This window comes from Pipistrellus kuhlii, unplaced genomic scaffold (genome assembly GCF_014108245.1).
Source record: "Pipistrellus kuhlii isolate mPipKuh1 unplaced genomic scaffold, mPipKuh1.p scaffold_m20_p_4, whole genome shotgun sequence".
Classification (NCBI taxonomy): domain Eukaryota; kingdom Metazoa; phylum Chordata; class Mammalia; order Chiroptera; family Vespertilionidae; genus Pipistrellus; species Pipistrellus kuhlii.
The window spans coordinates 40,880,565-41,457,280 of NW_023425540.1; the positions used below are offsets into that span (position 1 = coordinate 40,880,565).

The following is a 576,716-nucleotide window of genomic DNA, read 5'->3' on the forward strand; positions in this document are numbered from 1 at the left end:
TAATGATTTTATTGTGTCCACTCTCCCTGCAATGTGTTGAGGACCATGTTATTTTATTTCATCCTTATGGCAAACTTTTAAGGTAGGCATCATTATTATTATATTTATAGATACAAAACTGAAGTTAAGAAAGTTATATAATATTCAAGATCATACTCCTGTTGAATTCAGAAAGGATTGAAATTTTGTCAGACTAAAAAAAAAAAAAAGTAATATTGCCTGGAGCCTGATAAAAACTCAATAATTGACTGCTATAATTAAATATCATAATTGCTTTGATATTCAGTAAGAGACTTCTGAATGATCAGAATTTAATACTGGTATTAATGAGCTTTTGCTTATCTTGGTAGTTGAAATTCTAGACCTACCATTGGCTTAGTTTATTGTTGTAATAGTATCTTTGGGGACATGTGTTTTTCTTTGGTTTAATTCCGATTTTAAGTTTAGTACTTTTCTTTACCATCAAATCTTCTGGAGTTACAAATAATTTTGACAGATTTATAACCTTTGCTAATACAATGTACAGAATCAATTCTATTCCTATTTTAAGTATATGTGGGTCATTTACCATCTCAGGCCCATAAAATTTCCTTAGGCGACCTGTGTCTAGTTCATGAAACTTTTCATTGACTTAATTCCTCAAACATCAATTCACATCTCTGGACTTCTAATACTTCTTTTTTTATTGACTTAATTCTCATTTCCTGCCATAAAAGTCTGGAAGTGAAGAATATACATAATATAATTTTTATGTTGCTTTGCATATTACTTTACTATTTGCCTCGGTCTCTACATGTTGCTAAAATACACAATAACATTTCCCAGGAAAAGATACGTTAGAGCTCAGACAGTTCATATAAAATCTTTCCTGCATATTCTTAATCATTACTTATGCATTGTAGTAATTTTGTTCCATGATGAGCATAGCCCTTTGTTATATCATGGTATGGGTCATTTGTTCTTTATAAATGTCCAAAGTATTATACACAGATACAAAGCATGATGAAATTTTGTAAACTTGAGATTTGTATTTAGTGTTTTCAAGTAAATTAAGGTGATTCTATCTTAGAGATAGTCCTGGTCATTATAAAAATGAAATGAATAGTTGTTGCTATTTCTGGAACTTTTTGATTATTGTATCTTGACTTTCTTTTTTTTTTTAATAGAGGGCTGGGAACAGATCAAAAGACTACTTGTTTAATTTCTTTAATGACATTGTTCTGGCAATACCCCTTATACATCAAAATTTCATTCATTAAAATATACACATTCATAAGAAACATAATTAGTTAAAATATATATGTGTAAACATATCTATTTTGTTATATATATATATATATATATATATATATATTTGTGTATTTACTTGTATATACATTTCTGTATACTAGTATTTTGTGCTATATATGTGTATATACCATTTGCATGCATATGTGCATATACACACAGTCAAATAAAATGTAGAAGAATTTTACTAGAGGCCCAGTGCATGAAATTTATGCATGGAGGGGGGATTCTCTCAGCCCAGCCTGCACCACTCCAATTGGGGATCCCTTGGGGGATGTCCAATCGCTAGTTTAGGCCTGTGTGATCAGGCCTAAACGAATGGTTGGACACCCCTCTCACAATCTGGGACTGATGGCTCCTAATCACTCACCTGCCTGCCTGCCTGATTGCCCCTAACCCCTCTGCCTGCCTGCCTGATCTCCCATAGCTGCCTCTGCCTGCCTGCCTGCCTGATTGCACCTAACTGTCCTCTCCTGCCAGCCTAATTGAGTCCTCAACTGCACTCCCCTGCTGGTCTGATCTTACCCACAACTGCCTCTGCATGCCTGATCACCTCTAATTGCCTTCCCTTACTGGCCTGATCTTGCCCCCAACTGCCCTCCCCTGCTGGCCTGATCTTCCCACCAATTGCCCTCATCTGCTGCCCAATTTGGTTCTGATTGGTCAGTTTCTATGCCAGTCAGCATCAAAAGCTCCACCTCCTAGGCAGCCATTGACTCCTCACAGTTGACCCAAATTTGGTTTTGATTGGTCAATTTCTATGCCAGTCAGTGTCTCTGGGCCTATCACTGTGGCCTGATCAGAAAGGTGGGACTGATCAGCAGCTTCTGTGGAGGCCTGGAGAGAAAGGGAGGCACATCTGTTTGCAGGCTGGGAGAGAAAGAGAGGCAAGTTCTGATCAATGGCTGCCACCGAAGCAATGGATCAGACCCTGCCTCTCTCTCTCTCTGCAGACCTCTCTCCGTGTCTGATCCACAGTCCCATAGGCAGTCAGTGCTGGATTGGGGCACCAGCAGTGATCCCAGTCAGTGTGGGGTCACCATGGCAACCCAGCACTAACTTCCGGTCTGGTTGAGCCTTTAAGTGTAATGGTTGTTACAACCCTGAATCTTTAATATATAGACATGTAATTCAGTTGAATATTATGTTTTATTAAAAAAACTACATAAGTAACTATATTTTTATTTAGCTTCTATTATATGACTAAAAGCTCCAGTTTTTCATATTCCTCTGTGCATTTGTGTCTGTGTGTAACTGTGGAGTAAATTTATTTAATAAAATTCAACTTTATTATAAAGAGTTTTCTATATCAATTTTTCAATTATATCAATGCAACAGAATATATTTTTAGTATTTATTGTAATGCCAAGTAGTTCTACCATATTTTAAAAGCAAGACCCTGAAAAATGAATCCATGTCCCTTGAGATAACATATTTGTACATATGTATATTTTTAATCCTTACCAGCAGATATTTTTTCCATTGGTGTTTAGAAAGAGTTTAAAGGAGAAAGGTAGGAGAGAGAGTGAGAGACAGAGAGAGGAACATGGATGTGAGAAAGACACATGGATTGGTTGCATCTGGCATTTGCCCTGACCAGGATGGGGGACCAAACCTGCAACCCAGGTACATAATTTTGCTGGAAATTGAACCCTCGACAGTTCAGTGGCAGGCTGATGCTCTGATGCTTTAACCACTGAGAAACATTAGCTAGGCATGACATATTATTTATATTGAGCCTTTGAATTTAACTTTATCGTTGTCTCTTTTTCTTCTCTTTATTTTTTCTTTCTTTCTTTCTTTCTTTCTTTCTTTCTTTCTTTCTTTCTTTTCTTTTTTTTTTTTTTAAAGTATAACAAAGGCCCAGCAAACAGAATCACCAAATTCTAGATTTTCAGTGAATCCTATAGGTCAATAAGTCCAGATTCTTCATTGTATATAATATTTTAAAGTTAGGTTTATAATGACATTTTTTTTAATAAATAAAAAATAAAACAAAATGCCTCACACCAACGTGTTGAGATTTTTTAACTTTCAGAATTTTTTTGTGACATTTCAATTAAAAAGAAAAAATGATCTATTCCTTGGTTTTTAGGTTTTTCTTTAAATTTTATAAAAGCATCACTTCCTGAGAAAGAACTTCCTAAAATGACTTAATGTAAGCTCTATAGAATAGTTTATAAAAACATTTTAGTTAGTTCTATTGTAATTAGTGACACATGAGTTAAAAAAAAATCATATTTTAAGTTAATGGAGACTGAGCTTAGTGAATAAAGTTTTGCTTTATAAGAGTCTGTTGGGGGCCATTATGAGTAATAATGAGGAAAGAACATGTATTTGCATCTATAGTGAATGCCCCAGACCTTGGGAACCTTCCCTGTCCAGGTTTCACTGCCCAAGTGACATCCCAGACCTCCCTCCCCAGCAGAACAAAGCTGCAATCAGCTTTTTACTGCAAGGATCATTACCTTTTTGACACCACTTTCATTGCTCCTTTCATCCTAAATTTCTCTGAGAATGAGTTTTATTCATTCTATAACTATAATACATCTAGTTTTGACACTTTTTATCAGTAATTACAAAAGAATCAGTAGACTGGAATTTGGAGCAATTCAGATATTGTCTAACTCAACTGTGACTCTTGATTTCATAGAGCTTCTGATATGAAATATGACAAGCAAACTTTCCTGCTTTGTGCAGTTAGGACTAGAAAAAAAGAGTATCTGCTTAAAATTACCTCATTGGAGGCAAACTTTAGACACCCTTTGCAAACCAACATCATCCCCATCTTTTTCTATTTCCTTTCCCTAATTTATATTCTTTCTAGAACACTTCACTCCTTGACATCATAATGTTTAATTATTAAATTACTCTCTGCCTTTCCAGAGGAATGTGAGCATTATCAGAATAGGGTTTTGTCTATTTATTCACCTTTGTAATTTTAGTATAAAACCCTCTCTGGCACCCTTTTACTAGATAAATGATAGTGATTCAATTGTAATTAACCTAGTTATTAATAACAGGAAGAACAGACATTATAGGCATGTTTCCAGCAAAAATATTAGGGGAGGGGGACTGGACAAAGGGAAAGTAGATACATGCCAAGTAAAGTTGTGGTGGTATAGGGAAGGTGCTGGCTGTCAGTCACACCTGGGAACAGAGGCCATTAGCCACAATGGGCATGGCCACTGCAGGTAAATTTGGGATACATAATATCTTATACAAAGGCATTCACTCTCTTATCCTCTTGGCTCTCTTGGGACTCGTGTGACTCTGGGCTTGTGGATTCTTTTGCTTCTGCTTCCCAACAGCCATGTGGGTCCCACACACAATGGACTCTAACTAGCTTGCTGTTGTATAACTTGACCCAGCTCCAACATGGAAAGGAAACTCTGGGAACTGGCTTTGCTTCCAGCTTTACTGAAACTGAAGCTATACTTCTTCTATGACTGAACTAAGGGAAGTGGAACTTTGGAAACACAGGGATTTAATTCCATACAAATAAAAATCATTCATCCTTCCAATGGAGTCTTAGAGAATTCCTTTTCTCAGGAGATCATAAGAAGTCCACCCCAGCAGTACCCAGTGGAGAAGAGGACCTCCCACTTTGTCCAGTATCAATAAGATTATAAGATCTTTGAAGCTATATATATTTGATAATTGATAATTCCAGGGAAGTAGCTTTCAGCATTTAAGCCACACTAATTAAATTCTGACTAAGTGCTGGGCATTAGGATAGATGAAGGTGAATAAGACAGAATCCCTACTCATACAGAACTTACCAACTTATAGAACATTAATCTAATTTTCTGGGGGTGAATTTTAAGGTTGCATAACTAGAAGAGCTTATTTTACCTTCAGAGTATAAGGTTGAATTTGAATGTCACAAAAGACACCCACTACAAATCCCAGATTAGACTCTTATGATTTAAGCCATTGTTTAAATACTGAATGTAAAGTTGTTAACAGGAGTTGGGCATTAATGCAATGACACTTGTGATAATTTATTATCATTAGAAGTTTTGATTGAAGGTACTATGTACTAAGTTTACCTGTATTTGTATTCACAACGTAATTAGAAGAGGCATGGGAGAAGATCAGATTTGGGAAGGCAGAAGCTAAGAACTGAGAGAAGTCTAGATGGAGCCTAGTGTTATTTCAGGAGTCTTAGTGTTACCAAGGAGAGGACTTGGGGTAAGTGGGAAAGAACATAAGAGGCCAGAACATGTGGTAGGCAGGCATTGAAGGGAAGTAGAGGTCAAGTACAGAAGTGAAGGTTTGCCAAAAAAATAATGCTTGTGATTTATAACATTTTATAGAACTTTAAGGTAAATTCAGATATTAGGAATTAGGTAAACCCTTCATCTTAGAAATGAAGAAAATGAAGCCTAGAGAAATATTTGGCAACTTGCCTATGGTCAATTGCTAGAACTGTATTTAACTATTATGGTTTTATGACAATTCAATGTCAATTATTTTCTTTTGGTAACCAGCTCTGAGTTTTGTTTAGGGATCTGCCTTTTTTTTTTTTTTTTTATCCCCAGCTTTTGTGGCATAGTGGGCTCTGTTCAGAGACATCAGGGCTAGAGGATGAGACCTCAGCCTAGCCCAATCAGAAGCCATCTTCCTAGACACACTGATGGTCCCAGCATGACTCAAGGTAGTCACTCAAATGACACATTGCTACTTCCAGTTTTTTTCCCAGTCCCAGGAAGAAGTGTTCTCTACTAGTAGTTCTAATGATAAGGCCACTAAAATTTAATATGGTAAGAGATTAATCACATCAAGTTTGGGGTAGAAAACCAGCAGCTCAAGCCCCCTTCCTGCTTCTAAGATGTTCAGTAATTTCCTCTAACTCTCTTCTAACAGAGCCAAGCATATGGATAACCCCCAAAGGTGGGCCATGGTGGTTAATATTATGTTGTCTTAACTGTGTAGCACAAGTCCAGCATAGCATCATTGCTAACTACATGGTAGGTTAAAAATAGACTGTTTTAATTTGGAATTAGAGACATTAAATCTTAGTATTTGCTTCACACATTTTAAAAAATGTATAATTCTGGTCCTTTTTCAGTTTTGTCACCTGTATTTAGGGAATGCTTTTTTGCAGGCTTTCCTTTCTTGATGTTGTTTTCAAAAGATCCTTTGGGGATTTCATTTCCAAACCTGATTTCCTTCTGCCAGGCTACTTAATGGACAGCCTGCCTGCTAATAAAACTTGCTCCGAGGAACTGTGACAGATTCATTTATTTTTATTTCTAATTTATTCTTATGCATTCTCCAAAGATGCTTCTTATAAGTTTCATTTTCAGAGATTCCAATCATATTTTGGCTTAATAAATACCATTTATGCTTTTGAAATATGTTAGCACAGGTAGAAAAATAGATAATTTCCAGGTTTTCAATTATGTTATCTTCTTCACAAGGATAAACCCCCCTTTTACTGATAGAACCATCTCTTTTTGTGTGTGTGTGTGTATTTAAAGTTTATCTTCAATTTTGGAAATTACACTATTTACAGAGTTGAAATTCTCTGCTTCTATGTTAACTATATTTAATCACTTTGTGTTAGCATGTACCAGAAGCACACTTTTAAGTTAGAAAAGACCACATGCTGTGGAGAATAAGATAAACCAGGCGGTGCGAGTTTAATAAGTATAGTTACACAAGACTCTCCTTATATTCTCCTTACTGTGTAGTTAATGAGAATCTGTGTGAATAAGGGAATTCTAAGGCAAGATTTTCCAATTTCTCTTCTTTTGTTCTTATATAATGCGACTTTGTGTGTGTGACTGGTGCATTTTTATATTTCAGCAAAACTTCAATAATGTGCAATAATTTTGAAGAAAATAATGTTATTTATAATTCTTCAAACAGAACAGCTTCTACTGTACTTTATAGGGCCTGAGCTCCTAGCACCCTAAACAAAAGTCTACAACTGACTCAGGATATGAGAAATATTTTTAGAGCATGGGAAAACCAATGAACCAGGCAGCACTTCTAACAACTTTTACCCACTTGGTCAATTATTTTTTACCACTTGGGTAAAAATCCATTAAACGTTTTTGTCAATGCTACATAAAAATATAATTTTTCTAGAATAGAATACAAGATGACCTAGTAGCATAAATGATAGGTTTTTATAAACTTAGTGCAATTTAGAATGGAAATTTAAGATGGTAGCACCCACAGTTGTATAGATTTATCTGACCATAAATTTTTTTGCAATCTAGTGTGGGAATTAAGATGGTGACACCCACAGTAGTATAGATTTATCTGCTAGAAAATTTCTCATTAGCATGAATGGAGTGTCTGGGTGAGGAAAGTATATTTAAATAGTCTGGTTTCTTCCCACATAATCAACTTATTTCTCTTCCCCTGTTTCTGGGACCTATTATAAAACAGAGCAACTTTATCTGTCAGGTTTTCAGCTGCAGAGAAAAATAGATCCATTTTCGCTGGTTTAAACTCAAGGGATTATTATGGCTCACATAATCACTCGTAGAGCTGATGAAACAGAGACTGGGCCTTGCCAGGGATATGTTCCCAAGCTGTGCAGCACAGCTGGACTGCAAAGGGAGCACATGACTTTCAAAAACCCTGACGAATCGTGAAGCTACTGCCACAAGCGTCAACTCCAGCCCCATGTAACCTCTGCCACTCGCTGCACTAGAAAACTGTATGTCATATACCCTCTTTCTAGCAAACTCAGTTTAGATGCAGAGTCACATGGGATTACATCTGATTGACAGAACCTAAATTGTCTGGAATCTTACCTGCAAAGGAATTTGGGAAAGGCAGCCTTTAGCCTTCAAGCCACCGCAGACAGGAAGTCAGGCTAGAAGAGGGCTGGGATGACCGCTGAGTGAGCCAGTCACAGTCTGTCACGAGGGTCCTAATATGCACATGTTTTACTCATTTAAGTATCTGATGTGTGACATCTGTAGGGGCAGACATTCAGATTAAATTCCTTAAATGCTTGGGTTGCAAATATCTAATCATTGTCAGGGATGCACAGAGCAAGGGAGAGAGATGGGGATGAACAGGAGGGGACTAACCAGAAGCAAGACTCCTAGGATCAGACAGATTCCTGTTGGTGAGACACTCTTCAGAATCCCAGGGCTCCTTATAGCCCTATATCTGCCCTGCTTTCTTCATGGGCAGTAGCTTCCATAAATCAGCTCTCTCCCTTGCCTTTTTATCTTACTCATTCAATCTCTTAGCAGAGGACAGAAACCACTTATCTCCCTAGTCAAGACAGAGAGCTTTTGCGTGTGGGGGAGGACTAAATGATTTTCTACGTGACACTTTCATTTTCTATATGACTAACATCAAAAGCACCAGTAAATATATTGGCATCCTCCCACCATCACCACTACAGAAGAAGAGGGTTAAACTTGTTCCTCAGCAGAGGTGTGCACTTCATGCACCCGGAGCTTCCTTTGCCGAGCTTGGAGCCCCTGCCAGCCGGGTCTGGGGAATGCTCCAAGACTGGTGGGGTTTCGCATTGGCAAAAGGCACAACCACTGGGATAGAAATCTGAGATTTTAGCAAACATCATATGGCCCAGCATTAAACACCCAGTCCCCCAGCCCTGCGGAATTAGCCGCGTCTTTCCTCTCCTCAAGTGGCAGCATCTGGAGAGGGTCTTCAAGATGAGGAGCATCTGCTCACTTCACGCCCTTGAATTTTTCAGTTTCTCCCTAAAACGAATACCTAAAACTTATTGCATTGCTCAGCCAATAGCAAGAGGTGTGTTGAAGTGGCAAATCAGAGCAATTGCCCCCTCTCTGAGGGGCTCTGCCAGCTCTCTCCAATCGTGTTGTTTGGGGCTGCTCAAGTGGATCGGGCAGGCAGGACTGTATTTTGAAAAAGACTGAGTTCTTTCTAGAACTTCCTTTTGATGCTCTTTTGATTCCAATTATCTTTAAGTACAAGAAACTGAGATATGAGCAAGAATGGAAAGCCCACCCACTTTCCTCTCCCAATACCAGAAATTCCTGGGTGATAGACCTTTATGCTTCATTGGAGTATTTGCACTTGTATTTTTTTTAAAATATATTTTATTGATTTTGTACAGAGAGGAAGAGAGAAAGATAGAAAGCTAGAAACATCGATGAGAGAGTCATCGATCAGCTGCCTCTTGCACACCCCCTTCTGGGGATATGCCGGCAACCAAGGTACATGCCCTTGACCGGAATCGAACCAGGGTCCCTTCAGTCCCCAAGCCGACGCTCTATCCATTGAGCCAAACCAGTCTCGGCTGCACTTGTATTTTTAAAGAATTACCTAGCACCAGCTCTTAGGAGAGCACTTCCATACATTTTAGTTTCTCTTACAAAAAACAAACAGGAAATCCAGTCAATTGTTATTCAAAAATTCAGAACTCTTCTGTGATTATTTTTTATCAAAGGTCTACAAAATGGGCTATTCCCTAACTCACAGAGATGCCCTTGTCCTTTTAAACAATTCAGCAGTTGGCTGGGTGAGTCAATCCTATTAATGTCTGCTATTTGGTAGAAAGTAAATGGTTGTTTGAGTCTGGTAAAGGACAATGGTAATCTTCTAAAAGGGCCTGGCAATATTAAATGCTGAATTTAATTGCTAGAAGTGTCAACTGTATGTCAATTGGATGAAAGCTTTTCCAAGTGAAAGAAAAAATCAGATGGTGAGAAATATTTTCCTTTCAGACTCATAGTCTTCAAGTTAATGAAATTTAATTAAAAAAATATATTGCCACAAGAATGTAATGCTAAAACTGTCTCACACTTTATCATTAACTCTAATGGCATTTATGACAAGTATACATTAATTAAAATGTTTTTAAACCATACCTTTTTTGCCTACTAGTATTAAATGACTTTCTTATGAAACAGCTTTTGTAGAGGAGAATTGGAGGTTTTATTTACCATAGTAGGATGCCATCAATATAGTAGAAAACCTACATATTTAAAAACTTTTAAATCCTGTTCACTTGTTATTTGGGCAAACATTCTGTAGCTGTTTTCTCATAGGAGACCTGAGAATAATGACTTGAAATTAAAATTTTATTGGGGATTAAATGTAATCATTGATTTACTCAATAACAATTTATTGGGCACCTATCTATGCAGGCAATAAGCTACAATTCTGAAACAAAACTCATTACTGCCATTAAGCTGTGATCTAGAATATGAAAAAGCACTTTGAAAACATTAAAGATATTTGTAGATTAAAAATTGGAAGATGGAGTAATTATATATCTTATCTTTGACATCAAATATTCAATGTTCTCTACTCTCTACTGTCTCTTAGTGTTTTCTTTCTCAAAACCACAGTGGCAAATTTCTAACATTCTCTAACACCCTCCAACATTCTTTATTTTTAAGTGGATAGGTCACTTTCTACAACCAGTATGCAAATTCCAGCGGCTGTCTCTCTCTGCTCCACGTAGCTTCTTTATATAAATGTGTAGAGCCCTGTCCCTTGGCAGAGACTGAAGAAGGACAAAAATCTTTGCACATTGCCAAAGGTTTTGAAATGCTGTCTCACTACTAGGTAATGTTGGACTATGAAAGTACCTCATTTCCTCATGGTTTTTGTTTCTATAATGCTCCCACAGTGCAGACATTTTTTTTCATATCCATTTTAGATATAATAGTAATCGCTCTGTGGCTCCTCGTGTGTGAGTTGGTGAAACAGAGATGCTGATTGATAATTCCTGTCAAGTATCACTGTATTTCATTTCTGACTGCCCATCCTGTGGAGAGGCTATTTTGATTTTTGTTAAGATAGTGATTTATGTGGAATGGTTTTCATGTTATGCATGTGGCATACATTTTCTTTTTCTAAAGAAGAGGATTTTAGTTAAGAATTACACTATTCACCTGAGGGCCTAAAACCTTAGGATAGAAAAAATCCCTCTGCCCTCAAACATCAGAGACTTGGATGAATACAATTGGCCATGATTATCCCCTAGCTCATTAATAGGGAACAAAATAGTGGTATTTTGTGCTTAAAGAAAGTGCCACAATTGTCCTAGCTTCCAATACTATGGGGCTGTTGTTTCATTTATAATAAAAAGGCCCAATATTGAGTTTTGGAAAGGAATACAGGTGGCTCATAACAAAAGCTCTTCATGGGGTACCTTGAATTAAAGCAATAATCTTGAGGCTTGGAATTTTGAAAACCTCTGAAAGCTAACAGGGCAAATGAGTTAAAGAATTCAGCTATGCAAAGCACTAAGACTTGGAAACTGACAAATTTGTAAACAATTTTTAGGCCCCTCTGATATCAAGTGCAACTACACCTTCGTTTTTCAAAAGTGCCTTTTTCCTCATTCATATGACTCTACCACTATGGTGAAATATTTTATTTTATAGGCATTTATTTATTTTTTACATAACATACTCTTTTGCTGTCAATGACAATGTTTGAGTAACACATTAGGAGTCTAGAGGTAAGCAAAGGTCCTCAGTCCCTGAACTTAAGGAACTCAAGTCTAGGAAAACATAATCATGAAAATGTGTGTGAGGATTGCTATCTCATTACTAGGAATTATGCCCACCCACAGTGGAGCATATAAAAAGCTATCACTAAATGGAGAAATGGAGAAATTTTACTCACTCCTACTCTACTGGCATTTTAAACCAGCTTTTCACTTTAGGAACTAGAGCACAATCTCTCAGGAAAGTGGTTCCACTAGAGTATACCTCCGAAGTCTAGAACAAGCCAATTCCAGTAAATGAAAACCTGAATAAGAAGTCCCATTCAAGAAAGATTTTTTCTAGACCAAGTTGCCTTCAACGTTAGATTTCCCACGTTCACTAATTGACTTATAGGAAGTAAATACTTGGTAGTGTTAGTTGATCTTTTCTTTTAGTTATTAACACTTAGGAAACTTTGAGATCTAGTCTCACATCTGTGTGAGCAGAAGCAATTCATAATTTAAAACAATTAATAACGTGGAGTTTGCAATCCATTCAAAGTTGTGGTGTGGTCACTATGTGATGAATGGCAGTAGAAATTTCAAGAGCATTTTGAGTCACTTTGAATGAGACTGGACCAGGCTTGAAAATTGTACACAGAGCAGTGACTTTCACTCTTTTTGTATCATAGACCCCTTGAGAATTTGCTGGAAGCATGGATTATCTTAGAAAAATGCTCATAAACAGCTTTAGGCTTTTTATTGAAACCTGTAAGCAGACTCTCCATCAGTTTTTTGGACCCTTTCCTTGTTTTAGAGTTGCTTGCTAGTGCTTCCTTCATTAACAACCCACATGCCTCATAATTACTGTTGGAATACAAAGAACACTTGAGAGTAAAGGAAGCACACAGCTGAATATTTCTGCATTTCCTAAAACTTTTGGGTTTGTTCTTAATAAAATCAACTCCTATTTTCAAAGCCTTTGTCTTCCCATGTCCTGGTCAAGGCTTGGCTTGACTATCTCAACAGCTAAACGCTGTTAAATCTGTCACTATTCCTGTACCTCTCTCTCCTCTGCCACATGAACTGCTAGAGTGACTGGTCCAACACATGTCCTTGTTTATGACTCATTGGCTCCTCCACTTATACGTTTAAGCTTTGCATCATGTAGTTGAATACCTTCATCCTTGTGCCCCTGGATAGCCCTCCAGCTCCATCTATGACATTCTTATCAGATGCCTAATTGTTACCCTCCATTGGAGCAGAACCTGAACATATCATCGTGGTTTATATCTTTGTACTTTGCCCTTTTGCCTGGAATCTACATTTACTTCTGCCCTCTTTGTGAACCTTTTCTCACTCTATAAAATTCAGTGCAGAGGTCAATTCCCAATGGAAACCCCCCAGACACACTAATCATTTAATTTCTAATTTATGGTATGTTGAACAGAATTCTACTGATATAATTCTACTGCGTTCATTATATCATATTTAAATATTGTTTTCTTATTTGGATCACCAGCTAAATATAAGAATTCTTATGAATAGAAAAGTTTCTGAGTTTATAACCAAGGATTATAGCTCGCACACTACAGTAGTTGAGTTGAGAAGTGCAAAGAGAGTATTTTAAAATCTATCTTATTTTTAAATAACTAATTTACCCACAGGAAAAAAAAAAAGCTTAGTGTTATTTTTACAAAGTTGTCTATTAGGGCATTAAAGTACTCTTTTAAAATTATACAAAAACCAATGTTATAAAATGAGTCTGAGAAGAGAAGATCAGGGATATAAGTAATGGTAGAGCCAGACCTAAAATATAAACAGGAAGAGTAGGAAAAACACATGCAGATGAGTGCCTTGGTACAATAAATTGACAAATATCTCTAAACTAGAAGCCCAGTGCATGAATTTGTGCATGGGTGGGGTCTGGCTGGCCTGCCCTGATGGGGGCCCATTGGGCTGGGTAGGCAGGGGGAAAGGGGCTGCAGCAGATTGGATGGCCAGCCCCACCCCTGATCAGGGTTTCGGGGACCAATCAGGTATCAGGCCAGTCAGGGGGAGAGGCCGATCGAAGCTCAGATCAGGCCAGTTAGCTGCCACAGTGTGTGTCATAGCTACTGGTCGTTCTGGTTGTTCTGTTCATTCTACTGTTTTGGTTGCTGGGTTTTTATATATACATATAGATATCACCTGGAGCCTGGCCTCCAACTCTCAAGTGCAGGAAGTTGGGAAATGAATATCATGATTTTATATAAAAAAATGGCTGATTTGACCCACAAGAGTTGGCAAATATTTCAAAATAATCTTTTAAATATTTTTTAATTTTGTTGCTCTAATTTCTAAAATCCAAATATAGAATTAGATAAGCATAATTACTCTAATTTTAAATGCTATCCTTTATCTTCAAAGTATTTCTTAATTATTCTTTCATCCTGTATAATTTATTTCAAGAGGTATTTTTTCCTTGAAATGTAGCAATTACTTAAAAAACAAACAAAAACTTTTTCCACTATGAAAAAAGTCATTCTGATATTGCTGAGTAAATAGCTCCAAAATGCTACAATTATAGGGCAGATACCATTTTATTTTGTCATTAATTTATCTTTTTTTGACTTTTTCATCTTTCCTCAGATAATTTTTGCATTGTTACTTTACAGATAACAATATAGCAGCTCATTAAAAAATTTAATTACAAATAAAAAATAATCAGAGCAGAAGAAGAAATGTTATGCTGATAAATTAGTAAAATACTTGTCTCTATTTTGTTTTTAATATGTATCTTGTTATATTTTCCCAGTATATATGCCAACTATTTGATTCAAAAACTGCCTAAATATATCAGTAGGTAGAGGAGTAGAATTGACACTCCTTACATTTTGAGTTGCATATACCTGGTGTTTTCATTTTGGAAATAAGATTAGTAACAACAAATAAAATATAATTATAGAAGGAATATGGAAAAGTGAAAGAATAAAACTTGTAGAGTTTCTATCCACTAAGATGCTAAAGAGAGTATGTTGGCTTTTAGAAAGAGACATCAAATTCAATAGCTGACTTTTCTTCATATACATGATTAGTTGTATGATGTGCATGTGAATATTGTTGATCTATTATACATAAAGGTGTTGTATAATATATCACATACATACATGATCTATTTTATGTAATAAAATATATATGAATGTTATAAATATATTACAATAAAATAACAATGTGATATATAAAAATATTTTAAATTGTTATTATTTATATTTTTATAAAAATTATAGATTCCTAAGATGACAATCAATGGAGTCATTAAACTTTATGTGAGTAGAAGCTATTTGTAAAAATTAAAGAAATCAAAGCATGCATTTATGTCTTAAGTAATGCAGTTGAACTGTAGTTCCTTGATCTATCAGCTTAAGTAATCCTTATTGATCCCTTGCTGTATATGTGGTCCAATCAGTGCACTAAAGCTTTCTCCTACCTTCTTCCACCCTTACATTTCCTGCCCTTTGTGAGTGATTTAAATGATCCTTACATCTCAAAATTGCTATTGTGTGCTTTGATTTGCCTTTGGAAACACTGCCCAAATCAAAACTATTTTACTTCATCTTAGTGTTTTTCTCCCGCTGTAAAGTATTTTCTTCCAGAGAAGGATTTTAAAAAAAAATCTATGCTTATATTTTTACAAGTAAAACTCATGAAACAAAATAAATAAAAATGATCATAATGACAAGGTATTAAACACTGCAGCAGTTTTGTAAAAAAACAACAACAAAACACACAAATCAACAAACTAGCTTCTTAGAGGTCTCTAGGAACATCAGCATTACTGACCTATAAAGTATTCATCTACTCCCTGAGTGGCAGCAGGTCTTTTGTCCTCTGAGGGTGGGTTGTCAACTGATATATCTTTGAATCAATACCATTTGGAAGGAGTCATCAAGTTAATTTATCCTTTCAGTCTCTTCTCTACGGAGATTGACAGCTAGGCAGACAGCAAGAGTGTAAACCCGTGTTTCGCAAGATGAAATAGTTTGTAGGGAATTCTGGGGCACTCTAATTACTATCACTCTAACTTAAACACAAAGGCAGGCTGCCTTTTGATTTGGAGTCTGACGGTGTAAGGGGATTTGAAAAATGAAACAAGCTTTCAATCCCCTGTTCACAGAGGGTTGAATTGACAGTCTCACGTGGTGGAAGCAGGAGGGAAGCCGATAGAAAGAAACCACTTGAATTTCCATGTTCCCATAATTATGATAGTCGTGCTGATTAATTATAGGCTATGTCACACCTACCTCAAGATTTAGGGACAGATGTAATTAGGATAATGCCTTTGATCAAAAATTGTGCGTTAATGGTTGTAAATGAAATCGATCCTCTTGGATCACCCCTTATCACAGGAAAAAGGTTCCCACCGGATTCCCTTGAGCCCTGCTTTTTTTGAGCATCTGCTTCCATTGCCTCTGACAGGAGCACTTTCCTAAGGGAGTCCCACTCTTCTCTCTTCACTCCTAATTATTCAGAATGTTCCCTTCCCTCCCTTGGCTTCCTTCATGGGGATCAAAACCGTGCTCCGTGATTTCTCCCGAGATAGAGCTCAGCTGGCAACTCACCACAGACAACACAGATGTAACAACATGTTATCTAAGAAGGTGAAATTATGAAGATGAAAATATATAAGCAGCTTAAGCAAAGAGTTTATCCCTGTTAATATCTTCCCGGTGTTTCAAAGATCTTCCAGAAAAGGGGCTTTTATTATCTGCCACACAGTGGGTGCTTAAACTAACTTCTTGAGAATATAATACTAATGACTGCTGTGGCTGTGCTTCTTTACACAGAAATACATGCAGTCATAAAAGCTATCTAGCTTCTGACTTGGATGGCCTTGCAAATGTCTGAGCTGGTGGTGTTCCTTAACAATAGCTGCCCATGGAATAACCCGGGGAGGTTTAAAATATTGATGCCTGGATCCCATCATCAGAGGTTTTAATTGGTATGGGCTAGTGTGCAGCCTGGGTCTTGGGATTTTTAAAACCCCTCAGGTGATAAGTACATGCAGCCCAAGGTTGAAAATTGTTGTCTAAATCTTATTACCTGCATACACTCGGTGCTTATTTTGTTCTGGCCTCTGCTAAATGCATTACGTTTAGCATCTTGTTTGTTCGGCGAAACAACCCTTTGAAGTTGCAACTGGTACCTCCACCTCACAGATACGGACACTAAGCTCAGACAGGCCACGTGAATTGCTAAGTCACATGGCTGGTGCATAGGAGAGGGAGAATTTGAACCAGGTCTGTCCACAGTCCTGGTGCTGTTGCCCATCCTCACTGGCAATGATGAGGCAAAGGTGGAACCAGTGGCAGATTACATGTTAAGTGTTATTTCAGAGAAGTTTTAGATGTACAGAAAAGTTGCCAAGATCAAACAGGAATTTCTCGTATATACCTTAGTGGGACTTTCTAACTCCACAAAAATCAGTATATGCTAAAATCAGAGCTCTATCCCTGTCCCTACTCCCCACTTACAAGCCTGTTTTAAACACTTAACTGCACACCTCTGCTTCAGCATCCAAAACTGCTCACACAGGATGTGAATGTTTCTGCTTAGAAAAGGCAACATTTCACTTCAGATATATTTTTCAGGTTTTGGTTGAAAGATGGAATGCAATGCTACGTCTTCCTGATACATTTTTTTTTTTATTAAGGTATTATATGTGTACATATCTTTCCATTTTAAATAATGGGGAACATAAAGGAAAAAAAGAGAAAAATGATGTCTGTATTTTATATTTCTTATATGTTTATCAAAGATAATGCTAGGTATATTTGATGCAAGAATTTCATAGAGGCTCTACAAGCTCAACCTAAGCTTTTACATATGAATGTATTGCAATGCTTTTATTTATTTGTTCATTTATTTATATTTTTATTAGAGGCCTGTTGCACGAAATGAAATTTGTGCACTAGCAGAGGATGGCTGCTATTGATCACTTGAGTACATTGATTGCATCTTTTCTTTCTTTATAGTAATCTACTGCTAGATTGTAATTATTGTTTATTAAATATTTTCTATTGTGTAAGAATCATTCTCTGCCAATCCTTGATGATTACACCAAGAGAGATAAAGAGTCTAGTGTGAACAATCTCTTAGAATGTAGATGGTTTCCACAGTGGTAATGGCTTTGATTGCATAATTAAATGGTTGAGGTTAGCCATAGGAAAAGGAGACTTTAGGGGTAAGCAGACATATTTACATTATTTTACAAGGTAACTAACATTGAAGAAAAAATTAATCTAAAGATTAATGTTTTAAGCTGTGAACATATTGTTAGTAGTAATAATTTACATTAAGAATGTAATAACATCAGGAAAAATTCAACTGAGATTTCTTGTCTCATTTTCACTTAAGCCTGAAGGTATTAAAAACACCAGTTGGCAAGTGTAGGCTTTGAATAATCAATCAGCAAAGCCTAAATCAATCCTTAATGTTTCATGAAAATAAAAAAGAAAAAGAAAAGAGTAAAAGATTTTTACCAGAGACTGAAACTGAGCTTGCCCTGCTCAGTGGGAAACCTTATTGAGTCCATTATTGTGCTGTTATTTTCCTTCATCAGTAAATGAGCAACATTGAAAAATAAAATGAGCAAGAACATGGCCTTAAGTTTATACCTTGAAAAATCAACAAAAGATCTTCCAGTCATTTCAAAGCTAGCAAACTTTTGTATGTAGAAGCACTGAGCATGTATGATGCAGAAGAGAAATGCTCACTGCTCTTTAAGGTACTTCCACAGGCATTGAAAAGCATTAAGCAGTTTTTTGTGTGCCATTTACATATTAATAAAACTCTTAATGATTGTCATACTAGTGAGAGATAGGGGATGGGAAGCTAGTGGGTAGAGACAGGAATGCTGCTAACCATCTGCAAATGCACAAGATATGTCCTCAGAGTGAATAATTACATGACCCCAAATGCCAATGCTGCTCACAGTAAGAAGTACTGGCACAGATCAAAGGCACCTACCTTTTGTCTCCATCAAGACATTCCCATGTCTTCTCCCACTGAAGAACACTGAGCTTCAGGCTTTACAAAAACCAGGAGGTCCAGCATCATTCCAGTGGCCCAGATGCACTCTGACCTCCTAGTCACCTTGCACAGCGAGGTTTCCCATCACCTGAAATCTAGGATAGTGAAAGTGGCTTGCTCTTTGGTGGCTTATGGATTTCTGTGAGGCCTTAGCTTCATCCCCCCTCTTTTTATTGAATTTATTGGGATGACATTGATTAATAAAATTATATAGGTTTTGGATGTACATTCTATTATACATCATCTATATGTTATGTTGTGTGTTTACTCTCCTAATCCAGTCTTCTTCCATCACCATTTATCTCCTCTACACCGTCTCTACCTCCCCGATCCTCTTTCCCTCTGGTAATCACTATCCGTTTTATGTGTCTATGTTTTTGTTTTCTGTTTTGCTTAATTCCTTCATATTTTTCACCCAGTCCTGCAAACTCCTTCAGAGCTATCTACACATAATAGTAAACACTGTAAGGGCAAATAAGTATATTACATGAACAATGATTACTGTAATATTGAAAACTTGCCTTTTCTGATTGAACAGGTAGCTTTCTATTCCAAATCCAGTTTGCCAAATAGTGGATCAAATTCTCCCTTTGTCATTTTTTCTATTCAGGTTGCATGCTGAGAAATATTACAGGATAAGTGTTCAACAGTAAACAATATAATGGTTTCTACCTAGATCTATACTTTGCTTAAAAAGAAACCATTTATTTGGCACTAAAAATAGTGAGATTTTCAAAAGTGATATTGGATGCATTGTTCCTATTGTTAAGTGAATTGAAAGGGGCAGCATATTGAATTTTTAAAAGCATGAGAGATTTATCATACAGAAGCATGTAAAGTGTATGGAAAAACAGAAGCTTTAGAAATAAGTTAGTAAGCTTCTAAGTAAGTAAATTTTAATGAAAGCAAAATTGTTTTACTTTAAACAGAAAAACTTCTAAATCAGCTATAGCAATAAGCTTCCCAAAGAAATATTGTATTGTTTTAAGTAATTATTATTCATAAAAATCAATTTATCTGATAAACCATAACTTCTAGTGGCAGTTGTAATGTCTGTACATTTCTATGCATATATTTGTTAGCCATATATTTATAAAGGAAATTGTTGAATCATTATAGATATAATGAAAACTGTGGTAAGCTGATGCAGTAATGCACAAGCCAGCAAAGATAAAAAATCAAAACCACAGGCAACATGTAAAAAAGATGCAAACAGAAATGTTAAAATGCTCATTTTGGTTTTCTACATATCCATTAGTATATGAAATACATTAAATGAAACTTGGTTACATTTCTCATAGAAATAAATATATTTTTAAGACTCCTCAGACAAATTCTTTCATACTAGGACTCTGAGAGTATTGTGATCTTAATAAATTGAATCCCTTGGACCACACCTAAGTTATATGTCAAGCATGCTTTTTCATTGCCACACATGTGTAATTTATATCCTCTGAATATTTTTGGAAGTCTAGGGGCTGCTTAATTTCAAATTATGTTTGTAATACCCACAGTTAATTTTCCAGAAGTCATACATAATGTTAGGCTCAAGAGTCGTAGGTTGGCTGTTTGCGTGCTGTTGTGGGAATCCTGCTAGTTCTCAAGAGAAGCTGATTGACACTAAGGCAGCGTGGAGGGCACAGTCCTGGGCCCACACAGTCAGGCTCCGGGGAAGGGCTCTCCTTCTGGCAGGCTCAGGGGTAAGCATTTCACCCTGCAGAGCAAGAAAGGACAACACCTGAAGGCCAAATTTTTGGAAATGTTATATGAAATTTGAAAACAGCCTTTCCATGAAATGTAACAATTTCTCATTAAACTAATGACTGAAGAACAGCTGTTGCCTTTAGTTCAGTGAGCTTTGGGGCTTTCTCTTATTGCATTTTTTCATAGTGTACAAGTGTTATTGTAAGGATAAAGTCTAGGACTTGCAGTTAGGTGACCTGAATTCAATTCCCTTCCCAGCACTGATAGGCTACGTGATCTTCATCTAGCATTTTCTCCATCATGCTTCATTGCCACTTATGAAACAGACAGTGCCTTTTAGAGATTTTGTAATTTTTTTTTAGCTATTCTGTTGAAAGGGAAACGGATCCAATACTTTTTATTAGATGATTTCTTGTCTTATTCTTTTAATTCAAGTTGTAATAATTTCTTCTTATCTCAAGATGTGTACACACACACACACACACACACACACACACACACACTACATCTTTGTGGCTAAATGAAAAAAAATATTTGTGACTAACCCTCTAGGCAAAGTTACCTCAGTGTTTAAAAACATCTAAAATGTCTTTGTGTAAGTCTCTTCATGCAAGTTCTTTTCAGTCACAGTGAGTTTATTTGATTTTTCAGTTCATATTCCTACTCTGTATTTATAGGTACATGCTGCACACACCCTTTGGTTAAATCTCAGTTTACAGATTATTTTTTTTCTCACATCAGAGAGTCCATTAGTTTGCTCTGGTTCATAAAAGTCTGCATTTAGCTTGTAGGAAATATTTAAAGAATGTGACCTTTAGAATTAAATTTACTCTGAGCCAAAGTAGTGTGTCAACAGATCCTTTTCCCGTGGTTACAAATTTTCTTTTATAAAAAAATTAGGCTACTAATGCAAATAATGTGATGATTTTAAAATGCATACACTCCATTTCTGTCAATGGTAAGACATTATATGAAAGATACTGTATGTTCAATGATTATTACTTATTGAATCCAATTTGCATTGAAAATGGTGTGGTGATATGGAGAAAATGACCAGAATCCATATTTTAGCACAAGGTAAATATGGAGGGTCTTTAAGCTGCCTGGTTATTGGATTTGAAATCAAGTCTCCTGACTATATTGTGCGGTTTCTATTTAAAGGAGTTCAATGGAATCTATTATTTCAAAAAATGTGGGTTTTTTTTCCTTCTTCATGTAGTGATACAACTGACCTTATTCTATTTACTTGGGATTCACAAAGTTTAGGGCAGTGGTGAGATAGTAAATGCACTTACCTAACTATATCACTTGCAAACTGAAAAAAAAAAAAAAAAAAAAGGTTGGAGCAATGCATGAATTACCCCCAAAATGGTATGCATTACCAAAAGCTAGGATGTGGCAATGGGTCCAGGCTCCTGGAATTCACTGGTCTTACCATGCCTGTTCCCTGTTATCCTGAAGCAGCTGGTTTGTCAGAAAGATGAAATGATCTTTTGAAAATTCAATTACATCATCAGTGAGGTGGCAGTACCTTGTAGAACTAGGGGAAGGTTTTGCAGAACACTATATAGGCTCTGAATTAGCATTTAATGTACTGTTTCTTCCATAGCCAGGATTCATGGGTCAAAAAATAGAAGGGGTGGAAATGGGAGTGGTACCACTCACTATTGTACCTGGTAACCCACGAGCAAAGTCCTTGCTCTTGTTCCTGGAGCTTTATCATTTGCTAGCCTAGCAGTCTTAGTTCCAAAGGGAGGAATGCTTCTACCCAGAGACAATAATAATATCAGAAATTGAAGACTGACACTTGGCCACTTTGGGTTCCATATTTCTCTGAATCAACAGACAACGAAAAGGAGTTACTTTGCTGGCTAGAGCGATTAATCCTGACTACCAAGGGGAAATTGGATGGCTGCTTCAAAAGGGAGGTGAGAAAAATTATATCTAGAATACAGGAGATCCCATAGGGTGTCTCTTAGTATTACCATATCCTGTGTTTAATGTCAATGCAAAACTATAGCATCCTAATTTAAGCAGGCCTGCTAATGGCATAGATCCTTCAAGGATAAAAGTTTGAATCACTTTGCCAGGTACAGAATCATCGCTTGCTGAGGGCAAAGGGAATATGAACCAGTCATGAAGAAGGTGGTTGTAAATACCAGTGATAACCACGTGATCAGTTGTAGAAACAAAAACTGTAGCTATCATGAGTATTTCTCCTTATTTTGTTATGAATATGTTTGTGTGTATACAGATACACATATATATTTATGTGAATATCTCTGTTTTCTCTTTTTCTTTCTCCTTATGTATAATGATATGTACTCAGTTCATCTCATAGAATTTAAGTATTGTTAACTTTATGGCAGAGTACTTAAGTTACAGGATATCAAGGAGAAGTGTAAACATTATCCAAAGACCTTGCATCCTCTTCTGGGGAAAGATTTAGTGAACTCTCAGCTGTATTCAGGATACTTGTATCATGTTAGGTGAAAGTATGACCTTGTTATTGTCCATATTAGGACATTAAGTGTGGATTGAGAAGATGTGCTTAGGTGCCAAGTTGACAGAGAGTGGACTTGTGGTGGTTAATTTTATGTGTCAAGCTGACTAGGTCATAGTACCTAAACATTTTGTCAAACATTTTTCTAGATATTTCTGTGAAAGTATTTTTCAGATGAGATTATAATTTAAATCAGTATATTTTGAACAAAGCTGAATAAAGCAGATTATTCTTCATAATATGAGTGAGTATCATCAAATCAGTTGAAGTTCTTAACAGAAAAAAGACTGACTTCTGTGAAAGAAGAGGGAATTCCAAAAGACAGCCTTTGAACTTGAACTGTAGCATTGCCTTGGGTCTTCAACCTGCCTGCCTAACCTAACATTCTCTCTCTTTCTCTCTTTCTCCCTCTCTCTCTCTCTCTCTCTCTCTCTGCTGTTTGGCTCTGTTTTTCTGGAGAAATAATATAGATAGATTTGTAAGGCAACTTAACCCCACCCCAAATAACCCCTACTCCTTGGCTGGATAGAGTCTCATAGTCTCTGATGGGGCTGAGGGGACTTGGAGCTGCCATCTTGTGGCTATGGGAGTTGCCATCTTTGTGATGGTGTGATGGTCAATTTGCATATTCCCTATTTATTAGCTAGGATTGTTATTTTCATGCACAGGTAGAGGGAGAAGGAACTCTTGACTTGTAGCCAAATACTATTAGCAGTGAAACATGAATGCATGTGCTTAATTCAGATCCTGGGGATTGTCAGGCAGTTGGACAAAGGCTCCGCTTTTCCCTCCGTGCTCTGCAGAACATGAACTAATGGTGTTATGAGTTCATGATTCACAGAAAAATAAAAATGTTTCTAACAGTTGGGCTGGAATCACTGTGTAGCATGAAGTACCTGAAAGCAGTGAGGCATAATGATCTTACTCCTAATTGCCACCTCGGTTCAACATGCTCATCAAGCAAGCCTGAGCCGGTGTGCTGATGGGGCTCTGGAGGGCACGATGCTGCTGAGCAAAGGGGCCGCTCACAGTGACCACAGAGAGCAAACGTGAATGTCGGATTACAAAAGAGGACTGACTGCAGTGGCTGCTCAGCGGAGTGATTTAACCCGCGGTACTTGCCTGGATACTGGATATGCCAGGTGCCCAGTCTTTCTGATCTGTGGCTTCCAGCATCGCCCTTCTTTTGCTACTCCTACAGTCACTGCTTTTATTCAGCTCATCAGCCGACAGCCAGGCTGCTTCATATTATCCTAATCGCCTCCTTCCTTCTAGAAATGCAACTTGCTTTTTAAAAGAATGTTTCTCAAACACAGTTAGGATAATTTCATTCCTTTGTAAGGAGGATGTCACGTTCAGCTGAGAACACAGTTCCCTGCTTCCTTTATGGCTAAGTGTGTGTCAGATTTTGTTCAGGGGAAATGCAAAGAATGCGTGGGTGTAAACTTTGGTGTATGGTCTTGGAAAGGATTATGTCCCCTTGTGGCCCTTTCTCCCTTCCTGGCTGACTTGATGCAGAGATGGTGGAGGGAACTGGATCAATCATTTTAACTCCCTGAGTAAGAGAACAGAGCAGCAAGATCTAACAGGACTAGGAATCCAACAGCTTGCTACTGCCCTGGCGGCACTGGATTGTGTATGTTCAATGTTTATGTAGGAGAGGAATACACTTTCTTATTGCTTAAGACACTATTATTTCGGTCTTTATTGTGGCAGTAAAACCTATATTGTAAGGCAGTTTATTTAAAAGCCTGTATTAGCTTCCCATTGCTTAAAGGTCAGTCCGCATCTCTGAGGAGGGCATTAAGGTTCTTACAAATCTAGGCTCAGTCCAGCTTGGCAGCTCCATTCCCTGTCACTTGCTTACACTCCCCCAGCACATCAGTCCTCCCTTTTCAATGAACATACCTTCATCTGATTCCTTCACAGATGCTACTTCGCCTTCTCCCCATTTAACAAAAGCTTTGCAGTCACCATTCAGGGTCTAAAGGTTTAGCTCTAATGTCACCACGCCACTGTGCTGCCTTCCTAGACTTCATTCAACAATTTTCCCTGGCTGACTTAATGTTTTCTCTCTCAGGGGTTTCGGAGTATTTCCTGGTGTGTGTGTGTGTGTGTGTGTGTGTGTGTGTGTGTCACATTTCCTTGTAACTTTTTGCATTAAAATTTGTGTTTATCTCACTTTTCCATTCTATTCTATTGGCCAGAAGTAGACTATAGTCCAGCTCTCTACCCTTAGTCTGGTCACAAGCTCAGTGAACAGTGAGTAATCAGGTTCAACACAAAAACTGAGGTATCTTTCCTTTTTGTTGGAGCGGAGCCGTAAATGAAAACCACATTGTATTCGCAAAGAGGAGTGGAGTGAAGGGTTGGAGTTGCTTTATGTTCTTTTCAACTAAAATGCCTAGGAAAGGTGGGGAGATCAGGAAATCAAACAGCAGATGCCATTGGTGACTGGATTCAAGCTGGAAAAACAGTTCCTGACAGGCTGCAGTCAATATTGTGTGTTTCTAAAACTCGGAAAGATAAAGGAGGAAGCCTGCAGAGCAGCCCCCCGGGGATAGGAAGGAACTGGGCCAGCTTGTCCCTGAGAACAGGCATGTCTTGTCTCACTGGATGTGGACATGTCTGCCCGCGTATCTGACATCGACAGCTGCCCTTTGACACTGCTGTTCCTGACATATCTGGCTACCACAGGCCCACTGGGTGCTGAAGGCAAGAAGTCACACCAACCTGTTTGGTTTAAGCTGCTTGTGTCCCGTGTGCAGCCTTAAACAAAGAACCCTGTAACCTCCTCACTCTTCACCATTTATGAATGAAAACCTCTGCCTTTGGGTTTAAATTTTCTTTCAAAAATACTCCTCTGCTCCCATGTGTACCCTACCATCAAACCGCAAGAGAAGGTCTTTGGACTAGACATTTATCATTTCTAATTTTGTGAAAGCAGGAGATATTGGGAAAACAATGCACATATCTAAAGCAAGTGGGTTTTAAAAATAAACTTTGAAATGAAAAACAAAGCTACAACTTTGTTCTTGTCTTTTCCTCTTTTTCAAAATGTCTGAATAAGCCTGATAGAGTAGAAAAGCAGAACATTTAGGAAGTGAATGGGACATTGTCTCCTAACCACAGTGCTCTGAGGTCCCAGTGTATGGTTGATGGCTGAGGTCCATGCTACAATGGCAGCGTCCCTAAACCTGCTGTGCTTTGGTTTCTTCACATGTAGCATGGGGATGACATGCCTGTAACCTCACAGACCACTTTTGGGAATTAAATGAGGGGAAAATATGAAATCTTCATTTAGTGCTGGCACAAGATAAGTGCAATAAATATTAGAACTCTCCATTATTATCACATGTTACATTCATTTGCCAACTAATAATCCTTGTCCTTGACCTCTTACACAGGCCAAGACAATGGACTGTTCAGAAATCTTATTATAGTTCCAGGATTGGTGACCTTATAAAAAGGGAATGTCAAGAATTCAGTATCTTCTTTTGTGGCCTGCTAGGATATGAATTGGGAGACTATAACCTGATGTCTAAGTAATGAATCCAGATTGAATTTAGAAAAAGAAAGTGGCTCTCTCACATTGGTTTTTCTGAAAGCGTGGCTCTCGCTGGCATATGGTGAAACTTTGGAGGTAGGTTTTTATGGGTGGCAGTGGATAAAATCATAAATCTGGCACAGGAGAAGGGCTCTTAAAATTAACCCACACAGCATTTTTGGCATATATCTTTAGGTTGGCCACCCCTGAGACAGTGCAAGGGTTGAAGTGGATTTCTGCCCAAATTCTTTGAGGCATAATTTAAAAGATTTTAAGCAAAATACATTGCCGCAGTGAACACCCGCTCTATGCCTTATGAATGGCCTGTTTATTGCTGTGGTTCTGCACAAGCAGAGCAAACAGGTCTACACCCGTCAAATCCATGCAGATCATGCGGTTGTGCTTTCAGCCCAACCCCAACTTCTAAATCCACTCTCCACTGCATTCAGGGGTAGATTCTGATGTGAAATACACTGGGGTGTGCCCCTTTGGGATGGCTCCACGTATCTCACTATTTAAATGTGGAGCATGAAAAATTCAGCGTTCTTCCTGCCTGTGTGGGGCTGACTGCAGGAAATAGCAACTCAATCTTTGAAGCAAAGACTTTTCCTCTGCCTCTCAGAGTAAATAGCCTGAGAGAGCTTCCTCACACCAAGGAAGTCTAGATAAGCGTGTGTGATAGGAAGGGGAGGGCTGTTTGTGCCTGTCAGGAGGGCACCTGAAGGAAGACAGCTCCTGCTGAGTGATAACCTTGAGGCTACTGAGGCAGAGATAAAAAGCTCACTGGGTCAAAATACATTACAAACCGAAAGATCCCCAATAGGAGTTTTTAGCATTGTACCTCGAGCCTTCTTGCGAACAAAATGGCAGTCCTTTTTTTATTTTATTTGAAGAGATATAAGAAATATACTTTACTAAGTGAAGCAGGTGCAGAACAGGCACGCACACACACTCTCCCTGGGAACTGGCTTCAGTAGCTGGACGAGGCTGAATCCCTCCCCAGCAGGACACTTTAAGAGGAGAAATCACTGCAAAGCACCAGAATGGACAGAATAGAGAATTTCATTACCTGAAGCAGAAGCTTCTTTTTTTTATTTTTATTATTATTATTATTATTTTTTTAAATATATTTTATTGATTTTGTACAGAGAGGAAGGGAGAGAGATAGAGAGTTAGAAACATCGATGAGAGAGTCATCAATCAGCTGCCTCTTGCACACCCCCTACTGGGGATATGCCCGCAACCAAGGTACATGCCCTTGACGGGAATCGAACCCGAGACCCTTCAGTCCCTAAGCCGACGCTCTATCCATTGAGCCAAACCGGTCCTGACATGAAGCAGAAGCTTCTATTGCTCCAGAGGCAGGCATTGTTGGTGGTGCTGGTGGGGCTGTTAGAAATCAGCCAGGGAGTCTGAGGAATAAAATACCTAGATGTACAGGGCCATGGAAAACCTCACGAACGCAATACTGCAGTTGGTGTCTGTCAACCACTGTTAAACCCTCAACTGCTTTTGATACACATGCACTTCTCGGTTACATCCTCCTCACATGGGGCTATTTCCCTTCCCTCCACTGTTCCCTCTATCCCACCCCAATGATGACTCTCGCATGAAGATTTTTATGGGGCTTTATTTTTTGTGGTTTCTATATTCCCCACATTACCTCCTCCTACTCACAAAACACAAAATTATATTATCACTTTGATCAAACTATTTTTTATAAAGTAGAACACTCCCTTGTACCCTACTGATGGCGCTACAATCCTAACCTTTCTCTCCCCTATGTATTCTCCCAACCATTTAAAAATGTTTAAGACGTTTTCAACACTGCCATGCTTCTTGACATGCTTCTCAATTTTCCAGAATAAAGCACTGAAATAACTAGAGAAAGGACTAGCCTTTCCTAAAAGATATCTGACAAAATATGTGCTGGAAAAGGGGAGTCTTAAAGAGATATAATTATTAATTCCATCTTTTAAAGAACAAATAGACCTCTTCTCTCTTGTTGGTTTCTTTCAGATGTCATTGCACCATGTATATTTTTTTCTAATCCTCCCAGCAATAATCCATAATGTAGCAAGAAGTCCTGAACTAAATCTTGTCCTTTGTTTACCCATTGAGGCTTCAGGGCTGTCTTAATGAGCAAGGCCATCAGGGGGAGCTCTTTGAGTGAGCTTCTGTGGTCTCGGAAAAAGATACTGCAGGACATGAGGAGGTGGCAGATTGTAGGACTAAGTCTCTACATGCAGGAGCCATCTTCCCACCAAGCTTGCTGGGTAAGCAAAGGAATGGCCCAACAGAAATAAGAAAATGGTCAAAATTTAAAAGGTGAGCCTGGGAGCAGTGCATGATGGTTGGGTGGGAAGAGGACTTTTAAGTACAGCCTAGTAGGCACTCCTGTTAGCTCCAGGCATAGTTTTTAGGGATCTAGACCTGGGAACATGGATGGGAGGGGCCCAGTATGAGCCTGCAGCCTCAGAGGTGGGTTTAGCACCAGGTGGTGGTCTACTGATGGAGTCACACACTGGAGCAGACACAAAATATGTTTTTGTTGGTCCCAGAGCAGGGTTTGCTGGGGCAGAATCAAGGAGCAGCCACAATGATACATATTAATGTAAAAGAGGAGATTATTTGTTTCAGAACAATGCAGGAGACATCATTTGCCACACGACTGAAGGAGAGGAATAAAGCATACATGAACCCTAGTATAGACCTCTGTGAGCCAGAGAGAAGGGGTTTGAAGAGACCAGAGGTTCCAGAGATTTTGCTCAAAGTAGGTGAGTGGGATTTATTGTTCTGATGTCCTATTACAACCCTATCATCTAGGATGACTTGGGAAAGGGTGTCTTAAATGTTTTGTTTGCACAACACATCAAACAATCTATGTATATCTACCTCTAAAACAAGATATTGAAAGCATTAAATGCGATCACTTTGCATTTCTAAAATGTCTAAATCATGACTCTTTCCTCACCTGAACCATGTTTTCTTTGGTAAAACAAGAGTGAGAAATGACAAGAGCAAAATACAAGGTGTAGCTTTTCTCTGCCTCAGATCCCTGGGAGAGAAATCCACCCTAAATGCCACATTCACTAGGAGTCATACTGCTGACAAACTCCCACCAAGATGTTTTCCAGAGGACTTTTGCTTAGACTAGGTAGAGCCATGGCAGGCGCGTCAATGATGGCTCTGGTCATGGGTTCTGGTTGGCACAGCCTGGCCCTGCGAACGTTAGAGAGAAGCTGCCACAGGGTCCACTCCTGCGGATCCATGAATGGCTCCTTGAAAGCTCAGCGGCTGCCGTTGGAACAGCTGAACTGAAGGAGTTCTGTGTGCGGCAGGCTTTTCCTGACTTGTGGGCTGAAGAAAAAGCTGCATGCAACTTTTTGTTGCTGTTGTTGTTCTCATAGGTTAAACTTTCTGTTTGCGTTTTGACACCTTGTTGAATACAATAGGACAGTTGAGCCACATTAATTTTTCCTTTCAAAACGCGTTCTCTACACCAAAAAGGGAGTGAATTCAGAGACTGGCAGTTTTAAATGAATGAGACCTTTACAAGTGTTATTTGATTTTTTTTTTTTTTTTTAAATCCTAACCAGGTGTTTCTGGATGTAGGAATGAAAAAAAGTTCCAAGTCAAAAATGACTTCAGGAGTATGGAGAAGGAGAGAGAAGCTGGGAGGGAAGAATGGAGAGACAGGGGGAGAAGAGAGAGAGAGAAATGGACAATAAAGATAGGAAAAGAGACAAATACTACAATTAAAGGGAAATTTATTGTATTAAAGGGAAATACTTTAAAGGTAACTGTTTTTATTCTTTTAGTTTATTTTCATTTATTTATCAATTCCCACTGCACTACATTATAACTATAAAATGACAATTTATTTCAGCAAATAAAAAAAAACTTTTCATATCTTTTCCCTACAGAATATAATTACTAGAAATTCTCATATATATATATTTTCAATACTTAATCTTACATATAGTTACTAAATAAATGTTAGTGCCAATTTCATTATGATCTTCAAATAAGGAAATAAAAATATACACTAGGTCATAATCCATTGTGCTTTAACTTAATAAAATGTCCTGAATGCTTTACCTATCTGCAAGTTCCTCAGCCCCTTCATTTCAGTGGGAAGGAAACTGAAGCTCAGAGAGGTTCATTGTCCTCTTTTATAAGAGGACATGTGGCTAAAGATACAGGAATTATTAACTAAAGTGTCCCTTGCCCACGGGACTTCATGCCTTTGGTCGTGACCTTCTCCAAGTTTTTAAATTTCCAGTTAAAGTAAAAAAGCCATAGTCAAGGTGTCACACAGAAATATTTTGGGGAGAGCTCTGCTTCCTACTCTTGACAATCACCTTGATGCTTGGAGTTTGTGAGGGACGGCCTAGTGGAGAGAAGAATGGCTTCCCTGTATTGGTACGTGGTCTTCACAGTCCTCACTTTCAACTTGGTGATGCAGAAGACCTCCATCAAGGGCAGAAGGAACGTTAGGCGCACTGTCAATCCAGAATTCAAGGAGTTGGCAGCCTCACAAAAGTGCTTATGCTACATGGTCTTCGGTGCCTAGAGTGGGTGTGGCTGAGTCAGGGCACAGAGAGTTCTGAGAACAGCTTCATGTCTTCCTCCCTACAGAGTCTCAGGAGAAGCTGTGTTTGTTCTCATTCACTCATTCATCAAATATCCCAGAGAATGGACTGAGCTTTAGCAATGCACAAAAACCCTAATGGAGTTTGTATTCGAGTGAATTGACCCAGTCACCAGAAGGGCTCACTGTCAGCTTTGACACAGGCCAGCAGTTTGAGGGGTCATGGTAAAGGCTAAGATGGAGCAGAAAAGTCCATCACTGTGCAAGTTACACAGATGCCATCAACAGAGAGTGTGATTCTATATATCCCAGCAGATGCCAGGTAAAATTGAGACGTGGGCATCTCCTATCCACTAACTCAAGTGGCCTTCTATATTCTGTGCAGCTTAGGCTTAACCCCAGGCTGAAAGACTGGCAGTGGAAAAGTAGAGATTCTGAGAAGAAATTAAAAATTTCATAAAATTATTTAGGAATCATTGAAGTAACTGAGTTTTCTTATAAATGACTGAATTACTTTTTTATTTTTTTGATAGGTGAAATATAAAGAAAGTACCATTTTGTACACCTAAGCTTGTGGTCTATGAAATGTATGCCTGCTACAGTGACAAAAATAAAAATTATAACATCAAAACCCTGAAATTTACTGAGCACCTGCATAGCTGATCCTAGAAAAACACAGGGTTTAGGAGTACAACCCCTGTGCAATAAAAAATCCACACATAATATTTGACACCCCCAAGACTTAATTAAAGTTTCTTATATCTGCAGAGGATTGGTTCAAATCCATGTTGTTCAAAGATCAACTGTGTATTTCTAGAAGAAAATCTTTCAGAGGAAAAACTCCTAGTAAACTTTATAGAGAGGATTTGTGATTTGAACTCTATGATTTTCAAATTAGAGATTTATTCATTTTTATAGTGGAGGTGGGGTGTGTAGTAAACCCAGCTTCATTCACTCATTAACTATTTGCACATAGGGGTGCCTTGGATATATCAATCGAAAGAAGGTATATCTACCAAATGGAAGAAGTTGGCACTTGTCAAAACTTGCGGCAGAATCCTGTATCCTGGTGCTTCTCTAGGGATAGACTGGGAGACTTAGGTTTGCAAATAGAATTTGCAATTTAAAACGCCAAACTCAGAATATGCTAATAATGCTCAAGGTTATGTATTTCTACTCCTTGAATAATGTCAATGTTTGAGCCTGTGAATAACTAAGGCCTTTTTTGGAAACACAATAGTAGCAGATGTAAGAATACAATTCTCAAATGGATTACTATTTTTATTACAAATTAACCCATAATACTGAAACCACTCCATTGGAATGAACCTATTCTAATAAATGTTCTCTAAACCAAAGTAAATTTCAGCTGAGCCACAGTTATTGTTTCAGGACTTTATTTTGTGATGAGGCCAATTACATTTTTATTTGGGCAGCATTACAGAAATGCTGAACGCTTGAGGATATGCCAACTGAAAGAAATTGGACTCATATAGGGAAACCATTGCTTTTATTTTTGTGTGATTGTGAGGAGTGTATTTACTCAAACTATAAGATAACTTAATAGATATGTGTTTTTAATATTTAATATTTTTAATAATAATCATTTTAGACTGTAAATCAGTTACTCATTAATTTATGGGAGTGTTATAATGGAAGTTTCTGTGGAATCAGCTATCAACTCAATTTTGCAAAAGCACAACACTTTGTCTTTCATTCCATATTCTTTTTAGTAATATGAAATATAGTACATAAACTAGAACAAATGTACAAATATGCAGTTTTGTTTGAATTATTGAATAAATTTTAAATGTATTTTTAAAAATATATTTTATTGATTTTGTACAGAAAGGAAGGGAGAGAGATAGAGAGTTAGAAACATCAATGAGAGTCATCGATCAGCTGCCTCTTGCACACCCCCTACTGGGGATATGCCCGCAACCAAGGTACATGCCCTTGACGGGAATCGAACCCGAGACCCTTCAGTCCCCAAGCCGACGCTCTATCCATTGAGCCAAACCGGTTTCAGCTTAAATGTATTTTTAATCCTCACCTGAGGATATATGTTTATAGAGAGAGAGGAAGAGAGAGAGACAGAGAGAATGAAAGAGAGAGAGAGAAAAAAACATTTATGAGAGAAACATTGATCAGTTGCCTCTCCCATGAGCCCAATCGGGGATCAACCTGCACCTTTTCTGCATTCTGGGCTGAATAAATTTTTGACTGAAATATTCTAATGAGCATGCTTTGAAGGATAATGTAAATCAAGTATTTTGAATACAGTATATAAAAGTGAATCTTGGCAAATTCGATATTTCATCAGCTAAAATCATTTTCTTCAGGAAAGGTCAGAAATAAGGAGCTAGCATTTATGCAAAGATGTCAATGCAATAATATAGTGGGCAGCAATTTGCATCAGTTCCTTATTCTGCCTTTTTGTGCCCCAATTCCACCTTTATTAACAAGCCCTCTGTATGCAGGCAGAATGTCGGCTTAATTGTGTGACACCCAAGTCCAAGCAAGCCACAGTGAGTAGCCACTTAGTAGAAACGTATTAAGTGAATAACAACGATTCTCGGATTATTGTTCTATTTTTCTGTCCAATATACAACTTGCCCAATACAGCCATAATATAATTGTTCTAGCCATTTTAAAAGGAAAAAGAAATTGAATAGAAGGAGGACTTCTATTCTAATTTTATGTACAGCTTGTGTTCTATAGCACCATCAGAGGAGGGGAGATGGAAGCAAAAGCTGGCATTTCCACTTTTATGCTTAGGTTATTTTTAGAATAGGACATGTTCAGAATATGCTAGATGTATTGCAAAACTCTAAAATATTGATAGCCTCCCATACTCAAAGATTGCCTTATTTAGTAAAAACAGCAGACAAACATTGGAACCAGTCAAACCTCCATCCCTAGCCTCATAAGATACTAATTATAATTAGAAAAAGCAGCCTCTTGTGGGAATATGACACACACACTTTCTGAGCACAAAATCTCCTCAGGATTTCAGCTTGCCAAGTGGAAAGAGACTGGGTTTAAACCTGCTTGCATATCCCCTGGCCTATTTGCTCTGTGCATAGCACAACTTACCCAACCACACACAGATGCTCTGGATATAAATTTACCCTTGATATGTTCCTGGGTCCCTTCGCTTTGCCTTTAGTAGACATTAAATACATTTTCTAGATGAGAGAGTACCTGAAGCACATGCTTCAAATCATTATTTATTGTAAAAATGGTTTAAACAATAGGAACACATACGACATTGTGCTTAAGAAGGAAAAAGATATTGCCCAAACCAAGACCCAGAATAACTTACTGTACAGAAATACATTAGAGATAATAAGGCATTCACATTAGACTACAAATAGAACGTCCTTCAAGCTTATAGGTTCTGCTCTAAAATAAGCCTCCTAAAGGATAAACAAGATAAGGTTTGTAAATGAGCTTTTCATTACATTCAAAGTGACTTAATGGTCTGATACCTTACATTTTTAGAAGATTATTTAAAACATTGAGTAGGTGTGCCCTAACTGGTTTGGCTCAGGGCCTGTGGGCTGAAGGGTCCCTGGTTTGATTCCAGTCAAGGCCATGTACCTTGGTTGCGGGCACATTTCCAGTAGGGGTTTCTCTCTCATAGATGTTTCTAACTCTCTATCCCTTTCCCTTCCTCTCTGTAAAAAAAAATCAATAGAGCATAATACCAGTTTTCTGATTTTAGTAAATTATGTGAATTCAGCTTCAGTAAGGATATAATTCAAATATTAGGAGTAAGATTCATTAGCCATTATAACTTTAAAGACTTCCTTAGGCTCTACTGTCCTTTTTTGAACATATTTAGATATTACATGACTACAACCTGGAGGACTAAATATGTAAGCAAATGCATCTCAGAATTGGCAGTCCTTTAATTCCAGTTGTCTAAAAATTCTTTCAGCTTTTTCAGGTTCACTGATGAATAATTGATATTTTGACTATTTAAATCAAGTTATAGAAATTTAATTTACTGATTGCATGAGATTGCACAAGGTTACTTGTCACTGCTTACATTCCTAATTCTACTAATTGAAAGTCACTGGGGAATGAAAAGAATAATGCCATTTACTTATTGTTCCTTACATTGTTGCAAAAGTTACCAAGTGACCAGAAGACACACAAGGGCACTCAGAGGATTCAGGAAAAACTCTTTATTTGCAGGAGTACTGGTGCTGTGACTCAGGGGAATCAGTTTCCCAAATCTGAGCACCGAATGTGGGTGGCTTACCCTTTTATCCCCTTAGTTTCTTTGTCTTCCAAACATGGACCAGGATTCAGGACTTTTCACTAGCTTTTGTAGCCCCTGTGTTGGTTGTAAGGGGAGAGGGAGTGAGATAGTGACCAAGACCTCAACTGGTGCCGGCAATCAGACTCCTCCTGGAAATGTGCATGGCTTATAGCTCCTGCTAAGATAAGCATTAAGAGAAACAGCCTTTGCAAGGGTAGCTAGGACACAAGCGGAAAGGGGGTTGGAGCTAGCAAGCATACACATTGAAATGCAGGTTGGGGGAGGGGGCTCAGGCTGCCTCCACAACATTACATCATCACCCATACTGTGCTGTGCAAGATATTCACTACTCAGCTTCCTTTCTAGGCAAGAGTATGTTGACTCTTAAATATTTGAAACTAGAACCCAAGAATGGGTGATTTTTGTTTTCTTTGGAATTCTTTTTTTAAAAAGTGGAAGTGCCTTTTTTTTTCTAAACTATAGAAGATATTTTTAAAATTTTCTTAAGTATAAATATTTTTTATTAATGTTGTTTAAATAGCTATGTCCTCCACATTGGGATAGCCATGTACAGTGTCTAGGGATATCAGATGGTTTGATATTTGGGGCGTATTACTCACCTTAAAAAATTAATGCAACATGTAAGTCATAGTAGTCATTAGTTTTTCAGTAATTTGTGGCTCTTCATGTAGTCATATGATGATCAAACTTTACCCATTTATTATTTCAAATATATTAAATAATCATGGATTGCTTTGGTCCAAATCGCTTAGGACCATAACCATATGAGAAATTGCAGAATAAAGAATACATTCTTGATTGGAGGCAAATCACTCCTGTTGTTAAGGTACTAGAATGCAATGAAACCCAGGTTCAGCACCTTTTGGCTGAAAAAGAAGTAAAAGAAGATTGAACTGGATGGCAGATGTCTTAAGATCTAGGCACAAATGAGAGCCCTGCAACCTGAAAATATCTCCTAACTGTCTTCAGCTTCTGTTTCTCCTCTTACAAAGAGGACACGTTAATCCCTTCTTCCTAGAGTTGTCACGATAGTAAACTGGATGATTCAGATGTCATGAATATTAAATTGTCAGTTTTGGTGTCATTTCAGATGTCCTCTTCCCCAGGAGTCTTCCCTGATCTACTTCATTTACTGGTGTAAGTGCTTCTGTTTTATGTCCTCTGAGTATATATATATTTTTAAATCATAGTGCCCTTTATAATTGTTATTTTCTTGTCTACCCGCCTCCTGCCTCCAGACTGTGAGCTCCTGAAAGCCAGTCTTTTCATATCTGTATTTTCAGGACATGAATAGTGCTTAGATTTTGCTCAAAGAATGACTTTTAAAAAGAAGTTGGTTAATCTTAATATTAATATAGTAGTTTCTACAGTGTTAGTTATACAATTTTGCTTTTATTTATACCTCCAGTGATAGTAAAAACATTTTACTATTTTAAAGGACCTGAATTACAGCTAATGCTGCAATTTAGAATCATAAGTGATTTTGTTATTAGGTTTACTTAAGAAAACTCTCAACCAAGAAATTAGTAGTATGAGTTTCTGAAAGATAGGCTTAGAAGGTTAGAATGAGTGTGTGTGTGGAATCAGAATATGAATTATTCAACCAGAAGTTACAGCAGGAAAATTCATTAAAAACAAACAGGTATCAAAGCGTATTAAAACAAAGAAACAAAACAACACAGGGATCTGCATTATGTTGAACCCCAAGTGGCAGATACCTTGTAGGCAGTCACTGCTTGTGTTGCAAACCCACCTTAAGGCTGTATTCAATACTTGGATGCATCCTCCCAAGCAAAATATACAATGAAATAGAGTAGGGGAAAATATATTTTCTTATACATTTTATGGGGAGAAGGGCAAAGAGCTGTATCCACCAAAGAGCAAAAATTCACACAATTTTTCTTAAAAAGCCTCTTGGGCCTCTAGCCCCACACCAATTCTCTGTTCTCACCAGGCCTTTGAATGCCTTGTATTGACAAGATCCATTTAGTTCTGGCTTTAAATTCACATTGGCCACCAGCAAGCATATCAGGTAGCTAGGAGACCACCTATTTTGAAAGCTGTTCTAAAAGTGCCTGTATTGCAGGGATTTTCAAACATTAATACCTGTAAGAACAATAATTTATACTCTAACCTAGAATACATATATACATATATATATATACATATATATATGTATATATGTATTCTAGGTTGGAATATATATATATATATATATACTGAGGTATAAATGAATAAAATGTCTTATGACTTTCACAATGGACTCATTCCTATTCTCCCTCCCCTCTGCTCCTCTCCACTCCTCTCTTAGAGTATCAAATAATAATAAAAAATACTAGTTCTTAGTGTATTTAATAACAATAAAAAATACTAGTTCTAAGCAACAAAGTTCTTTTTACTGGAAGTTACAAAAACATTTTACTATTATTTAAACATGGCTTTCTTAGTCTCAGTCCACAACTCTTGTTGTTATTTAAAATACTAAAAACAGGTTCCTTTCAGGGATGTGTCTAAGTCCATTCAGGATGCTATAACAAAATACCACACTGGGTAACTTAGAAACAACATAAATTAATGCATTTCTCACACTTCTGGAGGCTGAGAAGTTCAAGTTCAATGTATCAGCGTGGTCAGGTGAAAGCACTTCCTTGCTCATAGCTAGTGACTTCTTGCTGTGTCCTCAGGCCACTAATTCCATTTGTGAGGGTTCCACCCTCATGACCTGAGCACCTCCCAAAGGCCCCATCTATTATACCATCTTCTTTGGGGGTTAGGATTTCAACATATATATTTTGGCGGAGGGCACAGACATTCACATCACAGAAGGATGCTCCTGCTGTTAAAAAAAAATAGCTTTCTACCATATTATTACCTAAGAAACTTGAAAACTGAGGACTTTAAATTACTTCAGGTTGATTACTTCATGCTTCCTTCGTGATATGCCATTTTAAACCTCTCAATTCAATTCCTCTTTCCTGGGTCTACATGGCAAACATCACTGGCCTTGAGAGGAGCCGTAATGATCATGCCTGTCAGAGCTGCTGCCTGCTGTGGTCCTTTTACTAAAAGGCAAAGCCTTATTATTTTTTTTTAATTTAAATTTCTGCTATATTCTAAGATGTGAAACAATTATAAATGGGGTAAATTCACATTTAAAAGTACATGCCCTTTAAGTCTCTTATCACTGAAAATATTCCTTTTCTGTCACAAGCATATATTGTAGTTTATTCCCGTTGTCTTGCAATGAATTCTCCTCAGTGTCTTGGCCTGATGCTTATAAAAATCATCACAAAGCTGTTTCCGTATTGGCCATAGGGGATGGCGTGTTTGAATGCACCATCCGTCTCATTGCCACCACTCCTTTCCAGTGGCAGCAGGTTGAGCTTATGTCGCAATTCATCATTATTATTAACATATCCATGTGTGGGCATCTGAATGGTGCTATGGGGATTTTACATAAATGTGAAAGTGTAGCCCATGCCTTTGAGGACATTAAAATAAAATTAAATCAGAAGCACTTACCATATGCAGTACCTAATCTGGTAATATGGTGACCATTTGCTGATGCACTATTCTGTATTTCCACAACATTACTGTTTGCAAATGATTCGAGCAACTCCTGCCAATATGTGCAAAAACAACTAAATGAAGAGCCTTTTTCAAAAATGTCCTCCCATTTCTGCTACCAAATTCATCCAGTAGAAATATCTCTTGGAGTAAGTGCCACTTGCCTACTGTGGAAAACACTATTTGGTGGCAATGTTGAAACATCCAATATAAATTACAGCCACTCACTGCAACAGAATCAAAGAACCCTATTTCCCTCTTCAAAATCAATAGATAAAAATGGTACTTGCACTAGGTATTTTTTCTTCATAAAGGAAAAATGACAATACATTTTGTTCCAGGGTAGTTCAGATATTTCTCAACTAGCAATGTGGTTTAATCCTCCACTTACCGGCTCAGGTGAAAGGGTCCTATTGCATCTCAAAGGCAAGAGGCAATATTTTTCACAAATAAATTACCCTCTAACTCAGTTGCCAATATTGTTTAAACTATCCTTCAGGAGGGGAGAAATAGAGAGCATTGCATTTCTGATAGTTAAACATTCATGTATCTTTACCAAAATCTTTACTTCAAATCATGTATTCAAAGCTGAAGTGCTAGACATTTTAAAATGTTAGTTTATAGAGAGAATATTTCCCATTCATGAACTTATTTTAATAGATTTTTTTTTTAAGAAAAAAACAAGTTTTAACATGGTCAGATTTTCCTTCTCAAAATTTTGTTTCTATTATTTTTACATCATGAATCAGTAATTTTAAAAGCCCTATAGTTGAAAATTTTCTGTTGAACAATGAAAGTTTACTCTGTATACATGTTGTCATGATTCTTTATTGGTCTTATTAAAAAACAATATATAGAAATGATTTTATTTAGTAAAAGCATACTTCTGTAGATTTTTGTGTCTGCAAAAATTAGGCAAGCAATGGAACCCCACTGAACCATTCATATTAAATGCAGTTCAGTGGAACATACACAAATAATTATAAGTTAGTACTGAGAACTATCAGAGATCCACTGAAGCTCATCTAAGGAGTCAACATTTAATATCTTAAGTTATTTTCTTATTTGTTTTAAAATCTAAGAAAATATCTAAACAGTGGGAAATACACAGACTTAATATTTTACAGTGACTTCCAGAGAGGCAAAAGAGGGTTTATGAAGAGCCAAGTGTTATGATTCTCCTTAAGCAGTAATTGAGTTAAATCGGTAAATACATATTAATGTTTGTGTTACTGCTTACTTGACTGGATCTCTTCATTATACTACTGAGAATCATGTACTTAAAAAACAATAGAAATAATAGCATCTGATTAACCATAAGCAGATCCATACTTTAAATATGTGTTAGATAAAGAAAGGTCTTTGGATAACTAGAATCCCCATAAAATTTTCATAGCTAAAGGAGCAAAAAGAAATGCACACATTTTAATGACTTTGTTTTGGATAGGCCAGTTTTGCTGATTTTAATGTATGTTTGCAGCCTACTGTAATTTCTATATCTTTCTGTATTTTTTAACTGTCTTGTACAAAAAGGAAAAAAATAAACCAAGCAACTAGTTAAAGAGTAATGGGCATTCATATTCAGACAATTTGTATATTCTTAAAAATGTGTTTAATTACAACTGCTCCAAAATTATCCCAGATTTTCAAAAGTTTTATTTTAAGTTTGAAGACTAGACAAGGTCATACTGATTTTACAACATCCTACATAATTTAAGTATATATACAAAGAAAAACAACAACATTGGAATATTACACAGCTTGAATGTTTGCAAAGGTTATTTGTGTATTAGTTATTTCTGTACTTACTGACACATCAGATGCCAGCAGTATTATATTTCATAATTTGCTGGCTAGCAAAGGTATAATCATTAGTACCCTAACTCTTCAAAATTCACAATAGTCCTTATGAAGTCATTTAGAAAGAGAAAGTCAATCCTTAAATTAAAATTAGTGGCTATGATAAATGCTTTTAATAAGACATAGATACAATTGGAAATGTTTAAAATGTTAATTTCATAGATTATAAAATTACCATACTTTAATTACTTAATGTGACAAATATGAAGGAATTCTGTGGATTATGCTTATACAATTTTAGTTGTTTTAATGTGAATTTAAATAGAGTAAATTCAAATAATTTTTAAATTTAAAAAACTTCACTTTGATGTCAATGAAAGAGACATAAAAGCTACAGATCACTTCCCAATAATGAGTAACATTTCCATATGTCAAAATCCCATCATTGTCATGAATTTTGAGTATCGTGGACAAATAAATATCCCATTCATGTGCCATGTTGGTGAAGAGCATTTAAAGCAGCAGAGAGAAAATCACAAGCAAGAGAAATTCATTTCATTGTATTTCTAAAAGGTAACAAATATAATTTCCATAAATTCCCTTTGAAAATATTTGTTTAAAAAGCTATCAATAGAATGAAATCAAGAGTATCATAGGAAGCCAGGAATAATTTTGAAAAAGTAAGTCATTACAAAGAATTATAATTTTTAAAACATTTGGTAAAGAATGAGTAACTATTCATCATTTACAAAGGAAAACATCTAGAAATGGGTGGGGCAGTAAACCTTTAAAGAAGAATAATTACTTAAGTCCAAAAACATACATACATATATATGTATAATTTTGGACTTATTTTCAACATGACTTTAAAATTTAGCAAATTAAAAATATTTAAGTTCTTAACTTCAAGGTTATCACTTACAAGCAATATTGAGGACATAACAATTTTGTTTTTTAAAGATTCTGAAAAATGGTCATTATTTCAGATGCTTCAAATCATCTTTATTAAGAGTCTTAAGTAGAAAGTCTATGGGCATAGGACAAATATGTGGCCAGACAGTCCTAATTTTGCTCTTATTAAAAATACCATTATGGCCGAAACCGGTTTGGCTCAGTGGATAGAGCGTTGGCTTGCAAACTGAAAAGTCCCGGGTTCCATTCTGGTCAAGCGCATGTACCTTGGTTGTGGGCACATCCCCAGTGGGGGTTGTGCAAGAGGCAGCTGGTCGATTATTCTCTCTATTGATGTTTCTAACTCTCTGTCCCTCTCTCTTCCTGTAAGAAATCAATAAAATATATTTTAAAAAAATACCATTATGATTGACTTTCTCTTTAAATCCTTTACTCTAAGACCACTCCATATATACATCATTAAGAAATGCTAATAACACATGGACAGACAAGACAGTAACATTCTAGTGGCTTTGTTATGCAGCACAAATTATAAAAGGAAAACATAAAACTTAGGATTGTTGCACAGGACCTCAACACTTCGTACACACACTGTACTTTCTTTTCCAGGACCCTTAATTTAAAACCCCAATGATTCTGTGTCTAAGCCTTATAAAAGAAATAATTGTCAAGCTTATAAATTAGATATTGAGTACTTTTATGGAGGCAGTGTGAGCTTTAATTTGAGGAATGTGTCAATGAAACCTCCATTATCAATAACAAATTGTTATGATAATTGCTTATTTTTCAGGACCTTTGAAGCAAAATAAATAGAAATCAATTTTCATCTTGAAAATGGTTTACTACTTTGCCATTAGTAAGTACTTTTCTTCTCACAAATAACTACACAATGTGCTTTCCTGGGAAACCACCACCAGTTTCAAATCTTAATAGAATTCTGGTTTCATAGAAAGTGCAGAGATGAACAAAGAAATAATGAGTATGCTTGGCCAAGCTATGCAGCACTATGTTAACATCCACTTGTTAAAAACATTTTAAATAGACAAACAAAAGCTTCAGTATTTTATTATGTTAAAGTAAAGATGAGGCTATATAAATACCATGGAAGTGAAGATAAAAATTATGGTTTAAAGGAACATAATACAACTTTGTTCTTGTTTATTTTCCAAAATGGTAACATTATTTTTTTTTTTATAAATGAAGTATCTGGAATTTACATAGATATAGCCTCCTTCAAAAATAGACTTCATATTCAATCTACTTATATTAATTACGATCAATCTACCCATTTTCAATCGTGTTCCATATATAAACAAGGCAAATAATAGGAAAAAACTCAATTGGAAAAGTATGAACTCATTTAGGCAATATACAATATAAAGAATATAAAACACAACAAAGAAAGATAGCATGATGTCTAATTAGAAAAAGTAAAATGAGAATTATAATATCGATTAGTACTGCGTGTTACAAATTCTTCAATATTCTGTTATAAACACTGAGTGTTTGGTAGGCACAGGGAAACAATTAGAATAATGTAGAGTCACTACAGAAAGAAAAAAAAACTTATTGCTAACATTGTAGTATTCCTTTGATAAGAACTGGTTGTGCATTGATTATAAAAGCTTTATCAACTCTTGCTTTTATTTGATAACTATGAGATTTTTTAATCTTGCTACTTTCTGTCCCTAATATATTTCAACCATTGTGAATAATTCTGGAAACTGAGAGAAAAAGTAATTCACTGTTAATGTGATGTTGCTTAAGAAATTTAAATAATAAAAATCAAAAGCCATTTGAAAAGGCAGGCTTAGACCTCCTTAAAAAGACAGTTTGTGGCCTACCGTAATTTGAGCACTTTTTCATGGAAAACCCCATTCAGTTTCCTACAGATTTAGCACAGTTCATTCCATGGAGATAGAGAGGAGGGGGACAGAGAGGATGGTTGTGGGGTGCGGGTCTCCTCACTCCTGCTCTGTGCAGCCCAGCAGCTCCGACCGCAGCGTGATCCTCCCATACCAGGACCAAGGAAGGATCCTTATGTGCCGCGCGTGGATAGGAGGGTCGATGACGTTTTTTCTGTGGGTGTCATTGTCAAAATTTCCCTGGAACACCTGGTAAAGGAGAGTGAAGAACATCAATCATATAGGTTCTTCTTGGGAATTACTTTTATTATTTTCTTATTTGGAGTTTTTTTTTTTTTACTCAAATGTGAGATTTGATAACTAATCATGTTATGTTTTTAAAAACATATTGCAGATTCTTTCTTTTTCTTTTTTTAAAAATGTTATTGTTGAAAGTATTACATATGGCCCCCTCTTTTCCTCATTCTAGCCCCTTCTAGTCCCCTTTCCCACAAGCCCCCAATCCCAGGCCTTCACCACCCTGTTGTCTGTGTCCACCAGTTATTCATACGTGCATACAAGTTCTTTGGTTGATCTTTCCCTACCCACCCATCCCTGCCTCTCAAAGCCCAGCCCAAGTGCAGCTTCTTTTTAATGATTGTTTTAAAATTGTCAATCTTTAAAGAGTTAAATAAGACAAAAAAAAAATTTTGTGTTACGCGGGAATCTTTGTTGATCTATCCTTTTATCTGCCTATCAGTTTTTAAAAATACAACACATATTTATTTTTTGCTTTTATCATGGAGTGCTGCTGGTTAGGCAGTTTGTGCTAAAAGTGCTCTCTTCGAAGAGGTGACACAAAGATCCAGATTGCTTGCAAATTTCAGCCAAGTCTGAAACACGTGGCCTCCACGCTCACAGAGGACAAGATGGGAGAGGGTTGCTAGATTGTGCAGGATATTGGAAAGAGCAAGGTATGGAAACAGCTGGCATCATTTCTGGATACATCTCATTGGCCTTAATCAGTTATATGAACCTGGCCCAACTGAAAAGGGGGGAGCAGAGAGGAGAACATGGATGTTTGATGATCACAAGTCTCTATCACAGTGTCTTTTTGCTCCCTTCTTCACAGAGAGCAAGATTAATCCATCTTCAAGAGAGACAACCTAATCAGTGATTTTTTTGAACTACACTTTTATTTCTTTGCTTCTCTATTAATTCCTGGATCCATATAATACTGTTGTGATCACCGGGGCTCATATGCTCTTAGATATTGCCATTACATGACTATTCTCCTTTTTTTCCCCATTGTTTCAAACCCTTTTGAGCATTTTTCTCCCAAGAGACCTTCATAATAACTTTGACAAGTGTCTGCTTCACAATAAATGAATCAATACTATGACCCTGCCCTGGCCAGGTGGCTCAGTTGGTTGGATCATTGTCCCATACACCAAAAGGTTGGGAGTTTGATTCCCCATCAAGGCACATACTGAGATTGGGGGTTCAATCCCTGGTCAGGAGGCAATAGATTGATGTTTCTCTCTAAAAAAAAAACCAATAAAATGTTCTCTGATGGGGATCAAAATATATTAAAAAAACAAAACAAAAACGATGACATTAGAATCCTGATAAGAATGGCATAAAATGATACATTACTTTTGGAGAAATTTATGCATCTACAATGTTTAATCTTAAAGATTTTGCCATTTTAAACCATGGATTCTGGACATTTATTATTTAAGTATTTCTTACTTTTGTATTTATACTTTTGGTTTAGAGCTATTAGGATACTAAAAATCACTTCAAGGTTTCCCTTTTAACATCATGAGGCATTTTATAATGAGAAGACAATTTCATTTCTTATTTGAGATCAAAACATCAATATACAGCTAAAGGGAGACCTGAAAATAAAATTTCCCTAAAGCAGGGGGAAAAACCCTCTAGCATTACATGACAATATTTAGCCCACATCTTTGAACAGCCTAAAACTGTTCAAAGATGTGGGCTAAAGGGGATGTTTTAAAAACAGCTTTTTATTATCAGTTGGTTCAGCCCCACATGATCAAAAAGGTTCCCTGGAAAGAAAAAAAAATAAAGATATTCTTCTCTAAAGCATTAGACAGCATGACACTGATTAATCGAAGCAACAGACAACATGGGGTAATCTCTCTGCTGGTTTCATGGAAAGATTATGAGGGGAAACACAAGTGCCACTGACATCTTGTGGGAGAATGATTTTTCAACTTGACACCAAATGCATCTCAAGGCTATTACTGAAAAATATTTGCTGAAGAAGAGAATACTGAGCTATGCCTCATGGAGAGTGCATCCTCCTGGCATATCTGAATTCACAGTCATATAATAAAAATTTCATCTTCAGCAGTGCCCTGGCTTGCATTGACCAAGGAGGAATTAGCTATGGATTAAAATATGTTACTAACTAACAGTGCCTCTGATAGCACAAGTTCACATGTACAGGACATACCATACAAACACTTAACAAAATTTTGAGCGGTTGTCATTGCAACAGCAGAAAATAGGAGAGTACATACTATGGTTTCCTGACTTTCTCTCTGACGTATAATATTGAATTCAAATGCTTCACTGACCCTATGGTATTACAATTTAATATAAAAGTTAAAATCCAATTTCATAGCCCTGCTAGAGATCTTAATGTATATCTTTGGGATTAACAGAGTTTAAATTCATTAACTTTCATAAAAAAAAATCTATGATAATTTAAAATATAGCCTTATGTCACTTGTTGGGAAGGAAATAATGGGAAGAAATAATCTTCTTTACGTTGCTGGTCTTCAGCATACGTTTCCGTAAGAAACTATCAACTCAGATAGCAATAGTCCACTTATTACCTACTAGAAGCCCAGTGCACAAAATTCATGCATGGGGGGTGGGCGTTCCTCAGCCCAGCCTGCACCTTCTCCAATCTGGGACCCCTTGAGCAATGTCTGACTGCACGTTTAGGATAAGGCGTAAACGGGCAGTCAGACATCCCTCTCACAATCCAGTACTACTGGCTCCCAACCGCTCACCTGCCTAACTGCCTGATTGCCCCTAACTGCTTCTGCCTGCCAGTCTGAACACCACCTAACCACTCCCATGTCAGCCTGATTAATACCTAACTGCTCCGCTGCTGGCCAGATTGTCCTTAACTGCCCTCCCTTGCCAGCCTGGTCATCCCAACTGCCCTCCCCTGCAGGCCTGTGACCCCCCAACTGCCCTCCTCTACAGGCCTGATCCCTTCCATCTTCCTTCCTCTGCAGGCCTGGTCCCTCTCAATTGCCCTCCACTGCTGGCATGATCACCTACAACTGCCCCTCCCCCCCTTCTGGCCATCTTGTGGTGGCCATCTTGTGTCCAGATGGGGGTGGCCATCTTTGGTCACCTGAGGGCGGCCATCTTGTGAGTTGGAGTGATGGTTAATTTGCATATTACCTCTTTATTATATAGGATATTAATTTCTTTATCATGGAGAATATATAGAGAAATGGCATTACCTCTGAAACTGCACAGAGCTAGGTATTTTTGATTTATTGTATAAAAATCATAAATATTTGCATGCTCATTAAAAAAATTTTAAATGAAGTTTCCTAAAACAGGATGATTTACAACCAAAATGTCCATAGAAAAACAGCCAAAATCTACATGGGAATCTAAAATTTCTGAAAATACAGTCTTATTTTCAGAGTTCTCTCAGTAATGACACAGCACGGAACACAAAGCACACATTTGCAAATTCCAGCGTGACATCTTGTACTTGCTGTGCAAACATGTGGCTCATATGCTGTTTTCTTGTCTCTAACACTGGGAAGAGCCTGCTTAAGAATGCTATCTCAATGTTTCACCTGGCCCAAAATGCAAATTCAGCATTTTTAGTTAGCTTCATGAACTCTAAGAATTCTAGAAGAGTGCTTTCACATACACACTTTAGAGATTTAAGCACCTTGATTAAAATCAAGCCTGTGATGGCTGATGGAGAACCTTAAATCTCCATAAAGCAGAGAAAACGTTAGACATTAGTTGTGAGAAAGTGGCTTTTATTGATAAGTTTTTTAAAGGAATTTGCAGAAGTTTCAGTTTCAGGAGACTTAATTAGCTGATGACAAGTGTGCTGATATATTCAAACATGTTAATGCTCAGAGGTCTCTTAGGCTTAAACCAACATATGGGGTCTCAAGAAAAAAGCACTCAAGGTATTCTGGAGAGGTTTACATAATCACAACCAAGGAGTATATAGGAGAAAATGTAGCTGCTTCAATGTGACTGAAATCTTGGATTTTGTTTTCTAATATCAACTCTACTCATTAAAATTCAAATCAGATTCAAGTGAGGATTCAAATCTCAATGCACAGAGACTATCGGATAAAATTTAATATTCCAGCAACACTTAATATTTTTATAAGATGAGATTTGTCATTCTTTGTTAGAGACAATGGTATATTAAGGCCAGAGTAGATGTCATCAATAGGAGGTCCCAAGGATCTTGGAGGGAGGCAGTATCTTCCATAACAAAGTCCTGGAACTGGGCATATCTCAGCTTCTCTTAGCAGTCATGTATTATGACTCTGCCTTCCACAAATATCCAGAAAAGCTTTGGGGAATTTTTTGCATATTCTATTTAACTAGCAACACTTCTGGTTTATGAAGATGTAATTCTTTCTACTTGTCCTCAACTTTAGTCATTAAAAGTTTTAAAGAGATTCCCATTGTTCTAAGCTTTTGGAATTTACTTCATATCCTACCTCGTAAGCTATTTTTTAACAGCCTCCCTGAGCTCTGCAAGGCTAACAAGTCAGTATTTTAGCGAGGTGTTAAGTGGCCATCAGTTCATCCCTCTGACCTTTAGGTCACCCTCTCTACATTTCAGTACTTCTTTTCTGATATGTGGAGATTAAACCATGTGTGGGATTCCAGATACTAAGGAAATAAATGGGTTAAATAAAGTTTTCTCAAGTTTTCTGTATTTGCATTTGCCTTGTTAATAATTTCAAACAAAACTGTTGGCTTTATTGACTGATGGCCTTAAGAGAGAGAGAAAGGACAAATCCATTTTTCTAGCACAGCACTGTGTGTGTGTGTGTGTGTGTGTGTGCGCGTGTGTGTGTTTTTCGGGGGAGGGGGGCAGGGAAGTGCAAAAGCTAATTCTTTATTTAGCATACATAATTTCAATTACGTATCCTCTTCGTCTGGAATGCTTATAAAGAAGTTAGAAGAGAACAATATGATTCCCGAGAAACTGTTTTTATTTAATTCTACCCATAAATGGAAGAAACGGAAGAGAAGGCATAGCACCAAATTCCCTCTCCATTTAGAAAATGGAACTGTCCACCTATCTGTAGTAAGCTCAGTTTATCAGGGCCGGTGTGTATTTAGACACTTCAAAAGTCTGCCTATCTATTGGCCTGGAATATGTCTCGTCTTAAATTCCATCTACTGATCTGAGTACTATATTCTTAATGAGTATAGAAATCTAGTTATCCAAAACAAACAAACACACACAAAAAAACATACTCCACATCACTTTTTACATATTTAATAATAACTAACACAAACCTTTTGAATTCAAATTCAAGGGTAAACATTCATGGTTCTTTAAAAAACTTTCTCAGGCAAGATGCATTTCAAACTTACCTTGACTTCATTCCATTGGTTTCCCTCTGGTTTAACTATAACTTGATTAAACTGTGGTATTTGTTTGGTCACAGTATGCAGTGGCTCAAAAGAGTATACCTTTGTTGCAGATACAATTTTTCTATCAATGCAGCCTAAGATTTAAAACTATTATACTACATTTTGGGTCATGACTAATTGATTTATGGTCAAATAAACTCTGAACTTTTTCAGAAAATTTCTCTAAAGCCAGGATTTGTCCTAATTTTTTTTTTTTTTTACTATAAAATAGGTTTATAGTAGATGTAGAAATTTGTATTTATCTCAATTTCATTTTAGCTTATTGAATTTATGGCATTTTAAAATAGTAATTCCTAGTTAAAATTATGATGTATTTAAAAAGTAGTGGAAATTTAGTGGACATTAGGATTCAAGTATCTATTTCATAAAGTAACCATTTATGTATTATGTAAGTATAAAATCTGATTTTTGTGGTGACATAAAGGACGAATACTTACTAGTTTATAGTTCAGCATCATCATAAAATTCATTTTTATGTACTTAGAATCAGCATTCCTTGAATTTTTTAAATTGTCAAATATTTCTAATATAGCTTGAATCAATGTTTTAAGTGACTTAATTCCTTAAATTTTCACAGAATAATTATGCACAAATAGTATTAAACATAATATTTATCCATTTGGATAGGGTTTATATGAGAGATTTCATTTTTTTCTGATTCTATGATTAGATTATCAATATATTTTAGGCCAAGCTGCAATTTAACTTATACCTACTTTACCTTATCTTGGAGCATTTAAAAAACAAAACTTTATATTTAAAAAATAAAATAAAAAATTATTTTTAAATATATGTAAACTATTTTTTAAGGAAGTTTCTGTTAGTTGTATAAAATGGGGGGGGAAGAGGACATATGTAATACTTTAAAAATAAAGATTTAAAAAATTATTATTGGCAGTTTCACATGTGTGAAACTTCTGTTACTAATTGGATATAAAAAGTTTGAAAACAAAGTTTGATTCTTTTAGCTGACATAGACTCTAGCTATTTTCAGTGAATTCAATTTTCTAGGAAAATTTACTAGCATCCTGAAGCCATTTCATGATTAAATGGCTAGTATATCATTCTTGATGGTTTTCTCTACAATCAATCCACTAAACCAATGAAACTGTAACAAAATTAGTCTAAATATAAGTACGTTCTTTCAGATGTAATAAGGAAACAAGAAACCAGCTTTCAGGTAAATTCCAATATTCTAGGGAATGTTCCTTGGAAAATAGTGCCTATCGAAAAGGGAATTGCATTCTAAGACAAACAAAAAACAAAAAACAAACAAACAGAAAATCCTGAAAGTCTATTGTTGGAGATAGTAGATTGTATTAACAAGAGTCTATATTGATCACCAGCCTGCAGAAGAATGAGTTGGGGGTGAGCCATCACTATCGGACACCCCAACAATGCTGCAGCAAAAATCCTCAGCAGCACAGAGGGTCCGGGTGCTGTCACAGTGCCTTCCAACCCAAAGCACCTTGAGTGGCACTGCTGCCCTGCAAAAGTGCTGATGAAGTAAGGCCACACTGAAACAATGTGTTAGCAGGTGAAAATTTCTGCAGAGTTCAGGATGTGTCAAATCGAGTTTAGTCACAGCATCTGCAGATACATGTCGTTCCAGTGAGCAGTGTATAGTTCATACAACTTTGTGTCATAAAAGACTAACCTTACCCAAAGGGACCTTGGACCTTTGTCTTCAGCTACTGGGAAAAAATGAACTCCCTTGGAAAGTCCTATAAGATAAGAGTGTCTCTGTTTATGTGGGGGCTTTAGGCCACACTAAAGTGTCCATGCCAACAATGTGAGTTATGGTGGGGCCTTCGGACCAGTGCCAGTGCTGGAGGGTCTGGAGACTAAAGTCAGCCGTGGAAGCATTTAAACATGTCTAGGTGACTGAGCTCCAATAAACATTCCGCACATCAGGGCTGAGTGAGTTTCCCTGGTTGGCAGCACTGTCCCGGACTTTACTGAGAGAGATCAGAAAGCTCAAGCCTTGACCTGTTCTGGACTCGGCTCCACATGCTTGGCTAATTTTCATCTGAAATCTGTCGCTGTCATGAAGTGTAACTCTGAGTGTAGTTTAAATAAGTTCTGGGAGTCCTTCTAGGGAATTATCCAACCTGAAGTGGTCTTAGGGACCTCTGAACCTGCAATTGATGTCAGAAAGGAGTGGGAATGTGGACTTCCAAACTTTGCAATCAGTAATTAATGTTGCAAGGTTAGTGGACTTTTTATATTTGTAATATTGACTAGTCTGAAAAGGGTCCTTAGTTGTCTGAAAGGATTGTGTCCAAAACTTTCTCATATTATGTGCCATACTTGTGACAAGATTAGTTATATCTCAATCTTTTCTTATTCTTTGATTAAATCCTGTCTTCACAACCTATTGCAATATATTTATTGTAGTCCTAGAGTAGACTGTCTACATTTTCTTCTCATCGGTTCTATTCTATTTTTACTTGCTCTTGTTTTTATTTTCTGGATAGTATTTATTTTCATTGACATAAACTTAATAAATATATCAAACAACTAGTATTACTTGTGCTGTTTCATATTTTAGTAACAAAACAATTCCACATCTTTATTCTCCTATATTTCTTTAGTGTCATTTTTTGCAAAGGCTTACCCATTCTTTGGGGAATATGACTTTGGCCATCTACTGAGGATTAATTTAAAATCAGAGAAACTGCAGTCAGGTTTTCTGAAAGCTGTAGAGCATGGTGACATATATAAATAATTCTGCCTTATATTTCATATTGAATGCCAATTTTTCTGTATTCCTTTCAAAATGTTGTTTTGTTTCTAAGCCTTTTAAAAGTCTGGATAAACCCTGGATGCCTCATAGATTTCTTAGCTTTCCAAGCTTCCTCAATGAAATTAAATAAAGCTTTCAAACTACCCATCTAAGGATTTAACTTCAAAGGTCCAATTATAGAACATTTTTGTTTGATGGGGAAGTAAAAAACAAAACAAACAAACAAAAAAAACATGGGGAGACAAGTTCCATGTCTTTCTTCCACCTGCATATGAATCATTTCCAACCACTGAAATTAATATATGGATTCTCTGAGAAAATTGTTTCCACTCCCATTGTTGCTCTCAGGAGATGACTGGTTCTCTGAAAAGGGCTCTCTATTGTTATTATGTAAAAATCTAGGTCTCTGGTTTAAGGGAATGCTACATTTCGCTGAACTGATCTGGATTTGCTTCATGCTTCGACTGTATATAAATCTTTGATTATATTCCAAGATATTTTTACTTAGCCACAAATTTGATGTTCACTTAGAATTCTTGCAGTACTATTTTGCAATCTATTGTACTTTGTGTTAGATTTTTTTTCTCTTTAAAATGCACCAATGAGATATTTTAAATATAATTGGCCTCAAATGCAAATACTATGTTGTATTTTTTTCTACCCTGGCTATAACGGATCATTTATTACTTTTTAAATTGCCATGTTCTCTGTCATTTTCCTATAATTCATGTGAAAGTTAGTTGGCTGCTATACAATTCTGGATTGGTAAAGAGAGCTGTAATCTCTTTCTAAAATTCATTCTTTCCTGGTCTCTCTGGGGGTTGACGTGTTGAGAAAGAGGAGGAAATGGCACATCTTTGAGACTATTTTTGAGAACTTGTAACTTCTGGCCTCACGTAGAAGGGGTCAGCTGACCCAGAGAGAGATGAGATTAAGGGTCTACCTCTGTACAGTCACACCAACTCCTCTGTTACTGGCAAGCTGGCATAGGTTACATTTGCAATTTCCCAGTCCAGTGTGAGAGCGATAAGTTGAGCCAAGGATTTGCTAAAATACAACCCGGTCAGGTGAAAGTGGGAAGGGACTGGGGACAGAGCAGCCACCTCCATTCCGTCTGTGGTTTTCTTTCATAACCTGGACTCCAGGGAGCTGGAGACCTGGCAGCTTCCTAGGAAGAGCCAGAAGAGCCTCCCTGAGAAATTCACGTGACTTTTGTTATTGGGCATTGACTCTGGAAAATCACCCGGAGAAAAATCAAAGCAGGAAACATTAACTCTGTCAACTGTTATCTTCCTTCTCCTAGCTAGCCGGCATTTAGAATGCTCAGTCTAAAAGTCAGTAGGTGGGACACACCACCATATTTAACTCCTTTTGTGATGAAAGTTTCCTTAAGTTAACAGAAATATCCTAGGAATTATATCACATAGGATGACTGCCTGTAAAGATTTATGGAACATAAAACATGTCATTCTAAACTGTGGCTATATATTTACACTATCTATCCTCTAGTGCTCTGATTTTAACTGCCATAAGAAACATTCCTGCAGAAAATTTAGAACTGGAAAATCATCTCCTTGTCAAAGGTATCCCCAGGAGATATTACCAAGTGTTGTCAGAAACTAAGAGCATCTAACTTTTTTGTTGTTGTTGTTCTAACATCAGAAATGCCTTACCTTTTTTTCTAAAAAGTACAGGGTAGCCTGCCTCTCTACGGAAGTCCAGAGCTCATCTCTTAGAATTTCCTAAATCTCACCCAGAATTTGCATTTTATCAGAATAATCTATAGTCTGACTCTGGCCCTTCATAGTAGATATGCAGATGATGGTGCAGTACAGAAATCAGTGCCTGACATTTCTCATCCCACATTAAGAACCTTTTGTCACTTCACATCTCTGAAAGGTTTCATACTGTCTTGGTCAGAAATGACTCAGTACAGAGATATATTTATGATGAGCACAGCAGTAATTTTAGCATTTGGAATATGTCTCAACCAAACTGGTGCTGAGGAGAAAAGAGTTTCAGAGAGTGTCAGAAGATAATCCTGGAGATGAGTGATGAAGCAGCAGAGGGAGAATTCATAGTTGAAACAGTGTGTGTGTGTGTACACACCTTGGCATGAAGAAAGACTTTCTTCTTTATCCTCTGTTCTTCTGTGAGAACATATAACCCCACTGGAAGATCTAGGAGATCTTTAATGGAAACGAGGTTGTAAAATATGAGATACACATATGCTAAAAATTATTCATTGGCTATCTGAAACTCATATTTAAAGGGCACCCTTTATTTTATTTGCTAACTTTGACAACCCTATGTGAAGACCATAGGAAATCCTTGCCTGAGCTGAGCAGGTGCAAACTCTGCTTTGGTCTGAGCTGAATTCTGGATGATTTTGTCTCAAATATTTGAGGGTATACTGATTATTAAAATATACTTGCTATCAGGAGGGAAACATCAACTTTGCTATTATTTATAGATATTGGTGAACTAACAAAAATAAGAAATGGAAGTGCTATTTTGCTAGATGAAAGTAATATTATTTTCACTCTTATGAAAAATATCTTCCTTTATTATTAACAATTTAATATTTCATTTATCTGAACAAAATTAAGTTTGTTTCTCACTTTAATGGAGAGCTGGAAGTTAATTCCTGTGTTCACTCATCTCAGGTTTGGTCACCTGTTCAGAGCTACAGAAAAACTGCAGGGGAGGGGAGTGTCCCTTCATGCAGGTTTAGTCACTGGATTCATCTTTTATTTTTCAAAGTAATCTTTTTATCAGTTTTTCATTTCAAGTTACACCAGAAACTTTGTAATGTTGAGAAATGTGATGCCTTTTTCATAAGATCCCTGAGGGGCTTAATACAAATGTGTATCTCAAGAGCACTCCGTGCATCCTAATGCAATTTTACTCTGAGATCCAATAAAGGGAACTACATCAGAATCACTGCAGTGGGTCACTTCAGAGGGCGTGACGAGAGTTAGAAATCTTGTTATAGTTTCTCATAAACATGGAATTATGCAAGTATCTTTTAGTGTTTTGTGTTTTTTTTTTTAGATTTAAACTATAGAAAAGTAGAAAAGAGTGGGATATTAATTCATTTTGAAAGTGCTAAAGACTTCTAATTGCTCAACATCTGCAGCTGATGGTGTGATGGGGAACAGTAAAAATGGCATGTGTACCATGTAGAATTAGTGTTCTTGAAAGGCTCCTTGTACCTTCAAAATAATATTATATCAAAAAGTCAAAATATTAGTAGCATGGAATTTTACTTAGAAATGAATTAGATTAATATTTTTGCTGTATTCTAGCAAATGGTCAATGTATAGTTTCAAGTACAAAAATAATGACATTGATTCTATCTTATTCATATTGATCAAGTACTCTTTTTCATGGCAGGACAGATAACTACTAGATTTCCATTAAATATGACATTGTCATTTTTCAAACAAAAATATTGACAATTTTTCTTAGATAAGTTCTTTATTGGGTTTATTAGAGCCACTTAGTAAATGATAAAATACTTGAATTTTAAACCATTTATTAAAGTTTTATTTCTTGACCATTGCAAATATATCAACAATCAATTTTTTTTATGTGTTAACAGTCTGCATAGTATCCTATTTGGTCTAACACTTGATGGGTCTAAATACAAGGATGATCTAAATAAGATAATGGGTAATTCTTTTCTATTGAGGAATATTATTGTTATATGATTGTGCCTGATAATATATAAATCAATCATAAATATGAGATATTTAGAATTTTCAGTGCAGACATTTTTATTAATTTCTAATGAGTGGTGGCTGATTAGGAAGACAAAACTGAGAAAAGTTTAAGACTTTCAGCATTTAAGCATTGGGAAGTTAAGGCCCCAAAACATATGATAATAAAAATGTTATACACTGTTATATACACAGTCTTGTGTTTTTCACACATATTTTTTTTTCATTCATGCAGAACATCAGTTAACTTAAAAAAACACCTACATGTTTTCACATTTTAGGTAGCTTATCATATTTTTTTAAATAAAGGTGTTCTGGGTTTTTGGGACATAAAGTAATGCAAAGAAGAAACACATATTGATTATTCATTGTATTTCCTACATTTTTTTGCCTTTTCTCCATATACTTATTGAGAATGATGTTTCATAACATCTGTGCTGGGATGTTATCTTCACTAAATATGAATCATAAGAGCAATCAACCACCAAATTGTTGAGTTTTGTGGATTTTATGCTTGATATTTACTTTTTTTTTTCTACTACCTGATTGTGTGTCCTTAAACAAGCACTTTAATTTTGTCTTAAATAAAGATTAAAAAATCCAAATACCACCTAAGAAATGTAAAGGCTTCATTGGCCAAAATTAACCATATATTTCACTTTTGCTAATCTTTAATATTATAGACTATAAAATAACATACAAAAAATTTCCTTTGCAACTTTAAAATCAATCCGTGAAGAAAGAGAACTAGTTTTATATTGCCATTTCCAAATAAACTAAGTGACTTCTTAAATTTAATAAGCTCCTTAACATACAATGGCCTCTGATTGTTCCTATAGCTAGTCTGTCACTTTAGATTATCTTTTATTTTTACCATGTAGCTAGTTACTTGATTCTTCAATTGTAATTATTTAAGCTACTAACCCTCTCCAACCCATAAACCCACTTCCTATTCCTCTCTTCCTCTCCTGCTCTTAAATCCTCCTTTATGCTAGTTTCAGGAACAAACATCATTAGGTAGGCAAGACACGTGTAGCTCATGTTAAACATGACAATGGAAAGACAGACCTGTCTATTTGCCTCTGAAGTTGCACCCAGTTTTTTGCCTTGTTTTGGACCCCAAACTCCCACTTCACAACTTATTTTGATAAGAGTCTCCATCATGTTGCTCTCTGTGCACCTTAACTACTGTCACTCTGCTCACTGGTGACAATAAGCTACTTTGCAAATTTAAATTTGTTCAATGTGGTTATCCTTTCCCAATCCAGCAGGCAGATCCAGAACTGCAAACAACTTCCACTTTGCTGTGTCAATTCTATACTGGAATATTTCCTGAGTTTGTGGCCTTGTTGCTCAGAGACCTTGGCAAAATTTACAGAGATCCCGTTCTTTTTTTGGCAGGAGCATACATTACCAATGCTAAATGAGGACTTATAGGATTTCCTTGAGTTTTGTAATTGGCATACTATATGTATTATGGAAATAATTGAGCCTCTGTATTTACATTGTTTCAATAAATATTTTGTTTCTGCATCAAAATATTTTGTCTCTGCAAGAGACTTCCATTTAGTCTTAAAGAACATTTTTTAAATCTTTAATGGCACTAAAAATTGAATCATATTAATTATTATTATCTCCCTCTCTCCAATCCTGGGCAGATTTACAGTTGTGAGTATATAAAACACAGAGTTTATTGTTGTGTTATTATTTATTAGTTATTGTATTATTTTCCCTACAAACAATTATAAACCTACTTTTGCCCCACCCTACAACTTAAAATTAAAAAGGGTCAGCTCATCATTAAACTTTACATTATGTTAAAATAGCAACCTTCTCAGGTGATATCTGAAGTTTGAAAATACCACCATATTTATGTAAATATAGGCAATTTTGCATTCTTCTCACCAGCTATATCCTAGTCAGGTCCCATAATATTGAATTACAACAAGGAAAAAAGCAGATAAAATTCTAAATAACTGTGATGCCAGATGGTGGTTATTTAAATAAGACTGTCCTTATTTTTAGAAAACAAACTATATCCTCATCTTTTTAACTTAGTTTTAATTAATTCACTCAGCAAATACCTCAATAAGCACTCTACTGTGGCTACATATAAATCTCCATCATGTAAAGGCACAACTCACTTGCTATTTTTGAAGTTGAGTGTTTTGTGCAGTCAAGTAGTTACTGAAAATAGCTTTCAGAAAAGCAGCTACTTTCCTTCCCTCCCTTATGCAAAGCAGTAACAGGGCTCTGAGTGCATGAAACTCTTGATCTCCATGAGAGACGAAGAGAATCTCTCTTTGCTCCTGCAGCTCAAAAACTGGGGGCTGCTCCACCTTGCAAGGCTAATTCACCCTTTCATTTTCCTCCTGCTATCATCCTCCTCAGTGGTTGCCACTGAAGATTCCATTTGTTTCCCTCCAAAGGGCTTCTGCAGGTTTTAAACATCTGAGCCAGGTCAAACTTCAAAAGAAGAGCATGGCTATTGATTACTGCATCCATGTCTCCTCAGTCTGCCTCACTGATGAGCTGGACTTCCCAGGCTTTAAATATTCAGTTTTAATTTCAGCTAATGGAGGGTGCCAACTTCTGCAGGAATGAAAGGATGCCGTGTAGTTACTGTCCAATTTGAATGTGTCCTCCAATACACATTCTGGAAGCTTTATTAATGAGAATTGTTACTTGCTGCTTGTTTTGCATATTAATGTTGAGAAAACTAAGGAAGTCTCGAAGGACCAGAAATTCTGTTTTCCCATTGGAGAGTCATGGACTTTTATGAAATGGACATAACCTATGCTTTACTTCTTTCCCAAAGTTGTGTTATCAGATAGTACACTGGGTAGGTTATGTATTGATTCTTCAAAATAAGCTGACTTGAAAACAAAGTCCTTCCACCTGTGTTGAGCTCCTCCTTAGATTGGGAGTTTTGGAGGCACTGTGTCATGCTGAGATCCTTTGCCCCATACATCTGGCCTAGAGTAGACAACGAGTTAGGAATCTGTGTTCCTAACTCGTTAAATCTATTACCAAAATTTAAAATTTATTGGAAACTAATACGTGTTTACCTTCTAGTGTTCATAAGAGAATTGACAAGCTTATTAAAATCTACACTTACTTTGGAGACATTGATTCATACTGACTCCTATTGGCAAATTAGAGGCCAACCAAAGTTCTAATGAATTAGAATATATTCCATTTTGACTTGGAAAAATTCAAAATTAACATGTAGTTTCAAAAACTGACTTTTGACTCTGGTGTCAATTAAAGTCATCTTTTTCACTTGCTTATTATTCACATTGGCTGGGGCTCTGTAAACATTTAGATTCCTAGCTCATCCCCAGAGCAGAGGCAGGACCCAGAAATCTTTATTTCTTCATAAACACTCTCACCAGTGTTATGATCAGATGTTTTTGGTAACAACTAAATTAGAGAGTTCACCAAGGTATTGTAGGCTGTACTTGATGAATATGTGTCGTTAATCTTTAAGGTCCAACAAAATCTTATTGGAAATAGGGTTTTGGATTTTCTTTTATAGAGAATCCAGAGTAAAGCTGCAATGTTTTTGACGTGTGCTTTTACAAATCCTGTATAATTTTCCAGGGAGAGAGACAAAATAAAATATTAGAAGCTTCATTTCCCCCCCAAAGATGAAAGCTCCCAAAATGTGAATTCAGGTTTACTTAAGCACTATGATATTATGACTAATATACTGGATGAAAAAATTCATCTTAATTTGTACTGTTTCCATATAAGTACTCTTCCTGAAATTTATTATTGTTTTTACTTTGGCTTATAGCCTTAAAAATTAAATACTGAAAGTGTCTGTGAAATTTTGCAATTTTCCTGCTAACTGCAATAAAAACAGCTCCAAAAGTATAAAACAAATATCACTTTCATGAGAGCAAAGGAACATTTGACTTTTAAATAAAAAAATGTATCTGAGTCCATGTTGTAGAGAATTATAAATGTTGGTTAAATGTTATAAAATACATATTGTAGACTAGAAAAATTAAGAATGAAGGGACTGTGATGAGACTGTTATCATGTGCTCAATTATAAAAGGTTTAATGTGGAATTTTGTAAAAAAAAAAAGAATACTGAAGTTAACTATAATTTTTATAAATGCTCTGAGAGGGTAGTGAAAACTTGAATCTAAATGAAAAGAACAAAGCATTTATTTTTTTTCCAATTGACTATTGTTGTGCAAATACACACACACACACACACACACACACACACACACTCATACATATATTTAGACATGCCTATGCACATATATAATTTTCCTTGGCATTGCTTTCCTGAGGCTTAGTCAGCTATGACTAATGAAAAACAGAAAAGGCATTCATACATTTTAAAAAGTTAATTTACGCCACTTACAGTAAATCTAAAATATTGCTATTATGTTAATATTGTTTTGCTGAAATAATAAATCTTATTTCTGGATCTACATTAGATTCCATACACATACTCCAAAAATATATTAGAGCCAGCAGTCTAAAACAACAACAATAACAACAAAAAGAAAGGCACAAATAAAGGAATTAGAAAACTCTGTAAATATTTCCTTTAGAAATGTGCATCAATAAAATATTTCACAGGCACATATTTTTCCCTGAAACATTCAGTTCACTTATTATATTTATTAGGACAAAAACTTGTAGTTAAATTTGCACTTGTAAAGAATAAGGACATTTTTCCCTTATGGAAAGTAACCATGGAAAACAAGACATAAATAATACTAAGAGTCAACAGGAACTGGCTTGTTGGAGTTTAGAAAAATTAATTGCTAAGTTGTGTAGGGCCTCTCTAAAGAAAATGAGCAGATCTATAAAGGATATATGAAATTATAAGTAAAATTCCTAGTAATAATAGTCATGGAAACAAGAAAGCAAAATAGTAATTTGAATATATAAAAAATATCTATATATATAAAAGCCAAGCAACCAGAACACTAGAATGACCAGTCACTATGACACACATTGTGGCCAGTCAACTTGCCTGGTCAGGGGGTGGCCCCTTCCTCAAGTTGGCTTAGGCTAAATCAGGGGCGGGGCCATCCAGACCCCACCTGTGCACAAATTCATGCACTAGGCTACTAGTATGTGTGTATACACACACACACACACACACACACACACACACACACACACACACACATTCTGAGTGGCCAGATTATTATGCATTCATAGATCATAATATATAGCCACTCAGTGTGTGTGTGTGTGTGTGTGTGTGTGTGTGTGTGTATACATTTTCTCATTTATTTTTATAAAATTCCCTTCTCTGTGGGAATGGAGATGTTTATGTCCTGAAGTAGTTTCTTCTTATCATAAGGTATTTTTTTTTATTATAATAGTAAGTGCTGTGTTTTTTTTGTATAGTTTATTGTTGTTAGTTTTGTCAGTAATACATAGTAAACTATTGTCTTTTCTTTATTACTTTGAATTAGTTATAATATTATAAACAAACTGGCAAATTTGATTTCAAAACTACAAGTTACATTAGCTGAGTTTAGCTAATTGTCTTATTTATAATATTGAAGTGGTTTAATTTTTCAGAAAATTTGACATTGGATAGATAACACTGTAACATTGTCTCATATGAGAATTCCTGCTTATTTCTTTTTTCACTGACTGTGTCAACATACACTCATAATTTTCTGACTTGCCTAATGGGAACTCATTTATTTTTAAAAATAAGACTTATTTTGGAAATGTCAAAATCAAAATCGTGTGTTGTAAGAAATGCAGCTCCTAAGTACATGAGCTTACAGTTATAACCTATTTTACTTATGCATATGGAGGTAACTTTCTGAGGCTCTATATTAATTTGAAGGTAGGACTGATAAGTTTAAAATGTGTAAAATCACTAAAACAAAAAAAAGTTATAGAAAATAAGTCAACAAAGAAAACATTAAACATTCAATTAATCCAAAAGAAATGAAGAAATGAATAAAACATGTGTCAAGTAGAAAATAAACATCATGATGATGGATATGCACTCAATTACATCAATACTCATTTCAAATATAAATACTCCAGTAAAAGGCAGAGAAAGTTGGATTTTAAAAAAAGAGACCCAGCTATATATTGCACAGAAGAAATGCACTTCCAATACAAAGTACAAGTAGGCTAAAAGTAAAAGGATGGGAAAAACATATACCAACATATCACTAATCAAAAGAAAGCTGAAGTACCTCTATCAATACCCATAAAGTAGATTTCAGAGTAAAACATATTATCAGGATAAAGAAGGGCATTTTCTAATGATAAAGGAGTTATTTGAGCAAGAGGATATTATGATTCTAACCACTCATGCATCTTTTAATAGAGCTTCAAAATACATCAAACAAACACTGATATAACTGCAAGAAGACATTCTCAATTATAGTTGGAGATTTTCACATTGTTCTCTCTGTAATTGAGAGTACAAATAGAAAAAACAAAACAAAACAGTAAAGATCTAGAACACTTGAACAACACTATCAAGTAACTTGGCCAACATAGCACAAAACTTTTACATACATTTCAGACCAAGACAATGAAGTAAAATATGTTAATATGAAATTTTCTAGTCTATCAAGGAAAAAAATTAAATTATTCACATATAATCATTAAATCACATGCTTAATGTGAATGAAGACAAAGAAGTATTTCACCACTGCAATGGTTTCACCATATTTTTCTTTATACCTCTTCCCAAATCATCCAATATAATAATTTTACTATTATAAATGTGCTTTCTACTTATAATTGTGCTTTTTAGACATGGGTTATGGATGAAAATACTTATCTACTTTAAAATTAATTTCAAGACTTGTATGAAGTTTATGAAGTTTATAAATCTTCACCTTATAAAACATAAATATTTTCTATGCATCAGACTGCCTATTGTAAAATGTGAAAGAAAGGAACTAAAATCATTACTTGCAATAAATGATGGCAGGTATTTGTCTACAGCTCAAAAATAAATTTGAATAGAGTTTTACAAAATACCCAATATTAATTCAATATAAGATACTGCTAATTATAAAACATGGCATTAATTTATGTTCTAGAAAATAATAAGTGCTGACAAATTGTGATATTACAAGATACAACAGTTTTTACATGGTAAAATGTGTGTGTGTGTGTGTGTGTGTGTGTGTTCTGAAATATTCAATGAATGTATCAAGAAGCTAAATGAGTTTGCTCTAAGGTGTTAAAAGGTAAATAGATGTAGCTAAACTAAAACATGGTCCTCTAAAACAAATTTTGTGTGAACTAAATTCAGACTCTGTTGACTCGCTTAAAAAGCCATTGCTTTTTAAGATTAGAATTTTTAGAAAAATTTCTAAGTTTTCTGCCAGAATATCTAAAGAAAAAAGACATTCTCAACTCTCTATTGGCTAATTGCACAATAACAGGAATAACTATTATATAAAATACTTAATGTGTAAAAAATTGTATATGTTCACCCAGATCCTTAAACAAAGATATTTTGTGTCTGTTGATGTTCTCAGAAAGCTAGGGTTATTTGCAAAAAGATTACAAGCAATGAATTAATTTCATTAGTTCAGCTGACACCATATTTTAATATTTGACCCAACTAATTATCGATATTGATCCAGAGCATGTCCATTCTCCAAGGTCCATAAAAATCCAGACCAGTAGATACCAGAAAAAGTTACTCAAAATGGTAACAACTTTTAGAAAGACAACTAGAAATTATATGGGATAGAATTGTATGATGTATTAATATATATTTGTCTTGTAATATTAAAAAAATTATACAGATAAAAAATCGAACAAATATATGAATCAAAACTCAATTTAGGAAGTTGAGCAGAGGAATGTCCTGTATTTTAATTTTGATGAATTAGTACAAGAGTTGAAATTTGTATATTTCTAAAATTCCCAATTGTTAAAATATAAAATACAAAATTAAAAAAATATTTTAGTTAATGTTTGAATTATTTTTCTCCAAAGAACATTTTCCATGTGAACCAGTAATGTATTTTAATAATAAAAATAATAGCATCATGTGTTGGAACAATATTTACATGTGCCTTATGATCAATTAGTTAAGTTTCTATTAGGTTTATAAAATATAAGCTGAATCTTACTTATTTGGATATTAGGCAATTGAGAATATAGAAATTGTTATTAGTAAAGTAATTTGTTTTCCTGCACCATTACCATATTTGATTATAAACTCCTTTACAGTGCTATTTTTTAAAGCTTTATCTAACATACATTTTTCAATGAATGTGGCCATTGTTTTCATTATATATATTGAATATATATATAAGCAATTCATTCAATCAAACTTGGATACAATTTGATCCTCCACCTCAGCATGTTATAAACCACATGGATGACTTACCTTATCTTTTCTTTGTTTTTCATCTTGATACACAGTCCAGTGCTCTCCGTCATTGCTGTAAGCTAGTTTGTAGGAGCCTATGAACTGTACATGACCAAAATCTTTAGCTCCTTGTGTAATGATGCCAGTCACTTTGGTAGGGACAAGAAGATCTACCTAAAAAAAGGAAAACACATAGTTTAAATGCCACAATAGAGTCTATTATACATTTGCAAGTCTCTTTAACTCAGGAGATTAAGAAACACATATGCTAAAGGCAAAATTCCATTGATTATATGTAATTTGAAAGTAATGACTAAGTTTATTAATGGCTTGTAATTTGGATTTTGCCACCGGGGTAAACAGTTTAAAACTTAAACAACCACTTTGACTATTTTAAAATAAAAAGATGGTCATTTCAGCATACCAATCAATTTTATATTAAACTTATTCATCCAGCTGTGCAGTTTTGTGTAATTGAGACAGTTTTGACCTGGAAAGCCTGACCTTCTTGAGACTGGTCATTATCTCCCAGATATTGTATTATAATTCAATTTCCCGACTTTACTGGTCAATTCATAATAACAAAGTGGTTACTATGTACACATTAGAAACAAAAAGTGTCTCCCTAGCCAGTTTGGCTCAGTGGGTAGAGCATCAGCCTGTGAACTGACGGGTCCTGGGTTCAATTCTGATCAAAGGCACATTCTCAGGTTTTAGGCTCAACCCCTAGTAGGGGGCATGCAAAAGGCAGCCAATCAATGATTCTCTCTCATCATTGATGTTTCTATCTCTCTCTCACTCTCCCTTCCTCTCTGAAATCAATAAAAATATTTTAAAAAGAGACAAAAATTGTCTTAGATGTTTCAAAATTAAACATTAAATAAAAATTCAATCCCGGTTCCATGAATTTTAATCAGTTCATTAATATATAACAAATTAATAGTAATCATTATCTAATGAAAATCCTCTTTCAGAAAACTACAATCCTAAAAATATTGAGGAGAAAGTCCAGTATTGTTCAAAGATGAAGGATGATGAAAATATACATCCAGGACTTTTGGAATCTGTGTTTATAATGTGTTTGTTCCTACAAAATACAATATATATTTAAAGGACAAGTATGTACTTAAATACCAAAGGTGGTTTAGTAAGCATTAAATTCATCAAAATGAAATACAAAAGATAGGGATAATTTTTATCAAAGGATACATAACATTGAATAATTTAGTATTCTCCCTCTTCATTTCCTAATTCGTGCATCTTTTCTTACACCATGTGATACTATTCATTAAATAAAAAGGAACAATTTGTTTCCACGTGGACAATTCTTATAAGATCTTTACTTTTTGTTCCTTAATAATTCTTGATCTATGACTTCCTTTCTCCTCTTACAATAGTCACCTACTTCCTCCTACTTCCTATGACTAAGTGCCTGGCTACATCCTTGATCTTATCATCTTTAACTGTCATGATCCCATGTGTGACCTTGGCTGCTTTCAACCACTAGGTCCTTTTGTTTGATTCTATTTCAGATTCTCCATCCTGAGATGTTCATAGCCACAAATAGACAGTCATGGGTCAAATACAGGTCACGAATGAGAAGAGAGGGCTAGGAGAATGCACTGAATAAAGCATAATTAGCGACAGATACTCAACAAATAAAAATATGAACAAAGTTCCCAATGTTTCACAGCCTAGAAATATTTCCTTTAAAAATAATATAAACTTTTATTTACTTTTTAAGACGTTCTTTAATTACAAACACGATGCTCAAAATGAGCTTTGATCCTTTATTAAAATACTCGAGAAAGCCTAACAAAACCTACAAAACACTGTGCTTCCGTTTTTGCTATTTTCCAAGCGTATATTATATCATCTAAAAACCTTGTGCATCCAATAGCAATGCAGGGTGGCAAAACTGTGGTAACCTGGGAAGGAAACTGTTGTTGCTCACACTATGCTAAGTGTTTTCTTGTATGTGTTTATTGAATGCCCTCAACAACCCTGTACGATGGGGAAGTCTCTTCCTAGATGTCCAACATAACTTTAGTCAAAGATAAAGAATGAGTAAAGGAAGGATCCCAGATTCAAATCCATGTCTTTCCCATTCAAAGGTTCGCCATACACAGAGATTTTTTCCCCCCATTCTCTGTGACTATTTCAGGAATTTCTGAGGCATCTCAAGGCTTTCTCACGACCCTCATCAAATTTACAGAAACTAAGCCCTAGACAAAAACAATCCTGGTTTTACAATACTGGGATAGCAGCCCTGTATTCTAACACCAATTTCCTCTCTGTTATTCAGCTATTGGGGCTTAAAAATATGGTTTGCTTTTGTTGTCATAATTCCAGATATAATTGTGCTGAGACATGTAGACATAGCTGCTGGTCTTCAAAGTGTTCTTGATGCTGCTAACACTCAATAAATGAAAACATTTTCTCTCTCTTTTTCTCTCTGTCTGTCTCTCTCTGTCTCTCTCTCTTTCTCTCTCTCTATCTTTCTCTCTCTCTGTCTCTTCTCTCTCCCCCTGTCTCTCTCTCTGCTCTGAGTCACTGTTTGCCATCAAGACTATAAACACACAGGAACTCAAACTGCCTCCAAGAATATGAACACCTCCAGAGCGAGATTCCTTATTTCCTAAACCTCCTATATAGTCGTGAGCTAACGTGACACAATGAGGACCCTTATAGCATCCTTTTTCTGTGGCGTTTCTTAAAGTCAGCGGGGCTTCCTGCTGGGTGGAGATGTTTTCTCCTTCAGTTGTTTGTCTTGGCTCTTTCTAACAGATAGGGTTTTCTTCTGCTCAACTGCTCCCCTTCTCCAGTTTTTTTGTTTTTTAATTCAGAAATGTTTTTTTTTTTCTTTTCTTTTTCAGTTAAGTCAACTTCTTGACTTAAATAATTAGCAATCTGTTTCAAGCTGGATTCTGTCCTAGAATTTGTTACATTAAATTTAGACTATCAGGCTTAAGCAAACCCCTTTTCACTATAAAAATAATCAGCATCTCACACTTATCATGAGGTCGCTGCCACAGGGCATATTCAGATCTCACCCTGAGATAGGCTCATGCACAGATCATCCTCACGCACAGCATGCAGGAGGATCCCAGGAAAGCCGGTTCCTCTGGACCACTGCTTACCCCAAGCCCAGGACCACTCTGCGCTCTTGCAGATCTTCTGAGTTAACGATGTACTGCAAACGTGCTGGACAAAGTACCTTCTGCTGTTTCAAACCCTCACCTCTCAAGGTCTGGCTCAAGTAGGGCAGGTTATTTAGGGATTTGACCTGGCATATGGGCAGATTTTTGGCTTTGGTGCACTACACTTCCCCTCCAGATCTGTATTACTAGTAAATATGCCTTGTAAGTAATGGTCCCTCGATAAAGGTTTTGTTGGATTGAGAGAGTACTGCTTCCTAAGCATGCTCCTGGATAAGAAATCAACCCATGGCTAAAATGCAGCAATGTAGCATAGCAGAAAATGCTAATGGCCCTGCTCTTGTTTCTCTACCCAAGATAATATTACTGGTCAAGGAAACACAATGTCATGGTGGTAACAACTTCACAATTTTTAGTGTGAAGACAACTAGTTGAAATTGTCTCTGATCTTCAGGAATGTGACTGTGAGAGGCAGCAGAGTAGTATTATAGTGGGGTGGTGGTCTGCCTTCCCAATCTGCTCTGCCTTTACTAGCTCTCTGCCCTTGGGCAGGTTCCCTTACCTCTCTGCATCTCAATCTCTTCATCTGAAAATATTCTCTATTACGAATACATATATGAAACTCCATAGGATTTGCTAGCATATGGATTAGATAAGTTAATATGTATTAAGTGTGTAAAATAATATATAGACTATAGTCAGAGCAATATAAGGCTTTGACAACAAAGAGCAAATAAATCTGAGGAAAGAATCTAGTATGAGTTTTTGAACAACTTATTAGAAGCATAAATATAGAAACAGAAAAACTGGGTGGCCACATTGTGCTAAGAGCAACTTCTAGATTGTAGTATATTTTGGTCACCTTCTCAGGATATGTAAAAAGACAGTTGTTTTATTTTTACTTAAAGTAGAGAAAATTTGAATCAATTGAAATTCCCATTCATGGATAAAATGCTTAACTAAACATAATATAATTAATAGTATGGAATGTTGTGCACCCACACTTAAATATTGATTATCGATATATTATAATAGGGAATGGTTCCAAAATAATATTAGAAGAGAAAATTAGATTAGCAATTACAGTGATTTTTTTCTTTTAATTGTAAATGTGGAAAAATGAGAGAATGGATATATAGGGAGGCTTAAATGACATCTGAGTATTGCAAGAGGATTATGTAGGAATATAACTTTTTAAAAAAAATTTTAAATATATTTTTTATTGATTTTGTACAGAGAGGGAGAGAGATAGAGAGCTAGAAACATCAATGAGAGAGAATCATTGATCAGCTGCCTCTTGCACACCCCCTACTGGGGATATGCCCACAACCAAGGTACATGCCCTTGACCGGAATCGAACCCGGGCCCTTCAGTCCCCAAGCCGACGCTCTATCCATTGAGCCAAACCGGTTTCGGTGGAATATAACTTTTTTATTGTAAAATGTCCTGTAATTTCCTAGGAAAGTATACTGGTAGAGTCTAATTTAGAAAAACAGTGTAAAATAGCTAAGAGCATTTGTTTGAAAAAGGTCAAGATAAGCTACATTTCAAATATCTGCATAACACTCTGACAGATGGCTCCCTGGAAGGAGATAGGGAAGACGAGGAAAGTCATGATTTTCATGGAGATGCTTTTAAAGGGATGATGAACATGAAAAGTGCGACAGATAAATAAGTGTGCGAAGTGAACAAAAAGGCCAAAGAGAGTTATCACAGAAATATGACAATCAGCTGCATCTAAAATGCTCTAGTTTTTGCTTTTATGTTGCATCAACTGTTTTGGATTATATATTTGATAACTTCATGGAGATTTGCAAGATTAACTCATTAAATAGGAATGACTTTGAATCTAATATGATAATATCATATTTAAGGTAGAATTATGGGTAAAATGTTTAGGAAACATTTTGGTTTAAACAAAGAATTTTCATCTCAGCATTACATAAAACAGTTGTATATAATCCTAGCTACTTTAAGGCACATAATTAATTGTATTTAGCAATTGAACAATCTTGTTATGTATCAGTGTTGGTAACAATACTTTCAGTCCATATTTGCAGGTCTACTACTTAATGTCGTAATTTATTATGAACTATTTTCCAACCCCTTATCCGATATGCTTTTGTAAATCTAAGGTTATGGGTCAAGAACCTTAACATATTATATGAGGCTGGATAAATTCACTTATTCTAACACTCATTGCATTCCTCCCTTAAAAAGTTTCAAATTCCAATAATATTATTAAACCTTTAATATAGCAATTGCTTTTTCCCTATGGAATTTTATTTATTTATTTATTTATTTATTTATTTATTTTTAAATATATTTTATTGATTTTGTACAGAGAAGAAGGGAGAGAGATAGAGAGTTAGGAACATCGATGAGAGAGAGTCATCGATCAGCTGCCTCTTGCACACCCCCTACTGGGGATATGCCCGCAACCAAGGTACATGCCCTTGACCGGAATCGAACCCGGGCCCTTCAGTCCCCAAGCCGACGCTCTATTCATTGAGCCAAACCGGTCTCGGCCCCTATGGAATTTTAAAACCATGACTGCTTTTACAAAAGAAAAAAGATACCATAAAATAATCTTTAAAAGATAGAGAGAATTTACAGTTTTGCTGATGTTTTGCAATGTGGCTTTTACATGTGAAACCATTATAACATGTGCACAGTGTCATAAATGAGCTTTCCAAGCCCAGGTAATCACCCAGGAGTGTGTTTTGTAGGACGCCTGGCCTATTGTAGACATTTCAAATATCCAGGCATCATCTGCTCTCAATTCAAAAGTGAGATTAGCCAAAACCGGTTTGGCTCAGTGGTAGAGTGTCGGTCTGCAGACTGAAAGGTCTTGGGTTCGATTCCGGTCAAGGGCATGTACATTGGTTGCGGGGGCATCCCTTGTGGGGGTTGTGCAAGAGGCAGCTGGTCGATGTTTCTCTCTCATCGACGTTTCTAGCTCTCTATCCCTCTCTCCTCCTTTCTGTAAAAAATCAATAAAATATATTTAAAAAAGTGAGATTATTCTGTACTTAACAATTACCTGCAATTATAACATGAACAGCACCCCATGTTTATTGACAGTTCATGACTGTTAACTTTTCTAAAGTTCACTTATGCAAGTAGTTCAACTGCATATTTTAACTAAGATTGGGAGAGAGCATAATAATTATTAATATTTCATATTTTTGTAATAATATTTATCATTAAAAAGTAATATATGCTATGAAAAATACTGAGAAATACTAAGACAAAATATTTTTAAAAAATCAACCTCACTAGCAAATATAACTAGTGTCTTTTACTCCTACATAAACATGGATTTTTTTATTTTTATTTTAGACAAACTTGTTGAACTTGGCATTTGAACAATTTTGGTTACCAGGTATTGGTTGCACTTTTAGTCCATATTTGTAGGTTAATTAGTTTGTTCTTTTTTATAATATTTCACTGGTAATTCTCTATATCAATAAACTACTTTTAAGATATTTTTGTTCTAACAAGCTATTTTAAGGGTTTACCAGAATCATTTATTTAGTATAAAACATTTATCCTCCCTATACCCTTAATTTGTTTTTCTTCAAAATCAATAGTTTCAGGAAATACTAGTCCTTTTATTTGGTCACCTATTTAATTTACATAAGACAAATTAATGGAATTAAGATTATTTGGTCAAATTCATTCATTGTGGAAATTTCAGATGATGCAAAGAGATATAAGAAATCCAGATAAAATAACCTGTACTTCTGTTACCCAGAGTTAATTCTTACTGACAATCTTGATTTTCACATTAGACATCTGCTCTTCCCATATGTGTTCATACAAGAAATTCACAATATATAATGTAGTTTTTTAATTAGTGTTTTTTCTTTTACTATATATTATATATTACTAAAGGGTTCCCCTTTGTCTCTTAGAATCTATTAGTCAGTTTTGATAATTTCCTTTCTGACCTTCAGTTATCAACACTGCCTCCAGCATTGTTAGTAAGGCTAAGTAGACATTTAGGTGCCATGACTTAGCTAGTCTGAATGATGAGCCTCTCCTATTCTTTTAGCATAGGAAGGGTACCTTATTTTCTTAAAAATAGAGAATCCAAAGTATCCTCTTGTCATGTATAAAATCATAGAGATAGGCAACTTGGTTTTCATTGTTCACCATGTACCTGCATACACAAGGTGTTTCAATAAACACATCCAGTTTTTAGTGAATCAATGATCTAACATATAGGCAAAATATATTTTATTCTACTCAGCCAGGTTTGTATTATGGAGAAGTGAGTGGGATGGGACCCTGGGAGGTAGAGTACTGGTCACAGCACACAGTTTCTGTTTGGAATGGAGTGACTACCGGGTCCCCTAAGCTACAGGGCAGACTCTGGGTCTTGGCTACCACTGTTCTGCTTCAGAGGTTGGAATCCTACAAGCAGTTATAGGGGACTCTGTCCAGATAGCTTGGAAAGTCATTGTCTGACATATATTTGAATACCTACTTGATGGAGGATGAGAAGAAATCAAAGGCTGCAGCAGTCACAACTTAGAAGTTGAATGTGGTAAAATGAGGTAAGCTCAGCATAGGAACACTGAAAATCAGGTTTTCTTTCTAGGCTTCAGAGGAACTTTCCAAATGTAGTTCTCAGGAAACATTTGAGAAAATAAATCAGGTTTCATTAAAGCTCTAGGTGTGAAATAGCTCTAAATGGAAGTCCATATCTCAAGATTTTTTCCTTACATCTCAAATATGTTTAAAAGATAGAAACAACCAAATGTATAAACACATTCTGAGTTAATAAATTAAGATTCTAAAGACTGAATCTATTGCCTGGCATTGATTAATTCGCTTAAATTATGATATATAAAGGGGAAATAATTTGATTTTCTGTTCTTTTCTTAATGAACAGATCTTTGTAATATTCTGTATAAATCCAATTTGTTAATTGGTTTGAAAAATCATTTTCAAACATTATAGTTAAAATTAACTAAATTTGACATCAAACTAACAGATAAGCTCTTACCATTTTCTCCAAATTCTATTTTAGAAAGAGTAAAATATGTTTGGAAAAAAATATATAAAACTTAGAGAATTCTTAAGGAAAAGAATGGTACTATTCTTTTTAATTCATTGAAAGTGACTTTCTGCTGAACTCATAAAAAATAAGATCACCTTGGGAGAGCAGAATTAATATACCTTTTATATACCTTTTGGGTGTGATTTTGATTTTGCTGGGAACTTTAACATATTTCATGAATAAAAATTCAGAGCAGTAGCTAATTGAATTAGTCTGAAATTGATAGGGTCATTATTAATTGGTTAATAAAGACATAATACAAGTCTTAGATCAAAGAGCATAGTGATATCCAAGAAACATTATTATTTTAATTATAGCAGTACCAAAGCCCAAATGAAGTAGAAAATAAAGAAAATTACTGGTAAATGATTTGCATGTAACTTAGAAAAGAATGACACAACCAAAAGTAGAAATTGAAATCGATTTTTAGTGTTTTTTCAAAGTACAGCAAGAGGACAACCTAGGTAAAAATCATGTCAGAATCTTTTATAAAGCTAAAGAGTCACCAAACTGGTTATCAAACTTGCATGTATTCCGATACTCAGAATTTGGTTGAGTATTCACTTGAAAAGCTGTTTGAATATATATTTTTGACAGCTACTTTACTTAATATAATTTTACCAAGGACATTTGTATTTTGTACACCATTATATATTTTAAAGTCTGACATGTACGAACATAACACATCTATACACAAATATGTGTACCAATATGTATATTTGCATAAATCTTCTTGTTCTGTGACAAATAATAAAAATCATGAGAACTCTGAAAATAAAACATCCACAGAGCAAAGTACACTGCCATAATGGCAAATCACTCTGCATATTTTAAATATTAAGAGACCCTTGAAAAATAGGAAAGTTGACAGGATACACAATGCAATTTTATGTACCGTGCATGCCGAAAGGAACTGCAGATTTTATGTTTATGTAAAACGTTGCCATTCTCACAATTTGTAAATCATCTATAGAGCCCTATACATCATTTAGTTTCATTAGCTCAAGTAAACCTTAGTTCTAGATTTTCCAATCTGACCTGGATATGTGTACACTTTGTGGTGATTGATTTTTAGGCTAAAACAACAACAAAGAAACAAGATGGAGAGAAACCTAGATGTTACTTTTTTTCTCTTCATCTTTACAAAAGGAAGTGGAAAGGGGCATAGCCTGTAGCCTCTGAGGAATCCGGCATGAGGTACCTACTTCAAATAGCCTTGGGAAATTGTCAATGTCAACAGTTGAAAAACAGCTCATGTCAGCATGTTACTCAGAAGTGAGTGGAGGGGAGAGCAGGGGATACGGCCCAGCAGGAAGAGAAATAAATGCCTTTGGATTACAGAGTTAAGAGCCATTGACACAAAGTGGAATGCCCTAAAGGGTGACTTAAAAATATTTCGTCCAAAGCACAAAATAATATATATGTTTATCATATATATATGATAAAAGAATAGAAATTATTGCCATTCAAACGCATGGTAACACAGAATTTCAGCATTTTATTTGCAGAAGGAAAGTCAAGTCAGGCTCAGATGGACCTGGAAGGGCTGCCTAGTTCATCAGTACTTCAGTCGCTACAAATTATAAATGTCAGCTGAGAGAGCATCATTAAAGGTCGTGGTTATAGATTTCCTCACTGAATATCCATAAAATCAGCATGTTTTATTTATTTATATTAATTTATTTATGGTACAAAAACCTTACCTATATTCTTCCAATGTTATTGATGTTGATTTCCACTTGTTTTGTTCCCAAGTGGAAATAAGGAGCAGTTGTTGTACACAGGAAACTCCAATCTCATCAAGCTTCTCCTTTAGGTGTCAATAATTATTTACATTTAGTTTCCTCAATATGAATAATGTCCAAGTTCATTTGAGCTTAAGTGGCAAAATATAAAATGGGTGCTGGATGCTGATAAAATCTGAATACTACCCAATGAACATATTTTAATTAAGTTCCACAGTACAATGTGGCCTTTATAATAATAAAGGTCTATGCTAATTAGACCGGACGTCATTCCACACGTCCTTCTGGACAAAGCTGGGGATGGAGGGAAGCCTAGGTTCCAGGTACCTGCTGTGGCCATTGATTTTTAGGCTAAAACAACAACAAAGAGACAAGATGCAGAGAAACCTAGATGTTTCTAGGGAAGCAAACCTGGGTTTGCATATGAGGGAGTTTGTGGTCTCCCCCTGGATCATTGGTTGTTCCCTGAGGGGTCCAGAAAAAGGGAAGTTACAAGTTACCCTGACATTCCACAGGTATGTTACCATAGATGCAAAAGGACAATAGGCAAAATTAAGATCAGAGTTGATCTTTATTAAGGAAGATACCAGGCTAAGACGTGACTACCCACCATAGACTGCTTTTTAATGAAAAGTTTTTCATTTCGGACCATCCTTTGTGATTACTTGAGATCTCAGAGTTTGCAAGGATGCTATGCAGGCCTTCCCTGAACTCGTCAGGTTAGCATGTGGCCCCTTTCTATGTATTTAGTGTTGCAATGTCACCCCAAATCATACTAAATCTTAGAGTGAAGAATAACATAATTAGGCCATTTCTGAATGTTTTCAAAGAAATTCTGCTTGCCCACAATATTATAACTATAGGCCTAACGAAAGTAAGAGTACTTAAGTACTTAAAATCTAAGCCCTGTTTTATTTTTTAGCATTTCACATAACTTCTTTTTATTATTTCAGCTATACCACTAACATTGAGCCATTCATTTTAAAAAATGACTTCTTTTTCTGTTAGCTGAATTTATTTTGTATAATTTGTTTTTGTATTTCTGCATTTTTGCTGCCTTTGGCATAAAATAACTATGGCAAAATCATGTAAACACATAACTGGGTTTTCTTGTATTGCAAGACACCTGATACAGAAGTAGATGCTCAACAAATTTTATTTTTCATTACCAAAATTACAATAATATGGGACCAAAATTAATATGTCAAAACATACATCAAAATTAACATATCTATATTTGATATTTACCTAAAACTCCAATGTAAAGGGCGCTGAGCCTTTTTTCTCAACTGTCAATCTATGCTCTCTTTAGCATATCCCTTCATTATTGCATTATATTCCCAGTAATCTGTTTATGAGTGTCTGTCCTCTAGTAGATTTTGAGTTTCTTGAATGTTCTAATCATGTTTTAGATCAAGCATGTCACATTCGTGGCCGGCAGGCCACATGCCTGCTTGTGATCTTTGCATCTTCTAGGTGAATTGTAGGGTCTGCACATAGGACGCACCCAGGCACATGCTTGTTAGGTAGGTGGACAGAGAAAGTGGAGAGCAATTCGGTAAGGAGCACAGGTTGGAGTTGTTTCTACAGTCTAGCAGAGTGAACGCTTTTCCATGGATAAGTAGCCAGGAGAAACAATGTGTAAATATCTAAAGCACTTTTTAAGTGAAGAGAAAGATTTCCCTGTGAAAGCAGTTTTAAAGTAGTGTGTTAGGACTTTCATGTTTATACTCCATGGCACTGTGAATTCGGCAGTATTGTGCAGTACGTATAAACTTTGACAAGAAAAGATTAAAGTTAGTGAGAATAACTTTAATGCTTTGTCAGGAATGCAGAAGGGGGTAAAGGTCCCTGATTCAAACACTGGTAATGAGAATGGAAAACCCAGGGACAACCTGACAGATGAAAGGACAGAGGCTTTTTTGCAATGTTCTCTTGATTTAATCACAGCTTAACTAAAGATAAAGAGTGCCAATCTGACAGCCAGTGTCAGCTCTCAGGAATAAGAGTGGGTTACCATGTCCAGGTCAGAAATGGTAGATAAGGATCTGGGGACAAGCAGAAGCTAGTTGAATATCAAGTCCAATGACATTTTGACGAGTAAGTTTCAGAATTAGGAGGCCAAGGGAAACAGTATGGTTTGGATTTCCTAGGGCTGTAAGGGTAGACTATGCAAATCTGAATCCAACACTGTTGGAAGAGATAAGACCAGAGGAATGTGTAAAAGGAGCGAGGAAAAGAAGCTAAGTCTGGCCAGTTGGCCCAGAGTATTTTGGAGGCAGGATATTAAGGTTGGCCGATGGAATTTCAGAGACAGAGTGACAAAGAAGGTTGCTGATCTTAGGGAAGTCTAGCAGGAAGAGCTGCATGGGAAGCAGAGCATTGAGAAAGGCAGGGTTTCAAGTGGGGACTGCGGGTGGTTTGGGAAGTGTCTGGCAGACAGCAACAGGTAAAGTTCAAAGCATGCAGACACTCTATATCACAGAACAGAGACATGTGATGAAGATTATGTTCCCTCAGTGGTTGGATTCTCTTCTCAGGGAACAGTGGTGAGGTTACATTTGGGAAGAAATGGAATATCAGGCAGGGAATCAACTGGAGAACAAATAGGATTGTGGTCCTAGATGGCAGATAGGAACAGAGAGAAACAGCAGCAATTCTAATGATGCCTGACCCAGAGCTCATATGAGAGGGCTTCACATATCCACTGTCTTGACCAAGATTAATTCCAAAGTTTGGGATGTCAAGGCACGAATTTGCAAGTATAAACAAGGTGCCCAATTGTGGGGCTCAGAGTAACTATATAGAAATAAGAAGCCGGAAAGGTCATTGTTGATGAGGACCATACAGATCACTGAGGAGCTGAGGGTCCTGAATAGTGCTATAGCACTTGTCCCTGGCATAAAATGCAACCCATTCACACCCAGTCTATATAGACTGGACAGGATGCTGAAAGGTCAGCGTGAAGTAGGGATTACCTGCATGGGTAACACATTATAACGTTAAGCAAAGAGTACACACACACACACACACACACACACACACCGAACAAGGATTGTATGGTTTCTACAACTGTAAAGTTTCCTTGATTTGCTCCACAAACATGCCCTTGATTCTCTCCTTCCATTCCAGACTAAAAGAAAGAATGCAGGAAATGGAGAAGGCAATTTCTGCTTTGTGTCTGTAGATTCCTTTTGTGCTAATTACATTCTATATTCGCTTGCATGCTAATTACTCCCGAGAAAAATAATCAGACATAAATATAATTAACATATTTACTGATCAATAGAGGGCATTGAATTAGTTCTCTGTTCTAGCATAATCATTTCTATAGTTTTACAAGTCTTGTTATGACATACCTGCTAGGAAAAATGTAACATTCTTTTGCTTGAACAAAATATTCTTTAAATACCCTCTTTTTTTTTCTTCACTCTTGATTGTGACTATGAAGTGTGGGCTTTCAGTGACAAGATTTAATTGGATTTAATTGTGGTGTCTTAATGTTGGTGCAGTGCCCAGAAAGCTTTGGGGATGGAATCTTTTTGTATACTAAAATAATAAATAAGGGACAGGCATGCACTGTGCTAAAATTTCTTGCTTATTCTTAGACCTGAAATCAATATTTGGTTGAAAAGGTCAAAACAAAACAAAACACCTACCTTTAAAAAATGAGTGGCCTTGGTTTCATGTCTGCCTGAATTCTCTTGCTGATTGTCTTATGTATTTTATGTTAGGTAAAATTATTTTAAAATTCAGTAAATTAATTCATGCAAATTTAAATCCGCTTAAATAAGTTTCTATTATTATTTTTGGTCACCTTAGTGTTGAAATTAATGCATTTTTTAATTTTAAGGTCAACTAAGATTTAGAGTAAAACATAAAATTTCATTTAAAAAGCATATTGTTGTACTGTACAATATAAAACCGAAAACTGGAAATGAGATTAATGCTGATTGAAACACATGAGGGAGAGGCTAAGTTCCTTGTTTTAAAAATGAGCATGTAAAATATTTACTACCCCTTCCTCTGAACCACAAAATAAAGAGAATGTAATTAGCAAACCACTCTTAACAATAAAAAAAATAAAACAGTGGCTTGTGTGAAAGAGTACAAACATCAAATACCCCCAATAGTTGAGAAAATTTTTACAAAATTCCAAATAAGCAGGATGATTTATAAAACAAAGTTTCTTCTATCCACTGCTAATGATATAAAACTAAATCAAGAAAATATGGACTTAAATCTTGACTATGTTTTACATTAGCATGGTAACCTAAAATAAGTTAATTAACCTATCTGTATCTTTCTTATAAAATGAGGCACAGTTTAGAAGATTTTCCAAGTTCTTTCAAGTTAAAAATCTCTGTGATTCCCTATGTTACATGTTAATCAGTAATAACCACATCTGTTAACTTTTCTCTTATACCCTAATCCAAATATCAATCCAATATTCATTGAGTGCCTTGTACATGCTATGCCCCAGGGTTACCACCATCCTCTTGTGGAGGTTTGGTGTCTCGGGAGAAGCAGATCTGTGTATGCACAGATCACAGCACAAGGGTGCGGCCTCCTGAGATGTGGGAACAAAGTACCTGCAGGTGTCAGGCTGAGCCTGACTGTTGTAGGATTAGCAGGAACCAGTGAAGAAAGGAAGGTAGATTGTTCCAAATTAGGAGAAGCACCTTTCAAAGGTACCTTGGAAGAGCTTTCTGTGTTTGGAGAAAAATAATTTCCTTGTGGGAGGTAGCGGACAGAAGAGATGGAGGAGAAGGAGGCTGGCACAGAAGGTTAGACCTAACTTGTTAGGGCTTTTATTAGTCACTAGCCATACTTAGTACATGAAGAAATTTACTGTCTAAGAAATTCAGATTTTAATTCAAATGTGCTGGTTTAAAAGTATTAGTAATTAGGTTTACATTATGTATTCCACTTGAACACATCCTTGGTCCTCTCTGGATGGTGGGTTCTTTGTAGAATGCTTAGGCCTACCCTTCAACAGCATATTTCTGTTCTTCAGTCTTACATTTTATCTCTGAGTTAGGGCGGTTCCCATACCCCTAGCTGTTTTGCCAACCACCCATTTGCAAATGGCTTGGTTTCTTCTTGTTTGTCTCCAATAACATAAAAATATATTACCAATACCTAACATGTGAGCCCAATGTGCATTTCAGTAGCATTTTATGCCCTTCTAAAAAGTAGCAGTTATTCATGCAGCGTGACGTAAGTTTGAAATTTTTCACATAGACAGACTACCAAATAGTATTCTGTCTTTAATTTCTAGTGACATTAGTATACTGATTTTTTAATATTTGCTATTTGTCAAAATATGCAGGCAATTTTTTTTACCAAGGGAGAGATTTTTCTATGGCACCTTTAAAGTGTGCTAGAAAAAAGAGGCACTGCTAAAAATCAATTCTGAAAAGTGCAGATCCTTCGTGTATCTGCAGCTTATATTTCAAAGTGTTTGCTTCTCACAGCTTAATCTTTTTTAAAAAATATATTTTTATTGATTTCAGAGAGGAAGGAAGAGGGCGAGAGAGATAGAAACATCAGTGATGAGAGACAATCATTGATCAGCTGCCTCCTGCATGCCCCCTACTGGGGATTGAGCCAGCAACCCACGCATGTGCCCTTGGCCAGAATTAAACCTGGGACCCTACACTCTACCAACTGAGCCAAATCTATAGGGCTCACAGCTTAATCTTTCAAATGACCACTGCAACTTGGTCTCATTATCCATAGACATGCTTAGTCTGTGCAGTCTCATCACTGTGCCAACCCTCCTCATTTTTGTGACAGACTCTGAGGAGGGATCATTATTTATGCAACAAAGAGTCTGCATATAATAATGCAACAAATTATTTTTTTGTATTTCTTTGGCTTAAATTTTTTTTTGTTTGACAGATCATATCAGGGAATACATATCTTGATATCCCTGCGTAGCACATTTATCTTATTATATGTAATATATTATAATAATTAACTACATGTCATAAAATATATACATGGCTTATTAAGAAAATCTCAAATAGCTTGTATTATTATTTAAACAATGTCTATGAGAGGGAAAATGGGAACTGGGCTGAGGTACTGAACTGGAACACAGTGACTGTTTCCAGAACTCTCTGAGACCATACCATTCATATGTATGGTCTCCTGAGGGCACTTGCTTTTCCCACTGAAAATGGCTCTACTTGGTTAGAAATTAACATTTCAAATCCACACTAAAACCATAGGTTGTCTCTCATATTCGAGGAGAAAAGTAATGACAACATTAAGTCAGCAAAATCAATACATTTATATATTGTCATTTCAAGTGATTTATGTGCTTATCAAACTGCTCAATAAAATAATGCATAATGACTGAATCTACCAACACTTACAACTAAGCATATTTCTCTGACTCAGGCAACTTTTTTCTTAAAGGTAAATGGCATTCAGTCAGTTTTATATTTATTAAATTTAGATTTATTTTCCTTTGAAATAAAAAAAAATTAAAATTATGCTCCTGTAAGAGCAAGAGGAAATAGACGCCCCCCTTTTAAGGTTTCTTTCTAGTTTTAGTGTCTGTCCCAGTTTGTACAGAGGTCCCACTATAGAGCTAACAGCTGGTACTCAACAGGACATTGCCAGTGCATTCCTAGACAATCATTTATCCTTTCTGAAACTATTTCCTCTCCTATAAAGTGGAGTTCATAGCAACTGTCCTTCATCTTTTTATACAACTATTCTCAGGGTTAAATGATATATGAAAATATTTCTGTAAATAATATGAAAAAGTGCTATATCAAGATAAATCTATATATATAAAAGGCTAAGCAACTGTCTGACTGGCTGGTAGGTATGATGTGCACTGACCACCAGGGGGCAGATGCTCAATGCAGGAGCTTCAGAGCAATAGCAACTTTGCAAAGTGCCCTCTCACACTCCAGGATCCCTCTTGTCCAGTCCTGCCCTGCCTGCCTTCTAAATAATTTCCATTCAATGTGCACTAATCCATATACCAGGCCACTAGTTTTAAAATTATTTGCCCTTACATTTAGTCTAAAACACGTTTTAGACTAAATGTAAAAGCAATATAAGCTGAGTTTTAGAAACAAAATGATACCAAATTAAAATCCAACATAAAGATGTGATAAAGAGCAATAGCAATTATGTAATCATAAGCAATGGTGACATTTCACGATCCTAGAATAAGTATCACTATTTGTAGAAGTGGTCATATTTTTGGGCTGAGAATACATATTTTTAATATATATTTTTTTTATTGATTTCTGAGAGGAAGGGAGAGGGAGAGAGAGAAACACCAATGATGAGAGAATTGTGGATGGGCTGCTCCTGCATACCCTCTAGTGGAGATCGAGCCCAAAACTCGGGCATGAGCCCTGACCAGGAATCAAACCAGCGACCTCCTAGTTCCTGGGTTGATGCTCAACCACTGTGCCATGGTGGCCAGGCTGGGCTGAGAATCTTGATAAAGATTATGTTTATGTCATTAGAAGATGATTTTAATGAAACTAAAATTAATGATTAAGGCTTTTATTCACAAATTGATTTAAGGTTACAGAGTAAACTTCAGATTGCTTGCTTTTGCTTCCATGTGATTTCAGATAATTGGATAAATCCCTAGCACTGAAATAACAGTTATCCTTTGAGTACTTAAAGTTTAGAAACTGAGCTTGTGGGGAAATATAATTCCTTTTACACGTTAACAAATACTAAGCAGAGAGAAGAAGCAGCTCCTCCCTATCTGCTCTTTCAGATACAAGAAAACATTAGTTCCACTAGATCAGATCTGGAATCTCATTGCCTTCCTTTATACTCCCCCAAGCAGCCTCCCCTACCCCCATGTGCTTGGGTTCCCTCCATTCCCACTGTCCAAAGTAAAGCTTTACCAGCAGCACCTCTATAGAATGGAGATGGCTCCCAGATAGAGGAGCTCTTCCGGCTAGAAGACTGTGCTGATGTTTTTCCTTGCTGACTTGAACTTAAAATATATATATATATATATATATATATATATATATATATATATATATATTGTTTTTTACAGAGAGGGATAGAGAGTTAGAAACACTGATGAGAGAGAATCATCGATCAGCTGCCTCTTACAACCCCCCACTGGGGATGTGCCCTCAATCAAGGTACATGCCCTTGACCAGATTCGAACCTGGAACCTTTCAGTCCGCAGGCCGATGCTCTATCTTGTAAATAATACAGGACACGGCGCTGATGTGATCTTGAGCTATGTATTAGTCCTTTGGAAAGGGGTCCTGCAGTGCCCCTGGTGGCTCTTTGGGTTCTTTCTAGAATGTACGTTAAGATGAATCCTATGAGTGAAAGGAGACAGATGATACTAAAGGATACAGAATGTCTAAAGAGAAAAATAGGTCTTCTAAGAGGTATTTGACTAAAGTATGGACTTTTTCGTGACAGGTGGACTTCAGGGTAGCCCCATGACTTCCACACTGTTCTTCACACTGGTGTATATTCCCATCCACTGAGTGCAGTCAGGCCCTGTGACTTTCTTCGAACCTAACGGATATGACAAAGATAATGGGATCTCTGTTTCTTCACCACTTTAAGACTCTGTCTTCACAACCTGAAGCTAGAGTTTCTTCTAGTTGGCTTGATAAATTCACCTTGAGAAAGTCACATGGCAGGAAATTGTAAGTTGCCTCCAGAAGAAAAACGTGACCCCTGTGACTGAAGGTGTCCTGGGACATGAGGGCAGCCTCCATCCGACAGCCCACAAAGCTGCTGGGCCCTCATACAGCAGTGAGTAAATTAATTCTGACAACAAACTGAATTGGCTGGGGAGCAGATGTTCCCCCACTCAAGCTTCCAGATATGAAAACAGCCCAACTGACAACTCAATTGCATCTTTCTGAGGCCCTGAGCAGAAGACCCAGCTAATCCATGGCTGGATTTCTGACCCACAGAGCCAGAGATATAATAAATATGCATGGGTTTGGTTTGTAGTAATTTGTTACACAGCAATAGGAAACTAATATACCAGGTAATAGGAGGACGTTAGAGCATGACTTGGTGAAATGATTAGAGGTTGAGGAATAGGATAAAGGATGGAGAAAATACATGAAGTGAAGGAAAAGGGCTGCATGGGGAATGGATGGCAAAGAAGTATCCTGTATTATTTACAAGAGCAAAGACCTGGATTGGTGAATGGAATATGAAGCATTCCTGTATAGCACTGTCTTTAGAATGCAAAGTCATTTCAATTTATCCTATATTTTTCCGATTCTAAAGCTTTCCTTTCTATCAAACATTTATGTTGCCTGTTTGAGCGTTATCCCTATAGTGCATATTTCATTTTCACAGCTTTGTTTAGAATCTCTATAGTAACTGGCCTATGCACATTTCCTTTCCTTAACTAGTTGAACTGCAAGGAACTCTATTTTTATAATATCATAAACAGTGAGATTTGACATTGTAAAAGTCTCTTTTATTAAGGGTAAGATTGCAATGAAGTAGTTAAATCTTTTTTTCTTTTAATTAGAAAAATCTAGATGTACTTTCTGGTAACCAATCACTCTATCCTACTATATCTTGCCTCATCGATTCACCATCTGCTTCCAAATTTCATCCAACAACATGTTTTTTATTTTTATTTTTTATTTTTTTTATCACACCTCTTATTTTCTCACTTGTATTTAAAATCACATGAACCTAGTGAAAATTAACATGTTAATATTCTCCACATTGCACATAGCCTCTAGGTCATTCATTGCCAATTAATCTTGGCCATGAGTTAAGTAGCAAAGCGAAAGCAGTATTTGGACAACTTGATGTTGATAGCTCGGGGGTGTGGTGGGGGAGGTGTGAGAGGGAGAGGAGGAGGGAAAATAAGGTTGTATGTAATCTCACCCAAATCTTGGGTTTGGCAGGATGCTGGCCTACTTTGACTATCTGCCCCCCATACCATAGGCAGATTGTGTGTTTTTCCTCACTGCTCTCTTTCCTTGCTGCTGTCTTGGTGAAAGGCACCAGTTTCTCCAAAGACTCCTTTGTCAAAATGTGAATGTATTCACATCCCCTGCTCCAGAGAGCCTATATGCCATCCACATTTAGCAAATTTGTGGATTCAGATAATTTCCATTTTATGCTCTGCAATCTATTAGTCTGGCTTTGGAGGTTTCATAAAGCTTAGCAGATGCAAGAGGGATTCAATGATGAAAGAATGAGTGTAGAAATTAAGAGCTATTTTCACAGGGCTGCATTTTTAGATGGCAATTCCTAACAGACATATAAAAGCACCTAAACACTGCCTTTGTGTAACTCCAAGCCAGTTCAGACAGCAAATAATTGCAAAGATATGATAACTGTGTTCAGAAGGCCACCCTATAAATTCTTTAGATTAAAAAATATACATATTTATTCCATGGACATCAGTAAAGGAAAATGCTGACTTGGCTATTATCAGGTTGATTTAGACAATATCCTGAGTCTTCATAACTAAGACTTAATGCACTCATTATTTGTAAGAGTATCTTCATAATACAGATTTTACAATGATCAGTCAATAAAAGATTCCAAACATTGGCATCTAGACACTGGTTTAAAAAGTAGTAAGATAAACATGAAGGCAAGTAAGTAAAAAGCTGAAAAGGAAATTTTTACAAGTCCCTCAGATTTAAATATATTTATATTCAAATTATTAAATTAAGTTTATAGCCAATTTCAGTTTTAAGCTACTTTTTCAATGAAGACACTGTGATTTCTACACATAATTCAGTATTTTTACTAATTATTTTAAACAAGGTACAGCCTGGGGAAAGAAAGGATAGATATTTTATATATATATGTTTTTAAAATATATTATATAGCCGGGACCGGTGTGGCTCAGTGGATAGAGCGTCAGCCTGCAGACTGAAAGGTCCCGGGTTCGATTCTGGTCAAGGGCATGTACCTTGGTTGCGGGCACATCCCCGTTGGGGGGTGTGCAAGAGGCAGCTGGTCGGTGTTTCTCTCTCATCGACATTTCTAACTCTCTGTCCCTCTCAATTCCTCTCTGAGTAAAATCAATAAAATATATAAAAAAAATAAAAATATTATATAAATACAACTGTTGACTAATATGTTATTATCATACATTCTAAAAGTTATGACCATAAAATTAAATGAGAGGTAATGATTATTTACTTTAGTTCTCTTTTCAGGATTAGAAATACACATATATAAGTTTTAAATTTTGGACCAGATTGTTTACCTAAATCAACTACTGCTTAAACATCTGTGGAAACACAAGTTTTGTTTTAGAATATTCCACTCTACACAAGAGAAAAATCTTAAAATAGTGAAACCTTTTAAGATTTAGCTACTATGAAACATTATAATGAATAATTCCAGTAAGAAAGAAATAAAAGAGCCCAGCTGGTAGTTAAGTGTACTGTAGGCACAACTTTTTAATTATTTTAAGGCAGCATTTCTTGACTTTATAGAAAAGTGCACACCCCTTTATTGAACATAAAGATTTCACAACCTTCTTAATAATATTTAAACTTAAAAAAATAAATTCCATGCATAAAACCACAGCAATGTGACAAAATAATGTTTTGCTTATACACCATGCATATGGTCCTCTATTCCTCTACTTTCTCTCATCAGAACCCTTGCTCTTTCATTCTGCAAACAACACCCTTTAAGTACAATAAGGGAAGATAGGAGAGAATTTTCAGAGAATAGCTGCTGAATTATTTAGTCTACCTGCCACAAGACCTGGTGCTTAAATTCTAAACCAGTGGTATTCAAGCATGTCAAATTTTAAAGTAATCCCAATGGGAAGCCAGTTTCCTTGAAAAACAAACTAAGGAATAATTTCTTTACAGATAACTTAGGTTACACCCTGTTTTTGTAAACATAATTTTCCCTGGAACCTGAATGTGCAAGATGGTGAAAGTTGGATTACGCAGACTGCCTGTGGAAGGGACATGGTTGCCCCTGACTCATTTGTTGAGTCTTCCCCTCTGCCCTCTAGCTCCCTCTTTGCACCCAAGACCTCCGAGACAACCTTGGGTTTCTGAGGAATATAATTGGACAACCAGTAACAAAATATGTCTGACATAACCTCTTATTGCGTATATTATACCCATTCCTCTCTGATTCAATTATTGGCCACTGAACTCCCTAAAGCTAGCTATGACTATGTGCAGTTCCCCTAGGAGGACTGTGGTAATAGTATGTTACAACAAGATTACTTTAAATTAGGACATAGTCGGAAACCCTGCAAATTGTATATCTTCATCATTTTGGTATTTAAGGATTTTATGCATCCTTTGTGATGCAAACAGTTCTTAGGACATCCCACAGAGCTAGGGTATTACGATACTTTCAAGTAACCATATTCTTTTCCAATAACTACTTGCTATACTTATATCAGCAATAGACTAAGTTAAATAGAAGAGATTATGATTACTTTATCAAGTTACTTTTTGGAAGAGTTCTGAAAAACTAAACTTAAGAGAAGCCCACTGGGAACAATTTCACAATATTTCCCTCCTATCTTAATTATTCTACCACTTCAGGCTATTGTGTAAAAGTTGTTACTTAGCAAAAAATAAAATATAAAAATGCTTGTTTTTAAAGTTCCATTTTCCCCTCTATACTCAGGCAACAAATGTAAGTTGCATTAAAAGAAATCATTTAATAACATTTTTTTTTCTTTACTGGATGATTGAAAAAGAGATCTGAATAAAAGTATTAAATTTGGAGTTTGGTAATTGTTATAGTTTCTCTTTTGGCTGGCATTTTATGAGAGAGAAACACTATTTACCAACACCATATTGTTTAGTCCTTTCCAAATTACTGCTTGCCTGGAGAGAAAAACCTGGATTTACTGGATGTATTTCCACCTAAATTATGTGCAGGAAACACACACAAAAAAAGCATTTCTCATTTCCATTTCCAAGAAAACTTGTTTCCCTTTGGAATTTCCTAGAATTTAGCCCAATGAGAAAACATAATTATGTGTGCAAAACTCTTTATTCCCCAATCTCCAACTCCGAGTTTGTTTCCTTTGATATTCTTTTGTGTCTTATCTGTATTTGACTAGATGGTTGGTAGGTGAAAGATATTGTCTCTTTCACTGCAGGAACAATTGGGATTAAAATATATGCAGTTGGTTGCTTTGTTTCTTTCTTTTTAGTAACAGTTTTACTTATGATACCTGCTTATTGGTAAAAGATACATGACAAAATAAGTGCTTGAAAATTCAATGACACTTAAAACGCCTTTGTATGTAATTCCTAACAGCAGTGCCTCTACACGTTTATTTATTTATTTTTTATCATGGAGACAACACGTAGTGTGTTAGGAATCTATAATACCCTAGCAAACCCTCCAGCTCTCCTACCTGCTCCCCTGCTCCCCAACACCAGGGGGTTTGTAGAAATCTGGTTGGGAGTTACTAGTTTGTGTATAAACACATGTTTCAGGGAAGAAGGGTAAGGGGCTAGGGGAAGGCATTTATTCCACAAAAGTATCTTTCTATCGTGTCCCTTTCTAGCCTTTTATTACTATCTAGCATACAACTCATGAACCGTTTGCAAAGTTATTTCTACATCAGTCCAAAGGGTAGACTTATCTGGCAATAATCATTAAAACTGCTGAGCTGTTACATGCTGAAAATGAATGTGGAATGTAGGAAGTTGAAACTTTAATTCATTTTCATATACTCTTAAAATTTTAATAAAATTCAAACTCTGTAAGACTTATCACATAATCACTTTAGGGATTAAAAATATCATAATCTTGCCTGATGAGTCATTTTAATGGTCAGTGAAATTGGTATGCTGCCTGTGATCTTTCTTAGTGAATATGTCTCAATTTCTGCTTTATTACTTTCCATTACTATGTTTTATTCATCTGCCTATTTCTCTCTTGCTCAAAATTTCCAAATGAGGACAGAAAATACTTTAACTTTTATGAAGCCTCATTCTCCCTCCTACTCAGTAAGCAAGGCTATGAGTCTGATTATGTTCTTGTCAGACATATTTTTATCCATAATGAGCTAAGACAATGTGTACCCTAAAGTTACCTTGGCTTCTGTAATTGATCAATTAGGAGGCATAAAGTATAGCCACTATGTTCGTATTTCCCCTTGACCTATTTATGAATAATCTTAGGCTTCTTTCATTTCAGTCGTCAAATTTAATGATGCCTGCTAGATGTGAAGATATTTTGAGATGAAAGGAGAGCAAGGTGTTTCTGATTACCTTTAGGTGTTCCTACAAGCATATCAGCCGACATATGATGTAAGTGCCATTGGATAATTACAAACTTTTCTAATAATATTGGACACAGCGTGACGGAATTGTAGAACCTCTCACTCCAGCACGGAACAAGAATTTTCATGATGCCTATATTTCTGGATAATTATAACTCTGCTTTCCACTTTGATACTTAAGCAGGAAGGATCTCCTGTGACTAAAAAGAAGTACTACCCACCCCCATCTCAATGTGCGGAAGAACACAGAACGGCTGCCAACACAGCAGAAAGCACTGGTGGTGCCAAACAGAACAGTCATCACAGAGAGCATGGGTATTCTCTAGCTGAGAGCCGGCTTGTTTGGGGAAGGCTTATTTGTTCTTTGAGCAAGGAGCACACACACATAGTGACACTGATGGCAGGAGCACTATCAGTATGAGACACCAGTATGAGACACCAATATCCTGTTGGACACATTACAGAGGCTCCAGGGTGTTTCAGGTGTTCTGTGATGTGGGATAATGTCATCAGGACATTCAATTGTGGTCAGGTTACAATAAAGGGGCAAGCACAACATAGGGTCCTGAGTGCTATGATATTGGAAAATGCTCCACATGTTACAACAAATGCCACTTTCCAACCTCAGACAGTTAGGGAAGTCTTCCCGGAATGGGCAATATCTGAATTGAGTTCTAGAACCTTCTTAGTTAGAGTGTAATCCACAAGAGTACTGCCATCACTGAGAAGCAATTGCAAAAGCATAGGATCTTGTACCCTGGCATGAACCCACTTGAACAAATCTGTATTTTAACCACATCTCCAGGGGAACGTACACACAGTTTGGGAAGCAGTGTTCGGGAAGGCAACTTGTAAGTAGCTAAGTGAACAAGCAGGTCCCTTCCAGGGAGAGGGAACAATGTGGACAAAGGCCTGGGAGTGGCAAGAACTTGTCCTATACTGGGAACATGGGCACGTACAGGTAAGTATTGCCAGAAGGCAGAGTTTAATGGGAGAGGCCACCAGGAATGAGACAGGAGAAATGTGCAGAGTCTAGGTAGTGACAGACAGACGGTGCTATATAAAGGGGTTATATTTTACATAATGGTTGAGAGGATCAGTTTAATATTTTAGTAAGCTTCCTTTAGCTGCTAATTGGAGACATTTTTGGTGGCAAGTACTGAAGCACAGAGATAATTCAGAACTCTATTGTAGTAGTTAATAAGAAAAACATGATGACTTAAATTAGACAGTAGCCATGAGTGTGAAAAGATGTGCACCAATACCAGTATAAGGAAGAGCAATGTGGAAAATTTGAACAGACTTGCTGAGTAATTGAATACAGGTCATTGAGAGGCTGTGAGTAAGGGAGAAGAAATCACAGATGCTTCTACACCTCTGGCTTGGGCATTTGGGTAGTCTGTGGGACCAATCCATTATTATAAGGATTGAATTTAGATAGAAAAGGTAAGCAACTTGTTGAACATGTTGAGTTGAAATATCTGTAAGACAATAATATCTAGTAATAGTTGGGCATATAGATTAAGAGCTATACATTTGGGCCGAAACCGGTTTGGCTCAGTGGTGGAGCGACGGTCTGCGGACTGAAAGGTCCCGGGTTCGATTCCGGTCAGGGGCATGTGCCTTGGTTGCGGGCACATCCCCGGTGCGGGGGTGTGCAGGAAGCAGCTGGTCGATGTTTCTCTCTCATCGACGTTTCTGGCTCTCTGTCTCTCTCCCTTCCTCTCTGTAAAAAAATCAATAAAATATATTTTTAAAAAAAAGAGCTATACATTTGGGAGTATCAACGTAGAGTCATAATCAAAGAAATCAAGACTGGATTGCATCCCTCAGAAAGAGCATGGAATTTGAGTGGAAAATAAAGTAGAAGGGATATTAAGCAACAAGAAAAATAGATTAAAAACATACCAGAAAAGATTGGTCAAAAGACTGGAAGAAAAATAGTGTTACTATTTCCACACCTCGAAGGAACTTTCTAACAATGTCCAGTATAAAATCTTTATTGCTGATATGATCTTTATACAAGCAGTTTCAGAGCAGTGATGGGAAAGAAGAGTGAGTAGGAGGGGTGAGGAATGTGAAAAAGAGAAGATAATGAAGTCAGTTGGCTGATTATTGATGGAAAGGGGAGCATGGTGTTATCTTAATGGAGTTGCACACTTAAAACCTGCTTTAGGGATTGCTTAATTTACCTATGTGATGCCTCCCATGATGGTTTATTTGTTTGATTTAAGTTTTTATTTTCCAAAATGGACAAAATAAAGACAGCCACTTTCTTTACAAAAGTCTGCTTAATGAGGCCCATTTCTCTTTGAGCTTATTCACATTATTCAAATATCATAACTGGGAAATTATGGAAGCGATAATCACAAACTTGATTACCATCTTGCTATAAGGCCAAGAACAGAGAGAGACAGTGGGATCTCCCGGCATTCTTTCCAAACTTGGAAGATCCAGACTTGCGACATAATGAGATGGCCTTCTCACTCTCTGGGTCTTACTTAGCTTTTGTCTTCAGTCATAAGTGTATTGAACACATCAAAGCCACCGTCTATCTGTTATATGATCATCTACAGAAATAATCTGAGCATGCTAACATCATTGTCAGGCAATTAAGCAATATTCCAGGCATAGTAAGGTTTAACTTAATGAGGCTAACTTGAATTAGAAATTGCGGGGATTAATTACATTGAGAAATGTCAAGTGTAAAAGAACACTGTCACAAATAGGCGACTGCAAAAAACATCAGAGTGGGCCTTTATAAAAGTGCAAGGCTTTCTAAAAAGGGGAATCAGAGGGCTGAAAACTTGAAAGGTCTCTAGGAATTGATGAAAACGGACTGTAGCCAGACACTGGAAGTACTGTGGGTGGTGGGAAGATAGAACTTTCCACGGACCAGGTAGGATGGTCATCAAATGCTACATGCAATTCTTCCCTTTCGTTGCATTATCCTTGCTCCTAGCCCAGACGGCAGACCACGGCCACGACCACCTATTTGAGCTCAGGACCAAGTTCTTTGTTAAGTGCTTTAATTCATGAACACTAATTTATTAGGGCAGGCATACTTATCCCTATTCAACCAAGGCAGAAACTGAGCTGCATGAGGGTAAGCAAGGCACACAGCAAACAGGTGTCCTTGCTGGGATTCAAAGTCCAGTCTGGCAGAGGCCAGGGCTCACGGTTATAACAGCAAGGCCCCCCTGCCTCTCAGAAATTCATGAAGAACGTACTTCTTAGGAGTATGATTGGGGTTGGGTTCAAATATAACGTTTAACATCCAAATTTCCCGTTTCTGTCTTTTTCTTATATTAGAGTAAGTCTTGCTGAGTAATGTTTGTGTCAAGGTAACCCTTTTCTACAATTACCTCACATACAATTCTTAATCAGGAGTCTGGGGACATTACAACAGTAGCTTTTCTGCTCATAATCTTATCCTTTGTAACAGTTTGCTTGTATTTTTCCACTCATATGTCAGGTTAATTTTATCCCCTTTGTCCTCTTTGCTGCACTACATTCTCCTCTCCTTCAAAATCATTAATTTTTCCAGATTACCTTTCAGTACAGGCTCTATTTCCTCCAAATTTTAAACACTTTTTGTAGCTGGTTTTACAAACATAAGGTACAATTTCTTTTATACCTTTGTCTAGTTTCACAGGTGATTTTAACGTTAACAATGCTGTGTACTATTTTGTGCTTCTCTTGTTTACAAAGCACAGACATTGTCTCAAATTATTAATCTTTTCTTCACACAGATAATACTCCTGAATTGAATAAATGTGGGAACAGGGGGCAATAGAGGTTTTATAAATAGCTACCTAGTAGCCAGTTCACACTTACGTTCAATCACATTCTCCCATACAGGAGAGACTTTCATACAGGTGTGAAGTCTGGGGCAGTTAAAGACTACTTCTGGGAAACAAACCTTGACTTTATCCAACCAAAGTAAATCTACCCAGAGAACAGACAACATATGGCACAAGGGTCCAGAACGAGGGAGAGAGGTATCAGATATGCGATGGCTCCCCATCACATCTCCATTCGGGAGGTATTGCTGATGCTCCAGTGAGAACCTTGGTGTCACCTACTGTTTTGTGCAGCATGTCCTTTAGTTTCCACATCCTTTGCCGTTAGTGACACCTCACATCATCCATGCCTTTACACTTCTCTAGTCTTGACATCCCTGTTTACTACAAACTCACAGAATTCTGGACCTGCTCTTTCCCTAATAGTCTTGCCTTACTCAGTCATCAGCCAAACAGCTAGAAACTATACTTGATTTTTATTTGTCCTCACATCCTACACTCTTTCTAGCAAATCTTTTAAGATGACCTTCAAATTTTAAATGGACTCTTCCCACTTATCTCCATTAATGTTACCCACATTCAAAATCCTGTCTCATTTCTCATGCAAATGTTGTACTATTGTCTTTCCAACTGATCTGACTGTTTCTACTCTTCCCTTATATAGTCAGTGCTCTTCATAGTTGTCGATATAATCTTTTAAAAACATACACATAGAGGGTCAGACTTCTTCCTTGTTTAAAGTCTCAAATGACTTCTCATCTTACACAAAGCAAAGCAAAGCAGGTGTGCCCTGGGCCCCACCTACCTCTCCAACGTCTACTACTGTGTGTCTCTAATTGCCCCAACTGCTCCGGCCACAATGTCCTTCATTTTTCTCTCACACCAAATTTATCCCTGCCTTTGGGCCTTGACTTTGCCTTTCTCTTTAAAAACTTACTGCCATGGTTTGCATCCTTGCTTCATTCAAGTATCTATTTGAAACTCAAGTAGCTAGAGATGTGGCCCCTCTGATTACCTTATTTAAAATAGCAACCCCACTTCCATACACACACACACACACACACACACACACAAACTTAATTTTATTTGTTTTGCCCTTTTTTAAGGTTTACATTTTTCACTACCTGGTGTTACCATTAATTTAAATTCTTTGTTGATTGGCATCTTTTCCACCAGACTGTAAGTTCCATGGTGGTGGGGATCTGGTCTATCTTGGTCTTCCCTCAATTCCCAGTGCTCAGCATGATGCTCACCCAGCACGTGGAATATACTCAGTCAATGTTGGTTGAATAAGTTGTTATTATTCATATTCATTTTGCAGGAAGGATTTGAAAAAGGAAGGGTCCTAGCCTGATTGCCTCAGCAGAAAGAGCATTGGGCTATGGAATGAAGGGTCCCCTGTTCAATTTTGGACAAGGACATGCACCTAGGCTGCAGGCTTGATCCCCAGCCATGGTTGGGGAATGTGGAAAGGCTACCAATTGATGTGTCTTTCTCACATCAATGTATGTCTCTCTCTCTCCCTTCCACTCTCTCTAAAAACCAATGGGATATATCCTCAGGTGAGGAAAAAAGAAAAAGGAAGGTCAATTCTTCCTTTTTCTAAGAATTGACCTGATAGATTAAAAAAAAAAAAAAAGAGTATGTAGTTTGGAGTTAGATAAACTTGGACTGGCTAGAATAGATAACCTGTATGATCTTGGGCAAGTTACTTACTTCTCTAAACTTGTGTTGTTGCTGTTGTTTTCTTTTTTTGACTCGGATATAACAATGATGATAACTATTTTATACAGTTTTTGTAATGATCAAAGATAACTTCTATGGAAATCCTAGTTTTCTGCCTCCCTTTGCAATTTGTTAATTCCTACAGGACTGTCACCAGCCAGGTATATAGTCCTGAGGTCAGGAGGTTGATGTCATTCCCAGTTCTAGTGACAAGTGTCAATTCAATAAAACAAACTGTTTGGATTTAAGCAAATGTTCACGCTCCCATTAGAAATGCAGTCCGATGGTATCTGGAATAGTGCCTGCTTAATATTGACTGTACAAGGCTTTGTTTTACCTTGCATTTAAAAAAATTACACAGATTTTTAGCACAGTGTACTAACTCCCCACTGGGTTAAAAACCTTTTATTTGTAACTGTAAGCACAGTTTCTCAATTTGCTCTTCTCCATGATCTGAGCATATTTTTTAAATTATAATTACTCTACACAAAACTATTGAAAAACATGATAAAGTAATCAAAGAAAATTCAAATCTTTCCAGATATGATTTAATCTTTCCCCCCTATGACTTTATTACCCTACAAATAGTTTTCATTTTACATGACTCTAATTGAACATATAAAATCTATTAGGTACATTTCCATTTATATGAAGATTTTACTGCGCTTGGATAAAATGTGCACATCCAGTCTCACTAGAGTTTCCTCCTAATTAAAGAACATATATGGCCAATAGATTTAAATATTCTAAAATGTTTTAAATTGCTTTATAAATATAATTTTGAAATAATAAGACAAACTTTTCATGCTCTCAGGAATAATTTTTTAATTGATTATGCTTATTTTATTTCTAGGAATAGTGGCTAAAAAAGTACATCTTTCATTTTTAGATAATCTCATATACAAGGATAATATATATTAAGAAAACTTCAAAATTAAGTTTCAAAGCTTTAATCTGAAAACAAGAGGGGTGTTGTTCATTTATTGTAAAAAGTGCCATTCCATTAGGTAAACCCAGTTGAAGTAATAAGCACGGTTTGTGATTTAGAGCAGGGAGACTGAAAGCTGAAATGGCTAACAATTTAGTCTTTTTCTAAAGAGTTCTGTAATCATGAAGTCTGAAATTATTTAATATTAGAGGCCCGGTGCATGCACTTTGTGCACAGGGGTAGGGTGTGTGTCCCTCAGCCCAGCTTGCACCTTCTCCAATCTGGGACCCCTCAAAGGATGTCTGAACCTCTCATTTAGGCCCGATCCAGTAGGACATCCTTCTCATAATCCGGGACTGCTGGCTCCCAACTGCTTGCCTGCCTGCCTTCCTGATTGCCCCTAGCCACTTCTGCCTGCCAGCCTAATCACCCACTAACCACTCCCCTGTCATCCTGATTGATGCCTAACTGGTCCCCTCCTAGCCGGATTGCCCATAACTGCCCTCCCCTACCAGCCTCATCACCCTAATTGCTCTCCCCTGCTGGTCTGGTCCCCCTCCAACTGCCCTCCCCTGCAAGCCTCGGTCCCCTAAAACTGCCTTTCCCTGCAGGCCTAATCACCCCTAACTGTACTCCCCTGCAAGCCTGCCCTTCCCTCCACAACAGCCCTCTCCTGCAGACCTGGTTCCCCCCCCAACAGCTCTACCCTGCAGGCCTGGGTTCCCCCCAACTGCCCTTCCCTGCTGGCCCAGTTGCCCCAACTTCCCTCTTCTGCCAGCCTGCTCATCCCTAACTGCCCTCCCCTGTAGACTTGATCAATCACCCCCAACTGCCCTCCCTTGCAGGCTCGGTCCCTCCCAACTTCCCTCCTTTGCTGGCCATCTTGTGGCAGCTATCTTGTGTCCACATGAGGGCAGCCATCTTTGACCCCATGGGGCAGCCATCTTGTGTTGGAGTGATTGTCAATTTGCATATGACTCTTTTATTAAACAGGGTTAATTAAAAGACATCAAGAATATTATGCTGCCAAGCATATAAATTCTTTCTTCATGGGAGGTGATTTAAAAAAAATATATTTTATTAATTATTATTATTATTTTTTTTTATAGAGAGGAAGGAGAGAGATAGAGAATTAGAAACATTGATGAGAGAGTCATCGATCAGCTGCCTCTTGCATGCCCCTACTTGGGATGTGCCCCAAACCAAGGTACATGCCCTTGACCAGAATCGAATCCAGGACCCTCAATCCGCTGGCTGACACTCTATCCACTGAGCCAAACCAGTTTTCGTAAGGGAGGTGGTTTTTAATATATTAAATGAAGTCTTGTTGATGAATATGAGCTATACACATGATTCATTTTTTCATTCATTCTCTCTTCATTTAACACATAGTTACTGATTGTCAACATTGTGGTAAGCGAGGTTATGAAGGCTGGGACGTAGGTGAAGAAAGAATAATGTAATATGTGTAAGTACTGTTCAACTCAAGTGGCCTGATGTAAGATACAGAAATATATCTCAGGATATATAACATTTTGCATATGTAACACATTTTCTGGGGAATAACTCTTAAACAGAATTGACAAAGTGCTTCAGTACAACCAATTAATTTGGTTGAAAAATTGGCCAATGCAATTATAATTTATCATATAGACTGAATTATGGATAAATAAAGCTATTATTATTTTATTTCTGTTTTCTTTTCAATAGGTCATGGTGTACCTTAGAATTAGCCCCACCTGCTCATATTCACTTGACTTTCCAATCTTCAAGTTCTGAAACACTAAGAATTGGACTAGCACTATTAAATTACAATGTATGATAATAATTTAACTGGTTCATAAAACTCTTGACTTTGTTATGCTTAACAGAATTTTTCAGAGTGTTTACCTCCTTCACTCTTCTTTATGAGAGCATGAAACTGGCATATCTGTTGTCTAAAGTTGTGAAGTCCTTTTTAAAAAGCCTTTGATCACACTTGTGACTAAACATTACAGACTCTTTAATGAAGTGTAATGGGAAATGAAATTCCACTTTGACAAGAAATCTAGGAGGAAAGAAAAAAAAAGGGGGGGGGAAACTAACTACTAACCAAGGCAATTAATTTTCTGTGTCTGTGGGTCAGTTGTCTATGGTTCCTGAGTAACTGAAGATCAGGTAAGTTGCTTTGGATAACCTAACAAAACCAGAAATCGATGTGACCTGCATTTTGTCTACAATATGGTTTGCCGCTAAAAACAAAAAGGGTTGGACAAAGAGAACACAGCAATCTCTGTACCTGTGAGCAGCTTTGTAGACTTGCCTCCCCTGATGATCATAATATAAAGTGTTCTATTTTTTTATTTTTTTTATTTTTTTTTACAAATGAATGAACCAGAACAATCTGATGAGCCAAGGAGTGATTTCAGTACTGGAACACTTGGGATCTAACAGGGTATGACTACTGACTGCTTTGTAAGCACACCTAACTGAGAAGCAGAAAACACTAGGAGTGAAGCCGCATGGGCTCTGAAGGGCAATATCAAAGCTGAAGCAAAAAGCAGTTACATCTTAATAATATAACGGAACCTTGGAGATAGATAAATGGTACAGTCATCTTGTCCAAAGGAGGAATGAGAAAGATTTATTATATAAGAGGTGTGATAGCTTGGGCTGAAATGTTTGCAACCCTGGTTCTTAGGCCAGTATTTTAGGTACCTTCATTCTAGAATATATTCATAAATTTCCTTTTTACTATTTTTTTCAAAGATTGCACATAATACATTGGTATCAATTAAATAAAAATATTTGATTCTTAAAATGGAAATTAAAAAAGAAAAACAATAAGATTGGTTTTTTTATGTTAAAAATGCACATTTTCCTAACCTATTTCTCAGTATTCTATGCAAAAAAATCTTTTGGCTAGGATGAAGCAAAAAAGAATGTATAGCATCAATTTATAGTGAGAAATACTACAAGAGTCCATGGATGGTATTTAAATAAAGTGAGAAAAATAAGGTTTTCATCAGCACTAAAACCTTATGGAAAGTCTATCAAAACATGAACTGAATAGTCTGAAAGAAGAAAAAAAATCGTATGAATAGCAGAAGCACTCTTGAGAAGTAAATGTTAAAGTTGTGGCAAAAGCCCTGAGAATTTTCATTTAGAGTTACAGCTTTTCTCGAGACCACATTTCTTCTATACCTTTGTCATCATGGAAAGCTATTTACTGCCATGTGTGTTACAGCTTGTAGAGCAAAACTGCTCTAAGTGGTGTGTGATGAGATTTCTAGCCAAAGGAGAATGTTTAAGCCAATGTTCAGTGTAAGTCTAGATTATCTTCATGTACACCCAAACCTTGGTTAGCTCTAATAATTATAGCTTTTCTCTCTCCTTTCTCTTCCTCGGCTTAACCCTTATTCTGCTACCAGTGTTGTGAAATGCATGGAATTGAATATTCTGCATTTTTATATTTCATATTTGACAGATGCTGTAAGTCATATAGCTCAAAATATATTGAGTATAAAGGCTTTGTATTAACAGATATGAGATCACAGATAATTTAAGAATCATATTCTTAGAACTAAAAAAGGTCTTAGATTATTTGCCTAACCTTCTTATTTAAAAAAAAAATAAAGAAACAGAGAACCTGCCTAAAAATTTTGTGCTTGTTGGTGGGGCTAAGATTAAAACTGAAGTCCCTTGAATTCTGATCTACTTAACATACATAATACTACACTTGAGTAGTCCAGAATTGCTGAATTTCTAAAGCTTATAAATTTGTAAAAATGATAAATAAACCATTTTTCTACAGGCCTTCAAGGTGAATGCAAGAGAGTATACTGGGAACAAAGAACGATTCAAACAAACAAACAAACAAACAGAAAGAGCATTGTGGACTTCATTGTGGTAAAGGTGTGGTACCTGTAGGCTTTACCATCTGGACTCATGAAATCAATTTGCTGTAAAAATATCTGTTTCACTTGGATTGCTACTCCTCTTGCTGAAGGTTACCTGACTGCTGCTATAAGATGCCAAAGTGTGAATCAAGATGAGTGGTGTTTGTAGAAGGAACCAACAGCAGGGGGCTTGATACTATGTTAAACACTTTTCACACAAACAGCCAAATTTAATTATCTGAAGGGCAGATGAGGAAACCTTATCTCAATGTGATTAATTTGCCTATACAGAGTGAAAACTTTTGTGAAAGAATCTGAATTCAGACCTGGACCTTTCTGTTCAAAACTCTATGCCCTTTCTCAATAAAATATATGTGTGTGGGGGGGGGTGTTAGGGGGTGTGTGAGGGGGTGGGAGAGGGTTTAGGAGAGAGGGAAAGTCTATGCTCTTTCCACAATGTCATCTTGTTATTCAAGCCTTCTTAAAGTTACCAGAAAACTGTCTTTACAGGGAACTAAGCTGTTTGTGAACCCTGCAGAAATTCAGCTTCTACATAGATTGGTTATCTGCAGGCAGATTAAATCTTTCTTAGTAGCTCTGTAACCTTGGACCTGGTCCTTAACCATCATGAATCTCAGTTTCCTCATTTTAAAAATGGTAATGATATCCACCCAACATCTTTCACAGTGTTTTATGAGGATCAATGCAAAAAGTGTTCAATAAATCTTCTCTCTATTGCTAGTCTGACTCTCATATTCACCCTCACACTCAACCTGGCTCTATTGTCAAGATTTACAGTCATTTTTTTTAATAAATTCAAATTACTATCCATAATAATAAAAGCATAATATGCTAATTAGACCAGATAGCTGGACAACCTTCCAGACAAAGCCATGACTGTGGCTGCAATGGCTGAGTCCCTTGCATGAATTTTGTGCATCAGGCCTCTAGTACAACTTAAGGTATTATATTAAGTACCAGCCTGCTATGTAAAGTATGGTCCACAGAAAGATTCAGTGAGAATAATTATTATTTTAAAATGCAGCTACACTTTACAAATGTGTAAACAACACTATGCGACTTCAAAAGAAGCACAATATTCTGAGTTTTTAAATAAGTTTGGAAGCATCTTTCATAGGAAGTTATATTTATTCTTATGAAACTGTGAGGGGATCAAAATAATTTTTTAATTCATGGTTTATTTTAATAATTCATGAATAGAAACACATTATAGCACCTCAGTGAAAATATTAAGGTTTTAAAAAAAATTTTTTTTTTTAAATAAATGTATTACATATGTGGGGACAATATTCATTGGATAATATGAAGAAGCATGATGGAAAAATGGCATCATGTGCTCCCTGGGTAATATTGCATGAATTACAAATAGGACAAAGTAAGTTCATTTTGTAGTTTGTAACTAGAGGCCTGGTGCATTAAATTCAGGCAGGGGTCCCTCAGCCCAGCCTGAACCTCTTTAATCCGGGACTCCTTGGGGGCTATCTGACTGCCAGTTTAGGCCCCATCTCTGCTGTTCAGTTATTTGGTCATCCCTCACTAATGCCTCTGCCAGCCTGGTCTCCCCACACAGCCTGCTGTTCAGTCATTTGGTCATCCCTCACTAACTCTCCTGTCGGCCTGATTACCCCATGCAGCCTGCTGTTCAGTCGTCACTATGACAGCATCCTGGACAATTTCCATATTCCTCTATTATTAGTATAAATGGTTACTTATTTATTTATTCTGTCATTTGTTAGTATTGATCGTATTGTGTCACTTGCCAAAAAAACTCCAAAAAGTTCTCTATAAATCCAGAGGAACAAATAACACATTCCTTCAAAAGGCTTATTTTATTCCACTGAGTCATCATGGATGAGACTTTTCTTTGATCATCATATAAAAAGTTGTCCATGGGAGGAAGAATCGTTGACTTACTTGTGCATTTATTATCTCTAGTCTGCAATATATTGGCCCTACTCTTCTATGTCTAACTAAATTCCCCCTTGTCTCTGAAGTCTGGTTACTCAAGTTCATAATTAACTCTTTTGTGAGCCCTTAAGCATGGTTGTTTAAAGTAGGCAATAGGCAATCAGTATATAGTAGCTTGCATTGTTTTGCATCTTTTTAAGAATAAATCCTGACTCTACATCTATCATAGATGTGACTCTCATATCTGATATTTCTGTACAACCTTTGCCTCAACACAGCATCTGCTTTATCAGGCAACCATACAATCCTTGATGAGGTTCGTGAAGTATGGATGGTTAAGACACCTCCCTGATGTTTTAGCTTCAGTACCCACAAGCAGACTACTAATGGGAGGGGTATTTGTTTCCTCTAATCTCCCTGGGTTTATTTAACATATAGGTCAAAGGGCATGACAAAAACGCTCGATGAATGTCTCCACAGCTGACCTCTCACATTTGCCCTTTCACTCGGTCTTTGTTCCACTCTCAAGAATCATAAAGTGCCATCAGTCCCTTGCATCCCCGCACTCCTAGTCTCATCATTAGTTTTCAGTTGGGATAATCCTGGAAACATATACATTTCCCCTTTCAAAGAACTGGTGAGGCCTCTGGAGGGTAGCCTTGGTGTTAGAAAGTTATTAACTCTGGAATTACAAAATTTACCCCACTCCACCAACACACACACTCCACACACCATCACTGAATGCAAAAGAAAACTCTGACCATGGAGCTGGCTGTAATAAAACTTCGCAAAGACTCATTATCCTCTTGAAATATAAAGGAGGGAAAGAACACAGTAACCTAACACAGGGAACCTGGGCTTTTAAGTAATTATATCTAAAGGGTTGGATATGCAAGACCTATTTTCATCCTATTTCCTAGCAATGTAAGTTTGAGCGAGAGGTCCAAATTGGGCTAATCATGCTAGTTCTCTTGGTTCTATTTCTGAGTTGTTGAAAGTTGTGTTCTGATTTTGTTATAGCTTTCTGGTAAGGCTGTGCTGGGAGGGACTGGGGCGGCCCCCATAGAGCACAGTCTTGCAATGTGCTCTGCAAGCAGAGAGTTCCTTGGCCTAATCAGTGTGGGGAACACTGTGCTTAATGGCCCCTCATAAATATTCATAATGAGTATTAGTGCACTAAAATGTAAATTTAACTGCAAAAGATGCTTTCCTTTTATATCATGTATTCCCTCCAGTTTTAGCCTTCTAAAGGTAATGTTTTATAAAATGCTTTTAGTGTATACAGTATACCATTCGCTGTTTCACATATAGAGAGGCATTTCTTAGATGCAGATAACAGATTTTACCCTCATGTGAGCCTTATACTCAGCTACTAATTTCTTTAATAATTTATGGGTCTTGGATGTATTGTGAATGACTCAAATTTATAGTCACCCAAATGAAATATAGATTAAGAAGATTGCTTTCTTATGGGCCATTTCTCCAGAGATAGTTGCCTGAATTAAGGAATAAAATGTCAGGTCAAACTTATTTCTTATTGCAATCTAGCAATCTAAATGGCAGCCATGGAGATAAGTCCAGAGGGGTTACATTTACAAGGGAACAGGTTTTTTGACTACTTAAAATCAATCCTTCTTTGCATCCCTCTAACTTTTAGAGGGATAACTTTTACTGAATTAAAGCCCTCATTCTCTTTTAAGGAAATTTTGATCTTCAATATGGCTAACTTGGCAATGGGATATAACAAATCAGTTAAGCGCATGTGCCCGCAAGGACACATGCGGGCACACACACAGACACATGCACACACACACACATACATATACACATACACGCACACATATAATAATATCTGTTCCTGTGATTGATCTATCTATATAATCAGCTACATTTCTCAGCAAAAACAGTAATATTTGATGGGAAAGAACTAAATACATAAATTATATTCCCCCTACAGAATACAGTTACACAGAGACATACCTTTCTAAGTCTCCTTTACATTTTCTTACTAAAAGAAAAGACTATGCAAGTACACCACTAAACAGTCTCCACAAATAGGCATATACATGGCAACAGTTTCTACATTTTCGTAGAATAAAAAAAAAAATACTGCCTGCCCTTTTAAAAATAATTAAAAGTCAAGAAGAAAAAACGTCAGATGAAAAAGAAATGCATAATAACTAAAGATAAACATAAGTGAATTTTTAAAATGAGCTAAAGAAATGACTGACAAATTAATTTGTTATATTCTAAGATCTAGTAAATTGTGGAAATTACTTATGCTCGTTATGTTGTACAGAAATGTCTGAAGTAGAACAATACATTTTGCAAATATTTAAGTTTATTTTAATGTTACATGAATTAAAGAAGAAATATATATGGGAAAGCATGAATTTATTCTTAACAGTGGTAATGCATCATAAAATATTGTCCTTGGAGTAGGGTAGTATTAATCAACATTTTGACATAAATATTACCACTGATTTAGCAATTTCAAAATTATACAAAAAATTTAAGTACAGGCTATCTGCCCACATGTTGCCATGCATGCCATTTAATAATATGCTTAATGTAAATGCAAAAAGTATTTGACTACTTAAATTGCTTTAAAATTTCAAGCTAAGACATGTGTTCTTGACAAATAACCAGTTGTGTGTCAAGGTTTCTATTAACCTGTCTCATTAGGCCTTTCTTCTTTATTGTGTACTGGGGACCCAATTACTGACTGACACAGAGCACAATGACAAACCATCCCATTATCAAATATCCAAAACCCAAAAAATTATTTCAATGTTTAAATAACTTGCAAGATTACAATTCAAATGACACAATAGCACTGCTCAATTTAAACTTAAAAATTTCCATAGAGCTAAAAAGATTAAATTTGAATAATTAATTTTAATGTTTTCATTAATATGCACTGCATTAAAATTTTACTTGTTCTCAGCCATTAATGATGGGCTATAACCCAATTTCCAGGTTTTAGAGATTATTTCTGCACAAATTAGCCTTGGTGTTTATACCATGCACACCTCAGAAAAATGCAAAATTTGTACCTATACTTCACTCCTAATTGGCCTGACTCAGGCATGCTTTAACTAAACAGACCCTTTACACATGTTACTCACAAAGATATCATAGTTATTTTCTGGAAAATACCCTTCATTATTCATTTTCTTCCACTTTTTAAGTACAATAGAGTCCTTTGGTGTTACTCTTAATAGCCTACTTAAAATCCAACATTGTTTAGCATAGCTAAGAAAAACGTTTTAATAAACCTTCCTTGGCCTAGTGTTACATTTGCTTTTTCCTCTGACCTGTTATACTCAAGCTTTCAACCTTTTATTCATTCATTTAATGACTCTGTGCTGAGTGCCCACCATATATAAAGCCCTGGGCCAGGTACTTTTCAGGATATGGATGTTTATGTTCAGAACTTGTTATAGTTTACTCTATTGAAAGGGTGACATGATATTAAGAGACTGCTAAAACCAAGAGTGAAAAGAAGGAAAACTAAACAGGGAGTCAGACGCCATAGTTTCAATCATGAATCTGTTACCTTCTAGCTTTGTGATACTTTGAGCTTAAGTAGCAGAAAAACTTCATCTGTAATGGCTTACCTATTTATGAAATTTATTATTTCATATACCATGAAGTTTTAAAATAAGGTAGCTCCAGGATTGGTTAATTAAGGGCTCATCAGCACCCTCAAACATAGGTTCTTTCCATTTTTTTTCACTCTAAAATCTTCAAATTGTTGATTTTATCCCTTCAACTATTTCCCTTCAATATTCCAAGAGGGATCCCTCAATTTCATGCCACATGACATACCAATGCAATGACATTCAGCATTCTGTATTCAGCAAAACCACAGTTAACTAAAGAGGAGGAGTTGCCCCTTCTTTGTAATTATACACAAAAGACTGGACTTTTGTCAACATGAGTTTACTATGTGTTCCTTGTATAATACTTTTTTTCACTTCACTCAAACTGGGTTAATCAGATTTTCTCCAAAGAATTGGGAATGAGCAATGACTAACAATTTGGACCCATTGCCTGATGATGACATAAATTTGATTCCATGAGAAATTCAAGTACCTTGCTACCTCAAGTGTGACCGCTGGACCCCTCACATTGGCATCACCTGAGAGCTGGTTAGAAACGCAGAATAGCTAGCCTCACCCCAAGACACACTGATTTAAAATCTGCATTTAACAAGAAGCCTCAGTGATTCATATGCATACTAAATTTCCCACGCCATCACTCTTGCAAACGGAATAGAAGATTTCTGTTTTCACTCCACAGCTGTTTTGAAACCAAATATTGTATTTTGTCAAAATTATGCTAACATTGATGTGCTCATACAGAAACATTTTCTGAGGTAAATTGCATGGAGCCAAGTTAATTCTTTAATCAATTTTCTTATCAGAAAGCATTTCATTCTTTATTTTCTTTAAATTATTTTATTGTATCAATTATTTTCTATGTAAATTTTACAACAAAAATTCAATTCACTTATATTTTATTTTCCATATAAAATTATAGGGGGAGGGCTTTTCTACTAAGTTCAATTTTCCTAGTCTAAATTGAGCAGTTCTAACTTTTGATTATTGCATTAACATTTAGTCAATACAAATTTATTATACTTGGTTTTAGCCACAGTCAATTTTATTTCTACTTAATTATTTATAACTGTAATTGTCATTATGAGTTAGAAAAATTCAGCTCCAAATACTTATTTCAAATCAAGTAAATACCTGAAGCTGTCTTTATGTGATACAACATGTGGCCACCATTGGAAGGAAAGAGAATTAGGAGTGATGAAAAAGCTAAGTAAATAAAATGAGATTTATTTTTTGACTGTGGAGGAAAATAAATCTAAGATTATGACTTGAGTTCTTACTTTTTCCTAGAATTAGGACAGACCTAGCCTCTTTTATAGGCAACTAGAGGCCTGGTGCATGAAATTTGTGCACTGGGGATAGGGGAGGCGTCACTTAGCCCAGCCTGCACCTTCTCCAACCTGGGACCCTTAGGTGGATGTTTTACTGCCTCTCACAATTTGGGACGCTGGCTTCTAACTGCTCGCCTGCCTGCCTGCCTGATTGCACCTAACCACCTCTGCCTGCCTGAATGCCTCTAACCAACTCTTCCTGCTGCCCCTAACAGCTCCCCTAAGGGCCTGATTACCTCTAACTGCTCCCCTGCTAGTCCGATCACTCCAAACCACCTTTGCTTTGCCCTGCTCCTGGGACCTGGGCTTCCCTCCCTCTAGCCAGCTGCAGGTACCGAGGACTCAGGCTGGCTTCACCTGAGGCAGCGGCAGCTGCAGGGGACCATGGGCAGGTGGCTTTCCCTGGGGGCTGCAGCTGCAGGCACCCACGACTGTGGAGTGGGCAGCTTGTCCCTCTCCTGGACACAAGTGCAAACACAGCTGCTAGGGCCCAGAACCATGGGGCAGGCAGCTTATCCTTCACCCAGGCCACAGTTGCAGACTCTGGTGCCCGGGACCGTGGGGGCTATGGGGCGTGCAGATTGTCCCTCTCCCTGGCCGCTAGCACCCAGGATCATGGGGTGAATGGATTGTCCCTTTCTTGAGTCACAGCCTGCCTAGTCTCCATTCCTCTCTTGTGAGCTCATTGTGCCTGGCTGGTTCTCATTCCTCTCTTCCCACTGTTGAGTGTCTAAGCAGTTATAGCACGATAGCATGGCAATACATGATAAAGGATCTTTGCTTTAAATAAAGGAAGAATACTTAATAAAGGTAACCCTGGATAAAGTTAAGTCTTGATAAAAAGAGTCTCCTTCTATCTTCTATTGAAATATGAAGAAAGAGAGAATTCTTGTAGTTGAGATAAATTTTTGGCCCTTATCTGTACATTAACATGAACCAAGGAACTTCTATAAATGACCAATAACAGGGCACTACTATGAGATTCTGATCCAATACATATGGACAAGGAATGTGCAGGGAAATTCTTTGAAGTCCCACGCTGATTTTGATGTGAAGCCAGGGCTGAGGTGCATAGAGTTGCTTTGAGATAGAGGAAATAAAGTGAAAGATAAATGACATTAGGGAGCTCATCTTGATCTCTGTAGCTATAAAAAGTACAATATTTTGCAGGATGAGAAAAGTGTTTATAAGATGGGGGCAGAGAAACAGTTGAGTGTTATGTAAATGTCTTCTATTTCTCATCATATTGCTTCTGTTTACATTAATATGTGGGAAGAAATACTTAAAGTCATTAAGAACATGCCCCATAAGGAAGAGAAGCTTCCCGGAGCCATCCACTTGCTGTCAAATCCCCAAGGTGATGTTTACTGGAAGTGAGGGTAGCTGATTCAGAAAGAAGAGATTGCTCAAGGAATATAATGTGCCTTCTGGCATTACCTTACAGAAAAATAAAGAAAAAGGAAAACATGAAAACAAACATACAATAAGGGCACTGTAAAGAATGTAAATATATGTAGCTTATTCTTTTGGGATGTATTATGTATTTAAAGTTTTATTCCATATACAACTAAGGTGAGATTTACTGGAAATTTTTAAACATTCATATTATTTTTCTCTTTTAATTACAGTTGACATATATTATTATGTATATTAGGTTCAGGTGTACACCAGTGATTAGACATTACATGACTTACTAAGGGATCATCCCAATAAATTTCATACCATCTGACATCACACATAGCTGTTAGAATACAGGATTATTGATTAGATTTCCTATGCTGTACTTTACATCCCATGACTATTTCCATTCTGTAACAACCAATTTGTACTTCTTAATACCTTCACCTTATTTACTCACCCTTCTTACTGCCCCCCCCCCCCCAACCTTCTTCCCATCTGGCAACTATCAAAGTATTTTCTGTATCTATGAATCTGTTTCTATTCTGCTTGACCATTTATTTTGATTTTTAATATTCAATCGTTGATAGATATGTAGTTACTACTATTTTATTGCTCCTATTTCTTGGTGGAGACTGAGGTATGGCTCTCTTGGGAGGTTCTCAGTAGAGAAACAATGGCCTTTGCCAGCACTTTTGTCTTGCAGAAAGTTGACACCCCTCCCCTCTGCTCAGCTTGTGCCCTGTCGCCGGACAATTCAGTTCCTCCCCATATGTCTTTGGTGACTTTTCAGCTGCTGATCCATTGCTGGAGCTCAGACAGAGTGTATAGAATAGGTCTGTATGTGGGCCCTTTAAGAGAAATTGCCTGGGGCTCCAGCAGCCTCCATTTCACTCAGCCACATCGCTGCTAGTTTTATAGCCAGAAGTTATGGGGTCTTCGTCTCCTGGCACTGGAAACCTGGGCTGGGGTTTCTGGTGTGGGGCTGGGAATCCTTGCTCCTCAGAATAGACCTCTGTAGCAGAGATCTCCCTCCTGATTATGATTTGCTCTATCTGGATGTGAGATAATCCTTTTGTGTTCCCCCTACCCGTCCTGATGTGGCTTCTTCCTTAAATCCTTAGCTGTAGAACTTTCATTTGGCCAGATTTCATGCCGTTCCAAATGATGGTTATTCTGTAATGCAGTTAAAATTTTTATGTGGTTGTGGAAGGATGTGAGTTCCTCATTTACTTATGTCATCACCTTGAAGTGAAATTTTTTACTTAAAAAATATTTCTAAAGGTTTCCAATAATCCTATAAATGTGCATATATAAAGTTACACATACATTCACAATCTTTAATATATATGGCTTCCATATAATTATAAATTTGATTAAATAATGTCCATCTGTTTTGACGTTCTGAGTATAGTTTATATATTTATGTAGATGAAAACCTATTTTAACAATTTAAAAAATATATATTTTATTGATTTTTTTACAGAGAGGAAGGGAGAGGGATAGAGAGCTAGAAATATCGATGAGAGAGAAATATCGACTAGCTGCCTCCTGCATACCCCACACTGGGGATGTGCCCGCAACCAATGTACATGCCCTTGACCGAAATTGAACCTGGGACCTTTCAGTCCACAGGCCGATGCTCTATCCTCTGAGCCAAACTGGTTTCGGCTATTTTAACGATTTTACCAAAAGGAAATATTCAACTTTCTTAAGGTTAAGGTGATCTTTATCACAGAATTCCCTTGAGGGTTGCTTTGGTATCCTGAAGGTAGTTGATAGAGAAAAAAAAATCTTAAGATTTCATGTTGGGTTATACAAACAACATTCAATAATTTCTTTTATCTCTTTTCTGTAAGAAATGTAATATACCCAACAGAGTGATAATACTAAAAGAACAATAATAAGAACACCGTCCGCAGTAATAGGCTGCATTAATTAAAGTCTATAAACTCAGGAGCAGGTACACCCTCACAGACCACTCTACCCATCCCACTCCATACTGATGAGAATAATTATGAAGCAGTGTTTATTTATGAGAATTGGTTTTTAAAAGAGCTATTAAAGACTGCACACTGAAAAAGACAAATGAGTTGTTAGAGGTATCATACTCTATTTACAATGTAAAGGTTAAAAACTCAGAAAATACTTTTTATTTAAGAAATGAAAATTTAATAATTTGAATAATTCAGCAATGGATTTACTAATTCAGAAATGGAATTCCCTGTAACTGGAATTATATATGTATAGGCTATCAGGCGTCCTCAAACTTTTTTAAGTGGGGGCCAGATCACGGTCCCTCAGAGAGCTGGAGGGCCGGACTATATGAACTACTAATTCCTACTGTAACACCTCGGCTGCGCTCACTGCCCAAAAAACCTGGTGGGCTGGATCAGACTCCTCTGCGGGCCGCATGTGGCCCGCGGGCCGTAGTTTGAAGATGCCTGTAAGTGATCATGCATCTATGAAGGCTATATTGAAAACATTCTAAACATCAGGTCTGACTCATGGCATCTATTTTTGTTATCAGGATGATGTTAAAGTCCCTTTGTAAATCTATAATGCAGTTATTAGGATAAAGAGTATTTTCAGTGTGTAAACAGCTGATGGTATAAAGTTAGTGTTTTTCTTTTTTGTTTAAGCATTTGAAAAATCTTATATGACATACTTTATAATTAACACATATTTGCATATCTAAAGGTAAGTAATTTTCTTAAAATACTAATTACATACCTTTCAAAGTTCAAACCGTTTATCTACTTTCCTTTTTTTTTAAATTTCAATCTTGTAAACTCTACTTAACAAACATCAAAACTGAGGTTAAATGGCTTTTCTTAAGAAATATTATAGATGCATCAGGAGTTCTTAACGTATCTACTAAGCAAAGCAATTTTGTAATATATAACTGGGATAAGATAAATAACAGAAGAGCATGCAAACTAGACATTCTTTTTATTTTTAGGTCTGTATTTCTATATTCATCATATAGAAGGATTTAAAGAATATGAATTTAAACATATATCTTGAAGCACCTAATAGACTGCTGCAATGTTAAGATTTTCAGCTTCTAGGATTTGGTTTTACTATGAACTACAAAGCATTTTCTGTCCTCTGCAGGTGATATCCATAAAGCAGCACTGGGATACCACTGTGATTTCTGGAGCAGCAGAATCGGAGGAGAATGAGCCGTGGCAGCCGGCGCCTCCCTGCCCCTGACTGTGCCTTCCTGGAGCTTCTCACACAACCCCAATACAGTGGTGCCTCACACAACGAACTTAATTCGTTCCAGGAGCAAGTTTGTTATGCGAAAAGTTCGTTATGTGAAACGCGTTTTCCCATAACAATACATGTTAAAAAAAATAATTTGTTCTGTAGCATAAAATATGCTAAGATGACATAAAAAAAGATAAATTTTTTGTTATTATTTTTATTTAGATACTCCTTTGGCTACTTTGGCTGATTTGATTGCATCCTTATTTGTCAAAATGGTGAAAATGGTGGTCTTGCTGAGGCCAAACTCTTTGACGAGGTCACACTGTTTTACCCCACATTCACTCCTTCTAATTATTTCCTGTTTCATTTCAACAGAAATCACCTTCCTGCTTTTTTTAGAAGCCATGATATAAAAAAAATATTGAGTTTAACTTAAAAGGACGACTGCCGTGATACGTGCGTGATTTAATTCGTAATGAAGAATGATTGCCGCGATACGTGCTTAAGTTAAGCGCAGTGACTAACGACTGCCTGCAGTGCCTGCGCTGAAGGATGCAATACATCGGCAGCGATCGTGGAAGCTCGGGCGAAGCAGTCGTGGAAGCTCGGGCAAAGCGGTCGTGGAAGCTCGGGCGACTTCGTTGTGTGAAACGAAGTTCGTTGTATGAATCATGAAATGAAGTTCGTTGTGTGCAGCGTTCGCTGTGCGAGGCGTTCTTTATGCGAGGCACCACTGTAGTTTACTTCTCTCAGGCCCTGTCACTTCAATAACATCTGTCACAGATTGACTAGAGTCAATAATTATATTCATTTTCTAGAGTGGCCATGACAAAGTACCACAGACTAGATGGCATCAACAACAGAAACTTATTTTTTTATAGTCCTGGAGGCTGTCAGTCCGGAATCAAGATGTGGGCAGATGATTGACTGTTCCCTGTATTTTCAGTCTTCCCTTTGTATATATTTGTGCCCTAATTTCCTCACCTTACAAGGACGCCAATAATATTTGGTCAGGGCTTACACATTGTGGCCTCATTTAACGTAAATTACTTTAGATACTCTATCTCCACATATACTCACATTCTAAAGTTACTGGAGGTTAGAACTTCAATATATGAATTGGGGGGGGGGGTACTTAATTCAACCCACAACAGTAATTTATAAGTTATTTGTTTTATATGAAATGCTTTTTTGACATATTATTGCCAAGTTTTTTGTTTATTTTTTATTAAACTTATTGGGATGGCATTAATTAATAAATTTATACAAGTTCCAGCTATACAATTCTATAATACACTATCTGTATATTATATTATGAGTTTACCACTTCAAGTCAAGTTTTGATTGGCTGTTTTTGCATTATAGAATTTTGCTAAAGAAGGTAACTTAAAAAACAATTTTTGTTTTAACAAAATGGAATTTTAGGCAAAAGTCTGGAAACTATTTTGCAGTTGTGGTTTAGATGGTAATTTTACTTATCCATTATTTATTATTAGACAAGTTCTAACTAAGGATGACACAAAAGACTTTCAAAAAATTAAAAATATTATAGGGGAATTTCAGTTATAATTTTAGGTTTGCTGGAATTATTAGCATAAAATCTCATTGAGGTTTGTTAACATGCCCACTGAAACATAATAGAGAGAAATGCAAAGTAGTATTTGAAAAGCATACTTGTTCTTTACATATGAAGAAATCAGTGTTTTCTTTTTCTTATGAAAGAGTTTCTCAGAAAATGACTCATGTAAGATTGCTAACTGGCTTTCCTGTTTAAAACTAAAGTTTTATCTGAAAGGGATAAATACAACTACTGTTTAATTAAAACAAAAACCTTTAAGAGGACCACTCCAATAAGATCAATTAACACTTTGTTCCATATTGAACATAATTAGAAAGCCAATTATTGTAATTCATTGGCATAACCTTTAAAATACATTTGGCCTTCACAACATATCTATAAGGCATTGCATTAAAAATTCAGAAAGTTAAATAGAAAATTTATATACTAAGTTTAATGTTAGAACTCATTTTTAAATTATAATTATTAAAAATAGAACTAATATATCTTATTTGACAATTGGTACTTTTGATTAATTTGGTAATTCCTCATGAAATATATATATTGTTATAGAAAAAAGAAAAAAATGAATTTTAGATTAGGGAACTGGAATATTGAGCAAATATAAGAGAAATTTGAGTCTACACATTCATTTTAAAAAACTGAATATTATTTAGTCAGAGTTTTTGAAATATTTGCTTTACATTTCTGAGTTACACAGCTTATGTAGACATAGAAAAATTTTACTGATGCCAATAATAATTTGAAAAGAAAGCTTGTATTTTCATGTACTCATGAACTAGCCAGAAACATTCCCAGAAAAAATGTCAAAATGATCTTTAACCACTGCTATGACAATTTGTGATCTAGTGATTATTAATGGGGATTTTTAAATGACCTACACATTAATATATACATATATTATATGTAGATAATATATGCACATGTAAAATATATATGACATTATTTGCTGCCAAATGTATGCAGTTCTATTTCTCATCTGAAAAAACTATTTTGAAATGTGCTCTAAGAAAACTAGGTGAATGGTTGAGAAGATGTTTACATGGAAGATTTGAAAATGCTCAGATGGGCTAAGCAAACCCCCAGAGGGGTCTGGTCTCCGGCATGCTCACTGGGGAAAGCCAAGCCACCAGATGTGTGTGGCTGAGGTTCAGAACCCTCTGGTTTAAACAGCTCCTTGGTTCCAAAGTCATATTTTCAGGTCTTGCAGGGTATTAGTCCCAGCCTCTGTACCCATGAGGGACTTGCCAGGATTTTACCCTCAGGCTCCTTTTACATGATTTGCTTTTCTGATCCATTATTCCTGTGTAGGATGCTTCTCTGGAGAGAGAACTCGTAACTCCTACACTTTCTTGTCTATCTTCTCATTGCACACTTGCTATTTTGGTAATTCATCTAAACTTATTATTTCCTGACTAAATCCAATTTTGCATATGAAAAATTGAATCACTTGACCAAAAGTAGCTTTTTTCTTCATCTTTTTCATATTTTATTTTAAAAATGGATCTACAGCAACCTAGAAAATTTATATAACTCAAGTATATTAAAATATTAATAGTTGCCAAGCAACAGGTAGGAAAGTAAAGCTTGGATGAAATTAAAAAAGGATCTAGTGTGCCCAGAGTTCTGGTAGACTTTCCTATGAACCAGCAGCTGCCTCTAGACCACTGCATTCTCCGTGGGCTGTACTAACTTAGTGATCTGGACTCTGAGTTGTACTGGAACTGCATGTTAACATAGCAGCCAGACAAAGGGGTCTGCTCTCCTAATCACCACAGCTATCTTTCTGACACAAGAACAAAAATTCCATTTCTCCCTGCATGTCCTATCTGGAGGGGAAGCTGTTTAGGGACGGAAGAGGAAGCATCAGCTGGCTGGTATCCACTGTGACCCAGCAGAGTGCAGGCCAAGACTCTGAACTCACTGGAAAGATTCCAGGCTCTACTCCTGTTAGGCACAGAAGCTGAGTGCAGCTACTGCATTAAGGTGGAAGACCAGAACTTTGATAGGTAGTTAAAAAGGCCTCAGCATTTAAATTTACTCATTTTAAAAGAGTAATTGGTTAGGTATTTTCCAAATAGTTGAATCAATTTTACTAAAATTAGAAGAGCTGCACATTGCAGGTGCATAATTACGCTTGCCGTTAAACACAAACACAGATGCAGGCAAGAAAATTAGATGCAATCATTTCATTGAGAAAAGAAGGACACTTGTTTCCCATTTCTCATTTTTGGTTAAAAACGTTTAAGCTTTGATTTTTCTCGAGGACCCAAAGATATGTTGGTGCCCTCAGTGTTTTAATTTTTTTCCACATTTCAGTGGGAATTATTGATCAAGTCATTCTGGAGGTAACGAAGAAAAATGTTATCAGCCCACAGGGTAGGACTACTTTCCTACAGTCATAATACCCATCACCACAGGGTAATCTACCCTACCTGGTAGATGCCACAAAAAGCAAACATGCTTTCAACCTACCTAGAATGGTCTTGCTGTAATATTACCTCCTGTATCTACATGGGGAGAGGCACTGCTTATGTACCAGGCAGTATATATACAGTAACAACTGTCATGGATGTCCTCTCATTTAACCTTCACAGAATCCCTTGAGATAAGTTTGCTATTATTGAAGATGGGAAGCCCTGGATGGTGAATTCATTTGCCACACTAATAAAGATAGTAATAAGCAGAGCTAGATTTTTGAACCAGTCCTAGAATCTATTCTGGTATTTCATATCCTCACCAGTCAATAAATTCTCAGAAGACAAAGTCTTCTACAGCTTCAATCAGACCAGCCATATTACTTGAAAGTTTGGCAGGTCTGAGGGAGTGACCCCTCTCACTTTTGAACTTTTGGAAGACAGATGTTACAGTGATTTATTTTTATTTTTCTGTAACATTACTTTTTATAAAAGTCATAGACTGCAAGATCATACTGAGATTTCCTAAACTGATCTTACACAATTAGAATAAATTTCTCAAAGCAATATAACCTTATGAATCATGTGGGATTGATGAGAATTCACACTCAAATTAACCATAAGTAAAAAATAATTCATTTGAGCATCGCTATAAATAAAGCCTTTTTACTCTAGACTTGAAGAAACTTTAGGGGCAACAGGGAGCCGAGTTCACCTCATGTGTTGGTATAATGAATAAATCTCAGAAAAAGTCCTGCTGATCAATTCAGCTTTCTCATTTTCCTTCTTTATAGCTCTTATTATAGAAACTTCAGTTTTAATATTAAATGTGTTTTCAACTTTTCTTAGCTAGAGAACCAAGAAATAAAACCAGTTACACATTTTAAATAATGATGATCCCCTAGAATTTAATTCATTATAAATATTTATGTGAATACTTCTTAGAATGGGGTCATTCCTTGATAGAACTATTCCATTAAACGTCCTAAATTGCATCTTACTATTATGCTATCACTTTATTTAAAATTTTATGCAGAGAGTATATTGAGTAATGTACCTAAAGTTTCAATAATGTTGCCAGGAACTTAACTTTTTTTCCAGTTTCTCTGATATGCCATGCTTCTTTTTATCTCAAGGACTAAACATTACTGTTCTTTCTGAAACATTCTTTTTATTCCACCTCCCTATTCCTATTTGCTGATACCAACTCCTGCTTATATCTAGGTCTCTGCTCAAATATCACTTTCACAGGATACCTTACCTGAGGCCTTGATTAGATCTTTACTGTATGTTCTAATGGGGTCTTCTATTTTCCTAGAATCTTTCTTTTCTTTTATTTATTGTTTATAGCTCTGTCTTTATGAGCAATAAACATAATAAGAGCAGGAACCTGTCTTTTTTCTTTTGCCCTAAGTCCCCAAAATGTGGACCTAGGATTCATTCAATAAATATCTGCTGAGCAAGTGGGTAATTTTGCAAAATATATTGAGAAATTCTGCAAAAAATGTTCATTTAAAAAACAAACAATCTCATAGAGTATAGCATGATAAAGATTATTGAAATGAAAACCAATGGACATTCTTTGTTCCCTTCCCTCCTGAGAAACCTGAATTGAAGGTTCTGATGATACTGTGAAATACCCAGCAGTCCTGTCTTTCCAATGATCGCAAAGGGGAACACAACATGTGGCTCTAGTGTAGGTATGTGTAGATGCAATGCAATTGCATCTGTACTTCTCATTAGAGAGGATCATTCAGGCTTCTGTCTGGATCAGCTAATATCTTGAGGCTCAACCGTAGGCACCAAACATTCTCTGATTATCTAGCAGGTATCAAGAAACACAGGCATTTATATTTCCATTTGTGTAATGATATCACATCAACTTTGAAAATAAGGAAACTGGTCTCTCGAAAAGGCAGATAATCTGTCGAGGAGTTTACCATATGTTAGTAGCACAGACAAAAACTCCTTTGCACATTGTAAGGTTAGCCTTTCTAAACACCTCATTTTAACATGGTTTTTTTGGCATCAGATACCTGATTGCCCTAGGCCAAGAGATCTTAGAAAGATAGAGATTTTAAAGAGTCATGAATTGGGCATTGATTAGAGGTAACTCTAACAGCCACCGAGGAAGTTCAAGTTTAATAAAATGCAATTGCAAAAGTGTAAAACCTGAGTCTATGTGAAAACATTTTTATTATTTATTATTTAGAGTCGCTTGCTAGCTAACAGTTTCTTCACTTTTATTAAACTGCTTCTTTCTCCTGATTTTTAGGCTCTGCATTTCAGTATAAGATCAACGTCTTTGACAGAGAAGTTTGGCTAAGCCAAACTTATATGACTCTGCTTTCCTCATATCCCGTAGCTGAACCCCATCTCAATAAAAAATAGATTGCATCTAACTTGAAGCAGGAGGCTTCCCTTTCCATCACCCATCAGGTCGCCTCAGATTTGCAGTGTATCCTTCTCTGTACAGTGTGTATCCTGAGCAGGGTACTCAGCTGCAAGGGCGAGACCTACGTGGAAAGCTTCCTGGGATCTGTCCACTAAGGGCCCTGGAATCACTGGTCTGCTCGGAGGAGGGCTTTTTTTGCAGACATGCACCCTGGGGGAGGCAGTGACCCAAACTCACTCTTGTTGCTGGTCTGTGATGTTCCTTCATGTCTCTCCACTGGGCTCTCAGGTGCCAGATGCCAGTACCAGGCTAGCTCAAGTCAGTGAGTCTGCTACTGTGTCACTCACTCTCATGATCCTGAAACTAGTTCTGTTCCTCAAAAGGTGGTCGACAGTTGAGCCCTGTTCAGGATACATCTCTCCTAATGAACATTACTCCTATTAGACTCAGACTACAAAACTGCCACCAATAGTGTTCCAGTCTCTGGACCCAGTACATAAGCTATTGTGTGTGTGTTTGTATTGTCATCACAATTATTTGCCTGATCTTTAACTTATCGTTCTTTGCTTTTTTCCTTACCTGGACTGCAGAGTCATTTTCCATAACCGAGCAAAGCTATGGGGGAGCCCCCAGGCCCAAGCCCTCAGCTTCAGCTCTTCAGCCATTTGGCACTCTATCTCTCTGCCCTATGCTTTGAAAGTAGACAAAATGATGAGAGCAAATTATGAATTAAAGAGCTTATATTATCTAAGTCATATCTCAGGACTGGACTAAAGCTGGGGGACTATGTCTTCTTTGAGGTTCTGATTTTAAAATTCACTAAAATAAAAATACTTTTCATCATCTTGAGCAAACTCAACATCTTCACAGGCCCATAGGCAACATATCAAACAACAAGTTTGGATCTAAAAGGTAAAAGGAAGAGAGTGGTGAATTGTGGTGAATGAAAGGACATAGGCCTCATTTAGGCCATTCAAGTTAAAAGTTGACATCACCATGTGCTGTCTGAAAGAATCTGGCCTGAGTTTGAATCCAGCCCTCTGCCACTGGTTTGCAACCTTTATTGAAGCATTATCTGCAAAGACAACTAATCCTGAGCAATTTTATGGTTAATAATATAAAAATTTTGCTTGCTCATCCAGTTCTTATTAATTCCACATTGGATGAAGTCCAGTGTTGCACTATTAAATTACCACTATCACCATTCTCCTTACCATTAGGTATTTGATAAAGGTTTACTATAAACGAGGCATTTTGTGAAGCACTACACCTGCATTATGTAACATGAAGTTTAGAACAGCCCAATAGATTGCTAAATACTATTAGTCTTATTTTGTACATTCTCTATGCTCTGGTTTCAAGATATTTAAAGACTTTGGCTTCAGAAGACTGCTGAAGCTGTCAGATTAATATACATTACAGTGACTTGCTCCTGGGCCTAGTTTTATAATGTAAATCAGTCCCACTTAGCTCTTTTTCCTCTTTCCAAAATGTTCCTCTCAGAAGAGAAGCATCATGTTACTCTCATTCATTGGCCAACCTAAGTCACATGGCAAAGTGTGAAGTCAGTTGGTGAGAAGGTGTGTCCTCTTTCAGAAGGGAGAACTGTAGGGAGTATCATAGGCAAATCTTTTCAACAATCATATAATCTTCTATACTTCAACTCTTCAATACCTATCATGCATCATATATTCATGTGCTAGATCCAATACTTTGTAATCTAAAATTTTGTAATTAAATTCCCATGTAAAAAACAAACTCTAATTTAACATACTGAGATATGTATGTTTCACATTCTTGACACATTAGTATCATGATATCACAATATGATTGAAACTTGAGATTTTGGGTAGAGTTATCTTCTAATTAGCATCAATTGGCTAGTTTAATGCTATTGCTCATTTCCCAATATTCTGGGTGAATCTTTGTGTATTTGGTTGTAGCAGAAAAATAATAAGATTATTGAATTATTTGACTTTTAAACTGTTGCTTTTAGTCTATATTGGAGATATTGAAAGGTAGGCAAACTTTTCAGAATTGCAAAGGAAATACTAAGAAATAAGATAGATTTCTCTAATATGTTTTGCACTTATTTGAGCCATTAAAAACCTACCTTGGAAATGAATATATTTATGTTCCATAGAAACATATTTTAGTATATTAAAAAATAATTTGAAGAATAAAACTTCCTAAAGAGCTTCTATATTTTCTACATTTAAATCCAATTAGCATTTTAATTCATGATATTATTTATATTTAGAATATATCAAGTGCTATATTTGCTACTTGCATTTTTTCAAGATTTGAATAATAGGCAGAATGCTGTTTTCTATTACTGTGTTTTCCACAAATCTCCTGGGACAAATAAACAAACAAAAACAACCCCTAAAACAATCAGTGGATAGCCTTTTATAAAATTTAACATCTTTTGCTATTAATTTTTCTTAAATAGTTGGCATCCTTCACTTCTTCTCTTATTGGTTAGTGTGACCTGGTACATGGAAAGAATGTGGTCCATTAGCATGACTGGTAAGCTTCAATAACTGCAAGGAATGTTGGAATTCTTTTTTTCACATTATGCTCAGGAAGCAGCTCTCTCCACGTGGCAGGTTGTGCCTGTGGAGTGGAGACTTACAGCATTCCCAAGATAAAGAAACTGATGCTCAAGAGGAAAATGCCAACCTCAATGTCATACAGCTAGTACCTATGGAGAATCAAGATTGAGATTAGAACCTAAAGACTGGGTGTTTCTTTTGGAATATGAATGCATTGAGCCAAAAAACGTTGAGGATCTTAAATGCCATCTAGTGGCAATTTCTATAATCTGTAGACACAATATCCCAAATGTCATTAAAAGTCACTCAGAGATATTCCTGGCAATTTCAACCCATTCCCATGATAGAAAGTATTTATTGTAAGAGACTGACCTCTACAGTTTATCACTCAACTCTATGTGTGGATCCCAAAGGGTTCATCTTATCTCTAGAAATTCACTATGCACAGATAAGCCAAAAGAATAGCTTCTTTTTCCAAGAACAACACAGAAATGAAAAATATTGAAGTAGATGTCAGTTTAAGAATATTTGTTTGAGAGCTAATAAACTATTGGCTTTCCAATATCTTTTTATCTGGAATATAGGCAAACACACACACACACACACACACACACACACACACACACACTCACACACACACACACACACACACACACACACACACACACGCACATATATGGTCCCTAGCCAGAGAACACTGAAGGCACAGATCTTCTTTCTCAAATTTTAGATCTGGTTCTTCATGTGTATTTTTACATACCTTATTTCTTACAACATTAAAAGAAACTAAAGTTTTGCTGTTGGTTTCATTTATTTAATAAAAGATCAAATATATACCTAAAATTTAAAACTCTGCATATATGACGTGTTTTTTTTTTTAATTTGAAATATCCTGATACTCTACTCCTAAACTGCAATTAGATTCAGACTCAAATCATTTTCAATTCAACATATATAATCTAGCCCCATTAAATTGGTCGCCTCTAAATGAATATGTCTGTCAGTCAAGCCACAAACTACCAATTTTTTTTCTCAAACTTTACTTTGTGCAAGAATCCCAGGATAGCTATCCAAAAAATGCACCAATCTATGTGGATGGGATTGGGGAATCTCCATTTTCAGGCAGCCCATGCCAGCAGGTTCTGATTTGACAATAACACTCAAGAAGGTACAAACAGCTGGTAGAGCGCTTTTTCCCACTGAGGGCTTTAAAGCTGCTTTGTTTTTTAGAATTCCCCTTATTTCCCATTACAGAGTTTAGAGGCAGCTGTAGAAACATACATAGGTACAGAGTCAGTGTTACATTCTAAAGTACCCTGACATCAATTTTCTGCTCCTCCCATATCATCAGGCATATGTCTAAGGGAACAGATGGGTCCTGGGGTACTCATGAAGGGCCATCAAATCCTACAGTTTTGGGGTTTAAAACTCTGCAGTACTTGTCATGAAATAAACAAAGGCTGAGCCTCAAATAAGTGGTGGGATGTTGGAGGGGGAAGACAGGTAACTCAGGGTCCAACTGGAATAATAGTAATTCAATTACCCTTGTTTTTATTTTATTCATTTACTTTAAGCCTCCTAACCTTATTTGGTTTTGCTAATTATGTTGCATATAAAATGTACTAATAATCATACACATTTCCACAATGATAATTGATACAATTTTGAATGCACTCTATAAAACCTTGCTCTATTTTTATTTTATTTTAAAACTATAGAACAAAATATATAAATAGGTGTTAACTAATAATGACTATAGGTAAATATCTATTGCTTTTTCTCTTTCTTAAATGGATAATCTTAGAAAAAATGTTTTTTTATATATTTCTGACAGCATAAATAAAATAGTACAAATGGGCACATGAACCCATTCTATTTAATATATATGGATACACACAACGCTGCCTCTTTTAAAGTTTTTCCTATCAAAAGTGCCTGAGCATGTACAATAAGAAATGTCTGGGACCACAGAAATCATACTATCAATAAGACGATAGTCTGTCTTCTTCAGTGAGGTATACCCGCAATGAACATATTTGTAAAATAATGATGCTTTCATAGTTCCAAGTTCCTGTGGCTCAACAGCAGGAAATGCTACAAAATAGCTATTCCTCATGTTTAGTGTCCCAATTTATTGCAAAACATCCTAATATTAATTCTACACTCAAATTTATTGCATGACAATTACAAAATCCTCTCTCATTAGAATGAGTAGAGAGAACTTGACACTATAAACATAGAGAAGGCAAAGCCAAAATGTATAAACATTTGCAAGACAAAAACTTTATAATTTAAATATTTAAAATCATAAGTTTCAATGATATCCTCTGCCATTTTAAGTAGAGGAAAACAGTTTTAAAGAAAAGTGTCAAGTGTATTTTTCAACAAATGAGGATTATTTTTTTACCATTAGAGTGATGAATAAATGTTGGTATACCAAAATAAACTTCTCTAGCTAAGACCTTTAACTCATAGGAACTATTTCTTAAGAAATAAAACTTCATGTTACTTTCTTTGCTCAGAATATTCAATGTATAGAGCCCATTTTATTCATGACACGGGTTGACTATTCTTAAGGTACTAACTTCAGCTTATGTGCAACATTCTTACTGAAGATGAAATTGAAATAAAATTTGAACTCATTTAGACAATTTTAAATGCTTGGCTTGTGCAGATATAGACACAGAATTGATAAAATTGTTTGTGATATCGAATAGGTCTAGCACAAAAATAGGAAATGCAATGAACTGAAAAAAAGTATTTCCAAATACACATATTTTGCTGTACTGAAAAAAATCATAAAAATTTGATTTAAAAAAAAGACCGTTAAGGTTAGATTCATTCTACATGATGTATACAAGATGTCAGATGCAAAGAGCCATGAAAAATGGCACTCAGTGGAAAATAGAAACAATTTTTGGATGCAGTTCTGATATTTATAGGATTAAGTCAAGGACCTCTGTAAATTGTGTTTTATATGTTTTGAAACAGAATACTTTATAGAAATAATTAAATGTACCTAGATTATTATGAAGTCGATCAGGAAAGAATATGCAAATAAACCCAACCAAGATGGCTATAACCACAGAGAACAGGAGGGAGTCTTTGGTTTCCTTGGCAATCGAGGAAGCCAAGCTTTCTGCCTCCCCTTGCTGGTCCAGGCCTCCACTCAATGGTACAAAGTTTCAATGATAGAAGATATATAAATCCCAACAAAAATGGCAGCAGCCATGGAGCTGGAGAGAGCAGGAGGCTTGAGTTGCCCCTGGAGATGGAGGAAGCCAAGCTTTCTGCCTGCCCTGGCCAGCCCAAAACTCCATTCCAGGCTACAAAGTTTCAATTATAGAAGATAAATAAATCCAGATACCAGGGTCTCCACTTGGGTTGTTCCGAGGCATGGCCAGCCTGCAAAGCACCACAGCTCCTCACCCAGGTCACCCCATACCCAAGGGAACCCCCACCCTGATCTGGGACACCCTTCAGGGTAAAACAGCTGGCTCCCACCCATGCACCAGCCTTCTATCCTATCTAATGATATCTAATAAAAGATTCATATGCAAATTGACAGTCACTCCAACACACAAGATGGCTGCCCCCATGTGGTCAAAGATAACTGCTCCCATGTGAACACAAGATGGCTACCACAAGATGGCCAACAGGGGAGGACAGTTGAGAGGGACCAGGCCTGCAAGGGAGGGCAGTTGGGGATGATCAAGCCTGTAGGAGAGGGCAGTTAGAGGTGACCAAGCTGGCAGAGGATGGAAGTTGGGGGCAACTTGGCCTGCAGGGAAGGACAGTTGGGGAGGGGGACCCACACCTGCAGGGGAGAGAAGTTGGTGGGGGCCAGGCCTGCAGGGGAGGACAGTTAGGGGCAAACAGGATGGCAGGGGAACAGTTAGACATCAATTAGGCTGGCAGTTGAGTGGTTAGGGGGTGATCAAGCTGGCAGGCAGAGCGATTAGGAGCAATTAGGAAGGCAGGCAGGTGAGCAGTTGGGAGCCAGCAGTCCTGGATTGTGAGAGGGACATCCCTCAAGGGGTCCTAGATTGGAGAGGGTGCAGGCTGGGTGAGGGAATCCCCCACCCTCCGTGCATGAGTTTAGTTCATTGGGTCTCTAGTCATTAAATAAAACAAATCTCTTTATTATAGGGTTCTTAATAGAAGATATGTTTTTCAGGACACATTTTGGGGAATGGTGATAAATTGATAATTTGAAGAGAAATTAAACCTAATTTGTTTTTTATTTCTGATTTTTAAGGATGAAAGAGTGATGTCATGCTAACTTAATCATTTCATAATCAGACTGAGAAAGAGGACATTTTGGAAACTGGCTCTGTAGTCAGGACCAAATTCTGGTAGTAGAAATATCAAAAGAAAAGGATCACCTAAAAAAAGTAGAAACTGAGTGTCAGGACCAGGAACCGAGAGAGCTAAGATTTAGCTCAGCTACAGTAACAAGCAACACCTAGGGGTATTGAGAAGCAGGTAGTCATCTGGTGAGCTGGTGGTAAATAGGCACTTAACTTTAAGAGTGAGGCTGGAATGCAAGGTCAAAGAGTGAATAAATCAAACAGCAAGAACCCAGGAAAGAGAAGAAGGTATAAGAGGATAGTCAGAAACTCACCAGAAGCACAAGAAGTGAAGTAGGTCACAAGGAGGGAGCAGCATCAACTACCTTGACAGACCTGGGCAAGGAGCCTGCACAGTGAGTTAAGTGAAAACTCTGTTCGGTCTTGATACTAAGGCCACAGTCTGGCCTACCAAAGGAAATTTATTTCTATTTTTCTCTAAATTATACACTAATTCCAGAAAGTAATTAATTGGAAGCTGTAGGCAGATATGTTCTTAGGCAAATCTTCCCAGAGAAGATTCTAACCAAATGTTAATACAGAAATGGGCATAGCTAAGTGGACCTACACTTTCCAGGAGACATACAATAGCAGAGAACTACAATAGTAGCATAAAACTAAGACACTAGAGATTTGAAATTCACTGAGTCATGTTTTCCCACATAAATGCTATTTTAAAAGTGAAAGAGAAAATGTAGTATTTGCAATAAGTATATTTATTTTAAGTTGACATTAGCTAGCAAATAAATACTTCATGAATAAGAAATATTTTAATCATTAAATAAAAACTGATGACCTACTCATCATAGCATTACTGGCTTTAAAGAAAAATGACAAAATCTCTAGCATACACCAAAGAACCTGGACTAGATGAGCTTAATTTGATCAAGACTATTGGGGAACCAGGCCAGTGTGGTTCAATGGTTGAATGTCCACCCATGATTCAGGAGGTCACAGTTTGATTTTTGCTTGGGGCACATTCCCAGGTTTTGGGCTCAATCCTCATTAGGGGACATGCAGCAGGCAGATGATCAATGATTCTCTCTCTCTCTCTCTCTCTCTCTCTCTCTCTCTCTCTCTCTCTCTCCCTCCCTCTCCCTCTCCCTCTCCCTCTCCCTCTCCCTCTCCTTCTCCCTCTCCCTCTCCCTTCCTGTCTCTGAAATAAACAAAAACATTATTTTAAAAAATAAAAATAAATAAGTAAAAAGATTGTTGTGGACAGCAGTGTTCTTTAAAATGTGGTATATGCCCAAGGGACAAGTCATCCAGGTATAGAAAGAAAAAATTAAAATTTCCCTCCTATCAATTTTTTTAAAGAAATTGCATTTTCCAAATATTTAACATGTGTTCAATGTTCAGTAACATTGAAAGGGTTATACAATTTTTATAGCGGGGAACCACGAACCTAGAGGGCTGGAGCCACAGATGTACCAGAAGCTCTCCTTCAATTCAGGTATGGCCAGTTCTATGCTGTTCAGCACTAGGAGGGCTTCCTAGTCCAATGAACATCTCCTATACAAAGGAGTCACCTCACTCACAAATAGTCTATGAAACAGTGTGATAAAAATCATCATATGAGTTTCCTGGTGTGTTTCCCCTTTTACTGCTGATTGGCTGTGAAATCTTTATAAATGTATCAGACTTTCTATAGTCTCATAAAACAGACATAATTTAGTATCTGCGAGGGCTGTTTTCAAAACAAAATGAGACCAACGGTGAAAGTTGATTCCCATTTTATCTGAAAGCCTTTACAAATGCTCTTCTTATTTGAAACTGTATTCCTTAGCTCTGAATTTTACCCATTGGCATATTTTCAGCTCACATTTTTAGAGGAGAATGGTTGTTATTCTTATAACTGTATTTCATTAATATAAAGATAATGAATATGTCATATATTAAAATTTACTTGCAAACTAGGGAATCAGAAGTCATTTAATTTTCATTATCACAAAAACATGAATGGATCTGCTGTGCACATACAATTCTTACAAGTCCTGCTGTTCAGTTTTTCAATGGTTTCAAATACTGCTTCTAAGAAGAAGCATCATCTAACTTCCCATATTTCTTTTGTGATATTGAATCCATGACAATTAGGACATCAGTAATCATACATACAGAAAGACAGGGCCAGATATATCTTTCAGTTCCTTGCATCTGGCACTGTATTTTGTAATAAGAGGTACCTCAATATATTCGTTTTAAAAATTATGAAGCCACGTAAGTAATCTTTAAGCCAGAAAGCCTCCATCTGATTTTTATGTATTTTCTAAGCTAGCCTTTCCAAAATGGCTCCACGTGCTTAATTTAATTACACTGGAAGCTATTGCCTTGAGTATTTTCCATGATATCCTATATGCAAATTCTGAAGCAGTAGTACTTCACAATGGATTAACGCATATTATTGCTTTTTTCTAAGGGAATAGTTTTTTGAAAAAAACTGTTTATAGAGAGCACTAACCCCAAAATGACTCAAAATGAGTGAAAAGGTAAGAGCAATATTTTGGGTAGTAAATAGATAAACTATGAATGATATAAAAGTTAACTTTTAAAAAGATTAATTTTGAGGTTATATGGCTACATCTATAACACTCATTGAGTTATATGATTTTTTGTTGTTGTTGTTAACTACCAGAAATTAGTTGGAGGTCCTGATAATTTTTTTATTACTTTGAATTGGGTCAATCATCCTTTAGATATTAGAATCCTAGTGGTATGAGAGTTTAAAAAAGGAAGGTAGCCTGGGAGGTTATCATTTTTGTAATATCTATATTTTAGAGGAAAAAAGAGAAAAAACCGAGTCCCAGAATATTAATGTAATTTGTCAGCCCTCAAAACCTGATGCTTTGTCCTCTAAGTATTCTCTGTATAAATAGCCTATTCAATTTTGCTTGGTTCATTAGTTTTGTTTGTTTGTTTGTTTTGTTTTTGTATTTGGATAGTGGAGATTCCCTTTGATATCATAAAATTATAAAAATTTAAAGATGATTTACGATACAAACAAAGTATGGGCATCCTTTGATTCACTTCATAGACTTCAACATTTATTAACATTATGAAGGATGGAAACTGTTTCATAATCACACAAAATAAAAACATTATTACTTGATCTCTTTCAGACAGCTTTATAACTGAAGCCTTCACGCAGGCTTATGTTCACTCTATTTGAAATTTTGGAAGAGTGACTTGGAAATCAGACTATTTCTTCATATTGAGGGACTCTTGATCCTTGTGTTTTCCCTTTATTTCTAATGCAAATAAATTGTGCAGAGAACAAGATAAATTAATGATTTTAAAGAAGTTATGAATTTTATGGTTAACATATGCCCTTTAAAAATCTAAAATGGGCTAAATTAAATATGGCTTATTTAATTAGAAAACTCAAATTCAATTGCTTTTTGCACATTTCTACAAAATTAGTATTGAAATGAAGTTGTGAAGGGTTAGCTGCAATTCTAATAAAGGTCAACACTAAAATGTGCACTTTAGCAACTCAATTAATTCTACTAATCTGGATGAAATACTATACAGACTATCTTAACTTAGCAATTGTTTCATGAAGTAGACCAAAAGGTCATTTACTAGGTGACACTGTGACATTTTCATTTATACTGTGCTTCCCTTTTTGAAATCTGAAAAAAAACACCCAACTTTAAATAGATTCAATTATAGAGAATGAATTACCACCTATAAGGCAATTAATATACACAGAGCATATTCAATGTAAGATAATTTATAGTCTTTAATCATAAGATTTTTTTTAAAAGTTGGTTAGTCAATCCAAGTTAATTCTTGGAGAGTGCTCATTGTTTACTTGGATCTACTATACCAAAATATTTCTTCACAATTAATAAGATTATCATCATTAGTGCTCCTTTTGCTGATAGAATGTTGTTAAACACCATAATTTTATGCTGCATTTTAATCAGTTTGTGTAATATGAGTATAAATACTAATGGAATTTACTCAATGTATTGAAAGCCACTGAATATGGACATAAAACACATAAACATTCTAATAAGAATATTATTTCAGTAGAGAACATTGCCAAAGTAACATAATGCTCATTTTACGTTATTAATAACAGTACTACTATTCCCAGGTAAAGAATTTGAAAAATATAATTTCACCTATATAAAAAACTAAAATTTTTTTTTGCCAATGCAAATTTATATAATTTATCAACATTCCTTACAGTTTGCAACTGATCTAACAATATATTACTTTATCTTTCATAGCTTTATTAAAAATTCCCTTTTGAAAGAAGCAAAGGATATATATGCAGACCAGACCTTCACTCTTAATTAAAATTGGTGGTGTCAGGCCATGTTCCCCTAAGGTTTCACAAGCGACAGGAAAGAGAAAGGAGGGAGCTACCTGTTGCTGGGTACCTTCTATGTGCTTCCTCATTTGTCTTATTTAATTAAACTTCAAACCCAACAAAATGTCTGCTTTTTTGATACCTTAATGTTACTTTATTATATGACAGGGATTAACATTTAACCAAGCCATATGTTAGAAATGTTCAACTAAGAGTCAAGAATAATCGGCTTATGATCTTTCAACTTAGTTGTAAGTTATTTTTCAAGGCTGAAACTGCAATTTGGCAAAAACAAACAAACAAAAATCACACACACACATACCAACAAAACCTCTGTGTTTTTGAAAAACACATTGGTAGGGGCTTCTTGCTCAAAATATTGGAGAACAGCAAACACATCAAAGTGATGAAACAGTTTTTCAGAGGTGTGAAAAAATGCTTCGCATTTACTGCTGCCTGTGTACTTCACACATTTTTGCCAAGTTTATAAAGGAATAGAATAATGATTTCATGATAAACAATAATGGAAGCTGCTCATTAGTTAGGTAAGATCACTTCTGAAAGGTAATACAAGAACACTTGCTTACGAAGCACCTGCTATTTTGCCCTTATAGAAGCACTGGAAACAATAGAGTAATAATAAGAAGAAAATGTTAAAATGATATTTGTATACATAAAAATTCCTTTAAAATATTTTGGCATTTCATTTAGAACAATTGCATTTCCAGATATTATCTATTGAATAAATTTTGGAAAAACTTATTAAATTGAAATGAAACTCATCATTAGAGGGTTATATATAGTTAGTATATGAAAGAAAGTTCTTAAAAATCAATAAGCAGAAGATTGATAGTAAAGGAGGGAAATTTAAATGAGAGACATAGTTTCTCTTCTGAAGAGCTATTACCCAGAATTGAAGCATCTTAGGTTAAAAAACAGAATTAAACTTTATAAATCTGGAAGCCTCAAGGATAAAAAATTGACTCTATATAAACAACTTAAAAACAAACTCATCCTATACAATATCTATACAAATGTTAATCTTATTTTCAACAAAGACACTAATAACCATGGCAATATATACAATAGTTGAACAGATACTATTCTTTTGATGAGAAAATACTAAAAATAGTAACAATTCTTTTTCTTTCATGACGTAAAAAAAAAAATAAGTATAAGTAAAGATGTCAATTTACCCTGCCTTCAAGATTCTGAGTATGTTTTGACACAACAAAAAAATAGACATAGTATACTGCAAGAACTGGTCCTTGAGTTGATAGAAAGTCTGTCACCAACAGAATAAATCAATTTCAGCATGCAAGTGACGTTAAGAAGATTGTTGAAAAGCCATCTTAAAAATGTGATGGATGGAGGTTTGCATTGAAGAGTACACACTGATTCATGTAAAGATATTTGTTTATTTTTATCTTTCTTAGGAAATGTGCCATTGGCAACTCCTTCATGTGGATAGCCTACCAGCCTGAGTTGGTTATAGTGTAAAATATTTTGTACTATTCCACATGGCATTATGACTCAAAAGTGACATTTAATCTGAGGCATGACTGGAATATTTCCAATTTCAAAAATATTATACAACAACAAAGAGCAAGTTTAACTTTACCATTCAATTCTAACAAATAAAAAAAAAAAGCTTCCGTGGATTCCTCAAATTAAGAACTTAAAAATTCATAAAGGCTATGTACAATAGCCTTTATTATAAAGGCCAGGGCTTTAGTATGAGCTTTTAGTTTCTTTTTAAATTTATTTTGAAATTTGAGGATATTAGCAGTTGGCCTCTAAGTTGTGGATCAAAATTCTATGCTGTGTATGCCCAAATCAATAAATTCAATTGTATTTCAAACTATTCCTTTATCCACTCATACATCCAACAAATATTTATTGTATGCCTACTATGTGTCAGGTATTGTGACAGGTATTTAGTTAGGTACTGAACAACACGTTGAGAAAGTGAAACAGACAGATGTGGTCCCATCCCTCCTGGAGCAAACAATGAAGCATGAAAACACAATTTCAATAATAGTGTGATAATGCTCTGAGATAATTATAGATGACTCAGTAGTGTACAGGAGAGAACTTAAGCCATATCTGGTAGGGGATGCAGTTGGTAGATGCACCAGAGGAATGTATACCCCCATTGTAGCTGAAGGATTATATCAATAAAAGGCTGGGGTGCTCTGGGCAGAGGTGTTCTTTCCCCATTCTTTTCCTCTAGGAAGGGGACATTCATAAAGAAATGGAAAGAGCGTGATAGTGTTTGGTTTGAAAAACCGAAGCAACTTTAGAAAAAACTAAAAAGGTAAGAAGGAATAGGGCCAAATCACGTACTTTTAGGTTATATTAAATAATCTGTACTTTATTCTGAGGCTAATAGAAAGCAGTTGAAAAGTTCTCAAAAGAGAGTAAGAAAATCAAAATTGTATTTTGGAAAAATATCGTACTTATTATAACTTGGGAAACAGCTTTTTAGAGTAGGAACTGAACTTGGAAAGCTGCAAAAACCCAGGGTGAAAGAGGGTGGTAGCCTAGAGCAGGACAGTGGCAGTGGGATGGTGAGAAGTGAAGAAATTGGAGAGCAGCTGAAATAACCAATACTTATTAACTTGTTACTGTGACTGTGTGGGATTGGAGAAACTGAAAGAAAAAGGAGAATGTTTCTAGCTGTGAGAATAAGGGGAAATAAGGCCAAGTGAAGAAAAGACCATCTCTGCTTTCCTTCTATTACCTAGCTTTCTTAGATGTAATCAAATTACTCTATTGCTTAGCAACCACATGGATAAAGCTAATAAGTCATGATTCATGATTCTATGGGAACAACCTGTGGGTCAGTGGTTTGATGTCAACGTGTTTAGATTCCTGCTGCGACACTTTCAAACCAATATTGACTATGAGAATGAAGATAGATGAGAGTTAAAATGCAAATGCTCTCATGATCAATCCAGTAGATCTATATATAGTGTGATCTGGTACAGCCTGCTGCATCAATCTGACAGTAGCATCTGTAAATCAACATTGGGAGAAAAATAGCACACAGACATAGCTTCAGAGGGATTTTTGTTTTACCAATATAGGTAAGCCAAAGAGAGAGGCACATTTACATTAGTACGAAGGTAATGACTCCAACAATCATCTAATCAACAGGAAATCTTTTAAAAGAAGAGGCACGGGGGGGGGGGGGGGGGGGGGGGGGGGCGAGTTTTTGAAAACTGTTACCTGTAACCACTGTGACTGGTCGTTGTGGCCGGAGGTCCAGGCATTCACTTTGCCCTGCTTGTCCAGCCGAGCTTTCCTTGGCTCCCAGGTGAACATGTCCATATTGAGAGTTCTGAAGATGCTGGAGGCAGTGATCTGAAAGTCCTGTATATGCCCCGATTTCATCCCCAGAGGCTCAGAACAGCCTGGAAGAAAATGAGAAGGGCTCCATGAGAAAAAGAATGTATCACCCTGCAAGTTTTATGTCTTCATTTTAGATAGGCAAGAGCAGATTAAGGCTAATGCTATTCATCCCCCCAAAGAGAGAGCATCTAAATTCAAAAAAGGTTATAATCAGGAATAAATCTGGAACAAAATCGAAAAACAAAATAGCCAATTCAGGTTATTTTGTCTGAATATATTTTGGAAAAATTGAAAACAAGACAGAATTCAAATTACTTTTCTGCGATAGATGATTCTGCAAAATGAAAACAAGGCTCCCCTGTCTCATTAATGAGAGCCTCATGACTGTTCCTGGGTTTTCAACAGTTTCATTGCACCTTTAAAAATGGAACATTTTCTCACAAAGTATATTTGGTTTTCTTTTATTTGCTTCCATAATGCTGCAAATGAAAATTCCCTCAGTACAAAGTCATTTTCACAAACTGCTCCAATGGTATATTTTGAACTGGACTGCATTTTCTTTTCCAAGAAATGTTTGCTAACCTTACCACATAGTCTTAAAGCACCAATATGGCTTCTTCTGGAAGGTGATAAGCTAATATTTATTCAAAGTACACCATGTGCCAGGCATTGTACAACAATAGGATTTAAACAAATATATAACTGAAGAAAGTAAACTAATTCTAGCAAAAGCCATTATGGAACAAGCCTTTTATACATTTTATATTTTGATCATACTCAATAACTTCTAGTATTGTGTAAATTTGGAAGATTCTCATATTTGTCACAAATGGTTTCAGGTTTGACATGGTGCAAATTGTGGCTTTGTCCTTGAAATATGTGTGTGTATGTGTGTATGTGCATATGTGTATATGTGTGCACATGAATTTCCAATCTTGAACTATAATTGTGACAGAATTCCATCCATAAAGCCATCCATAGGAAGCATGATTCTGTTATCATATTAGATAGTGGTTGAGGCTTCCACAAAGTAAGAAATCCAAAATAAGCCTGGCCTGTGTTTCTCAATGCTTGAGTGTCAATCTATGAACCAGGAGGTCATGGTTTGATTCCAGCTTGGGGCACATGGCAGGGTCTGGGGTTTGATTTTCAGTGGAGGATGTGCAGAAGGCAGCCAGTTAATGATTCTCTCTCATCACTGATCTATTTATCTCTCTATCCTTCTTCCTTTTTCTCTGATATCTATATCATCTATATCTATATCTGTATCTGTATCTATATCTATATCTATATCTATATCTATATCTATATCTACATCTATATCTAATCTATCTATATGACCTAGATCAATGAGGCTATTAAAAGAAATCCAAGATAAAAGGAAAAATCAGTGCCATTTCCTCATACTCTATTGGCCCCTCACAATCTGTGTAGACTTGTACCCATTATTTAACCACAGTGTGCCTCAGTTTTCTCATCTTTAAGATAATGATGAAGTATTTTAAGAAATTAGCTAATAAATTTAAAGCATTTAAAAACAGTGCCAGGATATAGCTAGCATTCAGGAACTGTTAGCTCTTTTTATTATTCCATAAAGCTCATTTAAACAGATAACAATGTTAAGACCACAAATCAGTATATCTGGGGGTACTAAATAGCTTATGACTGGCTGCAGTTTCTAATACTAACCAATATGAAGTCAAAGCTCTAAGAGAAGTGGCTTAGAACTCTTCAATTATAGATAAATAGTTCTTAACTACAGTGAACTGCTTTCTGTCTTAGTCCATGTAGATTACTTCTTCCTTCTGAGGCTCCTCCATGACTACCTTCAACTCCACCTTTTAGGAAATGCCTATTCTATGCAAACATTACCAAAATGGTGATGGAGGGTTAGCCAATTATGTCTTAGTACTGGTTTTGATGGGTTTCAGGGATAGGAGACATATACTCTTAAGTCCCATAATAAAAATAACTGTAACTCCTAAATATAAATTCTGGAGGAGAAAAGTTTTATGACCAAATCTCAAGGATTATAGAAAGGTCTAAAGTCTTAATGACATATCATTTATATTCAGGCAGTTCTATGGTAACATGCTTTGCCTAAATTATAGATTTCTGACTTGTTCTTCTATTGCTCTCATCAAGTCCTCATTCCCATCCTGCACTGCTACTGGAGTTTTCTGTTGTTGTTTTATTTTTTTTAACTGATGGTGTTGCAGAAGAGATACAAGGGAAAAAGGAAAGGTTGTTGGTTTCTTCTTTTTTGTGATATAACACAGTATTTTAAATATTGACAGAAAAGGGATACCTTTATTTTGACCATTTTTGCTCAGTAATAGAATTCATTTCATACCCATTGTCTAGTACTTAGCCCAGAGGAAGGTCTGAATAATTTGTTCAGAGAATGAATGAATGACTATTCCTCCCCTAATTACAGTCATGATCCATTTCAATCTAAACATCTTAAATCATATGTCTCTCAGATAATTTAGGGTTGTTTTTTTTAAGTATCTGGTAAAAGATTAGCTGCTGATCTTCTAGGCAGGCTGAGAGATCTTATAACAGTTTATTGAATACAATAAGGCAGTCTTAGGCTTTATAGTGTTGCACTGGGTTGTGGGAAATAGTTCCATACATTATATTACTGCTTATTTCCAAAAGTAACAGTTAACCTCTTCCAATTTGCCTCACAAATTTTCTTTCTCATCCATATGATTTGATAAGTATAAATTAACTCTTTTAACAGCATGAATAGCACCTACACAAAATGAAATATTAACAATGAAATTGATTATTTTACAGCTTTTAAAAGTATCCATCAAGTGATATTATTCTCTGCATGCAAGTTTCAAATCAATGTGTGGGTGAGGGAGATGGGTATGACTTCTTTCTGAGAACATAAAAATCTGTAAAGTGTCAGGTGTAACCTCAAGTCAAACTTGAAAGTAAAATATATTCACCCCTAAGGGGTATAACTGTGCCATGTATGAGAGACTGACCCTCACAAATCAAATGGCTGAAAAGTTGGGGAAGGTGATGTTAAGCAACTAAAAACCACGGGGGCTTGTAGCAAACCTCATCATCTGTGGCTTCTTCTTGATTGCTTTATGATGGATGAGTTAGGGTTGACACCAGCCGGTGGTGATATAGTGACATGCAATAAAAACACTGTACAACGATTCTGCTCAGATTTACTGGTAGTCGGTAAGCTGGTTTGAATTAAGAAAATAAGGAAAACATCCCTGTTAGGATAATTAACAGCACTAAAACTATATGTTGGCTGCTTCATAAAAGACACCCATCCATAATATGAAATATGATTCTTAAAACTAATTCACTCATCTAGCTAAATGTCTCTGCTTCTTTTAAAATATGTATTTATTGATTTTAGAGCGAGAGGAAGTGAGAAGGATAGAAATGGAAACATAGACAAGAGAGAAACATCTAACTATTGGATGCCTCCTGCACACCCCCTTACTGGGTCCACAACCCAGACAGGTGTCCTGACCAGGAATCGAACCAGTGATCCCCTGATTCATGGGTCAATGCTTAACCACTGAGACACACTGGTGGGGCAGAAGTTTGATTGCTTTTTGATAGTAAATTTTATTTGCTTAAAAATAATTCCTTTTCTCAACATCACAAATATACCAAAGAAGGGAAATAAATATAAAGTATACATTATAACCAATACACAACCTCTTGAAATACATAAATAGTTCCCAGTTATTCTGTTCTAGGGATGTGTCCTCTTATTTTTTAACTTTCGCCCAAGGATATATTTATTGATTTTAGAGAGAAAAGAAAAGGGGTAGAAAATGAAAGAGAGAGAGAGAGAGAGAGAGAGAGAGAGAGAGAGAGAGAGAGAGAGGAGAGAGAGAGAGAGAGAGGTGGGAGATAAACATAGATCAGTTGACTGCAACTTAGGTAAGTGCCCTGACTGGGAATTGAACCTGCAAGCTTTGGTGTACAGTACCTGGCCAGTGCATGTGTCCTCCTATGTTTAACTGAATAGTATCATTGTACATTTGATAAAAATCTTTATTTCTTGAAGGTTATTCTAAAAAGTGAGGTACTCATTATTTTTTTTTCATTTTTCAAAACGCAGTTGTTTGAACAAAACAATTACATTTTATGTAAATGTTGATGCTAGAATAAGAAAAACCACCAAAAAGAAACACCATGAAATGCCTAGACAAAATCAGAATCTAGCTATATTAAATGGGATCACTGTGAGACCTGCACATAAAGTCTTCATCTTTCCAATACTGATGCTCCTGGAAGGTAAGGATTATTTAACCTGAGACCTTTGATGGGTTATCTTTGAGTTGGATAACCACTTTTATACAATAGGCAGGATAGTATTAATAGATAAGAATGGTCCAAGAGTGAGTTTATAGTAGCAATCTTGTTATTGGAGTATTGTCTTCTTGGGAGAAATTATAAAATGTACATGTTTCATTAAAAAAAAAAATCCCAAAAGCCAAGTTCTTACAGTAGATGGACAGAGCTAAAGCTTACTTTTCTATTCCATATAGTCTAAATGTAACTGTAATTTACAAAGTCAGGTAGATTTCAGTTTTTATTGAACTTTTGTCACAAAACATAAATCATAGTCAATACTAAAAACAATGAGACATTTAAAGAAACAAAAAGTTCTCAGTGAGAATTTGTTGTATTTTCATTGACCACTCAAAGAAATGCACTGCTCCTTCTACGTTAGTTGTTTCATATAGCATGTCTTAGATTGTTTCTCTCTCTCTCTCTCTCTTTCTCTCTCTCTCTCTCTCTCTCTCTCTCTCTCTCTCTCTCTCTCTCTCTCTCACACACACACACACACACACACAGACACACACACACACACACATACGTTTATCAATGAACCATGCCCTTTACATGTTATAGCAGGAATGAATATCTATGGGTGTTGAAAAATTATACTAGTAGACTAAACACCATTTTTTTTTTCTTTAAAGAAAAAACTAAAATAGATAGTATGGAACTCACCTGATAGTTCACATCCAAGAAGTTCCATTCTCAAAGTACAGTGTCTTCGACAAACTTGGGGATAAAGTCTTACATACTGAGCTTTTATGGGGGGTGTGAAAGAGTTAGCATAGGGTGTGTTGTTATCAACATTTCCATGAAACACCTGTGTAAAGAGAGGATATAGAATTGTAATTATTAATTGTAACAGTTCCTTTACCTATTTTTATACATTGATCTTGTATCATACCCAACATAATCTTTCCAAAATGAAATTAAATAATTTGGGGATATGGAGCATTTAGGAAGCACCTTGCCATCAGTTGAATACATAAAACCTAGAACTAAAATACGAATTAATGTTATTAACCAATGTAGCCTAAGTTATAACCTCTACTCTGTTATGAGGTTATTGTCAATTTTAAGGTCAGTCCTTCAGAACCAGGGGAATGCTTCTCTCTTTCTTTGAAAAATGGTCACTTAAGCCTTTCAACTTAATCTAGCCTGTCCATTTTACTACTTAGATAATTTTTTTTCTTTTCTTTTTTTCTTTTTCTTTAGGAACTAGTCTTTCCTGTGCTTCCTGTTCTCTCAGTCTCTCTAATGCTATGATCAGACTAATGATGCTTTAAGGTCTGATTCCTAAGATTACATCTTACCAATCAGTCCCAGATCATTGGATAGGAGACTCATAATTCTTTATATATGTGGAAAAACTATTTCCTTCTAAAATTAAGGATTAAGCATGTTATTTTAAAAGCTTTTAACCTCATTGTTATTTTACATGACCTGTTAAAAAGATAAATTTATTTAAATTTATTTGAGAAGGTAATTAAAAAATATTACTATAATTTGTTAAGTCTAGTCTAATGACTTGTCTTTAAATAAAATGAGCTGAAGTCGTGAAATTAAAAAAATAATAATAAAAGTTCATTAAAATTGGGAAAAAGCAAAAGAGACCTTGAATATTTATTTTCTCTAAAATATTTTATTCTATAGTCCTGGCTGGGTAGCTCAATTGGTTAGAGTGTCATCCCAATATGCCAAGGTAACAGGTTCAATATCTGGCCAGGGTGGCATGCAAGAATCAACCAATGAATGCATAAGTAAGTGGAACAACAAATTGATGTTTTGTTTTCTTCCTTCCTTCCTTCCTTCCTTCCTTCCTTCCTTCCTTCCTTCCTTCCTTCCTTCCTTCCTTCCTTCCTTCCTTCCTTCCTTCCTTTCTTTCTTTCTTTCTTTCTTTCTTTCTTTCTTTCTTTCTTTCTTTCTTTCTTTCTTTTCTCTCTCTCTCTCTCTCTCTCTCTCTCTCTCTCTCTCTCTCAATAAAAATGGATTACTAAAATAGTTTTGTTTTGCTAAATAAAATTTTTTCTCCCAATATGAAATACATAAAAGCATATATCTTTTCTATATGTGTGCTTTACTTTTCAAATAATGTTTTTATTTACAAATAACAATTTTGAACTATAGTTATTTCATTATGGACAGTGCTAATCTGTCAAAGCAATACAGTGGAATTGAAAATTGATTATTATTAAAATAAAAATTATCATGCCAATAATGTTAACCTTGTGATAAAGTAATTATAAAATTCTCAATTAAAATCAGTGAAAGTCTTAAATGTTAGCTGGTGTGCATTTATAACTTGGAATAACTCTTTACCCTGTCAGCCCACTAGTCTGATATTTATTAAAATATCATAAATTTATTTGCAACAACATAAAGCTTCTGCTGAAGACCTATTATTCATTTGGTAAGCAATGACTACTAATGGAATTTGACTTTTACATTAACTATGTTAACTCATTCTTACCATGTCTTCATTGGTGCCTTTCACTTTGTACATTGTCCAAGTCTTTCCATCATTACTATAGGCAATTTTGTAGGATTTTATATATTCTGGGCTTCCAATCCTCTTGGCTCCTTGGGTAATTACACCAGTAACTCTCATTTTTCTTTGTAAATTTATCTGAGGAAATAGGAAAATCAATGGTTATCTCATTGCTTTCAGGATAACAATATTGACACTATCCACTTTGAAAATGGAACATTTTTATTTACTAGTATATATTTAAAATAATACAAAAATATAGTAAAATCTTACAATTTTAAAAGATTATATATATATATATATATATATATATATATATATATATATATATATAAAGGTTTAAAATTTAGGTTTAAAATCTTAAATCTTTCTTGAATACCTTTTTTCAAGTAAAGCAATATTTGTGGACAAACTTTGAAAAGGGCAATGTGTCACAAAAATATTAAGTATAGCAAGCACTGGTTGGTATGATATGAAGATGCGACTTAGTAAACTGAAACGTAATATTGCCTGACAAAATAGCCTCAGTGACATTACAATGAAACTCAAAGTTCAACATAATTGTAAATGTGTCTCAAATGCTTTAGGCTTCAACAAATTTCTACTTAAAATAAAACATGAAAATCTCCTTGAGATCTTTGAGTAGTAGAAAAGAAAGCTAAAGGCAATAAAATTGACAAAAGCCAAAAACAAACAGAAGTATCTTCAGTTTCTAGATTTTTACTTAGTTGTCTCCACTATAAATTATAGAGGGTTTTTCATAAAATAGTTGCTTTCTCTTTATTTCATCATGGAGAGAAACTTTTCTAACTGGTATTTTATCCCCATTATAAATTACCCAACAATAGTTTGCTGTAGATGTAAGAACCCTGTAATAAAAATTTTAATAGTCTTTTCATATTTTGGCCCATAATGTATAATAATTGAATTATAAAACAAAAATATTTTCTTCATATCTGGAAATTATTGAAAATTGTGTCATTCATTTTTAAATGTCTTTATGCTATATACAAAATCTTCTATGTTCTAGAAGAATTGTTGTAAAGTTTTCCTCTCCACCAATAACAAATTGAAACATTTAAATATCTTATTCTATAATATTCTATAAGGTTTTAGAAGTATTTATTATTTAATGAAAAATAACAATAACAAGCCAATTACATTCGAACATAAACACCCTATTTTTATATAATACTAATTCTTTTGTTTAAAACCAAAACTTTACTAAGAAGAACTTTTTTACAGTGTTGAAAATCTCTTTATCTGGCTTAAGAGAAGACAAGTAGGTTCTCGTATTTGTTTCTGTATTCAATCTATTGTGAAATATTTTTTGGCTGAAGTATATTAAAAAAACACAGCTTCACAGAGTTGGAAAAGGAAGGAGTATTTTAACAACCTATTCAGATAAGTGTGCATATTCTTCTTCAAAACTTGACAAGTAATAGTTACTTAAAATTTAAATGCAATGTGGAATTTGTAAAGTTAACAGTGAACATTTCATATTCATTAAGTTTAAATCCAATGATTTATATTGCACTTTGTATAGATCTTTTACCAATGCATGATTTTGTAACATTATTCATTGGGCATTTAAGAAATAAAAGTTCACTGAGCTATGCAGATTCTTTAAGTGATGACAGATTTTATTATATAACTAGTGGCCTGGTGCACAAATTCATGCATGAGTGGGGTCCCTCAGTCTGGCCTGCGGATCAGGCTGAAACCGGCTCTACGACATCCCCGAGGAGTCCCAGATTGTGAACTGGCATAGGCCAGGTTGAGGAACCCCCATGGGTGCATGATTGGGGCCAGGTAGGGACACAGGAAGTTGGGCTCCAGGGCATGTCCAGCAATCTTGCTCAGTCCTGATTAGCCAGACCCCAGCAGCAAGCTCACCTACAAGTTGATTCATCTGTCCCCTGGTGATCAGTGCATATCCTAGCAAATGGTTAGCATCTCATTAACACCCTTAGCATCTCATTAGCATATTATGCTTTGATTGGTTGAATGGATGACTGGATGACCGGACACTTAGCATATTAAGCTTTTATTATATAGGGTATCAAAAAGTCACATTCATTAATATCACCACCAATGTCATAAGAAAAAAGTCTTTAAGCATTGCAACTATAGAGCTCACATTGAAGGTTATGTTTTTCCAAAGAAATTCTAACTTTCACTTGACATTTCTAGTGTTATCACTAGCAACAATTAGTAACATTAATTTTCCTTATTATGGCAGGTTACTTTATTCATTTTCAAGAAAATACCTGCCATATATTCAGGTATGAATAGTCAGTTGTTGCTGTTCTTTGAACTAAATATGATAGTAAAAAAGGGAAAGGATAGGTCAACTCTTAGGTCAAAGAATCTCCGAAGTGCTCTCCCTTGAAATAATCATCATATTTAGTACTCAGCAGAAGTGTTTTATGTGTAATTTCCATTTTATCATGCTGAATATTAAATATACAGTGAGAGTTGGCATTTAAGAGAAGCAATAATCATTAGTGCTTCATCAAGGACATTCTTAAATAAACTAGATTTTTTTTGTACTATAACATGCATGTGATGGTAAGTAATACATAACTACTAATACAGTTTTGTGCTATAGTCTTGATTTGTGCTTAGATACCCACAGTTTTACTAACCTTTATTTTATGGCATTGGTGCAAATGTTAATATAATAAAAATGGCAAAGAAACTCTCAGAATTCTTATGAAAACAGTGTTGACCTGTGAATCTCCTGAATGAGTCTTTGGACCTCCCTGCCTCCTGCCTCCACAACAAATATATGAACTGCATATTCTGTTGGAAACTACTAGTCTGAAATATACAGGGGAAGGGTTTTATACACACACACACACACACACACACACACATACTCTAAGATAGGGGTGTCGAACTCAATCAGAGAAGGGGCCAAAATCTAAAATCCAGCCTAAATCACGGGCCGAATGGTTTACTGAACAGTCATAAACTGTCATTGTGATGGAAACGCAGCGGAGTGCAGTGATGACAGCGCGGTGCGGGCCACATTGCAAGGCCTGGCGGGACGGATTTGGCCCGCGGGCCTTGTGTTTGACACATGTGCTCTAAGATAAAGAAACCAATAGAAAATGGAGTGAAAGATAGTAAAAGGCAATTCAAGAAAAGGAAGATCAATATCTAAACAATCACCAATTATTAAACACATGTAAATGAAATAAAAAAGATAGCTATTTTCAGTCAAAATGGTAAAACAAATAATATAAGATTATATCAAGTATTGGTGAAGTATTCCTCTGCTGAGGGGTGGGGTATAAACTGGTATACTCACTTCAGTTTGTTAGTCCTTAGTAAAATGAAGCAACTTATTCCTGGATATTTAAAAACAAACAAAACTTTTGCATAATTTCTCAATGAGGAATGCACACACATACTTTTAATTTTTTAAATAGATTGGTTTTAGAGAGAGAATGGAAGGGAGAGAGAGAGAAGCATCAATTAGTTACTCCATTTATTTATGCATTCATTGGTTGCTTCTTGTATGTGCCTTGAACAGAGCTTGAACCTGCAACCTTAGAGTATCTGGACAATGCTCTAACCAAATGGGAACCAAGCCAGGGCCACATACATATTTAGTGAAGATTTTTAATGTTAGTGGAAAAGAGCAGATTAAGTGAATATCCATAAAGGATTAGAGATTTAAAAATATAAAATGTATCAATATATGTGTGTGTACATGATGGGTGTATCCTTGAATAATCGATGTAGGGAGTGATTTCTAAGAGTCAGAAGTGATTAACTGAATCTATGCATAGCTATTTAAAACATAAGAATGTGTGAAAAAGAACAGAATGAAATACACACAATACCATTTATGTAAATTTAAAACCACACATGTACAACATAACATAATGTACATCCCATTTGTCTAAATAAACTTGTCTAAATCACCTCATTGAAGATGAAATAAATGTTGCATCTCAACTCTAGTAGTTTGGGTGTCTTTATAAGGGAAGAAAAATGGGAAAGAAAGTAGGAAATTAGTAACATGGCCATGAAATAAGGAAACTCGTCCTCAATTTAGTGCTGGCAAATAATATCCTATTGGGGGAAGATATCATTGGTTCCTTCCATTTATTCCTCTATTTTCCAGGAAAATCATTTATGTATGGCCATCCAATGTAGTGATGTTACAGGATAGGAGAGGAGCTCATCTGTCCTGGTTGCATGTGGGGTATGGGGTTATTGGGGTAACGCTGGAATAAGAATTTTAGGAGGACCCTATAGGAAGATGACATATAATAGTAGAAAGCTTTATTTTCATGGAATTATACCCCTGGGTTTCCAAAATCTTATTTCCGTTAGTCCAGCCATAGAAGAAGTTTATCTGGGGCCTCAATAGACCTATAATCAGAGCCTTTGTCCAGAGTTTCCTTGCATGTTGAAACCTGGTCCAGTCCAGTGTCCGGCTGGTTTAGCTTTTGTTTCCCCACTGCAGTCCATTAGTCCATTGTGTCAGGGGTTCACATGGCTATGGGCCAAAGGGGTGAATGCGAAGAAGTGGGAGCAGAAGAACCCACAAGCCAAGGTTCAAGCACAACAAGAGCAACAAGAGCAAGAGTTCCTTTGTTCAGGGGATTAGGTATTCCTGAAGTTTTGCAAACTTGGCAGTATCCACACACATTTTGGCCAACCACCTGTGTCCCCAGGTTTGATTAACTGTCAAGTACCTTCCCTAGTCCCCCCAACGTTACTGGGTATTCATCTACATTCCTTTTGTTGCATTCTTTCCTCCTTGCTCCTTTTATATTATTAATAACTAGTAATTACAGTGATATCAATAGTAAAGTGCTACATATAATAGTATTTTCTGAGCTTCATTCCCTAGTATAAAACACACAGTGCATAAGCGTTACAAATATACATCTATACTAATAAAAGGGTAATATGCTAATTGGGATGTCTTCAGGGCGGACATCCATCCGGACAAAGCCACAGAGGCTGCAAGGGCCGAGGGCCAGTGGCATGGGTGGTGAAGCAGAGTGGGTGAGGCAGGCCGGTGCCCGATGGGGAGAGGCAGGCCAGCACCATGGGCTGGTCCAGCTCCATGGCTCCTCCACAGCTGCCAGCTGTGAGGCCCAGGGATCAGGAAGCTGGGTGATGGGGTGGGAGGTACCTTCCCCTGATCTGCTGTGGCCTCCCTCTGCAGGATGCTATTAGTGGGACATCCCCAGAGGGCTCCTGGACTGTGAGAGGGATCAGGCTTGGCTGAGGGATCCCTCTAGTACACAGGCTCAGGGCCTCAAATATATAACATACTTAAAGTTATTTATGGTTGTAATTTAAACAAAAGATAGCATTAAACAAGCAATTAGCTTTAAGAGTAGCTCTATGAATAGCTAATTATTTTTCTCTACCTCAAGCTTGTTAGGAAAGTCATGATATGCTTAAGTAAAGCATTCAAGGGTGTCAGTATATATAAAAAAAATGGGGGGAAAACCCCCCCCACAAAACCAAATACCTTCAAACATAAAATGCTAACAAAAACAGTTTGCAAAAAGAAATACTTTCTTATATTTAAATAAAGACAATCATTCAGCTTAGTTTTTTTTTTTTTTGTGTGTGTGTGTGTGTGTGTGTGGGTGTGTGTGTGTGTGTTTTAAATGTGTAACATGTGGGAAGTGAAAGAGGAAGATTTACTTTTTAAAAATCTCTGGGAAACATTTGACAATTGAAGGCTGTGAAAATATAAAATGGAGAATATTGAAATTTTAAGAGTTCATTTGAGCAAAAATCTATTTGAATGAGGCAGCACCAAATTAAAAGTGGGTAGGAATGCCTCAACAGCAGGAGCTAGGGAAGAGACTTGGATAGAGAAGAGGTGGAAGCAGAGCCAGGGCATTACTTGATTGGCTATCGCTTAAGTGGCTGAATTATTTCCATAAGCCTCGTTGGCTCTTAAGATTGTTCTTAGGTTCTAATTTCTTAACCTTGAGACAAAACAGGCTTAGGTTTTGGTTTGCTTAAGTAAGTTGCTAAAGCACTGAAGACAACTCAGTCTAATGGTTTCCTAGTTTAATTAATTTAGCAAGATCAACTAGTAAGAAAAATAAATGCCTGATCATAACTTGTTCTTAGGGAAATCATATTAAACTCTAACAGTGGTTATTTCTTTCATAATTATTGAGACTTGCACACAAATAGTGGTTTTTGAGTTGCTATATAAAAAATGCAGATTTGAAGATGAGGTAGCATATTACATTAAAGACCTACATAAATATGCAGCACTTAAATAATGATAATCTATAGCAATCATATTGCCTACCAATGTTTCCATACTTTGCCCAAAACACAGGCAATTTGTTTAAATTGACTACTAAGTATTAGTGAATGGAGACTTTTGATGTACTAATTTTTCTCTTTTAATAAGGAGAGTTATTAATCTATAATAAGAATGTAATATGTTAATTAGACCGGACAGCCAGATATCCTTCCAACGAAGCTGCAGTGGCAGGGGCATAGACAGTTAGGGGCAACCAGGCAGATAGACAGGCAGGCAAGTGGTTAGGGGTGATCAGGCAGGCAGGCAGAGTGGTTAGGGGTGATCAGGCAGGTAGGCAGGCAGGCAGAGGCATTCAGGGGAGATCATGCTGGTAGGCAGAAGCAGTTAGGGGTAATCAGGCAGGCAGAGTGGTTAAGGGCAATCAGGCAGACAGGCAGGCCAGTGGTTAGGCCAGCAGTCCAGAATTATGAGAGGGATGTCCCACTGCCTACAGAATCAGGCCTAAACTAGCCATTGGACATCCCCAGAGATGCCCCAGATTGCAAGAGGGTGCAGCCCAGGCTGAAGGACCACCCCCCTCCATATTTTATGTAAATACTAGTATTTTATATAAATACTAGAAGTGCACTGGACCTCTAGTATTTATATAAAAAATAAAAGTATTACATAAAAGATTAAATAATAAAAACACATGCTAGACAATATGAAACTGACATATATATCATATGACATATAAATAATATTATTGGAATTGCTAAAAATATGCCTTGAAGAATTTGCTGTTATTGTATATAAGATATGCACAGACGTTCATGCTTAAACTAAAAAAACAACAACACAAACACATTTCTTAAAGAAAAAACAACCAAGCTATAAATCACCTTTCCATTTCAGTAAATGAATATTTCACTTGAACACCAGGACCATCCTTCTAGAGAATAAAACCAGTATTTTTTAATACAATTATTATTTTAAAAGTGTGTAGTCAGAGAAAATGAAAGTACCTAAAAATTGTAAGGTGTAACTTTTCATGATACTTTTATCTTAACAGAAATTTATTTTACATCCTAACATTCTACCTCTGGTGATGATGCCCAAAACATGCACTTGATGAGTATTTTTTCCTCACACAAAGGGTCTGAAAATATATGAGTATAGGTATTTGAAATTTCCAACTAATGATTTTATGCTGGCAGTATTTAAATAAATCTTTAAATTTGTGAATGAGATTTTTCTATTCACAATATTGTTCACAATCAACCTCATTTAAATACTTTTACAAGTCACAGAGAAGACAGCCCCTATAAAGGCTTTGGTTGGAGCTGGCAGTACAAATAAGCCTCAGGCTAAACAAGTAGGTAAGCATCTGTTTCATGTGATACAAGAAGTCACTTGAGCTTCCCAGGTGGATCTAAATAGTTGGATTGCAAAGATGTCACTTCAGAGTTAAAAAACAACAAAAAAACAAACAAACAAAAAGAACACCAACGGAAACATGATCACCAAAAGCTTCTACTTAAAAATGGCAGGGTATGGAAACTCCCCAGTTCTTTCACATCATCTAATTAATAGCAAGTATTTTAGCAAATGCATCTTTTACCATTTTCTGTGGAGATGTGGGTAATGGGAAGGTGTCCACAGAAGAAGGTCTTTGAGGTGATTCAGAAAGAATGAAGTAATTCAGACCAGCTGCACAGCTCAGAGTGCTGATATGACTGGTCCTAGTTGCTATAATTTCTAGTTGCTAGGATTTCTCTTAAGCAACCTTCATATCACCAACAACCTAACCAATGAACATTCTTCATTCTCCCTGTTAGACACACTTGCTGTGCCCACCTGGCATGGCTCAGTGGCTGACTGTTGACCTATGAACCAGGAGGTCACAGTTAGATTCCAGGTCAGGGCACATGCCCAGGTTGTGGGCTCATGCCCAGGTTGTGGGCTCAATCACCAGTAGGGAGCATGCAGAAGGCAACCAATTATTCTCTCTCATCCTTGATGTTTCTATCTCTCTCTCCCTCTTCCTTCTTCCGAAATCATTAAAAATACATATTAAAAAACAAAACAGAAAAACGCACTTGCTGCTCTTCACAGCCTGGCACTTGGCACTCTCCTCCGCGAGGCCCACTCTCCTTGTTTTTGCCAAATGCACCGCGCACTCACCGTGAGTCAGTTGTGCTCGTTCCCCAACCTGTTTTCCTCAAGCTGTGTTTGTTGTTTTAATCATGTAATCTAATTAAACATAATTTCTGAAATGTGACTAGGAAAGGAGAGGTTTTTGCTACAAAAACAAACTTTGAAAAACCTCAAAAAGGCACATTATAGAAAATAATTAATAATATTGGGGAACAGTAATTAATCTCTAGATTCTATTCTTGAATAAGTTCACCAGCATGTGTAAGCAAAGAAACAACAACTGAAGTATCCATAACGCTTTATGGGTGTGGTTCATCCAAGAACTTTGACACAAAATTTAAATTCTTTTTTTTTTCTTTCTTCTAATGGATTTTTCTTAACTAGTTCTGAAGCTCCAGACAAGAGGGTTTCTAATTGTCCTCCACTCATCTGAATGCTGGTCAGCTTGTGCCATGTGTTCAGTTAACTGCCTGCTTTGGAAAAAGATGGGAAAATAGCACATGTGAATAAACAAAATCTTTAATCACTTCTTGACTCCTTGCACCTGGTAAAACTTCCATTCAAAGTGAAACACTCCATTCACTAAACAGCATGTAACAGAAGCAGCACACCATCGTGAGTATAATCTGTTGGTTGTTCCAAGGGCCCTGGCCTGGTGTAATAGTTTCCTCTGAGTTTCCACCTGTGTCTGAGGGCTTTCCCTGTATTGGACTCATCTGCCCTTTACTGGCACTTACAGTGAATCAAGTTTCTTCACATTGCAATTTTCATAGCTTCACATTCAGAAATAAACTAAACTGTGGATATTCTGTTTAAAACTTCAACCTGTATATTAAGTTAGGTGGAAAAGTATATATTAAGGCAGTCTAAAACCTTCGTAGGTATGCTGTTATAGTCCTAAAATATAGATTATAATCCATATGTTCTGAATTTTATATTGTTCTGGTGTTTTTTTCTTGGTTACTTTGTACTGCTGGGAAAAGAATTAAAGGAGTCCTTGATTGTAAGAAACCTGGTAACTTGAATACATCCAGTAAAAAGATGGAAACAAGAAGAAAGGAAAGAGGGAGGGAGGAATGGGAAGAAGAAGGAGGGAACAAAGACAGAGAAACCATGAATAGATAGACGATACAAAACAGGAATACAAACAGAAAACGATGTCAGCACATGAAATGTTAACCCCAATAAAATACATTAGAAATAATAAAAATAAGGCATCTTTATTCTCAAAGAAGCCTGAGGTGCTACCTGAAAGCAAAGAAACTCTTGATGCACTATAATAGCAGAACTGAGCTATGAAGGGTAGAGGCTGTGGGCAAGGGATCTGGACTTGCTTAAAATCCCACAGGTGGCAAACTTTACGAGCAATAGTTCTTATGAGGATGTAAAGTGGGCACATATCAAAAGAATCATCACAAACCCCTTCTACAGAAAGAAAGCAAGCAAAAAAAAAAAGTGTTCAAAATGTTGTTTTATCAATTAGAAAAATTTAAAGACAGATGTCAGGGTAGGTGTATGCCTCTTAGAAGGTGGCCTAGAAATGGGAAGTTTCACTCTAGGTTCCACCTGAATGCTCTGCTCTGCTCCTTCATTTCACTGACTGGACTTCTAAGTGTAACTGAGAACTGCCCTGAGCACCTCAGAAAAGTAAAATTGGGAAATGCAATCACTTTAACTGAGTTTCCCTGATGCTTGTATCTCTATCTGGGACAGTGAAGGGTTACCTGGAGGAGGCGAATGCATTTTGCCCCTGTGGCATCTAATTTTTCTGTATTATTTGTAGCATGGAAATAACAACAGAACGATTTCCACATTTTGCTAGAACACTTTATACCTTTACATGTATAAGGATATTATTGGTAGTGGCAGCAAGTGTCCTGAAATTTTAAATGCTGGCATGGGTTCAATTAAACATAAAGACAGAAGCAAGTGCCACATAATAAAAACTTAAAAGGTATTCTGGGAAGCAGAATTGTGTAATACTCTTCGTTTTTATGGACTAAAGAAAAAAAGAGTCTGCAAAGCAAACATATGTTCTAGCGCTACAGGTGGCATATTTTCTGGGATATTATTTCTCAGCATTGTGGGATATGAAAGAATTAATCAAAGGAAGAAATAAGAGGGCTAAATAGAAGGAGTTAAAACCTCTGGGACATAGATGCAATAGCTATTACCAAGTAATAACTTAGCTTTCTATATTCTTTGTGTACTTTTGGCTTTATTTTAATCTATGTACAATCCTACTACATCTGTGTTTCAAAAGTAAAATTAAATAAATATATTACAGAAATAAAATTGTATTTTCAAATTAGAATATATCAGCATATGCTCTGAAAAATGACAAAACAAATCTACATTTTATGGCTTTTTTTGAGAGCCTTACTTCAGGATTCACAAATTTTGCATAAACAGATAAACTAAATAGTATTTGGTTATTTGTCCTCATTGTTGAATTGTTACTCTATACCTAAAGGCAGCTGCTAGGAATGTTATTAACCGGGCTAACCAGATTATCTAAACTACGTTTGTTAATATGGCTCCAAAATTGGGTACAAGCTGGAGGAATTCCCCAGGTCTCTTAAAATGTTACCTGATACAAAAGGTTCACTGCAATCTGCCCTGAAGTCTCTCTAGAAAAGCAAGTAATATATCTCCATCCTTCCACCTTGTGTGTTTATAGTAAGGATTAATTTGTAATTTGCATTGTATTTTATGGCAATTATAGGTAATGAACTTAAATATCTAATTATCTTGAATAAAATATGGACGGTACAATGTTCTAAGCAGGTTTAACATTTTGGATCCCTTTACAAGCAAGCAAGTCCTGAAAATTGAAGTCAGAGGTTTTTTTCACAACAAACTAACATTTATTTGGGACTAGACCTGTCCCGTTTGAGAGAAACAATGAGAGGCAAGAGTCCAAGATGGGGAGTCCTGCGCTGCATGTCTTTAGGCCCGAGTGCTGGCAGGTCCCTCCTTTCTAGGTGCTGCTCAGCCATAGGACCACTAAGACTCAGAAGGTCTGCCTCCACCAAGGGAGAGTTCAAAGAATGACAGCAGTGCTCTGAATTTTTGTTTGTGTGTGTGTTTTTAGGGAAGGAGTAGATTCCCTGCATTTAGAAGCGAGATGCTTGTTTTCTGAAAACCCAGACTGGAAACCTGGGGTTGCCGCTGTACTTCCTAACGTGGCCTTGGGCAAATTCCTTAGCTTTTGTAAATCAAAATGTATTCTTCCACACAATGGTAATGAGATGCTAACTCTCAGGTGGCCCAAGTGTTAAAGGTGATGCTGCCTACCATCCTTAAACATTCAGTGCATGTTTGCTCTCATTATCATTCTTTCCAAGGAAGAGGAAAGATTTATTTTTCATATATAAATGTAGAAAAAGAACAAAATTATCCTTTAATTCACATTTCTTTTTAAATTTATTCCTCACCTAAGTATGTTTTTATTGATTTCTAGAAGAGAGGAAGAGAGATGAGAGAGAGAGAGAGAGAGAGAGAGAGAGAGAGAGAGAGAGAGAGAGAGAGAGAGAGAGATCCATGTGAGAGAGAAAATCTTTGGTTACCTCCCATATGTGCCCTGACAAGGGATGGAACCTGTGGCCTCATATAAGCCCTTGTTACTGTTGTAACTAGCTAGTTAATATTAACCATAGGAAGGAAGCAAAGGGAGACCAGGCATTATAAACGTGGTCACCTTTACCAGAAAGCTACAACTTTATACCCCACAAAGAACTACCGGTACATTCCCTGCATATCACTAGGAAAGGGGATCAAACCAAAGGGAAAGTGGGCACCATGCAAACTACATTCACTGGCCCGCATCGGGAACACAAGCTAAGCTACAGATGCTGGCCTGGAATGGACTTTAATATGGAGCAAAGACTCTGGACACTAGCTTTGATTCCCTCCCCTGCTGAAGTCAAAGTGGGACATTTCCATGGTGAAACAGAAGGAGATGGAACTCTGGAAGGGGACTTCCTTAATATTCCATCAACAACAAAGCTTCCTACAATGCACCCTCCTCCTGTGGGGGCCTCAAGAATCCCACATCCACCAGTAACAGGTGGAGACATGGAGGACACCCCACCATTAACAACCTGACTGGAAGTGAACCCACAACCTTTTGGTGTAAGGGACAAGGTTTCAACCAACTGAGCCACTCTGCCAGGCTAGACTATTACTTTACTTAATTTTCCTTTTCAAGTTGCTTTTATACACATGATAGATTATTTCACTTGTTCTTTGTGTTAACCTTAAGAAATAAATTGGACAATTCTGGTCTCTTGAATGGGCCAACATAGGAAGATTATGGGGACATTTTGGTCCTCTTTGCTCCCTTAGAAATAAGAAGAAAAACACAAAGACCAAAACCAACCATAAAAAACATCTACTCCCCACATACCCCTCTTGTCCAACATCTATTTCTTAAATAAGTAGAAAAGTAATATTTTTCATGTTTTCAAAGAAACAAAGTTTCACCATACCAAACAATTTTGAATAGCAACATTTAAATTATTTAACATATAGAAGGAAGAAAATAGAATATATAATTTTGCTGACCATATGTTAACAATTAGGAATAAGACTATGTCTGAGGTTAAAAACATGCTTAGCTAATAATCATCTTGCTATGAGAATTGGAGGAAAGTCTGTTTGGAAACAGTTAAAAATCTTGGCTATAACTCTCAATATATATTTGTTGAGTGAGTAAAAATGTAAAATTTATTAATCACTAGCTGTATGACCAATATGTGACTAAACACCTATAATGTAATCTTCACAACAATCCTAAGAAGCCACTCTTTCTTTTTTTCTCACTTTATATCTAAATAAGTTATATCTTAGAGTAGTGATGTTCAGCCATTCTCATCTCATAGCACACACAAACTACTTAGTAAAATTCTGCAGCACACCATAAAAAAACAAACAATAAACACATTGTTTCCTGATCTGAAAAAAAAAATAGTATGATTTTGATTTACAAAACTTAATGATAGTAATTACCTAAATTTTTTTCCCTCCAAAGTGACTTTTTAAAAGTAATCAGGTTCCAGTACTTGTATATAAGGTTTTCTGGTACCAATAATTAACCAGTCAGACGCAAACTTATTATGCAACATGACCAATAATATGCAATTCTATTATATGACCTATGTATTTATGGATCAAGAAAGGGCATTCACACTGGATGCTATAATATTATTGTGCTGGCTGCTGTCATTATTTTATTTGACAATCTAAGGGAAAAGAGGTCAGTGTCCCTGAGTAACAGGCAGGCATTGCATGTTTTCAAAATGCTGTGGCACAGCAGTGTGTCTCCTGCAGCACACCAGTTGAAAATCAATGTCTTAGAGTGGTTCAGTACTGCCATTCAAAGAGACAGTGGCCAGTTGAACCCAGAACTATTAATCTTAATCACTGTATTGCTTCACAGCTTATGCAAATTTGTTTTACTTGTATTAGATGTATAAATAATGTGGTTTATTTATTTTCACGCTATTCATTTAATAAATATTAATTGAGGAAATACAGAATGTTATACAGTCTTTTGGGGATACCAAAAGAATTATGAAGCACATCTGTTCATATTTATTACCTGTTTAGTCTTTGTGGTTGGTGAGAATACTAAGTAAGCTACCTAACACAGCTTTTCTATTAAAATAATCTCCTACGTAGTCTTTATGTTAACCCATGAGAAAAGCCAGACAAGAAAATAAGAAGCAGCTATAAAGGTGTGGGGTGAAGTCAGGAAAGGTTTCCTTGAGAATGTGGCATCTAGAACAGCAATTGGCACATCAAAATGCTCAATGAATATGTTTAAAAGCAATAGTGAATATATCAATTTGGATGGAGTCGGATGTCATTTTGAAAGATGCTTTTTGTTTGTTTTTTTGTTTGTTTGTTTGTTCCTAAGCCCGAAGAAGCAGAAGGGAGCAGAAGGTCCAACTAGAACTCACAGCATAAATGCTGTGCCTTCCCACAGCACATGGAGATGGGCTCCAAGTTCACGGAATTTAATCAAACAGCTTTCCCCCCACTCACATGACCACACAATAAGGTAGAAGTGTTCCACCTAAGATAGTTTAACGTGTTTTCTTTACTTAAACAAGCCCCACCTGGGCACTGAAAACACGTCTATTGCCCAAATAGCTCTCTGCAAATAGTAACTGCTCAGTAAGTACTACTTCATCTACGGCAGATTTGAAACTAAGAAAAACATTCTAAAAAGTATTAGATAATGTACGCTTCTTTCAACGTTATGCACACTTTCCATCTCTGGGATAATGTTCCTAAGAAAGGAAGAGCTAAGATCCACTGGCAATATTAAAAAGTCTTATTTGCTTTTTGTTTTTCAAGATAATCATATTTAAGCTTAAGAGCTTCCTAAAAGCTATCTTTATGTAAAATTACTGGTTTAGGTTGCATTCTTGCTAGGAAAACTGAGATATAAAGAAAAATCACATCTACTTCTGAAATTCAGCACTCTATTCTTTAACAGCCCTAATGATAGTAACAAAGGAGACATCAGTTTAAGATAATATTTTTAAATCTGAAAAATAAAAATATAGCCTATGTATCATGAACTCAGAGAAGAAATACTTCACAGCTATTGCAGCTTTAAATATTTAATAGAAGACAAAATGTGAGAGCCCATTTGGGGGTGGTGGTGGTAGGAAACCTTTAACATTTTTTTCAAGAACCAAAATCAGAACAAAATAAACCAATCTATACTAAGTATACCAATCTTAAGCTGAAACAGCTAGTATTTTAATGAAATATATCTATTCTGGAGAAAATAGCAGCAGTTGCAGCAATAAGAGCATTAAAAACAAATATATAGAGCCCTTGCTGGTAGCTCAGTTGCTTAGAGTGTCATTCTGATATGCCAAGGTTGTGGGTTTGTTCCCTGGTCAGGGCACATAAAAGAATCAACCAATGAATGCATAAATCACTTGAACTACAAATGGATCTCCCTCTCTCTCCCTCCCTCTAATCCTCCCTCCCTCCCTCCCTCCATCTTTCTCTCCCTTCCTCCCATCTCTTTCTCACTTCCTCTTTCTCTGAAATAAAACAACAACAAAATAATAAATGGAGAAAATGTAACCAATCTATGCTACAAAAATAAAATGTACTGATAAAGGTGTTAATGTAGACAGGACTTGTTCAGAAGTTCAAAATTCAATTCTTTTCTTCCTAAGCATCCTGCACAATGGTGTTTCCAGTTAAGCTATTGCCTTAAAAACTATTTTGATGGGAATGGAAATGGAAATAAAAGGAACACTCAGCCTAGTCGGCAGGGCTCACTGGTTTTGCATCTACCTATGAACCAAGAGGTCACAGTTCGATTCCTGGTCAGACACATGCCCAGGTTGTGGGCTCAATCCCCAGTAGGGGGTGTGCAGGATGCAGCCAATCAATGATTCTCTCTCATCATTGATGTTTCTATCTCTCTCTCTCCCTCTCCCTTCCTCTCTGAAATCAATAAAAATATATATATTTTTTTTAAAAAAGAACATTCACCACGATGAGAAGATACTCTGTTTAGCAGTTCCCATTTGACCCCTACATATCTATTTCAATTCGAAGTTGACACCATTCCACTCAGTGTGGCCACGTGACTCACAAATGGCCAATAGCATGCATGTAAGTGTCACCTGGTGGTAGTATCCGCCTAATCCACTTCCACTCTATGCAGAAGAGCAAACCCACTCTGCCAGTTTTCTGCTGGACACTGTTATTAGGATTTCCTCCAAGGAAACCAAACATTAAAACCCAAAATAAATTCATCATTTCCCCTGGTTTACATATTTCTATTCATGGTACCAAAACCATGCTCAAGCTCAAAACCCTGAAATTTAATTTTTCTTTGCCCTCCTTCCCTCTGCTGACACACAATTCAATCAGTTGTCAATGCTTCACCCTCAGGCACTCTTGCAATGTTATTTTCTATTTTGATTTCAACAGCTGCCATTCTATTTCGGGTCCTCCTCCGGGCAGTTAGTAATAAACGCCTCCTAACTGGTGTGCCTGTTCCTTGACTCCCTTCTGCACTCAGCTCAATACTCATCCAATAGCATTTTACTAAATGCTCGTAAGCACTGGGTATTCTGTGGGCCAGTCACAATATATACATGACATGTTATCTTCTTCAACTCTAGTTCTGACAGTGTCCATACCCTGCTGAAAACCCTTCAATAACCATGAAGGGCCACTTCTGTCTAGCGCTGATGTATTCAATATCCTAGTATCTCCTTATCCTCATAAATTTTTACCTTCCCATTCCTGTTACAAATACCCAACTTTTCAGTAGAGTAAGACCAGCCCCTGATATACCTGGAGTTCTCTCCATTTCCTTATGACTTTCTTTCTCTTAGTTCCTCTGTCAGGAAAAAAGTCCTCAGAAATGGTGAATATGCTAAATTCAACTTTAATAATTAAAATGTAAATGTAATAAAAATGTAAAAGACACTAGGGGGATGAGGGTATGTGCTGAGAGATGGGAGCAGCTGGGGAGAGGTAAATGGCTTTTTTGTTTTCATTATGTTAATATTGAATAGAAAATAAGTATTTATCCCTTAAATATTCCTAAGACCTGGCTGAGGATTTCACAATAAACCATATTTAAAGCATGGTCTCAGAAGAAGATAGATATTTTTACAACCTTTACTAATTAAGTGAATTATTGAAGGCCTCATGTTATAGAGAAAAATCCTTTGGTAACAATTAATAATCACTATATCTAGTTCATGGGGGAAGGGAGATCCCACTTAAGGCAGATGCCATACAAGTTTAAAATGTCACCAAAGCAGCTGAAGGAGTTAGGTCTTGGGTTTGTGAATACTTGATACCTTCCATTGGTTTGAAATGTTTCACACAGACATCTCATTTTAAAGAGTGAAATGCACTTCTGCAACATCTTAATTTATTTAATTAAGTTGCTTCTGACAATGAGAAAGGCTCAGGTATGATTAAGTACGTCTCTCTCGCCAGACTGAGATCTCCACCGGGATGGTGATTACTACTCTTTCTCAACACCACCAATATCAAAACCCACTGGGGGTGACCGCTCACCCTGTAGTCCCCTGGTCCCAACTCTGAAATACTAATTCAGAAACTAAGGATGGGGACCACATTTAAAAAGCTCTCCAGAAATTTTTATGTAGTTGAGTTTGAGAATCACTCTCTCAGGCTAGAGGTGAACTCTTGCTTATGAGCAAAATATACTTTTTATCAGATAGGGTAGGCACCTTAAAAGCCTTATGAAAATCAAAGACTTCATCATACCAACTACCACCCCCAAATGTATAAGAGAACTTCCAAGAGCTTTCAAAGAAAGGATAGCACAGCTGATGGGCATCAGCAGGTGAGTGGATTAGAAAACTGTGGTACATCTCAATGGAATACTTTACTGCTATAAAAAAGAAGGAACTCTTTTCTTTTGCAACAGCATGGATAAACCTGGAGAGCATTATGCTAAGCAAAATAAGGCAGCCAGAAAATATAAATATCATATGATATCACTCATTTGTGAAATATAATGAACAATGTAAACTAATGAACAAAAATAGATCCACAGCCATAGAAGCATAGAACTGACCATCAAACTTCAGAGGGAAGGTAGGGGAGGGTGTGGGTAAGGGGCAGAGATCAACAAAAGGACTGTATACATGCATATAAGCCTAAACCATGGACACAGACACCATGGGGGTGAGGGCATGTGCTGAGAGGTGGGAGCAGCAGGGGAGAGGTCAATGGGGAAAATGAGACATATGCAATACTTTCAACAATAAAGAATTTAAAATTTTAAAAAATGAACAATACAGAGACTACCAGTAGTTTAGAGCTGGACTCTCACACAAAATGCCTGCATTTGAATCTCAACTGTGCAAATTACTAGTTTACTAGATTTGGACATCTTATCTTTCTGTGCCTAGATTTCCCCATCTGAATAATTAGAGTTATAATAATACCAATTACATGAAATTATGGAATTTATACATGTAAAACACTAGAAATAACACATAGTGATAGCTGTTAAAAGCCTCTTCACACTAATATATAATACTATGGAGAATGAGATTCACTTGTAACATACCTATACGTGAATATAGTAACTTTTACTAATTACCAAGATAACTTACTTGTCAGCTAATTTTAAACAACAATAACAAACGCTCCCAAATGGAAAGGGTTTCCGATTAATTACAGTCTCAGGAAAATAAAGCTTTCAGAACCAGGCCAGGTGGCTTGGTACTTGGTCACAATTTCAGCACAAGGAGGTTTTCACCGATGTGTTTGAGCAGAACAAGTTCACTCAGTGTCTACAGTGGAAATAAGAGATTCCTTCAGCCCAATCCAAATAGTAACCCAACTAGTTCCCAGAAGATCAACATGAAGGTACAATCAAACCTTTAGCTCAAACTCACTTTCCCCCCTGCTTCCCTGCATTTCTCACCCCTAGGGACTCAGGACATGCGGTCAGCAGACCCTCTGCCGTGCAGGAGATACCCCTGCAGTCATATTAGGATGAATTGTTGCATTGGGGCAGTGGCTGGCAGACTAATTCATAAGCAGCATTTCTTTATAGGGCCGATCTCATAAGCCCGTTCAGCATCTTTGGTTGAAGCTGAATTCACAGTCACAGGAATACTGAGGAGTGCTTTTAATAATATAGAAAAAGTTACTATAAGAAACTCTGAAAAATGATAGGAAATCAGTGTACTATCTCCTTTAGTCCTAGGTGCCAGATATTGGAATATAGTATAGCCCGGAGGCTGGCCGGATAGTCATGTGAAGAGATTTGAAGAGGGAGCTAAGACTTTGATCAAAGTAGATTATGAAAGTAAAGATTCTGAACTCTGAATGTTTAATTTTTTTTCCACAACATTGGTGACTGGTTAATTACAATCAATTCAGATTATGGTCACTTCACTCCACCAGTATTGTAAGCTAAAAGATAACCCTGGTAATTCATGAAAATGAAACACAGGGCCTTTAAAGTCTCAACATTTGTTAATACAGAAGTTAAATTAACAAGGTTTTTCTCATGGCCAAAATACATAGCAAATATGATTAAAAAAAAAAGTCTTTCCTATAGGGTGTTTTACTGAGTTATCTACTAAGAGTTTAATAGTAAAAATCGTGTTAAAGCTATTCCTTGTAACTCTTTATATATTATTTTATATTTTATATTTTATATTTTATGAATAATTATAACAAACATATTAAACAATGATAGTGTAATTATGATAACATTCATAAAAATATGCAGGAAGGTAAACTTAATTTTTAACATTTCAGGAACACAACATAAATGAAGAAGATGAATATTTTGGGGTTTGGTACTCAGGACTTAGTAGTTAGCAGACCTCTGGGCAAACACCTTACAAATATCACCCATGCCCAATTAATGTTGCCTATTAAGCGGTTCACATTGATTACAGAGGAAAGTATAGGCTGTTCAGATTTGCAGAAAGTGTGATCCTCCTGCTGCCCAGATGGATAAGACATTCTCTGTATTGTGGGTAGATGTACCACATATGATAGCAGTGGCATGGTGCTTAGATGGCACAACCCAATTATCTATCTATATAATAGAGGAATATGCAAATTAGCTGTGACACCATAACATCACAACTGAATAACAGGAACCTGAATCTGTATGGTGCCTGGCCAGGGCAAGTGACCTCAGGCCGTGCCCCCCACTGTGTGGGCTTGACAGGGACCTGAGACTGTGCCCCCCACCTGGTGCCGGGCCGGGGGACCTGAGGCTGTGCCCCCCACACACACACAGCCAGATGGGCTTGACAGGGGTGGGGTTGGCTGGGTCTGGGTCTCCTGCATTTTTGAAGCACGTGTGGTTGGTGGGCAGGGACTTGATTCTAGGTCTTGTGGTGCACCCCAGATTCTGACAGGAGGAAGGTTTTCATATACATCTTACTAATTTTCTTCCATCTCTGACAATTGTATTATAAAGGGCAAATAGCAATATTAAAATATTTCCTCTAATTAATTCCCTTTTGATGTGTACAAATTTTATGCACAGGGCCCCTAGTCAATATATAATAGCTGAATACAGTGAATTGAATTGTTTGGGCATTTTCAGTACTACTCAGTGCAGTACACGGACTATGTGAAAATAAAGATTACCTCTCAAACACTTGTTTTGTTCAATATTCTCCCTTCTTCTATTATTCAATAATCTGTACCTATTGCATTTTTTAAATTCTATGTGCTATGGAAATCCATTCAAATCAGATGTAATTCCTATGCTCAAGTGGGTAAAGGACAAGAAAGAGAAAGGTAAATTGTAACTGCAAAGGTATGTTAGTTACTATGATTAAAATAAATAAATAGCTGGCAGAATGGAGAAAAAGGACACTGTAGTCACTTCCATCTTTGGAGGTAAAAAGCAGGAATTCCAGGAATCATGTTATAGAGAAGGGGATAAAAGAGCAGAATTTAAAGAAGGCTGGTAGATGAACCTTAAAGTGTACAGTATATGCCTAAAGCACAGGAGCAGCAAACAGCCAAATGAATTGGAGGATCAGCAAGAAATCCAGGCCAATGAGGCCTCAGGTGCTGGAAGTCAGAGGAAGCAGCTTAGAGGAAAGAGAAGAGATTACTTGTACAGCTTGTTTTAAATTAGAGAATAATCATTACATGCTTAATCATATATTCCATAGCTCATAGAATCTGAAGTTAAGCTCACAAACACATCCTTTAAAGCTATGTTAGCATGAATGTGATAAATGACCAAATAATTAGAGACTAAATATATTCTTTTTGTACAGAGGCAAGAAGTCATCTTTACTTAATGTTAAGTGACTTGCATTTAAAACAAAAAACTAACACCTTTTTTAAACACACCTGCCTATGCACGAAAGCTTATTTCTAACAAATACCTTAAAACAGTAGTTTTCCATCCAGGATTATTATGGGTTTGTTTTGTTTTTTAAAGCTATAATTAGAAAAGCAATATATTAATGTCCCAAGGTAATTGGCTTAAAGAGGTGTTTTAAAAGGATGGGAGTTGAAAGGGAAATGTAGCTTTTATTTTTCCAGGGGGAAAAAAAAACAGGCTAAAATATTTTCTGCTTAAATGAAGAAGCAGTAAAGATAGATTAGAACCCATACATACGTGTATGCATATACAATACACATACATATGTAATTTGGACTCTATAACTAGAAACAACCTGAAAAACAAAATCTACTTCTTAAGTTTTGTGTTTTTTAAAATTGTTTCTGTGTCTCAAGGAACTTTTCACAGGTATTATATACAGACTTTTCAGTGAAATAAATGTTACTATACTTTTTACACCATTTTGAATTCTACTGTTCACAAAGTTTTAGGGGGGAAAAAAACAACAACCAACTATTTATGGAATTTGTACTACAGGATGTAAATTTGTAACATAATTTGCACTTGCATAATTCTTTTCTGGGCCCATGTTTTCTACACTATTAATTTGTTTACAAATGCAAAAGTCAGATGGTTTTGCTTTGAGATATTTTAAATTTTCTAACAATAAAGAATAAAATAGCCATTTGGGAACATTAACAGTTGAAAATACTTATAAATTGTACAATGGACTACTTACTTATGAATTGCTACTAAAAGTGGATGCACTTCTGACCAGGCTATAGAACATGGTTCTGCCTTCCTATGGTTTAGAGATTTTCTGGGTCACATATTTCCCACTATCCTTCCTCATTTTTCTTCACTGTTCTTTCCTTTCCTCCTACCTGTGAGGTTATCCCTACCTGCAATTCCAACCACAAAGTGCCACATCATCAAGCAAAAGAGTTTTTAAATTTCATTGGTTGATGTTTGAATGTAGCTCGAGCAGTACAAATCCAGGGTTTATGAGCTGAGGAAACACAATGTTACAGTGCAGTCCAGGGACGACCTGCAGGAGATCTGTGGGGCAATGTACATGCTTCTCTTTTCACCCAGTGAGCCATGTGACTTCTGTGCACATTCAAGCTCGAGAAACGAGTATCTCTTCCCCACGGACTCTGGCGTATGGAAAAGGGACATATTAAGATCATATTCACATTTTCTAAAAAGGGTAATAAGTTATTAAAAGAGAAAGATCAGCCGGGGCCGGTTTAGCTCAATGGATAGAGCGTAGGCTTGGGGACTGAGGGGTCCCGGGTTCGATTCCGGTCAAGGGCGTGTACCTTGGTTGCGGGCATATCCCCGGTAGGGGGTGTGCAGGAGGCGGCTGGTCGATGACTCTCTCTCATCGATGTTTCTAACTCTGTATCTCTCTCCCTTCCTCTCTGTACAAAATCAATTAAAAAAAAAAAAAAAGAGAAAGATCAAAACCAATTTTTTGCAGTGATAAAATACTAGTATTGAAAATACTGGTAAATTATCTTTCAAAGGAAAATTATGGCTTTGCCTAGGTACACACATCAAATTGATTCGCAGGTAATGAGATAGCTATGTAATACATACATACATACATATATACATAGTGTAATGGGGATTTCTCTTCTTTCATATTCTATATATTATGTTCAACTAGTTTTTAGTTTAACAAAAGTTCTACTAAAGGTAGGCCATTTGTGCAAACAAAATGGCTAGCAGATGATGTAAGAGATGAGGTCACAAAAGTTTGTGGTTATATTTACCTCGTTTGCTTTTCTATATCTTTTAAAAAATGTATTTTTATTGATTTTTCAGAGAGAAGGTGAAAGAGAGAGAGAAAAACATCCATGTGAGAGGGAAACATCTAACCACTGCTTCCTGCACACACACACACACACGACTAAGGGTCAAGTCCGCAACCAGGCATGTGCCTTGGCTTGGAGTCAAACTGGCAACCTTTCCATACACAGATGACACCTATTCAACAGAGCCACACCAGCCAGGACTGCTTTTCTATACCTTGAGAGCATTTTGAAGGCAAGTATTGTCTTTTCTATAGTGCCTAGTAGAACACAGTGGAGATATTTGTTCAGTACATGTTTGTTGAAATAAGAAAAAATGAAACTGGAAATACATTAAAACCCAATTACTTCAGAAAATTTTTAAGCATATAGTATTTTAATACATGTAGCTATAAAAAAGAAAAATAACAGAAATAATTATCTTTCAAAATAAACAAATAGTCATCCTGACTCACCTAAGTCAGGTAGCCAACTACCCACAAGGTATAAATAAGTTTTTGCATTTTTATATGAGCTAACCCAAGACATCCTATATAATAAAAAGAATAAAATGCTAAGTCTCCGGTTGGCCATTCAATTAATCAAAGAATAATATGCTAATGATATGCTAAGGCAATTCAACTGTTTACTATGATGTGCACTGACAACCAGGGGGTTGACGCTCCAACTGGTAGGTTGGCTTGCTGCTGGGTTCCGGCCAATCGGGACTGAGTGAGATGGACTGGACACACCTTGGGGCCCTCCTGTGGTCCCTCCCCAGCTGCCAAAACTCCATCATCCCTCCCTGGCCTTGATCGTGCACTGTTGGGGTCCCTCGGCTTGGCATGTGCCCTCTCACAATCCAGGCTGAGGGATTACCTCCGCACCCCAAGTGCACAAGTTTCGTACACCAGGCCTCTAGTATTTCCATAATTGTGCAAAGTTGCTATTTCTAACATGTCAGTCAGAAGGAGAAATTGATATTCTAATGAACCAGTTAGTGTTTAAGGTGGCAATTTATTCACTGGAAAAAATCATTTAGGGAAATAAAGATTAGAAAAAAACTTGAAAATAATACCATATTTCTGTTTTACTTTATTCACTAGACCAATCCTTTACATCCAGAACCAACTATGAATATTAAGGTGCCATCAATGATTGCTTTTTGAGTGTGTTAAAATTAAAATGGTAATTTTAATTTTTATTCATCAAGACAAGGAATAAAATGGATTTGAATACTAATTAGTGCATGTGAGTCATTCACCTGAAAAACTAAGAGAATACTATGCTCCTTTTAAGTGAGTTTAAGCAAAGTGCTTGAATGTTTCATTTGAAGGACTGATTAAAAATTAAATGACAAGAAAATTAATAATGTTCGACACAGAAAAGTTGGCACATGATCTGTCTTCCCAGAGCCCCTTAAATATGATTTTTAAGGGATAACCTTTTATATTTTTAAAAAAAACTTAGACAGTAAGTTATTAAATAATACAATACATAATATATACTCTGAACACAATCACAAATATCTATATATATAAAAGCCTAAGCAACTGTTAGGACCAGATGATTGGATGAACAGCAGGTAGCTATAATATGCACCAAAGGGCAGTGTTCCACTATGATGACCACCAAAGAGCAACTGCTCAATGCAGGAGCTGCCCTCTGGTGGTCAGTACGCTCCCACAGCCACCTTCTGTGATCCTCCCCACAGCTGGCCAGTCCCAATGGACTCTAACCCCCAGTCAGGCAGAGGGACTCCACCCATGCATGAATTCCTGCACTAGGTCTCTAGTTAATGAATACCAATGGTGAACTTTCAATTTTCTTCCCATTACTTGCAAGATATCTTCATTCAATATGAAACCCTTTTTATTTATTTTTACTATTATTCTCTAAGACTTCATTATAATCTGCACACTAATAGCAAAATAATTATAATAATAGTAATCATAATAAATTGCTCTTAAAAGTAAAATAAATATGCCGGAACCAGTTTGGCTCAGTGGATAGAGCGTTGGCATACAAACTGAAAGGTCCCAGGTTCGATTTCAGTCAAGGGCATGTACCTTGGTTATGGGCACATCCCTAGTAGGGGGTGTGCAAGAGGCAGCTGATCGATGATTCTCTCTCATTGATGTTTCTAACTCTCTATCCCTCCTTCTTCCTCTCTGTAAAAAAAATTAATAAAAAATATATTTTAAAAAAGTAAAATAAATATTTAAATATTCTATGTAAGTTGATTAGGTTATATCTATCTACCTATTATCATGGGCTTAAAAAACATTCATTTATACTTTGAAAGGCATAATGATGTATTAGTGGTAAGTAAGCAACAAACTGGAACAAACTAAAATGAAATATCAGACATCAGAATGTCAGAAATTTTAATGCAGTGTTTCTCTGAGAAACCACTGGAAAAGCATGTTACTTATAGTTTATTGAAAACATGGCAGTCACTGAAGTTCACAAGCATAATCTGCTGAACAGAAACCTTGATGCAAACTGGTGATACCATCTTTCAATTGTCCTGCAATTTCTGTTCTAAATCTTAATTTCTAAAGTTTTATCATGAACTAAATTCACTAATGCATTTCATAATAGTCAAATAAAAATGGTCTCTGGATTAATTTTTAGCAAATAGAATGCAAGCACTTTTGGGGAGTGGGGAAGGCCTATTTTAAACTATGATGGGCTATTCATTAGTCTGGAATTGAAACTATATGGATGTGCCATTACCTTTATCTGGAATTCTCATTGCACATGTGGCTATAGGTTAGAAAAATAATGTGAATCAATTTATGGCCCTGACCAGTTTGGCTAAGTGGATAGAGCATTGAACCTGTGGACTGAAGGGTCCCAGGTTCAATTCCAGTCAAGGGCATGTACATTGGTTACAGGCACATCCCCAGTAGGGGGTGTGCAGGAGGCAACTGATGGATGTTTCTCTCTCATCGAGAAACATAGTTTCTAACTCTTTATCCCTTTCTCTTCCTCTCTGTAAAAAATCAATTATATAAAAAAGAAGTAATTTCTGAAAAAAAAATATATATATATATTAAAAGAAGTAATTTCTGCAAATATAAATTCATAAAACAAAAAAATATATATCAGGTAACCATGTAGAGTCATATGGATGAAATAAACATATACAGGATATGTAAAATAAACATATACAGGATATGTAAAAGAAACCTGAACAAAAAAAATCATCTGAAGAAAATTATAGCCCTATTCTTAAAATAAGCTATTTGGCCATAAATTAATTTCCTTTCCTATCAACTACATGTAAAGCAGCCCCTATACACTGCACCTAATAATGTCACATCGAAGAGTCCCATGTTAAAAATTACCTTGGCACAAAATATGTAGTAAATAGATAAAACAGATCAGCTACCTAAATAAATCATAATTCTGTAATAGCTTACTAATCCAAAGAAATAAAGCTAAAGCTTTTAGTAAGTAAAAACCCTAAGGCACACTAAACTCACACTCTAAATGTAAACACATTCCTCCAGCAGCCTATACACAAATCATGATTTTCTTTGTGATGTTGTCCAGATTCTCACCTGACCTCTCTGATCATGCTATTCCCTTGGCTTCTAGTCTCTATTGAAAGACATTATTCTAAGGCCTGCCTCAAAATCTATCTTTCCCGAGAAGCTTTTCATGATAATTAATTACCTATTTCTCTGACTCCATTGTGTACTGGATTTTCCTTCTATTTAGCACTCATCAATGACTTGTTAGATATTATTAATGCCTCCAACAGAGCATAATCTTTTCACAGAAAACAGGTTTGAGCACCTTTTGTGTCCTCCTAATATGTAATTTACTGTCTCACTTCAGCTAAGTGGCCAAAAAGCATTTAACTGAATTTAATATATGGAACTGGAATTGCTACCATCTATTCCATCTTTGGAAAATCGCTTTCTAATTCAGTCAAGCATTGTGTTCTCCTGTTTTGAAAAATAGCTTGTTGATGATAATAAATGAAAGTATATATTAAAATGCCTTCAATTATGGTAAAAACCCTTTCTTTTACATGTACCTTAAATAGTGAAATTCATAACCCAAAGATTTAAAATTTTTAACCCTCATCAATGGAATGTATGTTTTTCACAGTTTCAGAGTGGATAGCCAATTTGGACTATTAAGTAAACTGTCTTTTCCTCTGTGACCATGAAGAAAAGCCACTTTGGGCTCTCATGGCGTTCTCTCTGAAGTGACTCTGGCCATTCTTTAGCAGGAATCTCATCCCATCCCATCTGTTACCTGAATCCATGACCATCTGTCATTTTCTGCTGCTGTCCAGGCATTTATAAGCCCCTTCTTATTAAGGCGAGCATAGTAGGGGTACCACTTCTGGAGTCCAAAAAGAGCTCGGTGGGTCGATGAAGCTGTGATTTGCTGATTTGATATGATTCCACCTTCAATTCCCAATGGGCCCGAGCATTCTGGAAACAAATCAGAAAGAAAGGTGAATGTTATTAGACATAACCCACATTTGAAATGCGGTAGTTAGATTTGATAAGAGATATTTTAAAAATGATTTTGATTTGTATCATGGCACCACTTAGGCCACACACACTTTACAGAGGCTACAGATCACTACATGAAAGAAATATGTCTTGTTCCTCAGGGCACTCTCTTCTTCCTTTTTCTGAACAGACACTTCCCTTCTGCGTTATGACTGCATTATGTACAATTACCCTTTGGCTGGTGATCATGCCAATAAAAGAATAATGCCCTTAAAAGGCCTATCTCATATTTCATACTCCTAGTGACTGGCATGCCTCATAAATCATAAGTTCTCAATAAATATCTGTTGATCTATTGTTTTTTTTCTTAGCCTTCCTCTAAGTTTGTATCAGAATTATTTTCACACTGACTTAGTGTTTCACACTACTATAAATTTTTAAGTTACATTTTTATAACTAGTGTCAGTTGTGATTTCACAAAAAAAATAAGCAATGTGTAAATCTGTCAACATTTAAAAACATTACAGTAATAACTTGTGCTATGTTATAAATAATAGAAAACATGTTGACACATTGTTTTTATAAAGAAAACAGGTAAACTCTCTGACTTTTTACCCAACCATATGTATGCCACTCAGTAAATCCAAATATTAAAATACTTATATTTCTAATTTTTTATGTCTAAATTCACAACTACATATTGGGATTCTGTACTTATATTTTAACTATTTTCTCTTCTCTTATTTTTCTTTAAATTTGTGACATAAATTTAGGAGAATTTCCTAATAAAAATTTAAAATACTAAGATTAAAGCATAAAATACTCAAATATATGATCTCAGATAACAAATTTGTTTAAATTTTAAAAACAGAATAGACCTAAATCCATCTAAAACTTACATATATTTATATTACCTATACTTGACTTTTATAATATTTCATTAGGACATACATTTATTTTAAATTCAGTTTTGGAAATTCATTAAGTAATATTATCTATAATAATAAAAGGGTAATATGCTAATTAGACTGGACATCTTCCAGGCACCCTTCCTGACGTACCCAGGGTGGAGGGAAGCCAGCCTGGGTCCTGGGTGCCTGCGGGAAGCTGGGGCCAGCAGCCGAGGGAAGAAAGGCCTATTCTTGCACGAATTTTCGTGCATTGGGCCTCTAGTAAATTATAAAAGGTAACATCTTGTTTTCTTAATTTCATTAACATTTCATATAATATACTCAACTTTTGCCAAATTAGATCTGTATAATAAATATAATAACCTTATTATAAAATATACAATAATTTTTCAGAATTTCTGAAAATGTTAAAAGACCACACTGCCATTATTAAGTGCCACTCTATAGAAGCCAACTTGGTCATTGATGGCCACCAAGCATATTTTATATATTTTAATTACTATTAAGGTCCAGCATTTGTCTGTTATTAAAAGTATACATCAGTTTGAGTTTAAAAATATGAAGAAAAGAAATTTTTAGCTGGAATATCATATTTTTAAAATTTACAAACATGTTTCCCACTGGGAACATCTCTTTTTTATATCTCATGAGCAGAGAATAAGTAGCTCTAAGCACATCACTAACATTTCTCCCATTGCTTTAAAACCTTTAAACACTGTTTATAAAAAGGACAAGGGTATGTGGATAAGCAACCATCTTAATCAGACCTTATTTGTAAAATGACATTAATACACCAAAAATTGACTCCCTGTGAATTTTTAATAAATCATTCACTCGATAAGTTAAATTTAGATACTAAGATCTTTTATAAAACGTGTAATTAAATTTAGATACTAAGATCTTTTATAAAACGTGTAATTAGAGCTGCTTAGCACTTCATGAAGGTGCACTATATCATTGTGCGAGTCATTAAATCAAGAAGTCATTCATTTTTAGAATTGCAGTACTAGGAGTTACAGATTATCTGATTTTCCTTTTCCAAAATAATTAATGTAGAAAACTCAAATGCCTTTGGATTCTTGCTTTAGTTTCCATGCTGCACGATTTTTACAGACTTCATGAAAGTACTGAGACGTTCATGATGACACTTTGATTTTAAACAACTTCAGGAGGCTGACTTTTTAGGAATATTGCCATGAAGGGCACCTCGAGTTTCCTTGTCCTTGGTTTGTGCAATGTTTGGGTGGAGAAATGTAGCAGGCAGGAAGGCCATTTATTGCAGGCCAGTCAGTAGAGTGGCTGACCCAGGGAGCCAGCTTTGATTAATTAGACTGCATGACAGCCTCAGAAAGAACTCTGTACCATTTAGTTGTGTACTTCTAAACACCCTACGCTGAATTGGACACCTTCACGAAATTTGTAACCGTTTAAAAAGTGATTAGTCCTCAAACCACACTATTTAATGCCTACTTTATCAGTTCTCTTGACCAACCAACCTCCCTTTATTGGCTGTGAACTGTTGCATTATAATATAAACCAAAAGCCATAGGACTCTAAATCTTTGCTGTGTCCTCACTAGTCATTCAAACAAACAAACAAACAAACACAAATATATATGGCTTCACAGTTTACAAAGTGTTTCACATAAGCTGTCTTGTTGTTATGTCAAATTCACAAATATTTCTTTACTCAGTTCTCAATTCCACATGATTTTTAAAAAAATAAGTATTTGCAACATTCACTTATATCCTCTATGCTGCCAATCAGTAAAATACAAACGAAGAAACCTGACTATGGCAGGCAGGGTGAGGGTCTTGAATGTGGCAATGGGTCTGTGAGGCATCAGCTTATTTCCTTACTGGTTAGTGCTCCTCAATTTTCCTCATTTTAAAAACTGAGGTTATGATAACAGCTAATTCACCAGTTGTGAGGGGGGAAAAAGCATTTTTCGTTAAACAAATAATGAGCTTGGGTCTGTAAAGTCTCATGCATGTTTCTCTTTAGCAATGAGGAGAGGAGATCCTGGCCATTAGCTCCAATAGAGGAGGTGCTGGCTATTTACACTGTTACTTCCTTAAATGCTCACAATGTCTTGTACACAGGAAGAGCTCAAGAAACATGTGCTGAATATCATCATTGGGGCCTTTTTTTTTTCTGTACAGTAAACTAATAAGCAAATCCAATTCTCATTACTTCACACTGGAAAGTTATCAGGACAGCAGCTTTTCTTCACTAATCGTTTGGACCACATCAAATGGATCTCATCATAATAAAAGGTTCAAAATCCAATTCCCTTTGCCTGTGCTATCCACCTCCTATTAAAGTCAACAGTTATGAAAACTAATTGAAGGAGTTGCAATTCAGAATGCAAATGATCATACACTTAAGATTAAGTGACCTTAAGCAGCAAACAATAAGATGCTTAAGAGAAAGATAATATGGAGCTATAGTTGCCACTGCTATCAAATAAAGGAGGGAAGGGTATGAAATAATGGGGAACTGAATATTACATGAGCATTCTGAAGTTTGAAAACAGTATGCACATGTAATTCCTCACATATCAAAATAATATTTGAAGGATAAAAGTTATTGTGCCTATATAATAAATGAGAAAATTTGTGAGGAGGGAAGTTAAACTCATAAAAGGTGAGTATGGAATTTAAGCCAAAATGCTCTGCTTCATAAACATTAAATAATATCAATTGATAAAGCAAAAAGTTCAGTAATTCTTCACAAGCTGATTCTGGAATGACCTGTTTTTGTCTCACCTGCTATTGCCATGCTGAACCTGGTGGGCTACAGTCACATCAACCAGGCTGCAGGGACAGAACTGAAAAGTGAAAACGTGCTTCTTTGCTCAAACCATACCCAGAACTTCCCTGCCCCATATGTATCATGTGTGTCCATATGTTGCCCCATAAAATGGGGAGCCCCTTAGTAGTCAGGAATTGCATCCCTCATAGTACCTAGCAGCAAGACTTGATCCTAGCAGACACCTAATAAATACTTATAAAGGAAATTAATTATGAGATAAATATGAAAGGTAATTAAACAGTAAAAGTTTCAGCTAACATTGTTATACTCTATATGTGTAATCCTATATAATAAAAGGCTAATATGCAAATTGACCAATTGGTGAAACCGGTTGCTATAATGTACACTGACCACCAGGAGGCAGACACTCAGCACAGGAGCTGCCAACTTGTGGTCAGTGTGCTCCCACAGGAGGAGTGCCACTCAGCCAGAAGCTGGGCTCATGGCTGGCGAGCACAAGTGGTGGGAGCCTCTCCCACCTCCATGATAGGAGTGGGTCTAAGCCATCTCCTGAGGGCTCCAGAACTGTGAGGCTGAGCTGAGGGACCTCCCCGAGTGCATGCATTTAGTGCACCAGGCCTCTAGTTCATTTTAAAAATTAAAAATATCATTTCCCTTATTTTCTCAAGAGTAAATGGATATAGATGCCTTTAGAAATCATCCATATGCGGAGTGGAGGAAAGACATCTCTTTGTAATGAAAAACAAACTGGCAGCCGAAACCGGTTTGGCTCAGTGGTAGAGCATCAGTCTGCGAACTGAAAGGTCCCGGGTTCGATTCCGGTCGGGGGCATGTACCTTGGTTTCGGGCACATCCCCAGTGCAAGAAGTAGCTGGTTGATGTTTCTCTCTCATTGATATTTCTAGCTCTCTATCTCTCTCCCTTCCTCTCTGTAAAAAATCAATAAAATATATTTTAAAAAAATGATGGTTTAAAAACAACAACAAAAAAAAACCAAAAAAACCCCAAACTGACAGTCCAGTGGGTTACTTCTTTCAAAAGGCTGCCGCTCAGCCAGCAGGTGTTTCTGAAATTGCCTACTGTTATCCCCAGAGTGGGCCCCGTGGCAATCTGATCGGCACCGAATATGGCAGGAGGATACAGGAGTCACCATTTTTGATCATTAGATTTGCGTTTGTGCATCTTTGCTATCATGCTTGCTTCTGTCAGATCTGAAAACAATCCTAATTTAAGGATTCCAATCAACATTGATTACCAGAGGTTTTAAAGCATCGTTTATATAACCAGTTAAAATAACTGCGCTGCCTGAATCATCTGCGTGGCCTGGAAACACCTTCTGACCGGAGGCCCTGCTGCTCTGCTGTGCACACAGACTGAGCGAGTGCGTGATGTCACCTTGCAGGGGGAGCAGGGAGAGCAGCTGGACCAGCTGGGGCCAAGCCTCACGTGCCCACCGCAGAGTACTTCCCTACTTTTGCCAAGTCCTTGTGAATAAAACAGCTTCCAAGTGAAGTCCTCACTCTGCAAACTCATCCTCTGGAGTGTGGCAAAGAAGGGCATCTGCATTTTATTGATCTTGTAGCTGACAAGTAAGGACTGCCTCAAGATGTCTCCCATTTTGTTCCTGAGTGCGCTGACTAAGCCTTTCAAATAAGTGGGATGCACTGCTGAATCCGTAACAGGATACTGCTTTCATCTGCTCTATCTACATCTCCAGACCTCTTCAGAATGAAAGGATTTCGAATTAAAGCCATGAAAGAAACAAATCTCCTTTAAACATCTCCAGTCCTCTCTTTCTCTGAGCATCTCATCTTCTTACAGGAGTGGAGTCCTCTGCTGTGCTTAGCTTAGCACGATAATTGTGCTGAACACAAGTGCTGGCGAATGGATTACTGCAGAAATTAATGCTGATTCCAGCATACACTTCTCTCTGTGCCACTTGGATGGCAGCCTTTCCTTTCTTCCTGGTGTTTGCTTTATTTTAGAGTTGTTTTGAGACCAGGCTCAAAATCGATGAGGGCGAGAACAAGGCTACTATTACTCACACTGTGGCCCAAGAGTTAAAAGAAGCCTGGAAGATTTTTTTTTTTCTTCTAAGCCCTCAAACATTTGCCATTTCTCTTAGGCCATTATGTTCTGGTGTTGAGGAAAGGTGTCAGAAGAAAGAGGACCAGGGAGGGAATGAAGACAGGAAGGGTGAGATAGGCTGGTATCAGGGAGAAAGCTTAGATGCACTGCTCTGGCTGTGGGAGATGAGGAGATGGCGAAGGAGCTCCCTGCATACAGTGAGAGTGGGGAGGCGGACCTGCGCACACAGCCTTCCCGGGCTCACTCATTCACAAACTCCTATGGAGCACCCCTTGGGATGAGCCCCCTGTCAAGGCACTGAGAGTGATCACCTTAAAAGGACTGAGAGGGAAAATTCCCTTGGTGGTGTTTGTTTCTCTCCACTCCTAGAGAATACTTCTTTATATGAGTGTATAAACTTCACATATGGCCATAGTCACCTTGTTTGGAAAAACTAGTTATCGCAAGATCATCAAAACAGTTTTCAAAAATTAGTTAAGTTTATTTGGGTTGCACATAAAATGCATGTGTACCTTAGAGAAAAGGCTATTTGTTTGGATCAGATGGACTGCTTAGCCTAGATAAATGCTAATTTTCTTTACTGCCTTCAAGACTGAGCCTGTGATATGTGGCCACTAAAGAATTTTCCTCACGTGATTAGAAACTGTATTAGATTATTTTCCATACTGGAAAGCTTAAAGGTATCCAAGATAAATGATGACAAACAACTATTTGGGCATATTTTTCTCTTAGATAATAAACTTGTTTTATTTCATGCCTTTTGCATTATTTATATTTACAAAGCACTTAACTCAGTGCCTTACACATTTTTCTATTCTCAATATGGTGGATTAAAGTAAATTAAATTAAAATAAATTGTTGCTTTTTGTGAATTACTTCTCTTTCTTTGTTGAAACTGAATTAATCTTCTGAATGTAGATATGATCACTCTAAGGATTCTACATATTGGGTGAGGATATAAATCCAAAATGCTTTCTTGGTATGCTGGAATGCTTGAACTACATAAAAATTAGCTCTTGGAGGCAGGAGAAATTTAAGGCTTTCAATAAAAAACAGCAATCATAAAATTACAAATTCAATTATCAGCCATCTAGCTATTTTCCTGTAAAATGTGGTTATGCTTCTTTCTTCACACTGTGTTATCTCAAGTCAATTATGATATATTATCAGTTTTAAATTAATTATTTTGAATTCAGGAAAACCTTAAACTCATGAAGAAGCTAAATTATAATAGAAAACTGCCCAATCATATTCCTCGAAGCTACTTTTTTTTTTTAGCATATTGATGAAGAATGCCGGTATTTGGTGTTATTTAAACAGTAGGGCCTATGGACTCTAGTATTCAAAAACTAAAACTCTTACTGAGATAATTTATGAAAGTAAAAAAGGAAATCGAATGAAATTATCATCCTATTGTGGTACACAGTGTTGCTTCAGGGAAAAAGAAGAGTGCATTTTAATTACTTAAGATTCATTCTTTCCAAAGAGAGCAGCATATGGGATATTCAAGAGCTGTATGTATGCACTTTTGCAGCCAAGCAAAATTTCAGTGAGTTGTACTCAGGCTTCCACTTAGTCTGCAAATTCATCTCCCACCAAGTATAAAGATAACAACATGGTCTGATGAAACAGTTGTCTATGGAGGCAAAAGCCTGCAATTCAAAAACTGCAGATGTATTCTGGCTTCCAAGAAAAGATCTATCTGAAAGAGGTATAATGCCAAGGTAAAGCTAAAGGTGGGATTCAGTTGCTTCAAGACATGAGTTGAATACCAAATGTAAGTATTCCAGCACTTCTATGCAGAGGACACACCTTTCAAGCTTTTTGTCTGTTTGTTTGGTTGATTTTTTTTGTAAATGCATATCAGGATAAGTTCCACAAAGGACCACTTCTGATGTTTTGTTTTAAGTAATATTATTGGCATGTCAAATACTCATTTTATTTGAGAGATAAATCACAGTCCCAAATCCAAGTATCAGCTATCTACTATCTAGCTATTTTTTTTCTGTACAATGCAGTTATTCTTTTCTTCACACTGGATGTTACCTCAGGTCAAGTATGAAGACTCAGAGTTCCAGGGGTCAAAGGGAATTAGATAAATTAAACAGGAAGCTGTTGCAGATGGCAAGGTATGGCATAATGGGCTCTCTTTAAGGCTAGAACATTTTGAAAAGTCGGTGGAAAAAAAAAGGATGAAGAGCAAGATGGAACCTGGAAATACATAATAAATGCTTTATTTCTTTGAATCCTAGAGACATCTACATTATGCATTCACTCCTAAAAATAGAATGTTTGTTATATAGAAAATAAATAGGTTTGCCCATATAGTCAGAGAAGTATTGACTTTGGGGAAGGGAACTAAAAATGATTTTTAAAAGTCTGCCCTTTAAGTGAAAACCTCAGCTACATATTTTTTTCTCTTTCAAAACAACAACAACAACACACACACAACAACAACAACAACAATAACAACAACAACAACACACACACACCAAACATATATTTTGCCAGCATTTTCAGGATAGAGTTGAGCCAGAAGATGAATTCTTTTACATTCCTAAAGGAGAAAGGATAATTAAGGCTTTGCACATAGTATTTGCAATGCCTTTGGTAGTTTTGAAAAGGATGATTCAATAGAGAATTTTAAAACAAAACAAATGTAAAGCTACTAAAACAAAGGATAATTTATCAATTTATAGAAAAGACATTGTAGGAGAATTTAACAGGATAACAATTTTATTTTAAGCTTATAGAAGCTAAGCCAGCTTTTCTTATATTACCCCTTATCCATAAGAGTCATACTGGATGTGTTTTATAACATAATGAATATAGGTCAGCTTATTAAAATAGAAAATTTAACTTTTGCTTATTTTCAAATTTATTATATTCAATGACAAACTAGATCCTGGTATTATATTCTCCCCAGGTTAAATGTTCACTTTCATTAGACAATATTTATAAAGCTAACTAATAATGCATACATACACTTCAGAAAAGTAAAGATATTTAAAACTCTTAAACCTAGATTTAAATCTTCAGATGCTAAAATGAATAGAGAATATTTGCTATGATCAACAAAATATCTATAATGGGATAATCTGCTATTCCCTAGTCTGCTCAAACAGAATACATTATTGTTATGTAGTTTGGCCTAAGGATTAATTAAATAAATATGCCTCTTATAAACTTACGTTAAAAATATACCATAACTATAAAGTTTTAAACAACAAATAATCTTATGACTGCCCATTAGGAACTTGTAAATTTTGAAAATTGGTCAAAAGAAATTTCAAGTTTTTCCTTAAGCTGTTAATCAAAAGAGAATTTAATGCTTTATCATTTTGGAACTATATAAGATTAATTTCTTCCATCTTACCATTTTTTCTCATATTGGATAGCTCATCACCCTACTTATATGTTTATAGACTCAACCAGGAATCAGGTAAAGGCAATCAAGTCACACACATAAAATAATGCACGTTATTTACCCCAAAGTAGAGATGGAAGAAGTACGAGCATTTATAAAAATTCCTATACAAATAAAGAGAATGGTGACTTGATTTTCTTAGCAACCAGTACACACATGCTCAGCCAGGTTTTACATGCATCACCTTTTTATTCAGGAAGTAGATAGTTCTTTTTCCATTTTATATGCAAAATATTCTTTAATAAAAATTAAAATACAAACACAAGCACAATTATTAGTCATAAAAAGTTACTAAAAATGATTCTAAATGTCATTCACTTGGCATGTCCTTATTATCATATTCATCATCAGGTATTTCTGTCGCCAAAGCATTCAGACTGTCGGATAAATCTCTGCCTGGGGGAAATATAAACTACAGTATATTTCAGACTCACTGGAAATAAAAATCACTAATTAAATAATCTGTTTTTAAAATTGGTCTGTGTCTGGCAGGCACTTTTCCTCATTGTGGCACAAAATAGGGATCTCCTATGGAAAATCTCATATTAACTCTTTGAAAAACCAGATTACAACTCTGAGAATCGCCTTTATAATCAAGTTTCTTTCCCAATTTAATATCTGAGTAATCCTATCTTTAGGTTAGATGGAGATGAAGTTTTAGCTGGCGGCAATTTCATTGCAATAATCAAAGAAATCTCATTTCCTCAAGTCTATAACTGAGAGTAAAATAACAAACCATTTCCACCCAAATTGAATAATACCTGCTTCCCATATCTTCAGCATAACCTTTCTGATTCATCATGACTTATTTTTCCAATCAATGTGAGAAAAATGTTGATATTCACTCTTTCAGATTTCCAAGGGCATAAAGGGGATGTAGTGGAAGGAAAATCATGAAATGCCACTTAGCTCCTAGCTGACTCTTTTTCAGATCTGATATTGAGATATAAGAAAACAGTGCATAATACTACTGTCTTAGGAAGTGTCATATACAGAAAGCAAAATAAAGAAACTTCTCTGCTCTGAAGGTATGAATCTTTCTTTTCTCTCACAGACATTCCTGAAGAGTAAAATTGAAGCCTGCACATATTTGTTACAAAGAAAATATGCCAAACATTTAAGCCTCAAAATAACCCCTGGAATAGGTTTATTTCCAATTTTAATTGAAGCACCTGAGACTCAGAGAGGTTAAGTAGTTTCCCTAAAGTCACAGAGCCAGGATTTGGCCTAGATATATCTACCATGTTTCCCCAAAAATAAGACATCCTCCGAAAGTAAGACCTAGCGCATGGAAAGATAAGACATCCCCTGAAAATAAGACCTAGCACAACTTTGGGAGAAAAAAATAATATACGACACTGTTTTATTTTTGGGGAAACAGGGTATTACCAAAATGTCCTGATAAGTATTATAATATGATATGCTGGGGCCATTCTGTTTACTGTGTATGACTTAAGCAAGGTGGGGACCTAGTAAAAAATGACAAGAAGGACATTTGGTCACCATGTTTATAAAGGTACTAGAGGCCCATTGCAGGAAGATTCTTGCAAGAATAGGGCTTCCTTGGGCCTATTCCTGCAAGAATAGGGCTTCCTGCGGCTGGAGCGAAGGGCTTCCAGGGGGGCTTAGCTCCCTTCTCCACTGCTTCCCTCCCTCCAGTGTCCCCTACCTCATTCCTTCCAGTCTCTACTGCCTCACTCCCTCCTGTCTCTGCTGCCTTGCTCCCTCTTTTCTCTGCAGCCTCGCTCCTTCTCCACTTTGCTCCCTTTTGCAGTGCTGTTTTCAGTCTTTGCTCCATGCCTGCATATGCAAATTAACCACCATCTTTGTTAGGTTAATTTGCATACTGACTCCTGATTGTCTGGTGGGCAGAGCGGAGGGGTGGTCAATTTGCATGTTTCTCTTTTATTAGTGTAGAAAGAGTAGTAATGTGAGTCGGGTTGTGCTCATCTTCATCTGTGTTTCTACCACAGCTTGTAAATTGAATTAAGAAAATAACACTGACTGATATTTATTCAACATTTAACAAATATATTTTGAACTTCTCTGTGCAAGGCAGAGGCATAACACACATTTCAGTCCTTAGTCTTTTAAGGTTCGAAATGATGATTAGCTGGTAGTAGTTTAGCAGAAACTTAATTTTTTTTAAGTTGTCTGTCCTATTATTTTTATTTATGTATATTCAAGAAAAGTTAGCATAAATGTGTGTATGGACAGGCTCCTACATATCAGATATACTTACATTGATACCCACACACACACAATTCAGCATTAGTTTAGAATCGATTTGTTTTCACATTATAATGAAAGGAAGTCACTTTCAAATTCACTTCATAAAATAAATTCATCTGATTTTGATCTTTTGAAAATAAGACAAAGTATACTGAGCCTAGTAACTGAAAATATCCCCAAATATTTTGTCACTATGTGAACAATTTTTTAAAAGGCGTATGACAATGGACACATTACCTGATCAATTCAGTGCTTCGTATAAATATAATATGCAATTGTAGTTCTAAACAGATTCTAATTACATACAATAAACATATTTTTCAAGTACTCTGAGCTTTAAAATAGGTAAAATGTTTCTAAAAATAAGTGTTAACATCTTCATACATAGAAGATTTTAATATTCTGATCTAAATGACTTAGACTATCTATTAAGTTAGAATGCATAATTTGCAGTAACTTGAGGTCTTCTATATATTATATTTAGCAAAAGATATTTCCATTACCATGATATGTAGGACGGCACTGAACAAAATACTTAAATCAAGTTAGCATCATTTTATAACTAGAGGCCTATAGAAAATGACTGTGATGAATGGCCTTAATGATTTCTCCAGCTTTAATTTTTCTCTCTTTTTCTGTTTATTTTCTCTTTGCAAAATAAGAACGTTTCAAATGTTCACTTTTAAAAGTGCCAACTAGGCACAGGCCATCCTTCTCAGTTGAACAAAATGCTTCAGCATAAAGTGTGAAAACACTGGTTTTCAATGTTAACATTTTTAAACATAAAATTAGCATCTGGGTACATATCACATTTGTCTAATTTAGAATACAAAAGTAAAGAGTTTATAGATAATTTCCCAAATGTTTATTATTAATTTATCAAGAACTTTGCATCTAGTCCACAGGTTTCGCTCATTGAGCATTGGCCTGTGGACTGAGGGGTCCCAGGTTTGATTCTGGTCAAGGTAATCATGTACCTTGGTTGCTGGCACATCCCCATAGGGAGTGTGCAAGAGGCAGCTGATTGATGTTTCTCTCTCATCTGTGTTTCAAACTATCCCTCCCCCTTCCTCTCTGTAAAAAATCAATAAAATATATTTTTTAAAAAGAACATTTATCTAACCCAGGATTGTTTTGTGGTTGCTATTGAATTTTTTTCCAATAGCATTGTATTATAGGTGCACAATAATCCTAACACAAATAGGAAACACAAATTAAGCATTCATGCATATAAACTTGGATTTCCCCAGTATATCATATTCACATTAATGTAAATTTAAGATAATTGCCTATGCTAACAGATTTAAAAGTAAACATAAATAAATGTATTGATTATGTTGACTCTACATACCTTGCAATCACTTTGAAATTCAGTTTTAACTCCCATTTCTCATAAGCATGACTAATTAATAACATCAGTTATCAACTCCAACATGATATTTGCAAGTTTTAACTTATTTTAATATTCTCTGGTTAAGGTGGAATACAAAAAAAAAAATCCACTCTACTAGTAAAGCAGCCTTGACTAGTTAGCTCCTGTTGTTTCAGAACTAGAAGTACTATTATATTGTTGGGAATAGAGAAATTGTGAATAAAATATAAATCAGTAACTCCTTTTCACTTCTCTGCTGTTAAGTGTAAGACCAACCCTATGAAATCTTTCTTATATTTTTATTTTGAAAAATTCAGTTTAAATTTGAATTAAATGTATATATTGGTCTGTTCATGATGTTTAAATAAATGATAACCTACTTTCCATTGTTTTATGTTAATCAAACTGATAAAGGGGCACACCTCCCTGGTCTCTCTCTCTCTCTCTCTCTCTCTCTCTCTCTCTCTCTCTCTCTCTCTCTCTCTAATTCTTACTATACTCAAGTACATCTTGGCCATTCAAATGCCCATTGATGTCAAATGTCCAATTTGTCTAAGCAGAGATTTTAGGTATTCCAGAGACAAGGAAAAAAATACATTGAAGAGAATGTCTATTCTTAAAAAAACAACTTTAGATCTGAAATTGGATTTGGACAACTAGACACACAGAAGAAAGACACTAGAAAGAATAAAGTAACAAGAAATAAATGTTATAGGCATAGCCTTTTGGTAGTGTGCTGCATGTGGTGGAGTTAAGTTCCATTTAAAAAAAGAAATTAAAACATTAATGTTGTGTTTTCTAAATGTTCTTTTTTAGATATACTATACATTACTTTTGTACTAAGAAAAAAAATGTTTAAAAAAACCAAAGGGTCATTCAAAGCACGTGAAATGTCAACAGTTTTCTAAGTGGACAATTAGAGATGCTATCACCTGTTGCTAAGTGGCATAGAGATGCTCACTAAGAACTTCTTGATAGGTAATTGTGCCTACGATAACTGAGCTACTTTTCAAATAAGGTAGGTGTGTGTGTGTGTGTGTGTGTGTGTGTGTGTGTGTGTGTGTGTTTGAAATGCTGCATAATAATCTTATTAGTTTTTAATTATTCTAAACACATGTCCACATTTGTGTAGGATAATATTTGGGGAAACACATGGGCTTCTATAGATCTGGCCTGACATAAATAATGGTAAAGTATTCATACCCCCTAAGGGAAATACATCTGGACAACCTGAATTTATGCACTACTTGCTTTAGCATTAATCTATAATTTTATTCTATATATCTAAAAATAATTACTTGAATGGCTTAGCCTAGATATAAATGCCTGCTGGCAGTACAATTTTTGGAATGGTCATGTTATGTAAATGTCTGTGTTATTGTTAATAGACTTCAGTGAGACAAAGGCCCCATTATTGTGTACCATTGTGAATATCATTGTAGGAATTGAAGATGCCTCATACTTTCAGAGACATTAGTATGTTCAAATAAAAAGAAGGTATTTTAGAAATGAGAAGATATATATGATTTATGTTTATTTTTCTCTTAAGGGTACTTTTATTCACTTTAATAATTTCTTATTCCCATATTCCTGGCATAACCAAATGCACTACAATTAAGCAAACCTACAGCTGTTATAGTAAACCAGAATGACAAAATTCCTTCTTTTAGGTCATATAAGAAGCAAACATTTGAGGGATAATTACAAGATTGAAAAAAAAAATGGGTTCACAGAAAGTGCTCATGTTGTGTTGAACTTAAACTATTAATAATGGTACATTTATCTCCCCTGGTCTTTAAATACAAGTTAGTGTCTATTGGTAACTTAGACTATGTCACCTCACTGTATGATATAAACTTTCTAAACATGTACTGTTGGTGGGAAGCAGCAATGGGTTCATAAACACAACCCTATTGATACTCCTCTGCAAACCCATGATAAAAATGTAGCTTACGAGCATCGTCTGCAATGGTATCTACTTTTACACATGGAGCTAGAGAGCAGTACTTAGCGGAAAGTCCAGGAATAGACATTCCATGATAATGGCTCATTTATATCTTTAATTTTCAAAGCTTCATCCATATTATACAGAAGGAAAAAATATCTTTTGAAACCAATAAGCTGTTAACTCAGGATTCTGAACCTTTTCTATGCTATGGATACTTTTATCAGTCTGATGAAGCTTTTAACAGAAGCAAAACATAATTATCAAAATACTTTAAAATGTGTGATATTGTAATAAGTGTCTTCTACTAACATATTAAACAATAGACTTATTCCACTATAGTTTCACATTAGTGAAAAGTGTAATTATGTTTCCACGTATGTATCATGTGGTATGAGAATATCTGTGGTTTCTATTAATGATAGCCATTGGTACTGCTAATACTATGACTCACTTTTGTCCACCTTTGTAATTCTAATTTTTAGGTAGCCATTAGTAAAAATAAGCATATGATTTTTTTTCATCAAAGGATACAGACCCTTTGGTTTCTATCCACCCATCCCTTCAGGTCCTGTACCTTAGGTTAAAATTTTATGTTAAGTAGTTAAAGGGTGGGACTGAGAAAGTCGTTATGTTAATCCTTATTGCACAGTGCTCATGTTCTGTTAAACTGAAACTATTAACAATGGCAGAATTCAGAATTAATTCTAATGGGAAAGAAAATGGCATAATTAAGTTACTGCTGAGTGGATATGTGGTGATATTTATATGCCAAATAGTCATTTTATGGATGGTTACAAAATTGTGTGCTTGCTGGAGTGAGTGTACCAGAGAGAACATCAAGTGAATTTCATCTTGGAGATACCACCACAGATGTCCTTGGGTTTCCTGGAGCTAAGAGCTGCAGTTACATTTTCTGGGTGTTTTGTAGTTAGATAATAGTGCTGAGTATTTATAGGCTCCCTTATATAACTATAGTTCTATCCACTTCTTGTCAGAATAGTTTATTTTTTGTCCCTGCTCCTGTTTTCCTTGAATTTTAGTATTGAATTTATTGACTTTGCTCTGGTTCGACTTCTTTTTATAGAATCATATTCCTCAAGTTCAATTTATTTTTAAGTTGGGTACTTTATGTGTCCATTCCCTTTGGAGCTCTATAAAGTATGTGTATTATTGACCAGATAAAGCTATTAAGGTAACTATTATGGAATTTATTTTTAGGTCCTTGGCCATTTTAATGGCTCTTTGGGGTTTAAGGTACGCTCAAAGTAGAGTGCACCATAACCTGAGAAGGGCGGTCTGTGGCTGTTATTTCTTCCTCAGAACCTGCTCAGTCTGAAATGGCTACAGGCTGGATGCTCTTCAACCACCCACTGCAATTACTTAGTCTCAAAGGTTTGAGACTCCAAGTTCAAAATGTATTCTTTAACAATTCATTTCCTTGACCAGCTTCTGTTTTGAAATATTTTTTCTCTTGCTTTAAGTCTTTATTCTCTATTTCTCTGATTACTCTTTTAGGTTATTTATTTTTTATTTATTTATTTTTTGTATCTTTGCAGATGGAAGTTCTTTACTTGCCTTAAATTCTATCTTTAACAATCTAGTGCTTCTCTCTCTTGGCATTAACATTCAACCTTACCACTTCACCATTCTCATCTGATCCCTAAATCCAAATCTCTTTTTACCGCCGTACTTTGCTGAGCCAGCACCTGCATTTTAATGTCTAGCTGTACTATCTGTACTACCTTAGCAGCACGTGCCAGATGCACATACAATTCAAGGTGCCTATGCAGGAAGGAACATTGTTGTGACCCTATCCTTGGGTGGAAGAAGATTGCTCTGAAGATGAAACCCCATCCATGCACATAGCTCTCTGTCTTGCATGCAGCTGGAAGCTATCGCTTCCAAGTCAGTTGCTAGGATTGAAAAATGCAGCAAGGGGCACTACCCCACTTATCTCCAGGGTGGCCAGTAAGATTTTATTGCAACTACTTGAAATCCTTGGGCTTTCAGGAAATCATAAAAAAAAAATTGTGCACATTTAGCAAAAGATCAGAAACCATTTATGTTCTTTCCTTTCTTGTATGTGAGAAAAGCATTTATCTCTGCTGTTCAGTGGACGAGATAAAGGCAGAAACCACTGTGGTTTGCACCTATAGCATCCACATTAGGAAATAACGATTTTCAGCTTCACTTGATATTCAGATCCAAAAGTTCACCTAAATACCCCACAATGCTATGTAAACATGTGCAGAGGATAATTAATTACTGACCCAAATAATATATCATAACCATGTTCCCAATAAAGTGTTAGGGTGACTTCTTTTCTAATAGTTTCCTTAAAGACAAATTTTTGTTTTTCTATATTATACATATTGTAATTGGGTTATCTCATCTCCATTTTTTAAAGGTTGAGAGATATTTTTCCAATCATGCCTTACAATTTTAAATTTTATGAGGGTGGTATCAAGTTATCCTATCCTGTTCCCAAACTCCCCTTCTCCCTGCCTGCTTCATCTTTCTTTGTCTTTGAAATAGGAAATATGTAGTAGAGTTTTAGCCTGGAGAATAAATGCAAGACTAAATTTTAATCCCTGAACATTTGCAGTTTAAAACATAACAGGAATTAATAATTTGGAAATCAAGAAGGTTTTACTGGATGTTTCAGTAATTATTTGCAATCAAATAACAAACTGTCAGGTAATGAGAATCTGATTCAATTTGTTAGAGGCATTTAGCAAGTCCTAGGGGTCTATTTGAGAATTTTTGCTGATATTTTTTCTGTCTCTCCTTTATTAGATTATCACTTTAAGGTATGGTGGGTGAACTTTTAAAGTATAATATGTCTGTACAAAAATGCTGGGCAACATTTGGAAAAATATACCCAGAGGCATCTGATTGAAGATGGATCTTCTGTGTCAGATACAGAAAATCCAATTTGGTTTTGTCATTGAGTCAAATTTTGTGTGTGTTTATTATTGCAAAGACCTCCTTCTGCTGCAATGCTGAAATAATTTTCTCCCTTGAAGGCTATCGATAAAGTTGCTAAGTATTCTGTTTATTTGTTTTGATAAACTGATTTTATATTTAAAAAGAATGTGTAAAATTGTTATAATCAGTATCTATTCTCAAATATTTATAGTTATGATTGTTTGCATTTATATCTGTGTATATTTGTGAGCATATTTTAAATATTGTGAACCTTGGAATTACTGTGTTTCCCCGAAAATAAGACATCCTCCGAAAATAAGACCTACTTACAGGTTTCCTTCTGAGTGAAATATAAGACATCCCCCTGAAAATAAGGCCCTCCTAGGCTAAACATGAGAGATTTGGTCCACTGATTCTGAAAGAAATGGAGTCACAAGAACTCACCAGGAAATTCAGGAATTGGATTGTTATGATTACGTTCCAGAAGATGATGACATGATTGTCATTGAATAATTGAGTAAATTCTTGATACTGTATGATTCACAGTTTGTCTGGTTTGTGTTGACAACTACCATACTACCATACCGTATACAGGTAATAAATTTCCTTTATTTTCATTTAACAATAAATGTGTACTGTATTCTTCTTCATGGAAAAATAAGACATCCCCTGAAAATAAGACCTAGCGCATCTTTGGGAGCAAAAATTAATATGACACTGTCTTATTTTCGGGGAAACAGGGTAACATTATGTACAATCAACCATGAATATAAAACTTTCATCAATTCATAGTCTATTTATTTATACTATGTTCACAAAAGGTGGCAGCCTGAGGTAAGCTGTCCTTCTGTCCTATTTTATGTATTTTAGGAAAGTAATCTTAGTTAGGCGATGCTTTTAAAGACAAAAATCATTGTGAAGGCATGCCATTTCAAATTTTTAAAACAAAATGGGTATGTTTTATCTTACATGAAAATAAGATTAGAGTTAATGATTACTTTTCTTTATTTTTCTTGGATTTCTTGATAGATTTATAAAAGTTAGAGTGTATTTTGGTATTTTAAACGTGTCTGTGGTTGTAGATCGAAGTAGTTTGTAAGGTAGCTTTTTAATATATAAATACTCGTTGTTATCAAGTGGTCTTTTTTTTTTTATATATATTTGCCTTTATTGTGAAATAATCACCACAATTAGTCTAGTAACATCCATCACTATACATAGTTCATTGACTGATCTGGACTCCACATTGTCAAGGCCTGAAAGGTAAGTAAATGATTATCCTAAAAACCTTATCACATTATAATTATGCAATAATCAAATTATCCAGTAAATATTAAGATTCTATGGACCAAGGATCTGTTTATCCTTAAGCATATTGTCCCTCTCTAAAAATCTTCATTCCCACCATGCTTTCTGTGTTTTCTTGTTTGATTTTTGCTTGGTGCCTACTATCTATTCTTCTGGTCTTTCTTAGCACAAATGTCACTTCCTTAAATCCCCAAACAGAAGCAGCACCCCTGCCCCAGCTCTGTCTTCTTATCATGCATGGCACTCGCCCTGTTTTATAATTAGATTTTAAGCAATTCTTTTTTTCTATCTCACACTCTATAAACTCCATGAGAGTAAGAACTGAATTTATTTTAATTACCAATGTTGCCCCAGCTGTAGATGGTGGCTACTCTTTGATGTAATCTGGTGAATGAACTCATTCATTCATTCATGTTCTCAAAACACCCTACATAATTATGTTAAGAAAATAAAACAATAAATATTTGTGGCTACTTCATTTGATCATATAATCGAATAGATTCATACTGGACTTGTTTATTTTTGTATTAAATTTATGTGGGAAGTAATCTCAATTTTGATTTTCTTATAAATACTTCTGATTAAAAACTATTTAATATCAGAATATCTTTTTTGCTTTTCTAACTATGTCACACCTGAATGTACAAGAGTATAAATTCAGTGTTTTATGGTATAGAACTATATGTAATTATTGACTGTCTAAATAGGGTAAGGAAACACTATAATTGTCTTTTCATGGTTAGTTTCTGTTCACCATTCATTAAAATACTTGATCAAATAGTAACAGAGATGCCTTATGATAATTATGAACATAAAGACATAGATTAAAAAATAATATGAGGTCTTTGTGATTCAAAAGTACATTGTGATATAATATTTTTCAAAAACCAAAGCAACTCCCGTTTCCTATAATGGTTTTGGTTGGATTAATATTATTTCTTTATTTAAATATTTTTTTAATATCACAGGATTTCCTAAAGTTATGCACTTATAAAGCATTATAATTGAAGTCTACACAAGTTATTCTCAAGTACATAGTCACTATAGATAGGCAAGTTGAGCATATAATAAAAACTTTAAATTTTATAAATTTATAACAAAAAGTGGGATTCATTAATATCGGCTTTTCAAATAACTCAAATATATGTTTGCCTATTTTTATTTATGCAATTATTAACTTATTTACATTTATCGGCCTAGGTATGTTCCTAGGTACTTTATATATACTATTAATTTTAATCTATCCATCCATGTAAAACAAATGATATTACTAATTCCATTTCCAGATAAGAAATGTGAGGGTTAGAAATAGCAACTAATTTGTTCACACATTGAGTTCCAGAGTTGAGACCCCAGTTCTATATGTATGCAAAGCCCATGTTCTTTTGAAACATTTTTCTTGAGTGCAAGTGTTCTTAAAGTACACAGTGTAATCAAGTGTTCTTGTCACCATACATGGGCCAGGTCATCACGCCCCTGCAATGCCTGGGGTAAGGCCGGGCTCTAGTTCACTAGTAACAGTGAAGCTACGCAAATCATTTCATTGCTCCATAACAGTTTTCTCTGTAAAATGGAGCCAGGGATAAATAAAGCTTAATACAAAGGGTGGTTAAGAGGATTAAATGAATAAATATTTAAAGTACTTTGGAGAGTGCTTGGCACATGATAAGTTAAAAGTCTAAAATAACATCAACATTATCATATGACAATTGGTGGCAACATATTAAGATACAGTTGAGTGTTTATAGTTATTTGCAGATTTGACTTTACAAATGCAATAATGAAGTGTTGAGCATAGAAAAATACATATCACATAATTTATTTTATCAATTTTCACTAAGACTGCAGTTTTACAAATGTACTTGGCAGTGAACACTGAAGAGCACATGGACACTTGTATAGCATATATTGTATATGTCTGTGTATTTGTAAATATTAGCTCACTTGTAAAAAAGGCCTAAATAGTTACAGCTGCTCAAAAAATGAAGCAAGGACAATATTTATAGTTTTCAAAATATATGCACATGAATTATTGCCTTTGTTCTATATATCTAACTTTATAGATAGAACTCTTAAAGGAAAGGGTTGTGGATTTATTTAGGTTACTTTATTAAATTTTTAAAAACCTGGATAATTTTGACATTTGGTGACACCACTTTATCCTCAGCTGAAGATTTTAGTTTTCATTTTTTATTAAAATCCTCTGAAATCATATAAGTCTTAATACTTTTCAGCAAAATAATTTGGGGATGTTGCATTATGAGAGCTCCCTTGGAAACTATCTTAATTTCCACAAATAGCAGCGGCACTGGAATGAATTTGAGTACCGTTTCTGAAACTTAATCATGTTACATTTAAACACCCAGGGGGGAACTGTAGATGTCTACTGTGGGCCACATAGTCCAATAAATGAAAACAATCCCAGTTATTTTTAGATGAGTTAAGTAAAGTGCTATCAATTTCCACTGCATGTACTTAAACACCACGTTCCGTTAAATGCACATGGCGCAGCATATCTGTTCTTCTGAGAATAGGTTCCCATTCCGGTTCATCAGCATTTTCCTTGCAAGCTGTTTATGAAAAGGGCTGTCTGAACACTGGAGTGTGTGTCATTTACAAGCAACAAGAAAATACAAATTAAAATTCTAATTAGAACAATTGCTGGAATATTATTATAAATACTATGGGAACACTAAGATAATTTTCACATATCAATCAAAAGTAACTTAAATTAAAATAAAACATAGTGAAATGTAATCAAATCCCAGTTAATGAATAAAAAATGAACATAAAAAATAACTGAAATCTGCCCCAATTCAAAGATAGGTTATTTAGAAACCTAAATTGAAACTCTTTAAATGATAATATTACTCTCCTCACCAACTTATAAACATAATTATTAGAGGTATATTTTTCCAAGTATTAAAACATTTGTTATTAACATTTGATATAATTATACTATTATTGAAAATGTTTAATAAATGATTTATATAATATTATTATCACATAATTGAGCACCATGTTAAAAACAGATAAGGTTAGATATAAATTTATTCTTTATAAAGTGCTGAATAGCTATATTAATTAAATATATACATTACATTAAATAAATCACTTTGATTTTTATATAATATTTATTCAAGTAGCAATCAACATAAACATCTTGCATTCACATGTCTATTGATTAATTGATATGCATGAGAAATTGAGAAATAAAGAAGTGATTTAAGATCATTTATCAAAATGCCTGCATGCAGAACTGGCATATAAAGAGAAACAACTTCCCTGTTTATCTCTCTGATTATAAATCCATCTGCATAACCACATTGCAAAATATAATTATAACAGGTCCTATCAAGTCAAAGGGAAACAATTCAACTTGTAATATTATTTTGTGAGTACCAGTTTACATATTATTATTCTGGCAAAAGCAGCTTTATAATACAACTTAAAAATAGAAAGTCGGGCAAAAAAAGAACTTGATAGTGGTTGAAGGCACTGAAATGTCAGATATCTTACCCATGCATGAAGAACTCAAAGTGCTAGGTTCATTCATTCATTTAGCAAATATCTGTCAAGCACTTATTATTTTCCAGTTCTATCTAGGTGGTTGTGATTGGAACAGCAAAAATCTGCCCCTCATAGAGTATATTCTCTACTGGAGAATTAGTCAACAAACAAAATTTAAAAGTAAAAATATATGTTAGTGATTAATGCTAAGGAGAAAACTACAGCAGAGAAGGAGTTGAGTGTGTGTTTTGGGGTGTTATGGTAAGGAAGTGGAGAGGTCAGGGAAAGCCTCATTGAATAGGTGCCTGTTATGCAAGAACCTGAAGGAAGTGTGGGAGTATTCATACAAATATTACAGAAAAAAGGAAATAGAAAAGGAAATGCTCTGGGAAAGAATGTGCCAGGTGAGTGCCTGAACCTGCTAGAGGCAGGAGCAGTGCATAAGAAAGTCAGATTCCCAGGTGATGCGGTCAGAGAGGTGAGGGAAAAGGCTGGAAGTCCAGGCCGGTCCTGCAGGCCTTGGAATGGGACTGTAATTTTCACTGTCGGCAGTCAGCAGTGAGTAGAAGATTCTGAGCTGAGAGATGATGCACTCTGACTGTTTCACAGGTTCCCTCTGAGAGCTGGGTTAGGAATAGACCGTGGGAGGAACACGGGCAGAAGGCGGGAAGGATTTCTCTTAAGTAATGTCTCCTGGGAGCTTTTATGTTTGTAAACAACTATCACCTCTTTTGCCTTACAATTTTCTACTCATAAGACAAATTTCTTATGGAGTGAGTGTGCGTGTACGTGGTGTGTGTGTGTGTGTGTGTGTGTGTGTGTGTGTGTGTGTGTTGGAGCTTCCAGGGAGCCTCACGATTAGCTAGCATGGAGCCCTGGCTTAACAGCTCTCATTCCCCTCCCTTTGTCTTTTCCATATTCTGTCTAACGTTTGCCAGCTGGCCTCTGCTCCTCTTTAGGACTTCATCCTTTTGTGTTGACAAATACTGCCATGTGCTTCTGCCATTCATCTTTTGCTTTCCACTTGAGTAAAGAAAGGGGTAGAGATACATGGTGAGAGGTAGAAGCAGAGTGGTGCACGGTCAGTCCAGTGTTTTCTTCACATATCAAGTGCTCTCATTAAATAGATATTTAAAATACTTTTCTCATTTCCAGTTCATAAAGTACTAAAGTCTATTTAAAAAAAAGATCATAATATTTGTAAAAACAATAATAAAGGCACTACTATAATATAAATATTAGACTACTTTTTTTGTGAGAAGTTCTATTTACATTCTTGCTGCTGTTTTTTCTGTTATATTCAATTCTATTGAACTGAGAGAAACAATATATTAAGGGTAAGTATTATGTGCCTTCCACGGATATTGTAAATATTTCTCAGTTTATTGTTTACTATTTTATACAGCTATTTCAGTGTTCAAGTCAATTGTATTACTTTGCAATACTTGCCATTATTTATGATTTTTTTTTGGGGGGGGGTTCTGAGAATGATTTCATCTTTAAATATACCAGAACTTAATTAATCCATCAGTAAAAATAAGGAAAAAATATTTCAAGTATAGCAAATATGAGTGCAGGAGCCCACAATTAGACTAAAGGCAGTTTGGATTTAAACACAATGATAATAGCATTTCAGTGTGGGTATCCTCTGACCCAGCCAGTAGTTATTCTCTATCTTTCTCCCTTCCCTCTTCCTCCTGAAAAAGCAGACTGAGCAAATGGCTTCTCTACCGTTATTGCAGGCAGAAGCCAACCCAATGGTGTCCCTATGGGACATGATACAAAGCCCAGAAAAAAGGTTTATCCATCTCACTAAAGAGTGGAAGCTGGCACAGTGGTTATAATCTATATCATGTCAACTCTGAAGATCCTCACCTCGGTCAGCTCAGAGCTGGCACTACCTACAACTTGCAGGTGTTTCTAGGTGCACTGTCATGAGTGAATGCTCAGAGTTCTCAGTGTGTAGACCTAAATCAACTCTGGAGCAGAATGCACTTTCATTTATCAATTTTAAAAACTCTGTGAAGTCACAGAAAAAGGCAGAGCCATCTAACAGACAATACAAAGAGTAAGAATCCTAATTTATTGCAACTCTTACAAGTGTGCCACAAGTGTTCTCTTTACTGGGGCACAGAGATGACAGAGGATGTGGGAGGATGTCAGAGCATATGATGGATTAAGGGTAGTACCTCACTATCACATTCATGTTCAAAGAGAAATCTGCATTTAAATATAAATATTATATGAATGTAAAACCAAGTCAAAGAAAACCAAGGAATTTCAGTAAACACACTATCATAAACTGATTGAAATCTATTAGGCACAAACTGGGGGCACTTATCAAAGTCTATTTCAACACATCCTTCCATAATCAATAAGGTTCTTTCTTTAAGGTATTTTCAGAGGTGGTGACCTCAGCAAAAGTCTCTGATGGGAGGATGGGCAGGCTTTAGTTATTGGTTTCAATGACTAGTTCACATCCAGGTCTCCTTTCATTTTCAACATGCAAACAAGTAACTTGGTGTCTAGTTGCTCCTTGGTCAGTATGAAGAGAGAATGGGGGAAGGCAAGGCCATATAAATAACTCCAAGTCTTAGATCTCCTTTTTTAGGAGAGGAGGTTGTCTATAACTTCAGACACTACTTCTTAAGGTCACTCAAATAGCGAGGGTTTGACCACCATGGAGAGGCTCTCATTCCTAAGGAGGATTCTCATGACATGTCCCTTGAACAATTCTTCGAAGGTCTCGTCTTCTTTCTCCCCTGCCAGTCCTCCTACGGGTGGCCTTGTCAAACCTGGACATGCTCTTATCCAGGCATAGTTTTAAGATCTTTCCAAGTTCCAGTGCTCCCTGACAGCCTTTCATTCTGGCACCAGATCTCTGTTTTTGCTGCATCAAAGTCAAGTAGTCGACTACCATCTATTGTTGTTCTTCATCATATTAACAAAGTGTTCTTTTTCAGGCCCCTTAGGAGGATGCTTTTTAACACAACTTCCAGTGCTGACTGGGCAGATATTTTCAAGACCCATAAATATAAGTTTAAGAAGGGTGCAAGAACTATGCCTGGAGTAAGCCAAGGACCAGTTGAAATTAAATTCATCTAATGGCTGGTTAGTTACATGCTTAGTAGGAAGGTCACTAGGATCGTTGGCTGGGTGGCTATTTGTCGATGACCAACCTTTCTTTCCATCTATCAGTGCCTGCAGCATCTTCATCAACTCATGCTCACTGTCCTTCACCAATGATTTTTAAGCTTAGAAAAAATTTCCCCAACCAAGGTATTTCTTTGATATTCAGAATTTCACTATTAAAAAAATTTTGGAGCTAGGGTAATAAGCATTCCTAGATCATCGTTTTGATTATATATACAACCCAATGAAACTCTTAAATAATTTTCCTTTTTTATGTTTTATAAATTACCATTGTCAAAGGAAAGGAAGAGAAGAAAAGTGAGAAATAAAAATGTTACTATGGCTAAAAAAAGCAGCAGTATATATGTGTGTGTGGGGAGTGTGTATAAGAGAGGAGGTGTAGTGTGCTTTTGTGTTGATCTTGTTCAAAACTCCATATCAATAGATATCTCAATTTAGAGGAAAATATTCTGAACTTGGAATCATAAGACCTAATCCTAGATTATGTCTGTTTCTGTCACTAACTGTGATAGCCTGGACATAGCCTAGGTGCCAGTTTCTGCATCTGAATTCCGAGGTGCCAGTTTCTGCATTTGCCTTCTGAATTCTATAGTATTGTGATCTCTAATAGCATACACATCAAAGAAGTAGTACTATGAAGTGTATATATATATATATATATATATATATATATATATATATATATATAGTTATTGAACTATATCATTATTGTTCTCATTAATATATATTTGTGCCCAATTCTGGTCTCCTCCCATGAGACTATAAATCTGTTACTATCTTTTCCTAGTATTTTCTTTGTTTGTTTATGGGAATAAAGGAGTGCTTTGTTCTTCTTTGTTAACACTTCAGGTAAATTATCGGTCTAACATTTGATCTATAATATCGAGACTGGCTTAGGTTTCCAAGAAGAAAAAATGTGTGTACAATTTCTACTAATATATTGTTCAACTCAACATGAATCCTCCTTTACCCCTACCTTTCCTTGTGATAGAGGCTATCTGGGCATAGTGTGCTGCCTGTATTGTCTAAACCAACACTACTGAAAATTTAGGTCACACACACACTCAAAGCCAAAATAGTAATGATGAGAGAGATACACTTGGGGTTTGAGGATCTATTGCCCTACTTTCAGACCACAGGGTGACCACTCCTGTGCCCATCATGCCCTGAGATCTATCCTGGAATTTAATAACATTTAAACAACAAATATTAAATATGCCACTTCAAAAAATTATGAATTCTGGAAGTAAACTATATTGATGTCAACTCAGTTCCTATAACAAATGCAGGCTATGCAAATAAAACTTTGTGCATGTATATATATATACACTCTATATATATATATATATATACTAATACTTACTGTATTGACAATTTCTTCCCATGAATTCACCTGGGCACTCACAGGAATAGTTAGCAACAAGGTCTGTACATATTCCACCATTTTTGCAAGGCTCAGCTTCACATTCATTTATATCTGAGGAAAAAAGAAAAAAAACATAATAAGTAAAGTTATTGGTGAATAAAATGATTAGCTTTGTGTACGAATCATAAGTCAACTATACAAACGGTGCTTAAATTGATTAGCAATCAAATTAAATCAAGTTCAAATGGAATTGAGAATCTAAGTGAAAGAACAATAGAACTAAACTACACTTCAATAAAAATATAAATATGAATAGTGTAAGGAAATAGTCAGTGTATTCCTTAGAATTAAATCAAACAAATTAACTCTGATGGAGAGATGAATTGGTATCACTTAGAAGATCTAGAAACTTCCCCTGCAGCAACAACTGCCAATTAATACTGTCTCATTTCATCTTAATTCATTAAAATTCCAACTGACAGAGATGTTTTAGTTTCTAAATAGTTTGCCTTTGATGAATGCGATAAGAAGCAAATTAGAGTTAAAAGCTAAAGCTCATTAAATGCAAAGTATAATAAATGTAAATGATGATCACTTCCTAATCTCATTCAAGGGTTTCTAAAGTTAGGATAACAAGAGACTTATCCCTTGATATACCATTATTATACCTGATGTAAAATCACTGGAAATATAAAACATTTAAATTATACTAATTTCCATGCTAATTTTGGACAACAGAAATAATGAGTATGATTTTAAATGAAAAAGTAATAATGGCTAATCCCGTCAAATATCAGTCACTAATATTTACCAATCATTCTGCTAAGCACAGCCCCACTGGGCTCCATGGGAGCCAGTGAATTAGTCAAAGGACACACACTGCTTCTACTGCTTTCTCTTCTTGTCATCTACTCCAATGAACTCCCTCTCTGCCTTTCTTCCCACAGCTCTTTTTTTCCCCCCCAACCTTCTTAACTACCTAAATGGTGTTAACCTAGAAACTGTCTATTCACTCACCTTTCGCCCTTTTTTCTAGACAGACTGTGAATTTTACAGATTCAGTCCTGCCTTGCACCGTTCTTTGCACTTCTGCAAATGCCACACACTATCTGATGACAACTAGTGCCCAATAAATGTTTCCTGATAGTTCTAACAAAAGATTAGAAATAGTGGTACACAGATAATGTACTAGTAAATGTGTGTGTGTCTGTGTGTGTTTTAATTTCAGTTGTGTTTTGTGCCTTCTGATACACTACAATGTATCAAAAGGTATTTGTGAAGTACTGGGTTTTCATAGTATTTAAAGCAATATATATCATCATTAAGTTACTCCCTCAAGACCAAACAAGGGAAAAATAATAGGAAAGTCTCTATTTGCACTTTGTTTTATAATTTTCTTCTAAATAGTATTTCTTCTGGGAAGCAAAGTTGTCTACCTCTCATTACAAGTTTACTGTACAAATGTTGGTCTAAATTTCCTTAGCCAGTTGATGACTTACTCTGAAAAAGCATCCCTTTTGGATTCTGGTTGACTATTACAACTTAAGAGTAAAACCAATTCATGACTGCGTTCATAAAGATTAAAAATAATTTAAGTTTTTCCCCCCCATCAAATCATAGATAATAAAAGGCTAATATGCAAATATATATGGGGTCCCCTTGATTGGACCCCAACCATGCATGAATTAAAGCATGAGGGTTCTAGTAATAAACCAAAATCTGATAGTCTCAAGAAATAGCTGTGTGCTATAAAATACAATAGGCTCGTAAATATTTAACACTAAAACTCTCCAGAAATAAAGAAGAAAGGAAAGAAGGAAGGAGTAATTTTTTTTTTATCTGATGTAATAGTTAGCTCTTTTTAGTCATGTCAACATTTCACTTAGTCTTCATAATAAACTACTGCAAAATATTTTCATTAAATTTTGAAAGTGTACAAAGTCTCTGTGCTTTTTAAGTTAAAAAAAATTTTAACTTTTGCAAGCTCAGTGTAAAGTTATGATGATGTTTGGCAACTTTAGAACATGCCTGCTATGTCTTCTGTTTGATCATATCTACTAAAATTTATTTCTCATGGCCAAATTAAACTTTTATGTCTTTAAAGATGCATTACCTTATTTTGTAAATGACACACATGATTCTTTTATATATTGATATAGGATAAACTAAGTATTGATATCTGAAGATCACATAAAGGAAGTATATCTCCATTTTGGACTTTAAAGTTTTAGGATTAGTAAGGGCAGGATGAAGATGGTGAATTTCTGAGCAGGAAACCAGGATGAGTAACACCTTTGAAGAGAAATGTCCATGGTGTGACACTGTGCTCACGTACAGGAATAGCCCAGTCTGTCTGGAGCAGAAAATGGGAAGAGGAGTGCTGGTGATCACATCTGAGGACACAGACAGGGAGCAGATTATGAAGAACCATTATTGCTAGCTGAGCGAGCTGCTTTTACCTTTTGGCATTGAAGACCTAGGAACAAGCAGATGGAGGGTACTCTCTGTACCCTTGTATTTTAGAAAGACCTAGTTAAATCATACATGGCACAGTTTAAGAAATGAGTAAAGGAAGACAGAATGAAAACCTACACAGGATTTGATGTTAATAGAATATATATCTTATCTAATAAAAGAGAAATATATAAATTGACTGTCAATTCACAACACCCACAGCCAATCAGGAGTGAATATGCAAATTAACCCACCAAAGATGGTGGTGGCCCCACTCCCCAGCCACTCCAGGCCTCTGGGCAGTGGGCCTCCTCCGGGCCTCCCTGCCACACTCCACACCTGTAAACCATCCTTGCAGCCTCCCTGTGGCCCAGCCCCCAGCCTCATAGGCAACCCTCTGGTGACTGAGGTCATAGCTCCTGGTGTCTGGTTTCTCCCTCTACCCCACCCCTGCCCTGCTGCTCTGGTAAACAAAACCCTAGCATTGGAGCAAACTCATGGGCATGGACACATATGGGAGCTCATTTGGTGCATAATTAGCACACCCCAGAAGCCCTGAGCCAGCCATGCGGTGATGGTGGCAGCTATGGCAGCAGTGGCAGGCGGCTCAGCTTTGATTTGAATAGATAAAAGAGGCCACCTACACTGTAACCCAAATTATCAGATCACCCTCCTCCCTATCTCTCCAAATCAAGAGGGGAGGGGTGTTGGGCATGGAGGGAGGGCAGACAGGAGGCGGAGGGTGGAGGGCAGAGGAGGAAGAGGATGAGGAAGGGAGTCAGTTGCATCCCACTTTCACAATGGGAAAGTGAGATGCACTAGAGCACCCAACCTCTCCAGTCTTCCCCACGTGCCTCCCTCCCCCCACCTCTTCCTTTCCATGCCTCCCTGGAAGCATCAGCACTGCACAGAGCAACTCTCTGGAGAAGGAAGGCAGGGAGGAAGCACCGGAGGGCACAGGGCTTGCCACTTCCTTGCCACTGCACAGGCTGCACAGGCTGCAGAAGTACGCCCACCACGTGCTGGCAGCCAGGGGAAGGAAGGCCTATTCTTACATGAACCTTCCTGCATCGAGCAAGCAATATATATATATATATCCCCAAAATGTATACACTTTAACAGCTCATAACTCAATTTTGAAAATGAAATGTATTTTTGAAAAAAAATGCACACACTTTGAATAATTATAAAAGCAGTTACTGCTTTTATAATTATTTAAAGTGTGTGCATTTTTTTGAGGGGGAAGATATATATTAATATATAAATATATATATACTTAATATTCATTCAAGGATATTTTGTTTCCCCACCACCACCCCATTACTTTTAGAGAGAGAGAGAAATGGAAAGAGAAAGATGTTGTCAGAGAGAAAAATTGATCAGTTGCCTCCCATGCACCTGAAGTAGGGATCAAACCCACAACCTAGGTATATGCCTTGACATGGAATTGAACCTACAATCTTTTGGTATATGGGACAGTGTTCCAACCAATTGTTTAGGGCACAAGATATATTTTAATTCTCAAGTAAGAGGCTCTGAACACTTTCTCATTTTAAGATTGAACTGAATCATAAGTAAGAGAAAACCCAGCTTCCGGTACTTGGATATGTTAATAGAAGGAAATTTTTACAGTGCCTAACATGAGAACAATCAAGAGTTAAAACACATACATTAGGAATGTGCAGGTACTCTTGCTCATAGTTTCCTTGCATCTTCCAAGACTTTACACAATAACTGTATGTACACATGTTAATATGAATCTAATCAATTTTTAAACCTTCTGCCTATTCTTCAGGACAGATCTACAATGGCCAACAATGGAAGTTAAAATTAAGAACATCTGATTCTAAAAAAAAAAGCAAACAAAACCAGTTACACTTTTACCCATACGTGAACATAGGCAAGATAAACTGGAATTGCATTGCAGAATTTAAAATGCTTTATAGTCATAGTCAATTTGTGATGAAAAGAGATCTTTTACTATTTGGGCACTTTTCAATTTTTCTTGATTTAAGAAACTACTTTAAACCTAAATTCATAAAAACATAAATGTTATATTAAGTGAGTTATGTTCTTTAATATAGTAGCAAGATAAGTAACACTTTTCTACATGTGTACGAATTTGGTAACATGCAGGCTCAGAGAACAGATGCCAATTTCACAGAGGAGGTTATACATTAGTATAATATAGGGATTCTTTCAGTGGCAAAGGCTATTTGCACTGTGATTAACACTGCAAGCAATCTAAATGGAAACAGATCTCAATTTAAATAAATCATGTTTAATTAAAGACTAGATATAAATGTTCACAGAACATAATGTAATGGAATGAAAATTAAACATCTTTGTAATAAATCACATATATTTCTCTTTTTCACAGATGAAGGCATTATCATTTCCAGAAAAAAGTTCAAATCTAGCAATAATATACTAGACTATACTAGACTATTTTTATAACTAAGAAAAACTTGACATAGCAGTTCTAAAATAAAATAGAAATTCCCATATTTGTTCATATTTATAGTCCATGCATTATTAAAATAGCTATCATTTTTTGAGGACTTTGTTTCTATGATTGCTTAATGAAATTGTTGGCTTTTTTTAAAACCTAATTGAAAATTGGACTTTATCAATACACCAGCTTAGTCCTGATTTCTTTCTCTCAACACATAAAACATCATTGTTCACAGTGTAGTCTGAGACATAGTAACAAGCTAAATCTGGATTTCCAGATGTAGATGCATATACACTTTTTCTTTGAGAGAGAAGGAGAGGAGCAATGAAGGAAGAAGAAAATAAGATAAAGAAAGACCAGAAGAGATGAGGGAGTAGACTGATGGTCACAACAGTATGAATTTCTCTGAACCAAAGAGGCACTCGAGGAGGATTTCCATGCCCTTTGCTCTGCTGTAAACCTGCTACACAGATTTATTCACTTGTATATGTATAAGTTAGACGCTGTCTTTGCCATTATGTCTCAGCCCATTTTCTTCAGATTTGTGAAGGTGTGTTCATAGTCTACCTGCTTTGTATTGAGTTTTTGCTAACAAATAATTGGTCAGATAGTTTCCATTTCTTTTTTTGTGGAGAGGATATTTAAGATAGATGCTCCTAGAAACAGTCAGGTATGTAACACAGTATTATTAGCTATAATCACCTTACTGGACTTTAGGTCCCCAAATCCCAAACTTATAACTGGAATTTTGTACACTGACAAATTTCCTCATTTCTCTACCCACCCTACCCACCACTCTTCTCTCTATTTCTCTGAGTTTGTCTTTTTAGATTTCATGTATAAGTGAGACAATACTTTGTCTTTCTCTAACTTCACTTCACATAATGTCCCCAAAGTCTATCCAAGTTGTCACAAATAGCAGAATTTCCTTCTTTCTCATGGCTGAGGAATATTCCTGTGTGTGTGTGTGTGTGTGTGTGTGTGTGTGTGTGTGAGTGAGTGAGAGAGAGAGAGAGAGAGAGAGAGAGAGAGAGAGAGAGAGAGATCTTCCTTACCCATTTATCTTTTGATGGACAGTTGGTCCTTTCCATATCTTGTCTATTGAGTATTTTTATGTAAAACAGTATGAACATTACCCCCAAACCAAAACAAAACTACTGTATAATCCAGCAATCCAGCTTCTGGCTATAGATTCCAATAAATTGGGAAGAAAAAAAAAAGGATCTCATAAAGATATTGGCTTTGAATATTTTGAGCACTGACACTATTTAGACCAGGACATCCAATCATTCTTGCTTCACCTAATCTTCTGGTTAGTGGAGATAAAGGCAACTCAGTTCAAACATGAACCCATTTCCTTTTCATCCCTAAGTACATCTAGACCCCAGGAGCATGAAGAAGGAACAACTGATTCTCAGGCCGAGCAACCTCATTTTTATATATTAAAAGGACAGCATGATAAAGCCTTTTTTTCCCCCCTTTGCAAAGAAATAATTTCTCACCTTCTTGATTCCTTTCCCTTGGGTTGTCTTTCCTCCTTGCAATATTGTTATTGACTCTTAATTAGCCAGCAAGAGCTTTTTCAAGAGCCTGCTATATTTGATCCTTAACAACACATCTTCCCTGGGCTCCCCATTAGCTATTAAATATTCTCCAGACCTCCTGTGAGTGATTGCCTTTTAAAATTTGACCTTTTAGTTTTGTTCTTATCTAAAGCCTATTGTTTTTCAATTTCTCTCTTAAGGCTGAACAAATTATGATGAATTTGTAGGAATTCTTTCACCTACTTAGATACTGAATTTAATTATGTCATGTGCAGAATTATCTACGGGGTTTCCCAGTCATTTCTGGGATCAGTTTAGTATATTTTTAATATTGTGTGTTTGCACTCCCTTTTGATCTGGCATTCTGCCATAATATTAGTAATTCATTTTAAAGAAGCAATTTGAACTCTGCATTCTTTAATCAGAACATATCACACGCTAACTTTTTTTATAATAATTTACTGATAACTTTCATTTACCAAGAATAATAGCATCAAAAAACAAGCAAATCCAAGAGGTATCTATCCATCGCAACTTTCTAACAGAGATTATACTCTCTTGCCATGTCTATCCTATAATCCTAACATTTAATATCTCAATTTAGATGCAAAAATCCTTAGAGACAAAGAATTGAGACAGAGTCCAATTCTCTAGGATGCCTCTATGTAAAGTTACTCTTATAAGACCTTATTTGCCTTAACCAGATATTTGGCCAGTAGGACAAGATAGCTTTTCCAAGGTATGTATAAAGCTAAAACCAGGGGAAATAGAAGAAGGGTTGGGGAGGAGGTAATAATATAGTGCTTTAACTCAAATATTTAAAGCCTTAACATTTTATAAATAGAAGTTATATGAAGAATGTACAATAGAAGCCAAAAGAACTGATATCTCTGGTGAAAATTTTCTCATTAAAAAAGATATTACCTCAGGGGCACACAGTATAGTAGCTGCAATAAGTATTTGTCCATTAGTAAGAAAGAACTGGGAATATTAGAGACCTGTACAGTGAATCCCTTGATTGGGGCAGGTATACCAAACTACTTTTAAAGGGGTGCTATTAAGGAAAATGAGTTAAAACAATGCTCCTTTTAAAAGTTAGAACTTTAAAACTATACCAATGACTGATAGAAAAAAATTAATTCACTTGAAATATGGTGTTGAAATAGAGTTCTATGGATACCCTGAACCTTCAGAAAAGTGAACAAATGGGTCCTAAAACAAATTAAGTCTGAAATATTGCTGGAGGCAAAAATGACAAAACTAAAGCTGTCCTACTTCCAGGCACATCACAAGAAGGTGATAATGTTGACAAAAATAGAAGGCAGCAAGAAAAGAGGAAGACCAAATATGTGATATATTAACTCTATAAAAGAACCCAAAAGCATGAGTTTACAGGCTCTGAGTAGGCTACTGAGGACAGGAAATTATGGACATCACTCATTGGTGGGGTTGCTAGGAGATGGAGCTGATTCAATGGCACAGAGCAACAATGCAAAGGACCCACACCAGAGCTTCTGATTCAAATGGACTTGGATGGAATGAAGGCAGTGCTATTGTTTATATAGTAGACCAGGTGATTCAAAGTGTAACCAGGGTTGATAAATATTGAGCAGAACTTCTCTGTATAAAGCCTATCTTCCATCCATCCATCTAGCCTGAGTTTCTGTGCTAGGTGCTAAGAATGCAAATATGTTATGGTCCTTTATTTTCTCAATGTTCTTGCAGTAAATGGACAAGGAAATAATCAGGTATAATGCAAAGTGAAAAAAGCTCTACTAGGAGAATGAATTCACAGTTTTTCAAAGGAACTCTGTTATCAATAACTAAGTCAGCTTAGCAGGCTAGAGAATATTGAGTTTTAGAGGAGGAGTCTTATTGGCTAGGGGAAATGCTTCTAAGTTATCTGGAGTTACAAATAATTTATAAGGTTATTTTTATGAATTCATATACATCTCATTATTCTGCAGTTGTGAGAGTGAGTCATATATTTTCTGGTTTCCTACTTTTACCGTGGTATGTTATCATTTTATACTTTTGCATATTTATTCATGATACCTTATCCAAAATTAATCACTCTATTCTGTCAATTGCATATTAAATTCGTTCTTTTTTCTCTATTTTTAGTGGACAATATTAACAATCAACTACTTTGAATTTTTCCTGTATTGAGTTATCAGATCCAAAACTGACTAAGTGAGATGAGATTCAGATTCACATGGGAAGAATAGCTGTGATTCATGCGGTTACCATCTCACTCATTCATTCATTAAAATGTTGATGAAATTCTTCTATGAAGTAGGCTCCAAAATATATGATTGTAAAGGTCAGTAAATAGGGATAGGTCCTGTTCTGAGATATCTCACTTTCTGCAATTCTATCCAGGAAAGAGATAATTGTGACAAAGTATAGTGAAGTATGTTCTAAATACCACTAGGCACAAGATGCACTGTGGTCATAGAAGAGGCAGCACCTCGCCTAGAGGTGATGTGGAAGATTACTTAAAGAAGGTGATGTTCCATTGGTGCCTGAAGGATTAGCAGGAGTCTTGTAGAGATGTTAAAAGTAGGAAGGGTCATAAAACAACACGATGCTTCCAGAGAAACCTGAACCCTTTTAAATGTCTGGATACTCACAGGGATTATGTGTATAGAACTATACTAGGAATGGTGGTTATAGATAGCCTGGAACTAGATTTTTATGGCCTAGTAAATCAAGTTAAGGAGTGTGAACTTTAGTCTTTGGATACTGGGGAGTGAATAGAGAATTCAAGAATATGAAGGGGAGCATAGAATTGAATAGATTTGATTTTCAGAAAGTTCATTCACATACTCTAGAATTTCATTACTGGTAACATTTTGAGGAAAACAATTCAAAATATCTCAAGAAAAATTATATTGAGTTCAATACTCAGATCACATAATATTATGACTATAGCCATGTATCTTTAAGCATTTAGCTTAGTTTGAAATGCATACAGATTTCCTAATATTTAAGGTTGGCAAATTTAGCAAATAAATGTGTATGATGCCTATGCAATGTTTTGCTCATATTAATACAAAAACAGTTTATCTGAAATTCAAATTTACTTGGAAATCCTGTACTTTATCTGGGAATCCCAATTGAATTGTCAACTAGAATCTGATTTCTCCATAGTTTCTTTCTTGCCTTTTATATAAGCACTTTAATTTTCAGCATATGGTCATGTTTTTCATTTTTTATTTTCAGCAGACCCCAAGGAAAATTACCTGCAGTGAAAATCATTATTGGCAAAGGAGTGCTCTTCAGGCTTTTGCTCAAACTAAAATCCCTACTTGCATTCTGCAAACTGGTGCACAATCTTTAGAGTTTACTTCTATGCAAGTTTCAATATACAAGTATGAACAAAAAACACCTTGGGATAATAACATGACAACCATTAGCACATTTAGCCACTTGTACATTATTTAGTATGTGCCAAACTTTGTTCAAAATGTTCCGCATATAACATTACACCCTCTGAGCTAGTTACTGTTATCATAACTGTTTTGCAGATAAGGGAGTTGAAAATTTACAAAACTTGCCAAGAGTCATGAGGCGGTAAAAAGGAGAATAAAACTCAGATAATTTTTCTCAAGAAGCTATTAACCAGTACACTAAACCACCACTATGGAAGATCAATACTCCCAATTCACCTTCCCTTCATACTTGCCTTCAAGGTACAATTCAATGTGCGGGGGACAATAGATATAGGAGAATACATGGTCCTTGATCTCAGAACGTTTATAATGTTCAACAAATACTAACATTGCTGCTCTGGGACAGACTAGTTCTAAAATCTTAGTTTGTAATACTTTTTGCCTTTATTCCACTTAGTATTTTTTCTCAAAACTTTAAATGGTTTAGGCTTAATGAGCATCTGTTCTTTTATTCCTGAAATCTACAAGGGCTTGTTATTTAGAAATAGATTTCTTTGGCTCTTACATTTTGTTTTATATGCCTTCCTACTGTGCATTCAGATGAAAGGGACACATTTGTTTTTGTTTTTTTATAGAGGGAATAAATATATTTTATATCTGTACAATTGAAAATTTTTTCTTTTCTTTTTCAGGGGTAACAATATATTTTAAGCATAATTAAAGTATGTCTAAAAAAGATTGGATCTTATTATACTCCTATAGAAACTATCAGGATTAAATGAGGTAATTTATAGGAAAAATATCTTGCAAACTCTCAGGACTAAGAAAATGTTTCCACATTATTGGAATATTGTTAATCCATATTCATATTGTTCTGTAATATGTTCCTTGGTTTTGCAGCTGAATGAAAATGTAATTTTTCATGAGATTTCTGTATACAGAGTATACAGAGACTTGTACTTTGGGGGTTATCATTAGGGTAACTAAATGGGTAACATTTTCATAAATATTCTACAGATGAGAAGCCTTGGCTTGGAGAGGCATGAAAGACAGTATTTATTCCCATAATTGCTAAGTCTGTGGAAATTTTGTTCCATTGAATGGAATTATTCAACAGAAACTCCTGAATATATTTCATCCTAACGTGGTAACAGTTACTGTTTTTTGAAAATCAAGGACATCAAGTCTCTGTACATTTTGCCTGACAGATCACTTAGACCCAGGACTGACAGATATAAATGGCCTGTGAATACAGAGAATGTGCCTTCTTAATTTCCTAGGCATTTCACAGCTACGTCCCAGCAAGGTGAAAGGGCTGGGTGGCTCCATTCCCATCAATTCCAGAATCTCATCTACATAATTACAGGAGTGTTCCTGGAAGCCTGGCAGAGCTGGAGGCAGCCAACCTCTGCCACACTCCAGACCACCCTGGAAGAAGCTGCTTCAAGCAACCAACTCACTACTCAGAGCCAAGAAGTGCTGTTGACATGCCATTCCTTTTCATATTTCATTTTTCTCTCATATTTATTAAGTATGCTAAATGGACATATTTTCTTCATTAAAAGTGATAATATTGGCCTAGCTGGCATGGCTCAGTGGTTGAGTGTGGACCTATGAACCAAGAGGTCACAGTTTTATTACAGGTCAGGGCACATGCCTGGGTTGCAAGCTCAATCCCAAGTGTATGGTATGGAGGAGGCAGCCGATCAATGATTCTCTCTCATCATTTATGTTTCTATATCTGTCTACCTCTTCCTTCCTCTACGAAATGTGTTAAAAGTGATGATGTTGGCATTCAAGAGAATTTCTGTTTTTGGCCAAGACCTAATAGCAGAGACAAGATTTGCTCTCCTGTCTGAAACAACCCAGTGAGTAAAACAGACAAAACATATGAGACAACAGTTTTCAAGACACTAAACAAAAGGAAAGAAAGGACAATCATAAGCCAGGTGGGCCCTAAAATTGCCCAGGTTTACTGCCTTAAGAGGGATTCCAGGCCAGAGCACAGAGAGGAAGCATCCAGGAGGAGCCTGCAAAACTTTCTGAGTTGAAGAGTGCTTAGAGGAGAGGGTTACACAGAGACAGGCCCCACCACCATCTGCGCAGCCTGTCCTGAGTACTGGAGTGCACCTCAGGGATGCCACGGAGTCTGGATCAGCTCAGCCAAGTGAGGAAGCCACTGAGGAAAGAACCATCTAAATGCACCAGAGGGAGCAATACGTGGAGATCACATCCACCACACCAGGAAAACTCCCTTCAGTTAGACTGGAAAATAAACTAATTTATGGGGCTTTGGGCACAGGACTTGGAAAGGACTTGACTGCATGGTGGGGAATAATTACTCCTGGACTGAACACCTCATTGGTCCTGCCTTCTAATCTTATAAGCAAGACCCAGAAGGTTCAAATTGTTTCCAAGTGACTAGTGTTAAGAAAACTAAGCCCAAGAAGATGTGTAGGGCTATACTAGAGTATCTAGCACTCAACAAGTTTAAATTCATGTCTAGAATCCAGTCAAGATTAATAGGGATGGAAAAAAGCAGGAGCAAATCACATATTAGACTTAGCAGACAAAGATATTAAAATGTTTATCATAACTCACTTCTATATACTGAAAATGTTAAGTAGAGACATGGAAAATTAAAATGATATCCAAATTGAACTTCCAAGGATGAAAACTATAATGCGTGAAATGAAAAATACACTAGAATAAACCCAATTAGACAATGCAGAAGAAAAGATTAGTGAACATTAAAAACATAATAGAAATACAGAATATATAGAAATACAGAATAAAATAGAGACAAAATTTTACATTAGTGAGTTGTGGAACATGATTACAAATAGCCTAAAACTGAGGTGATTAGAGTCCCTGAAAATAGAGGGCAGAAAATATTTGAGTAGTTAATAGCCCAAATTTTCCCAAATAGGATAAAAAGTATAGCCAAAGATCTAGACAACACAATAAATCTCCAACACCAGAAATATGAAGAAAAGTACACAAAGGCAGATCATGATTACACAAAAAAGTAGAATTCTACAGATAAATGTAGTCTTCAACAAGTACTTTTAAACAAATATATATATATATATATATATATATATATATATATATATGCAAAAAAAAATCTAGATGCATGTCCAATATTAAAATTAACTCAAAATGGGTTGTAGACCTTAAAGGAAAACCTAAAACCATAAAAAATTTACAGAAGTAATTATGGGAGAAAATTGTCCTGCACTCAATTTAGACAAAGTTTTCTTAGCTATAACCTCAAAAGTAGGAGCCATTAAAAATAATCAATTGTATTATATCAAAATTATAAACTTCTGCTCTTCAAGATAAATTTTAAGATAACAAAAAGGCAAGCCACATTTGGAAGAATAAATTTGCAAATACAATTTCTGATAAAATACTTGTATCCAGGATGTATAAAGAATTTTCAAAACTCTATGGGAAAGAAACAAATGACAAAAAATAAAATAAAATAAAATCTTGGCAAAAGATTTGAACAGACACCTTACAAAAGAATATTTGACAAATAAACAAAAAAAGATGTGACTTCATTTGTCTTTAGAGAAATGAAAATTAAAACAAAGATATTCTGTGGCTAAGAAGAAAACATTATCATACCAAATGTTGGGGAGGATGTGCATAAAGTAATTTCTTATCACTGTTGGTCAGAATGTAAAATAATACAATCTGTTCAGAAAATAGTTTAGCAGTTTCTCAAATATTTAAACATACATCTACCATTCAAACCCTAGATATTTACAAAACAGAAATGAAGCTATGTCCATACAAAGATATGTGTGAGTATTCATAGCAGCTTTATTCTTAAGTGCCCCCAAACTATCAAAATATACAGCAATCAGCAAACAACAAACAAATTATAGTATACCCGTACAACTAAATACAACTTAATAAAAAATGAATTATTGATACAAGCAACAACAAAAAGGAATCTCAAAATATGTTGAGTGAAAGAAACCAGACACAAGGAGAACATATTTTCTGGTTCTGTTTATATACATTTCTAGCAATGCAAATGAATCTGTAGACATAGAAAGCAGATCAGTAGTTTTCTGGGAAGAAGTTGGTGGACAGATGGGAAAAATTACAATGGGGTAAAAAGAAACTCTGTGGGTAATAAAATATTCAGTATTTTGATTAAAACAATGGTTTCATAAGTGCATGCATATATCAAAAAGTTTCACACTGTACATTTTAAATGTGTATCTTTTATTGTATAGTAATTATGCCTGAATAAAGATGATGGAAGAAAATGATCCTGTCAACATTTTTTTTATAACTCATTTATCAATTGTGCATTTACAACTAGTACACACACTCACACAATGCACACACATTGCAATACAATTGCACAGTTATCTGGGAACATCAGCCTTCTCAAATCCACATCAGAGATAGTTTTGTTTTGTTTTTATACTTAAAACTCAAAGTGAAAACCATGCAGCCCAAATGAAGTGAGGCAGGTCTTCTTGGAAAGACCGAGTAGTTTAATAAAACATACTAATAGAAGGAGCTGTACTCATAAAAATGACAAAAACACTAATTTTTTCATGGTAGTTCACCTCCTACTTTGCAGGTTATTTTCATCATTCAGGAAAGGCTTTGCAGGAAGCCTTAAATGAAGATGAATGGACAAATAGTAACACAACTGCAAGATTTTCTATTGCTCATGTTTTTGGTTTCAGATTAGATTTACTTCTGATGTGGCTGAATATAAGAATTCTGATGATTATAAACTATAACCGGGTTTACTCAGACCTCCCTAATAGCTCTTATTTCTCAGTATTTTTTCTGAGGCTCATAAAGTATATTAATGTGTATGTTTCCTGCATTCATAGCATCTATTTAAGTGACTGCAATTTTCATTTGGGAACTTCGAAATAATTCTCTTTAGTCTTATATGAGATGTATGACTTTAAAGATGTATATATTTAAAGGAGAATTTCCTTATTAATTTCTGTTAATATACACTAAAATGGAAATCTCAATTACAATAATTATTTCCCATGTAATTTCACATTATAAAAGTAAGCCTTCGGGGCAACCATTTCCATCATCTCCAATGAACCTGATTAAAACATTTGATTATTTCCATAACAAGAGCGTTAACAAATGGTCCTAATCTGTCAGAGAGGAATGGGTCTGATTAGAAACTGCATTGCTGTGTTATGCTGTTATAAAATGAATGCCAGAAGAAAAGTTTAGTTCCCTTTAATAAAATTCAATGACTGTGAACTGACTTAATATCTGTAAATAGTAAGTATAAGTGTAACTGCACCCACTTAATTTGGTTATTTAATTTGGCCCTGAGGATAATGATTTGAGTTTATGCAGCAACTTACTTGCCTATACTCATTAAACTCTGTCTGGTGCTTCAGAAAATACATAAAGGATTATGTGGTCTCACCCTAATAGACTACAGAGTTTCTTCAGAAGTCATATTAATATTATTTTTTAAATATATTTTATTGACGTTTTACAGAGAGGAAGAGAGAGGGACAGAGTCAGAAACATCAATGAGAGAGAGTCATTGATCAGCTGCCTCTTGCACACTCCCCACTGGGGACGTGCCAGCAACCAAGGTACATGCCCTTGACAGGAATCGAACCTGGGACCCTTCAGTCTAGAGGCCGACGTTCTATCCACTGAGCCAAACTGGTTTCAGCAGAAGTCATATTAATATTTTACCAAAATAGAATCCATCCACAGGTACTGCAAAATTTAAAATATTTTGGTGAAGTTCTGCAGAGAAAAAGGACCAAGATCTATTGATGATGAATTTTCTTTCTAAGTGTGCAAATGTATTTTTGAAATCCACAGAGCTCTTTATAGGTACTACCACTGAACTATACATTTTTTTATGTTGAAGAAATATAGAGGTTACTGTAATTGTGCATAGTGAAAATGATTGACACCTTATTTTTATTTGCCTGCTATATATTATAATTGTGGAGGTACAATAATTTAGTCTGTGGCTTTTATTTTATTGCTTACATTATTAATAGAAAACTCATATTTCTTAAATGATAATGTGATCTTTCTATGCTCTTCTGAATTCTGTAAGTTACATAATTATTTTAGGTCTTCTATTGATTATTTTTACAATCTTGAACATATATTTAAACCTACTTTGTACATCAGGTTTAGACATTAAGGCTATATATCTCCTTTCTATGTATCTCTTTCCTATCTATACTGCCCTACTTCTTTTATTTACTATTAAAATGCTATTTATTTTTATGATACATTCTTGTCCCATTGTGGTAAATGTATCAGTTAGGGAAAGTTACAGTTAGTCTGTGTAACAATCACCAACCTCCCCGGTATTCAATATGAATATGATATTTATTTCTGCAACATCTGAGGTCACTGAGGGGGGCTGGTGTCAGGAGATCTCCAGGTGGGCTTCACTGAGGGGCTCTGCTTTGAACTCAAGATCCTGACAGGTTTGGCTCCTTGCTATGGTTTGGGCTCAAGTCTGCTCCCTGTGTGACTGTTCTGAAATTTAAGCTGAGTCAGCAACTTCACTGTGCACCTCTGAGATGGGAACAACAGTAGATCAAAGGAGCAAGTGAAACCTGCAAAGTCTCCTAAGGCTGAGGCTCAGAAGTGGCTCACTGTGATTCTGATTCATTCAATTGGCAAAACCAAGCAGCATTTCCAAACTCCAAGTGGTGGGTGTAAGAGGAATATATTCCTCCTTTAAAGAAAGGGTTTTCAAGACACACAAGAAAGAGTAAGGATATAGGGAAGGATGGAAAATTGGGACAATAATGCCATCTATATATTAATTCTTTAATGCCCTCTACATAACTGATTAAAAAATTAGAAATTAGAGTATTTACAGTACCATCCTATATAATAGAAGGGTAATATGCAAACTGACCAGAACAGCGAACAACTGGGAACGATTGGTCACTGTGAGGCACACTGATCACCAGGGGCAGACACTTAATGGAGGAGCTGCCCCCTGGTGGTCAGTGCACTTCCACAGAAGGGGGGTCAGGAGGGGGGGGCACAGCTCAGCAAGAAGCCTGCTAATGGCTGGCCAGTGCAGTAGGACAGTGGCAGGAGCCTCTCCCGCCTCCATGGCAGTGGTAAGGATGTCTGACTAATGACTTTGGCCCATTCCCCAGGGCTCCCAGGCTGCCAGAGGGATGTCTGACTGCCAGCTGAGGCCCGAACCCCCAGTGAGTGGGACCTAAGCCAGCAGGTGGACATCCATCGAGGGCTCCTGAGCTGCTAGTGGGCATCATAGTGATGGGTCATTCCACCATTAGGGTCAATTTGCATATTACTTTTTTAATATATAGGATGGTGTTGCGAGAGGGCACAGGTCGGGCTGAGGGACACCCTTATCCCCCGAGTGCACAAATTTTCCTTTACTGGGCCTCTAGTAATTTTATAAATATTCACTATAAAACCATGTATGAACACTGTGGTTCAGCAAAAACAAAACAAAACAACAAAGACAACAATAGAAAACCACTATGGAGGCTGTTCTAGCAACACACTCAAATGGATTTCCCTTTGATATATCCTATTAGTTGTTCAAAATTATGTCACCTTCAGATGCTTCATATTATAAGAGCTTCTCTCTCTCTTATTCTTCCCATACTAACATTCTGCTTTTTTTGTTGTTGAAATAAGAAAAAAACTTATTTGACATATGAAATGATCACAGTCCTCAATATTTAGATTGAAATGTATTCCCAAGCTTCTTGAGAACATTCTCCTGCCCTCTGATTAGTTATTCTGAGTTTGGCTGATTGTTTTCCAGGCCTAGTACCAGCTGCATCCTAGAATTTGTGTTTCTTTCTCTCCTACGTTAGTCTATTCTTTACTGGATCCTATGTTTCTTCTTTTTCATTTGCTATATGATATCTTCAGATCATTTTCAGGATAGAAGGAAGGACAATGTTATTTTTACCCTTTGTCTTAAAATTATCCCCACACTTGAATAAAATTTGACTAATAACAGAAGTCTAAGTTCAAATTCATATACCCCTAGAAATATAAAGTACACCCTTTTCTTCATTGACTTCTACTATGTAGAGTTGCTGCCTGAGAAGTCTGAAACCAATATGAATTTTGCTTCTTTAGGGACAACTTTAGGGTTAAGTTTTGCTTCTCCTAGGGGCTTTGTAATTTTTTTCTATACCCATATATTATTAGAATTTGTCTGGATAGATCTTATTTTTTATTCATTGAGCTGGTATTCATTAATTTATCTCAATATGATTACTCATTTGTTATTACCTCAAATTTTTCTATTCTCCCCCGAACTATAAAACTAGTCCTATCTTGAATTTCATAAGTTGATTCTTCCTGTTTATTAAACATGTCTCATATTTTTCAGTTTGTTATATTTTGACCTAAGTTTTGTAAGATTTCTATGACTTTATTTTCCTATCGTTTTTTTTTTTTTTTAAATTCTTCCAGTCATATTTTTCAACTCTGTGAACTTTTTTACAAGGTGATATATTTTTATATATACTATGTTTTCTTTATATTTGCAATTTAGATGATTTAAAAAAAGGTCTCCCTGTTTCACGGATCACGCTTGCTTCCTCTAATATCAGTTATTCTATGTGTTCATAGATCTGTATTGCACTGCTGACTTCAAATGCCTTATGATTCTTGATTATCTACTTACATGGATGAAAAACTAGATTAATTAATATACTTAACCACCTTGGTCTCTCCAGTCTTTTTATAAATTTATCTTCACCAACAGTCTTCTCTCCTGCATGGAAGGGCTGATTATAGACCTAACAAATGCAGAACATTTCAGGGAGTAGGCAGTGCAACTACCTCCACCTTGGAAAATAAAAATTTTGTTCAGCTATGCCTACTTCCATAAGAGGAAACCCAGCTCTCTCCAGGGAAAGATAGCACTCTTCCAGTTTCAGCCTTGAAAATCATGCTTTGTAGGTAGGATAGTGAAGGAAAGAGTTGTACAACTGGCATTGCTATTGTAGCAAGTTCTTAACTAACTATTGTGATCGAATTTCTGTCTGCTCAGGACTCCCAGCTTGGACTCTTCACCGGGAGAAGAACGGCCCTACCTCTATTCAGACTTTTCCAGATCATGGATACAGATTCTTGGTCCCTTCTCTATCAACATAATTCTTTCCCCTATTCTTTCATCCAGAAATGTCAAAAGTCACCTTTAGCTAATAGTCCCTTCTCACTGTTTTTAGAGTATTAACAAAACAAACAAACATATATATATATATATATATATATATATATATATATATATATATATATTTTCCTTTATGTAAGCTTCACTGTTACTTTAAATTAATTTAAGAAAAAAGATATGATAAATCTGAATGTTCAGCGTGCCATCTTGAAAGGCTAAAATTAAATTATATATAATATAAAATTAGGTGAGAATATGGGAAAAAGAAGGAGACAATCCAGTAATTTAACTGAAATCTTAACTCTTTACTCCAAGATTGTTAATGAAGAAGCTTTTAAGCACTAGGAAATCTGCTATAGCCCCTTGACTTACAGATGGCTCTCTGCGAAACAAGGCTCATTCCTTCTGACTGGTCCATAAAGTTACAAAGAGCATATTCCCTGCGAGAGCAATAAGCTCAGTCCTAGAGACTGTTAGGAAAGCTTCTGAAGAAGTTACTCTTTTGAAAAATTCTAGCATCTACTAGATAAAATCTTTCTCCAGCCTATATTCATTGGAGACACCAGACCAGAATACCTTCACCACAAGTCATAGAGACAGGAAGAGAAAAGGAGAAAAAGTTAAACAAAGTTGAGCTTTCTCCTTCCTTAATGCCATTGTTATCAAAATTTTTATGCCAGCATTGAGACATGATAAAAAAAGAAAAAGAAAAAAAAACACACACACACACAAAGAAAAAACACAGCCTTTTTCTGTAAGTCTCCTTAGAAGAATAGCAGATTCTTAATAATGCTCTCAGACTAGTTCTTTAACCATTATTGATTCTACTTAAGAGCTGAAGAGTATTTGATAAGAATGTCTAAATAAATTTGTTTTATTCTTTAAATGAATTAGATTTATTCATATTAATACTTTAGAAGCAGTTTTAGATACATTCCAGATCTGAAGCAATAAATAACATTCAAACAGCTATTAAGGATTAAGATATGCCCAAACTCTTCAAAAATATATTCAACCCACACAAACACACATGATATATGGCATTGTCTGCTCAAACTCTGTTTTCTTGAATGTTCACATTTTGTACATATTTTTAACATAATTTTAAAAATTATGAAGTCTGGTATTTTGTTTTTTTTTCCAGATCAATTTCTTGGGCCCTTTCCATTCTTCCCACATTGCATAACAGTGTTTCTGACAGTGACAGAGCTGCCAACCTGTGGATTTCTGTAAGGAGGCCAGTGCAGAGAATAATATAGATGATAATGAATATTTTTATTTCTAAATTTTTGTGGGCAAATTTGCTTTTCCATTAAAAGTTATTATGAAGATGTGTTATACATTAAAAAATAATAACAAATATAAACCTAAACGCATAAGTACCTAAATGCATAAATATTCAGAAAGGTTAATTAAAATAAGACAATACTTTAGACTTGGAACATTGCATATATTGGTGGCAATTAAAAATGAATGTTTCAACAATTTTCTAGGCCATGATAGCTAGAATATATTACTGAACAAAAGAAGTCTTGTTATAATGAAGCAGGATGCTGAATACAATTAAAATATTACAATAGCATTTAGACAAAATTGTTAGGCACAACAAGCTTCATTACATTGAAGAAAGACTTTTTAAAATGCATTGGAAAAACCAGATGTCCTAGTAAGCAAAAGCAAAAATAAATTGAAATCTGACTGGTTTATAAATCTATCAATTATATTGGACAGAGTCAAGTAGTAGTTTTGCATTCTCATTTCTCTACTTTTATAGAGCAATTCATAAAAATATGTAACCTTAGGGCTTTCCCAATTTTCCATCTTATCTCTGAAAGTGAGCACTACTCTAATATTTAGAAGAGTATCTGCACTGGAGTAAATTAAAGTGAATCCTGGGAAAATAATTTATCCAAGTCCCACTAGCAAAACACACAAAAATTCAACTGCATTCCTATATATCTAAATATGTCAGCTTTTTCTCTGAGAGATGCCCAGGATTATGCTACAAAATAGAATACCTGGAAGATAAAAGAACACTCAAACATCAATATAGAAACACATCGATCACTAAAACATAATTTTAAAATGCTTCCAGCATATTCAAGACACATACATTTCATAGTTATGTAGTGCACAGTACTACCTTATTATAAAGTAAGGTTTGCATCTATTTGCTATTTATTCCCCAATCACATGGTAAAATAAGATAGTTAAAAGTGAAAAAAAACACATAAATATAAAAACATTTGGTTTTATGTTTAGAAACCTTTCATCCTAAAATGTGTAGGAAAACTATTACTTTGGAAAAAGAAGTATTTGTGATAAATTCTCCATTTTTCTGTAACAGGGTGTTTACCTTAATTTTTGCAACCTCCGGGTCACGAAACTCAATTATATCATTCCATGCTTTTGTGCTTCAGTTTAATTTTCAGTATATAGGGTATTGATCTAATAATCATACTCTGCTCCCCCAAATATCTACAGTCATTTTCCCTCAAACCTCATTTATTACAAAACAGATCCAAGTAGCCCCTCTGGTGCCTATCACAAAGGAACAAACAACAATAAAAAGAAGCAATGAACATTTTTATTATATTTTAATAATATTCCAGTTGCCTGTACACGCACAGCCAAGTGGAACCATTTTAGCCACAGGCGTCTCCAGAGAGCCACGGCCTGCCACACTGCAATACAAATTAACGGGCAAAACCTTCCATTAACAAAAATAGTGAAAGGCAAGTACTACCAATGTAAACTAACAGTACATTCATCTGTATGAAAGCCAAGGTGCAGACATTGTCACAAGTATTTCTCCCGGAGCTGCATACATCCTTCTTATTGGGGTTTCATATTGTTTCAATAATCATAAGAAGATTACAATTTATAGGTAAAAAGTGGTGCCTTTTGGGTTAGCTAAATGCAGAGGAAATGGGTTAACATTCCTTTTTTGGTTGCTCTTACAAGTTCAAGCTTACATGGGTCATATGTTGTAAGTATATTTTTCCTTTAAAAAAATGTCAATACGCTCTAGTCCTTTCTAACCATGATCTCAAAACTCTTCATCCTATATCTCTATCCGCAAAATTTAAAAAGCATTATGAACTTCCAATATATTGTACTATGTATAGTTAAGTGGTTTGTGTGTGTGAGGGGGTGTTTTTTAATCTTCACCTGAGGCTATTTTTCTCATTGACTTTTAGAGATAGTGGAAGGGAGAGAGGAGGAGAAGAGATACATTGATGTGAGAGAGACACATCAATTGGTTGCCTCCCATAGGCACCCCATCTGGGAATGGGGGACCTGCATGGGCCTTGGAAGTAGGTGTGACACCATTTGGACAGAGTATTCATGGGTTCTGAGCACTGTGAGAACGGGCTAGAATCTGCCTCTATGTGGGCATGCTCCTCCCTTCCCACTGACTTCTGGCCCCTTTGAGGGGTGAGTGTAAGAGAAAGCCCAGAGCAAAGGCTCTCATGTGAGAGACACAAGACAGGGGACCCTCCTGGCAGTGTCCAAAAAAAAAAAAAGAGCAAGGCAGGGAGATGGGGTCATCGCTTCTTTCTCCTTCCATGCATCCTCTACTTTCTAACCGTACCTGGACTTTTCATTATCAGAGTAAATGAGATGAAAGTTTTCACTGATGTTCGGAATGAAATGTGGCACTGGTGATCCCTGGAGGGGGTGCATGTGCAACTGTGGGCTCAATCCCTCTTGGGGCAATTATGTCTTTTTTTTCTTCTTCCTTAAAGACAATTCATCACTGGAATTCCCTGCCTCCAGCTGCCATCTCTGATAGGTCCCTCTACTCTGCCCTGGTTCCCATGAACTATCACGCTAGTGGGTCAGGGAACTTCTCTAGGCTTTCCTCTTAGTCTTCATCCCCCTTTTCTGCTTCTTTGTTTTGAAAATATATTTTTATTGATTTCAGAGAGGAAGGGGGAGGGAGAGAGAGATAGAAACATCAATGATGAGAGAGAATCATTGATCAGCTGTCCTGACTGGGAATCAAACAATTACCTTCTGGTTCGTAGGTTGATGATCAACCATGGAGTTAGGCCGGCCTCCATCCCTCTTAAGAATCGCTCTTAAGATAACACAGATGCTTGATCTTGGGTCATATCTGACATTCCTTCTCTGCCATATTATCCAAGCACAGCTTATTCCTCAAACACTTCCCTGCCTGCTCTGTATCAGGAGGGGACAGATTCAGTCACAGCCTCATGTCTTTGGATCTCCCCACACAGGTGTTAAATCACCAGTTTGTATGTTCTTGAAAAAAAATTATTACAAATCACAAAAAGCAAAACGGTGTTTTGTGTCTTCTTGATCTATAGTCTCTTTTTCCTTACTAATTGAGACTTAATATCAATCATGTTTTTTAAAATAAACCATTTGGGGAGGGGTGGTGAAGAGAGTCTGCTTTTAAAATCCACAAAGGCTCTCGAGTTCTGCTCTTAAGAACACTTTAAAAATAAAAGTTGGGCAAAAATTTTGAACCTCAAAGGGTGAATCTGCTTTCAAATATTAAAACCAAATCATGTCCGAAGTCTCTGCAAAGGAAAAAAATGACCAGGAGGTTCATTTTAAATATATTCTCTGAACCATTTCAGAAAGGCAGGCCATAAACTACAGCAGAAAGAGAGCTGGCAATAAATATTTTTCTTCAATTCAATTGCTCTGAAGGGGAAAGAAAAAGACTATGTTCTCTGATAAAAATGTAATTTTGAATAAATGTCATCACTGGACTATACTCAAAGATACACTGAAATAAATTGTTTTACCTGTGACTTTGAAATATCAATTAAAAAATAGGCTCATTGAGAGTCAAACTATCCCCAAGGAAATAAGGCAATTTCAAGTTTGTTTAGTGTTTGATATATAAGATCATTAACACAATAATACACCAAATACCTTAGATTACTTTATTAATTAGAACAGTAATTGATAGTCCAGGAACTTAACTAAATAGGCTTAAAAGATTAACCAGTGTATCTAGAGATAACAACAAGCCATCCTGAGTCAATCAACCCCGTATGTAATTCGGGTCATGTTGGTAGCAACTTATTAACATGGACATTGTTATCTTTTAGAGAAAATGCATGTGGAAAGTTTCACACAAACACACATAAAAAAAGAATATCTATACATATAGACTTTCAGATAGACAATAAATTTAATCCTAAATGAAAACACAGAAAATGATTCTAAAAAACACTAGCCATATTGTCACCTAAGTGATGCTTTATCAACATCTAAGTGGACTCCATTGCTTAATTTACTCAAAATGGTGACTCACACACAGCTCTGTGGCAATGGGGAGTAATGGCCTGCCTCTGGAAAAGGCTGCTGGGGACCTCTGGAGCTGACCACAGGGATTTACGTGTACTGCTGTGCATGCTGCACTGTGCTTTGCTGTTCTCATCACATATGAAGAGCCAATTGGGGAGAATTTGGAATAATCATTTATTTTTAATATATATCCTGTTTATCCCACAAACTTGTGAAACAGCTTGCAGTAAAATCCCTGCATCTTAAGATAGTTGAAAATAAAAATAGATGATCCAAAACCATATAGCAGAGTGGGAGCAATAGGAACCTACAATAGAATACTGGATTTGAACATTAAAGTTTTTTATGTCAGGCAAGCAAAGTAGTTTTTATAGTTCTCAGTACATGATAATATTGGAGCCTCTTTGCATCTCAGAAAAGAGAAGCTTTTCTAACACTCTAACCACTGAGATACACTGGCCAGGGCTAGGTTAGTGTTTTTATCTCTCCCTTCATCTCTGAAGTAAATAAAAAAATATATTTTTAAAAAAGTGCTTTTAAATTACATACAATTATTTCTAAATTAATGTATATAGGGTGGGGCAAAAGTATGCTTATAGCTATGAGTACACAAAATAGAGTTTATTCTTGTATTATTATTTATTAACTAGAGGCCCTGTGCATGAAATTTGTGCAAGAGTAGGCCTTCCTTTCCCCAGCTGCTGGCACTGGCTTCCCTCTGGCACCCAGGACCTGGGCTTCCCTCCAGCACCTGAGACCCGGGCTTCCTCTCAGGCCCAGCTTTGTCCAGAAGGTCATCCAGAGGGATGTCTGTTCTCATTAGCATATTATGCTTTCATTATTATAGATTTTCATATTGTTTTCCATATAAACAGTGCAAACCTGCTTTTGCCCTGTATTATAATGTAAAAAATATTTTTTACTGAGAAAAAGTTACAATAAACATTTTTAAAGCATCTTCCTAATTGTGTTGGCTGGCTTCATAATACCAGTAATATCTCAAAACAGTCTGGGTAAGTTCATCAATAATAATGATGGATATAAAAATATGTCATCACCATGTTGACCAATTCAAACAGTGAGCCAAAGTCTGTTAGATATTATGTGCTTCCTTGGATTAATATGAAATGTATAAAACATACTGATAATATAATAAATTAATTTAACAAATATTTATTGTGCACCCACTATGTGACAACACCTTGCTAGATATCCTATATAATAAAAGGCTAATATGCAAATCTACCAAATGGCTGAACAACTGGTCACCATGATGCATCACTCCTTTATCCCTCAGACGAAGAAGCCACCATAGGTGATGTGACATTAAACAAAATCACTATTTCTGGAGAGAATTATAAGTGCTGAATTAATGCTTGCACTGGAGGCAGGGGTGGTCATTCCCCCTTATGTGTATTGGCATTAAAACATATATCTGTGCAGAAGAAGATCCCTAAAGGTTAAATCTCTGAATTAACCATTGACTCCTACATACTGACCATTCATTTGACAATAACTCCCCCCACCTCTCACTTTTCTACCTGACTTTGATTTCATATGTTCTCTCTCCTTTGCCTCTCTCGCCATCTGAGCTTATGGTGTCACTCCCACTCCCAGATAATTGAGTTAAATGATATGAAACAAGTTTTAAAATGAACTACAATTATTTATCTAGCTTTCTTTATAAACTGCAGGGCTCCCCGGAGCCTTCAATAACTAATGAAGGCTCCAAAAGGAAGAAAAATGTACAGTGTTCTTAACTTATTTGGCCATAGGACTCCTGTGAGAGGAAGCAGTATTTTATCCACACAAATTCATAAGCGATTAAAGGCATATATCCTTTCCTGGAGGCTTTTTGTTCATTTGTTTTTGTCTTTTGCAGAGCCCAACATCATGGAAAATAAGGTTTCAGTAAATGATGCATTAATGGGGTAATTGGTTAACCATGGTTGAGTTATTCACTTATTTATTTAACAAATATTTATTAAGCACCTACTCTGAGCTTTTTAGGCACAGAAAATAGAGCAAAACCTAAACAAATCAAGTTCTTGCTCTTAGAAAGCTCACATTCTCGAGGAAAGAATAACAACAACAAAAAATATATGGCGGGTGGTTAAAATAATAAAAGGGAGAGGGATAGAGAGTAACGAGATGGTGGAGTAAGGGTTTACAGAATGACGTTTTATTTGAGGAAGTTGTAGAAAGGCATTCTGGAGAATCATCACTTGTTGCAGATCTAATAAAAAGAATAAGTAAGTGGACCCGTGGTGATCCAGGAGAGAGAGGACAGGCAGGTGAACATGGAGGCAGAGGCCCCCGAGCAGAGGCGGTCTTGGCAAGTTTGAGGAGATCAGTGTGACCAGAGTGGGATCAGCAGGACGGAGCAGGTGGGGGACACTGTCAGAAATGCCAGAACAGAATGTGTCGGGCTCTTTCAATCACTACGAAACACTGGACAGTGTTCTTAACTTATTTGGCAGGACTCCTCCAAGTGAAGTAGGAAACCATGGAAGACTTTGCACACAGAATGACCTGTTATCTGTTGTATTTGAAGAGGATTACTCTGGCTGTCATCTTTAAAAGAGACTAAGGACAAGTGTAAAGACAGCACAATCATTACGAGTATGTCGTAGTGGATAACGGTGCCTCAGGGAAGAAGTGGAGGCTAAGAGGTGACCAGAATACAGATAGGTGCTTAAGTAATCACAGAGCAAACGGGAGACACTGAATATAGATGACTCTTCTATGAAGGTTTATTGAAAAGCAGTTAGAATAATAGTCTCTCTCTTCTTCTCTTTCGTTCCCTCATCTCTTCTCCCCTCTCACTGCACCTAATTACAAAAGTTTACTGTTTAAGACAGCTAGAGTAACATCTTCTCTGCTGCAAAATTAGCTCAGATAAAATGAGTATTTATTTATTTATTTATTTATTCATATTTCAGTACCAATTTTTTTTCTATCACGATTAAAGAAAAATATTTAGAAAACCAATCATAGAAATAATAATGATAGTTTATGATGTAGAGAACTTCTATTTATACATAACACCACAAATATTAAGTTGCCTGGGCATCATCAACCTGAATCTAAAAAGCAGGCAAAGAGCCCAGTTATTTCTATTTTACACATGAGAACACCAAGGCTTAGCACAATTATTAGTTCAAGTTCATATGACTTGTTAATAGCACAGAAGGACTTAAAAGTTGAGTCTCTTCTCCATTTCTGAACTAAACCCACTTCATGCCTTAATTTTCCAAGTAAGCTATACTCATTTTATGTAGAAGTTGAAGCAATTCCTTTACTCATCATTAAACGAGCCTTTTTTTTTTTAAATGTTAGGAGGAAGATTTCTCTCAGAAAAATCTTGTTTAAGATATATCTAATACAATTAATAAGAATTCCAAAATATTTAAGACTAATTTGTTTCCAAAGAATATTGACTTAAAATTTCTTAAACTTAAAGGTTATAGCACGATTGCAAAATCAATTAAAGACAGTGAGAGCAAAATCGATCAATTTACATTTTAAAAGCTGCTATTAGTAAATATCTACTCAATGCAATTGAAATTTCCAGATATCCAATTAAAATGTAAATGATGTACTCTTTTTCATTATCATTATTGTATTTTAGTATGTAATTATATTAGTTTGATTTACATATCCTTCTATTATAATGTTTTCTTTAAAACATTCTGTATTTTACTATTAAGATTCAGCCAATGTGAAAGATAAACAGTATATACCTAGAGGCATCCAATCTTGGAGGACATTTAAAAATATCAAAATTTGCAAATTCAAATTTATCTTAAGTAGCATCATATATATATATATAAGTTTTTTATATATATGTATATGTGGGTAAATTACATATTTTTCTATAAAATTCTAGATGCTATCCTAACAATGCTGTTAAAAGCAGGAAACAAAATTCAACAATAAGGCATGCTAGAAATTATAATAATGTATTTATTACCCATGAATATGACATGAAGTAAAAAAAAAATTATAATGTTACTGAAATTCATTAAAAAAACACACAAATATTTATGGTCCCAGTATAATTCACTTCAAACTGGGATAAATGCCCAAGAGTACAATTGCTAAAAAAAAAAAAAAAAAAAAAAAAAGAGTGCAATTGCTGGGCTACATTGTTCAGCTTCTTCCAAGTCCTCATGACCATCTCAGTCCAAGCTACCAATATCTCCCATCTAGTCTCAGATGTTCTATCTTAACTCCAACAGAGCCTATTCTTCACCAGTACCCAGTCATTCTCCAAACAGAAGTTAATTCATGTCTTGTCCAACCTTTAAGGTGCCCTTCCACAATTACAATCAAATACAAAGTCCTCTCTATTGCTTATGAAGCTCTCCCTACATCTTCTGTTCCTTCACTGCTGCTCAGGTATCCTTTTGCCCCTCTCCTAGTTGTCATTCTCTGTTCTCCAAGCATATACCTCTTAGGATTCTAAGCTTGCTACTCCATCTGGTTACATGGCTGGCCCTCTCACTTAATTCATGTCTCTGGACAAGGCAGGAGAGGACTTCATTGGCCATGCTCTAAAATGGCACTCAAATAACTCTGCTCCATAGACCCTATCCTTATCTTATATAATAAAAGGGTAATATGCAAATTGACCCTAATGGTGGAGTGACCAGAAGAACCACTCAACCAGTCACTATGAGGTGTACTGACCATCTCTCAGTCCCTTTCCCTGGCTGGCAGGCTCCAATTGCCCAATGGTGAATGGGTTACTGGGGGTACGTGGCAGGGGACACCAGGCCAAAGCCCCCACCCTGCCAGTTGCCCTACACACAGAGGGAGACCTCTGACAGGGGCGGGCCAGCTGAGGGCAGCCAGGGAAGATGGTCCTGATTGCAAGCCAGGCCTAGGGATCATACCCACACACAAATTTCATGGCCTAGTAATATATATTAATATTTGATATTATGCAATACTAAGTTATCTTTTTAAATTCATCTTTATATTGAGATAAATTTAGATTCATGTACACTTGTTAAAAAAAAAAGACACAGAAGCATCCAGTGTACACTTTACCCAGTACCCCTAATTAGTTATTATTTTGCAAAATTCTAATATAAAGCATAATAAAATATTGATATTAACAGATCAATCTTATTTATATTTTTTTAATTTTACTTATGCTTATTTGTGTGACTATAATTCTACATTATTTTATCACATCTGTAGGTTTGTGTCAATATACTGAATAGTTTCAAGTAGGATACCTCATGTTGTCCTTTATAAACACACTCACCTCTGTCTCCTCACTCTCCAATGCTTGGAACCCACTAATCTGTTCTTAATTTTTTTTAAATTGTCATTTAAACTATGCTTTTATAATTGGAATTTTCTAGTAAATATTCTCTTAGGATTAGCTTTTTTCACCCAGCTTAATTTTCCTGGAGATAGTTCCTTCCTTTTCATTGCTGAGCAGTGAGTATTCCACTACACACACACACACACACACACACACACCATGTTTATTCACCTGTTGAAGGACACCAGGGTCCATTCCAGTGTTGGGGTATTACCAATAAACCTGCCATGAACATCCATATACAGAATTTTGTGTGAACTTGAGTTTCCACTTCTCTGGGATAAATGCCTAAGAGTACAATTGCTGGGCTATATGGTAAACATGTGTGTCATCATTTTTATTATCCCTTTGCCCTCTTGGAATGGAAGGCCTATGATACCAAGGACTTGGTTCCTTTGGTTTAATGCTATATCCCAATGTCCAGAACAGGGCTTAGCACAGAGTTGGGTGTAAGCATATGCCTGTGGGATACCTACACCTCAAGCCGTATAGAGATGCATTCCCATGTACACAAGTACTACTGCTTTTATAACTGAATGTGGTGAAGTGAGTCTGCATAAACTCTCCATGGAAGAGACATGGCACCTGTCCCTCACTCAGCCTGAGGTGTCAGTTTGAGCCCTGAATGAAAGGGCAGTTAGGGCAGGAAATAGAAAGGCTGAGCAGTAAAAGGATGTGTGAGTCTCTAGGAAAAGCCACACAACTTTCCATTCTCAAGAAACACAATACAATCCACACTCATTAAACTGGCTCAGATTGCCCCGATATCCCTCAGAGCATGTGCGTCTCAGTTGCCTGGTGGCTACCATCAGAAGACAGAGTAGCCTATTTCTGAGCTGTATTTTCAAGGTGGGATCAGGAGCAGAGCCAGGCTCATTCCTAAGCACCTGTGGCAACCTAGTAATAATAAGTAAGCTCTCATTAAATGTGTGTTTCATGTGTGAAAAAAAAATTATTTCCTGAGGACTTGGGAAAACTTCAGGAGAGAAGGAGGTTCTATATGGGCAACTGGTGTGGAAAATGGCAGCTAACAGCAACAGGAATTTGGAAATCAATTTTAACTTCACCACAAGCTGGGAGGCCTAGGAAATTTGGATTACACCCAGCCATTTTAAAAAAATCTGTGTTTGTGGTACCATCTCTACTTCTGAAGAGATCCTTTATAAAGTCCCAGGTGGATCAGTTATATTAGTATAAATATACCAGTTCTATTAGAATAAGTACACCACCTTCATGAGTATAACCTTGGCAAAATTTGCTTAACTTATTTCTGTTCAGAGTTTATGTTTTACTGACAATCAGATTTCTTTCAATAAGTAACAGGGGAGGAAAGATTGTCCAGCTGTTATCGAAATAGCAATTATAAAATATTTTTGAGTTTGTGAATATCTGAGAATTTTCTTGCAAATATCACAAAGTCTGCATTTGAATAGTGCCTCTGTGTAAGCATCCATTCCATACATCTGCCAAGAGGGTGTTCTTTATGAGACACTCACCAAGGATGAAAACAGCCAAATAAAAATACCATGAAACTCTGGCTACTGGAGATAGATTAGGGGATCACATATTTTAAAAATAATATATTAATATGTTCCTCTGGCCTGATTCTTTCAATTATTCAAGGATTCTTCCTGTGAGATAATTTGCATTATAGGAAGCAAAGGCTGGATGATAAAATTCAATAGGGTTGTATGATTATACATTTATTCTGGGATTCCATGTGTGTAGCCTAAGCATGGTTTCTCTTTGAGTATCTCTCTGCTTATCTCCTTTAAGGCATAGTGATTCCTCACAGCGTGGTTCTAGAACACTGACTCCCACCCTTGGCTGCACATTAGAATCATCAGGGGAGGTTTCAAAGCTCCTAATGCGTAGACCATATACCAGGCCAACTGAGTAGGAATCTGTGCGGTGGGAGCCAGGCATCAGCATTTTTCATTGGCCCCCAGGTGACTCTAATGCGCAGCCAAGGCTGAGAACCAGCGTTCTAGACCATTGGTGTCAGATTCCCTAGGGTACTTGTTAATGGTCAGATCTAGGTCCAATTTTAATTTGTTAAATCAGAATATCTATAAATGAGGAAGAAGAATATGAATATTTATCTGCACTGCCAGATGGTTTATATGTACACTAAGTTTAAGAACCCCTGCCTTATAGATCAAAGGGGCTAACATTTACCTGCAAAAACAACAGTGAACAGGATAATTTGAAATCTCAGTCCACAGTCAGAAACCCTTTGGGGGTTGGAGCTGAGTCTACCTTGCAAGTTTTCTTAGAGGTCTTTATATTAAACCCATGTAAGTTATATAGTTTGCAAGTGTCAGGTTTAACTCAAAGTAATTCCATGCAGTTTTGAAGTTAATACTTTATTAGAGCAAATTCATCCTCTAGTGGAAAAGTGAAAATAAAAAGGCCAGCAAGCTAAAATTGGAAAGAGTAATTTTAAAAAAAATAAATAATTAATTACCTATTAGAATTAAGCATGTTAAGATAGGAATTCTTATAGAAAAGCATAAAACTACAAATGGAGCTTCCTACTATTGTTTCCTTAAAAAACTATAATTAAAATTATTTTGAGGGAAGGCAAATATTAAGATCCAATAAGAATTACCAATAAATTAATAAATATTCGTCCATTAGGTATATGGAAGCAGGGCAAAGAATTATTAATTCCAATTTTCATAAGCATGTTATTTCCAGAACATAACATGATGTAAAGTTCTCAGGGTTTGTTGAATTGAATTAAATTGAATTTTGGATGAGAAAACTGAAGCTCAGAACCATTAAGTGTTAACTGACTTTCCATCACTTGATCAAAATAGAACAGCACCAAAACCAGGTCTAATCCAGAATTATGGCCCTAACAGCATGCTTCCCCCAGTATAATTTGGAAATGAAAGGTCATTCTTTAAGCCAGTTGTCCTCAAGCTTGGTTCATGTAAGGATAATATAGATGCTTTTAACTATATCCAGGGTACAGACCAAAGATATTGATCTCATAAGGCTGAGGAGGGACCATATTCTGTGTTTAACAATACCACCTCACAAATGAAACATGCAATTGCCAAATATGTAATTAACCCAATTAGCATTGCTCTTTAAAACAGAAAGTCTCATTGGCAAACTTGAGAAAAGTGAAATATGTAAGAATAAAATGACTCATGGCCCCCATAAGTATTTGTTAAATGTATAAATCCATTAATCAACAGTATACCATTAAGACCAAATGGGTTTACAATAGTTACAATAGTTAACAAAGAGGAAAGTTTTAGGTTAGATGTTCTTCTGGCCAACCTTCTCACTGGGAAAGGGGACTAGAGAGCATGTTATCTTGATCTAATCTGATAAAATGGGTCACTTTAAAGCTGTCCCTTTTTCTTCTGTGGGCTTGGTGGGCACCTGGAACAGCTCCTCTTCCTCAAAGACTAGGAACCAAGGAAATGTGCTCTTAAAAGGAATCCAAGGCTGCCGAGCTGTGTAGGTAGGGCAGAATGCTCAGAATGCCTTCCTTAGTAAGATGGGCAAAGAGTTCTGGGAATAAAGAAATGGTCCCTCCCTAAGGCATTAGTTTTGTTACTGGCAACAAATATAATATGATTACTATGATAGTAACCAGACCCAAGTGTGGCTGCCAACAGAACACTGGCAGCTTAAGAATACCTTTCAGAACTCTAAACATTAGACAACTTTGTTGTTTAATTCATTCCGTAATTTACATTTTATAATTATACCCACCTACATATACACACATCTATATATACATACATGTTTCATATTATTGTATGGCATTTTAAGAACATGCGCAATTTGGTAATTCTATCTAAAACAATTATTACTCATTTTTAGTCTAATGAAGTTATAACCTCATGGTATTCTCATTACCACAAAAAAGTATATGTAATGGCTAAAATCCAAAACTCCAACAAAAACATATTATTGAGAATACAGGACAACAGGAGCTCTCATTCACTGCTGATAAGTATGCAAAATGGCACAGTCACTATGGAAGGCAGTTTGAAGTTTCTTATAAAAATAGATGTACTCTTACCAATTGATCCAGCAGTAACACTCCCAGGTATTTATTCAAATGGTGGAAAACAGGTCTAACAAAATCCTGCACCTAAATGTGTGTGGTAATTCTATTCATAAATTCCCCAAATGAAAGCAACTAAATGTTCCTCAAATAGGTGAACAAATAAACAAACTTTGGTACACCTATAAAATGAAATATTATTCAGCAGTTTTTCTTTAAGCAATCAGTTCATAAAAAGACATGGAAGAACCTTAAATGCCATTGCTAAGTGAAAACATTAGTCTGTACTGTATATATACTATATGATTCCAACTACATACTATAGTATTCCAACAAGGTGACATTCTAGAAAAGACAAACTATAGAAATAGTAAAAAATAAGAACAACAATCAGTGGTTGCTCAGGGGTGGGAGAAAGGATGAAAAGGTGGAGCATTTAGGTTAGTCAAACTATTCTATATGAAGCTAGGGTGGGTACATTACATTGTGTATTTTTAAAAAGCCAAATAACTATATAATATAAATAGTAAACCAAATATTGGGTAATAATGTATTAACATTATTTTTATCAATTATAAAAAAGTATAGCATGTTAATACAAGGTGTTAATAACAGGGAACACTATGTAGGAGAGATATACGGTAATGCTCTGCTCAGTATTTCCATAAAACAAAAACTGTTCTGTAAATGAATATTTACTATTTTTTAAAAGCATATACTACTACAGGTAATATTAATGCTGGCACTTAAACCTTTTCCCCTAATTTGCAGGATATTGATAAGTTAATTATTAAAGTATACATATTAACTATGTATTTGGCATGTCCGTGTCATGAAACTTAATTTTTTTAACTACTTAGCTACATTCCCCAAGATATTTAATTCACATTCTGTTATATAGAACCAAATTAAATAGTCCCCCCATATGTGGATGTCTGAAGAATTTTTAAAATTCTTTCCCAAAAGGAATGTCATATTCTAGTGGTATATCTCATTTTCATTGATTTTCAATGAAGTTTTGATTTGCAAAAACCACACTAAATATGTTGCCTATAATTACTATTCTGTAACTGAATGCAAAGTTGCTGCCTTAATTTATGAGATGATTACTTTTAGCTACTGAGAGCCTTGGGCAGTATTTTCTCAAACTTCAATATGCTTGGGTGTCGACTGGGGATCATTCTAGTTGGTTTAAGGTGGCATCTGTCAACGTGCATTTCTAATAAGTTTCCAGGCATCGCTGACGCATAACCACACCTTGATTATCAAGGTTTTAGAACATATCTGGGCATAAAACTATTACCACTGGGGGGGAAATCCCAAATGCCTACCAGTTCTTGCAAAGGATTAAAAGAGCAGCTTTGGTTTTCTCCTACCTCGGGGCTCCCAGGGGTTTTAAGTCCTTTCAATTTCATCTCTAAAGAGGAAGGCTGGATAACCTTTATACAGTAAGCAAGCTACACATTTAGTCCATATACTCTCCTAGCTGGTGTGAAACAAAGGTAATCTATTTCTAGTTCAATTCCTCAACTTACATTCCTTCAATTGCAGAAAGGTCAAGTGATTAGCTCAAGGTCACTTTATCCAATAATTGTAAAGGTCAGGTGTCAAGCCCAGGTCTCTGATTCCAAAACCAGTTCTTTCCCTCCATTCTCTGTTACTTCTAATAGTGATGTACTTCAGAGAATAGGGATCAACTTGTTTAGACCACAAAATCCCAGTTCTGAATTGAATGGTAAAGCCTAGGGCTTTCCACTGAAATTCCTAACATGGGTTTAAGATCCATGGGAGATCAGCTGCTGTGTGGGGGTGGGGGGAGGAGTGGGGGAGTTTCTTTGTGCTTCACAATAAGCCTTTAAATTCAACATTTTATGTGGATTAGTGCGCTTAGTTGAGTATGGTACAGTCTCTGAGAGAAAGATGTGGATATTCTACTCTAGAGAATGGGGACAACAATGACTGTTTCTGTTTCTCCAGACATGACGGTTCTTTTGAAAGGGCTCCAATCCAGCCAACGTGTGGGAGTCAGAAGCAAGTGGACACCACCCCACTTGTGTATATCACTCCTGATGATTTGATGTCTCCAACAGGATGTCTAGGCCAGCGTTTTTCAACCGCTGTTGCCTGGTGTGCCGTAGGTGCAGACAAGACAAGAATTTTATAATTTTTCACTATTTTGTTTACTTAATATTTCATAATAAAGTAATTATAAAATACTTTCTTTGTTGTTTATTTGATTCCTATTCAAGAGAATTACTTTATATATAGTCAATATAGGCACAGAGTTAATTTTTTTAACATTTTCTAATGGTGGTGTGCCTCGTGATTTTTTTCATGAAACAAGTGTGCCTTTGCCCAAAAAAGGTTGAAAAACACTGGTCTAGGCTATAAGACAACTGAAACTAAAACATGTCTTCACAACATGAAGAAAACAAAACCCAGAGGTGTGAAAAACATTTTCTGTTGTGGTCTAGACATTAGTTGGAACTTATATTTGGAGTTTCCCAACATCTGCTTTAAGGCCCAGCCCAACTTCTCATTGACATCAGTAGTTTTAGGGTGAAGAGGCTATTAAACACGAAATATTGAAATGATATTAGGATCTACACGTGCCTTCCAGGTACTGCCCTTTTTTAAGGTTTCCTAACAGTAAGAATGTGTCTCTGTATACTGTTACCCTCTCTCTCCTGAGGCCCTGCAGCACAGAAAGAGGAAGTTGGTTGGATATGGCCTTCGGTGCAATTCCTGCCTCTGAGCACTGTTATAATAACGGGGGGATCTTCTGTACATGTGTGTGCTGTCTGCAGGCAGCTCTGAATTAAGGAATACAGTTTGGGTAGCCTGACTGTCTCCTTTTGGGCACTGCTCTGACACACCTCATAGTTTTGTTAATAAGTGAGTTAGGGATATTGTCCTCATGGGATTGAGTAAATATCAACTAAATTAAAGGCAACTGGAATTCTGGGCTCCCAGCTCTGTCTTTCTGGAGGTGTGTTGAGGGATTCATGTGTGGAGGCTGAGCAATGATGCCACCATAGGAGAGAATCAGCCTCAGCAAGCCCAGACCCAGGCTGAGCAAAACAGTAGCTCTCAGTTCCTCTTTGGTGATCTGCGCTAAGAGACAATTACAAACGCCGGTTGTAAGGAGCACAAATGCCCCTTGTCCTCTCACAGGCTTCACAGCAATCCCACAAACTCCTAGGGATGGCAAGTCTTCAGAAAAGTATAGAATGCCCCCAAAGTCTCAGAGCCAGGAGACACACTATATTTTTACTGGTGGTTGGAAATCTGGCTCGGACTGACACACCCAGCTTGGGCTTATGCATTCCTCACACCAAGGTCTTAATGCCTACTATTCAGGGCTCCTGTCTCCATGAGTCCCGCCATGTGCCATGCATCCCCCTGTTCTTCTCCCTCTGACCAACATCCTATCCCCCATGAAGACTCGGCTCACAGGCTGGAGCCTCGGAAAGAGCCTCCCCTACAGGCCAGCATGGCCACCCTGCTTGCTGATCTCCTGCAGCAGTTAAGGGCCTATGCTGCTCATTTGGCATTTATGTTGAGCCTCACATCTGAGAAGAAATCATCACAAGTGGATATATTTTGTTTAACTTCCCAGGATAAATAAGAATGGGGATAAAGGAGAAAAGTGCAAATACCACACTTGTTGAACTTTCAAAGATTTCACGCAAAAATGCCAACACGTTAAGGAGGAATTCGTTTATAGGTAGATTAGGGGGAGGGAGGGTGTTTTACTTTCTGGGTATCATCTCTGAACCTAGTCCACAAAATTATATCTTGAAAAAGCTTGAAGAATGTAGCTTTGGGATAAGTATAAAAGAAAGAGATGGGTATCCGTTTAATATAAAGAGCAACATTTTGCAAGTGTGGCTGAACAATAACAAAAAGAGCAACAAAAGACTGGCAGCCCCGGTTCCACAGAGAGCACAGAACACAGGCTAGGACTCCTTGCCTGGGGAGGCGGTGTATTCAGTGTGCAAGAAGCAGCCTTAGCCAACTGCCAGGGCCCTTGGCTGCTCAGAAGTTCTATTATTCCACTGCAAACAAAAAATGATAATGGCTTGTATACTTTGCAATCAATAACAATAAAAGCACAATGGCCATGGATAACTTACTGTGCTGACAGTGAATCCCATTAAATCCTCGGGGGCATTTACAAACATAGCCTATGAATGTGTCCCCGCGATACGCTTCACTTATTTCACAAGTTCCTCCATTATGGCAAGGGTTAGGAATGCAGGGGCCTGAAAGACAGAAAAAAAAAAATATAGCTGCATAATGTATACACTCTAACGTAGACATTAGGTCAACATTTTCCAGTTAGCCATTTTATAGAGAAGTGTTTTGAATATTAATGGTATAGCAAAATATATGAGTTGTGTGGGCTATGGAGATCAATGGGCTTGTATCTTGGTTGAACCACTTCCTAGATATGTGGTTTTGAGGGATTTATTGAACCTCTCTTAGCCTCAATATCACCTTCTATAAAAAGTTGATACTAATGGGAATCTACCTCAAAGAGTAATGACATAGGTTTTTAAAAATCTTACATATAAAATACTCAGAGCAGAATCTGACACACATACTAAGCATGCAAAAAAGTAGTACTAAGTGTAGGTTTTAAGCTCTCAGAATTGTAACATACCTTTTGCATGTTTACAAACTAATACTGGATGGCAATTCCTGCATCTATGAATACTAGAGAGCTCTGTATCCTCCCAGTGAGAGAATAAACTTGCAAATGACTGTGACCATATAGGCCAAGTGATGTGGATATTGCTGGGTGCAATATTTTATATACTATTTATTGAGAGGTGGTGGTGGGGCATACTTCTGGAGAATCATAAGTTTTGCCAATTTATAAGAAGTAGCTCGTCAAAAGTTACAAATATAGAGAAAGGGTAATAGTCAATTATAAGCTTTAAGAAAGTGATTTCATGCAAATGACTGGTACCTGTGACGGCCAATGCAATGTGGTGTCCAGTCTCTTTTGGGGAGAACTGTGCCAGCACTGTGGGGTATAGAGCTGGACCAGTCTACCCAGACCTGGAACTCCCATGATGCCCCTTCTTTATTCTGGGTGCTCCTTTGGTATGGTTGAGATTTCCTCAAATGTCATGATAAACTAAGGGTTTTTCTATATAATCTGCTGCCTTCCTTTTCAGCCTTTAGAGGTGATAGGCTCATGGCAAATATAAGGTTAATCCTGCTTACTTCTGCTTCCTCTCCCCTTTTGTTCATCACAACCATCTCCCAATAAATCTTTGGCACCTTTAATTGTAGTTGGCTCTTTAGCAGATACTAATTGACTCAGGGAGATTCCAGAATGGAGATGGAAGAAGGGAAAAGACAAGTGGAAGAAAGAAAAATCTTATACAAAGTGATGAAGAAAGGCCAATGGAAACATGGTAGAGTCTAATTTTGTTTTTTGTTTGTTTGTTTTAATTGGAGAGAGTAAAATACCTGTGTAAGTAAAAAATAAATCACTGCAGAGAAAGTTAAGATATATATATCAGAAAAAGAAAGCAGGAGTAACCAAGTGTCTGACTATGATGAAGGGTGAATTCCAGAGTCCTGATGGATATTAGTCAAGAGCAAATAATTTCAGCACAGACTAGAGCGAAGGCAAAGGGTTGGGCACAAGAACAGTAAAAACTTGAGACAACCGGTGGGAGCTTCCATAGATAAGACTGTTGGAAGTGTGCAATAGTAAATGGTACTCATGCAAGGGTCAAGGCCACTGAAGGACTTATGGAGAGAAAGGGAAAGTTACCGTCATCACTTTGAGCAGTGGGACAGGACATCAACAAAAGGAACCACTGGGCAAAGTCATCTTGCACTTAGGCAAGACTTTCTAACTCTACTTCTTTCTCCAGCAGCTGTCTTTGACACTTTGTGTTTTTCAGTTTACAATTTTGTGAAATGTAGTGGTTGAAGGACCAAATAAAGATATGCATGGAATAGGAACCAATGTGGCAGCTCTACAGTGGCTGGATCTTTACTTCTTGATAGGGCTGGCTTTACAGAGTGAAAAGAAATCAATGTATCTGTGATCTTTCTCCAGATTTCTTGATACCAACACATTTTCTGAAGTGGGCAGCTGTGTGAAATGAAGTGCATGTCAATTAAACAAACCAATGCCAGCCCAGCCCACGAGGAAATGCATTGCCAATGATTGAGACAGGAGTAAGGTGCATTACCAATCATCAGTTTGTGACAATTTGAATGGTTTTCTTCTGTTACTGAGAGATACCAATCATGCTCCAGAACATATCTCTCCTCTTCTGTCTCAGTTTCTGCTTGTTTTGTTCTTTCAAATGAATTAACATTTGATGATGCCTTATAATTTGCAAATTATTTTCACATAAATCATCTCACTGATTCTGCACAGTAACTTGATGAGGTGGTTGTCATTACCATTCTCTTTTACATTTTTAAAAAGTGCAGGTCAGAAAGATTAATTAATGTATCTCACATAAACATCTATAAGTGATACATTTATTTTTTTTTAAATATATTTTATTGATTTTTTACAGAGAGGAAGGGAGAGGGATAGAGAGAGTTAAAAACATCGATGAGAAAGAGTCATCGATCAGCTGCCTCTTGCACACCCCCCACTGGGGATATGCCTGCAACCAAGGTACATGCCCTTGACCGGAATCGAACCCGGGACCTTTCAGTCCGCAGACCGACGCTCTACCACTGAGCCAAACCGGTTTCGGCTATAAGTGATACATTTAGATTGCAAACTAAGAATATGTGATTCTAAAAGAGACCCTTAGAGAATCAACTAACTAGGGAAAAGAATAAAAATGTTACTAGAGCCCTGACCCGTTTGGCTCAGTGGATATAGCATTGGCCTATGGACTGAGAGGTCCCAGATTCAATTCTCGTCAAGGGCATGTGTCTTGGTTTCAGGCACATCCCCGGGTGGGGGGGCGGGGTGCAGGAGGCAGCTGATTGATGTTGCTCTCTCATTGTTGTTTCTAACTCTCTATTCCTCTCCCTTCCTCTCTGTAAAAAAAGAGAACAATGAGATAAAAAATAAAAATGTTATTATAGTTTTGATTCACCATTTCACTTTAAAATAAGAAAAAAATAGATGATATAGAACTATTTTATTAACTAGAAACTTATCTGCTAAACTAAAAATAAATCTAAATAATTAGAGCCAAAGAATTACATACTTTCAAAGAAATAAGGAGCCTTCGAGATACCTACTTGCATCTTTACATTTTGCCAATGAGAAAACAAAGCCTAATCAGAATTCAGTGATCTCCCTCCCTCCCAAAAAGAGCAGTTAATACGAGGAAAATTGGGTTTAAGAAATTGAATCTCAGAGGAAAAAAGTTATTAAAACCAAAAATGATTAAGCTATTCCTGACCCCTCAAGAGAGTGATGCAATTTAGATGAGAAAGAAAATAAATATTTTCCACGTTCCCTTCCACAGAGTTGGTAGGATGAGGGAAGGAAAAAACAAAACAAAACAAAAAAACAAAACTCACACATAACCACCCCTCTTATAAAACAACAAAAGAACTAATAAGGCCTCTGCCAGTTCTTGGGAACAGTTAAAGCTGCGACTCCAAGGCAGGAGGCCCATGGAAGTTACCCTGCAGAAGAGCAAATATGATCCTGGGATAGATGATCCTCTTTACTCAAGCCTGCTGCATCTGTGGGAAAGCAGAATGGAGCCAGGAGCTGAGGATGAGTTAGTGGGCCTGGACAATCAGGGAAGAGCACAGGAGTGAGTGGAGAAGCCCAGGAGAGAAGACCCTAGAGGCAGAGCTGGACAGAGACTTCAGGAAGAGAAGGGGTCCGGCAGTGAGTTGTGAGGTGTAATATGTCAGGAAAAGTAGCTAGTAAGCAATTGTGATGTCTGCAATTCAAGTTGACATGGTTCGCACACATCTTATGGGAACTCTCTCTGCTGGAGTATCCAGATATGCACTCACATCTGCCAGACACAGACCTGTGTGTGGTGTTTGGGGAAACCAAGGAGGAGGGGGGAGGGCTGTGCTACTCCTCTGGCTCATCCTGGCAGAAAGGAATAAGTGTTACAGCATATGATGCCAAGGGAGCAAGAATTCATTGGGTCCAGGAGCCTGAAGGCAGAGCTGACAGAGGTGTTTAAAGTCCTAGACACTCTAGAGATTTCCTGAGGACAAGGGGGAGGCCTGCCCAGAAGTCTGGGCACTGCCTCTGGGATCCCCAGAAAGCACGAGTTAGAGAGCTGGAGCTCATTTTATTTACACCCCAAAGGATATCATGATTTCAGCTGACATCTGGGTCTCAGAAAAGATTACCTATTACAGGGGTTGTGACTGCTGTATTTCTCCTATCCCAAGAAATTCAGTGATTTTCATTAAAGGGTGAGGATGAGGGAAGGCAAATGGGAAAAGGATTTAATGTCTAGAGTGCCTTGTATGCTAGGCAACATGAAATATATATATGTTTGTTTTAGAGAAAAGAAAACAGCCTTGCTCAGGAGGTTAAGTAACATGTCTAACTGGAAAATCCAAGATTTTAACACAATCTGCCTGACTGTGTTAATCTACATTCTTTCCAATTAAGCCACACTTCCTGCCATGTTGAAAATCTGTGTATTTATTTATATGTTAGTCTTAACAGATGCACAGAATCAACATGAATTCACTAAACACATTCCTGTAAATAATGCAGGACTCTAAAGCCTTCCTAAATGGAACTGTTTCAGAGTATTTCCAGCGAAGGGTCAGGGTGTATTTTATATTATGAATACAGATAGGCTTTGCTGTGCTAACAGTAAGTATTCGAGTTCAGCTCTATGTTTAAAAACAATTGTCAAAAGTATTTCCCAATACTATTTAATAATAATGTATTTTATATACATAGGTTGTAGCCTATACCTTGAAAATAAGAAATAAATGGGCCCCTGCCCAACATGCAGGCTTTTTTTTTTTTTTCTTTTTGTTTGTTTGTTTTTGGCCCTAATCATTAAATAGTGGACTGCTATTATATTTCTTGTATATACTCTTTTGGAGTATTCAGGATAGTGTCAAAATGGTTGCATGTCACTTTTTCCATTAGACTATAATTCTCTGTAGTAAGAGTCATGGTCAGCACATAGTAGGTACATGCTATATATCGAATAAGCAAAAGTGAGGCAATAAAAAATTATAGCCGCTAATCAGAATGCAGGTTACTACATAACATATGTAGCCCAAAGTCTCAACTCACAAACTGTACTTGGTAGACAGAGTTTTATTTTTGGCGTTAAATGGAAACTTTTAAAACATGTAACAGTTTTCATGTTTCTTTCTCCAAATGGTACGTGGGCTAATCATATGAGAATTACAGATCCTAGGAAACTCTTGTTTGTTTTTGGGTTTTCCCCATCCAATACTCATTTCTCTTTTGATACAGAAAGTATTGCTTTAAGGTCTTGGTTCACTAATACATACTAATCATCACCTTTAGTGTGTACTGCTGCATATACAATGAGGACAGTAGAGAAACTGACCCTGATCCTGTTGGACAAAGATGTTGTTTTTTTATTCTTTCTATTTTCTGGTTAAATATCATTTATTTATTGGGCACTTATTATGGGCTGAGCACTCTGCTACTAAATTATTTTTGTGAAAAATAATTTAAATGGAATGAAATTGTTAGCAGCTGGAAGAGTAAGCTCACAACACAAGAAAATATTTATCCAGTTTGTGTACCTCATTTTTAAAGGTAATTTAAATGGCTCTCCTTTACTGTGAATATACTATGCTCAGAATTAATATGTATATATATTTTGTTTAAGTAATGGCTTCTGGAAATTTAGTTCTAGAATTTCCTTAGTTAAGGGTATTAGCAAATGTTTACAATATGGCTACATTCTTAACTTTTGTGACAAAACTGCCATATTTGGGGAAGTATATATATATCCAACTTATATATAACTTTGGAAATAATTTAATAGCAGATCAACATTTGAAAAACAAGTTTTATCCAATCACTCAGAGCTTGTAGAAATAAAACAGGGGCAATCTCAAATGCTTTCTATTTCAAAAATAAACGTCTGTGGGTTTTTGTGTTGTTGTTTTTTGTGTTTCAGTTATAAAAGAGAAGTCTACAGAGTGTTGATCACGAGCTTCAGTTCTAATTAGTATTCATAAAAGTCCAATTATCTGATTAGACAACAACACTTGGTAATATCACTCTTAACAGTGAAAGTATAAGTCGACTTTAAAGATACAAGAGGCTTCAGGGAATTTTAAAATCGATAATGCTGTAATACTTTTGTAGGTAATCTTTAAGTAGCTTCTCACACAATGGGGACAGCATGTGATCAATATTAATGAACAACTGAATTCGACAGCATGCTTTCTAGGCATTTTTATGCAAGCTTATATAAGTATGTCAACAAGATGAATTGCTCACCAAAGCAATAGATCTATATGTTTGCTCCTTTTCTCCATCCTTTCTCACAATTCCAAAAGTAGAGAATTGAACTTATTCCCATATGTATAACATGGTTAGCTTTTCACATATTTAGAGACTGTGCCCCAAATCATGAATTCTTTATAGTATATAAACAGATTATTAGGAAGTAAATAGGTTAAGACTCTCCTGTGATTATGTGTACACAGACTTGGTCAATTTTACAAATTATGCCACAAAACATTGTTTTTAGATATTAAAAATGAATGCACATTATTATACAATAGCATGTCAATGAGGGAATAGCAATAGCTAACATTACAATGAAATAGAAATAGTTATGAACCAAAAATTCACTCCAAATACTGTTCTTAAAGTTACATTCAAGTTCTTACATTATAGTCTGCTTTTGCATTTAATAAGTTTTACAGTTTGGCTGTTTCCATTGTGAACCATTGCCACACAAATTTAAAACCAGTTGGAAACAAAGGAATTATTTTAGGAACGTATAATATATTCAAAACAGGTTTTACACTAGTCCTTCCTCTTCCTTCTTCTCTTCCTCCTCCTCCCTATTCCTCCTTCTCCCTTTAAAATGAAAAGGGCAAATTTAGCTATTTGAGGGGGGAAAGTGTTTATGTGTCTCATATATATATATATGTGTGTGTGTGTGTGTGTGTGTGTGTGTGTGTGTGTGTCTCATATATACACACACATATATATATATATGCTTTTAATATATGTGTGCTTTTATATATATATAAAGCATAATATGTGAATTAGACCAGGCAGCCACACAAGATTCTTGACTAAGCTACAGCTGCAAAGGCTGAGCCCCTTGCATGAATTTTGCACATTGGGTCTCTAGTAGAGAGAGATAGAGAGAGAGTGTTAAACTATAAATAAATTAAAATATTTAATTTTAGGGGCCAGCAAATTTGAAAAATTGTTCTTTGAATGTAAGAATATTTGAAAATATTATTAAAATTGAAACCTGGGGCTAAACAGATTTTTTAAAGACCTACCCATAAACTTTCTCTTCCAGAGTTAAGATGAGACTGTATACAGCTCTCTACAGGAAGGCACTGAGGTCACAAGTGCTAAAAGATGTTTTATATAGAGTACCTATATTCGTTTCCCAGGTCTGCTCTAATAAATTACCACAAATGTGGTGGTTTCAAACAACCCAAATTTATTCTCTCACAGCTCTGGGAGCTAAAAGTCTGAAATCAAGGTATCACAAGGGTCACACCCTCTGAAGGCTCTAAGAAAAATTCTTCCCTGTCTCTTTAAGCTTCTGATAGTTACTAGCATTATGAGGCTTGTAACAGCATAACTCCAATCTCTGCTTCCATCCTCACATCTTCTTGCCTATATATATTTTTTTCTTATAAGTAAACCACCCCCAGGATTGGCTGAATTGCAACCCCTCCTAGATTCATATGTTGAAGCCCTAACCCCCAGTTTCTCAGAATGTGACTGACTATTTGTAGATAGGATATTTAAAGAGATAAAGTAATGAGGCCATAAGAATGAGCCTTAATGTAATTCAATTTCTCCTGTAAGATGAAGAAATTTGGATACAACAAAATAGACAATAGTAATGTGCATGCACAAGAAAAGGCCCTTTGAGGACAAAACAAAAAGTTGCTATCTATACCCCAACCAGAAAGGCCTCAGGAGAAACCACTTGCCAACACCTTGATCTTACACTTCGAGAACTATGAGCAAATATTTGTCTGTTGTTTAAACCACCGGGCTGTGGTGTTTTGTTATGGCAGCCCCAGCAAACTAATACTTATTTCCAAATAGGAGCCCATTCTGAGGTTCCTTGTAGACATAAATTTTGGAGAAACACTATTTAACCGACTATAGTCTTATAGCAATGGAGTTCAAGGAAAACAAAGCCCTCATTTATTGTTAGAGTTGACTGAGAAAGCACGCCTTTGTATCAACAATGAACATCTTAGCTAAAACTAAATTCACATGCCTCTCATTACAGAGAGTGGTAAATATATTTCGATGGTTTTGGAGATCAGAGAGCAGTTTAATTTTGAAACAGTGCCTAGGAAGGGTCCTGAGATAGCATCCAGGATGATCTGCATGGCAAGACAGAGGGAAATAGTGAAGAAAGAATACAGATGTCTTGGGGTTGATCTTCATTCACTTAAAACTTTTGTTTAGAGTAGGGCTTGCCTATGGCAGTGTTTGTGATGTAGTCAGCCAACATTCTGAACTTGTAAGTCTTTATATAGATTATTTCTATGCATACATATAATCATTTCAGTCACAATAAATGGTAGGCTTTCTTTGCCCAATAAGTAAATGTATTATTAGTAGAACTTTAAAAAATAGCAAAAAGGTCTATTATTTTATGAAGTGACAAGTATTTCTACAGCTGCATCTTATCATGGAGCCCTGTCTCCCATTCTCTGCCATGTCTATTCATCTCGCACCTCAGCACAAATCAAGCTTCCTATAATACATCACCGCGTGCACAATGGAGATGTTCAGCTCTGAGTGTCTGATTACCCAAATAGCAATCTGCCTCATGACTCTGTAGTTACAGTGCATATACAATTTTAATCCTCCAAAACATGCTGGGTATTTTGGGTACCTTTTAGCCAATATTTGCTGATTGTGGGATATTATTGTTAACAGAGCGATGGGTGGTGAACACAAAGCAAAAGACAATCTTGCCCTTTTATTTTTTCCCCTAAGGCAATGGAAACTATATTTGACATAAAGTGCCAATGAGGATTAAGAATAGCATTAGAGGCCTTATAGAAATTAATAAATGTCATACGGAGTTGAATAATTAAGTATTTCAGTCACAATAAATTGTACGTTTAGTAATGTTTAGTAATTAGTATTGTAAGGCCCACATTCATCTTAAAAGCTTGGGCCAACGGGCTAAACACATGCAAAATTTAAGAGAAACATGGGTGTCAAAAGTACAAGCTATTATGGTAATCAGTGTCATATCCTTATTTTTGCAGATGTTCACTAAAGTAAGAGTAATGACTTCCCTGTGAAAAGTCCTGAGAAACGTCAGAAAGCATGAATACAATGCAAGCTAAATGATAAAACTGACCTTCAATAATTTTTTGGGGGGTCAATCTAACAAACCCTCTCTTTCTGCCTCTGGTAATTATAGAAAACCAACTCCGGTTACCTGTATAACTATTTAGCTCTAACTCCTTAAAAAACCCTCTTTAGTTAGGGAGCTGTTTGCAAACAGAACTCTCTGCAAATCACTTGTTTGAGAGGAGCAACTGTCAGAACTCTCATGCCATGGGTGCCAAATGCTATTCAAGCTTGAGAATACACATGAGCAGGTGGTACAATGTAATACAATATTCAAGCTTGCCATTTGCCCCATGGATTGTTTCCTCTTCTACCTATCAATAGGATGGGGTATAGATGAAAGACAGATCAGAGAGCAGTGTTTTGTTTTCTATGTATATTACAATAAACAAGTATCTGAACCTAAGTTTCAGGAGCAACAAGCAATTTTACTGTTTCACCTGGTATCTCTTAACAGCTACAGAATTTGCATGTTCTTCATCAGTCTTTCTGACAGTTCTTCACCTTTTTCAGGCTCCCACTGAACTTGCCTCTTTTGTTCCCTGATGAGATCATACACTGTGTGTGCACAGGAACCCCTCCTCCTTATATTTTTGTACCCCTATAGACCAGGATGAATTTCAGTGTTAGATACTTTGATGTTGCTTTATAAATGTATGATGATTGACTAAAATGTATTATTAATTTTAAGAATATCAGCATATAATAATAAAAAAAACCCTAATCATAATATATAACAAAAACCTGAAATTTTTGCTTCAAATCTGTAGCCTTTCTCATCCACACATAGCAGGTTTCATTGATCCAATTTTAAGCCTGGGGCTAAGTCCAATGTTCTTTGCTGAATAGTCTGGCAATTTGTAAAATAGTAGATTGGGGGTAAACTTATAATTACCAATAGGTGTTAAAAGTAGGAGCACTATTTCTACAAAACTGCAGCTCTTTCTCTTGAAGTTTAGAGCAGTGGTTTTGATTCCGAAGGCAGTGACAGAAGGTGGGGAGAGGTTTGCTATTTTTACTTTTGGATCTGCCCTCTGTGCCTGCCATCTCAATCAGGGAGCAGCGATGTCCCTCTAGAAGATGTTCCAGCTGTGCTCAGATGGTAAGAGTGCCGACCCAGACTTCACAGCTGAGAACAGGGAAGCACAGCTGGACAGCCCAGTTACTGTTTGGAATACGCCCTCAGATCTCGCATGTGGCATCTTTGCGGCAGACTTGAGAAAGCATAAAACAAAGCAGGCGTGGATTCTGGCCAGCAGGCCATCTGTTCCCTCACCCACTGTGATAATTCAGTCATGGAGAATTTTGTTAAGTGAGCATTAAGTAATGACCATGTCAAGCAGAGTACATAATGAATGCTTCTTAATCACCGATGAAAGCTTCAGGGATGCTTGCCTGAACACAGAACAGGTCACCAACACAAACCAATAATTTAAAAAGAGAAGAAAAATGAAGTAGATGTGAAAAAGCAACAATTGATTTCTTTTCAATTTTTACTTTTGATCATTTTCAGCTATGTCAAATAGAAAATGTAGGTCTCATAAGGAAGCTAGGTAATATCATGGTTTCTACACTATCCCTTTATGCACATATCAATTTATATTGACAAAGTAAGAAATAATTTTAAAACTAAGGAAATAGGTGAAGGGCTTTATCATCTTGATATGTTTAAGGAATAGGATATCAGGACTAGAATTTCAATTTTAAAGATTATCCTGTGTGATGTACAGACAATATTATGAAAAGGATGTGCACAGGTGATCAGTTGAGAGTCGTCACTCTAACTCAGGTGAAGCATGATAGGAAGCCTGGGTTAGAGTGGTGGGCTAGTAGGCATTGAGAGAAGTAGACAGAATTGAGAAATAAAGGTCAAGAAAAACTATGAGGTTTCCAGATTTCACATCTTAATGGATGAATGTTGGTGCCATTTCTAAGACAAAAATACTGGCAGAGGTTCTGAATTGGAAGTGAAGATCATGAATCAGGTTTTGAATCTGTTTTCAAGAGGAAGTATTAAGAAGGCAGAAAATAATTTGGCCTCATTATATACGTGTAGCCACATTGGGTATAGGTGAAACTTAAGGGGTATGGAGGTAGTCACCTATTGAAAGATTGCCAATGATACAGAGAATCCAAAACTAAGACTCAAGATATGCCATCATTTAATGGCCATATGGAAAATGCAATGGTCCAGAGAAAGCAGCAGCCAAAATGGTTTGGAAGGGGAGGAAGAATTTAGCAAGAAAGTAAAATAATTGTAGCATTTAACATATTGCTTTGTATTATTAATGAACTGTTTAACACGCATCTATTTTTATCATTCTGAATAGACTTCAAGATCCCAAAACATGGAATTTCTGTTTTATATTACCTTCATAATTCACCCTATTTTTATATACCTCCTAGTACACAATAAATGCTGGCCAGGTGGATGGAAAATTATCATAACTTCATGGACTGAATATACTTGCAATGTAGACTAGGGAAGTGTTCTTCTTTAATTGACATTATTTTATTCCAAAAGGACATTGTGGTGGATGCCTTTGCTTTATCTATGGACTCACTTTCATTTATCTAAAGGAAAAGCCAAGTTGGAGAAACTGCCAATACTTTTTGCTTCCAAAAGAAGGCTTATTTGGCCTAAGGAGTAATATATTGTTTAGCAGCCTCAATTCCTTTGGAATCTATTGGGGGGGGGGGGGGGATGAAGAAAAAAAAAGCAGAGAAAATAGAAGAGATATGAAAATGAAAAAAATATATAAAATGTACCTATTGAGAAAATATACATGTTTTCAGATTTATTTGAAGTCTTTTGGATGGTTTTGTTTTTTCCATGATGTGTCTCTGGTGCTATTCTCAATGGTGTACTGTCATTTTACTAACCTTAGAAGTCTTTATGTTTAAGCATATATCACAAAATGGTTTCTGTATGAACATTCTAACTAGTAATAAACAATATGTCAGTGAAAATAACAAAAAGCTATTTAGAAATAATAACACCCCTTGTCTGTATGCTCTTTAGTCGACAAGAAAATGTAGTAGTTAGTTAAATATTTGAGAAATCACAAAATCCACTTAAAATGTGTTTAACAATTTTTTATCACTGCAAACCCAATTAAAAATGTTGAGCAATGAAATACAATTCACTTTCTAACCCATGAGAGAAAATATTTAATTCATGCAGCACAGATTTGCATTACTATAAAAGCCTTTATTCTTACTTTTCCAGCATTATGCATTTCAATTTGTAAATTCCATGTTACATTAATCACATGAATATAGATGGGCAATTTTTAGTTATGAAGCTCTGTAATCAGTGTATTCCCTAGAAATGAAATAGTGGTAAAATTGGTGGTGAATTTTATTAAAGATTGACTATAGGCAAGGTTTCCTTCACAAAAGTCATTAGACCTTTAAGTTTTCCTCCACTTGGTAAAAATAATTTTTAAAAAATAAATATTATACTTTAATAGCACTATCTTAGAGCTTTGTCTGACACTGTATTTAAAGCTACATAGACTATGGTCATACAGTCATTAAAAAAAATGGCAATAATCCAGGTTCAACTGCATTGTGATTTAATATTTATAGTGTTATCATGATCCAAATAAAGAATGCTGATTAAAGTGATCAGGAATAGAAAGCTGAGTTTCACATCCTCAGTACAAAATGCCTCAGGTTATTTCTGTCACCCTTTCTTAGTTCCGACACAATTTCCATTAGATGAAATATTATCATGCAGAAAAATAATATTCAGTAGAGGAGTCTTAGTTCATAAATGAAAACTTTAAATAATTAATTAGAGAAGTTACTACCAACATGCTATTTAAATACAGGTTGACATTAAGTGTAGTAGATCATTCTTTAAGATCCAGCTTATTAAAGTATAAAATAGTTTCAGTGTAACCAATAATTTACTACAAGTGACAGAATGTGTGGCTGCCACTTGGTCAATATAGCACAGCTTTTAGTGTGATTCTTTTTCCCTGCAAAAAGCCTTTTAAAATAAATTATGGTTCTAAGTGAAGTAGGTCACAAACAATAAAATAAAAAGATTAATGATTAGCTATTTAGTGCTAAAAATTCAGTTGTAAATGTTTAGACATTGTAATTTCCAAAGAAACAGCTGAACAATGTCTTCACAGCATTGTGTAAGACACAGTGGTAATTTGTAAGGAAGAATGTGTTGATTTCTGATGAAAGATTGTCAAACAACTAACTCCTTTCTAATTTGGTTATTCAAGAATAACCATATTGTTCAAGATCAAATATCTTCCTGAAATGATTTACCCCATAGCTATAGTAAGAATTTTATTACAATTGCTTTGATGCTTTTCTGGATAAAATAAGTTAACAAAACTTTATGCCATAGAACTTGAAGACTCCAAATTTTCTTTGATATATGTGCTAGAGGGGAACCTGAAACTTTTAAGAAAAATCGCAGTTCTTTCCTGAGGAGCTACCTTCATCCATCTCTGGGCTAGAAAGTGCAGTCTTTGATTCAGATACTTGTGATCATTAGTACTCCAATTTTCCTACCTCTGTCTAGGCTGCCCCTTGGAGCATAAGCTTATGTACGCTTTCACATTGCAACCAACTCATTAGGAAATACTGTTATCTCTACCTCCAAAATGCTGAGTGGCTCTAGAGCCAGCATACATGGATAAACATTCTCAAAAAAATTATTTATTGTTATTAGGCTGCAAAACAATGAAATGATTGGGGTCTAACATGGCCCCTGCTGCTCAAGACTGCAAACCATACACAAGGTCCCAATATTCCTATTTCTCCCTTACAGTGATATTTTTTTTCTCATTAGCATTTACCATTGTCTAACTAACAGAACAAATTTATTTGTTTGTTTTATTTGCCAGAGAGACCCCCTGCTAGAATGTAAGCCCCATGAGGACCTGGACCTTTGTTTTGTTCACTAATATATCCCAAGTGTCTGGCAATAAAGTACTCTCTGAACCTTTGCTGACAGAAGAGATTTCTGAATTTAAATGGCTAACTTTTCCAAGGACTCATCAGGTAAGAAACATTAAACTTAGCAAATACTGACCCAAAGCTGTATTTATCCCTGCACTATGTCCGAACAGTTACCCAAACACACAATTTTGATAAATACAGCAGTACATTTATAGAATTATACTTTGCTATTATCTTATTGACCTTTACATAAAAAGGCTTTAGAAAAAAACTGCCCTGCTTTATTTACTATTAAGAGCTATGTTATCTAGGACCCAAGAAGCAGTATCTTTGAAGCTGAGACCAAGGATAGTTTTGCTCATCATAAGAAACAGATCTAGTTTATTCTAATGCTCTTTTGAACTGATAACATCGGGCAGTCTTCAGAAACTCAGTAAGCAGTTGCTATATGCCAGTCATTGGGTCCAGTGAACATACCAAAATACAATCAATTGCGTCAAGAATCTTACGTGCCAATGAAGATTATAGACAAGTAATTAGAAAACTTCAACATAATGAAATAAGTGCTGATGCAAGGCCAGTGTAGAATGTTCTGGGAGAATGCAGAACTAATTAACCCAATACTGAGGACTCAGTTATGACATCATAGAATAATTACCATCCAAAGCTGAGGTCTACAGGTTAAACAGAAGTTGGCTAAAATGAGAGGTCGGTTATCTGGTATCGCCTCCAGGTAGAGGAGTTATATCATGTATGAGTTCTCAAAGCATGGCTAATTTGTAGAGCTGAAACAAATGCAATATAATTCCATCTGATGTGCAAGATAAAAAGTGACAGGAGAGAAAGAGAGATTAGCAGAGACTAATTATGATAAGCCCCAGATTAGGGATTTAGACTTTTGACTGAAGGAAACGGGAAATTAATAGGAGTTCTAAGCAAAGATGGACTTAGATGTGTAGGATTAGCTATTTGATGAAGTACTTGAGGATGGTTTTTATTTCCAAAGTACATATCTGTCTCTTTAGTAGAAAGGATATCAGGAGGCAGTGCAAAAGAAAGGAAGCAGCATTTTAAATAGTATTGGTGGGGTAGAGGAGCTATGTGAGTAGGCAGTGGATGGATTTCTAGGTAGTGTTGATGTTTGGCTAGGGTTGAAGATAAGGAAATGGTAATGGTCCCACTGTCTGTGTAGTGTGATATTTCCTCTGTTGTGTTTAGCAGAAAAGGAGGATGATACCATTAATCCAAAGTTAGATGTTTCCTATATGTACACAGCTCAGGCATAATGAGCCAAAGAAAATGGCAATGTGTGCAAGAGAGTGGTTGTGATCATGGACCCTGTGGTTTTTGGCTTATAAAAGGCTTCAAGGAGCTGAAAAAAGAAAGGAATTGAAGGGCTGAGATGAAAGAGCAGGTGTAGTTTCGAAAATTAAATGAGTTCTAGATCTGGGGAAAAAAAGTGGTATTATAGTGAGATTGCATACTAACTGCATATATGCAATTTGGACATACTAGTGAAGTGATAATGATCAAACATATGGATCCATTCTTTTTGACATATACAGAATGAATAAAAAAGTATTAGCAGGAAAGTAACATTCTATTCAAGACTATGTTATTTAAGGTTATTGATGTCTTGTTTGCTCACCACTTACAATCATCCACAGTAAGTACTGTAGTTACAGAGATATTGTGTTAAGACGAATGAGTTGTTCAGGAAGATGATGAGCATATCATGAAATTTGTGGGTCATGGCTTGGGGGTCCCTTCCTTTTCAAGAGAAAGGTGAGCAGCAAAAATGTGGAGCTGACCAGACAGGCAAAGCTGAATGAGAACACAGACTAGTGAAGAGCACTAGCCAGACAAGATTCCATTTCAGCAGGTACCAAAGATACTACAGTTTCCAGAAAGGAATGAGATTGCTGGACTATAAGATTACCAGAATAATTAATTCCCAACAGTGTCCAGCTTGATGGAGAGACTCAGATCTCTGTGTAAAGAGCAAATTGCAACAGGAGTTAATTTTGCTTTTGAAGAAGTCTTTGTTCTGGTGGGTAGTGCTGAGATGGTCCAGGGTCTTTTATAAACAGCCACAACCCTTAAGATAGATATTATGCAGGCCTATGCCACAGTGTGCAAAAAATTTAAACACGGACTTCACCTAGATTTCATCTTGATCTGAATACTTTATTATTTTTCCCTTGTTCTGTTTTCCTTTTCCAGTCACATGCAACCGGAACAATCACTGTTCCTCATCCTTTCTAACAATTTTTGGAAGAGATGAAAAATCCTTATGTTGCATATAATGAAAGTCTAAACATCAGTGAATTCAATGTATTAGGCTCCAAAATGTGATCATACAGCCCAAAGTGAGAACTGCTTAGAGAGGTGGGGTTTTTGTTTTTTGTTTGCCTGGCAAGGTTTTCTAATCAACTTGATCTCTTGCACTTGGATAAATGTCTGCCATCTCCAGAAAGCATGAGATTTGCAATGGGAGAATTAAACAACGGGTTCGATATCAGCGAAAGAAAGAAAATCAGTGACTGAGATAGAGGAGCACGTCTTGGGATGAGTGTACTAATGGAGAGAAAATAATGTAAAAGGTTCAGCTTTCTGTCCCCGCCCCCCTTAATTTGAAGAACAGCCTTTTTGAGCATCAAGTTTATTTTTTATTTGTTGTGTCATTTTTACTTCTCCTTGGCAGCCTCAAATCTCCAGTAAAATCTTTGCCATAGGAAGCTTTTGTGACATTGGGATTGAGGTACTTTAGCTGCTTGCAGTAAAAGGAAATACAAGCATCCTCTTAGCACACCTCATCTGAGTTGAGAGTTCCATTAGCAAGAACATATGGAGGAGCCCTGGAAATTTATCCTCTGACCAACTACAAAATGAACAGGGGCCGATAGCCAACCTGAGGGCAACTAAAGCACAGGCTGTTGTTGTGACAGAAAAACAAGCCCTTTCTAAGTCTATGGCATATACCAATGGAGAGAAACTAATGCACAAGGTTCAACTTTCTGTTGTTTTTTCCTCTTACTGTAAAGTTCAGTCGTGTTAAACATCAAGTTTATTTTTTATTTGTTGTGTTATTTTTTTTTTTGGGGGGGGGATTTCTAATAGAATATTGGTACAATCCTCTCAGAAGCCTGAAAGATTAGGGAAAACCAGGTGATTGCAATCAGGATTATATTCAGGGATTAATTTTCTTGAATGAGTTTATTTAAAATATGAATTATAAATGTTGCATGGTTTGTATCTGAGGTTAAAGATGCCTCTGTAAAACCACTCTTAAAATAAAAAGGCAGAGTGTTAATCATTCCATCTAGTGAGTTCAAATTTTCTCAGGGATTAATCAAGATTATAAAGATTGCAATTATAAAGTATTGATGCATATTTGTTTTCAAAAAAACAAATTGGACATAGAAATTCATTAATATTTATAAGTAAACAAAAAATAAGGCATTCTTTCTCTCCACTTGTTAAAAAAAGTCATTTCAAAACAAGAATCATAGCTATATTATCTATGTAAATATTTGATGAAATTTAAGATTTAGAGTATTTTAGTAAGACATCCAAATTATTAAGCTTTCTATACAACTTTTGTGATATATTATACTTGTCTTGACAAAACCAGTGATTAGTCATATAATTATTGTAATAGAACTCAAGCTGATTTTAAAAGGACAAAAATAAAATTCTAAGTCCAAATTAGGCCAATGTAGTGACAGAATTCCTATTTATTTACACATTGATAGTAAGAAAACTACTTCTTTGAAAGTATTGGGATAATGGGAAAGAACCTGGAAATACTTTGTTATATGGAGAAAAACAATGACAAATCTTTCAGTTTCCATGACTTCCACTAAAATTCTTCTTCACAGGAAAACCTAAGATTATTTATCCCGCATAAGGCACTCAGATATGAAGTGGGGTAAAGTTGGATATTTTATAACATTTAAAAATATATACATATCTGTTTGACTCAATTGGTTGGAGCATTATCCCATGCACCAAAAGAGTGAAAGCTCAATTTGGGTCAGGACACATGCCAAAATTTGGGTTAGATTCCCATCATGGTGCTTGGGTAGGCAATGGATCAATTATTTCTCTCTGACATTGATGTATCTCTTTCTCTCCTTTCCTCTCTCTCTAAAAATCAATAAAAACATATCCTAGGGAAGGATAAAACATATATGTTATTATCATATATAATAAAAGCCTAATACGCTAAGTATTTGGTTGTCTAGTCAGTCATTCAACCAACCAAAGCGTAATATGCTAATGATACGCTAAAGACATTCAACTACTTGCACTGACCACCAAGGGGCAGGCAGTCGACCAGTTGACCAGTTGCTATGATGTGCACTAACCACCAGGGGGAAGACACTCTGACTAGTAGGTGAGTTTCCTGCTGGGGTCCAGCCAGTTAGGACTAAGAGAGACTGACCAGAAATGCCCTGGAACCCTCCTGCAGTTCCTCCCTGGCTGGCTAAACTTGTGCATCCTTCCCCAGCCCCAATTGTGCACCAATGGGGTTCCTTGGCCTGGCCTGTCCCTCTCACAATCCAGGAGAGCCAGTTTTGGCCCAATCCTGCAGGCCAGGCCAAGGGACCCCACTAGTGCATGAATTCATGCACCAGGACTCGTGTGTGTGTGTGTGTGTGTGTGTGTGTGTGTGTGTGTGTGTATAGATAGATAGATAGATAGATAGATAGATAGATAGATAGATATATTTGTTTGGGTAATGAAGAAAATTAATTGTTTGTATCTTAAATCTCAAAGAAATAATCTGGAATATGAATACTAATTCCCAAATATATACCACTTGAGTCTTGTATAGAAATCAGCTAAACAATTGGTTTATAATGAATGTCTCTCCTTTTATCAGGAGTATGATCCAAGGGAAAGAAAGGAAGGTAGATGTTTCCAAGCTTTGTAAACATACTGGTAACTAAATCTGCTAGCAAATATTTGCTTCGGAGGAGAAATCTTATCTATGAATATTTTTAACAGGGTGTCTCTAGTTTCTGATTGTTTTTGCTAAACAAATCTACAATCTGTGAATTTATAAGATGTAGCTCTATGGCAAATGTCGTATAAGCCACACAACTACATAAAGATAAAGTTATCTGAATATTTCCCCTACACGTGGTAATCTATGTACCATACTTAGAAACCTCATCTCTTTTTCTGGGTCAGAGAACATGTATCCAATGCAAGAAAGACCTGAGAGCAATTCTCAAAATCCTAAATCTTCCCTTGTTTCACCTGTGCCTCTTGACTACTTGTATTCTTGAAATCATTAATAAGCTTTGATATTGGATAAGATATCTGATTTGTATAAGGCTGATTTGACAATCCTGTCTTTAAATTAGCTTAACCTTACTTAGTCAGCCTTTTTAAAATGTTGATAGACTAAAAATAAAATGCCTGAAATAGTCCTAACTCCCACAAGTTGAAGAATGGTTAAGCAACCTTTAACATAGCTATGAAGTAGACTGGGATACTGCCAATTAAATTAAAAATATGAAAGCAATTTAGTTCATGCAACAATCTGCAAGAAATTCTATTAAATGCAAAATGAAAGTGCACAGCTCATACTACAATTATGTAAAATGTGGTGTACAGACAATGACAGGCACTAAAAAAGTAAATGGAATTTCTTAATAAGAGAATTATGATGGAGAGATTTTATTGTAGAGTCTGAAGAAGAGGATGTCAATCTAGGCAAGACATCCAGCATGGGATTCTTTATAATTGTCAAAATAGAGTCGTTACGATCTCACAAATAATCCAGTTCTTCCCACAGACACATGTCAGGATTGCACTTCTCTATTTTTTTCAAGTTATTATTGGTCATATGAATTTCTCTGGCCAATAGCATAAGAAGCGATATGCATCACTTCTGATGCATGTTTTAAGATTTAATGAGTGATTTACCATGTTTGTTTCATGCTGCCTTGGTGACTATAGAAGCAACTGTTGAAATATAGCCTTTGTGAGCCGGGTCCCTACGTGTCTACAATGAGAAGAGATCCCCTGTTCACCTCTACAGTGCATTAAGTCCCTGATATTTAGATGAGGCTTGTTCCTCAGGCATAACCAAGTTCATCTTGACTAACTGAGCAAGAAGAGGGTAATGGGAGTCCGATGCCATCATGGGGTGACATTTTTAAAACTATAAAGAGCTAAGGAAAGTTTGTGCAAACACAAAACTTTTTTTTTTACTTCTACAGAATGCCAGTTGGGCACACACAGTAGGAATGAGCTTAACAATATTTCAGAGTAAGAAGCAAATGATTGTAGAAGGCAATGCTGAAGAACAGAGTGAACTAAAGGTGACTTGTATGTGTTATGCCTGACAGGGAAATGGGCGATGCCACCCAGAGTGAGATCACATCAGGGCAGAGGGAAAGAAAGTGAAGAATATTGTTTTTTACACGTAGGCCATTAATTTTGTGTGTAGTGGATGCCAGGAAATGGGAATCTGAAATTCAGGAGAGAGGCCAGGACTAGCGGAAAGAGGGAGAATAGAAATCAGCCTCACATACACTTTAAACTGGGTCTTTTACATATAACCTCTGAATAATAATTACAATGTCACCATTTCATCAAGGGAACTGAATCACAAAGAGGTTTCGCTATCCAGATTTGGGAGTACTAGCCATAAAGGAACTAGACAAAGGCGGGATATTATAGAAGAGAGAGTCAAGGAGATAATAAAACTATATTACAAAAGAAAGGCAAAGGAAGCAGAACACTAAATAGGAAAAGACATTTTTAAAGCTAATTGAGAACAGGCTCGAAGAGGTCAAGGGGGAAATGTCAAGAAGTAATGGATCTAGAGAGAACACTAATTAGATTCATCATCTTCGGAATTTTACCTCTGGTTAACTTGTGAGGCGCAAACTGTGAAAAACACTCAGCTTTTAATATATTAATATTCTGAAGAACATTAAGCTGAACAAATCTCAAAGATGGGGTATTTTATGAGAATCACATCTCATGTTTGCCTGAATTAGAATCTAGGGGATTGAATAAATGCTACTACAAGGAATATTTTTTTATTTCTTCAGATAAAAATGTCTAGCAAAGATGACCCAGCAGATGTTGAATGAAGCACTTAACAGGCCTATATCATATAGGTAAATTAATTTCACAAACTGCTCTCAAAAGAAATTTGAATCTCAGTGCTGATTTGATGTGTCAATAGCACATGTTTCTGGGGGGTTATAATACTTAATGAGATGCATGAGAACCTCTGAATGGGATATATATTCAAAGTGATCTTCAGGGAAATCCTAAATGAGAATGTACTCTAAAAATTTGAAAATTTAATTGATAGGTCACATAGGTGAGAAACTATTATAAAATCTATAACATAGTGGAAGTTTTCCCCTCACAAGCATCAGATAAAAACTTTAGGTCAAGGGCTCATCACATTTCTAGACTTATAGCAAGTCTATAAAAAATGTCAACATTTCTCTAAGGAAGAACAAGCTACTCTTTATAATTAAGAATAAAATACTTGAATTTCTCATATTCACTATTTCCCAAAAAAGGCAGGATTTGGAGTAATGAAAGTGCTTATCTGTATATATATATATATTTTCAAAATTTAGATTTTTATATGCTTTTTCCAATTCCTGAACCATAATAAAAAATTCTTGGAAATATTGGATTCTATCATTATAAAACAGCTTTGATTTACCTATTTTTTTGTTTTTCCCACAGAGATTTCTACTTTTATACTTTGCACTTGTTATAAAATAACTAGTAAAAGTAAATCATCAAGTACAGTTTTACCTTATAGAAGAATACTTACAGCTTTATTGTACAAGTAGGCATTAACCCTAATCATTGTGATTACAAAAATTATTGAAAAATACTTAATTATAAGTTATTAGTTGTCCAAGCAAAACCTACACTTTTACAAAGCCCTTTTAGTCAAATTCACTTTCAGATACTTCATGGAGTAATGCCCACTGCATGTATGTCCCTTAAAACAAACAATTCAGAACACAATTATTTATAAAATTAAAATATTTTGAACATTTTTATCTTAATTATTTCCTTTATTTTCACCAAAATTTAAGTAAAATGAAATTCAATTTTTTTTATCAAGATAACACTTTCTAACTAAGCTCCATGTTTTCTTTTCTTTTCTTAAAAATATTTTTTATTGATTTTTTTTACAGAGATGAAGTGAGAGAGATAGAGTTAGAAACATCGATGAGAGAGAAACATCAACCAGCTGCCTTCTGCACTCCCCCTCTGGGGATGTGCCCCCAAATCAAGGTACATGCCCTTGACTGGAATCAAACCTGGGGACCTTTCAGTACACAAGCTGAAGTTCTATCCACTGAGCCAAACCGTTTTTGGCTAAGCTCCATGTTTTCAATGTTTGGCCATTATTTAATTAAATTCTGCCCTTTCCTTCAATTCTGTTTTAAAATTTGCATTTCTATCAAACACTTACTTTAATTCATTATCCAATGACTAGAGGCCTGGTTCACAAAATTTGTGCACTGGGGCAGGGGGAGGGTCCCTCAGCCCAGCCTGCACTCTCTCCAATCTGGGACCCCTCAGGGGATGTCCGACTGCTAGTTTAGACCCTATGGGATCGGGCCTAAACTGGCAGTCGAATATCTTTCTCACAATCTGGGACTGCTGGCTCCCAACCATTCATCTGCCTGCCAGCCCAATCACCCCCTAACCACTCCCCTGCTGGCCTGCTAGCCCACAACTACTGGCTATCTTGTGGCGGCCATCTTTGACCACTTGAGGGTGGCCATCTTGTGCAAGGGTGTGAGGATTAATTTCATATTACCTATTTACCGTATTTTTCGGACCATAAGACGCACTTTTTCCCCCCCAGAAGTGGGGGGAAAAAGTCCCTGCGTCTTATGGTCCAAATATAGCCTACACATATACTTTTAAAAAAAAGTTTTTTTACTTGCCCGGCTCTGTGTGGTCTCTGTGTGTTTGCCCGGCTCTAAAATGGTTCTAAATGCTGCTGTTTACTTTACAGGGTTGATTACATGTGTTTATGACTGTGATGTTGGGTTTTAATGCACATAAAATATTTTAGGACACTATTTGTTTCAGAATCTTTTTTTCTTCATTTCCCTTCTCTAAAAACTTGTGCGTCTTATGGTCCGGAGCGTCTTATGGTCCGAAAAATATGGCATTATATAAGATTTCTATATCTTGTAAGGTCTACATGTAACTTGTTCTTCTTTTCTTCCCTACTTCAATTCTAATTAACTTAGAAATTCAGCTGGCCTTTATTACTACAGTCTTCTTGCTTTTGAAATAACATATTAGTGATCTCAAAATAGCTCTTCAAATTCTTTTTTCTTTTTTTAAAAAAATATTTTTATTTATTTCAGAGAGGAAGAGAGAGGGAGAAACATCAATGATGAGAATCATGGATTGGCTGCCTCCTGCACAGCCCTTACTGGGGATCGAGCATGCAAACCAGTCATGTGCCTTTGACTGCAATCAAATCCTGGACCCTTCAGTCTGCAGGCTGATGCTCTAATCATTGGGTCAAACCAGCTAGGGCCTCTCTTTTCTATTGTAATTATTTATAAGAATAATAATTTATAAGAATAATTGACCCAAGGCCAACTATCAAAAAATGGCTACATGACCTAAAAGAGAAATGTTAATTCTGTGTAAATTTTTTTTAATTTTTCATTGATTTTTAGAAATAAGAGGAACAGAGAGAAAGAAACATCAATGTGAGAGTGAAACATCGATTGGCTGCCTCCTGCAGGGCCCCCATACCTGGGATTTGCAACACAGGCACGTGTCTTGACCAAGAATCGAACCCACAAACTTTTGGTATGTGGGGCGATGCCCAGGCAACTGAGGCACATGGGCCATGGCAGTTTTGTATAATTTTTAATGTAATGTGTCCTATAAGTAGCCTTGATAATTAAAATAGTAACTTTCTACAACAGTCATGTATATATGTTTGTACCTATCTGTGTGCCACTTTTTTCCCAGTAAGATTTTTAGATAACTCCAAAGTATGTGAAATAAACAAGAAACATTCAAAATAGACTACAAAATAAGGATGGGCAGTAATCTGACAAGGAGCAAGAGAAACAATAAAGTCAGACGTGTCATTGTAAAAGGCTGCATTTCTTTCATAAAGGAAATATGAAGTGTGAAATGGCCATAACATTGAAAACGTTATAAAGAAGCTGTGTCCACATGAAGAACCTGAAGAGCTTGGCTTTTTAATGACAGATGGTGCACAGTAAGGTTATTTTCAACTTCTATCAATCACAGAGTAGAGAAGTTGGCAGTGCTATAACACTCAAGACAATAAATACATTTATTGAGTACCCAGCACACTGGTAAATAAAGTGGAAGAAATTCCATTAAAATGCTTCCTGACACATTTTTCACAGCAATCTTCTGGTGTTTTCTGCTCTATCTCTCAAGTTACTCAACATGATTATTTCCCAGGGGTTCTTTCTGCCTCACAGTGAGACACTTGCCTTCTGTTACCCGAACGCAGAAAGCGCTTATAGACTTGTGTCTAACCACATTCTAATTCACTGCTTATTGCCATCCCCCTCAAAGTACATTTTCCAGGTATAAGAAATGGATGTAGCAAAGAGATGTGTATGTCAAAAAGGGTCAGAAAAGGAAAATTTAAAATAGGAATAGCTTAAAAGTTTCTGTATTCATTATAGTAAGGTTAAGCCTTGACTCCCAAGTTACTAAAACAAACTTGGATAAAAGACTATTGTCTTTACCATTAGTTAATGTTTGTGTTTTATTGAAAACAGATCACTCATATACAACTAATTTTTCTTTCTGCCAACTAAGGATAAAATTGAAATGGAGATAAGGAATTCACTAGAAGGATAGTCACTGTCAAGAGTGAGCCCCAGTTCAGGGGGAGAAACAATTCCAATGCACATCCAGCACATAATAAAGGAACACAAATCCCTTAAAGTAGGGGTGTCGAACTCAATCAGAGAAGGGGCCAAAATCTAAAATCCAGCCTAAATCGCGGGCCGAATGGTTTACTGAACAGTCATAAACTGTCATTGTGATGGAAACGCAGCGGAGTGCAGTGATGACAGCGCGGTGAGGGCCACATTGCAAGGCCTGGCGGGACGGATTTGGCCCGCGGGCCTTGTGTTTGACACATGTGCCTTAAAGGATAGAAAATGTTGGCTCTCCCATCTTTTTTCTATCCCCCTTTCATACCAAACATGATCTATTTGAAAGGCAGTAGGAAATGTCCTGTGGACCTCCCAGAAAACGGACCTTTTCCCCAATCATGCTAATCTCAATTACCTGCCACAGAGAACATACCTAACAGATTAACAAGTTAGAATTTGGAAAAAAGAGAAATAAGTGTGAATTTCAGCAGATGAGAGATGTAAGACTTGAGATGAGTTTGAAAAGATGGATAGATGTCAGAGGCAGAAAGGGAAGGGAAAGCAGCCCCCAGACAGACAATTGTGAATTAAAGCCTGAAGTAAGAATGAGCACAGCATGTATGACTTGGAATAGAGGAGACTATTCTGCCTCCCAGGGAGAAGAAATATGGGTGTGACGGGTCATAAAACCAGACACAGGTTTCATGGAGTGAAATGAAAGAATGCCTTCAGGGACTAGTTCATGGGTTTCTTTGTTTCCAGAATAAGGATAAAATTAGTGTGAGTCAATAGGTTTACCTCAGTCTTCTACTACCCACCCACGTATGAAGAAGGAGCACAGAGTAACTAGGTGATAAAAACATAGGTAACTGAAAACAATCACAGCCAAAAACCTTAAATTACTTAAAAATATGCTAATACTCCACTCCTCTAGCTTTCTAAATTCTCAGAAATTTTCACAAAGTTGGACAATTTGCTTGAGCACTCTGGTCTAAAGAATATTATTGAGAATTCAGCATGCATCAGAATCCCCTATGGTTTTTGTTTTTTTCATGATCTTACAAATAAAACCTACTGTAAAACTTAATGGTAAAAGTGTAAAATGTTAAAATTCTAGGGAGAAAAAAATCCCTATATATCCAACTTATAATTTATTATTTTAGCTTTGGTTATAGCAGCTTAGTACTTGCAACGGTTCTCAGCACATTCAAACACTGAGTTATGGATGCGAGTGTTCAGGGCCTCAGCCTCTGATGAGCATCCTCATGTGCTTTGATGAACATCTAAAGCCTCAGCACAAACCACTGGCTGCTCTGTGCAGTGGTTTTATTCTTTGCTTTCATTTTTGAGAGTGGTTTTATTCATTTTTCTTTTTCAAAACAATCAGCAATGCTGTAACATATTATTTAAATTGGATGAGAAATAAACACTGAATATTTTCTCATTTAGATTTATGTCTTAGAGAAGCAAAGAATTAGCTGAATTGATATGAAACATGTATTTTAAATCTTGGTGAAGTCTAGCAGTTGAAATTTGCTTTGGGTAACATTTTTTAAAAAATGTGTTCCAAAAATACTGTACTCGGGTATATTTCATTTTATTTTAAAACTAGAGGCCCAAAGCACGAAATTCATGCAAGGACCTTGGCCCCGGCCCCTGCCTGCTGCCGCTGCTACCGAGGCCTCTGACGCCTCTGCTGCCACCCCCAACTACCAGGGCTTTGTCTGGAAGGAAGGACATCTGGAATGATGTCTGGTCTAATTACTGTGTTTCCCCGAAAATAAGACATCCCCTGAAAATAAGACCTAGCACAACTTTGGGAGAAAAAAAATAATATAAGACAGTGTCTTATTTTTGGGGAAACAGGGTAGCATATTGCACTTTTATTATTAAAGATGCATTACTCTAACACATAAACAATATACTACACATGCAACTTTAAAATAACATTATTTGAAAATGCCTATGAGCTTAATGAGCTAGGAATCGATAATGCGATAAGGAGGAAGATATTGTACAAAAATATTGGGTCGGCAACTACGTAATTGCGGGTTTCACACATATATGGCTTCAGTTGAATTTTTAGGTTTGCAGACGTAGTACAAATGTAAAACACATTTTGTTATTTGATAGTTGGCTATTCAGCTGTTAATCAGTAAAAAAAGTTTTTTGATCTGTTTTGTAGTTTTCGTTTGGTGTTCGTTGAAAAATGGAAAATCAAAAGGAACATTTTCGTCATATTTTGCTTCTTTATTTCCGCAAAGGGAAAAACGCATCGCAAGCTCATAAAAAGTTATGTGCTGTTTATGGTGACGAAGCCTTAAAAGAACGGCAGTGTCAAAATTGGTTTGCCAAATTTCGTTCTGGTGATTTTTCACTCAAAGATGAAAAACGCTCTGGTCGTCCAGTTGAAGTTGATGACGCCCTAATCAAAGCAATAATCAATTCGGACTGTCACAGTACAACACGTGAGATTGCAGAGAAGCTTCATGTATCACATACATGCATTGAAAATCACTTAAAACAACTTGGCTATGTTCGAAAACTCGATACATGGGTTCCTCACGAACTGAAAGAATCACAGTTAACGCAACGCATTAGCAGCTGCGATTTGCTAAAGAAACGTAATGAAAATGATCCATTTTTAAAACGACTGATAACTGGCGATGAAAAATGGGTTGTTTACAACAATATCAAGCGGAAAAGATCGTGGAGCAGGCCAGGTGAACCAACTCAAACAACATCAAAAGCTGATATTCATCAAAAGAAGGTTTTGTTATCAGTTTGGTGGGATTACAAAGGAATTGTCTACTTTGAACTCTTACCACCCAACCGAACGATCAATTCTGATGTCTACATTGAACAATTAACGAAATTAAACAATGCAGTTGAAGAAAAGCGGCCCGAATTGACAAATCGAAAAGGTGTTGTATTCCATCATGACAATGCAAGGCCACACACATCTTTGGTCACTCGGCAAAAATTAATGGAGCTTGGTTGGGATGTTTTGCCACATCCACCATATAGTCCTGACCTTGTACCATCTGATTACTTTTTGTTTCGATCTTTACAAAACTCCTTGAATTGTAAAAATTTCAATAATGATGATGATGTCAAATCGTACCTGATTCAGTTTTTTGCTAATAAAAACCAGAAGTTTTTTGAACGTGGGATTATGATGCTGCCTGAAAGATGGCAAAAGGTCATTGATCAAAATGGGCAATACATTACAGAATAAAGTTATTTAGTTCCATGAAAAAATTCTTTGATTTTCTTTTAAAAATCCGCAATGACGTAGTTGCCGACCCAATAGAAAAGCAGGCCCTTTCTTTTCCTTCCTTCTCCTCTTGCGTTCCTCCCAGGAAGCCTGGTGGCTCTGCAACCTGCCCTGCCCCTGCATGCAAAGTGCTGTATTCTGTGGGCCGCCCTGCCCGAGCCAGCCTCCTCGCTACCCTGCCCTGCAATGCACTGTGACTGAAGCTTCTTAAAATCACTGCTGTGGTTTCCATCCAGTAATTACTAACGATGGTTAAATTAATGACATTGTTATGACACCGCACGGGAAGAATCACTAAGCAAAACATGTTTTACTTTACTGCAACAAAAACAGGAAAACAGTAATCAATGCTATAGCCTTTTTCTCTGCTGAGGGATTTAAGTAATTTTAAAGCAGCATTAAGACTCTCATCACATTAGTCATATGATCCTATTCATTTATTTATTAAATTGGAAAATATATCTATCATCACCCCTCTCATTACATTACCTAATAAAAAACACTGTGTTATGTTCGTGTGTTGACAAGGCTTTAAAATCAGCATAGATTCAGTGTGGCTTAATTTATTCATTAATTCAATCATACAACAAATACTTATTAAGTATGTACTATGGACCAAATGCTTGTTCTAGACCCTGGTGATCCAATACTGAATAAAATGAGACCAAAACAAACAAACAAACAAACACCCGAGTCTTTGGGGAGTTTATATTTAACCTGCACAGACAATAAACAAACTATAGATGCAGAGTGCACAGCCAGTGCTGACATTAAAAAATAAAGCAAAGCAGGGGACCATGGCTGGGTGGAGAAGGTGTGACCTTTTTAGAAATAAAGAGAAGGTTTTTTTAAGAAGGCATGTCTGGGTCAAAACACAAGGATGTGAGGAAGTAGCCCTGCAGATAGCTGTGAGAAGCCCTCAGACAATAGGTCTGTGAGTGGAAAGCCCAGCCTAAGACGGGGCCTGTGTTGTGTTTGCTTTAAAGAAAAGGAAGAATGGAGCAGCAATAGTAAGACATCCAGCCAGGGAGGTAAGGGAGAAGGGTGAAAATTAGGTCTCATTTCAATCCTTCATCCATTTGTGGGTTAGATGAGAGCTCGTGGAAGGCTTGGGGCAGAACAGTGATAAGATGGCAGGGCCTTGTAGGAGCCTCACCCTGCCTCTCTGCGGAGAAGGGTCTGCGGAGGGGCCTGCATTACAGCAGCAGCACTAGCTGAGCGGCCACTGCACAACAAGCCACATGTGGGAAGGTGGAGCCTGGGGTGTCGGTAGAGATGATGGAAAGAAATGATTCAGTTTTAGGTTTATTTTGAAGAGGATCAAAGATCTGGTGAGGATGCGATGTAGGGAGTGTCATCAAAGTTAACCCTGAAGGATTTTCAGTTAGAGCAGCTGAGATGGAGAAGCCCATAAGAGCAGCTGGACTGCGGCAGAGTATTTTTAAAAAATGCAAATTTTCAATATGGATGAAGGCAGCAGGGGGGATTTTCATTTTCTATTTTATCTTTTCAAAAATGTCTGCATGGTCCATAAATTACAACAGTAATCAGATTGTCATTTAAAATAATAGGAAAAATTTTGCACACGTTATTATGTACAGCTTTCTAATATATGCATCACAAAATGCTTGAATAATTCTATAAGTTTGATAATGAAAAGAAATGTATTCTATTTAAAACCCCTTATAAGTGAAGAAAAGGACAGAGTTTGCTACAGTAGAAAAGCATAAGGTTTCCCCAGAGAAATCTGAATTTGGATCCTGCTTCTGCTACTTGTTTATTATGTGTTACATTTGGGCATACTTACTCAAATTTTAAAATTTAGTTTTATCTTTAAATATTTAAAGCAATAAATAATAATATATATTTAGTTGCATTGCTTTATTGTGAAGTTAAATAAACTGCTATACATAGAACACTCAATATATTGCCTGACTAATAATCATAATCACAATAACAATATGACAAAACACATTAATGAAAATGAAAATAAAAATAATAATTTATTTCTGTGTATAAAGAATGGGCATAATGTGATAAGACCTTTACATGTATCATCATGTTAGATCTTTATAGAAAACTCTAAGGGAGGCACTATTATTATCCCATTTTACAAATAAAAAAAATAAAAGTTTAAAGAAAAAAAAAAACTTCACATGTTAGAAGATGGTTATTTATCTGAAAATAAAAGCACTTAAAGGAATAGATTCAAGGCTGCAAGTTCATGGAGTTTTAATCTACCCAACATGAAACAGAAAGTTTAATGTCTTCCCTGAACCAACAAATCCCTGGAATATTGAATTAATATTTCTCAGAGTTCTATTTGTATTAGACTTTGAGTTGAAACTTGGGACAGTAAAAAATTGACCCAGATAATTGAAAATGACATTAAAAATGAATTCCATCAATGCAGGGAGGACTAGAAATTAAAGAAACCTGGAAGCTGAAGTGCATAGAGAGAGTGAGGCAGCAATTTATTAAACATTGCACATTATTCTTGATCTGTTTCTTTTTTTTCTGAAATAGACTTGTTGAAAAGCAAAACAGTTTGTATTCACATAATCTTTACTCATTTTTTGTGTTAGCTAATTATAAAATTTTTTAAATTTGATATTTAAAATGTAAAAAGTATACTTATCAATAATAGCTAGACTATGGTGTCCAGTTTCTTGGTCAAATACCACTCTAGCAGTTGCTGTGAAAGTATTTTATAGATATGATTAACATCTATTTTCAGTTGACTTTATTTATTCATTTTAATGTATCTTTCTTGTTGAAAAGTATTACAGACGTCCCCCGTATTCTCACTGACCCCTTCTTACCCTCACCTGCTCCCTACACTAATCCTGTATCGCATTGTTGTCTATGACCATGGGTTATGCAAATATGAATACAAGTTCTTTGGTTAATAAAGCAGATTACCAGTAACATGAGTGGGCTTCATCTAATCAGTTGAATGCCTTAAGAGCAAAACTGAGGTTTCCTTGAGAAGAACACCATAACATACAGATCCTGCCAGAGTTTCCAGCTGGCTGCCCTGCCCTACAGAGTTTGGACTTGCCAAACCCAATAACCATGTGAGCCAAATCCTAAATATAAATCTCTTCACTTTATATATTTGTAGAGGTACATGCATCCTTTTTGTTCTGCTTCTCCCTGACTGATATCTCCTTTTCTGTTAATGTACCTTAGTATTACTAAGATGTACACCAAGTTTATTTCTTCATAGACTTTCAAGATCTCATAATAATTTTTATAAAATAATATCAAAAACATAAACTGTAGGAGAAAAGCTAAGAAGATAATAAAAGTGACAAAAGGGTATTACAATGGTCACTTTCTGTTGGCTTTACTAATCATCCACCAAGTAAGAATATCAGGCTTTCCTTGTCCATGGCATACCCTGCCCCTTATCCGCATGGCTTCTGATCTTAAGAGAAAGCTAAACTCAACCTCATGGTCTGGTACAGGGGGATGCCTTGACTGGCTGGGTGTTTTGGGGTGGCAGATGGGATCGAACCTGTCCAATTAGAATGGATTTCAGAACACTTGCTTTGAAGGCAGGAGAACAAATGTCATTTCTTTGTCCTTACTGGACATGAATAAAGATGCATACAGCCACAGCAGCTGTTGGCAGATATATCACCACCACCACAAGGGAAACCAGTATGAAGATGAAGATAAATTTTACAACACTGTAGACATAACAGAAAAATGGGGGAGGGGGGCACACAGATTTCTAGTGACATAGATGAGCTTCCTCATTCTAAATTTTGTGAGCCAATGAAATCTCTTATTATTTAAGCAACATTAAATTGGTGTTTCTTTTACAACTAAAATAATCATGTCACTATACATAAATATTTTTAAACATGTGCATTGCTAGATATTTACAAAAATTACTGACGAAATGATAACTTCAAGCTTATGAAGGATTTTAGTTATTTTATATATTTCTTAAGAATACAGTCTTAAGACTTTTAATTATTTCAAGTCTAGTTTTACACTTTTGGGTAAAATGATAGATTATATACCTATGTTTATAGATATGTAAGTAAAGATATAAAGATATTACTTTTCCTTCTTTTATTACTTTAATTCTTAAACCTGTTTATAGAGGAAAAGATAGAGTGCTTAATCTCCCAAATTCCTACTGTTATCAGAATTCTGTACTACAGTGAAGTTTATCTCAGTGAACATATTAAAAAAACAAAACACACTATCTACATATGACAGGGATTTAAAAAACGATTTTTCTCACAATTCAAAATCACTATCACACACACATATCAATAAGGAAGTTTTGTTTCAAAATAAACACTGCCTGACCTTGTGGCTCAGGGCTTGAGCATTGACCTATGAGCCAGAAGGTCATGTTTTGATTCCAGATCAGGGCGAATGCCTGCGTTGTGGGCTAGATCCCCAGGAGGCAGCTAATCAATGATTCTCGTCTTTGATGTTTCTACCCCTCTCCTCTCCTTTTCTCTCTGAAATCAATAAAAATATATTTTTAAAAAAGGTAATTACTATTTGGTCTTTTCACTAATGTCTTTTCATGAAACTGACCAAAGCTAAATCTTAAGCAGCAAAGTTTTTTTCCCTATTGCACTGAGAATCTGCAAATAATGGCTTTGTTTTCAAGAGATTGTAGAAATAAATTTTGGCCTTTTACATATTAGGTTTTAATACTTAATTCTGCTTAGCATATATTTATGAACAATAATATACTTGATAAAATAATTAGAAAAGTTAATCCAGGCACTAGTGGGAAAATATTCATTTTCTTATAAAAATGGAGAAAATTTTTAACAAATGTAAAAACAAGAATGCCAAGTTCTATTTCAGACCCCCAAGGAAATAAAGTGCTAAAATTAGAATGCAAAAGCAACTCTTATTCATTAGAGAATAATGTGGTTAGATATCATTCTTTTTCAAAATGCATGAACTGTTGAATAATTGAGTATAGTCGGCCATGTAGAATTAATCTCCATACAAAAACAGGAAAAAGATCTGAAAGAAATCTGTAGCAAAGTGAAGAAAATCACAATATTCACTGTAAATACAAATGTTTTATAGAACTAAAATGTAATATTTCCTAAATTAGAGAAGAATATCTAATCTGTGCTGTGTTTAGCTGTATAGATATATAACACTCTTGTTTTAATCCATATATATGGCTGATTTAAACTATAAATATATAGATATAAAATTATTGTTATAAATATATATTTATACATAAAACTATACTTTAAAATCTTTACTACTGCTAGCCAATGTTACATTAGATGTGTAGATCATTAGTGTTCTTAGGTGTACTTCCTCAATGGCCACACTGAGCATTTAAAAGATTAAACATGTCAAAAGATTTAGAAGAAACAAATGAGAATGTTGAAGCTCTGGTATACCAAATCACTCTTTTCTTCATCTTTGGTGGGCATCACAGAGGTCAAAATGAATCTACAATAAACTACTGTATCTAAGAAGTAACCTCTATCATCTTTACCAATCAGTATCAGATGTTAATAGGACACAAATACAATTTTACATTTAAATAAATGATAAACTTTACAAATATATGAAGAACAATATGACTTTAGTAGTTTACTATTTTAATTTAGCTTATTGCTAAAAAGATTTTTACCATTTACATTCATCTGAATATTTGTTTTTTTCTAATCATAATTTTTCCTAAATGTTAACTCAGTATTAATAACTAGTTTTAAATAAACCCAAACTCAGTCTCTTTCTTTGATATTAAAAAAAGACAATTAAAGCAATAAAAATCTCTCCTTAGGCAAGAGAGACAGCAAATTAAATATTTGTTTTTAGGTAGTATGAACAAAAACAGTAAATTGCATTTTGACTCATTATTGCCACTGATTTCCATAAAGCCACAAGCTTTCCACTGTCAGTTTTGACTGATTTTGATCTCATTCAATAATATTTCCCATTTTTGCCTTTGTTTTTTAAAATATATTGAGGTAACATTGGTTAATAAAATTATATAGGTTTCAAATGTAAAATTCTATAATAACATAATCTGTATACTTCATTGTGTTTATCATCAGCCAAAGTCAAAGCTTCCCATTTTTTTTGCCTTTGTTTTAATTCATAGTAATTTTGTCAATTTGGTACATAAGTCATATTTCTAAAAAAAAAAAAAAAAAAAAAAAAAAAAAAAAGTAAAATAATAGCTAAAAAGATCAAATAAATTAACAGGAATGAGTAAATTAACTATCAATAAGCTTGATTTGACATACCTTATAGTTAATCAATTAAATTCTATCGTTATTAGATCACTAGAGGTGCATGAAATTCATGCACTGGGGAAGGGTCCCTCAGCCCCGCCTGCCCCCTCTCACATAGTGGGAGCCCTCAGGGGATATCTTACTGATGGCTTAGGTCCACTGAGCAGACGAAGCCACAGTCTAGCCTCCCTTTGCAGGAGGCGACCAGGCTGATCAGGGGAAGGCGCCAGCCCCATCACCCCGCTGCTGCAGCCACTGCCAGCCACCACAGCCACCAAGGTATTTTCATCAACATGGACTCCGGTCCCTTCACCATGAAAAAATGACAACTTTCTTTAAGCATTTTCAAGATGTGTCTTTCATAGAATAGGACATTTCCTTATTTTTCTTTTTATCCTATCCTGAGGATATGTTTCCATTGATTATTTTCCCCCATTCCCTCCGATCCCAGGCTCGGACCCAGGCTTTGAACTTAGGAAGGTGTACCCCCGCCCCCACACCTCCGATTGCAGGCTCAGCCCCTTCCCAAACCTAAAGCCCTGCCGGCTGGCCAGCTGAGAGTGACCTGGTTGCTGAGGAGGTTTCTGGGACCCAGGTATGTATGCAAATTAACTACCATCTTTGTTGGGTTAATTTGCATACTCACTCTGATTGGCTGTGGGTGTAGCAGAAGTACAGTCAATTTACATGTTTCTCCAATACTAGGTAAGATTTGTAGCAGTCTATTTTCTAATGTAAATATCCTAATTTTCTAAATAAAAAAAGTATTGATATAATCAGTTTATGAAGCCTCTCAGTATCATAAAACTTAAATAAATGATAATTAGATTTGAGAGACATGGAAGAAGCAGCCACTGACTTCATAGAGGGTTATTTCATGAAATTTAACCTTAATGTGATCACCTTTCAAAAGTTGTAAACTGATTTGATTTCAAAGTTACAAACTGAGCTGCATTTCACAACCATAGATACACACACACACACACACACACACACACACATAATATTTGCAAATCTTTGGTTTTTGTAGACATATTAGACAAAGTCTGATGAATTCAGTAGCACACTTCTGAAACTATAAGGAAATAACTGATGTTGCTAACTCATAAACAAATTCTGAAGAAGATTTCAAAAGGGAGTTTTAAAAAATTATTTGAGTAATAGCAACATAATTGGATTTCATTTATCACCTCTAAAGGTTATTCATTTGGAGGCACAGTATCTTTTGTGGCAGCTTCAAAAACTATGAATCTCATTAGTTTGTAATTAGATATTAGGATAGAACCTAGTTTGAAGGAATTTCTTGTATAGTTCATAAATGTGTTTTTACACACAATGAAATAAGAAGTTTAAATACCTGAACATGATATTCAATTAAGATAAAAGAAGCTTTGGCTAGTTACAGGTGTTAGGTGAAACTGCCCTAGTAAATTAGTTACTACAAAAAAAATGTTCCTTTGGCTAATGCAACCCAGCAGAACATTCAAAGCAGAGGATTTCTCCATGAGGAGAAATGCAGATGTGATGTATTAGGTACCTTCTCTACAAATCTACACACACAAAAAAAGCACTTGTTTTTGCAATGGCAATTTAGAGGTTCAAATGAGAAGAATAAGGCATGTTTGAAAAAAACAGCTCAAGACCGAATGAAGCATGAAAATATTCTAAACAGAATCATTGTTTTAATGATGTTCCATGCCTCTCTATCATTTTTATTCTTCATGATACTCAGTTCTCACTTCAGCCTGTCCTTATTAAATAGATGATTTTCTGAATAAGAAACAGTTATGATCCCGTAAGTTATACAAAATTTTGTTTTTTAAATAAAGTGAGTATTTAAGGCAACAACATAATTTTTATCCTTAAACTTAAATGAATATAATGTTCAATGTTGGTTATATATTTTATAATGCAGTATTCTATATAGAATGTCACAGTTTTGAAAGTATATTTTATCATTTTACTTTATCCTCCCATTTTATTATTTTTTCTGTATGTTATTATTTTAATTTTTTTCTCCTCATTTTATTGTTTTAGACATTTTTTAACCTTATTTTTTAATTGATTTCAGAGAGGAAGGGAAATGGAAAGAAAGACAGAAATATCAATGATGAGATAAACTCATTTATTGGCTGCCTCCTGCAGGCCCCACACTGGGGATTGTGCCTACAACCTGGGCATATGCCCTGACCAGGAATAAAACCATGACCTCCTGGTTCAAAGGTCGACATTCAACCACTGAGTAACACTGGTTGGGCTTATTGTTTTAGGCATTTAATTGAGTGAATTTCCTTTATTCTTTAATATTAATGTGACATTTTGTATTATTTTTTCCCCTCTGTTCTTTTCTTTTTTTATTTATAACTCCAACATCATTGAGTCTGGAATAGAAGGTCCAATAAAATATGAAATAAATAAGTAAACCTATACCAGTTTTCTGGTTGAAAATTTAGGACATGCACTTCAAAGGATTGTGTCTTCATTTTAATAGCATTAAGTTAAATAAGAAAATCTTTACAGAATAGTAACTTTACCTGCTGAAGTTGGCTCTTCCTCCTCTGAGACTATAGTGGTGGGGGCAGGGGGAGAGAGAGAGAGACAGAAAAAGAGATTGAGATTTCATTTTTCTAAACAATGACCACAAGCTCTTAGCTTAATATTCAGTGTATATATAAGATATCTGTCATTAGATATTTAGGTAATGACAGATTAATGGGTATTTACATTAAGTTAACATTTATATACAGTACTCATATTTAAAAATACGTATGTATATATTGGAAAAGACCATTCAGATGTATGAATTTGATTTTTCTTTCCTTTTGCAAATAAGATTGACCATATTTAGAGTATAATTATTATAAATAATATTGTTTACCATATGTTACATATATCATGAAAATACCCTACTATCAACCACTTGTTGGAACTTTTTATTAGCAAAAAATAATTAAATTGTTCCATAAGGTAGAAATTATAAATAGGATAAAAATTATTAAACCTTAAAAGTGAGAATCACTTTGGCTGTTGGTTAAGCAGAAATATTCTAGTTCTCCCCGGGGCCCCTGTCACACAAATATACACACCACACACACAACACACTCACTCACGTCTACCAGATATTTCAGGATTCAGTAGTAGTGACTCTTTGCTGAGGCCACAGGAACCTTCATTATAAACTCTTACCCCATGTGCTTTTGACACAAGAATTCTACAGCCCACAGTAGCAGATAACCATGGGTATTATGATAGGAGAGACCACAAGATGAGAATACAAGTTGATGTTAAAGCTGTACTTCTCAGCCCCGAATCTGTATTAGAATGCCAACTCTGGGTCCCATCTCAAGCCAGTTAAGTCAGAATCTCTTTCAGCAGCACCAACTTCTAACAAGGATTGAGACATGACTAAGTAACATCCATACAAAGTAACATAAACTATAAATCAAAGTGTGAATTATTCTGATTCCTGTTTGTAAAGGGAGATGTTTCCGAGAGCAACAGGACTCCAGGGTAATGATCTATGGCTGGGTGCATGCAGGGGTGGAGCATGGTGATTACAATAGTGAAAAGAGGATTTATCTGAAGTAGCTTTACCATTTTTTTCTAGAATCCGCCCTGCCGCCTTTATCCTAATAGACACTCTGTGAGTAGGTATTTCTGCTCCGTGCACAAGTGCAGCTTACCCCGAATATTTCTGTTGAAATATGTGACACAAGCCAGCACTATTTCATTTGATTCATGAAGTTTTAAAATGAAAAAATTTACTCAGCTGAATTGCTTATAAAAGGAGCTTTGTTCCCAGGTGATTCCTTAATCAAGACATCCCTGTGCAACCTGGGAGCACTCTCCACGCTTTCCCGTTAAGGGTGCGTCCACACTAGACAAGCTCACTTTGTGTCCTGACAGTGTTTTCCTCTCATGCTGCTTGGCTCGTCTCGTTGGCATGTAGAGAAATGAAAAGAGCAAGCACAGTTGGCATGCGTGGCGTGGAGAACATAAATATTTAAAAAGCTGTAAGCTTCTTTATCGTGTCCAAAATATATCATACCATGTTCAAAGAGGAAAATTATTGGTAACTTCCAGGAATTCCTTTTTTTTAAGAAAGACCATAGGAGTTTGTGGAAGTCCTGACTTAGATGGGTCATTGTCAGTAAGAAGCTGGAGATTCAGAAAAAAAAAAAAAAAAAAAAAGCGGGGGGGGGGGGAGGGGGAAGAGGAGGAACACTTATGACTAATCACTTTATGTGCGGAACTCAATTTATAAAGCAATCGATGAGATGAAAATTACTCTTATTTGAAAGATGAAGATAATGATGTCAGAGTGACTGGGCAATTTGGCTAAGGTCAATTGCGTTTGAGCTCATGTCAGTGTGACTTTAAAACCAAGCTCTTTCCACTTTGCCTTCGTGTCTCAAAAAGTGCTGATTCCATATCCACTGAGAAAAAGTGAAGAAAGCAGAAATGGTCATGAAACCAGGACTGACTAGAGCTCTGATGATGTTAGTCGAACATGGGGGAAAACACACACACACACACACACACACACACACACACACACACACACACACATAAAACACCTGGATATAGGGGCTGAGAGAGAAAACCCCTTGAAAAATAAAGCTCCCCCTGGGAAACTTCAAGTCCCCAGCCATCCAGGGCTAGATATAGGAAGGTGAAATCATGAAGATGGAGTTAAATAAAATATCTTAAATATGTGATGCCTAAGAAAGATTAAGTCTAAGTTTTATTCCTTAAACCATTTATGGATATACAAGGAATTTTAGGAAAAAATTAGCAAGCGAAGAAGTAAACATAGTTTCAATTTTATAGGAGTCCTGGCAATTAGAAATTTCTTAAAACTAAAGCTCCTGGGACAAGTAGTGTACTAACCTACACTTGAAGTCAGTAATACCTGACAGCTTCTTTTTAACAAATTAACACATTAGAGGCAACAGGTACACAAGTCTGCATAAAACTGTAATCTATACATCATCTCCATGGTTTTGGTTCCTTATAATATGAGATGTCAGTGGCCAATATTTATACTACTATAATACATGTGTGTGAGTGCTCACATACAAACACACACTCACCAAAGCACACAGAAAAGTTAGCATTGGTATTAATTCACTGCTTTCATTACCTCTGACAAAGATGGCTTTGTAGGCTAACTGAATTAACGACCAAAGTGTCATGAACTGTTAACAGATGGCAGCTAGATCCCCAGAAATACATGTAAGCCTCAAAATGGACACAAGAAGCCTATTTGGTGATATTTAAGTGAAATAAGTGTCACAAAAGGTATAAAAGTCTGTTTCATATGCAAGTTACTCTAATCCTAGAAACTGGAAATAATTGCACCAAGCAGAATGAATATAAACTAGCAAATGATTCTGTATTGCTCAGCCTGGTCCCAATGCAGAAGGATTAATAAAAATTATGGTGATAAAAAAGGAATATATATATTCCTGGAGCCGTCTTTCCATTCTGGCCAGGAGCCCTGGAGCCCCAGAGGTTGGCACCTGCATAAGCAAATTAACCCACAATCTTTGTTGGGTTAGTTTGCATACTCACTCCTGATTGGCTGATGGGCATCGCAAAGGTATAGTAAATTAGCATGTTACTCTTTTATTAGTGTAGATATATGATATACAGAATTTAGCTAAGTGTGGTCCTGTCATTGCCCATGGAGAATAACCCTGGGTGTTTGTTAAAATGCCCCAGATCCATTAAATTTTGGGTGTCAGCCCAGGTAGTTCAGCAGGTGACTGCTAGAAACACTAAATGTTCAGAATTATGGCTCTTACCCATCCAACTTTGTTGTAATGGGAAAGAACCATGGTGCACTTGTTGGAACCGTAGGAGTAAACTACCAGGTTTACAGGAAATCCCTTGCAATGTGCACTGTGATGGCTTCACCAGTTTTCAATGCTTTTTCCCATAGAATATCTTCAGGTCTACATCAATCCTTGGGGAAAGATGATTCCTCTTTTGAATTCAAGAGGAAGTGAATCTTCCCCCTATTCTGACCAGTTACTGGTGTAGGTAGGAATATGATCCACTGGAGACAAGAATGTGTAAGAACAGGTTTGTGTGGCTTGGGTGAGGACAGGCTTTCAGAAAGGAGGGCTCCTTGTGTTTCTGAGAAAGTGATTGGGAATAACCTTCTTTCTTTCTTCTGTAGACATGGATAAAGAAGTCCGTGGCACTGGAGGTAAGTTGGCAGGCATCTTGCAACCACAATGGATGCCACCTTTCAGGAAAAGCCAGTCCTACCCAAAGGCAGAGTAAAGAAACAGAAAGCAATTAGAAAATTGATGGTATTGTTTGAGCCACTGACTCTGGACTGGAGTTCTACTCTTCACTGTTTATCTAGTCTGAGTGGAGCTTTCTCTTATTTGCAACTAAATAACATTCTGCTACAATCATAAATACTTTTGTTGTTCCCGTTTGAAATATATTAGAATGCATAAGGAATAAATTATCTTGAGGTAGGGGAGACCCAAATACAAACAGGCTTGGGCTGCGCTTTCACCTTCTTCAGGATTATATTGGTATCTACTAACTTTTCTTCTCCCTTCCCTCACTGCTCCTTTTATTCCTTTCTCTCTTTCTCCTTCTTCCATGATATCAAAGGTCAAGTACCAGAACCACTTAAACCCAATGGGCTGAGTATTATTCTAATACTCGTATGATATTTAAAAACACATCCTTAATAATGGATAGGCTCTATTCTCTTAATGTGGTCTCAACAACTCTTATTTCTTCCATCTTTATTTCATCTTGGTGTTTTAAATAAATTTAATGATTTAGAAATTTCAACAATTCAAAATAATTCTATACCCAATGTGGCTCACCATCAAATAGAATAAGCTCATTATGAAATATATAACATACTAGAGGCCCGATGCCTGAAATTTGTGCAAGGAGGTTGGCCCTCGCAGGCCTGGCTTCATCCAGAAGGTCGTCCAGAATGTCGTCCTGCAGTCCAGTCTAGTAAGCGTGTTATACTTTTATTTTTATAGGTATTTCTTAGCATTAATATCTATTTAATATATGGACATTACTCAATTCTTATTAATTTATGGATCATTTTGTTTGCTATATCATAAATCAAGTTAATTATATACTGAATATGCTTTGAAAGTATACAATTATCTATGTATAATACTTTATTATCTCCATAAGCAAAGCTGCAATAAATAAGTATTTTTGTATTCTGACAATATTTTAGAATGTTTTTATTCAACTGCTGGAATGCAAAAACAACAATGATAATATTTATGCATGATTATTCATGCCTGCCCAGATGTTAAAAGCTATAAATGTATGTGTATTTATTAAGGCAAAGAAGAATACATTATCATTTCAAATTTGTGAATTCAGTCATTTAAGGAGGTTATGCAGTTGCTTCTAGAAGTATTCAAAGAATTATTTAGGGAGAGGTTTTGTTTTATATACTTAACGTCTTATTGTGGTCAAGTCTACACTCTCTGAATTGCAGATTATTTGAAGCAATAGACAATGTTACTTGCATAGAAAATGTTCAGAGAATCATTTAGTCTTCTCTGTTTTATCAGTATTTAGATGCATTTTGATTCCTGTGTTATATTTATAGGATGCCATATATTTGATTACAATTAATAATATGCAATACGTAAAATATTATTATGTATACATGCAATTAATATATAAGAATATGTTTATTATATGTTTAGTAGTCTTTCCCCTTAGACTAGGAGTTTCATAAGGACAGGGCAGTCAGTGTCTTTTCTGCTTACCATTATACTTTCAGCTTTTAGTCTATAACACTATAGGGCTCAATAAATATTTGTTAAAAAAAAAAATAGCCCTAACCAGTGAATAGAGCTTCAGCCTGCAGACTGAGGGGTACCAAGTTTGATTCAGGTCAAGGGCATGTACCTTGGTTGTGGGCATATCCCCAGTAGGGGGTGTGCAGGAGGTAACCAATCTATGTTTCTCTCTCATTGATGTTTCTAACTCTCTATCTCTCTCCCTTCCTCTCTGTAAAAAATCAATAAAATATATATTAAAAAATAAAATGAAATACAAATACAAATAGATATTTAGTCCCAGCTGGTGTTGCTCAGTGGTTGAGTATTAACCTATGAACAAGGAGGTCAAGGTTAGATTCTAGGTACATGCCTGGGCTCAATCCCCAGTAGGGACATGCAGGAGGCTGCTAATCAATGATTTTCTTTCATCATTGATGTTTCTATCTTCCCCTCTCCCTTTCTCTCTAAAATAAATAAAAATATATTAAAAAAATAAAACATAGAAATATAAAAAATAGATATTTAATACAATCCTCAGAAATTGGTAATAGAAACTTTTAAGTCCTATTACTCAATAAAATTTAGCTCTTTCATGATGCTACATTACTTGACTTACCAAAAAAAGAAAGCCTATATCTTCATCTATGTTTTGGTAATATAAATCTATATGTAATTTTATATGTAATAATTTATGTAAATGTAAATCAGATTTTCTGTCTTGAGTAGGAGAGAAAAGAACCAATGGTTAAAAAGGCAATGGTTGCTTTAATAATCATTTGATCATCCCAAGAAAAAATAAGCCTGTGATTTTAAACTAATTCAAAATCATCAAAGTATAGTTTATTAATTAGATTCATTAAAGTATAATTGCAAAATGTGCTTTCTATGTTTAGTGGTTATATAGCTAACATGGGTTTTATAAGCTACTTATATAGTGAATCATGCTAACAGAAATTACCAGTGCCAGCGCGATTTTTTCATTTTAGAAAGAGGTACGAATGGGGAAATAGTAAAGAATGAATGGATATTTTAATTTCTTTTCTTTCTTTTTTTTTTTGCCACTTAGTTAAAAGAAAAGCCCACATAGTTTATAAAACTAGGCCACAGTATTGGGAAACTAAGAAATAATATGACTCAAGTAGCCTATATTCATATCCTAGTTAGTATTAAAAAGATTTCAGGGACACGAGTGGGACACATTTGCCGACTAAAGGAAGCACTATAGATTTTTATTTTAGGTGATTTAACATTAAAAAGGCCTTATAATTTACATTTTATATATCTATTCAATTATCCTCAAATATCTTTTATTTAATGTGCTCTTCCTCACTATCCAAATTCATCCCATCCTTGTGAACTAAATTCAAATCTTAGTCCCCTCAACTCCCTAGTATTTATTTCAATCTCCAGATTTATATAGTTATTTTCTCCCAATTCCCACTAGCTTTACACTGAAATCCAGTTCTAAAGAAAATGGCAACAATATTTTCCAGTCTTGTTCCCTAACTGAATATTATCCATTATTCTTCTTTTAAGAGAAATGGTTATATTTTAATTTTGTATAGTGCATATAACTAGTGCTGAGTAAATTCTTTTGGAAAGCTATTCAATTTTACTCATGAGAAAATGAAGTCCAATAAGTAAACTTAATGACTGGTTTTACATTATTATGAGCCATGTAAAGCGAGTATTGGAGGGTAAACCTGAAGTATATAAAGAAAATTCACAAATAGAAGAAACTTGTGAGGAATAAAGCAGATGGTAAATTAATATAAGTGACGAGAGGTCCGGTGCACAAACTCGTGCATGGGCAGGGACTGGCTGGCCCGCCCTGATCGGGGCTGATCAGCAGGGCCAGCCCCAGGAAGGGGATGTGGGAGGTTGACTGGCCAGCCCTGCCCCCTGGTTGAACTGGTCAAAGGGACAATTTTAATATTAGCCTTTTATTATATAGGATTGCTCAGATTTATCAATTTCAGCAAAATTAATTCATAATCTATTTGAAAGTTTAATATAGGAAAGGAAGTAATTCTGCAATGAGAATGTTGTTTAATGAGACTAGGAAAGCCCTGACACTCAGGTTACATGCTGATCATGTGTGAATGTCCACAGCAACTGACATCAGGCTTAAGTTCTATAGATTTCTATCTATTTATGTGTGGAGACTGTTCACTCCAACCTCAATTCACTCCCATAACACTGGGCGAATGAGCTCATCTAAAAAGTAAATCTGCTAAAACCAAAAGAAAAAAACCTAAAAGGTGTTGGGTAGATCAGCAATATTGGCAGAATTTCAGTGGCAGTACCCACTTAAGGAAACGACAGAAAATGTTCATGGCAAAAGAGATCGTGTGATTAAGGATATTGGCAAAAACAAACAAACAAAAACTCACATTTCTATAATGGGTTAAGGTTTGCATTAGTAAATATAGGTTTGTTTAATAAATCATCTAAATTAGCACCTAAATATTAAACTCAAAGTGCACTGTGAAATAAAATTATTAGACGTCATACTACATACAGGGTGGGGCAAAAGAAGATTTACAGTTGTAAGTTCATGAGACAGAATTTATTCTTTTATTATTATTGTATTACTAGAGGCCAGGTGCACGAAATTCGAGAAGTGGGGGTGGCGGGGAATGTCCCTCAACCCAGCCTGCACCCTCTCTAATCTTGGACCCCTCGAGGGATGTCTGACTGCCGGTTTAGGTCCCATGCCACAGGGATTGGGCCTAAACTGTCAGTCAGACATCCTTCTCACAATCCGGGACAACTGGCTCCTCACCGCTCGCTTGCCTACCAGCCTGATCACCTCCTAACCACTCCCCTGCTAGCCTGATAAGACACCTAACTGCTCCCCTGCCAGCCCAACTGTCCCCTAACTGCCTTCCCCTGTCAGCCTGGTCACCTCTAATTGCCCTCACTTGCTGGCCTGATCACCCACAACTACCCTCTCCTGGCAGCCATCTTGTGGTGGCCATCTTTGACCACATAGGGAGGCTAACTCTTTTTAAAATATATTTTTATTGATTTCATAGAGGAAAGAGGGAGAGAAAGTGAGAGAGGAATAACATTAATGATGAGTATCATTGATTGGCTGCCTCTTGCACATCCTATACTAGGGATTAAGCCCACATAAAACTTTTAAATGATCTTGTTTTCTATGCCATCAGCCAACCTTTATTAATATTCTTCTTAAATATATTGGACAATTTATATGTGTGTCTTCTTCCTATGAAAGTTACTTCTTGTAATAGTTATTATTAATAGAGATCACATAAAACTTCCTGTGTTCCAAGTCTACATAGCACATGACACGGAAATAATTTGCTGAGTTCTTGGGGATGTAAGGTACAGCATAGGAAATACAGTCAATAATTTTGTAATAACTCTGTATGGGGTCAGGTGAGGATTGGAAATATTGAGGGGAACACATTGAAAAGCATATGACTGTCTAACCACTATACTGTACACCTGAAACCAATACAAAATAATACTGAAAGTAAAATAATTGAAAAAAAGTTTTAATAAACATATTTTAACATTAAAATATAAATCGCTGAGTTCTGTGTTTGTGCAGATACAGCCTTAGACCAACAGATTGCCCTGCCCATCATTCCTACTCCATGTAGGGGCAGTGACTACTAAATATTCTGTACCTTCTGGGATATAAATATTATAGAACTTTAATTTTTTAAAATAAATGATAACTAATTGATGACAGAGATTTACCTTCTTACAAAACATCGGCATCTAATTCATGTGCATGTTTGTGCACAGAATCAAGTATTTAACATGTTATAGTTATTTCAACATGACATTTTTTACTACTTTTGAAATCTGTGAAGCCTTTTAGTAAACTATCATTCATTTTTACTCTTTATATTCCAAAGATGAATTCAGAAATTTTATGAAATTATAGGTTCCCAGAATATAGATCTGCATACTTGACTTAATTAAAATATAGTATATTTTGAAAGGTAAAAGATGAAGGGAAAAACAACAGCAACAAGGAGCAGGTCTAGGTTAAAGGGAGCTGAGCTATCACTGGTGGATCTGTTTCTCTTTGGTCAGGGGGAATTACTATACATTTTTTCATGTACTTTGAACTCATTCTAAGGACATTAACTAAAAAAGAAAGCACAGCCTCTGCTTACTTACATGAACTCCACTAACCTAACCACTGACTTATTTGGCAATGAGTTGATGACTTTTATAGAGTTTTTTGTTGTTGTTTTTTTCTTGCCTGTTGAAGCAGAAACTAAAATTATATGCTTTCTTTTCAGAATCATTAGGACCTTCTTTAAAACAAAGGAGTCAGCATATCTCCACATTCAGGTGTTAATCAAGTGACATTGACAATGTAATTTCCCTATCTGCAAAACTTGTCTCCCTGGGCTAAATTTTTCCATAATTGAAATGTCTTTAAAGAACTCAACTGATAAAAATGTGGACAAGTCACTTTAAGAAAATGAAATTGAATAAAGGTTCCGGGCTATTTAGGGAGAGCCAAACCCCATTCTTCTTATCTGTGAGGTTATTTTCAAGTTGTGAATGCATACTACTAACTTCCACTCTTCCAACCATCAAGAACAGTCTAGGAAACAGCCCATTCAGAAAACAAGAGGCAAGCAACTTTAAAAAAAATTAAATGTGAGATCCACACAAAACTTAAAGGTCACTTTGTCCAAACTACAAACCAAAAATATAAGCATTTCCCTGGTTGTGTGGCTCAACCAGTTGGAGCATCGACCTATATACTATATCCCAGGATGAGGCATGTAGAGGAGCCAATAGAATTGGTGTTTCTCTTTCTCTCTCCCTTCTCTTTCTAAAGCACATGTGTCAAACACAAGGCCCGCGGGCCAAATCCGTCCCGCCAGGCCTTGCAATGTGGCCCGCACCGCGCTGTCATCACTGCACTCCGCTGCGTTTCCATCACAATGACAGTTTATGACTGTTCAGTAAACCATTCGGCCCGCGATTTAGGCTGGATTTTAGATTTTGGCCCCTTCTCTGATTGAGTTCGACACCCCTATCTAAAGTAATAAAAAGCATATCCTCGGTGAGAATTTTTTTTAAAAAAATCTAAATATTGATTCAAAACTTGTAGTGGCAGGGAATTCATAGCTTCAGAAAAAAAAATGTCACATCACTCTCCCAGAGATAGCCTCTGGAGAACAAGGGAATAATGTGGCTCTTTCTTTGATAGACCAGCTATTAAGGTATTTGAAGACAGCTATGATATTTCCCATAATTCTCTTGCTAACTGAGATAAACATCTCCACCTAATTTCATATATCCTAGTATACTAGAGACCCAATGCATGAAGATTCATGCAAGAATGAGCCTTCCTTCCTCTGGCTGCCAGCACTGCCTTCACTCTGGCCTTTCTGGCTTCCCACGCTGCCCAGAGGCCTGGAGCAGCTGGGGCAGTGCGGAACTTGTGCATCTTCACCATTACAATGACATAAGCATCCTGCCCCGCCCCAGCCACTCAGCACCTATGTATGCAAATTAACCCACCATCTTTGTTGGGTTAATTTGCATACTCACTCGGGTGGGGGTCATGAAGGTACAGTCAATTTGCATCTTACTCTTTTATAAAGAACAAAAAATACTGAACTGTGTAAAAAGCATGGGATAAAATTTCAGGCTCACATCTGTTCTGCCTGCTTTTGAGAAGAAATATATGACCTTATTATAATCATTATGATTATCACAGAATCACTTTTCCACTTAACATTGAGATTGTTATGAGCTCAATTGTTTATTTCAAGGTTAATATATGTATTAGCATTTTAATGAATAGAGACTCTAAAATGCAAGACATTATTAAAGGGAAAGGGATAAGGAAGAAAATGTCCTGGGTACCACGGTGATTGGTAAATTTTGCACACCCAACAGGGAAAAACTAAATATATTCTGAAAAGAATTCTGTCCAAATTCCCTCTCATTATGTGTTGCCACTGTCCTTTTAATAACACAGATTATAGAATTTGCCTTCACATAAATACTTTGATATATGTTGGGCGATAAAATGTCATATAGCACAAATTTACATTGAGGTATAAATCCACTAAATTTGTGATGATTTGTTAAGCAGAAAAACCTTAATGATATATATCCACTATCACTTTATTCACAATAGTATCCACCCCCTCACAATAGGAAAGGTATATACTCAGAAAAACATACAATGGGTAAAACGGTATATATCAATTTTTAAAAAATGTGTTACATTGTCTTTTCTTTCAAACTGAAGCTTTACTACAAATTAGTTCTTCCTTCTGATCAAGAGAGGATTTGTGTACTTGACATTTTCTAAGGTTCTTCTATGTTCTATGTTTTCTTTTTCTGAAGTTAATATACAATTTTTAGGAAATACAAGTTAACACATTCTAATAATGATAATAAACAATAAAGTAGAAACATGTTTAATAAACTCGTAGTTTTTAGCTATGTTATAGTAGAAATATTTACATAAATAAAACAAAATTACTTTTCTGTAATGTATACAAAATAAATGGCAAAATGTTTCCTTAACTCTGTCATTGTAGCTGTACAATTGTATTTGTTTGTATGAACACATATTTAATCCTTATTATTAAATGAGAAAGTAGGAAGATATGACTCTGATAATAAATCCCTTTGACTCTAGTTAACTGAGAAATTTCTTAGCAATCATGGCTAGTAGCCTTTGAGAAAGTGTTTTAGTCTATTTAGAATAATATTTCATTATGATAATTTCTAGAAGTATGGATTCAATCATGAGTTACCCTTCCAAGAAATATTCTTAAGGGGGAAAAACGGAATTATAATTTCATCTAATATATAAATCATTGAAAAGAAATGAACAAATCTCTCATTTGTTAATTAAAAATTTAGAAATTTAAAAATAGCCTCATTCTATCAAATAGGTCTACTTAAAGCTTGTTAACTACCTGATATTCCATGATCACTGATAAGAAGTCTTTTAGACACTTTCTGCTACACTACTAATATTCTGACCATTTTCTAAAAGATAAACATGAACATGGCTGTTCATGGGAAAGATGTACAGTGAAAAATTGTTGTTTTTTAAATTGTTATGAAATACTTTCTTTATGACTTAAATGTAACCAATTTTTTTAATGAAATGAATGCAAGAGGACATGTTAGCAGTGATGAGATTTGAAGAACCTAAATTCATGTAGCAAAGGGATACCAACTATCAAAGGCAAATACATTTGGATTGACTATAATAGGTAGAAGATAGGAGAAGATAGAACAGCATAAAGCACCTTCATGTTTATTAATATTTTTCAAATTAAGAAAACCTGGCTGGAAGCCAATGCAACTACAGAGAATAAAGAGAAAGAATTATAAATGAAATGACATGCTGACTTTGCTATCCTGTACTGAATTATTCTCAATAACATCTGTGCTTTGAATTTTCTTGTAAACACGATGCTAGATTTTAAATTACTACCAAATTCCAATGTTTCCATCCTTTGGTTTCAGACTGATAGTTTTAAGAGTTTAAATTTATTATAAATGTTATTGAAATATCTATATGAGTCATTTAACACAGTTTATTCTTAATGAAACACAAGCTCAGTTTTTATGTCATTTTTTTCTGAATCATAATGACTTTGCAATTCCATCTTAAAGGAAAAACCTCCCTTATCTCAAATTCCCATTCCAGTTACTGTCCTCTCTCCCCATCCCTATACATGAAGTTATCTCAGTTCACTCTGTTCAAACACAACTCTTCATCTTTCCTAATATTCCTATCAAAAAATATACTTCATTATACCTCACACTTGTCTCTATTTTTCTTTATAGAACTTAGCAAAAGTGTGATAGTTTATTATCTATTCCTCATTTAATTAGAATATCCATGAAGGCAAAGTCTATTTTTCAATGGTTATATTATCAATGCCAAGAGTGCCTGGCATATACAATAGTATATACTCAATAAGTATTTTATGGGTGGATGACTAGACAAATAAATTGATGAATATTTACTATAGCCATTTTTTAAAATTATTTCATTGTTGAAAGTAATACAGATGGCTCCTTTTAAAAATATATATTTTTTATTGATTTCAGAGAGGAAGGGAGAGGGAGAGAGGAAAAAATATCATTGATGAAAGAAAATCATAGACCTGCTGCTTCCTGCTCGTCCCCTTCTGGGGATCGAACCTGAAAATGGGGCATTAGTCCTAACCAGAATCAAATCCTGACCTCCTTTTTCATAGGTCAATGCTCAACCACTGAGCTACACTGGCCAGGCCAAAAGTCCTCCATTAACCCCTCCGCTCATCCATCTCCACCCCCCAGGCCTTCACCATGCTATCTGTGTCCATGGGTTATGTACATATGCATATAAATTCTTTAGTTAATCTTTTCCTGCCCCCTTCCCTCTGAAATATTAGAGCCATTTTTAAAGACATTTTTCAGCACAGTTTCAAGTTCACAGCAAAATAGAGGAAGGTATAGAGATTTCCCACATAGTCCCTGACCCCACATTCGCATAGCCTCCCCCTTTGTCAACACTCTCCACCATTTCTTACAATTGATAAACCTACATTAACACATCAAAATTGTCTAAAATCTGTAGTTTACACTAGGGTTCACTCTTGGTATGTACATTCTATGGGTCTGAAAAATATGGTATATAATGACCTGAATCCATCATTATAATATCATGCAAACTATTTTAACCACCCTAAAATCCTCTATGCTCCTCCTAAGGTATTTTAAAATTTCACTTGTTCACTACTGGTATAAAGGAAAATTTTGTATATCAAATTTGCATCCTAAAACCTTGCTAAAATTTCTTATTAGTTCTAAGAGGTTTTTTTTTGGTTGATACTTCAGGATTTCTTTCCACAGAGATGGTCATGTCATCTGTGAACGGACAGACTGCTTTGTTTATTTCTTCCTAATCTGTAAACCTTTTATTTCCTTTTTTTTTTTTAATCTTAGTGCATTAGCTAGTACTTCCAATACAATGTTGAAATAGAGTAGTGAGAGGAAGGATCCTTGTCTTGTTTCAGATCCAAGAGGAAAAGCGAGCTTCTTACCATTAAGTATGATTTTAGACAGTTTTTGTAGGCATTCTTTATCAAGTTGATTAATTTATCCTGTATCCCTAGCCACAGTTTAATTGCTTACTCCAATTCTTCCAGGTGCCACAATCAAGTTCTTTCTCCAAAAATTCCAACAAAACTGACCTTGGCAATATCATCCATAAGTCACATGTAATCAATGTAATTGTTATTTTAATTAACTTCTCCACAGTATTTGACACTGCTGATCACTCATTTCTTAAAACACTGCTTATCCTTACTTTTGGGGTACCACGCTTTCCTGATTTCTCTTCTATCTCCCTGACCACTCTATCTCAGTCTCCTCTATAGATTCAATGTTCTCTACCTACTACTTAATTATTGATGAACCTCTTATCAATTTCCATTTCTGGGTCCTCTCCTCTTTTTATAACTTCTTGTGCTTCTAGGAAGACCCATACATTTCCTGAGCATTGGTAAATATCTGAATAATTGTAACTTACAAATCTATATCTAGCTTCTTACCTAATATCTAGCTAATTTATTGAACTCGATATGTTCACTTCACTTTCTGGTTCCCAATCCAGTGTATCCTCAATTTTCACTATTTGAGTAAATGGCATAGAGTTGCTCAGGTCAGAAACTGGTAATGTTTCCTTACTTTTTACTTTCTCTAAACTCTTTCTACTCCATTACCCCATAAGTTACCAGTAATTATCTACTATTTCCTTTAAAAATCCTTTTTTAAGGATTCTTTCTATTCCCTTTGTTACAACTCTGATCCTGGCCAAGAACATCATGTCTGAGCTGGTCTTCCACAGTAGCCTTCTAATCGTCTCCCTGCCTTAAATTGTTCTATTCCTCGACCCGCACCTCCGTGTGGCAAAGAAAGTCATCTTCTAAAAATACATTATTCTCAGCATACGTCCAAATTCCTTAAGAACTATTGCAAGACTGCAGGATCTGCCATCATCACCACCTGCAAATTCATTGCTGCCTCCGCATCTCTCCCTTGTAAGCTCTACCCACACTGAATTTCTTTCAGCTCTTGGAATTATGATGTTTCTTATCTCCTGGCTTTTCTAAGAATTATATCCTCTGTCTTGAATATGTTTAGCTTTCTGTCTGTTAGACTGAAATTATCTTTTAAGAATTATTTCAAGATATATATTTTTTCAGGTAGGCATGCATTTTCTGACACCTTGCTTAAGATATAACACCTGTTTTACATTCTTATGGCTCCATATTCTTCTCCTATCACAACACCCATCATCTTTATCTATTTATTTATTTCTATGTTTTCCTAGCTAGACAGCAATTTCTGTAAATTTGCTTACCATTGCATTCTAACACTTAGGTAACTCAGTAGGTACTCAATATATATTTAAGAATCAATAAAAGCTAAGATTTTATTTTTTACAGTCAAATCACTTTTTTCTCTTTGGTTGCATTAATATAATATGAATTTACATTGTAAAATTTTAGATTTATCATTAGTTTATTAGTCTTACAAACACTTATTTTGTTTTCTTCAGTTACATTAATATATTATGTATTTGTGTTGTAAATATTATATTTATCATTAGCTTATTAGAGAATTATGTCATGAAACTTGAACAATTTAATAATTCCAAAAAATGTTTATATGTGTACTCTAAAATATTCATTAGCAATGAAAATTTCTATATGAAATAAATGTGTCAGCATTTGGCTCCAAATTACAAAGAATTAACCAGGAATGTGAGGAGGTAATTGGAAAGTAATTTGGGGCTTAATCACACAATTGTTGTGTACAAGTCCCCCGGTGAATGGCTTAGCATTATGTGTACATCTGTGCAAATACTGGTTAATCTGGCCAATGTCTTCAAATCTGAAAATATGTAGTAGGTGTTTTTCTTTTACTTTCCTTTTCTCTGAGACAAGTCTTCAGAATGCTTTTTATAAATATATTAAGAAGTGAGTCTTAATAACACTATGATGCTGAGAACATTGAGATTGGTAGATAGGTATATAAGGGAAATGTGTGTGGTCAAGAAAGAGACAGAGAGAGAAGAAGAGAAACAGAAATAGAGAGAGATAAAAGATGGATATTGGAATATACAGACAGATCAAGAATTCAGTTAAAGAAATGTAATGTTCTCTGGCAAATGAAGTTCACAAATCTGAGCAAGCTTCCCCCATACAATGGGAATATAAGTGAGGTGAGGACTGATTGCAGATGTGGTTAAGTGTTCTGTACTTATCTGACACTAGGTGCTTTGAGAGGGGAGAATAAAAGTACAAAATGGAATGAGAATCTCTTTTAAAATAAGTAGCATCAAGAACTTAAAACAAGGACACTACAAAATAATGAGGTTTGAAGTAAAATCAAACAGCATATTTAACCTCTAAGAATACCATGTATTTGAAATTCTCCTTTCCAAATGTACAATTATATAGTGAGTATATGTTGATTACAGAATGAAGAAGTAAAAATAATTTTAAATTAGGATCAAAATACAACTTCCCTAAGCAAATACAGACACGTTTATTTCTTTCCATTAGAAATAAAAAACAAAAAGATTTAGAACTTTATATAATCACAAAATTCATAGGGCTTAAAAAGTCAGAAAAAACCCCGGATACACCTCCATTTTTGGTAGGTTGATGTGAAAGTAAAAATACAGCAATAGTGACAGCTCAAACATTTGTCTTTCAATATTTTATATTAAAATACATATAACTTTTGTGTTTAAAAGAAATAAAACTCTAGCACACTATGCTTTCTGCACTGGTGCTACCTAACAGTAGGGAAACAACAACAAAAAGGTCCCAGCAAAGAAGTAGATTTTTAAAACAAAAATGACAGAATAATCTTCAATAATCTAAAGTTTCCTTTCTTTTGTTCCATTAATTTTTAAGGTATGAAAAAAATCTAAGGTTGGCTAGATTTTAAAGGCATTGTTGTTGTTTTTATTCAATAAAATTTTAGTATGTCCTTATTCTATGTAAGAAGATATGGATCTGAGAAAAGGGTAGTAGAAATGCAAATAAGGTTACATGTCTGTCCAAAGAATAATCTAACATGAAAAAATATTTTTTTCACTATTCTATCATCCTTTAAAAATATAATTTCACAAAGTAGCAAAGTTGTATTTAAGAAACTATAGACATTTTAAACTTTTAGGGTTTTATATTATTTTAATCTTATAAAACCAAGTGGCATAACAACTATACTACGCTAAAGGGCAAAGCAAATAAAAGCTGAATGTATTTCTTCCAAGAACTCCTAAGTAGACCTCATTGAAGAATGAGGTTGCTTGAAACATATCACAAAAAATGTATTGCTTAAAATAATATAGTATAACTACCCTATTTCAGAGGTACTTATAATAATAAATCTAAATAAAACAATTCAGTAAGCATTTGATTCCCAAAGTCTCATTGAAGTGCATGGAATGTTATATAGTGTGCTTAATTTTTAAATTGTTGCTGCTAATACTACCATTCTGCTGATAAAATGATAAATATGGAATTAATGTCTTAAAATATGGCCAAAAGTATTCAAGTATCTATTTTGAAAATTGCATGAAGATACTTGTTTTTTAAATTAATCAAATACATTTGCTTCTTTGACTATAGATTTGACTCCTACACAGTAGCAACCAGAGCATTACGTACTACAAATTGTAGACACTGCCATATCTGGGGTTAGTGGGATTAACTAAATTTTTATTTTATTTATAAATTCCTATTAGAAATATTTATGTCTATAATTTCCTTCAGAGCTATAGACTTTCCTGAGGGCATGGTTTTCAGATTAAACTCTAAAACTCCCTGTACATATTTGGGTCAAAGTGATTATAACAGTTTATGTTCTATGGCACTGTATCAAACCCTCTTAAAGAGGATCAAGTTAATATAAGCCTTGAAAAAGAATTATCTTTGAAGTGAATTAATGAACAAGGTACTTTTCAGCAGTCGTATATAATTAACTTCTTTTAGATATAATACATTCATAAAAATGTAATATAAAAAGGCATTTTAAAAATAAAGCATATTAAAACCTAATAACTAGTGGCCAAAAACAGTAGTTAATGGTTTTATGTAATTATCCTTTCATTCATTGAAACAATAATGATTTGCCTCCTACTATGCATAAAGGTGATTCTTATAGACACTATTACTTTTCTGCTTCAAAACTATTTTTCAGAAGTCATAGAAATCTCCAAGTTTTCCAAGGTTTATGCTAGTTAACAGGACTTTAATGAAAAACATGTTTGGTTTTCCTATGTAGATTAGATATAGGCCCTTCCTATGTTTGTTGGTATTGACTTGAAAGAAACACATAGAAATCTATCAAACTTAATCATGGTATTATCTTTAACCAGGAAGAAAAGTTTACATAGTGGTAAACTATTTAAAGCACAGCTATTTCCTTAATGAGGAACTATTTGGAAATTATGGAAGTTACCCTGAATCCATAATTTTACATCCCTATGAAGTACTTCACAGATGAAAAAAAAAACACACACACACATATTTTAAAGTGTGATCAATGACTATTTAATATCTGTAAAGCAAAGTTTTTTTTAGAAGACTTAGAAGAACAATGTAGCTAGAATACTGTCTTCTTTCATATATTACAGTGTTAGAAAAATAGAAATTAGAACAGCTACAAAATACTGATAGTATTATCAATTGCTAAAATAAGTTCTGTTTTTATTTAGCATGACTATTGAATTTGAATAAATAGACTTAAGCATTATTTTCTATTGTGAATATAAATGTGAATAAATGTATATTAATATTGGAAAGAGAAGAAATTTATCATATTCCAGTTTGTAGTGCCTTTAAAGTATAGTGTTAACCATTAAAACATTAAAAAACTATTTATTAAGAACACTAATAAAAATATAATTTAAATATAAAATGAAAATGATAAATTTGAGAGTTCTGCAGAGGAGTAACTAATTAGCAATATAAGGCAATCTTACACAGAATACCTACAATGCACCACAGCCAACTTTGTCAGCCACTCATGGAAACAAAGAGAATAACTACTGAAATTCGTAAATCTTGCACTTACCAACCTCCACAACACTAGAACAGTTGGGATCTGTGAAGCCGTCCGGACACTCACAGGTAAAGGAATCTTCAGACAAGCCCGACAAGCAGATGCCCCCATTTTCACATGGATTGGGATCACAACTATCACCTGAGGAATAAAGAAACAGACTCTTACTTTTTTATTTTTGTCTTAGTGCTGAAATGCACTATTTCACATACCCTCTTCATCTTCCTCTGGTAAAGTCACTATACAATTCAGATCTACAGATAATCTATGCAAGACCCATTTGAAACCCCATGCTTTTAAGGAAGATGGTACGTAACATAGCAAATATTAACATGTATAATTCAAACAACTCATACTGAATTGCACATTAAAAGCTATTAATTTAGTTTCGAGTTCCTTTATTACATGTAAATGAAATACTATCTAATTTGTTAAAGATTAACTGAAATATGTATGGTAGACTGGTTTATTAATTACTCCAATAAATAATCTTTCAACATCCACATACGTTGCTCTGTAACTTTCCAATTTCCCTCATCAAATGGGTGGGTTTATTGCTGGATCCGAGACTCTGGGCTTGTTCCTGTGACTTGCCTTGGCTGGTAGGAAGCTAGAGGATTTGAAGCCAGCAGAGTTTGGAAAATGCTCTTGAGTATTTCCACTTCCCCTCTTGGCACCCTACCATGTTTTGAGAATAAATTCAGGTTGGCTTACTGGAAAGAGGTAAGTTAAACATGCAAGGATAAAAGAGAAGCTACCTAGAAATAAGTTGTGCCATAAGGAAGACCTAAAATACATGCCCTGGGCTTGGTCCTGGGAAGCAAATAAAATCTGGAGAGGCACTGAGAGAACGGCTCTAGGAAGGTAGAGAGGAGCAGTTGGTAAAGCTGCCACCTGAGGAAACTTCAGTGACGGAAAATGCCCCTAATGAACTTTTGTATACAAGTAATGAGATTTCCAGGCAGAATGTAAAAGTGTCAGCTGGCTCTTAGTAGTCTCATTTGAGAAGGTGCTATAAGAGGCGTGCTAAATAAAGAACTGATGAGTCTGAAGGTACAAAAAAGTAATATGGACGGACCAGAACTTGTGGTAGAAAGTAAAGCTCTTCCTCAACCCTGGCCTCTCAAACAAGTGAAAAATCAAGTCCAGGGCTTGGTCAGAAAGACATGGCTTCAATATAAGTATAAAATCAAGGATATGACTATAAGATTCTTTGTGAAAACATTTCAAATTATTCAGGTGCAATTTGAAAGACTCTCCCAGGTAATTCAAAGGGTTTCTAGAAATCTGAAGAATATTATGCCTGAGCTGTCTGGCAGACGCAAGCATTAAATTTCAAGTGAACATGTTAAGTGCCATGTCAGTCACCAGTGGCTGACACTACGACACTATACTTTCCGTAAGGAAGGCAAAACAGGCTGAGCAATAACATGTGAAAACAGGTTTCATACAGTCATGGGTGTGGCTTTATTGCTCAGAGAAAATGTGAATCAGAATCAGAAAAGCCTGTACAGTTTTTAGAGCAGCTTGCTACATGAAAGTAACACCTCCTAGATTAGATAATAAGGCTTTTTACTTATTTTATTTTATTTTTTTAATATATTTTATTGATTTCAGAGAGGAAGGCAAATGGAGAGGTAGAAACATCAATGATGAAAGAGAATCATTGATCGGCTACCTCCTGCATGCTTCCTACTGAGGATTGAGCCCACAACCTAGACATGTGCCCTTGACCAGAATCAAAGTCAGGACCCTTCATTCTGCAGGCCACTGAACAAAACCGACTATAACAGAGAATAGGCTTTTCAAAAAGTAAAATTGCATCTGGCCCCAACTCCATAACATTTTATATTTCTTAAGACTTTATTCCCTTACTATAGGCCTGATGCACAAAATTCGTGCAAGAGTAGGCCATCCTTTCCCTGGCTGCTGGTACAAGCTTCCCTCTGGCACCCAGGACTCAGGCTCCCTTCCAGTACTCTGGATCCAGGGTTCCCTCCAGCCTCCTGCACCTGAGACCTGGGCTTCCCTCCAGGCACCAGCAGGCACCTGGGACCCAGGCTTCCCTTGTAGCCCTGACTTTGTCAGGAAGGACATCCTGGAGGATGTCTGATCTAATTAGCATATTATGCTTTCATTATTATAAGAGGAGCTTTCCCTTGAATTACTTCATCTCTTTTCTCAGCTAGCAACTTTAAAATTGTAGAAAAATGAAAAAGGGGGTTAAGATTATTGTCAAATTTATAAAGTAAGTCATTAGCTATCCTAGATAGTATATAAAAATACTACATTAGCACTGAAGCAGATATTAGAAAAGTTATGAAATTAGTGAATAAATGAATGAATTAATGTGTTTTGAGAACACCACCAACTATAGGAAGGCTGGATCATGAAGTACCGTATTTTTCGGACCATAAGACGCACTTTTTTCCCCCCCCAGAAGTGGGGGGAAAAAGTCCCTGCGTCTTATGGTCCAAATATAGCCTACACATATACTTTAAAAAAAAAGTTTTTTTACTTGCCCGGCTCTGTGTGGTCTCTGTGTGCTTGCCCGGCTCTAAAATGGTTCTAAATGCTGCTGTTTACTTTACAGGGTTGATTACATGTGTTTATGACTGTGATGTTGGGTTTTAATGCACATAAAATATTTTAGGACACTATTTGTTTCAGAATCTTTTTTTCTTCATTTCCCTTCTCTAAAAACTGGTGCGTCTTATGGTCCGGAGCGTCTTATGGTCCGAAAAATACGGTATTTGTTTAGGGATAGCTGTGAAAGTATAAATAGGTCAGATAAGAAAATATTAAAAAGTTACCAATGTAATTTATAGGATGAAGAGCCAATAGATAGTTTTACATGCATATTAAAGTTTTGACAAGCTCTATCTATATTTTAAGAAGACTATCCTGGCAGCATTCTATAGAGTACAATTGAATGGGGAGGTTGACAACTGGTAAAGATACTTCAACATAATTTCTACTTCATTATATTTCTAGCTAGCTTAGTCACTTAGCTTCCCCTCCTTTTGTCCATTCATTTGTCCAGCTATTCTTTTATTCCTTGAGTACCTATTTTATAGTATGCATTTACGTAAGTTGGATATACAGGTCTAAAGACAGACTTTACCATGAAGAAGTATAAAGCTTACAAGGGGAGAAAAAAATAATCAGTAACAATTATAGCACAGAGTGACATGAGTTGTGATTAGTGTACATGGTCCAAGTTGTAGAGTCAATGGAGACTTCTACAAAGATTCAGTGCTGTCAGGTGATACAACAGAAGAGGTACATGGCCCACATTCCAGGCAACAGGAAATACATGCACAAAGGGAAAAGATCATGACTCATTCCAGGAATTCCAAGTAGGCCTGCACAATTAGAGCACAGTTATATATGAGCAATAGAGAGAAATAAACTCAAAAGGCTTATTTGGGCCAAAATTTTTAAGTTCACCTTTAAGCAATGGAAAAATCATAAAAGAACTTAATGCATGGCAAAGCATGTGGCCACATTTGTGCTTTAGAATGATGACTAAAGCAGCACTGGATTGGGTCAGAAGAAGGAGTGGAGGCTGAGAGCAATTCTCCCAAATCAGTACCATCCCTCCCTCTAGTGTTTCCCAAACTTTTGACATATGTGTATCCCTTCAATAATTTTCATAACGCTGAGTACCCCTCATACTCATGAGAACGTAGAATTAGGCGCAGCTAAGCCAGGTGCAAGGCGTACCCCCACCAAACTCTTCCTGTACCCCTGGGGGTAAGCATACCACATTTTGGAAAACAAAGGAATTGGCATTGTCATTTTCTAGAAAGACTGAATCACCCAACTTAAAGTAAAACCATGTTTTTCTGCCTTTGGTGTGAACAAAGCAGCACGACTTTGTAGAGTCAGATGAACCACACTATCGTCTCCTAACTCTGCACCGAATGCAGATGACTATGAATGAGGGAACATTTCTTGATGAGGTGTGAGTCAAAAGTGTGTGTGTTGTAAATACTACAGAAAGAGGAATCTACATTCCCAGACTAGATCTGTTGTTGCAGCAATGTGACCAAATCGAGGCCTCTTAAATTGTTTCTAGTGCTTTATTTACACTGACAGAAGCAATGTCTGTCAGGCAGGAATAGAATCCTGGAGGTTCTCAAGCATACACCCTGTATATGTACAGAGTTCTCCAAAATCAATAACTTCTCATTCTGACCTCTGTCACTCCTTCAGCCAAGTTCCTGCATAGTTTATTCACTGATGTGATCTTACAGTCTAGCTATCCCAAGGGCCACTTGAGGTTGTAATGCCTGGTTCCTTGGATTATCCTATCATTATGGGTAGTTTTGGTGTCCGAAGAAAACTTTCTTATTACCCTGTTGCCCTTTCAAGGTGATAATATTTAATCTAACCGTTTTTTCTACCAGGTATGTATGCCAGTCATATAATGCTTCTGTGGTCAAAATGAGGCAGGATGATCTGTTTCCCTCTAATTATATCTTGTAGATTCTAGCTGCTGTTGAGCTGACCTGTTTTTTCTCATCCTTGTACTTTTTGTTTTTGCTTATGTACACTTATTTCTAAGAAATTGTATGCTTGTAAAAATTCATTTATCCTCATTATTGATATCTACCTAGCATCTTTTTTAAGATGAAAAAGAAGTAATAGATTTGACAAAAATGATGTACAAGGTAGAATCAAAATGACATGGTTACCAAATTAATGTGAGAGTTCAGGGAGAGCAAGAAATCTGGTTTGACTGATTTCTAGACCTCCTCCCTGGATGACTGAGTAGCCATCTTTTATAAGAAAATATATTAGGTTTCAGTTTAAAGGAATTATTGTGTTAGAGGAGTCTGTGGGTTATTGAAAATAAAAATGCCCATGAAGCTATTAATTAAGTAGATATACAATTGGAGAGGTTCTGCAGCACATTGTTAAGTATGAAGGTGGGAATTGTATTTCAGTAGGAGACTTCGAAGGGAGGGCAGAACAGGAGAGGAGAGGGGAGCAGAGAGGAAAAAGGAGAGAAGTCCTTGGGAACACCAAAGGGGGGGGGGGGGGAGAAAGAGAGAAGAAGAAGAAGAAGAAGAAGAAGAAGAAGAAGAAGAAGGAGGAGGAGGAGGAGGAGGAGGAGGAGGAGGAGGAGGAGGAGGAGGAGGAGGAGGAGAATAAGAAGAAAGATTCATTAAAAAAAAAAGGGGAAAAAAGAAAGAAAACAACATAGGGGTGCACCTTTCAGACTGGTGTTTCTAGTTTCTTGGGATATATTCCTAGAAGTGGTATTACTGGGTCAAATGGCAGTTCCATTTTTTATTTTTTGAGGAAATGCCATACTATTTTCCACTACACAGCTGTGAAAAAGAAGAAATTCTTACCATTTGCAACAGCATGGATGGAATTATAGAGCATTATGCTAAGTGAAATAAACCAGTCAGAGAAAGACAAATCTCACATGATCTCACTCATTTGTGGAATATAAATAACATCATAAATTGATGGAGAATAATAGATACAGAGACAAAGAATCATCAAACAGATTGTCAAACTACAACAGGAAGGCAGGGGAGGGTTAGGTGGGGGCTAAGAGATCAACCGAAGGAAGTGTATGCATGCATATAAGCATAACCAATGGATACAGACACTGGGGGGTGGGGGGTGAGGGCATATCCTGGGGGTGGAGGGTAAGGGAGGCCAGAAGGAGGTCAATGGGGGGGGGGGGAAGAAGAAACATGTACTACTATTTGTAATACTTTAAACAATAGAAAAAAAGGAAAGAGAGGAAGAACAGGGAGGGGAGGGGACTGGAGGAGAGAAAAAAAGGAATTCAATGCTAGGCTCTTCCCATTCCAGGACAAATATTCAGTCTATTTACTGAGGGTCTAGTATGCAGAGGTCTGCCTGAAATTAATAAAGGCCCCACATATAGCTGTGTTAGATAGCCAATGCCAAGGGAAAAAATGTTTTGGCCTTGGATACATAGCTGGTAGACAACAAAAGCCTATCAAACATAGTTAGAATTACAGGCTATGCTTTAACTCTGTTTCCCTATCCCTCATTATTAATACAATAGCACCCTTGTGTCAGATGGCTTCTCCATGGAGTAAGTGCTGAGACCAAGTTGAGAGTGCAAGAAGTTAACTGAGAAGTCATGCCTGTGAAAGATAAAATGAGGCGGATGCAGAGCTGGGCAGGCAAAGCCTTCATCTGGTGACACGGATCTGACATCTGTGCAAAGAAATGGGGATGGGGTTGTTACGAGGAACACTGATCAGGTGAGCCTGAGTCCCTGAGGCAGACATGACAAGTATTAGCCAATCCACAGGAGGAGCTCGGAGCAAAGATCATAAAGGAATTCCTCCAAGACAGAAATGGCCAGGCATTAGTGCCCTCCCAGCGTTCAAACCCTGGCTGGAGGTGGTCCAAGTACAGTGACGCTCTCTAGGTCCAGTGGGGTCCCAAAAGTGCTGCAGAATGATGGGGAGCTAACTGCATTCCCTGTTCTTTCTGAAAGGGAGACGGGTGCTCAAAATGGCCCTGGCTTGGATCAGTTACACACTGATTATTTTCTCTGCACACCCATTATTGTACAGGAGAAGGCTGATACCTTGAAGCAGAAGTAAATCCTGCCTGGCTGGAATGTCAAGTACAATTAAAATGCACTGTAGGGACTTCTGATTCCCTGTCACTTCAATTAAACTGAGAATCAGGTAACAATCCTGATCAAATGTAATCAGACTCCTGGACCTCAAATCGGTGTATTTGTTCTGTTTGTTTGTCTGTTTCCCAGTGGATGTCTTGGTACAGACTTTTAAAAACTAAGATGGCAACCAGTAGTATGAGGTGGGCTCAATAAAGAAAAATAGGACAATACACGATTTCATGATTCTTTATTCTACTGTCAGCAAGCTCCTAAAATACACCTCTGCACATTATAATCTGTGTGCAGTGTTATATTTGATGCGTCTTGGCTGGCTGGCCTCACCTGCTTTAGATTAGGACAGATGTGTTTAATTTGAATCTAACTATATTTTATGATTCCATCTGCAGTTTATGGCAGACAGGCAAATTAAGCTGATGCCGATTTACCTTTTGGCAATAGAATGAAGCAATTATTTTTCCCAGGGGCAAGAAATCATTGCAGGCTAAATTTAACTTCCTATTTGCCTGCTCTCAGCCCCTCCCCCTCTCCTACATCCCCCCTTTTACTCTTCAGTTCTGCCTGTACAGGGACCTTCCTATCTGTGTTCAGCATCCAATTCACTTTTCTCACTGGCACACCACACAGTCACTTCCTGTTCAGGGTGATTCAGGGTATTATTTCACTTTATTATCAATTTATAATCCATGATCTTTTTTAGCATAGATAGAAAAATCTGTAAAATACCCTACAGCAGAAGATAAGCAAAACAAAACAAAATTATAATTTAAAAAACATTAAAAACCTAAAATCTGTATCCTTATGCTTGACTTTGTGTTTTTTTTTCTTCTGTGAGCTCAGTGTACACCTATGCAACTTCTAATGCCAGGTAAAGGAGAAAGTTCTACATTGGCACAACTCTGGGAATTGGGTGGACAGAAGAACTAATTCTCTCATCAATATTTTAGCTCTCAGTGGTTTATGTGTTCAGTCTTCTTTATAAGTTAGTGCCTATGTCCAACCCCCAATCAGAGAATTGCAGATCCATTCACCATGTATTGATACTTCAGAAAACACATTAGACACCAGGGATATGGCCTGAACAAAGACATGGAAGTCCCTTGCACTCTTAGAATTTATATTACAATGAAGGGACTGCATAATGAAAAGGTTACAAAAAAGTAAGCAAGGTATTTCTCACTGTAATAAAAGCTTTTGAGAGGTTGGGATGAGAACAGGATGATGAGAAAAGCAGCAAATCAAACTAGCTGTTTAAGAAAGACAGTCAAAGAAGTCATCTCTGAGGAGGAGCTACTTGAGTGAAACCCAAAAGATGAACAGGAGGCATCATGTTAAAACCTGAGGAAGAGGTTTGCAGGCAGAGGGAACAGTAAGTGTGTGGCCCTAGAGACAGGAAAGAGAATGGTGAATTCAAAAAATGGAAAGGGGCCTAGTGTGTCTGGAACACAGTAACAGATTGGCACCAAAATGATTTTGTTGGCAACACAATTTTAGTAGGAATCGATTTATAATTTGAAGCCCCGCATTTAATTATCTGTCTTCCTGATAATCAAGGGAATTTCTGCTAAGCTTGTTCTCAATATATTTCAAACATCTACTGAAAATATATTATTATATTTACAGGTTGATGTACTTACATAGTTATTTATTAGTATATTTTACATATGAATATATTTAGATGGTACTGGTAACCTATTCATGTATTTACATAATAATGTAAACATATCACAAATTTTTGGATGAATATATGCCTCTTTACATTCTGTCCCTTCAACAATGCTAGAAGCCACCAAAATATTTCTGCACCTTCATGCCTGCTCTATCTCCATTTCTGCAAAATATAATACTTAGTATACTGATGTAAAATTAAATACAAAAGAAAAGGTGGCGACATGTCAATCAAACATGTATATCACTAATGGAAGGTAGTATTTATTTCTTCAACATCTCCACAACTAAATGTGAAGGGCATTATAATATGTGTTTATATGTGGCAAAGTAAAACACAGAGACCGTTTACATTCATGTTCTGCAACCATGGCAATGCAAAATCTGTACATTACAACCTCATTTTCAGTTTACTGTTCTCCCACTGAACTTGGCAGCTATACTCCAATTCATTTCCTTTAAAATCAAAATAAAATAAAAGATTTGTCTTCAGTTGCATGAATTAGAATTTGAACTATGCTGTAAACAGAGCAAAAAATCAGCCAATTGTGGTACAAGTGAGCAATAGTAAATTCTAGTTGATATTTCAGGCAGTTCTACAATTTGGAGTAGAGAAGGCAATTAAATAAAATGATGATAGTTTCTCTGCCTTAACAGGATGGATCTGCCATTTTATTGTAACATTATCAGTGATACTTGTAAAAAAGATCATCCAATTCTAAACCTTGGTGTTCAAGGTCCCCCAATGATTATATTCGTCCATGGAAGAAACAAACCTAATGATTGAACAAAGAAACTTTGATTCCAAGTCATGTTAATGCTAATTTAAAGCAGGATGTCTCTCAGCCATTAGCCAGTGGTTTATGCACAATTTCTAAAAACATTTTTTATGTAACTTTTTTTTTTTTACAAAGATAACTTTTTAAATGCTAAGGGAATACTGGGATAAAAAAAATTAGAAGAAAATTAGCAACCACTGTTGAGTGTTGATTATTTGAATTTTACATCTTTAACACCCAGCTTCAATCAAGACTAGTTAACTGCATGAAAAGACAAAAATACTTTGTGCTCTGCATTTTGAAAGAAAATCTGTTGGCATATTTTGTGTTTTAAAACACTCTGGAGAGTCCCTTAAAATAATAACATCTAGAGCTTTAAGACTTGAAAGAGATATTAGAGATGATCTAACCCAGTGGTTCTCAAACTTTGCTCCATATTAGAATCACAGGGGAGATTTTCAAATTCCCGATGCCCAATCCAATTAAGCTAGAATCACTGGGGGTGCTCTCAGCCCAACACGCTTTCTCAAAGTTCATTTGAAGATTTTAATTTATTAAAGTAGAAGGAGTCTGTGAAGAAGGACATAAAGGAAGGGCGAAGAAAGAATGACAGGATGTGAAGGAAAATATTTATTTGACCAGCTTTGTTAATACACTATGAATTTTGAAAATATAGTTTGCAGGAAGCTGGAATTGGCAAATTGAAAATAAAGGCACTCAGTATGTTAGGGAGAATAAAATAGATATTACTGAATACTAACAACATATATAGAATTCCTATAAAATGTCATACATTAGCAGAAAATTCATCCATACTTTATGACTGCAGTATTTCTACCTGGGAAGAACATCACTCTAGTCAATTAGTATTTACTGAAGCCCATCTATGTGCCATTAACAGTGATAATTGCTACACAACTCTGGGGTTCATGATGGACAATTACCTATTCTCTAGAGCACATGTGTCAAACACAAGGCCCGCGGGCCAAATCCGTCCCGCCAGGCCTTGCAATGTGGCCCGCACTGCGCTGTCATCACTGCACTCCGCTGCGTTTCCATCACAATGACAGTTTATGACTGTTCAGTAAACCATTCGGCCCGCGATTTAGGCTGGATTTTAGATTTTGGCCCCTTCTCTGATTGAGTTCGACACCCCTACTCTAGAGTCTAACAAGACAAATAATTTGGCAGGTAGTTATCACTGCATTTCAAGTCTGCCAAAAAGGAAATGTCTGGTACAATGGAGTACCTGAGAGGGACACCAAATTCAGAACTGAGTGTTAGAAATCTGCCTCAAAGCAAGTAACTTCCAATTCAAGACCAGAGGATTAGTGGAACCAGCCAGGCAGTGAGGTGGGACGAGAGATCCAACACTTCCGGGAAATCATGTTCAGATGCAAGGAGTAGAGCCAGAGCATGTTTAAGAAACAGGATGATACTCATGTTGGCTAGAGAGAGGAAAGTAAACATAAACCGCAAAAGATAAGGACTGAAGAATAGGCAGTGGCCAGGATACTAAGTGCCTCTAAGAAACTCATAAAGGAGTCTGGGCATTCCTGAGTATAAAGGACAGCCATTTAAGGGTATTTATCAAGAGAGAGTGATGATTTGGACAATTGGGTGAGTCACCTGGGCTGCAGTGAAGAATGGATTACAGGGAGGCAAAATCTCAGTGTAAGTGACCAGTTAGGAAGAGGCAAAGACTTTTCTGATACAAGGGAATGCTGACTTGGATTGGAATACTAATGAAGTTAATAGAAAGATGTGAACTCCAAAAGATATATACTGAGAGACAAATTCACAGATCTAATAGGATGTGGGGACGAAAGAGGCCACATGCTGACCTGACAAGCTCAGGGGAGGCCTGCATGGTGGTCTTGCAAACTCAGAGACCTACAATAACCACAAAGGATGGTCTAAAATTAAACTTTAACTAAACACAGTTATGGTGGGCAGTTACCTTCTAGGCTGGTATCTTCACTGACAAGGTCAAACTTTACCTTAACTGAGCCTCTCTGTCTTTTTGTATCTAAGATAACATACCCTTGAAATGTCTGGGTAACTTGTAACTTCCCTTTTTCTGGAGCTCATGGGGCAAAACCAAATGTGGGGGGCACCAGGACAGATACCACAAATTCCTTCATGATTATGTAAATTGTTCCTGCACCCACCTCAGTATGTGTCCATCATTTTACTTTTTATACAATCCCAGGGGTTTCCCACCTTTTTGCTTTATCCCACACCCTTAATCTATCGCAGTGAATTTTATATAACCCACCTATGTCCCTCCTTTGATCGCAATGTATAAATACAAATGTAACCCACCACTCTCAGGAGCATTATCTCAATTCCTTGAGGTTCTGCTTCCCAGCATATGTCCACAGTTTGGCTCAAATAAAACTCACAAAAATTCTTTACAGGTTTCAATGTGGTTTTTTTGTGTTTTTTTTTTTTTTTTTTTTTTTTTTGTGTGTGTGTGTGTGTGTGTGTGTGTGTTTGTTTGTTTGTTTTTTTGTGTTTTTTTTTGTGTCTGTGTATGTGTGTGTGTGTGTGTGTGTGTGTGTGTGTGTGTGTGTTTGCATTAACAGATGTTTGGAAGAAAAGAGAAAAACTAAGGATATAACTCATAAATCAAACTTCAGTGCAAAGCTCTGCCTTTCATTCTGAAAGAAAGCACGGCCTAAGGAACACGTGGTGGCGAATGGCAGTGATGGAAATGTTTGGAATGAAGTGCTGGTGGACATCCACATGGAGATAGCCAGTGAGAAGTTAGTTTTATGGAATTGAACTTGAGGAGGAAGATTCAGGTGGGATATGGGGGAATTAACATAGAATTGGGTTTCTTCTTAATCAAAGAACAACAAACAAAACGATTCTGAGGAGAGTGTTTGGAAATGTGATTTAGAAACAGCCATGAAAACTCCCTAAAGTTTGGAATCATTTCAACTTACTTTCTGCCCTGTGCCAAAGATAAATGCCTGGCACATTGACTTCCTTATCCAAATAAAATGTTATCTGAATAAAAAGCACTAGGCAACAGGTTGAAAATGCATTTAAAATGGCAGAAACCTGCCCTAACTGGTTTGGCTCAGTGGACAGAGCTTTGGCCTGCAGACTAAAAGGTTCCAGGTCACTGTCATTAGGGTGAGCTTCTAGTGGTTATTGAAAATTCTTTGCTCCTACGCACCGTGGTCCAGCCCAGATCTCCAACCTGCTGCTGGCACCGGCCCCGCACACAGCTGCTGCCAGCGCCCAGCACTGGCCCTGATCACTTGGTACTATCAATGGGTGCAATCCCTGGCTGCCAGCCCTGAAGCCCCTCATGGCTTTTCCACCTCCCCCAGCTCCTGAGGGGCAATTGTGGCCGGCAGCTGCCTCTCACACCCATTGCCAGCAATGGCACCACTCACATTAACTGCCGGTGCCAGCTCACACTCACTGCCAGTGCTGGCCCTGCAGCTGCCACTGGGTCCACTATTTGCACCCACTGCTGGCACTCAGTGCCGCCCCCAATCACTTAGCGCCATCAGTGGGTGCAAGTAGCAACTGCAGGTCCAATTGCCCTTGAGGGCTTCTCCACCGCCCCCTCCTCCTGAAGGGCTATCTGGGCAGCAGCAGCCGCTCACACTGGCTGCTGGTGCCAGCCCCCATCACTCTACACTATCAGCCAATGTGAGAGTGGCCAAGGCCACCAGTGTGTGGGAGCTGTGGTGGCAGGAGTGGAGCTGCCAGCAGACAGGGGGCCAAGGACCACAGTGGGAGGGGCTGGCCAACAGCATGGAGGATGGGCAAAGACCTGTCCCTGAGCCCACCACAGCCTTGAAGCCCACAGTTCCTTTCAAGGAGCTTGAATTCATACACTGGGCCCCTAGTATGGTAATAGGTAAAGCAGAAAACACATTACTACAATCCTGTGCCATTACTACTTTGAATGACATCCCTGAAAACTTTACTCTGTTTAGCTCTACATTTTAATCAAATATTTAACTCTGAAAGAAACAAAGGCACATTAAAAAAAAGAATTAAAAATTATCACATGGATTTTAAATGCCTCTATTCTCTGCTTTTTATTCTCAAACCGTAGAAATAGCCACTGTTGGCTTTTTTTTTTTTTTTTTTATTCTTTCTGAGAAGCTATACACAAATACTGTTTAATGTTTGTTTCATACACACATTGACAGAAATGGCACATTGGTCAATCAGTTGTCTGTTTTGCTTCGCAATATTTCAGAGATTGTCAGCAAAGACACTTCATTCTGCTTAGCAAATATGTGGACTCTAAATATCTAAGTATACCATAATTCATTTGAAATTAGGAGTTTTCAATTGTCTCCTGTTACAAGTTATTATTAATTGATCACTTCTGTATACACATTTTTGTGAACTTTTACTTGTACTGGAAATATAATCTTAGAAGTGGTTTATCCTTCAAAAATTATATTAAAAATATTGTCTAAAAATATTACCTCAATCACTACTAGTATACCATTCTTCTTTTTTTAAATATATTTTTAAGGATTTCAGAGAGACGGGGAAAGAGAGACACCAATGTGACACAGAAGCACCAATGATGAGAAAGAGTCACTGATCAGCTGCTTCCTGTATTCCCCCCTCCTGGGGGTCGAGCCCACAACCTGGGCATGTGCCCTTGACAGGAATGGAACCTGGGACCCTCCAGTCTGCAGGCTGATACTCTATCCATGGAGCCAAACTGACTAGGGCTACCATTCTTTATGATTGGTGGCATTGAGCCTGGACTGTTACCAAACTCGTTTACATTATTGTAAGCAATATGTATATATGATTTCTGTTCCTCATTAGTAGGCACAGACTACAACATTGGTTCCAACAATTAAAACTCTGAGTTCTCGTCACCTGGGAAGAACTCAGTGTTTAACTGCATAACTAATCCAAAAAAGATACACAAATTTGGAGACTCTTAAAGCTTTCATTCTATTCTGAATGTGGGCTGCAAAGTTAGTGTGATTGTTGTTGGAAAGTTTCCCAGATTTTGGGTTAAAGAACCTACGGGACGTATCAGTAGACACTAAAGTGTCTCCAAAGGACCTGCTGCCCTCCTTTCCACTCTCTGCCCCACCTTGAGCAGGAGGCCATTAGAATTTTAAGCATGGAGTCCATACAGTAATGCTATTGGATCTTGAGGAAAAAAAAACAAAACAGGACATATTCTTTGAGGGGAGAAAAATCTAGAAAGATGTATGCAAAGAGACCAAGCTATCTCTAGATAAGAAGCTTATGGGACTATTTAAATATTATTCATTGTTTTTATTTTAGAATGTTTTATGGAATTATATGCACTGCTCTTTTGGAATAAAAAAAAAAACTTAATTTAAAAAAAAACCTCAACAACGTTTAAAAATCCAATTAGCAGCTAGGTAGAAACAGAAAAGATAACTACCAAGGTTAAATGAAAAGAAACAGAGGTTGGTGAGCATTATGAAAGGCCATGAATGTTTAATGTATACTTAATGCAGGGAATACTAAAAATGTGATCTTAGGGACACAACCTGATCTCATTACAGACACAGAAGATACTCTCAAGAGTTACCGCAGCTGTTAAACTCATGAGCCTGAGGATATACAAGTATGTGTCAGTAAATGTGCTGACACTGTTTGCTTACTTTATGTGTTGTTATTTGTCAATTTACAATATTGCTATGATAAAATTAATGTTGAACTGAATTACAATTCATTTTTATTTTGATTGAAATATACCCTGAGAGTTTAAAATCTTTATTTCTGTATTAGTTAACTTTCAAAACAATAATAATGCTCACACCAACAACTATAAAAGATAACTATTAAGTACTAATGATATACCAAGCATTGTTCTTAGCATTTTATAGATATTGTCTCCTATAAACTTAATGATAACCATATGACATGAATATTACTATTATCACCATGTTTTGGTAATTTAAAAAAAAGGTAATAAAAAGCAAGATTAAATAAATCACTCAAGATTCCACATCTAATAAGTACTACCATCTATATGCAACTTCACGTGAATTGATTTCTTATTCTCTGACTTAGAACCTGACAGAGGAATGAAATGATATCCATGAAGTAGACAGAAGTAAAAATATTATGCAAACATAAGTAATGGTTTGTATTACTTATAGAGCCCAATCCTGAAAAGAAGTCACAGTCATTTATCCATCCCTTGATTTATTAAAAAATAATTTATTGAGCTTCTACTAGATTCAAGGCACAGGGTGAATTACCATGAAAGTTAAACTACGAGGTTATGACAGAGTACTGGTCTACCTAATTTATTCTAGACACTTAAAATCTACCTTTCCTGGGTCTTTCTAAAAGAAGGGAAATAGACAAAATTGATTATATTTTAAAATACTGCATTATTAATATGAACTTTAAGTTGGAATTATAATGCCCCTTTAACTGTCATTTAGAATTAAAAAGGGACTTAGTTTACTATAGAAGGAAATCCTATGCTGATGTTCAAGGATTTCTCATGAATGATTTATGTGCCTTTGATTTTTCCCATGTAGCCACTAGTTACTAATATGTTGTAAGCTTGTAAGCTAGTGAGATTTAGTTTACCTCTGGAAAGAGAATCTATTTTATGTTCATTTCAAATCCCTTATCAGGTTTTTCACTTTAATAAAATTACATCTCATGCTTTTTAAAGTAATTACTTAATTACTAAATCAGCCACATTCTAATACCATGGGGAACAGAATTCAATTTCAGTAACTTTATTGGCATGATACAACCTGGAAGCATTTCCAGAGTCAATACAGAATCTCTTCAGGCAACATGACATAATCCACTGCAGTAAGAGGAAGCCCACACCACATCTTCAACTGGGAAGTGATTCAGATTTGCATACTCTGTCATCCCTATATCCTCAGAAGGCCTCTGTGGAGCTTTTCTTCTTTTTGATTTATTATTTTTAATTTAGTTTTATTCATTAACCAAAAGAAAGAAAATCTAAAGGGACTTACAGTCCATGTCATCTAAGGTCATGGAGTTAAAATCTCAAGAAACATCCGAGTCTGTGTCTATGATAACACGTCACCAGGTGGCTACAGAGTGGCCAGTGGCTCTCTCTCACATTCTCCACAGTTTTCTTGGTTTTGCTTGTCTCTAGTATCTGGTTAGGTATCAGATGGTTTTCTCCTATAGGACCCAAGAGACCAAAGCAGTGATAGGATTGAAGCCACACACTATGATAATCTAGAAGAAGAGAGAATCTCTGAAAAATGGTTTTTATTAAGAGGAAGAGGATTTCTTTCCAAGAGGACTTGGGAATTTTCCCCATGATTTATCGGTCCTAACTGTGTGCATATTTTTTATCCAAGTTTTTCTTTAGGCAACTGTCTTGTGCTGTTGACCTCAAGCCTGAGTTCCTAAGTCAATCAGTTAAAAAGGAGGAAATTATCTTTAGAACAATCAGGCCTACTTGTGGAACAAGCAGAACAACATAAATTTGTGAATGATGAATCCTGAGTTCTGGGTTCTAATCTAGCTTTCTATGTACTTGGCAAGTCACTTAAAATCTCTGTGCTACAGTTTCCACATATATAAAGTGGGGATGATAATGGAACCTATCTGATAAGGTTGTGTGAACATTAAATGCTATTATTTCTAAAACACTGATAAAAAATAAAACAAGCACATAACAAGCAATACTTGAATATCAAATATACCCATAAAACCTATTTTTTATATATTTTATTGAGTTTTCGCAGAGAGAGGAAAAAAGAGAGATAGAGAGTTAAAAACATAGATGAGAGAGAAACATCAATCAGCTACTTCTTGCACACTCCCAACTGGGGACATGCCCGCAACTAAGGTACATGCCCTTGACCAGAATCGAACCTGGGGCCTTTCAGTCTGCAGACCAACACTCTATCCACTGAGCCAAACTGTTTCTGCACCCATAAAATCTATTTAAACAGTGGAATATACAACATTGTCACAATGTCCAGAAAGTTCTCAAACCACATGTTTTGTGTTTTAGTTACCTCCTAATGCAAACTGCAAGATTTGCCTGGCTTTCATTTCTATTTTTACTTCATCAAGGTCACCACAATCCTTAAATATAGTGGCTTCTCATGGTAGTAGTACCATGGACCATTTCTTTTCATGCCTCTAAAAAGTTTTACACACAAGCTCCTTATATTTCCAGGTCTTTAAAATATGGGAGCCGAAACCAGTTTGGCTCAGTGGATACAGCATCAGCCTGCTGACTGAAAGGTCCCAGGTTTGATTCAGGTCAAGGGCATGTACCCTGGTTGCGGGAACAGCCCCAGTGGGGCGCAGCAGGATGTAGCTGATCAATGTTTCTCTCTCATCAATGTTTCTATCTCTATCTCTTTCCCTTCCTTTTTGTAAAAAATCAATAAAATATATATATATATATTTTTAAATAAAATAAAATAAAATAAAATAAAATAAAATAAAATAAAATAAAATAAAATAAAATAAAATAAAATAAAATAAAATATGGGAAGATGTTAGGACATCTCATTTCAAACCTGTGCAATCACTTTGCTTGATTATAACATCAAGAGAGTTAATATTCATCCCATAAAGGATGCTTTATGATAAAAATAAGGCCAAGGGCTTGAAAGCAGGTAGAAATGAACTGACTTATTTTTCCATTTTCATATACCATGCCTTTTGACTGTGATACACATAAGCTTTTCCTCAGGATGCTATATTTCTGAAATTAAAAATAGCATTTTAATTTGAACATCCTAAAATATTTTAGTATCATTTTTAGACCTCAAAATTTAACCTCTCTACTTCACCATTTTCCAATTACATTCTAGCCATTTTTACAAATATTGAGAGATTACTTTAAGCAGTACATTAAAAACTTATGTATCTATTTTACTATGCATTATAATAAATAAAATTAGTAAAATGTACTTTATGGACATTATTGATAGCTTTACTTAAGTAAAATCTGAGATGACTGAAAGAAAATATCAATTTTTACATTGAAATGCCAGCCAGCCAATTAGTGGCACATGTTGGGCTGGAATCTTAATCTCCTGATTTGTGGACCAATGTCTATTTTTTTAATTGTCACTGCCATCTACTCCATACTTATCATTTTATTATTTGGGGAGGGTGAGAAAAAATTGAAGTTTTACTGCTAATGAGTGACAAGAACATAGTTTTAATGAATCAAGCTCCACACAATTTCTACTATCTGCTAAGCCACAAAGATGAGAACAAAATACACTTTCCACTTTGCATTCAGTAGAGCTTTCCTTTTGTCCAATGTACAAAATAATTAATTATTACAGAAGTCTTAGGTTTTTTATTTCCTACCTTAATTGCTCATCTAAATTCAGTAAGTTCATTTAACAATATAGGAAGAAAATCAGAGAGATCTACAGAAAATGTATTAGCATACTCTTAGCAGTCACTCTCAATTATGTATAACATAATTTGTTGGTTTCATTTACAAATTGAATTCCCATTGAATATTTTTTCTTTTTCTCCACTAAATTGGTGTTAGTGTTCAATATCTATTAGACATGGAAAGAAGACTCTGGAATTCCTCAGTTTTATTCCTAAAGCAATCTAATGAAAGATGATAATCTAGAATACTTGTAGCTCTAATCAGTGATTAAGTAAGTATCGTTATTTACAGATGGTGGCTATGAGAGAACTGTAACAATGAGGCACATATATTAACTAATTTCTTAGAGAGGGGTAGTCAATTCTTTTGACTAATGCATACTTACAAAGATCTGATAGGTAACATGCAAAAGTAAATCTTAAACATCAACGATTTTCTTGTAAAATGAAACTATTTATACTAGCTCAGGGTTTCATTATGAAAAGGGTAAACTACTTTTTATTCATTGAATTTATATATTTGCTGCAGAAAGTTTTCCTAGTTTGCATTTTTCATGTATGCATACTCAAGTTTTCCCTTTGTATTGGTGGGATCTCACTTTTTTACCACTCTGTGTCTTTTAAAGGCAGCGAGGAATCGCCTACTCTTTTTATTTTTAAACACATGTTTGGGCCTTTACAGACTGGTTCTTTTCCTTCTCATACTATTGCAAATCATCTCTTTTGTTGGCTGCTTATTCATATGCATGTATACACAGAGCTTTTAGTTTGCTTAATGTGATACTGGGAATCCCAAAATAAAAAGATAGTCTGGCTGCTGTGACTGAGTAATTGTGCACTGACTCTGAACCAGGAGGTTCATAGTCAATTTCCAGTCAGGGCACATGATCTCCAGTAGAGGGTGTGCAGGAAGCAGCTGACATTCTATCATTGAAGTTTCTATCTCAAGTTCCCCCTTTCTTCCTCTCTGAAATTAATAAAAATATATCAAAAAGTAAAATAATATAAAAATAAGTAAAACGATTGCTAATTCTAATCCAGTTTTTAAATGATATAGTATGAAGATGTACCTTTTTTTAATCACTTAAATTTAAAGTCAGATGGATATTAGAAAATATTTCCATTTTCTTGCTAATGAATTTTCAAAATAAATACAAGATATATTTTCAGATTCGGTTGTTAATTCTCCCTTTACGTAATTTCAATATGTGCTTTTCTGTAACTTTTTAATCCTTTCTTTCAACACTCAATTATTTGCTTCTTGGTCTGTTTATTTTGTTTACCAATGTCTTTATTTCCTCCGTGGCATCACATTGCTGATATACCTCTTGACTTTATGTTCAAGTCAAATACTATTGGTTTTACATAGCACATTCCAAGAATAAATATATTGAATCAGGCAGCTTTCTTAACATTTAAATTTTTAAACATGTTACCTTTTATATTCAGAATGTTGTTATTCTTTAACCTGGGTCCATTAACACTAGTAGTCTATAAAACATTACCTGTTATATAAAGTAAAGCTTTGTTTTTAAATTAAAAGGCTGATGTCATTTTTGCTTAATTAATTTTTTAATTATTATTTGCTATTTTGTGGTCCAGCATTGAGGAAATGAACCCCTATATAACTATGAGTCCACAGTTACTTCTCAGAGTCTAACCATACCTGGAAGAGAATGAAATTCTTCATAGAATGAAAAAGAACAGTGCAGACTTGTCAGTTCATAAGCACATTTGCCTTGTTGGAGTGCCTTTGCATAAGTAAATGCAGATCTGCTGACTCTTAATCTGCAGAAGCAGGGATTCCCCACCCTCTCCTGGTGTTTTCCTTGACATCTCTGACAAGAAGTGGCTACGTAATCATTCCCTCCCCAGGTTGCCTGCTCTTCTGGAGAGCTAGTGAAGGGTAGTGTTGCATAATTCAAGGGCTATAGGACGTAGGAGCCATCTTGACTCCTCTAGCTCTTGAATTATGAAACATATGGGATGTAAAGAACTTCTTTACATCCCAGTTCTACTACTTTTAGCCTTATCACCTGGGGAAAACCCTCTCTACCTCAGTTTCTTTTTCATTCTTAAATTGGGAGGCTTAAATTGAGTAACAAAATAATGCCTGTACAGCAACTAGCATAATGCCTGATGCATAATCAGTATTCTTCCTTTCTCCTTTTTGTGAAATAAATCATTTAAATCCTGCTAGAGAATAAAGGTTATTAAGTCCAACTGCCTCCAGTGAGAAGAAATAATTTAAATGTATGTGGAGTAATCACATCAAAACATTGTCTTAACTATTAGTCAGTCCTATCAATAAAATGAAAACCTACACTCTCCTTAGAGGCGTTCCCTCAGCTTCCTGCTGACATGATAAAAATTGTTTTCTTCGACTTTCCTTAGGAATCCTGCCACATAGATTAGCATAAAGGCTGCAATCTGCATTCTACATATGCATTCTTTACTTGTATCCAATGGAATTTACAGAGATTACCATCACTTTGTGCTGCTAAACCTGCCATGGCTGGTGCTTTATGAATAGATTATGATATACTGTGCATATCTTAAAGCTGTTCCTTCTCTTTTTAATTTGTAGTCAAGGCTATTATTTGCAGAGCACTTTGCTGTTTGTGACAGAGCCTCTCAGGTCTAATTTGGATGGATGCGCTGGTCAGAAAAAGCTTTGTCCTTCCCTATTGTTCCACCTTGTTCTCCTTGTTATTCTCATTACTGCCCCCACCCCCCTGCCTCCCCGCTCCCTCCCGACACACACGCACAGGTAAAACAGAGTGAAGCTTCTGTCAGATATTTTTCCTGCCCTCTCTGCTGACATCTTCTCTTTTCCAGCTCTGATTTCGAAATTGCTTGAATACTCTGCTGCTGTGGTACATTCTCCCGACCCTTGGGAATTCTGTGCTAAAATTAGTATTCCTTTATTGCCAGTGGACTGATATAGGCCAGGACTTACTCTCCAGGGACTCTTTCTTGCTATTCAATGTGCCACTGCTCCAGATTCGATGCAGTCCAGTATTCCCAAAAGACAGAAAGCCACACACTTCCATCAGTTTAAGACGCTTGACCCTTTGGCCACATGGCTTTTCATTCTTCCCATATGACGTGTATCACTAAAGCGCAATGGCTGAGTGGGGGAAAGGCAAAATGCAGCGTATCTGTGTCTTCATTCTACACAACGCCCAGCAATGAATTGTTTTCTTGTGGAGTCCAGGACTCATGTCCCTCTTTGCAGTTTCCTTTCCTTCACCTTTACTGAGTAGTAAGGGGTTTCATTGAGAAATGTTTTAAGGGATAAAAATAGCATCTCACAATAATCCTACCAGACACAGTGAGAACATGAATGCCCAAAGAGAGTGTGGTGTGGTGCAAAGACATGGAACTGGGGTCCACAGACCTATGTTCAAATGCCACTACACCAGGTATGAGGTGTGTGTCCTTGCACCAGTTCAATAATTTATTTAGGTTTAGTATAATCTCCTTGATGTTATTAAGTTGATGTTATTAAATAAGATACTGACCATTCAGCTGGCTTTCATTCAATGATGGCTACTATTTCACTAATACATTTTCTTACTAGTTGTCTATATGGGTTTTCTTGGTAGAGTATATTCTTATGGCTATTAAATGATGATGTTGTCTTTTTTCACTTGTGAGGAGTATTTTTTTTTTTTATCACTTTTGACAAACCATGAGAGTCAGCATTGTGCATTGTGGATAATAATTTAAGCCCTGGAATCCTGACCTCATTACAAACAATTTCTGTTAACTTGGGAAAATCACTTAAAATCTGAGTAAGGATTTTTCTCCTCACTCACAGTGTCTTTGTGAAAGATAAAATGAATTAATGTTTTCAAGCTCTTAGAACAGTGGCTGGCACACAGTAAGTGTTCATTTAATAAATGACCATTATCTTCATTAACTATTAATACAAACTTTCTGTGATCTATTGAAGGGATTTGATATACATTCTGAAGTGCAAAAGGTTACTTTTTTCTTATCAGTTTATTCTCATTCTAATCCTTTCCTTTACTGTGATCAACAGACTTTAAATCTGACTTTGAAGAGCTTTGATATTTTATACAAAGGCTACCATGTAAATCAGTTTAAATTGGAAAAGAATTTGACTACAGATAGAGGAGAATTGTATCTATTCTTCTAGCATCATTTCATCTTAAGCACATTGTGCACTGGCCTTTTGAATGCCTTTGCAACCCACACTCCCTTTCAGGAAGGTGCAGTGCACTGGAAAGCACTTTAGGTCTCCCTTAAATATGACTCTTGTTTCTTCTTATCAATTTCAAGGCAGTGCTATAACTAATCCACATAAAAAAAAAACAGCAAAATATCTAATCAGTGCTTAAAAATGTTAGCTATTAACATGGTTTGTGGGTGACATCAGTGATCACAGTGTGGATGGCAAATGCTCACTTGGTCTCTTTCTGCTCAGGCAGTTGTGCACACCTGTGCACTTGACTCCTACCTGTTCCCTTCTGGGGATGACAACCAGACACTCCCTGTCCCTGGCTGTGCGTTATAACAGCAAGCTGTAACTTCAGGAATTTCAAGTCCTTTTTTCAAGTTATGAATTATTTCAAGAAAACAGAGATTTCTAAGAATTAGTATAATAAAAAACATATATCTACCAGATAACTATGCCAGATTTTTAAATTTCCCTCTGTTTTTAAGAATCAAAGTGTTAAGGTCATAGTGGTAAGTCTATGTTCACCCCTCCCTGTTTCCAACCCTGTCTCTTGCTCATCCTGCAGAGGGAAACACTAGTACAATTTTTATATTTATACTTTTAATACACGATTCATATTTTTACTATATAAGTAGGGTTCCAATAAATCTAGAGTTTCATATTACTCTCTCAACTTTACATATAGTATTAAACCAAATGTATATTTCTACATTGTTTTCTTATAATTGTGTTTTTGAAAGTCATTCCTATCTACCCACAAAACTCAATTTGTACATTTAATTGCTTTGTAACATTCTATTGTACAACTTAGTTTATTCACCTGTTCTCCCATTGATGGATATTTGGAATATAAGTTTTTCCTGTTTTGTTTATTATTCATTTGATTTACTAATTTTGCTTTTACATTTTACTATGTTTCTCCTTATACTCTGTGCAATATGGCTTTAGGATATATATCTAGAAGTAGAGATCCTGGGTTAAATGATATACATTTACTAAACTATTTTTGAGTCATTCTTCAAAGCAGCAGCACTTACTTATCTTTTCACCATCAGCGTGAGACTCCCTGTTCCACATTACTGCCAACACTTTTTATTCTCTGTAAACTGATAGGTATAACATTGTACAACTTTATTGTTTTAGTTTTAATATCCCCGATTATTGTTCTCTTCTACTTAAACTGAGAAAAGTGCCATCTACTTAAGTATCCAATATTGATATACAACGACTGATTCTCCATATGTTTTATTAATCTGTTTTATATACTTTTTGAAAAACCAGTGAATATTGTATATTTGATCAATGAATTTGTTTTTGAGATTACCTAATCAAATGTTATGTAAGAAAGATAAAAGAGTACAAATAAATAATGCCTGTTTCTTTTCCTTTTTTTCTTTCTAAAACCAAGATTTAAAGAGATAAATATTATCTTTGTGAAAGAAGATAAGCTGGCAAAATTCTATATTGGGCTGGTATGTTCAGCATTCATTTATAAGAGCAAATATGACATTTAAGAAACACATTAAATAACTGACTATAAATCTCCATTGAGCAAGGCTACAGTTCTTCCAAATTATGCCATCTCATGTGGATAGTTAAGAAATGCCTGCCGATGATACAATAATGATAATGTCAGTTATAACCATTAAAATAATGATATGATCAGTTAATGATTCACATATATTTTCTAAGAGATAGATACTGTTTTAATTATGGTTGGCTGCTCTCTTTTTAAATAAGCCATTTTCTTCACCCTAACTCCACTTTTAGTTCATAAACCAAACTAAGATTATTCTGGTTTTGCAGAATTATCTTCAAGTACTCTTATTTTTAAAACTAAATATGACCCCAGGTTTACCTTCAAAGGCTATGTTTATTTTTTCTCTTTTTATTGGATTTATTGGAGTGACATTGAGTTCACAAAATTATAGCAGTTTCAGATGCACAATGCTATAACACATCCCCTGTACACTGTGTTGTGTGTTTACCACTCCAAGTCAAGTCTCCATCCATCAAAAAAGGCCATTTTAAACTAAACCAGGTTAAAACTTAACATCTTTCAAAGGTTTGCTGTTTACTTTAAAAGAAAAATCCTGATTATTTACAATTAAACACAAATTCTTATCCACATTCCTGACCATGTTGAATGACTACTTGCAATTCACAAATCTTTTTCAGTCTCTCATCATCATTCAGCAACATAGAATATGTCTCTTCAGGAGAACCACATACATACATACATATACATATATTCCTAGGTATGTGGTTTTTTTTCCTAAATCTGAACATTCTTGTAACTACCTCCTAAAACCTGGCTCTTCAGTGAAGATCATGACCACTCATTCAGTTTCACAAACAGGACCACATACAGGAGTCATTTCCTCCCTCATCCTCAGTAATAAATCCATGACCACCAAGTACCTTTCACATGCTATCTCCTAAGTCACCAAAAATCTACTCCCTTCTCTCCACCTCCACTCCCAAAATCATCATCATACCGATGCCCTTTGACACTCTGCCAAAAATCCTCACTTCCATCCTTGTCAGTCTTCATCTCTTAACTATAAGCTGATTTTCCCAAGTTTGAACTGCCTTCACTTCCCTCCTTGCACACTCATTTCTGGTGAGAAAACTCCTCTCAGAAACACCATGGTATATCTCCTATGGGATTGCTACTCAATCCATGCATCCATTTGTTTACTGGTCCTTCCCCCTGGGCCACGGAGTCTTTGAATGCAAAGACTTGGTCACTTTATCACCAGTACCCAGTATGGTACAGTGCCATTCTCATGTTCAAGAACTATCCCAAAAAATAAAAGCCTAATATGCTAAGTGTCCGGTCATCCAGTCAGCCATTCAACCAATCAAAGTATAATATGATAATGATGTGCTAAGGCCACTCAACTGCTCCCTATGATGTGCACTGACCATCAGGGGCAGACACTCTGACTGGTAGGTTAGGTTGCTGCTGGGGTCCAGCAGATCAGGACTGAGTGAGATGAGCCAGACACACCCTGGAGCCCTCCCATGATTCCTTCCCAGCTGGCCATCCTCCTATGCCATCCCCAGCGTCAATTCTGCACTAGGGTCCCTCAGCCTGGCCTGTGCCTTCTCGCAATCTGGGCTGAAGGACCTACCCCCTCCTAAGTGCACGAATTAATGCACTAGGCCTCTAGTTTTCTGTAAACCTAATGAGATGGATGTTATTAAGAAATGTAGTCTTAGAATTGCTTGTCTTCTTTTGTTGTGTTTGACTAAGAAATGTTTCTGACTGATCCTATATAATAAAAGGGTAATATGCAAATAGACTGAACAGTAGAAAAACTGAAAACCAATCAAAGCATAATATGCTAATGATGTGCTAAGGCTGCTCAACCACTATCTATGACATGCACTGTTCACCAGAGGGCAGATGCTCCAACAGGTAGGTTCGCTTGCTGCTGGGGTCCAACTGATCGGGACTGAGAGAGATGGGCCAGACACGCCCTAGAGTCCTTGTGCAGACCCTCTCCAGCCCATTCATGCACCAGTGGGGTCCTTCAGCCTGGTCTGCCCCCTCTCACAATCTGGGACCCCTTGGGGGAGGTCTGAGAGCCAGTTTCAGCCTGATCCCACAGGCCACTGCCCTTGAGAGGGTGCCAGATGCAGGGCTCATGTCCGGTGAGCACTGCTGAGGCAGCAAGATTAGGGATTGGAACTGACTGATTGTGAGCCCACAGCGGGCACAGTGGGGCCGGAGGAGTGGGAGTGGTAGGTAGGAGCTGAAGGCGGTGTTGGACTGCAGGTTTCAGCCTGATCCCTGCAGGCCTCCTGGAGGGACACCACCCGTGCACGAATGCATGCACTGGGCCTCAGGTATAACAATAAATTTAACTTATAGAAATCTTTAAATGACTTTGTTTTCACATCCTAATTAGGAGCAATTTAATGAACACAAGTCTTGAGAAATTTAGACCAAAAAGCATAATTAGAGATAGAGGCTACAGTTTATAGCTTCAATGCCACCTTTGTTTCTAATACAACAAAGAAAATACTGTCCCTTTTCTTCCTGAAAGATATATATTTTCTGATTTGTAGCTAAGTACCAGTTACCATCCAGAAGACAATGAGGGAAAAATCTATAAAAACTATTATTTTCAGGGACATTTTGTGTACCAGAGAAAGCACAGTGATGGGTTGAAATTTAATTTAACAAACAAACCAAACAACTGTCACAAGAAGTCAATATCTACAAGAATGTTTCTAAAGGCACATGTAAGTAGATACCTGTTAAACAGCACTATGGTGAGAAAGTATAGATAGAGTTTATATATATAATATATAAACCTCTATAGCAGTAAATTTGAACACTTCTGAATAAGCAGGCTCATTTTAATGTAAAAAAAATCATGAACTCTCATATAATCTGAGTTGCAATTTTGAGGCTCATTGATTAAGCAAAAGCTTAATGACAAAATGCTACCATTAATTAACCTAAATTTAAATGTTCTAATCCCAATAGTGCCCGCACATCTTTCAAAAATTGTATATATGTATGTGAGTGTGTGTGAACTACATTTATTCAGCCTTCAAATGCTACTTTGCCTACATATACATTTGCTAATCTGAATTTAATTGAGAGCTACCAATACCTGTTATATAAGAAGAATTACTGGTTAGAAAGCAGGGACCATGTCTTGGGAGCTTTGCATCCTGGTGCAATGTCTGCCATGCAGTAGGTATGCCATACATGGCCAGTTGAGTGAACTACATAAAACACTTTAATTTTACAATAGTAAAAAATTAATGTTGTTAATATTACCTAAGGAAAAAAAATCCATTATTAGAAAACTATAATAAAAAAAATCTCATGTTAGACTGAGGCGCCTATGTTGCTGAAATAAATTCCCCATGAAGCTACTACTAAGATGTTTGAACCCACTTGGTATGCATTGCTGCACTTGCATTGATGGCCGCTGCTTCGCCATGGATTTAATGAAGGGAAGTGATGGACTGTGGAGGGCCTCTGATAGAGGCCTTTACAGGAAAAGTGTCAGGGTGAATGCTCTCTCAGGGGCATGAGGGATCCAGTGGCACTGATTAATTTCAGTGGCAGTACTTTATATGGAAATGGGAGACACACAGAGCTCAAAATTGAAAATGTATTATACATGGGAGTTCTTTTTACCTGCTTGAACATAATTGCTGGCAGCCAGAATCTCAACCTGTATTAATTCCATGGGAATTTTTGCCATGGATTTACCTAAGATGAAACTCTTTGCCTATCTCTTTAAATCCTTGCTTTAGCTTTAGACTTCCTGTGAACTCTATAGTCGGACTGCATATTTATTCTTGAGCTTTGCTTTGTGCGCCAAGCTCTCTTGAGGTTCGCATAGGTAGTAGATTGCAGTTTAAGATATTGAAATTTTTTTTAATTCTGTGATATCATCTATTTCCACAAAAACTGATGTGTGTTTTAGCTCATTGTACTCCTTCCATTCTATATGTCCAGAGGGAAGGGATAGTAAGGAGTATGCCCCTAATTTAAAAAATAAAAAATAAAAAAAGGCATCGATAACCACAAGAAAGAACAGAATATTCATGGAAAACAAAATAAATAAAATCCACTTTAAGTATGGAAAAGGGGACAATAATAAATCTTGCAGTATAGGCTGATATGCAGTGCTTAAGGTCTTACCAAGCTCCTATTGAAAAAAAAATTAGCAGTCACACTATGATGAATCAAGACAATATATTTAGCATCTATTCTTGGTATGTTTGCTTGTTTTGATAAACTTAAGCCAGAAATCCACATTATACACTTACTTGGATTATTTATATAAGGGACTCTTGATTTTCTTCCTTGTATATTTTATATCTTATGAGGTTAATAGGGCAACAGAATATATAAAACAATGTAGAATCTATTGGTTCTTTTAAAGATTTGAGATACACTGCTCTTTCTATTCATGACTTTTTTTCTCCTGCCTTCATAAGATGGCCCTGTGCTTCAGGTTAGAATCAATTAGGCTGATCCTCAGCTGTGCAGCCTCAGGGCTCCCAGCAGAGCTTCGGTAATGAACGCGCCTCCTCTCCCCATGGGGCTTTAAGCTGAACTTTGGGAGCTCTGCCACCCTTTAGACCACTCACAGGGCCTCAGTCATCTTAGTACAGAGGCTGGGGAGGACTGTACGAATCCTATTTCATGTTTTACATAACATTTTATTAGTACTCTTCTGAAAACAGCACCCTACCTAAGATGTCTGTGACCAAAGACTAATCCAGGTAATGAGAGGGGAAGGCAGCCACATAACAGGAGACACAAGGCAGCCTCCTTTGGCTGGTGATAGCTTACCTTCTATTGTTAGATGAAGCTATATATGCAAATACAGGGGTTGGCAAAGGTAGGTTTACAGTTGTGAGTACACAAATTGCAGGGTTAATAAAACTACTGTAATAATTATAACTTGTAGGTCTTTTCCATATGAACAACTGTAAACTTCATTTTGCCAGCACCATCCCATCTAATAAAGAGGGAATATGCGAATTGACCATCACAACCTCACAAGATGGTGGTGCCCACAGCCAATAAATAGGGAATATACTAATTGACTGCCATGCCCTCAAAGATGGCAGCACCCACAGGCACAAGATAGCAGTGCCCAGTCCCCTTAGGCCTGCCTCATCCAGCCAGAGTCCCCCAGGTCCTCAGCCCCACAGGGGAAGGCAATTTGGGGGCAATTGGGCCAGCAGAGGAGGGCAGTTGGGGATGATAATGCCAGCAGGGGAGCAGTTAGGTATCAATTAGGCTGGCAGGGGAGCAGTTAGGGACAATCAGGCAGGCAGGCAGGCAGGCAAGTGGTTAGGAGTCAGCAGTCCCAGATTATAAAAGGAATGTCCGAATGCCGGAATCAGGCTTCCTCTCTTTGCTCCTCTACATTCAGTGGCATGGCCCATGGCCATGTGGACCCCACACACAATGGACAAAGGGACTGCAATGAGCCTGATGCTGAACTGGACCCAGCTGCAACATGAGACAGAAACTTTGGACACTCGTTTTGCTTCTAGTTCTACAGAAACCCCAGCTATACTTCTCCTATAACTGGACTAAAGGAAATTGGACTTTGGAAACCCAGGATATAATGCCATGCAAATAAAAATCACTCATTCTCCCGTGGAAGTCTCAGAAAATTCTTTTTCTTGAGATATCAAAAATTCTTTTTCTTGAGATATCAAATGCACTCCACCACCCCCCCTCCCCTCCCGGCACTTAATGGAGAAGGGGATATACCCATTTCCCTGATAACAAAAGGACAGAGTCGCAGGTCTGGTGTTGACATGCTCATATGGGAAAACGCAGAGCAACCCTTTGAAGTTGATAACATTGCTTCATGCAGTTATTAGTCCTTGTCATGCTTGCTCAGTTAGCAGCATTTGACACAGTGGAGCACAGCGTCCTATGTAAGCTATTTTCTCTGCTTAGCTTCCAAACAATTGCTCCCCACACCCCTCTGCCCCAGTTATCCTCCTACTTCTCTGGCCATTCCTTCTTTGCAGGCTCTTCATTTTCCTCCCTAACTCTTAATTTTAGAGTGCTTGGGGGCTCAGTTCTTGCACTTCTTTCCTTTTCCATCTATATTCTCTCTGTGTGATTTCATCTTTAGGTACCATCTATAGAATGATGATTCTTAACATTTTACCTCCAGCCTGTATCCCCTTAAACTCCAGACTTCTAATTACAATCTCACTTGGGTGACTAATGGACATCTTAAATTTAACACGTCCAACCTTCTGATCATCTCCCTCAAGCCTCCTTTCACTGCTATCTTTCTAATTTCAGTTAATGTCAACTTCATTCTACCACTTGCTCAAGCCAAAAGCCTCAGAGGCAGTCATGACTCATTACTTTCTCTCATACCCGCATCCTCTCTGTCAGCAGTTCCTGTTGGCACTGACTTCACACTACATCTTGAATTTGACCACGTTTCACCCCTCTTTTGTTGACACTGGAGTTCAATCCTTGATCATCTTTTGCCTAGATTAATTTGATAAACCAAGTGGTTTCTTTAACCCTTCCCTCTTTCAGTATTTCATCACATGTAAGAAGAAAAATTTTGTCAAAGCATGTCAGATCATGTTACCCCTCTACTCAAAATTCTCACTGTATGGATGATATTCGAAAACTTTAACATGAAGTATAACTTAGCCCTGACAGTTGAAATGGATTCTGGCATTAACCTGATAAGACTTGACCAGTATCCAGAACAATGATTCTATTAATAATAATTCCAATGTTGGGGGAGAAGTGGGAAGTGGAGTTCCCATACTAACAAGCAATTTTTGTGCAGCAGCTGAGTGTCCCATAGTTAATTTTTAAGTTAAAGTTGATCAAATGAATGAATGAATAAAATCAATTTAGTAAAGAAAAACAGTAACTCTTAATTGATTTAGTTTGTGAGATTTTTTTCTCTCTTTGGTTCTATTCATTTCTACAAGCAGCTGCTACTTGTATGATTCTCAGTTATCACATATCCTCACTCTTGGCAGACATTACCTTTCTTTTCTCTTTGGTACCATATATTGAAATGGTAGTAACATATATTGACATTTTACATTGGGTTATCAGGCAGATTATAATATAGGCAAGGTTTCCAAGGTTAAAGTATTCCGTTGTAGAGAATATTTTATTTCCAATTATAGTCAGAGTGCTACCAGTGGAGAGAGGCCCACATCTCCATCTGTTGCTAGTGTGAGTGGGCTTTTCACGATATCTCAAGAAAAGGAATTTTCTGAGGCTTGCATGGGAGGATGTGGTATTGTAAAAAGCTTATTTCTATGGAATCATACCCCTGAGGTTCCAAGGTTTCATTTCCCTCAATCCTGTCAAGGAAGAAATCCCATTTTGCCTTTAGCATGGCTAAAATCAGAGACATGGTCCAGAATGTCTGCTCCATATTTGCACACTCCAGTCCAGCATCAGGCTAGCTTAGCTTGTGTTCCCAACTGCAGCCTATTAGTCTATTAGTCTATTGCTTGTGGGGGTCCTCATGGCCATGGCCATATGGGCAAATGCAAGGAAGTAGGTACAAAAGAGCCCCGTAAGCCAAGAGCCAAAAGAGAGTTATTTAGGGAATTTATTCCCAAATTTTCATGGGCTTGCATTGGCTCCATCCATCCTGGCCAATCCATTGTTCCCCAGACTTGATGGGCAGGCAAGTACTTTCCCTAGTCACCCTGAACTTCACCATGCATGCATGAACTTCACCCTGTTTGAATAACTCCCCCACCCTCACTGTCAGTGTTCTGCAGTGAATCAACCAGTGATTCCCTGGGGAGTGCAGCATTGCAGCTTCCTGGTAAAGCTGCCCAAATGGCCATGCTTATAATGTCTGGCCTCCCTTTTGCTCTTTTCCCATTATTAATAACTAGCTAATTATAATGGTATCAAGAGTAAAGCAAGTGTTTAGTGAGCAGTCTGTTTAAGGATAGAAATACAGCTATAAGAAACAGCATATATATTCAATGTCTTACGTATTAGAGATGATTTATGTTTAGATGGGACTCCCCATACAGCACACACTGAAATAGAGCTTTGCATATAGGAAGAACACTTGCATGGAATAAGGGAAGCAGGAATGGACAAAAAGAGGTCAGGGCTGCTCTTCCAAGATATCTTGCATTGAAGCCAGTTCTTTGTTTTTGCACTGTTAAAAAAAAATTCAACTGAATAAACTTGAGGATCTAATTGAATTTATTCAAAGATTTATAAATTGGACATCTAGCAGGTGGAAATGAGCTCTTAGGAGCTGTAAAAATAGGCTTTTTTAGGCAGAAGAGGGTAGAAAAAGACAGTTTCTAATAAAGCATAGCTTAAGATAAAATCACCTTTCTTTGGGGTAAAGTCTGGGGGAGGGAGGCTACAGTACAGATGACCTCGCTGATAGTGATCAGGTAATTCCAAAATTAGCAGGCTAAAGTTCACATATCTGGAAGAGGTTGAAACTGCAATTTTTTTTAACCCTTGGTTTGCTGACATGGAGCACAGGCGACTCTATTTTGGGCCAGTTGTTTCTTTTTTAATAGCTTTGACCACTCCTTGAATGTGGGCAGTCCCCAAGGAAGGGGTGCAATCTTCAATGAAGCAGTTCCCTTGGCCAGGACAGTTACTGGCAGGAACTAACTTTGAAGCTTTTAGGAGACAATACTCCCTGATGTTAAAAAAAAAAAAAATGAAAGCTTTGTTCCTGATCAGGGATCTGAGATGCTCACTAATATATCCTCCACAGAATCTTACCTAGAATTCAGGAAGGGTTTGTGTTTAATTATTTTATTAGGCCCTGGGATATTAAAATGACAGTGGGCTGTCAGAATGTTTCTGGGCAAGAATATAAAATGTAAGTGTTAAAGTTTTTATTTCCACAATACACTTTAGTGCTTAAGCAGCTTCTTAACTTAAAAAGTTAGAGGAGTCTGATAATAATACTATCAGATAGTGTTACTAACAGCGTCAGTATATCCATTTGTTTCTGGAGAAAAAAATAATATGAGAAAGAATACCTAGAGAGATTCGTCTGAAGGATGGAAGGATGAAAGGGAGTGACTGCTATAAAAAGGAAAGTAGTATTCTCAGAATCAGAGCTCCAACCATACCAATTACTGACAGTGAGTCAGGTAAGATACAGACTGAAGAATACCCACTAGATTCACCACCTAGTGGCCCTTGGTTCTTTTTTAGTTGAGTAACTAGGGACAGACAACAGCTTGCAAGGAGTGAATAAGTGATTAAATGAGTCATCATGGAGGAAGTATATATGACAATTTGAGCATGTGTCAGTGCTTATGGGAAAAAAAATGAACAGAACAGGGAAGCAGGAGTAACATCTCCCACCATTGAGGAGTTGGGAAAGGGTATGTTCCAAAAGGGTGACGTGGTGTGCAAAACTCAAACAGCAATGTGTTTATATAATTGAGCTCTTCTGTTGATTTGAGGGGAGAAAACTGTAAAGAAACAATTATATTAATAGCTAAGTTTAAGTAAACTTATTTAGATAAAGTAACAGAATGTGAAGTGTGTAACATTCAAACCAAAAGCCATGCATTGTGGCACATACTCTATTTATTATGTTGCTTGTTTGCTTGTTTTATATTCCAGCTTTATTTAGAAATCTAGAGGATGTAAACTTTATCCTGATATCTAGGTGTTTGGGGCTGATTTGTGTCCCCCAAAACTATATGTTGAAGTCCTTACCCCCAGGACCTCAGAATGTCACTGTATTGGAGACAGGATCTTCAGAAAGGAAACTAAGTTAAAATAAGATCATTAGGATGGGTTCTAATCCAGTGATTGGTTTCTTATTAGAGGAGGAAATTTGGACACAGAAAGGTGCAGAGGAAGGACCATGTGAAGACAAAGGAAGAACATGGCCATCTACAACCTCAGAAGGAACACACCCTCTGGGCACTTTGATCTTTGATTTCTACCCTCAAGACATTAAGATAAAAATAAATCTATGTCTTTTAAACCACCTGATCTATGGTACTTTATGATGGCAGCCCTAACAAATTCATACGTCAGCTTTATATCTTTCTGTTACAAGATGCTCCCTCTCTTTTGCCCATCTACTAACAATGATTGTGAATACCAATGTGCTGACCACATCATTTTTTTAAAACCCTCAAAATCATAATATTCAAAACTTAGAGCTTGTTTTCAGAATCAAATTTTAAAGGAAAGTTGAAATTTCAGAATCTATCTTATGCTGAATAGAATGTAGTGTTCTGGAACCAAAAAAAGTATTCACTCTTTATTAGTGCTTTTTTGTTTATTCTCTCAGCTGTGCACAGAAGAAACAAGACAAAAGCATGGCACAGACCTGTGCAACATACTGTCACACCATCATCAATTATATACACTCCCCACGGCAGAGGAGAGACTGTGTTTGTCGTTAAGGGCTGAAGATAAAGGATGGTGTTACAATTGCATCCTCACTATTTTAAAGTACTTTTTAAAGATAAACTATCATTATAATAATTGGCTCTCATAGTATATACTGATAATGATTTCACAGACTGATGAGTACATTAAATACTAGAAACTCATGGTTTCATGAGTATACCAAGGGTTATTGCTAACAACACAAGTACAACTGTTGTTAGATTTTCTTAATGATTCCATAGTATTTTACAAAGTTTATTAAATTAATTTTCCTAGTAATTCTGAGTTAACAGTATTATTACCTAATTTATAGTTGGGGAACTCTAGAATCCATGCTCTTAGACATTGTATTAGCTTCATCACAAGCATCTCTTGTTATATTATATCAAGCATGGACTTACCCATAAATATTGGAAAATGAACCATGTCAGTTCAATACACGTGTGTCCCAGTTAAGTCTTTCCATAAAGAAAACATTTTAAAACTGGCAAATCTATATCCTTTAGGGGTACATTTTCAGGTTGTATTGTAGCACAGTAAAACAATCAAGGGAGCGATTACCATACAAATGAAGATAATGTTCCCTTTGGCAAATATGGAAAAGATGGAGGGCAGACAGGGCTGTGGTAAGAAAGGGAAACCAGATATAACCCATCCGGCTTAGAACTTTTAAGACCAGGTGATGGCTGCATACATTTTCTCTTTTAAATAATTAATTCATTCCAACATATATTTGTTTGTATTCATTATTCTGTGTACACATTATTTTTTACAACGAACTCAATATATTTATATGGACATGTAAATACATCCTCTTTTGGTTTTTCTGGAAACAGAAAAATGTTCTATATCCCATCTGCAAGTGTTTATATAAAATACATAAAGTATGACAGCATTCAAAATGTAGGTCCAAATTACATGCTTTAAAAATAACTTTTAAAAATTGCATGTGCCATAATAACCATAATGCAAGTCATCATCCAGATGGAAGTGCTGTGAACAGTTTCAACTGGCCATACATACTCCACAAATATTCATAAGAAATAAAATGATTTGTAACTAACATCATCAAAGCTTAGTCTTTTGGAAGATGTATATATCTATCCATCCATCTATCCATTCGTGCATCCATCTATATCTCACTATACCAACTAACGGGATTATTATATTAAAACACACACACACACACACACACACACACACACACACACACACACACACGTCTTGCATCCAGAATGCATTAATCTGAAAGCATTTTAAAGCATTTTAATGTGGATTTTTCAGTTAGAAATATATTAGTTAATATTTATTGGCTAATCTTTCTTGTGTGCTTACTAGATTTATGTTGCAGTGGTTACATATTATGTGCATTACCTCCCTAATCTCCAACAATAAGCACCATTATCATCCTCATCTGACCACATTCAGAGGTTAACAACTTGCCCAGGGTGCCCTAGCTGATTTGCTCAGTGGATAGAGCATTGGCCTGTGGACTGAAGGGTCCTGGGTTTGATTCCATTCAAGGGCACATGCCCAGGTTGCAGGCTCAATCCCCAGTAGGGGGTGTACAGGTGTTCTCATGATTTTAATCACTCTCTCCATCTCCCTTCCTCTCTAAAAGCAACAAAACTAAATTAAAAAATAAAAATAAAAAATAACCCCCACAGGTTACACTATTGCTACATATTGACTCTAGAATCTACACTGAAGAAACCCCACTTTCAAGGCATTTTGTCACTACCCAGAAGCAATGGCAAAATTGAGATGTGCCAGAAAATAGAATGCAGCATACATTACAGTGCGATCTACTTTAATATTTATTTATACATGTCTATAAAGTGTAAGTTTATCTGGAATAACTTTTTAGTTCCCATAAATGTTGCACAGATAATTCAATGCAAGAATCATGGCCAGAACAGGAAATGGCAGAAGACTCAACACTCATGAGAAAATGGAAAATGTTAGTACTTTTACTCTTCCTATGCCATACATAATAACATAGAGGAAATTAAAAGAAAATATCATTGTATATACAAATTTTAAAAATAACAACTCTATAAGTGTAAATATATAGGTATGTCAATTTTAACTCATATATTTGATTAGTGTGTCATTTGAAGGAAGGATGTTACTCCACCCTAAAATAATGTGAGACCTCATTCATGCTCTAAGAATATGAACCACTAATTGAAATCATCTAAAGTAATTCATAAAATGATATTTACACATAACAAATATAGGCATTATTACTAAATCAAGAGGAACATTTGTCATTATAACAGTGGATGTTAAAGGATGCCTATCTTAGGATTAATTAAGTTAAATTAAATCTTTAAATATTCTTTTGAATATTCAAAATATTTCATGTATAAGTGTGTGTGTGTGGGGGGGAGAAAGACCTACTAACTTTCTCTAATGTAATGACTAATTTCTGAAAGCTAATTGCTTTATTTTAAAAACAGTAATTAGAGTTATGATTATGGATATAATCTTTAAACTACTCTTAAAAGACACAACTACGCAAGTTTCCTAAATTATTTATAAACACAATAAGGCAGACTGATAGTCACTGCCATTATTTATTTCCACAAAAACTTGGGTTGATTTATTTCTCTGTGTTTCTTAACTATTATATTACACAAATACCATTTACCATAGGGTAACACACACAGCTTGGCCCAAGACTGTCTCCATTGACTCAAGCCATCAGCAGTCACTTAGGGAGGGAACGTTAATCGTCCACAGGGGACAGGAGTTAATGTGTCTTTACTTCAGAGTTGGGTTTTACCACTTTGTATCAGGTCCACATTTATAGCTACTTGACTTCTAGGTTTGGTTTCCTCATTTGTAAAATTTGCCTCAGTTTGCTGTAAGAATTAATTTATACTAAACAAAAAGCAGCAACAACCTTAGTATGGGACACACAGTGGGCAATTTATACCTGTCAGTTACTTTCTTTTTCTTTTTTTCCCCCCAACTCAAACAAGCATTAGGCAGTTACAAAAAATATATTAAACTCCATCTCTCCTTCCCTGCCCTGGGGAGATCATCTTCCTTTCCAGCTCTACACACTGGGAGCTCCAGGCAGTGAAGTTCAGACTAGCTAAGCAGGCACCCTATTACGATTGGATCAATGTTCCCCTTTAGTAAGGTATTTTAGTGATTTTTATGGATGAAATTTATATTCCAGAATAACTTTGTTTTATTCTGCATTTCCCCCAGGATCTAGGAGAGTGGCACAAACTCAATGAACAGTAAATGCCTATTTTAAAATTAAAATGAAACTATTTCTATATCTTAAGAGTACAGAGTGTTTGAGTAAAAACTGATAAAATACAAGCTAATTTTTGGAAACAAAGTGAAGTGTAGATTGATGTTTTAGATCACATGTGTCAAACACAAGGCCCGCAGGCCAAATCCGTGCCGCCAGGCCTTGCAATGTGGCCCGCACCGCGCTGTCATCACTGCACTCTGCTGCGTTTCCATCACAATGACAGTTTATGACTGTTCAGTAAACCATTCGTCCCGCGATTTAGGCTGGATTTTAGATTTTGGCCCCTTCTCTGATTGAGTTCGACACCCCTATTTTAGATAAAGGCACCTGAAGGAACCCTGTCACCACCATGTGATGCCTGCCTTCTCTAACTCACTCAAATGGGCCAACTGCCTATCGGACTCCACAGAAACTGCTCTTTCTGCTCTTGCTGAGTTCATATTGATTTCTGCATCCTGAAAGCAATGGTGACAGCCTTGTTCTCCACTTAAATTGAGCATAATTGACCTCTTCATTCTCTTTGAAACCACTCTCTCTCATGGTTACCACCACCTACTGGTTCCTCTCTTGTCTCACTGACTATCGATTCTCAGACTTTCTGTTTGGGGTGCTGCAGGAGTCAGCTCTGTGGCTGCTACACTCATCTACCACTTCCTCTTTAGGCCACCTCATAGCCTCATTTGCAAGCTGCCTGCTATTCACTATAACATTTAAATGTCCAAGAGAAAGTCAGAACCAGCAGATGGCATATTTAACAAATGCTTGGAAAACCTATGAGCGGGTGCAGAGACATTAAATACTGAGAAGGACAACTTAGTTGAGAATAATCTATTAACAAGTTGCAGTGGAGGTAAGGAGGATCTGCCTCTGGAATTTATGAACAGGTAGTAAGTAGAAAAGCAAGTATAATCCTTGCCACATATGGTGGGACTCCAAATCCCAAGTTGTTGAACTAAGAGATAGTAGTAGGCCTACATTTTTTAAAATGTTGTGGGCTAACACCAGAAGAAGGAGCTAAAGCAGGTGATATCTAGAGCTGGGTGACAGGGGACTTCTGTTTCTTCTGTTATGCATTATTACCTGGGGGAAAACAAATCTATATATGATTTTTTTCACATATATGGAAAACAAATTAATCCAAGTATGATATTCTTTGAAGATGCTGTCTCCTCAAGACCCCTCTTACCTATAGATAGATACACATAAAAATTTATAGTTCCATTAAGGGTAGCTCAATAATTCTACTTCCTTAAATTGATCTTTTTCCCTATAACAGATAATCGTTTCTTTATCGTTTGAATCTATCCTCCATTCTCCTAAAATAAATTTAACTAGATTTATATAGAATTGTTTCATTTTTATTAGTGTAATCATTATTTTCTGCTGTTCTAAGTAGCCTCTATTGATCATATTTCCTTTCAAGTACAGAAATCAGGTTTTCTTAGAGTTAGTAATTACCATTTTTTCCATATGCTTAGTGATTTTTATATACTTCTATTTCAATTACATCTAAGAAGAGATAGGAGGCGAACATATATAATCATTAATGGTCTTGACCCCTGTAAGGACAGGAAACAAGGCCTTCCTTTTGCTTTGCTGTAGCCTTCCATAATTTATGAGAAGCACCTGGTAATTAAACCGCAAGATTGTTAGCTCCTCTATTTCAAACAGCTCCTCTGTTCAAACTAAAGGACAAGATAAGCTACACTCAAGGTTACATTCTTACATACCCCTCCTCCCTGCTGTTTTTACAACTCAGGGGTAGTTCACACCAAGAAGTCTCTAGTTAATAGAAAGTTCCCTTTCCCCTTCCCCTTCAAACAAGCCTCTTTTGAGCTCTTCATAACTTTTGCTCTAAGCATGTTCTACAGGCTTGGGAAAAATACTGATAAGACACTTCGGTAAGACATCTGCCTGAACTGTCTCCTGAAAAAAAAAAAAAAAAAAAAAAAAAAAAAAAAGCAAAACAACCTGCCTAATGTTTGCTCAACTTCAATCCAAAATCCTCCTCACTTCCCTGTCACCTAGCAACAGCCACTGCTTAAAAGAGCAGCACTTGTTTCTTGCACAGGATTGATTAGCAATGCACCAGACCTTTCCTTTCATGGAAATAAAAGAAACTTCCTCTCTCTGCATCTATTTATTCTATCTATAGTTGTGAATTCTTTCACATCTCACATCACCAGCCAAACTTAACAACCCCAAAGTAGCTAATATTTATGTTTTTCTGTAGAACAGTCATTATTAAGCAATACATTTGGAACATGATGTATATCATAAAAATATTGGAAATTTATGTTACCATATAAATATATATATTAAATCTATACTTCTAGGTCTAAATTTATCAACATTTCTCAGTATATTAGATTTTTGTTGTTGCCGTGACAAATTACCAGAAACTTAATGCTCAAAACAACACAAATTTATTATCTTATAGTTCTATAAATTCAAAGTTTGACATAGTTTTTATTGGATTAAAATCAAGGTGTTAACAGAGTTGTAATCCCGTCTGAAGGCTCAAAGAAGAAATCTGTTTGGATGCCTTTTCCAGTTTCTACAGGAAGTAGAAACTGATTTTATTTTATTTTATTTTAATTTAATTTTTGTTTTGTTTTGTTTTATTTATTTATTTTTTTTTTTGCTTTTGGCCCCCTTTCTCTCTCTTCAAATTCAGCAATATTGCACCTCTCTGACCATTCTTTTATAGTCATATCATCCTCTCTTCTGAACTCACTAGGAAAGTTTTTCTGAGTTTGAGGGCCCATGAACATTACAAGACAGATTCCAATCCCTCATCACAAAGTTTTTAACCTTAATAACGTGTAAAGTGCCAAGAAAAGTAACATTAACAGGTGCCATGGTTTAGTAAGGTTATATATAGATGTCTATCTTAGGGAGGCCATTATTTTGCCTTCACACCCTCTATTATTAATGCAATCTAATCAATAAAAACTTTTGCCAACAATGATATGTATTATGAGCTAAGGAAATGATTTTATTTTCTAAGACAAATGTCTATAATATATAATGAACTATAATTATATAGAAAATAAAGCTATGTTTTAATTAACAATATAGAAAGAAATCCTTCTTTAAGGAATATTTGTTAATTAAAAATGAACTTAAATAACAATTTCATAATGAATCTATTTACAAAGAAACTTTATGTGCCACCTCAAACAAAATTACATTCTCAGGTAAAGTACTGCATGCATTCATAGTCAAGGAAACAGGTTATATAGAACACTTATAATCATACAATTATTAGATGGCAATATTTTGGTTTCACTGACTAGAATCCAGATGATGCTGACTCCTAGCCAATCATACAGACTCAAAGGTGCATGTGTGTGTGAGCATACACATACATACATACACATAACCCTCATAATATTTTAGAAATATTCCAAAGAATCATATGGGATCAGAAGTAAGAAAAAATCAAATGCAAACTCATGAAAGAAAAATAATCCAATATTATGAACCACAAATGATGGCTATTATGACAGAACAAATTCTAGACTTGCCAATCTCAATATAATCCTGTTAAATCAAGTCATATGTAAAACAGTATGCTATTATTCTTGTAAGCCTTAGTATGTGCTTGCTGTAGTGAACCAAATACAGAAATAGAATGGTCAAATCCTTCTCTGCTAAAATGTGTCAGCCTCCATCTTGTCATGTAAATCACAATGATCATTATTTTAACAAAATCCTGTCAAACCTGCACTAAAGAATGAGACTACAGCTTCAAATCATCAAGTTGCAGTCCACTGTGATTTATGATGACTTTGTGAAGCAATCATTAATCAGATCATTAATCATTAATCATTAATCTACATTAAAAAAGAAAAACACAAGGAGACCAAATTCTTCCTTCTGTGATACTCTTTACTTATCCTTTCAAGGCCTCTGGGGAATTTCTTATGGGTCTAAAGCAGATAAAGAGGATATGAAGAAGATAAAAGAAACAGGAATTCTGAATGTTTCTTCAACTGGTTTCCAGATGTGTGCATTTTTTTTTTTTTTTTGACTAGAGATTCCATAGCTTTCATCATATCACCAAAAGTGTGAGATACAGGAAGTTGTGTCTTCTACTGACTAGAAATAGTTGCAGAGGGGAACAATACGTTTATTATAAAAATTGGTACAAATATTTTCTCTCTATAAAGAGTATTGACTATATAGAGCACATGTGTCAAACACAAGGCCCGCGGGCCAAATCCGTCCCACCAGGCCTTGTAATGTGGCCCGCACCGCGCTGTCATCACTGCACTCCATGCATTTCCATCACAATGACAGTTTATGACTGTTCAGTAAACCATTCGTCCCGCGATTTACGCTGGATTTTAGATTTTGGCCCCTTCTCTGATTGAGTTCGACACCCCTAATATAGAGAATATATTTGTGTAACATTTGTCTCAAAAATGTGTTTTACAGCAATCATAAATCTGGTATTTTCCTGAGAGTTTAGTATGAATTACAGAACCTTGATTTTACTCTTTGATCAATTCCATTTTAATGTTTTATTAGTTTTTTCTTGTAGCTTAATTAGCACATTAATAACTCTACATGGTTTAATAAAACAAACTTGGAATATCAAAAAAATTAAGTTATTTTAAAATGAATCTTTATATCCTATAGAAGGTTCAGTGTGAATTTATCCTCCAAAGAAATGACACTTTCTAAAGTCTTTTCTGTGTTATCTATCTCTATTACATGTCTTCTATTCTAGATAATATTATCATCTTACCTGCTGGAAATTTTGAGCCCACAGGGATAATAGTATAAGCTAGTTCAATCAAAATAGAAGATGGCCAATCCCCCAAATTTATGGAGAGAACAGATTGTCTAGAAGCCCAATGAATGCCATTTATTTTTATTCAGGGTAAAATTTTTTCACTCAGTGCTTTTGATGTGTTGATGTGTTTTGCACTGCGCCATCATGATGCTCACAGTGTAGTTAAGAAACTTCTAATTGAGCTATCTCAGAGAGGTAGAGGGGTTTTTCTCTATAGAAAACCCTCCATCTGAAGTCTGGGTCTCATTTCTTGCCATACCTGCCAGACTTTTATTTCTGTAGTCATCATCTTCAGCATCTTTAATTAGGTTCTTATCATAGACTTTCTATTATGGTCTTTCTTAACCATAAAACTCAAATATTTGACTTAAGCCTCATATTTCATCAAATTCTCTATTGATGACTTCAAAACAGAGGCCTTTGTCACCTCCATTTCAAGGCCCTATCTCAGGCCCTTCGAATGAAGCAAAATCACTTAGTCATCCTTTATTTTACTGTATTCAGTAAATCTGCAAGACATTGTGCTTATTAGAGCTATGTCTATCATAGTTTGTGATATGTCACAGTGTCTCTAAAAGCAAGTGAAAAATACTGATACTTTCCTCGAAGCAATTCCTTGACCACATCAAGAAGAGTCTTTGAGGACAGGTACACTTCTGGGTAGGCTGTATACTGTGCGGGTTCAGGGGTGCCTGAACAAAGAGAGTCCCATCCCTGACTACCTTGCCCTTTTCTATCTCCTTACTTGGCTCTAATGTTCCTGTAACATCATAGTAAACCTGTGCATTTGTGCTCTGTATTTGATGACATTTTCCTTCTTCTGTTTGGTATCTACTCTCTGCTCTCTTTTTAGCTGTTTGGCCAGATTCCTCCCCACCCCTATTTCTTTTTATTATTTATGATATTTAAGAAATGGCAGCAATATATTTGAAACATGCTTTCTACCACCCCAGTCCTGATTCTACAGTCACCACATCCCTCTAACAGAACCAGAGAACTGAGTGCCAGTATTAGGCTGGCCACACCACTCATCCTGGCTTTGCTATCCTAATAAACACAGTGATCACAATTTTTGAAGTACTCCAGACTTATCTGTTTCTCCATTTTCCAAACTGCTAGTCTGCTAACATTCTAAACTATTATACATAAATAAACTAGTAATTCATGCATTCTGTTTTTATTTGTGGTCGTCTCTTCTCCCCAACTAGTTTACATCGGTATGTATGGGCATATAGTACACAGTCAATAATTTAACTAATTTTTACAGTTCATTAAATAGATTTTATTCCTAAAGTTAATACTTAAGAAGTTATAGTTAAGTTTTTAATAGGTAAAATTAAACTATTTTTAATAGTTACAACTATAGCACAAGAAAATATATAATGACAATTTTTAAGTTCCCTCTTCTATTCTTCCAGCTTAAATCCTACCTCCCTGAGGTATTTATGTGTTTGTGTATGTGTGTCTATGTGTATCTGTTCAGGATAAAGTGGATCGTGCCGTATATACTTTTTGCACCTAACTTTTCACTCAACAACATATCTTGGGCATCTTCTTAAGACAACACAAAAATATCTATTACTTTATTTTTAATGATTATAGAATAATGTATTCATTGGTGCGGACAAACCATAATTTACTTAAACAAGGTGAAACTAAATGCTTTTGGAAAAATCTGCTATAATAGTAAATATATGAAGATGCACAGATGTAAATGGTCTAGTAAACTCTACAGCTCATCCTTACTGGTTTTCACATTGAGTAACAAGGATGTTTTCTAGGTAAAAACTGAATTGATAACAGAATAACTAGTTTTAACATAATGCAACAAGCATGACTATATTTTGTGGTATATGTTAATGGACTGGCAAGAATGTCAAACTTAAGGTTTTCAAAGTTATCTAGGGTGTGCCAAAATTGTGTTAGTTGGAATATAAAGTTTTTTCAATGTGATACAGAACATCTGGGGCATTTCTGTCATTTCACTGTCATGCATGGCAGGCCACAACATGCTGAATGCCAGCTTGCATTTTGTTGTTGTGAACATGTAGCTGCAATACCACTCTTCTTACTTAGTGGGGTTGACACAAGAATGCCAGAAAAAGAAAAACATATATATTTTATGTATCCTCATAAAAATCATTTTACGCCAAACATTAAAATACATGGTTATAAAGATCAATTAAGTGATCAAAGTGAAATTATGTTTTGAATATCATACTGAAGATCTGATGGATGATAAATATTACATTGGGATAAGCTTTATTGAAATTCGTTAGCTTTATATATTTATGATTAAATCCTTAAAAAGATATTTCATTGTTAACAAATCTAAGCAGCCCTAAAACATAACCAATGGACATAAGCCAAAGAATACTAGGAATGATAAAATCTATGACCCTTTAAAACACAAAAATAGAGCCCTCACTTTGTATATGGTGACATATTTTTGAAATGTGTCAAAGGAAGAATCTCTCTCATTAAAAATGAAAACAGTCATTATCAATATAATCCAGAGATGGGGAAAATTTTAATGTAACTTCAATGTAGCTAAAAATAAATATAAGGTTCTTAGGAGTTCAAAACATGGCATTAGATAGTATCTTGAAATATTTAGGATAAACTAGCAAAATAAAACTCATTATTACATTTTTTTTCTTGTTGTTAACTCTCACCCAAGACTATTTTTCCATTGATCTTTTAGAGAGAGTGGGAGAAGGAAAGACCTAGAGAAACATTGATGTGGGAGAACTACATCTATTGGTTGTTTCCTGCATGAGCCTAGACCAGCCCCAGGTGGGGGAGGAGCCTGCAACCAAGGAATCAAACCCAGGACCCCTGACCTGAATCAAACCCAAGACCCTTTGGTCCATAGGCTGACACTCTGTCCACTGAGCCAAACAGGTTAGGGCAACAACTCAGTATTTAAGAAGTAAATAAAATTAAGCAAACATAACATGAATCTAGAATTAACAAATCTGGGGCTTAAGTATTAATGAAATAATCCTGACTTCATAATTCTTTAAGAATAGAAAATGTGCGTTTAAATGCTATTAACATGTATTTTAATTCTAGTAATTTCCCTATAGGTACATACGTGAACAATTATATTAATGACCTCCTCCCTCTCATAAGGTAAAACTGTTTCTTTGGGCCACCTTGCAACTATTTTCTGTGCCTGCCTTGTATATGATTTGTTCTACAAAGTTTAGCTCTTACCAGTTGTTATGTAATCACTCCCAAAATTCAGATTAGCTCTGTTGCCCTTGGTCCCAGGAGCCTGTTCACATATAGGCTGTAATCCACTAGCTAAATGAGGCAAGGGCTCTCTAAAGCTCTCAGCAGAGTGTGATTTGGTGCTCTGATGCACAATTCCAAGCTGTGAGTACTCTTACTCATTAGTAAAAAAATAACTTCAGATACACTGTGTTCCTATCTCTTTACATTCATCTCGTGTTCTCCAAAGTCTTTGACCAGCAAATGTAAGCACATTTCTCTTCAGATTTATTTAAGGAATAGGATTTCCTTCTCTTTTGTGATAAGGGTTGTTGTTTTCTAACTTTCTATTTTTGGCGGGGCAAAGGTATCAAAGCAAGATTAATAAATTATTCTAGTAATAGTCACCAGCCACAATGAGCCACTTTCTCCTTACATTTCTTTCACTGTTGGCAGCAAAATATTAGAATCCGTCTCTGGATCTATTTTTGTTCATCAGTTTATGTTGTTCATTATATTCCACAAATGAATGACATCATGTGATATTTATCTTTCTCTGCCTAGCTTATTTCACTTAGCATAATGCTCTCCATCTCCATCCATGTTGTTGCAAATGGTAAGAACTCCAGAGACAGAGAAACATTAATCAGAACATCAAACCTCAGGGAAGGGAGGGGACAGTGGAGGTAAGGGGAAGAGATCAACCATAGGACTTATATGCATGCATATAAGCCTGATCAATGGACACAGACAACAGGGGGTTGAGGGTGTGAATGGGAAGTAGGGGGTAATGGATGACTAAGGACACATACACATACATAATACCTTAATTAATAAAGAAATTTTAAAAATATTAGAACCCACAGCCATGTGAAAAGGTCATTTATTTAGGCTGCCACACTGCATTGATAACACCATACTAGTAAACGTTATTGTTATATAATATTATTTTACTATCATCTCCCACCTTCTATGAACTAAATACAATCTTCCTTGAGATCTGAGACTGTGGCAAATAGGAAGTTCTATTCTGCAGTCAAATTATCCACAACTCTCTCTTGACCAATATTGTTCAGATGGAATCAGAAAAATGTGAGAGCTTAGTAACTTAGTCATAAATCATGTGTCAAGTGTAAACACAAATCTATTTCTAATGAAAATATTTTCCCCAGTGCCTCTGTTTTATTATTTTGTAGTATTAAAATTGGTGGCAAAACTGTGAGTTGTAAGACATGTTCTCTGAACAAGTAATTTCCTGAGATTTCCTCAGCAGAAGCATCTTATGTAGCTCTTGTTTTCCTAAGTGAGTTATGATTATTTATGAACATAAATTTCAAACCCCAGCTTCACTACTCACCAGTCATATGACTTTAGACAAACCCTTTTACCTCCTTGTGCCTTAGTTTTCCTATCTGCAAAATGAGAGACATCATAGTACCAATCAGAGGAGCTTTATGGAAAACATATGAGCTGACTCAGATAAAATGTTTTATATAATAATTGATATGTAGTGATTACTCAATTAAAGTTAATTATTATTCATAAACTTCCACTTAGTATCAACTAAGTATTCATCTCTTGTGTATTAGGAGATAGAGATAGAAAAAACATAAATGATATGATTATAAGAAATATGTAAGCTAATTAAAGAACAAAAAGAAATATAGGAACACATTTAAAAAAAAACAAAGAGACTTCTGATCCTCATAGCCAATTGGCTTGGAGATCAACGCTTCCCAGTGATACCAACAACAAGCAAGGCTTAACAACAAGACTGCCCACCCATCCCACAAAGGGCTACACCAAAACTGTCCACCTCAGGTAACTGGGAGGCTGACTCACTGAACCATATAGGACACCTTAGCACACAAAGCCACCCTACCAACTCAGGGAAGCTGTGAAAATGCCAAGACAAGGAATTAGATCACAAACAAAAGAAATGGAGGAAAAGAAGAGACTGGATATAGAGTTCAAATCCATGCTTATAAGGTTTTTTAAGAATTTCCTAGAAAAGGTCGATAAGACCTATGAGGAGATGAAAAGGGATCAACAAGAACTAATAAGGGATCAACAAGAACTAATAAGGGATCAACAAGAACTAATAAGGGATCAACAAGAAATAAAGAATACATTGTCTGAATTAAAAAATATTATACAGAGTCCTAAAACAAAATGGAAGATCGCAAGAATCAAGTCAAAGATTTGGAACATAAAGAGCCAGAAGATACTCCTGCACAGAAGCAAGAAGTCAAGAGAATCCAGAAAGTTGAAGATGACTTAAGAAACCTCTGGGATAACTTCAAGCGAACCAACATCAGAATTATGGGGGTCCCAGAAGATGAAAGAGAGCAAGATATCGAAAACATACTGAAAGAAATAGTGACAGAAAACTTCCCCCACCTGGTGAAAGAATTACAAGTCCAGGAAGCGCACAGAACTCCAAACAAAAGGAATCCAAAGAAGACCACACCAAGACATACCATAATTAAAATTCCAAGAGCAAAAGACAAAGAGAGAATATTAAAAGCAGCAAGAGCAAAGCAGGTAGTTATAAAGGAGCACCCATACGATTGTCAGCTGATTTCTCAACAGAAACCATGCAGGCCAGAGGAGAATGGCAAGAAATATTCAAGTTAATGAATAGCAAGAACCTACAACCAAAAATAATCTACCCAGCAAAGCTATCACTCAGAATCGAAGGCCAGATAAAGAGCTTCACTAATAAAAAAAAGCTAAAGGAGTTCATCACCACCAAACCAGAATTATATGAATTGCTGAAGGGGGTTCTTTTAGAAGAGAAAGTAAATAAAGATAAAAACTATGAACAACAAATATGTAACTATCAACACGTGAATCTAAAAACCAAGGGAATTAAAAAAAATTTTATGAACAATATTAACTGTTGAATATAATAGAATCAGAGGTATAGAAGGGGAGTGGACTGACAATTCTTGGGGTAAGGGGGAGAGGAGGGTATAGGAAGAGACTGAACATAAACTATGCACCTATGGATGAGGACAATGGGGAGTGGGGAAAGGGCAGAGGGTGGGGTGGGAACCTGGTGGAGGGGGAAAAATGAACTTTTGTAATAATATGAACAATAAAGATTTATTTAAAAAAATAAAAAAATAAAAAATAAATAAAATTAAAAAAACAAAAAGATAACAAGTCATTCCAAATTTTAGTGATAGGAGAGAAATAGGGTTAGGCTTAGTAAGTTTCATGGACTAAGTGAATCCAAACTTCATCTTAAGGTTAAATGATGTCTGTGAATGAATGGAAAATTGGGAAGAATATTCTAGGTAGTGAGACTAATTAAAAAAAAAAAGTAACATGGAAAACAAACAACATGGTTTGGGTAATATCAGTGCTGAAAAATTTGGATAAGGAAAAATAAGGAGGTACAACAAAAACAAAAGGGGCATTTGTGGTAATGTCATATAAGCTATAGTTATTTTTTAAAAAGATGTTTAGATAAGCTTTATTCATTTATACACATGAACAATAAAAAATCACTATAGGTTCTTGAAGAGGAAAATAACTTGTCAAAAATTATGTTTCAGACAGGTTATGCCAACAGCTGTAGGCTTCATGCTCTGGATTGAAGAAATACTGGGAGCAGAGTTGGCAGCTGAAACTTTGAGAGCAAATGAACTCTCTCTAAGGGAGTTATTAGAGGGGGAAAAAGCAGAGGGCAAGGCCAAACTTGACATAAGTTCACCATTAGTTAGAGCCTGTACGGGAGAAATATAAAAAAATATAGGAGAAATGAGAAGGTGCAACATATAAAAAAGTTGGGTCTCACCCTGGCTAGTGTAACTCAGTTGGTTGGAGCATTGTCCTGTGCACCAAAAAGTTGGAAGGTTTGAGTCCTGGTCAGGACACATACCTAGGTTGTGGGTTCGATCCCCTATGGGGCGCATTTGGGAGGCAACTGATCAATGTTTCTCCCCTATGTCAATGTTCCCTCCCTTCCTCTTCTCTCCCTTTCCCCCTCTCTCTAATACATAAAACAAATCTTCGAGTGAGGGAGTGAGGATTTAAAAATAATTGGTCTCCAGTGAAATGGTAGAGGATGTGAAGTAAGGGGGGGAGGGGGCAATTTTGCAAAGAGTGGCTAGGGCTGCAAGTGAAACCAGAAAGGTAGTTTGAGGCCAGAACCTTATAGGATTCTCACATTTCCTTTTACCTACAATAAGATTGGAAACAATGATGATTAGGTCTATATTTTAGAACAATGATTCTGACTGACAGTGTAAGTGAAATACTGGAGGACAGAGGAAGTTGAATGCAGGGAGACCAGAGAGGGATCACCTACAATATTCAATGTGAGAGGGGCGGACAAAGGAATGTAGAGGGAATGAATTTAAGATAATCAGGATGCAGAATCAATATGACCTAGTGGCCTCCGAGCATTCTGGCCTATATTACCCCCCATAAATGAATAAATAAATAATTAAATAAATAAATGATATCACTTGGACAGACAGAGGGGAGATTACAAAGTATGCAATGGAAATGCTGAGTGTGAAGGGTCTGTAAGACATGCTGTAGGCAGGTCCCTGTAACTAGAATTTGGAAGACAGCAGCTGTGGCTATTTGTACACAGGACTGCAAAGCTTAGGGTGATTTGTGAACATGAGTATTCCTAGCGTTTCTCATGCTGGCTTCCCAAATGAATTCTTCTCCTAATCATCCACTGAGCAGCCTAATTAGTGGCACCTTAATTGTAATTGATTTTTATATGATGGATACATGCCCTCTATTGTATTTTAATTTGATTCAATTTCATTGAGAAGAATTATTATTTTCTTGGCCATGTAGAAAGGTAAATTTAGAACTATTTTGGCTAGCAATTTTTAGAAATGCTGGAATCAGATAAGTAAATTATTAGTTTAGAATTAAGATTTTATAAGAGAAATATTGATATTGTAATAGGACAAGATAATTCTTAACATTCGATACAAGACTAAAATACATCTTTTAAAAATAATATCATTTGTATAAAGAGATCAATTTATTGTTCTGATATATACTTGACAGGAACTTTATAAAATTAAATTGATATTTCATTTTCAAGTTATATTTCATATTTTTCAATTAAAGATTCCTTAGGGTAAATATACCTTTTGTTCATGCAGTTGGTCGAAATTATTATCAATCATTCAGTTTCTTATTTTTGAACTTTAAAAATTAGTTAACAATAATTTGGGTAGGTTGAGTGATTTTTATACTACATATAAAAGAAGATATATTCATAGCTTGTGTCAAATACATTTTTCATAATTTAAATAAAGATATAGGACTTAATACAACATACTATTTACATTTCCTTTCATGAGCTATACAACTGGAGATACATATTGAGAAGACAACTTTACCTTAGTTCAAACTCATGATTATGTCGAAGATCAGTATCTCCTACAGATTTCCCCTATGTACCTTCTCCTGTCCATTCATATGAAACCTTTCTAAAGATGTTGCTGGTTTATCTGTTTGTTGGTTTCTCAAGCTAGCAGTTGTGTACTTATTTCCCCACAGTCCCTTAAACCCACACTGTCACCACATGCTATTATTGCTTCCCCTCAATTCCAGAGATGTATCACAAATGTGAAAGAGGAAACCTCTTTAAGAGAGAGAGAGATTTTCATGGAAAACGTTGCTTCTTAATTTTTTAGGCGACTATTCATTTAGCAATATTCCAATATGGTAAAAAAAAAAAAAAAAAAAGAGACCACAGTTTTGCTAAGAATCTGGGTACACACCATAAAGTCAGAGCTACTTTTAACATAAAGAGAAGAAGCAAGCCTGCAAACATTGCCAACATGGGCAGAATCCTATAGCTACTATGTATTTGTGATATCAACTTTAGGCAAGAAAAGAGTAGCAGAATATGCTACTGCAAAATATGACAGGAGTTCAGGACATGCCAGTCCAAATCAAGCCACTTCGTTATACTGATTATTCTGAGCAGTAGCAAATGCTTGGAGAGGCTTTCTCAAAACCCCCCTTGTCTGCGTAAAGACAGATCCTCTGAAAGAAAATTGTCATAAATCCCTTCCCAGGGAGTTTCATCGAACAGGGAGGATGATTCCTATCACAAGAGAGAGACTAGAAGTTGATACCACATCCAGACAACTGTCACAAACTGTCATACCTCCTAAGGACCATCCATATTTCCTAAAAATCATTACCTCTTCCCAAGGAGGCCTACATCAACCCACACACTCCTTCCTGTTAAGACTGTATTTAAGTCTGAATTCTAAAGCCATCACTTTCAGTTACTCCCCAACTGCACTTTGGGTATCTCCCATGTAATAATGAGGTACACATAGTAGTAAACTTCTCTTTGTTTTTCTCTCGTTAATTTATCTTTTACTATAGAGATTCCAACTAAGATGTCAGAAAGTAAGGAAATTAATTTTCCTTGTCCGTAATAGACATTTATTCTTTTTGAAATTCTATTTCTCTTTTTCCGACAAAGTATATAGTAATATCAACCTAGAAGGATAATTTAAACATTAAGTAGATGGTGATTCCAGAGAGACAGATAGATTTCCTGGTACATTTTGGTAGTTCTCAAATTACAATTTAGTCACCTGGAAAGCTTTTAAAAATCCCAATGCCCTAGACACAACTCAGACCAATTGAATCAGAATCTCTGGGAGTAGGACCCAGGCACCAATATTTTTTATAGCTCCTTGGTACAAATTATAGATAATTACAAAGGATCTATATTCTAAAGATATAACATAGGGCAGGTGCCATTTAGTGGGGTCCAGGAGGGAGTCTGCATTAAGACAAAGCAATTTGAGATGCACAGGGTAGGGCAGAGGCTCCAATGACAAATCTCTGACATCATAACTAGGACTCTCTCAGCAAAATCTTTACAGTGTCAGAGAAACATCTGCTCTATCTTTATGCCCTATTTGCTTTACTCTATTTCCTTTTTAATTTAACGTTTGGCTTTTATATAATAAATGTATGCAAAGGAAAATCTATTTTAGGCTACAGAAAGAATTTTTTATCAATACAGATGTATAGAAATATAGGTTAAAAGGTTTTTAGATTTCATAAATTCACTGTGTTAAAATTATTGGGCCAATTTTCCTTTGCAGGAAAGAACATCAACCTTCCTTCTAAAACACCTACTAGTAGAAGATAAAATGCCATTATTTAATTTTTTCCACACTATATATCTCCTGTTCTATAATGTGAAGTATTTAAAACCTACTATCGATACAAAATATAATTTTTCTATAATGTCCCAAATAAGGCACTATATAATGTATGTTTTTTAAAAGTCTTCAAGATACTACACTTTAAAATCCACTTTTGATTTAATGACTACATATGCTTATTCATTTTTTTAAAAAATCAATGTTTCAAGAATCAAGGACATCTCAAGAAAATTATTATGCTAACCCCATTATTTCAAGTAATTCAAACAACTTAATTGAAAATATTTTTTATTTTTATTCTTTTAATTATAGTTGTAATAACTGAATAATGAGGAGTGTGATGTGATGTTATCAAATGTTCACAATATATGACTGCTTTTCTATTGCAATTTTTCACTTAACTCTGGTTTAACAGAATTTATGGCTATGACTACAAAGATAAAACGTGAACTGATATATTTCCAGTGAACTTGATCATTTAATGCTAATGACCCAACAGAAAATACTCATTATGTTTCTCAATGATTGAAATAATTGCTTGGACTCAACTCTGCATTTTGCTGCTTAGCTCATATATAAATGATTTGAAATTTCATATGTGAGCTACCTCAAAATGCTTGAAATTATAAAAGTTTTATAATCATCTCAGTTTTGAGTTTCAGCAATCCAGATAAATCATGAAGCTCATTCAACTCCTACTTCTTCACATTAAAAAACTGAGATTTGAACAATTGAAAGTATAACCAAGTATAGAGCTGAGATTAGCATTTAAGTCTTATGATTGCCAAACCCAGGGTTTTTTATTTGTGGATTTTCTGTTATACCATAACGTTTTCCTAGAATTTTTAAAAATATAAAACACTTAATTGATTTCAATGTATCTCTGATATGAACTATATCAAACAGCTGATTAAACAGATTTAATGTAGTACTTCTGAAAATGTTATCTATACATCATTTTCTTGTAATGGAATCTCTTTTTAAGTTCGATGCAATATGCTGATTGAAAGAATTATTCTAAGAATATTTTAAAAATACTTTGCTATCTGAAATGCATTACTTAAAAATGTAGCAGCTTTGTCTTTGTACTAGAGAATCAATTTATATTGACTGAGATCACTGATATGTTTGGACTCAATCCTACCATCTTACCTTGTGCTTTTCATGCATCTTGCTTTAGCTGAGTATATTTTACTCTTTTATTGACCAAGATCCCCACCCACACATCACCCTCATTCCATTCATTTTCCTATTTAGTAAGTTGTTTCTCTCTAAGTTGTTACTGTTTGGTTGCTGCTTTAGATTAGTTGACTGCAAATTTGAAAATCCATAACTTCCCCAATCTGTTACCTTAGTCAGTATCTTTGTCCTTCTCCAAAACAATACAATCATCTTTAAATTTGTATCTATCATCATCTACCTCACAAGCAATCACTTTCCAAAGCTTTGCTTGTAACTTGATTTTTTCTAACCTGAAAGAGATTGCATATTTTAATATGATTTTATAGATTTTCCTCCATGTTTGTTTACCTTTGTACTTGCTCACTATTCCTTTATGCAAACTGTCCTAACATGATTATGTTTTTCATCTGGAAGTACATCATTTAGAAGTTTCTCTCCTGTACATCTGGTGGTTTTAAATTCTCTCAGTTTCTATTTTTCTGAGAATAGCTTATTTTTGCCTTCATTTTTTAATGGTAAGTTTATAAGATATAATTCTAGATTGGAAGAACTCTTAGCTCTTAGAAAATATAATCCATTATATTCTGACTTTAAATGTTGCCATCAAATATTAGAAATAAATCTAATCTTTTTTGTTGGTGGTGGTCCTTTGTATTTTCTCTGTAGCTACCTATAAAATCTCTTTATGAAGCGTTTTGTAGTTTCATTATGATGTATTTAACCATGAATTCTCCTCCTCCACTTAATCCTCCTCCTCCTCCTTCTTCTTAAAGTTCTTCTTGCTTTTGTTTCCTGTGTATCCCAAATCTTTCATAATTTATTTTTCACTTGTCTTAATTCTTTCAATTTTTTTCATCTCATTGTCTCACTGTCTGTAATCTAGAAAATGTATTTAGTTATATCTATTCCTCAAATATCTCTTCAATTGTATCTACTGAGTTTGTCAGTTTAATAATTTCATTTATTATAAAGAATTCTAGTTATTATGCTTTTCATTTAAGTTCATTTTAGTTCTGTTTCAAATATAACTAACCAGGTTTTAGTCACTTGTCATAGTGTGTAGTCATATATAGGCATATACTTTTATAGCCACTTATATTGCCTTTGTCATACTTTCAACTTCATCTTCTTTGGTTCATTTATTGGTTTAAATATATTAAAATATATATTCCTCACATAATAATTTTACTTTGTACTGTCTTGCAAACTTGATTCTGCACTTTTAAAACATTTTTCATAGTGATTTATTTTTCTATGTTTTGTTTTTTGGTTTAATTCATGTTTTTTGGAACCGTTTCTGTGAGAACATTTAGCATTATATAATTTTTATTTTTCATACAGAGAAGTTTTGCATTTGGTTCAATTACATACCTGAAACACCAATTCTTCCCAATACCATTTTATATTAAAGTTTAGGGTTAGAGGTTTGAGAGCCATACCATCGGTATGAATGGCAGTCCTACTGAACAGTGAAGAAGGCAGACAAAAAGGATTTCTCAAGGAGATGCTTTCTTTTTCTTATTTTACCTCTTTCCACTGACTGGCAAGATTTAAAAAGCCGGTTTTCTTTCTATTTTTTCTTTTGAGGAAAAGCCTTAATTCATCTCTGTGGGGATAGGGCATGGAGGCCTCGCCGCACATGAGAGTACTCCAAGAAAGCTTGGAAGTAGTCTAAGTCATTTCAGAAGGAAAGAATGCTTTTCAAAGAGAATTTATTTCCAATATTAAATTATGTAGATTAATGTGTGTGTGTTTTTAGAAGTAACATTTCCTTTTGCTTCATTAGAGTAAGAAAGGAGCCAATAATGAACAATATTTTTTCAAAAAGATGGGTAACATGGAAACTTTTCTGAAACATATTGTAGAAACATGTCATGTACAATTAAACATTTTGACCTTTCTCAGCAATCCTCTGCTGTAGAACTAGACATTCTATATTTAGAACTTGCTTCTTAAAGCGGTGTCTTGAAATGGGATCAGTGCAAGCATATAAGAGTCTATGAACATTTCTGCCAGGTGATACTGGTTATGCAGAAAATCCTTCCCAGCACCACAGTCCTCCTCTTCTCCATCTCTATCTGCAACTTTCTCTAGAAAGGTGTCTTATTATGGTAATGGAATGAGCTCTGGTACCCTCCAGGGAATAAACCTTTGGATATCCACAATGAATGGTGCACTCCATCTAAAAACAAATGTGTTGCGTGATTTTTTATCTTGGAAACCTGAATCACATATTTCTGAAATGGATAGATGATTCCTATATTCTGGTCACCCCATCTATATTAATCAAAGGGTAATAAGCTAATTAGACTGGACATCCTTCCAGACATCATTCTGGACACGAAGCAGGAGCCTGAACTAAGGCCGGGCCCCTGGTGCCTGCCAGCAGCGGGAGGGACGCTGCCCTGGTCCCAGCAGTTGGGAAAAGGAAGGCCTATTTTTGCACACATTTTCATGCATGGAGCCTCTAGTGTATATTATAAATGGCTCTATAGAGATCCAAAGTTCACCCATGATCTCTTTATCATGCCTCTGCTTCAGTGCAAAAAATGGCATAGTCCTTCAGCTCCGGGAACACCAGAATTTAGCTGAGGTTAAATGCCTCCTATCACCCCATCAGTAAAAGAAATTTTACTTCTGAATGAAGCAAAATTCAAGGAACTGTCAGGGATTCACTATTTTTCACTGCATCTGTGAGATGATTTCAGTTGGGAAAAGGAGAAGAGGCAAATACTTGTAAAGTTTCCTACAAATACTTAAAATTTTCCTCAGGGAACTTTCAACTTGGATGTCTGACCCTTCAGAGAGAGATCATCTTCTGAAAGAACCACAGTTCTTTTCCTCAGAACCCTCAGTCCTACCCCTGCTACAAAGCTGTCAGCAGCGAACCTCTCACCACTTATGCAACTTCACTATCTGCATACTAAATGATTTATGCTAAGTATCTCTATTCTGCACATTTCCTTCTTATAGTAATGCAAAAGAGCATATCTACTCTGAGAACAGAAAAAAATGCTATTAAGTTTCTTTCTTTTTTCTTGATAATAAGAGAAAGGCATGAAAAGGAAAATGACCATTAGTGATTCTTTTCCATGGCTAGTACACTTTGGTGGAAAACATAACTGCCATATATGCTAGCTGAATGTTATCAGTATCTTATACTACAAGGAAATCAACAAAAGTGAAGTAAAAATCAGGCAATTTCCATTAAGTGAATACTGATGCTTTCCTGCAATACTGATTTCTCCCAAATACTCAAGATAAACATGTTAACTCTGTTTTATAATGCTGCGGATATAAGTTATATGTGCTTTAGATGCCTTCTATGAAGACTTCATCAGCTCCTGTTACATGGTGCTTGCCATGCCATGCTCCCAGAGGTGTGCAGTTCATCTGGCTGCATTCTACAATGCTGTGCCACATTACCGATTTATGTGAGTTGTTTAGAAGTTAGCATAATGATTATACCACCTGTTGTGTACACTGCTTGCCTCTATTTCTGTGTTTGATATCCTGTTACTATTTCAAAATTCATAAATTATTATTGCTATTATTTTGCTTCTTTATTCCACTGTATGAATTATTCATCTATTATACTTCTTCTAATAATTACCACTTATCAGTGTTTTTTAAATAATGAAAATGATAATGTTTAAAATAATCATGATAATTCTATCTAATAAAGACAGAAAATGCAAATTGAACATCCCTCTGCGATAAAGATGGTGGTGCTCATAGCCAATAAGGAGGGCATATACAAATTGATGTGACAAAGATGGTGGCAGTTGGGCTGGGACCCTTGTGTAGTCACCATGGTGATGACTCAGGTGTTCCACCCTGCCCCAGTTGCTCCAGGCCTCTGGGCAGAGTGTGTGCACAAGAATGGAGGGGCAGGGCAGGTGGAGCTGGGTGCCTGCTATGAAGGGGGTACAGGGGTTGGAGGAAGCTACAGCAGAGTGGCAGGGCCAAAGCTAAGGTGGAAGCTAGCTCTGGCTGGAGCAAAGGCAGAAGGCAGCTCCGTCCAGAGTGAAGGTGGAAGGCAGCAGCCAGAGTGAAAGCCTGGGTCCCGGATCCCGGGTGCCAGAGGGAAGCCGGTGCCAATAGCCAGGGGAAGGAAGGCTATTCTTGCATGAATCTTCGTGCATCAGGCCTCTAGTTATAATTATAAATGTACAATAATTAGCATTTGCCAAGGCATTTTTATGTATCCTATGTATAACAATATTGCCAAATATGAAGAGAAGGCTATTATTGTCTTGGCACAAAAGAAAAAAGAAACTTAGAATTATCTGTCCAAATTTACATAATATATAATTTTTTCAGACACCTACTTATAGATTTTAAAGAAGAAACTCCACTCCAGAAAGTATAAACTTTCCAGCAGATTGATTTCCAAATATCCAATTAAAATATCAAAATACTTAGAGATCTATTTACCTGAAGCGATTTGTTAGAAAGTGAGTATATAATTTTCCAAAGCCACATTTTAAAGAAGATTAAGTTCTAACATTAACTTGCAAATAACTAATTCATCCCAAACAGATATGAAATATGAGTAAGTATAATGAGCAGAGAGCCTGAGATTCCTAGAAAATCACCAGTTTCTCTTGGAGTAATTAGTTCATTTTTCCTTTCAGTGCAAAGAGAAAACGTTTAGTTGTAAACTAGTCTGTAATGCTTGGAACTCAGAAATGTAGAAGCATGCATTTTTGCCGTTATCTAGATGAGAACAAATAAGCAAGAGTAACACAGGTAACAGGAATAGCAGACTACAGTGCTCATGGCCCTGTATTGCCAACTGAGTCTAAGTACTCAGATAATTTAGAATACAGCCTTAAGATGGTTAATTTCAATGTTTAAAAGAGTACAGTCTATATTTTTATGTATTTTCTTTTCTTCACACAGTAAGCACCCAGCCTGCTTTGTCTTCCAGGTGGAAAGTACAGTGTGCTACAACTTTGGGAGCCATATACTATAACATGTTACAGTCAGAAAACTTTTGAAAAACCTAGAGTTTAACATGTGAAGCCATGTTACAGTCAGAAAAACTCTTTATTAAAAAAATGGAATTCAGTTAGTCTGTACAATTGGAATGACAGATTTAGTAAATTTTAGCTCTCAAATTTATCTGTGGCAGTTTATGTTTAAATACACTAAAGATATGTATTTTATATATTGTTAATCCCTAGCAGTACAAACTGAAAAGCATATTTTGTTAAAAAATATTATCCTTATTAATAGTATGCTTCCTCACAGTCCATTATTTTTCTTTATCTGTATTCAATGAATAAAGTCAATAAAAATATCATTTATATGAAGGTATATGCTTATAAAAAACTAGAGGCTCGGGCTGATGGGGCAGAGAGGTTGGCTGTGGGAGTACACTGACCAGCAGGGGCAGTTCCTGGTGGTCAGGGCATGTCATAGTGACCAGTCCACCAGTCATTCAACCAGTCGTAATGGTTGCTCAGGCTTTTATATATAGAGATGTGACCAACATTTACCACAGAGAGATCAATTATTAATAAAATTTCATAGTCCTTTTTATGTAATTTATAATCTAGCGTCTCAGTTCTGCTTAGCTTTTACACAGACAGGGCTATGGAGGAGGCTCCCCCAGGGCTGCCTATATGCCTGTGGTCCAACTCACCCTTCCTGCAGAGCAGGGCTGCCTACGGCAAAAACCAATACAGAGGACTCTAAGAATATAGGGAAGCGAAGAAAAATGGATCAGGCAGGGGTTGGCATTCCAGCCCTTCCAGCAACTTTCTCTGTTGTTTTATTTCATTTTGTTTCCTCACTGATATTTGTCGACAAAAGATTCTTTGTAAGAAATATTAAACAAATGTCTTTCTGTATACTATCTTTCTTTAACTATAGGATCTGCCTGGATATATCAGTTATCCATTTATATATACTTTAAGTATCCCCTTATATATATATTCAGACCTGGAACAATGACTTCTCAGTCAATACTTAATGAATAAAGAAGTAAACTTATATGAGCTCAAAGAAATCAAATTATTCACCTTTGGAGTTTGGGGCAAACTGGCAAATATGTTATGAGTCTGGATACGTGCTCCCATTAGAAAACTCCACAAAAGCGTCTCCAGCCAAGAGACAATCTAATATCAGACTCATTCCAGGAAAATAGAGAGAACAGAACACTTCAGTAATTGATTTCCTACCTCAGGTTAAGGTTGAAAACCATTGCAGAGTTCAAGATAAAGTACTGATTATAGAATTTTGTTTTCAGTGCACGACTTCATAAGCTCAAAGGGGCTGCTTTTCTCATTGGAGTTAACAGGACCCTCTCCTCAAAAACATATGAAAGATAAATCTAGGATCTCAACTGGCAGACACATGAGAACTCACATGTGAGGAGGGTCTGGGGACAGTGCAGCTATAATAGCATTGTTGGTGTTTGCCATTGATTCAATAAAAACATTTAATAGCAGAGGTACAGCTTCATAAATAAATCTATGGTTTCCCAAAAGGCTACGATGAACACAAAGAGCTTATATGGTAAAAATCACTTTGAAACTCCCATCTGCACATTGCAGAATGTGGGTGAAACCGACAGTGTACTTCTTTCTTATTGCATAGAGGAGAGAAATAGCCAGGCTATTTTAAGTGGGTGTATGCATATTCATAAGCAGAGGACATACTGTTTGGTAGGTAGGCAATAGATAGTTGTAACTATTGTAGATAGATAGATAGATAGATAGATAGATAGATGAAGATAATTAGGAGAATTGAGAAGTATAGAGGAAAAAGAGAGTGGCCAGTAAAAAAACCAGAAAATTAAAATAAAATAAAGACTTATGAAAAGAGGACACAGAATTATAAAGTTTAGGGCTAATCTCCCTGCTGACATATGATTATGTAGCTTGGTATGACTTACTTCATATTGTGAATTATTAGTAATTATAATGAGTTTCTTATATTTAAGTTGTAGACAATATGGCAGATCACCCAGAACTGAAGCTATAATAAGAACCTAACTATAATAAGAACCTAAGAGCAACTGAAGTTATATGCATCACTTGCTTAAACACCGTAATTTATCCCTGCTTGATAAGTAACATAATTTGGCATTTGAAAGTGAAGTTGAGAGGAGTTCAGGTTTTGATAGAGAAAATTAAGAATAAAAAGTGATTTGAGTAAAAAAAATTAATAAAGATTTCTAACAAATAAATACATTAACACATATTCTACTTGCTTGATTTCAAAGGAACAAGCTAATAATATAACTAAATACATATAATAAGAAAAAATTGTGCAATATTCTTAAATTTTCATTCTTTTCTAAATGAATATTATTAAATAAGTGCATTTTTTTAGTCAGACCACTAACAACTATTTCTAAAGTGACTTTTGAAGATAAATTATATGCATTCACAAACCATTAAAATTAAATAGTTAAATGATTATAAACATTAAAATATCACCAAATAATATATTATTAGTGTGTGCAAATTAAAATTTATTATAATGAAGTATTGTAGATAATAAAAATATAATTCATAGATTTCTAAATGGGAACAAAACAAGTTTTTATGGGTGTAAAATTAATATTTCATTAAGAAATATTTTAAATAGTCCCAAGAAACTGAAATATTCACAATAAAGTGATTAGTTATAATTCCTTAAAAAACAATCTAACACAAAGATCAAGCACAAGCTTAATGGATGAGTTACTTTATATTGAAAGATAAACTTCTGTGTCAAAAAATAAATAATTTTAAACCACAAAATGTTCTCATGCTAAAAGTTTGGGTTTGTGTCTTATGTTTTTCAATATTTGAATCATACACACTTCATTAATCAATAGGACCAAACAGCCTTGTTATACAAATATTCAAGTAAAATATTAATAAATATTGTACCAATATACCCCCTTTTCCTATTGTAATCTACTATCAATAAATAGGAAAATGATATTGACACAAACTTTTCTCTCAAAAACTAACCAACGCATATCCGAAATGCATTAAGATTCAGAGTTCATATTTAGAAGCATTTCTGAATGCTGCCTGATGGAAGATGGAGAAACCCAAGGTACCCAGGATGTAACCTTTCAGGTGCCTGGGGAAAGGAGCAAGGCCAGGCTTAAAAAGTGCAATAACTCTGCAATATGTTTCTTCCTGCCCAGAAGAACAGAAGTAGACATCAGTAGTCACTGAGAGCCTTTCATCCTGAATCTTTTCATGTAAGAACGGTGCCCTTGCACCGGGGCCATGTGAGAAGAAGGAAATAGTTTGTTCTTCAAATACTGCAACTGAAAAAAAAGGAAGATTTTTCTTCAAGAAACCAAGTTCTATTACCTCCTTCATTTTAAACTCAATCCAAGCATCCCTTTCAGAGTTTGTTGCCAATGTGCCCTGATTCATTGTGCCTTTTTAATACTCTGCTTTCATTTTCCTACCTATTGTTCAGAGGCACATGCCTATTTGATTAATTTGTCAAATACGTGTTTTATGAGCTGCAAGGGCATGGGCCAAAAATGGGAAAACAAACCTGGCTCTTGGATTCATTGACCTTAACATGTCACCATCATGAAATCACATTTTTTTTTTTTAATAATATCCTTAAAGGTTTATTTTTGCCTCAACTAGGGCCTTCTATATATCACTGTAAAATCATCTCGTCTTTTAAATCCTTCCTTAAGAGAGTCTGGTTGTTTTTTTCTTTTTCTTTGTTAACATTCTAACTAACCACTGAAAAACATTTGATTCACATGACTTTTTGTGCAGTAACATTTTAAATTAAATTTGGTTCAAAGGAGTCTTAAATCTCTTCTGGCTCTTTCTCCAGATCAGAGAGCATGCAATAGCTGGGAGATAAATAAAAATTTTAAATAAAGTAATTCTCATTACTTTTCATTGTAATGCTCATTCATGATTCTCTGAGTTATACCAAAAGTGAGGAGAGGTCTTATAATCTCCTAGCCAATGGAGTCCACAGCTGGTCCTTCCTGATTCTAACAGCAGCGGATATTAGTGCTGGGAAGTGGTCAAGGAAAGAAGCTATGACTGAGAGGCCCTGCAAGCAGAGCGACTCCAGGAAAAGTCCATTTTTAATCACAGGCTGGTCCTTAGCCGTTACTGACACTGTACTCAATGCAGTCCACAATGGGTACGCCAATGCAAAAGGACTTTCTCACAACAAGCATCTTCCTGGCTTAACAGAAAATCAAGCAATCATGCCATTCACTGGCCTATAGATTTCTAATCAAGTCTGTTGGTGAACAGCCTGGGCTCACCATGTTCTACGACATATAGCATGGTTGGGAATAAATTATTTATCTTGTTTAAACTTCAGCTTCTACTTCAGGAAAATGGGAACAACAAATCTTAAAAACCATAGAGAGGTGTTGTGAGAATTAATGAGAAGATTGCTGTAAATACCTAAATGCAACTTCTAATATGTAAGTCCCTGGAAACTCTCAGCCCTTTTCATTGTAACATGACTGCTTTCCAGTGATTTTGGTGGCAAGTGATTTGTTTGGGGACATTTTTCCTCCAGAATCTGTTAAACTGGACATTTTCAGATATACTTATACAACAAATAGTAACTATTTCACAGAACACAAACTATATAACATGTGCAACACAATTTCACTGCAAGAACAGTAATGGTGATGGGCACTCAGGCATTGAACTTCCCGAATCTGCAGGTATCAAAAGAAACCTATGGCCTGCACAATCCAATGGAGACCATAGCTTGTACTGGAAAAATTACAGTGCAAGTGACATTAATTGTTATAAACAAGAAAGGGTAAGTGACACAGGAAAGAAGATGAGTATAGAAGCAAGGAATAGGAGATATTTGAACTGATTCACAATATAGAAATAAAAATGTAATTAATGGTTAAGACACAGGAACTGACAGTGCGGCTTTTGAGACAGTGACACTAGCATGTTCAAAGGCACAGAAGGATAAAGCCTTCATGTATCTGGTCTACAATTGAGGGTGGAAGATGAGACTGGAAATGCAAACAGGGATCAGCGCATGAAAAGCACACAGGTGAAGCTGTGGCTGAGATTTCCTATTGTGCACTACAGCCTATCACTGAAGGACTCTCCATTATTGGGACAATATGGAGAGCAGACTAGGGAAAATTGAAATGGATTCAAAATTACTGGGAAGTAATTACAATAATCCAGAGAAGGAATGATGAGAGCCTGGACCAACGCAGTGAGTGTGGTGAGAGAACAGATTAAAATGTAATAATTGTTTAAGAAAGGGCATCAATAGGCTAGGTAACTATGACTGAAGGGGAAAGAGGGTGTGGATGGTGGTTCATACAGAAGGTTTTGGTCCATACAGTGGATAGTGGTGTCTTTTAACTTAAATATGTTAAATCCATAATATAGTTGAGAGAACACCAAATATCACTATAAGAATAACAACATTCAGTAGCTTTCTCTTAGATGATGCAAATATAATTCCAAACAAATGTCAAGAACATTTACCCTAGAAACAGGAACAAGACAAGAATGCCTACTTTCACCACTCCTGTGTGATATAGTACTGGAAGTGTATCCTTTCTTGCTAAAAACTCTTAGCAAAGTGGGAATAGAGGGATCACACATCCATATAATAAAAGCCTTATATGACAAAGGATTAGAAAGAGGACATACAGAAGGTCAATAGACATATGAAAACATGCTCGAAGTCACTAATCACCCAAGAGATGCAAATCAAAACAACAATGAGATACCATCTCACACTTGTCAGAATGGCTATCATCAACAAATCAACAAATGACATGTGCTGGCAAGGATGAGGAGAAAAAGGAACCCTCATGCACTGCTGATGGTAATGCAGACTGGTGCAGCCATTGTGGAGAACAATTTGGCATTTCCTCAAAAAGTTAAAAATGGAACTCCCATTTGACCCAGTAATCCCACTTCTAGGAATATATCCCAAGAAACTAGAAACATCAATTAGAAAGGATATATGCACCCCTATGTTCATAACAGGCACAATTCACCATAGCTAAGATTTGGAAATAACCTAAGTGCCCATCAGCAGACGAGTGGATTAGAAAATTGTGATCCATCCATCTACACAATGGAATACTATACAAAAGGAACTTTTGCCATTTGCAATAACATGATGGAACTGGAGATTATTATGCTAAATGAAATAAGCCAGTTGGAGAAAGATAAATATCTTATGATCTCACTTATATGTAGGATATAATGATCAACGTGAACTGATGAACAAAAATAGATCCAGAGACAAATAGCAGAGGAGGTGGAATTGGGGGAGGGGGTGCGGGCTAGGTGTTAGAGATCAACCAAAGGACTTGTATGCATGCATATTAGCATAACCAATGAACCAACTGACACAGACACTGGGGTCCTGGGGGCTTGCCCTCAGGGGTGGGAATAGCAGGGGGTGGGAGGTGTCAATCTGGGAAAAGAAGACATATGTAAAACTTTAGACAAAAAAAAAAATGTCAAGGACTATCTCCAGTTCCCCTTTGAAGTAATCTCTATTTCCAGACCCTAAAATAAAAAATAATAAAAACACACAGAAACAACAACCTTTGAAGTTTAAGGGACTTGCACAATGTCACTTTCCTAGTAAGTATCAGAGCTGGAAAGCCAACCTAATTCTTGTCTAGATGGGATAGTTTTTAATCATAGGAACTCCACACAGTTGCACAGGGGTGCCAGGACAAGTGACTAAGTCCTGGTCTTCGGAGGACTGGATTCCAGGCTTAGCCCTGTACACAGACCCAAGCCTGCATATAAACAGTGAAGAAGGCCCTTTTCCCAATTCATAGAAAAGTCTTTCTGATAATTGAGCTGTGCACCCTCAGAGCTTTATCATTTTAGAGGAATAAATTGTTGGAATTTGCACAAACAAGTCACCTTGTCTTGATATGACTGACTCTCTGTGCCCTTTTTATCTTAAAAACTTTATCTAGGGTAAACATTGATCTACTTTGGAAACAGTTAACTGGAAACCAAAGCTGAAGGAAAGATGTTAGAGTAATGCTAAATTTACAAGTAAGAAACGATTGAATTGGAAATTTCTTGTACTCAATTCCAAATGGTAACTGCATCCCCAAATTAGAGAACATGAGAAACTAATAAAAACTGTAGTTACACTAGCAAGACCAAAATGAAGTACAATATAGAATATGTTACAAGATTATAGATATAGTGCTCCTTCAGGGCACAATTGTTCTGAAAGCAGAGCAAGAGAAGCATCCACACAAGGGCAAGGCTCAGCAAACACACATTGAATCTGATTCAGGTAGAACAAAGGATGAAACCTTTTTTTCTGATACCATCCAGGTCTTATTTTTATATTACCTACAAATTTATGACTAATGACTATATTTGGGATGACCTTCAATATTTTCCACAACTATTTTTGGCAATAGTAAATAATGAATCACAATAAAAGAGTGACTTCTTCTATAATGATGCAAATATTTCATTTTTATGACAGAACTATAATCTCCAACTTCACACTGAACAAGAAATCATAATCATATGCAAGACCATGCAAAAGCTATGAGGTTGTCCTTTTTTTGTACTATAATAAAATACAAGGCTCTCAATCATCCACTTTATAAGCACGTGCATTTTATTTTCTCTTTGCAGCATGCCTCCATGATTCTTTGTTGTTCAATACTTACATACATATAATCATCAAAAAAATTGGATACAAAAAACATAGTTAAAAAGCTAACTCTAGATTCATGTTAAGTAAAATTATTCTTATTTTCTTTCAGATATTGTTTAGGCTGGAATCTCCATAACCATCCACCACTGGGTGTTATACTAATTCTGGAGAGGACAAGAAGGACTAAAGACACGCTTCCTTAATTAGCCCATTTCTGACTGACTATGGCCCGGGTCTGTAACTTCCTTTGACCAACAGAATGCAAGCATGTGTGCTATAAGCAACTATAAAATGTGCTGTGCTGTTTAACTGGCTTCATGAATTCCTGCTATTTGCTATGAGAAGGCCATTTCACGAAAGATAAAAGTTCATGAAGTAAATATGAATTGAAATTGTAGCCTGTGGTCAAGCCCAGATAACCTATAGCAGGAAGAGGAGCCACCCAAGTAATCCCAGTGTAGATCTGATCACCAGTTGATCGGCAGGCATGTGAGCAAAAAACTAATGTTTCTTTGTTTAAGCTGCTGTGTTTGTTATGCAGCTAAGTTTGGTAATAGCTGACTGTTACAACAGCCATATAACCTTGATCAACAAATTTAACTTCTCTGGATCTCACTTTCCTTATTTGTATTAATACATCTTCTCTCTTGCTTCCTACTTGGCTTATTACATTTAATAGAGAAAACTGACCTGATTTACCTTTTGAGTCAGTTTTTCTTCTCATATTACTCTCAACTCCATTGCACATTTTTTTTTGTTATTTATTTGATACTCATTTCCTATAATGCACTGTTGCTAACTACACAGGTGTGTCTTATTTTCCATTGCAAGAAGAGCACCTCACACTTCTTCATATGCCCAGCACCGCCCAGCCCAGTGCTCAGCACTACAGTACATACACAATAAAATTCAGTTCTCATTTCACCTGCTTTTACTTTCAGTAGATTAGTCTCCCAAATGAAATCACCCACAACTCATTCAGTTTTCCTCCCACCATCAATATCACAGCTACATTTTCATCCACTCTTGTCATAACACTAACAAAAATCAACTAAAATTCATTGGCGTAAAACAATACACTTGTGGGTTTTTTTTGTGTTTTGTTTGTTTGTTTGTTTGTTTGTTTGTTTTGGGGGGAGATGCAGGTTGCTTATGACTAGGCAGGATAAAGTCCCAGGCCTTTGGCTTTAGATTGTAAACTGTCGATTAGGTTCAGGTTGGTATGTGCTTTCAAGTTCTTAGACCAGTTGCTATCAGAACTATCAGAGCACGCTACTCTCATGGTGGAACAAGACAGGGCCAGATGAAACTTGCCCTGTCTTGGGGCTTTAGCTAGGAACCACCACACTAACAAGACCCAGCATCCCTGGGGTGGGGAAGTATAAATTCTAGCATTGTAAGATCATATAACAGGAGAGAGTTCAGAATTGAGGATAATAATCCAATCCACCAAAACCTTTCTCTAAGAAAAAAATTAACTGTTTATTTTCAAAGTGAATGCAATTCCCCAAGCCCATCCACATGGGCATGTGACCCGTGAAGTCACACTTTAAAGTGCTTCTCATGTGGTTTAATGTTTTTCTATTGCTGTATTCTAAGTCTTAATCATTTGTAAACAATGAGTGCCATATTTTCATTTTGCATTGGGCATCACACATTATGTGGCTGGACCTATAGTTTTCTGTTCCTCCCCACTCTTCTCTTTTCTCCCTTGCTTTTCTAACTGCTGAGAACTGTGATAGGTGCTGGGGAGACAGTAGAAATGATTGACAAAGTTCTACCTCATCTCCCCATATTGTACAAGAGGCTAATTATTATCAGGCACATTTATCTTTTATTTACCACATAGCTCAATATTTTACACATAGCATGCCCTCCACATTTTTCAGCAAACACTGAATTTGCTCTTACTAAATGCAATATACTAGACTACGGTCAATAAAACACACAATAATCCTTGCTCTGATGAACTTACACCCTAGTTTAATGAGTAGCTGCTTGGCCACTATGCCTGCTTATATAAAGGAAGGATTTACAATAATCAAAACAGAGCTAAGTCTCATAGAAACCAAAGGAATATATAAGGAGAAATTCAGATTAACAACAACAACAAAAAAGATAGGTGTTCCTGACATTTCTACAAGGTTTTGTTATATGTTCCTATGGTTTTTTAAAAAGTAAGCTTGAACAGCTTCTTTTGTCATGTTATTGTACAGGCCAGAAGTCTCACACAGTCACCTCAAACCCTTCAGAGACTAGACCTAAAATTTATATTTCATGATCAGAGCAAACTAACATAATCTGAAATAGGTCCAAGTAGTAAATCCATCCATTTTCAATTAATTACTTTTAAAACCATATTAATTTTCTAGTAGATGAAGGAGTTTGGGAACTGTCCTTCTTTTTGCTACTGGAAAACAGTTACATTTCATACTGAAAACCCAACTGAACACTGTATAAAATCCTTTCTTTTATCCATACGTCTCACTGTCATAAAGAGGTGTTTCATGCAAATATTACAGTTTATTTGTATTCAGCTTCTCTGTCCCTAGAAGCCCAATATGCATCAAATGCATTATCAGCGCTTATGTTTTCCCTTAAACCAGCCTTTCTTCCCTTTTTTTTATACAAAGAAGGATTACAACCCTTCTTTAGGGCCTGCAGGGTGAATTGATTTCTTCCCTTTGAGAGAAATTTTATCAAAGAATTTATGGGCCACCATTACTCAGTTTCCTAGAACTAAATAAGCATTTTTTTTTTTTAACACAGAGCAGCAAGCCAATCTTTGTATGATGAATTCTCTACCCTTCATGATTGTTCAGTGTTACATTTCAGTTTTAAGTTCAAATATTGATTAGAATCAAGCTGTTGGCCAGAAGGTTATTCCTCATGTTTCACTGTTTCCCCCTCTTATTTCAGAGACTTTCAAACTTCTAGAACTAAAAGCAAATGTAGAAATCATCTACCCATACAATTGTAACCAAATTTTCTTCAAATTTTACTAGTACTTTCTATAGCATAAGAGAATATTTTTCTTGAACTTCTCAGCTGCCAAGTAGCCATGAATCCTTTATACAATCTTCCCTATTCAAGGTGTTGAAAGCAAACTCAAGACTAAAATTTCCCATCCAAATTATTTCCACTCTCATAAGTTACTTTAAATCTTCATGATTCCTAATCCTACCTTTCTACATTTTCAATATTCAGATTCATTGTAACTATATGTCTTGAAATTTTCAATGACTAAAATGTAAGGAACAACATATTTCCCTGTCTTTTATTTTCTTTAGATAGAAACTGAAAAGGAGAAGTGATTTACATTTGGCCCATTTTAAATGTCATGTGTACCTTCTTTGCCTGCTGGTATTTTTTTTTCATAAGTTAAAAACTTTCATCTGACAAAATTCATCACTAAGAAATTACTTGTTTTACTTTTATTTAATACTAGACAAGTTCTCAGTACATTTAAAATGAGAAGAAAAAAATGTGGCGGCATATTTTCTATTCTTGCCTATGTTCCTGAACTGCTTTACTATACAATGGGTCAGGTCTTTAAGCCCTTTCAACCTGAAGTAAAAATAGTTTCTTGACATTCATGTTATGTTGTTAATAAATTGCTTTTTTTTTTTTTTTAAAGAGGAACAAAATTGTCTAGCTTATCTATATTTAGACGAGCCAGCTCATCTATACTAGAGCAGGAAATATACTGATTCACTTTAATTTGAGACAACTGTGAGAAATATCAAGTGATGTAATATTTTCATAAGAACTTTTTTTCTATTTAATGACTTTAAAATGTCAACCTGAAACCAGCACTCATTAAGGTCTATTCCATATACACTGCATGAGTAACTATAAATTTATTTATGTGTATATGTCCACAGGAGATGCAGAATCTCTGTGGACTCTGGTTTCACGCTAACTCACATTCCCTAGAAGGACCCTTCTCTCCTATAGGAGATGCTCTGGGGTTGGTCCTAAATACCCAGGCCTTCTCCCTCTGTTACCAAAGAGACACTCTATGGCCAAGGCTAAGGGAAACTTTCAGATTGAGGTACCACCAAGATTTATTATGAAACTGTTATATCTTTAAAATTTGGAAAATATTAAGTGACGTAATTCTATTTTTTGGAGGGGAGGGTATGTAGCCCATCTAGCTCTGAAACTTGTGCTAGCAAAGGTTCTGCAAATGTGGATCATGTGGAAACAAAGGTAACCTAGTACAGATCCAGCATTCGAAAAATAAAAAATACCCACAGAACTCGTGCCAGTCAATTATGAGTGTGAAGATTCATTTTTATGTATTTTGCTAAAATTGGCACACTGTAGCCATTCTGCGGCATGTTTCACTATTATAAGCAAATAAACCATAAGTATTTGAAAACTCTGACCTGTATGACCGAGTAATGACCTACATTTGCATTGTCCAATGGTAGCCACTAGCTATATGTAACCACTGAGCACTTGAAATGTGGCTACTGAGACAGCAGAACTAATTTTTTACTTTAATAATAATTTTATAAATTTTAATTTAAATAAAAAGTTAACATTTAATGTAGCTATTAGAAAAATAATTAAATTTGTTAACAACAGCGTAGGCATGTGACTCTATTTTTTCAAATGTAAATTTTATGAAATCTAAACACAAGGTACCCTATTAATGTAAAGCATATCAGATTATAAACATTGAGAATAAAACATAGAATGCAATCCTACCTAATAAAAGAGAAACATGCAAATTGACTGCACCTTCACTATGCCTACAAGCCATGCCCACCAGCCAATCAGGGTGAGTATGCAAATTAACCCAACCAAGATGGTGGTTAATTTGTATATCCAGGCCAGTGTGAAGACTGAAGACCATGTGAAAAGAAGCCAAGCACTGCAGAAGGCAGCTAAGCTGCGGAGAAGCAAACAAGCCAGGCAAAGAGGGAAGCAGGTGGGGCAGTGACCACACCAGGAAGCCCTATTGCAGGAATCTTCCTGTAACAGGCCTCTAGTATATTAATAATTTTATACTATTATGTTTTTAAATGAGTATATTTTTTACATATTGGGTTAAGTAAAATATATATATATTTTTAAATGCTATTATAATTTTGAAGCAATATATACTGTTTGAATCAAGAGCTGTAGTCTTTGACACAGTACATAATTTATTATTGCCCAAGATAGCTCTATTTAATAGAAATGTATAATTTAAATGTATTAGTAGCTACAGTAAAAACATTAGAATGTTATATTAATTTAATAATATATTTAATGGCAACTATAGTTGATAATATTTTATTGTATAACCAAATTTGTAAAGAAGTAGAATTGAAGTATTCTCACAGAAACAAAACCTTAGGCATTATATATAATATATATATTATATATGTGTATATATACACACACATATATATATGTACACATGTATATAAAATATATATTATATATTATTTTCTGTTTTTGAGATGTAATTGCATAATGTGGTGATTTGATACGCATAGACATTTGAGAGTGATCCTGTTGTAACTAAGCCAGTCATTAATTAACAGGAAAGCAGCAAGGGGAAGGCCAAGTAGTACAGGCATGCCATTTGTGCAGCTTTGTTTGCTTCTGTTTATCATTGCCCAGGAAGGGACTGGACAGGGGAGTATGGACGCATGGCCAGTAAAGTCTGGGTAAAATGGAGAAGGCACTTGTCTGTCAGTCATACTTGGGAACAGATCACTCCCCACTTTGGTGTGGCCACAGCAAACATGGGAGCATTTGCAATACTTAAGCTCCTAAACAAAGGAGTTCTCTCTTGGTTCCTGAGACTCTTGACACATTCGTTGCAGGCAGTGTACTCTCCTGGCTCCCCTGCATTAGTCCATATGACTCACAGCCATGGGATCCCACACAATGGACAGATGGACTGTAACTAGCCGAATGCTGTACTGGACCCAGCTCCCCCACAGAAAGGAAACTATGGACGCTGACTTTGCTTCTAGCTCTAATGACTCTCCAGCTGTTTCCAGGACTGGATTAAGGGAAATGGATTTTAGAAACCCAAGGATATAATTCTATAAAAACAAAGCTTTCTACCACATCTCATCCTCTAGTGGGGACCTCCAGAAATGCTTATTCCAGCAACAGACCAAAAATTCGGCTCCTACTAAAAACAAAGAGAGACCATCCACACATTTATCTGATAACAAAAGGATCCCTACCCCCATGGAGTCTGCCACCTTGCAGAGTTGCCTAAGGTTTTGTTTCTGTGAGAACACTTCAGATCTACTTCTTTACAAATTTGGTTATACAATAAATATTATCAACTATAGTTGCCATTAAAATATATTATTAAAATAATATAACATTCTAATGTTTTTACTGTAGCTACTAAAACATTTAAATTATACATTTCTATTAAATAGAGCTGTCTTGGACAATAATAAATTATGTACTGTGTCAAAGACTGCAGCTCTTGATTCAATCCATATATATTGCTTCAAAATTATAATAGCATTTTCAAAAAGTCAGTCATATCTTACAATTAAAGCAAGCTGGTGGTGCCATTCTAAAGACTCTCCCAATTGCTTACAAAGTATTTTAAAAGGATTTTGTATTTTCACATAAACATTTGAAAAACCAAGCTGTTATTCTCTCATCTTTTCCTGTGGCTCATTTTCTTGGCTCACACAGATAAAATTCTACAGGACAGTATAAATCTCTTTTGTAATAGCTCACATTTCACCGCAGAGGAAATGCCTAACTGCTTAAATCCTTCTGTAATTGTAATATTGGGTAACACATGCCACTAATTTTCTTGCCATAGAAAGATGGAACCCTAGTGATTAGAGACCTCTGAAACACATTTTGCCAAGGAAATGTCCTCTTGAGTTCTCTTACTTACAGAAAAAGGGGGTGGGGGGGGGCAGGGAATTACTCAAATATTCTTTTCAAAATATCTATTATTCTTAGGGTGGTTTTTAGTGGGGGAAAATAAACAGCAATAATAAAATATAAGTTATCAAAAAAAGCCAAATACTCTTCCAACTTAAAGCTATCAATTACGTTCCATTTAAGCAGTGAATTAAAGTAGAACTATGACTCTCAGATTACAATGTTGACTTTGAGTCACTGTGTAACAAAATATCAATCATCTGAGCATCTCCGATAGGCAGCCCACTTGGAAAAAAAAAGAGATCATAACATTATTAATTGTTCCCTAATTATGTGAGACACATGAAGGTACAGAAAGAGGTAATGTGTTTATGTTCCATTTTGAAAAAATATTTTTATTGATTTTTAAAGAAAGAGCTAGGGTGAGGGAGAGAGAGAAACATACATGTGACAGTGAAACATTGATTGGCCACCTCCTGCAAGCCCTGCACTGGGGATTGAGCCCACAACCCTGGCATGTGACCTGACCTGGAAGAGAACCTGCAGACCTTTGGTACACAGGAAGATGTCCAACCAAAGGAGCCACATTGGCCAGGGCTATGTTCCATTTTTCATTTATATGCAAAGAGGAATAGAGGCCAGAAAAATTATATTTATGTATCATAATAATTTATATAACACCATAGTAAAATTAACCAAGCATTTTTCAAAACTTTCAAAAAAATAAAGTGTAGTCAAATGCAACTACAAAGAAAGAGATAAATTTCAATCTAGTAAAAGCTGGTTCAAAACCACTAAAAATAGGTATAGATTGAATAACCTCAAATGTATGGGAGAATCTCACTCAGCAAATCCCTATGCAACCACAGCAATAGTTCCTGAACTACAGAAGGAGATGCTTTAAAAAGATTGCCTCCTGGAATGGGTTCAAAAACACTGTCTATTTTGTTGTTTATAGATGCCTGGAACAGAAAAACAAACCTGGGAGATGGGGAGGTTAAAGGGAGGGAAAGGAAGAAATTAACCAAAGAACATATATGCATAACCCATGGACACAGACAACAGCATGGGAAGGCCTGGGGTGGGGCAGTGGTTGGGTGGAGGGCAGGGGAGAAAACAACGCAGAAAACAGGAGACACTTTATAACAACAATAAAATAAAATTTAAAAAAGGAAACTGATGATGGACAAATTTTATTTTTGTACACAGTGGATCCACTGAATTATATTATTTTTCTCTTAAATATTTCAGAGTCACCAATTTTTCCTATAAAAGGCCAGATATTTTAGATTAGAGGGTAGTGCTGTCTGTATTGATGTTACCTAACCCTGCTGTTTAGTACAAAAACAGCTTGAAACAATTCATAAACCAATGGGCTTGACTATGTTCCAATAAAACTTTACAGAAACGCTGTGAGGGCTGATTTGGCTCAATGGTCATAGTTGGCTGATTCCTGCACTGTCTTTGAACTACTGGTTTACTAATTTAATTTTGCAAATCATGGTATTTTCATGAATATTCTCATTAAGTAGACAGTAAAATTGAATCTATTCAAATCACATGAAATACAAAGTTCTATTTTTATCTGTTCTCTTATTGGAAAAGTTTCCTATCTCAAACTGCTCTAAAAAATTTACAGCTCTTATATCATTGTGCAGAGGACAAAAATTGAGTATGTATAAAAAGAAATGCTATGCTCCATTTGGGAATAGCTAATTGACATTTGCAATAATATTTGCCTTTAATTTTATAGTAATGCACTGTGCCCACCTCATTAATTATAGTAACTACAACTAAATGCAGGTGACTTTCTTTTGATCTTCCTTACCTAAATGTACATAACTATATTTTGTTTTTTCCTTATAATCTCAGTTATAATCTATGAACTTTTAAACACAGGTTTGGACTAATTTTTGAGGAAAATTCTAGACATATAATAGGAGTAATTGTTTAACCTGATTACACATATCACACTTATAATCACATCCAATATTAAACTTCAGTTTTCTTGCAGGTAGGTAATGTATTGTAAGTGTTAGCCCTTGCAGATTTACCATAGTTCCTTCCATTTACAAAGGATTCAATATCTATGTAACTGAATTGCTTTTCTTTTTGAGATCAGATACATTTGCCCAGATCTATATTATAAAGACTTGAAAGGCAGGCACTACCATTTTGAAAGAAGGAGATAAAATCTCCTGTCACTAAGATATTGTCCCTCAGCTTCCCCAGAGATAGAACTTGATAATAGGTCCATGCCCAAGTAAAAGAATAAGTGGTGAAGGCGTGGGGAAATAAGTCATGGAAGCAGAAGCAAGAGCAGCCAGTAAAGAGTGATTGCTAAGCCACAGCACATGGTGACTTGGACTTAATGTCACGGAGGGAGGGAGACTGGAGGAGAGAAACTCTGCAAAAGGTGGACAGCACACTTCAGAGACGTGGACTACTTGGAGCATGGCAGCAGGGTATTCATACACCAACTCCCTGCAGACACTGTGGAACTGATCTCTAGAGTGATAATGATCTGCCAGAAAAAGCCGTAAGGCATAGAGATGGCCCAGGGACATCACCCCTAGCACCCAAAACGCAGGCAAGGGACTGACAGTGTCTGCTATAGGTATGCCTATCTTTCTTCTTTCTCCTTTTCACTTTCTCTGCAATATTCTAAACAACAACATCTATTTTATCAACATTTTCTTATTCAACAGTAAACTTTCTTATCCAATAAACCTTCAATGATTCTCTCTCTTCCGTTTAACAAAATTTAAAACCCTCCACCTGATTTTCTTTTTTCATCTTTTATGTCCTGTGGCAAAGCAAATAAAACCAAAAAGGGAAAGGAAACAAAACAAAAACTATTCACACACAAACGAATTGTGAATTTGAGATGTATGGCTACTTGAATTAAAGATGCATACATTAAAATATATTAATAACTGCCCCCCAGGGGGTAACCTGTGTCTGACTCTATTGGCTTATTGAGGAGGTCTCCCCCAATAAATCTGGCATTGTGGATAGAAAAAATATAAAACATATTAATGATTTTGCAATGTATTAAGTTTTTGCTTTGGCCATGATAGCCAGAAAACTCACCGACACAGAGAATGCCCTTAATGTCTATTGAAGATATAAATATCTTAATGTTTTTAAAATATTTAAAGTATTATACTACCTTAACTCTAACAATATTAAAATTTCTAGCTAGTGTTTGTGTAGCAACACCACACAATAAACATAAACATAAAATGTATTTTATGTTCATTACATAAAAATCATATTGCAGCCCTAGCTGGTTTGCCTCAGTGTATAGAGCACCTGCCTGCAGACTGAAGGGTACCGGGTTCAACACCTGTCAAGAGCACATGACTTGGTTTCAGGCGTGATCCCCAGTAGGAGGTGTGCAGGAGGCAGCCAACCAGTGATTCTCTCTCATCTTTGATGTTTCTCTCTCTCTCTCTCCCTTTCCTTTCCTCTCTGAAATCAATAAAAATAAAAATAAAATAAAATTAAAAAAAAACAAGCCTAGTAGAGTGACCCATGCCACTTTGGATCTTTAATGGCATCTTCTCAGTAAGCCCATCTGCTGCTGCCCTATCTAAAATGAGTGTTGCCCTTCGTACATTTCCCTGAGTTGTTTTACTTTTAGCACATAATGCCACACAGCACAGTATTTACTTACTAGAAGCCCAATGCATGAAATGTGTGCACGGGAGGGGGGGAGCGGTATTCCTCAGCCTGGACTGTGAGAGGGCACAGGGCAAGACAAGGGACCCCACCAGCACACAATCAGGGCCAGGAAGGGACACCGGAGGCTGGCCAGCCTGGGAGTGACTCCAGGGAGTGTCTAAGCTACCTGACTCAGTCCCGATTGGCCAGTCCCCAGCAGCAAGCTAACCTACCAGTAGGAGCATCTGTACCCTGGTGGTCAGTGCACATTATAGCAAGCAGTTGAACTGCCTTAGCATATCATTAGCATATTACTGGGCAACCAGGCACTCACTTAGGCTTTTATTATATAGGATAGTCTTTATATTGTTTACTGTCTGTCACCTCCTGCAGAATGAAAACTCTTTAAAGGCAAGAATTTACCTTTATTTTTATTGTTTGTATCCTGAGCACCTAAAACAGTGCCTGGCCCAAGTGGTGCTCAGTAAATTATATATATATATAATTTAGCCCTGGTTTGGCTTAGCGAATGAATAGATCATTGGCCTGAAGACTTAAGGGTCCCAGGTTCGATTCTGGTCAATGGCATGTACCTTGGTTGTGAGCACATCCCCAGTAGAGGGTGTACAGGAGGAAGCTGATTGATGTTTGTATCTCACTGATGAATCTAACTCTCTATCCCTCTCCCTTCCACTCTAAGAGAATCAGTGAAATATATTTTTAAAAATAATAAATAAAAATAAATTTTATATATTTTTTAGGTTTACATGTTAGAATTCCCTACATATATAAGTATAACAGAATTATGTTGAAGACATAATCTAGAATTCTATTTTATATCTTATATAATTTTCGTACCTTAATACTTTTTTTCATTTCCTTATGAGAATTTTTCTATCATAGTACTACCTCTAGGTTCAGTTCTGCCTCATTTTTTTTAAATCACCACATGAAAAGTCACATATCAAATTCTGTTAAAGTGATATTCTGGACAAATAGATCTCTGCGTGAAATAAAAAGCCCAAATCTGAGCACATGGCCCATTTACCTCTAACAATAATAAACATATTCTATTTTAGTACTGTTAAATTATATAAACAATTTTAAAGACAATTTTAACGAAGTTACAGAAGTGTTAGAAAGCATAATTTCACATCAAACTTAAGAAAAAGAATAACTTCTGGGTGAAAACTGTAATGCAGTTCACCAGCATTATTATATCTCTTAAATAAATTGATAAACATATTTTAAATATATTGTTCTCTAAATTAGTTTTTAATTCAGATGAATTCACTCTTTGAGTGTCTTTTAAAAATCTTAGCCAGTTGCATAAAAGATCATGTGAAGATAACTATCCCCTAATTTAGTATGCCAAGGCAAGGATGCTGATAAGGAGGAATGGCTAGGATTACATGACTGCGAGAGAAGTTCTTGCATTGGTATATAGTTTCTATTGCAGCTGTACCAAGTTAGCACAAATGTAATGGCTTAAGACAGCATACATTATTATTTTGTAATCTATAAGGTTGAAATATGAAAGGGCTGCGCTGGCCTAACATCAAGGTGTCACCAGGACAGCATGCCTTTCTTGGAACTAGGGGCAAATCTGTTGTCTTATCTTTCTCAGCTGCTAGAAGCTCCCTGACACCTGGATTCCTGTGCCCCCACCTCCTTCCATCTCCAAAGTCACAATCTTCACTCTGACTCTTCCTCAGCCACTCTTCTCTTAATCTCTTAATGTCCTGCCTCTCTCTTTAGCTTTAAGAACCCTGGGGCCTGCCAGATAGTCCAGAATAATCTCCCCATCTCAAGATCCTTAAATTACATCTGCAAAAGTTCTTTTTTCACAGGTTTAAGGTATTTCAGTTGATATCTTTGGGGGACTATTATGCCTAACTCATCAGATAAATACAGTGCTGTTATTTCCTCTCCCATATAATCTTGGATCTAACCCATCATGCTCATTTTCTTCTGTCCATGATATTAATAATTCAGAGATTGATTCTTCAATTATCAAGCTCTTCGGGCCTTGCGAGTACATTCTGATATATGCTCTTATTTCTTGTTGTAGCTTTCCTTTCCTATCCCAGAACTCCCATCAGGTTTTTATTGTTGGTGAATAAAATGGAAACAGAATCACCAGGAATACTGACAAAGTATTCACTCATTTCTCTCTCTCCAGGGTAGCCAGATCAGTGACAGAGGCCACAAGAAAAGCAGAATTCACACAGAAAACCTAGACCAGCGTTTTTCAACCGCTGTTCCGCGGCACACTAGTGTGCCGCGAGATGTTGCCTGGTGTGCCGTAGGTGCAGACAAGACAAGAATTTTATAATTTTTCACTATTTTGTTTACTTAATATTTCATAATAAAGTAATTATAAAATACTTTCTTTGTGTTTATTTGATTCCCATTCAAGAGAATTACTTTATATATAGTCAATATAGGCACAGAGTTAATTTTTTTAACATTTTCTAATGGTGGTGTGCCTCGTGATTTTTTTCATGAAACAAGTGTGCCTTTGCCCAAAAAAGGTTGAAAAACACTGACCTAGACTAACCACAAAAAAATCCTCTACAAAGCCAACACACTTTCTGCAAAAGCAATAGTTAGCTCTGGTATGCCCTGGAACTCATAATATGGGGGGTTAGAGACAGTTCCAGTGAATGCTTTACAAATGATACTGAATTCTGGAAATACATCTGATTTCACCTAATTTTTCATTCATCTTCATTTCTCCTTCGAGCTAAATGGGTCAGTTTCCTATAATATATATGTCAAAAGGCTACAGCCAAGTGTAATTCATAATTGTAAATATCTACTGTGTCACCTGTGAGGTGAGCAGGTGACATAGAAGTTGCTCTAAAAGAGCAAGAAGTTCCCTTTTGAAATCGCTTACACATCTTGGGCTATAATATTTGAAAAAAAACACAAACAGTTGTAGATTTTGGTCTTTTGATATTACATCCAAATTTTTAAAAGATGTAAAACATCTCTCAATATCAAACCTAGTAAATTAGTTAAATATAAGCAGTTTGGGGATAGAAGCTAGCTGTGGCATGAGAAAGATGGAACCCATTTTTACCCTCTGGCTATGCAGGCAGTTTCAAAAGGAGTTTAATACACCAACTGAACAATTATAGTATAGTGGGGTTTTTTTATTTTTTTTAAATGGGTGGGGATAAACCTCTCAGGGCAATTACTTTGAAGGAAAATACTTATATAAGTATGGGAATTTGAGTTTATTAAAAACTGCAATTTTAATATTATTGCTATTCTACCCCATACAAATTAATATTTATATTTTATAGTTGTTTCAGTCTAAGATGACTTAAACATGAAAAATAAAATTTTTAAATCAACCATTTGATTGACTAAAACATTACCCAGCATGGCTGCCTCTATAGCATTATCATAAAACATGCAAGACAGCTATACTCAACAAAGCAAGGGTTTGGATAAAATGTCCTCTCTAATACCCAACTTTTACCAAAAATTTGATCAGATAAGCATTCAATTAGATAAATTATTTATTATAGCACATTGTTAATTTTTAAACATAAAATTACAAAATACATTTCTAAAATATGCAATTTTATTTCTGGGGGAAAAAAAAAAAATTAACACCCGAAACTGGTTTGGCTCAGTGGATAGAGCGTCAGCCTGCGGACTGGGGGGTTCTGGGTTCAATTTCAGTTGGTGGCATGTGCCTTGGTTGCGGGCACATCCCAGGTAGGAGGTGTGCAAGAGACAGCTGATCAGATGATCCTCTCTCACCGATGTTTCTAGCTCTCTATCTCTCTCTCTTCCTCTCTGTGGAAAATCAATAAAATATATTTTTTAAAAATCAATAAATAGATAAATAAATAAATAAATAAATAACAATCCCAAGACTTAAACCTTGTGATTTAAGTCTTGGTTATATAGCTCATGAAGACCGAACTTATAATTTCAAACAAGTTGGGAATCCCCTAAGAACTTGGCAATCTGAAAAAAATAAAGCTGCCATCTGATGGTTAAATTATAAAATCCCAACAGGTAGAAAAGATTGACTTTTTGAGACAGCACTAGTTGACTTGGAATTAAGGGAAAATATTATCATATGCAAAGACAGTGTACGTTAGTCAGAAGCGCTTCAGTACGTGAGCAGGATGGAAAGAAAAGGTTAGGCAGTAGTGATTTGGACACTCAAACCAGAGAGGTAGAGGCTAACCTTGTCCCTCCCAGCACTGGCCTCTGACTGGGAGAATGGGGACTGCAGCTTGGACTGTGGGACACATGTGTCCCTGCTGACTTCAGACCATTTCGGACTCTGACCATTAAACTTTAAAACTGTTCACCTAATGCCTCTCTTCTAATGCCATGGTCAACCAGGAGTAAATGAACTGACCAGAAACCTCATGTGTCTTTTTGTATCACCTATGTTTCTAGGACTATGTTTCAAGAACAGTGACCTGAACAATGACCAACAAGGAGAAGCCCAGGACAAATCGATTGAAGAAGCTGAAGAGTCACAAGGCAGTGGTTAATATAAGGGGCAAAGTGCTAGAAGCTGAATAAGAAAGTAAGGGAAGGCAATCAAAGGGTTCCCGGAGAGAAAACGTGGAGATTTTATGAGGTCAAAGAACAGGTGTTGTAAGGATAACTGAATAATTCAACATCTAATTGCTTTCCAGCCATTTGAACCTTACAGAAATGTGTGAGAAAATACAGGAACAGTTATTTGTACAGCCTTCTCTGAATTAAATTATTTCCGTCAGAACCCAGCTAATTCACTTAAAGACTGAAGTTTGACAACTTAAAGGCCATAGTGTTTGAAACCTGGGAATAAATTCACTGCCCCCAGAACATCTCCTAATATAAAATGAGTAGATAAATTGAATGCCCTCTAACAGTCATTTCCTATTAGACTCTTAAGAGGAAATAAGTAATGTCATCACCTGTGTAGGTTATAACCTACAGAATGGTAATTATCTCAATAAAAACCTCAGTAAACACTGATGGGAAAAGAAACCTAAGCACATTTCAAAGTAGAACTTAGTGTAGAGCTAAGAAATCCTACTGGAATAGTGTGGCAAAAAGTGATCCTTTAGAAGATTTTTATTTTCATTTTACTGAAATCATGTATGTTGTATCTAAGTCATGGATGAGGCAGTGAATATAATTATGCTGCTAATTATGGCCTCTCAAGTGCAAAGAATGCTCTACCTTTCCCAATAACCCTTTCTAGTGTTATACATTTTCTTATAAAATAGCAAAAATAATATACTTGGAGAGTGGCTTAGAGTTTAATAGCAAGATTCTTCTAAAAATACATTTTCCTAAAATGTTGCAGGTATCATATTAACATATTACACATTTTTAAGGTGCTAGCAAATAAAATGCCTGCAATAAATAGCTCAAAAGCATATATCTTTGCTTTTCAGAATAGCTTTAGTCCACTTTCCTAAGTCAATTCTGCAATATAAGTAGTAATAAAAAGATAGCTAATCACTGAATTGTGCTTAACCCATTTATTTAAAAGAAAATTTCATTAGTTTGGACTTGCTCCAGATATGAACCAAAAACTTTCTGATAACACCTTTCTAGGATATAGTCATCAAAATATGTATGTGCGCATGCTCACACACACACCACATTCTTTAAGCTTTAAAGCCAGATGAAGCTCTGCATAATGTCTCCCTGTCTCATGAGCCTGACTAGTCTATTAAAAGCTAGGAATAACCATAACTACCAGTCCTATCCTATATAATAAAAGGCTAACAATCAAACAACCGGTCGCTATGACTTGCACTGACTACCAGGGGGCATGTGTGGAACATGGCAGACATTGGCTGCAGCGGGATGGTAGAGCAGGTGAGCAGGGTGCCAGACCAAGGCAGGGCACTGGTCACTGCCAATAGGACAAGCCTCTGGTGGTTCTGACAATTCTTTGCTCTTGTGTCCCGCAGTCTCGCCTGGCGTTTGTACCTGCTGCCAGTGCCAGCCCCAATCTCACCCACAGCTGGCTCTGAAGCCACTGCTCGCACCCACTGCCAGTGCCCGGCACTAGTACTAATCACTCAGCACCATCAGCGGGTGCAAGTGGCAGCTGAGGGCCCTAATAGCCCCTGAGGGCTTCTCTATCACCTCCTGCTCCTGAGCAGTGATCAGGGCAGCAGCCTCTCCTCACACCTGCTGATGGCCTGATCCCACGTGTACCCACTGCGGGCACTGACCCCAATTGCTCCATACCATCAGGGGTTGCGAGTGGGGCCAGTGCCATCAGTGCATGGGAGTGATGGTGGTAGGAGCAGGGTTGCCAGGGATCGTTGTGGAAGGGGCCAGGTGGGGGAGCAGATGGTAGGCTGGGACCCACCCTTGTGCCTACCGCAGCTTCACAGCCCACAGTTCCTTTCAAGGTGTACCAGTTCATGCACTGGACCCCTATTCCTATATAATAAAAGGGTAATATGTAAATCAACCAAAGGGCAGAATGACCAGTTGCGACCATACATATTGAACACCAGTGGGCTGACTCTCAATGCAGTAGCTGCCTTCTGGTGATCAGCATGCTCCCACAGGGGGAGTGTCACTCAGCCACAAGCAGAGCACAGTGTTGGTGGCAGGAGCCTCTCCCGCCTCCCGCCTCCAGAGCAGCGCTAAGGATGTCCAAGGGGAGCAGGCCTAAGTTGTCAGTTGGACTTCCCCCAAGGGTTCCCAGACTGCTAAAGGATGCAGGCCAGCTGAGGGACACTCTCTCGCACCCAAGTGGAGGCCCTGTATCTGGGGTTTATTTATCTTCTACAATTGAAACTTTGTAGCCTGGAGTGGAGCCAAGCCTCTGCTTGCTCAGTGGCAGCAGCTATTTCTGTTGGGATTTATGTATCTTCCATCATTGAAACTTTGTAGCCTTGAGTGGAAGCCTAGCCTGCAAGGGCAGGAGGAAAGCTTGGCTTCCTCCATTGCCTGGAAACCCAAGCCTCCTTCCTGCTCTCTGTGGCCTTAGTCATCTTGGTTGGGTTTATTTGCATGTTTGCTCCTGATTGGCTGGTGGTTGTGGCTTGTGGGTATAGCAGAGTGATGGTTAATTTGCATATTGCTCTTTTATTAGATAGGGTAACAAAATGAATTTAATGTAGAATACATACAAACTAAATTCCCAATTGAGCAGCAATGCCAAAGAAACCAAGTTTTAATTATAAACATTTATTAATAAGTGTTCTGAAGTGGTTTCCACTTTAATTTCTGAATTACTGGCTTTGAAAGAACATTAATAGTATCTTTCTGCTTTACTGCACACCTTTGTTACTACTCCAACAAAAGAAAAAACAGTGTTTAAGTTCTTGGAGTGCAACCAAATTATACTGCAATTCATTCTGCTTTAATTCCCTTTTTTTAGGAGTCAGGGAACCATTGAACCATCTGAATAAGCTTTAAATTGTTAAATTCTATCTTCCTCATAGTCATATCTTCCTATGATTTCTTGAATTAAAATGGTTGATCCAAGCTACACTGCATATGTATGATTTCCTTCTATTAAATGTTATGGAGTAATGGTTTGCATTTCTAATTTTGCCAAATTACCTAAATATTAGTTTTCTATAATGCAGTTACATGTTAAAATGCATACTTTCAGATTGATACACCAAGGTAAACAAGCCTGAGAAGTCACTATTAAAATTTGTATGTTCCAATTGCCTGGGCTCAGATTCTAGGCTTTGCTCATAGTAATTGCTTTCACAAGCAATTAATCCTGGAAGAGTTCCTCATACCTCTCATTATTCCAAAGTCAATTGACTTAATTTATAACATATTCCCAATTAAAGTTAAATCAGCAACCCAAAACCTCCAACACTAGATTGGTTTACTACACAGCTGTTATCACCAGTAACATTTTAAATACTTTGAGGCATTCTTGAACTATGGGAAATACAAAGAGTAAAATAAATTAACGCCTTTAGAAATAATCAAGAAAGTTTTCTTCAAATTGATCTATGCTGCTTCCCAAAGAACATGCAGAAATTATTTTTTCCAACAATTTTGCTTCTATTTTTATTTTTGTAAATTTGGTTTCCAAAAGAATATTATTTTAAAGCAATCACCATATTAATTACTAACTATAACTAAAAAGGTCATTTAATTAAGGAATTTATTCTTCTAACTTATCTAAATATTTTTATTTATAATAAAGCATTAGAAATTTATAACTACATATACATTACAGTTACTAGGGTGGAAGGGGAAAGATCCCAATAATGTGATTGCATTTTGGTGTTGGGATCTAAATTAAGTTTTGCATTGAGAGGTATCAAGAAATTGCTAATTCAAAAATAAGTGATGGTCCATAAATAATTTTGAAACTGAGCTTTACGGAAAGAAAATAAGGCATGCTTCTCTAGAAGTAATTAAATAATACTATATTTATATTGAACACTATGACAAACTAGTTATATTTAAATAAATCTGTATTAATCTCATTGTGGACTGGCATTGGAATTAGAAGTTGAAGTTTTGACTTGCAGGAACATAGCAGAAAAGAAGATGAGCCTCTAGAGATAGAAATTTTGTCAGTGGGGGTAAAAGAATAACTTTCTATGTATGTATGAACAAAAAGAATTTCCTAAGTCAGTCACTTTATTTCTCAATTTAGGCTTAAAAGTGCAAGTGAAATCAGGGACACTGAGGGACATCAGATATGAATATGCCCATTTTTAACATGTGAGAGCTGTCCATAGACTGATCTTCACCAGCTAAATTCTCTCATTGCAGTGACTACCTACGTGACAGATTTGTAGTCATTTTTCAAGTGTGTTCAAATAATTGTAATCAAGAGTTTTCATGGAGGAGCTGACCAGGTACCTCAGTTGGTTAGAGCAGTGTTTTTCAACCTTTTTTGGGCAAAGGCACACTTGTTTCATGAAAAAAATCACGAGGCACACCACCATTAGAAAATGTTAAAAAATTTAACTCTGTGCCTATATTGACTATATATAAAGTAATTCTCTTGAATAGGAATCAAATAAACACAAAGAAAGTATTTTATAATTACTTTATTATGAAATATTAAGTAAACAAAATAGTGAAAAATTATAAAATTCTTGTCTTGTCTGCACCTACGGCATACCAGGCAACATCTCGCGGCACGTTGAAAAACACTGGGTTAGAGCATCATCCCAATATGTCAATGTTGCAGGTCAGGGCACATACAAGAATCAACCAATGAATACATAAATAAGTGGAACAACAAAGCTATGTTTCTCTCACTCTCTCTTTTCAAATCAATTAGAACATGTTTTCATGGCATCAGAATATGCTTAATAAACATACAAAGATAAATGAAAGGACTATCATATAAAAATTGGAAATTGTCATGACTTCCCGTATTAGCTGATTCTATAAAAGAAAAAGAAAACAAAGCAAGAATTTGAAGCTATCACCAAAATAGACAATTTATATGACAATTTTCAGGTTTCAAAATCACTCCTTACATATTACTTCATTTATATTCTGATCATTACAATAAGTCAAAAATAAAAACAACAACTCACAAACAGTAGAGGCTATTACCTCAATTTTTTCCACAAAAGAAAACTAGGCTCAGAGACTGGCATTTGCTTAAAGTCACCAGGAGAGTTCTTGGTAGGGCCAACATTAAGTTTTTTGATACCTAAACTAGTTCACAGTCCAGATGAAGAGTTACATAAACCTATATCTACATGAAATAGTACATATAAATAATAGTGGAATTCTTGTCCCATGATCTTTACCCTTTGGTGTAATGTCCATTAAATATGTTATGTTCTATTGCAAAAGGAAATTGGTATGCAATTAAGATTGCTACTAAGTATTATTTAATTAAATTACTTCTAGAGAAACATGCTTTATTTTGTTCCTATAAAGCTCAATTTCAAAATGATTTATAAACCATCACTAATTTTTTGAATTAGCAATTTCTTGATACCTCTCAATGCAAACATTAGCTTAAAATGAGGAAGATAATCCTGAATCTGCATGCTACAATTGTTCCTTTATGGAGACACTCCTGTAATACTCAAATTGATCTAGCAGTCTTCTATCTATCTATCTACCTATCTATCTATCTATCTATCTATCTATCTATCTATCTATCTATCTATTTTACTGTTTCAGAGAGGAAGGGAGAGAGAGAGAGAGAAACTTCAATGATGAGAGAGAATCATTGATCGGCTGCCTCTGGGTGCAATGGGGATTGAGCCTGCATGTGCCTTGACCAGGAATACAACCAGGATCTCCTAGAATAGAACCGGGACCTACTGGTTTCATAGGTTGAAGCTCAACCACTGAGCCACGCTGGCTGGGCTGAATAATTATTTTTTCCTTAATTCATCTAAACCACTTGTTTCATTCTGTAAAAAAAACATATAGTTTTATTCTAATCCTTAACACATGATTGCATATCTATATCTTGTGTTTGACCTAAATGTCTGTTTTTAATAGAAAGTTTTTTTTTTTTTTCTTTTGCTTTTCCTGAAACAGGGGACCGGGGATGAGCAATAATAATAGTCACTTCTTTAAAATGCAAACAGAATTATTTTAAGACCTGTAGCCCAACATCAACCTAATTTTATCTATTTTTGAATAAAAATATTTAAACACTTTTGAAATGTTTAAAAGTAAAAAAATAGTAGAGTTTTCTGAATACTAAGTACTGACCACACACACTCTCATCATGAATAAGTAGATTACAAAGAGCTTTCATGCTGTCAGCTTTCTTATATGCAGTATTTACAATTGAGCCTGCTAAGACAAAATGTGAAATAAAAATAACCTGAAATAGTTGAGAAGTTTCTTTTACGGGTTATAAATCAGCACACACCTATAACTTATATTCAGAGTAGAGAATAAGTGCAACTAGGTGGGAAGAATATGAAGGAAGCAAGGGCCTCCTGGTGCGTTAGGAGATACTGACGGATATTCTATTAAAGACAATACTATGGACCTCTGTGCACTCCATCCATTTGTTGAAACCTAATCCCCAATGTGGTGGGTTTGGGAGGTGGGCCTTTGGGGGGTGATTACATCAGGAGGCTGAAGCTAGTGCACTTATAAAAGAAGCCGCAGAGAGCTCCCTGGGCTCATGAACCATGTGAAAACACAGCAAGCAGGCTCTCACCAGACACTGAATTTGCCAGCACAGAGATCTTGGATTTCTTAGCCTTCAGTACTATGAGAAACAAATTTCTGATTTTTATAATCTACCCAGTTTATGGAAATTTTTGTTATTACAACCCTAATGTACTATGGCAACCAAATACCACAAAATTAAATATTTTGAAGCCAGAACATAATCAAAATATATTTAAGATAAATTAAAGGATTGCTCAACTTTGATGATCAGCCAATTTGTCAAACTGATCCAAGTTCCCACCCTCTCCTTACTAGTATATCATTCTCCTCTTAATGTGTCCTATGGTAACTGCCCTCTTTACAGTAATTGCCACAACCACAATTAAGAAAATAATACCTGGTGTTTATTGAGGGTTTATATTGTGCCAAAATCTATAAGCATATTATATGGGTTATATCTGATCATTATAATGGCCTATCTTGGGCTACAGACATTGTTCTAAGCACTTAATCTGTATTAAATCCTCACAATAACACTAAGAGTCAGGCCTTATTATTATACTAATTTTTTCCCCTTCTTTTTCAAAAGCAAGGTTAGTTATCTGTTGAAATTGAAAACCCTAACTCCTGAGCCTAGGAGCTTTATCTTGTTTTATGCTCACATTTTTGCTTTGTAATAATCAGATTATACATAGATTACTGTGTTATGTTTTGTTTTTATAAATATGAAACTCTTCACTATCGTTTTAATGCTATATATAACGTATGTTATATATAGATGATATCCTTAAGGTATTATAGATTATATCATTAAGGTATTCTATTGTATCAGAAATTACAAATCATCAAACACGGAAAACAGATAACAAGTGAATGCTCTATTGATTAAGAAAGACCCTAGAAATAGTATTCACAAAAATACCCAGCAAGCAGATCAAATTGGTTAATAGTTGAATTTTTTCAAAACTTCAAGGAATATAAAACTCTTATAATATTTAAAGTCTTCCAGGGAACAGAATTTCCCAATTAAGTTTACAAATTTAGCATTTCCCCTATACCAAGCTCGATATACATATTGATAGCTTAAAATATCATTTAGGAAAATATATGCAAGCATCTCAACCAAAATACTAACAAACCATATTCAGATATATTTTTAAATAATTGTATATGATGGCACAAATACATTACAAATTTAGAATAATTAAAACTACATGCTACTGTCACACTAATAGAGAAGCACCCTGGTAAGTCTCTGAACTGATACAAATATATCATAGAATTTAATATATGATTCATGCCTCATTTCCTAACATTCGAAGCAATTTGTGTTGGGGCACATAGCTAACCATTTGGTGGGGGAAAAACAAAGAGCAATTCATATGCACTTAAATATGATGCCAAAATATAAATATATCTTACAAAATAAAATTTAACATCACATAGAATAATAAATACAATATAAAAACAAATGAAGCTTACTTGCCACATATACCGCACTTCCTTAACTTTTTGAATAGTGAGGCCTGACTTGAGCACAACTAAACAAGGGTTAAGTCCACTCCTGAAACCACCACCCTTTCCTTATAACCTACTAACTCCCTTTGTTTATCCTCTGCGCCCCTTCATTAGAATGTGAGATCTCTGGGAAAAAAAGAGTTAGGTCTGTTTTGTTTATTGTTGTAACATCAACATCGAGAACAGTCTTTGGCATCAATCCCTGCGCAATAAAAGTTGTTGGGTAAATAAGTTATACAACTGTGTGACATGATCCATCCAAGATATTTATTACTTGAAGTCTCCAAAAAGAGATACCAAAATGTCGCCATTAAAACTTTTCTTCAATGAATATATATTTATAGATTTAAAAATAATCAAAACTTTAGAATAAGAAATTAACTGCTCCTCAAAATAAATTGCCAACAGTTCTTTCCCTATCACACAAAAAAAGGAGCAAAGCATTGGATTTTACAATATTTACTGGATGCAATCCCTTGCTGTATATACTGTTTTAAAGAGAGACATGCAGTTTTCAGATCTTTCAGGCTAGGAGTAGAAATCACAGAATGACTGGAGTCACAAGCGTACAAATTGTTTTAGAACCACTGAGGCATTTAAGCAGGGGAGAAGTGTAGTAGCCCAAAGGGGAATACACAGCCGTTTGCCACGACATAAACACTGTCATTACATGGCTTTGGAGGCTCCCAAGCAGACACAGCTCCCAGGTGCTGTCTTTTCCCCTCTGCCAAGTACATCTGGGTTCAGCAGGTGGGAATGCACCCTGGGCGGAGGGTAAGAAGTTACTGTTGGAGAACAGATATTGCTGGTTGAGCGTATAGGATTGATCACAGGTGCACTGGGGAAATTAGCTGATCAAGGGGCTGCCTGCAGGTCCCCCACCTGACAATTAAAAATACCAAGTGCTTTGAATAGGTTGCACATATTTTTCTTGTCAACCCTTGGTAATAAGATGATGGTCTAACGCTTACTATCTTCTATATACAATTGCAATTCTTTTTTTGAATTTGCTCATTTAAGGTACAACCTGAATCTTGCTAATAAGGTGTTTATAAATCAGACAGCTATGGAAACAGGTAGGTCATTATTCAGTCAGCTCTAAGAGTTTGCCACTACTAAAGTATTTATTGCTTTCTCAAAGTGTATCGCTTGTGCCGTAAATCACAGGTCAGTGCATCAGTGCATCAAATAGATAAGAATGTACTAAATAAGTTAATGGATCTATCAAAGGAACACATTTTTTATCCAGGGAAAGATTTATATACCAGCACTGATGTTTCCATTCATGGTTTTCATTCATTGATACATGTGTAAATTCAGTCAACAAATATCATTGGAGTACCTACTCTATGCACAACACCGTGTTTGGAGTTGAATACCTATTAAAGAACAAAAGGGATGACCATTCTGCCCACGTGGAGCTTACAATACATTGGAAACAGGACAGAAAATAAACAAGCTAATATAAAAATGGTTATATCACTATGGTTTATAAAAAATATATATAATTAAAAGATAGTAGAGGTATAGAGAGTGAAGGGTATATGGTGTGTGTATATGTAATGTGTGTTGGAGCATTGATTACTTGGAAAAGGTGATCAGAGATATCAGGTTGTGAGGGGGGTGTAGTTTCAACTGAGAAAGAAGCTACAGGCAGAAAGTGGCAACATACTGAAGGAGATAGCTAGAAATAAATATAGAAGTAGGAAAAAATAAAAATAGAGATAGAAGATAGATTCAAGAAAATAATAAATACTTAAAGACCTTAAAATAAATATAAAAAAGGAAACTAATGGGAGGAATATGTGCATTGCATTATTATTGATCATTTATGTACATGATATAAAAATAACAATAAATAGCATTTATAAGAATAAAAGCATAATAAGCAAATCGACCAAATGGCCAAACAGCAGAAAGACCATCTGAACAACCATGCTATGTCATGCACTGGTGCCAGGCCAGCCAAGGCGAGTGTGATGCAATTGGTCAGGGGAGGGCCCGCCACTGCCCCACAATCATCCTAGAGAGAGAGGCCCAGACCACTGGCTGGTGCTGCTGCAGTGATTAAGCAGGGTCTCCCTCTGCAGGTTGATCAATCATGGAGCTCTGGCTGGGTGGGTGGGGCCTCCCTCTGTGGGGCGATCAATCAAAGGGCTCCTAAGCTGTAAGAGGGCACAGGCCAGGCTGAGAGACACTCCCTCCCCAGTGCACAAGTTTCATGTACCAGGCCTCTAGTATTAGTATAATTGTCAGCAAATGAAGTTAAATTATTCTGAGATCCTGTGGGCAGAGCATTCACCATATAATAGTAACAACTTTTATACTAAATACAGAATCAAAAAATTAAAGTAAAATTCCAATGAAAGAAATGTAAAATAAAGTCATAAAAGAGACATGGACAAGTATTATTTGGGAAAAGGTGTTCTGATAGAAATACATAACTAGCAAAGCAACAGATTAAAAATTAAAAATATATTTGCAAAATAAAATGTACAGACTAATATGTGTGACATTATTTAGGGAAACGCATCCCTGGAATTCTTTGTTGAGATTTCCCCAAGCCTCTTGAATAAATATATAGGCTATTTGGACAGACTGCAAATGAAACAACTAAAATGTTGAAAGGAATGGCTTATAAGGCCAGATTGAAAGAAAAAAAAAATGTATGGCTTTAGCATGTCAGACACTAAAGAAGAAACATCATGGTTTACAAGTATTTGAAACATGTAAATTAAAGGAAAAAGAATTCTTTGTGTAATAGGTTGCACAATTATGAGTATGTTAAAACTGAAAAATAAATATTCCCCTAGTAATAATGTTGTTTTTCAATCAAAACCACAAGCAATTCAAACATGGGCAAGGATTAAGGCCACCAAGCAGACACAGACATTCCCAGTAGCCTAAACTATGCAGACCTCAAAATATTACCTAGAGGCCTGTCTGAATAGGCTGAAGTAGGTCAGGGCACAATGCAGAAATCTTCCTAGCCCCAGCTGAGCTTTAAACATGGAAGGGATATTCCCATAGCTGTGCTATAGTAAAGAGTCCTGGACTTCTGTCTATAAAGACAAACACAAAATTTTTTGTTTGTTTTGGTTTTTCTGTGTGACGCTTTATTAGAGTTATCTCCTTGATTTCTATACCATATGTCCTCATTCCTTGAAGATTTCGGTTCCTGGTTCACTTTCATTCTCTCCAACATTTCTCCTGGCATAATTAGTGGGAATTTCAATACCCACATAGATGATTTTTCCAAAACCTGGCCATTTGTGTCTTGGCTCTTTTCTTCCAATGGACTTCTACACTCCTTCATTCATAACTCTATGGTCATACTCCCAAATACATAGTTATTAATAATTGTAATCCCACTGTATTACTTCAATCCCCCATAATCTTAATCCTCATACCATTACTTTCTCTCTTTATTGCCCGTTTCCTTTACAAGCCCAACTTAACCTGTTAGCTCCACTAGGGTTTCCAGTTGATCTAACTATCTCTTGACAGCATTCCACTTTTCTGGTGCCAGAAATGGGAAAGGGACTTTGGAAACTACCTTATTTTTGGAACTTAATGAAGCAGAAAAGGTAAAAGCATCACAGCTTAAAAATTCATAAATAGTTGGATATCTCTAGAAATGGATTTCCACAGAGACTAGGTTGGAAAAGAATAGGGATAAGAAGGACTGAAAATTAGAGTGGTGACAAGACTGGATCCAATAGAAATGAAGTCAAGAAGAGGTAGAAAGAAGATTCTGTTAAGAGATGGAAAGTCTGAGGAATTTAAAGTACTGGTACCTGAGCAACTCCCATGTTAAGAAAATCTAAGAAATAGCATTTCCAGTAGGTTCCTAAAAATGAAGATGGGGATCATTAGTGTTGGAAACTTCCATGAAGTTTAACACCAGGATGTTACAAGAGTCACAAATTGTTAAAAATTTTAAGGGTACAAATATCAGAGAAGAAACAAGGTTTGAAGTCACTGAGGAAGTTCAAGATGTCATGATGGTTACTTGGCCTCCCAAGAGGAAAGGAAGTGGTATAAGCTGGTGGGGAAAAATTGTGATGTTGGGCTGAGAAGCCGTTTGAAATATTTTTCAAAAAGGCATAGAGCAGAACACCAACTCCTCCTTGTTTTGTGAGTCTAAGAACTGGGAAAAACACAACTATAATTCACACAAGCAAAGTGGTATAACAAAAAAGAGTAAAGAATAAATTGGAATCAGAACATGTAGAGTCAAGTTCAAATTGTCATTGTTGCTTGAATTACAGGTCATGCTGAATTATAGGTCATGTGACTTTTTGAACGTCAGGTTCCTTGTATGTTAAATGAGATTAAGAATCACTTCTCTGGACCTGGCCAGTGAGGCTCAGATGGTTGGAGTGACCTCCTGTATATCCAAAGGTCACGGGTTTGATTCCCAGTCAGGGCATACACCTAGTTTTATCTTGCTCTTCCCCTTTCTCTAAAAATCAATGAACATGTCCTCAGGTGAGGATTAAAAAAAAAGACAAGAAAAAGAATGCCTTCTCTGCTTATGTTCCCTAGAATAACAATATGAAATGCTTAAGAAATGTTAACTATTGTATTATTATTATTATTATTATTATTATTATTACTATTACTACTTATACTAATATTGGGAAATAAATATAACAAGACATTGAAGGTCCATTTAAACTCTTAAATATTGCACCAGCTATACAAAAGATATTAATAAGGAGATCTATTATTAGATAACACAATTTTCATTATTTTATAAAATGTTTTAAGTTAACCCAATTCTAGTGTTTGTTTTTTTAAAATAAACCATATTTTGGTTAAGTAATTATTAAAATAAACTGGAAAATGTACATTTTCTAGCTGATATGGTTTGAGACTCTTTGGTGCTTTTGTTTGGCCAAAACTTCTTAATAAGTTACATAGAAATCAAATTAAATGGGGACGGGAGTGAGGCAAATAATTAAATTAGCAGAAATAAAAACCTTGTTAACCTTAAGATCACTTTGGCCTACATTATGTATCTGAAAACAACAGAGAAAGCAAGCTCTACACATCTTATTGAATCACAACAGCTCAATGTCAAGGAGCATTGACAGCCCAGAAAATCAAAACAAATCATAAAAACCATGTAGAAATAAAACCGAGTAGCAAGATTTTGAAGACAATGTGCTTTGAAAGACACATTACCTCTTTCTGATCAAAGTATATATACTCCAACCCTTATTTCCAAGTGTGAAGAGTGTGACACTTTGAAAAAATTAAGAAACATTGTCCCAAGAGAATAAGTATAATTTACCCCTTTCAAAATAATCTACCATAGTAATTAGATATAATGTGTGCTTTATAAGTAGTAAAATCATTTAACAAAATATGCCCATGACACACAGAATGAGAATGTGTCACAGAGAGTGGTTTAGTAGTTAAGAAAATAGGCTTAGATTTAAACTGGATTCTAATTCTAACAGGATACCTGGTAGTTATGTTCTCTTAGGAAATTATTTAACTTCTCTGTCCCTTCAATACACCATTCACATGTAAATAATCATCATCCTGCCTCAGAATTATTGTGAAAATCAAAGATGGAACACATAGCATGCACTCAGTAAATACTATTAACTGCACTTCTTAAGCGTACTTACAAATATATCAGAAAGAATGCCCCTTGTTAACTTGTCTAGCAAAATATTTAACCTGATATAGTGGGAGTCCCCAAGTAAAGAAAAGAAAGGAAAAGGGAAACTGATCCCTGAAACATGTCTAAGTCAATATTAGTTAGCTGAAATGTCAGAACTTTGTATCTAACGAAGTAATCTAACACTTAGCAGTAGCTTTTCTTTAAATGATGATGCATCACGAACACAAAAAGCACTCCATAGCATGCCTGTATGTCAACATTGCATCTTAAACAAGCTTTCACAGGAGCACTGAGCAGTATTTTCAAAGTAGGTATAATACATCTACAACACAGGTTGTAAAAACTGAAAAACAAAGTTCTTGAAACTACTTTTGGATTATTTTTTTAATATAAAAGATATACTGCTGTTTAAAATGTATGTATATTTAAGGAACTCTGATTTGGGGGAGAGAGGGTAGCTCCATTCATTTCAATATATAGAATGTGTCTTTGGGGTTTTGTGGTCATTGTTTAGTTGTGTTGTTTGTTTTGCCTGATACTGTTCTAAGCCCTGGCTCTGTAGGAAACACAAAATATAAAACAAGGACTTGGCATATAAATAGTAAAGCATTTTTGAATGGTAATTTGCTTTTTGTTTGTAGACAACATTTCAAAAAAGCTTGTGTCTACAATGCCAAAGTCAAACTATGGAAAGGAAAAAGGTGGATAAACGAACAGGAAAAGTAGTGTGGATAAAATCTGAGTTTAATGCACATTTGGAGAGAAAAAAATGTGAGAACAGAACGGCATCAAAGATGTGAGCACAGATAGAAGACACATAGGTGGGAGACTGCCTGCCATTACCAAGAGAGATTTGTCAGCTTGTTTCAAATACAAACATCCTCCAATGTTCATTTGACTATTCTAGTCTTCTCTGCTCAAGAGTCATAAGCCTAATTTTATCCTGGTTCCCTTCATATAATCTCTAGTATCAGTAGAATGTAAATGTTCATTTTGACCTCAGTACAAGAATAGATTTAAGAGGATTATTTTACATTCCCAAAATAAATGACTTTATGAAATACCAAGCATAAACCTTAAAAGAGATTACCTTCAAATCAAGCACAATTTCATCTCACAAGAGATTAAAACCTTGGCCTTCCCACCTATTCACTCTTTTACTATTTTATATTATACTATTCACTGTTAAATTATTTTTAAAGAGATCAATCAGTTTGATACAGGCTTGTTTTTAAAAATTGAAAAAGTAAGGCTAAGATATAGAGTCGATTTTTCTCCATATTAATAATCACATTCAAAAGTGCTTTAGTACTTAAAAAACCCTCACTTAAATTGTTGTACATAAAATCCCTCGTACTACTTCATGCACTATTAAATCTTCTGTTGAACAAATCCTATGCAGTTACTATCAATATAATAATGCATATTTCACAACAAAGTAACAGTACATTTTCTTCTAAAATATAACAAAAGTGTGGGACGTTTTATCTGCATTCTGAGGTCCACTTCTTCTCTACAAAATTGAGTAATATGTTTTGTGATCCCTTCATTCATTACTGTAGGGGGAAAATCAATACAAAATATACAATGACATTTTCTCTGGCATGATGGGAAAACAAAGTTTTCAAACATATAAATTCTTCAGAGTTCTGTCTCTTTCACCATTAAGCGGGTTTTCAAGCTTAAACACTTAACAAAATCTCTTCAATGATGCATACATTTTACTGCCTTTGTACTGCAAAATATTAAATATATTGCAGTTGAGTCTGTGTCTAGAATGCAAGACCAGTACTTCCATATTCTCACGCAACAATGCCTTTCGGCCTTTACATTTAGACAAACCCACCTCCAACCAATGTCCCCAGGTTTTCACTCTGCACGCTATCACTGCTTCTGCATATACTTTTCCAGCCTCCTGCAGCAACTGCCACCTTTTATTGCCCTGATTAAGTCTGACCTGTTACTTCATATGCCCTTCATTCTCTGGATCTAGTTGAAAGAGAGCCGAGGAACTTAAAAACCAAGAGCATCAGTCTCTTCTATTTTATTTAAGGCCTTAATATCATATCTATTTGAGGTGATTAGAATTTTTTGATATTTTCTTCTAGGTTCTTAGCTATGTGCTACAGGCAAAGCAAGAAAACTTCACTACATGTACAGTGAATATAAATATTTGCCCAGCTGATAGATGTAGGCAGGTCACTGGGATCAGATTGAAACAGGAATTTTTAGGGATGATAAGGACAGATTTAGGAAATTTTAGAATTTCAGAAATTAAGAGAACCATGGAAGAAGCACAGGGCTGCAGAGCAGCAGAGGGCATATTTCCATAGAATAGGCCAGCAGTTGCCAACCTGTGATCCAGGGACCACTGGTGGTCCATGAGGTAGGAAAGGTTGGCAGATCTATGGAACAGGGGAGCTGGAAAACTGCAACAGGTACATTTCCATAGAATGAGGGAGCTGAAAGCAGCAAAAGGTCTACATTTACAAAACAAAGGGAAGGAAGCCCTTTATCCAGAAGAAGAAACCCCAAAGGGTATAGGAAAACAATAAAGAAGAGGGTGTGGGGAAAACCCCACATGTCCCACGTGAGGTTCAACCTTTGAGCTCAGAAGTTACTACAGCAACCAGTCCAAGAAAATAGTGACCAATCAAAGGGGATATCAAGGCACAAAGATCTACAGCCTTTATAAGCAACAGAAACAGGGGCTCAGTGGGACTTTTCCCCCTCCCCAAGTGGGAGCCTGTACTTGTTCTTTAATAAATTTCCAGCTTTGCTATACCACCTTCTGTCCGTGGAGTCATTCTTCGGTTCCCACCGACAAAGAACCCAGGAACCAGTCTGCCAGGGGAACACCGCATGTTCCAGTCCAAAAATTCCATTTCAAAATCAAGGTGTGAAATCCCGAGTTGCTCCGTAACTCAGATCCTAATTTATTTCCATTTATATTTTAAACCTCAGGATTTAGTAGTAGGAGCTTCATCTTGTCATCTTTTCCCCCTCTTCACAAGAGAATAAATTGCAAATTCTAGTTTGGGAGATTTGTGACCTTTTAAGAATGACAGAATTTTATAGTGAATACTATGCCCTAGAGATGCTATCAAGCAAGGAAATATTGGGGGTGTGAAGGAGGAGGAGGGCAAAAAGATGGAGAGGGAAAGGAAGGATTTTTATTTTAGGAGGACTCTGACAGGAAAGATGCCTCCAGAGACAGACCATTTGCGTGGTGTCAGCGACTGTATAAAAAACGGAGAGAACTTGTAGAAGTGGTGTTACAGTGAATCTGTAACCTGGTTTTAAGGGCTGTATCAGCAGATACCAGAAGACAAGGTTATCAGGTAAGAATCAATTAAAAACAAATAAGTGATGTCAGCTGACTGACAACTTGATACACAATGGGCACATATGTGAGGTTTCATACTGGCTGAAGTGGGTAATAAAACGTTTTCGTGTCCTTTAGTCTCCTTTGGGCACATGACTTACATTATTTAGAAACTCGAAAACTCTAAGAAAACATACACTTCATTATTGTGATAGAAAAGGATAAGCAGTTATCTCTTACCAGTACTACAGAAATGAATGATATATAGCGGAAAGTCATTATAGCGGAATTTTTATGTATAATACATTCAGTTGGTATGTTGAACTAGCTTAAAAGTATGCCAAACATTTCCACAATAATTGTTTTGCTGTAAGCACCTCATAAAATCTGTAAGCATTTCCTCGGAATGTACTCAGGAGACCCCTGAGATATAGAAGTTTAACCTAGACATGGGCTTGTTTGTGGCCCTGAGAACAACACTGATTCAAAGTTCAAGTCCCGTGGTACAAGCAGTGGGTCCTCTCTTTTTCAGAGGAGCACTAACTGATAACAACTGTTTCATACAACTAAGCTTGACCTATTACTTCATATGCCCTTCATAAAACAGAATGAGTGTGGAACATTTAATCTTTATGTGGATTTACAGATTAGCATTTACTAGTTTACTTCTCTTATTTTCTCCAGCTTTCCTTTAAAAGATCTTCACTGATTATCCTGACACCTACTGGCAAGGGCAGAGTTTATCCCAATCTACTTTTCCTTCCACAACTCTCTCAAATCAGACTTATTGAGGTATTTTAATTAACAATTAAGTGGCGATTCATTCAGTTTAAGTATTTACTTAATTTCTAGCATTATCACATAACTGAGGAAATGTTCAATACTCAACACGAGTAACCATTTGACATTTTGCACATAAATACTTGTTTGTTTTGATTAAGCAACAGATATTAAAGTCATTACATGGGCAATGATTTTAAAAAGGAAAACATACTAGGCATCTTCATTAAGATGCAGATAAGAACTGAATGACAAGAATGTCTTGGATTTGATTTTCTACTGTTTCCCCTGCCACAAACACAGAATGTCAGTTTGCAAACTACTTAGGAAATAAACTCAACTATATAAAGAGCAAATGTCTTAGCTGTGAAGGAAGCCATACCATCAGTTACATAATTGCAAAATTTATTTGATACTCAGTACCTATTCATTCTGATTAACTCAGGTTTGAACTGCGTTCTGAGTCCTGCATTTCTGTTGTTGTTTGTTTTGTTTTGTTTTGGCCAGAATACGGCATAATGAACCTACTACATCATAAATCATACCCCATGGTATTGCACCTGCAAGTGTGTTCGGTGAACAACAAATATCAGAATTAGTTTCTTGGGCTTTAGAAACTTGAATCTAGCCAGTTTTTAAAACAGTACACAAAAGATAACATATACAGTCCATCCCATTCAAAATCCTGCAAAAGATAAAAAGTTTTAAAAATAAATTACCTAATTAACATTTTATCTTCATTAATATCAATGAAATTAGGAGTTTGGGCTGCAAATGTTGGCCTCAAAACTATTATATTTTGTAATGGTTACGAGTAACCAAACTATTTTTGTCATGTATTTGTTATCCCTTTACTTTATACTGCTATAATTTTGTGAGGAGAAATCAGATATCCAGCAATGAAAGCAAATGTTATTAATAACATTAAAAATATCATAAATCCTGAATGCACGTTTTATATCAATAATTATCTTAAGATATTTGAGAAAAATACGACAGAGTTTTAATTTAGAGATGTGCTATACATTTGCCTGGTTTTGAAGACCCTAGAGAGAATAGACCATTTCAATTTTTTTAACCATTAGTTTGTATTATTATAAATGTTCTCCCAAAATCACATAAATTTAAAACAAAATGCATTTCAACTCTAAGGAAATATTTCAACAATAATGTCCATGAAAAAAGGTTCATGCCCAGAAGGGGAGGGGGGGAATTGTACATTGTACCATGACAGTGGATGACATGCCAAGATTTTGCATTAGTGTGAAACAGTCACAACAAGATACTTAATATTATCTTAATTATTACTTCAACATCTCAAAATCATTTTTAAAGGTTTCAACGGAAATCTAAAGTTAGCATGTATTTTTAAAGTATAAAATTAATGGTAATGTAAATTAGGTAATAAAGACATTAATATGTAATAATTTTTAAACACATAAAAAACTTATTTCAGCAAAATATTTCTATATTAGTATAATCATAGAAGCATAATGTTGTTATCTCCAATGAGATTGCTCAACTACTAATTTATGTTCACGCAGAATTAACTAAACACCGCCATTTGTTTTTAAAAGGAAATGTAAATACCGATGATTCAGAGTATTTAGGAAATGTCTAGACATTTTTAGACAGTGCCATTTGCTTAAAGACTTCAAGCACAAACAGCAGGCAAAGGGACAGATTGCATAAGATGTCACGTGCTTGCTGCAACTGTATGCATGTTATTGGATTTTTAGAGCAACCCATAACCATGAATAATTTAAGAGTTAATAAAATATTCAATCTGACTGATCCATTGGTTTAATTTTAAAATAAAAATAATAAAAGGAATTACACTCTCTTATCAAATCCCAGGCATTAATGCAGGAAATTGCAATCCACACAGGGAAACTACAATTTCTAAAAGGCATGCATTGGATAAATGATATGTGTCTGCGTGCGTGTGTGTGTGTGTGTGTGTGTGTGTGTGTGTGGCGGGGGAGGGGGGCGTGCAGGGAAATTCTAAGTGTTAGCACCAGCCTTAATAACTTTGTTCAAAGTTTAATGCTTGGGAGCTGTCATACAAGCTACACTCTGCCTTCTGCAGGGCTGAGGGAGAATAAAGTAGAAATGTGCAAGTTTAACATAAATTGCTCATGGAAATGGTGTTCTCCCCTAAATCCCTCTTTCCCTCTTCCCACAGGCTGGCTGCAAACAGAGAAACCTACTGAAGACTTTGGAGGGCACAGCTGCTGGCATTATCTAGGAGCCTGAATGGGGAGGGGGCAACCTCATCAAGGTAGGTTTGTCTGTCGGGGTAAACTGTGCCCCAATCCTGATACCCAGGAGGCAGAGCTCTGGGCTGCAGAGAGCTGGGATTCATCCTGCTAAGGGCTCCTCCACCTCCTCCGGAGGGAGAGGCTACAGTGGCCCAGCGGCCACACAAGCTGAAGGCGCCCACTCCTCCACCGCGGGGCTGGGGCAGAGGGTGGCACCTTGGAGGTGGGTGTGAGTGGGTGAAGGTGTGTGTTTTCCTGTTTGAGTAGGAAGAGAGGTGGGGAAGGGAGGAGGAAAGACTGAGTGCCTGCAGCTCCCCCTTCCTCCCTCCAGCTAAAGGATCAAAGTACAAAAGCCATTCAGACGGGGAAATAAGAGAAAGGGAAAATATTGGCAGTGGGAACACAGGCTTTTTCCCATCGCTGGGGACTCAACGGAGCAACTATGGAGCCATTACCATTCCGCAACCTTGTGTGGAGTGGTGCCTCTGCCCCATGGCTGGAAGGGCACTTTGCAAATGCCCACCCGCTGGGGGAATAGCCTCCTTCTGGGAGGGGGGACAAGGATGGGGGTAGGCCGAGGGAGGAGAGACAGGGGATAGCTCCTGGCAGGGCAGGGAGGGCAAGTGGCCAGGGATACACGGGCTTCTTGGGCGAACAGCCGCCCAAGAGAACACAATTTTCCTGCGAAACAAATGGATGGCCGGGTGCGAGGATGGATGGTGTACAATATTCATTCAGTATACAACCTCAGACGAATGCTCATCAACACATTTTCCATCCAACTATCCATTTTTAGAGGCGGAGCATTTTAAACCATGCAGGGCACTGGCTCTCCTGGAAGCAGCCTGAGAAGGGGCTGCCTGCATGGGGGGGGGGGGGGGGTGCAGCAAGGGGCAACCCTCCCTCCGGGTCTCCCTGAACCCACTGCTCCCTCTGCTCTGTTCCCTTGCCCCATTCAGCCCCCACCGGTGCAGAGACTGGTATGCATAAGGGACCCCTAGCAAAGGACCTGGAAGTCACAACTCAGCAGGAGACTTGTCCTGGTCCTTTCTTTTTTTTTTTTTCAACAGGCTGGCATATTCCACACAAATCATGGAAAGCACCACCAGGCCAGCTCTTGCAACTTTTCCTCTCTTGCGGGGAACACGAGGGTCATCTCGCACTGCATGATTTTCCATTCCCAGGAGTTAAGCTTGTGCAGGGGGAGAGCTGAGCGGAGCATGAGGCCCCTGGGATGAGAGGAGAGGTGGATTCCCCTGGGGGTTTCTGAAACCCATGCTTGCCTTCCAGGATGGAGAGGGGGAAGACAGCAGAACGGACTTGTCAGGCAGGTCTCCCTCTCCCTCTCAGCCCAAACTCCTCCGGGGATGAGGTCTGGGTTGCAAACAGCTCAGCCCAGATCCTTGCCAAAGCCCTGCACCCCAGGGGCGCACAATCACTTCGCTTTTCAACTAGAGGAGCCCAGGCCCACCCCAGGAAATGCCCACCCAGTGTGGGGTCCTCAAGGGGCTTTGGACAGCACCATCCTTTGCCGGCACTGCTGGGGGAGGAAGGGGGGTGCAAGCGGGCGCAGGAAGAATCCGTGGTGCCCAAGAGCGCCCTGCCCTCCAGCCTCCCTTCTTTCCTCAATCTCACCCCCATTCCGCACCCTCTTCCCTGCTCAACCCCGCGCACTTGCTCTGACTTTCAGAGCACTTTTCCAGAACTCGGGACTTGCCCCCTCCTCCGCGCAGCCCGCCGCCCCTGACAAGCCCGGGGAGCACCTCCAGCGCCGGGCACAGCGCTCCCCCGGGTCCTGCCCCAGCGGTGGCAGCAGCGCGCGGGTGGGGTGGGGGTGGGGGGAGACTCCTCACCTTTGCAGAACTGGGGGACCCAGAAGCTGAGCCCGACCAAGAGCCAGGCGGCCACCGAGGAGTGCTTCATGATCCCTGCTTCTTTGGGACTTGACCTCGGCTGGACCGGAGAGGCGGCTGGGGGTGCAGCAGGGGGTGCGGCAGGAGGGCACGGTCTCCGGGTCCAGGAGGTGGCACCGCAGGGCAGCAGCAACCCCGCCCCTGGCAGGGAATTCGGGAAGATGTCTTCTTCCTGCAGCGCTTCCTTCCACAAATTCTTGGAGAGGGCGAGAGGGAGTGGGTGGCCAGGGAGAGGGATCCGCTGCTCCCTGCGCGCTGGCGCAGAGGTGGGCGAGCTCGGGAGCTGCGGTCTCAGTGGCCCCTCCGTGCGGGTGGGACCCCGCCGGGGTGGGGTGCGGGAGCCCGGGCTCCGGGTCCCCCTCTGGGGCAATCAGAGTGTCTGCTCCGCGGGCAGCTCCGGCGCTGCTCTCCGGGCTGCTCCCCGGGCTGCTCTGCTCTCCGTGCGGGCTGCCGGCTGCTGACTTGGAGAACAATGAAGCGTGAGGGCGGGGAGCCGGCAGCCGGTGGCCAGAGCGCACTGTGTACAAACAGAGGCGGCGTGCGTGTGAGCCTGAGCCTCCCCGACTGGCTTCCCCAGCGCCCCCGTCCCCGTCCCCCCTCCTATCCTCTTCCTCCCTCCCTCCCTCCGCCTCCCGCCCCCACCCCCACCCAGTCCCCCCTCTCTCTGTGCCCCCGTCTGTCTGTCTCTCTCACTCGGAGGTGGCTCCTTCTGCTGGAAAAGGGAGACAACCGCAGCCACACCCTGGCACCTGCCACCGCCTCTGAAGTTCCTGCATCCCCGGGTGGCTGGTACCTTTCCAGCAAGCCCCGAGAGGAGATGCTGGGGTGAAGGGAGGCAGCTTTGGTGTCTGGAATCCTCCTGGTTTTTCAGGACTGACTTTGTAATGAACCACGTTAAGGATTCCCCCGAAAGTCCTTTTTTCAGTGCAGCTAGGAAAGGAAGTTAAAGAGGTTTTGAAAAGTAGCTCTTGGGGCACAAAGCTGCTGGAGAGACAGAACCCTGCAAAGTCAATTGTCCTGGATGCTCAGGAAATGTGACTGATGGAGCAGCTAGACTCTCATCAGCTCAGACAGGGCTGCTTTACTGTCTTTCTGTCTGCACTTTCCGTAGCTCTGGGGCTGGGCAGGGGGTTGTGGGCTCATATCTCTTCAAGGGGACCGAGGTGAAGGCTGGGGCAAGGGAATAGGACACATGCTTCTGTCTCAGATGAGAAATATGGGGTGAATCGGGGTGCCGTACAATGACAGATTCTTGAAGCCTCACTCAAGTGGATCAAATCACCCTACTACCCACAGAAACAGTATAAAGGGACTGGTTTGGGCAGTGAAAATAGCTGAACCAAAATATAGCCCCTGGCTTACAATAGTGCTCTCCTCTTTCTCTGATTAGAATGCTCGCTTAGTGTGCATGGATTCCATTTCGGCAGTTGCAGGTACCAAAATGAAATCCTTGTTTTGTTTGCTTCTTTCCTTCCAGAGAGGGTGGTAGGAAGAGAGATAGAAACACAGACACAGGAAAACTGAAGGATATATTCTTGAAGGCAAGGATATGAAAGGAGACCGGATGTCCTAGGAAAAGGATAACAGCGCATTTGGCCATGCAAACTCCATCTCCTTTTGCCTGCTTGGGTTCTTTAAACTTTAATTTCTACCTTCCTTTTGGAATTTGAAGTGAGATCAAGAATAAAAGATTGATGGAAAAGTATTATTATATATTACTATGGAAGAGTTAAAGTTGTACCGCTGGCAGATAAAAAAAATAATGGCAACAAATTTTTTTTTCAAAACAAGGTTTGTGCAGATCATATGTTTGGTGGGAGGGTAAAATACAATAATAGGCTTTACAGTTTATATTCAATATTATTTTGTATTAATTTCAGGTGTACAACATATTGATTAGACAATCATATATACTTTACAAAGTATTCTCTCTGATATTTCCAATACCCACTGGAACCATACGTAATTACAGCGTTATTGACTATATTTCATATGCCGTACTTTACATCCCATGACTATTTTGTAATTACCAACCTGGCATCTCAATGCCGCCTCCTCTTTCACCCAGTTGGTGAAAAGAATCATTTTTTAAAATGTCTTTGATAAGGGAAGGAGGGAGAATCATTTATTCCTTGTCTGTTTTCATGCTTAAAGCCACTGATGCTAGAATAAGACATCATTGTCCAGAGTTGCAGCAAAGAAGTTTTTTAGACAGGGATAGCACATCATTATTACTGAATTTTGAAAGTGTGCTTTCAGTCATGTTATGGCATGTCTACTATAAGGTACTTTTTTTTTAAATGAGATGTTTATTATTAGTGTGAAGGTATTATTTCTAAAGGTTAGTACTAAATCTCAAAAATATAAAATGAAAAACAGTGTCTCTGAAATGAGATATTATTTTCCTATTTAATTCCCATTTATTTCAACCTTTTTGATAATATGTTACCTTAATAGGCATGTTAGGAAGTCATTTTTTTTTTTTTTTGGCTACAGTATATGTTACTAAATTTTTTTATTTTTTTATTTTTTAAATATATATTTTTATTGATTTCACAGAGGAAGGGAGAGGGAGAAATAGAAACATCAATGATGAGAGAGAATCATTGCTCAGGTGCCTCTTGCATACCCCCTACTGGTGATCAAATGTGCATCCTGAGCATGCGCCCTGACCAAAATCAACCTGTGATCTCCTGGTTCACAAGTCTACACTCAACCACTGAACCACCACATCTGGGCAAGTTTTCTCATTCTAATTTAAATTCTTAAAAAAAAAAAAAAAAACAACTCCAGGAGAGCATAAAACTACATTAATGCATATTCTGTGATCAAATACCTGGAGTTGTGACTATAAATGCCATTCTTTTTACCTGGTAGACAACTTGTAATATGTGTTGCCAGTTTAATGCCTCTATTTCCAAAAGTCCCATTTCCAGTCTCATTCTGATTCATAGCCTGAGATCCATAGCTCCCTGTGCTTAGTTACCACCACCCCATTTTTTCCTCACTTATTGATAATGGTCATGTACCAACTGGATTTTGATTTTGAAGGTTGTAGGTACTTTACTTACCGTATTTTTCGGACCATAAGACGCACAAGTTTTTAGAGAAGGGAAATGAAGAAAAAAAGATTCTGAAACAAATAGTGTCCTAAAATATTTTATGTGCATTAAAACCCTACATCACAGTCATAAACACATGTAATCAACCCTGTAAAGTAAACAGCAGCATTTAGAACCATTTTAGAGCCGGGCAAGCACACAGAGACCACACAGAGCCGGGCAAGTAAAAAAACTTTTTTTAAAAAGTATATGTGTAGGCTATATTTGGACCATAAGACGCAGGGACTTTTTCCCCCCACTTCTGGGGGGGAAAAAGTGCGTCTTATGGTCCGAAAAATAAGGTAATTTACATTTATAGCACTCATTTCACTCTTACTAAATTCATCTCTAGCCTCTTCAGAAGTGGAATAGAAGAAATGTTAGAAGACCAAAAAATATAGGTTTAGTTTAAAAAGAAGAAAAAGTAAAATGACAAAATCCTGTTATGAATCTTTTAGCTCACATGAAATGCTAAGGGTCTTTTACTAATCATATATGATCCAGGCTACATTTTATAGCTTCTGCACATATGTACCTAAAATACTAAAAATGAATCTAATCATTTGAAGATAGCACTTCCCAGATACTTTCTGCAAGCTTACTTCCCCCAAGTTATTAATAAATTTCTATGGGAAAAAACAAATTTTGCCATGGTCCAATAATTTGGGTAAAATCGCGTATCAAAGCAGCATCTTGAGGATTCATGGTGAACACTAGCATATGAAACTTCGAAAGGTCCTGTGGTTATGAAACTTTCCCAGATGTGTTTAATCCAGAATTTTATAAACTTCTTTTTTCACTAGGACAAGTTTTTTCTCAGAACACCTGTTAACATATTGTACACTTACTGCTACAAGGAAAAAAACTTGAAAACAGTGCCAGAAAATAAAGCAGAATAAAGTATCAGCAAAACTAACAAAAATGGAACTGTGGAAAGTTTACTGATTTTCAAGAATTGTTATTTGCTTAGAGTTTGGATTTTGGAGCAGAACATATATGAATTGAGATATTGTCTCTACCACTATAACTTTTAACATAGGCAAGTCCATTAATTGCCAAACCTTATTATTCTCATCTGTAAAATGGAGTTAATAAAAGTACTAAACACATAGTAGTGATAGGTTATTGTCCCAAAAGGGCCTAGCCCATTAGTGGCTTCACAGTGATGATGATGATGATGATGATGATGATGACAACAATAGCGATGATGGTGATCATGAAGATGATGATGAAGAAGGAGAGAAGAGGAGAAAGAGGAGGAGGAGGAGAAAATGAGTAAGACAATAATCCCTTATGGATTTAAAAAAAAATTATGTCAATAACTAATTGTTTTCATTCCCCATCCACCACCTCCATTAAATTATCAAAAAATTTTAAACTCACCTTTTAACTTATCAAACAGTAAAAAACACTAAATATATTAGTTCTCATTATTTCTGTAATCATTGAATATATTAATAAGTAATATAGTTAATGATAATTTATTTTATCAAATGGTACTTGGTACTATGATTTTTTTTAAATCATTTCGCATTTAAAAACGTTCTTTTGCATTTCAAAAACTTTATTTTCTTTAATATCCAAAATGTCCTTGTATTAAACTTTGGATTTTAGCCTTGTGTGACCCAAAGAAGAAAATCCAGTCAAGTCCTGACCTGGGCTTCTGACATATGTAACTGTGAGCTAATAAATTGGTGTTGTTATCATCTGGTAAATTTGCAGTAACTTGTTAAGCAGAAAGGAAAAATTAATACAATAAATTACTGTATTACCCCTTTTTAGAGGGAAGGGATAACCCACGGAATGGTTAGGTAAAGTGCCCATGGTCTCAACTTAGTAAGTGCTGGAGCCAGTAATTGAACCTAAACAGTCTGAATTCGGAGCCAACCACACTCTACTGGCAGCAATCATGGCGGGTCAATGGTATATTAAACACTAAGCATTTTCACATGTAATACTGTTTACTAAAACATTCCATCAAACCTTATGAGGTAATTATTATTATTACCTCCATTTTAACTGTTGAGGAAATCAAGGATCAAAACTTAGAAGTAATTTGCCCAAGATTAAGACATTACTGAGGGATGGAGCCAAGAGCCAGGATCTGAGCCCTGATTTGATTCCAGGCGTGCATTTCTTAACCATTAGGGCATATTTACAAGTCACCTAACTTACTGTATGCATTTATATTTTCAACTGAAGAAAGTACAAGTAATTTTCATTTTTTTAGTGTAGTCTGCATTCTCTCTGACCTCGATCTATCATTTTAGAGTATACTTTTCTTGAATGTAGAGTTCCAAAACCATTTTTAAATTATCCAAAATATTTGCATAACTCAAAATACTTTTTGCATTGTTCTCCATAACACTGAGCTATTTTTTTTTCTCTATAACCCTCTACTCATGCTGATATGACTACCTAAAAGGACCTCTTCCAAATTTTAATATCTGAATTCGAATGTCCCCATAAGACCTTCCCAAATTATTCCAGTACAACAGAACCATCATTTCTTAGAACTAACACTTTTTATTTTTCTCTAGTTGTTTTTGCTTGCTTTGTGAATAGTTCTTGCCACAAAGATAATTTCACACCATACACATAGCAGAGTGTTAACACTTTAAATTTCTGTAGTCTTCCCACCAGCCACACTAAGGAAAGTTAGTAAATTCCCAGTTCCCAGTATTCCCGGCTTGATTCCCTGAGGGATTCTGTCTCCAGAAAACATGCAGGTCATTATGCAAGAATAAGCCTTTGACATCAGAATATGACCCAGGTAAGAGAGACTTCTGATGTCTCTAATTCCTGCCCTCTGGTTTCCCAACCATTTGGTGGCTTAATTTTTAGGTCCCTAAACTATATTTAAATAATTAATACATGCCTGTAATGAAAGTTCAAAGGCACAAACATACAGGGAAATAAAAGTTTACCTCTTAGTGCCATTTCCTCCTACAACAGGGGTGTTTCCCCAGAATAACTGCTGATAGTTGGCAGCTATTGCAGTGTAGCCTTCTAAAGATATATACATATATAATATATACCGCTATATACATGGACACATAAACACATATATACATATTTGTGCATATATATACATATATACATATATACACACATATATAAATACACATATATATGGTATAGGTGTGTGTGTATATATACATACATGCTTTTTATAACAATTACTACATTTTATAAATATTATGCATTTTGCTTTCTTCACAAAAATAAGTATTTCTGAAATTATATCAAGGGCAGTGAAACGTAAATCTTTTTTAATGGACATTTACGAGATGATTCCAATCTTTTGCTATTTCAAACAATGTTCAATGAACACATATTTTGCACATGTGAGCAAAATAAAGTTGCTAGAATAGAATGCTTAAAAGGGCATTGTTGGTTGAGGGTATGCACATTTAAAATTGTGGTGGATCTTGCCATATAAAGATGTGTGAAGTCATTCTTCTACCTGAAATGCATCAGAGAGCTTATCTGCCTACATCCTGGCCAATGCATTGTGTTTGCAATTTTGGGGCTTGCCAATCTTGTAGTTGAAAACTAGCATCACATAGTTTTGAGTATCACTTATTATGATTGGGGTGTTAGTGACTTTTCACATATTTAGAAATAATTTATATATATTATTTATATTACCTTTATGTCATGACTTCTCATGCCTTTTGCTCTTTTATCTACTGGATTGCTGACCTATTTCTTGATAGGTAGGAATTATGTACCGTATTTTTCGGACCATAAGATGCTCCGGACCATAAGACGCACCAGTTTTTAGAGAAGGGAAATGAAGAAAAAAAGATTCTGAAACAAATAGTGTCCTAAAATATTTTATGTGCATTAAAACCCAACATCACAGTCATAAACACATGTAATCAACCCTGTAAAGTAAACAGCAGCATTTAGAACCATTTTAGAGCCGGGCAAGCACACAGAGACCACACAGAGCCGGGCAAGTAAAAAAACTTTTTTTTTAAAGTATATGTGTAGGCTATATTTGGACCATAAGATGCAGGGACTTTTTCCCCCCACTTCTGGGGGGGGAAAAAGTGTGTCTTATGGTCCGAAAAATACGGTATATATTAAAGAAATTAGTCCATTGGATATCATGTTTATATTAATAATTTCCCACCTAGTTTATAGCTGTTTTGCTTGATTTTTATTATGCTAAAAGTTTTATATTTGGAATAACATTTATCCATCTTTGCTTATGATTTCTAGGTTTTACATTTTACTACACTCTTACTATTCTGTACTTATATTCTCTTACATTTTTCTCTTAGTACGTCTATGGTTATTATGGTTTCATGTGTTTTTGTGTAAGGGGAAGTATAGATTTCACTTGTTTTCCAGAAAACTACCAATTACATTTAAAAAAGCATGTTCTTTACTGATACAGCATGCCATTTCTGAACATATGTTTGGCTCTACTGATTGCTTTTATAGACTCACCTATTGGGTTATTTATTCATGTGCCAGCGCCATACTCTTAATTATTGTTGTTTTAAAATGTTTTTAATAACTTCTAAGATAATATGCCCTTATTTACTTGTCTTGAATATATTTCCTCACTACCATTGTATACTTATTTTCCCATGTGAACTTTAAAATCAATTTGTCTGAAATGGTAATAAACATATTTATAATATTAAGATTACTATCTATATATCCAAGTTTTCCTTTGTATCCCTCTTATTGGTCTCTACTTTGGAATTTTATCTTTTTATGTACCCAACTATGTATAGTTTTTATCCACTATATTTTATAACTGACTGTTTTATATTTATATGAAGACTATTTGGATGTGTGTGTCACAATATTATATCTAGTTATTTTATCAATATTTATACTGTTTACATTAGATTTTCAGTTCATTTTGAGTTTTCTAGATATACAATTATATCACCTAAAATAATATTAGTTTTATCCCCTCTTTTCAGATTTTCATATTTACTATTTTCCTATTCACATTCTTATAACTGCTTCTAAATAAGTGCTAATCTAATGGGCTCACTTGTACTGTTCCTGGCTCTAGTGTGACCAGTCTGGTGACCTTTTGCAGACACAGCACATATCCTCTAGTCTTCTGACTCCAGTGCAGACATTACAGTGATTTCCTATATACTAGTGCTTGCTTGAAAAATAATGAAAAATAAATATAAGGAGCCAAGCCATTACTGTCAGTGTAGAAAGGAAATAAGTGCTCGTGAATGTACAGGACAGGATAAGAGAAAAACAATTTTCTTTACAGCAAAGACAAAGACACTCAAGAAGATTTGTCAGGATTGGATGCTGTAAACTCGGACGTTGCTTTTGACTGAACACTGGCACTCAATGTTTTTGGACTTAAAATGACAAAAACTTGCTTTCTGCCCATCACAATCATAGCTATTTACAATAATAATAAAAGCATAATATGCTAATTAGACCAGACAGCTGAACAACCTTCCAGATGTCCTTCTAGACAAATTCGGGGCTGCGAGGGCTGAGCAAGCTGCCATGGCTACTAGGGCCAAGCCCCATGCACAGATTTTGTGCATCAGGCCTCTAGTTTAAAAAGGAGATGTTGTACCTATCCAAAGCTCAATCTTGGACTCTTTCCCCTTTTATTGTTTTCACTGACATTTTCCTCTCTTTCTCCTTTTCTAGCATTGTTAAAAATTTAGTCAAGAGGTTTGTTTATTCAAAATATACAAGATTTATGGTTTGCTACATCAAGCAAAGTAATTGGACCAAAGCTTATAAAACACAGAAAAAAGTATTTATCCATAAACAAATGTTAAAGATTATGAATACATTAGATCCTCTTTGATTTTCCTGGTTCCAAAATGGACTGCAATTTAATGACAAAACTCTGTCAAAAATTTTTGTTTTCACAATTTCTGTTTTATTTTAAAAAATTGAAGATGCAAATAGAATATATTTCAATATATATATTATTTTTGGCAAGTGCCAATTTAAAATATGGTTTGTTTCTTCAGCCAAGGGAAGAATAACATTTAATTTTGTGTTTAATGCTGACATTGATTCTGTTACTTCTGTCCATAGACAAAATACTGCTAGAACAATTTTCCTTCCATAGTAATTTTAAATATTACACTGAAATAAAATATCATGCATGCCTCATAATATAGTAGTAATTTGTCTTAAATTATTACTGAATTAGTTCATATTGTTAAATATTTGTTTAAATGTTTTAAACTCATATTTTCCATGAAAAAAAGCAAAACCATAGTGCCTGTATTACAATTCCAAGAATGAAACATCATGATCTTCACTATGAAGAAAATTATAATATCTTGATATCATGCTTTTAATAAAAATTTAAACCAATGAATTTTCTTTTGCTTTATTAAAACTAAATTTTCCCTGCAAAATACAATGGTTAAGAAGATTAAAAACAAAAAACAAAAAACTAGAGATTGAGAAAATATATTTAAAAACATATATTCAGTAAAAGAGTTATTTTCAGAATATATAAAAAACTTAAAAATCAATTCAAAAAAATGAAATAGACAATGAATTTGAACAGACACATCACCAAATAAGACACACAAATAGCAAACAAGCATTTAGGAAGATGCTCAACAGGATTCATTAAAGAAATGCAAATTAAATCCACAAAGTAACACCACTGTATACCTATTGAATGGTAAAATAAATAAATAAATAAATAAATAAGCACAATAAGAGACTATCTCTTCCACAAAGCCTAAAATATTTATAATCTGCCCTTTAATGAAAAAAAAAATTAGAAACCTCTGGTATATGGGAGCATAAGTCCCTATTTTAGTCTTCCATAAGTCTAAAATAATTTCAATATAAAATAATTTAAAGTATACTACCCTATTTAGCCTCTCATTAGTGCTGTATAGCTAATCCTATTGTTTTCTTAATTTTTCACCTAAGGAAAGCAAGATTAGTTAAGTCAAGTGACTTGCTGACAGGAAGAGTTCACATGTAAACCCAGAGATGTTAAATAAGGTTTCCCAGCACAATGACAGCATGCCTCCTTTGCTTTATTTGATGATCCTGGGAACTTTGATTCATAAATAAGCTTTCATTTTCAAAAACAAAATTATGAAATATATATTGAAGAGACTATGAAGGAAAATTACATTATTGCATCAGTACATCCTTAGAGAATTCAAAGATCTAGTTTAATTTCTTTTTTAAAAATATATTTATTGATTGATTTCAGAGAGGAAGGAAGGAGAGATAGAAACATCAATTATGAGAATCATGATCAGCTCCCCTTTGCCCCCCCACACATACACACTGGGGATCAAGGCCACAACCCAGACATGTGCCCTTGGCCAGAATGGAACCTGGGACCCTTCAGTCTGCAGGCTGACACTCCATCCACTGAGCCAAGCCAGCTAGGGCTAATTTCTTTTTTTAAAATATATATTTACTAGAGGCCTGATGCATGAAATTTTGCAAGGGGCCCAGTCCCTGCTTGCTGTGGCAGCTGCCTGTGCTTTGGCTCCTGCCCACCACCTCTGCCTGGGCACCCCCTGCTGTGGCTTTGTCTGAAAAAACTTCAGGTCTAATTAGCATATTGCCCTTTTATTATTATAGATTGATTTCAGAGAGGAAGGAAGAGGGATATAAAAACATTAATGATGAGAAAGAATCATCGACCGGCTGCCTCCTGCATGCCCCTTAATGGGGATTGAGACTACAACCTGGGCATGTGCCCTTGACCGGAATCAAACCTGGGACCCTTCAGTCTGCAGGCCAATGCTCTATCTACTGACCCAAACCAGCTAGGGCTCCAGTTTGATTTCAATTTTTTTTCTTTCTTAAAGTATATATATATAGTTGATTTGTAGTGCAATGTGTGATCTGAAATATAATAATATAGGTATTTTGAGCTGGAAAGTTGCAGCTTATATATACAAACGTATGGCAATGTGAGCCTTCATTCATTCAATCAGCAGATAAAATTGGGGAAAATATTTAGATGAATTATCACTTACCAATTTGTCATAAGGAATACATTTCTGAATGTTTACTATAAAATAATATAGTGACAAAAATTGACATGAATTTGGAAGTACATATTATAAAATCAATCAACATTTATTTTTTAAAATAAAATTATGAATTTAGAGGATCTCTTAAAATGACAAATAGGACATGAATGATTTAAAAGTGCCTCCAAATGGAAGACAGGTACTCTTGCCAAAAAGTTTTAAAATTGCATTTTTCTACTTGTTAAAATACAATTAACAGTGATATTAACCTGTAAACTAGCTTGTAGTTCTATTTATCTGAAGACACCATAATAGTGGAAGAGAAGTGTTTCCAATGTTGCCGAGGAGGATCTGACTCAGCATCAGCTGAAAGCACCCTTGTACTATTTTAACATTTTCCTTTCCTCTATTAAATAATGTGTCACTCTGGGCTATGACTCAAGCTGGTGACTCATTTCTGTCCAAGACTCTGCCCGGGGATCTTGAGTGACGACTGAAGCTACCAGAAAGTATGCCCCTTAGAAGAGACTTGGTTTTGATAGCAAGTACATGGACTATGGATCCACAACTTTCAGCTGGGCTATTTAAATAAGGGGAGTTGGTTGGCCCTTTTTAACTTTTCTATTTTTTTTTTTAACCACAGCAAAATCTTTTACGGTTTTATCTGCTTTTTAGTCTACTGTACTTACATTTTTATTATTACTATATTTCTTTCAGCTTTTTAATTTTTAATTTTAATTTTTTAAGAAGCAGAATAATCTTATGAATTCTCTGAATAGCTTACATTCCCAGCAAGAGAGATGGACAGCTCTTTGCTCCTAATTAGTTCTGTAAAATACCTTTTAATGCTATAAAACAGATCTGCTCTTTCAGTCCCAGATGGCACCTTTGCCCTAAAAGGCAGGCTTGTGGAGGAAGTGGTTAGTGCAGGGCTTAAATCACTGTTCCTGGCAGTCCCTGAGACTGCTGGCTGAGGACTCATTCCCACGAGAGCAATAAGCATCAACTCAAACAGCCTAGGGTAATGACTAGAGTATTGTTGCCTTCTAATTTCTAGGACCATTCAGTTCTTAATAGTCAAGTCCATGAATTTAAGATAATTTTCTGACAATGATGAAGCCTTCCATTCGATCCACAGCATGGGATGAAAAGGAAATCGGAAATCATTATAATTCCTTTGTTTTGTTTACTTTTCTAGGTGCATTGTCTAGCACTTCTAAAACAAATATAAATAACTCTTCAATGGTTCCAACTTCTGGTGGCTTGCTAGTAGTCTAACTGTGATGTCAGAATTGTGCCAACAGGAGTAAGTACAGAAAGCTGGCTGGTCTCTGTCTCCTGCAGAACCCTTCTAAGTATCTGAAGCTGAGAAGGGAGATATATTATACCTCTTCATAGAGATCTTTACAAAGAAAAGTGTGTCTGTCTCTAAGACCATTTAAACAATTTTGTGTTAAAGTGATGTAACAACAGACATCAATTTCTAGGTTGATTTTTGTCTCCTCCTTAGAAATGGGCAAAGCAGAAAAGGAAGGAGGGGGAGAGTAGGAGTAGGGGAGAACACATGGATGTCTTCCCAGGAGAGAGAAGGAGTATTCCAACAAATAATGTTCAGGCCAGCCTGTTGGATAGATGCTGATATCTGGATAACTGGCTCTCAGAGCAACATACATACTGGAGTGGAAGAATGGAACTGGGGAAGGGGAGAGGGGGTGCCACAGTCCTAGAAGGGCCTGAATGAAATCCTCAGGGATGTTAGAAAGCCAAACAACTGGGCAGCATATTATGGAAAGCAGAGGCCTTAGTGTGTACACACTCCTTCAACCACCAGGGAACTTAAAATAGTGAAAGTGGGTACTGCCTGCTTTTCACTTGAATCCTGAAAATTTCAGATTGTATGAACCATTTTGTGCCTATTAAACTTCATTGTAGACAATACATCTCTGTTAAAATTATTTCAAAGAGGACTGTTGGTTATCCAGTATAATTGTTTTCCTAAATTTTACTTCATTGTTGACATGTCAAGAGAAGTTTGATTCTCTCAAATAAATGGTTGAATGTACTATGACTGCACCTCTTAGGGTGAACAGGGAGCTGGTTTGCATTGATGAGCTTCCTCACAAAATTAGATCAACATAAAAAATCTAAACATTAGATCTTATATTCCTTTTTCTGAAATGTCACCTAATAACATCTGCATCACTTAGATTTCCTGATCAGTTTATTTCTTCAATCAATCTGCAGTTAAACACCCAACAAGCATGGCCAGCTCCTCTGTCACTTTGCACTATTTTTCTCCTCACTTACTGAGTTCTATTTACATTTTCTCAGGCAGTTCACATTGATTCTCACACTCAGTAACCTTCCTCTCACAAGTAATAAATTCTAATGATGGGACATTCAGTCATTCATTTACTCAGTGCATCCCAAAAATATTGTTTTATCACAAGCTATCTAGATATATAAAAGTGACCAGGACATCAGAATGAACTGAATGACGAATCGCTATGCGGCCAGCCAACTGGCCAGATCGGGGACAGGGCTGGCCAGCTAACCTCCTGCATCCCCTCCCCACTGCTGGCCCAGCCCAATTAGCCCTGATGGAGGTGGGACGACCCTATCCCGCCTGTGCATGAATTCATGCACCAGGCCTCTAGTGATACTATATTAGATACTATACTAAGAAGTTACTTTTATTTTATTTTTAAGGACTGTGAAATACTAAGATTTTTTTCACTAGTAATCTTATACATCCCCAATATCCCAGTAACTTCTTCATCTTGTCTAAATTCACTAATGTAAGGCTCTCACACTCCACATATATACCTATAACAATGGTCTGCCAACACTATATGTCCACTTGAATGAAACAAATGTTGGAACCCATTTAACTCTAGACACTATGGACAACACAATTTCACAAGGAAACCAAAGCTCAGGCAAATCCTGGTAAATATTCTCTATACATATCTAATTTATTATTAAAAATGAAAATTTACAGTAAATGCTTACTATGTTGAGGCAAGCCACATATAGAAGTGAAATGGACCTAGTAGAATACGATAAGGTGGAAAATTGGAAAATGCATGCCCAATCTAAAGGGTATAGCAGCTACCCAAGTACAGTCAACTGTTGCTTTGTAAAGATATGGGCCCAGCAGGGCCAGAGTCCAAATGTTTCAGCCCCTGAAATTTAATACAAAATATCCCAATTTTTATATGCAAGTATAACTCAACATTTCTGCAAATCAAATAAAGTAAGCATACTTTTAGTGATTAGATATTTTTGGAAATTAAAAAATTATATTTGAATAATTAAATTAAATATAGATTACCAATTTAATTAGCTTTACTATTAAATGACATCAAATAGAAAAGTTTAGTCAATATTTTAATCTAATTTCTGGAGAAGTAAAAACATGAAAAGCACTGCCACAGAGGTGGGAGAGGCTCCCGCCACTGCTGCCCGCAGCGTTGGCTAGCTATGAGCTGGCTTCTGGCTGAGCAGCACTCCCCCTCTGGAAATGCACTGACCACCAGGGGCAGCCTCACCATTGAGCATCTGCCCCCTGGTGGTCAGTGAACATAATAGTGACAGGTTGTTCTCAATAGGTCTGCCATTAGGGTCAATTTGCATATTACTCTTTTATTATATAAATTAGAGGCTCAGTGCATGAAATTCATGCACAGGTAGGGTCCCTAGTGGCTGCCAGCCAGGGTCTCCCTCTCCCAGCTGCAGGCGGCCAGCTGGGGCCTTGCTTTGTTTGGCACCACCCCGTGGTGGTCAGCACACGTCATAGTGAGCAATCAGTCGAACTCCTAAGGGGACACTTTGGATATTAGGCTTTTATATATATAGATTAAAAGGACAGAGTATATACATATATGCTTTCTTTTGCATACACTCAGTATTTAAAACCACTTAAGAGAGTCTATATTACTTTTATATTTAGAAGAAACACTGAAACGTATTTCCTGCTTTAGAAATAAGTTGACAGCTGTCCAGACATTACCATTTTGTCATATGTTCCTGCACTTTTCAACTCTAACAAAACTTCTGAAAGCCTTTTTACTTTCTACAGAGATTGACAATGCCTGTTGACCTGAAAAGTACTGTAATTCTTAGCTACACTCTTGAGCTGTGCATTGTAGCACTTAACCATTTTTCCTTTATTCATGTATTAAGAAAGGAATGAAGGAGGGCAAGTGTATATGCTGTTATTTTTAGTCATTTTTTTCCTCTTAATATATGCTGTCATTTTTAGTCATTTTTTCCCTAATCGATAGTGCTAAAAGTAGATCCAGATTTTGTGGAACTTAAAGCTTATATGACATAGATGTCCCTCTTTACAAAACATAATTCAAAGTTATAAAAAATTAACATAGATAAGTGACTATTCCTTAAGTTTAGAGTGACCAAGATTATTTTTAAATCTTAAAAAGCTGACCTATATCTCAAAGTTTCAACCATCACAAAATAAAACATTTTAATTTATTAATAGCTTGGCACATGTCTGCTATTCTGTCACTCTTTTTACCAATTTTTAAATATTAGTTTCCATAGAGACAAGAGAAAAACAATTTGATATTTTCTCTAGCTTGAGTGATCAAATATTTTTGATTTTTTTAATCCTCATCTGAGGGTATTTTTCCATTGATTTTTAGAGAGAGTGGAAGCCAGAGAGAAATATCGATGTGTTGATTGCCTCCTGCATGACCTCGACTAGGGCCTGGACTGGTGAGGAGCCTGTAACAGAGGTATGTGCCCTTGACTGAAATCAAGCCCAGGACCCTTCAGTCTGCAGGCCAATGCTGTATCCACTTAGGCAAACTGGCTAGGCCTGAGAGATCAAAATGTTTAAATTCATAATTCTTGTTTTTATAATGTGCCACAACTCATAGTAACATAAAAAAAAACGTTTAAAATTAGTATTAAGGTTAATAAAACTTCATCAACTTTTCTTTTGTAAACAAGCTATAACAATTTAAGAAATATTCCACAGACTGAATCTCTGAATCTGTAGTTGTCAAACTGGGTTTCTCTCTCACTATCCACATGGAGGGGCTGCTGGTTACCTCCAGATGCTCTGTCTAGCCCTCTAGCTTGCTGCCACATCCCTGGGTTAGTCAGGCTAGTCCCTGGTGATAATGGTCATAGAGTCATGGCTACATGTCAACCGTGAGCAGTTGCTATAGGTAAAAGTGATTACAAAACATAGAAATATGTGTCACTGAACCCAAAATAAATGTATTCTTGATTCAACTTTTTCATAATTCTATCTTCAAAAGTCTCATCGTCCCTCCAATGCCACCCTTCATATAGGAAGGTGCTGACAAAGGGAGAGTTGTATGGAAAGAAATAGCAGTTACAATCCTTCTTTTTTGAAAAATTTAAATAGCATGAGCCATATGAACACATTGCCAGGTCCCTCCCTGGACCTTAGAAAGAGCTGGTACAGGTGAGAATCCCTAAAACTTAACCTTCACTAGCATCAAGGTAAATCTGCCTCTACTGAAAACTGTGATAAATCCATAAAATGGCTCTGTCCTCCCTGAAATAAATCAGTCAGTTAGTTGCTCAGTAATTGGTGGAGTAACCTGAAACTACTCTTAACTTTTTGGAAAAAAAATAGAATAAGTGACAAACTGATTCTAGAAATCCTGCTTCATGGTGGCCACCAACCACACAACTTAACAGAGGCAAACAAAAGCAAGTCTCATTAATGAGAAATGGAAATGTTATTCTTTTAGTCATCAAAGTTTTATTTCTATTAGTTAATAAATGTTAACAGGCTAATTACAGGTAAATATTTGCTTGATTCATTACATAATAGCACTCCCACTATTGGGATACATATGACCATATTATTCAGTATAATAGCAAAATATTCATTAATGCAAAAAAAAATAATGATTCATTGAGCAAAAGGACAATTTTCAAAATTATATGTAATATGATGCAATTTTGTCAAAATGTGCTCATAGTTGCATGGGAAACATTTTGGAAAGTTTTCATTAAAGTATTAACAAAGATTATCTCTAAAACATGTCATGAATATTTTGAAATTTAATTTAAAATATTTTAATTACAAATGTTTAATAGTACATAGGTTGCTTTTTGAAATATGTTGTAAGATTATAAAATGGTTTTTATTTTTAATAAAATACATGATGCTCAGGATGTAAGCTACATAATAATATGAAGGTTTTATATAATAGGAATCCATTTTAGTTCATATAAACCTGTTATTCAGGGCTTATTTTCATACCAGTTATTTGACTCCAGCATCAGTCATAAAGCACTTCTGTATGTCTTGATAAGCCTCTGAGTTTCCTACTTTTTTTTTTTAGCTAGATCTTGATAAAACAGATGATAATCTGAGGCTTGCCTGCTATATTGTGAAAATCCCACTGTGCTTGTAATAAAGGCTTCATCTTTCCTTTACCAAAAATATGTGTTTAGAGTGGATAAATGGTACTCTTTTTAAACACAGACTAACATTTATTTACTAATTAATTACATAAATTACTAATATTATTATATAAAATATTTATATAAACTATTTATATGATTATAAATAATATATCAATAACATATTAAGTTTATTTATGTGAAGTACTCATTTATTTTAATGTAAAGAATATGCCAAGGCCCTAACCAGTTTGGCTCAGTAGATAGAGCATTGGCCTGCAGACTCAAGGGTCCAAGGTTCAATTCTGGTCAAGGGCATGTACCTTGGCTGCAGGCACATCCCCAATAGGGGGTGTGCAAGAGGCAGCTGATAGATTTTTCTCTCTTATTGATGTTTCTAACTCACTATCCCTCTTCCTTGTTCTCTGTAAAAAATCAATAAAATATATTTAAAAAAAAACAATTTGTTTTTTCTATTCTCAAAGATAAGAAAAAGCAATATACTTTGAAATTAAAAGACAAGTGAATAAAATAACTTATCCCAAATAGAATTGGGCTAGTATAATTTTCTGATTATATTTTTTATAGTTTATACTATGTGTGACTATTTAGAAGCATGATGTTACTCCTCTTTGATACACTGTATAGCCAGTGTGGCCTACAGACTTTGGTTGTTCAATTTATCTTATCTGTAATATGGATTTGTGTGCTTTTAGGGCTCTCCGCTATCCTATGAAAAGACCCCCTTTTGCTACTTTCCGTTGTCATTAAATTCTTGTTTCCAATCCATCAGCACATTTTGTATTGAGTTCCTATTTCGCTAAAAGTAAAACTGAGGAAAAGAAATATAAGGATCACAACCTATTCTTTAAAAGCTCAGTCTGTGTCAATTTGGAGGAGCTATAACATTTTGAGATAATTAGAAGAATTTATAAATGTAGTTCAGCAATAAATATTGAGGGTTTTGACACTGTCATTTTATTGCTGTTTGTTTATGTGTTTTTACCAAGAGTACAATATAACTGTTTCAGTATCCAGAGATGAGAGAGGAGATAGGGCAGTGAGTAAAACTCTGTGTGTCTTTAATATGGTTGGAAGCACAAATTGTAAAAAGAAAGAAACAAGGAGGAAACACCGAGTTTTGGAAGACTTAGTAATAAATGTATTGCTGAAAATGTGTAGTGAAGACTGGTCTATTAAAGATTCAAAAATTGTCCAGCCAACATGCTCAGTTCATCAAGCTATGAACCAGAAGGTCACGGTTCTATTCCCGGTCAGGGCACATGTCCAAATTGTGGGCTCAATCCCCAGTGTGGGGACATGCAGGGGGCAGCTGATCAATGATTCTCTCTCATCATTGATGTTTCTATCTCTTTCTCCCTCTATTTTCCTCTCTGAAATTATATATATATATATATATATATATATATATATATATATATTTTTTTTTTAAGATTCAAAATTTTATTTGAATATATATCAGTTGGCTTTGGTGTCCTTAATTTGTAGGCAACCAAAATCTTAACCCAAATGGTAATTTCTTTTTTAGTGGTTGAAGTCCAGGGATCTTACACAACCCAAGTATGGGTTGTAAGCACTGACTTTTCCCATTCTTTTAATTTTGCCTGCCACTCTACCGGCTCTAGTGAGACAAATATATCCATGTTCTGAAAGATAGCTACAGAACTTTCAGCCTTGTATTAGGCAGTTATAGTATAGTATGGCGAACTATTGTGTCTAGTAATAATTAATGTCGTTTTATACATTCGTTTAAAATCTTGCTTGGCGTTGACTTGTATTGACATAACCTTCAAACACGTGGTATCTACAGAACGTGTAAAGTGCAATTAACAAGTTTTGCTTGAAAAAGTTTGTGTTTGGTTTGGTTTTTGTTGCAAAACTAGGGCTAAGAAGATGGCGGATGAAGAGCATATTCGGCACTGCATGCTTTACGAGTTCCGATTAGGAAGAAAAGCAAGTGAGGCTGCCAAAAACATCTGTAGTGCTCTTGGTCAAGATGCAGTTAGCGCCAGAAAATGCCAGCGTTGGTTTGAGAAATTTCGCAAGGGAAATTTTTTGTTAGATGACAAGAGTGGTCGAGGCCGTGTGTCCAATTTTGATCAAGAAGCTCTTCGAGCTCTTTTGGTGCAAAATCCTCAAATTACCCAACAAGAGCTTGCGACAACTTTAAATTGTTCACAAAAAACAATTTCCAATCAATTGCATGCACTTGGCAAAGTCCAAAAGTTTGGAAAATGGGTTCCTCATGAGTTGACCAACAACAACCGTAATCAAAGAGTCACAATTTGCAGTTCACTCCTCTCTTGTCAAAACCGTTTGCCGTTTTTAGAGCAAATTGTTACCGGAGAGGAACAATGGGTGCTGTATGTTAATTTGAAAAGGCGGCCTCAATGGTTGGACAAAAATGAGGCTCCGCAGCCCACGCCAAAACCTGACTTGCATGCGAAAAAAGTGATGTTGTGTGTTTGGTGGAATTTTAAAGGAATTCTTCATTATGAACTTTTACCATCTAACCAAACCATTACAAGTGCAGTGTATAGTGCCCAATTGGAAAGGTTAGGCCAAGCTTTAAGAGAAAAAGAACCCGCGCTGATTAATCGGAAGGGCGTAATTCTTCACCACGATAATGCACGACCGCATACTGCAAGAATCACTGCTGAAAAACTGCGCCAGTTGGAATGGGAAGTTCTCCCTCAACCTGCATATTCTCCTGATATTGCCCCTTCTGATTACCATTTGTTTCGTTCTTTGCAAAACTTTCTTCTTGGAAAAAAATTTAATAATGAAGAATGCCTCAAAAATGCATTGACCGAATTTTTTGCATCAAAATCACAAGAATTTTACAACAGAGAAATTAAAATGCTTCCTGAGCATTGGGCACAAGTAGTAGAAAACAACGGCAACTATATTGTTGATTAAATTTTGTTGTATTGTTTAAATAAATTCGATTTTAAAAAAGTATTAGAAAACGACATTAATTATTACTAGACCTAATATATTTCTTCTTCTATTGATTTGAACAAAATCCCAGTCCTCATGGTCAGTGTTCTATCTAAATCAAAGAGTATGCCCATCCCTGAACCAATCTCTATTGAAGGGTAAATTAAATGCACTGATTGGCTGAGGCTTGGGCCACATACATAGCCTGAAACAAGGGACAACCCAGCCCCACAGAGTCCTCTGAACTAAAAGTTAGGGTGGGTCAGTCCCCATAGGAAAATAAAAGAGGGTAAAATGGATTTTTGATGATTAAAAAAAAAATAGCATGCTTTTGTCAGCACCAGCTGCACTGGATAATGACCCCCTGCCCTGGTGCTGGCCAATCAATCAGTGGAGACCACAACTTTGAATGGACATACATGAAAACTACTGAATATTCTATTGAGATCTCCTGGGACCTCCTCTAAAATCTCCACTCTTAAAACCTTTTGACAAGGACCTATCAATGCTCTCTCCCTCAGGAAGCATGCCCAAGCCTCTTCCTTCCCCCTCCTCCCTGCACAGGCACCTTACCCTTTGTTTCCTCACTCACAAGCTCCAAGGGCCCTTCCTTTACCTTTATAACTTGTTTCCTAAGCCTATTGCTTCTGGGAATTACTTTTTCTACCTCTGTAATTTACCCAATAAATGTGCTCTTACAAAAACATACAAACAAACAAACAAACAAACATAATAAATACAGTATTAGGCTTGCATTTCCTGGGGCAAAATAATTATCAATTGAGGCACTGAGGGTCTTTGCCTTTAATACTTATATATTCATATAGTTGAATGCTTTGTATGAAATTATGGAAATATGTTAACGAAGTAGTCAAAGTATTTAAAGAAGTGGGTTTCAGTGTTTGGAAGAATGTTGAAAAAATGTAAAGTAATTAAAAAAAATCTGTAAGGAAATTTAACAGTAAGTTTAAATACTTCTAACACTGCTTCACCATTTTGCTTAATAAATTCATGTCTTGAAATTAATTTCAAGGAAAAAATTAGTCAAACACAGATGGATATATTCATACTTATTTTATAATTAATAATACAAAAGTGAGAAAAATAATTAAATGATGAATAATAAAGAATTAATAAATTTTCTTATATCCATATTGTCAAATGCTTTAAAGACATTGACTATTTTAATTTGTATTTATTTGTGCATATGAAATAGATGCAAAATTAATCAAGTCATTGTATTTATATATATAAATGCTTAGAGAAAGTTTGGGAGTGCAGGCATATGAATCAAGAAATTAAAACTTGGTTGTATCTATAAATAACTTATATGCATATATGCATAACCCATGAACACAGACAATAGTGTGGTGAAGGCCTGGGGGTACAGGTGCAGTGTGGGGGGAGGGGGACATCTGTAATACTTTCAACAATAAAGATTAAAAATCAAACAAATAACAACAAAATTGGTTATATTTATATTATGGGGTTAAAGACAGCTTTCTTTCTGTTTAGCTATATTTTCTATTTTGTAAAATTAAAAAATTATGATTTTAAAATAAATAATTATATAGAGACTAAGAAATTTCTTCACTTTTTAGTTACAAAGTAAAAATTAATTTTAATGACATAAAAATGTTAGTGTTAGAACAGTTTGTATAGTTTTACTTCTTTAAAATTTATGAGAAATATGGTATTTCAGACCCAAAAAAGTGAGTTTGGCCTACCTGTGTGTGCTTGTGTATATACGTATATACACATATATTTGCGCATATACATGTGCACAACCTCCCGTTTCTAAAAAAGTTTGAGATTTCATGTTATACTATTAGTTTTAACCAAATGTCAGCTTTTTCTTCCAATGACCAAATCACTAAATTTTATGAAATGGATCACTGCCATTCTACTTCAGAAATTTAACTGTATATATAAGCCAAAGGACCTTGCAATTGCCAAATAAAAAGAGAATTACTAACATCAAAAGACCTTCAGTCAGGCATCGCTCAGTTTGATATCAAATATCTGATATCAGCATAAGACGAGGTTGAAAGGTTCATTGCAACTCCAATGCCAATATCTTGCAGAGTAAAACCTTCATCACATTTACAAATATTTATAATACCTGACATAAAAAGTAAATACAGTAAATGCAGATAAATCTTGTTTTAAAAGGAAAATATACTTTACAAGTGTGTGAGAATCACAGAACTTCTAATCTGGGATAAGTCTTAGAAACATCTAATTTAAACTTTGTATTTCATAAATATAAAAAACTAGATTCCATGATGCAAAATGACTCATGGAAACCTCCAGCTCAGTGAAGGAAACTTTAAGATCAGTTCACCTGATTCACGGCCCGTTGCTTTTGCTGTCATGCAACACTGCTAAGGCAACCACAAATGAGCCCAGAATTTGTTGGATTTTCCTCAGTGTGGGTCTGGAAAAACAAAAAACTTGGCTTGTGGTGTCAAGGAAACAGAGGATCCTTTGAGTCAAATGAGCTGATCTTTCTCACAAGTGGTTAAGTGTGTAAACTGGGCATGTTAGTTATCCGGGCCTCACTTGCTCAGCTGTTTAGTGAAATGACTAATGTTTACTTGAGAGTGTTCATGAGGCTTATATGTATTGGAAGTAATATGTATAAAGAGACTAGTGTATACAAGGTTTTGATTATATAGACTGTCCTATTCATACTCTTCCAATCTTGCTTTGCTATCTTGCTCAGATTAAAACTGATCAATCTCTCATGTCTTTGGAAATATTGAGAAGGTGACTGCCTTCATTATTCTACTTTTGATGACCCTTCAAGAAAGTCTGTCCAGGACACAAGATGCTGATTCTTAATTCTCCATTTTACTACTTAGTTATCTTCTTTATTATACTTAAGAGAATATGATGTTTAAAATTACAAATGGAAAGGGAAATTTTATTGGCCAATATAAGAAATGGAACGATAAAAGAATTGTCAAACATGTTTTTGTCTGAATTTCTGGAATGTATATGTGACTTTATCCTCTCTAGAAGATGTGCTTCTATGAGCATTTTTTTCATTAAGTTTCATAATCATTCAAATAAGCTTTATTTCTTATTTTTAATTAAATCCAGTTGGTTTATCTAAAATAGATCTTTCACTGTCATTTAAAAATACACATGAAATAATAACCGTTTACCTTCAGAGAGGATTTTTAAAAATTAACACATGTCTCAAATTATCTACTGATAAACCATTCCTTAAGAAAAGGCTATTTTAAGATATCATCTTGAGTAGTAACCATTTATCATATAACTGATAATATCTCTCAGGCTCTAAATATCACCTCAGGGGTGTATGTAGCCCCATAGAATAAAAAACAGAACAAAAGACAAACAAACAATAGGCCCAAACCTCAGATAAACATTAAAAAAAAAACAAAATGAAACTAAAAATCTTAAAATGAATAAAATATTTAAATGTAAGTTGCAAAACCATAAAAATTCTAGAAGAAAACATAGGCAGTAAAATCTCAGCCATTTCTTGTAGCAAGATTTTTGTTGATATATCTCCGATGGTAAGGCAAACAAAGGAAGACAAACAAATGGGACTACATCAAACTAAGAAGCTTTTGCATAGGAAAAGAAATCATCAACAAAATGAAAAGGAAACCTACCAATTATACATGTGATGAGAGATTAATTTCTAAAATATATAAAGAAGTTATGCAACTAAACATCAGAAGATAATCCAATTTAAAAAGTGGGCAAAGGACCTAAACAGACACTTCTCCAAAGTGGGCATGCAGATGGCCAACAGACTTTAAAAAAGAATGCTAGCATTAGTAATCATCAGAGAAATGCAAATTAAGACTCGCAGGATGGCTATCCTCAATAAATCAACAAGCAAGTACTGATGAGGAGGTAGGTAAAAGGGGATCTTCATGTGCTGTTGGTGGGAATGTAGGCTGGATAAGACCATTGTGTAAAACAGTATAGAATTTCCTCAAAATATTAAACATGGGACTGCCTTTTGACCCAGGAAGTCCACTTCTGGGAATGTATCCTAAGAATCCTGAAACACTAATTCAAAAAAATATATGCACCCCTCTGTTAATATTATAGCAGCATTATTTACAATAGCCAAGATCTGGAAACAGTCCAAGTGCCTATCAGTAGATGAGTGGGTGAAAAAGCTGTAGTACATTTACACAATGGAATACTACTTGGCCATGAAAAAGAAGGACTTTTTAACCTTTTGTAACAGGATGGATGAACCTGGAGATGAAATAAGCCAGTCAGGGAAGGACCAATGCCATATATTCTCACTTACAAATGGAATCTAGTGAACAAAACAGACAAAACAGAAGCAGAGGCATGCATACATGGAACAAACTGACAGCTGTCAGTGGGGAGGTTGGAGGGGTGTCCTGAGGAAAGAAGGTGAGAGATTAGCCAAAGAACGTATATGCATAATCCATAGTCACAGACAACAGTGTGGTGATGGCCAGAGGGAAGGGGTCAGAAGATGGGTGAGGTGTGTAAAAGAGAAGTAGGATAGGAATGGGGACATATGTAATAGTGCCAACAATAAAGTTGTTGTTTTAAGTATATGCCCAAAGCAAAGGACATATCCAGAAGTCAGCTTCTATCATGAGAGTTTTCAAACCATTTGAATAAGCATGGGCATCAAGACTATTCTTTTCACATGGAAAAGGAAGAAACATCTGGTGGAATATAGAGAGCTGTGGGTCCTATTTTGGATATCATTCTAGAAAGTGCTTACGGGAGGAATATTGAAAAGAAGTTACCAGGAAATAGATTTCACTCCAGTAAAGGGAAGAAGATTTCAATACTCAGAGCTGCCCAAATGTTGAGTTTTTGGTCACACTGCTCTTCACAAAAGAATTGATATATTTAAATATGCTCCATTACTTCCCTACAACGAAAATCCTCTTGTTAAGATTTGTCCAATGCAAACATGGCAAAGTATAATTTTTGAAAATGATACTTAGATAAGAAGTTTGCAATTTTATTTGCTATGAGATTAAAACTAATTTTCTACATTTGAACAGAATGCTGTTTCACTTGCAAAGAAGACAAGAGACAAGTGTTGGTGAGGATGTGGAGGAAAGGAGATCCTTGTGCACTGTTGGTGGGAATGTACTTTGGAGCAACCACTTGGAAAGCATCGTGGAGTTTCCTCAAAAAAGTAATAATAGAGCTACCTTATGATCTGGTGGTCCCACTTTTGGTAATATGTCCAAAGGAAATGAAATCACAATCTCTAAGAGGTATCTGCACCCCCACATTCATTGCAGCATTATTCACAATAGTCAAGATATCAAAAGAACACGTCATTCAATGGATGGATACATAAAGAAATGCAGTATGGCCCTAGCTGGTTTGGCTCAACGGATAAAGTGTCAGCCTGTGTACTGAAAGATCCTGGGTTCGATTCCAGTCAAGGGCACATGCCTGGGTTGCGGGTTCTATCCCCAGTAGGGGACGTGCAGGAGGCAATCAATCAATGATTCTCTTTCATCACTGATGTTTCTATCTCTCTCTCCCTCTCCCTTCCTCTCTGAAATCAATAAAAATATATTATTTTTAAAAAGAGAAAAAAGAAATGCAGCGTGCTGGAAGGAGAGTAGGCAAACACACCTGAGGATGAGAAGCAAACTAGCAGTAAACCACCAGTGCCCCAGCTGAGAGGTGGCTCCAACTTCCAGACATGTCACTGAAGCCATTTGGACCATCCAGCCAGCCACTCTCAGCTGACTTCAGCCACATAAGTGAGTCCAGGCAAAATCAGCGGATGAATTTCCCAATCAACTCACATAATTATATGAAATAATAAACTGTTCTTGTTTCAAATCTATAAGAGGTGGGAGGGTTTGTATACAGCAATATATAACTGACACATTTTGTTAATTTTACTATATCATACAATAGGATGGAAGATGTTATAGTAGTTGCAAATCACTCCTAAGTTTATTAATTTTTTAAAGTGACATTATAAACCTGTAACTCTGCAGAGATGTACAACAGCAAAAGCGAAAGAGAAGCTATCCATCAGCCAAATGGAATGTAAACGGTTTTATTATTTATAGAAGATATATATTCTGTCAGTATTTTTGAATGAACAAACCATATAATGAAATAAACCATTATCTCAGACAATTATGCAGAATGTCTACAAAGGAAAAGTAAAGCGAAGGGTGAAGGCAATTATTCTGTTAAAAGCAAGTGCTTCAAAATGTCCTCCATTAAGGAAACAAAAGAGACTTAGAATGAACCAAGTTGTCAATCGTCATCCATTGCATTAATTCTCGGATTCTTTGACAGCTGGGATACAACTGCATATGTTAAGACAGAGACGTCTACATTGAGATAATTTATAACTCCACTTTTGAACATTCAAAGTCCTTTGTGATTTAGACCAGCAAATGTTGATGCTTACTTATACTTCTTTCCAAAGTATCATAGAAACCGATAAATATTTAATCAATGTTTTCTAGGTGCATTGACTCTTACAATTTACTTCTTCCTAAAGTGAATGCTCCCTTCTCATAGATATTAACAGAACATGATAAAATGACTTTCACGTTTAATTTTCCAAACATTTTGAAGGCTATCCCGTGGAGGCACCATTTAGACTCTGAATATCTCTAAGGCCTAGGTACTTCCTCATTCATCACTGGGCTCCCTGGGCGAACATTTTGCAGTCCTGTGGCAGGGGCGGCTATTCAATCACTGTTGGCCTGCTGAATAAATGATCAGAGGATAATGGTTCAATCTAAATATTTATAATTCAGATTCTCGGTAGCTGGGTGATTTTAACTAAAGTGGATCTGTCCTCTCTTATGTCCTTCTCACAACAGAAAAAGAAAAATATTGACGTGCAGTTTGCCCAAAGTGAAATATATTACCTGGATGCCTTTTAATAAAAACCAATGAAGGAAAATTTTCAAAACATATATGCTGATTTTATAAGAATTGTGACACACACACAAATGTTACTGAGGGAGAATCAGAATAAAAAATGGGAGGAAAGTATTTCTAAATTATAATATAAGACAGTGGAAAAATCTCTGTAAAAAGTCTGGAAGGGATTAAAGGGAAACCAGATATTACTCCACTGCTGTAGCAGTTTCCATGGCCATGCTCTCTGCCTCAGGATTCCTGGGCTATTATTCCTCCACTGCATGGTCCATGTGCCTAAGGCCTTTGCCTCCAGGGGGAGAGAACACAGGGGCATCTGAGCAGAGAGAAAGAAAGAAAATGGTCCATTGCTGCTGCCCTTTGACTTTGAAAATGATTTCCCCTCTGGATAGGTTTTGAACTCTTTCTTTCAGAGCATATTGATTCACAAACTCACTTTGTGGTTTACTTGTAGAAAATGCCCTTAGTATGATTAACATGCTTATTCCTTATCCCTGATGTTACAGATATAGGTCATTTTTCTAGAAATAAACACAGTTATTTGGGAATAGACTATCTCTTTTCTCCTATGTATTTACATTTCATTTGAGACCTAATATCTTTTAAGATTTGTTATTTAAAATAAATTAACCTGCATATATGCATACTAGAGGGCCCAATGTACAAAATTCATGCAAGAGTAGACCTTACTTCCCCTTTCTCTCTGAGATTCTTTAGTCTGTTCCATGATTCTAAAGACAATAGTGCCATAGGACTAGAGTGGGAGGACAGGGTGGAGGGGACCAATGGGGGGGGAAAGGGGGACATCTGTAATACTTTTAGCAATAAAGATAATTTTTTAAAAATAATAAACTCTGTTTCGCATACAACTGTAAACCTAGTTTTGCCCCACATTACATTTTAAACATTTTTTCAGAGGGGGGGGGAGCCTATAAACAATGTTTCCATTTTTTAATGTTTAGTGTACATAATCTGAAATTTAGATAATTTTTTTAAAGAGCCCAGCAGTGTGGCTCATAAACCAGGAGATCTCAGTGCGATTCTGGTCAGAGCACATCTCCAATGTTGTATGAACTATCAATTTAGACTATTGCCAACCAAAATAATACATAAATATATAACACTCAACATTAGATACGAGTTATGCTATTACACAGTTAATTTTGCTGTTTGTTTATGTGGCAAATCTCAGAGTCGGGTAACCAAATACATCAAACAAAGCAAGGGTTTTCTGAATTGTTATTTTCTGGACTAATAACTCCCAAGGTTCCTTTGTATGATGCTATCACCGATGACATAGTCTGTACTCTTTAACCAAAATTACTAAAAAAAGAAATCCAGAGGTATAACAACAGTTGTTTCCTCCCCTTCCTTTCTTAAGTAATTGCATTCTGAAGCCATTAGGTGGACCAAGTAATGTTGACTTTCATGTGGAGGGGAAGGCAGGTGAGGGGAGTCAGGTAAGAGTGTCCTTCTGAGGGGAAGCATGCGTCCACTGAAGTGTTTTAGTAAAAGGAAAAGTTCTTTGTACTGCATTTGCAACTCTCTTGTATGAAATTGTTTTTAAAAAATAATACGAAGAAATATTATTACAGAAGTTTGTGCTTGCTTAATAGCATGGAAATGGAAATCAATCAGGCTTAAACATTTCAAATAATTATCTAAACTGTAGATTGGATATGCCCAATAAAACTTCTCATCAAAGTGGTTACTTTTTTTATACAAAGAAGCCTATGTGTTCAAACACTTGCTTAGAGTCTGTGAAGATGGCAGAGACCATTATTTATCCTGGATTTTCATGTATCATTGAGCAATAAGATAGGTAAACAACTCAATGAATACTGACTGACTGAAAATTACAAACTATTAACTTACCATATGTAATGAAATCAAGTAACATGTAGCAGAAACCCAGTATGGCATAATGTTTTGCAAAGAAACAAAAACAAGCTAATCACAAAGTTAAGCTTAGAAATCTATTGCTTGCAGTGTATCTTATTCTCTGCGTCACTTTTCATTTTGAGTGTAGAAATAAAATTGTTAGAATGATTAAGAATTTAAGAAGTTGAACTAGACCATTGTACTATATTAAGAGCTGATGGTCTTTAATGAAATGAACTAAAGAAATAAACTCTTGTCGAAACTGGTTTGGCTCAGTGGATCAAGTGTCAGCCTGCAGACTGAAAGGTCTCAGGTTCGATTCCGGTCAAGGGCGTGTACCTTGGTTGAAGGCACATCCCCAGTAAGGGGAGTGCAAGAGGCAGCTGATCAATGATTCGCTCTCATTGATGTTTCTAACTCTCTATCCCTCTCTCTTCCTCTCTGTAAAAAATCAATAAAATATATTAAAAATAAAATAAAATAAACTCTTAGCATGGATGATCTTTTCTTGACTTTGAAGTTATAGACAGCAACTATCATTCTTCTATCTAATCATTTACTTGACTAAATGCAGCTTTAAAATCTTTGTAAAAATAGATAAATTTCTTAGAACTGACCGCTCGATTATCCTTTTGTTATGAACCTATTTATGTTAGATCTTATCTTGTTTTTTCAGAGGTAAAATGGTTTTTTGTATGTGGTGATCAGTGAGGAGCTTAATTATCTCATTTTAAAATTATCTCATTTAGCTTTACTACTTGTTTAAGCATATACAAACTTAGAGTAAAAAGAGATGAGTTTACATTTGTGCTAAAGCATGTACTACCAGGCATCTTCAAACTACGGCCCGCGGGCCACCTGCGGCCCGCAGAGGAGTCTGATCCAGCCCGCCAGGTTTTTTGGGCAGTGAGCGCAGCCGAGGTGTTACAGTAGGAATTAGTAGTTCATATAGTCCGGCCCTCCAGCTCTCTGAGGGACCGTGATCTGGCCCCCACTTTAAAAAGTTTGAGGACCCCTGTATATGGATTCGAATAGCCTTCATGTATGTGGAGTTGAGTAAAAGGCAGTCTTCATGTGTTTGCTTTCATTTTCTGCAATTCTTTGCTTAATAAGTATGGCAGATTAAATTTTTTTTTTTTTGCAGCAAACAACCAATGCCTCTTCCTCTCACTGTCATGAGAGAATATATTTTTCTACTCTACAGATGTCAAGTTGGCTATGTGACTTTCTTTGGCCCATGAGGTATTAGTGAATGTGATGAAAGAAAAAGTGAAAATGATTTTGAGGTTGAGCTTGTTTTCTTGTGCTGCCTTCGGCCATGAGAACATGCCTCAGGTAAATGCTGGCCTAAGAAAGATGAGAGGCTTATAAAACAGATAGGAATACTCATGTCCTTTCTTTAGAAGTAGTGATAAAACTGAAATAAAGTTCTTTATCAGGTGAGTACAGTAGTGTAGAAGTGATACTAAATTTGTGGATGTTTGAGTCAGAGTTTGTTGTCTCACAGAAATAAAGAATGAAGTCACAGACAAAAAGAGCGGAAACAAAGTTTATTGGGAGAGGCCAGTCCTGGAAAAGGGGTAGCTGAGGTTCCAGGAGCAGCCTAGTCACCAGAGCTTCCTTTTCATGTGACAGTCAGGAGTAGTGCAGCATCCAAGCTAATTAAAGTCTGCTAGTCCATATGTGAAGACCCACATGGCCATAAGCCACACAGGCGCAGGGATGTGCTCCCCACCACAGGAACGAACATCAGGGACCCATTGAATGCCAGGGAGAAGAGAAAGAGAGGAGTTGTATTTTTTTTTCCATTTATTTTTTATTTTGTTTATTTATTTATTTGTTTGTTTGTTTATTTGTTTATTTATTTATTTTTATTGATTAGGTCTCACATAATTGTCCTTATTCCCCCATTCCCATCCCAAACCCCTCCCTAGATATGTCACCCCCCAACCCTCGTTGTCCATGGCCACTGGCTAGGCCCATATGTATGCACACAAGTCCTTAGGTGGTAGAGAAAGTCTTGCTAACTCCTGATTGGTCTTTTCAAAGAATTCTGACTTAGTATTGTCCTTGGGATTGGTTTATACACCTTACTGCCTTGTGATTGGTTATCTGGAAGTTTTCTTAGCATCAATGCCAACATAAATACCAATACAACACCAATACCAATATGAGCACTAACACTACTATAAATGCAAATACCAACACCAGTGTCAGTACAGTTATCAATACAGTTACAATGCCTCTAAATTATTTCACATAGACCACACTACTGAATTCTAATTGTAATGCATTCTCATAACTAATATGTATTGCAATTAATATTAGTATTCTTATTTTAAGATGAGAAAACAGCCTCAAAGACACCAAGTAACTCACTCAAGGTCTTAGAGTTAGCAAATTGCAGTCAGAACTAGTTCGCAAATCTGTCTGATTGCAACAAATATAATACACTGTAGTCTTTTCCATATTAGTTTTGAATATTCCAAGAATAGTGCATTCTCTATTTTTCTCTGTGTAGGCATTCTTATTAAAATTATAGATATGTAAGCCTCCCTTCAGCTTTCAGAAAGAAATGTACATATTCATTAAATTTAATTTGAATTTTCCAGTCACATTGCAGAAATATTTAAATTACTGGTTGATCTTTTAACAATCTGTGTAATTGCTCATCCACTCCCTTATTAAGGTTTCAGTGTGCCTAAATTCTTTGGCTATAGTTGAAGAATTTATTAAAATATTAAAAAATACTTTTATACTTTGATTCTTAACACTGGAACTTGGGGTCATAAGTGCCTTTTGCTAATCTGCCAAAACATTCAACTATTATATTAGTCTGGAAACTATCCTATTGGTCATGATTCCCAATTTGCCACAGTGATACAAGCATTTCACTTTGTCATTCTAGGCAAACTTCTGTTTACATTGTTCAACACTGTCAACAGAGTTGCTTTGGCCTGTAGGCTTTTATGTGCTCAAAATCCCTACTTTGAGAAAAATATTCAAATGGCCTTGCAGCTCTGAATACATTTAACAAGTTCTTTGAGTCCACATGAATAGTGCACAGATTCAGTTTCTTCATTTATCTTGTATTAACCTTTTATAACATAACAAAGGAGGAAAAACCTAAGGATATGCACAATTACAAATTGATAAGATCAAATCAAGGTCGGAATATCATGCTTTGTTTATTCAATGTCAAATAGTCATTTGCTTCAGTGTGGTCAGTTCCCCCTATGGTATATGCTTCTATTGTCAAACTAATCAATATATGTCCTGTCTCTTCTTCCAATTGACAATCGAGATTAGTCCATATTTTCAGTTAATTCCTAACTTTAACAAAGAAACAGACATATTATTTCTAAGTTTATTCTTTCTGATCAGTGTCTTATTTCTTTATGCTTTTACAGTTCAACTCCTTAAAACAATTGTTTATTCTATTTCTACTTTTTAAATAACTCATTTACTGCTCAAATTTCTCAACCAGGATACAGCTCTACATTCCCCATATCCTACTTTACTCTTTTTATCCCCATAATACTTATCATTTGTAATTTATTAGTTTATTAATTTTCATACTTATTAGTTGATATTGGTCTCATCTCATAGAAATCTTATGTACACAGATATTTTAATCCCAAGTATCTATAACAGTTGCTGACACAATTGGCATTCAATTAATAGGTGTTGAGTGAATAAATGACCAAGTATCTCCTCTCTTTCCTTCTACTCCTGAAAACTTTAAAAATCATAATTAATAATACATTACTATTTAACCTATTTTCTCTTCCCAAATTCTCTTCATATGTTTATGGCTCAATAAATATTAAATATTATCTTGACGATTACAAGCAAAATATTTAATAAAGGTTCTCCAACAATGGTAGAAACTGTGATTGACAAGATTATACAGTGAAAGCATGTCAGGTTGCAGAAATAGCATGAGTAAAGGTGGAGAAATGGAGAAATGTGGGGAAGAAATGAATGTGGCATTCATGAAAGCAGCAAAAAGAAAGAATAGGAGGGCGTATGTGAGACATATTAGAGATAATGTGAGATATCTGGGGAGGAACAGAATAGGGGGAGCTGTGGGTTCTGACAAAAACACTTTGATTTTAGACAAAAAAAAGAAATGATCTAAAAAGAACTTGATTTTGTAAACAAAATGATAAGAGCATGTTCTAGAAAGATAAAGTATTAATGTCCCTTGCTATTTGTAACTTGAGATGTGTGAGGTACTAATGGAAAGTGCAATTAATAAATAATTTTAGTAACTATTTCACACTAGGCTCTGTCCTCAATGCTTTACTAGTACATGTTTTAATTTACTTAACAAAAAAGTAGTAATACTATAGAATTATCTTTTTTGTGTATAAAGTACATTAGCCTCCCATTCTTACAAGTAAAATTAGGACTCACTTCATAAAATTAGGACTTCACTACATTTCCATCTATGGTTTCTTGATCTCTCAGGTATATTTTAATGTTTTATGAAATTGTTCCAACTATACTGATAATTACACTGAATTACACCTGTTTTTTCTTTATAGCAATATTGGTACCTACTAAAGTACCCTATATTTAAGGTATTTAATATGTGTTTCCTGCATAAATCATTTAATTTACCTTTATCATGTATATACAGGAGTGGGAAAAAGTAGGATTATAGTTATAAGTTTATGAAATAGTTTATTCTTGTGTTATTAATGTATTATTGTTATCTATTTGTATTATTTGTCTTATTATTTCTTATCAGCACTTATGATTTATCTTTTAGGTAATCATGGCTTAATAACTTAAACCAAACCTAATTTTACCTACCCCATATTTATACTATATGTATGCATATAAGGATATAAACATAATGAAGGAATATAACTATTTTAGTATATTACACTTTAAAAAGTATCAACAGTATAAAGTCATAAATTGAGTTAGTAAAGAACCATAAATTTTTATGTAATAGTCTACATATCCATGTTAAATAATTAACAGATACTTAATTGGATTGTTAGTACATAACACTACTTTCTGTGTAAGAATTAAATAATGACAGTGACAGAAGTGAGTAGAGTGACACTATATCAATTGAATATTAGGCATGGTTTCTTCTTCTCCCAATCATGTTCTATGTTCTTTTAAAATATTTTGGAGAAATTGCTTCTGCTGGGACCGGTTTGGCTCAGTGGATAGAGCGTCGGCCTGCGGACTGAAAGGTCCCGGGTTCGATTCCGGGCAAGGGCACATACCTTGGTTGCGGGCACGTACCCAGTAGGGGGTGTGCAAGAGGCAGCTGATCGATGAATCTCTCTCATCGATGTTTCTCTCTATCCCTCTCTCTTCCTCTTTGTGAAAAATCAATAAAATATATTTTTTAAAAAAGAATTTACTTCTTAGTCACATCAGCTTTTCCACTATAATCTTTGGTCTAAGAAATAACACTGTGGCTTCATATAGGCACATATTTTTCTCTGTGTACTGTAAGAACAGTATGAGGGATATGAGTTAGATATAAAGAAAATGTTCCTGACAATGTAAGCTGTTAAAATTGGAATAAGTTATAACAAGGAAGGTTATCAGGCTTTAAAATCACAGTGAGTACCATCATCTTAACAACACAGCATAAAATCACATAAGAAATGCCATTCAAGATCAATAGTGTCTACCATGCTGCTACTACATAAATACCTATAATGTAGTAGTTTCGTTCCTGATATTTACCTTGAAAAATGTAAGCCAAGTATTCTTACTTTCACTCAATGTGGTATTTGAGGAGTAAATTAAACTACCTTAAATATTTTCATTTCTTTATTCAGTAAAACCTATTTGGGGATACCATCAAAAAATTTTTCATATTTCTTTTTGTTGTTGTTATTAATCCTCAGCTGAGGATTTTTTCCCCCATTAATTTTTAGAGAGAGTGGAAGCGAGTAGGGAGAGAGTGGGAGAGAGAAACATCACTGTGAGAAAGACACATGGATTGGTTGCCTCCCGCACTGCTGAGTATCTATTACGTGCCATGTGTGCCCTGCTAAACCTTGGGCAAGAATGAGAAGATACAGAATCTGCCTTAAAAGTATCCACACAGATATCAGGAATTGTAGGTCAAAGTCAGAGGGAAATAACATCTACTTTAAAGTTGTACCAATTAAAGCACAGAAGAGGTTATTATTTCTTTTTGAAAGTGAAAGACTTTAACAAGAGAGCTATACTCTTTGGAATCTTAAAGGATGAGTAAAATCCTAGCACATAAAATGATAGGCTAGCATAGAAAGGGTGTAAGAATTTTTATTTGGAGCACAGAATATTTGGCGATAGTGCATTTTAATGTGCTTCAAATATGAAAAGCACTATGATGTGGAAGAGGATATAGATGCATTCCATGCTGCTTGAACCAGCAGGAGTATGACATATCTTTTTCACCCTTTTTGCTTATGTCTGTGATTTATATCAATGCCTTGATAAGATACAAAACTTTTGAATATATTTTAATGAAAAAATATGATATAATTTTTTTCAATATAAAGTATAAAATAGTTTCCAGGATTTCATTTTGCCCTCAAAGTAGAGTTTGCTTTTAGATACACATATAAATTAAACCAAGCTGCCTTGCTTTAATATGTTTATTGAGAGTGTGCATTTTTGCTCTCAGTTTTATGTGCAGATAATATGATGTTGATTGTAACATTATGGACTGTAAATGGATGAGAAAAACAAGAAAATTGCAAATGATAATTATTGACTCAAATCTTCTGAAAATTTATGTCAATAAATGTAAAAATAGTCTCATAGGTTCTTTTTCTGCTATTTTCAACAATGAATTCAATAGAAAATTTAATCTGAGTTAGAAACAATCAAGTGTAAAGATAAGAAAGTTTGCTACAGTGAGAAATCAACCACAAAAGTTTAATCTTGTATTATGATGTTCATAAACAGATAAAAGTTTAAAGACTATAAAATATCTTTAAGGCCTGAGTTATGAGTTCAAGCTTGAATTCTGGAATCTGAATAAGTTTTGAGATTTGGGAGCTTCCATTTTGCCTCTTACTAGAAAAAAAAAAGTCTATGAAGAAGTAAGAAAAACCCACAAGGAGGAAGCTGGCCCCTATTCAGTATGCTTCTGTGTTTTTGTCTATTGCCATTAAAATTTCAGTCTCTAGTGTAGGATATATAAAATGAAATAATATGGCTCTTGAAGAAAGAAGAGCTTCCTTCAAAATAAATTATACACATAATTATTAAACTTGAATATGTAAACATTCTAATAGAATATAATGCTTTAAATTTTATGATTAATTGAAGATCAACTTTTACATTTTGCAAATTTCTTAAACTGTGATGGAGAAAATGCCCCAGTAAGAGATGGTCAGACCTGTTACTTGATGTTATTGGAATAGCTATGATTAAATATCCTGAATATTCAAACATGCTTAGGTTTAAAAAATTTTAGCAAATAAATGCCATGTGTTGGCACTGTTCTAGGTACTAAAAGTATGAGACAAAAAATAAATAATAGGTACTGAAAGGTAGTACCATAGTTATAGGGGGCATCAGAGATTAGATTGAATTCATTCAACAATTATTTATGGGCTGCTATATGCCCTTCATTGTTTAGGGTTCTAGGGACACAGAAACAAAGTGAACAGAACAAACTACTTTCATAAAACTTACTGCTGAAGAAAGAATCAGAGGACATTGTATTAAAGAACCTAATTTAATTACAAGAGAATGAAATATGTCTCTTGTAACCATTTCCGTTTCTCAGTGATATAGTAGAGAATGCGATGAGCAATGAGTAGTGTGCTAGGAGAAGACTGTTGATAAACAGCTTGATCACAGGGAGGAGCATGACAATACTCACCTAGGAGAGGAGAGGAGGATTGACTGTACACACTAAAAATCAATTTAAGGTTTGTGGTCATAAATTAATTTTGAGTGTGCTTGTATGTATTTTTCTAAGCAGATGTGAAATGCATAGTTAGATTAAATGATGGCAAGATTTTCTCAGAAAATTTATGGAGGGATAAAAATAAAGGTGTGGAGGGTCTAAGCCAAGGAGTAATAATAATGATTGATGTGGATTTAAAGTCAGATAAAGAGGGGATTGAGGAAAAGATGTGGCTGAGGGAGAATGAAAATAGGGTAGGAACAATGAATTGGAGTTTCCAATGGAGTCAAAGAATTATTGTATTCAGAACTCTAGAGAGAATGAGCTGAATGATAAATGGTTATAAATGGAGAGTTGGATGCTTAAAATTGAGAGTATAGAAGGGTTGCAATTATTAGTAAAATATTGATCATGGGAATAAGTTGACCAAAGAAAGAAGAATAAGATCATTGGAAACGAGAAAGTCAAAGTAACCAAATAGCAGAATTTTGCAGAGATCAGTTACTGAAAAATTGAAATAATGCCCTGATCCTAGACCATACTTTGAGAGAACTGATATGAGGTAAATTTCTGACATTTACATAATTTTACTCAAATTAAAACATATAAAATTATTTTAATATACTGCTCATTCATACCTATTAATATATATGCATATACATAGGTGTATATCCCAAATAATACTCGGTGGTCTTTTTGCGAGTCAAGGATAATATCAGCATGGAAACACATGCAAAAAAAAAAAAAAGAATTCCAGCAGAAACTGGTTTGGCTCAGTGAATGGAGCATTGGCCTGCGGACTGAAAGGTCCCAGGTTCCATTCTGGTCAAGGGCATGTACCTTGGTTGCAGGCACATCCCCAGTAGGGGGTGTGCAGGAGGCAGCTGATCAATGATTCTCTTTCATTGATGTTTCTAACTCTCTATCCCTCTCTCTTCCTCTCTGAAAAAATCAATGAAATATATTAAAAAAAGAAAGAAAAAATGATTCTGACTCTGAAAAGCTTGAATATCACAGTATATTTTTAATCTATTGATATATTTTCTTTAAGAAAATCTAGTTTACTTCTTATGCTAGTTTACCCCCCTTCTCTCTCTCTCTCTCTCTCTCTCTCTCTCTCTCTCTCTCTCTCTCTCTCTCTCTCTCTCTCTCTCTCTCTCTCTCTCTCTCTCTCTCTCTCTCTCTTTATTGACTAACATCTTTTGTTTAATTGTCACCCTGATGAAACCCTCAGGCAATGTGGAGCTCCTGGTATTTTCACCATCTGTATCACCCCCCATTATACAGCACAGATCATACATTTTCTTTAAAAGGCATCACTGGGAAAATTTTGTAAGTACTTATACTTTCATATATTTAGTACCTGTCACTGTGTTCATGTATATATAATATGTATAAATATTTACTTGGATGTGCCAGAGAGTGAGAAAGATTATTCAAGGATATGAGATGGAGTGATTTACCTGAATTGCTAAGAATCAGAACTGTGGGGGAGGCAAGCTTTATTAAATGATAGATCTTCACTGGTTGCATATTCAGGTAAGTTTGGAAGCATGACTGTAAATAAATGAATAAGGCATCGAGTTTGACATGTGCATGATGAAATATGAAGCCCATTTTCAATAATTTCAGTGATCTCCTAAATATCATTCAGAATTGTTAGCTGACCTAAATTTCCATTTGGCTAATGACTCTCTTTGCAAAGCATATGACAAGCTGTCACTGCTATAACTCCAGTAATACATCAATAAATTGCACCTTTTCTGAGATTTTGTATATTTATACCTAAAGCAATGGATAAAATTCCTGGGTAGAATAGAAATTGATACAATCTCTTGCAGAACCAGGAGAGAATATTAATGTTTAAAACATTCATGTTTTTTAATATAATGCAAAACACAGGGCTGGATACATCTGTTAAATAAAGAACATTTAACTGAATTGTAGGATCAAAATCCTCATTCATCACTTTTGGGTATAAACAAAATAACTTTCAAAAGTCTATGACAAAGTTATTGTGCGTTGTTTTTTTTTTTTTGTTTTTTTTTTTTCCTTTTTGTTTTTTAATAAAAAGTACTTGCAAAGCCAAAAGGATTTCAATAGGCAAGCCATTACTTTTCATTTTTCTAAACAAAGCTAAATCCCTAGTAAATAATACTAATATGTTTCTCCCATACCTGCTTAGGTGTTTTAATGAGAAATGATAAACAGAAAATAAGCAGAGAAGAAAACAATACTGAAGTACATATTTCATTTTTAACTCTAATGCTATGAGTTATAATTCTTATTCATTTATATATTTGAAGTTATTAGCTCATAATTAGGTGTTTTGATCACTGAATGACATAATTTTAAATTGACTTTTAAATAATAGTTTGGCATTTTCATGGAAAAATTAGTGCTGAATAGGTGAGGGTCCATTGCTATAGGCAGAAATTATTTGTTTGCAAGTAAAAGAATTTTCCCAGGCCCAGAGTTAGGCAGTTGGCATTCATTCTCTATCTCTATCTCTATCTCTATCTCTATCTCTATCTCTATCTCTATCTCTATCTCTATCTCTATCTCTATCTCTATCTCTATCTATCTCTGTCTCTGTCATCTCTATCTCTATCTCTGTCAGTCTCTTTTCCTACCTCTCTCTCCCACCTTTGCAGCCCAAAGGCTAAATAGTCCCTCATCTCTGCTAATCATCAAATATCTTCTTTTATTGTCTTTCTAAATGAACTTTTTTAAATTTTAGCTTTACTAACCCATATGTAGCTGCTCAAGTTCAAGGGCCCAACAAAGTCAAACTAGATACTTTGAGTTATAAGTTCAGCACTTGCATCAGGAAAGTATCCCTGAACCAGTGAATCATAACTTGGTGATGGGTACATAGACAAGGGGCACTATGAGGTCACTCAGGTAACACGCTCTCTCAGAATGGCCCAAGTCCAGTGGTACAGACGGTTAAAATTCCCATCTATTTGCTATTTTTTTTAAATGTTCTTATTGAAGTTTAAAGACAGAGGAAGGGAGAGGGAGAGAGAGAAAAACATCAATGTGACAGAGTAACATACAGGATGGAGCCTGCAACCCAGGCTTGTGCCTTGACAGAGAATTAAGCCTGCAACCTTTTGGTAAGCAGGATGATGCTGTCCAAACTGAGCCACACCAGCCAGGGCTCTATTTGCTGTTTTGAAAAGGTCCAGAAAGTTTCTTAGCCTTTATATTATTCTGCAGTTGCCTGTAGAACTCCTGTGAATTCCTACCAATTTCTCTCTCTCTCTCTCTCTCTTTTTAAATTTTCAATCCCTTAATTTAATTCTCTCTAGTTACTTGTGGGAAAATTAATATCTTTATTTGTACGTGTGGCAAACCAGAGAAGATAATTGCTTTGGTGACTTCACATAACCTACAGCAATAAGATAGTGACATAGCTAGAACAGAGTTTATTTCTTCAACTTTCAATTCATGTTCCCTACAATGCATAATTCAATAAGAAATAAAACTCTTATGTGAATTAAACATTCTTCTTTGAATTAAAATATTTTTTTTCCTAATATCAACACCTTCCCTGCAGGATAGTCTGCAAACTGAAAAGAAAGGCTCTGTGCTGAAGCTGTGTCATACTAACGCTTCAGCTGGCACATTAACTTCTTGTCGAAGAGCGTTTTAACCTGAATAGAACCTTAGCAGTTACAATGGCAGGAAGATTTTATATAATCCTCACTTTTCTATTAATGAAAGCTCTGCTGCCTTTAAGATTTGAAAAGGCAAGACCTCTGTCAGAAAAGAAAAAGAAAAACACAAAAAAACACAAAACCACAGATTCTGGAAGACTTATCCACAGGCTATTAGCAAATATTGTGATGGTTTTACATGTTACTAAGCCACCAAAGTGGTGCAGTGATGAGACCAGAGAATTGATAGGCTGTATAAGATGACCATAATATTGACTATTAAAGGGATGTATGATTAGACTTCAAATATATAAATACTTTTCTTACATGTTGAAGCTTTTCATGAAGAGAATTTAAGTTTTCAATAAAGAATATATGATTGAAAGAAAACAGCAAATAGTTTAGCTACAGTTAAATGAATATGGTAATTTTCTTGCTTATAAAGATAATTAAACTTTAGGATTTTTAAACATGAAACCCCTATATATCTGCAATAGAGTTTGAAAGACTTCTATCAATACATAATATGGCCACTGATGAGAGTTGAGGGTCTTTGCTTTCACACTGAAAGGACTCACTGTTTAAAAGTTGCATTTTAGAGCACAGAATAGCATACTCCTATATGGAAGTAAGGCTAAGGTCATCAACAAATTACTAAGATCACATAAATGTTCACTAACTATAGATGGATGCAAAAGTTTGACAGTAAAGAAGGCTATTAGAAAAAAGTTAATTCATTTAAAATACAGCCTTGGAGGAAAGGTCTACAGATACCCCAGACCACCAGAAGATAAACAAGTGGGCACTACAGCAAATTAAGCCTGAACATCACTGCAGGCAAAAATTACAAAATTGAAGCTGTGTTATTTCGGGCACATCATGAGAATGTACGGTTCTTTTAAAAGGACAATAATGCTGGGGGGAGGGGGAGAGGGATATGAGGAGCAGGTAAATAGAAAGACCAAAAATGAGAAGGAACGATCCCATAAAAGTTGTCATAGTCATGAGTCTACTGGAGCTGAGCAGGGCTGTTGAGGACGGGACACTGTGGACATCACTCATTCATAGAATCGCCAGGAGTCAGATGCAACCAAATTAAGTGTATGTCACACATGTGTGTAAGTACAATAGATAAACTTGCAACACACCCCTAGAGTACATTTCCTTCACCTAGCACAGAGTGACCACATTTTAAATTGTTGTAAATGAGTTATGGTAATCTCTAGGCCTCTACTCTGGCTTTTTAAACAAATAGTTAAATTCTGGTTGAATTATGAAGATCAGGTTGAATTATTCATATTAATATGGATAATCATTTTGAAATTGATATACTCATTTGAACTTTGCCATTCATTCATAACAATGCACTGAGTGTTTTTATTGTAGTCAGTATTCTAGGTTCTAAAGAGCTGAAGATAGATAAGATGTTATGGGGTAGAAAACATATCCACAATTGATTATTTAAAAATGGAAACTTTGTAATAGATAATCTTTAAAACAAAACAAAGCAAAAATAAAAATAAAAACACACAAAAAAATAAAAAAAATAAAAAACCAACAACTTATGGGAATTATCCTACAAGATGAAGGACTGGGTGAGAGCATTCCCATCACTGGGAGCTTCATTTGAACACTCATGAAGACACAAAGCAACATAATGTAGTGGAGAACTATAAGCAGCTCAATGTGCTTTAAAAAAAAAAAAAGAGTTCAAGCAGAGAAGAGTGAAGACATGTCTGGGGAGATAGGAAAGGGTCAAGATGAAGGTACGTTAGCTATGGCATACAAAGTAGTTTTAACTTCATTCTGCATAAATTAAAGAGCCATTAAAGAGTTTTAAGTGATAGTTCTGTTTTAAACAGTACACTCCGGCAATGGTGTGGAAAGCAGATTTGAGATCAGAAAATCAGAAGCAGGGAAAACAGATAATTAGGAGAATGTTGAAGTAGTCTGGGGTAGGAATGTGGGGTTTTTTTTTGTGTGTGTGTGTGTGTTTTTGGTTTTTTTATTTTCCTCAACAAGGACAGTAATACCGGTGGTGAAGATATGGGGGAAAATTAAAGAAATATTTAGGAGACAAAACTAACAAGACAAGGGGCAAGTGCCAATACTAACTGGCTGCAGGGCAGAGACAAACAGAGACATCAAGTCATTATTGAGTTCTCCCTTGTGTGACTGGATAGATGGTGTGGCATTAATTTGATTAGAGAGTAAGAAAAATGACAAGGAAAAGGAGGAGGAAAAAATGAGGAGAGGGAGGAGGAAATTTTACTGATCACTGTACTTGCAGGCACACTGGCTCCTTAGTGGATGCTGAATGATAATGTAGTGATAGCAGGAGACATCCATTATCTTCCAAAAAATTGAAAATAGAATGTGTATTTTCAGCTACATTAGCATATTTATTATTTTGATTTTTACTTTATAATACTATATCATTATGTTAGAAACTTTTTAATTTTAGATTAAGCTTGTCCATTTACAAAGGAAAGCATCAGTAGGTTAGACTGATCTTTGAGGCATTACATAATTCTGTCCCAGGGCTAACCTTTAAAATGTAATTTTAAAAGTTTTAGGAAATTTATCAATCATCCCTAGATTTATTAATGATTTAAAGACTTATCAGACTTAATTCATTTAATCCATAGAATTAGGTCTGAAATAAGTAAATAACTTAAACTATCCACCTGGTTCATGTTTACTTTGAGATTAATGTTTATGCTTATTAGATTTGGTCATTACCTCATCAATAAGATACAGTTTATAGAACCCAACCAAATGAAACCAAACAAAAAATCATCTAATCAAAATTGTTACCTCATAACGTAATTATTTCCATTTCATCTCCAAGTAGCAATAAATTAATGGTGTATTAAACTATGAAAAGGAATTAAAGCCCAACTATACAGAAATTAGAAAGATCTGTGTTCTATTAACTATCTCTGGAACCATATACACAGTTGTACATTTTTCCTTTGTCAAAATAAACTTTAAAAGACTAGAAATATTATATTACATAGCGTGATAAAGATCTAATGACATGAAATATCCTATAATATATATAAAAAGGCTAATATGCAAAGTGTCCCCTGGAGAGTTCGACTGGGAGACCAGGAGTTTGCTTGCTATGACATGTACTGACCACCAGGGGGTGGTGTGGGACATGGCAGGTGACCAATGGTAGGGGCACTGAGGGAGCAAGAGAAAGAGGAGACGGGGAGGCAGAGAATCTGATATGCCCTGATTGCTGGCCAGGCCTAGGGATCCTACCCATGCATGAATTTCATGCACTGGGCCTCTAGAACTAAAATAAAATACCTCTAGATCTCTCATACTTCTGTGCCTCCAAACACTAAATTTTTCTACATATACATTTTTAACAGTATATAGTACAGAATTATCCTTGCAGTGCAAATGTTAGGAAGTCATTTATACCATGATTTGTTATATATATAGGATGCCAATGATTTATCTTTGTTATATTTTAACTAAAATAAAAAATAAATAAATAAATAAATAAATAAATAAATAAATAAATAAATAAAATAAATTATAGGGCTGACACAAAGGTGGTCCATAGGAACAAAGGCCTTTTAAACTTTCAGGTTATTGCTTTTAATTATTGCTAAATGATTATGGCAACAATATACTATATGATACCCAAGTGACCTGAAAAATTTGTTGTGCTTCCCTAAGCACATAAAAGAGCACTACAATTTGGCACTGGGGAAAACTTGACATTTTATATTTAACTCATTACAACAAAGTGTGTGCTACATAATTGGTGCTTATTTTGCTAAATATCCTTAGACTAATATTTAGATCTCAAAGGAATAAGTGCCATCCAATGGAAATCATTAAACTAACCTAAAAGGATTAAACATCTAATGAGTAATTAGAGAGATGGTCTATTTATACATTTGTTCCTGGTCATTCCTAGCTGGTGTTGCTCAGTGGTTGAGTATTGACCTATAAAGCAGGAGGTCATTATTTGATTCTTGCTCATGGCACAGGCCCAAGATTGCATGTTCAAAGCCCAGTAGGGGGTGTGTAGGAGGCAGCTGATCAATGATTCTCTTTCATTATTCATGTTTCTATCTCTCTCTCCCCTTTCCTCTCTGAAATCAAGAAAAATGAATTAAAAAAAACACACACACACACACAACAGAAACAAAAACAAAAATAATTGCACCTGGTCAAGCAGTTCAGTGAAAGGCGAGACTAGTATGTATAACTTCTTGGTATGCTCCAAGTTAGGCAGATGGATTATGAGTATCAGATTGATATTTGAAATTTGGTCTGTATGCAGTTGTGATTATTTCCAGTTTTCTTTGAAAAAATAGGTAATAATTATTTTTAGATCTAGTTGTGCATCCATTGTCTTTGCAATTATTGTCCTGAACATTATTTCTTCTGAATTGTTTTTTAACATGTACTCTACAACTTTTTGAGAGTAATTGAACCAAGATATTACATTTTTTCCTCGGGGGGATGAGAAATAATAATTTAAATATATATATATATGTATAATTTAAGAGAGGAAGGAAGAGGGAGAGAGATAAAAACATTAATGGTGGTAGAGAACTATTGATTGACTGCCTCCTGCATGACCCTACTGGGGACTGAGCCCATAATCTGGGCATATGCCCTTGACTTGACTGGAATTAAACTCAGGATTCCTATATCCACAGGCCGACAATCTATCCACTGAGTTAAAGCAGGTAGGACAAAAAATAATCATTTAAATAATACAATGAAAGAAATAATCATTCCAGGGCACCAACCACCAAGTCAAGCATCACTATAAACCTGAGAGTCCTGTGAAAAATTTTGGCAGAGTGACTGAAACATTTTCAGCATGAGGAAAAAGACGCATATAAATTTCTTAGTCACCAAAGAGTCACATTAAAAAGACTTGTTATAGTTGAGGGATTTTTGAAGGTTATGTTATCACCCATCAAACATCAAAACATGAGATGCACAAGACTGAAAAAAAAATTATTAACTTTCATTTTTACATTCAGTAGTGGGTCCCTGGGAAGTAACCAAATGTCCTTGACACTGTACTATGGTTAGTTTCTGCTACTCTAGGCATTTTGCTGAATACTCTGTTTACCTTTATGGGATGCAGACATAAACAGTGCCAGGAAATGGTGAAATAAGTACATGGACTTATTTGGTCTTGTTTGCAATAAGAATTCAGAAAAAAAAGGGACTTTCTGATTAGAATGAGTGTTGCTGTTTTTGTTTGTTTTTAGCTTTTCATGTGTTTAAATGATTGAATGCAGTTGTTTTTTTAAAAAATAGGGTAGAATAAATTTGAAGCAAAACTTTTTTATGGTTTATGACTAATAATTGATTTTACTTGAAACTAAATTACTGGATTTAAAGTCAAGTGAGTTGTGGAATTACAGTTTATTTTTTTTAAAGAAGTGTATCTCCATTTTAATAAGAAAATCAATGCAACTGACTCTTGAAATTTTAACACCTCTAATGCCAAAAATGTGTTATGTTTTGTAATCTAGGATTTCATATACAAATCTAAAATAGTTAATTAGCATACACAAATTTACAGTGAAAGAAGAAGTTCCTTGTGAAGGAAAAATAATTTGTCATGATTTATTATTGGAAAGCAATATAAAATATGAAAATGTATCTCATCAATTTTAATTTAAACATATCTATATTGTTAGAAAACACTATCATGTATCAATATTTTTCCCATATGCATTCATGGCCATAAGCTTGGTTTTAATAGAGACAAATATTCTCAAATGGGGTCTGGAAGTTCACATTTAATAAATTCTTACACAATTTGTTCTATCTAGACTATACAAATCTTTCCTGAGCTAGGTATTCATAAATTTAAAGGAAGATTTCATGCTAAAAAGAAATATTTATCCTTCAAAAGGTTATCCTCTATGTCCCTTGCGTCTGTCACATAGTATCTTATAAATACTTAACAAATGAATAGATGAACTCACAAGTATCCTAAAGAATTTATAAGTTATAAGTTTAATATCATTATTATTTCTTTAGCTGTATAAAGTGCTTTAGCATATTATGCATTTGAAATAAAACTAGAATTTTGAAAGTTCTTTTACATAATATATTTGATCATTTTTAGTTATAATTTAAATAACATAATTTTAGAAAGTATAATTAATGTTGCCCCTGCTAGCCAGAGGGTTTGACAGCCATGCTGTGTTCCCCACATACTCTTCAGAATATCATAATTTATGTTAATGACTCATTTTCCCAAAAATGGATATTATTTTATGTTGACCAAAATAATTTCTAAATGGGCCAGGAGCTTTCTAGGTAAGACAGCAATGGAAATATACTCTTAAGTGAGTTTAGGGTTTCTAAAACTCATATACTTGGCAATGAGAAATCCTCATCCCAAATACAAAGTGAAATTCATTAAAAATAAGACATGATATAAACAGAAATACCATCATCCTTGATTTGCATTTTATTTATTTAAAATATATTTTTATTGATTTCAGAAAGGAAGCAAGAGGGAGAAAGAAATTGAAACATCAATGATGAGAGAGAATCATTGATTGGCTGCCTCTTGCAAACCCCACACTGGGAATCAAGCTAGCAGCCCAGTCATGCGCCCTTGACTGGAATCAAACCCAGGACCTTCCAGTCTGCAGGCTAATGCTCTATCCACTGAACCAAACCAGTTGGGACTGATTTGCATTTTAGTAAAAGAGTATATTACATTTAATATTTTATCATTTTATTACTATTAAATTCTTCATGGGGTTTTGTTTCTCATAAAACAAATGACATAAAATCTCCTATAATATATATAAAAAGGCTAATATGCAAAGTGTCCCCTGAAGAGTCCCCTTGAGTAGCACTGCATCTCTAAAATAACTAAATTGTCCTCAAAGTGAGGACAATAGATTATGCAACTTTAAAAATAACTATATAAATAACCATAATGTGGAATGTAGAAAGAAAGTGTCAACCTCAAACTCTAGGTTACCAGGAGAGTAAATTAACTTCCTCAGGTTCACTTTCATTACATGTCAAGAAAGAAGGTTAGAAAAGATACTTCTAATATCTATTTATACTCTAAAAATCTCTTGCAAATAGGCTTTCATTATTGTTACTATTACCACTATTGCCAATACCACTAAAAGCTTTAGGAACTTCAAGGCACCAGAACTTGTCCTAGCAGAAGATATAACTTCATCACTCCTTTCCCAGCCTAATGGATACCACATCCTCTAGAAAGAAATCCAATGACTTTGGATTATGACCTTTGATTATGAACACTTTTTTTTCTTGTTGCGTTACGGCAAAGCAATAAATTTTAAAAAATAAGGTAAAATTGTCCATTGAATGAAATGCATATCAGAATATATTTCCTGCAATACCTTGATATTTTTAGTATATATTAGTTATTTTCTTTACAAATTTAAATATTCAATATTTATATTTTAACCTATGTTCTTTGGAAATATGACAACTTCTAAGTTACACTGCAAAGATTTAAAAACAAAATGTGATTTATTTCTGGGTAAGAACACAGTTGCTAAGCCTTGAGTAGCATGAGATAACTGAGATGTACACAGGTCTAATGAGACTATGCTTTTCCACTTACTTTATCATTCATTGAGGATTTCTCTTGAAATATTTTCAGCAAATTAAATTTTAAATGTTTTGCATTAAAATTGAATTCAGGTAGATAATATTGTCCTTCACAGAAATGCCAAGTCTAGGTCAAAAAGAAATGTCTTTCCATATCCAGTAACTTTGTTAACCTAGCCCTCTATTACATTGACATTGAATCAGAATCACTATTTACTTTTCCTTATCAACACTGTAGGGTGCTCTAAAGAATTGTTCATTCAAAGTATCTCAGTAAAAGAAAGCTGGAGGCATCTGTGCTTTAAAATTTTATTTTAGGAAATTTCCTTTTGACTTATTTGTGACTTTATAGTGTAATTACACAACTTTAATTTTCCATGATGGTTTCAGAATATCTATATCTATATCTATCTATCTATCTATCTATCTATCTATCTATCTATCTATCTATAGCTATATCTTTACCCTGCTATAAACTGGTATCTGGTGGTAGGTTCTACATGTGAAAATCAGACATACTACCAAAATTAAAATGTTCAGCAAACCAGACAGCACCTAGAACAGTGTCTGACATTGATTGGACACCAAACAGTTTTATAAAGTGAATGACTGAGTGGAAATTGTCTCAATTGATATTAGAACAAGTTGCTAAAAGTCTGCCATGCTAGGCAGAGTTTAATGCTAGTTAAGTTGTTAATATGCAACGGTGCTGTCCCTGGAACCACAACATGTATCCAAGTGCTTACCCTGTGGGGACAGTCTGAGCAGTAAGATTCTCCTTCAGCCAGACGGTTATTGGTATGCCTCATCTCCTCTCTCCCAGTGGTGGCAGAAACACATATTTAGTCCTGAGCTTATTTGTGATTAGGAGCTAGCCATTATTAGTCCAATTAGCATCTTTATCTCCAGAGAATAAGGGGACAAGTTGACTCATTGTGCTGTAATTTACAACCTGAAATCTTCAGTCTGTAGAGAAAGCCTACATCAATTTGTCAAAAGAAAACATGGTTTGAGTTTGAAATCATTTTCTTATATATGTATAATAGATGTTGCTTTCTGAGTCAGTCTGAAAAACATATATCCCCACCAAAATTTGACTGTGTGGGGGTCTGAATAACATCAAAAAATTATTTTTAACTGAATAATAAATAAAAGATATAGTGCAAGAAATATATCAAAAACTAATTAAATGTTCATCTGTTCTGTGCCTGCTTTTCCGTGGGTGACATTTGTGCTAATAATTAATTTTTCATTTCACATGACACATAACTTTGCAAAAAGTTCTGAAAGCTACATTCAAAAGTTATGGTTGGAAGGGAAATAACTTCAAATTGAACAACATAATTAATTCTATGGTTGAAAAAAATTTTGTATGTTTGATCTTGAACCATCTCAGGTTTTCTATATATTTTAGTAGCAAGAAATCTATATTATAAAATTTCCAAGCCAACATTAAAATAGAAGAAATAAAAAAGTATATGCACCTTCATTCATTTATTCAACAGCTATTTAAGTGAAGTACAGACACAGTATTCAGTGTTTAGAATTTTAAAATATGAATTATACATTGACTTATTTTGAAAACTGATGGCTTCATATATACCTCAGTGAAGGCAAACAATAATTGAAACATTAAACTTTTTTTATATCATGCAAATCTAAACTACATATCCAAGACAATTCAAGTAAATTAGCTCATGGCAAAAGCTCTTGGGTGACACTCTAGTCCACATGTGTCAAACACAAGGCCCTCGGGCCAAATCCGTCCCGCCAAGCCTTGCAATGTGGCCCGCACCGCACTGTCATCACTGCACTCCGCTGTGTTTCCATCACAATGACAGTTTATGACTGTTCAGTAAACCATTCGGCCCGCGATTTAGGCTGGATTTTAGATTTTGGCCCCTTCTCTGATTGAGTTCGACACCCCTACTAGTCCATTATTACTATGTAGATTGATTACATTTGAATTCATTCCCTAATCTACCTATTTGCCAGTAGGTCATTTATTAAATCCTTAATTCCATACATATTTATTAAGTCCTGCCTTGTGCTGAGTGTTCCAGATATTGAAGATATAGCAATGAACAAAACCAGATACACATCACCATCTATATATATAAAAGGCTAAGCAACCGGCCAACCGGCCAAACACCTGATAACTATGATGTACACTGACCACCAGGGGGCAGACACTCAACTCAGGAGCTGACAAGTGACAGAAACTTTGCAGAGTGTCCTCCTGTACTTCAAAACCCCACAGGGGATGTCAGACTGCTAGGTTTAGCCCCATCCCCACAGGCCAGGCCAAGGGACCCCACCTGCTGGAGGGACCCCACTCACTCTGAAGATGCCTTTTCAGCTCCAGCACCACCCCAGGTGTGGCTGTCCAGGGAGGGACCATGGGAGGTTGGCTCCAGGGCATGTGTCGCCCATCAGTGTTCTGATTAAACATTGCTACAATTATTAAGCCAAAATTCTTCCTGCTTCATTCCTTGCTGCTTTTACTCAACTCCCAACTCTCTGAATGGATGACTCCTTTGAATCCCTTTTTATTATCTGAAGCAGTACTGATCATCCCCACCAGTCATTTCCATCTTGTTCCACTCAGGCTCCTTCTTAAACAGCAAGTCCTAGTTTATTTTCTTCCTATAACTTTTCTTTCATTTTTTTAAGTTATATTTATTGGGGTGACTTTGGGTGGTGGGGACACAGTGTAATATACAGATCTTATATCATAGAAATCTACACTTGAAAGCTATTATATGAACCTGTAGAACTTTTCATAACCTATACCCATCTCACTTACCTTAAATTCCTGGTTAATCTCCATTTGTTCATTATGGGCAAACTTTGTGAGGAAAAAGTCATCTGTCTTTTTCACCGTTGCCATGCACAATCCTGCCACATAAAAGAGAGGGAATAAAGCAAACTATAAAAAAAGCACAAGAGATACACACAATAGAGAGTGAAGAAGCCTGCAGGTAGTGAAGAGAACTCGGCTGACATACAGAGAATATGTGATTTAGGTTAATCCTATTTGCATTGCAAAGGAAGATCGTAATCTCTTGCCTTTAACATTGAAAAATCTTTTGGACACAGAAAACTCTTTCTTTATAAGACCCAACCCAATTATATATCCTATACTTAATTTCTGTGAGATTTCTGCCTCCTCTCCCATATGTATCTCTAATATAATATGTTTCAGTTTAGCTAAACTGGATGTCTTCAAGTTAAATAATGTAACCAATCTACTGGGATACCTTATTTGATTCATGACTTTCCCCCTTAGTGACTTGTGTCACATATCTGTGACACAGGATAAGTGTTAAAAATCCTCTCCTCAGAGAAATGACATATTTTTCTTAACAGTATTAAATCGGTAAGAAATGAAATCAGTCCAGTTATGTGAAACTCTATTAGTTCAAAATCAATGTAGACTATATTGCTTATCTTGTGTGTGATTTGGAGATATCAGAACATTTCCTGGTAGTAATTTATATCGTAATCACAGGACAATAATATCCATGTTGGGTTCTAGTCATCAGCAAGAGGAAGAGATTTAGTGAAATAGAAATGCATTTTGGCTACCCTGTGCTCTACTGAGTTACCGTATTCTATCTGACAGCCAGTTCCAGTTCTGAGGCTTAAACTCTAAGGGATTTAGAGGTTAATTATTTCAGACATTACGCATCCTCTTGGTGGCCACACAGTGGCTGAAGATTGCTCCATTTTAAACATAACAGATTCTAATTTTTATATTTAAATACAGGAAATAGAGTATTTTATCAAGTGCTCTACATTGTAATGGAACTTCTAAGCATCAACTATATTGAGGCCTAAACATTCCACTCGTAAACATTGACGGTATTTTGGGATTTATATAAACTTTAGAGAAATTTGTCATGAGTTTATTTCTAATGTACATTTGGAGGATTTGTAAGGCCTGTGACTTGCATATAATTTCAGAGATTAATTTTTAGAAGCAGTGTAGGAAATACGTCTTGGTTGGCATTTTCATTTCTAAGACATCTAATTTTCAAATATAATTATAAAGAATGCTCTTGATTGAATAAGTTTTATCTCTGGAGATCTGGTATAATGAGGAAATATAATGGTGAGCAAGTTGTTGGACATTATGATTCCAGGTGAGGGCAGATATAGCAGCTGTAACTAGGTAAAAAATGAAACATCTTTCTAAAATATGGTCTTAGCAGGAATATCTTCTTTGTCCGGCAAAATGTCCCCATCATCACCTGTACAAGACATCAAACGACTTGCACTGGTCGTCTCAATGTCACTATAGATGTCTCTTACTTATCTCACTTGGGTTCTGAATCCCATCTACTCTTACCCTCTGAAAAGCATTGCTTTTGTGATATTCTGTATGATTTCTCTCTCTCTCAAGAACCCCGTCTCTACTGACTTATATTTTAACTTAATAAAATTAAACTGGTAAGCTTGAGAATTATTCTAGAGAGGTAAAAATACTTGTTTTACAAGTACCAACATATAAATAACCAGCAGTATGTTACATCCTAAAAGCAAACAAAACTTCTTTTGGCCCAGTGTTGTACATACAGTACATGCTTAGCCAATGTTAAACACATTTTCCAGGGACTTGGGGAAGAGGAAAGAGCCTGCTTTTAGCATTGTTCTGTGGCATAAACACTCTCACCCTGACTGATTTCAAGTTATTGGCAAAATGTGATTATTGAACATTGAATTTCAGGAAATGCATAGTATCACACCATTATCAATAGCCTTTCCACCATATGGACATAGATGTAAATAACCTGAAGGGCATGTGCTATGTAATGAATGATTGTGAACCCCTCAAATTCATATATTGAAGTCCTAATCCTCTACATGATGATATTAGGGGATGGGAACTTTGGGAGGTGATTCGGTTTAGTTGTGATCATGAGGTGGGGCCCCCGTCGTGGGATTAGCATTCTACTTATAAGGACACTAATTTATTTCCATTCTTAAACAATAATAAGCTCACTCTACCTCAGAACCTTTGCACTAGCCCCACCCTCTTCTCAGAATGATCTTTACAGCAAAAGTTAAAGACTGGCTGCCTCTCACCATCTGGATCCCAGTACAATATTATTCCCTCAGAGAGGTCCCTCTTCCCACGAATTGGAAGTAACTGTCCTGTCACACCTTCACATCACTTTGTTTAAACTCTCTACAAACCAGGCACCCTTAATATTTATTTGCTATTTTATTTATTTGTTTTTTAAAAAAAAACATTGTGCCTCACTCTTAGGAACAAATATTTAATAAAAATTATGACCTTGTTTGTCTTGCTGGTGATCCCAGGGCATTCCAATTGTGCTTTTTGAATGAATCAGTAAACAAATGTAGTGTTTTGTGTGAAAGTGTTTTATGTGCCCTCCTCATTGTGAGTAGAGAAACAGCATGATATCCGGACAGCGTGTTAACATGGGGTGGAAATCGAGTGAGGTTGCTTTTTGATGTCTGAGAAGCAGTTTGAAGAATGCTTTTCCTCCGTGACAGTGCAGGTTAACTGAGGGAGTGAGTTCCTACACTGCAACAGAATATGTCCTGATGGAGAGATGAAAGCAAAGCTGAGTGTTAAAGATTTTTTTCCTTCTCCGTTATTCATTTTTCCCAGCTTCCCAGGGAAAATAAGAGGGAGTAAAAGGGGAGTTAATTATGGGAGCAGAGAAGGAGAAATGTCACGAGCAAGTTAAGTCAGTGTACACACTATTATGCATGAATTAATTGTTTGTTTTTTAAGTAGAAGGTTTTTGAGCTGCTCTGATCCTAGATCTCTTCTCCCAAGCCCCACTCTTCCACCCATGACAGCAAACCTATCAGTTCCGCGGGCAGCTGCATGGAACTAATAAGTCAATGAGAATCTATCTCTCCCTCATGGAGCGTAGTACAGTGCCCTGCACAGAGTAAATGGCCCTAAAACAATGTGTTCATTGTCTCCAAATAGCTGACAAGGGAGATTATTCATAAGCACGTGTGTTAACGTAAACAAATTAGTCCGTTTTGTGGGAAATCAGCATCTGTATCTGCCCCAAAGATGTCTGAACCAGGATTAGGTTAGGGATGGAATAGAGAGAACTGGTAGGAGCTGATAATTACAACCACTAAATATATATTTTTAAAGAGCTATTAAGTTTACATCTGACAAAATATGATTGATCATCGTGCCAAGCAGACAGGAAAAAAACAAAACAAAAACACTTCTATTTATGTAACTTTCACATCTGTGGGTGCATGACTGTGGATAATGAAGGTTTCATCAAGATTTTTATGGAAACAATAAGAAATGAAGAAGAATAAAATGAATATGCTAGGATAGCCTTGACAACCAAACTACATTCTTGCTAAATCAATGGAAGGCTCAAAAGAGAAAACACAAACAGAATGGAAGGACCACTGTAGAATTCTGGAAAATATCAGGGATAGCACCAAGAAATTTAGCCTATTATGATTATCTAAAGATTGTTTACTCATGTTTGAACTGTTCATGCATTTAAAAAGAAAATATAACAAGAATGGTCTTACCATTCTAAGAAAAGCTGAATGAAAAGGAAGAAGAAAACTGAAACTGTCAGATGTTTGATGAATATGAGGAAATAGGGAAATATGCTATAAATGTAACTATTCAAGGGAAATTACTAAGTAGCAAGTCGGGATCCCAAAATCCCACTGGAGGTGAAACAGAGATGGACTGGGCGCTTCTGAAGAGAATACACCCGGCTCCTCACAAGCACAGGTGTTGGGTACTGCTCTGGCTCAGGGACTGAGGGAGTTTTTAGAACACAGATAAGGCGCAGCCCTTAGAGTAGGGGTGTCGAACTCAATCAGAGAAGGAGCCAAAATCTAAAATCCAGCCTAAATCGCGGGCCGAATGGTTTACTGAACAGTCATAAACTGTCATTGTGATGGAAACGCAGTGATGACAGCGTGGTGCGGGCCACATTGCAAGGCCTGGCGGGACGGATTTGGCCCGCGGGCCTTGTGTTTGACACATGTGCCTTAGAGAGTTAAAATGCCCAAGGAGCCTACTTCACACCACTTTTTGATATCATTTGTCTCAGAAAATCATTAGCATTTAGAAGCTGCCACCTTAGAGAAGTGTGAGAATGCTTTCAGGTACAGAGGAGAGAAAGCCAACAGGTCAACCCCAGAGTGTTAAGCAAATACTGTAACATGTGTGACAACAGGCATAGTCAGGTAATGTTGATAATCTTTATTTTCTAGGCAGACTTTATTAAAGTATGAATGTTGTCATTTTTGCTATTATTGTAGTTGAATCAAATTTATCTTAGATCAGGGACCAGTTCTCCATAATTAGTTATAATAATTTTTAAAAAGTTATACCATTTTAGGGACCATAACAATTTGTTTAGTATACTGTTGTTTTTTTCCACTCCAATACATATTAAATAAATATGCTATAAAAAATGATAAGTCACCCTAGTGGGTATTGATCAAGGGCACATACCTCAGTTGCAGGCTCAATCCCTGGCCCTGGTCTGGATGTGCAGGAGGCAACCAATCCATGTGTCTCTCTGGCAGGGATGTTTCTCTTTCTGTCTCTCCTCTCCCTTCCACTACTCTAAAAATCAATGGAAAAATATCCTCAGGTGAGGATTAACAATAACAACAAAAAGTAACAATTCAACCTTAGGCTTTTAGGCAGAAAAACAGTAGTTACCAATTAACTTTATACTACTTTTATAAACAGAAAATATCATAAGAAAGAAAAATTAAGTTGTGCCTTATATTTGGCTGAACCCCTTGCTTTATACAATATGCAAGAATAATTAAGAAATAGCAACTTCTGTTTCTGTCTACATATTTAAAGTATGCTTTTGCTTCTGGTTTTATTTTGCCATAAAGTTTTTTTTTTTTCCCCTCCTTGGTTTAAATGCTGTTGAAATTACAGTAACCAGGAGCCCCAGCTAGTTAAGAAAGAGATGCAGAAAGAGTACTATATCTTTCAAGGAATAACTATATTTCTTCAGACCTAAAATCAGGTATTACCTTCCTTTTGGACTGAGTGTGTGTAATAACCATGTTTTCTAGTTTTTGTATTTGACGCTTGGACATCTTGGGACCTTGTTGATTCTAGGGGGACCTTGTTGACTCTATGATCCTATCAATAAATGCAGAAAAAAAGCATGGGGCAAAATTCAACATGCATTTGTGATAAAAACAAACAAACTCTAAACAAACTGGGTATAGTGAGAATGCTCTTCAATATAATAAAGTCCCTGACCAGAATTTCAAATGGCAGTCTTTCTGCATGCATGGAACAACCTCCAATCAACTGAGCCCCAATAGCCAGGACTAGTTTTTCTTCTTTCCTTCCTCTCTCCATTTTTCCATCCCTCTCTCCTTTCCTTTTCCTTTCTGCCCTTCCCTCTCCCCTGTTTTGTTTCTTCCTTTTCTTCCTCCTTTTCTTCTCCCTCCCCTCACTTTCTCTAACCCTCTTTCCCCTCCTTGGGTCATACAGTCTCCCCAGTAAGTACTTCTTTGGTTTGGGTAGGTGCCTTAGTGAACAAGACCAATATATCAATAGTTTCTATCCTTGTGGACCTCCCAGGTTTATGGTGAAGAATGGCAGTAAGCATTATAGAGTAAGGAAAATATAGTTAGCCAATTATTAAAATAGAGGAAGATATTTAGGAACTTGTACCAGAGGACCTGAACTAGACCAGGGTTCAAAAGAATATTTTCCTCAGGTCAAAATCATTTAACACATAGAGACATAATGAAATGCAGCTAAATTAATTTAATTGATTCTGCCTGAGATTAAATTTTCATATTAAATAGTTTAATATGACTTTGATATAGTCACTTATACAGAATATTAGATTCTCCTAGGGCTATTTTAAAGATGTATTCTAATTTTTTATTTATATTAAAATTAAGACTTAAAAAAAATTAACACCAACTGTATCTTTCAGTGTCTGATTATTTTATATTCATTTTCCCATTCTGAAAATGCACTTAAAATATCAATGAAGAAATAATACTTGATTTACAAAATTGAGCTTTTACAAAAGGAATCTTTTGAGAAATATATTCTATTGCTTAATTCTAAAATATTTTAGAAGTTGGCTAGTAGCATCAAAATCCTCATACAAAAATTAACCCTCATCATATTATTGAGTGAGTCATAGATATTATCATGATTGGAAAACAGAAGGACAAGTGGTTTTTCTCAGCCCAGCAAGTCAGTCATATTTTTAATCATGTCCTTAGCCTATCATCTCTCAGTAATCAAATCCTGGGGCATTTGAATTAGTTGAAATTGAATGTTTGAAATAAATGTATTTGACAATATTATATTTATAGGAATTTTGGAAATAAAAAAAAAACAAATAAACAAATAAACACCTCCAGTTAAATAGGGGAAAATCAGGATGTGACCTAAACCTACTGGATAGAGGACTAATATACATTATTGGCTTACTACCACTGATTTTATGGTCATATTTTTCTTCTTATCCTTTTTTTAAATTTTTTAAAAAAATAAATCTTTATTGTTCAGATAATTGCAAATGTGATCGTCTTTCCCCCTCAATTGCTCCCCTCCAACAGGTTCCCACCCCACCCTCTGTCCTTTCCCCATCCCCCATTGTTCTCATCCATAGGTGCACAGTTTTTGTTCAGTCTCTTCCTGCACCCCCACTCCCCTTTTCCCCGAGAATCGTCAGTCCACTCCCCTTGCATACCTCTGATTCAATTATAATATATTCACCAGTTAATATTGTTCATCAGATTTTTTAATTCCCTTGGTTTTTAGATTCACTTGTTGATAGGTATTTGTTGATCATAATTTTTATCTTTTCTTCTTCCTCTTCCTAAATAACCCCCTTCAGCAATTCATACAATTCTTGTTTGGTGGTGATGAACTCTTTTAGCTTTTTTTTTATTTGTGAAGCTCTTTATCTGTCCTTTGATTCTGAGTGGTAGCTTTGCTGGGTAGATTATTTTTGGCTGTAGGTTCTTGCTATTCATCACCTTGAATATTTCTTGCCATTGCCATCTGGCCTGCATGGTTTCTGTTGAGAAATCAGCTGATAATCGTATGGGTGCTCCTTTATAGGTAACTACCTGCTTTTCTCTTGCTGCTTTTAATATTCTCTGTCTTTTGCTCTTGGAATTTTAATTATGATTTGTCTTGGTGTGGTCCTCCTTGGATTCCTTTTGTTTGGGGTTCTGCGGGCTTCCTGGACTTGTAAGTCTATTTCTTTCCCCAGGTGGGGGAAGTTTTCTGTCACTATTTCTTCCAGTATTCTTTCGGTATCTTGCTCTCTCTCTTCTTCTGGAATCCCCATAATTTTAATGTTGGTTCGCTTGAAATTGTCCCAGAGGTTTCTTACACTATCTTCAACTTCCTGGATTCTCTTATCTTCTCCCTTCTGCAGAGGAGTGTCCTCTGGCTCTTTGTGTTCTAAATCTTTGTCTTGATTCTTGCAATCTTCCAGTCTGTTTTTAGGACTTTGTATAATATTTTTTTTATTTCAGACAATGTTTTCTTCATTTCTAGTTGATCCCTTATTATTTCTAGTTGCTCCCTTTTCATATCCTCATAGGTTTCATTTATTTTATCGGCCTTTTTTAGGATATTGTTGAATAACCTTATAACTATAGTTTTGAACTCAATGTCCAATCTTTTCTTTTCCTCCATCTCCTTCCTTTGTGTCCTTCCTCTTGTCTGCATTTTAGTTGTTTCCCTGATTTGATGGAATAGCTTTGTGTGCTAGGTGTTCTGGTAGAGCCCAGTAGCACAGCCTTCCCAGTTACCTGCAGTGGACAGTCTTGGTGTAGCCCTTTGTGAGCCCTTTGCAGTCTTCTTGTTAAGCCTTGCTTGTTGTTGGTATCACTGGGAAGCGTTGATCTCCAAGCCAATTGGCTGTGAGGATCAGCAGTTTCTCAGCTAGGAGGGCTTCTGTATTCCGCTTGGATAGGGCGGGGTCTCAGGGTGGCACAGACAATCTTTGGTTCCCTGTCAGCCTCGCCTTAGAAAAGTCCTGTTACCTGGAGAGTTTCAGAAGATCGGTTGCAGGCATGCACACCTCTTTGGTAAAGGCGCAGACAAGCTTTGGATTCCGGCCAGTCCCTCCTTAGAGAAAGCCAGCCTCTGGGACAGCTTCTGTGCTCAGCCACAGATGGGGCGGAGTCTCGGTTTGGTGCAGACAAGCTTTGTTTTCCCTTCGGCTCCTCCCCAAGTCCCACAGTAATGGCCTCTGGTTTCACACACCTCCGAGAGATCTCTGCCCACTACCTGACAGTCTGGCCTCTCCCTGTCTGGGGCCGTCTATCAGAGCAATAGGCTGATTCTGTTTTCCTCTCAAACAAGAAAGCCAGCCACATGTTAGCTGTATGTCCTCTCAGCACACCGGGAGTAAGCCAGTAGCGAACTCAGCCCGGCCTGCCAGGAGTAAGCCAGCGCCTTTTCGCGCACACAGTTCTCCGTACCTTCACAGTTCCTGAGGTTCAGCGTGCCTTCTCTCTCCTTCCCAGATGGCAGAGCCTCCTCTCAGCTAGCTGTCTGGTGCTTCAGGGCAATGCCTCCCCTGTTTTCCAGTTCTAAATTCAAATTTGTTGTGGTAGGCTGCATTCGGGTGTCTACCCTATGCCGCCATCTTGGTTTCTCTCTCTTCTTATCCTTTTTTAACATTTCTGTTTCCTGATTTGGGTCTTGATTGAGAATTAAAATTTCAATTACACCATATTGGTGTGTGAACTGGGAGCGGGTAAGTAGCACTGAAGGTGAAAAGAGTGACTATTTAATGACAATAAAGGAGTATGAAATTCACCTGTGATGATTTTCTCCCTACACTAATACAAAGAGCGCACATTAAGCTTTTACTGTTTAGTACCAGAGAAAATAGTTGTAGCTTGGTCTACGAGTTCTCTACTGCTGTGTAACAGATAACCAGAAAGGTACTGGTGAAAATCAACACAAATTCACCATCTTTCAGTTTCCCTGGGTGAGGACTCTGAACGTAGGCTCTGGGTCTCATGAGGTGGAAATCTAGTTGTCACCTGGGGTTGTGATTTCATTTAAAGTTTTAGGGCCTCTTCTAAGCTTATTGGCTGTTGGCAGAATTGAGCTTCTTGAGCCTGTAGGACTGAGGCCCTCAGCTCATAATAGCCACCCACTGTTCCTTGTCTCCCCACAATTTGGCAGTTTACTTCTATAAGAAAAGGTCTCTGCTCTTTCAAGACTTTTCTGTCTCTGACTGGTAAGTGGATTCTGATTAGGTCAGGACCATCAAAATAATCTCCCTTTTAATTAGTTTAAAGTCAACAGTTTTAATTCCACATGCAAAGTCTCTTCACCTTCTCCATTGAACCTTTCCCTGGTAGGCAAGCACGTTATACAGTGCATGTTAACGCCAGGGAGCCAGAATTAGAGGTAGGAGAACATTCTGTCTACCACAAGAGGCTTCCCCAGGATCATTTTCACTTTATAACATGTAGAAATAATACCATCAGAGGAGAGTAATACTATTTCAAATAAGTTATACAGCAAATTGCCTGTCTTCAAAAATTAATTGAAAAAGAGAAATAATTTTTAGTAAACTTTATAGCTACAGAGATACAACTTAACTCATTTTTATTTAAAAAGAAAAAAAGTTCAAAAGGCATTAAACACACATTTTATATTTTTGGTATAAAAATTAAAATATTAAAGATTTTTTTTTATGAGAAGGTATTTTAAATGAGCAATATTATTGGTGCACAGAATTATTGCATGAAGTACAGCAGTATGGCTGTTCATATAGTTTGCTCTTATTGTGGCATATCAGGAAAAGTTTAACGTGGCACTTTCACACTCGGGAGGAAGACAACAAACTGATATTTGCAACACCCTCAACTTAGGCTGCTCCCAAAGTCATTTGTTGTTTCATCTTAGTCTACTTACTTACCATTGGTTGGAAATCAGAGGATGTAATGTGCATCCTTTATTTGAAATATGCTGACGTATATGCACAGTTTTAGAACCATAAGAATTCACATTTAAATACTACATCTTAGTGCCTTGGATCAATGAAGACTATGTTTTTATAAAATAAACATTATGTATATATTAAACAATAAAAATGTCACAAATCTTGACATTATAAAGAAAATACCCAACAAATCTATATAATAAAAGCCTGAGTGACTGGAACAACCAGAATGACCAGTCACTATGCTGTGCACTGACCATCAGGGGGCAGACACGCAATACAGAGCTGCCCCCTGGTGGTCATTACACTTACACAAGGGGAGCTTCATTCAACCAGTTGCTGGGTTCACAGCTGGCAAGCACAGCAGCAGTGGTGGGAGCCTCTCTCACCTCCGCAGCAGCACTCAGGAGCAGCGAGCTGAGCAGTAAGGAGCAGCCAGCAGGCAGATGGTAAGGAGCAAGGGGTCCCAGACTGCAAGAGGGCACAGGCTGGGCTGAGGGATGCCCCCCCCTCAGTGCACGAATTTTGTGCACTGGCCTCTAGTATTAACAATAATAATGAAGCTAATAATATACCTACCCTCAAGCATCAGAAATGTTTCCTGGCACCCATACACAAAGAAAGCATTAGTGCTTCCTGTACATCTATTGTATCATACACAACATGTAGCTTTCTAGCCACTTATTCTCTAAACACTTACTAACAAAGTATAATCACAAGTTTCGTCACTTTTTAAAGGTGAATCTAATGGTCATTTTAGAAGAAAGAGATTCCTAGTTTCTATTATATTTACTTTTACATTAACGTATGTGTGTTTTAGGAATGACTCCTGACATCACTATAGAGTTCAATGCAGAAAGCCTGGCCATAGAAATTCTTTTTGTGCTGTACCAGATATACAAGACCTAATACAGTGGTCCTTTACCAGTGTACTTCTATGATAATATGCGTTGAAATGCATATGAATGTACTGAAGACCATGATCACAGACATTGGAGACAAACAGAACCTACAGGTAATTCTGGTGGCTCAGGATGACCTTGGCAATGACCTTGGCCTGTTATTTAATCTTTCTGAAGGCCAATTTTTCATCTCTAATGTCAGATAATACAGAAATGATAAATAAAATGGATTAGCATAATGTCTGTCATGAATTTTGATCTGAGCAAGTAGTAGTTAATAATGTTATTTTAGAATATAGGCTTCCTATATTTTCTGATAATCAAAAGTAACATTTTGGCTCCTATTTTACTCTCGCTTTATGGAGCATTGGAAGAAAATGTAAGCACAGTTTAAAATAAAACAACACATGCAATGTTATTAACCAATTTTTACCCAATAAATTTAATTTTAAAAAACACAAGCCCTGGCTGGGTGGTTCAGTTGGTTAGAATATCCTTCCCTACACCAAAAAGGTTGTGGGTTTGATCCCTGGTCAGGGCACATACACAAGGCAAACAGTAGATATTCCTCTCTCTCTCTCTTCCTCCGCTACCCCTCCCCTGCTCTGTCTCTGTAAAATCAATAAAAAAGCATATCCTGGGATGAGGATTAAAACAGAAATGAAAACATAAGAGTTCATATTTTTGTATAAGATGCAATTAGTTAAAAAAAAATAAAAGGACTATATTCACTTGACTATCTGCATATCAATTTCATACTCATAATACAATATAGTCTACATTGTTTCTGCAAATTGGGAAACTGGGCATCAATTCACTGCTTCATGTCAAGAATCAGAAGGAAAATTACATTATGTCAATAGGACTCATTCCCAATTTGTGATCATTTTATTTTGGTGGTATTTGTGTTTTTCTTTAAAGCATGCAGTGGACGAAATATGATACATGCAATCGAGGATTTGCAATGACTTAGAAATCATCACTTAAAAAAATTCCCCTCAATCCAGGACAGAAATCATCTAAGTTTTGCCAGATTTTTAACTCTGGGGGAATGCTTTTGACAGTCTCAGTCTGCTACAGTTCATCAGAACATGCTATGTCTTTAGCAGAGACAGATGTCTGCCCGACCTTCTGCTCTACTTGCTGATCCCTGCTTTGCACATTTTCTGCCAACCAGTTGATCTTCACACAGAAGTCAATGATCAGTCAATTATGCGCCAACATTTCCTTTATGCTAAAATACAACCAGAGCTTTTGATTTTGAAATAAATATACTGGGGTCTAGTCACAACATTGGTTAACCATTCTACATTTATTCAGTGAAATCTAAATTTTGTATATAGTTCCTTTTAATACTGCTCATGTCCCACCAAAAGAAACAAATATATTGTTGAGATAATGTGAGAATAGGCTGATTTATTGACTCAGCTAATATATTTTCATTGAAAGCCTACTCTGTGTACAGAAGTTCTGAAGGAAACTGGGATACAAATACAGAAGAGAAAGAAAAGAAAACAATGAAAAATAATTAGAATCTCTTCCTAAAAAATGTGATAACATACCTTCATCCATCAAAACCCACCATAATTGAAGTTGTTATTTTTCTTGAGAGGTCTTGTATTCTCTAATGACCTAAAGTAGTGTAAAGTGTTGAGTTCTTACCTTGTTAAAACATGAACAATTTCCTAGTGGAGAATTTACTATAATACTTATAATTCAACCCTATTTACCTTTTCTAAGTTAGAAACAAGTATTTCTCATTTGCTTTTTACACATTTCAAATTAGATACTTTCTTGTTCTTAGTATTTCACAGTTACTTTGTATACTCCAGGATTCTGTATCTTAAAAGACTCCTTTTCCTGCTTTGTTGAAGTCTTGAGAACTTCGTTCACTATTACCTTACTAGCAATGATTCTCCTTTAAGTCATTAAAGTTCTCTTATAAAGAATATACAGGACTGAGAAGATTTCAAATATAGGATTTGGAAATCCAAATGTATCAGTAGTCTTTCAGAACCTTACAGAACCATGACTCCTTTCCAATATTTTCTTAAATTTTAGGGGAAACTATATCACATTACTCTTGAATAATCCAGTTTTCCATGATTCAAGAGGGAAACAATAGATGTAAACAAAGTAGAGATCTCCTGGTCTCTTGCAATATAGGAATATACAGATAGACTGAAAGACAAGTTCACGAGTCACTATCTGTGCCACCTTTGTTGCTAATTTTAGATAAAAGGGAGTTTGTAAAACTCACTTCCCCATCACCAGTCAACCCCATTCACACCCACACCCAAGCACATGTCTTTTTCACTTTTATTTTTGTAACTGTTCTTGTTTTCCTTAAGGAAAGCTCAGCCCTCTTTTTTCCCTAGTCCAGTGAAAGTGGGCTGGGGAGTGCAATATTAGCTCAATATGACTTGACTTCTAAGCAAAAATCTTATTTATCATCAAACTAAAGCACTCATCTTATTTGTAGAGGTTTCTCCATTAAGGCTGCTGTCTTGATGACTTTGAAACAACATTTTTGGTCGCTTTTATTAAGCCCGTTTTGCACAACATTTAGGAGAAATGGGGTTACTTCTCTGGGGGGCTGATGGGGTGTACTCTTCTTCCTTGTCATGTTTCTGTGTGCCAGTGATAAGCTTCACAGCTGTAACTTATTTTCCCGTGTTTCTTGCTTGGGATCTTAGCAAACTGTCTCTCTGGACTGATAAGAAGCTGTTCTATGTTATATGTTGAAAGATAGTTTGTATAAGTTAGAACTGCTTTACCAAACATAAATTACGGTAAACAGAATTCATCCTTGCCATATGGAGCTGCATTGTATGTCACTTCAGAAACTGATCTGCTCCTTCTGTTTGTGTTTTACAATATTGAGAGGAATATCCTCATCTCTTTATATGTTACTAGTAGCCCTGTACATGAATCCATGCACGAGTAGCTTGCGGCCTCTTGCCTCAGCTGGCCACATGCCCACCGCCATTGGTAGCTCTCTGCTGCTTGTAGCTTGCTGCCTCACTCTCATGGTGTTCCCCCCTCCCACCACCACCCACCACCAAAGAGCTTGCTGCCCTGCCCCCTCCTGTAGCTTTTCACCACCCACTTGTAGCTGCTGCCCCACTCTCCTGCAGATCCCAGATCTGGTTGTTATGTGGTTGGTTGTTATGCCTCAAGGCATAATGGATAATTTGCATATTCCTCTATTATTATATAGGATAATCCATACTTCATTTTATATTTCATTATCACCTGTATCTTCATATGTACATATTATACTCATTTTTCCTGTATACATATACATAATATGAATGTTCATTTCAATAGAGGGACTGGACAATGAACAAATACATTCATATATATATATATGTATATATAAATATATAAATAGATGAGTATATATGAAAGAAGATTCTGAAAATACATAAAAATAAATACAATGTATGTATTCATTGATTTAAAGCATATCAAATGCAAAACACATCTAAGTCCCAACTTCAAAACAAGCTGAGATACTAAAAAATTGAAATAAAAAAACAAAAAAAGTTTCTCTTATTTTAACCCACAAAGGAAGAACAACTGTTGTGTTCAAAGTACTTCTTTATCCTTAAAAAAAAAAAAAAGCTTTATAAAAGGCCAAGAAACAAAGATGAACATTGTTTGATACTATTTAAATGGCTGTGCTGTAGGGAGCAAAGTCTTCTCCACACCAAAAGCCCCAGAGAGATGGGTCAGCATTAGAAAACTCCCACCGGTCAGCCCCAGAGACTCAAAGCTTCTGAAGGCCGGAGTCTCCTTGAAGTGGAGGAAATGTTTCTCTTCTGAATCACCTTTTTAAGCATTTCTGTTCTCATTTTTTTCCTTCAACTTCCAAAATGTGTTGCCCTTAGCCACCTTCAGGACATGCTTGCTCATATGCAAGCCACCTACCTTAATACTGGCAGAAATGACTGAATTAACACATGAGGTCCCTTAAAAACCTCTCTTTTTAATATTCCTTGGAAACTACATATATGATGCTCTATTCGCTGAGCTAAACTGGTTAGGACAAGAGTATCTTCCAATAATGCTTATATTGTAAACATCCTTAGAATATAGAGTATGTGTCTTTTTTAGGAGAAGAGTAAAATAAAAAAAATAAAATAAAAAAGAAAGTCAGTAAAATGAAAGCAAAGTCTCTCTCTGGATCAAAGGCCAGGCAGGTTATCAGACTGTCCAGTATAAATTACCAGGTTCTCTAGATTAGTGTTTCCTCAATAGTAACACCAACCTATTATGTGAACATCATCCAACTGAATCCCTCTGTGTTGCCCAAGTGGAACTTGGGGACAAAGAAACTGTCACAAATATGAGACTCATGATGCTTATTGTTCAACAAATAAAGTCCTTTGTCTCTGTCCCAAGAATCTGTGTCTTCTGCCAGAACCTACAAAACCATGACAGGCTGACTTGCAATATTCGAGCATTCATAATCCCTCACTGAAATTCTAAAACCATTGTATTCTTCAATACTTTATTTTATAAAATCAAAATGAATGTAGAAATAGTCACACTTAAGGTCATTGGGAGGCTTTTCATGAAGATGGCACCAATGGCAAGAATGAAGCCCCAAGCCCCTCCCAAAGCTGAAGCCAAAGCAAAGGCTTTTAAGGAAAATAAAAAAATGATGAAAGGAATTCACAGTCACACACACACACACACACACGTGCATGTCACCCACTCACTTTCTGATGGCCCAAGACACTGCAGATCTAAATATCCCGTAGAAAGTACCCCCAGGAGAAACAGGCTGGACCATGGTGCCATCAACTTCTCCTGCTAGGATCTTTCCCTGCATCTGCGAAGGTTTAGGAATCTGGAGAAGGGACTGTGCATACATGAATGAAGAGACTAGAGAAGAAATATGAATTTGGAAGGCATTTTGGGGTGCCAGACAGAAACTTAGTTCTAGTGACTAAGCTCTCTCAGGGCTTTTCAATCACACATTTTTCCCTCTAGCAAAGCAGACACACATATCAAAGGTAAGGTTTGGTAAACAGTAAAGGATCATCAGGTTCGGGGAATTGCCTTTGGCTGTCCCAGCAGCAGGTAATAACATGCAGATTTTCAGCCCTGCTGAATATGTCCATTAAACCTTTTGAGGACTTTTTGCATTTATTATGACCTGCTGGACTTAGCCTCCAGCATTCTCCCTGACTACCATGAAGTAGAAGACAATAATACACTTGTGTTCATTATGAATATTAAGGCTGATCAGCAACAGATCAAACAGGATGTGAAGAAGCTCTATGACATTGATGTGGCCAAGGTCAACAGCTTGATCAAGCCTGATGGAGAAAAGAAGGCATATGTTCATCTGGCTCCTGACAATGATGCTTTGGATGTTGCCAACAAAATTGGGATCATCTAAACTGAATCCAGCTGCCTAATTCTACTGTAAAAAAAAAAAAGAGAGAGAGAGAGAGAGAGAGAGAGAGAGAGAGAGAGAGAGAGAGAGAGAGAGAGAGAGATATCGTGGAGGATTAAATGAGATAATAATTTTAAATGACTTAATCTAATGCTTGCCATACATTAACACAATAAAGATTACTTAGTATTTATTACCTAACTCTTATATATCACAAACCAATAGTGCTTTAATATGACTAGGGTTATATTGTCACAGCCTCTTTCTATCAAAACAAAAAAAGAAAACTCCTTCCTTTGTTCACAGTTTTTAAAACTGCTAAATTTCCTAAATTCTTCCACAGGAATTTTCTTTATGGTGTCTTGAATTTTCCTATTTATTTCACCTCAGTTTAAAGATAAACATTTATTGAACAGCATTGGAAATACTCGGTTATAGAGTTTATAACACTGAGTAGAGGAGATAACAAACTTCATACTCATGACCTCCCTTAAATCAAGTTTTAATAATTATATTTAAAAAGTCAAAGCAAAACAAAACATTTATTCACCCTTGAAAAGTGCAGGAACCAAGCACACCTTGAACTGCACATACATATTCAATAACTGATTTGGACTCAGAATGTCCTGTACCTCCTCCCCTGTCTATGGGTCCCAGCAGGTCACCCTGATCTAAATTCCAAAATATTGCTGGCTTGTTTTCTGCATAATTTGAGGAAATCAATGTCTACTTCTAAATCTCTCCCAGTTGTTTTGGGGAGTCTCTAGAACATGTCTGAGGGGAATCAGAATGAAGTGTGCTCTGGTTCTGCTGTCCTTTGCAGAACTCTTTGCTGGGCATACCGGGAACTGTTAGCCACTGCCAGTCCTCCAGTGGCAATGCCTCACCTCCCACTGCAGGCAAAGCTGTGGAGATGCCTGGGGAAGAGTAGGGCTGTTCTAAAAGTTTATGGTTTAGAGACAGTGTGCTAAAGTTGGTGCAGCCACAGGAGGAGACAAGAACAATGCTTGTAAGGAAAATGCTTATTATTCTCACAGGCCCCAGAGAAGGAAGTCAACACAGGCCAAGACACCAGCTTAGGTAAGAAGGCAGAAGGATTAGGAGAAAGACTAAGTTTAGAGCATAGCCTTTATTGGGGTTTCTGCAGAAAAACTCAGGCAAGGCAGGGAAAACAGTTTAGAATTGGCTAATTTAAATAATTCCAGCAGGTTTGGCTACAGATGATCTCTAATAGCCTGGTCCACAGTCCTGGGATGATTGAGGCTAGGAATATTGCCTCCAACAATGACCAGGCCATCTGGAGGAGGAAAGGCTCTGGTCTGGTTTGTTTGCATATCAGAGGCATGCTTCCAAGTGGTCTCTTTGCTATCTCTAGAAATTGGCTAGTTCACCGAAACCAGTTTGGCTCAGTGATAGAGGGTCAGTCTATGGACTGAAAGATCCCAGGTTCGATTCCTGTCAAGGGCATGCACTGTTCCTCTCCTGTTCCTCTCCTTAAAAAGACCCCCAGACCAGCCATGTGCTGCTTTTCCTCCATGTCCATCTGGGGGCAGCCCGGCTGGGTCCCTTCTCCCCAACCCACTCCTTCAATTCTGATTTCTCTACCTCCATAATGAGTCCCGCTCATTACTGGGGAATAAACTTTACTTTAAAATGTCTTGGTGGTCAGTTTCCTGCGCCTCAAACCTTATAGTTCATTGCTCAATGTCTGAGCTATACCAGCTGGGCCCAGTACAGATTTTTTTTTAAGATGTCAAATATAATATACTAAAAAAAAAAAAAAAAAAAAATGCAATACAGGGGGAAAGGGGCCACTTCCCAACTCTGGACTGTATGTCAACACATGGACTCTGAACAAGCACTGCTTTTCTCAGTGATTAGATCCTCGGCTTCTGGACCAAAGGGTCCCAGGTTCCATATCCTGAGCTTAGCCTGGGACTGGGGCACATGTGCTGGTAACCAATCCATGTGTCTCTCTCCCAGCAGTGTCTCTCTCCCTCTCTCTCACATTGTGTGTTCTCTCTCTCTCTCTCTCTCTCTCTCTCTCTCTCTCTCTCTCTCTCTCACTGGGTCTCTTCCTCCCTCCCTTCTACTTTCTCTAAAAAAAAATAAATAAATAAATCAATGGAAAAATATCCTGGGTGAAGATTAAAAAAAAACAAAACTTCAAAATGTCCCTTCTGAAAAAAAGTTTTTTTACTTTCTGCCCTATTTATTCTCTCTATGGGAGTCAAGTTTCCTCAATAAAGTGTGAGTGAGGGGAGGCATTATATTATTTATAATTTCCCCTTTACTGTGACACATTACCCACCTCCAAAAATTTTGAAAGCTTTATTCCCAACATTTATATCATCTGTGTGGATTAAAAAAAAGGTGGAGGGGTGCTTCATGGAAAGTAACCTCACACAGTGATCTGATAATCAATTCTTAAATGGGCAGGTCATAGTGGGCAGTTACACCCCAGGCCTTACCTTTGCATACACACACACACACACACACACACACACACACACACACACACGGCACTGATTGACTGCCTCCTACATGCCTGCTCCCAGGTATGGGTGTATTTTAAGTCGACACCTTAAACAGTTAGATAAAGATATTTAGAACACAGCAGTTTCTTAGATCAAATTCTAATATCCATTAATTAATTAAATTTGAGGCACAGAGGACTGACTTCTTTCTATCTTTCTAATTCATTGCTTAAGAATCCATCAACATTGTCTTCAGAAGCCATGAACTGTCCGGTATCCTAATCACTCACACAATCCAAAAGCAAGCATTTCAACTTCTGCAGATAAATGAAGAAAGCCTTGAGGTCCAATCAATCCACTCTTAATATTGTTTTGATGCCAAAATACATTACTGCTGAGCTTTTGGCCCGACATAATTAGACAGGCCCTTATATATTGTGCTGTGACTTTCCACTGATCACAGGACCTCCTCCATTCCAACCAAAGTTGAAGTTCTCAATATAGTGACTTCTTTATTTCTCATAGACAGTCATACTTGAGGACACTAACTGGTTCTAAGGATACCCCCTATAAAGAGATCCAGGACTTGAGTTTGGTCTGTAGGTGTTCCTCCACTTCACCCTTATCCCCTGCCTTATCTAGTGGCTTGAAAGATTTTCATGTTCAACCGCAGAGCAAAAAAGGGTTAATGATGCCTATTTCTTTTCAAACATTCTAAGGAAGTCTAGTTTGAATGAGCCCAAGGTATTTTTCTGGCAATTTTTCCCACTAGAAAAGGGGAATAAATTCAACTTGAATCTTGGGCAGGATACCCCCTCTAGAGTACTGGTAACACAGCCGACTCTGAATGCCAGGCAAGGCTCAGTCTCCACCCTGACTGAATATTTGTTAGCATTATTCAGCATTCCAGATTGTTTGCAGAGTCAGAAGTCACAGAATATATGTGAAATCCAATGGAAGGTCATCTCCATAAGTGTAAAAGTTGTTGACTTGCAAGACAGGAAAAAAAATATGGAAAGTAAGATAGAGTGCTTGCTAGATAAATGAGGCAAAAGAGTGCAAAATGATTTAAAGCAATGACATAAGCTTGTGAGGTGTACAACAGAAAGAAGTGTTTAAATGGAGAAAAGACATTAACATGTTCTCAAAGCTAATTAAATGAAAATGAAATCTAAATAATTAACATAAAATGATAGTTATAATCTGGGAATGAGGTTGAAGTTTCATATAAAATTAGGTAAAGTATAAATTAACTCAAAGGGACAGCAGCTAAGAGATCAACCCTTTGGTACTGAAACAAAATAAAGAGAAGGAAGCCCTTCATCCAGAAGGAGAAGAAGAAAGCCCAAAGAGAATAGAAAAACAATAAGGAAGAAAGCGGGAGAACCTCACTGGTCCCATGTGAGGTTCAGCCTTTGAGCCCAGGAGTTACTACAGTAACCAAAGGGAATAGTGACCAGTCAGAGGGGATATCAAGGCACCAGGATCTGTGGACTTTATAAGCCATAGGGAAAAGGAACTCAGTGGGACCCTTTTCTCCACCCTACATGGGAGTCCATTCTGTGGACTTTTCCCCTCTCCCCATGTGGGAGTCTGTAGTTGTTCTTAATAAATCTCCACTTTTGCTTTACCATTTTCTGTCCCTGGATTCATTCTTTGATTCCAGCGGACAAAGAATCCAGTGTCCAGTCCAAAAATTCTCTTTCAATATCAGATTTAAAATTGACTAGATTTATGAATTCTCAATGATAACAAATCTACTATGAATGTTAAAATTATAGTAAATACAAATGGTCTTTTTTTTTTAAATCATACTTGAACACCAAAATAACTTACTATAAATATATATGGGGAAAGATTTTAATAAAAAGATATAAGAAAGATTAAGTCCATATGAGGTAAATTGATGGGAAAATCCTGTAACTAAAGGTCTACTCTGCAGAATTTACTTTCCAAATTTGATAATCAAATAAAAATATTAATCAAAAAAATAATGACCTGCCGAAACCAGTTTGGCTCAATGGGTAGAGCATCGGTCTGCGGACTGATAGGTCCCAGGTTTGATTCCAGTCAAGGGCATGTACCTTGGTTGCGGGCACATCCCCAGTAGGGGTTGTGCAAGAGGCAGCTGATCAATGATTCTCTCTCATCGATGTTTCTAACTCTCTATCCCTCTCTCTTCCTCTCTGTAAAAAATCAATAAAATATATATTTTAAAAAAAGTAATGATCTATATTATTTAAGATTCTTTTACAACTAATAGATACCTGTTGATGTAAATAAAATACTTTTAAATAATAGCTTGGAGAATTTTTTAAAGTGGATTTGTTTAGATTAACTTGAAGTAATTCCTGTAGATTTATTTTCTTAGGTTTCTGGAAATGTTGATTAAATTTTTCCTCATTGAATTTCACAGTATTTTATTCTTATTTATTATTAATCTACTCTCAGACTTGTCGGACATTAGAAAATAAAGGATTATTAACTGGTAGTTTCTCTGTAAAAGCAGCACGGACTTAGGAATAATTTCTTCCTCAACACTGACTTGTGCACTTAGACTCACTTATATCTCTGATCCCTTGGGCTACACTTTTTATAGCAAAGCATCTGTGCTGACCTTCACTCTATTAATGTCCATTATGAAGACAAAAAATGAATTGCTCAAAGCACAACATCAAAGAACTGTTTGCTAAGAGCACAGAAAGAATAGCAAACATTATAAGATAAATATAGGCATGCCCTAAATTAAGTATACATTTAAAGTATAAAATAGCAGTCTATGGATGACTATAAATAATGGGTACGTGTTTAAAATTATTACCATAATGTAAATAAGTAGCTCCTCTATTTATTGTACTTACATTTCATATTAAACAAATAGATGAAGTTACCTATTTAAATAAATTCATGCTAGCTGCCTGAGATAAGACATTTGGATTTCATTAAAAATAACCAGGAAAACACAAAACAGAAGAATCACAGTAGCAAATCCAAAAGCTAGGACTGAGAGTCAATTTATTGGCAGACTCTGGGAGGATTTTCCACTAACTAAAAGAAAGCTGGTCCTAACATGTGTAGACTTACATCAAGAGTACAAAAGGGTAGGTTGATTACCAAAAAATGGCTCCAGTTTTCTATATCCTCCCCTTTTAATTTGAATTTGTAGTTCCTCTCTTCAAGAGGTATCAATAGTTTCTTTCTCTATCACTTGCATTCAACTGACCTTGAGAGCCAGTAGAGCCAGTGGAATAATATATAATTCTGACACTTGCAGGTATCTAATTTTTCTCTTCAAACTATGCCACTACCAGGAAGCCAGCATGGGCTAGCAAGCCTCATGGAATAGTTCCATCAAGTCAGTTGATACATTCTAAGCTAGCTATCCCACAGCCAAGCAACTAACTGATCACCTACAGATCTGCCAAACCCAGCCCTGTACTGAAATATCACAGGCATACCTCAGATACACTGCAACTTCAGTTCCAGACCACTGTAATGAAGCGAGTGTCATGAGAAAGTGTGCCATAATATTTTTGCTGGTGGAGGGTCTTGCCTTCAATTTGTAAAAATCACATTTGTGAAGCACAATAAAGTGAAGTGCAATAAAACAAGGTAATCCTATAGTAAACTGTTTTTTTTTTATGAAGCAGAACACAAGACTGAATATTTTAACACACTAATGTTAAAGCTACTGCTCACTTATTTTGCACCTTAGACTTCATTCTAATTTTAAAATTGAAATACAAGTGTACAGCATTATAATACTAGTAAACTCCTCGAAGTAATATTTGTTTGTTTTTCCTCATTTAATATAATGCACTCTGTCAAATCCATTTATATTACTTAAAATAAGCAGTTATTGACTATGGCTAGGCATATTGCATGTTGTTCTGGGAGCCATGTAGCCCAAAGATGTTAGATGATCTAAGACACCTCACTGAAGGAATAAAACCATAGACTGAAATCTAGAATCTATGTTATACTAAAAATTATCAGCAAAGCAGCTTAGAATGAAAAAGAAATGTTCAACTCTACTGTATGAAATAGGAATTATATTCCTTTTGCATGGCTCCTTTAGAGAAAAAAAAATATAGTAATTCAATGCATAGCACTGATAAACAGAATTAATTTTACATAAGAAAATGTACAATAGTTCTAAAAATAGGAGTTGTCTAATTTATCTAACGATGAAATGAAGTTCTGCAATTCAAATGCCAGGCTTGTGAGGAAGATGAGAGTAGACACAGAAAAAATGTATAGTGGTCCTGAATGTCCATTATAACACTTATAAACTGTTATGAACAATGATCAGATAATCTATAAGCTATTAAAAATGTAGTCGTAATCCCTATTAAGATTATACAATGATTTAAATCATCTTATACACTAACAACAGTCACAGTGCTTTTAACACTAAAAAATGTTAAACCTTATCTAATCCAACTTTTTCATTTAACAGATAAGAAAAACAAGTTATAAGAGGTCAATGGGAGAAAAAAGGAGACCTGTGTAATACTTTCAACAATAAAGTTTTAAATTAAAAAAAGAAAAGAAAAACAAGGCCAAACTATATAAAACAACAACTTGTTAAAGATGATTATATAATCAAAATGAGAAAATCCCCTGAGCACAGGGCATTTGCCAGTAGAGTGATTAAGAACACTGGTATTCATTTGTAATAAGATATAGTTATAATATGAAAAGAAGACCCACCATCTTAGGTACAAGTTTTGAGATGTTGAATAAATTATTTAATCATACTAACTCTTAGTTTTTACTTACATAAAATTGGGATTGGAGAAAAGAAATAAAGCTTCCTAAAAAGATATTAAGGGTAGATAAATAAGAAAATATAACCATGAAGAAAAATATTGTCATTTCTTCATTTTTCTATTATTATATTCCCTTTTGGAGCTTTTTGAAATATATGTATGTTATTATTTTTGCTTCTCTAATATTTCTTTTACATTGACATGAATTAAGACATTGATAGTCAAAACATAGCTCTATTCCTTATTATTTGTACAACTTCATTGACTTTTTATTGTCTTAAGCTGTCATTTTAGAAACAGTTTAAATGTATGGGTTAACATTCATGTAACTTAATAATTTTACTTACTAAATGTATTTTCTTGTTTACTTTAAAAAAATTTTTGTGCATATTAGGAAAAGTTTTTCTTTTTTGTTTTGTATTTTAGCTAATAAATATATGCAAGATTTGAACACTGTGCTATGCATCATAAATGTTAAAAGCAATGAAATAAAGTGCTTAGAAATATACTATTTATGACTTCTCTAAAAACTCAGGAAAGGCTATAAATTAATTGAAACATTTAATATTGAACTAACTAAAATTATATTTCAGATAGAATTTGCCAGACTAGACTAATTCCATGTGGCTTGCATTTTTTAAAATGTGTTTTATTGATTTCAGAGAGAGAGATATATAGAAACTTCAATGATGAGAGAGAATCATCCATCAGCTGCCTTCTGCATGCCCCTCCTGAGGTTGGACTGCAACCTGGGCATGTGCCCTGACTGGGACCAACGCAATGGGTTGACACTCAACCACTGAACCACACTGGTCAGGCTGTGGCTGCATTTTTTAATAGTAAATCCCCACACAATCTTTTTTTGTAAACTACAAATATCATAACAATACTAAGACACTGTTTTTAGATCACTTGTGAATAACAATTTGTTTTTAAGTATTTGATGGTTCAAACATGCCTGAATACCGATATAATACATGATTTAACCTAATATTACATCAATATTTTTGACTTCTCATGGAATCATTAACCTTTCAAAGCAGAGCTATATGTAATAGCCCTTCTCAGAAGATTACCTAAAGTTTATCCATGAAATGAATTTATTATGAGTTGGTTATGTGTTTGTGCTCAGATAAGTTATGTTTCCTGCTTACAGAGGAAACGTACACTGGCTTCTCTAACACAACCAGGTTCATTGCAACTCCTGAAGTGCTCCTGACAATACTCAGTTCTAGTCTATTTATTTGAATAGTTTTTTTTCTAATAAGTCTTATCCATTATGTGTTTTGTTTTTTTTTTTTGTTTTTTTTTTAAGAGTAAAGAAAAACTTTACTGTATTCTCCAAAGTTAATTATGGGCTTGAAAAGAATATTTTCATTGTTAGTAAAAAGAGACTCTGAATGTTACTTTATACAGTGGGCTAACCTCAGGAACTTTATATTTCTTTAATTCATTTGATTTGCCTTTACTTTTGTTAATGGAATATGTAGCTTTGTGATATAATATCATTTAAAAAAATAGAATTTATTGATTTTTTACAGAGAGGAAGGGAGAGAGATAGAGAGTTAGAAACATCAATGAGAGAGAGTCATCGATCAGCTACCTCTTGCACACCTCCCAATGGGGATATACCCGCAACCAAGGCACAAGTCCTTGACCGGAATTGAACCCTGGACCCTTCAGTCCGCAGGCTTATGCTCTATTCACTGAGCCAAACAGGTTTCGGCTATAATATCATTTTTAATGATAGTCTGTGCACACAATAATATGAATCAAAAAAAAATATCTTGCTAGTGAATGAAAGAAGCTAGACTCCCTTACCCCCCAATGAGTAACTCTTTGCGTAAAGTTCTAGAAAATGCAAAGTAATCCATAGTGACATAAAGCAGACAAGTAGTTGATTAGAAGGGGAAGGTAGGGGTATAGGAGAGAGAGATTATATGAGGCAAAAGGAAACTTCAGTAGGGTGATGAATATGTTTACTATTTTGATTGCTCATTAACCTATTTTTAAAATAAATTACAAAAGTGGAGAACAATCTGAAGACAAAATTGCCTCTCCAGTGACTTATAAGGAAGACTTACTGGAATGACAGAAAAAGAGAAGGATTTTGAGTATTGAGTGTTGCATTAAGAAATTAGTCTTTCTTGCCGAGACCGGTTTGGCTCAATGGATAGAGCTTCGGCTTGGGGACTGAAGGGTCCCGGGTTCGATTCCGGTCAAGGGCACGTACCTTGGTTGCGGGCATATCCCCAGTGGGGAGTGTGCAAGGGGCAGCTGATTGATGACTCTCTCTCATCGATGTTTCTAACTCTCTATCTCTCTCCCTTCCTCTCTGTACAAAATCAATAAAAATATATTTTTAAAAAAATTAGTCTTTCTTGCCTGGCTAGTGTGGTTCAGTGGTTGAGCATCGACTTATGAACCAAAAGGTTAAGGTTTAATTACAGATCAGGGCAGATGCCTGAGTTGCAGGCTCTCACCCCAGTAGAGGGTATGCAGGAGGCAGCCAATTAATTATTCTCTTTCATCACTAATGTTTCTCTCTCTCTCACACTCCCTTCTTCTCTCTGAAATAAATAAAAAACATATTAAAAATGAAAAAGAAATTAGCCTTCCACCATAATATCTAAAGCTGTTCTTGCAAACCTTTGAGACATAGGATATTTAACAAGATCACAAGTATAAGGTTTAAAGTCACTGTGGCAGGGAAGTCAAACAAATAATGTGGCTCTCTGTCCTTGCCTCTGGTTTCCCCTGACAATCATTCTTCCTAGACGTAATTTGGAGGCTTTCATCTAAAGTTTTCTCCATTTGACATTAAGTTGTCTTGAGAATTGAAAAGATTTCATTCTTACAGAAGGTTGCATTGAAATTGATTTCATTTTAGCTTACATTCAATTTTGACTTTATTTGACCTGGGCTTGAATGTACTTAACATTGAATAGACACATTGTTATGGAAGACTACCTTGATTAACTTGATCTTTTAGCAAAATATTGCACAAATTGAAACTGTATACAGTGTGTAATATAGTTGAATCTAGAGATGATTATTCTAGCGCTGTTTAGGCAAAAAATGGTTAAAAGATTGTTCTTCTCATTCCCAAAAGAAAAGGTCAGAAATTGCAATTGAATCTTTTTTTTCATCCATTAAATATTTTACTATCGTAGCAAACAATTCAAGATATCAACAAAAGAAGAGAAAAAGAAACATTTACTTTTTACTTATGGAATCATCCCTCTTTTTTAAAAAGCACAACCAGATATTTTATTCATGAATAACAACTCAGAAAGATTAGACAAAAAGGAAGGGGGAGACTGAACTTTGCCAGGAAAAGGAGAGGTGGATGCCAGCCTTTTTTCTCATTTTCCTTGGGTTTAAAATTCTTCCTTTCATTATAAATGGAAAAGAAAAATTATTAAAAACATTTTATTTAAAGGTTATTTAAAAACTTTTCCATTTTCTACCTTCATTTTAAGCACAGAGCACTGAAAAACTCCATTTTTTAATACTTTGCTTTCTAGTTGTCTGTAATTTATTTGAGGATGTTATAGGGTATTGATTTAAGTACCTGTAAATTCTTGTTTCCCATATAGAAAGATAAATTTGGATTTTGTTGTCCTATAATGTTGTTGTCCTAGCTGGCTTTATTTACTTCTCACTTTTTTTTTATAGTGAAAATACAAGAATAAGTGATTCATGATAATTTATTTCAAGACTTTTGTTGCAGTATATAAATGCTTAGAATATCTTAAGATAAAAGGCATTTTTTTCATCTTAGATGCATTGAAAACAATTAAGATTAAGAATTGCCAACTCTTAAGAGATGGAAGCAAATTTTCTGAATGTTTTAGATTATGAAACCAATGGACATCAAACTCTATTTTGAAAGAGCAAAAGATAAAACATTTTTTATTTGAAACAGAGTAAGAAAACGTATCCCTTTGTAAATGAATGCCCAGTGATTGAATCTATCACAAGATGACTATGAAGGTCAGTCTTTTGAAGCTCAGGAGCAAATGGGTACGAAATTATCACTTTTATGACCATATAATCAAGATACATGGCCACCCTAGTTAGTACCCTGCCTAGTGGTCATTTGAATCAGTTGCCTTTGCTGGTCCATAAGAACTGCACCTGTTCTTCTGCCAGTAGCAGCAGGTACGGATTGACTTCATCAGAAGCCATCATCTCTTCAGTCAGTTACCCAGCTAATGCTACCCAAACCTCTGCTATTCATACATGTCTTTACCACATGTTACCAAAAGTATCTATGAAAGCCAAAAGGCCACTCACTTTGTAGTAATTTGTTACAGCCACCTCAGGAAACTGAGACAAGGGCTGCAAATATTATCTTTCATGAACCCATGCATTAAATGGGCTCAATTCGGCAATTCTTGCTTGGGGTCTTTTATGAAGTTGCAGTCAGATGGGCTGGGGCTATACTGAATTAACGTTTGACCGGGCGGGGCTCCAGGCTGGCTCCTTTACACGGCTGATAATTTAATGCTGGCTATGGTCTTGGAGCTCAGCTAGAGCAATAGACAAAGCCTCTCCATGTGGCGTCAGCCTCAGACAGCATGGCAGCTGAATTCCTGAAGGGAATGTCCCAAGAGAACCTACCAGTAAGAGTGAGATTCCCAGAAGCCTAAGTGGCACTGAAATGCTACCTAAACTCAGTAATCCAAGACATCATTTCGATTGCATTCTACTGTCCAGGGAAATTAATAACAGTCAAAATTCAAAGATAAGTGAATTAACCTCTACCACACAATGGGAGAGAAAACAAAGTCTTTGTAACCGTATGCAATTTACTATTCCAGGTTATGCTTTTTAATTTTAGACAATAGAGAGCAATTCCCAACATTTGAGTTTATCCAATTTTGTTTTAAAATAATCTACAATAAGCATGTCAAACTCCTGGCCTGCAGGCCACATGTGGCCCACAAGGAATATTTTTGCGGCCCAACCAATATAATGGTACTTAAGAAACATTTTAATAAAAATTCCATAACTTAATTTTTATAATATCCTGTTGTACATAACTATTAATAAAGAACTACAACGTTCACTAATGGCTGATTACTATAATCCTGTTGCATTCATTTCCCTTACATGCCTTATGCGCAGGTGCACCATTTCTCTCCACTGATATGTTAGCAGCCGATTGCCACGTCATTAGTCTTGGTTTGACTTGTTTGGTGTGCACAACAAGAAATATTTCACTTTCGGAGAACAAGAAAAATAGGTTTATTTGTGTTACGCTTATAAATTTGTGCAGTTATTCAGTGTCTGGTAAGTTAATGTTCAAGAAAAAATATTAATTTTTATTAAAATGTTCTATTACTTTATGATAATGATTACTCATTTATTTCAGCCCTTTGTAGTCAGCATGTCTCTATCAAAATAAATCTACATTTCTATGAAAATTAAAGCTTTTCTTTGCAGCCCACATACACATAAACCTTGTTTCTTTGACTTGTGTTAGCGTTTGAATTTGACATGCTTGCTCTACTTCATACAACCTGTTGCAGGAATGTGGCTCCTTGACTTTCTTCTATGCTAGAACTATGCTAAAATTATTTTTTCTAAGCTTAAAAATAGTCCTGCACTTCTGCCAAATTTTTATTTAAATTTTAGGACATAGTTTGTGCTCCTGCTTTTCCATTATTTTTTTTTCCTTTTACTTTTTGCTTAGTTTTCAAATGTTCCATACTACGTCTATTTTTCTGAACTCTTTTTTTGCAAATTTATCCTAGATCGCCCATATCCTCACTGTGTGTTTGCTGGTGAAGGGAGACCACTTAAGACTAAACTTTAAATATGGCAACTTGGGTGAGGAGCTGCAGTAGTCCACTGTAGCAGCTGGCATTAGCTTTCTGTTTGCTCACTCATGACTACTTCTAATTATGTCAATATAGTTGCTCTTAGGATCATTTGACCCATTGCCATAGGTTTTTGTGGATCATTTGACCCATTGCCATAGGTGTTTGTGGATTTTTCCATGCTAATTGTCACTTTTGTCTTCTTGTCCACTGATGGAATCATATCTACCTTGTGGCTTATTGTTATGAGAAACCTACTAGACTCTCCCATTCTGCTTTACCATTAGATTCTGATATTTGATAGCAACAACCTCCAGATGGCAGCTCCTAATGAACATCTTATGATGCTGGTACCACCATCACTACTGCAATTCTCACCTCATTAGTGTGGCAGGATCATCTAGCAACTCCTAAAGAACATAGAGAAGTCATGGGTTCTCAGGACATAGATAATTGCATGTTAGCAATCCCGCAGGCTTATGATAAGCCAGGCAAAAAAAAAAAAAAAATATAAGAGGAAAATGAATATATATACAGAGAATAAAGATATTAAGAGAATTCAAAACATGCAACAGTATAATTGAATAGCTACTTTAGATTGGATGATAAAGTTAAGGACTCTCTGAAGAAATTATATTTAATCTGAAAACTGAATGCAATAAAGGAGCCAATCATTCAGAGTTAACACTCGAGGTTTTGTTTAAGAAAAGAACATAATTATCTATATATGCAGCTATTTCTTAATCTCAAATTTCATGTTTCTAATTCCTTCTGGATTTCTCCACAATGACCTCAAATACAACCACTATATTATACTATTTACTCTCTTGCTTTGTAGCCTTTGAACTTGCATTTAAAAACTGTTTAACGTCTCACCTTTTGTGGGCTAGTTACTTCACATATCTTTAATCCTGTTGGACAGAGGTCTCAGGAAGGTGTTTGACTCCCTAGTCTTAATTAGAGTTTCTCCTGTGGGCACCATCCTTCCCAGCATCTATCAATGCCAAGGGCAGCTGTCTTCCTCCATTTCTGCCTGTTTTGATAAGCTATCAGCTCTTTGAAAGCAGGAACCACATCTTATGCTTCTGTCTGTTGCCAGCACCTAGCCCAGTGTTCCATGTTCTTGTGGCAAATGAAAAGGTAAAAAAAAAAAAAAAAAGTCTTTCTTCAGAACAGCTATTTATGTTACTTGAATTAAGTTCTATGAGAGTACTGACATAACCTGATTGCTGTGTCCAGTCTTAAAATAGAGGTTGACATATAGGAATGCTCAATAAATCCTTGATGATTGTTGAATGGATAGAGAATGGCTTCATTTAAATTAGCAAAAATTGAAAGTAAAATTCATTCTAGCTCTTAACAGTAAGCAGGTGTATTCCAAACTCAGAGAGAAAGATGTCTAGCAATCAATCAAGTTAAGATATGTATTATGTGCCAAAACCGGTTTGGCTCAGTGGATAGAGCTTTGGCCTGCGAAATCAAGGGTCCCAGGTTCGATTCCGGTCAAGGGCATGTACCTTGGTTATGGGCACATCCCCAGTAGGAGGTGTGCAAGAGGCAGCTGATCAATGTTTCTCTCTCATCAATATTTCTATCTCTCTATCCTCTCTCCTTCCTCTCTGTAAAAAATCAATAAAATATATTTTTTAAAAGATATGTATGAGAACTTGTTTTACTCCTGACCTGACCAGTATTTTTTCCTTCTTCATTTTCCATAGAATCTTGCTTCCTTCTCTACTTATATGTTCTTCATTCATATCTTTTAGAAAACTACTTCTAGTAGTTTTCTGGAGTTGGTAAAAATAAATATAATTTTTATTATTCATGAGCAAGCAATGAAAACTGAGAAGGAGGCACCTTAATTATTAGCCTAGACATATATACAAATTTTAAACACCTTATGTATTTTTTTTCTACATGGATTGTTGTTAATGATCTATCCATCTGTAAGATAGATTAAAAATACTCAGCAACTTATTATAAAGTGGGAACTTTCCCACTGCCTAACATAGGTCTCTCTCCCTCCCTTCTCCCGTCTCTCTCTTCTTTCTTTCTTCCTCTTATCCCCTTTTCACCTTGTTTAATTAGGAAACTAAGTTGATATGTGAAGGGATAAATGTGAAACTAATGATGATACCAAAGAATATACAATGCACATAAAAATGAATAGTCAAAGAATTAAAAAATGTATTGAACAAAAGATTTAAGGAACTTGAGAATTTGTTTTCAAAATTGAACATGTCTTTATTACAAAAAATAATAGCCAAACCAATGCCAGGAAAACAGATGGGCTCAGTGTAAATAATGAATTCATGGACTGAAAGTTTCAACAATGAAGAAAGCTTTAATTTGGGGAAGTGGTATTGCTAAAGTCAGAATTTTAGCCTTGTCATTTTAACTTTTGTCAATCTAGTTACTTTCATTTTATTTTATTTCCTCCTTACCCAAATCATAGCCATGACCAATGAAAAGAACAACATCCTCAGTCTATCACTCTCTATCTGTGCTTCAGGTCCATGGCCAGCTTTAAGAGTTGAGAGAACATATTTAAGAGTAGAAACCCAAACAAATTATTTCTAAATTACATAAAAGAAAAATGTTTTCAATTACATCTTTATTCTACATTACAGAAATTATTGGCATAACTTCCAAGCCAGATAAAAGCCACAGGAATGCAATCAAAACTTCTTGGTCTGAGGTAATGAGAAATGGTTCCAAGTGAATTTTGAGACATTTTATTAGACTTTTGAGATGGCTCTTCTCAAGCAACTCCATTGAAATAACAACACCAATTTTCCCTCATCTAATCTAATCAGAATTACATCTTGAAAAAGTGCTTTGCTAATCTTCATTATCTGAAGCTATAATATAAAACTTTCTCCTGACATAGGATATTAACTCCTATATTATCACTTAGTTGGTTAATGACAGTCTACTTTACACTTTATGGAGAACAAAGTTTTTTTGTCTAACCATCTCATTACCAACTTTATGATGAAAGTGGAAAAAATTAAAACATAAACTATAACAAAAAACCTAAAAGATTACTAAAAGATGCACTTATATAAACATCTGCTTAAGAGAATTAAAAGTGGTGGGAGAACAGTGAGTGCTTTGGAGAAAGGATGTAGTTAGCCTTTCAACTAAATATAGTGCTTCACACATTGATTTTGTGGAAGTCGGTGCATCAGAGGACTCTCATACACTTACTTGTTCTGTTATTTTAACACTTTTAGGACCCTCTAGTTGTCCATCCAGTGAAATATAAAAGGTGGGAAAATAAAAGACCGTTGACCTGCTAAACCTTTAGCTGTAAATTTGAGGTCCAAGCAAAGGTCAACAGCAGTTTTGTGTGTTTTTTTTTATACTAACAGGTAATTTTAGAAAAGTTCAAAAGATGTCAGTCTGGAAAATATGTGAGAGTTCACATTTTATTGAATTTACAGTAAAACATTTATTCCTATAAACTCCTAAAAGAGAGCTGGAGTTTCTCTCACATTTTTTTTTTTTTTTTTAGAAATGAAACTTTAGACCTTTGAGGAGAGCACAATAAAAAATAAAGCTGTATATTTATAGGAGAGAAAAAGGAGGAAGGTTGAATACTAACTATATGACCCTGTTTTGTCCTGATAGTTGTCTGAGATCTTATCCCCATTTTCAGAAGAGGTGCTTGAGAAAAGATAAATGGGATAGGTGCTTTATCCAAAATAACAGAGCTACAAAAACATGGAAAAGATTCTGAAATCAAGAAAGGCAGGAAGATAAATAAGGATGCTGTGAAAGAGAAGCTCATCAAGGTCACTCAAAGCCACAGATAAAACCAAAATCTCAAGAAACAAACATTATCAGTAAAGAAGAAATAACAAATTTCAAAACATTGAGATAGACCAAAGTATGCTTTAAAATGTATCACCAAAAAGTTTTGGAAGCAAAAATTGGGAGGTATTTTTTTTTTGGTCTTGTTTTGTTTTTTTGTTTTTTGGTGTGTGTGCATGTGTGTCTGTCTGTGTGGGGTGCGATAGCAGTAAGAAACAAGCTCATGTTGACTGCTAGCAGACACTCTCGTGCCCTCCAGACACTGGCATCATAGCCCTGCCTTATGGTACCAGAGTAGGTGTCACAAAGGAAAATCCCATTTCCAGGATAAGCTCTCTACTTCCCTAGACTCTCCAGGCCCCCAGCAAGGGCTAGTCTCCACCCTGAGGAGAACCTGCCCAACTCCACACTCAGCAGCTTGCTTCTTCAAGGCCAGTAGGAGGCTCTCTAGCTCAAGTCTGCTAAGATGGTGTCTTATGTCAAAAATATAATTTTTTCCATATGATATATTGTCTAGAAGAAGTTACAGGTCTTTCTGCACTCTATATGAAGGAGTCACCCAAGAAAATGACTCACTGAAGGGTCACCATAGGCATGTCTGCCATCCTGGCCTAAGGAGCATCTTAACAATTTCATGATTAAATGACATGATCCAACCACCCGGAAACTAAGCACACATTATTTAATGAACTCCCCATATGGCTTATAACTTTTTTTGTATGGAAGTATGCATGCCTTAATGGTTTCAGATATATTGAATAACTTCTGCTCTCAACATTTTTTATCTATTTGAATACCAACATTACAAAGCCATTTATTTACTGCATTTTGTAGGAAAAACATTTCTTCTAGTTCATAATTTGTTCTCTTTTCTTTTCCCCCTTTTAGTACTATGGAACAGTAAATAAACAAAATTTGCTCCATTTTGCATTTATTCATATCCTGAGGTCTTCCCTTTTTGTAGCAAAACATATTTTTGATCTTCATAATGGTTTTATCTACAATCATTCTATTTCTGTTTCCTTACCAAAAAAGGGGGAGAAAGGGAGAGAGAACGCTAGCACTGGCACCTGCAGTATTCAGAATAACAAAGATAGGCACTGAGAGACTTGGCTGGATTGACATCAAGAGCAGAAACAAAGCATTATTTATAAAGCCTGCCTGGCTAGAATGTTCCAGTGGTAATTTCTATTCCCTTACTCATTCCTCTTTTAGCATGCACATTTAATGAAAACATTATGGAACAAAACCCCAAAACAATCTAATGCCAAAGCATACTCAAGTATTGCTTAGCATGATGAAAAATGTGTTGAGAACAAATCACTGTGACTGGGTTTTTAATGGGACAAGTCATGACTTTAAAGCAGCTGTGGGTGGAGAATTCCTTGCACCAGGTAAACAAAGCAGCTGCTTTTGTCTTTGTGGGACACAGAAAGCCACACCCTTATCTAACCAGCTGGCCTAATTGCCCTCCTTTTTTTTTTTTTTTTTTTCAGGAAAGCTGTGTGTATGTTTGTGTTTGGAAGCAGTGTCCCTGTGGAAATTACCATGATGGGCCAGACAGCTGAGGTAATGATGTAGCCAGAGTTACCGAACATTTCACTGCTTGCATTAGCAAGAAGATTATACAGTTAATCAATCCTTAAGCACTTCCTGGGTTCTTATTACATGCAAGTCACATGGTGGCAACCCACTCTATCATCAAATGAGATAATGCAAATGATAGCACAACGTAAACTGTAAATCTCTGTTAAAAAGTGAGTTATGATTATTTGAAATAATCAATTATTATGTATATTGGTTTTGTACTTTTATAGATTCTGGTGGAAGTGACCCAGGACTCTCTGGATTAAAGTGTATTATGGTTAAAATCAAGCATTCTGGGAGCTGGGTCAAAAGGTTAATGGAAAGCAAGTCAGATTCTTAAGAAGCTTCCCTCAAGACTCACTTTATCAGTAGCATGATACGGAATCTTTGCTCTCCACTTAATCAATGTACTGACCTGGGGAGAGAACAATGCATCTGCGGATGCCCAATATTCCAGAAAAATCTAATATATTAAACAGTGGTCTTAAATAAATGTGTTTTTCTGCTATGCAAAGTATAATCAACCTCAAGATCATCATGCTATCATATGTACCTTTGGTTATAAATACATAGCCTGGCATAACATCAGCACATTTTATACATAGAAACATTGAGGAATGTCTTTTATGCATTTCACTAGTTATGAAAGTTATGATTTAGCCTTAAGCCAGCTTTCTTGGGCTCTAGGCTTTTTCTCCCCCTTATTTTCGATTTCTTTATCATTTACTGAGCAGCTCCTGTTATTCTTCATTTCTCTTTCACCAATACAGCCCTGAACTCAAAGCAGCATTTTTAAGAGACAGCACTAATCCGACTTACTTATTAAGTGGGCTTTGAATGTCTATAATTCAATGCTATCACTCTGACTTGTCAAGTTTAGTGTTGTCTTCAGCTGGAGGGCAAATATAAGAAACCTCTTTTTTTCCCCCTTTTCTTTTTTTCTCTGCCGTCAGCAGCAGCAATATCAGCGCATAGACAGCCAGGAGCTGCTCTCAAACCAGATGACTTCTGGAGCTGCCTTCATGTACTTAAATTAAGGAGGGTGAGACTTTGCAAAGGATTATGTCCTTCCAATCTCCACACTGCCATTTTTATGCTAATGCAGTTTTTCTGAAGAATATTCCCCAAACTGCAAGTTGCTAAACAGATAAATTTTTTCCTTGACATTCCTCTTCAATTCATACGGAGTTTTTAAAAAGGCGAAAGATTTATAGGATCTGAAGAGAAACCAGAGTATATATGGAGTTTTTAATTTAAAGGCCCATAAAATGGTCTCCTTGCAGTGAAGGCATTGCGTCTACGCTCACCATTTAGAGTTGAAGACATATAGGAAAAGTTAATGTGTTGGTTTTCAATTTAATTTTCACCTTCTTCCTAACGTCTCCAAGTTAATAATCAAGATACCATTTTTATCACTATATTCTTTTTTAATATGGTAATGTTTGGAGCCCAATACCTTGTGGATTATAAAGGAACTGAGCATACTGTGGCCTAAAGCAGATAGGGACTGAGATTCAACCTTTTATAACACATCTTGTAAAACCCAATAATCCACCTGTCTAGAGGTCACTTGGTCAACATTTTACAACAAGCCCTGAAAACTTACAGTAGTTTTGGCTTAAGGGAGAGTATCCTACAGGAGTGATTCCATAGATACTCGGCATTTGTCTCAGAGTATACTGATGTTGTTCGGAAAGTTCTTGATCAAGGGTAGTAGAGGTCAGATGTCATAGAAATAAAATCATCAGGCAAGACAGGGCAGGTATCACAGCTACAATGGGTATACACCAATATTAAAATTAAGAAAAAAAATAGTTTCCCAGGGTTACCTTGTTTAAAAATAAAAATGTAGTTTGATGGTTTATTTTATAGAGTTCTTTCATTGTGTGTGTGTGTGGGGCGGGGGGGGGGTGTATGTAGTTTTCAAATAGAAACATTTGTTTTAAATCAGTTTAGGTTAAAATTGTATGTGACAAAATAAAATACCTAACATAAAATAAGAATAAACAGATACTTTTTCACAAATTTCAGTTACACTTGATCTTATCCAAAAGGCAGAGAAGCAATCCCTCTCTCTATTAAAAGTCAACTGAGTAGCCCTAGGGGTTGCAGGCTGCACTATCTTATCAGGGATTTAGGATCCGGTATTTTCATACTCTGACCTTAACCTTAGTATGAAGATAACCGCTTCTGCATTTTAAGCAGCAGGGTAGAAGGAACAGAGGAGGCAGGATGTAGGTGTATGCTCACTGTCTCTTGAGAATGGTTTCTGGAAGTCATTGTATATCATTTTGCTTTCTTTATGACTCAATGTCCAGACTATAGTAATTAGGCATGTCTAGCTGCAAGACAGTTGGGGTATGTTATCTTCAAGATTACAATTAAGGGATTCTATTCTTATGGAAGGAGAATAATACCTGACACAACTGAGAATAGATAGAAATTTAAATAAGGAGTGAAAATTAAGGAACCAGACATAGAGAGGGCACCAAAATATTGTGAGATTTACTTCAAGGAGCTCAACCAAGTCCCACAGTAGATATTGAAGAAAAATCGCAGCATGCTTCCCTTGGGAGGAAGAAGAGAGGTGGGAAAGGGAACATTTTGAAATCCTCCAGAGCACTCTGTTCTTAACAAGGCCTAAACTCAGGAGAAACTAGTTAAAAAGAACCTGACCTCCTAAGGTTTTGTCAGAGCCTAACTGACCTGGGGAAATACCCAACTTTAACCCACCCTGGCCATCACTTCCCCTCTATAGAGGAAGAAAAACTGGTTAACACTTGGGAAGTTCCCAGTCAAGAGGCATAGGGACATGAAAGACTGAGGCCTACATATAGGACTACAGAATGCTTGATCTTGCCCCATACCTCAGCACCAAATTACTAAAGCCTGATTTACAGCAGATTTTTTTAAATCAATACATCATGTTGGGCTAAAACAAAAGGTATACTAAAATGTATAAAACAAGTTGAAGAGACAGAGGAGCATCAAAACCAGATATGGCAGAGATGTTGAAATTATAAGACTGAGTATTTAAAACAACCATTATTAGACTAAGGGCTCTAAGGGATAAAATAGATAGCATGCAAGAACAAATGGGTGATATAAGCAGAAAAATGGGAAATCTAAAAAATGCCAGAGAATAAAGACTGAAAAAAAACACCACCCCAAACTACTATACAGCATATCTAAAAACTTTGTGATAACTATCAAATGTGTAACATGCATAATACAACTACTAAAAAGAGAGAGAAAAAAGAACAGAAGAAATATTTGAAATAATAATGACTGAAAAATTCCCCAAATTAACATTAAACATCAGCCAACAAATCCTGAAAACTCAGTAATCACCACTCATGAAAAATGCAGAAAGAAAAAAACCATACCTTCACATATCATTTTAAAACTATAAAAAGTCAAAGATGCAGAAGATTCCCTGAAAGAAGCTGGGGTTGGGAACCTTAAATACAGAGAAACAAACATAGCCAACTTCTCCTCAGAAATTTTGCAAGAAAGAAAAAGTGTAGAGAGAAATATTTACGTATTGTGAGAGAAAAAACTTCACCAGCTTGAGTTCTGTACTCTGTGAAATTATCCTTCAAAAGTGAAGGAAAAATAAAGCTATTGTCAAACAAACAAAAATTGGGGGGGAAAATTATCAGTAGGCCAATCCTAGAAATGAGTAACAACTATTGTATAATAGATACAAGAGAGAAAGAAAATAATATATGTAAAAAATTGGCTTTATATAAAGTAAGAATGAATAGTGAAGGTAAAATAAAATAAAAAACTTATTTTTCTTATTATTGATATAACAGAAAGCAATTTATTTAAAATAATATTAACTATGAACACATATCTCCGTGTATCTATAATATGCATGCCTGCTTTTGTGTAAGTGAAATAAATGATTGCAATGGTACAAAGGATGGTAAAGATTAATTAGCATAATTTTAATTATTATAAAGTATAGACAATACCCATGAAGGATTATAGTGTTATTTAAATACTTGAAGCCCGGTGCATGAATTCATGCACCAGTGGGGTTCCTTGGCCTTGCTGGTGGGATCAGGCCAAAATCAACTCTCCAGCAGCTCCTGAGAGGTCCCAGATTATGGGAGAGCCCAGGCCAGGCCGAGGGACCACACTGTTGCATGATCAGGGCCTGGGAGAGATGTGGAAGGCTGGCCAACTGGGGAGGAACCATAGGAGGGCTCCAGGGCATGTCCTGCCTATCTTGCTTGGTAGTCTATCCCCCCCCCCCAAGGTGGTCAGTGCACATCATAGCAAGCAATTGAGCAGCCTTAGCATATCATTAGCAAACTAGTGATCAGGTGCATGAAATTCATGCAGTGTGGGGGTTCTCTCAGCCCAGCCTGCCCCCTCTCACAGTCTGGGAGCCCTCAGAAGATGTCCTACTGACAGCTGAGGCCTCAGTGGAAACAGAAGAAATTTTTGAAATAATAATGACTGGAAAATCACCCATGGGGAGCAGGCCTCAGTTGCAGTCTGGCTACCCTCTGTGGGAGGTGACCAGGCTTCTCAAGAGAAGGAGCCAGCCCCATTACCCCACTGCTGCAGCCACTACCAGCCACTGCAGCTGCCAAGATGTTTTCATCAACATGGACTCTAGTCCCTTCACTGTGAAAAAATGACAACTTTCTTTAGGCATTTTCAAGATGTCTCTTTCATAGGATATTACCTTTCTTTCTTTCTTTCTTTCTTTCTTTCTTTCTTTCTTTCTTTCTTTCTTTCTTTCTTTTTCTTTCTCTCTCTCTCTCTCTCTCTCTCTCTCTCTCTCTCTCTCTCTCTCTCTCTCTCTCTTTCTCTCTCTCTTTCTCTTTCTTTTATCCTTATCTGAGGATATGTTTTCATAGACTTTTAAAGAGTGTTGAAGAGAGAGGGAGAGACAGAGAGAAACATCAATGTGACAGGGACACTTTGATTGGTTGCCTCCTGCATGAGCCCTGACCTGGGCCCCAGCCAGGGAAGAGCCTGTAACCTAGGTACATGCCCTTGATCAGAATTGAACCCGGACTCTGCGGTCAGCAGGCCAAGCCTCTATCCACTGAGCCAAACCAGTTATGGCAGGATATGACATTACTTAGCTCCTCCAGCAGTGGACATTCGTTTTTTCCTCCAAGAGTGAGGTGGAAAAACTCTTGATCACTTTCTTGGATTCTTATAACCCAAGTTACCAAGAACACTGCAAGTGGTGGTGGTGTAGAAGAGTTTAGCCAATGAGTGATCAGTAAAGGTTTTTAAGCTGGAACTGGTTTGGCTCAGTGGATAGACCGTGGCCCTGCAGACTGAACGGTCCCAGATTTGATTCTTGTTAAGGGCATGTACCTTGGTTGGAGGCACATCCTCAGTGGATATACATTTAAAATAGTGTTTCCTCTGTAGCTCATGTAGCCCCTGTGCTGTATCCACTGGGCTAGGAGGGTGTCCCTGCCACCCAGTGGTGGCCACCGGGGTCTCTGCACACCCCAGAGACTGGCAGCCAGTCCCCTGTCATGGGCGCTGGGGGGCATGCAGGGACCCCTGGGCCACACATGGCAGTGACCGACAGGGTCTCCATATATTCCAGAAGCCAGCAGCCAGCTCCCTGTTACGGGGGTTGTGCCTGCAACCAAAGTACATGTCCTTGACTGGAATCGAACTTGGGACCTTTCAGTCCACAAGCCAACTCTCTATCCACTGAGCCAAACCAGTTTCAGTAAGAAATCCACTTTAAATACAAGACACAAAATTATTAAAAAATAAGTGACCAGCAAAAAAAAAAAAAAAAAAAAAAAAAAAAAAAAAAAAAAAAAAAAAAATAGTATATAAACACTAATGAAAAGAAAGCAGGAGTAGCTGTATTAATTTCAGAGCAGACTTCAAAGCAAGGAAAGTTATCAGGGACAAGAAGGACATTGCATAATGATAAAGTTTCCAAATTTCCAAGAAGACATAACAGTCCTGAATGTGTTTGAGTCTAGCGATAGAATGCCAAACACTCTGAGACAAAATCTGATAGAACTACAAGGAGAAACAAACAAATTCATTAGCATAGTTTGGAACTTCAACGCAACACACCTCTCTCAGAGAATCAGTAAGGACATCACTGAATCCAATAGTACCATTAATCAGGTGGATATAATTGACATCTATAGACTACCTCATCCAACAACAGCAGAATACACATTTTTCTTAAGCTCACATGGAACATTCACCAAGATAAACCATATTCTGCACCATGAAACACACATTAACAAATTTAAAGAGAATATAAATCATACAGTGTTTGCCCTCAGACCACAGTGGAATTAAACTAGAATCCCCCCAAATTTATGGATATTAAATAACATCCCTCTAAATAACACATGGACTCTCACCATAGTGCCCTGCCTAGTAGTTCCCCCACAGAAAAGGGAAACAAAAATATACAGTCTGGGAGAAAAGAAAAAACTACTTTTGTTTGCAGATAATGTTATATATGTTGAAAAATCAAAGAATTAACAAAAATTCCCACCTGGAACTAATAAGCAATTAGAGCAGTTCTGTAGGATAACAGAGATACAAGATTAATATACCACCTGTATGCCAAAAAAAAAAAAAACAATTGCAATTTGAAATTAAAAATGCAATACCATTTATATTAGCATCCCCCAAAGTGAAATGGTTAGATTGAAACCTAACAAAACATATTAAACATCTAAATTCTTAGGAAAACTACAGAACTCTAGTAAAAATAATAAAGTTATTTTTCCCTCCATGTTCCTGAATAGAAAGATTCAACATGTCAGTTCTTCCTCTAACTTATTCTATAGATTTAATGTTTTCCCAATCAAAATCTCAGAAAGTTATTTTTATGGATTTTAACAAACTGATTCTAAATTTTATAGGGAGATTCAAAAGACTCAAAATAGCCAACACAATGTTAAAGAAGAACAAAATCAGAGGACTGACACAACCCAACTTTAAGAATACATATAAAGCTACAGTATTCAAGATGGTGTGGTGTTTACAAAATACTAGATGAATGTATCACTGGGACAGAACAGACATCTCAGAAATATATTCATAAATATATAGTCAACTGATATTTGACAAAGGAGCAAATATAGTTTTTTCCCCTACAAATTGTGTTGTAACAATTGGTTATACACATAACAAAATAAATAAATCTAGACAGGGACCTTGTATCCTTTGCTAAAAATAACTGACTGATCACACACCTAAATGTAAAATGAAAATCTATAACTCCTAGAAGATAGCAGGAGAAATCCTAGATGACCTTGAATATGGGCAGGGCTTTTATTGATACATCACCAAAGGCTCAAGCTATGAAAGAAATAATTGTTAAGCTGGGCTTCATTAAAATTAAAAATGTATGCTTTCAAAAAGACAATTTTAATAGAATGAGAACACAGGCTATAGACTACTTCCCATATTTACAACAGACATATCTGATAAATGAATGTCAATATATATATATATATAGATATATATATATATATATATATATATATAAATATATATAAAACACCTGTTTTCACACCATAATAAGAAAACAAAAACTGCCCAGCTGGACCAGGAGGTCACGGTTGGATTCTGGTCAGGGCACATACCCAGATTGTGGACTTGTTCCCCAGGGTGAGGTGTGCAGGAGGCAGCCAATCAATGATTATCTCTCATCATTGATGTTTCTATCTTTCTCCTTCTCCCTTCCTCTCTGAAATCAATAAAAATGTATTTTAAAAAAGAAGAAAAAAAACAAAACAAAACTGGACTGAACAATGGGTAAAAGATGTGAACAGACACCTCACCTGAAAAGTTGTATGGATAGCAAATAAGCATAGAAAAGGCATTCATCACAACGTGGTCAAAGATAAATGTTATATATTGTTTATATTTAAGAGTTGGTGGCTTATGGGCAGGAAAACTAATTCTGAATGGACTAAGTGGTCGGCAAACCTTGGCTTGTGAGCCACATGTGGCTCTTTGGCCCCTTTAGTGTTCTAATGCCACTTCTTTAAAATAGACTTGCCCAGGCCAAAACCAACTTCTGTGCATGGACCACAAAGTTTTAATCACACTGTACGTGCACGCCCACACACGGTATTTTGTGGAAGAGCCACACTAAAGGGGCCAAAGAGCTGCATATGGCTCATGAGCCGCATTTTGCTATCCACTTGACTTTTATGCATATAATATTATAGACTTCAGCATATTTTAATTATGAAATTGGGCCTCATATCCATTTGAATTTAATTATCTGAATCACAAGATTTTTCTTTGTTCTTTTTTTAAAAAATATATTTTATTGATTTTTTACAGAGAGGAAGAGAGAGGGATAGAGAGTTAGAAACATTGATGAGAGAGAATCATCGATCAGCTGCCTCTTTCACACCCCCTACTGGGGATGTGCCTGCAACCAAGGTACATGCCCTTGCCCGGAATCCAACCCTGGATCTTTCAGTCCACAGGCCGACACTCTATCCACTGAGCCAAACCGGTCCCAGCAAGATTTTTCTTATATACATTCATTCATCTCACCATATTTGTTAATGGTAGCCAGTCTGACAGGTGTGAACTAAGTCAGAGAAAGATAAATATCACATGATCTGACTCATATGTGGAATCTAAAGAAAAAAATAAACTGATGAACAAAATAGATCCAGAGACATAGAAGCATGGAACAGACTGCTGAATCTCAGAAGAAAGGTGGGGGTAGGTGGGTGGGTGGAAAGAGAATAACCAAAGAGCTTGTGTGCACCCATGGACACAGACGATAGTGTGGTGAAGGCCTGGGGTGGTGGGCAGGGGCAGGCTAGAAGGGGGTCAATGGGGGAGGGAGGGAAAGGCGACGTCTATAATACTTTCACTAATAAAGATTAAAAAATAAAATATTCCTTTTAGTAAAACAGAATGTAAAAATCTTCTAGAAGTTGTTTAGATTTACTCAGCTACTTATTAAAAATACTAGAGGCCTGGGGCATGAAAGTTCATGCACTGGAGGGGGTGTCCCTCAGCCTGGCCTGCCAACTCTTACAGTCTGGGAGCCTTCAGGGGCAGGAGGTGACCCTGTGATCAGGGGAAAGTGACACCCCCATCATACCTCTGCTGCTGCCACTGCCGGCACCACAAGCCTTGGTTGGCCCGGGTTACCTGAGCCTCAGGCGGCCCTGGGTGGCTGGGGAGCTAAAGGGATGGGAGTCTCCAAAGGCAGGTGTGCAGAGCAGCCAGGCTCTCCAGGGGGCAGGTCAGGCCTTGCCACGCACCTGCTGCCCTGGCGGGGCTACGAGGATTGGGTGCTGCCATCGTGTGGCTGTGAGCACTGATATCTTTGAGGGCAGGGCAGTCAATTCGTATATTCCCTCTTATTGGTTGTGGGCACTGCCATCTCTGCAATGGCATGAAGGTCAATTAGCATGTTCCCTCCTTATAAGATAGGATGATGACAGAGGGCTTTAATTAGGTTCTCAGTTACAGAGTTATCTTGATTCATATGTTCTGGTGGTAGCTAAAAATGCTTCTCAGCAAAATGGAACCCAGTGTCTCTTTTCTGGGTAATTGGTTTTCACTAAGCTTGAGACATTTCTTATTATTCAGTTCCCTTCCTTAGCACTCCTCACTGTCTTCCTGTATAATTGCTACTTGTTGACTAACATGCACACTAGTATTTAGACCTATTTAGCCTTCTTTAGCTATCACTTTAAACTTAGTTAAATTGCATTTAGTTCTTGATTGAAGACTAGAGATAGGATTAGATCTTTTGCCCCAAGACCTCTAGAAAGTGATTTATAGTAGAACTATAGGGAGACAGGCAGCTTCTTAAGTTGAATCTGTATCTGCCCAAAGTAATATAATAGGAAGATCTTGTTATAATTACATTTCTTTCTAAATTGTCCAATCGTTATTAATACATCTAGGCAGTATTTGTTTTTTTTGTTTTGTTTTTTTTTGTGTGTGTTTTTCTACACTTTCCAAAATCTCTCCTTTTCTTGTCTCATTGTTTCTTCTTCTAGGATACAGTATTGTTAACTCATAAGCATATTGGGACTTCAACAGAATAACTGTCAGAGAAGTTGTTTCCAACAAGGCAGCCTCATTCAATTAAAATAAAGAGAGCTGTATTTCATCGCTATAGGTGATGTTCTAGAGTTCCCAGGCAGAGATAATTGCATCCACAGGTCATGCTGCTTTTATTTATTGGTTTTATTAAATTGCATTGCTTATTACATGTACAACTCTATAACCCATACTCGTTGTTTTCTTTTTTATTTCTCTTTGTTCCTAAAGAATGAAATGCCTCTATACCCACTTCTAACTTCTCATTTATAGGTTGTTTTGTGTCTTTCTCCTTTATTTTATAGTGATGCTTTCCACTCTGGAAACCTTTTCTGTAGAGATCCCTGAGAGCATTAGCCATCCAGTTCACAGCGCTTGTCTCTGAATGTAAAAGAGGTGCCAATGCAGTTCCCACTGCAATAAACCTGGCTCCTTTCATCGGCATGCAGATTGCATTGCAAATTTCTTGATCTACAAATGATATAAACCTCAAAATGTACCAGCTTTGTTTCCTTGGACAAGTCAAACATTGAAACCTCAATTTCTTTAGGGATAATATTACTCCCCCATCTAATGTGAAGCTCAAATTATACATTCATTGGAAAGCAATTTGTAATAGATAAAGAGATATAATAAAATGAGCATTATGTCACTATTTATACTGAAGTAAGAAACATTCAAATACGTAGGTACATTGTACAAGAGCTTATTTGAACTAAACTAGCTACATATGCCAGAGGGGAGGATGTCAAATGCTCCCAAGTTCTCCAGCTTCTTTTTATGTATTTGAGCTTAAAGAGGGAAGGGAAGGAAGCTTGCATGAGGGTAGGAATAAGCAAGGTGGGGATTGGACTACAGGATAGTTAATAAGAGTAGGTGCTCTCTTGAGAGTGGTTACACTTTTCTCAGAGGTGTGTTAACCTAGGTCGTGGACAACTGACCCCCCCACTTCTTCTAATGCCACTTCTTCAAAATAGACTCTCTCAGGCCAAAAACTGACTTCTGCATATGGGCCACGAAGTTTTAATCACATTGTACGTGCACACCCACATGTGGTATTTTGTGGATGAGCCACACTCAAGGGGCCAAAGAGCCACATGTGGCTTGAGAGCTGCGGTTTGCCGACCACAGACCTACATGAACAGAGCTAAGGCAAAATAAACCTTTTACTAAAAAGTTACATGCCTAGGGTGTGACTACACACCATGACTTGCCCAGTTAGGAATTTATGATCAGATTACCCTTTTTCTTTTGCCCACATTCACTGTTATAGGCAGAAAGCAATACAGATATGGGTTGTTTTCCAATGGTAAATCTCCAAAGAGTTCTAGTGATTTTCCAAATCCTCCTCAGCTTCCATTTTATACAAGAAAATGGCAATATGTCGCTGTCTGAAGGTGAACATTTTACTTCAATTTCTAACTTGCCAAGTTAAGTATGCGTGTGTGTGGTTGTTGTAAACAATGCCCAAATTTGGCATGTAAGTGAAAAAAGATGTAGTATTTTTATTTTCTCAGCAGGTCAATTTTCATCTATATATTTTAGAATTTTGTCTCTAAGCTATTTTTCATGCATTTAGTGTTACTATTTGTGACTTTAATATAGTTAGGGCCGCAGTAATCTATTTGGAGCCCATTTGCTCAAGCATTAGAACTTATATGTTATCTTAAAGTTCTAAGTTGCTTAAACACTTTTTTACATTAAAATGTGTTTAATTCTTATAAGATTCTATTGAAATTAGCATGTGAAGTAAATTTCTTCTGAGGAGATCTAGAAAACATTCACATTTGGTCAGATTTGTGCATGCAGCACTTCAGACTTCTTTTCCTGTTGAGTACTTATGAGTATTGATGGCAGGGATATATATACATCTTGATCTGAACCATTAGAATTAATCCATTTTTAAACAATTAGAATTACTTCTAATAAAGTAATAAACAATTCCTTACAAAATCCTTTTGAGATTATAGTCTGTAATTTTTAAAGCTTGATCATTGAGGGAAGATTAATGGCTGTAATTCTAATATTTAATAAAGATGACAGAATTTGGCCTTTTGATCTTATAACACAAAGTCATATTTCTTTTCGGTAAATGTGGAACCAACACTTTGATTTATCTTTAGTTAAACAGTACACATTATGATTCAAATTTAGCTACCTCATAAGGAAATTCATTTTCTCAATTCTTTCTTTTGTCTACTGTTTGGGTTAAAATCGACACGCTAGGTGTTATGCTGACAATGCTTTCACTCCTTCCTTAGCAGTCATGTATGAAATCCAGGCTTAATGACATTTCCAAATGGTGAAAGTAGAGATCCCTGTAGTGTTCCCAATCTTAAGGAGAACACTTTACAGTTCTTGCCCATCGAGTACGGTGTTGACTATGGGTTTGTTATATATGGCTTTTATTATGTGAGGTATGTTCCTCTATTCCCACTTTGCTGAGAGTTTTTATCATAAATTAGAGGCCCAGTACATGAATACAAGCACTGCAGGAATGGGGCCAAAACCAGCTCTCCAACATCCCCCCGGGATTGGTCCTAAATTACAAGAGGGCACAAGCCAAGCTGAGGGATCCCACTGGTGCACGAATCCATGCACCAGGCCTCTAGTATGCATAGAAGATCTTTGGTTAATCTCTTCCCACCCTCCCTCCTCCCCCTTCCTTCTGAGATTCATCAGTCTGTTCCATGTTTCCATGTCTGTGGTTTCTGCTTCTGTGTTGTTTGCCTCCTGGTGGTCAGTGCACATCATAGCTACCAGTTGGATGGTCAAATGGTTGGACGGTTGAACAATTGGACAGTCATTTAGGCTTTTATACCAGTATATATAAATGGGTGCTGGATTTTATCAAAAACTTTTTCTGCATCTATTGATAGGAGAATGTGGTTTTATCCTTCTATTTGTTTATGTGGTACATCATGTTTATTGCTTTGCAGATATTGCACCAACGTTGCATCCCTGAATTAAATCCCATCTAATCATGATGTATGATCCTTTATTTAGGTATGTAGTATATATGTATGTATGTAATTATTAGATTGAGGTGACATTGGTCAACATGAACATATAGCTTTCAGATGTGGATTTCTATGTGACAAGATCTGTGTATTGCATGCTAATATTTCTTTGAGGAATCTAGCATCTAAGTTCACCAGCGATATTGCCCTATAATTTTTTTCTTTGGAGTGTCTTTATCTGGTTATGGTATTAGGATAATGTTGGCCTGGTAAAATGAGCTTGGGGGGGGGGTGTCTTCCCTCCTCTTGAATATTTTTGGGATAGTTTGAGAATGACAAGTGTTAGTTCTTCTTTGAATGTTTGGTAAGATTTACATGTGAAGCCATCAGGTCCAGGACATTTGTTTATTGGGAGTTTTATTTTGTATGTGTTATTTTTTTATTACTGCTTCAATCTGTATGTTTAGATTCTCTGACTATTCCTGATTCAGTTTTGGAAGTTTGTAGGTTTCTAGAAAATTATCCATTTCATCCAGATTGTCCAATTTGTTGGCATATAGTTGTTCATACATATATAGGTTTTGTGATGGCTTGCCATCCTAGTGAGAAGCCTGAAGTTGATTTTCTTCCGGGCATGTGTGTTTGTGTGTGGTGAGAAAAGGAGCTGAATGGAAGAAGTATGATTGTTTCAGTCCCAATGTTTCCTCATAGGCACATAATAATTGCTGTTAGCAATGTACTTTTCCAAAGTTCAAGTTATAGCATAAATAAAATAAATGTATATAGATATCATGCCTTATAGTCAGTAAGATGAAAACAAATATACTTAAGCTGCTTCTTAGAGATGCACACAATTAATTGAAGACAGATAATTGCACATGTAATGGCCTTTTATATGCTAAGTACCTGTTTACACATCAAATTATTCAATTTGGAGTCTCAAGTGTGTGCTGCCTATGCTCAATTAACCCCTTATGGCCTGCATAAATACCTGGTTTGTAAAAATGAAAACTTTAACATTTTAAGATCATTTAAGTTATAATACAAATTTATACAACAAAGAGTGAAATAAAAATCTGTTATAATTTCCTAAGCTAAGAGATGTGCTATACCAAGTATTGCTCAGGGTTATTTGCTGTTATTGTTTGAGGCTTCCAGGTTTATTTGTGAAACCTGTATTTACATAAGTTTTCTATGCAAATAATATATATTCTAAATGAAAAAAATATTATAAAACATGTGAAAAAATCCAAAAGGCAATTTTCTAAAGACCTTTGAGAGCAATAACCAAGCTCCTCTAAAGATCTGCTGCCACGTGTGAGAGTTATTTGAAAGTTATTTCACAGTGCCCTGGCTAGTTCTGCTCAGTGGTTAGAGTATCAGTCTGTACACCAAAAGGTCATGGGTTCGATTCCAGTCAAGGGCACATACCTCAGTTGCAGATTCAATAGGGGTTCATGTAGAGGCAACCAATCCAATTGTCTCTCTCACTTCAATATTTCTGTCTGTCCACTTTCTCCTTCTCTCTCTCCCCCATCCCTTCTACTCTTTCTAAAACTCAATAAAAAAATTCACTCCTCAGGTCAGGATTAAAACAAATTTTTTAAAAAGAAAAGAAAGCTATTGCACAGCATATGTTAAGTATCGTGGAAGATGTACTGAGAAAAAAGATATGATCCCTGCATTTGACAGAGGATTAGATGAATCTGACCCACAACTTTAAATGTTGCAGGAGGCATAGGAACAGTGATACAAGTTCAAATGCTGGAGCCACAGGCTTTACAACCAGCTCCATATGTCAGGAGATGAGCAAACAAGAATATGTACGTCATCACTTTTAGTCTTAGTTTCTTATCTAGTATGGTACCATGTTCAGGTAGTACAGTGAAAATAATAAAATGTTTCCCATACTCTAAAAACTCATAGAAAAACAAAAAAATACATTTTATTGCTAAGTAAATGAAAAAACTGTTTCTATTTTGCCACGACTTAATTTCCATGATTTTTACAGATAAATAAAAGAGAAAAAAACTCCATCATCTGTACAAATGAATAAAAGAAGACTCATAATAAATAATGAATGCCGCAGGTATTATAAAATTCTTTTGTAGATAGAATGAAAATAACCAGTAATTAGATTATTATTCATTTGGTGAAGTGTGAACATATGGCTAAATAAGTGACAGAATAATAAGGTAAGAGGGCAAATTGCAACATGTATACAGTGGATAAAAATGGTATTTATCACTGTTTTATGGATTTGAAGCTTAGTTTAAAAGCAAAAAAAAAAAAATCACCTTCAAACAAAGTCTATGGTAAGCATTAGAAGAAAAAATTTGAGTTTAATTGGCATTTATTTTTTATTATAGACTCTCCAACTTGGAAAAAAAATTGAAATAATTCTTCTCTCCAGATGAAAACAAAGGAAGATCATCATATAGAACATGGGATGAAGATAGATCATATATCTACTTTATTTTTATGTTATCCTTTAAAAATGTTTTGATACTAGAATTTAGTTTGCCTTTTAGTGTAGTACATAAAAGTAAAGATATATTCCTGGCATTGGTAAGCCCAGGTATATGAGACTTGATAGAATACTGTTAATTTGTTGAACATTAGTGATTTTAGTATTTATTTTGGTAACTCAGTATTGAATGTTTGAATTGAATGAAGCTTGCTAGTAATATTCATTTTACTTGGCTCCTAATATATAATAGTATTATATGTGAGGCTTATAGGTTCGGAAAAACAAGAATTCCAAATATAATTTCTCTTTTGTTTCCTTTCTCTCCCTCCCTCCCTCCTTTTTTCTTTCTTTCTTTTTTTTATTTTTTATTTCCAAAGATGAATAAGCAGTATCCCCTATTTACATACAGTCCCCTTTAAAGAAAGAAATTCTTTAAAAAAAACTTATGACTCATGTCCTTGATGATTTGACTACACATGTTTAACATCTACTACAAATTAAATTTAAATAGAAGTGATTGGCTGTTTTATTATAAAACTAGAGGCCTTGTGCACAGAACTGTGCAGAGGTGGAGGGCCAGCTGGCCCACCCTGACGGAGGCCAATTGAATTAGCTTTTTCTCAGTAAAGCATCTAATAAATTTATGTATTATTTACGATCAACCTTCCCAGATCTACAAGTCATTATATGCTAATTTTATCAGAAAAATCAGATAGAGAGTATTTCAGTTTCTAAATTATTTTAATGCAAAACTAGCTATATATTAATGACTTTTCACATATTATATATACAACAGAATACATTTAATAGTAAAATTATAGCATGGCAGGCATAATCAGAATTACAATTTAGGCTCTTGGAATGCTTGATGGGTTACTGTTATAAGCATGAATTATCCTATTATAATTCAAGAAGCCAAGAACATTTATTTAGCTCTCATTATTATGAAAGACAGCATGTAAAGGACCTGGAACTACATAGATGGTCAGTAATTTACTTTTATTATTATGTCTCTAGAGTAAAACAAACAAAACAATTCATAGAAGTATTTAAATCTCTGTTTTCTGTATGTGCCAATATTTACTGCCTTTCCCCAATATTTGATAGGAAGCTTTATATCTTTCATTTTAATAATTGCATTAAAATATACACACACACACACACACACACACACACACACACACATTTTATTGATTTTTCACAGAGAGGAAGGGAAAGGAATAGTTAGAAACATCGATGAGAGAGAATCATCGACCAGCTGCCTCCTGCACACACCCCCTATTGGGGATGTGCCCGCAACCAATGTACATGCCCTTGACCGGAATCGAACCTGGGACCTTTCAGTCCGCAGACCGATGCTCTATCCACTGAGCCAAACCGGTTTCGGCAATAATTGCATTTTTATATATTTTCCATATAAATGATTTTGTTCTCCTTGTATAAATTTTTAACTTGGAGAACATTTTATATTAAAATAACTACCTTATTTTCTAAATCATGCTTTCAAATGGGTAAGATTCTTGTTATTGACCTTTCTTTGTTGATTTTAATTTTTCCCTGAAACCCCAAATTGATTATGATTTAGGCAATGATGCTATTTTTCTATTTTCATTTTTTCTTGTTGTTAAACCTTATGATTTACAGAAAAAATAATGCTGAATATGTTCATGAGAGATGCATGCTTTGTGCTTAACAAAGAAAAATTCAATGAGATGGGCTCAATCAAGATTAAAGTATTTTGAGAAAAGATATAGCAGTAGTATTTTGTTCTCTGACAGAACCTAATGGGTTCACATTGATCACAATCTTTTGCATTAATTTACCCTTTCAAAGTCATTTTTATCCTCTTCTGCTAATATAAAGGTGATTCAATTTTATATAATTTTCTTTAAAGAGATTACATATCTATTACTTTATATTTGGAAAACAAAATAATTATTTAATATATTAATACATATTTTTTTATAAAAAGAATTATCCTTTCTTTTATATTTTTCAGAGGAAAAATAGAGGTCAATTGTATACTGAAATGTTTCTGTGAATCATAAAACAATCTGATAACCTTGAAGCTGTAGCAGGGGATAAACACAATGAACATCAATATAGTTAATGTATGACTACCTTCAAGTTGTGACTATCTTCATCACCAGTGAGTTTTTGAAAGTTTTCACTTATATCTGCATCCTAATCCACTGTTTTTTATACTTGAAAAATAAAGTTATAACTTTTAAAGGAAAACAATCATAAACTCACAGTATTAATATAAAATATTTTAATTCTAATGATACTTAAAATAGAACTATGAAAGCAGTAACTCCCTTATGCTTATAGCTCTTGTAAAATCATAAAGCAAAACAATCTTACAAATTAAAAATGTAAACTATAAAAATAATAAAATTCAAATTAGTAATATCAATTTTGTTTGGCAAATAATGTTTTGCTGAACTGAATTGCCTTTCATAATGTAATAGCTTCTTAGACATTGGCTATTCCAAACTGTCATAAAATTTTAATTTCAAACCACACAAAGATTTTTATGTGTAAAACAGTGACACACCATTTACTGTTCTCTTGATATGAATTGTGTTATTGTGTCCACTCCTTATTAGCTTGTGACAAAGTAGTACTATTGCCAACTCAATTATATAACAAACATAAACATAGCCCTATGTTTGGTCTGATATTTGGTCTTAGGCCTCCAGATGATCCAATATACAGTTATAATAAATTTTAGGGTTTTATTATTGACAACTCGGGACTCTCCAAGAATATGCTTGGAAAATCTCAGAGCACCTCAGACCTCAGTGCAGGATTGTTAAATCAGTTATAAACAAGATAGAGAAAAAAATACTTCTAAAATTATCATTTATCAGACTAAATACATGTCAATAGATAATGCCACAATAAAATAAAAAACAAAATGGAAAATTCTCCAAACATAAAGTTATAGTATCAAAATAAAATACAAATTTAGGAAAAATATAATATATAAAATAAAACTGAATATATAAAAATGAAAACTATGAAATAGCAATTATAATTTAGGTTCATTTATTTTTATTTTATTTTTTAAAAATATTTTTATTTATTTCAGAGAGGAAGGGAGAGGGAGAGAGATATAGAAACACCAAATATGAAAATCATTGATCAGCTGCTTCCTACATATCCTACACTGGGGATTGATCTTCAAACCCATCAAGTGCCCTGACCAAAAATTGAACTATGACCTCCTGGTTCATAGGTTAACATTCAACCACTGAGACATTCAGTCAGGCTTTTATTTATTTATTTATTTTTTATTTATCGGGTCTAGTAATAATTAATGTCGTTTTTAAACATTCGTTTAAAATCTTGCTTGGCGTTGACTTGTATTGACATAACCTTCAAACACGTGGTATCTACAGAACGTGTGAAGTGCAATTAACAAGTTTTGCTTGAAAAAAGTTTGTGTTTGGTTTGGTTTTTGTTGCAAAATTAGGGCTAAGAAGATGGCGGATGAAGAGCATATTCGGCACTGCATGCTTTACGAGTTCCAATTAGGAAGAAAAGCAAGTGAGGCTGCAAAAACATCTGTAGTGCTCTTGGTCAAGATGCAGTTAGCGCCAGAAAATGCCAGCGTTGGTTTGAGAAATTTCGCAAGGGAAATTTTTCGTTAGATGACAAGAGTGGTCGAGGCCATGTGTCCAATTTTGATCAAGAAGCTCTTCAAGCTCTTTTGGTGCAAAATCCTCAAATTACCCAACAAGAGCTTGCGACAACTTTAAATTGTTCACAAAAAACAATTTCCAATCAATTGCGTGCACTTGGCAAAGTCCAAAAGTTTGGAAAATGGGTGCCTCATGAGTTGACCGACAACAACCGTAATCAAAGAGTCACAATTTGCAGTTCGCTCCTCTCTCGTCAAAACCGTTTGCCGTTTTTAGAGCAAATTGTTACCAGAGATGAACAATGGGTGCTGTGTGTTAATTTGAAAAGGCGGCCTCAATGGTTGGACAAAAATGAGGCTCCTCAGCCCACGCCAAAACCTGACTTGCATGCGAAAAAAGTGATGTTGTGTGTTTGGTGGAATTTTAAAGGAATTCTTCATTATGAACTTTTACCATCTAACCAAACCATTACAAGTGCAGTGTATAGTGCCCAATTGGAAAGGTTAGCCCAAGCTTTAAGAGAAAAAGAACCCGCGCTGATTAATTGGAAGGGCGTAATTCTTCACCAAGATAATGCAGGACCGCATACTGCAAGAATCACTGCTGAAAAACTGCGCCAGTTGGAATGGGAAGTTCTCCCTCAACCTGCATATTCTCCTGATATTGCCCCTTCCGATTACCATTTGTTTCGTTCTTTGCAAAACTTTCTTCTTGGAAAAAAATTTAATAATGAAGAATGCCTCAAAAATGCATTGACTGAATTTTTTGCATCAAAATCACAAGAATTTTACAACAGAGGGATTAAAATGCTTCCTGAGCATTGGGCACAAGTAGTAGAAAACAACGGCAACTATATTGTTGATTAAATTTTGTTGTATTGTTTAAATAAATTCGATTTAAAAAATATTAGAAAACGACATTAATTATTACTAGACCTAATATTTATTTTTTTACTTTAGAAAGAAAAACAAAAAACAAAACACAAACACATGCTCATTTCCGGGATTATGCTGAAAGGAGGGTGCTATTAAGTGAAGGTGGGCTGGGGTTAGGATCAAATGCACAATAACTAGTGCTCAAAGAAGAGTATGCTGCTCCTAATCAATTCAGAATCCCCAAAAAATCAAAGTGGGAAGGAAAGGTCAATTTTGTTCAAAATTCTTTTTTGGGGGATTTAGTTTTGTTTGGCAGGCAAGTCTTTGTCCTTTGATGTGCAGATACAGCCTTCATGGTGTTTAAAGCAGGAAGGTTATCTCTAGAGTAGCCCACACTGGTGTTTTTCTTCCATTAATTAGGAATGCTAATTAATTTGTGGTTTAATATGGAATTTTTGTAGTAATATCATTATTCATTACTAGAGTTCTACCAGATTCTTTTTAAAATTCTTTTTTCAAAATGTAAATATTAGGTTGATATTTGGATTAATATTACAATTTAAAGCAAATTCAATTTTCAAACATTTCACTGGACAAGTTTAGTTCCAAGATGCATTTTAATTGAGGTTAGAGGCCAAGAAGGAAGGGATGATCAGGCCAGGATGGGATGGCAGTTGTGGGTGATCAGGCCACACAAGGGACAGTTGGGAGCGATCAGGCCAGTGGAGAGGGCAGGAGGGGATGAGCAGGGTGAGCAGGCTGGCAGGGGGCTAGTTGGGGTAATCAGGTTGTTGGGGGTTAGTTAGGGGTGAGCCGGCAGGCAGAGTGGTTAGGGCCAATCAGGCAGGCAGGCAGGCAGGTGAGAGGTTAGGAGCCAACAGACTCGGATTGCAAGAGGGATGTCTGACCAGCAGTCTGACATCCCCTGAGGGATCCCAGATTAGAGAGGGTGCAGGCCAGGCTGAGGGACACTCCACCTATGTGCATGAATTTTGTGCAAAGGGCCAATAATTTGTAATAATAAAACAATAACCATAATAATGCAATATAACTATCATTTTTGTGTTTCCTCCTTACATGTTTGCTTAAATATTTTTTGCATAGTTATAACCTGTCCTTTTTATTCTTCTGATTCCTCTGGGCCAGTGGTCAGCAAACTCATTAGTCAACAGAGCCACATATCAACAGTATAATGATTGAAATTTATTTTGAGAGCCACATTTTTTAAATTTTAACTTCTTCTAACACCACTTCTTCAAAATAGACTCGCCCAGGCTGTGGTATTTTGTGGAAGAGCCCCACTCAAAAGACCAAAGAGCTGCATGTGGCTCAGGAGCCACAGTTTGTCGACCACAGCTCTGGGCAATATATTATAAGCAGTTTCCATTTTGCTCTATAGAATCATAATCAGAACTTAAACTCAATTCTCTAATTACATTTTATTATTAAATGTTAGTTTATCCAAGAAGCCAAAAATATTGAAAAGCTTAACAGAACCCCCAAATACAACCACCCAGATATCATTGTGAACATTTTTATTTAAGGTTTTGGAACTTTTTCCCCCAGTGTACAGTCTTTGCCCAATAATTATGGAAATTAAAAGATGAGTTTAGCCTCCCTGAAATACAGGTGGAATGACTCCAAGATATTGTGGTAGCCCATTCCTATGAGATGTGGGAGCTCACTGTGTCTCTTCTTATTCAATCCTCTTTCTCGTCCTTGCTAACACCTGCACTGTGGTTTGAAAACTCTCCCTTCTGCCTTCCCTTTATTCTTCACAGGTGGTTCGCCATTAAATCTATTTTATATCTAATTCTTTCTTGGCTGATTTTCAAAAATTTCAAATGAACAAAAATATTGCCAAGAGTCGTTTGAAAAAATAAGAGATAAAATGGAGTTTTGGGATTGGCCAACTGATCATCAAGGATGCTATTGGCATAGCAAGAAATCCATTGAACTATAAGCTGAAGGGGCCACCAGGGCACTGTGGACTCCAGTGAAGAAAGGATTAACTCTTAGCCAGAGTAATCGATGCTCACAAACAGGAAGTGGTAGGGTTGCTTTTACACAATGGAGAAGGTGGAAGTATATATGGAACTTGGGTGATCCATATCTGCTCTTCATTGCCTACTGTGACTGTGAATGGATATTTGCAACAACTATGGTCAAATAATTGCCACAGGCATAGGCCGCAGGAAAAAAAGATTTGGGTCACAACACAAGATTAGTTATGAAAACCCAACATGGTGGTAACTTAAGATAAGGTGATTTTAGAATGGATAATGGAGGAGAGGATTAATATGACCCTGAGACCAACTGAGTAGTGAGTGCTATAGCTGGCATCAGCAATCTCTCTCTCTCCTAAGTTTGCAAGGAGGGAGGGCAATAACTACCATGGTAGAGCTATTTTTTGAGCCTGCATTGAGAATTAGATCTGTGCAGTGAAGTGGGTGGACTGTAGAAAACACACTGCTGGAATCTTAGGCTGCAGAGAACTTACAGCTCCACCTGCCATCTCTGGTAGTATCTAGAACTCCCAATTGGCCTGCCACTCTTAAAACTGTACTGTTACTAGAAACTCTTCTGTTGAATCCAGAAGAATCCTCTTTCCTTTTCCTCTCCTTCCACAGGTGTCATACCTGCATTGTATTCTAAATTCTCTCCCTGCCTATTCTTTCTTTGTTTATCCTTCATCACAGTTTCCCCAATACAAGTATAATGCATCTAATCTCAACCTGCTGTTTGCTTCTCAGAGTATTCAAACTACCCTAGGCATGTTTTACATCCTCTCCCAGGGGTTCTCAGGAGGAACGGACCCAGTTGTCTACAGTAATTATGAACATGTCCTGTTAACACATTAACATATCCTGTTTTGAATACTTCCCATCCCATGGTTCATAGCCTTATTCCTCTAACCAGTCCCTCCTGAAATTAAACTGATGCGAGTGGTTTTAAAATAAATTCACCCAGTTTTGATACTAATTTCAAGGGGTGGAGCCTAATTCCTCTCCCCTTAAGTGTAAGCTGGAATTAATCAACCAAGTTTAATGATAACGGAAATGATGGTACATTCTGCTAATAGCCAGCAAGGAAACTAAGGCCTCCAACCTATGGCTACTCTTGTGAGCCCTTTGTTTTTTATTTATTTTTATTTTTTTAATTAAGGTATTATATGTGTACATATCTTTCTATTGTTCCCCTCCCATGCCCATATATGCCCTCCCCCTGAGAGTTTTTTGTCCATTGGTTTTGCTAATATGCATGCATACAACTCCTTTGGTTGATCTCTGATCTCCCCCATATCTCCCTATCTTCCCTGCTGTAATTTGACAGTCTGTTTGTTGCTTTACTGTCTCTGAATCTATCATGTGAGCACTTTTGAAGCAGGTCTTCTGTCTCAGTGAAGTGCTTTGATGATGGCCAGATATCGTGACTGCCGCTTCAGGAGACACCCTGAATCAGAACTGTTCAATTAAGCCACTGTTATACTCCCAACTCTCAGAAACTATGATATAATAATCATGTGCTGCTTGAGGTGGTATGTTTTTAGTAATTTGTTATAAGACAGATATGTAATACAGCCTTAAATTTACCACCTGTACTCAAATTCCTTTCTCAGGATTAGCTTATGGAGGAATACAGACACATACTCACAAACATATATCTATATAATGTAGATAATATTCTGTGCATATATGGATTTTTCATAATATACATATGAATCATTGGTAATAAGGCTTATTTTTATCATTAATGTATTTTGAATAATTTTCAAAAATATCTATGTAATATAGCATCATTATTATTTACTAATCCTATTATTTGAATGTATAATAATGTGTTTAAACATCATCCCCTTTTTTGAAGAGAAATTTAAAATGTCATTTATAGGCTCTTGTTGTCTACTTATAAAAGATGAAAAATATACTAGTTGATAATCCCTGATTAAAAATGTGAAACATTTAAATCACTTGCGCCTCATTCTGTAATATAATTCATAATTATACTCATCCTGAAATTGTAATTAGAGCAAAGGACAGATGGTAAAGGTTTAAAATGATATGTTTATTAAAATCATGTAGGCTGCCGAGTAATTTCTCACCATCACAAGCGTCTGTTCATTAGCTGATCCACTGAGACAGGGTCGATGAAATTTGAAGGTGGCTAGGCAGAATAACAAACAACTCGAGTGTCTAAGTAGTGCGTGTTTAATTCAAAGGGACAGCAAACAGCCATGGCCAATGGTGACTTACAGTTTTAGTTTTATCTCACTTAAATATGATTAAACTTTCTAAGTCACGGACTATTCATAATGATGAATTAATAATGTACATAATATTCTAGATATATGTAAGTTTCTCATATCAGGTATGGCATTTCTTCTTGAAAGTAGATATATTGCAAAGAGTGTTAAGCAAAAATAAATTTTAGAATGAAATCAGTGGAACAACTCATAGAAATTGAGTGAAGGAAGTCACTAGACATTGAAGACAATTGAAGACAAAGGCTCCATGCTATTGGCTTACTTATTTCTTGATTTATCTTCTCTATAGGCAGGCAGGCTTGCTCTAATTTTTCATCTATCATATTTCTAAGCAACAGTGAAACAAAAATAACAACAGTTACTGAGTATGTCCTAAGTGCCAGGTATTCTACTTATAGTTTATCCTATGTAACCCTCACAGGAACCCAAAGAGATACATAATTTTATTATCAGCAATGTACACAAGTAAAAACTGCGAGATGCTCATAACAACCTCTGGTTATATATCTACTATGTGATAAAGAAAACAATCTACCTTGGCCAATCTGAAGAGGCTCTGTGCATTGCTATTTTTCACACTGCAGCCCAGAATCCCCAGGACTACGCTGGCTTCCTGAATACCAAGTTTACGTTCATATGAAATGGACTCCTTGCCCTGAGCTGGATCATATTCCCACACCTGATTCAATCAACTGTGGGTAGAGGATTGGACCGCACTATGTTCAAATGGCATTTCCTCTTAAAACTCTGGGACAATGGGATCAGTGGAGGCCTATTCTATAAATAAAAGTGTTATGAGGAGTAGAGAGGAGAGAATATAACAAATGCGACAATATAAACAAATACAAATATTTTTGCTAGATATGGCAGAGTAAATAATAACTTTTCCCCATTTTCTATAGATAATTACATAGTACACAAGAGTACATAGTGATTACAAAAGAAGTGTGACTTCTTTTCCAAGAAGTACAATAACAGATTCAATTTTAGAAAGAGCTTAATTTTCAAAATTAATGTTCCTTATAGCATTAATAATATTATATTGTATGTTTAAAATTATTAAGATTAATTAAATGTAAATCGTAATGTAAATATCTGTGTTTTCCGATGGTCTTAGGCTCTACAGCAGCAGGTCACCTAGCAGGGTCGCCTAAGATCATCGGGAAACACAGATATTTATGTTATGATTCATTAACAGTAGCAAAATTACAGTTATGAAGTAGCAACAAAATAATTTTATGGCTGGGGGTCACCACAACATGAGGAACTGTACTAAAGGGTCGCGGCGTTAGAAAGGTTGAGAACAACTGTTCTGGAGGATCCTGCATTGTATTTAATTATTTCTCAAATCTTATGATCAAATGCTGTAAGATAGCCCAAGCCACATAGTGAGAACCACATGAGAAGAACTAAGACGCATCCCTCAGTGCAATCTGAGTTCTCAGCCACATCCTACGCCAACTTGGCAACCATGTTAGTGGATCATCTTGGAAGTAGATCTTTCAGTTCTCAGTTGAGCAGCCCCAGTTAATGCTGAATGGAACAGGCCACTGAGGTCTGATCAAACTGCAGTTTTCATAAGAAAAATAAATACTTACAGTTCTTTTAAAAGCCACTAAATTTTAGGTTAGCTAGTTGTACAATAGATGACTAGATCAGCCATTTGATATTGCTCTAATGAAACAGCCACAGTTCTCTTTCATCTGTTTTATCCCATGGTTGAAAATCATATGATTCCAGTAAGCATTAGATCTTTCTGCTCCTCACTAAGACATATATTAATCAGAAAAAAGGAACTAACATGCTTAATAGCAAGAGATGTTGTGGTTTGTTGTCAAGGCATATTAGTCACTTTGTACCTTCTCTCATCCCACCACATTAATATTCCTTTTAGTACACCAAGGAGGCTGGAAGTGGTGATCATCTTAGCCCTTCTTCTATGACATCAGTTTAGTTTGCATGCAGGGAATGTCAGTGGATACTAGATCCTTCTGATAGATATATTTTTATCTCACCCAATTATCAGTCCAAGGGGTTTCTGTCATATCTCTCAGTAACAGCTTTGTAGGAATTAGAAGCCCTTTTGTGAGAACCAGATTTATCAACTGAAGATCTAACAGCTGATATTTCTACTCAGAAGACATAGGAAAAAAGATAAGAAACTATCTTATTATTTATTATATGTTGATTGTCTTCTAGAGAAAACAAATGCTCTAATGCTAAATACACTAATAGATCAGTTGTCAAAAAAATCATTGTTTTCTTTATAATTCTGTTTTTAGCAGGCAGCACTTAACATAATGTGAGGGATGAGAATAAAGAAAAATACAGAAGTCACATAAGATTTATTTCCAATGAACCTTTGGAATTGCCATAATTGATTATTCAATTAGACCACCTCAGTTTTGAAGACAGCAAGGAGAAGAACTGGCACATTATTATGTTTTTTTATTCTCTTTCCATAGTTTATTTTCCATGACCTGTTTAAACTTCCCTAAAACAAGTCCCTTCTGGCATTTTAGCATCTTTTTTAGCCTTAAACAGTATCAAATTAATTATTTTGTTTTTCTGAACCAAGATCCATTAGTTGTATAATTTTCATTTCTTTATAAAAATTTTAGCTTTATCAAAAAATATTTAAACTAAAAAAATTAGCTTTTCCAGAGGAGAGTTTGGGACTCTTAGTAATCTTGCTTAGAAAATTAGGTTAGTCAATATTTTATTAATCTCAACTCACAAGACTTATTTTTTAAAATTATTTTCCCTCCTTATTAGAATTTGAGAAATATTTCTACTCAGATCTTGAAAAATTTTCCCTAATAGTTCAGTACTGAGTTGACACACTGTTAATTCAAAGCAGGTCCTGGGCATGTTGCCTTGAGTCAAAGGTTGTGGTTAAAAATCATACCACGAATATTTTCTAAATGGTTTCCCTGTATATTATATAACACATTCCCAAGTTTTTTGGAGGCTGAGGCCAAGAGGCAAAATACATGGTGCCACCAACTTCAGACTCCAATTACTCACTTGTGTCTCTACATTTATACATGCCAGTTATGATAAAAAATTTTATAGGCTGTCTCTCTGAAAGGTAAAGGTTCCCTACATTCTCCCCTTAAGAAGGAAATGGAACTAAATTATTGGAGGATTTTTTTATGTTAGACCTTTTGTCAGGGGGTAGAGGAAAGAATGAAATGCAAACATAAATAAGACAGGGACTGCCTCTGGAGAAATTCACAGCTAAATGAGGGAGCAAGATACACACCATGGTATCCTCAGAGAGATGGTCCAATAGAGATTAGAACATGTGCTTATAGAAGAAAGGAAAAACTATGAATATTTTGTGAGAATTCTGAGGGAAGAAAGAGAAGTTATTTTAATTTTAAGAGAAAAAATATGCTGAAATATAAAAACCCATAACATATCATATAAGGGTATGTGGTGTAGTTAGTTTGTAGCATATGAATACACAATTGTAACACAAACTGACCTTATATCCCCTTTTGAATTCGAGGAAGACTAATGATTTTCTTAATTAGTAATGTATGCCTTAAATTTTCAACATCTAATTAAAAATAGGTCTTTAGGTTTATTTTCTTCATCAGCTTCTCAGGCCTCTTTACTTTTTTATTGTTCAGTTCTATTTCCTTGTACTTCAAACAGTTCTGTAGGGGTTTATTTTCTCTACTTACACAGTTGCACTGCATGCCTTTAATTGACATATTTTATAGGTGTGAGAATAAATCCTTTATGTTCCTCTTCCAGACTTTTATTTTTTTTAAATATATTTTATTGATTTTTTTACAGAGAGGAAGAGAGAGGGATAGAGAGTTAGAAACATCGATGAGAGAGAATCATCCATCAGCTGCCTCCTGCACACCCCCCACTGGGGATGTGCCCACAACCAAGGTACATGACCTTGACCGGAATCAAACCCAGGACCTTTCAGTCCGCAGGCCAACACTCTATCCACTGAGCCAAACTGGTCTCGGCCTCTTCCAGACTTTTAAATACTATGAGTATATTGTTTACCACAATGAACACACATTTATTTTGTCAACAACTCCCATCTGATGAAAGAAACTTAGTGGTAGTAAATCAGGATATAGAATTCAGAGAACATTACTTAAAGGGGACTAAAAATTAATATTTTGACACAGAATTATAAATTAACCTGAAACAGAAAAAGTGATTTGTATAATAAATGTCATTAAAGATCAATTTTACTAATAGTTGGTGGAAGGTAAGTTGACAAAAACTCATCAACAAGTAACAGCAGATTATTGCGAATTAGCCTTCCCAACAGCTCCATGAATCTTTATTTACGAGTTGTGTATACACTACAAAATCCTAATGGTAGGAATTTATTTTAGGATCGGGATCTAATTTAAAATAATGCCACAATAGATTTGACATATTCACATGATTGGCTTTGTCAGAAATGTTATTTGGAAACTTACCAGGTCAAATGCCTCATTGTCATTTGCAATAATCCAGATGACAGAGTCTGTCAGTAAAATATTTTTCCCAGCATGTGGTAGCATCATCAGCTGCTCCAATGTGGACTATTTTACTATAGGGAGCGCAAATGTTTATCTTTCTTTTTATATACAGGAAAGTAAACCATATAATCATCAAATTCATTTTCAGTAACCAAGAATTTTGAAACTGAGAAAAGACAGTGGAACATAGAGTTCTAATATGAATATTTATGGAAAGAAATAGTGGGGATAAGTCAAAGCTGAATAATCCAATTATACAAATGAGCAAGAAAAGTGTGGATAATATATGTCATAAGACAAACGGTATAATACAAAAAATTATGGGGCCCCATGTTTTGAAAAAAATGATGTAATGAATAAATTACAATTACTGATTACAATAAATGTACATTCATTCTGGGTTTAGTAATCCCAACCATGTAAATATTTACAACTGCCTTTTGTATTTGAAAATAACTTTAAACATCCTTTATTATCTTCATAAGCTTCTTGGCCTCTCCCTTTTCCAGTGTGGTAACTACTTTGTCCAACATTTCATGATGTCTTTCAGGAAGACATTGACTTCCTCAAGATTGCTAATGGCAGATGGAATGTTTTTAATCTATGGCTTCAACTTTCTCAACCACTCTTACACATACTTTTATTTCTGTAAACACTAGATTTACTCTAGATTTCACTGGATCCATTCTTATGGATGCATAGTTACTGAGAGGAGGTAATAGGTAATCAATGTAAACTGAATATCCTCAAATGTTGCTTGAAACATTCTAAACATATCATTTTTTTCTGTAATAAACCAACAGTTACATGAGAACAGCTGATGAATAACATTTGTTAATATGTTCATGCATATTGGGGGGAAATATTTCTATTAAATATACATGTATGCTAAAACATAGATAACGATCACTTTAATTTTCTGCTACTATATTGTGAGATTTTAAAGCGAAAGGTCTTAAAACTCTTTGATTGTAGTTTAATTCTCAGGCTACCTTTAACTTCATTAACCTCTAATATGTTCTACACAGGCAACTTAAAAAACATGTTGTAAATTCTTTATATCATCATATGCAATAGGAAGGGACAATCAACACTAGCATACTATAAAGGTCAGTATCCTTCCGTATACTGGCCTTTATAGTAATGACTTCACATGGTGTTCTAAAGGTATCCAGGAGTGAATATTTTTTGAAGCCATCTTTTTAGAAATAGCCTGATTTGCTTATTCTCTAACTCCTGATTCCATTTAGATATAATCATGAGCTAAAGCATAGCTATTTTGATGCTCAGCAGTCTAGCTTTACAAAATCAAGCTGTCTTCTTCCTACATCCTTGCACTAATAGAATGATCATGACTCCTGAAATGAGTTTCAGTAATCCATGTGTGGGACTAATGAGATTTCAAACAAAAGCTCTTGATTTTTTTAAAGCCATACTCTTAAAGAAGTCAAAAATAAATTATTTACATTTCCAGCTTTATTTTGTAATGAATTAAAGTTAGAATTGTTTTTATTTAGATTCAGGATAATTTGTTTTCATATATTCATCCACTATGTAATTTTTGTGAGAAAAATTCATAAAGCACATACTTCAGGAAAATAACTTTTCATATTTTTGCACAGTAGACTGCTTTTGAAACTTGTTTTTGAATAATATTAGAGTAATAAAAAGTCTCACGTTCTGCTTTAGAATTTTAATTTGAAAATACAGTTGGTAATGTTTTGATGTTTTTTGTTCTTAATCTGGGCAGCTTTATTATTTTCTTGACTCAAGTACTCATAGCGAAAATTCCTATAGTGATTGTGCTCCACACCAACTGAACACTCCATAGCCTCGAGAGCTAATGATCAGAAGAAGAAACTTAAAAGGTCAAGAGTCTATGGTATGTCCCCCTCCTAGTTGCTGGTCATGTCTACTTTGTCATTATTTGCTGCACTGTCACAATGACACATCATATTTGGTAATCTGCTTCGTTCTAAGAGGATTTCATGGGCTGATGCACTCACTCATAATTATCCCATAAGGGGACTGATATGAACTTATGTGTCAATATGATAGGCATCTGCTTTTCTCCATTCTTTCTCTTTCCAACATGTGCATTATAATTATTTTCTAGCAAATCATTGCTATAGAATATTCTTGATGAGAGGCTATATATTAAATGATGCTGCAAACAATTTCCACTTTAACCAGGTAAATATTATTAATCTGATTGCAGAATATACGATAGTGTAATATTTCCTTCCTAAAACTATTTTGCCTGAGAATAATTCAATAACATATCAAAAAATAAAACCAAAGTCTCTTAAGGAAACAAACACACACATGTTTTGTCCCAGATTGACCCAAGATTTCAGGGAATAATATCTAGGAAATAACACAAAAGTAAAAAAAAAATCTTTCTGAATAGAGAAACACAAATAATACTTGGGTTAATTCATATGTATTGCATTACCAACACAGGAGAAAATCCAGTAAAAACTTAAGTCTCAAGTTGTATCTTTCTTAGGGTAAAAAAGGCTGCTTATTATTCACATTTCTTTCTCAGCTGAAGATAACACACACTCTTCTTATAATTCCATTTTAAGGCAGAATCTCTACTTACACAAAACTAAAGCCAGACCTCAGCTTTGTCACAACAGAACAGATAAATATAGCTAAACTAGCTCATGATTTGCCACAAAATACTTAATTATACTTCCAGAGTTTTATGATGAAATGTTTTTTATAACTCAGTTATTAAAATAGAAACTTTACAAACTTGAAGTCCAATTGCACTTCACAATATATGTTTTATTTATAATAAACATGAATGCATGAATATATGTCTTGTATGATCTTAATTACCACTGATATGGCCAATGTCTCTTATAACCATGTAACTCTAAATCCAGTATCCTTCTCCAAACTAATATTAGATTTAAAAAATTAATTATAAGCCAAAGGGCAAAGTAGTAAGGGTTGGGAAAACTTACTCTGTGGAACTATGTAAGTGTGAATTCAAAACTGGAATCTAAGGCAAATCTCTTAGGTTCTCTGTGCATCTGTGCTTAAAAGTAAAATTCAGAATAGTTATGATTTTTAGAGATAATGTATGTTATATGTCTGTTATGTATTAGATACTAAATGAATAATTGTCAAATTACTAAAGAAACCACAAATACAAAAGTATTGGAAAACCAAAGACAAAGTAAAATATCACAGATTCTGACCTGAGGGCAGAGAAACACAAGTTAGTAAGATAACTTCAACCATCTTAACAAAATCAGAGTTGAGTTTCTTGATGCCATGTCTACAGAATGCATTCCAGAGGCAGTGAATCACATTTTTTCCAAGATATATATACACTCAGTTGGACAAAAACCTCTGGAACTTAAGTCAGGAACTGTGAGAAGAAGGAAAATGTTGCATTCCAAAGACATAACAAAACAAAGAAAAAAAGAACAAAACTTTAGATCCAGTGTTCAAAGTGTAAACAAAAAAAGATTTTTAATTTATCATTCTAGAAAAAAAAAAAGAAATCAGAATGAAAAATTACATGGATTTAGTACATTTAAGTCAATCCTATATTGACTGCTTCATTTTCAAAATATTTTGCTAAGGTAAAATTGATAATAAAAGCACATCCCAAATGATGTTTAAAGGTCATATAAAACTCCTTAATGTCAAATGCTAAGTCTGTGGCTCAGGTATCTTAAAATCATTAATATTAGTATTCCTATGGGTCAGGTTTGTATGACACTCAATGAGAGAGCACCATCTGTAAATTGGCATTTCTTATGGTACAAAATATGTGATCAGTCCCTTCACATTTGTAATATTAGGGACATTTTAAACCAATTGCTTCAATTTTGAGGCTTCTATGCTTTCAAATTTAAAGAGTACAGGCTTTAGAAATATTATTCTGAGAGGAGGCTGGGACAAGGACATGGGAGAGAAGAAGAGTCATTTGCATGTTTATAAAATATCCTTAATGGAAATAAGAACGCATAGATGGAGAACCTTTACCTTCCAAATGTAGTATGACAGCTTTTGTAAAACCAAATTGATAAACAGACAAGCTTTCAATTCTGAAGGGAGGAAGTTTTAGGTATAATAAGTGCCTTAGAAGAGATGAAAGAATATGCCAAAACTGGTTTGGCTCAGTGGAGAGAGCATAGGCCTGAGGATTGGAAGGTCCCAGGTTCTATTCAGGTCAAGGGCATGTACCTTGGTTGCAGGCACATCCCCAGTAGGGGGTGTGCAAGAAGCAGCTGATCGATGTTTCTCTCTCATCGATGTTTCCAACTCTCTATCCCTCTCTCTTCCTCTCTGTAAAAAATCAATAAAAATATATTTTAAAAAAAGTAGAGATGAAAGAATAAACTAAATATTGAATGGATAAATTTGACCTCTTTGAAATAAAAGAATTAGTAAATTTCTAAGAAATCCTATATAATAAAAGGCTAACATTCAAATTGACCAAATGGCGAAACTACCGGTCACTATGACACACACTGACCACAAGGGGGCAAATGCTCAATACTGGAGCTGCCTCCTGGTAGTCAGTGCACTTCCACAGGAAGCCAGGCTCACAACTGTCAAGTACAGCCGTGGTGGTGGGGTCCTCTCCCACAACCACAGCAGTCAGGCATCCCCGAGGGCTCCTGGACTATGAGAGGGTGCAGGCTGGGTTGAGGGATAACCACCCTCTCCCCAGTGCACAAAATTCATGCACTGAGCCTCTAGTTAAAACAATAAGAGAAAATAACTAACAACCTGGTAGAAAGTAGCTGGAGTGAAAAACCAACATTTATAATGACTTAGAAATGATGTAGATTTTAAATGTACAGTCTACTTTTAATCCCTTGTTGTGTGCAACAAGAATGATGATACATCTTCCTAAATGCATATGAAACTAGATCAAAGTTTACAATATATTACATGAACAGTATAATAATTTTTTAAGGAACTATTCATATTATTGGGACAGTAGATCATTCATTTGTTGAATCTTTTTTTGTTCAAATATTTTATTGATTTTTTACAGAGAGGAAAGGAGAAGAGAGATAGAGAGCTAGAAACATCGATGAAAGAGAGACATCATCGACCAGCTGCCTCCTGCACACCCCACACCAGGGATGCACTTGCAACCAAAGTACATGCCTTGACTGGAATCGAACCTGGGACCTTTCAGTCCGCAGACCAACGCTTTATCCACTGAACCAAACCGGTTTCGGCTCATTTGTTGAATCTTTATATTTTACATTTTCCTTTAATATAGTAAGAAGGAGCAAAAATAAAAGCAATAGTTAGAAAGACATAACAATCAAGTATATCCTCATTTCAGCAATTAATTTAAGATAGAAATTTGATAGGTGACCTACCAAAATTTTGTATAGTCAGAGATAGGAAAGCTTTAAAATGTTTATCAGTTCAAATGCTAATTTGAGCAAATATTGCAATGTGCTTTATAAAATTTTATCAAAATCATTAAAGAACATGCAATTCCAATGTAGAACTTAAAAGCAAGGATTTTAACTTGTTTTTTCTTCTTCTTTTACTGACAGACTATAGGAGTTCAATAAAAATAGTTTTTTCCCCCCAATGATATGCTGATATATTTATGAGTTTATTTTAAATAAAAAGATAAAAAGTATAAAAATATTTATAAAATGGAAACTAGGAAGCTTATTAAATATTTATAGAGGTCTTTTAATAATAGATATGTATTTGAAGGTTTAAACATGAGGCTATTCTCTATTTTTATCTAATAACTGGATTTTTTCTTATCTATTAACTGGATTTTAATTATTATATAATTGTCACAGTATTTCAAAAGCCATTTATTGAAACAACAAGGTTTGAATAGGAACTACTGCTTTGACTACTGAGATTTATAGGATATTGATATTATTTGGCAGAACTTAAGGGACACACTGAAATCCCTCCAAGCCTTTAAATACTGCATCATTCCAGACTATTAGCAGACTTCTTTTTTTTCCTTCCAGTTTTATTTGTATTTTCAGGAAAGAATAGAAGTGGCATGATGTTTTTGGATAAAGTATGAGCCAAATGTATTGATGTGCTCATTGGAAGTGCAATCAGAAACGTGTGTGTGTGTGTGTGTGTGTGGAGGGGGAGTTGGCTATTGCATCTTAGCCTAGTTTTTACTATGTTATTTATTTCTTATTTATTTATTTTGGAGGTGGAGGCAATTGTATGCACTGCTTTGGTGGAGGAAGGAACAGCTGGCACATGCTAATCTGGGAAGAGGTGCCAAAGATAGGCACACATGGGTAAGTGATGGTGTAAACGACTTTGAAATCTGCCTCAGCAGCTGTCACTGCAATGGCACAGTAAAAATAGGCAAAATGTGGCTCTACATTGCCAAGGCTGCCTCCACTTTTGGCAGCATATCCTCAACAGTTCTGAAGGCTGTGTAGCTGCCCGCAAGGTAGTGGGCTGCGTGGGTCAATGTGAAGGAAGATACTGGATCTCTCATTTCATGGCATGTTTGCCAAAGGAAAAAAGGGGGAAGGCATTGGTAATTTTGTAATCACTGGCTTCATGCATGTCTTTTAATTTGATTTTGTCTTACAATTATGTAAATTTTATATAGCCTATGGACACAGACAACAGTATGGTGAAGGCAGGCGGGGGGTGGGGGGAATGTAGAGGGACTGGGGGACATCTATAATAGTGTCAACAATAAAAAAAATATCTATTTGGTGATTTTGAGAATTCTGTATCTTTATAAGAAAACCTGATTTGAAGGACCAAAGCTAAATCTGCCAACTGGCTCAATTATTAAACATAATTTCACCTAGGCAGTACTGTTTCTTTTTTGTCTATAACTTCAAAAATATATATTAAGTATCAAAGACAATCAAGTGAGAAAATGTAAATGACTTAATGGATCAAATTATATGGTAAGGAAAAGGTCCATAATTACAATCCCATCCTATATAATAAAAGCGTAGTATGCAAATTGTCTCCTCAACTGTGTGTTGCCCAGGAGTTTGACCAAAAGATGGGGCCAGCTGAGGGAATAGTGGGAGGCCCTGACCGGCAACTGGCAGCTGCTAGGGACCCGACCAATACATAAATTTCATGCACTGGGCCTCTAGTTATATAAATAAAATATTAAATTTAAATAGACAGGGAGACATTTACTTTGCCAAAGTGGTAACTGATAAAACAAATATTTTACCTAACACTTTACATGGAAGATAAATGACACTGATTGGTCAAATACAGCTGATTCAGGATGTAGCTCATATTAATAAAAACTATATATTATATTATTAATACAAGGTAGCCGAGACCAGTTTGGCTCAATGGACAGAGCATCAGCCTGAGGACTCAAGGGTCCTATGTTTGATTTCCGTCAAGGGCATGTACCTTGGTTGTGAACACATTCCCAGTAGGGGGTGTGCAGGAGGCAGCTGATCGATGTTTCTCTCTCATCAATGTTTGTAACTCTCTATCCCTCTCCCTCCCTCTCTGAAAAAAAATCAAAATATATATTTTTAAAAATAATAAAAATTATCTTGTTCTTTCTTCTATCTAACAGTCATCTTGGTAAAACTGTCTTCTATGGGAAGGTTTGATACCAGCTATGCTTTCATCTATAACCTAAAGTGTGGTTTTATCATATGATAGACATTTTATGGTCTTTAAAATTTTTTCTTTAAAAAACCCTACTTTGAGGTATGATTACTTGCAATCATTTTTATGTAATTTTATTCCCACATTCGTCTTTAAGATACACATTGTGTTTCTAGTATTTAATATGTTATTGCTGATATTTTAATTCCATACATGGATTAGTACATGATAACACATTAATTTTTATGTTTTAAAATAATTTAAGGACAATATAAAGCTTTGATCATGTTACTTAGCTTGGCTCAGATGGCATTTTAATCAAATATAATACCATAGTTCTATCTTTCTCCCCCTTTATTTTATTACTAGAGGCCTGATGCACAGAATTTGTGCAAGAGTAGGCTTCCTTCCCCCAGCTGCTGGCACCAGCTTCCCTCTGGCATCTGGGACCCCGGCTTCCCTCCCAGCCCCAGCTTCATCCGGAAGGTTGTCTGGAAGGACATCTTGTCTAATTAGCATATTACATTTTATTATTTTGGATGGTGCTATTCTACTAGGAAATAGAAAACTCATCTATTAAACCAAATAGGTGAAATGACTCTGAGTACCAGTCAGTAAAGAACAAATCTGAGACCATATTCTAATCGGTACCCTAAATATTTTAATAATATATGTTGCTGTTATTAATAAGTGGAATGATTGTAAATTGCTAAGTGAACAAGTAAATGTAGGCTGCAAAGTGATTTGCAGATTGTGATTCAATTTTTATATAGAAATATATATGTGCATTTATAGAGAGAAATGACTATCCAGTGATATGAAAAATATATCTTGGTATAAATGATTTTAATCTTATAGATTTATATAAAATGTTATACATTTTAGTTTGAAAAAAAACCTTAATTATATAAGCCTTTTAAAAATATGTAATCCCTTTTTTTGACATTTCTGGCATAATGACAGGAGGAATGATCCAGGTTTTCTGTGTAAGCCGTCAAATGAGGATTTGTGTTTCCTACTCAAAGAAAGAGAGGATGGGAAAAATAAATGGTGCGCACTGGAGGGTGCAGTTTTCTGCTTAATATAATACATTAATGAGCCATCCTGTGTGCATAGTGCTTTGGAGGAGATAAAAATGACCTCTGCTCTTAAAGTTTCTATTTCAGTGACAAGATGACATACCATAAAGAAAACAGAGCAAAAAAACAAACAAAACAACAACAACAACAACAACAACAACAAAAAATCCGGGCAGATGCTACGATTGTTTAGATGGGAGACAATAATTTCCCTTAACCCTGCTCCAAGTAATGAATATGGGTAAGTCCACTAAAATATTATTTTGTGATTTTCCTAATTTGTCATTGTCATTACTGCCCTAATTCATGGTGGTGGTGTGAGATAAAACACACAAAATAGTGCCTGAGAAAAGTCAAAACTGTTTATGCAGAGAAGATGCAGTGCTAACTGATAAAGGATGAGGTAAGTGTGGCTTTATTTATCAGATAGTGAACCTGAGACCTCATTTTCAAATAAAATAACTCTTTTAAAATAACCATATAAATACATGCAGAAAAGATAATAGTCAACTGCAAGGTAGTCTCACTTTGTTTTCTGATCATGGACTAAAGGTCCATTTCCAATGGCTGTTCTGAATTTAAGTACAAGGACACTGGGGAAGACGAAAGGATCAGCACCAAGGCTGGGAAAACAGTGTGCCTGCTATCTAAAACCACGTGTAACTAGGTAGGATTTTGAGCTTGACAAAAGTTGTACCACACCACAACTCACGGGATAAAGAGTCCAGAGGTCTTTATGGACACTATAAGCAAATGTTTATTGTGATCCTTAGATCTTTGAGTGAAAAGTGTTGACAGTTTCCCACTTTCTTCAGTTTCATGGTCATTGTGTATTTCTATGATCAGCAAGAAAGGGCTTTACTGATATTGAAGATCAGAAAAGGGTATAAAGTTCAACTATGTGAAAGGCTGTGAATAGACTTCATTGGTGATCACAATTCAGTGTGTTGCTTGGAATGTCATGGGACAAGGCATTACATTTGGCTAAATCTTGAAAATTATGGGTACTTAATGCACATTTTAATTACTTAATATGCACAACATACTGCACTTTTCATTTTGATGCTATATGTCTATGTGTAGATATATATACATAGAGAGACATCATCCCCAAAATGTCACATACTAGAAAAAAGTCACATGCGGTTTTGGATAGTAGACACATCGTTAATTACATTGTGAAGCAGAAATGGATAAGTACCAAACATGTAGAGTAATTTTTATACAAAAACAGAAGATGGAGATATTACTTTATTATTTGAAAGTGGGAAAGATTTTATAGATGAGATGATAGAGCCTTAAACTTTAAGATAAAAAGGTAGTTAGAGTTGTATGATTAGAGACAAAGGGAAAGGCATTTAAGATTGAAGACATTGGATAATTAGCAAGATAGAAGAAAGAAAACAGTGGGTGGGTAGCAGTGGGTAGTATTTTTAAAAAGGGTAGTAGGGAAAGACAAAGGGATTTAAGAAAGGCACTTGCCAGATTGCCACTAACCTTCAATATTTAATTAAAATTAAGATGTTCATATTTTTATAATTGAGACTAATAAAAATATAAAAGAGCATAATTTATCTTCATGGAAAACTTGCATTGAAGAATGCTTATAATCAGGGAGAGCATTTGGCAGGCTTTGTGCCAGGGCCCAGATGAAGGAGATAGTGAGGTTGGTATAGAGGATGAGGAAAGTAGGAATGGTGAGAATTGGAAAAGGTCAAAACACTAGAGAGAAGGAACTTGGCAACTGTATGGCTTGTACTCTACACGGTCGTTTGCTGTGTACTCTGTGTACTAACTCTATCTTGGATTATTTTTCCCATCCTTTTGTTCTCCTTTAATTTCCTTACTTATACTGTCACACTGTTGTCTTAGATGTATATACCTTTTTAGTTTTGGGGAAATGATTCTTAAAAACAGGAAGATATCAAACAATATATTAAATATCTATATTTCTTTCACATAGAACTCATCTTTAAAATTGTTTTTATTTTTAATCTTATTAAAATAAATAAACATAAAATAAACTCAAGTTTGCATTATTCCCCACACTCCTACTTGCAATTATTATCATTAGTATGATGTACATAATTGATGACTTTGTATATACACCTGTAATGTTTAATATTTCTGATGTATATTTAAATATACATATATATAATAATCTACAACTTGTTTTTTGACTCAACATTAACAGCCAACTAAACTATAAAAATGATGTTTATGATTTGCAATTAGGATTCTTGGTATTTAAATAAAAGAAGGTAAAAACTTGCTCCCACACAAGCCTACACACATATGTTTATCGCAACTTTATTCAGAATTGCCCAAACTGGGCAGCAACCAATATGTCCTTCAGTGGGTGAGCAGATAAACTGTGGTCATGCATATGTGGAACATTACTAAGTGCTACAAAGAAATGAGTTTTCAAGCTATAAAAAGACATGGACAGAATGTAAATTGCTAAGTGAAAGAAGCTAATTTGAACAGGTTACACATTTTGTAAAATTTCAACTATATAGCATTCTGGAAAAGGAAAATCTGTGCATATAGTAAAAAGACTAGAACTTGCCAGAAGCTGGGGGCAAAAAGGGATATACAGGTGGAACAGAGAGAATTTTTAGTGCAGTGATATTGCTGTGTAAGATAGTATAATGGTGGCCACATATTATTATAAATGTGCCCAAATCCATATTATGTACAGCACCAACAGTGAATCTATCATAGTAATAAACTCTGCCTCTATGATGCTAATGATGTATCAATATAGGTCCCTCCATTGTAACAAATGTACCACTCTGGTGGTGGTGGTGGTAGTGGGGTGCTGTTAAGAGATTAGTCTATAATGTATGAGGGTAGAAGGTATGAGAAATCTAGAACCTTCTGTTCAATATTTCTATGAACCTAAAACTGCTTTAAGAAATAAAGTCTATTAAAAATAAAATGTACACACAAACAGAATTATGCCAAGGTTTTGAATCTCAGTTACTTAGAAGGTAGTGGAACAATCATCAGATGGTAGAAAACTAAGGTAAAGGAGCAAGTTTGGATGAGGAGCTGAGCTACGAGTTTAGTTTGGCAATCACTGAAAACAATGTTGACAAGACATCCTGGTGGAAAGGCACTCAAGGCAGGTTGAAATGGGAAATTCTATTTTCAGAAATACAGGAGAAATTTCAGCAGTTATTGTCAATATAAGTGACTATTGGAAGTCATTTAGGATTTTGTAATTTAAAACTACTTTGTTAACCTTCCAAGTTCTCCAGGCCTTTCATTTCCTACACTGATGACTGCAGAAAAGAAGTTAAGTATGTGAACTCCCCTTAATATATGTGGACAATTTTTATGTGTTTTAATAAAAAGTAAGGCTGAGACTAAAATGTTTAAATTCTTCTGCTTAGTTTAAACATTATTATTTTTATATGATACCACTGTTATGATTGCTCTGAAGCACATATTGAAATAAGTGATGTCTTCTAAACAGGCAATAGGTACTGCTTTCTTTTGAGAATAGGTATAATTTGATTGTTAAAGTGTGTTTTTAAACAGAGAAATTTCTTTTTTCATAAATGTAATTTGTTTTCACTCTTATAGTTCTGTAATCAGACTTCAATTAAAATTTTATTCACAATAAGGCATTTCATTCTATTTAAGTTACTTATTTAATCCAAATTCAAGTGTGTGCCTGCGAAGCCCTTTCCAAATAATTAGAAAGTGTCTTTAGTTTAACCTGGATCAATTACTTATATTTTAAAACTCATGTGAATAGGCTTCCTACCAATTACCTGAAATCTGTCCCTGAGCTTTTGACATTAAACAATTAAGCTCTATTTTTTGACTTTCAATTAGTACATTCACTATCCTACGCTGTATTTGATAAATTGATTAATGAATCACCAGAGCAATTTCAGTCCTGTCAAAACAATGGAGGAATTCATGATATTTGTTCTTACTAACTACATTTAAAATGTTAATTCAGGCCCTGAGGCAAAGCTTACTCCCTGGAGTCACAGAGGAAGATGTGGAGTGGGAGAGAGAAGGGAAGTTGTCTCCAGAAAGTTCTAGAGATCATTCTGCGAGGAGAATTAGATGTGGGCTGTCTCAGAGAATTCATCACACTATGTGTAATCCTTTCTTTTCTTCTTGTAGGTTTTATAACACTTTTGACTATTGAAATATTATTAAAAATATTTGGTTCAAAAGGTTCCCTTCAATTTTTCGAAATGCAATGAGCTACTTGAGTCATTCTCTTTGGACATCTGATGCTGCCTCTATTCCTTGAGGAACCAATTATTCCTGCCGAAACATTTGTTTGCTGTCATGTATACATGAGTTAGATGACAGAAATCACAGAATTTCAAAAGAGCCAAGACAGGGGGGAAAATCTTTTAAGAGACTTGGGGCAAACATACAAACAATCCACATGAAAAAACTGAAGCAACCATCAGAAATTCCTTCTTTGATGTTTTGCAGAGGCAAATAAAATGTGGGAATAACATTGCTCAAAATAATTTTTCTTTTGTAGTTTTTTTAAGTACTTCTATATAGGATTACATATGGTGTGAGGTGAAAGGTCAAAAAGGATTTGTGCAGCAAATGTTTTATCATGTAGCCACATTTACCGAAACCTCAGTGACAGGATACGGTGCCACAGGCTATTTTGGAGACTAATGACGTTTTTTAGAGCATCAAGATCAGAAGGTCCCCTAGACCTAAAATATTTTAAGCTCTAATGAATGTGAAAGAGGATTTTAAAGAATTCTAAAATTAATACTGGCTAATACCTCTCTTTGGGTCCCATAGAAATACAGACAAGTCCAGTTTTAGAGCTCAGTACTGTCACTACAGTCGTTAGCCATCCTTCCTCTCCTCACTCAGATATCCTGGTAATAGCTGTGTCCCAGACCTATTGCAGCCTTCCTTCCAAAATGCTACTCTTCCCTCTCTGCCTCTCCAGCATGCAGGCACCAAGCTATTCCTGCTAAATAGAAACCACTTGTCCTTCAATTTTTTTAATTTTTATTTTCCATGAACACGTTTTGGCTAGACCATTTTTCTGCTATTTATCCTTCACACAACTCCCAACTTCTAGTTGTTGTTTGTTACTGGCTAAACTTGACCTTTGGAACAATTCTTACTGTTTCACTTTTTCCCCCTGAACTGTCCTTTTGACCATGATGATTCTCTCTATCCCTTCTCTCTGATGCAAACCAGGGCACTTATTGTAAATGAGCAAATTCTCTCCACTACACCACCTACCTAGGAAAACAACATTTCTTCTCTGGATATATTCTTCCCAATGTCTCTCTTTTTTTTTTTTTTAAATATATTTTATTGATTTTATACAGAGAGGAAGGGAGAGGGAGAGAGAGTTAGAAACATCGATGAGAGAGAATCATCTATCAGCTGCCTCTTGCACACCCCCTACTGGGGATATGCCTGCAACCAAGGTACATGCCCTTGACCGGAATAGAACCCGGGACCTTTCAGTCCCCAAGCCCGACGCTCTATCCATTGAGCCAAACCTGTTTCGGCCCCAATGTCTCTTTTATCAAATCTCTTTGTTGAAATCCACAGTGTCTTCCAAAATAGCACTTTCCCACAGAGCCTGTGCCAAGGGAGGATTCACATTTTTTATAGCCTATGACTTTCTAAAAGAGAAGGCAAATGAGCCTGGTCCCTGCTCACCAATTCCAGATTGTGGTTCTGTTTTCTTAGTTACTCCTTCAATATTTCAAGCCCAAAGTCCCATCATGGAGTCAAACACTGAAGTTTTGAGTGTGAATATCAGAGTTTTTCCACATCTGCATCACCATGTATTTCCCTTAATTTCCATAGTGTCTTTCTACCTCCCCCAACAACTGCAACATTTGCTTCCAGATTTCTCTTTCTTACTTATCTGTTACAGTATTGGTTGAGTATCATCCACATTGATGAAAAATTGTGCACTTTGATATCCAAGTTATTTGACTAAATTCCCCATCAGTCTTTCAAAAAGACTCATATACAAATATCTAATTGTAAATCTCCAATTACCACATACATTTTATTTAGAGGTTTGATTCCTAAAAATTTTAGAACATTCCTAACTTATGATAGATCTGCCTTTTCATTGGTTGGTTACCCCCAGCATTTCAGTCACATGTACTTTCTTACTGAACATAGATTTCTTTACCATACTTCTACATCATAACAATATGACAACCAAGTCCTCAATACCTCTTAGCTGCTAACTATAGCACCTCCAATTTTTGTGCTCTGCCAACTCCTTTACCACAATGTATTAAAATAATCAGGTTACTCATTTAAAAATAATTATTGAAATATTAATTGTTATAATGGGTGGAAATTATCTACCTCTTGATGCTTTGAAACTATTAAAAAGTACTCACACATATTAAATATATCTATAAACATTTCTATTCAACTTTAAAAAAATGCTATTTATTTACTTACTTATTGTTATTGGAAAGAGGGAAAAGTCTTATTAGCTGTTCATATTTTGTATTCCCCAGTTCTGCCTAGGAGAAAACACATATTTTCTTGAATACTAAGGAAAGCATATTGACTTGTCTGTCACTTCCAACCAGGCAGAGGTTAACTAGGCTCTAGGTCTCCAGGTTGCTGTGGGTGTCTGGTTACAATGTTCTGAAAGACCTTGCAGTGGTGAGGTCTTGAATGTCCTCAGAGTTAGAGGACACTGTGGGGTAGCCATGTCACTCTGAATAATACTTTGTAATTTGGCCCCATGAACATCCTGCTTACATCTTTAAAATGTAATGAACTTATGCACATGTGGATATGTAGAAAGTAGATATGTGCAATAATACAGGAATGTAAATGTAAAAAATGCTGAAAAGCAAAAAAAGTTTCCCTACTGTGAAACTTTGCAATGGCTTAAGACATATAAGCAATAGTTGAAAGTCTTAAAAGGTCATTTACAATTCATATTGAAGCCTATATTTCTATTGCAGGCATCTTAAAAGGTTGTGTGCATCAGAGTAGAAAAAGAAATTGCTTTAATCTAAATATGGTCCTGCTATAACCATCTAGGACAAAAATATGAAATTGGATTATCTCAAATTCAGTATGTTCTGCCTTTGTCCATATTTACAACCCCAGAGGCACAGTTTCAAAAGTACAGAGGGAATCTATGCTTAAATAATCAGGAATCACAAAAACAATATGTTATGGCAAGTAGAAGTCATGGTCAATAGTTTTAATGTCTAATGTGACTTGTCCTTAATCTCTTTATTTGAATCCAAGCTAATAAACAAAACACAACTCAATTTATTTAAGTTTTGGCTTGAATGTATATGAAAGAAGTTTCCCTTAAGAAGTCAACAATAGCCCTGCTGGGTCTGGCTCAGTTGGTTGGAGTGTCACCCTGTACACCAAAAGGTCTCTGGTTAGATTCCATGTTAGGGCACATCTAGGTTGTGGGTTTGATCCCTAACCTAGGGCCGGGGTTGTGTGGGAGGCAAACAATTGATATTTTTCTCTCATGTAGATGCTTCTCTCTCTCCTTTACCCTCTCCCTAAAAAAATCAATGAACATATCTGCTGGTGAGGATTAAAAAAATAGTAATAAAACTCAAATGTGAAGAACATATATTTTTCTAATTTAAAAGTTAATTGTAATAAAATTATTATAGTGAGCTGCATTCAAATGTAACAAAAACTGACAACTAATAGAATGAAATGCATGTCATATTTAAAAGTTGTTAGGATTTTAGTTATTAATTTATAATTGAATTAGGCTTTAGTATTTGAGAACATTACTTTTTTCCTGAATCTGCTTATTTTGAACTTGTTTACTGAAGTTATTCTATTTTTTTTAACTTGTCAAATTTCCTTTAATTACACAGTTTAAAGTATTAATGATATGCTTTAGTTTTGGGAATGTTGCATTTATGTTATGCTTTAGTTTTAGTTCCAAGTTCATTTATTATCTCAGAGGTTTTCACAGTGTTATAGGGATTAAAACATTTAGATGATAATAGTAATAATTGAAGTTCTTCTATTGACACTATAGTACTGAATGTTTAATGACTTCCAACTAATGTAGAGCTGAGCGTGATTCCTGCAATGGGAAGAAGATATAATGGAAGTAATCAGGCTACCTACCCTAAAATTATTCTATTGTTTAGTACCTCTTTTCTAAACAGGTTTGTCAATTAAGAAAAAATGCAGCAACATATTCTGTGACTTTTCTGATAAAAACAGAACATGTGCAGAGTACATTGGATTCTGAATTTTCTGATATGGGCACCCTAGAACAGAAGAGGCAAATACTATTTCCTTGTCATTTTTTGTTGTTGTTGTTGTCCCAAATAGATTTGTGTGATACTGAAGTTTTTATTTTAACAGTAAGACTATTGTTTCAGCTTTTTTGGGCATAGGTGAAATATATCCTTGATGCTAGCTCCAAAAGAGATCTTTTGAGTGGCCAGAAACTTTCCTGTCCTTTTCCCTTTTTTGCATTTGGCATACCCTGTTCTAACAAACACACACCCCGTCTTGTGTTCTTTGTCATTCTCCTGCCCATCCCCATGCAACATTACTAAGCTTCCATGGATGCTGGTCAGTGATGAGTTTTTGCTGATTGAGGAACAAGCCCTGCTATGGAGAATAATCTCATGAGTATAGCTAATCATAGTTGATTAATGAGTGACCTTCACTGGCAAGTGGCTGCCTTTATGACAGGAATTCAAGAATCCAGGGAAAACATGTGAGTTACCTAAATAAAATCTTTTTTTCCTTGTTAAATGTTGGAATCTTTGAACAGTTTAATGCCTTTCATTATATAATTTTAAAAGGTTTTAAAATGGAAAGAGCTCTTATTCTTTCTAAGTGTGTACTAAATATAATTATGTAAAACCAAAGAAAAGTGGCATTGGTTTTGTAACAATTTAAAAGGGAGGGTAAAGAAGGAATAAAAATGAGGATACTTTCAAAATAAAAAAAAATTCAATAAGCATAGATTAAAAAATCTGCCATTTCTTTTTCTTTTTCTCTGCTTTGCTGTGTTTGACAACTGTTGATTTTCCTCAGTTATTAAGTAACTTTCCATTTAGTCCTCATTTCCTTAGGTCAGACCTTCAGTGTGACTTAACAGACAGATGCGGACACTGGTTTGTTGTCAAGCTGCTCTATAGGCAGCAACCCAGTTTCCTATACCGACAGATGTAAGTGTGCAGATTGGAAACTACTAAAAATAAAAGCTTCTCTGATGGCCGATGACTGGGTAAGGACAACCAAGGAGGAAGATAAAATAGCAGTCTTTGAATTATGAGAGAATCTTTTAAAATTGGTAGTAAAAGAACATATATTGCTAGTATAGTTTTATAATAGTCATTTTTCCCTTTTCTTCCTTCCCATCCTCCTCCCTTCTTCCCACTTTTCTTCTTTCCTCCCCTTTTTCCAGTTTATCTCCCCTTCTTATTTTTTTCTTTAATAAAAATATGGCCACCTTCTACCATGATTGTCTTTCTATAAAGCTGTAGCAAAGTATTAAATGGCAACTCAAAACACCTGAGAAAATTGTTTCCTTTGAAATTTGTTGAGGTTTTCTGTTTTCTTCCCGACAGGAACATGCCAGAAGCAGAGATCAAAATAACCCAGGCAGCAGACACTGATCTGCAATTTTGACGGTTAATTAGTTGACAACAAGAAGTGTGTCAACAAGAAGTATGTAATTATTATGGCATGTGGAAAGAAGTCCTTTGCTATATTCTTTACCTATTATTTAAGCTACAGCACATGGCTCTAATGAGTGCAGTATGTAGAGAGCTCCATTTCTAAGCATCATAAATAGAAATCAGACGTAATTATTTTTGATTCTTCACAGAGTTGTGTGGAGAGCATGCGTTTCGCCAGTGATGCTCTGCTGAGTGCTTTTTGTTTGGGGCACTAGAGCTTCCATTATTAAAATTTTTAGATTATGGTTCATTTTGCATTTCAGCTGTTGACAATAATAATGGCTGTTGTCATCAAGAAAATCTTCAAGTGACAATAATTTTAATGCTCATCTCCCTGAGTTGGCATTAGAGTTTTCAGGACATGTAATTGTGTAGAACTCTCTGGTTTTTGTTGTTATAGACATGTGTTTTTTGGAAAATATTAAATGTTTAGACTAGAGAAATAGTATAGTATTCACTTATTATACAGATAATTTATTTATACAATGTATAGCTGAAAGAAGGACATTTTAGCCTTTCCCTTTTGTTTCTCTATCCAGAGTTTTCTATTTCATGTCCATAAATAAAAACAAAGTGCTTAAGCTACTCCATGATATTATAATAGTAAAATGTTTATACACTTGGCCCTCCAGATCTACAGGTTCCAAATTTGTGGAATCAACCTACTGTGGATTAAAAGTATTTTTTTAAATGCCACATTGTTTCTGATGGGTACTATGTAATTAGACCTAAGGTGGTTGTGTCTATAGAGAAGATGGACAGAATTATTCCTCTTGTTTATTCATTAAACAAAACAGTACAACTATTTCCACAGTACTGTATTAGGAGTTATAATTGAATTAGAGGTGATTTAAAGTATATGGGAGGATATATGTAGGTTACATTCAGACACTATTTTATATAAGGAGCTTGGACATCTGAGGATTTTGGTATTTTCGGGGCTCCTAGAACCAGTCCTCTGCTGAAACTGAGGAATGACTGTATCTAAAAAAAAAAAAAAAAAAAAAAAAAGTACTTCCTCCCTAAAAGGAACAACCTACTGGGGTCCTAGAGAGCATTTTTTTTTTCTATCTGAAATGTAAGATCTTCATGATCAGTCCCCAAGAATAAATAAAAATATATTTGGAGAATTAAAATTGTTGCTTTCCTTCCACCTCACCTAACCATTATTCAATGATCTTAAAATTGGGAAATATCTAATTTCTATAATTTTTATCTACCATAATAAAATATTTTTTCTATAATATATTGTGTTTCATATCCATCATATTTGCAAATTAATACTGAGTACAAATGAGATTATGGTTAAAAAAAAGCATTTAAAAATCGTTTAAATTTTAACAAAAATGAAATTACTTCTTATTTTGACTTTTTATTTTTAATCTCTTTCTACCAATTGTATTGTTTGGTTCACTGATGGAGATATATGCAAAATAACCTGAAATATATAAGCAATGACTTAGAATCTTCATAAAGTGAATGTTCATATTATAGTAAGTACAATTGAGCTTTGGCCTGTAGCTGGGAGAAAAAAAGCTTAATTCTCAGAAAGAAAAAGTTAAAAAATAAATAAATAAATAAATAAAGGCCTGATTTGACCAAAAGTATTAAGAATAAAAGATGGAAGATGAAAGAGGGTACTTAGATGTCTAACACTAAAGTATTATAAATAGGCTGTAACCATCTCACTATATATATATATGAAAGTGTGCTACAAAGTTTTCCATCAGCTTTTCATAAATTTTAGTTGTGCTTCATTTTAAAAATGCAAAACCCAACATGTTCATTTGGGAAGGAGGTATGGAGAGATAGCACTACATTTGCTCAAGTTGAAACTCATCAAGAAGGACTTTGAAATACAGCCAGGCTACCAACTATGCACTGCTAATATTTTTTAATATTTTCTGAATTTTTAGACACTCTCCTCTTCTTTGACCATTTCATTTTCTTCTGTTATCATATAGCTATTTGTGGATATATATATATATATATATATATATATATATATATCATTATGTATAGTTATATATAGTTATTTATAGACATATATGTGTATTACATACAATATGTTACATATTTCATATATATATGAAGATATATACACCATATATACATGGCTATAAATAGATATTTCTAGATATTATATAAGCATATAATATATTAGGATTAATTTGATTTCAAATTCTCATTTCTTCATACATATAATACTAAATCTTTTGTTTTAGGATGCTTTCAATGTTAAGTTTTTATATTAAATGTTTTGAGGCTACTGACATTTAACACAGAATGTCTTCTAATATAAAAATTAGAATATAGGATTCTAAGTCAAGTTTATCTGTTATTATATGATTTCGTATGTGCATTCTATTAAATATTAATAAATGCATTTAAATATATTATACATGTTTTAGACAATAAATGACAAAAAGATATTTAAAATTTTTAACTTTATTGTGTGAGTATTAAGACAGAGAAAGAAGAAATATAGAAAAGGTAAAAAAAAAAAAGAAAGAAAATACCAGCCATGACCGGTTTAGCTCAATGGATAGAGCGTGGGCTTGGGAACTGAAGGGACCCGGGTTCGATTCTGGTCAAGGGCATGTACCTTGGTTGCGGGCATATTCCCAGTAGGGGGTGTGCAAGAGGCAGCTGATCAATGACTCCCATTGATGTTTCTAACTCTCTATCTCTCTCCCTTCCTCTCTGTACAAAATCAATAAAATATATTAAAAAAAATACCAGTGGATGAAGAGAAAAATACAATCCAGATTATAAATCCTATAACTGGAAGAAAAGAAACATAATCATTTCTTGAACTTAAAAATAGCTTCAGTTCAAAGTATGTTAAAGTTTCTTACGTAAGTGAGGTCTCTAACACAAATCAATTTTTCACTTGCATGGACAATTTGAATGATCTGCTTGAGGGACAGTTTGACTAATACAAAAAAGAAGAGTGTCCTGAAAACTTAATTTAAAAAAGTCAGCGAGCTCTCTGAAGTTGTTAATGGGCATGACAATATAAGGCTGAGAGTCTGAATACATATACCAGCTTTGTTTGCAAAACTTCCAACTCACTGAGTGTTAGTAAAAAAAAAATAATAAAAAAAAATAGTGTTTTATAATGGATATTTTAAAATCTGAAAATAGCTTTTGGTTAAGTCGAGTATATTTAAAATGTTTATAAATATGATATGTCCAGAAATACGTTAAACTATAAATACTGAATGAGTTTTCATAACTAAATAATTTTTGTGGATATAATTTGACATCATTCAAAAATGTTTATTTCCTTTCTTCTACCTTAATCAAAACATCTAGGCAAAGATGGAACTTAGGGTAATTAGCAAAATTAAAATTAGTTTAGCTATTTTGAGACCCACATATTCAATATGCTATTTCAGAATTTACTTACACAGCTTATACCTAGAACCTGCTTAGCTACCATAAGAATATTATATCTCTTTCAATGGCAAGTATAAAGATATATTAAATACTATATTATACATTCAATGTTCAGATTTAACATTTTAATAGTTTTTGATGTTAACTAAAGACCACAGGATTTATGAGTCTTAGACCAACGCATTTAAATAAGCTTTAAGGCCAATAATCTACTATCTGAAAATATACTCAGTTTGACAGTTAAAATCATAATAGAATTCACACACCTGACTTTCTTTTATGTCAAATACACTTACCCGATTAATCTCCCTCACAAGCAAGGACAGATAGGCTGGATGCTCTATATTCATTTTCCCACTTAACCAGTTAAGGTCATAATTGAACTTTAAGAATAATCTTAAATACCACATTTTTTGCAAGGTCTACTTTAAAGTCTGAGTTTATTAATCTTGTCTCTGAGTTTGCATAGTATTTTGTCCACCTCTAGCATAACCCTTGCACAATATTGTAAATTATTTGATCTCATAATCTGCCTCTTCACCAGACAGCTAACCTTATAGCTAGAAATAGTATCTTATATTAGAAAATGTATAATGGATGACCCAATGATGTAGGTCTCAAGCAGATATTAGAAGAACCACTCATTCTATCACATGTAAGGAATATCTCCCTGAGAATTGAGAGTCACATAAAAAGGTTTCTGATTGTTACAGTACTAAGACCAAAGATTCTGATTTTTCCCTAAGGATCAAAATATACTCTTTTTGAACTACCACTAACTTTAAGTCCACACATTCGGTCCTGTTTCCATATTGTATAAGGCAATGTTCTAAAGACCATCTGATGTGCATTAAATATTTTATTTATATGTACAGAAATTCCAGCCTTCCCACACCCTAGGACTCTCATTAAGAGTTGGCAGGGCTTTGAAGGTTTGGATTCTTGGAGAATGCCTAGCCAGAGAAGTGTTAGTGCTGTTTGCACTGACTTCAGTTTTCTCCCTCTGGAGAATGATTCAGTCACTCCTGGTAGAAAAGGGATCAGAAAGAGCTCAGTGTGGTTGATTGAGTACGGAATTATGAAGAGATGAGAAATTTGGCCCACAGAGGTTGTAACTTACCTAACACTATTCCCTCCCTAGTCCTGAATCTAAAACTGTATTTCTACCACACACTAGAATGTATATTTAAGACTTACATTATGAGAGTAGGGTAATCTAGAATATTTTCTTTTCTTTTTTAGGTTAACTATTGCTGTGTAACAAACTACCTCACGGTGTTGTTGGTTAGAACAATTATGACATTTTTCTCATGATTCTACTAGAGGCCCTATGCATGAAGATTAGTATAAGAATGGGCCTTCCTCCTGGCTACTGGCACAGCTTTTGCTCTGGCCAGAGCTGCCTATCTGCCTTCCCCCACTGCAGGAGGCCCGGAGCTGTGGGGGCAGTGCAGAACACCTGCATCATCGCCATGGTGACGACACAAGTGCCCCACCCCACCCAAAGCCGCTAGGTGCCTGTATATGCAAATTAACCCACCATCTTTGTTGGGTTAATTTGCATACACACTCCTGACTGGCTGGTGGGTGTCACAAAGGTATGGTCAATTTGTATCTTTCTCTTTTATTAATGTAGATTAGTTGGTTGGACTGTTTGTCTTTTGGTTTTGCTTGGGTTCATTTATGTCAACATGTCTGGTATTTAACACTGCCTGATGGCTGGGGCACCTCATATCTCTTCCACATGGCCCGTCATCTTTCCATAGCATAGACTGTCTTCCTTAGAGATCTAAGGGCAATGTCCACAAGGGCAAGAGTAAAAGCCATAAAACCTTTTAAAGACTAATTTTTCGGAACTCACACAGTGTCGATGTCATTTCTGCCACATACAATGAGTCAAAGTAGGTCACAAGGCAAGCCAGAATTTAAAGGGTGTAGATATAGAGAACATCTCTCAATGAGGGAAGTTACAAACTAATGCAGCTATGTTTTCAATCTATGACAACATTCTATTACACACATAGTGGTTTTCAGTATCCAATATCACATTTATTCTCAAGGTCAATTACTATTCATGCACAGACATTAAAATGCTATCGCTTGCAATCATTGTTTTTGTAATGTTTCCTTTATTGATTTGCATGAATAATTTGCTCTGACCAAGTAAGTCACCCACTGTTATTTTTATAATTCTGATTATTCTACTTCGGTTTATAAAATGAAGTTATGTCAAAAGATTTGCCTATTTTTTAAGTGAACATTTTAAATGAGTAAAACAAATTTCTAATCATTGTTTCAAATAATTATAAAAAATCATACAGAAGAGAAAAAAAATAATAAGGAAAAGCACTTTGAACAGGATGCTGAATTGGGATTTTTCTGTTTTCTCATGATTTTCCTAAGGTAAAGAAAATAGAACATAAGTAGACCGTTATTTTAAAGATGGCTTCAATGAGTTGGTAGATAACACTAAGTTTCATAAAGACATTGGCAGTCCAATACCCTTATCCCTCCCGACCAAACCAATCTATCCAAAGACCCTGAGAAGACAGTTCACTAAGTAACTGTTTATAGAAGCACTGTTTATAGTGTGGCAGCTAGTGTTGTGTTTCAGGTACACAAAATTATCAGGGGATTGGAATGGTGAGAGAAAGGCTCCAAAAGAATCAATGACTGTGTTTGTCAAGACCAGCCAGAGAGAGTCACTGGGTGCTTTTGTGCTGTCCACAATGTTTACTATATGCCATGTACTGTTTTAATGGTTTACATATATTAACTTATTTAATCCTTATAACAACACTGTGAGATAAGTAGATTGCTGTCCTCATTTAAAAATGAGGAAACTTACAGAAGGCCCAGAGACATATGAAAACATGTTCAAATTCACTAATCATCTAAGAGGTGCAAATCAAAATGACAATGAGGTACTATCTCACACCTGTCAGAATGGCTATCATCAACAAATCAACAAATGACAAGTGCTGGCGAGGATGTGGAGAAACAGGAACACTCGTGCAGACTGGTTCAGCCACTGTGGAGAACAGTATGAGTTTCCTCAAAAAACTGAAAATGGAGCTCCCATTTGACCCAGTGATCCCACTTCTAGGAATATGTCCCAAGAAACTAGAAACACCAATCAGAAAGGATACATGCAACCTTATGTTCATACCAGCTCAATTTACGATAGCTAAGATTTGGAACAGCCTAAATGTCCATCAACAGATGAGGAGATTATAAAACTATGGTACATCTCTGCAATAGAATATTATGCTGCTGTAAAAAGGAAGGGACTACTACCATTTGCAACAGCATGGATGGACCTGGAGAGCATTAAGCTTTCTTACCCTTTAAGTCAATCAGAGAAAGATAAATATCACATGATCTCACTCATTTGTATTATATAATGAACAATATAAACTAATGAACAAAAACAGAGACAGAGAAGCATTGATCAGACCGTCAAACCCAGGTGAAAGGTAATGAAAGTGGGGGAAAGGAGAAGAGATCAACCAAAGGACTTGTATGCATGCAGATAAGCATAACACAGACACTAAAGGAGTGAGGGGACAAGTAGTGGGTTGGGGGAGCAATGGGGAGATAAGGACACATATGTAATACCTTAATCAATAAAGAAAAATAAAATAAAATAAAAATGAGGGAACTGAACTATAGATATAAATATGTGGTGACTTCATGCATTTACTTATTCATCAAACCAAATTTAGGGAATATAAAGAAAATATAATTCATTGATTACAAACAGATTGGGATAAATATAAAACATTTAAATCACAAAATAAAGAGATGACATTAAATAAGTGCAATAGATATTAAAATTATCATTCAGAAAAATTTAAATAAATTTGTAAGCAATCATTTTCTTTAGAGTTAAAAGTTTTCATTATCAATGCCATCCTTGCCAATAATAGGGAGCAGATAGAACTTTCTCTTGGCAGTTTTAAACAGGAAGTTGGATGGTTGGGCAGGAAGAACATGAGGCATATATTAGAGAGTCTTAAAATGAATTGGAGTCGGTTGACTCCATTGGGAATAGTTATGAGAGGACACTTGTGAGAGTTATAGTGAAAGCATCATCGAGGCTTAGCAAGCCCACACGAGATCAGACATTATCGTAGGAAATTACAAGGGAGAGACAAAGACTTTCTGGTGTTTGGAACCTGCGGGTGATAGACTGTTGATGTTACCGACAGAATTAAGGTAGAGGGGAATTAAAGATAATAATAAAAAAAAATTTTAGAAACACCCTGTTTATGGATGGCAGAATTAGCAGGTGGGAGGTTAGGGTGGTAACCTGTTAACTTCCTCTTAATCAACAGTGATGTGGCCACATGAATATACTCACTGACAATGTTTTATAAGGTGTGAGAAATTCAGTTAGCATACGTGTTACTAACATAATTAGTGTTTTTGTATGTATGGCCTAAAAATGGGTTTATGATTTATGATAAGAACTGTTTTACATATATTTCATGGAGCCAGAGGCCATCCATTCTATAGGGGGATAATTATACAGAAAGGTACTTACAAGATTTTCAGAAAAGTGAAAAGTGCCACTAGAAAAAAAAAAGCAAAAATAACATTTTTATTCACAAACTACCATCTCTATGTTTTATCTCTATGTTTTATCTCATTATTAAATCTTGTAAATTGTAAAGTATCTACATATGGCAAAATGATCTACAAGAGCACTTATTAAAGGTATCCTAATTCTTGACAGTGGCAGTTCCAGAAGACATTGGACTCATTATATAGCTTCAAGTTACAAAGATAATTAATCTAATCTTAACTATAAAAATCTATGTAATTTTTGTTTGTTTAGGTAGGTTTGTACACAGTCTGAGTATTTTTTGTTTCTGTTTGTCTTGTTTCCTAAAGTAACACTGATTCAGAAGCTACTAAGTTTATTAAATATATGTTGTAGAGTAGAAATTTAATCACTTTCTTACCCTTTAAGTTGATTAATAGTTCTCCAATTTTTCTTTAATTTTTCAGTCAACTAAATTTTGGGGAATTCCTTAGTAAAATACTGACCCATTGATGAATAATATATATTTATATATATATTAATTTTTAAGGACAGTTCTTATACTTCCCTGATAATTTCCTTATTATGAACTGTTATTTGTCATATAATCATTTTATTTTCCTTTTCTTAACTTTTAAAAGAATTTTCTGAAAAATAGAAAATATCAAAATATATAAAATATTTTTTCTTTTATTGTTTTGTAGCAAAATAAAGTAGTTAAGAACACTGGCCCTGTAGCTAAAATACCTCAAGTTAAACTTTGGCACCAACATTTAGTTGTGTATCTTGAGCAGGTTGCTAGTCTCTCTGAGCTCAGAGAGACTGGTAAAATGAGATTGTAGGAATTATATGTAGCAAGCCAAGCATAGCACCAATTGAGAGATAAATTTTATGTTGCTTTTGCTGCCACTGCTTGGGAAAAAGATGGTCATTTCCCTAATTTATATAGTGTTTGGCCTGATTTAAAAGAATTATAAAGAACGTAAGTATATATTTTGATAAGACATGAGTATGAGTGTGTGTGTGTTTGTGTGTGTGTGATAACTGAATAAATGTTACATTAAGGTAGACTGGTCATATATAAAGAGATTCCCAATAATTACAAGCTTCAATTATTTAAAAGGCATCCTTTATAAATTTGGTGAGTTTTGATTAGCAGAGTTGGCCTAACAGGATCAAATTATCTCTCGCTGTTGATTTTGTTGAAGGGAGCCACGCACTTTAGAGGGTTGGAGCCAATGACCTCCACTATCCAGTTGAATGAAAAAATATTCTGTGAATTAAATATACATAACAACCAACTGTTCTACAATAAAATCCAATACTTCTGGCTCTTCTCTCTTTTATCACCTATTAGATCAGAAATGCAACCTCCCTCGAGGCAGATTCTCATTCTTTCCTGTTCTACATCTAGTCAGAGAAAATGGACAGTCAGCTCCTGAGAGCTGGAGTGAAGTATCACAGCTCCTTTGCCCCCTAGTCAGGGAGCTACCCTGTCAATCTGGCTGTAGCAGAATGATAAACCCAGTGACTAGGCATTTCTTTTACTTGGTGATGAAATTAGGAATTAACTTCTACCTTCCTTCTCTCATCCTCATATTAAATGCACTGAAAATGAGTAGTGCGTTCAGAATGTAGTTTTAGACAGACTCAGAGATAGAGAGCAGGCTGACAGTTGTTGGGGTGTGGGGAAGCTGAGTTGGGAGGTGGAGGAATTGAGCAAAACAAAAAGAGAAAGAAAAATCACGGACAGGGAGAAGAATGTAGTGATTTCCAGGGAGAGGTGGGGTGGGGAGGAGGGCATACCTCAATGGTGATGGACACTTGACTTGGTGTGGTGAACACACAAACCAGTTTACAGATGATATGTTACAGAATTATAACATCTGAAACCTATATGACTTTAGTAGCCAATGTCACCCCAATAAATTCAATAAAAGAGGGAAAAAGAAGGTTGTTTTAGTTAATTGGTTCAATATACTTCGCATATATTTCTTTATACAGTTTTCTAATTCAATAACCTTAAATACAAAATAATTAAATATATTATCTTCTACTACGAACTCACTATGCAGCAACTAGAGACTCATTTATACCAATTGTACCTGACCAATTGGGTACAGATCCTTTCTCAGGGTCTATGTATCATTTACTTGAGTAATGGCTAGCACCTACTGCCCATGTATCACTTCATATTCTGTTCTCCAACCTAGGGTCTCAGAGTCATTTTCAAATGATTCTTAGTGGTCCCATTCAATTTGCAAGCTGCTTTACGTGTCCCAGGTCTGTGGGAAATGACATGATATTTCTAAGGTTTCCTTAACAAATTGTATCACAATAGGAAAGCTACACCAATCATTCCTTTATGATATAAATTTCATAGAAAGGAGATGTCCCATATTAGCCTTTTGAAGGTTGTGGGTCTCACCTATCTTTACTAATGGAACAATGTTAAGCAAGTTTTAAAGAAGTTTGATTTCTGTCTTTTATCTCTTATTATTTACCAAATTTTTAATGCATACTGTATAAGCACATTAGAGGGATTTTAGGTATTACAAAAAAATACAGGGTTGGGGCAAAAGTAGGTTTAGAGTTGTTTTGTGGAAAATAATACATAATTAATAAACAATAATACAAGAATAATCTGTGTTTCACTTATTCACAACTGCCCTACCCTGATATACGCCACTTTTTGTATTCACTAACATTAAGTATATTTCTCATATCAGCAGGAAATAACTTGTTCTCTTCTTTACCTTTAGTAATGTAAGATCTGAGATTGACTGTTTGGCTCCAGGTTCCTTTCACTACATTATGATCAAGTTGTATTTCTTTATAACCCTCCCTCTCTGCATGTCCCCTTCACATCACTTGCTTAATTATCTGAATAGAATTGTAGATATATTATATATTGCCATTTTTTTAAAATTAGAAACAGCCATCAACATAGTAACACTATCTACATAAAAAAATCACAATAGAAAATCCCAAAGCCTAATTCATTCAGATTCTCTGTGTATGTCTTGAAAAGTAAACTTTTCATAAGGTATGACTTGTAGTTAAACAATGGTCATCTCATGTTTAAGTTTAAGTTTATGCTTTCATCAGCATTCAAATAAATCTCCCTGTAGTTGGTGCATATTTAAAGAATCATTCTTTCATTTCTACATTCACATAAATGAAGAACTGAGGCTGAAAGATAAAAGCCCAATGAAACAGGTATTTTAAAATAAGGGGGTTAGAGCTGTGGCTGGGATGGGGAAAAAAAGCAAAATGGTTACAGAGAAACCAAGAATAATGCCACCTGCTGAGAATAATGTGGATATTAGGTAATGACTTAGATGATAAATGCTCCATTTCCATGACTCTAAGACACCATCAATTTAATAACAACCTTTCAGAAATGATGTTTCATAATGTTTGAAATGTCAAAATATGCAACTCAGAGGGGAGAGAAATAACTAGATACTTTCAAAAAGGTTGTGGCAAATAGGGTAAAACTCAGGCTAGAACTTTTTGTCCTAGCCCTTCTAATAAGTTTGTAAATACCCAACTCCTGCATTAAATGTCTTTCCACTAAAATAAATGCATAAAGTGATTCCCACTGTTTACTAAAACCTACCCGATTAAGTGCTTGGTACTTTGTGTGTTTTCTAGCAGCAGATAATGTTGAATCACTTTTCATGTGAAAATGGTACACTGAAAGTCCACAGAAAGAGATGGGCTGATGGCTTTCTTAAATTATTTGTGATCACCTGGAATGAAGTATCTACTAGAAAGGAAGCATTTGTGAACCAAGTGGCTGTTGCCACAGATTATCAGGGTAGGAGTGATGATTACAAGTACTGTGGGATGGGACAACAGCTGAGACATTAAGAAAATAAAATAAACCTGATGTAATCATCTAGCTGGGTTGAAGGAGAGCAAAGGGCCAAGGATAAATTCTAGGTTTCTGTCTTGTATTTAAGAGTTGGTGCTGTTCATAATAAATGCAGTAAGAAATAACTGAAGTAAAAAAAAAATAAAAGAATACTTGTGGTCCTAATAATGATTTTTAAAAATTATCTGCTATACTGGACTAAGTTATTAAACACAAAGCTTTTGTATCCTTAAGGTTGAATGGTAAATTAGCATGCAAAAAATTATAGCTGCCTCTTCTTTTTAAATACTTAATCCCAGTGTTTGCAAGTGTAGTAAATGTCCTATCCCATTATATCATACTATATAACAAAAGCCTAATATGCAAATTGTCCACTTGACCAGGAGTTCGAAGGGTAGTTTGACCCAGAGACGGGAATTTGACCACTTGCTATAATGTGTGCTGACCTCCTGGAGGCGGCGCAGAACCTGGTGGACATCAGCATGGCTGAGGGCAGCAGTGGGGATGCTACTGGCTCCCATGGCCCCAGTGAGAGCAGGCCCAAGGTGGGGTGGTGGAGTAGGTAAGTGGGCAGTGCCAGCCAAGGCGGGTGAGAGCAGGGAGCCAATCACCCTGCAGACAGAGGCAGTGGGGGGAGGGGGGGAGGCAGGGACGCAGCCCTGCAGATCACCCTGCATACTGTGACTAGTGTTGGCAGTGGGGAGCCGGGCAGGCGCTGAGGTAGAAAGGGCAAATAGCAATATTAAATTATTTCTTCTAATTATTTTCCTTTCAATGTGCATGAATTCATGGACCAGGCCACAAATTGTCTATAAAGAGCCAAGACATGTTTTATTAGAGACAGAATCCTTACGGTAAATTATTCCCACATCTGCCAATGTCATGTGCAACCAAACAAAAGACCAGTGGATACAGGATTATGATTAATGTGATCAAATGTATCTAATATAAACAAAACCCATTCATTCATTCATTCATTCATTCATTCATTCATTCTCAGAGAGCAGATTTGGCAACCTGACTACATCATAGCAAGATTCTGATTCAAAACAATTTAATTGGAAACAATTTTGATAAAAATTGACCAATAAATATAGTAGGCATTAAATGTTAGTGAAGAGAAGATGTAGACCACAAGCCATTCATATTCCTTGTTCTATGATGTCATGTCCAGAGTTTTGTCAATGTGAAAAATATTCTTTCTTTAAAAATAAATTAGATTATGATGTCTTGTAGGAAAATAATACAATATAATTTGGAGAGAGTGAATTATTTACCAAGTAAAAAATCAGTGAGTCATACTCTTGCTGGTGGAAAAATTGGACTAGAATCTGAGATCCTACTTACTGCTTGCCCACAGCCTAAAGTCTCCAAGGAATTTATTAAATGAGCAGAGGAATATGTCATTGCATATGCAGGTGAATTCTAAGTATTGGTATGAAATGAGAATTCAGGAGAGACCCAATAAATGTTCCTATTATATAAAAAAGGTAGATATTTTCCCAAAGAAAGAGAATGTATTATATTGGACAAAGACATTTGAAGAGTTAGGTGCATTGGTAGAGACATGTAAATCAAAGGAAGGGTGAATCCACTCTTCTTTTATGGCTCTTATCCTCTCTCCTTATGCACTACTAGGAAAAGTTCAAGTTAATTAGAATTTCCACATAGTTTCTCCAATATTATAGTTCTCTTTCATGTATTAGCAATGAGTTTTATATTTAAATTGCAGTCCAATCATTGGTATTGTGAATGTTGATGCGATAAAACGGCTTGCTTCTGCTCCATCTAATTTCCTTCAGGACTCAATGGAAGAAGGGATATTCACCTAGGCAGTGGTCTACAACATGAAGACTAGTGGCTATATCATTAGTGGTGGGAAGACTTACATCCTGGAAAGCATCAGAGGGTAAATATGGAGGAGAGACAAGGTAATTAAAACGTTTAGTTGACTGGTAGGTTAGAAAAGAGAATGGTGGATATTAGAGTGATACATTAAATAAACATTCTTCTGAACCAGGCCAGGCTTAGTGGGATGAATACACGGGGAGAGAAAAAAAACCTATCCTTAAATACATTGCAGTTTATTAGTAAAGTAAATAATATAATCAATTATTAAAATGAACTATTGTAAGTATGAAGAAGGTGGTATGCACCAAGAATTATTAGAGCTTATAGAATGGGAAACTGAACATCTGGTGGGCAGGAATAAGACAATGTGGTTTGAAGAGGATTTAAGATGAGCAATATCTTAAATAATATGATCTAAAACCTTGTAAGTAATAAAAATATAGCCCTTTCTCATTGATAGGCAGGATATTGAAATTGTAAAGAAATTTATATAAATAAACTTGTATTTGAAAATGTTGTTACCCTAAAGAATACTTGAATTACCATATTAGTTATTACTTAGTTTCTCAATTTCCCCCCCAATTTTTATCTCACAGAACCTAGATAGATATTGGCCAGCCAGCCACTATCTCATATTTGATATTCTCTCCTTTATGGAAGATATCTAAATCCTTTTATGGTTTTCCTTCTGCATTTATGGTCTTTCATTCTTAAGTCTTCTCAAAGCCCTCGATTTTTCCAGGGCAGTAACTTCAAAGTTTAACATTTTGTTATCTTATCCACATTATGGGTTTAAATTCTTCATTGTGGGCGAATCAATTCTAATTCTTCTCTTGGCTTCAGATCTTAATATCATCATGCTCAAAACCAAAATTTCCTCCAAACTCATTCTTCTTTTGCATTGCCTCTCTTAATTGCATTGTCACTATTATCTCCATTATTTCAGTAAAAAAAACACTTTATAATGAAATTATTTTCTTCATCTCTCAAATACCTTAAATCATGTAAGATTCTCTCTCTTAAATCTCTTTTCAATCTTATCCTCATCTTAATTCTCACTGCCCTTACTTTAATTGAGATCCTTAATATCTTTTGCTTAAAGAATTAGAATAATTGATTAGTATCTGGGACATCATTCACTTCCACTTATAATCCATCTTCCCCTCTCCCACAAGAGTGATCTTAATAAAAGTTGAAATGCTGTTCTCTCTTGCTTGAAATCCTTCATCAACTCCCATTTACTAGCCTAAGTTCCTTAGCAAACCACTCCAGGTCCACGTCCTACATAAAGTGTCCACTGCATTCCTATCCATCTTTAGATTAAAACATACTGGGCACCCACTAAGGTTTACGCTCTATCAAATTTGAAATATGCAGTGCTCCTTTCTTCTCCTTGTAGTAAACACACACTCTGACAGGGAATTTCTATTTATCACCTTGGTTTTGATTATCATTTCTATGTTGATGATTCTCAATCTGTAACTCCCTCCAGTACATATTTCCTGGACTCCAGACAAGGATATCCAACTCAACTGCTGATTTCTAACACGTACCACAGACATCTCAGACTCAACATTTCTACAAACTGGATTTATAATCTCCTACAAATCTACAACATATAGCACTTTAAAGGATTTGTAGTTATTTTAGGAAAATCTACAAATTATGGCAATACTTCATTTTATACATGTGAAAACAGGCTCAGGAAGGTTTGTCTTGATGGTTGGTATTTCAAAAACTCCAACTCTCATTTAGTAAAAAGGACATGAGTTGTATCTTATATTTGAAAGGTTAAGTTCAAGTTCCTAGGGGCCCAGATAATTATTTTAGTTTATCATTTATATGTGTTCATTCATCTCTACCATTCAGTTTAGGTTTTCTATATTGCCTCCTTTGTAAAATAGATGTCCAACCTTTTGGGGGGCGATATAGACCCAAATGCTTTAGATTTGTATCACCTCCGTTCAGTAGCAATTAGATAAAAATAGAATTTCTTTGCCACTGGTTCAAAAAACTCTCCCATGGAAAATATTGAACATGCACCTCTTCTGAAATAAGCACTGTGACCCTAGGGTTGGGTTATGTTGAGATGTGTGTTACTCCAGAAGCCAGAAGATGGAGCCCCAATGGAATCTCAGAGACTAAATTTTTGAAGTTGTCTAGGAGGTGCAAATGGGGGGTTAGGGAACTGTCACCAAAGGAAAAATGGATGCTAACGAGGCTAAAACAATAGCGATTTCTCATAGTTACTCAGCAGATGATAGTCTTGCAGGAACTAAAAACTTAGGCCATCTAGTTCCCGCTCTTGTTTGCTTTTTTATGGTCTACAACAATGTTGTGGACCATAACTTAGCAACTGAAGACAGAGAGAGATGTAAGACACAGAGCCCTTGTTCCTAGGGAACCACAAATCTTAACTTGCAAGTCAGTAATTCTCAACCATTTCATCGTCCACAACTTATTGTAGTTGCTCTTATTCACAGGAAATATATTTCAAGACCCCCAGTGGATGCCTAAACCGCAAATAGTATCAATCCCTGTATAGACTATGTTTTTTCTACACATACATACTTACAATAAAATGTAATTTATAAATTAGGCCGAGTAAGAGATTAATAATAGCTAATAATAAAATAGAGTAAACATAACAATATAATGAAATAAAACGTGAATATGGCCTTTGTTCATTCTTCCACCTATAAACCAGATGCCTTTTCCATTTTCAGCACTTATCACTCACTGTGACAATAAGTTTTGCAGGCTGAGGTATAACAGCGAAACTATATAACAGACTTTTTTTTTTTTTTTTTTTACTTCTTCACAATTTCACTGGTAGAAGATTGGTTCTTACTATAGATCTTAGCAACCTCAGCATACATTTTTTTTTCCTTATTAAGTCCAGAACTTTTACTCTTTTATTTAAAGAAAACACTTTAAGGTTTCTCCAAATACCCATGGCTTATCCAAATACCCATCATCACTACTCTTGCACTTTGGGGACATTATTTAGTAAAATAAGGGTTACTTGAACACACACAAGCACTATGATACTGAGACAGTCGACCTGAAAACCAAGACTGCTACTAAACAACTAATAGGCTGGTATGTATATTCTGGACAAAGGGATGATTCATGCTAGTCAAACAGTGTGGGGTGGCACAAAATTTCATCACTCTACTTAGAATGGCATGCAGTTTATAAGTCATGAATTGCTTATTTATGGAATTTTTCAGTTAATATTTTCAGACTGTGATTGACCGCAGGTAAATGAAACCATGGAAAGCAAAACCGTGGACAAAGGGGGACTACTACATAGTATTTCCTCCTAAGGAAGCTATGGTTTTAAATCCTAAAAATGGCATTTACTATGAGATCAGTAACGCTTTGCTGCCAACACTGGGACTCACTTTGGCTGGCCAATTATGAGCAGTATCAGGTGCCACTTCTCAAAGGAATTTTGACTCCAATGTCTTCCTTCTTCCAGTTACAGCAGTCATGGAAAGCATTATCCCTAAATGTACATAGCCCTCTGCCACACCAGACTTGTACCGTGAGAGATAAACACAGTTTTTGTGATGCTTGGTCACTAAGATTGTAGAGGTTGTCTATTATTGTAGCATAGCACAGACATTCAGACCGTACAAACATATTTACTAAATCACCCAGGTATGTACCCCTTCCAAAGATATTTACAACCAAAGGACAGGTACAATGGTGGAATTTTGGAATTTGGTTCTGAGTCTCTCTGCTTCTGTTCAAATTCTGTTTAGAAGGAAAGAACATAATAAACTGCCCTTGAAATGTTGTGAAAGGGAAATAAAACTTTAGTCTCTCTCTGTAAAGTTAGCTAGGGAAGGTTCTTCAGCTTGTCATGGGAAAAGGGAGGCAGGCAGGAGAGAATGAACTACTTGCATAGCGGTGGGCCTCTCTGAATGGAGCTGTGCTTCTCCATGGTGAAGCCTCAGGAAAGGCAGAATCAGGATGCACCATAATTAATAAGGAGCCCACACGAATGCTGTCTAATCAAACATGACTACTATGAGCTGCAGACAATAACAGCATGAGTGTTCACTTACAAAAGCCATCTATCACATTTCCTCCCCAGAAAATGAGAAAGCATCCATCTCATCAGAAACTCAAACTTAAAATATTGCAGAAAAAATAGACTTTGTAGAACAACAACAACAAAAATGGTTTAAAAGATGTGGAGACAAATGTGAGAGAGAAATTTAATCTCCATATCTCAGATGCAGTAGACAGTGAAAATGTAATTTACCATCTGTGACTAGATATTCTAATGCTACACTTCTCTCAGTAATACCTTTAAGTGGCCCGAGGCTTATTATCTAGGCATGGGAGTGATGAGTTCCCTCTAATAGAGGTAAAGGATGGCTTCAAATATTTCTTAAGGGAATAACTGAATCATGAAGAGACAAAATTTGTATTCTGAGATGGCAAAGGAAGAGTTCTAGGAAGTGTGAGCTCCTCTGCACCCTTTACTCAGGTGCCCAGGTTTATTTCCTTTTTATAATATCACTTACTTTTCCTAGACCACTTTGTAAGTAACTGAATCCTGAAAATACACTGTACACCAAAAGTAAGAAATCAAAGATTACAAAAAGTATGGTGTGGGTTTCCTCTTACTTTAAAAGAAAAGTTTATCTTTGTTCTACAGAAAGTAAATATGTAAAGATGCAAGAAGTCTGAATTAACATGCAGCTACTCAATTTATTAATAAGTACTAGCACTAATCAAAATAGCTTGCATAGACTCACATTGGAAGATTAAAAATATAAAGATTTTCTTAGAAGCAATGACCTCCATTATGGACACACAGAGGTTTCACTTTTATTAAAGCATGTTTTACAGTACATATTTTGCATTAAAATCGATTTGCAAATGGAATATTTAAAAAATGGCTGTAAGGATGTGAGAGGAGGTTATAATTGCTAGTAAATTAGATTTAATTCTTGTCAATTAGAGTTAGAAAGGTAGGGTCAAAGAAAGTATAGTTTAAACACCACACTTTGCTTTGAATTTTCTTTCATTATCAATATTGTTTTCAGAGTTCCCTGTCATAAAATCCTTCTCTGGGAGAAAATAAATGTAAGAAATTATCAAAAACTGTCAAATTTTTATTAACTTTTCTAATTATTTCCAGGGAGGCTAGAATTAATAAAATTTCTAGTTTGAAATAGAAATGTTAAAAACATGTTCTTGATAATCTGATACAGTGTAGTTTTGCAGCAAATTTGCTCCCTATTTTTTATTTACATTTTTATGTCAAGTGCCTGATTCTTTTTTTAAAAAAGTTTTTAAAGTTTGATTTTAAGCTTCCTGAATACAAAGCAGAGAAAGACAGGCAATTGCAAAATTCCAAATATCCAGGAGATAAAGAGACTCTTAGATTTAAAAAAAAAATAGAGAAGAAAAGGCAGTCAGTTGCATGATTCTAAGTCCAAAGAGTAGAAAGCAAATAGCTACTACAAATGAGCATTTTCTAAAATATGGGAGCAAAAATTTCTCTGGAGAGCCGTCTTCAAAAAAAGACCTACAATACACTGCAGGATATTCTCAACAGCATCTACAAAACAGACCAAATTACAAGTTTATAGCTTTTACTATTCCCATGTTTTTCAGTGTTGGTTGGTAGTATGAAATCAGAACTCAATTTGATACTAATTGCTTTTATCAAAAAAGGCTCAAATGGTGCAACCCAAAACTACCGCTATTTAATGGTGTAGCCTGATCCAAGGATAAGGTGAAGTTTATCAAACGAATTGGAGGAGCTGAGTACAGGGGTATATCTCAAGAGTCAGAGAAAACTCCTCATGTGGAAGGTCCTTTTACTGGGTGAGGGTGTGCTGTCATTATTGATTAATGTCATTTATGCTTCATTTGTGTGAAACGTAATAGCTTCAGTCAATAAATAAATAAATTCTAAATCCCCATTCTAAACTCTATGAAAAAAAATATAAACATTTCTATTATTTTTACCTGCTTTCATCTATATGAAAGGAGACACTGTCTTGGTAAGTAGGAGAAATTCACACTCTGCATATGGTATCTTTATCCTGCAATACCAGAGCAAATTTCCCCTCCCCTCATGAAATGTCTAAGCCTTGAAACAACCCAATTGTAAATATTGAGACAAAAAAGCATATTAGATCTAGGAATATTGTCAAACATAAACTATGGATTCATTTTCTCAAAGTAAAACATGTTTTAATCTTAGTATAATGGAAGTGATGAAAATTAAGGAAAATATCGTGCTTCAAGTTTTAAGAAGCCTGCTTGTTTCTTTATTCCCTGCATCACTGACAGGCATTGTGCCTAGTGCCATGAGACCGATATGAATACACAGACAGTGAGCTTACATTTTATATGATGGGACAATCAAAAATAAAACAGCAACAACAACATGATCCTGGAAAGGGCTATGGGAAAATGCTTATTATATAATTAAACTTATGTAAAATATTGAAGGATGATGTGTCAGCAAAAAAACTGATAACTTGAATAAAGATTCCTGAGTCATAATATCAGTTGTTATGATAACTTTTATAACATAATTCATTTTAGGCTAGCCTTAATTATGTCTGGGCTAAAAAAAAAAAACCACACCAAAAAAAACCCCTGCAGGTCTCCAATAATTTGCATTATTTTAAAAGAAACTTTCATTATCTTTTTGAGCATGATAGAAAAAAAAAATCAGTTGAAATTGTTCTTTAGGAGGTTGCTTCAGGCCAAACATGGAATAATAAGACCATAAATAAGATTCTATCTGAATTCATAGAAAGAACTCACTGGAAGAAGACTATTTTACACTCCAGAAATTCTCTCTTAGGCAGTATGCAAAGTAGAATTTTAGATTTTTAGATGATAATTGCACTGATGTTGAAAGCCTGGCTGTCTTTGTGATATAGTTTATTGTAATTAAAGTGAGATGTGAATTCATCTTTTTAAATGTCATTTTTCTCTTTTACATCTTTTTAAATATGATTCTTTAGTGAGCCTAACTGTTAATGTAAGTGTCATTTTAGTAAATGATACATCTATCAGTGTTGCGGTACCAATACAGATTTACTCATTTTCAAAATCCATTAATAAAATGTTCTGATTCTCTGAGGAAAAATAAATCTACAATTTTTCTTTTGTACGTGAGATTTGCCAACACCAGTAGAAGTGTTTCCTGGTTTATTTTGTATGAGCCCATTTTGTTTTTGTAATACCCATGAAAAGGCATTTTCTCTGCTTCATTATTGAGCAATAAGACATCAATAGCAAGTGTCTTTTTGGTCTCCATAGAACATTTACAAACATGAAGACTGAAGTGTAAGAGATATCTGTCCTCAGAACATCCAATAATCTCAAAGAAAAATATATATTTGTAATATATCAATGCTATTGAAAATGGAGACAATAAAAACAAAAACACAACTACGGGATTCTTTCAGTGGGTAGTAATTTGGGGATGCTATTCTTGGCAGCAAATCAGAGAATTTCATTTGCATCAAGAGTCCTGAAGTTATTCCACAATCAGAAGTTTCTTATTTCTTTATTGACATTACCAAAGAAAATGGCTTATCCCTGCAATTAATTTGATAGTAAAACTATGCAAATATATCCCAGGAGAATTCAGTAAGTCTGGAGAAAGGAAATCTCATTGATTATTTGGAAAGCTGAAGAATGAGCTTTAGTCTCTGGTAGAAAACACCCCATTTAGGTCGTTTAATTTATTACTAAGCTGCAAAAGTCCATATTTGTTATTACTACTTCTAATAAAATACCTAAGTGAAATTACATCCTGTTCTACATATAGTTATTATCAGCAGGCACAGTATAGGGCAGGAATCTAAAGCTGTGTTTGTCTATTGAGCTTGAAATAACTCAAACCCAAGTTATTTGCAAATACTTAAAATATTTAAAAATATTTAGAGATTATTTAAATGTAGATAAAAAGATAATGCTAAGACAGAAAAATCAGGGTATTTACTATAATTGTTCCAGGGGGGGAAATGTTACCTGCAATTTTAATTCTTTTTTTCAATGGGAAGAAGACAGTTGTACTAAAAGCTGTTTTGAAGAACCAGAAGTGTACAAGATTATGAGAGCTGAGCCACTATTGTACAGTTGGCACTAACAAAAACTCTACTAAGTCCATAGGAGCCTTGAGGTCCTGAGAGTCTGCTGGCCTCTCCAGGATAGGCCAGTGGTAATTCTCTAGTCTTGCTCACCATAGAAACAAGTATGTAATAAAGTTGAAGATTATTAAACTCACTACTATTAGTGAAGCAACTGAGACATAAGGAAGGTTTACTATTAGTATTTGCAGGGCCTTGGGCAAAAAGCTAAATAGAAATTCACATATATCTAAATATTTAAGAGTTATGAGGTAATGCACAAATTTTAAGTATAACATGTTTTATTCTCCTTCCTAGACAATCTAAAAATACTAAAATAATCTTCTAAAACCTATGACTTTAATGTAAATTAAACTTGGTAAAATATTCTAAACATTTGAATTTAATGATTACTGCACATGTGTATGGGTATTCTGTTGGGGTCTGGATGAGTAATAAAATTAATAATTCATATTATAATTGTATATTTCCATTAAATTTAGGTGTCTTTGCATCAATTTCAGAAAAAATTCAAATTTTTGTTGTGATAATTAAGATTTTTATATAACTCGTGCTTTATTGAAGATAATATTATATAATGAAAACTTTCCTGAGTGACTAGTTATTAGTTTTTAAATGTTAATTTCAATACAGTAAAACTATGTTCTCCTGAAAACTGCAACTGAAAGTAATCTAAAAGTAGCATTAGGAAAAAGCCATTCATTTTGTAATGGATGTTAAGGGCTCAGTCTTACAAGACTGTCAAACATTATAAGGTGTACACATTGTAATGAACTCCTATATGATAAATTCATTATTAAAGAAAACATTTTAATATTTTCCAATAATGTCTATGTTGCTTAAAGAACCATATGTTATTTCTGAACCTCTTCTTTCAAACTTTAATGCTGGGATCTTATAAAGAAAAATTTAAAATGCAGTACATTAATCATTTCATTCAAATTTCTCTTCAGCCAGGAATATGCCTTAATATATGTGATATGATTTGTAATAAGAAATACATACATAACTTTCATCCCTTTTCTGGCCGGACTTCCTAAAACCACTGGAATTTCCTAAAAGAGCCTTAAAGGTGTTCTTTATATTCATATTAAGCCCCTTTCAACCACACCTGAATTTATGTTAATGAGGTGAATTTTAGATACCCCCTACAGATGGGGACTGATTGTCAGGGGAACCTACCTTTTAATTAGAGGGCTGGAACTTTCAGCACCACCTCTCACAATTGGGAAGGGGAGAAGAGCTGGAGATTAACTCGCTCACCATTGGCCAGTGATTCACTCAATCAGGCCTACTTAACAAAACCTCCACAAAAATCCATTAAGGACAGGGTTTAGAGAGCTTTTGCATTGGTGAATATGTGAAAGAATTATTTAGTGTTCCCAGAGAGGACATGAGAGGTCCAATCTCTCTCATTTGGCTATTTCTGAATTATATCTGCTTACATATTATGGAATATGGGGACCTCCAATTTATAAGCAGTCCTCCAGAACTACAGGTCACAAACTGGACTTGTAACTGGCATCTAAAGTGATGGGGACAGTCTTGTGGGATCCCTTAAGCTGTGGGATCTGATCTTTCCAAGGTAGACAATGTCAGAAGTGAACTGAATTGACCCAGCTGATGTCAGAGTTGGAAAATGGCTTAGTGTGGACAAATCACACATTTGGTGGCCAAAAGTGAGCTACTGAGAGTGGTACTAGCCTATAGAGGGGAACGCAACTGGATTTTTCTTAATATATAATGGCAAAATGATTTGTGTATATAGTAATTAATTTTAGCATTACTCAGATGAGAATTTACTCCAATACAGTCAGACATATTTGTGTCCTTGCTCTGTTCTCCTTATATTGGAAGGAAATTTGTCATGTATTCTATTTTTCTAAAACAACCTAACTTATGAAACATTTTTATAATTATTTAAAAAAAATTTTAAGTACAATTGGCAAAAATAGCTCTCTGATCACATAGGTTTTTACTAATATTAATAGGAAGTAGAAGTTCACATCCAATGACTATGGGTGTGAATAGAATAAAAATTAGCATCCTATATAACAAAAGCCTAATATGCAAATTGACTGAATAGTGGAATGAAGAATGACCTGTTGTTATGATGCGCACTGACCATCAGGGGGCAGATGCTCAATGCAGGAGCTGCCCCCAGCCCGCAGGCTCCAGGTCAGCCAAGGTGAGTGCCAGACCCCCCCCCCCCCACCCGCCCCATAGCCCCACCAGATCAGCCCTGATTGCCAGCCAGGCCTAGGTATACTACCCATACATGAATTTCATGCATCAGGACACTAGTAAATTAATAATGAGCATAATTTCCCAGTTACAGAACCATAATTTGCTCTTATCACCTGTAATTTCTATAACTTTTCTTATGCCATTTGATAAACATAAATTGCTTTAAAAGCATTCATATTTTGTGTCTGAGAGTGTATGTAAGGTCAAGTTTTACATGTGTTTTGTTCATTAAGGTATTTCACCTTTGGACTGGTTCATACTGCATTGAATTCAGTCTATGAATTGTTCCAGAAAATATTATCATTTATATGCACAACTGAGGCCATGACTCCTAAGAGAAAGTTTAAGCTGAATGCTGTACATGGCAAATACATACATGTAAAATATGCTTTTGATTTGGAGCCAAAATTCCTACAAAGCCAATGACATTGCCATAAATTGTGGTTAATAATATTTTAAATTATTTAAATAAGTTCTGAGTTGATTATAATTAAATTTAATTTTATCAGATACAAATTAATTTTCATTTCCAGTGTTCAACATTCATCTAGTTACCAATGTAAAGATTGGTATCATTCTTCATGCATGTTAAAACTACCTACATATATACACATTTAAGAATAATACAAATTACTCAACAATACCAAACATCCCTTAGCCATCATATGCTGCCACTGAGAATGTGCATGGATTTGTTGTTCCTCCAGAACCATAAAAGGAAGGCAAAAAAAAAAAAAAAAAATGGACACAGCACTACTAGAAAATTACACTTCTTTTATGGAAGATACTTCTGCATTCACACTCTCTGAAAGGAGGAATTTGACATATTAGTCTTTTATCTGTGCACTTCTCCTATCTCTGCCCTCCCTACACTCTGAAGCAGTGTCCATCTCCTTCTCTGGCAGTGGAACAACCTGCACATCTTCACCTCATTTGCATACTGTTGTCTTGTGCTAAAGTTACAGGGCAAAAAATGTTGTGAAGTGTTTCTGGGTTTCTTTGAGGCATTTAAATGCCTGTGATGCTAGTGTCCCAGAGCAGAGTCTAAAAGTAAAACTGTCCAGGTGAAATAAATTTAATCACTCAAAATATCAGACAATCTGTAATATAGTTTCCTTACTCCCTGCACAATGATATTTTTTTCTATGACCTTCTATTTGCAGTGTAAAGCCTATATAAAACTATTTTAGTTAAAGTCACTAATTTTTTCATTCCAAGAAAGCATAAGATTTACGATAAGCTTTGTTGTCACTATGCCTAAACAGACTCTACTGTAAACTGCATTCTAGGAGTCTAGGAAATCGAAGGATCATAGAAATTAAAATTGGCATTTTACATATTGATATTACATACTAACTATAAAGAGAAATCTATAGGAGGAAAGGCCAATGAACTCAGAGCCAAGAAACCTTGATCTTAAGCTCAAACCTTGATGCAAGTGGCTGCTGAAGACATCCTAGCTCTCTTAAGCAAAACAAATAAATGAGAAAATATAAAACATACGATTTCGTAAAACTCCAAGAGCCTATGAATATTTATAGTTTATGGAGAATAAGTTAACAACACAGTAAAAATAATAACCACTCTTTAATTTTATGTTGGCAGAGATGTTTTTATCTTCAAAGAAGAGATCTGCTTTGGCTTTTTCCAGAGGTGCATTTCCAAAACGGGCCTCCAGATAGAGCATCATTTACTTTATCCAAGCACTTCCTAGAAAAGTAAAATGTCAAGTTAGAGAACCACAGATTTAGATCCATTCAGATTTGGGGGAAAAGTTTAAATAAAAAGTGGTAAAATTTGGAGTGAACTAGTTATAGAAGCATTTGGCAGATGTTAAACATAGAAGCAATGAGTTAAATGTGTATAAATAAAGCTGTTTAAATGTAACTTTAACAATATGGGAAAAGAGATAATTAAATGCTAACACTTATCACCTTTGTTTCTGAGAAAATGATTAAACACTAGAGGCATTAAGTGGCTTTCTGTTAATAGCAAGTCTAGTCCTTTAGGTAATTCAAAAGGGATTTACAGTGTCCCATTTGTAACCCCAAACCAAAATGTATCAGAGTAAATGCTGCAAGTAAAATAGAGGCCCCAAGAGCTACTCTTTAAATATACAGAGGACCAGTACTCTTCAACCATTTAACGAGGAAAGGAAGCAGACAATATTTGCTTTTTTTTTTTTTTTTTTTTTTTTTTACAGAAAGCAACATTTTCAGAGAAATTTAATGATTTTGTTTAAAAAAAGTAAAACATTGAGAAACTGCAAAAGTAAAGTCCAAGAGCTAAGTTCTAAGAAAAGCAGCATATTCAGATGCATGGTTTCTGATCCTCAGACCCTGGAAGAATACCATCTCAATATTCCTTTTAATCTCCCCATTCAAGTTAATCACGAGTTCAATCAGGAAAAGAAGCTTTCCATTGATACTGGAAATCATATGCCATGGAGCAGGATGTTTAGAAAGCTCATTTTACTCATTTGATTCTAATTGGGGAGCATTTTTATAAAGACACTAAGACAAAAAAAATCCCTTTAGAATATGCTTATTTATAAACATGTGAATTGGGTGGATCCTAGCAGCCTATTTTAGTTCACAGAATACTTGAACAGACTACTATTACAAGGTGTATTTCTTTCTGTGCATGCAGCATGTTACATTAGCATGACAGTAGAGAGACACGGAAGAGATGCATTTATGCATTAAGGAGCTAAAAACAAAATGCATTAAAATAAAGATAACTTTTTTGTTTTTAATCCTTACCAGAAAATATTTTCTATTATTTTTTTTTTAGAGAGAATGGAAGGGAGAGGGACAGAGAAATATTGATGTGAGAGAGACACATTGAATGCTGTGTGTTTCTCTACCAGGGCCAGGGTAATAGCCTGCAACTGAGGTACATGCCCTTGATCAAAATTGAACTCAGGAACCCCTTGGTCTTCTGGCTGAAGCTCTAACCATGAAGCTAAACCATAAATGGCCAGATTACCTCTAATAAATACAAAAATATTTTTAAAATTTGGGTATACACTGATATGCCATCAATGAAGTGTGGATTAGAGCCATTTACTCTAATTATTAGAGTTATTAAAAACTAGGGAAAATATAAAATCATTTAAAAAAACAAATGAGGAAGAAAAACATACAATATAGAAACATTACAAATAAATATGTAAAAGAAATGCATAGTTTAGTTTTCGACAACAGCAACAACAAAAAACATTAGTAGAGGTGATTTGTAAATAAAAAATGTTTTGTTTTGTTTTTAACCATATAGAGAAAAAAGTTAACCAAGTAATATTATTTCATAGTTTTATTTTTATTACTATCAACTTCTGCTTAGTACTTGGGTCAAAAGGGAAATCTCAAAAGAAATGTCAAAATATTTTTAACTAAATGAAAATAAAAATATAGTTATTTGAATTTGTGGGATGTAGTAAAAGCAGTGCTTAATAGAAAATTTACTGCATAATTTCCACCTTAGAAAACTGGAAAAATAACGGGGGTAGAAGAAGAGAAATAATAAGAATTAGAGCAGAAATCAGTTTAAATATTGTTTTATCCAGAGTTCTTGGTGCCTTCATCCAAATGAAGGTCTCAAATGAGAATGTTAGATGCAAAGACATATCCCTGGCAGACAGAGAAGGAATGTTGTGGTTTTGTTGCCTATTCTGTTTACATGGAAAGAGAAGTACCGAGATCTTTTCCTGAAGAGTAGCCGCTTTGGATTCTTCCAAGGTCAATGTAAGATGGCCGTGAGTGAAGTCACTAAAGTAGAAATGGAAAGGATGACCAGCATAGACAAAGGCTGACATTTTAACCAGTCAAGAGTTCTACTGTATAACCCTAGAGGCCACATGGATTAATGGTTCCATGTCTTGGAAAACCAACTTGCTAGTAGTGATTGCAGAAAATTGGTGGCTAGAAAGAGGCTGCACACATAACTCAGTTCACGGTTCACTTCTCTGAGCAGAAACATGAGATTTAGGGTCCCTATCAGAATAATCTTTACAGGACTGTGAAACTCTCCTGGGTTACATCAGTTTTAAATGTTTGTTCCTATGTCAAACTACTCTGTATCTAAATTCACATACATTTTTGAAGATTAAAAACACCCAGTGAAATGGAGATAGTTGGGGAGATTATCACGATTACCTTGACCTATGGGGCACCCTCACAGAATTTTCAAGCGCAGACTTCCTGTGATTTAAGACACCCTTCACAGGTAAAGGATGTTGCAAATGGGGTTTCTATTTCTCCATGGAACAGCCTCTGTAAATTTCCTGGGGAATCCAGCAAGTTAATCTCTGCTGTTACTGTTTTGTGGTAGGCCTCTCAAGTACTAGATAGGTAATCTAGGATGATTCATTCTTCTCTGGCTCTCGTATGTGCTGTTTGTGATGAATGTTCAAGAGATGCACTGATGCTCTGCCCTGATAATAAAGTTTTTGGACTGGTTTTGCAAATCTTTTACTTTAACCCAAGAAAAACTATAATACTCAAATGCCAGACAGCATCACAGTCAAATTAGATTGTCTAGAGCTGGGAAGCAATTTTTGCCAATAAGATATAGGCTGACATAAATGAGGTGAAAGACAAATGGAGATATGCATGTTTTCTGTTTGGAGTGTATATTAGCAGTTGTGATGTAGTGTTTTCTATGCATAGCTTTAAAAATGGACTTTTTTATGGTTTTAATCTAAGTTAAGGTTGGGAGGACCTGAGGCAGATAAAAACAAAGCATTTGAGTAATTGAGTGATATTCAGACATGCCTGAACAATGAATAAAGTAGTGGAATCCAGCCAGATCTGGGAAGAAGTAGAATAAATCTTTCAGGCTTCCCTTATAAATATTAATTTACAGACTACACCAAGTACTATGTATGTTCATGTGTCTGTATATCTATCAAACCTCAAAACTCAACTAGCTAAACTCCATAGGATGCAAGCTATTAGACAATTTCTCCTTCCCCTTTAACTTTTGTTCACTAATTTTTAGGTAGCCATTTGTGTTAGCTCTAAATGGTTTATGTTTTGTGTTCCTGAGAATGTGGTAAATTATATTTATGTTGCTTTTCTTGTTTTCAAGGTTTGGTTGTTTATTATACATTCATTAAATGACTGCTATGTCAGGATTGAAGGACAAAAAAAGAAAAGAAAAAAACAAAACAAAACAGAAAGGGACACTCATATTTAGGAATCAGACAAAAGGGCGGCTGTAAAAGGTAATGGCACAGCAAAAATGCAAGAATAATCCAAAAAAGTACTATGCAATTTCATAAGAAGATGTGATTTACACTTGGGGTTGAAAACAATTCAAACCATTTATCTATTATTTGAACATTTTACTACTTCCTAATGATTTAGAAAACACCGAAGTGGGATCTATATAATTATTTAAGTGAGTGCTCCATATATGATTGTTGATATATCTCAATCGACATGTCAAATTTTGGATTAAGCTTCAATTTTTATTTCGAGAGAGGAATGCTCTCTGAGAGGACTGAATGTCCTGAATTTGGGGTTAAAATCATTAGGAAAGATTCCATTCCACCTTTTTTTTAATTGTATTTTTTAAATATATATTTTATTGATTTTTTACAGAGAGGAAGAGAGAGGGATAGAGAGTTAGAAACATCGATGAGAAAGAATCATCGATCAGCTGCCTCTTGCATCACCCCCACTGGGGATGTGCCTGCAACCAAGGTACATGCCCTTGACCAGAATCGAACCTGGGACCTTTCAGTCCGCAGGCCGATACTCTATCCACTGAGCCAAATTGGTCTCAGCCATTCCACCTTCCTTTATGTGGAGTTTTAGTCCTTTAATATGAATAACTCTTGTGACTTAAACAAAAAAGAGCATAGGATTTACTGCATATTGGGTCATCTTATCTCAATATTTCATTACTTTTCTTGATAAACTTTGTACTTCTGTCAAAATACCATGTAAGGTTAATACAAAAATTAATTTAAAAGATTATCTACTGCTATATTTACTTTCTTCACAATGGAAATTTTTTTCTTTCACATGAAGCATTATATTTTGCTTGTTAATGAAAAGCTGGGAGGAAGTTAGTTTATTCTGGAGTTTGAAAATAAATCTCAGAAATTAAAGAGAAGGTTTGTTTGTTTGTTTGTTTGATTGATTGATTTTTAGCTATCATTTCACCACAGTGCATTATTGTAAATAATTCAAGTAGATAACTCTTATTTTAAATGAACACTGAAAGAAGAAAAATATTGCTTAGTTTAAATTATAGAACAGAAATTTCTTGATTTTGTAAAAAATAGCCCTAAAGTTAATGAACCATCATTCTATATACAACAAAATTTATTTTTAGAAATGGACCAATAACAAAAAGCTAAGAGAGACTTCCATTCAGATAAAAGGAGTAGCTCATTCACCAACATTTCTCAACCCTTAGTTTATGTACTAAGTTCTTATTCAGTTTTATGGATGAACCTCTGTAAAGATCTTCAGTGTATTTTTTCACATGCATCTACAAAATAAAAAAATGAAGAAATAATTGATGTCTATTTACAATTCTTTTTTTTTAATCTGAGCTCATTACATTAATTGGCATCACTGGTATATTTATTATCATACTTTAGATTCTAAAAAAGAAATGATTCCTTGTTTCATGTATATATATGTGTATGTGTACATATATGGGTTTCATACATATAATATATGAAAGTTTACTATACATATGTATGTGTGTGTGTATATATGTGTGTGTATATATATTTTTGTGACACCATATATATATATATATATATATATATATCACAATATATTTAACAGCTGATTTCTATTATATTTTTAAATATATATATTTATCTATTTTTTACAGAGAATAAGGGAGAAGAATAGAGAGTTTGAAACATTGATGAAAGAGAAACATTGATCAGCTGCCTCCTGCACATTTTCTACTAGGGATGTGTTTGCAACCCAGGTACATGAGGCATGTCCTGAATTTGGGGTTAAAATCATTAGGAAAGATTCCATTCCACCTTTTTTTTAATTGTATTTTTAAAATATATATTTTATTGATTTTTTACAGAGAGGAAGAGAGAGGGATAGAGAGTTAGAAACATCGATGAGAAAGAATCATCGATCAGCTGCCTCTTGCATCACCCCCACTGGGGATGTGCCTGCAACCAAGGTACATGCCCTTGACCCATGAGGCATGTACCTGGGTTGCAGGCACATCCCCAGTAGGAGGTGTGCAGGAGGCAGCTGATCGATGATTCTCTCTCATCAATGTTTCTAACTCTCTATCCCTCTCTCTTCCTCTCTGTAAAAGATCAATAAAATATATTTAAAAAAGACAAACAAAAAAACAAACAAACAAACAAACAAAAACCAAGGTACATGTCCTTGACCGGAATTGAACCTGGGACCTTTCAGTCCACAGGCTGATGCTCTATCCACTAAGCCAAGCCAGTTAGGGTTTCTATTACATTTTGAAAATGAAATGTGTTTTAATAAAAAATGACCTTGCAAATTTTCAAAGTATAATCTATTTTTGGGAACATCCTGTATATAATTATAGTTATAGTTATACACAAATACATATTTTACTATCTCATAAAGTATCTATATTTATAATAATAACTTTTTCTTCTGTAACATTCCATTAGAAATCTATATGAAATGATATGGTTTTCACAGAAAGATTAGATATAACAACTCTCAAATGGTGTAGTAATGAATTACATGAAACAAAAAAGATTGTAAAAATATATTTTCCGTTTCTTTTAGAAGCCCATAACAGTTTTATTCTCTACATTTCTGCCTATGATCCATCTCCAATAATAGCGTATGGTATAAGGTAGAGGTCAAAGTTCATTTTTTCTCTGGGGATATAATGAAAATGGAAAGAAATCTCCTTAAACTTTAAATTATGTTGGTAACTTTGTTAAAACATTAATTTATTGAATATGTATCAAAGTATGTCTGGACCATCTGTTTTTTTACTCTGGTCTTTCCTATTCTCCTAGTAGTTTTATACTGTCTTGATTTCTGTAGCTTTATAATACGCTTTAAGATCAGCTACTGTATCTTCCAACTAATGCCTCAAGTTTATTGGTTCCAAACCCATTGGCACTTTATAATATGGTAAAATGTGTCTCAGATAATAATTTTTTGGGGTTATTCTTAAAGATCTGACTATATGAGAGGATTTTAAAATTTAAGTAGAACAAAATAACTACAGAAATTTGCATCAAAACATAAATAGGCACATTGAGTAGATTCATGTTTAGCTGAATTATATATAAAACATTTGGTAATCCTGACCAACCCAAGAACAATCTACTTTATCATATAGCAAAAATAATTATGATATATGATGATGAGCAAAAATAATTGTTTTTTTGTTTGTTTGTTTTAGTTTTGGTTTTGCTCTGTAAATCTCCTGTCCACGGTTTTCGAAAATGATTTCATTTCCTGGTCACAATCCTTCACAAACACATCTCATTCCTCCAAAACCTGGTACCTTTAGTTTTTCCTTCTCATTCGTGTATCTTTAACTTCCTACTTTGACACATACTTCCTGCTCTTTGTATAAAAATATATTCAAATCATGCATGCATGCCTAAAAACAAAGCAAAAAAACACAACTAACCTCTCTTAATATTAATAAAATCCTCAATTCTGCCTCTAATTTACTACCTTATCTCTTCCATCTTCACAATTATGTTTCTTGAAGTATCGATTTATATTTATTTATGCCATACACATAATCATCTGATCTCAACCTGTTCTGAAACACTGGTCAATGTCATTCTAGATAGTATCTCTTTCAGTGGCTAGAAAACTCCACTTTCTCGGATGTTTTCTTCTATCATTCTGTTCCTCCTCAGCTTGTCTCACCCCTGATTACTCTATTTGTCATTAAAGCAGCACTTTAAAGATAAACTGAATATATGAAATTGCTCCTAAATAAATGGTGCATAATATGGAAAACAGAATGCCTGAATTGAAGTAGAACAAAATTGGTGAAAACCACCAATATAAAACAGATGCCTTTTTTTAAAAAAAAGCTATTGAATTACAGTTGAGTTAAAAACTGGATCAAACTGAACAATCAGAAAGTATTTTCCATGCGGTGTATAGAAAATTAATGTATTTTTCCCAAAAGTAAAATTTAAAAAAATAGAATTTTAAAATTAATATGAGTTTAAAAGACCATTTTAAATTTAAAATGCTTATAGACTCCTAAAAATAGTGTCTAAATTTTAGCACCTCATATTTTTGCCTCCTTACTCAACTCATTCCCTTATTTAGTAAACATTTCATGATTCTGTAGCGGTTTCACGAATTCTCCTATAATTGTAAACCAAAATTCATAAAATATGTCTTGTTTTCAAGAAATTCACACTAATGGAAGACTGGGTAATTTAATTATTAAATATTACATATTTAACACTCCATATGTAATATTAATATTTAATTTACATAATTTACTGAGACAATGTCACAAGTGCTACAACAGATGTGGAACACAGAGGAGCTCAACTAAATTTGTCAAATGCAAAAGAAAAAAATGAGGTCTAAGTGGAAAAGAATGTTGACCTGATTCTTTTTATTTTTTTCAACCTTCTACTGTTTTTATTCATCTCCAAAAATATTCTTTCCGGTGTTATAACACAAAACCAAACCTGCAATGTCAGCTTTAGTTCTATGTCCATGTAACTCAGAGAGGATTCTATTTAACAGGACCTTAGAAATCACCTGATTGAGTTTCCTCATTTGATGTGGACACCAAGACAAAAATAAAATTAAAACTCATATTTTTCTTATTGTCAGTCTAACAATATGTTTCTCTTTACATTTTGTTTATTGATTAAGGTATCACATATGTGTCCATATCTCCCTATTGTTCCCCACCCCACTCGCACACATGCCCTTGCCCCCCTGTCTCTGTCCATTGGTTTTGCTTATATGCACACATACAAGTCTTTTGGTTGATTTCTCACCCTTACCCCCACCCTCCCCTACCTTCCCTCTGAGGTGTTGACTGATTCTTAATGGTTGTTTTTTTCCAGCTGACTGAAAGATCAAATAGTTGTCAAAACAGAGGACATATATGTGCATAAAAGAATCAAACTATTAAAATATCTGAGAACTTCTGAGAACATTCTAGAGTTTAGCTGATCAGTCAATGAAAGACACAGATAAGTGTGTAAGTGAATGTGTATTCATTCAGAAGGTTCAGGAGATGGTGGCAGAGATCTCAATTAATAACAAAAAGCAAAAATGATTACACAAATATCAAAGAACTATAACATCTTATTTATTGAAGTATTTAAGTAAGGGAAGAACCAAAAAGCTATAAAATTTGAATTTTTTTGGAGGGTAGAGGGAATAATAAATCTGGTAGGAATTTAGAAAAAATTGACTAAAGTTCTAGGAAACAAGCAGGAAGAATATTTATAAGAGTAATCTTCAAGCGTCTCTGGTCATAATATTTAGCTAAGGCACTAGTTTAAGAAATAGTAGTTACTCAGGGCCCTGGCTCTAAGTTTATGACCCAGTGGTTTTGGGGTGGGACACAGGATTTGGAATTCAACAGTTTTTCTTTATGATCATGCATATTGGAAAACACCAACTTAGGTTTCTAATTATTATTACTTTTATTGATTTCAGAAAAGAAGGAAGAGGGAAAGAGTGACAGAAACATCAATGATGAGAGAGAATCATTGATCAGCTGCCTCCTATACTCCCATTCAGAAGATTGAGCCTGCAAGCTGGGCATGTGCCCTCACCAGGAATCAACAGTGACCTCCTGGTTTATAGGTTGATGCTCACCACAACCCACTGAGCAACACATTCTGGGCAAGAGGTAATTTTTACTGATAAATTAATTAAAACAAAGATTGATATAATCTTTAAGAATCAAGCAAATGAACCTTAAATGTCCCTATTTCAGGCTCAATTATAGGCGAGTTTTGGTGAAGAGGACCTGTCTTTTCTATTGTTGACAAACACCCATTTGAAATTCCCAGTCAAATAAATGTTATATATTCCACTTGAAATATAAATGACCTGCAAATATCAAAAATCTCTGAAAAATCAAGTTGACTCACTAAAGCAAGTTTTAGCTTTCACATTTAGTGTTATTTCTAGTGTAACCACTGTAATATAAAATGGATGGCTCCTCTAAGGGATTGTCCAAATGACTTAAAATTTTAGCTTCAATCTGGGTCTTCTTTAACTCAGTTCTTCTCCCTCCCTCCCCAAGAAATGTTCTTAAATTAAAATGATCCCTAGGAATTTGTGTAAAATATAGACAGATTTGATATCACTTTTAAAAGAGCCCTTAGACTTTTGTAGTTTTCTAAGTATATTTTGTTTGTGGAAAATCATAGATCTCAACAGTATAGATGCCTAACTGTGTTTTCAATAAAAGATACAATGTATTGATTTATTCTAAGGGTTAATGAGCTAGAACTTTGCAATTTCTCAGGAGATTGTAGGCTGCAACAATAAAGTTATTTTAATAAAGAAAATAAATAGGACTGAGGGAAGTTTTTTTTTTAAAAGGAAACAGCCTACAAAAGTAGGGACAATACCAGAAAATTCTGTGGTATGTACAATATATATACATTTATCATTTATAGTGCAGCTGCTTTCTAGAAAGCCAGAAAAATAAATGTTTTTGAGAGCTTAGGTACTTTAAATAGATATATTTTCAAATATAGAACACAAATTGAGCCTGGTTTTATATAATACATTTAAATATTCATAGAAAGTCCACATTCCAGAAACGCTTTAAGTATGCAAATTATAGTTTATAAATGTAGACCTCAAAGTGAATCTCAATTATAACATGAAAATAAATTTTCATATAAGGCTTTCAAAGAATAAATTTAAGTAGTGTTTTTGGAAAAAGAGAAAGAATGTGTGGGGCAAATTTCCAATCATTTAAAAAAGGGTTTCAGGAACTCATTCCAATCAGTATAAATATTTGTTTACACAGTCAGAATCAGATGATAAAGTCTTACAAAATAATCTGTTAGTTTATATACTTTCTACTGAAGGAACATTTGCAACAAGAAAATTTAGTAGTAAATATGATGACAGATACTTTTTACTTGCCTGAGCTATAATGAATGTAGAAATGGGACAGAGGAATTTCATAAATTAGAAAGAGGGGCAGGATAGAAAATTGAATACTTGTGTGTTGATCCAGAATAATTCACTTATTCACTTATTTATTAAGTATTAATCATCTAAGTATAATTACCTTATGGTTTCCACAGTTCTGTGAACTTGGAAAAATTACATATTTTCATATTTCTTAATGAATTTCTTCAATTCTGATTAAGAAGTAATTAGAATTGGACTTGTACTGCTACCCTAAACAAATACAAAACTAGATGAAATATATGAAGTAACCATTTTCAGGCACTGAATAATAGGAAGTACAGGACCGAAGCTGTTGAGTGAAGGGAAGCATGAGATGAGCTCTGTATTCATTTTAGATCTGGACCGTGGCACCTGGAGGTAGAACCTAGGAGGAGCCTCACGGAGCTGTGCAGGCAGAGACTGGAGCTTGGGGCTGCTGAGGAGTGGGAACTTGTGATGAAAAGAGAGAGCCAAGCAGAAGAGCAGCTCAAAGTTTGTGTGAGGATTCCTGTGGGCACCAGAGTAAGGGCAGGGCTTGTGCTCAGGATGCGTTACTTTGAGCCCTGGAAAAGAGCAGCTGCTTCAAGAACTGAAAACACTAGAGGTCTTAACACCAGTGGGAAACTTAAAGTTCTCTTTGAGCCTCACTAACAGCCTGTCATTTAGATAAGACACCAAAGAGCCCAGCGTGGGAATGAGGGTTATGCCTCGGAATAAGCGCTACTCTTGACTTACCTTTGCAAAGCTTAAAACCAATCTTTATTACAAAGGGAGCAGTGACTTTTTTCAGAAAATATTCAAACCTCTTTAAAAAAAAAAAAAAGATGACTCATTTAAGATACCATAAACAACATGACACCATATATGAAAGATATACAAATAGGCAAACATATGTGCTCCATTAAAGAAAAAAAAATTAATAGAAACAGACCCTAAGACCTTGCAAAGGTCAGAAATAGAAGAAAAACATTTAAGAATCATATACATTTTAAATTTTAATTATAAGTATAGTAAACATATTTTTCAACTTCCATAAATCTAAGAGATAACCTAGAACCATTTATATTTGCTAAAAATAAATAAGTTCATTAATATTGGTTTATCAGGAAAAAAGAAAACCCTGTAAATGTAAAGCATTCTTTGTACCTGCCATTACTGCAATTATTAAAATGCTAGTTCCTACACTCAAGAAATTGTCTCCAGAAGAAAATAGTATAGATAGATGACATCAAATGTGAAGAGTGATGATAGAGTTCAGGAATGTTCTTTGGAAAGGTATCTTAAAGGAAACCTCCTGCTGTGTATCACACCTGAACACTAAAACTGCAACAAGCTGAAATTTCATGATTATTGAACAAAGACCAAAATGGCTTTGTCTCAAAAGTGCATTTTGATACTTCATGCTAAAATGCAAAATATATTGGGTTTATCCAAAGTGATTACTGAATTCATGTTTATTCGAAGTTTGATTTGATAGACTTCCTTCTTTAAATTATTGAAGCAGATCAGATAAAATAAATGACTAAAAAAAAAAAAAAAAAAAAAAAGCACAATGACTTGAAAATATTTCATGCCGAAGGAGTGTAAGTCAAAGTAACTCCTTGTTTCGTAAATTATGATATTTAATTAATTTCTTTTCAAAATTTGTTTCTGATTAGAACTGAAATAAGTTATTAGGAAAGCATCATTGGAGACTGCAGTTGCTAAACAGAAAGTTATTCAGAAGACCAGTGTGATACCTGTTGTCCAAACTCTGAAAATAAATGGCTTGAAAGTAAAATGAGGGGTATTATGTTTAAATATAAATCTTTGACATCACTCCCAGAAGACAGTGCTTCTCTCCAGTGACAGGGGTCACAGTAGAGTGTAAACTAGGTATTTTTCCAAATGCTTCTGGATAGGTAACTTAGTCCTGCTTTTCTGGATAATCTCAAAGTACTCATTAAATGAAAAGATTCACATATTATACTACGAATGATTTCTGAAATGCTGGAAAATTCAATCTCAACACTCACTGCTTGTCCACCCCATTTGATACTGTGGTCTTGGCTTGAAACAGCTGATATAAGTCAGTACCTTGACAGATAAATGGCATTTGTTTAATTTAAATGACAGTCATCATGCTGCCTTTTGTTTCAAAGCTCTATGAGGTTAATTGAGCAGATATGAAAAATTAGCCAGGCTAAAATTGCCTCTGCTCTAAGTCAGAATTATTAATCTACTGGCCTTAATTTAGAGCTTCTTCATTTGCTATGATAGAGTGAATTATGTAGACTGTTTAAGGGAGAAATGTTAATAATAATAACCTAATTTAAAATTTTCATGTGACCAGAAATTTCAGGATAATAAATTTAACAGATTCCAAGTTCTTACTGTGGAAATATGGCTCTTCTATAGAACCTGTTAATGCCATTACATGGAAAGGAAAATGTGACACTAGGTCTTACCAGTGACTTTTAATTTGCAAGTTTGCTTACGACCTTTAAAACTATTTCACACTAAATATAATCTTAGATTTCATGAATGCACAGTGTCTTTCCACTTTCTGTACAATGTGTGGCAGACTTTGTATCCTATAGCAGAATAACTAAGGCTATATCTATCGTGTTTCTATACAACAAGTAATTACAGAGGTGATTGGAACATTTCTACAGAGGATTAGCTTAATTTATCAAGCAGTGGCTCTTGTGGAATAAATGAACAGAGGCACCCTTCAGCTAAATTGTCCTCCATCCTCTACCTATGGAATATGAATGAGATGATTTACAACAGTCCAATGAATTCTATGCCAAATAGTCAAGTGCAGCTCCCAAGGTAGGGACCACAGGGAAAGCTAGGAGCCTATGGAGAGAAAGTACTGTTTTCTAACGGATCTTCTGCATAAAAATCCACTTCTTTCTCTTCTAAACTGTGTACTTTCAGTTTTCATATACAATAAAAGCATTTCTTATGTACGAATTTGGAACTAATTTTGGTCAGCTTTCATAGTCGGAATTACACTTTGAAATCTCTTAAATCTCAAAGATACAACCTCTGAGAATGCTCAAAAGGCAAATCATTATTTATTTCTAGGTGTAAGGTGACATCATTTTTTATAGTAATTAACAGCTGTATTTTATTTTTTCATGTGTATTTTATATTTCAAAAATATTTTGCCTATGTATATATTTTATTTTCATTAACCAGAGATAATGATTTTCTAGAAGATAAGAACTCTGGCACTTAATCCATTAATACCTATACCACAGGCACCCCCTGCCCTCACTTCATTTATTACAATGGAATTTAGTTGTGAACATGACCTTGATATACTAATCAAGCCACAGAGAACTTGAGGCTGCTATTGTAAGCAAAAGTGCACAGTGAGCTCTGTGTATGGATGCCATGAGATATTAGGAATTATCTGATGGTAATATTCCTATAAGGACAAAGAGGCTTCTTTGAAGTCCTGAATACAGACTGAATTTTTAATGAGTGAGGGAAAAAGAGCACTAGGTTAAGGTGAACACCAAATAAAATGTTGTTTGTACAGATATTATTTCCATCAATGTCAAGTTTTGGAAGACAAAAAAATAATAAAGCAAAATAAAACAAAAGCAATGTTTGGCCTTTTCCAGAGTGTTACTCTAATTTTGTTAATGATGGGCAGGCCTGGAGACCCATTCTACCCAATGTAATGTGGTTTGTTAAATTGTTAAGTCTGTGTTTCCTGGTTCATGATCCAAGTTGTTTAGATAGTATTCTTATTATCAGAAAACATCCATGTTGCCTAGTTGGTGACAATTGTGAAACTATGAACTATTTTTCCTTTTTTTTTTCAATACTTTTTTTTTTCTATTTACTTTTTCTTACTTAAAGTAAATTCAGGCCTGTAATTCAGTTTAATGTATTACATCAACTTTAAAATGCTATTAAAGATGTTAATAAGGAATTTGTTCAGCCTGTTTTCATAGACCTAAATAATCTTCCATCCTGAAGTATCTACTGGTATGTGCATAACTGTATATTAAAATGGGAAATAACCAATTTGCATATGGATATTTTTAATATGCACACTGAAGAGAAAGTAATCATACAGAAGGGCTTTAATTATCTGTAACTTTGCAAAAATTAATTTATGATTCAATATAGATTGTGCTTAAAGATAATTTGGATTCTTTAAAATGCAGGATATTTATATACTCTGATAGCAGCAATTAGAATATAGAATATTCTACATACTGAAAAAAAATCAACTAGAGAGAAACATAATAAGAAATACATGGGAGAGGAGAAGCAATGAGTGACAAATTTAATTCAACGCTCCCAAAAGAAACTTTGAGCATAGTTCACTGAAAGAAAGCATTGTCAAGAAAGAAAATGTTCTTGGATAAAATGATTCAAAGATCATAGAATATCAAAGGTCCCCAGTATTATTCTATTAAATTATAAATATGATCAATCATTAAAAACTGCATTTTAAAAAGCTGAATAAGCTGATTTTTAAAATTTATTTGGAAGAATAAATATGCAAGAATAGCCTTGGAAACACTGAGAACAGATGGAGAGTGATATATTAATGTATAGACAAGTGGTCGGCAAATTCATTAGTCAACAGAGCCAAATATCAACAGTACAATGATTGAAATTTCTTTTGAGAGCCAAATTTTTAAACTTAAACTTCTTATAACGCGACTTCTTCAAAATAGACTCGCCCAGGCCAGGGTATTTTGTGGAAGAGCCACACTCAAGAGGCCAAAGAGCCGCATGTGGCTCACAAGCCACAGTTTGCTGACCATGGGTATAGACTATAAATTAACAAGTGTGCTTATAAGTTAAAAATTAGTACATTAATACACAAAAGACATATTATTTTAAAAGATTAAAAATAGATTTAAATGCATAAGGAAGTTTAATTTATGGCAAAAGTGGGGAGGAGGTAATATTGATAAGTACAATAGGGACAAATGTATATCCAGTCAGGGAAGTATAAAACTGTACAGAGTCCTATAATAATATAAATATCAAATGCATTTAAAGTCAAAAAGTAAGATAAAAATCAAACTATGCAAATAACCTATCAGGTTGTAGTTTGGGAATGTAGAAAACTTTTCTATGACTTAAAGTTCAAAATCCATAAAGAAAAGGTTTTATACACACACATCTCTATATATACATGTATAAATATTATGTTAAATGCATTCATTAAAATTAAAAATCTTTGGCAAAATTATAAAATAATGCATTAAAAAATAAAATAAAAATGACAAAAAGATGTATTTATAACATAAAAAGGTTTAATATTCCTAATATATGCAATGTTCCTAAATACTGAGACCAACAACTTGATAAAAAAAAATGGGTTTAGTGTATAAATGTACAGTTCAAAGAATAAGCAGTGAAAATATTCCCAAGATTATGAAAAGGTGGTTAGTCTAGCTCATATTTATAATATGATACAAATTAAAAAACTGCATTGATATGCCATTTACCATATATCAAATTCAGAATGTTCAAACTTGAATAATATACTATGATTTTGAGGTTGTTCCAAGGGAGACTGAAACTTTCTCACATTGTTGATGGAGATGCAAAATGGTACAATCACTACTGTCCTGCAATACCTAGCTAAATTAGGTATAAATCCAATTTCTAGGAACCTACTCTAACATACAATTAAAAATATAAAAAATAAAAATGTTGCATCATTCATAGAAAAAGAAAAAAAAAGACCAGACCCTATGTTATGTTCACCAATAGAATACTATGTATCCTTTATTTTTCAATATATATTTTATTGATTTCAGAGAAGAAGGGTGGGGAAAAGAGTGAAAGAAACATCAATGATGAGATAGAATCACTTATTGGCTGCCTCCTCCACGTCCCTCACTGGGGATTGAGCCAGTAACCCAGGCATGTCCCCTTGACCAGAATCAAACTGGGGACCCCTCAATCTGAAGGCCAACTCTCTATCCACTAAGCCAAACCAGCTAGGGTTGTATCTTTTAAAAGAATATGGAAAGAAGATCTATACCACTAATTGTGTAAAAAGAGGCAGGGAAATATGAAAAGAGCAAAGTAGATAATAATCCAAGAGAAAATTATCGTAAAAGGGAACAGATAATTTAACTCATTCCAAACATTTATTCTGAAGCAATAATCAGAATAAGCTTTCCACAGATTGCTTGCCATGTGGTTCAGAAACTAAAAACGTCTGTCAATATACAAAAGGGTCAGGGTTCCAATCCCACTGCATAGATAGAAATGTGTGAATATTGACTAGGACAAACCGAAACCACCTTCTCATATTTCAATTTTACAGTAGATAGTGGGTGCCCTTTTTAACCCTTTATAAATATATTAATGTTCATTGAAGCTGCCAAAAAACAATTCATTATTTTAAGTATAAGATTAGGACAGTAATTATGGCTTCTTGCAGATAATGTAAAAATTTTCACAGTAAATTTAATAAACGCTCCTGTTTTCAATGTGACACCATCATTTTTGTGTGCACTTGTCCTGGCTGGCTATTCTGTAGAATGTGCATTCTCAATACACAGGTGTAAGTGGTGAGCTGAATGCAATGTACTGTTAGGTGAGGCAATCTTGACAGTTTAATGCTATGTGTTACAAAACACTTGAACAAATTTCTTTTATTGGAAAAATATCTCCTATGACTTACATCCAGAGCTGTTCTTTTATTTTATTTTTTTCTAAGCCAGCAAATAAAATAAAATCCAATAGGACAAAAAATTAAGCAACTGTGTGAAGGGCAGCCTTCCCTTTAGTCCTGAATCAGAGGTTGGTGACCAGGTCAAGTAAGAGAGCATAAATCATTTATTGGCTGGATGTGTAGCTTTTCTTGATCAGATTAATGTTCCTAAACCGGGGTTTGGGATTAGATACGTGTGGGCCAACATACTTTGTGAAGGGTGCTCCATTTGCAGAGTTGGGGTCTGGTCAGTAAAGCAAGGACTCTGTTGGAACATTGCTCTTCTACAATGACATACATTTGTGGCTGAAGAGTTGTGGTAATCAGGAACCCACCACAGCTGGCAAAGATCAGAACAAATCAGGTATTTGCAATAAGTCAACGTTTAATCAAGAAAGTAGACAACTAGAGAAGATCAACACAGACAGGCTAGTGAGAGAAAAGTCTGAGGAAATATGGGAGATGAAAAGCTTTTCCTCAGTATATACACGTGTTTGTTCTTAGGCAAGGGGAAGGCTTAGTATACACTGAGTGGCCAGATTATTATGATCCCTGAACACATAATAATCTGGCCAGTCAGTGTATGTGCATATGTATATATGTGTATATATATATTAGAGGCCTGGTGCATGAATTCATGCATGGGTGGGGTCCGGCCAGCCTGGCCAGGGGAAGGGGACATGAGCAATTGGCCAGTCTGCCTGCTGGCCTGACTCCTGGTTGAGGGGACAATTTGCATATTAGCCTGTTATTATATAGGATATACATTGAGTAGCCAGATTGTTATGTGTTCAAAGATCATAATAATCTGGCCACTCAGTTTATATATACACCAGGACTCTTTTATTACATATATATATAATGCTAAGTGTTCCTCTGCCCATCCGACTGGTCATTATTGCACACACTGATCATCAAGGGGCAGATGCTCAATGCAGAAGCTGCTGTGACGTGCACTGGCCATTTACAGAGAAACAGCACTGCAGACCTGGCACTCACAAAGCAACACTTGGCTTCTCCCAAGTGGTACTCAGGCCCTACCATCATCCCAGACCAACACCCCACCAAATTGCAGCTGGTGATGCCAAGACCCCATGGCCAGCCTGGAAATAGTCGCTGTGGATGCCACTTCACATAGCAACACCAGGCTTCCTCTCCCCAGGACTAGCCTCCTTGCGGTTTCTTCAGCCCAGGAACACGACTTGCTTTATAGCCCGGTGCAAACATTTCCACTGTAACCAAATGTCTGTGAAGTGTTTTCCCATGCCTCATCTCATTTGATCCTCACAGAAGTCCTGGAGTAGGTAGATAGACTCAGTGGAATCCTCTTTTCCTTTCATTAGATGGAAAATGGAGATTTAGAAAGCTTAGTAACTTGATCCGACTGAAAAGTGGTGGACCTTGGAAATGACTTCAGGTTACAGAGGGGAAAGGGATGGGGAGTGGGGGTTGAGGGGCCCAACATATGGTGACAGATGATGGTTTGCCTTAGGGTAGTTGGCACACAGTGCAATATATAGATCTTGTATCATAGAAATGTACTCTTGAAACTTAAATGAACACTTGAAACCTATATGATCCTATTAGCCAAAATCATCCCAATAAATTAAATATTTTTTAAAGGTTCAGTTTTGTAACTAATGTATCCAATCCAGTATGATAATCAAAATTCTGAAATTATTCCATGACCTCTCAAGTCTCAAAAATTCTCAAATCTGGTGCAGTATAGGAAGGGACCGTGCTCAGCTTTTCCTGCTTTCCCGGCCATAGAAAAGGAAGGAAAGAGCCCTATTGCACTGGTTTGAGTAGCTGCAGGTTCGATGGAATATGTTTACAGCCATTTTATTTGTCTTTTGCTGAAGACTCTGTCACTAGGGAGCTAATCTCATTAGCAAGAGGTAAAAGATGAGAAGCTGCCAGCCTTCCTCCATCCTGGCAGGCGAGGTTCCAATCCTTTTCTAATGTGATTCTTTATGACCCTGGTGTTTAGGGCCAATGGGCACAAAAGATTGTAGGCACCTGCTTTGCATATGCTGAAAAGATGATCTAGCACCTCAATTTGGGCCCTGGAACTATTTCTCATGTATTGTTATGAGGTAAGCAGGCCCCAAGGAGTACATTGCAAAAAACACTCATCACCTCACTGTCTGATTTTGCTTCAAGATTATTCTTAAAATACACACACGTTCTGTTTGACTAGACAGTGCCTTCAATTATATTTATTTCATTTTAGATATTTCTGTTTCTCTTCTCTCTCCCAGTACTGCAGTGATGAATTCAAGTATCTGCAAAATGCCTGCAGCAAACTCCACATAAAAGAATTCTACCAAAAAATGTTTTCTACAGCTGAGGTCAGAATAGATTTTGAGACATTCTGTAACTGAGAGGGAAAAAAACAGGAACAAAACCGTTCAAGCTGTTTATGACCGGCTTGTGTCTCCCACTCGTGTGTATGTAAGATTGTTTCTTATCTTCTTCCACCAGACACCTCCCTTTTGAAAAAGGTGAGACTAACATTTCTCCTCTCTGTGTCATTTGGGTGTTGTTGCTCTTTTACTTGTGTTTGCTTACAAGTTTCTCTTCAGGTACTTGCAGAGTGCATATCTTGTTTCAAAATTCTCCAAGATATAGAAAATTGCTGACTGAGAAGAAATGTCCAATAATCAATCTATGTAATTATGAAAAAAAAAGAAAAAGAAAAGAAAAATCCTATCCCTCACTCACCCCTCACTTCACTACAATTCCTTTTCTGCTTCTACAAATTCAAGAAACTGCTCTCACCAACATCTACTTTCTAAATCTTAGCCTTGTGTCCTCTCTGTGCCAGCTCCTGTTATCAGCCATTTGACCCTTCCTCAAAATCATTCTTTTTACTGCATGCCATATTCCCATCTACTATATATTTATTTTTAATCTGACAATTTTCATTAGTCACATAAATGTGCTCCTTGTTCTCTGTTCATCTTAAGTATACTGTTTTCTCTCTTTAATCCATGAAGAGTAACAAATGAAAATGTTGTTTTATTTTAATTGACTCCCATGGTATCGATTACCACGTTTACAACAATCATGCCCGTGATGCTGTTATGGAGTAGCATTTTATTGGGTCGGCAGCTAAGTAATTGCGGGTTTCACACATATATGGCTTCAGTTGAATTTTTAGGTTTGCAGACGTAGTACAAATGTAAAACACATTTTGTTATTTGATAGTTGGCTATTCAGCTGTTAATCAGTAAAAAAAGTTTTTTGATCTGTTTTGTAGTTTTTGTTTGGCGTTCGTTGAAAAATGGAAAATCAAAAGGAACATTTTTGTCATATTTTGCTTTTTTATTTCCACAAAGGGAAAAACGTATCCCAAGCTCATAAAAAGTTATGTGCTGTTTATGGTGACGAAGCCTTAAAAGAACGGCAGTGTCAAAATTGGTTTGCCAAATTTCGTTCTGGTGATTTTTCACTCAAAGTTGAAAAACGCTCTGGTCGTCCAGTTGAAGTTGATGACACCCTAATCAAAGCAATAATCAGTTCGGACTGTCACAGTACAACACGTGAGATTGCAGAGAAGCTTCATGTATCACATACATGCATTGAAAATCACTTAAAACAACTTGGCTATGTTCAAAAACTCGATACATGGGTTCCTCACGAACTGAAAGAATCACAGTTAACGCAACGCATTAGCAGCTGTGATTTGCTAAAGAAACATAATGAAAATGATCCATTTTTAAAACGACTGATAACTGGCGATGAAAAATCGGTTGTTTACAACAATATCAAGCGGAAAAGATCGTGGAGCAGGCCAGGTGAACCAACTCAAACAACATCAAAAGCTGATATTCATCAAAAGAAGGTTTTGTTATCAGTTTGGTGGGATTACAAAGGAATTGTCTACTTTGAACTCTTACCACCCAACCAAACGATCAATTCTGATGTCTACATTGAACAACTAACGAAATTAAACAATGCAGTTAAAGAAAAGTGGCCCGAATTGACAAATCGAAAAGGTGTTATATTCCATCATGACAATGCAAGGCCACACACATCTTTGGTCACTCGGCAAAAATTAATGGAGCTTGGTTGGGATGTTTTGCCACATCCACCATATAGTCCTGACCTTGCACCATCTGATTACTTTTTGTTTCGATCTTTACAAAACTCCTTGAATGGTAAAAATTTCAATAATGATGATGATGTCAAATCGTACCTGATTCAGTTTTTTGCTAATAAAAACCAGAAGTTTTTTGAACGTGGGATTATGATGCTGCCTGAAAGATGGCAAAATGTCATTGATCAAAATGGGCAATACATTACAGAATAAAGTTATTTAGTTCCATGAAAAAATTGTCTTTGATTTTCTTTAAAAAATCCGCAATTACTTAGTTGCCGACCCAATAGCATCCATTCAAACCCTATTTTAATAAGCCTTTTTGGGTATAGAGATTCAAAAGCTAAATGCTACATTTATCAGATTCTACTACAGCTAGATACATGAACATGATATATAGAAGCTCATCAGGTCAATATGTAAACAAAAAATAGTGTATGTGTACAATGGAACTATTATTCAGCCTACAAAAGGGGAGGGCATTCTGATATATATAACAAGGAAAAATCTTGAAGTAAGATGAAATAAGCCAGTCATAAAAAAAAGACAAATACTGTATGATTTCACTTACACGAGGTCTCTAAGCAGTCAAATCACGGAGACAGAAAGCAGAATGGTTGTTGCCAGGAGGTGAGTGGAGGGAAAGGATAGGGAGGTAGTGTTTAATGGGGACAGAGTTTCCGTTTGTAAGATGATGGGAGCTCGGTTGCACAGCATTATACTGTGAATACACTAAACACCAATGAACTGTACACATAAAATATAACGAAGATGGTAAAGTCTGCACTATGTATATTTTACCACAATTAACAATTAAAACAACAACAGATAATAGACACACGCCCCCGTTTTTTAAATTTACCTTCGAGTTCTTTAGGTTGGAAGTCCCATCCTAGGTCTCCCCGGGGGAAAATCGAGGGGCAGCAGGTCTTGGTTCCTCTATGGAGGTTCCAGGGGGGAATGTTTCCTCCAGAAACAGCTCCACTTCACCTTCCTGTCTGCGGTCGCCTTCCTCCGTTTCCAAAGCCAGCAGCAGGTGGGTTGAGTCTCCTCTTGTTGACTGACTGCTTGCAGCTGAGAAAGGGTCTGCACTTCTAAGAATCCACGTGACTAGATGAGTGTTGGTTGGCAAACTCAGGAGTTCTTTGGGTGAAATCTGACACTAGCCCCATTTAAAGAGGGAGGAGAACCTGAAGCAAGGCAGGCAGTTTTAATGAACCAGGGGATGTACCTAGGAAAGCGGTCCAGAGAAAAGCTGATCTTCACGCCTGCCCGCCAACATCCTCGTCTATACAGAGGCTGAAACTGGGCTCAGTCTGGGATTCAGTCAGCTGGTCTCAGTAACCCCTTACTGTATCAATTCTAGGTTATTGAGGCAGCTCCGACTGCAGAGATGGTGAGTGACACATACATTTCAAGGACAGGGGAGGGGGGGAGGAGCCTTTGATTGTCCAGGTCAGGCTTGCAGGTCAACCGGAGGTCACATTCCCCTGGTGACCACCTCCAACAAGTGGGCCCACCTGGTAACCGGAATGATCTCCCCCCTCAAGGTCCACACCCTTAATCACCATCCCCAAAGCCTTTCCTATTATTTGTCATGTGAGGGATACATTCACAGGTTCTAAAGATTATGGGATGGGATTTGTGAGGTTATCCTTCTTCCCCCTACAGTAAGTTAGGAGCAGGCTGGGTAATAAGCCCCAGTTTTGGTGCCAGGAGCACTGGTCACACCAGCATGGTCCGTAGTGAATAATCCGAGTGGCAGCTCTTCATCCTGGCAGAGGGAGTACGGTTTTGTTACAAGCCATGGTACAGTGACTGCCTGATCCAGTAGTTTTCTGATTATGCCTGAATAACTCGTCCCTAGAAGCTCAGTCCAGTCTGTTCACTTTAGACAATTTATCAATTAGGCATGCAAAATACAACAGTGTGTAATAAAATTCTTTTTACAAAAATCAGTGAGATTGGATTACAGTATCCGACACTGAACCCTGTTTAGGTGAACTCCCACAACTCTACTGCCAGCCAGCCAACCTGCTTAAAACATTTAAACGCCCTTTCACCTGTTGGATATCTATTTTGGGGACATCTTCAGGGGTGGGCCTGGAAAACATGCTACGTAAGCCAGTCAGAGACAGACAAGTACCTTATGATCCCAGTCATATGTGGAACTTAATGGACAAACTGAACTACCAGACAAAACAGAAATAGACTCATAGATACAGAGCATGCAGACAGCTCTGGCAGGTGGGACATGTTGGAGAGTGTGTGCAGGATGTCAGCAAAAAAGAAAAGAAAAACAGAGAACTCATGGACATGGACAACAGTGATGTTGGGGGGCGGTGGAGGAGGAAGATGGCACAGAGAGGATAAATGGTGACAGAAAAAATAAAATTACATTAAATTTAGAAAATATAACTTGGTTGTTATATGCAATAAATTACTGTGAAGGAGTGACTGCAGAGGAACTTTTTCCTCTAGGTTTTCTTCAGAGCTCTCACCAAAGGCTTTCTAAAATGTATATCAGATTATGACTCCTTTGTTAGAAATCTTTCAAATAAAAAATTATGTTTGCCTATACATCCACCTGTAACTTACAAGTTCATTGCTGCTGACTTCTACAGCTTTATTTGTCATCGTGGTTCCAAATGCAGCCCAGGCTGAAGCTATGCTAAATTACCTTTGGCTTCCTGAAACACCACGCTCCCTCTTGTATATGACATGCCATCTACTTCATGTGAAACAGTGTTTACTCACACATGCTCCAGCTACCTGACTCTGACTTTCAAGCCTCCATTTCTTAACCCTTGTTGCACATCAGAAACTCTTTTTAATGGGGAGATGCCTTGTTTTGGCTTTAACTACCTTCAGTCAAGGCAGAATACATGAATTTTTTTACTCGTTTTATGTGCAGTAAATTATTTCATGCTTCAGAAACACAAAACCGAAACCAAACAATGTGTTATTTATAGGAAAGAAAACAAAAGATTATAAAAAATGTAGAATGGCAGAAAAATAGTATACTTGCAAATACTAATCCAAAGAAAGTTGATGGAGCTATATTATTATAAAGATAGAATTTTAAAAGTGAAGAAAGTACATCATATATAAAAGTGGACTTTTCATCTTGAAAAAAGTTAAATTCTGAAAAATAATAAAAAAATGTATATACTTTTAAAATATAATATCAAAATATACAAACTAATATACAAAAAAATTTACAAAAAAATATGGTATCAAAATATACAAAACAAATGGGCAGATCTGAAAGGAAATGTAAACAAACACAGAAGTATAATGGGATATTTTAGTTACCGAAGGGAGAATCAGACATATTCCTAGAAATAATGTATTCATTTTGAACAACAATATTAATAAATTAACTTATGTAAATTCTAGCATATATTAATTTCCATATGCTATAATATATATCTATTTACATATGTAGAATTCTGATCCTAACAACAAAATCAAGAGTCTTTTAAAGCACATATGGCCTTTTACATAAATGACCATATGCTAGCATATTTCAGTAAAATTTAAGAGACTGAATTTACACAGACAATATTCTCTAAATGCATTGGCATTAACTTAGAAACACATTTTCCATATGTTGAGAAATAAAATAAAAAAAGACAGCATAAACCCCACACATGCTTTTAAATAATATATGGGTCAAAAGAAGGTCACAGGTAAAAATTTAAAAAAATGATTTGAGCTCAATGATAATGAATATACTACAAATCAAACCACTGAGATAAAATTAAAGCCATCCTTGGAGAAGAATTTATAGTTCTAATTATAGGAAAGAAGGAAAGATAAAAATTAATGGACTCTCTCAGAAAAAAATTAAAAATAATAATACACAAGGAATAGAGAAGAAAATAATATAAAGCTAAAATTAATGAAGCAGCAAAAATATATTTAAAGAAAGATTGATTAAGAAAATAGAGAGATGGCACAAATAAGATACAAAATGAGAAGGGGAGGATTACCACAGATTCTGCAGAAGTTGGTGTTAGTTATAAGAAAATATCAATAATTTTAAGTCAAGAAATTATAAAATATTCATGGGATAGGCAAAATCAAAGGAATACTAAAGTTGATGGAAACTGGCACAGCAAGGAATAGGAAATCTTCATGGACCTATAACCATTAAAAAACTCAAATCAATTATTAATAAAGCCATCTCATCGTAATATCTAAGCTCATCTGAGTTCACTAGTGAATGCAAGTATAAAATTATTTTTTAAAAATTACAAATTTTACAAAACTCTTCTGGAAGAATAAAATACATTTTAAAAAATTGAGCCTAGTAAAACTGGATTGAATACTAGGTTCAAAGAGAACATTTTAAGAAAGGAAAATTACATGCCAATATCATTAATAAATACAGATCCACAGATCTGAAAATATTTAAAAACAAAATCTAGAAAAGATAATACGAAGGTTAATGAAAACATTGGATTTGCTTTAGTAATGTAAGGTCAGCATGACATTAGAAAATCATTTTATATTATTTACCACATTAATAAATGTAGGAGAGATTATATCTGATCATCTTAATAGGTGCAGAAAACTTTTTTTAAAAAGTTTTCTTTTTTTAAGAAAAAAAAAAAGCACCTTTCTATCTCTATCCCTTCCTCTCTGTAAAAAATCAATATTTTATTGATTTTTTACAGAGAGGAAGGGATAGAGATAGAGAGCCAGAAACGTAGATGAGAGAGAAACATCGACCAGCCGCCTCCTGCACACCCCCCCAGCGGGGATGTGCCCGCAACCAAAGTACATGCCCCTGACCAGAATTGAACCTGGGACCTTTCAGTCCACAGACCGACGCTCTACCATTGAGCCAAACCGGCTTCGGCGGTGCAGAAAACTTTTTGATAAAATAAACATGTATTCATAATTTTAAAGTGTGTAAAATATGAAATACAATAAAACATCTTTAATCTGAATGAGATGATGTACAAAAACTTACAGAAATGTAATTAAATATAATGATAAAAATCTTGAAAACTTTTTCTTTGGAATTGAGAAGACACTCCTGCTCTCTCTCACCACTTTTATTAAACATTGAACTGGTAGTACCAACCAGAAGATGGCAGGAAAAATAAATGGGTTAAAGATAAGAGAGGCAGATATACATGATTAACTATTTATAGATGGCTTGACTATAAAAAAATCAAAAGGTTCTCATGAAATAAATATATGAGATTAACAACTTTCTCCAGAAAAAGCTCAGAATGTCAAAATTCATTTGTGTTACCACACACCAATAAAATTTTCTAGAAATAAAATTTTAATAAAATAACATTTGTAATATTAAATAACACCAAATATATATTATTAGATCTAAAAAATGTGTACAAGACTTTTTTGCAAATAAATATAGTATATATATAACATTAAACAAAAAAGAAAACCTAGATAAACAGGTGGATATACAACTGTAGAGACATCAATCCTCCATGCTCATCTATTCATGCAATGTGGTACAAATAAAGACTTCCACAGGTTTTAAAGA

General features: G+C 35.9%; 1 protein-coding gene across 2 annotated transcripts; it reads right to left on the reverse strand.

Moving 5' to 3' along the window:
- Nucleotides 1–42,074: 42,074 nt before the first annotated feature.
- EDIL3 (EGF like repeats and discoidin domains 3) lies at nt 42,075–391,451 on the reverse strand. Of its 2 annotated transcripts, XM_036410080.2 has the most exons (11): nt 390,817–391,451; nt 286,945–287,073; nt 267,559–267,588; nt 230,278–230,406; nt 192,450–192,563; nt 165,229–165,410; nt 137,865–138,020; nt 136,070–136,214; nt 130,940–131,124; nt 64,073–64,228; nt 42,075–43,795 (listed from the first exon to the last, which is right to left on the reverse strand). In XM_036410080.2, the coding sequence occupies exons 1-11, from the start codon at nt 390,884–390,886 to the stop codon at nt 43,646–43,648; spliced, it is 1,446 nt and encodes a 481-aa protein (XP_036265973.1). In that variant the 5' UTR covers nt 390,887–391,451; the 3' UTR covers nt 42,075–43,645. The 2 variants fall into 2 exon arrangements, with proteins under 2 accessions (XP_036265973.1, XP_036265974.1); XM_036410081.2 differs by lacking the exon at nt 267,559–267,588.
- Nucleotides 391,452–576,716: the final 185,265 nt, after the last annotated feature.

Coding starts and splice junctions, on each gene's coding strand:
- EDIL3 (XM_036410080.2), bottom strand. CDS start 390,886: ATGAAGCACTCCTCGGTGGCCGCCTGGCTCTTGGTCGGGCTCAGCTTC. Junction 287,074..390,816: donor GGTCCCCCAGTTCTGCAAAG/GTGAGGAGTCTC, acceptor TTTATTCCTCAG/GTGATAGTTGTGATCCCAAT. Junction 131,125..136,069: donor TCTTGGATGTGAACTATCAG/GTGAGTTCCATA, acceptor ATTTTCTTCCAG/GCTGTTCTGAGCCTCTGGGG.